Source organism: Hippocampus guttulatus, chromosome 7 (genome assembly GCF_054856545.1).
Source record: "Hippocampus guttulatus isolate MCC_2025c chromosome 7, RoL_Hgut_1.0, whole genome shotgun sequence".
In the NCBI taxonomy this organism is placed as follows: domain Eukaryota; kingdom Metazoa; phylum Chordata; class Actinopteri; order Syngnathiformes; family Syngnathidae; genus Hippocampus; species Hippocampus guttulatus.
In genome coordinates, this window is record NC_141267.1 from 20,127,174 (window position 1) to 20,653,035 (window position 525,862).

A 525,862-nucleotide genomic window follows, 5' to 3' on the forward strand; every position below is an offset into this window, starting at 1 on the left:
AGGACTATTATCTTCCATGTAAGCGGTTCAGATAATGGATGAATGTATACTTGTACAATCAAAACAATCACACCGTGACAAGATTGCACATCCAGCTAACCGGCACATAAGTGAGACAAAAGATCAAAACTCACTTCCCCTCTGTGTAGGGGTGAAAAGTTAGCCTGTGCCCTGCGGTTTTTTTTTTTTTTTTTTTTAAACAACGCCAATTCCCCCTACCACGTGCTAATTCGGATTTCCAATTCCAAGATGCTATGTTGCCTCTTGCATTGACGTACTCATGTTCAAAACGTTTTGACTTTTTTGCACCGGAATCTGCTGACTGGAGTTTTTCCCCCCTGGTTATGATTTGATTCAACGCAACACTAAAGTTTTCGACACCACTTTTTCACTCGGTCTGCCCCCGTCCAGTTAAACAGAAATGCAATGCTACCATCTATTGGTCAACATCATAACAACTGATTGTTGTGACATCAATCCTGTGTGTCCAGATGAGACAAAAATGATTAAAAACGTTCGTGTGTTGAAGAAGTACTAAGCTTATTTTTTTTAAAGTCGTTTATGATTTCACTTCCAACACGCCCGCGATTCTCACGAGGGTAAACAAATTAGAAAATTAGGAATCACCCCCCGCCCCTCTCTCTCTCTCTCTCTCTCTCTCTCTCTCGCGACTCTCTCTCTCTATCTATCTATCTATCTATCTATCTATCTATCTATCTATCTATCTATCTATCTATCTATCTATCTATCTATCTATCTATCTATCTATCTATCTATCTATCTATCTATCTATCTATCTATCTATCTATCTATCGATTTCTCTCTTTCGCCACACACTTTCGGCTTGTCTGTAGTTCTTACCACAGGGTTTATGGGTAATGTAGTGCTTTGTTTTAAATCAGTGTAGTCACCGATTGCCAGTGTCCGGATGGTTGTCGGTAGAGGTCGCCATTGTAATGCATTCTAGATCTACGGTGGCCGAGTGGAGGCTGAGCTAACATTAGCTCTGCTGTGTGTGTCTCTATGCGAGTGTGGCAGTGTTGGTGTCGGTGGTCTGTGCCGCCAAAGAGTTATCAGGCAACCAGGCAAGCCTCTCGCACACTTTGTATTCGCTGAGCGACGTGTTCGGACGCTTCAAATACAAGCTACAAAACAAGAAAATAAAAATGAAGAATGCGTACTAAAAGCGACACCGGGAGCTAAGCGAGTGGCACCCGTCCGGACTGATTGAGCGGCTATCGAGACGACGGGACGGTCTGTGATTGCCCACCGGTTGATCCACAAGTTGCATTCTCCAGGTGAGGCGACGCTTTTAAACACTAAATCCAACGTTTTGTTGGGTAAAACATCAAGCGTATGTTAGTTTAAGGTTCGGCGTAGTGACAGATTTTTATCCAATGTATTTAATAGTGGTTTTGTTGTGTTTATTGCTGGACAAGATGGTCTCCCCCCTTCTTTGTGTTTGTTCTCGGACTTTGTTGTGCTAAGAGCATTAAGTTGCCGTCTGGACAATGACAACAGGTGTTTAAACACATCCAAAAGGGTGATTTATTCCGTTTTTATGGTTAAACAAAATGATCAAACTATAAATAAGGGATTGTTTCCAACGTTGAAGTGGTTCACATTGGGGCATGTTTGTCTGTAGTGTTAAAACTGTTTGTAAAGAGGTGGCAAAAGTACTCTGTACTTGAGTAGAAGTATAGGTACTTGTGTAAGAAAAATACTGTTGTAAGTATAGATTCAACTCGCTTACTTCTGTAGAAGTAAAAAAAAAAAAGTATAGATTGAAATGTACTCAAGTAAAAAGTAAATTTTTTACCATGGCTGTAACGAGACACCTCCTCAATTCGTCTCTCAATTCGTATCTCGATCCGTGCTACACGTTTACAGTACGCGGTGTGATATTTTATAAAAGTTAATGTAATTTAGCAAATATAAATCCAATTGATAAATACATTTAAAATTATATTAATCAAGGCCCAACCAATTAATTGTGCCCATATTAGTGCTTTTAAAATGGGCAAAAAAACATCTAGAGACAATTTAGTGTGTTCAATCTACCTACCATGCATGTTTTTGGAACGTTAGAGGAAACCAGAGTACCCGGAGAAAACCCACAAAGGCACGGGGAGAACATGCAAACTCCACACAGACAGGCCATCGGTTGTCATAATTTTTATTCTGTCAAGTATTGAAATCTGCGTCAGCCTAAACCCCCCCCCCCCAAAAAAAACCCCCAATAATATTGGGAAGCTCAATTATTTAGTTTGCTCTTGCTTGCTCAAACGAGGGTCTGTTTACTAAAGGTGTTATCATTGTTTCTTTCCTTTCAAAGTGCCATGGATTCAGAGCAGTATAAGGTAGACGTACACTACATGGACGGCGGCAACGGCAGCAGCCACCACTGGCACGTCATAGCGAAAGCGGGAGACTCGGACTCCAGGGCACAAGATGGGGACGGTGGTGGCTGGAGGCTCCTGGCAGTGTCGCTTTCCGGAGGTGCGCCGTGGGGCTTTACGCTCCGCGGTGGCCTGGAGCATCGCGAACCCCTGCTCATCACCAAGGTAAGCCAGCCCAAAACTAATATCATTTAAAGCACACATTTATTAGAAAATTTACTTTAATAGCTTGCGGATTTAAATCTATTCCATGACTAAGATCATTTTACTCTCACAATGAAGCCCTTCAAAAAGTGAAAATTGGTGCATCATGGATGCCCCCTTAAAAAGATGATAAAATTCCTTATTTTGTATTAGACAATGTGTTGGCTTGACTGAACGAAGTTCCTCCCCTTACTTCAACGTAGTTGCTTGGCAACAAAGTCCACAAGATGGCACCAAAGCAATATATTGACATTAGACATGGCTTTGTCCTGAGCAAAAAATAAACTTCTATCTGCCCCTAGTCGTCATGGTAACAAAAGGCATACTCCACATTGGCCCTGCAGTAGAGGGGGGGGGGGGGGGGTGAGCAGTGGCTCATTTTCTTCAGACATGACCGAACGCTCAAAACAGGAAAAATTCTAAATGTTTTCACTCTGTATTGTTTACGTGTTCATCATTTAGCTTGGACTGTAGGTGCTGTAATGTCGTCAATGTTGTTTCCTTTTGCCACCGTCCTTTGATAATTGCTGACAAATCCTGAATGACAGGAAATATGAAAAAAATCAAATAGAGCGGAACTTATTTTCCTGTAACTCATAAAACTTTAGTGCGCATGCGATCTGAGCTGCAGGTGCTAGCCAGTAGGTACACAGTAGATCTGCCACAACAAAGATTTAATATTTAGAGCACCTTAAGGCGCAATAAGGGACCGGGATTCTACCTTTGGCCACACTGCAACACGGGAGTCTAGTTCAGGTCAACCATTTTAAACTAACAAAATAAAACTTTTTCCATAGTTTGAATCGGAAGCTTTGAATCCAACCAAACTCATTTGCTGCTGTCAACATGATTAGGGAATGGAGATTTTGGGTTTAAGTCAGATGCCACCGTCCTTGCTCTCGGGTTTTATAAAATAACCCCCCACCCCAAAAAGCAACTTAAAGTCCAGTGCGATTAATGTTTTTTTTTTTTACTTCTTTGTTATGCGTATTTTGACTGGAGCTTCTTATGCGATTTATAGTCAGAAAAATATGGTGTACGGGTGGACCCTTGTACTTTCCTAAAAAGAAGAAACTGTTTGAGATTGCACTGTCTGAAAAAAGAAGCCAAGCTGTTGATCTTGTACTTTCCGAAAAAGAAGACAAAATGACAGTAGTGAGCTTTCTTTAAAAAAAAGGGATTGCCATTGTAATGTCCTGAAAGGAAGCAAAACTATTGATCTTGCACTTTACAAAAAGAAATGATTTAATCTTTTCTTTATGACTAAATATCAACTCTTGAATGTTTGTGGACATACATTTATTTGTGAATCTTAACCTGATAATTCATTTGAGAATGCACCGTTAGCATTTCTTAAAAAACGTATTTCATTTTAAATATCTTCAAATGTTTACCTTTTTACACCAAACCTTAAAAAAAACAAAACACAGTACCTACCAACCCACGATTTTTAAGACGGACTCCATGACCCCCCACTTAGATGACTTCCATGTCATTGCTCACACAATGTCCCAGATGGAACGCAGCGAGCTGTACTCTGCTGCGTGTGGAGAGAATGCAGACGACAGGCAGTTTGTGTCTTCGTGCGATGTGTGCTCCCACGTCGCCTGTGTAATCATTTACCACGTGAGGGCTCTCTGGATGCCTAATTCCCGGTGCTAAAACACCATCACCTGTTTGAGTTGTGCCCGTCACTTCGGTATCGACCCAAAAGAAGTCCAAAGTTCAAACCCGGGTGGTGGTGGTGGTGGGGGGGGGGGGTTCAACTTGCTGTAGGGGACTCTCGTGTAGGTTTTTTTAGCCATAAAAAGTATGCCTTTTGGGGACTTAATATGTCACCGTATGAAATCAACCGTGAAGACTGCAGTTTGATGTTGACACCATTTTGCTGTTAATATTTTATGACCACATGGATACTGGAGCCAGCAGCCAAAGGAGATCTGGTGAGGTTTTAACCCTGAAAGTGCAGCGAATGTTTGTGATGTATAGTGGTGCCCTGAACTACGACTGACACGACTTAATACGTTATTTGAGATGAGTTTTTTTTTTTATTACAAAACGTGACAAATATATATATATATATATTTTTTTTTAATGCCATTTACATTTCAAGTGGGGCTCGTTGATTTGAATTTCTCACTTTCAGCCAATTATTGAATAGGGCAAGGAACCGAGCGCACAAATGGAATCTGAAAAAAAGCGTAAATCCTTGCAAAATGGACACCCGGAGCTTGAGTTCAGAGCTCCTGACATCACTCGCATTACTTTGAAGGTCTCTGCTGTATTGTCGACTTGGCCATATTGTGCTCAGCAGTCTCATTTGTTACACATTGCTGCACTGCAAGAAGGTAGCTTGTGGTACCAGTGGTAAGATGATATCCGATACCAGATACCTTTAGCAGATAAAGAGGCAAGGCTATCTATTTTTAGTGCAGGCTGGATAGATAAAGGAATGGACTCTATTTCGCTTCAAAGCTATAATTTCTGTCATCATGGATTTTCTTTTCTATGTCACTTTCTACTGGGTTCTGTTTAGCAATGTTGTAAAGTGCTCTTCCGCACACTTCTGCCTGTTTTTTTTCCGTGTAAAAATGTCACATTTCATCCCTATTAGTACATATCTTTCTGACGTACAGCTAAATCAGTCAAAATTGAGATTCCCCGTCCCACAATGCATTTCTTGTCAATAAGTACTCCACAGCTATGTACTGGGCCCCGTCATCGTTACATTAAAAGCGTCCTTTTTCATAAATTTATACAAAGGAATTCAAAGGCAACTGCTCTTATGAATGTCTATGAAGATGCGTGTCTGTAGAAAATCTACGTATCATGACCCACAGTGTGAGAAGTGATTTCGGGGGGGGGGGGGCATGGGTTTCCTGGCTCTCATTAAAATTCTTCACATTCCTATCATGACTCAGGTAATGCGCAAGGTCTTGGCGGCCTTAAAAGGCCTCACTCAGGATAAAGTTAAATAATCCCGTTTTACATGGCACAGCTGGGTACGCCGTCCCGTGCATACGTTTGCGTTTCGTGGAACGACATGTTGCGCGACGCAGCCTCTCTTCTCACACGCTGCAAAAAAAAACCTCAAGTGCACGTAAAACACAATGGATTCATTATCAGATTCTTTTGTATGGTGACTTTGTACTTTGTATGACTTTGTGGGCTCACACAAACGCATGTGCCTCATCGATTATTTTTCGGTTTTGGCAGATTTCACCGATTTAAGAACTATTTTATTCCAGGCCTTGTCGACCATAAGACACTATAAAAATCTGCAGACGTTCAGTCAAAGAGGAGATATGATAGCGGTAAAGGGGTTTGGGACTTTCACGACAATATCTATCAAGATCCCATGTCGCCTTTGTGATTTGGAAATTACATTCGACTCCATTTGAATTTGGCTTTGAGTTGTTCCTTAGCGCCTTGTTCTTCCTCTCTTGCTATCAAGAAATCTGAGACTTTTGCCAACATCACTTTGAGAAAGCCCGCTCGCTTCAAGCGGTTTCTTTTCATGACTCCCAATTCACTGTAAAACTGACCGCGCCTCTCGTCGAATATCATCTGGGACAGACGGCCACAGCTCACCTGCGACCCTCACGAGGACAAGCGTATAAAACAAAAACCCGGGCGGTGGACTGATCTGTTTGTTTACCGGTGGCCTGTGAAGCATCATTCAAACCAAGTCCCGACCACACGTGAGGTTTCGATGACAGGACGCCTTGTCAGCAGAAAGTCTGCATTCCTTCCTCTCGTCCCCGCACCACATCCTTCCCCTCACATCCCCTTTGAGAGACTGTTTTCACGGTCATCCAGGATAGCTGCACATTGACTGATTGGAGGCCCGGAGGAAGAGCGTCAACAAAGGGCGTGCGATGTGGCTCGGGCTGATTAGGCGAGCGCAGCGCAAACTGTTTAGAAAAGGGAACTATAAATCTCCCAGAGAGTCAGCCTTTATTTTTGTGTTGTCTGGCTCCTCGTTTGTGCTGTTGGCCACATTCTTTATGTATTTACGTGGTTGGAAGCAATGAAAGCCAAAGCGTGCAGTCGAGAAGGTTGACGAGCTGTCCAATATTTTATTTTTATATTTTTAAATAACACCTCGTTCTTTATCCACATCCAGGACTGTGTTTTACTACCGACGGTTACACGTGTATAAAACTAATTAGTGGTCTTCAGAATGGCGAGCGAGGGCAGTGATTAAGATGCACTTAACTCATTCACTCCCAAAGACGTTTTTAAACGTCTTTTCAGACTTGGTCTAGAATTGGCTGGTACTGAATGAGTTTTAAATGGCCCTAACTCTCTGAGCTGCAAAACACTTTTTTTTTCATTCGTCACAAGAATGTGTAAACAAAGTGAAATTGCTTTGTATTGTAAAGAAAGTGTAAACAATTCAAATATCTGTTTGAGCATTCGTGAAAAGGGACGTGACAGAAACTCGAAGGTGATTCGGGCTAAAGCTTCACTCCGTCATGTCTGTCAAGAAGACAAACGTCCGTCTGTTCAAGCAAAAAAAAAAAAGCTTTCCGTCCGGTTTGGATAAACCTGCTGCTATGACAACATCAAAGCAAATGTACTCGCCGTGTATTTTGCTATGACCGAGCTCAATCGACCGGTCGAATCAAATCGGTTTTCTGTGTTGAAGTGAAATTCCAGCAAAGAAGGCTATGTTGGCACGAGCTGCTTCCCACTGGTCAAAAGCAGCTGCGAGTCCCCAGTTTTAACATGAACACCCGGTCTTCAGCGGGTTTGCGAAGTCTCCAAACCCTTAAAGCCACAATTAGGGTCCTAAAGTTCTCGGAGTCGTAGAGTCGGCCGCTTTGATTGCTCAACTGCTGCGTTTGGACTTGTCAACCAGTGTTTATTTTATGTTTTAGGACCACAGTTAAAAATATCCAAAGCGCTGTTTCGCAGTTGGCAGCGCCTGATCCAGCGAGTATGCATCGGCCATCGATTTGGGCTCTTCCACAGAATACATGACCATATCGGGCTCAGGTCGGGAACCCGGCCAGCGTCCATTAACCCCACCCCCCCTTCCCCTTGTAACCTTGTCTCATAGTGGAATGAGGAACGAATGATGAAAAAAAAAAAGAATAAGATGGTTGGTCGTTATCCAGGCTCTCTCGCGTTGAGGATAAAGACCACGTCATGTTCTGTAAATGTACACATGCCTGCATCGTTGAGTCATCCGCAACCTCCCGGCAGGTCCACAGGTTCACTGATAATCAGCTGCAGATCCCGGCGTGTTAATGTGAAGAGCAGTGGTGGGAAGCAACGCAGTTTCGACAGTCCTCTCCAAAAGTCTTGGAACGGGAAAGGTGGATTCCTTTTGTTTTGGTTGTGCAGTGTAACGGAGACATTTGGGTGCCATCTCAGCTTTCATTTCGCGGTATTACATCGAGTCTCTTCGGGAAGTAAAATACATGCTGGACATTGGGTTGTCCGGTTGTTTGATGAAGCTTCTCCTGATTAGTTTTTAACTGGGTGCGTGTTTCCAGCCAAATTAACTTTTTACGCCGTTTCCTATTTGCGACAAGTGACACTTCTGATGAATGATTTTCCACAATGAGTGAAAAACCTGGCACATGCTGATATCCTACTACACAGGTAGTTAAGTTTTTTTTTTTGTGGCAAAGTATCTGTACTTCTGCTTAAGTACAGAGTGAGAGTACTTTTACCACCTCTGTCGACGAGGCCTCGTTTTCTTGTGAAGACAGCTTCGGCCGGTCTCCTGTCAGACGCATCACCACCAGCTGACCTTCTGTGCGATCCCTGGCTTCTCGCAGGCGTCTGCCATCAGACACGCGGCCAGTGTTTGACAGCCATAAAGACGCTCCTGACGTCCATTTCTTTCTTGTTTGACTTTATTTTAACATTAAACACACGTAGCGTGCGGTGGGCGGCCACACATTCGGCGTCTGAGGCCTTCCGTGGGGACTTGAGAGACTTAATTCACCGCCATCACGTTGAAATTATCGAAAATGTTAGTGCTGTTCAAAAACACAAATTCGCCGTTAGAAACCCATTCTTAAACATGACGATAAATGTCAATAAAATACCCTATCATACTCACTAAATATTAAATTTATTCGTGTGTAGAGACATGTTTTGCTAGTTTTGCGCCGACCAACCATCATCGTGGTCCCGTGCGCTAGCCCTGTCAGGATGAATTTGAAATCAGCATTGTGTGAGGAAAAAGTCCCATTGCGAGCAGAATTTGATTTACATGGGAGGTACCGGGTTCGATTCCAGCTCCGGCCTCCCTGTGTGGAGTTTGCATGTTCTCCCCGGGCCTGCGTGGGTTTTCTCCGGGTGCTCCGGTTTCCTCCCACATTCCAAAAACATGCATGGCAGGCTGATTGGACGCTCACAATTGATTGTCCCTAGGTGTGAGTGTGGGCGTGGATGGTTGTTCGTCTCTGTGTGCCCTGCGATTGGCTGGCAACTGATTCAGGGTGTCCCCCGCCTACTGCCCGAAGACGGCTGGGATAGGCTCCAGCACCCCCCGCGACCCTAGTGAGGATCAAGCGGTTCGGAAAATGGATGGATGGATGGATGGGCCGGAACAAATAATTACAAAAGCCTTGGGAAGATTAGATTGACACGGCAACACACACAGTATGCTTTATTTTGTTTTTACTTTGCACAAAACAGGTTGGGGACCGCTGTACTCTGCTATAAATAAATAAATCTACCATCGAAAACTCGACTTTCATCCCATTATAATCGACTACAAAAAATCTTTAGTCATTCAACCTCTTGTACAAATATTGCTCGGTCGATATTTCGTATTCATTTCTCAGGCATTTTACTGACCGACTAGGATTGGGAGTGTACCGATACGAGGGATTGGTGTCGGTCCGATACCAGCCTTATTTCAAAATATCGCGCGTTCGCGAAAGCTGCTGTAGATGATCTCTGGCGCCATCTTGTGGCTGTTTTACTGTCAGAGTTCCATCCATGGCTGATGGAACTTTTTTCCCAAGTGAACTGCATGTCAATGCTCTTCAATGCCCATTAAGATGAAATTTCTGCAAGTATTTGTAGCTTTATGAGTTTCATTGTTCACGCTTGGAGTCTGTATTTGTGTGTTGCTGCTAAAATGTTATATGCCAACTCACTCTGGGTGGCAGGATGACTTTCTCGGGGTCCACGTCGAATGATGTGCTGTGTTTGTGTATCAGGTGGAGGCGGCCAGCAAGGCGGCAGCTGTGGGCCTGCAGGCGGGGGATGAGCTCGTCAACATTAACGAGATTCCCCTGAGCGGATTCAGGCAGGAGGCAATCTGCTTGGTGAAAGGCTCCCACCGGACGCTCAGTCTCATGGTGAAAAGGTAAGAGGGTCGCCGCGGCAACAACTCCAGACGACAAACCCTGCAGTGATGGAAAGGCGGGATTTCCCACTATCGCCGCCGTCAAGTTTCTTGCGAGCCGGATGATCCTGTTTGGTGGGCGTTCGGTTGTGCCTTTGTGATGCGGCTTTCTGCCGCTGTCAAGGAAGACTGGTTGTGGGTGACATCATACCCAAAACACACACACGTAACTTTTGGACTTGACTCAATTGTGCTGCGTCAGCCAGGGGTGGGAAGTAACCAAGTATAAATACTTTGTTACTGTACTTAAATAGGATTTTTTTGTTGTTATTTGGTGTCTTGATATTTTATTTATTTAACTTTTCACCCAAAACAAAAGGTTGGGGACCGTTGTGCGGAAAATTTATGACATCGATTAATCCACTTAGATTCGTGTTTCATTACATTATGTTCAACTACAAAAAAAAAATATTTAGTCATTTAATCTTTTGTACAAATATTGCAGAGCCGGTATTTTAATATTCATTTTTCGGGTAACTTTTTACTTTCACTCCCAACATTTGAATAGTATAGAACAGGTTTGTTACTTTTCATTCTCTGCTGATGACATGATGTTAAAAAAATACATGATTTTTTTTTCTTCTCGGAACGAGCACTACATATATAAGTTAATAAAAGAGAAACTATTTTCTGAGCAGAACTTTTTTTTTGTGTTATCAAACCCGAGTATTGTATATAGTTAACAGTAAAAGTGATTGCTACTTTTTACATAAGGACATTTCAGAGTCTGACACTTTTTTTTTTGACTCAAATAGCTTTACTTCTACCTAAGTACAGACTGCAAGTACTTCCGCCACCTCTGTGCGTCACCACTTCACCTCTACGCTCCCTGACACCGTAAATATCCCTTGTGGCATTCTCGTGGCCTTCATATCTTCTCTAAACTGATGAATCATTCCTCGCCTCCTTCCGACAAACTAAAGGACCAACAATGGCAGCTTTGTCTACCCATCGCTGTCTGTTTGTCTTTCCGCAATGTTTCATATCACATCGGAACGTAATCGCCCCGCAGACGAGGCCTGCCGTACAAGGAAGGCCACTCGCCGTTGGTCTCACTACATGCAAAGCGGCTTTGAGTGGCAACAGCATGTAGTTCATTGTAACAAAGTCAAAACTGAACTTCTGCTCAAGGGAAAATACTCGGGAAAGTACCGCTACAAGTAATTCACGTGAAGTCGTATGCTACTTTCGACTTTCACAAGAAGAATGTAGCCTGTGCGTCTAGGAAGAAGCTATAACGGTAGCCCATGAATACCTGATTTATTATTATTATGATTATGATGATGATTTTTCTTTTTAAATAGAGATAGTTTATTTGAGTGATTCCTAACCACTGGTGCCGTGACGGATGATCCCCCAAAAAAGTTAATTTGTGACTACCCGTATTGTTTTGTGTTTTTTGTTCTTGTAAAGTGTCCTTGGGTGTCTTGAAAGGCGCTTATAAATAAAATGTATTATTATTATTATTATTATTATTATAAATAGTGTAGAGTGACCTCTGCCGTTCAGCATTTGCCTATTTGTGGATTCTTTTTTCGTAACCTGATTATTCGTTGAAAAATGTAACAGTGCTCAGGTCAAAGCGATAACAGTGGTGCTATGGCGCCATCAAAGAATCAATTGGGAGTGAGTTGAGAAGGTTCATTTAGGTCCGGCCTCTCGAGGCAAATCAATTAACCATGGATTTTTACGATTCGTGGCAAGGCTCTGCACTTGCAACTTGAATCTTTTCTTTTTAGTAAAGTGCAAGATCAATAGTTTGTCTTCTTTTATGTCAGATTTTTCATTTTGCGTTTTCTTTTAAGTGCCCTATAAATAGTGTTGAAATTGTAGTTTTTAGAAAAGTGCAATATCAGTAGTTTGTTGTCTTTTTCATGAAGCGCAACATCGACAGTTTGCCTTCCTAGGACAGTGCAGCATCAGTAGTTTCTCTTCTCTTTACGAACGCGTATGATCAAAAGTTTTGTCTCCTGTTTAGGAATCATTACGGACACGTGCTGCTTCAGTCATCAGCATTGTTGCGCGATAACTCCCGTTTCAAACGAATAAACGATTTTCACGTCCAATCGAAGTGTCGCTCGTCATGACATCCGCTTGCCTGAAGCTGAGCTGCGCTGTATTTGTTTACGTAGTAGAAGCGTAACTAGAGTGAGGCGGTTACACTTTTCTGTCCTTTAGTAATGTATGTGCTGTGGTCTCGGACCTCAGTATAACAAACTGGAATCAGCCGTAACTTTGAAAATGAAAATGCACTTTTGTGGAGGTGACACGTCCCATATCGCCTGCTGCTCATGTGCGATCAATACCATTGTCGGGGAAACAATGTGTGCGGTTGTTGTTTGAACACATCAAGTGCGCATCTGCTTATTGTCGCCTTTGCCAAGCTAAATGAAGAAAGATGTTTCCTGCCGACGCGATCCCATTGTTCTTATTGTGTTGTCCGACGGCCTCTGAGCCATCTGGGACAGTCAGCTTCCTTCCTGCTCTTAGTCCGCCTTCAAGAATTGACTTTATCTCCCTCGGCGAGCATGTCCAAAGTTATCTCAGACAAGTTAGTCACTGAGGGAGACGCCATATTTGCTATTTGGGATTGTTCGAGGGATGCCATGGTCGTATTATCAGCTGTTTTTGTTTCTGAAAATTCCTATGGTATTGAAACGAATACCCCAAAAATAACTTTTGAGAAGCGTATTTACTTTGGCCAATGTTTGAGGGCCGCAATGAAAAAGCAGGAAGTGTATGAATGCTTCTAGACACGACACCAAATGATAGTTACCGTATTTTCCACGCTAAAAGGCGCATTGGATTATGAGACGCACCTTCAATGAATGGCCTATTTAAAAAAAAAAAATTCATACATTGGATGCACCGCATTATAATACGCAATCTACAATGCATCCACTAGATGGAGCTACGCTAAAGGAAATGCCAACTGAACGATCAGATGTCAGTAAAACTTATTTAATAAAGCAGCGACACAGTTTACTGAACCAACAGCAAGTTATAACATTGACTCGTTAACGTTGAACTCTCTTGCTGCTGCTCTATTTCCGTGTTCAACTGCGTAACCTGATCGCCTTAAGTTTAAACTCTGCGTTGTAAGCATGTCTCGAGCAAAGAGCCATTTTGGGGGTCGAAATATTACCGTAATGACCATACACAAGGCGCATCGGCTTTTAAGGCGCGCTGTGAGCTTTTAAGAAAATGGAAGGCTTTTAGGTGCGCCTTTTAGTGCGGAAAATACGGTATTCAGTATTATTTCCAGAAATATTTTACCTAACTCGAAATCCAAACAATTTCGTCGACCTCATGCTAAGCTACATAACTGCACAGACATTTACAGTTTTTATGGAAAGTGCTTTCCATTCAAAAAGATTGACAAGACATATTTAATTTTTTTTTCCCCGAATAGAAATCCTTCCATAGCATCGCTGTTCTTGTTATCTCGGGGATCATGTTGAACAGGAAGCTGTCAGAACGTGCTCCAGATTACAAACAGGAGCGAGCGAGTATTCGGCATGCGGTGATGAAACTGGGATTGTCGGTCAAACGCCGTTCCAGACAGCCACACACGTCGTCAACTACAAAGGTGCGGTTTGCATTTCAGCATCTGCGCAGCATGCCCTGACATGGCAAATTGCCGCTTTTATGCAGGAGTGTCACTGGAATCAATGTGACAAGTTAGCAGCTTTAAAGGAGCTTCGAAGTATCATTGTAACTATTATCCGGTTGAATACATTTTGACAGCTTTTGTAATATGAATCGGGAATTACTCCACTGCGAGACTAATAAAGGTTTTCTTATCTTATCTTATCTTATTGGCGCAGCAAATTTTTGCAAGTGCATTTCGCCCAATCCCAGAAAAAAATTGAAAATTCAGCCCCCCTAAAAGCCGCTTTCACTCAGCAATCGGAAATTGGGTTGGCTTGTCAATCCTGAGTAGACCCACAAAACGGTCTCAAAAAGCCACGTCAAAAAATTGACACAAAGTCCGCCATTTTGCTTTGAAATGGTAATCTTAGGGTCATCGTGGCCTTTTCCAGGGTCCTCGAAAGATATCTTTGTTGTAAATTTGATCTGATTGCAACTAGATTTGAACCACATACTCCAGACAGACGGACGGAGTCGCTAATTTGAAAAACATTTAAGGCTTCTGTCAATGAGTGTGGGCGGTCCATGACAGCAGACCTTGATGACTCACCATAAAACAGGAAAATCTAATCGCTCCTTGATTTTGAAATCTCAACACTGAAGACAGTCTCACTCAGCGAGAACCACAAGAAATCTGTCATTTTGGTTTCAAGTGGTGGTTTGGGCCATTTCTAGTGGTCCTTCAAAGAAAAAAACTTGTCCAACCTCCACAAATTTGAAAATTCACAAACCGCAGCCAGTGTCACTCTGCAACAGTAGTTTTGGTCGGCCTGTCTATCATTATTCAACGCTCAAAAAGTTCTCATGAAGCCATGCTGAAAAGAATTCGCAAGTTTTGTTGAAGCGGCTGTTTTAGGGTCATTTTGACCATTTTCAAGAATCCTTCAAAATGAAATTGATTGGCCTCGATATCTGTTGAAGCTCTCCACTGCCTCTCAAAGGCTCAAACGTGTAACAGATTTAGGTGTGTTAAGTTTACACTGGCCTTCATTTTTTTCCCCCCCGTAATGTCTTCGCTGTTTACTTCTTCACTTCGGTGGATTTTAATGCCCACTAGCCTGACCTCTTGCAGCCTGGACTCTCTCTCTCTTGCGCGAGGTCACACTCACCCTGGCTCTCGGTCTTGCTCTTTCTTCCTGGGAGGGGGTGGGGGGTGTTCCCACCATAGCCTAGCCGCTCTGAGAATCATTTAAAGTTTACAACCAAACTCTTGCCATTCATTGCAGTGGGTGGCCTCCCTCTTCTGGCGTTTTTGCAGAATTGCACGTCTTCCAGCGGTACACATACCGTCGTAGTTTCATGGTTGCACTTACAGGCCACGTTTCCAAAAGAAGTTCAGTCCACCATCCAGTTCTACCTGGGAAAAAGCTTATTGGACACATGTGCACAGCAGGCAAGAAGCTTGGGAGGTCTGGTGTTTACAGCTCTTTGTTGTTGTTGTTGGGTTTTTTTTGTTAAGAAGCTCATGCAGCATGTTTGGAATGTGCTGCACTGAATTCCGCTCATAAGTGGATTTCTTATAATTGTTTGCTTCTAGCCACAACCTCACAACCCCTCAGTATGTTCAGCGCAGAAGCCAAAAATCGGTAGTCATGGTTTTAATATTTTCATCTGCTTGGACTATTCCGGCTCAGTTGGAATCCAAGGAGGCAGACAGGACCGATGTTACTCAAACAGGTAACGACTGCGTTTTCATAAAGCAGCAAATAACTATTTAAGGTGCTGGATCGTTTTCCTCCTCCGAGGATTGCTTTTATTTTTCAATACACGTCAGCTAGTCTGTAGGATTTGTCGAAAGCTACGCATCTGATTTCCAGATACTTTTGTCGTATATCCCGATGGAATAACGGGTAAAGGAATTTCTGCCATTCCTTTTTTTTAAATTTATTTTAACGTGCGAGCATTATCGATACCGCCCGATCAGACACAATCAATACAGTAACCCTTGTCTAATATCAATGCCCACATACCGCGTCCTTTTCTGTAATGGTGTAATATTGAGACCTATTACAGGTCACCATTTCCATATACGGTCATCTCTTGTGATAAAGTATTAAATATTGAAATTGTGACGGATCATATCGGCCCATTTTATGATACAGCGCCCTTACACCAGTATTGATGTTGCTGTGTATAGTATGTCAGGCTTGGGGAGTAACGTAATAGGAGTACTGGCGTTATGTATTCGGCAGAGTGCCAGAAGAAAACCCTGGCAAGCACTTGGAAGACCTGCAAAGTTGACATTGGACGGACGATGGCTGAAGTTGGAGCCAGTGCGATATGCCAACCACTAGGCCGCTGTGCTACCTCAACGGCTAAATAATGTTTTCGAGCCAAAACATCGCTCGCTTTACCGTCACCCTGAGCGCTTGCACAGCTCATTAGCTGGGCTTTCTGTAAGTGGGGTGCGCCCGGGGAGATCAAGCGGTTGCCATAGCGATGGGAGAAATGCACATCCGCCTCACAACTTGGGGTGAGGGTGGGAGGAGGACGCTCTTGCATTTCATCCTGCCATTAGCATATTAGCCGCTCTTGAGCCAATGGGGGACAAAATGGACAAGAGGGGACTGGCTTTGGACAATAGCTGGCCTCCTCCTCTTCATCTTCTTATTCTTCCACTCTTCCTCCCCCTCCTTGGGGTAACAAATGCCTTAATCACGACAGCAGTCTCTTTTTAAAAAAAAGTTTGTTGTAGATTTCGGGGGTTTTGCGTTTGGTAATTGAGCCACAATGCTTTGCGTCCTTGGAAGCGCTCTCACTTTGTTCACCAAGTTGTTGTCCGTGTTGTCGTGTTTGGGATTTTGCGTCCTCCGGTTTGGTGAGTCAAAACAAATTTTACTTTGACCCGTATTAGGTTTATGACCCTAATACGTGATTGTTTGGATTGTTTTGCAAGGTCACTGTTCATTTAGGTTAAGCCACGATCAACTAGATTTAGCCTTTGCGACATAAATTAATCTTTAGCGTGTGGTTTCAGGGGCTTATATCTGTGATTATTAACACATCTTTGCTGCGAGGTGACGATCATGTTTTTCAACTCTACTTTGCCATCTTGGTAGTAGACCAAGGAATTTCTCTCCAAAGATTCACCCTCGTACACACAGTTTTTGTCAAAGCTTATGCCTCACTTCAATGGGCATTGTGCTGCTCCTGCACTGGCCACCTAGGGGCAGTATAACACAGACAAGTGTATACACGCTAAATGGAGACAGTCGTCAGTAAGCTGCACTTATATTAGTTGTTTTTGGAGAGGATAAAGATTATACAGTATGCCTGTAAGTATCATCTGTCTACATGTTTTGCTCCATTGTTTGTATTCAGCTCGCCATTTAAAGGGCTTCTCACGCCATGATGCTAGCTAGCCCTTAGCCTGCCTAAGGGGTTTTGCATTGTTTCTTAGCATTAAGCTAAGCAGGCTGCATCTCAAGGGACCACTGTATTACAAGCATTTTTTCCCCTCACCAAATTTCTTCTCAACATAAATTGAACAAGATGATTCAATATCCTTGAAGTCCTTACCAATAAAATGTGACGATGGTGGTCTGGGCCAACCACACCCCTCCCCCCCATCCCGTTGCAGCTCAACTGATTCACTTTCCAAGCATATCTGCACCAGCCCAGCTGTAGCCCTGACGATAGGCCTAATAAAGCCCTCATTTGCATACCAATGGCCGGCGCCATGTGTGGCTGCCCGCGAGTGCCCCAGAAACGCCGGAGATGGGAGTTCCGCCACGCTGGCTTTCGCTTTGTCTTCCCAAGAAGCTTTTTACACTAATCCGCAATTATTATTATTATTATTATTTCCAGATGAATCATCCCACATTTTAAAAATTGGAAGTCTTTTTGAAAGCAATGGTTTTTGATAGTTGAATGGTAGTTTTTCAGAATGAAGGACCTCCCAGTCACGGATTCATTGAAGTCCTTTTTTAGTCAAGGTGACCGAAAGGGCGCAACCCCCTAAACCCAGCACTTTTATTTGTCGGGTCCGAGTCTAATGGGAGTTGAAGGCTTTGTCCAAAATTCTTGACCTTTGCAACATCGTGCATACTTTTAATGACTCTCTGACTTCAGAAGCGAGCTACAATGTGCGAACACAAGTCGAGAAAGAATCACACAGCCTGTGCTCTCAAACAGTTTAAACCGAGTACCACCTAAGAAAAATTGACTCCCCCCACATGTCCATCAAGATATATATTTCATGTTATTGTCAGCTATTGTAACATTATGCACGGGTAACGCTCACATGAAGCTGTCCATGCTAGGTCATCGGTGGCCCACCCCAGTGTTATTGACAGTTTTTTGTTTTGCTTATGGAAGATCGACGGGCTAACCGGGAGGCAGACGACAGCTTGCTGTAAAGGGGTGAAGTGGCTGATCTGATTCGCGTAAGAGATTCTCGCATCCCTAAGCCGCACTACCCTCCAGCCCCCTCTTTTCCCCCGCCACCCCCACACTGGGCTCGTGTAGTCCTGCAGACCATATGTTCCCGTCTTTGGACATCTCAGCCATGTCCTGTTGACATCACGATTCCAATGGTGAATGCACATTCTCTTTGCCATGTCAATCAACATCCTGGGAATTTGGCTTTTTCATGCCTAAACTAGGCCAGCAGAGGGAGTTGTAGCATTTCTTTATTATTGCACCGTTGCACTTTCTCTAAGTTTAATTTGTCCCATGAGCAAGTTAGTAACACAATTTACTTTTATCCCAAATTGATTTTCCCCAATGAAATGCCATCAGTCTAGTCCAGCCGCCCCAGATTGTGTTTTAAGAAAGCAAAATAGTACTGTATTACATTTAAAAAACATATCTACATCAAACATAATTACGGAGAATGTGAAGAACGCATCTGTGTCTTTATATAATGACTGTAGTATTTGTGTTTTGGGTGTGTGACTTTATGGGGCATGTGATGTGAGTGACATCAGGAGCTTGAGTCGGCTTGGCCGCTTTGGCTGCGTGTGACGGTCGGGACGTGACTTGTGGCCCGCAGCAGCTTCCTGCGAGTGTTTTCCTTTTGTATTTGTGACAACTATTACTGCAGCCTGCTGAGAATTTATGACCGTCTCCCTTGTGTGGATCCTCATGTCTACTATACTGCCCCCTGGTGGCCAAAGCATGCACACCAGAAGTAGCCATTGTACTAAAGCAATGAATCATAATGCAAAAACGGTTTAAATTGATGATAGTATCACCCTCTGACTTTATAAAGAGCAATACTGTAGAATGCTCGTATTCTCACTACACATTTTTTTGGCGGGGGGGGGGGGGATCAGGCATTTCCATTCATTTCAATTGAGAAGACCGAGCATCGCATGCACACTACTACTTTGGGAAACCCTGGTGTAGTCTCAGAATGAGCAAAAAATAAAAAATAAGCGCAACACTGCATCTTACCATGTCTCGCGATGCCAAGGCAATTGTTGCTGAATTGAAAAAAAAGTGTGTGTTGGTGTGTATTCGTGTGTTCCTTCCATTGCTATCCAGGAATGTGAAAATGGTGGACATTGTAGCCCAGAAAATGCCCTCAGAGAATGACGTGCATGTGGCCCGAAGCTTCCTTACCAAGATTTTGCGAAGTTCCATGAGGTACAGTTGTGTGGCTTCATCCAGTGACCAGTCGTAGCTTAACCCTCATGTCGCCGTACACCCACCACCACCATCAACAACAACCTCCTCCCACATTGAGCTTTTTTTTTTTTTTAATTCATTTTATTCCGCTGCTTCCTCCTTTTTTGTAGCGACTTGTAGCCTTCCTCTCTGGCATGTGGATTGTCGTTAGCCTCATTCCTCATGTAGCGCATGTATGGAGGTTTTACTTGGTGTCTTCTCATGTGTGTTGTCATTGTTTTCCTGACACGCATCTCAGAAAGAACCACTTTATAGGGTATGTTCTTTGTCAGTTTGTGACGATTAGAGAAGCGATGTGTTGTTTTTAGTTTTATTGCAAAGGGGTGGAAATGTTGTGGGTTTTGGACATATCCTAAATTGGACTTCCATGGCAATTACAGGAATTAACTGGGATTTGAGGGTAATGTCATGGCAAGGTATCACATTTAGTTTTGTGAAATGATGTCCATGCAAAATGGACAGCTCTCCTTGCCCAAATGCGAGGGCATCTCAAGTAGCAAAATGCTGAGGTTTTTTTTTTTTTTAGACACTTGCCCTTGATGTTTTTTTTTTGTTGTTGTTTTTTGTTTGTTTTTCCATGAACACGCGACAGGCAACCCCTCTTGGTACACCTTGCTAGCAACATTTAGCCCCATCTTTATTTTTTATGGCAGAATTTCAACACTCAAAAAGGTGCTGGAATCCTTCCTCAGAGATGAGACAAGTATTTTTTTCCTGTGTGTGCGTGTGTCTCTCTAAATCCACTCTGCATTTTGTTTTCTTCTCTCTGTGTTCAGGCGCACTGAACCCATAAGCAGGCCGCACTCCTGGCACTCCACTAAGTTCAACGAAGGGCAATCTGAGTCAGCCAAAACACAATCTTCTCCACCCTCGGCGGTTGTGTGGCACGCCACATACGATGCAACGTAAGGCTTCTTTCCCCGAAGAGACATTGTTTTGTCACATGTATTCTGACCTTTGGATAGAGTCAGTTGAAGGATTGTAGAAGATATATGTTTCACACTTGATCCAAGCAAGTGAAACACGTTTAATGCATTTCTGTGTGAATGTGACTTGGTCTATAATAAGCACCTCGCTCTTGGTCATTTTCAACCCCCAGTTCGTCGTCAACTGACCTGTCCTCCAGTTGGGAGCAAACCAACCTCTGCAGGGTTTCGGACCAGTTCAGCTCTCTTGGCAGCATGGACAGCCTAGAACACGTCCCCCACCCGTATCCGGCTGGTCAGTTGTCCCTTGCTAAGTCCAACAACAGCATGGAGCACCTTGGAGGCGGCGGCAGTGGCAAACGAGACTCTGCCTACAGCTCGTTCTCCACCAGCTCTGGCACGCCGGACTTCACGCTCTCAAAGAGCAACGCCGCCTCCACTGAGAACGTGCTGTATAAAGTTAGCCAGTGGGATGCCGGAGGAAGGCCCGTCAATGGCAGGAGCGGCCAAAGTCTGATGGAGGGAGTCAAACAGGATGACAGGCTGACGTACTTTCAGATGCCGGGAGGCTGCGACGCCCCCCAAGCCGACGACCAAGCTGGCTCCCTCCACTCCACTTCCGGTAGAACGAGTTGCGGACCCGTCTGGTATGTTCCAGACAAAAAGACAAGCTCCTCCCCCTCACCACCACCGCCGCTCCCGCCAGCACGCAGTGACAGTTTTGCCGCGACCAAGGAAAGATGCCTCGTTGCAGCTCATCCCGAAGCACCCAATTCACGCACTCCGGGGAAGCCTTCTGCTGAAGATCGCAGTGGCCAAAACCTGTCCCCGAAACACGACAGGGCAGGTTTTTACTCTCACGTCCAGTTCAACTCAAACAAGCAGCACTCCCTCTCCACCTGTGATGTCCGGCAAGGTCATCCCGCACATCACAAACATCACGGCGACAAAAGCACTTTTCCTGCACAACCGTGGCCTGCCACTGCTCCCAAGCCACTGAATGTCGGGGGCTACTTCTCCAGCATGCAGGAGCTGCCCACTAATGGTTCCGCTCAACCCGCCAGCCTGAACACCAGAAGGAATTTAAGCACATCTCAAGCATTTGCTCCCAAAGACCCAAACATTGAGAGCACTGGGCAAAGCCGACACTACTGTGTCACTAAGTCGCAACCTGCATTGGGGAAACCAGAGGACAGGCAAAGTTTGGCCAGCCTCAATTTAACCCAGACTGGAAACGAGCAGAATTCTCAACAAGGAGTCACCAAAGCAAAATATTCTCCACAACAGCAGTACTCCTCAAATGGTAGAGAAACGAACGGATACAGCAAACAACACGTGACCTCTGCTGTGGAAACCTCACCCCCGAAAGCCATTGCCGATGACCTCAGGATCCAGAGGGGACAAAGTTCACAACATGAAGAGGCGCCGTACCCGAGTTGTCCCCCGATCAGACTCTCGAACCAACGGCGTTCCCTTCCCCTGCACCACAGAGAATTCCCCCAAGATAGAAGACACCACAGCCAGGCCAGTGACAAGATCTGCCCCCAGGCCACACCCATCCTCCATTCGCTGGCCACGGACACCAAGGACGAGACCCCAAAAGCTTTCGACCCGGAGGAGACGGTCGAGTCCAAGCAGATGCGACGCAACGAACGCTTTGCCACCACCTTAAAAAACGAAATCCAGATGAGAAGGGCCAAGCTGCAGAAGAGTAAGAGTGCGGCGACTCTTCCCGATGAGAACCAAGACCACCAGGATGTGTGGAAATCCAATCAGAGCTCCACCCCCGCATTGGCAGACAGCCCCTTCACAAACACATACAAGGATAACTTGAAGGAAGCACAAGCTCGGGTCCTTAAAGCGACTTCTTTCAGAAGGAAAGACCTGGAACCCATAGCGGTGGAACACTCGTCAGCTGACGCCATACCCAGTTATCCTTCCTCGGCGATGGCCAGGAAAGATCTGACTCCTCTTCCGACACTGTCAGAGGTGGGGACCAATAAATCTGCGCCTTTGCGCATTGGCGGACGGAAGCGCTTCGGAGTAGAAAAGAAGGTAAAGTCCTTCTCTGAACCGGACAAAATCCATGAAGTTGGAGTAAAAGAAGAAGAAAGCACAAGCTCTTTCCCGGACCAACAGAACGAGAAATCGACTGTGCCCGGCCACACGTCTCCCAGCACAGAGATTTCCATTGATCCCACAGTCCGAATTTTTCCCAGTGAAACGGAGCCCATGCCGAAAGGGACAATGAGCGGGGACGACCCCCCGGGCGGTCCAACATACTCCGTCCTGGACCAGAAACGACTTGGCACCTTCGCCGAGTACGAGGCCAGGTGGAACATCCAAAAGAAACCTCCCGAGACAAGAGCGTCCGGACGATTCCGGTCAGCCGACAACATTCTGGATTCGAGCTCGAAGGAGAGTGTCAAACCTGCCTGTTTTCACGAGAGGTCCCGATCTTCACCTTCAGCTGAGTTCTATGGACAGGTGAGGATTCTTTTATTCAAAGGTCATCAAGCCTTTTGAAGTCAAACCTGAGAGACATCCAATAATAACATTAGTTCTTCGCGACACGCCTCAGTTTCGGGCAGAGGCTGACGTCGATCTTATTCTCATGAATCCTTTTCTCAACCAGGAAATTGCCAGGAGCTGCTTTGAAACAAGAATGTTTCCTTTTAAAGATGATTCTGCTGTTTTTCCTCAGACTACTCATGGCCCCGCAATAACGCCGGAGAAGGAATATTCCCAGATGGAGGACAAACCTGCTGGGCCACTCAACTCTGCCTCAAGGTATGTGGTTTATTGTTGCTCATAAGAGCAGTTTAACATGCTCCTGTTAACATTTAGACATCACATGTGGTGGAAACTGGTACGAGATTGGGAAGAATATCCCCCCCCCCCCCCGCGCCCCCTTCTAACGATCCTGTCTTCTGTTGTTGGAGGGACAGTGATGTCTTTATAATTTGCGGGGGTATCGCAGCGCGGTGGCCTTTTGCCACAGCTCTGCCAACACACGCCGTCCCTGTGGTGCCGCTTTGTGTCGGGAAGTAGACTTTCCTTGCGAATGCTTCCTGGTCACATGGTACGGGTGCTTCAGTTCACATTGGAAAAGTAATTTAGGAGTCTTTAGCTTTTCTATACTCTCCAACTCAATAAAGGCACACACATGCAGGTGACACCCACCATCGGGGGGGTGTAGAGTATCGTCTGGAGCAACCCTCATGATGGGCCTTTGCATGACAACAGTCATTGTCATCGGGGCGTCTGGCCGATGAGCTCCGCCCAGTCTGTGATATTGATATAGCGGTGAGGAGATGGCAACAGGGGAGAAAGAGAGAGCGCAGTCTTACTTGCGTCACGATGGAAATGACGGGCCTGAAGCGTCCTTTTGGGTGAGCGGTGCAACTTGTTTTGTTGTCTTTGCACGAAAAGGAAACTTACTAGTTTGTCATTCTGTCACGTTGAATTAACTTCATTTAATAAGTGCATCAAATTAGTCTTCCACATTGAAATAATTTGATCATTATCTTTCGTGAAGACATTCACCTATTTGCTTCTTTTGCGCTCAAGCCAGAGCCATGTCAAATATAAAAGTATCACTTTGGCGCAATCTTGTGACATCTTGGTGCCAAGAAATGATGTTGACTTCATGTGTGCGAAGCAAAATGTGATTTTGGGGGCTTTGATTTCTGCCAATACAGTGAACACCCATATTTTCGCTATACGGCATTTGTGAATTTTGGTGGAGGTGAAATACATTTTTTTATTATTATTATTATTTTTTGCCATGTTGAATGTATATATTTTTAAATCCCTTTGGTAGCATCTTGGTATTGAATTGAGGTGAAGGGCTTCATCTCTTCAGGCCGTAGCTTTGTCTGTTAGGTAAAAAGCGCTTTGCCCCATCGTCTTGGGAGGATGTCATTTACTGGCAGGTTTTCTGAATTCATTGCGGTGCTGGACCTATTTACAATGTGTTTAAAAAGTGTGGTTTAAGAAGCCCTAGGCTCTATTAATAAGCTTAAATGTGTTTAAAAGCTTGTGGGAAATGGCAAAAACATACAAACTTCTTTTTGTTATTTATTTACAAGCTATTCCGTGCAGCCCCAGAATGTATGCCCGTTGATTAACTGGGCTTCACCATATGGTGCCTTTGCTGGGTTCTGCGTAAAAGGCAAAGCGCGGCGGAATGCCAGATATTTAGTTAGGGCGATTATCTGTTCATTTTATGTGATCTATATGTACAAAAAAAAAAGCTTGGAAGGGGAGCGTCTGTTTGACCATAAGTTACCTACCGCAAACTGTATCTCGTGACTGTACAATCGACGCACTTCAGTGCTTCCTAATTGAGTTTGCGTGGAACCTCTCACGTGCATGCCAAGGGAATCTGCATGGCCATGATGGATTGATGTTAGCCCGTCTGGTGATACATAGGGGTGTATTCAGGCTTCGTACATAAGTAGAACATTTGTGAAAAGGTTAATTTATCAAATTAGAAATACTGATTAAATCCCTTGACTTAAAGTGGAAGTCAAGTCAAAAATTTTCTTTGCAATATGTTCTATGCGTTTTCTGGGTTTGGTCAAGTGTCATTCGCAAGGCCACTTAGACGTCAATTTCAAACTCTGAAATGTGCTTCAAAGGTACATTGTTGCCATGAGTTATGAGTCTGCGATGCCATTTAATAGCTCATCGATCACGTTTTGCATTGCATGTTAGTGTGAAGGTAGCGGACATTCATTCTAAAGGCAAAGTTGTGTGACGGTTTTAAGGACTTCTGTTTTATGTGTATGGTGTCAACAATTTGTTTGTCACGATGGCACTGATGATAGATAGTGTTTGCCACTGAGAAAAGATGACACATTTCTTTGCAGCAGCAGGTCAAAAAAACACTGATATTCAATTTGAACATACTTCTTTCCTGTATATCTGTAAATAAATGACTGTTTTGCTGTCAAAGTGCCTTTTTTAATCTTGTTTTATAATTTGAGGTGACACAAAGCCAAAAAGATTATGGTCATTTACCGTCCTCCTAAATACAACAAAGACTTTTTAAGCGACTTTTCAACCTTTCTTGCGGAAATCAGGCTGAGATATGATCATATCCTCCTAATGGGGGATTTTAATATCCATGTGTGCTGTCCGGAAAAAACGCTAGCAAAGGACTTCTTAAGACTTATCGACTCTTTTAATTTCGTGCAGTATGTGACCAGCCCGACACATGAACAAGGTCATATTTTAGACCTTGTCCTTGCTTATGGTCTACCGGTGTCAAATCTGGAAGTCCTTGAAAATGGGATTTCTGATCACATGGCAGTTTTATTTGACGTAGTCTTATCGCGTGCTGCTGTGAAATCTGCCGCTCCTAGTTTTAAACGCCGAATTTTTAACCCTCGCACTGCTGGTCGTTTCTCTGATGCCTTTAATAACCTTTGCGTATCCTCGTCTAACACAGAGGAACTCACCTCTTGGTTCAACTCATCATGCTGTGCCATCCTGGATTTGGTGGCTCCTTCAAAAACTGTGCTCCCAAAACCTAAACCCGAGCCATGGTTTAACGACATTACCCGCGCAGCTAGGCAGGGGTGTCGCAAAGCCGAACGCAAGTGGAAAAATGACAAATTGCATGTCTCTTATCAAATTTGGAAAGACTGCTGGCGTAACTACCAGCTCACAGTAAAAGAGGCCAAAAGAGAATATCTGTCGGACCTTATTCAAGCTAACCGTCACAACCCACGCGCACTATTTAAAACAATAGATTCTGTACTCAAACCCCCTCTGCCTACTTGCTCGGATTCTTCACCCGAGATGTGCAACAGATTCCTTCAGTTTTTCATTGGTAAGGTCTCTACAGCTAGGACTCCGGTCTCAAATACCGCATCTGACCCCTCTGTCCATGTTCCATGTTCAGCTGTGCTAAATTCTTTTGAAACTGTGTCCTTGGCGCTTTTGGAGGATGTAGTTCGCCAGACAAAGCCATCTGGCTCCCCTTGCGACTCTCTTCCCCCGCACTTCTTTCAGGAGGTTCTCCCGAGTGTTGGCGCATCAGTCTTGGATATCATCAACAGCAGCCTCTCTTCTGGTGTAGTTCCCCAACAGTTTAAACATGCTGTGGTCCAACCCTTGATCAAGAAAGCTGGCCTTGATCCAGATGTGCTGTCAAGTTTCAGGCCCATTTCCAAGCTGCCTTTCATTTCCAAAATTCTGGAAAAAGTCGTGCACATGCAGTTGAAAATTTTCTTGGATGAACATAACATCTTGGAGGTCTTCCAGTCAGGTTTCAAGACGATGCATAGCACGGAGTCAGCCCTGTTACGCGTTTCTAATGACATCCTCCTGGCAAATGACTCTGGAGACCACGTGTGTCTAGTTTTATTGGACTTAACTGCAGCATTTGATACAGTGGATCACAGTATTCTGCTGTCTCGTTTGCAGCACTTGGTGGGCATTGGCGGCAGTGCTCTTGAGTGGTTTAGGTCCTATTTAGCTGACAGAACCTTCTGTGTCAGCCTTGGCTGCTCTGAGTCACGCACTGCTCCCCTGTCATGTGGTGTTCCACAGGGCTCAATTCTGGGGCCTCTGCTGTTCTCGCTGTATCTGCTCCCATTGGGTTCCATCTTAAGGAAACATGGTATTCCCTTCCACTGCTATGCAGATGACTGCCAGATCTATGTCCCACTGAGCAAGAAAGACGCCTTCTCATTAAGGCCACTCCTATCCTGTCTGGAAGAAATCAAAACCTGGATGGCACAAAATTTCTTGAGATTCAATGAAAAGAAGACAGAGGTGATATTGTTTGGTCCCAGTGGCCCTTGTACATTCCATCCTGTAGACTTGGGCCCCCTGTCTCCTTATCTTAAGTCAACAGTCTCAAACTTGGGCCTTAAACTGGACAGTGATTTCAAACTCGATCGGCAAATTGGTGCCGTTGTTAAATCCAGCTTCTTTCACCTTAGACAGCTGGCCAAAATAAAACCTCTCCTCTCACATGAACACTTTGAGATGGTAATTCATGCCTTTGTCACATCCCGGCTCGATTACTGCAATGCCCTTTACTTTGGAGTCAGCCAGTCCTCCATTAAGCGCCTTCAGCTGGTCCAGAATGCCGCCGCTCGCCTCTTGACTGGTACTCGTAAGAGGGAGCACATAACTCCTACTCTGGCATCCCTTCACTGGCTCCCCATTCATTTTAGAGTTATTTTCAAGATCCTCTTATTTGTTTTCAAATCTCTGAATAATCTCGCGCCACCTTACCTCTCTGAGCTCATCCGCCCCTACACACCTGCCCGGCGCCTCAGGTCTGTGGACCAGACTTTATTAGAAGTACCAAGAACTAAACTGAGGCTCAGAGGGGATCGAGCCTTTTCTGTTGCTGGTCCCTCTCTCTGGAATGACCTCCCACTAAACATTCGGCAAGCCTCCTCGCTGCCCATCTTCAAAACCCTCCTCAAAACTCACTTGTATTCTTTGGCATTCGACTCAGCATGACTTAGATTTGTTCTTGGTTTTACTGTTTGGTGCTTTCTACCGCCTTTATTACCGATTTGTCTTACTGTTTATTGTGCATGTTAAATTGCTCCATGTACAGCACTTTGTATGCAGCGATAGCTGTTTGAAAGTGCTCTATAAATACTGTTGACTTGACTTGACTTTCTGGTCAGCAAGAGAATATTCTTGTGGTAGGTTCGGCCTGTGTTGTCCGCAAACATAATATTCTGTGTTTTTCCAAGAGATGTCAAATTTCTCTCAAACAGCTGTCAACATGGAGAACTCTGGCAATGAATCAGTTAAGCATCATAACAAAGTCATTGTCGCTTCTCCCCACTTGTGACACGTGTGCCACGCTACCAGACAAACCTCCTCCTAAGAGTTAAAAGCGCACCGGAGGATTCTTTATTCCTCCTCACAGGCTTTTTGTGGGAGCTGAAGTATTGCTGGCGGCTCCAGTCAAGGGAGGAGACTTTTTTTTATTTTTAATCACAGTGGCTGCTGGCGAGAGTAAGGCGAAGCCCTCGGCGGCTGGAGATGATAGTTTGCGGCGTGTGTAATTAAAAGCCTTTTTCGTTGTCATCCTCAGCTTCCAGGAGGACTGCAAAGTAAGAGAGAAGCCTGCCGAGCGCGAGCGAGCTCCTCCCGCGACGGGGCACACAACCTCGACAGCTGCTTCAGCCGCTGTCAACGACAGAGCAGCAGAGTCGGCACGCTCTCAGGTGACGGAGCACGCCGAGCCTCCCCCGCCCAGGTGCCCCGACATCAACCCAGACGAGGCGACGCTTCCCCCAAGTCACACCCAGAACAGCGAGGCTAAAAAAACAGCCGGCAAAGTGCAAGTTGGTGCCGTCGCGCGTCACACGCCAGCGCACACTCCCTCCGACAGGACGCCGGCTGCCATGGAGGCACGCCGCTCTCCTTCCCCGCACTTTTCCCCGCAGAGACTCAGCGACAAGCCGCCCGTCTCACTTCAGGACCAAGATTCAAACGGGTACGTTTTTTTTTCCCTGTGGTTTGTTGGTACACAGGAGCTTATTGAGAGCCAAAGGCTCCACAGTGTCCTAAGTGTAATTGATTTTCAGCCGCACTTTCGCGGTTTGCTAAATGACTGTGTTGTTCTGATGGAGCTGGGGTCGGCCACCTAAAACACTTAAACAATTATTTTGCCTGTCGAACACAGAAAAAAACAACACGGAGAGCCACAAAACGCCTTTAACATCTCAAAGTGAAGTTAACATTGCATCTCTCTCTCTCTCTCTCTATTTATCTATTTATTTTTACCTGTATGTTTAAAAAAATTCCAGCACGTGTTGCATTTATGCAATCAATGAGGTGCAGTTAACAAAAAACATTTTAAACTGATTTATTTATTCATTCATTCATTCATTTATTCATCCCAAAATAAAAATGTTTTAGTTTAGTTTTTATGACTTTCAGCATTGGCTTCAGTTTTTCCAGCATTCTGTAGCCAAGAAAGGTAAAGTATAATTTTTAAATGACTATTTGACCTTTCTTCTCCTGCATGTCTACACAGCGACACCGAAATAAATTTAAAACGAACCCCGAAAGCTCACATATGATATTAATTGATAAAGATGAAAATACTATATAGTGAGTATAGTTTTAGTTTTTAAAAATGTTAGGGGGTTTTTTTCCTTAAATTTTTGTTCATTTCGTTAGTTTTCGCAAACTATATTAACCTTGGTTGATGCTTACGTTCCGATAAAATTGTCAATGTCTATTTGAGACGTCCTCATATTCAGGATAAAAGATTTCAAAATGAAAGACTGAAAGTAAAAAAAGTACAAATTCGGTCTGATTCCCAAAGAGGTTTCATTCCATTTCATCTGCTCTCTAGTAAATTTCTAATTTGATAGTAGATTCATAAAACAGAGCAGCGCGTTTCGATCTTCTTGTCACTGGGCATGGAAAAACTCTCTGCCATCGTGCAGTGACATTTAAAATCACATGCATGTGGCCACAGGAAATTTTTTCCTCCTCCCCAAACTATTCTCACTGTGTTTTCTTTCCATTCCAGGATGGAAAACGGGACGGAAAAGCCAAGCAGCGCGGTGAAGAAAGTGCCCGTCAGGATCGTGCGCTCTCAGGGAATGCCGGAGACGGAGAACGGGAGGACGTTTCCGCGGCCTGACAAGGCATCTGCGGCCGGAACGGGCGGTCCTGATATTAGCAAGCTCGGCAGATTGGGAGCCAGTGGGCAGGACTCGGTCTTCTGCACTTTCACTCGGCAGAAAGAACTTGATGAACCTGGTGTGACTTCGGACCAGCGGGAGAGGGACGCCGCCACCCCGACGATGTCTGAAGAGCAGAAGAGGGAGGAGCTGGCCCGCGACATCATGGACAAGGACAAGTCGCTGGCTGACATCCTGGACCAGAGCAAGATGAAAACCACCATGGACCTGATGGAGGGCCTGTTCCCTCAGGGCGAGCAGCTGCTGGAAGGAGCTCACCAACGCAAGAAAGCACCCGCCAAACCCCCGAACGCCACCCGGCAGGCTGAGGAAAGGTCAGAAATTTTCAACTCAGTCTGGAGTAGGGCTAAAATGATGAATCGAATAACTCAAATAATGCTACAGACTCAGTCATCACTTTGTGGAGAAATAAGATGATGCGACAAGAGGAAAGTTTAAGACGTAACAACCCCCCCCCCCAAAGCGCCTTTTATACACAAGCCACAAAAAACGGGCATTAAATATGCAGACTGGCTAACCGCCACTAATCTCAGCTAGCAAGATTCAACTCTCACTCTTTGGGGCTGTCTTTGGAAGAGTATCAAACACGTCATGGTTATCATGTTAGACATTGCAATGACAATGTTATGATCCTTATTTCAGGGAGAAGGAAGACAGCATGGCGGCGGCGGCGGCGGTTGCCTTGGTGACCAGCTCTGCGTATTACAGCACGTCGGCCCCCAAAGCTGAGCTTCTCATCAAAATGAAAGACATGCAGGAGCAGAACGAGGACTATGATGACTCGGAGGACGAACTGGACATGGATCTGGCGAACAAGAAAGTACGACACACTCCTCAGAAAATCACAAATTAGTCTTTTGTAGGCCTTGATGAGCAGTGTGAAAGGGGCTGCGCAGTACACCGTAAAAAAAAATAAAATTGTCCAGTGTATGAAAAAGTTGAAATTCACCATTGAATGCGTTCGATCTGGTGCAGCAAGAGCTGATGGACAGCTTGAGCAAGAAGCTTCAGGTCCTGCGCGAAGCCCGTCAAAGCCTGCAGGAGGACGTGCTGGACAACAACGCGCTGGGAGACGAGGTGGAGGCTCGCGTCCAGCAGGTGTGCAAGCCCAACGAGCTGGACAAGTTCCGCATGTTCGTGGGCGACTTGGACAAGGTGGTGAGCCTGCTGCTCTCGCTGTCGGGCCGGCTGGCCAGGGTGGAGAACGCCCTCAACAGCCTGGACGAGGAGGCCACACCCGAGGAGCGGGTACGTACAAACGCTTGCTTGAAACATGAAGGTGAAGACGTGAGACTCACTTAGAAGTTGTACTCAGAATACACAGGATTTCGATGCCAATATGGAAATGTCTGGAATTGGATTGAATACATTTGCATGTCTGGAAAAGTATAGATGACTCCCAGCTCCAGCACAACTCCCCCTGACCAATGTCTCATGAGATGGCTCTTCTCCAACCCCCCACCGCCTTTTTTTTCCCTCCAGCGCACGCTGACGGAGAAGCGCAAGCTGCTGATACGGCAGCACGAGGACGCCAAGGAGCTGAAGGACAACCTGGACCGGCGCGAGCGGGCCGTTTACGACATCCTGGCCAGCTACCTGCCCGAGGACGGCATGGCCGACTACGAGCACTTTGTCAAGATGAAGTCGGCGCTCATCATCGAGCAGCGCAAGCTGGAGGACAAAATCAAGCTGGGCGAAGAGCAGCTCAAGTGCCTGCTGGACAGTTTGCCCATCGAGCAGCGCTTGGCTTTTTGAAATGCTTGCTGTGAGGTGCACCTCGCCTCCACCGGGGGCCGCCAGTGTCTGAGGTATTTCTCTGTCGGCCCCAACACAGCTGCCTGAAGAAAGATGCTGCTTTTTCTCCGCACCTGTGTTGAATGCAGTGAAACCCTGTTTATCGTGGGGGGAATACGCTACACACTCACCCGTGACACATGAAAACCTGCGGTATAGAGAGACCAGATACAAAAATGTCTTTTTTTTTTTCCTTTCTTTTTTTTTTGGGCCACACAAAATAGAAGAGATTGAAACACTGCACAGTGGTGCCTTGAGACACAAGTAAACAAGCTTATTATTTTCAAAAATTGTTTTTGTTTTCACTTCGCAAACATTTGACATGCAATCGCGATATGACAGCAGTTACCACAGTTCACTTTGTTCGCAGCAAGTAGCAATTTGGCTGATCGGGAATAATTCGTCCCAAAAAGGTTTCAAGTTGCTGAATGCCACTCCTTTGAAGTTTACCGTCAAACTGAAAAAAACACCATCAGAATTACATCTTGTATATTCTAAACAACCACACAACTTCACCTTCTGCCAGCTTAATATTAACGCACAGTGCAAAATGGCAAAGATGGGCTTACAAATAGCAGCAATAGGAGTAAGTCCTTTTTTTTTTCACAACAGATATTTGGACACAAACGGTGCCTCAACACACACACAGACAGACAATTGAGTAATACAATTCTCACAGGCATATATTCTTTATCCTCCGAGAAAGCCGACAAATTATAGCAGCGAACTGGATCAGAGTCGGTGTGAAACTTTTTTGTTTGACTGCATGACAGCATTACTCTGCCCCTCAGTGGCGAAGTCAAACACATCAGAAGGTGCCAAATGAATTCCTCGTGATGCACAAACAAAGAAAAAATACTATGAGAGTGTGCTAATTTGTATATTGAAAAACACGTTGAAAGCATTTTTTTGAGGGGCGGATTGGAATGGATTCATGGCACATGCATTCATTTCATTGGGGAAAGATGATTTGCAATAGAAGTGTTTTGAGTTATGAACATGGTCACCGAACGAATTCATCTTGTATCTCAAGGCACCCCTGTATTTTCAAAAACCAAAATGTTCACCCAAATCCTACTCTCGCAGCAATATTCACACGCGCACACTGTATTCTTTCGGCTCTCTGGGAACGACTACTGTTACTTAATAATAAGAAAAGTTTCGGATCAGCTCTGCCCCTTCTTCTATTTGGCTACATCTCTTTCAGTAGAGCTCAGTGCTGCTCGGCAAGTTGTGGCACAAAGTGGTACTACAGTGATGATGCACAACTCTTTAAGTTTGACTGAATAAAAAAAAAAAAAAAGAATTTACGATGAAAAATCCACGATAGAGCTGGGACATGAAATGAACCGTGATGCAACGGGGGTTCACTGTATCCTTAATTTCATTTTTTTTTTAGTAATTTATTGTAGCCTTTGGATCGGCACATCAGGCGGACAACACCGGAGCTGCCACGTGATCTCGGAATAACCACTATTTATCATCTTTTCATGCCAGGCATTTCCTATTTTTTCTTCTTTTTTTTTTTTTTTTTTTCTCTCCTGGTCCAACAGCTACTGGCCTTGAAGTGACCCCCCCCCCCCACCCCGTTGTTGACATTTTACAGAGCACTTGGCCGCACAGGAGATGCACTTGACATTCAGTAACAAGTGCCTGTCGCTAACCACACTGACGCCAACGTCCAACCAAGGGCCGTGCTAAATTGAAGAAATGTTTATTGTTCTATATTATGAACATTTGTGACTTTTTATAATAATTTCTCAAGACGTTTTTTTGGGGGGGAGGTTGTTTTTTTTAGAATTGCATGGTGGGCCGAAACAAAAGGTTAAAAAAAGTGTTGTATGTCTCCCACCCGTCTTTCACGGCCCTCTTCTGCGTAGCTTCCACTCAGGCGGACACAAAAATCATTCCCGATCTGCTTGAAAATCCTTATGGGGAAAATTAAATTCAAATGTCAAAAAATCTCCTCGTTGCCCCTTTTTTCTTCTTTTTTTTTTTTTTTTTTTGTGGTTGGTGCATTTTATCCAGGCGCCCCGCTCATTGGTGTCACTCATTAACTCAGCCAAGCCCTGCTGTGCTGCTGATAGTGTGACAGTTACTCGAACATCTTTTACAGTTGCAAGGTCTGCTCGGTGCTGTTGACTCCTTGTTTTCTAAAGGCCTACATTTGGAAATGTTCACCCTGGATGGACGTCTTTACGGGTAACTACTGCCACTTGAACCCAGCACAATTGTAAATGTGAAGTTTGTTGTGTTGTGTAGTTAATGTACCATTTGTGTTAGGCTTCTATTCAAGGATTGGCATTCCATTAGATACGCAATCTTATGACAGCCAATATCAAAATAATGACAATTTTCTCAAGTATCCCTGAGCAAATGTTCTCACTCTGCTAGCTTGACGCTAACATATAATGCAGAGCGCCATAGACGAGCTTGTGGAAATTAGCGTAGTTATAAATCTTCAAACATCGGCTAGTTTAGCACATATGGAGCAGCAATTCTTATGATCCGGTATTGATCAGCTGCATTAAAAAAAACAACATTTCCGACAATTAGCCCGTTTTCTCAATCACTCTGCCTTTGTCGAATGATATGGAAACGTTTGTTTTACGAATGGTGCCATCGGAGCTGTTGCCACGTGTTTGTGGTGTTGTGGTGGGGAAGAAAAAGCTCCTACTAACTAAAATATTTCACCCTGTTGACGGCATCCATCTTTAAACGTGTGACAGTGATATCCTGGAATCAACATGTCAGGCCTCTCCCCAACATCATCGCCACCAATTCATCAAACGTTGCTCAGCTGAATGTGAATCCGACTCTAATTAAATGGTACGTCTCTTTCTTCTTTATATTTACTGAATATATGGCGGACCTCCACTTGGTGACATATTTCATTCAGCAAGCTGAGTGGCTGCTGTTAACAAATTCTGAAAGGTTTTTACTCCATTTGATATTTCACTGCAACAGAGTGGACAATGTCCAACGACGCGCACATTGTGATGAAATTATGACACATTTGTGTAAAATACTCTGCTGTTTCAGCTTCTAATGAAGCAAGTCAGAAAATTGGTATGAATCTCATTGAAGTACTTATGACTCCTTGTAGTTGGGAAAGGAGTGTGTCAGACATGCCAAAATCACATACGGTGCCTTATGTGATTTCTTTGGAGCGCACCAAAGAAACTTTGTTGTGATTTTGACCCAGGAATGCGTTGCTAAAAACGTGATCAGAGAGACAAACTGCTTTAAAAGCAGTTGTCAAAATTTCATTCCTCCTTGAGAGTTGTACATTTTTTCATTTTGTATTTCGTAAGGCGCATTCATTATGCATTTTGTCCACTTTAGCTCACCATCATCACTTCATCTGATTGTTTTTTTTAAATGACTTTAAAAAGTGGGGCCCACCCATGCCTGGTGAGTGACATGGGTGGCACCGAATGTACTGGTAAGTGTTGAGTGCCAGAACTAATGATACATCATTTGTTAATGATGCTTTGTTTATATTCATATACGCAGCTGTCCCGAGACAAAATTCTCCTCAGGGAGACAAAGCAAGAGCAACCTTGACCCTTGACCTCATCTTCATCATCATCATTATCAACATGTTGTTCCTGGCGCACACAGGCCATTGGCAATTTTTGGGCTTGCTGGTCGGCTGCCTGGCGTGGATCCTCACCATGGCCTCGACGGGCATGGACGAGTGGCGCCTGTGGCACTTGCACCCCGACAACTGCACGTCCATCATCACCTCGGGCGTGGCCTGGGTGGGCATCTGGCGAGCTTGCTTCCACAGCCATGCCTTACCCACGATGGAAAACTGCCAGACTATGACCATATCGGAGCGTTTTGTCCCGGTGGAAATACGGGTGGCGCAGGTTCTCATGGCGCTGGCCATGTTGGGCGGCCTGGCGGGCAATGCCGCCGCAGTCCAGGCGGTGAGGCGGGTTTACTTCACAATGGAGTGTCGTAGCGGTGTGCGTGCAGCCTTCATCCTTGCGGGGACGCTCTATCTCCTCACCGCGGCTCTCGTCCTCGTGCCCCTGGTGTGGAACGCGAGCGCCGTGCTGAACAACGCTACCATCCCCTTCCCGCCCCGCTTCAGGCTTCCCGACGCTCCCGCTGGCCAGCAAGTGGGCACAGCTGTCAGAGTGGGTTTCGTGGCCGCCGTCCTCATGATTGTCAGCAGCCTGCTGTTTCTCGCCCACCGGCACGTGTGGAGGGCCCTCGGACCCGAGCTGCATGGAAGGGGGATGGCAGAGGAGAACAAGCAAGGCAGGGATAATCCCGCTTTTCATGCTGATCGAGTGTCGTGATGAGAAAATGATATAAATCCACCCGTTTTTATTCATCTCAGACAGATTTTGGACTAACGATGCCGCTTTACTCGCCCTGGCGAGCAGAGATGCCACAGGCGGCCATTTTACGTTGCCACTCACTAAGCGGGCCAAACTTGAATCCTGTACATTGATTTAGCTGTGGTGTTTTCATGTTATTTTGTGTCTCTTTGGTGGAAAGGGCTATGTGTGGCGTACGGTTATACCAGCTTGTCTGGAAGAAGCGCTACATGCAAATTTCATAGGTAAGAATGCGATTGCAAATTTTCTCTTTTAAAGTATATTTCCGCTCAAAGATTCGTCTGCATCATGTCGGAACCATTAACAAAGAATTGAAAGCGAAAATTTGCTACAAAATGTAAACCCAACTTCACTAAGTCACGATTCACGGTGGGCGATGCAAACAGTGAAGTTCTAATACACACTGATAAACGTTTTTAGCAAAAACTAAACTATAATTGTTACTAACAGTGGCAATGTAAGATGTCTGCCGTTTGGCTTCGCCACAAAGGGCTATTTGTTAATCCATCATGTACCAAAGTCTCCCACGCCAAAAAAAAAAAGAAAAAAGTAAACAGCATCAAATATGGATATCGAAATGGACAATGTGATGTATGAGGCATGTTGCTGGGTCAGCTCGACAATGTGAACTTGGATGTAGGAGGCTAACACGTGAGCTTTTGGAGAGGGGGCTGCCAGCCAGCCATCCAGCGAAGAGAAGAGCAGAGAGCGGCGGCGGCCCACTCGGGGCAAACAAAAGGCTGTTGAGCAGCCGTCAGAAACATAAGTCCAGCCCGAGTGGAGCAAGTGTGTGGCACGAGTGGCGCTCGGAGTGCTGAAGGAAGACAAACTCCCAAAAGTGAAGGAGCACAACGTTCCCGGCGCACAATCTCCCACATTTGCAGATAAGGCTGACATGACTGGTCCTTCTTATCTATTCTGCCGTGTCATTTATCAGAAGAGTAACCCTGCAGACTTAAATGCAAGCAAGCAACCAATGTAATATATATATATATATGAAAAATAACAGTTGGAACAAAACCTTCAGACTTCTGCTCTCAAAAAGAATTGTCAGGAAAAGCCTACTGGAGCATCTCATCTTCAAAATGGTGGATGGTGTGTGCTGATTTCAATTAACATAAGATGAGCGTGAATAGTTAATTCTGAACAGAGCCACATCCTCAAGATATAACGGGGTGTGCATACTAATGCAACCACATTTTTCCAGTCATTTGTTTTTACTATTTTAGTTTTTTTCTCCCAAATGTAATTAAAACATATAGTTGTATTTCTTTGAGTCTTTTTAGTTTAATTAAAAGTGAAAAATATTCAAACAATTTGACTAATACTGCAGAATACAATTTTCAAATGAAGTTCCATTTGACTAAATTATTTTGGGGGGGGGGGTAATTATGGTGCATTTTCACAATGCAAATTGTGAAATTGTTCCAAGTGTAAATTGAACTAATATTTGAAATATTTTTTTTTTGTCTGTTGAAACGTTTCAACATATTCCATTAAAATTCATACATTTTATAATCTTCTTATTTACCATTTCATGAAACCTTTTGGCAAGAAAGGTATATTTGAAAAATAATTCAGAGAAAAGAAATCAGTTCAATGGTATAATTTGAAAAACTATGTCAATGTGTTTTGTAACTGGTTGTCCAAGCGGTACTGCATGATGTGATCTGATGTGATCGAGTGACCACGTGTACTCGACTTTCCCGCAATAAGCCCACAAGATTTGTGACGGTGATAAAAATGTGATCTCTGAACCCCAACTGATATTTATCGTATCAAATCTTCCATCTTGCATCTTTTACGACGATGTTTTACTGCCCACACCAAGATAAAGGATTCTGATTGTAATGGTCAGTTTTTATGTCACGTCTTCTATTGTGCTTTATAAGTGTCATTGTAGGCAGTGGTAGGGTACTTGAATATCTGTACTACACTCCAGGATTTATTTTCCTGACGGCTTTTTAACGATATCTGTACTTTTGATTCCTTATTTTGTCGAAATCGGCTCGTTATTCAAAGACTTTAAAAAAAAACGTAAGAGCACATTTCAGGATCTCTACTTTTTCACTTTTACTGAAGTAAAGGATTTGAAATCAGTGCTTCTGCTTTCACTCATCTTTTGCAAGAGTCTTTTTAAAAAAATATGTACTTCCACTGAAGTACAGCGTATTTTGCCACCTCTGATTATGGAACTTCATTCTCCCAGCAGCTTTTATTTGTTTGTGTTTCAGTGCATGTAAGCGGGAGGCCATTTTCTGAGCCTGCGGGGGACGAATAATCCCAAACAACATCTCGTGTGTGTTTTTCCCCCTGCTGCCCAAACTCAGCGGGTAAGATGTGCACCCAGCTAAGAGACGTCTATTTGTGTCCAATCTGCACTAATGGAGATCATTCCTGGTCATATTATACCCTTCAAGTAATACAGTCATCTAGCTACTTTTTTTCCCCCAGTTTATCTGATTAGAAATGCCCCAATAAATTACAAATGGATCACTGTAGCGCTGACGACTACAGCCATAATGTATTCAGTTGCAGGCCGAATATTTGGTCGATGAGCCTTCAGTGGGGACTTTTTCTTCATACCATGACTCTCACGTGGCAATCACATAAACCATCAATACGGAGCAGTTCAGACTACAATTATTGAATAATGTTACAAAACATATCCAGTAAGATGAAAATGAAATGCAGTGTACTCCCCAAAGATTCAAGACATGTTTTGCTCGTTAAAATTGGCTGGAACATATTTTCCTCTGGTCAACCAATCAAAATCAATTTGTGACAAACCAGGTCAAGTAGCATCTGAAATGAAAGCTCTTGACTCGAGCTTCCCAGGTCTGTCATTATTTCATCAATAGACTCTCCTATGCTGATGGAATGACTGGAGGGACTAATAAATCTAAACTAAGCTTCAGAAACTAAAGCAGAGCCATTGGGAAAACAAGCTAACTGGCTTGAATGATTATTTTAGCCTTCTTCTCTACCACAGTCATTTTAATGTGTGACGTGTTCATCGAAATGATGTTGAAGTGAGTTGAATTGCTACCAAGGGAGACGGAATGCCGGCTGAAATGTACATTTCAACAGGTAAATTGATTAGAAAATACACATAGAATTTACATCATTATTGGGGAACTGGCTAATGGATGCTGTGCTATAGCGGTGATGCTAGCTCAAAGGCTAGCCAATGTGCTTTCTCAAATTACTCATCGCGTAATTTAATGTGAGGAAAATGTCTACCTTCTGTCCCTTTAGAAGTGTCTACTGTTTTATTCGAGAGGTTTGCAACTGTTTTGGACGTCCACTTGTTTTCTCCTCCTCAACCACAGATTCCGCTGAATTAATTTATATTTTTGAGGAGGAGGAAAATGTACCAAATAAAAACGAAACCTTGATGTGGCAGCGCGAGGCCAAAAACAACGTTTTGTCATATTTTCACTTCAAATCAGCAATGTAGTCACTCGTTTTCTGCCCAAATATTATGAAAAGGTCAATTAGCCTCCTCTGATGAGAGCAAACGCCACATCTTGTATGTTTGTGCGATCGTTGCTTTGCAGTGACGCCGGCGGCCTCTGACCTTTTGGCAAAGCCATGTAATTAAGTGAAAGCGGGGGAGAAGGAGAGCGACCTGCAGCGCATTCTTCGCAGTGCGCGCCGCCCATTAAGGCGTTCATTAAACGCAGCTTAGCTGGGCCGGCGAGCAGGAAATGCGATGGAATTAGGCTCACGCTGCGTTTCCACCAACGGCAAAACAGACGGCGGGGTCCGAGTGACTGACAGCCAATCGGAAGCGGAGGAAAGTGTGCTCGCTTTCGTTACGATCATACTGCTGATTAACTCTTATTATACAACAATATCCAGTTTTAACTTGAGCGTCGCCTAGAAAACTTCCCACTGGTAAAGGACCAAGACTGTATAGAAGATGGACAAACCTTTAAATGTCTGTGTGATATAATTATGATCATTCTTCACACGGACCAAACTATTGTATAATGTACAGTTTTCGTGCTCACTTCCCAATCCCGTTGCCCAACGATCGCGATTCATAATCGCATTGATACTGTTTCAACAATGATTAAATGACTCGCGTAACGTTCAAACGATTCATTTGAATCATTCAGCACATAAAACAAATAAGCAAATTTTACAAGGAGAATATTTTAACTCGAGCTCTGCCTGGAAATCGTTCCACTGATCTAGCAAAAATGTAACGTTATCACACAACGGCACATGATCTGATTCTTTATGATGATATAGCACTTAAACAATAATACACGATAGTTTTAGCTTCAGCCCCCGCCAAGAAAATATCCCGCCGATAGAGTGCAAACAATATTTCAATGACTAATACATGTAAACTCGATATGATTTATTGTGATCATTCAGCACGTAAAACAAATGATACTACAATTTACACTTTTGGTGCTCATTTTACAATCTGGATATTTTCGCTCAAGCACCACCTAGAAACATTTCACTGATACAGGAAGAATAGAATGCTACCAAAATAAAAAATGGAGACATGATATGATTCTTAAAGATCACAGAGCACATAAACATATCATACACAATCTAGTTTTAGCTTGAGCGCCACCTGGAAAATACGCCGTTGACACAGGACCAAAAACACACTTCATTCATTTTTACAGATGACAGCAGCTTCTATTTGGGGTATTTCCATCTCTATGTTCATGTCAAAAGTGAAAGATGTTGATTAATGCTTGATTACGATGTTTTCCTGTGATTTGCGTTCATACGTACTCAGCCCGGGCCAGCACCGTGTTCATCACCTGGTACCTCCTCTGCGGGCCAGCCACAGGGGGCGGCTCTCGGCCGGCTGAGCGGGAGGCGAGTACCAGGAGGAGTCCGGCCACCGCCAGGAGGAATCCTCCCGCCCATCCGCAGAACAAAGCGTCGCCAAACTCCCAGCGCGGCACCACGTCGGGCAGCGTGTCGTCGAAGAAGCGCACCACGGCCAGGTGGGCCACGTAAGAAACGGGGATCAAACACAGAACCCCGGAGAGCATCCCCAGCAACCCGCCCGTGGTGCCCAACGTCCTCTTGGCGCCGTCCTCCTCGCACCCGTTGACCAGCGACACGCCGGGGATGGCCACCAGGAAGCCCAGGGCGCCCACTGCCAGGGAGGCGCACGTGAGCACACGGCCCAACTTGAGATCTGGCGAGAGGCCCAGCATGCTGTCGTAGGCCCGGCACTCCATGCCGCCCGTGTCCTGGACCACGCAGGTCTCCCACAGGCCCAGCTCGTAGCTCTCCACGGGCAGCAGGGAAGTGGACATGCTTAGCCAGCGCGGGGATACGGTCGCCCCAAGGACGCACAGCCACGCGCCGACGTACAGCAGCATGCCCAGCAGCTCCAGGGCGCGGGCACACTCGTCCATTGGCTTGACCGAGAGGTGCTTGCTAAGAGGCTGGAGGGCCCGGGAGCTCCTGGCGCCAAGTGCTGCCACTCGGAGGAGAGCTCATCCTCTACTGGAGGGAGGGAGGCAAGCAGGGGGACAGCCCTCTCCTCTGTGGCCCTCCCTGCTCCCTGTGCCATGGGCAGCGGGGGCAAAGCTGCTGACTTCTCCGCAGAGGTAGCAAAAGTGCCACCACTTGGTGTGTACCACACTGTTAATTAAAGAAAACCATAATAGTAGTAAATAATTTTCAACAAATAATGAAATCTACAACAACAACCAAAAAAAAATTTAAAAAACGAATGAAACATCCAGACAAAATTGATGATACCCCGAAAAAAGATAAAAATTAATTTGAGCCTAGAAAGAAGAAACCAAAGTGTGTCCTCTAATTACCATCACAGGTATCTTCAAACTTGTAAGCAGTCAGTGTTCAGAGCTATGTGCACAGACACAAAAATGAAGTATAGCAAAAAAAAAAACCCAACAAAAACACTGTCCCTGGGCTCTTTTATGTTTTGGGGCTGCCTTGCTCCATCTAGCACAGGGTGTCTTGAATCTGTGCTGGGTACAGTGAAAGCTCAAGACCGATGTGACCACTCCCACAGTTCCACAGAACTCACTGACTCTCCTGGTCTGCACTAGTCTGCGAAATTGCGCCTAGATAAAAGCACAGCACCTAGTTTTCTTGAATTTATGAAGCACATTTTTCCTGAAAATGTCCAAATCATGCTTCCTTTTTAAATTAACATTGTCGGCAGGCCGCAAACACTGCGGCTTATTGTGTTGTGTTCATATGGGCGTGACGTGGCCTGTGAGAAAGGATCTGTGGGAGGAGGCAGTAGATCCCAGAGTGGATGTGAGATGGATGGGACGTAAAACACACACACACACACGAACTATGCAGGAGATAAAAACCAGAGATAAACTCCCCCTCAGGTGGAGAACAAACGCTCAGCTGACTGCTGTGACGTCTCTCTCTCTCTCTCTTCTCTCTCTCTCTCTCTCTCTCTCTCTCTCTCTCTCTCTCTCACACACACACACGCTAGTGGTGATAAGTGGTCAAATAAAAATACTTGTTAACTTTGCTTAAGTAGAATTCTCAGTTATCTGTAGTCTCCTTGAGTTTTTTTTTTGTCCAGTTTATTCTTTTATTTCCTACATTTGAGAACAGATATCTGCACTTGGAAATCCAGACAGTAACGATGCTTTGCACGCCACTAATCATGAGGTCTTCACAACCGTGTACTGCACTAACAAAAATCACATTTTCACCAGGGCTGAGCGACACGACAAAAGAAAAAGAAAAAAAAGATGAGTGTATAATTGTTCCTATCGCGGTGTCTCAATTATTAACACGATTTATTTTTAATAAACACAAGTTAGTGAATTATATCAACATATGAAGCACTATCCATCCATCCATTTTCTGATGGATCTCATCTTCACAATGGCCGCGGGTGTGCTGAAGCCTATCCCAGCTGCCTTCGAGCAGTAGGCGGGGAACCACCTGAACTGGTTGCCAGCCAATCGCTGAAAAAAACAATACAGACAAACATGGAAAACAAGAACAATACCTCAACATTACTCGCAAATGTATACAAATAAGGAAGGGGGGGGGGGGGGCTATGCTTCTGTTCATATGGTGTAATGTTTAACTCCAACCAACAGATGACAGCAGTGGCTATTTTTGAGAGGCTCCAAGAAGTCTCGCATTCAAAAAGCCGTATTGAGGAAGCGGTGTGACGGCAAATGATTTAAAATAGTTTTTTAATGTGTTTTACAGATTAAATAAACCAAAAAATGAGATAATTGCCACTCACCAAAAACCAAAATGGAAAAGTCAACTCCGATTTCAAGCTTGATTGAGTAGATATTCTCACTGCAGATCACCGTGTTCGACCGGAAGTTTATTGCGATCACTTAACGCGACGAGATCATATCATCGCTCAACTGTATTTTCACCAAGGTTATAATAGTTAACAAAAAATGGTTAGCCTAACCATAAACCGCAAAAAACCCCAACGAAAAATTAATACTAAAAAGCAAAAAAAAAAAAAAAACTCAAACAAAGCATTTTTTTCTAAAAGAACGCGAAGGGTGGATGACATCATTTTACTCGGTGTTAGGTGCAATACACACATTTTGCCTTAGGTGCCGCCAATGTATAACAACAATTTCAAGCCCTCACAGTTTGTACTGGAGGGAAAACTTGTTTGTTTGGGGGAAACTATTTGCCCGAGTTGGGATTAATCTTCCTTTAAAAGGTCGAAACGGTCAACAAAAATGACAATTTAAGTGAATTACCTGAGTTTAACGTCACGAATCAAAAGCTTTTAGTGGAAATCATAAAACATGAAGACAAAGTCGAGTGACCGACTTTTCAATAAATAAATAAATAATGTTTTCCCTTTTTTTTCGAAGTGAGGCTTTTTTAAAGTGGACACGGAGGAGGCAGACAAGAGGAGGGGATTGGACAGAAGGGCCAAGTTCGCCTCGCTCGTCCGTTCATTTATGCAAATCCACCCCGGGCCCGAATAAGGACACGGAGGAATGAAACATGGTGGCGGAGGGAGCAGGCCAACATGGAGGCGAGAGCACCGTGAGAGCGTCACCACCGCCGCCTCCTTCTTTGTAAACCGAAAACTTTGCTCACTTCTACCGTTGGGGCGCGATGCGGTGAAGAGGAACGACTGGTTGGCCGGCGTGGGGAGAGAGTGAAAGCAAACGACGACAACGAAGGAAGGAAAGAAGCAACGGGGCTGGAGCCCTCCGCTCAGCAGCGGCGGCCAGCCGCGATGCCGTGGCCGGGCGGAGGCGGCGGCAAGCGGCGAGAGAGCTCCGAGCTACCGCTGCCCACCGGATGGGAGGAAGCCCGAGACTACGACGGAAGAGTGTTCTTCATCGACCACAACACCCGGCAAACTTCGTGGATAGACCCCAGAGATAGGTAAGAGACGTGAAAGCGTCATTTCACACATTTTATTTGAAAGGAATAAGTGACAGAATGATGCTTTGGGGGATTTTTTGGGGGGTTGTTGCTTTTTTTTCCAACGGACAGGAGTTGACGTTGATTAAAACCCCATCACCAGTCACCCTAAATACTGCTCACCCCACTGCCTGTCTTGACTTCCTACAAGTGACATTTTACATGTTTTAAATAGTGATCTCCATTCGTTTAAACGCACTCCCATCGTGTGTGTATGTGTGTGTGTGTATGTGTGTGTATGCGCGCGCGTGTATGACTTCCAATGACCTGCAGCATTCCAGCGTCTCTCGCCTCACGCTATTGTTATCCCCTTTTCTATGTGCTTTATTTCCAATACATCCTTTCCAGTCCAACCAAATACGTGTTCTGACTACCACTTTTGTAAGTGTGTATGCGCGTGCGTGTGCGCGCGCGCGTGTTGGCGTGAAAACTCCATCTCCCAGAAATCCAGGCGAAACTATGCCAGGAATGTTGCTAAAGTTGGGCCGCTGGGAAAAGCCGTGGGGAGGATGCGCGCCTCCACCGGGGACTGGGAATTCACCGAGCACTCACTTTTGAGGGATTGATCGGGAATTTTAAACCGGGTAATTTAAAAGGAGGAATATTATGCTTTCTTACCCACAATTTAAAACATTTCCCAGTTGTCTTAAAAACACTTCTTGCGCAGGAATACCCATTGGATCAAGGGGTATAACAATATTTGTATCCTATGTCTGAGCCTGTGTTGGGGCGGGGGTGGTTCTGTTTCCCTCTGTTGCCGGGTGAATGAAGAATACAGATTTTGTTGAGGTCAGAATCTAAAAAAAAGTGGAGTTTGCATCTTCTTCCATGCTTGGACTGCATGTTATTGCAGTTGAAGACTTGAAATTGTCCCTAGGTGTGAATATGAGTGGGAATGAAAAATCATCCCCCAAATCATGTTCAGTCTCTAATTTTAATACGCTCCAAAGTCATTCATTTAATATTCTCTCAGTGAATAAAATGTTATCGAAACTTGGCCCGCGACATTGCCAACCTCAGTCTGTGATCACATCAACCTCCGACCCGCCCTTATTACTTGACAAAGGCAAACGACTGTGGGTACATCGTCTTCCCAAAATCTTTCTCAAAGGTCTTGACATGAGCGATGAACGAAAAAAAAAAGATGAGCGGACGAGACAGTTTGAGGTGGAAATAAATTTGTATTGTAAGTAACCATTGTGGCTGAGCAGCTTCTTTTGCACTCGGTCAGAATAGTTGTGTGCCAGTCCCATGATTGACGGGTCCGCACTCCAGGGTGTGCGTCCAACCTCTTAGACCAAGTCAGTTAGGATCGACTCCAGCTGCCTCCCGTGACCCTAAACAGGATAAGCGCTGTAGAAAATGGACGGATGGCGAAAATTCCAAACATTCTTTTGGTGCCCGCCTGCAGTTAGTGCCGCTTGACACTATCCGATCAGAAGTGTGTATTGACATTGGGGTGACTTGACTTACAAGTTTAGCTCACTCCAAGACAAAGATCAAAGCTCAATTGATGTGTGTTGCAAATTCATTCACCGCATTGAAATGAAATAAAGTGTTGTTCATCTGTTCGAGCCCCCCCCCCCCCCCAAAACCCACCATCTTTTTGGGGTGTGTTTTTAGTAAAGCAAGCCGTGTAACTTTTCGTGGGACGTTAACTTACAAGTTTAATATTGTTCTGTGACCATGCTTGTAATGCAAATGAATTGAAGCGCTGTTAACTTGTTCCAGCCTCTCTCAAAATTTTGTCTGTTCTCGAAAAAGGAAAATACTGTAGCACTCTATCATTTTGTACTTTTTAAAAACACCGCACAAAAAACAGAATTGAATACATATAGTATATGGAGACGGTCAAAATTCCTCTGCAAACGACAGTAATAATGTTCTTTGCAGATGATAAAGAATACATTTGCCCTTTGTCTAGGCATGGGCTGATATTAGATTCCGATGGCATGTTGACGACGAGCAGAAATATTGCGTTCTTAAAGTTACAGTTCTAAAATAACCTTTTTGAAAATATTTGAGGAAATAAAAATGTAATTTCTTTGGATGGAATATTTAGTCCAGAAGAAATGTATACCATATTGAGTTGACCTTGATTTTTCTTTTTAAACGAAGAAAGACAGGGATCCGCCCATGAATACCCGTGAGTGCTGTGATATCGTCGGTCTACATATGTTGCTTCACCGTTTGCGTTCAAGCATATGTTGCTTCAAGGGTTATAACACCACAACATGGATGTTATTCGGGAGCCCATCTACGACTTTTTCCATTGTTTCTTAGCCTAGAGCTAAACAGGCCTATGTGATTGTGTTTGAGAATGTGTAATTCTCTTTGTTTGACGTTTAGTTTGACAGTAAACCTCCACAGGGAGTGGCATGAAACAACTTGAAGCCACTTTTTTTGATGAATTGTTCACTCTCTGCCAAACTGTCGCTTGTTGTGGACCGATGGCCGTTATCTCGAAAATCAACCAAGGCGGATTAGCAGACTGCATTCAAATGGCAACAAACCAGCATCAACTATGTGGGGGAAAAATAATACGAGTCGGAAAGGACAGAGGGATTGGTCTCCTGATGAGTGCAAGGCTGGGAGTCTGCTGACTGGCCCGCTGGCTAAAAACACAAGAGCCATTGAAGGCCAAGCATAATTGTCAATGGCCGCCGTGATTCGTGTTGTGGCGCGCTACACGTCGGCCTGCCTCGGGTCGACGTTTCGTCGCTCGCTCGCTGGCTTGCTGGCTGGCTGGCTGGCTGGATGTGTGCGTGAGCTCACAGCATGTCGCCAAAAATTGCATTAAGGCGCGAAAAAGCGATTCCTCCCAAACACAGACGGGATTCCTCAGTGTGTTTACCTTCTCGGGGTTCCGTGTGAGGCCAGACCAATTGAGACCACTTCAAAACAGATTCCTCAAATAAATATACTCTTAAGCATGTTCCAATTCTTGTATTCTTCTCATTTTCGTTTAAATGTTTGCGGATATACATAAATAATAAGAATCAATCAGGTAAATATTTCCAAAAATAAAATGTAATGATTGAGGATTTTCATCAATATAAATAAAGAAAATCATGAGACATATACTGGTAATGAAAATTTATTTTGAAATATTCAACGATTTTTAAAAAGAAATTTAATAAAAATACACATGTATTTTGTTTTAGGATTTTTATGACTAAAAAGAAATACATGAAATGTGACACAATAAAAATTAGCTGTCCCATAAAAATGTACAAATATTTGTCTTTTTGGATTTAAAAAAAAAGCCTCATAAAAGGAACCCATTTATTTGCAAGCTCACTCTGTTCACGTTTTCCTTTTGGCTTTTTGTCTCACTGGATTGTCCTGTGCAAAATGTATTTTCATGAAAAATGGTCTTGTCTCAAAGGACATTCGGGGTCTCGGTTCGCTCGGGTGATGCCGCCGTCGCCTCGCGCCGCCGCCCGGGGCTTTTTTGTGCCACTGGAATGAGCGTCATGCTCGGCATGTCTAACGCGAACAGCCCAGGGGCTGCGCTTTGCTCACGGTCTCAGTCAAAGCGTCAGAAACGGGCGTAGGGGGGGAGTGGCCTGTGGGGGGCGGGGGGGGGGGTGTTCCCACGTGTCCATGGGCCGTCCCGGCAGGCCTCCTCGATTAGCTGTGTTATGCAACCCAACGCCCGGCAAAGGCAGGCCATTATGCTGGGGCACAAAGCACACCAAATTCAATTATTCTGGAAAGGGTGAGCTGTGTTCGCAGGCGCCCAGAGGTTATTCACATGCACTGAACCCCGCTTTTATTTTGCTTCCCACAGTGTTTTCATTATGTGTTTAGAGGGGGCGTCACCAACACGCGTTGAGCGGCGTATCATTTGGCCCGTGAGCTTTATTTATTTATTTATTTATTTTGAATCAGCTGACTAAAGTACAGTGGTACCTTGAACTGCGCGACCCTTGTGAGGATAAGCGGATCACAAAAAAGGATGGATGGATGGGTACCTTGGCTGTTGAGAGCCCTAAATCACAATTTTGTTGTTGTTTTTTATTTTTCATTTGTGTTACGAGCCACAATTTGCCTTTCAAGCAAGTTGTCTGATGTGCCGCATGGAGCATGAGTTTAGTTACTAACTGTATTGAAGTAAAAGTATAAATGGATAGACATATATACATACATACTTTCAAACCCTTTTTGTGACGCGGCAAATTAATCAAACACGCAAATAGAAATTGGAAACATTTGCAATGAACTGCTGTAGCCCACAACTCACAGCCAGCCTCTCACACGCGGACTAGCCCGTCACGCGGTTGCTTTGTCTTTTTTGGTTATGAGCAAGTCCCGGCCACAAAAAAAAAAAAAAAGGCAGCAGCTGCCGATGCACTTTGCATTCTTTATCGAACACGACTAATAGCCAAACGCAAATAGAAAATGGATCACTCACAGGGAGCATGAAGCAGGCGTGGTTGTTTTAAAATGAATTGGGAGCGGGTGGGGATGGGGGGGCGGGGGGGCGGAGAACCGTACTCACTGATATACATTCAGGCATTTATTCAAAGGGACAAACAGCCAAAGACACAAATGCTAAATGCAAACACTCACAAGGAGCATGGGACAGACATTAGTCCAGTCAGTGTCATAAAGTTAAATGGGTGGGGGGGGCCATGCTCACTGCTGCACATTCAGCCGTTTATTGAACGGGACAAACTGTCAAAATAGGAAATGAAAATACGTTCACGCGCAGACAGGTTGGCTGACCGAACCCGACTCAGGCTGCTGAAATCACACTCGCTGAAATTCACACAAGTCTGAAATGGATTCATGACATTTCAATTCATGGGGAAAACAAATTTGACTAAAGTGGAGTTACATGTTTGTCCTGTGAACAAATGAAACGTATAACTCAACGCCACCGCAGTGTTTTTATTTCCCCCATAAACGGATTGAGCAGTCAAGCGGTGACAGAGGCCCGAGTGTCGGTCCGCGCCGTGGTCCGTGAACGGGCTCCGCTCAGAAGAATGCAACCTAAACAGGACATGCCAAAGTCGGCCAGCTGTCAGGGCCTCCATTGTTTCCACATTGGTGCACAATTCTTATTGAAAAGCTGAATAATGTCGTGACCGCGACACTTTTTCTCTGCTCTGCATCTCGGGCAGTCAACCTGATTCCAATTCTGTCGATCCAATGGTTTTTCTTTGTTTGAAGAGCTATGCAATATAACTAGACTCACACACACACGGATAAATTTGTATTTGTGCATTTTCTGCCCTGCTAATTCTAAATAATTGGAAAAGAGTCCCAATTTTAAAAAAAAGATGGCAATTTAAATGTGATTGTTTTTTTTGTTTTTTTTTTAATCTGATTCATCAATTACTCTGTTGGTTAATTGATTATTCAAATAATCCTAATTTGCAGACCTAGTATACAGTACAATGCGGCATCAAAATTTACTGGAAATCGCGGCCCTACCGTGGCGTCTAATTCAAGTTCAAATCAACTTTATTGTCAGATGTGCTACATGTGCAACATACAGCACAGACGAAATGTCATTCCTCTCAACCACAGGAGAGAGAGGAGCCGCTGCGGGTGCCCGCGCCGCCATCAAAAGGACAGTTAACATAAAATGACAAAATAATACAAGAAAACATAAGGCAGACAGTCGTGCAATTTGACTCTTTATGAAAATGATGTACTTCTTTCACTGGGCCCCTTTGCACTTTTTTTGTTTTGGGGGTTTTTATTTCATCGCAGTCGTGATTACAATGCTACGCTAGTTAGCGGGAGCGCTACAACCAAGTGACTGACCCGGCAGCTTTTCGCCATACTTCCCCCCCCGACACTCTCCTACCCAAATAAGAGCAGTGACACTTTTATTCCCACCACATACAGCCCCCCCAACCCCCATGCCTTATCCCCTCCCTCACGTCCGTCCAGACGCTAACTCTACTTTTAGGAGGCCTATTTCCATCGGATTCAACACATAAAAGCACAAGCAGATTCCGTCTGGATCTCAGCTGCTTTTTAAGCCGCGCTCTGAAATCCTGCACCAGCACCGCCTCAGATGGGGGGCCTGAGCGTGAGTGACATTTCTCTTAAAGTTGTTTTCAAGTTTCCTTTTTAAACACACAATGGAATTTGGAGGCCGGCACCACTTGTGGCCTTTTTGGAGGACCTCCGTGGAGGAGCTCAAGGGGAGCAGTGCTACTTCCGGCTGGCTCATTAGTATCAAAATTTGGGGGGAAATGTTGATTTCCATTTGGGAATGAGATTTCTTGGAAAACAAAAACCGAAGAGATTTGGCATGTTTGAGAGTTCCTGGACTTCAGTTTCACATGCCTGTCATCTGTCTAAAGCGCCAGTGCCGTCTCCGGGCAAAAGGCAGTTGGCGTGGGATGGAAATATCCTCCGGGACGGATTATTCTTGAATTAGCAAATGTCTTTTGACAACTAAATATATTTTTCGGGGAAGGTGCGAGAGTGTTGTTCCACAGCTGGACATGCTTGTCAGTCTGCCTCAGCTAATTTCAGAAAACTCTTATTCGGCACGCCAATGTGTAGAATGTGGACACGGAATGCTACACACACATAACATTCTAAACTACAGCTGGATCGTTAATGAAAGACTAAAACAGTTGGCGTATATTAAAATACAATAATACAATTATATTAAAACTTGTTTGGCTTCAGTATATATATTGTATATCTTTTTTTTGTTTGTTTATTTTTAACGTTGTAGTATATGCTATTGTTGTCCAACCAAAGGCTATCTTTTAAATTTCGACATTTGTATTTATTACATTGTTGTCATTGTTGAAAATATATAAAATGATTTTTTAAAATTCAATTATTGCATTTTCTGGAGGTTTATTTTTATCAGTAATTCAAGTAATTAAAATATAAATATAATATATATATATATATATATGGGCGGCCCGGTAGTCCAGTGGTTAGCACGTCGGCTTCACAGTGCAGAGGTACCGGGTTCGATTCCAGCTCCGGCCTCCCTGTGTGGAGTTTGCATGTTCTCCCCGGGCCTGCGTGGGTTTTCTCCGGGTACTCCGGTTTCCTCCCACATTCCAAAAACATGCATGGCAGGCTGATTGGACGCTCTAAATTGTCCCTAGGTGTGAGTGTGGGCGTGGATGGTTGTTCGTCTCTGTGTGCCCTGCGATTGGCTGGCAACTGATTCAGGGTGTCCCCCGCCTACTGCCCGAAGACGGCTGGGATAGGCTCCAGCACCCCCGCGACCCTAGTGAGGATCAAGCGGTTCGGAAAATGGATGGATGGATGGATGGATATATATATATATATATAATATTGTTGTTTTTTGTTTATAACTGTTATTTTGATTAAAAAAATCATTCATATCCGTCTCTAGTTTTAAATTTTTACCGTCATGTTTTGTCCTATGATTTAATTGGCTGGATAAAAAATATATGGTTGTTACATTTTTATATTTTTATTATTCATTATTTCTTCAATATTTGCTCACTTTATTTTAAATGTTTACCGTTATATTTATTATATTTACTTATTGCATTATTTATAAAAAATATATTTATTTGTCTGCTTGTATTCTTCAACAAAGTCTTATGTTTTTACTTTGCGTCTATTATTTTAGGACCCATTTATTTGTCAAAATTTGGTTCTGACTATCTGCAGTATAGTATATACATTAACCCTCATCTATGATGTCTATATGACGTCTATAAGGTAACTGTGTCACTATGACAAGTCTTTCTGCTGCGTCTAGAAGTGTGTGTGTGTGTGTGTGTGTGTGTGTGTGTGTTTGCGAGGCAGAAGTGACCACGCTGTCACAAGACCGCCGAACAAAGCAAACATTCACATGTGGCGCGATTAGAATCTGCGAGCGGACATGTCCCCCCCCACAAGACGGTGACGTTGAACAACAATAACTAGAGAATGCAATTTCTGTGGCGATTGCATGAGAGCTTGAAATGCTGAGGAATTCTTTCACTTGTCGAAATGAAGAGTGAGCGGTGCGCTTTGGAGTATCATTTTGGCATTTTTTGGGTGGGGGGGTTTGTTTGTTTGTTTGTTTGCATTAAAATGGAGGAAATGGGCAATGGGTTGGCAATCAGTTTCCAAGATGTTCTGAAATGAGCTTGGAGTTGGGATAGTTTGAATATCTGTCAAGAACTGCGGGAGGAGGAGCTAAACGTCTCCAAAATGTCTTCATTTGGGAATTTGACTGTCAAGTGTGGAATTGTGAGAATGTGCGGGTTCGAGGAAAATCCTTCCCAGGATGGTCTGAACCAGCTGAACAGTTTCAACTTGGAATGAGAAAGATGGGCAGGTTTTTTTGTTGTTGTTGTTCTTGCATGTCTTAACCCAGGGGTGTCAAACTCATTTGACATTGTGGGCCACATACGGCCTCGGTAGATGTCAAGTGGGCCGGACCATTAAAATTATAACATACTCTGTTATATATAACCAAAATATCATGTATTTCCTTTGCTGGCAAAAGCTTGTCGCTTGTCGGGACATACAAGTTCAGCTGCCTTCATCGTGCATCGTTTAACAAAGTCACCGTCAGAATACGGCTTTGATGCTAATGCTATTTCGCTAGCAATTAGGGAGCTGGCTTTTACTGCTGTGTTGGGTCTGTCTCGGTGACAGACTGAGACTGACTCTGATCAAAACAATGTTGTCTTCTACTCTGATCAAAACAGTGTTCCCCCTAGTGGATGATCCATGAATTGCAGCCTATTAAAATATTCATTCCGTGTCTTTTATGTATTATTTCACTTTTAAAGTATCCTACGGGCCTGGTCGAACCTCCTTGGCGGCGCCGTTCCGGCCCGCGGGCCGTATGTTTGACACCACTGTCTTAACCCTTTCAGGGACAGCGGTCACCGCGGTGGACAGCTGATCATGTTATCAGGTTACAGGGTGCATGAAAGGGTTAATCGTGGGAATGTTTTTTGGTTTATTTATTTTTTTCGGGGCCTGACAAATTCAGGCAAAAGTGGAAATGTGCAAAATAGTCGCCCGTCTGTCCTGATTGAAGAGAATTTGACGTTGGCATGATTTGAATCAATTGAGAAATGTGTGAGCGGGAGAAAAAAAATACACACTTATTATAATTCTTATAAAAATACTGGTGTCATAATAAAGTTGACGTGTGGATATACCGAACAACACAAATGGCCAGACTGTCACAAGCCGCCATAATTGAACCGCTTTTCTTTCTCCTCCTACATCCCTGATTTTGTGTGTGCGTGCGTGTGTGTGTGCGCAGACATGACTTGAGTGTGTTTACCTTTGGCAAACACTTGAAATGAGGTGTTTGTCGTCGTCAGCGTGTGTGCGCTTTCACCTGTCAATCACGTGGCTGACGCGATGAATTCGCACCTTGTCGTTTCCTGGTGTTGAAGTCATTTTTGGAACTTTTCGGTAAACACGGGGAGAAAAAAAACTACGAACGAGTTTAGTTGCCTCGGTTCAACCTTTGCAGATTAGAATGATTTGGGTGACTGTGAATCGTCACAGAAAATGACCAATTTTATCAAGCACATCGGTCAATTTAATTGGTAATGCCACAGTTAAGCAATTATGCCATGAGGCTAATGATCCCAATAGCGAGTATCTGCAAATAATTCTACCCCGTACAAAGGTTTATAATTGCCTATAGGTGCTGTAAAAAGAAAAAAAAATCACTCTTTGAATACTCATAGGTGCAGAGTACCGATACCTCTCGTACTTCAAATATTTGTCAACAAAGACCTTTTGTTCTGACTCAGGTGATGATTCGCCAACGTGTCAAACTGCCGCAGTATATGGCCAACTACTCCCGAGAAGGACTCAGATTTATTTATTTTTTGTTCCTCAAGTATCACTGACTGGTATCGAAACCCTGCGAGAGTACAGATACCATAAATTAATATGGCTGGTATCAGTCCAATACTGATTCCAGGTATTGGTCTCTCCCCCCCCCCCCCCCCCGCCCAAAAAAAAAAGACATTAAATGCAAATGCATTGAACCTAAAAGTGAACGACAACTATCTGTACTTTAATAATCCGCAAGTGAAATTCCTAAACTTACTTCAACATAGATGCTTGACATCAAGATGCTGTAAGATGGTGGCAAAGCACTACCTTTATTCATGTGGATTTGCAAATGCCAAACTGAAAACACACAGCGAGTGCGCTAAGTCTGTGACAGTGCTGGAGTGTCGATCTGAAATTACGTGTACCACATTTTAAAAAAATTGTATAAAAATAGGAGTGTGAACAGCTGACATGTATCAATCAATCGATCGATTCGTTTCAATGCTGCTCCGCTCTGATGTTCAGGATCACCAAGCCGCTGACCTTTGCCGACTGCGTCGGAGATGAGCTGCCCCTGGGCTGGGAGGAGGTCTACGACCAGCAAGTCGGGGTTTACTACATCGACCACATCAACAGTGAGTACCCGACGCCGGTCGGCACGCGTCGCTCCACTTCCTGTCCTCTTCACCGAGCAGTACAGTGAACCACGTTAATCGCCGGCGATCGTTCTAGACAATATAGAAACAAATTCTACTTCGATCAAAGTCATTTTATGTTTTTGGCACTGTTAATTTGAAATAATGTCCTTTTTTGGAATAAAGGGAAGGAAATTTAATCCTGATTCACTCACTGAAAATGATACCAACACTTATGATATACCAATAGGACTTATGATACAAAGAATTTCAATTACCATATTGATGGCTCGTTCTGAGCCAGACCATTCTAGCTTTCTGACACATGCCATGCTTCACCAATGTGTCAAACGGCCACAGTGTAGCAACAACCGCTCAATGAGAGATGTTTTTTGCCGTAAGTATCATTGGCTGGTACCGGCATACTTTACAATGACCCGGTATCGGCCCAAAACGATACCTTGTATCGGTACTTGCCCATCCCTACTAACAGAAATGACAACCCTTCAAACAACTGCTCCTTTAAGGACCACCGAGCAGCAACACATGCAAACGGAGCATACAGTGAGACTCACCGGTATCTTCTCTTCCTTTGTGGTATTACTGATGAGTGTACTCGACGGATCCTCTGTGCCGCCCCTCAGAGACCACGCAAATCGAGAACCCGCGCACCCAATGGCGCCAGGAGCAGGAGCGCATGTTGAAGGAGTACCTGGTGGTGGCGCAGGAGGCCCTCCGAGCCAAGAAGGAAATGTACCTGGTCAAGCAGCAGCGACTGGAGCTGGCCCAGCGCGAAATGTTGCTCTTCCACGAGCTCTCCGAGGACAGCCGCTCCGTCGCAAGCTGCGGTAAGACGCCAGCGTGGTCCAACAACCCCCTCCGTTGCATGTCGGCGCCTTTTAGAAAGAACGGCAAAATGACGGCTTTTGCAGACGTTAAAACTTCTGTTACTACCTCTGGAGGTGAAAAATTGCCGGGTCACAGAAACATGACACAAAAAGGTGGAAAAATGCAGTGTGAAAGGGGCTTCGTTGACTTACTGGGTCGAATTTGTCTCCCTCATTCCGTGTCAGTGACTTTCATATAAAACAGTGACATGAAAAAAAAAGGTGAAAATGCCAATTTTACAGGCACTATGAAAGGAGCTTCTGAGACTACCTCTGAAGGCGGACAATTGTCAGATTTACTTTGTACCAGCATTCCATATCGGTGCCATTTATACAATTCTTTTCACGCCAAGTTGCCTGGCAAGAGTACAGCCTTATTTTTTTGGCGTATTCCTGTTACATCTTCACCTCAGATTCCGCACCCGCCAACAAGCCGCCACTCACTGCGCCTCTGACCCCCCCCCCCCCCACCCCCCACTCACCTTTGTGTGTTCACAGCGCTCTCCGGCTCGTCCTCAGGCGCGAAATATGACCCTGACCAAATCAAAGTGGAAGTGGCTTGCAGGCGAGAGCGGGTGAGTCATTATCATGGGAGAACAATGGCCTGCCGTCAGGGCAGAGGGGGGGTGGAGGGATTGCCGGGCAGCCGGGGTGTTGCCCCGACAGGATACTGTGGCTCGGGGCCCGGCGGGCCTCTTGAGAATGAGGATGAGCTCACCTTCAGAGGGTCAGAGAGAGGCTAGTCAGATCATATTTTGGATTCTATACGACTCTAATGTCGCATATTTGCACCAGATTTAATGTTCTGTACAACTCTAACGGAGCATGTTAGCGCGACGTTTCATATAATATAATCTACAACTTCAATTGACCATATATTTACTTCAAGGTTAATGCACAAATGTACAAGTGTGCCGCATTTCATATTCTATACAACTCCAGTGTACATTATTTAAACCTTAACATGCTATATAACTCCAGTTTATATTTAAAATGGAATTGGATGGGCTATACAACTCAAATGCACTCATATTTAAGGGCCGGTAATGTTCCATATTTGCAGCATTTTTATGCTTCCATGCAATTCTAATGACCATATTTCATTATAGTTAACATCCTGAAATATGTAATATATCATATTTACTTCATATTTAATTGTTTGTACACAATTTGTTTGTTTTGCATATTATTTAGCATGCAAATCTCAAAATATGTCTCCAGTCTCCAGTGTACCATACATCATATTTAATGTTGTATGCAACATTTTGAGGTACGTCTTTCCCGGGGAATGACAGCTGGTACGCATGATGCCGGCGTCATGCGGATTGACGAAAGGAAAAAAAAAAACGTTCCATCGAATAACGAAATGACACGGACGGCGATCACGTTGACATGCGGCACCATCAAAAGCGTTCCTCCGCTTTTTCTCTTCTTGTATTTATATTTATTTAATTCCATTTAATCATATGAGGTTTGGGGGTATTTTTATTTATTTACCGTAGTATAATTAAAGTGTGTGTTTATGTGTGTGTTATTTATTTTTACATTGATGTTTTTTATTTTAATTTACATATTAATTTTTTTTTAGAGAATGGTCTCTTACTTTATTGAAAAAATGGTGTGCGGCCAGTGGCTGGGATATTGATGACTATGCACTTTGATGCGAGAGGAAGCCTAACGTTCGACCCCCCCATCCCAACCCCACCCGTCCTTGTCTTGTGGGCATTGCAGCTTTCCCGACTGAAGCATGAGCTGGCCCAGGTGAGGCAGGAGCTGCAGTACAAGGAAATGGGCGTGGAGACACTGCAGGAGTGAGTGTGACCGCCACCCTTCCTCGTCAACACCCTTCTTCCCCACCACCCTTTCCCCTTCACTCTCTCCCGCTCTATTTCGGACTCATTATATACAGAGCTTCCTGCATTTTGAAGCATGTAAATCAGTTGTGTTTAGAAAGCCTGCTTGGGTCAAGCAAGGAGAGTGTACAGCACATTTTTGGGTGGTGCCGAAGCATCCTTAAAGTAAATCCAAGCACCCACAAAATTGTATTTATTTATTTTTAATAAGCCGGTAAAGAGTTAGAACCATACGGCACTTGGTAGAAACGTAATAAGTTTATTAACAAAAGTATAGCATTCACCCTTTTTGCTCAAAAATGGTTTGAACCACTCAATATCTCCCCCCCTTTTCTCAACTGAGTTAGTGCGCAGTCTTCCGGTCGAAGTAGTTTGTGTGAGTCGCGCTGCCTTACATAAAGAGAGACTTTGTGGCAATTTTTTCATTTCTATTACTCAATATCAACATATTGTTATCATTATAGTCCTAACGTTTGCTGCATTTGAAGAGAAGGTCCTCATTCACCTGCAATTGCTTCCTAGCTCGGAAATGTTACAAGTTTTAGCTGTCACATCAAAGCTCAGCAATCAGCTAGCTAGCGGCTAACGCAAATAGCTACGGTAGTAGTCACTGCTGCCAACGTACCAGATCAACGGCCATATCGTTAGCCTAATAAAAGAGGTTCCTTAGTCACAATGTAACATTTTCAGAAAATAGTATGTATGTTTTGTTTTGGTTTTTTTTTTTTTTGTTAATTTGAATTGAAGCATCCCTTCTGTTGAAACAACAAACGGTTAGCGTCGGCATAATCACGTCAATATCGCTGTGCACATATGTTGTCTCTATCCGGAGGTTCTGCTTACTTCAGACACTTTTTTTTTAATTGATTTTGTGAGCGTAAGTTAAAAATGAACATCGGTTGTTTTTTTTCTGTATTGGCGCAATGCGTCATGGGTATTTGATTTGACTACTTCTCAAGAGGCACTGTGGGATGCATACTCTATAGACGGGTTCACTTCTACTCACTGTACTTTAGAACAGCTCTTCAAAATGGCCAACTCACTACATAGCACACTAATAGATTTCGAATACAGTTGCTGTCTTTTTTTGTCTTGGGAACATTTATGAGAGAAAGTTTACAGCTCCGCCTCCCACAGGATAGGGAAAGAAAAACTACTTTTAGGAACTGCAAACGAAGGGTCCCTGGAAAAGGGAGTTGTGGAAGGGGAGGTTTTTTTGTTTTTTTTTTGATGGGGGGGGTCTCCACCTCAGGAAGAGGATGCACCAGTGCAGGGAGCCAAAGAGAGGAAGTGGAGGGTGGGTGGTGGGTGTGGGGGTCCGCACAGTTTGAAAAACAGTGCAGTTGAGATATCTGCGAGCAAATTCCTCAGCACTTCCTGACTCGCTTATCTGCCAGATGTACACAACTGCACACGTTCCCAGAATAACCTGCAAAGATTGTGCGCAGCATGGAAATGCAACACTGACACACACACACACACAAGTGTGTGTAAGAGTGTGTACATGCAGTGTGTGCTGTGTGTGTGGCGGGTGGGGGCCACCTCAGGCTGTTGTGGGCAATATGCCGTCCACACTGTGTCGCATCAGATCAAACACACACTTTTCACTCACTGGCCAACACAATTGCGCCTTTTATCTGCCTCTGCACACCAGAGAATTAGCTTGGGGCTTTTGGAAAACAAATGGAAATAACGTACATTGTTCACCCGCTGTATTGTGCTGCATCAGAACGCAAAGACCCCCCTGCCCCCCTCCGTGTAAAATATGTTTTGGGATTTATTATTCCGACTTTATTCGTAATTTTATATGGTATTTTAATTTCTACTTTATTCTCATGAAATTGCAATTTAATTTTTGTAATATATTTATATTTGTAAAATAACAAAATCATTTCAAATGAATGATGTAAGATTTGTTTTATTTTTTTAATAAAAGAAAATACATGTATGTTCTAGTAAAAAAAATAACAGTCTTTTAAAATAGTTTTTTTCTTATTTTTCAAAACTCAATGTTACCCATTTATTCTTGTTTTTATTTTATTTTATCCTTATGAAACTATACATTTTTCCTAGTATAATTGTGCCTTTACTCTTGTAAAATATTTTTATTTTAATCGTCTAAAATGGGCTCTCTTTTTTTTTTTGGAGCAAAATTGACATTGGTCATAATTACACCTAATATGACATTTTTGGATTATGACTTCTTACAACTCTAGTCGTCTGATTCCCCCCTCCCTTTTTTTTCCTTTTCAGTATGTTCCTCCCCCCCTCCTTGTAAGCATGTAAACTCCACAGCCTTGCTAGAGTGTGTGAGTGTGTGTGCGTGCGTGTGTCGGGGGGGGGGGGGGGGGGGTTAATTTGGGGTCCGAACAAAGCAGGTCTTGTTGCCTGGTGGCTGGCTGAACACTACCTGCTGTTGAAGGGCTGTGAAGGAATCGGGCTGCGGTGAGCGCGGCGGCCACGTGCCAGGCCCGGCGACAGGGGGAAGGAGGGCGACCCCCCCCCCCCTTCACCCTCCAATCGCCACCCACTCCCCATCCTCCCTTGCCACCACGCTGTAGAACATAAGCCGATTCAGGGCCCCAGCGGCATATTCGTTCTGTTTTGTTTTTTGGGTTTTTTTGTAGTTCAATGATGAAAAGACACTTTGAAGCACAGTGCGCCCGTGTGTGTGTGTGCGTGCGCATATATCCGTGTGGTGGGTTGACCGAGTAGACACTGGATACGCAGTGAGGAAACCTTTGAAAGGAGAACTTGAAAAGCAGCATGAACAATAGGAGGTCCACGTTAGCGCCGCAAAACTCATCTCGCTGTTAAATCGGAAAGCATTCCCACCTTCTTGTCATGAGGTTTGTCCTCAATATTCTTAACGGAAATGTAGATTTGATCTTTTAATATAGTTTCCACATTTTCTTTGGTCACATTACAACTTTATTCTTGTAAAATTTACGAATTTCCCCCTCAAACATGAGGGGGGGATGGGACATGGGACATAGTTTTTTTTTTTAATCCCTGAAAAATTAACAGTTTTTCGGATCCATCTCATTTCTGATAGTTCATGTGGATCCGACTCTTGATTCACGTGACCGTGTGTAATTGAAAGCGGCCGTTTTTGTCCTGGTTCAGGATCGACCGTAAGATGTCGTGCAGTCAGACCAACTACAAACTGGACGAGGCCCAGGCCATCTTCAACGAGTTGCGCAGCATCAAGAAGGCCATCAGCGCGGGCGAGAAGGAGAGGCAGGACCTCATCCAGGTGGGATTCATTCACTGCTCGACTCCTTTCCAGACGTGTGAGTCAGCCGCCGCGTCCCGCTCATGCTGCCAGACGAGCTCGGGCAAGAAAAAGAAAAAAACGCAACAAATGACAAAGCCTGTGATTCATTGGGGAAAAATCATTTTGTTTATTTGCAGCTACTTTGGACCTCTATTAGCTTCTCCATGACTCGATTAAGGATGATGTCACTTCATTTACGCATCTCAAATTCATCTCCACATCTCTTGATGAATGAAGCAACAGCTTTTAAGTACCCGAGGTAGAAAAGCGTGACAGCCCGTTTAGCATCAAGAGCAATATTTTTCATGTTGCAGAGCCTGGCCAAGCTGACGGTGAACTTCCAGAGCAGTTTGTGCGCGGGTGACGCGGCCGGCGAAGTGGTCAACAGCAGCGGAGGGGGAGTGGCCACGGGAGCCGGCGAGCAGCATCAGCAGCAGTACTGCGACGCCGGCTGCCAGACGGACATGATGACGGGAGAGGTCGCGCATTATCTCCTCATCCTCACGTGAGTCGCGGCTGTGAGGCCTTGACTGACGGCCATCTTGTCTGCAGGACTCCTCCCACATGGTGGACAAGGTCAAAGTCAACTGGCAGTACGAGGAGGCAAAGAAGAAGTAAGTGTGTTTGCGGCATGTTTTTATATTCCCCCCCCCCAAAAAAAAATTGTTTGTGTGTCTGTGTGTATATATATATATATATATATATATATCGAGAGAGAGAGAGAGAATGCTAACATTTGAATGTAAAAAAGTATGTTGATAATTTATTACATATTTTACTATTTATATTAGATTTTTTAAAATAGATTTTGTTGACTATATAATGTATTTTTTTTTTCAATTTACTTTAATTCCATTTTGACATTTAATATTATTTTTGCAGTTTTTATTCTTTTTTTTTTATTATTTTGTTGTGTTTTATAATCAGTTTCTCTAAGATGCCTTTTTTTTATAGGTATATGTTTGAGTAGAATGGAAACTATTGACATCATAATTCCCAAATTCCAAAGACACAAATATATCATTTTGAGCATTTTTTTTTCAAACTTTTTTTGCATGGTTGTTTCTATTTTAATGTAATGTTACCCCATGTATTGTGATGTATTTATTCTTGTTGAAAGTTTGTTTCCTATTTCATGACTGTGGCAACCAGGGTGCAGAGTATCCAGCACCAGCTGGCCCAGCTGGACAGCGAGAGCTGGTCGGGCCGAGCCGAGGCCGACCGGGACCGAGATTTCATGCAGCTCTTGCGCGAGAAGGAAGCTCTGCTACACGACATCATCATGATCAGCAAGCAGCACAAGAAGGCTCACGGCCCCGATCCGGGTCCCGATCCCGATCAGAGTCCCGGTCCTGATCCTAACCCCAATCCCGGTCCTGACACGCTCCGGCATCTGGAGGAGGAACGCTGCCGTTTGGAGGAGGAAGTGCAGCGGGCGCACAGCTCACAGAGTCAGGGAGCCAATCAGAGGTCGGCATCGTCCAACCCCGTACTCCACACTCCTCACAACAACAAAAGAAAAATATATCACTCTTTCTACCTCGTAATTCTTTTACTGCCACTACTGTGACTTTTACTTCGACTACCTCTTGAATGAGTTTGGTAGAAGAGCAGACGGGTCTGTGATGAAGTCTCACCGCCTACTATTACTCCGACAATGACTACGAGTGTGACGCCGACTTCGACTACCAACTCGGGCATGTGTACTGACGTGTCATTGCTCGACGTTTGCCTCCAGGCTCCTGCAGCAGGAGAAGAGGAACGCGTTACTACGACAACTGGAGGAGGCCACGCGCATCACCACCTACCTTCACTCTCAGCTCAAGAGGTGCGTCGTCATGCAAAGAGCTTTCCGCATTTATTCCACATCCCTCGTATCTAACTTAGGGTTGTCATTCTACTCGTACGGCAAGTGAGAATAGACAGTATGCTAGTACGAGACCGTGAGCCGGATATCAAGGATATTGAATAAATGCTTTCCATAGAGCATGACGTAACTTGCGCATGCGGGTGGCAGAAGACAAACGCACATTCGCACGTGATGTCGGCATGACTTTGACAGCTGCTCGTCCCGATAGTCCTGCGCCGATGGACTGAATCTTGATGGAAGCATTTTTGTCTCAATTGCCACCCAGAAGTACTCGTGCCGTCATTGTATCGGAAATCTAATCCGTGATGTCGTGTGCCCGATGGTATAGACCAGGGGTGTCAAACTCATTTCGCATTGTGGGCCACATACGGACTCGGTAGATGTCAAGTGGGCCGAACCATTAACATTATACCATACTGTGCTATGAATCACCAAAATATCATCTCTTTCTTTTGTTTTGGTCTCAAGAAGCATTGATTGGCGCTTTCATATCATTTGCTGCGTTGGGTCTATCTCGGTGACAATGCTTTTTTCTTCCCCGATCAAAACAATGTTGTCTTCTACTGTGATCAAAACAGTGCGCCCCTAGCGGATAATCCACGAATTGCACTTTCTTTAAAATATTCATTCTGTGTCTTTAATGCATATTTTTTTCACTTTTAAATGATCCCGCGGGCTGGATCGAACCTCCTTGGGGGACGGTTCCGGCCCGCTGGCCGTATGTTTGACACCACTGGTATAGACGCTATCGCGTCCCCACTTGACTTCATCCCGTCTTCAACTTCCTGTTTCTGCGTCCAGCTTGTCCGCCAGCTCCCTGACGGTGTCGTCCAGCAGCAGCCGCGGCTCTCTGGCATCCAGCCGCGGCTCGCTGGCATCCAGCCGCGGTTCCCTCAGCTCCATCAGCTTCAGCGACATCTACGGCGTGCCGCAGTACGAGCGCCACGACGAGCCGACGGACCCCCACCTGCGCTTCGTGCTGTCCGCGGAGGCCACCTCCAGGGACGCCTACACGCCCGAGCCGTCCGCTCCCAGCAAGGCCAAGCGCGCTCACGACACGCCGCAGTCGCTGGCCTCGCTGTCGTCGCGCTCATCGCTCTCCTCGCTGTCGCCGCCGAGTTCGCCCATGGACACGCCCTACCACTCGACGTCTCAGGACAGCCCCCTTTCGCAGATGACCGAGGAGTACATGGAGCAGGCGGGACGCGGGCTGCTGGAGGGTCTGCGCGCCCAGTCGCAGCAGGAGGCGGTCGCCCTGGTTGCCGCGCACGCTGCCGACGCAAAGAACCACAGAGATGGAGGCTCTCAGGGGGCTTTCAACTCATCTGGTAAGACAATTAAATCAACCATCCATCCAAGAATTCACCCTCCGTCGCGAGGGTTACTTTTCAGACCACTGTCATAAGTGCAATCCCTGATGTAGAATGTCCAATTTATATCCCCTCAAGGCGAGGTTTTTATGGAATTTGCAGCACATGTGTTTTTTAGGTCTTTAAACGCACTTTTAAAGTAATACAAACACATTTTCAGAGAGCACAAGAGCATTGGATAACACAAATAATAGTCGACGTGTACCAATGCCTCTGTGGACAATCATCCGATGTAACATAAACCTGCAACCATCGCTTTCTGTAGGTGTAAAAAGCAGGATCACGAAGGATGACGTTCAATAATTTTCAACCCAAATAGTGTAGTGAAGTGTAACCCTGTAGTGAAATATATATTTTTTCTTGTCCTTTCAAATTTACACCATCTCAGAATAACTGTGCTGCCATCTAGTGCTGAACAGTGGGAATGCATCCAACATTGACGAGCAATAGATGAAAATATCCATCCATCCATTTTCCGAACCGCTTGATCCTCACTAGGGTCGCGGGGGGTGCTGGAGCCTATCCCAGCCATCGCCGGGCAGTAGGCGGGGGACACCCTGAATCAGTTGCCAGCCAATCGCAGGGCACACAGAGACGAACAACCATCCACGCCCACACTCACACCTAGGGACAATTTAGAGCGTCCAATCAGCCTGCCATGCATGTTTTTGGAATGTGGGAGGAAATCGGAGCACCCGGAGAAAACCCACGCAGGCCCGGGGAGAACATGCAAACTCCACACAGGGAGGCCTGAGCTGGAATCGAACCCGGAACCTCTGCACTGTGAAGCCGACGTGCTAACCACTGGACTACCGGGCCGCCAGATGAAAATACGATAATTACAAAAAAAACCCCAAAAATCTGGCAAATAGTGAGACCTGGAACCTGTGATCGAGGGGGGGGAGGGGGTTAATATACTGCTCATTAGTTGATATTGGGTCATATGACCTGTCCTAGGAATAAGGCTGGCACTGACCCAATACCGGTACCTGGTATCAGTGCTTGCGCATCCTGAATTGTCATTATTTCCATTTGCACATTCGCCCACACCACATGAAAAACATCTGCCTGCCCATTCACTTACTGTATACAAATAATGTGACTCATCAGTCCATTCACACCCAATTTCAAAGCCCTCCGTCCCTCCATTCCCAAAGTGCAAAACGTGAGTCTCTGCAATCACACCCACGAGGAAAAAAAGAAACATTCCACTTTCCAGTCACATGTACATGTTAACGTATGTTGTGTCCGTGCGTTATGTCAACATTTGTCCACTCGCGTACACAGGTCAACAAGGGTCTGTGCATTCACACACACACATCAACTGTCATGCGCAGGGGTGACTCTGCGCGGCAACAGCGGCAGCAGAAGCAGCAGGAGGACCAGGAGGGTCTCGGCTGGCATCTCCGAGGACGCTCTGGCCACAGACAGTGGCGTCTTCGAGGCCTGGGGCAGGAGGTGAGTGAAGGGGGGGGGGGGGAAGAACTCAAGAGAAAAAAAAATCTTTGTTCTATACTAGTACAAAAACATGATATTCTGATTATTATTGCATTTGTAGAAAAAGGCTTGAACCCACCTTTTTTTCTCTTTCTGTCTTTTATTTCTTGTTGTCTTTCATGGAGGTTGAGAAAAGTAACAATGCAAAGTGGAAAGTACAGATGTTTTCAAATAAAGAGCGTCAAAGTCTAGTTGTCAGAAAAATAAACACTCAAAGTACAGATACCCCCCCAAAAAAAAAAAAATCTACTCAAGTACAACATTTGTAGCTATAGTGTGCTTTCTTCCAGGGCGGAGGAGCCTGAGGAGATGTCCTACCTGAAGGAGCAGACGTCAGCCAGCGAGCCAACGCAGATCCAGCTGGGACTCCTGTGAGTTTCCTTCTGGAGTGGAAAAAATGGAACGGTTCAAGATGGTGTAATACCCCTCACATGTGGGCGAGGAGAGTGGACGGAGGTCACCGATGAATTTTTTTTTTAATTAAGCATGTGTTCTTTACCCTCTGCAATGAATGAATATAACTAAGGCCAACTAGCTTACTGAAAAATTGTGACCTTACCTTCACATATATCTGCATTGGACTGCTGCCATGTGGCCAAGGCGCACATAATGAAACGCCGCGAGTAACTGTCACCCACCCCAAATTTGTTCATAACTGTAGTGTATTTGCCAAGCATCACTGATGTCTAAAGGAAGTCACTTCAATACATTTCTGTGACACCAACATGCCACTAGATGGTGGCAGCCCGACACTCTTCATCGCCACGGCCTGAGCCCGCGCGTCACCGTTTCTTACTCTGTAGTCCAATCAGACGCATTGTGATTGTCATTTTTCATCTTTCGCCTTCCCATTCTCCTCATTGCCTCCGATCCAGGTGGGAGTCCACCTCCCAGTCCTTGCGTCTTCATCTGCTCCAGCTCAAGAATCTGAGCAGGTCTGTCCTGAGGGACGGATACAAAATGTGAGTCCTGTCACTTTGTCTTTTTGAAAGTCATTTTTTTTTCCCCCTCATATGAGAGAAGTATGTGTGTGTGTTGCACGATTATAATATATATATTTTTTGGGATGAGGGGGGTCATTTTGACTTTTTGGGTGTTTTTTTCTATTCAGTTAGCTTTGTTTAGTTTTTAGAGCAAGTTCCTTTATTTTTATGAGCTTTTTTTAAAAAATTGCTTCATTTGACTTTAGTTTTCTGAATTTTAGTACTAGTCTTGGTTCTACTTTTTAATAAATGGAGTGTTTGTCGAGTGCAAGGTTCCCAAAAAGGTCACTGAGTATTGTGCACTGAAAAAAACTGCAGCTCTCAAACTGACGGCTGTACTGCAACACCCAAATGAACCCCCGAAATCTCACTTATGAAATGAATTGACAAAGGCGGAAACCGAGGAAAATTCCAATTTGTTTATAAATATTTTCTAAAGCATCTTTGCCTTCATTTTATGACATCAATTAAAATATTTTGCTTCCGATTTAAGTTCCAATTCTATTTTGTTAGTTTCTGCCAACTGGCCAAACCTTGGTGTGTGTTGGCAGCTTTGTGAAGGTGCACCTGATTGCGCCGGACGCGGGCCGGGCCTGCGCCTTCTACTGCTGCACGGCTCTGGAGCCGCAGACCCACTTGAGCTTCAACGAAGGCTTCCGCGTTCCCGTGCCCGCCAACGCCCTGGCCGGGTGCGCCCTGCAACTGTCCCTCTGCCTGCTTGGGCCGCAGGCTCAGGAGGAGCTCCTGGTAAGTCTGAGGGGGAGATGACGATAAAAAAGATGGTTCTCGGATCATTTTATAATCGTAAATCGTGTGTGTATTCGTGCGTAGGGCATAGCACGGGTGGGCCTGGCCGAGTGCGAAGAGAGTGCCGACATGATCTACCACTGGCTGAAGGTCCAAATGCTCGGCGGGGCGGAGCCTCCCAGACCCGAGCTGAGGGCTCAAGTCCAGCGGCGACATCACGATGGGCCCGAGGACGAGCACAGACCGAGAGCCCTGGTATGCACTACTTCATAATAGCCATCAACTTGCCATCGGGTATGGTCTATAGTAAGTAGTTAGTAAAAAGGGCATGATATATAGTAAGGCATTTATTAAAGAAACATGATATATAGTAAGGCTTTAAAAAAAAGTCTTGACGTACAGTAAGGCATTCATTGAAAAGGCATGATTCAAATAAGGTATTTAGTAAAAAGATTATGTACAGTAAGGCTTTCATCAAAGAACACATGATGCATATTAAGGTATTTATTTAAAAAAGGCATGGTGTATAGTAAGGCTTTAAAAAAAGTCTTGATGTACAGTAAGGCTTTTATTAAAGAAGACATGATGCATATTAAGGCTTTTTTTAGGACATGATGTATATATAGTAAGGCATTTATTCAAACAGACTATAGTAAGGCATGTAAAAGGAAAAGACACGTTTGGTCAAGAAGACGTGGTGTATAGTAAAGTCCACGATGTATCATAAGCCATGCTTTTGACGCTCAAGGAGCTCAAGTCTCATGAGAATTTCAACCGTGTCTCTCACCAACCCAGGAGAGCTCGTGCGGCCCGTTGTCAAGGACCGACGCCGACCCGGACCCGCTGCCGAGGCTGCAAGCTGAGTCGGCGGACGGCGGCTGCAGCAACAGCACGCCGTGCGAGCGGGCGCTGGCAAAGGCGGCCACGCTGAAGGTAAGGCTGCGCCGGAGTTTTTTTTTTTTTTTTTTTTTTTTCCAATACCGCTTGGCCGACAAATATCCGCGGCACGACGCGTTTGTGGCATCCCTGCAGGTGGAGAAGGCTACCATGACAGAGGGACACTTTGCAGAGGCGGTGCGAGTGCGGGGGAAAGAGAGGGGCGGGGCACGCTGGGGACACGCGGCGCCCTTCATGCGTGGCAGCACCATCGTGCGCTCGCAGACCTTCTCCCCCGGAGCTCGCAGTCAGTACGTCTGCAGGGTGAGTGCACCCCCCCCCCCCCCCCCCCCCACGTAAAATGGCGGCAAAGCTCTTAAAAGAAGAGAGAATCATGCATCTTCCATATACACCAAAATGAACCCCATGTTGCGTAAACAAAACATGCCTACGAGCACTTGATGCAAAAGTCATTCACCTCACCTTTCAGCGTTTAAAAAAAAAAAAAAGAAATAAAAATTGCCATGTGCTGTTATTGCAAACAGTTGTACCGCAGCGACAGCGACAGTTCCACCCTCCCAAAGAAATCGCCGTTTGTGCGAAACACGCTGGAGCGGCGGACGCTGCGCTACAAGCAGCAGTCGTACCGTTCCTCGCTGGCCGAGCAGCCCACGCGCACCTCCCTGGACCTGGAGCTGGACCTCCAGGCCTGCAGGACGCGCCAGAGGCAGCTGAGCGAGGAGCTGAGCACCCTCAGGGAGCTCAAGCTCCGTCTGGAGGAGCCGCCGCCGGCTCGCCGCCCCGCCAGCCAGGACGGAGAGCTGCCCCACTGGGCCCTGAGGGACGAGCGCTTCCGCTGCCTGCTGAGAGAGGCCCACAGACAGGTGAGCCGCGCCGCGCCGCGCGTCGCCCGGGAAGCGGCCTCGGCACTTTCGCTCACTTGCCGTGATCACGTCCAACGTGGTTGCAGGCCGGTCAGAGCGAGCAGGAGCAGCGTCAGGAGGAAGAAGTTGGGAGGAGGCTGAGGAAGGCGTCCAAAGAACTCCTGCACATGAGGGGGCAGAGCCACAAGGAACCGCTTCCCGTTCACACCTTTAGGTCGGTCCTCCTGGCGCCATTTTTTTTTTCTTTTTTGGCTTACCCGTGACGTATTCGGCCTGTGCTGTTATTCTGTCACCCTCAAATTTGTTGACAAAATATAGAAAAAGGAACACGTTGTCATTCTTTTGTGGAGGTGCTCCAAGCATTCTCTGCCCCGCAATCGATGGCCATCGTATCAAAACGTTAAACGTAACCAAGTTTAACGTGAAACTTGCCACGTGAAATACAACGCTTGATGGATCGCGCCCTGACGTAAAAATGATCACGTGAAACCGATCGTGTGAATGTGAAATTTAGCACATTGGAATCTGAAACTTATCACGTTAAATGCAACACTTGAAAAATGCGATGGAAAAAAAATGATAGCGTATAAACGTGATATGTTTCATGTTTTGGACGAAACTAATCACGTCCAAATATGACATTGGTCACATCGTAAGTTGTTGTTTTTTTTTTCGGGCAGCAATACTTACACGCTACTGAATGGCCATCACTTTGTTTACATAACATGCTAACTAAAAACTTTACATGTAATAAAAAAAATCAATAAAATATGCGACTAAATGCCTAAATTATCTGTTGTTGAGTCAGCAAAAATGGGCTGCGTTTGTTTGTCCTCTCCCAGCAGTAGTTGTGACACAAGTTGAATTTGTCCGCAGAGAGAAGATGGCTTTTTTCACCAGACCAAGGTTCAACATGCACGTACCTCCTTTGCCGGCTGACGACGTGTGACCTGCGCGCCCCCGCGTCACATGACATGAAGTATTTGTGCTATTTTCCACACGCGCGCACGCACTCACACACAAAGTCATGAAGCGTTTGTGTGTCATGAAGAAACTCTTATTCCTACAAGAGTGGTCTTCTGCTTGCCAGATGGGAACAAAAAGTTTAAAAAGAAACAAAAAAACACACACACACAAAAGCTACTTACTGTACTGTAACTTATTTTATAGTACTTTTTTCCTTGAAGGAAATTTGGAAGAAAAAAAATCATCAAACAAAACCTGCTTCCTGCTTTTTAAGTGTATTTTGTAGCTTTGGAACAAATAGCACTTAAGTGTTTGTACTTATCTTAAACGCAATGTATTTACATCCAGTGTCACTTTGTAATCCAGCTTTATTACAGATGGGGTTTTTTGTTATTAAAATTAATATTATTTCATGTACTTTTCAATATACAGATGAAACACTGTATTCAGATTTTTTTTTTTTCCAATGATGTTGTATGAGCATCTGCAGTGTTACCTCTTTTGTGAAAATAAAATTATTAAACCACTTTTTGGGCATGGCGTGTGAACAGTCGCGTGGCGAGTGACCCCATTTGGGTGGAAGGAGTGCAGATGGTGTTCATCGAAAAACCGCAAGCTCAGCACCGCCACGCCGTTGGCGGTTTTTCGAGAGAAAAGTGCGTTTGTTGAAATTAAGTACGAAACACAGGGTTGGAGTTGGGGCCCCCCCCCCTTTTCTTTTAAACTGTCTATTTTCTCCCTACATATTTTTATAGCAATTAAAAAAAAAGATTCTAAATATTTCAGATTTAAATCTATTTAATCTTTCCTATTGCATTATTTTTTATACAGATTTATAAATATATATGTACAGTATTGTATATTATAAATTAATTCTCTCCTCTTTCTGCTACAAATAACAAATCATATAAGGGAAAAGTGGTTAAGATTGTACGACTGTCCGTGTTTTTATGTTATGTTTTATGTTGTGTTTATGATTTGACTTTGTTAACTGTTTTCTTCAGCGCTTTGTTGCAGCTGTTGCGAAAGCGCGATATAAATTAGGATGTATTGTGTTAAATAGAGCCAAAAATGTTTATTTTAAAGGTAAGATTCTATTCAGCAGTTCTGAAATTCTCAGACACACACAAAAAAAGACACAAAAGTCTTTCAAAATAAATTCCAATGCAAAATTCCATGAACTGTTGAGAGAGTCACCCCTCATCCATCCCATCCAAAATGTCTCTTCATCTTCTCACTACTCCTGCTGTCAATTCAAGGAACGTTCTTAGCGGAGAACCTCCCCGACGCGTAACTCCTCAAACCAACCAGAATCTTCTGTAGACCTGACGTCACACGTACTTGGGGTGGCAAAAAACTGCACTTGCAAACAAATTCCTGTGTGTCATTTGACCAAGGCCAGATAAAACAGACTGCCGGGCTTGAATGATGAGTTTAGCATTAGCATCCCCCTCCCCCATCACTTCCTGCCACCTAGAAGGGCCCTGGCGACGATTGTTTCAAAGCATTATTGAGAAAAGGGTTCTAGATGGGGATGGACACGATGGTGGGCAGTTCTCCGATGGGCGGCGGGTTGTACTTCTCAACCCTCATCAGTCGTCGCAGGATGTCGTCGCGGTCGCGCGGCCAACCGTACACGTGCGTGTTCAGCAGCCAGTTAGGAACGTGACACTGCAGATAACACAAAAAGGAGGGTGTAAACACCTTTCTCCACTCTGACCGGTAAAACTGTTCCGATTTTAAGACTGTGGACTGCAGGAAATGATTGTATTGGTCTCTCTATTAATTTGTTCAAAAAGCCTTTGACACCGTGGATCACAGACTATTTGCTCTGTTCTGGATGTTTAACAAAGGGATCCCCCAAGGCTCAGTCCCGGGACCCATTTTATTTTCAATTTACATCAACATGTCTGTGTGCCGTTCTTAAAACAGGGTTCCCACGGGTCCTTGAAATTCATAAAAATCCACAAAAAAAGAACGTATAAAATTATGTTCTTAATTGTCCTTAATTTTCAGGGAAAGCTTAGAAAATCATTAAAATCCTTAAAAATTAACCTGTGGTGTTCATTTCATTTGTGTATGGGCCGAATAAAACGACCATGCTATACATGGACCAATAAAACCCGACCACGTATTGTAAGGCGTTTTTAGCCGAAAAAAACGACCACGTATAGTAAGGCGTTTTGGGCCGAAAAAAACGATCATGGTGTTTTTAGCCAAAACAAATGACCATGTATAGTAAGGTGTTTTTCGCCGAAAAAAACGTCCATGTATAGTAAGGCGTTTTTAGACGAAAAAACGACCATGTAGAGTCAGGCGGTTTGAGACGAAAAAATTGACCATGATTAATAAAAAAACATAGTAAGCCTTTTTGGACGAAAAAAACGACCATGTATAGTAAGGCATTTTTGGACAAAATCTTTAGCCGAAAAAAACGACCATGTATAGTTAGGCGTTTTTAGCCGAAAAAAACGACGATGTATAGTAAGGCCTTTTTACCCGAAAAAAACGACCATGTATAGTAAGGCGTTTTTGGACGAAATTCTTAGCCGAAATAAACGACCATGTATCGTAAGGCGTTTTTAGCCGAAAAAAACGACCATGTATAGTAAGGCATTTTTGGACGAAATTTTTAGCCGAAAAAAACGACCATGTATAGTAAGGCGTTTTTAGCCGGAAAAAACGACCATGTATAGTAAGGCGTTTTTGGATGTAATTTTTAGCCGAAAAAAACGACCATGTATATATAGTAAGGCGTTTTTAGCCCAAAAAAAACGTCCATGTATAGTAAGCTGTTTTTAGCGGGGAAAAAAAACGACCATGTATAGTAAGGAGTTTTTAACTGAAAAAAACCACCATGTATCGTAAGGCGTTTTGGGCCGAAAAAAACGACCACCACGTATAGTAAGGCGTTTTTAGCCGAAAAAAAAAAAAACGACCACGTATAGTAAGGCATTTTGGGCCGAAAAAAACATCCACGTATAGTAAGGCGTTTTTAGCCGAAAAAAAAAACGACCACGTATAGTAAGGCATTTTGGGCCGAAAAAAACGACCATGCATAGTAAGGCGTTTTGGGCCGAAAAAAGCGACCACGTATAGTAAGGCGTTTTTAGCCGAAAAAAGCAAAAGTCCTTCAAAGGTCCATAAATAAAAAACAAGTGGAAGAGTGGGAACCCTGTAAAAGAACTAATGTTCAGTCTTACCTTTTTCGCCCCGGGGAACAAAATGGGAATGAAGCGGAAATTCTTGCTTCCGTTCTGGATGAACTCATTCTGAAGCTGAATGAAAAGAAGCCACGCCGTCAACAAGAAGCGTAAGAGTGTGGGGAAAATTTCCCATTGGGTACGGGTTTTGGGGACCTGTTTGTGGATGTAGACGGTATTGCAAGTCCTCTCGTCGTTGTCGGGGCCGACGTGGGAGGTGGTGACCGTCTCGTGGTACTTTGGGCTGATGATGATGATGATCAGGTACTCTTTCTGAGGGGACGGACGACATCGGTCAGTTTGCGCTGCTGACAAAAAAAAAAAAAAAGGATGCGGCGAGTTTTTACTTCGCTGAGGTAGCGCTCCATGAAGTCGATCTTGCTGATGCTGCGGAACTGCTGCTCGAATATGTCAATCTGAAAGCAGCACATATTTAAGGGCAGTGTTAATGTTCAAGCTTTTTTTTCATTCCGTTCAAACATTTTTTTAAGGTGTTTTTGATGTAAAAACATTTGAGAACCACTGACACAAATAGGTTTGTCGTGAACTTTTTTGCTGCGCCTTAGCTTTATGTTTCTGTGTTAACAATGACCCTTATTTCGAACTGTTCATAATTCCCCTCAACCTTGTTTACAGTTCCATTCATCAAAAGAGCATAACATAAAATAGGAAAGTACACATCCCATGGTGACAAAATTTGAGAAAGGGAAGGGTCTGCAAATCTCATACATGTGTGTCGAAGCCGTTGTGTCGCAGCAGGGCCACGAACTTGATGATCTCGTTGACGTGTGCGTCGTCGTCCGCCTCGTACGTGACGAACACTTTCCCTGAACACGCAGCAACGTTAAAGATGGTCCATCGCGCGATTTTTCTGAGTTGCGGGCCACTTACTCTGCGCCAGGGACAATGACATGCTTTGCGTCGGCGGCTTCTCGGCAGGGGGAACGCTGTGGCCCCTGGAGCAACAAAAATTTGAAATTAAAAATGAATGAAACATTTAGTAGAACAGGTTACTACATATGATTAGTCGGTGGTGAGTATTGGTGGTAAGCTCCGTAGTCATCGTCATTCCCACACAGCAGAGAGAATATATTGCTGCTCCGTATGTTTAGCAGTGGTTTGAATGTTTGACATGCTAATTTCCTTTAGCCTGTCTCTCATGTTTTACATTGTATATTAGCAACAAGCTAGCAGACTTTCAATAGATGAAATGTGTATGACTTGGTTGGACATTTTGGTGTTAAAATCTACTCTGCTTAACTCCCATTTGTTGTATGCTGTGTTTGTATGTGTAACTGTTTACATTAGCTTATTAGCATTAGCATCTATGGAGTTAGCATGAAACTAGTTGTTATGGTTTGGTTGTTTTTGGCATTAAATATACGTTTATTGTGTTTTTATATACAGTGTGTGTGTGTGTGAATAAAAAAATACACACACACACACACACACACAAATTCTGCCTTCATTACTATCTCTCATAGTCTGAATTTTATTTGTACTAGTTATAGTGTGGTGTCTTTTGCTTTTTATATCAATGTTTGAACCAATAAAAATGTTTTTGAAAAATATCTACATACTACGTTCTCTCACTCTCTCTCTCTCTCTCTGTCTGTGTGTGTAAAGAATTCAAAAGCAAAAGAACTCACATTGGAGTGACTTGGCCCCAGGGAGGTCTGCAATCACCTGTGTTGTGACAACACAATCAAAGCTGAGATCAGCACAAGAAAATCGGCGCGGAAACAACAAGTCGAGACTCACAGTGCTGGGGGGCGTAAGCCGCTTGGTACTGATGCCGCGGTAGCTTGATGACCCCCCCGGCGGGGGCGTCGGCGGGATACTGGGCCCAGCAGGCGGCACCCGGCGGCGAGCACATGTACGGCGGCAGCGTCAGGTGGCGGCTGGGCGGCTCGGAGCGCAGCGAGCACGGCTGCTCCAGGCTCAACTTGTGTCCGGATTGGAAGCTCTGGCCGCAGCAGCTGCAGAGTTCTTTGGGGTCCGACCTAGACGGAAGTTCGCTGCTGGGATATCCCGACCAGTCGCCGGAGAAACCGGGCTGCTGCGGCCAGCTGCCGTCCGCCAGACTCGGAAACGGCGTGAGCGGGAAGGAACGGTCGCTCAGGTCGGGGCAGGAATTCATGTCCGTCTCGCGTTCTGTGTCCTGCTCCAAATTTCGCACGCCGAGCCCGGAGGAGGTGCTGGAGGCCCAGCGGTCGTAAAGCGGGGCCGAGTCCAATTTGGGGGTGGCGGTCGCTTCGCGCTGTTCCGCGCTCATGGTCTCATCGTCCTCTTGCGGCGTGTTGCTGTTGCTCAGGAACCAACTGGGCAGGAAGACGTTTACAATTAAACGCCTATTTCGACTGTCTGAACAAAGTATACCACAGAGGTCCATTTTTTAATTCTCAAATATTTTTTGTGACGTACCCTTGAGGGTTCATCATTGAACCCATAGCAACAATGAAGTACTGTTTACTGTTATAAAACGTGCAGACGAGTTAATAATCCAAACCGGCAACGGGAACATTTCTGTAGCTTTTGTTCACATAAGTGTACAAACAAGTACTCTCTTGTGCGGAATGCAGTTTTATGAAACAATCAGTCGTAATAGTCGTCATCGTCCCGACCAGGGATGGGCAAGTTAAAGCACTTCAAACAAACTGTTCTTGTGACTAAATTCACAGTGATTTTGTACTTTTTTTTTTTTTAACTTCTCAGTTCCCACAAATAACTTCTCTGACGCAAGGTCGTTCATTATATGATTTAAGTTTGTCTATGTTAGTTTGTTGAATGAGTTGTAGTGAACTGTCCGCTTTCAATTTAAGTTGCATGTTGTTCACATGAAACTGCGTATGAAACTGTAGCATCCCGTTTAGTTGAATCCGTCCTCCATGTCGAAAGAGAGTCCGTTCCATTTACTCGAGTGACATAACTCGGGAAAATGTCACAAAATCAATCATGGCTGACAGCCGCTCTACGTTCTTCTTCTGTGATGGAGATGAACAGGTGGAAGTGCTACCGAATGATGTCTGCCCACTAGTGGTGAATGGTGTCATGACGACTTAAAAGTGTTCAGATGTGTTTTCACAGTGCTGCCCACCCCTGACCACTGAGAGTGAGGTGAACATTTCCTCGATGATGTTATATGATTACCACAAAGACTTATTTTTGTCAAACTTTTGGTTGCACTTTGGTTGAACAAGTATTTTTTTTTTTCCTAAAAAGCAAGTGAGTTTGTCACTCACCTATTTGGAGATTTGCAAGCCGGCAGCATGATTGAGACTCCTCACATCCATGTGTGTTCACACTGCACTTGACACAAAAGCAAAAAAATTCTAAGTTTCTGAAGCATGGTCCACCATTAAATTACAATCTTTTTACTCGAGTATTTCTGTTAAGAAGAAACGTGACATTTACTCCATTACATTTGGTTATGACTTTTGTGGGATGAATTATACTTGTCAGAGAAATACTAAATACAACCTAGTTTTGACTTTAACTTGAGTATTGTTGTTACTAAGTACCGGTAACGCTCCATTTACCATTTCATCGACGCAATATTTTTAGGGGATAAACTGCAGTCGCCAGAGTAGTTTTGTTGTAACATACATTTTGCTTTTACATTGGAATTTTTGTCACGAGGCATATATTCTTTATCTTCGTGAGATGTGGCTAATAGTACTGCAATTTATGGAGTCCATTGTGAAACGCTTTTTCCGTGTTTCTATGTTTGCATTATGCTGCCCCCAGGTGACCATGCCGTACACAACTGGAGGCTCAGCACAACTCAAATTGCAGCAAAAAAAAAAAAAAAAGAAGATAATTACTTATTGTGCGTCGCATGGAGGCATGAAGAAAAACTCGAGAAAAAAAACCCCCACCACCGATACTAATTGTTAGCCGATCTATGGAGTTTCCCATTATGCGTGAACACTACGTCAGTTTTTTTTTTTAAAGACAGTTATGTGGTTGTATACTCAATGTGTATTTACTTAGTTTTATGTAACGCTCAACAGTTAACTAGTAATTAGAACAATTCAGTTGGTATGCGCGATTTGTGCCACACACACAAGAAAAAAATCAAGAACACACGCACAAACTCGGGGACTTTCTGCCTGCTTTTGAAGTAGTTGACAATTGAGTTGGCCCACGTGCGATGACGTCGATTCTAAAACTAACTACCACTCAAACCAGTACTTCGAAAATCTCGCACATCGGTAAACGAATTAAGTTATAGTCATTCATTCCTTCTGCCACCCGGAGTTGACACTTTCCCACCGAGCTTATCAAGTATGTTGCCAATTTGTTCCATCCAATGACATATGACATTTAAAATGACATTTGCGGTTCTGTATATGACCTCAATCTTTTTTTTTTTTTTGCTCACTTATATTTTTCCTTCGCTCGAGAGCTGACTCAGAAAAAAGGTTCCAGGACGTTCTCTGTGTTGTCACAATATTATTCAAGTATCCTTTTTTTAACCTAAACGACAAGCGAAACAAAAATAAATTGGCTCACCTTAGCTCCAGCCTGCGGTGGTTTGTGAAAATCCTAACCGACGACGCCCAATTCAACTCCCTTAGCCGGAAAACGAGCTCGCTAGGCGGCTACTTTGTGGGGAATCGTCCGCCGTGTGGTACCCCCCCCCCCCCCCCTCTTCGGTTCGGTCTTGTGATTTGATGTGAGGTGCACTCGTCGAGTGTCTGTCTGTGGCTTTCCTGCTAGTCACGCCCGCCGCCTACTTCCCACGCAGTGTCAGGTATTTTACTCAACTTTACAAAACACGTGCGCCTAATAGCTGCATACACGCATGAGGCTGGTGGTTTTGTTTTGTCATTTCATTTATTAAATAATTTTATTTAAAGGGTGAACTTTACACACTGCAAAAATAGCGTTTGTTGCCTAAGAAACAGATTAAACTACTTGAAACACTGCAAATATAGCATCTGTTGCCGTTCCTAAAAATTAAGACTTTACTATAAATGAAACCTGAACATTTAAATACTTTTGAAGCGTATTTGTTTTATTCCTTATTCCATTCCAACTGTACTTGAAGTGTGTTTGCAGGAGCTGAAGTCAATGTAGATGAAACGTTTTGGCTTCATTCACAAAGGATGTGAAATAAAACCCAATGACACTGGTTGATGCAGAGAGACAAAGATAAAAAGAAGAACAACGCAAAGATCTCCAGTCCTCTCCAGGTGCCGCTCCTGCTGTGGAAACGACTGAACACGAGTGGTCCAAGCGCAGATCCCTGCGGGACTTCTACACATAGCTTCTTGATTACCAATCTGGAGGCAATAAATATGTTTTGAAACCCATTTCAGGATGTGGTGGTCCAGTTGCATGAAAAGCCACACTCAAATCTGATAGGACAAGTACAGAAACAAAAACGTCAGGCACTAACAGGCCAATGCTATTTTTCATCACTAATACGACAATTCAGGGTATCAATATGATATTGACATAAATGCAAGCCATAAAGCATTCATCATGCTATGGTGGAGGGCTACTCTTGAAATATTCTCAGTACAACCGTCTTTTTTTTTTTTACGGAAATCAAAGAAATCTTTTGGAAGTATATCTGTAGGCGCAACCACAAGCCCCAAAGGAAAACACATTTTTGTCATTGTGTGCACTTGAAGTCCGCGTCATCAATCACTTTCTGACAGCTGGAGGTCGTATCCCCAGACAGACATTGACGAGTGAATTGCTCTCACCTTTAAGTAAAACACGCACAAGTGTTATGTAAGCACGTGTGTGAAGCGTGCGCTGTGGACTAGTCTCTGTTGGGAGAAGCAGGCCTCCAGCCAGTCCTTGCGCACAGGCACGACCCGATCGTAGCGTCGCGTCAGCTCACGCAGCTCCTGCTTTCGCACACAGCAAAACCAAGAACGCCCTAAATGATCACCTTTAACATCAATGCGTTGTCAGAGATGCTAAAGATTCCCCGTGGGGTAACCTGAGAGTGGACTTCGTGCTCCACCTCGGCGACGATGTGCGTCACCTCATCGCTCATCACCTCCTCTTCGTCGCCGTCGTAAGTGCACCGCAGCTAAGGAAATCTTGAGCTGCAAACTCGTGTATATAAACGCACCCGAAAGTCGAGACGACGCACTAGAACGAGCGAGAAAAAGAGAGCAAATGTAGAACGATCAATTTTGATATTGCGATGCGAGCAGTAATTAATTTTATTCCAGTGTGTGTCCAGTGCCGCGATTTTGTGTGTCCAATTGTTAAAATTGCGAAGTTAAGTCCGTGTCATGGCGACGAGTTATGTGCTTAGTTAGCATTCTATGCTAAGTTCGGTACGGCGTTAGCTTCATTCTGGCTTCTCTCTCTCCGTAAGTAGGCTTAATAAGTTATCGTAGTGATTTTTGTGTAGTGAGCCACTAATTTATTTATTACGAACAGAATCAGAATATCATTTATTTGCCAGGTATGCAAGAAACACACAAGAAATTTACCTGGCGGGACGCTGTAAAGCAAGCTTAAGTTATGCCGCGGCTGCAGTGTGAGTCATGCAATATTTCATATTTAATACTATTTCGTTGTTTTTAAACACCATTTTCCACGTATTGAATGTTATTCGACGTTTTGCGGAGAATTTTTAGAGTTTAATTTTTTCAAAATGCATTTCAATGGCCATCAATTCTATGCAAATGTTTACGATTTGTGGGCCCAATACCCTCCAAACACTAAGGGTTGAATATATTATGAATAAGTTGTTTAAATATATTGGTCCATCTTCTGATTGGATTGGTGATCTGTTGTCGTTTTTTAATCACTAACTGCTGATTTTGTAAAGCTTTTTTTTTTAATTTTTTTACAAAAAGTGGCAAGTCTAAGTTGTCATGTTATAATGCTGATGGCCTCACATCTGTCCAAATGACACAAACCAAAATAGAAAAAAATAAAATGCACAGTGACTTTTGGGACAGCCTGTAATATTTTCAGTGGGGTTTTTTTCTGCACAGATGCGGTTATCAAGGATATGTGATGAGGTAGCGGGCCAGTCTCTTCCTGTCCGTTGCCGTCAGGTTGTAGAAAAACACGCGGATTCCCCTCATGAAACTTGGCAGCTCAGAGGAGGTCCGGGGGGAGGACGGGCCTGCCTGCTGTGCATTTGCGGTCGAGCTGTGCGCCTGCGCTTCCGAGGAGGAAGCCGAAGAGGTGGCGGGGGAGTCGGCCGTGTTTTTGCGACTGTGATAGTATCTGTCAGCTAGGTTCAGGGAAGGAGGAGGTCCAAAGGGGCGTTAATGGGAGATGATGTTTATGATACATCGTTGAGGTGGGGTGGAAATGTTTTGAGAATTTTCAAAGTTGGAAACTTCCCATGGGAATGAACAGGAATTTATGGGGATAAAGCAGGAATTGACTAAAGTGCAGGTTGTTTTGATAGGGAACTGTAGTTGGAGAAAATTAAAATGAACAACAAAACTAACCACAAAAAATAATGAAGTCTAGGCAAAACTACAGACTAAAAATTATTAAGCAAGTATTCAAATTTACAAGGGAAAAAAGTAAAAATGTTATTTTTAGAATTGTGTCAGGCCAATCCCCGAAGATAACACTGAACTACAGATGTGCTCACATGCACTGCAAGGTTGCCACTTGCAAGCAAAAAAAAAAAAAAAGGATACATGAACGTGGGGATGCCTCTGGAAGCCAGATGTTTCCTGATCAGGCGCTCCGTGCCGTACCAGTTGAAGCCCTTGGTGGCGTGGCCGATGCGAGGCAGGTGCACGCTCGCTTGAGGATGCAGAGAAAGAGGGAAAGGGAAATTCTCAACAAGCGTTCCCATCATTTGTAGTCCTCGCTCCTATTGAAGTCTCAGCCAGCTGTGTGACCTCGGAGCCCGCATTCCGCTGTAGCCACAAAGGCACCGCGGCAGTGACGGGGGGAGAGAATGTCCCAGCATATCCCGTCAGTCGAGTCTAACCATGAATACAACAAACTGCTGTGGCGGCGACAACAAGACATTGCTCAAACACGCACTGTGTGAAACTAGAAGACGTGCCAAGCCAACAAGCTATTTTCAGAACTAAGTCTACTGTGCTCGTAAAAAAAAATGTTTTTCTTGAATGAATAAATCACTGTATTGTAAAAAAAAAACAAAAACAATTCTCTTTCTTGGAGAAAGAAAGACCAACTTGAAAAGAACGTGCCGTATCCGACAGCTGCGGCTGTTTTGGAACTGCTGCATAAATATCGATTTTTTTGTTTGTTTTTTTGTATGATCTGTGTACCTAATGAAGTGTCTGACTAAGTGCGTTTGTATTTCCGAGGATGCATTTCCACCTTGTTTCCGTTTGGCGGCGGCATGAATCTTCCTCAGGCCTTGGTCGAGCGCCGTGAGGAAGATGCCCGACAACTTGTTGTCTCGGTCTCGCTGCTGCGCGACGACGAGGGCCAGCTGAGGAGGATGTTCAAAAGGCAACTCAACGCAAATATCTGACAGACGTCGCTGGCTGTATCACAATGGAAATCGGGGGAGGAAGTCACCCACGCCCTCGCACGCGCAAGCCAGCAGATGCTCGGAACCTACGTGATCGTTCCCGTCCAGTCGGGACTGTTTGTCATCGATGGGGAAAAACAGAACGCTTCCGAGATCCAAGTCTATGGAGGGGGAGGGGGGGGGGACAAAACAATCAATAGCTTTTACAGGTCGTCTACAGAAGCACGTTGAAGACTTTTGGCGGCTTCCAGTTTTGTTCCAATTCGGATTCGACCTCCGCCGTTATGCCAAAGAAAATCTTTTTTTATTTCTCTCCTACCTTTCATCTCTCCCGCCAGCTTGTACTGACGTCGAGGTTCATCCGAGCGCACCTCCAGCGCGGTGAACAAGCCTCCCTTGCCCCACCGGCCCGAGTCATCTGACAGCAACACAAAGCGGAGTAAGTCAGTCAGTTTATCTTATGCATTTATTTTCAAGGCACCATATTTCGTTTTTTTTTTTTTAGGTTTCATTTGAGGGAGGGAGGAAAAAAAAAAGATGAGGTGATAATGCAGTGACGATGACACACGCCCCCCCACACACACACACACACCATTCAACATCAATGCGACCCGGAATGAAACTGAATTGGACACCCCGCTGATAATCGACTTTTGAAAAGGAATGCAAAAGCTAATCTCACCTCGACGGGCGCAACCACAATATAACGAAGAGGGAGCGAACGCATCACATCATGTTTTTTTGTTTGGGGGGGGGGGGGTGCGCAAAGGGTGGTTTTGGTACATACCGACACAGTGGACAATGATGGCGTCCCCACGCGCGGCATGAGGATGCGTCACGTCTCCCAGGACGTAGTGGATGGCGCCGCTCTCCGAGTCGGCCGAGCTCACGCTGCTGCCGTCCTCCTCTTCGTCTTCTTCGTCTTCATCGCTGTCCGCAGACTTCAGGCAGCGAGATCGGTAACCGCAGGACGCCCACCAGGCCATCCTGCGTGCAAAGACGGCGCCGATTACAAGACGGAAGAAGCGGTGCAACGGTCCACTAAGTCGGTGCTTTCCCCGGGTAGCGTTTGCTGAGGGGAAAAGAGCCCATTTTGCTTCATCGGTGCAAACGTTACAGTATTTACTTGCGGCAAAATGATCCGCATCACGGATTTTGATGGCCCTTTGCTTTAGCCATTCAGAACAGATGAGAACCTTCCCAAAAAGTTGGAAGCAATCGTCCCAAATTCAGATTCAGTGGGAGTGGTTGAGTCCAACCTTTGAGAACTGGTTCATTACGTTGATGTTCGCTTCAGAACAGTTCGTCGTTCACTTCTCTGCAATACGGTGGCACCTCTACGTATGAAATTAATTGGTTCTGGAAGAAATTTCTTAACTAGAAAGGTTCGTAAGTAGAGAGGTGTTTTCCTCTTAACCAATGGCGTGCTAGCTAATAGCCAATGGCAGAGCAGCTCTAAGTATGTTGCGTTCAGGAAACTCGGAGCTACGAGTAGAAGCCCATTCTGTATTTTTCCCTTTCGTGTCTTGAAATTTCTTTTGTAACAAGAGGCAATGTTTTCCTGTTGAGGCGTTTCGTAACTTGGACTTTTCGTATGTAGACGGGTACCCACTGTATTGTGGATTTCTCAACTATTTATAGAGCACTTTAAAAAAAGGGGTGTCAAACTCATTTTTGTCACGGGCCGTGATGACTGAACTTTTTGAAACCGGATAACTGTTTAATCACCTCCACATGTTACGTACACAGCACACAACAAATTGATGGACACCTCGTTTTGAAATCAGAAGTCAAGAATAATGACTTGTTTAAACTTTTTTTTTTTTTTTACCTAAATGTAATAAGGGGGTTGGAAATGAGAAAATGCTTCATACAAACAACAATAAATAATAAAATAAATAAATTTACGAAGCCAGTAGAAAGCAGAAAAAAACGGTTAAACTAAAAAAAAAAAGCGATTGTTTTTCATTGGGGTTTACTAGGATTGATCTGTCAGCCGATTTGATCTCTTTTTAAAATCTGCAAAAACCGGCTATACTCCGATTTGTTTATCGTCCGTCGGAATTTATCGCTTGGCCTATCGTTTTGACAGTCAACGGGCAAATCTGAATTCCAAGTTGCAAATCTTCAGCGGAGGACCGTCATTGAGAACAACGAGGAGAAGCAGAGAAGGTCCCCAACTATTGTAACCTCTGGTTAATAGTCTCTGTTCCCACAGAGCAGAGAGAATATATGCCTGAGAGTATTTTTTTGTATGTGCTGCCACACAGTGGAAAAGCAGGAAATGTTTGAAGGTTAATAATTACTGTATCGTCTAGCCAAGCTCATTTCCGTTAGCCCGTCTATGGCATTTTTCCGTGTACCTTAGAGTTGACCGAGCAAACATGCGCTCTGTGAAAATACGATTTTGTGTTGAAATATCTTGTGCAGTCACAACACTCCGAGTAACAGAAGCTACATTTAGTTTTGTGTACTCGCTTTTCATGACATCTGTCGGGTGGTGTGTCGTAAGATTTTGCGGGGGGGGTTGTAAAAAATGAGCGCAGGCTCAAGAAAGGTTGGGAAACACTGTGCGGGCTTTTACTTTTTCTTGTACTTGTGTTCCTCCTGCTTCTTCTTTGCCTCTGCCTGGTATTTGGCCCGCTTGGCCGCCGCCTCCTGGCGCTTCCGTCGCCGCATCTCCAGTTCCGCCTGGGTGAGAGGGCGCCGCTTTCTGGTTGGGAAGATGAGCCCCGCTGCCGGCGACACCTGCAAGAAGTGGTTTGACAGATGCTGTCGAAAAACGACACGTCGCATTCCCGGTACTTGAAATATCAGGTATGTTCACGCCCTAAATCAAAGTTAGGGATTCGGAGTGGCACCGAGTGGTCTATTCGAACGAGAAAGGAAGTCATACCTCGGTTTTGTTCCGCAGACTTCGACCTTCGGCGCCGGCGTTCTGCTGCTCGGCCAGCTGTTCATCCAGCAGCCGCTGGAAAGTGGTCCGGTCCTCCGAGCTGGGGTCCTTGCTGTAGTCTTTGCCCTCGAAGCAGTACATGTGGTCTGCGAGGATAATATACGGCGGGAGATACTTTAACTCATTCACTCCCAAAGACGTTTTTAAACGTCTTTTCAGACTTGGTCCAGAATTGGCTGGTACCGAATGAGTTAAATGCCAAAATCGCGATATAAAACCAGGTGACTTCACCGGAGATCACGTTGAGAAAGTTCCACAGCGGAAACATACTCTGCCTGTCAGATTCCAAGTCGCCGCCGTCGTCGTCCTCTCGCAAGGAGGAAGGTTCTTCGCCGGCCTCGTCTTGGTCGTCCGTCCAACAACCGTTGCGGGAGGCGCCGAGGATCTTCTCCACTTTCACGTCTTGGATGGAGCTCTCGCCGGAGGAGAGCAGCTTGTCCACACCAAACTTCAAGATCTCACCGAGCTAAAGGAAGGCAAATTTAAGATGGCATTTAAAGAAAAATTTTCACCTTTCTTCACTAAATCTGCCCACCAGAAAGGTGCAATATAAACTCAATATTGTGTAACAGCATTCAAAGAGATTTTGGAATATTTTATATACATTTTAAAACCTATTTTGCTTTCGGAAGCCACATTTATGAAAGACCACATAAAAAGATCTCAATATTCAATCACAATATTTTGCGCTATTTTCATTCCGAATGCCAAATTGGACATTTTACGACTATGCAATTTAAAAAAAAAAAGTTTTTTTCTGAAACCTGATCATCACTGCGAATAGCGCCAATGCCAATTTTCCTCATTTGTCTTTTGGGTGATCATGATTCAGCCCTATGAGCTCTTGACTCGCGACACAAAGAGTCAGAGCAAAACATCTTGTATCGGCGCAAACAGGATGTGAGGTGCCTATCATTGAAATACAAGGGAAAGAGATGGGGAGGGGTTGGGGGGCGGGGGGTGCTCACATGCAGTCCCGCCGCCGCAGACTGCGCTCGCTCCAGCAGAGAGAAGCGGCCCTCTTCGATCACCGCGTTGGTGAGTGCCAGCTTGGAGACGGCGCGCGAGTACATGATCTCCTCCACCGTGTCTCTGGCCAGCAGGCGGATGACCTTCACCGGCCTGCAATCGGGATTTTGAAAATGAATAAGATACCCAACAAAGATAAATTAGAAAATAATAATAATAAATTCAGGGACTGATTGATCTGTTGCAGGTTAATCATTATTGGTGCACGAAAGGGTTGGAGAGCCCGTAGACTCAATTCAGATTTGTTTGTAAATACATTTTGCTTACATGTGAGAAGCTAATCGCGAAAAACGTGCAAAGATAGAGAATGACCCCCCCCCCCCCCCGCAAAAATATAATAATAATAAATCATCCTAAATTATAATATCGTTGATGGGCACCTGTGCTGGCCAATCCGGTGGCAGCGTGCGGCTGCCTGCAAGTCATTTTGAGGGTTGAAGTCGCTGTCAATGAAAATGACGGTGTCGGCGGCTGTGAGGTTCAAGCCGACGCCTCCTGTACACACACACACGTCAAACATGACACAAATACAAGTGTCATGTACAAAAAAATGTATATATATTTTAAACAAAAAAAAAAAAGGGGTTTTATAAAAATATGGAAGTACAATCCTGCACCCTTACATTTAAATTTAGGAAAAATATGAAGAGATTGGGAGTCATTTATCAGATGAAATAGAAAAGTTCCTTTTACTTGAACATATTCTCATCAAGGGCGGCCCGGTAGTCCAGTGGTTAGCACGTCGGCTTCACAGTGCAGAGGTACCGGGTTCGATTCCAGCTCCGGCCTCCCTGTGTGGAGTTTGCATGTTCTCCCCGGGCCTGCGTGGGTTTTCCCCGGGTGCTCCGGTTTCCTCCCACATTCCAAAAACATGCGTGGCAGGCTGTTTGAACACTCTAAATTGTCCCTAGGTGTGAGTGTGAGCGCGGATGGTTGTTCGTCTCTGTGTGCCCTGCGATTGGCTGGCAACCGATTCAGGGTGTCCCCCGCCTACTGCCCGGAGACAGCTGGGATAGGCTCCAGCACCCCCCACGACCCTCGTGAGGATCAAGCGGTACGGAAGATGAATGAATGAATGAATATTCTCATCAACAGAAAAATCGGAGAAACCGACCACTTCGCAGAGGTCTCCATTTTTTTTCCCCAGAGCTGTCTACATCACGCGACTGTCAAGAGTTAGCAGAACTTACCTCATAATCGGTGTTGGGCGGTTAACACTATCAGACGCATTGATCTACATTTATAACCGCAATTCAATTACTGGCTCCATGAAACTGTGTTTACAGATTGACAACTCTCTAGTCTCTTCATTTCTCTTGTCTGTACCGCTTCCAAGACGGGGATGTAGATATTGGATCTTTCATCCAATAAGATGTCGAGATCCGTGTTGCCACACGAATCGACTCTCCCCGGCACCTTGACAATCCCGTCGTGTCATCTGTGTTAGCAATGGGACCGTTTCACGAGCCAATCACATTCGATGTTATCAGTATTTTCCCGTCATCATTTGTTTTCATTTTTGACCGTCTAAAGATTAAAAAATAAAATTAAAAAAAATCGGCAAATCAAGACAAGCGATTTAAAAATATATATGTTTAAAGTTATTTGGACAGTTACACCAATATTTTCATTTTTAGCGCAAGTTAACTCATTTAGTACCAGCCAATTCTAGACCAAGTCTGAAAAGACGTTTAAAAACGTCATTGGGAGTGAATGAGTTAATATCGGCACCATATATCAACTATTGGCATCCTTGACGACGAGTCTGTTCGTATCAGCCCTGAAGAAAACAGTCCATCTACTGTATATTTTATAAACAGCATCCCTGGTGAGTATACAGTACGACATATTTTATTTTTCATTTGCTGCGGAACGTTTACGTGGTACCCTAGCGTGCTCTTTAGATTGCATTTTGATATAGTTTGTAGTTTGCGAGGATAATGCTAGCATAAAAAAAAAATATATATATATATATATAAAAACAAAGTCAGCCTCCCTATTGACTATCGAGCAAGTGACAGGAAGTGGCTGCGCTTCACACGGCGCGATGGCCTTGTTTTCATCTGTGAGCATCATCCTGCCGCAGCTCTTATCTGCCGTCATCAGGCCCTCGCTTTCCTCTCTCGTTCGCTCGCACGCGGCGCTGACAAGCACACGTTTTAGCTGATGATGCGAGATGCCAAGAGCGCGCGAGTTTGCCTCACCTGCTTTGGTGCTTAGCAGGAAGACAAAAATGTCCGTGCTGCTGAAGTTCTTCACCGCCAGGTTGCGTTCTTCGCCGCGGACCGAGCCGTCAAGGCGCTCGTAGCTGAACCCTGCACGGGGGGGGGGGAGTAGTTCGGTTTTTGTGCGGTCACAATGTGAGACACACCTGCTGGTTCAGAGCGCTGACCTCTGTACTCCATGTAGTCCTGAAGAATGTCCAGCATCCTGGTCATCTGAGAGAAGAGCAGAACACGATGGCCGCTAGAAGAGAGCAGAATTTTAAAAAATAAATGCATGTTTGAAGGGATCCAATTGAAATAGGAAGCCGATTAAAATGCTTCTTCAAACAGAAGTTTGTGAAAATGTACAGGAATGAAATTGTCCATCAGCTCATTAAATTATTCCTTAATGTTGAATAATTTAATAAATTTGTCATATATTAACATTTTTAATCTTTTTTTAAATTTATTTAATGCATTTCGAAACATCATAGAAATTACGTTATAGGGTCTTTAAATACAGTACATTTTCCTTTATTTACTGTCATTTTATGTAACGGCATTTAAAAAAATGATAAACTCTTCACTTATCACTTTTTATTTTTAATTGATTTGAATTACTTTTTTTGAATGCTTGTTTAATTAATGGTCAAATTATTTAATTTATTACATTTATCTAATGACACATTCATAACATTTATATTGAGTTAATGGAATTTTCCATTCGTTTCACTGAGTGCGGATCGGCTTTTGTTACGTATTTCAAGACATTTTCCTGTATTTAAATTTCCAGCAAAAGTCGAGCGTTCCACTCCGATCCACTCAGCGGCGGCAACAAAGTCACATACTCTTGCTGCAGGTAGGCCAGCATGCTGTCGAGGAGGCAGAGTTTGCCGCTGGCTTCGATCAGATGTTCCCCCATTTCAAACGGCTCGGGCTCCACTCCTGGGCAAGGATGAAATTTAAAAAAATTTAAAAAAAACAAAGAAACGTTGAATCCCCCAACGAGAACCTCGGATGTGGCACCCGAAGGGAGGCTGGAGTTCCTTACCATCAAACAGATACGGGTGGTCCACGCACTTCCTCAGCTGAATCAAGATGTTCAGCAGACGGGTCTTGTTTTGCTCGCTGCCAAAAGCCTCTGAGAGCACATCGTTAGCAAAGGAGTGAGAAGCATGCAGATGTGCCAGGCACATCACCTCAGTCAAATTGCTCCATTTGCTGCTCTCGTGCGGGATTCTCTGTGTGAAATGGACTGGAAAGGACTCTCACCGACATCCTTCATCAGGAGGGCTTTGTAGTATTTCTTCTGCAGCGCCGACATGCCGTGGTACACCACCAGTTCCGTCTTTTTGGGCAGGTCCACCGCCACCTCCGACTTGACCCGGCGGAGCAAGAAGGGCTCCAGAATGCTCTGGAGTTCGGCAGCTGGGTGGGGCGACACACAACATCTGACATCCACGCTTGTATGTAAAACGTATTTTTTTTTTCCCTCATTATTTCATAACAAGAGTGGCAATGTAACAATGCGTACTTTAACATTGACGTGAAGTTGAAAACAATGTGCATGCTTCAACGGAGTTTAAAAACCTGATATCAAGGAGTAATAAGGAATCACAATTTAATTGACGATGACATCATACCAAGTGCGGGTCGACTGCGCACATCGACGTAAGACTGGGCGAAGCCGTCGGCGTCGTCCTCTGAGAAGATGGCGGGTTGGATGAAACTTAGCAAGGAGTAGAGCTCCTGGAGGTTGTTCTGGATGGGCGTGCCGGTCAGCAGAACCCGGAAGCCCACCGAGAACTAGACAGGAAGTCATTAGCGGGAGCAATAATGAAGACGACGGTGGTGCCAGCCAGTACCTCCATCAGGGTCTTGCGCAGCAAAGAGTTCTGGTTTTTGAGCCGGTGAGCCTCGTCTACGACCAGAACCTTCCACTTAAACCTGCAGGGAGGGCGCCAACAGTGAAACGTAATGAAAAGCAATTCCAATTCCATGATTCCAAAGCTCATTGGCCGCGAGGGAATGAATAATTGGTGTTCCTAGCAGATGAAATAACAACAGACCACGGACTCCCGCTAGTGGAGAGGTTGGTGAACTACAGTGTTTATAAACATGACAGCGAGCACGGACGCTATCTAGCGGGCAAGTTGGTGAATTACAGTTTTCATGAATTTGACAGCTTAGCTTTGGGATGACGATGGAAGCAATTTAATGACAATTTTAAATACGACAATTGAATTTTTGAGAAGACACTCACCGTCTCAGGAAGGAAGCATCTTTGAGGCAGAGCTGAAAAGCAGATGATTTTTAAAAACAGAAAAATAAACACACACGCTCGTCCATGCTCACACACCTCGTATGTGGTGAGCAGGACAAGGAAGTCCTGCGTGTCCCCTTGGATCTCAACCCGTCTGTCTTTATCTCCCTTGTAGCACAGCACAGTCAAAGATGGCGAGAAACTGCGGGGGGAGAGACAGATGCTGAGACTTTTACAAGCGAACATGATTATTTTATGTTACGGGACTTGAACATGTGTACCGTTCCAACTCACTCCTCCAATTCTCCATGACGGATAGCGGGCTAAGAACCAAAAACGGACCTTTGACATCAAGAGCGCCCGCCATGTACACCAACAGGCTGATGGTCTGAAGGGATAAAAACATAACAAGGACACACCCATAATAATGTGGATCACACAATGTGTGGACCACATCTCAGAATATGATTAAAAAAAATAGATTTAAACTCAAGATGGATGAACATGTTCATTGTCTCAGACCTGACAAGTTTTCCCCAAGCCCATCTCATCTCCCAGGATGCATCCCTGCTGGTTTTTCAGGCACTGAGTCAGCCACTGGACGCCATGCAACTGGTAAGGCCTCAGCTGGATCCCTGTTTGAAGGCCAAAACACTCCAATGACACAAAGTCCATGTTAGCTTCCTGACGACTGGATAAACTCATTGAAACTTCACGTTGAGTGTTACGTTCTAAAAGTTACCCTTTAAACCCCAACGCTGCAAGTCGCTCTGGGTCAAAGACGTCTTCTTTTTGACGGGCACGCTGTTTTTAATCATCAGCAATAATTCTTTCATGTTTCCACACCGGAGGAACCAAAACAAAACAAAAACTACTGTAGTGTACAAAAGTGCGTTCTAAGTACCATGTCCCGACTAGTCGGTCAAACACTTCCGCCTTCATCACGTGGTGCAGGAAGTTATTCAAAACTTCCCGCGACAGTTGCAACGTTCAGGTTTATACCACAACGATGCATTTTTCAGCGAGCCAAAGCCACCCTATTTTGTTATTTTCACATCCGAGCCGACAAACAATTTAGTCATATTCCCAAATCAGGTGTGATATAAAAAAATGAAAAATACAGACGAGACTGCCAAACACTTCCGCCTCTGTCACGTGACTCGGAAAGTCTGAACCGGTTTGCTCCATACGAAAAGTCACAAACCGCAAAACAGAGTCTCGTTTTTGGTGGCCGTGTTTTTTCGTTGTTTTTTTTTTTAATTCCGTCAAGTTTCAATAAAAAAGAACTGGGAAAAAAGAAATATAGAAGCTTGGGGTTTCGCAAGTGTGTTTATAAAGAGACGAAAATCTCTTTACGCTTGCCTGGGATTTTTATTTCAATTCTTTATGTTACAATCAAATGGTACCATATCGTTCAATCCACAGGAAATCAATTAACAAAACTAACTGAATATACAACACAATAATTTAACATGTACTGTATATTAAAATAAAATGAAATTTTGAATTTATTTGTGAAATGAAAGTCACGTAATTTTCATTTTCTTAATTTTTATTTTTGGAAACAACAAGTTGTGACACTTTGCAGTAGCAGTAACATGTAAGAAACATTTTAATTTAAAATGGACTATACATACAGGTACATCAAAATCCAACAGGTTTTGTACCGCTAAAGCATAGTTTTGTGTGAACGTATGACAAAATGAGGACTAACAAAACATACATCATGGACATGCACCCCACTAACTTGTTAAAAATAAAATATGGGAGGTTGGGGAAACCTGCCCCTTTCAAACCAAAAACAAAAAACACTGATGAAACAGGCCTCATTTCATGCACATGGCCACCAACCTCAAGATGGCGTCCCTGCAAAGTCATTTTTGACAGGTTAGAACAAAGCTACAGCAGGTATTGCTGCTACACTAGAAAAAAAACAAAGTTCAATTGAGTATCGCGTGATAACACGATCAACCAAACGTTTTACATGATACTGCGTATTCCTTTTTAGAAGATACTGTAACTAAGTGACAATGTTAAAATGACAAACCTGACAAACGGGATGTAAGAAAGGCTGTACCTGGAAACAAAACAGCATTCTGAGTTCAACACCGTCTGCAAATGGGAGGCGGTATTTGAAAAAGAATGATGATCAACTCACCAGCTGAATGACAACACTTGCAGGATGACAAAAAACAACGCCAGACCAAAGTTTTTCCACTAGAACAACAACAACAAAAAAAAAAAAAGATGCAATTTCTGGCAAGTGGACTTTAACAAAAGGTTTGTCAATGTGACATCATGACTCGGGAAGTCACTCACCCAGAAAGCGGCGCACAGCGTCAACACTAGGCAAGTCTGGAATAATAGTATGAAAATCACATTTGCACAAGCATTGCACCAGAAGTGTCAAACTTATTTTAGTTCAGGACTCACATTTATCCCCGTTTTAACTACAGCCTGGCAAGTTAAAATATATTGTCAATTCCAAATCGTTCTCATTTTTACAACAATAATTTCTTAGCCTGTTGCAAATCGTTTGAGCACTCTGAAATCTCATATTGTTAAAAAATAAGTACTTTTTCAGCAGTATTATGAGTCAGTGTTTTAATTACACATGCAACTCGAACACCAGATCTATACACTGCATGTACCTTTTACAAAATAACTTATAATCTAAAAACCATTGTCAATGTACAGAAATGTTTACAAGGTGGCCCGGGATTTTTTTTTTATGAAGGAGGCTTACTTTGCTCCTAAAACATGCCATTGTTTAGCTTTGTGTATCAAACTCTAAATAACAGTCATTTTGAGAATGCATTGAAGTGGACTTCACTGTACTTGTGTCCTTTTTTTGTGTGTGCATGTGCTCACAATCATGATGGTGGTGGCCAGCGCTCTGGTCTTGTCACACATCCTCTTCAGCTGCTTCACGGGGCCCATCAGGAACATGGTGCTATGTGGCGCAAACAATCATGGCGATACAGCATTTAGTGGAAATGAAAATAAGTCTACACACCCCTCTTCAAGTGCCAGGTTTTTGTTAATTTCAGAAATCTTCCACCATTAATGTGACCCGTACAATACAAAAAAAATTTTTGACCTGGCTTTTGAATGGGGGTGTGTAGACATTTTATATCCAACGTATGAATATTGTACATCAATGGTGATGACAAACAATCACACACTGGCACACGCACGAACCTGCCCAGGGCACAAATGTTGCCAAAAGTATAAAAGACGATGAAGAGGATGAGGCCGATCCTGGGGAGGAAAAGTAAACATACCCCCTGCAAACACACATAATGCATACTTTCTTTTGAAAAGAGCAGAAATATTAATAAATGTAGTGACATTTTGTGAATTAATGAAAATTATACCAATCCATATATATATATATATATATATATATATATATATTATTTTTTTTTTTAAGATTTCTCGTAGATTTCTAACATAGTTTCACTGCGGTCGAGAACATTTTCTGAATCAAACCATCACGTTAAATGTAACTATATAATATTTTTGAATGAAGATAAAACAATTGAAAATATTTAACAAAACAAGTAAAATAAATACCACACCGCATGCAACATTTACATTTTTATAATCATTCACGATTTTGTATTTAAATGTCATCCTGCTGCATTGCTTTGTTTCCTTTGTTGTAACGGTTTTAAAATGAAGAATAACCGTGCATAAAATGTACAATTAATACAACATCTAGTCAATACATGATACAAGTATTAAATATAATTTGATATTCAAAATGACAAATCATTCAAAATGTTTGACAATTTTGACTTAAATAAATGTCGAATTTTGTATTTGACAACCATTGTCAATTCATTTTAAACTGGAAATGAATAACAATAATCCATACATGTGTACTTCTAAATAAATACCTAATAATATATATCACATCTGTACTGTAGTCATTGCCCTGCGCCCTGGGGGGGATCAATAAAGTTTTCTGATACCGAATAGGACAACGATGACCAAATGACCAAGGCAAGGCAATGCTGCATTGAAGTTCAGAACATCAACAAACATTCCTGAGAGCGAGTCGAACGAGTCGAACGACAAGAGGCGGACGCCGCTTTTTTCCCCACGCCAGCAAAATGTCCCCCGTTTCCGTGTGAGTCTTACGAGAATGGCGCACGCTCCTCCGATCACAAAACACGCGATGAACCCTTTCACGCGCGTCCCCCAGCCCAGCGTGGATGCCTCGTTCACACTCTGCACACACACAAATCGAGTCCATTCAACCATCAAATCAATGGCGACCACAAACGAATCCGCTTTGGTTTTACCTCCAGAATCGTCCGATCTTCTCTGCGCGACTCCTCGCCGCTTAAAACCGACTTGAGTTTATCCATAACCGAGATTTCGTTGGAGTTGCTTTTTGAAAATGCGGAGGGAAAAAGTTGGGAGGTATTTCTTTCCCCCGCCGTGCAGCCCGACGTGACCTACCTGAGCGGCTGGATGACGTCACCACCCGCTCACCTGAGACAGGCGGAGAAGTCGCCCGACTCTTGACGGTGGAAGCGTGCCGTTGCCGTTGCCATGGGAACCAGAACCCTGACTCAGCATTTTCAATTGAACTGACTGAGCGGGCACGTGCACAGGCATAGTTGGGAGTAGGTGCTCAAGCATTTCTGTATTTCTTCATATATATTTTTTAAAATATATTTAAAGAGCTTTTAAAAGAAATATAGACTTTTAAAAAGCCTCAACTCATGAAACTTGAAGACTACATTCAGTCCACGGGCACATTTATACACAATGTATTTTTATTCGTTTTCTACAATAATCAACAAACATCAAGAGACTGCAGTTAAAGTGCATGTCACCGTTAAATACAGTACATACCGTCATTATTATTATTTTTTTTTAAAAACACTTGTCAGGAACATAAATAGAAGCGCGTTGCTTGCTCGTCACCAAATACGACATGGAAATGCTCAAGTGTCACCACATGAACTAAAAGTATAAGATACAAACAGTTTGGCAAAGGAGGGCACCATCCTCCTAATACTTTCGTATAGCAAGAGAAATATTATATAAATATAAAACTAGCTACTGTAGTAATGGGCCCTGAGAGTACAAGCTACGAAAGGCAGTTGGAGCAGGTGGAATAATACACAAAAGCAGTCATGATTCTCCTCGCATCTCAAACGTCCTTTCCCTGATTTTAAATGAGGAGCACCACAGTGGCGGGTGGTCGGGGTCACACCGCCTCATCCTCAGACTCGGGGTCTTTGTCACTCCGCTTCAGAAGGCCCATTTCCACCGGGGGGGTCTTCTTTAGTCGTGTGCGAACGGCGCTAGGAATAGATTACAAAAAACAAAACAAAAAAAACATGTCAGCTGTCCTGTAATTCATATCCTTATTGTTGTCATTTATTAAGGGGCCACAAAATCTGTAATTTTATTCGTTCTATATTTTTATAATGAACCGGCCAATAAATCAGTCATCAGAATTTTATTTGGCCGATTATCGGCCTCGGCCTAATAATATCGGGCTGTCTTTCTAACACTGGTTTGTTCATTGACCTCGTCACAAACAGCGGTGCCAGGCGTTATCCTCACCAGCTGACCAAGCAGTAGAGCACGCCTATGCTGAGCATGGCGAAGGCGAGGTGCCACGAGTAGCACATGGTGATGAACATCATGTTGTTGTGGTCCTTGGGGTCCCACTGGGCACCACTGGGAGGGTACAGCACGTAGCCGATCTGAGATGCAAGCACGAGAGAGAAACGTCGGGTGGTTGCTTAGTGATGCGGTACACATGCAACTCTGCTACGCCTACAAGCTCTTTAAAAAAAAAAAAGTTTTTTAATCATCTTCCCTGAGGTGTTACGCCAACGGCGGTGCATGGAGCAGACTGGACGGCTCCACTGCAAATTGGCATGCTATTAGCAGCTAGTAGCTATTAGCTGCTATCGGGCTCGTGGACCGGCGGACAGGTTTTACGTCCGTCCGATACGATTGATGTGCCACGTGTAGATCCACACAATTGTGACACCTAAGGGAAAGTTCACTGATTTATAGGTTGGCTAGCTCACAAGCTAACACGCTAGCTAGCTCCCTCGCCTGCGGCGGGGTCGCCCAGGCGTCGCTCCGCAAAATAACGCTTAAGGAAGGAAAAGTTGATTGACATTTGCCAGACTTGTTAAGAATACTCTTCATCTGTGTTGTCTCAAAATAACAAGGCATGTTCTTTAAGTATGGCGTGCAAATCCTCACCTGCCAGAACCAGCTACCCTGCAGCAGCGTCAGAGTGCAGCGTAACAGCTCCAGTAGGATGTTGCCTCTGTAGAAAAGCTCCAGGAAGGCCACCGCGGCCCCGCCGAAGACGGCGTAGAGCAGCAGCATGTGCAAGTGCACATCCAGCATGGTCCGGCCGTGGAGGTGGTAGAGAAAGAGGAACCCTAGAAGAACAACAGCTCATTTTTAGATGTGCCCCGACGTGCTCTCTGGAACAGTTTTCCTTGAGTTGCAGCTAATTTCCGTGCTGCGGGAATGTCATTGCTCAGTGCTCTTTGCTGTGTTTTTATTGCGCATGTGACAAATGAACCTCTCGAATCTTAAATGTCGAACCTTCGTTAAAGAAAGCGATAGCCATCATCATCCTGTCGAGGGCGAGGGGCGCGGCCTCGGTCGTGTGCACTATCAAGGAGACGCATCCCGCCAGGCCGAAGAAGAGATACATGGTGGCGTGTTGCCAGTTCATCAGGTCTTTCCATTGGTTCTCTGCAGAGTCGTACAACCGGAGTTTTGGCCCGTCAGCTAAGAACTGCTCTGCTAGCATCCCTGGAAGACCCCAAAAAATAATAATAAATAAAACAATGCTCAATCAAAGAACGGATGCTGCGGAATGTTAACCAGCTTGCGCTCACCCACGAAGGAGAAGAAAAGGACGAGCGAGCTTTCGAAGATCTCCAGGCGGCGTTGCGCCGCTCTGCTGCTCAGCCGGGTAGAACCGATGTTCTTGTTTCGACGGGCGGCGTGCCACAACGAGTACTTGGCCGTCCACCAGAGGCCGGCCAGTAGGAAGAAGCTCCCGGGAAGGGCATGGCCCTTGAAGCTCCCCATGACGGAAACCCCTGGATTAGAGAACATTTCAAATCAGTCATCGGTGAACCCGCATTTATCGCGGGAGATTTGTTCCAGACTCATCTATATTAGGAGAATACTGGTGAGAAAAAAAAGTGGTGAAGGAAATATTTACTTTAATTATGTCTTGTTCTATTGCTCTAGTATAGGTGGGTGCTCGGTGAAAAAAACAGCAAAATAACTATTGTGACGGCAGTGGACCCCCCCCCCCTCACCCCTCATAAGTCAAATTCAATGGGTGTCAATTATATCCGGATTTTGTGTGTAAATATAAATTTTTAAAGGAATATCACTCCCGGAAGGCGATGCTAATTTTCCGTTAGCATGACAGTATTATTTTACATTGACTTTAGCATTAGAACCGGTGACGCTTTTAAAACAGAGCATTTAAATATGAAATGTGTGTATTTGTTTTGGTTTAGTTTAGTTTTACGTTAAACTTCAACTGGGGTGTCATTAAACATCTTCAGGGAAGGCAAAATCAAAAACACATCACACACTTTCCCCACAAGCGTCACGGCGCATTCAGGGTACTTTCGGATCTTGCAAACACAAACACACATCAATCGTTTTCCTGTTGTCAAAATCAAAATCACAATTACATTTCAATTCATTGTCCGGCCGTAGGGTCCACTGAATTACGTATACAAGCCATTAAAGTCAATTTTCCATACCATGTACCCTTTTTGAACAGCTCATAAAAGACTTTGTGTCATGTCGTGCGGTGTTTGAGTAGGAAAAGGTATGGCTGCAAATGAGTGGCACACTGTAATAAATAATAATGAATGCAGTTTTGTGAGTATATGTGCACAGGCAGGCTTGCTGTGCCACAGACGTCATCCGCCTCAGATGGAGCTTTAAGCCTGGCTTTTCAAAATTTAATTTGTAACAACCTGCTTGATTTGATTTCATAAATACTCCGGTGGCCGTCACTTTTGCAGGATGGCGATCAAACGGTCGGTCACCTTTTGAAAAAAAGAGGACACTCAAAAGAGAGTGTTCCTGGACGAGACCACTCCAGGATGAGGATAACAACACCCTCACCATGGCAACCGCTCTAATTCAACACCGCCGGCGGTGTGTGTTAGAAAAAAAATATACTGTTTGGGATTTGGGGTTCATTGTGAAAATGTAAATGGAACCAACGTAATCGGCAAACGGTGTACAAAAACACTGAAATTAATTTAACTAAGATTAGGTTGCCAAATAAAACGTCAAAATTAAGGCCCTAACAATTCATCGGCTGTCTGATTTAATCCTACGCTATTAGCTCTTTTAAGATCATCAAAAATCGGCTGATTTTTGGTCTAAATCTTTTAACACACGCCGACATAAGACAAAGATACAGTCAAGCATTCCCTCCAAGACATTCACATTAAAATTGGCTGCTTTTCACCCAGGCACTCATGTGCAGTCTCACCAAAGTCACATACCACCCAACCAACCCCTTAGAGGTACATGCACAGAAACAAACATTATCACACGTATCGAGTTTATAAATAGATTTTATGCTTGCAATGTGTTTGTTTCTTGAGTTCAAAGTCATTTGCAAAATATTTTAAAAGGTTTTAGCAGGTTTTAGTGCATATTACTAAATTTTAAAAAAATTTTGTGTGGGAGGTGTAAAACATTTTAAGATATTTTTCATGTGGTCTCTATATTGCATATCTTATAGAAAATGGATCCATAGAGTTCCTGAAATAGCCTCACAACGCTTTACATGAAAATACCAGACAACTATCTTTTCTTTCACTCATACTGTCATTTCATTGTTTTTTTTTGTTTTTTTTTAATTGTTAAATAAGTACGGCAAGTGAATGCATCTTAATCAGTAGTTAAACTTATTTAATTTATGGTATTTAGTAGAAGATTATGAAAGACAATTGACATTAGATGGTAATTTTATCAAAAATGTTCTGTATTACATAAAATGATTAAAATATGCAAGGTACGTGGTCTTTTTTCAGAAGGATTTTCTCAAAAACAATGTATTCACTTAACGGCGCAAAGTTGGAGAAAAACGTTTTATAGGATACAGTTTATTTCAATAAGTAAGCATGAAGAATATCTTTTCGAGCAATAAGACCGACATCCTAAATAGTGGAAAAACGAAGGGGAGGTGTGTGTGGTCTTACCCAAAGCGGCTTTGTCTCTGGAAATGTCAAAAAGAAAAAGTTAGTTAAGATAAAAATTAAAACATCTTGAATTTTCCATGATTTGAAACAATTTCCTCATCGAAGTAAACACCGACTTTCTCCTCAAATTCTTCGTCTCCTACGAACCGTTTCGCATCTTCACCCCCCCCCAACCCCGTTTCCCGTTCAAGTGTTTTCATTGGTTGGCAGAGGTCAGCTGACGTCACCTTCACGAGCTCCCATTGACCAAACCGCATGTCAATCTCGGGTTTCCACGTGTGCACATTCACTGCGCTTGCCTAACAAAAAGAAAAAAAAAAGAATCCACAACTTTCCGTACTGTAGAGTTGAACTGAGCAGATACGAGGACCGCAGCACGTACACAGCAGCCGGAGAGTCCTCGGCCCACTTCGGCACCTCCCCTCTTCCGTTTCATTCCCAAATGAGGCATTAGTTTGACGAACAGCTTTTAGTCTACGAATGGGGCGAGAGAGTACACAAAAAAACGAGGGGCTCCTGAAGGGGGACACCTGTTCAGGAATCGAATGGAGGAAACAAACAAAATGAATAAGGCGGTCATTTGGAATGAAACCGCGTTTATTTTCAAAAATATCAATACAACGATATCTATAACAAGGATACACAGAAACTATTATTTAAAAAAGAATATACTAATAATTGTCCCTTCTGGGCTGTGTTGGGAATCATTCACTCATTCAATTTAATTTTTTTATATCGTGGACTATATATTCACTTAAATGTCTATCCCTATGTTGGTATTTTTCTTTTCTGATGTGGCCATTTTGAGACATTGAAAGATACCGTTAGAGTCAAACAATTTCTTTTGGCTCATGAATTAAACTGGCTTTTTTTCCCCCTAATCACTTTCACAGAGCAAAAACACAAACATTGAATAACATGAACAACATGGGAGCATACATTTGTACACACAATTTACAACCAAAACATTTCATTACAGTGAAAATGAACTGTAAAAATATACACAGTGGCGGACAATCATGGTTTAAATTCTAATATTTGTTACATGAAGGTGTACACACACAGTCGCCATTTCAATTTTTCCTTTTTTTGTCCAATTAGATTTCATCGTCTATCTGTTGCCAAGTCAATCAAATCTGCCCAGGGCCTTTTTAAATTATATTTAAACATCATTGTCTTTGTTGTAACGTGTTAATGGGAAAAAAATGGCAAAAACCTGAAAAAAAAGGGCACATTTTTGCCAATTTTAAAACTCTACTATCAGCCGTTTAACTCGGCCGGTGGAATTAATCGGCCGGGTCTTAACTGTTCATGTTGATCAAATTTGCCAACCTGACGTCAGTATTTTTCCAACTAGCCAAACACACCTGTAGCAATCAGTACCAATCAATACATTTAATAATCAGTATCTATGGTGGAGATGATGTCTTTTATTTACGTTTTGTCTGTTTTGTCATCGCTAAATATTGATTGAAAACAACTCCATGCAGATGATGAGTTGCGTGTGTTTTGGATGCTTCTCTAGAATTACGACGTGATAGACCCGCCATTGAAAAAGGTCAAAGTTTAGCGGTGCCTGCGCAGGGAAAGCTGCCGTCGGAACGTGTACTGTTGCTGCTGTTGTTTTTCCGCGGTGACACCGGCGACCTCATCTGCCGACCTTCTCCTGTCGCTTAGGAGTCTCGTGGCCCGGCAGGCCGCCGCCGCCGTCTCGCTTTTGTACACGTTGTCATGGCACAGAGGGGACAACTTGGCGTCGTCGTTCTGAAAAACAAAACACATAAAGAAAAGCAGGCACATGAAAATGCAGTCGAGAAACTGCAATTTGAAAACCTAACCTTTGTTAAAGTTTGTTACCCAGATTTGAAACCCTGTCTTGAAACCTTACATTGAAGCCCTAACCCTGCCCTCAACCCCTATTTCAAAAACCATAACAAGGATTCAGTTGACAAATTAGGGTTTCAAACAAATTAGGTCCTCAGATTGCGAGTTTCAAGACAGGGTCAAATCAGGATAAAGTTTTCAAGTCCGGGTTACGGTCTCAAGGAGGTCTTTCAAGGTTTGAAGTACTGCTCACCGGGGACAGTGTGCATCTATCTTGAAGATAAAGTCTCCTTTGGAAGGATTCCGTCAGCTCCGGGATGGTGCCGATGCGGTTCTCCGGAACGGCCGACTTGGAGCGTCCGTTGTCGTCCGAGGAGGTCCGTCGAGCCCTCTGGTGGGGTCCGACCTCCCCTTTCTCTTCTCGGCTCTTGGCGTGGCTCGGTGCGGGCGCCATGGCGGCCGCGTGCACCCGGTTCAGCTTCATGGCGTCAAGTTGGGACTGTGAAAGAAGGATGGTTGTCATTTTATCGACCATTTCATTTCGTTTGGCTGTGCGGTTGCTTTTCAGATAGGCGCTCGTTGCTTCTCTACAATCCCGGTTTGATTGTGTCAAGTGTATGTCAAAAATGTCGCAATTGCTAACTTGCTTTAAAAAGGGAGACAGAATCCCTGGCCCGTCGATGGTGGATGTAAATCGCTACGTGTTTAGATTGAGTGAATGCCGAGCTGAGTGTTCTCAAATTCACCGTCAAAAGGACACACGCGTGCGCGTGCCAATAATCCCGGCAACAGAAACGTCAATTGATGACCCGGGTCCATTAATTCTCATGCTCGCTGTGTCTGTCACACGCATGTGGATTTACCAGAGTCACTTTGTGTAATATTTTCCATGATAGCTTGAAATACGAGAAGAAGCGTGTTCTGGCTAAGTACAGCTACAGTGATCCCTCACTTATCGCGGTTAATGTGGACGAGACCTCCCGCAAAAGAAGAAAATCCGCAAAGTTTATTTCGGGTTTCAAACAAAATGGAGGAGTCAAAGCGGGGCTTCGAGTCTATCGGGTTAGAAGATCAAATTAGGGTTTTGCACCTGGTTTAGGGGTTCAAACTAGGTGTCAATTGTCAAAGTAAGGTTTTAAGGACGGGTTTGAGGTTAAGTTTAAAAGACGGTTTAGGGATGCGCCTTGGGCATGGGGCACACGCGTGCATAAATCAACGTGTCGTTCTTACTACGGTGGGAAGGGACGCCCGTCTGTCAACTCTCGTCCTGGCGGGTCTCCTAAAACTTCGCTTCCTTTCACGCGAGTATCCACCGCCACCTCCCGATCCTCCACCACATCGTTCGGCTCCGTGTCCCCAGTAGCTGCTCATCCACTTGGTGAAGTTGCCATCGTCGTCCTCGTCGTCCATGATGATGGCAGGCAGGAGCCTCAGCGACATGACGGCTCACAACGGTGGGATGCTGTAACACTGAAATGCTGACTTGGCCGAGCGCCTGACTTACTGACTGACTCTCTACCTGACTGACTGACTATTCCCGGGGCATCCTGAAATAACCCGCCGCGAAATCACTTTTAATCTATTTACCGCGGCTGGAGAAGAGTTTTTCACTCTGGAGAGAGACTGAGGACGAGAGTGTTTGTTTTTGCAACCCTTTCCATTCCGTTCCCGTCCGCAAATCCCCCGAGGGCACCTCTACACTGTGCCCATACTTTCCATGAGTGCATCAAACATGTCAATAATTATGGAGTGCTCCGTGGTCCTGGTATGTAGGACAACAAAACATCAGCTCATAAGACATCAGTGTGCGTGTTCATGTGTTGCCAAATTCCCTGAATTTTTCATTGAATTTGTTTAATTAAAATAAATGAATAAACTTTCCATGGGCATTAACATTTATTAAAGGAATTGAATAAGATTTTGTGTTAACTAATAGGAATATTGTGGAGGATAGAGACCCAGTTGGCTAGCAAATAGCAAAACTCAGCATATAATTGACGCGCCTTCACGAAATACTTTTTTTTTTCCTAAACCTAAAGAATTATTGGAAAAAAAGGGAGAAAGTTCCACGAAGCGTTTTCCAAAACAAAAAAGGGGGTTGGTGCCCACATTAAAACAAACAAACAAACAACAAAGTCGCTAACAGTAGTTGTGAAACTCTTCATGTGTCTGCATGAATTTATTATACTGCCCCCCGGTGGCCAAGTAGTACGCACCAGAAGTAGCATCACAATGTCCATTGTCATGAAGCAAAAAAATAAATAAATGCGACCAAAAGAGTTTGTTTTTTACTGTACCGTTGATTTGACACGACAGTATCAAATATTAGAGAAGTACTCATCATGTATATTTCCAACAGACCTGATTAAACGACAGAATGGGGGCACATGTGATTCATTGCCCACCCCCAACATGCAATATGCTCGCTTCTTTCAACCCAAAGAGCATCAGAATGTTTTGTTTGTTTGTTTCGCTGTGTGTGTGTGCGTGTGTGTGCGCGCGTGTGTGTGTGTTTGAGTCTATGCCAACTATGCTGTGTCCCATTTGGATGCTGGGCCCCGTTATGTCTGGACTCCACTCAATGTTTTTTTGCCAACGGCTATTTGTCCTCGCCCCGTGTGCCTGACGATTGCAAGTCATCAAAGTCAACTACAGTCAACCCCATCAGGCTTCAAAAAATTACTGAAATATTTAGGAGATGAGGATTAAGTAGGCTGTAATATTCTTCCAAGAAGGAAAAGCAACTATGCAGCAAAAGCAAAGTGCAAAGAATTAAAATGAACCCAAGAGTGCTTCAAATAACTGAGGAATGCCTACCATTTAACCAGAGTTTTAGCAACTCAAGTTTGTCCTCTTGTTGTAAAGGCGAGGAATTGAGGACACCGGGTTACATCACCGACCCTGTCTTCAGGTGCTTTAGAAGATGTGCAGTATTCTAGAACAAATCGGTTGGTTCTTTTCATTTTTTACAGAAAACCTGTATCAAAATGTAAACATTTGTCGTTGTTTTCATTATTCAACTTTTAACTAAACGGATACGCAGCGTATAAGGTCATTGGTATCTCTACACGTTTTTATCTTAAAACACCTTTACACTTATCTGAGATAACAACCGACAAAACACAAAACGAAGCTCTGAGATTGGCTTGAACTTTTGAAAGCAAATTGGGACTACAAATGAGAGTATTACGTAAAAAAACTACAGCTCCCGTCAACCACTATTCCCATGATTCCTTACGTTGTGCGCATCACGCGAAGAAGAAGGCGACAGGCGCAGAGCTGCTAACTAGCTAGCCCGCCAGCGGAACTTACGGTGCTCATCATGGCTGCCTCCAAGCCAGTCGAGCCGCAGTCTGGCACCGGCCTCCCTCGTTGGCAGCTGGCTTTGCTTGTCGGCGCTCCCATCGTGCTCGGGGTGGGGGCCGCGTACCTATGGAACCGCAGCAGGGCGAAGGGGCGGCCGGGGAAAGGCAGCGGCGAGCGGATCACACCAGAAGGCAGCGCCAGTCCGGAGCAGGGCCAAGACAGCGCCTCGCGATCCAACCAAGGGCAGGACAACATGGTACCGCTCGGCGAATTAACCAAGCGGCGTTTTCATTTTTTGCACCACCGCGTGGGTTGAAGCGCGGCTGGCGGCCTTGCGGATGGCTTCTCTGGCAGCGCGTGTGCGAATGACGCGGATCAAGGGCACCTGTCAGTGACAGCTACCCTGCGGCGAGTGAGGCCACGCGCGATCCGTTTGATAAAAAACAATGTGTGCTAATGCTACAAGCTAACTAACCTATAAACTTGCCTGGGCTGCTAAATAGTAGCGATCCTAACGTCGGGGTTCATCGGAACCTAGTTTTAACAAATTACAAATATTTTATCCTCATTTGACTCATAAGAATTATAATTCCATTTATAAAATAAGGAATTGAAGTTTAGTGTTTCCATAACTCTTACCAGGTTAGTTACATTATTGGTTTGATCTTTGATCTCCATTTTAAGATCTCTGTACTCGTCCTCACTACAGAAGTAGTGTAACTTTGGGAATTCTCGAACAACTGCATGTTGCAAGTACTGTAATGCAAAACGGTGCTCTTGTTGTCCGACACCACTATCAAGATTGAAAAGCGTTGCACAAACAGTACACCATGTCTTACTTGACCAAACAGCGTGTCTGTGAAGTCTGGATTTGGTCAGCTTTTTGAGTTAATACATTAACGATTTTCTCAATCTGAGTTAATTTCTGTTTGTCATTGTTTTCTGGTCAAACTGTTAACCGCTGGTATGTTCAAGGGGAGAAGAACCTCTTGCAAATAGCGAAAGTCTGCGTCTAATTGCTGCTTCCCTGAAAAGGGGTTTGTAATTGCGGCCCGTCCGTCCATTATTCGAACCGTTGATCCCATGAGGGTCGCGTGTTGTAGCCCATCCTGGGTGTCTTCGGGCAGTTGGCGGGTAACACCTTGAACAACCAAAAACACTCTTAATGAGTTAAACAGAACAACGCAAAGATTTCACTGCGTTGCATCAAAGTAATACATTTATTGCATTGGCCTGAACACAAAAACGGTGAATAAACAAGATTTTTAGTAAACGAGATGATAGGTTTTCGCGTGCGCAAAAAAAAAAAAAAAAAAAAAAAGTCAAGCCTGAACCGCGACTATTACAGGGGTTCAGTACACTTGCGGCTGTTCTGCCAAAACTAAAATGTCACTTGTACCTCTTGGTTTTTCCTCTTAAGACTCCTTTGGATCGGGCCCAGGCGGCAAAGAACAAAGGCAACAAATACTTCAAAGCGGCCAAGTACGACAATGCCATCCAGTGTTACACCGAGGCCATTGCGCTCTGCCCCACCGAGCAAAAGAGCGACCTGTCGACATTCTACCAGAACCGAGCGGCGGCCTATGAGCACCAGGTTGGCGCCACATTCAACTAAACTAGCAAGGAGTGCTTTAGTCTGTCTCTGCTGCCTTTGGAGACGAGGTATGAGCCGATAGTAGATTCTGACGGTATAAAAAAAATTGCAACCCTAAAATGTATATGTATTTTTAATATTTGGGGAAACAAATGTCACAGTGTTACCGGTGAGTTAAAGACCCATGTGCTACTCATCTTGTCCCTGGGGCTAACTAGTACATGCTGGCACCTTTGTTTCTTCACTTCACAAGTTTGCACAAACGAAGTTTGTTTGATCAAATATAGGCTAGCGTGTTTTTTTTTTCCCTCCATGAATCTAATGGGGAATTAACTTAATACTGTCAGAAACCAATATCGGCACATGCCTGGGTGACACCATCAAAACAAAAATGGCAAAGAATATTTGAGGCATATATCGTGACCCCTCGTTTGCTTTTTCCCCACAGATGAAATGGACCGAGGTGGTTCAGGACTGCTCGCAGGCCGTGAAACTCAACCCGCGCTATGTCAAGGCTCTTTTCAGGAGGGCAAAAGCTTTGGAGAAGCTGGACAACAAGAAGGAATGCCTGGAAGGTGAGGAGGAAGCGGCTACATTTCGCCAGTGGAGTGTTTGCCCGTGACCGCGCGGGGAGCATCGTTCAGGCCGTCACTACTCCTTTCGCGCTGATTCTTAAGTTTAGTATTTACCGTAAAAAAAAATGTTCTCCGACAATGAAACGGGGCTACCGCCGTCTGTAAAATGGATGACGGTGTGACATTCATATTGTTTGTTTGGCATCACTTCCATCAGATGTCACCGCTGTGTGTATCTTGGAGGCCTTCCAGAACCAGCAGAGCATGCTGCTGGCAGACAAGGTGCTCAAGCAACTGGGGAAGGAGAAAGCCAAAGACAAATACAAAGTATGTACAGTACCTGCCCACATTTCACAGAAATTCCTTGATTGCCATGGACTTCTAAATAGTTCTAATTTCAAAACGCGTAACATTGGAACTTATAAAATGACTTCACATGTTCCATGCTCAAACTGCAGCCATCCTCAAACCTTTCAATGGTGCTGGTGATGCATACAGCTATAATTTAGTTGTCAGCAATGGTTATGCAAAACTAGGTCAGAATCCGAGGCTCATGGACTCCGGACCCCAAAAAAAAAAAAATAGCAAGATGATTCTAAAAAAACTGCCACCAAAAAAGGAAAATGAACTGTGAATATTTACCTTGTGAATTGAAATGTAAAAGTAACATTGGGAGAAATACTGACACCTAGTGGCTGGAAATGAGCTCGTCCTCAAAATGGAACGTAACCGTTTTTTCTCCCGTTCTAGAACCGCGAGCCGATGATGCCTTCGCCCCAGTTTATCAAGTCATACTTTGGCTCCTTCACCGATGACATCATCTCGCAGCCGCTGCAGAAGGGCGAGAAGAAGGACGAGGACAAGGACAAGGAGGGCGAGGCCTCAGAGGTCGCAGCCAGGTATGAGGGAAGATGATTTGCTCTTTCTTGAGGGGATGGCAACAGCTTCACCAAGTGATCCCATTGCCGCCCCCCCCCCACCCCAAAAAAGCTCACATTTGGCCTGATTCCCGACTTATGTGTACTACACGACCAAGCGGTCTGCTCCAATTCCTCAGCGCGGGCTACCTGAAGGCCAAACACTTCATGGAAGAGGAGAACTACGACAAGATAATCAGCGAGTGCACCAAGGAGGTGGACGCGGAGGGCCGCTATACGGCAGAGGCGCTGCTGCTGCGCGCCACCTTCTACCTGCTGATCGGCAACGCCACCGCCGCTCAGCCCGACTTGGACCGCGTCATCAACATGCAGGAGGCCAATGTCAAGGTGCGTCTGCTGTTAGCATTGCTAAATGGAGAGTGCAACACTAAAGATCTGATAATCATTGTTATTTGCTCATCCGCGTGCGTGTTAGATTTTATTTATTTTTTTGTCCGCAGCTGCGAGCCAACGCTCTCATCAAGCGCGGGAGCATGTACATGCAGCAACAGCAACCCATGCTCTCCACGCAGGACTTCAACATGGCGGCGGAAATCGACACTCGCAACCCCGACGTGTACCACCACAGGGGGCAGGTACGAGTCAGGTGGACGGCGACGCTGTGACGCGTCCTTTCGCCGTCTCTTTTATGTCGTCCGCATCCAGCTGAAGGTCTTTGTCGTCATTAAAAAAAAAGAAGTGACGTTGGATTATTTGGGGCCATTTTGTTCAGCTGAAGATCCTGCTGGACCAGGTGGACGAAGCCGTGGGGGACTTTGACGAGTGCATCCTACTCCGGCCCGACTCTGCTCTCGCCCAGGCGCAGAAGTGCTTTGCTCTGGTGAGTTTTGATGAGTGTCTGTCACGCATATGGATGAATGGCTTTACAACCCCCCCCCACCGTGTCTTCCAGTACAGACAAGCATACACCGGCAACAACCCATCGCAAGTCCAGATCGCCATGGATGGCTTCGAGGACGTGATCAGAAGGTTCCCCAAGTGTGCGGAGGGCTACGCGCTATACGCCCAGGTAAGACCTCGGATTTATTGTCGGCCTGACAACCAAAACGTCAACGTTTTCCATGTCTCCTTCTTAGGCTCTGACTGATCAGCAGCAGTTTGGAAAAGCCGACGAGATGTATGACAAGTGTATCGAACTTGAACCAGACAATGCCACTACGTATGTCCACAAAGGGTAAGAAATGACACCGCTGAGGATTTAAATAAACTTTGAGCAAATTATGTGAGGTCGGTTGCCAAAATGACCCATCAACAAAAGAATCCCGACATTACTTCAAGACATGGATTTAACAAAGGTTAGAAACATTTGCAAATAAAGCTTCAGTCGCCAACTAATTCAACGCGCAGAGGAATCTCAATTGTGAAATGATTTCAGCGAGGCTCCACAAAGGGTGTGTGAAGTGTGCTATAAATCTTAATTCCATATTATGTCCAGATTATTACAGCTCCAGTGGAAGCAAGACCTGGATTTGGGTCTGGACCTCATCAGCAAGGCCATCGAGATTGACAACAAATGCGACTTTGCCTACGAAACGATGGGAACGATTGAAGTTCAAAGGTGAGGGGACCCAACTGACTCAATGGATTTTATTATTTTTTTGTCTGGTCTTATTCCAACCTTTTCCTGATGCGAAATAACCAGACGGCTAACTTCCTTTCAGGGGCAATCTGGACAAAGCGATCGAGATGTTCAACAAGGCCATCAATCTGGCCAAGTCGGAGATGGAGATGGCACACTTGTACTCGCTGTGCGACGCGGCGTACGCCCAGACGGAGGTCGCCAGGAAGTACGGCCTCAAGCCCCCGACGCTATAACTCCTGCGCCGATTTGAGGGTCGCTCGTTCCCTAAACCGCAACTGTGTTCAGCTTTGCATCCATTTGTTTAAGCAAGGCGGAGGGGGGGGGGGGGGGTTTGCTGGATTGTAATGTAAAAAAAATATCATAATGAAGGGCCCTCCTGGAAATATATACAGCATCGTGTTTACGTTGTAGTTGAAAAGGGGTCTGCTATGCTTAGGGGTCCCCCCCCCCCTCTCTACCCCACAATGTGTCACGCACAGGGATGGTCTATACACTTGTCCTATTGTTATGATTTACAAGACAAAAAAAAAGCGGACTTGTGACGGATCTTCGGATTCGACATACAATCCTGTGAAAGTTAGTTCAACTATCAAAGTGTTTTGTTCCATTTATGCACCAATATCGGTTCCGAGTTGGAGATTAAAACCATAGAGCCAAATCTGTAATGTCTTGTGTTTGTAATGCTGGGGTTAATTCCTGGATTAAGGCCCTCTATGTGGAGGATGATGCGGAAGCAAGGAGTCTTTTTTTTCCATTTTGCTCGTTTTTTTTTTTTAAACATTGACTTGCGTGTTTTTTCTTTTTCTACATTTTGTGCAACATGTTCACCTTATGATGTAAATGCAAACACCTGTGCTGTTTGAATGAACACGAGGAGAATCTTGGCTAACAGGCCGACTCAAACGCCTCCTTTCTATAGCACTTGCATCACTAACACACCCTCGGTTGTGCAATTCTTTTGACTTTTTTTTGGGGGGGGGGGAATGGTTTTATTTGATTTTCAACTGGGTAGTCCTCATTGCCTGAGCCATTTTTTTTTCTTTTTCGGTGTATCTCCTTTTACAGATAGGCACAAATTTCTTATAGGAATTGATGTAAACATTTTGAGACGGCCACTTTGATTTTGACTGACAAATTCAACTGACATTCTTCATCCATGTATGGTGACCAAAGTGAAATAGAATTTGAATCCTAATAAAGTTATGATTCCTGGAAAGACTGTTGATGTGCTTTCCCTTGACTGACCCTTTTTAATTTTTTTTGTAGAATATGCTTAGTAGGAGGAGCATTTTTATATAATGTAGATCCATTTGCTCCCACGACTTGTGTGTTGCTTCAACATTGAAGATTCAATTCATATACATGGTGACAATTGCATAATCAGTGTAAAAAAAATTACGATCACTTAGAGCAGGGGTCCCCAACCTTTTTTGCCCCACGGACCGGTTTATGTCAGACAATATTTTCACGGACCGGCATTTAAGGTGTGGCGGATTAATACTACAAAATAATATGCTAAGAGCTGCATGAACCCTGGGGGGTTTTCGAGATAAACACGAGGAGCGTCCAATTTGGCCGCAACACTCTGATCGCTACGGTCTTAATGCCTTCCAAAATACGATACAACACAAATTCAAAGTGCATGAAAATCTCAACTCACCACAATGCTGAATCAGTGCGAGCGCCGAGCTTGATTTTCTGCAAGCGGGCGGTCCCATCTCGGGGTAATAGGAGACAATGACACCTGAAGTGTGTGCTTCATGTCGAGTCTACTTCGTCATTTTGTTTTAGTCGCCGTTGCTGCACAAAACCCCCGCCTCACACAGGTAGCATGTCGGAAATGGCAACAGTGCTATTGTGGCGATCTCAGAGTGTTCAGCCATAACTTGAATCCAGAACACCGGCAGAGTTGCTGTGTCGAACGTAATTTTGAGGCCGCCGTCATTTGCGATCTCCAGCAGTTTATTTTACTCATTTAGCAAGCTCGGGTGTTTTGTTTTTAGCGTAATAAGTCACGTGACGGAGAAGCGTGGTTTGACGTGTGTCAAGTGACACAGCCGGATGTAACGGAGAATCCGGTAATTTTTCAAAATAAAATATCTTTCGTATTCCAAAATAAATACGACGGAATTCATGTAAGTTCTTATTGTGCGGCCCGGTACCAAACGCCCCGAGGACCGGTACCGGTCCGCGGCCCGGCGGTTGGGGACCCCTGACTTAGACTTTGGTACTGTGTGATCCTAAATCCAACCACATGAAAAGTGTCAATAAGCAAAGGAAATAATTTATTAGCTACGGTTTGATTTGTTGACATTTGCATGCATAGGAATGCATGGACCTTAAACGATCAGCCTTTTGCCCATAAAAACACAGAGTGATTACGCAGCAGTGATTTCATTTTTATTAAAATGGGAAATGTTTAGAAAATAATAGCAGTACAGTAAGGTGCAAATTACCTTTTTTTTTTTTAGCATTGCGAAAGTGGTGCACCATCCTTTGTGAGTGATGTTAACCAGCGGTACATAGACTCACCCCTGTCGTTTCATTCCTGTTCAAATACTGCCAAGCACAATGCACTGGGCTAATCACAGGAGAAAGATTGGAGTGAACAAAGGCAATTGTAAGTCTTGTATTCAAGATTGTGTTGACCATATTGTACACTATGTACAATCAACAATGTTTCACTGTAAGCGCAAATACAAATGCAAAATACAACAACAAAAAAAAACATCCCAAATACTGGTGTGATGAATGATGATCATTAAACCCAGTCTCAAACAAAGGCTATTGCTTAGTTGCTACATCACACATGATGAATTTAAAGCCTTGCTGCATACTCTTAACTCTGGAGATGTTTCACATAACAGCAGTATATTATATGTACATATTTATAATGAACCTCACAGGGGTTTCTACTTAAGGCTGCCTGCTGGGGGAGAAAAAAAACAAACAAAAAAAAAACTCGGCTCGTCGACTGTGACATCGCCGTTCTGTACATTCTACACTTTTCAGCCTCAAATTAACTAACCGGTGTGGGGGAAAAAAGACAGCGAAAAACACTGCTTAACATTTAACACAGAATGTCACGTAATCATTAAACAACTGTTTGGATAGTAACGCCACCTTAAGGCCAGAGGAAAGCTTCCAAAGTGGAATATCACTGCTTTAGAATGAACAAATAATACAGTATATCCAATATATATATAATATATAAGTTAGTGTAAAGAGGGCAGCATGATAGGCTCCCGGCTCCCGCAGTTGTGCAGTGGGGCGGCGTGGCATCCGAGGACCAACGCCGCACCGCGTCAGGACCCGAGGTGATTCAGTTTTTTTTTTTGTGTCAGGGGCAGGCGGCCACCATACGCCGCCGTTGTCGTTTGCGCCGTCATCATCTATCCTTTTACGACGTCTCCAGCGCGTCGAGGACTTTCATGATCTGCTGCTTGATCACTTTGGTGGCGTCTCCGGCGTTGGGGATCAGATATCTGAGAGGAAGGAAACACAAACACTGTCAGACTGGACTGTTAAAAGTTGCGACTTTTTGGCTTGTGCGTCGGCGATTTCTTCATCAAAATGACTCTTGTAAACATCGGAGACTAAAACAATAATTGTATATTTTAAAAAAAAAAAGGCACCGTTCCACCGCAGAGATCTCCACTCCGGTTGAGTTGTTGGTACCAAACTTGAAAGTGATGAGCTCTGGGTGCTTCTTCTTGGACGTGATCTTCACCACGGAGCTCAGCGCTTGTCTGGATTGGATGTAAGCAAAGCCCTTCCTGGCGGCGATCTCGCGCAGGCAGTACATGTGCGTCGCTGTCACCAGCAAGTGGCTGCAATCCACAAACGACTTAACTTTAAAGGTACGCCATGTTGAATAAATAAAACGAGCACGTATGTTGAAGATGAACAAAAATAAACAAATAAAAAGAATTGTAAAGAACAAAACGTCTTTGCTCGGCTCACCTGGGAAACATGTGACCGGTTTCTTTCACTTCGTTGCAGGGGATGTGATGTTTCACGTCGGGCTTGTTGATCCACGTCTGAACATTGACAATCTCCTTCCGGTCGTCGTCCGACATGGAAGAGCTGTCGATCTCATCTGAAGGACACGAGGGGGGGGGGGTGGACCCATCAATAAAAAAACGCTCCTCAGAATCGATGACGAAAGAAGACGATGACGATGGATGCACCTGTGTCGTACTCCTCTTCGTCGCCGATACTGAAAACGGGCTTCACCCCGCGGTAAGGTTTGCCCACGCGGTCGCTGCTGCTCACGTGTCTGAAGAGAGAAAACGATTTGGTGGGAAGAAGAAATAGAAACACTACTGTGGAAAAGGGCAAATGAATCTATTCTATGCAAATGCTGATGGCAGATGAAGACCTCCAAGCTGCAGGAAGAAGAAAAGCTTGATGTGAAGAGCTGAAAATGGCGCGGGCTCAGCCAAATCAAATCTTTGAAAGTTATTATTTTCTTTCTTTAATTACACACGGTAATACTTTTTTATATTTTGCACTTGCCACGTACTCCATATAAAGTAACAAAAAAAAAACTAAAACCAATACAAAAACTAATAAAAATGAAGGAATCTGAGCTAAAAACCTCATTAAAATGGAATAATTTTGTTTTTAAAAAGTCAAAATGAAATGGAAAAATAATTCCAACCTATTATACCCCTGTTAAGAAATGAGAGAAATGAATCTCCTCGGGTCAAACATTTACATTTAAATATGATTTTAGAAGAGAATGTTATTTAAGTGCAAAAACATGTATCGATTAACAACATGCACTGGCAATTACTGAATGACAATTAAGTCCCAATGTATCATTTAATCAAGTTAATTTACCTCAAAGTTCTGTTCAGGAAATTTACTCAAGTCCTCATTCTTAGTTAACTCATTTACGGCCTTGGTCGTATATAGTCGTCAAGGATGTTTTTCAACGGCCAGTGATTGAGGAGGGTCTCGCCCAGCTTGTGTGTGAAATTTAGTTACGTAAACCGCTGTAATGATCTCTGTAGATGGCGGTGTAGCATCACTTTGGTTTGGAGATCAGCACAGTTTTTGAGTAGCAGATAAAGATTGGGCAGTGAATCTAAACTTGTCACATTAACTGTGAGAGAAACACAGAAGTGGGACAAATGTAGCACAGGCACCTCACACTTGAACTGAGGATGCGTATGTATGGTTTAGACACCGTATGTGTCGCGGTACGTCGTGGAATGCGTGGCTCTCGATCGTGACAAAAGATGAAGTGCATGAGGTCCGGCGTGTTAAAAAAAAAAAAAAAAAGGCAAGGATGTTCAACTCAAGCCATGCGGTGAGTCAACGTCACTCACAACTTGTGTTTTGGTCGATTTGATGTTGCATGTTGTTAGTGAAAAAGCATGACGACTGGCATGTGTGTTGTTTGGGGTGGGGGGTTAATCAAGAGCCGCGAATGCTGACAGCGAGTGACATGCGTTGATGTGACACAGGCGGCGATTCTTCAGAGCGCGCCACACAGCCAGTTGATGGCATGCTGCTGACAAAAGAGCTCAGTGCCGGCCAGGAGCGAGCGCTTACCTATCAGGAATCACCTTCTCTGGCCAGGGCAGATTAAAAGATATTCTAGCATGAAGTAAGATAAAAAGGGATGGTGAGTATAAATTGTTTTAGGCGACAGGGGATGGGGGGAGGGTGAGCAACACCGACAAAGGTCAAGTCCAAATTTATACAGATAATTCTAAAGATGATGGCGTTCAAGTTCACTGGTGAAAACGCTCCGAGGTCAATAGCAAAGGGATGAATGCTAAAAATATTACAAGGAGTAAAAAAAAAAATTTTTTTTTAAATCAACGTGGGGTTAAAAAAACAAACACGTGATGAAAAATATACAAATATTTGAGAAAATAGAATAGATTCAGAAGCTGTAGGACAATAAAGTAAAAAAAAAAACACACAAAAAAAAACTTTTTTTTTTAAAATCTGCAACGCAAGTAAATTTTTGAAGATGGATTGATTTTTTTTATGTTAATAATGTTGGATGCTTGGGTAAAATGTAAAGTCAAATCAGGTTTTACATGAGTGTGATGTATATGTGAGCATGTAGTATTTGCTTCCAGTTGACAGAAAAAAACGAATAAAAGAAAAATATTCGTTTCCACTCCCAACATAGGCGCACCCACACAATCAAATGGGATTTCTTACCTGTCGACGGGGGCGGACGTGTTCTCAATGAAGCTGATCATCTTCTCTTTTACATTCACTGACTTGGACTTGAGGGCAAAGGTCATTTTGTTGACCAATGATTTAACGCTTTTGCTGTCACTCAGAGACTCCCCCTGGATGGGCACGCAAGAAAACAAGAGACGTGTTCACTTCCAACTACAGTTTCCTACCTACCGACCCCACCCCCCCAAAAAGGAAAAGAAAATAATGTACGTCTGCCGAGCTGAGGCTGCTGTGAGATCCCGACGTGCTGACGATCCAATGGATGTACGATGAGTCCAAGCCCTCCACGTTCATGTCCACCAGGTGCTGCTGTAGAGCTGAGATCACACACGCGCACGCACACGCAAACGCACACACAAATCCGGTAAGTAGGAGAATCATTTCAAACATACTGATACATTTTTCAAAAACAGTCCCTCTTCAGATTTTTGGCTTGGCTAAAACAGCATCACAGTGTACTTTAAATAAAGCTGCAGGTACTGAATATTTTGAAGAAAAAAAATGTTTTTATTGACAAACTGAAAAAAAATATTTATCAAACACTGCAAAACATAGAAAATATTTTTTCTGGGAAAACAAATAAATAAATAAAAATAACAAACGACGGAAATGGGGAGAAATGAATCCAGGAAAAATGAAAAGAAAAAAATTTGAAAAAAAAATAAATCAACAATATACGAATCCGTGGGTGTGGTTGCGCAAGAATGCAGGGGTCTAATGTAGTTTGAAGTTGTATTGTCAACATTCACCACTAGATGGCAGACTTGGCTTAGTTGCACTTACGCCAGGTCTTAATACTACAATGTGAGGAGGCCAATTAAACATTGAAGGCCTAATTTTTCATATCAGTGTCCACGTGGAGCACTCACCCATGAAGCCCCCTTTCGCGATGCTGACGTACTCCTTGTTTTTCTGCAACACAAACAGCTTAGTCAGCTTAAAATGAGCCTGTATGTTTTACAGCCCCCCCCCCCCGCCACACCCACAACGCCTTTACAAGTCTCTCACCTGCAAGAAGTGGGCCAGCACCATGTTCATGTACATGTCCTCCTCCTCTCTGCCGCTGCCCATGAAGCACAGGTGCTCTCCGCTGGCAACGGAGCCCGACTCCAGCGATTGCTTCTGAGCCTCCAGGAGGGACTTGACCGACAAGGCGAACTCAGACGGGTTCTGGAGCATCTGTGCCGGAACACGTGAATTGAGCAATTGAGAACTGTCTGGAAACAAGAGGCGCCGGGGTGCCTCTGGGTGGCAGAAGGAGAGTACCGGACACACAACGAGTATGGTTAGCGGTAGCACCAACTCACCAGGTCTGAGTCCAGATGGAAGGCAGTAGACAGATGACCGGCGTTGTACTGCTCAGCCGGCCGGCAGTCCACCACAAAGAAGCGCACCCCGTCCTGAGGAGAGAAGGGGTGGAGGGAAACGTCAGCGCTTATTCTCTCGCATTTTAAAAGCGTTTGGGAGCTCAGCCACCTGCTGATGCTGGTTGGCCTGCAGGATTTCCGGGACGGACACGGGGAGGCACAGCGCCTGACTAAGGTCGATGTCCTCCTCTTTCAGAGCCACGAGGCTGCTACCAAACAGGTTTTGGTTCATCTGGAAAGAGGAAAAAAAAAAAACGGCGTCAGCAGTCAAAGTCAGAGCGAGATGTGGTCGATGATCGCCAAGAAGAGGAAGTCCAACCTTCCTGAGCGACAGAGGGGTCTTGCTCTGGTAGTACTGGGCCAGGGAAAATAAATCCTCAATGTCCTCGGCCTCAAGTAGAGAAGGAGATTCTTCCAGCGTTTCTGTGAGAGATGTGGTGGTGGTTATGATGATGATTTATTTATTCTACAAAAGTTCCCACTGAAAAGGACATTGATGTGAGGGGAGGTGCTTCAGTTAGGCAGACCATAGCCTTGTCTACTGAAAAAGTGCTTTGCCGCTATCTTGTGGCATTTATAGCAATTTGATTTATTTATTTATTATTATTATTTTTTTTTGCAGGGGCGGGGGCAATTATTTACTATTCTCAATTCTGATCAGTTTCACTTTTTGCATCACGTGAAAAAGCCAAAAACATAGCAGGTCAAAAACTCGATCACAAAGGCTGAGGATCACACTTACTGATGATGTCATCTTTGCTGTCTCCTTCCCGGTCAAGGATGGTCTCTCTACAGGTTGAATCAACAAAACAAGAGCAAGTGAAAACTTCAATTTTCTCTCACGGGGTGGGGTGGGAGTGGGGGGGGGGGGACACTTACTTGGCATTGACGAGGATGATGAGCATAAGAAAAAAGTTGAGGAATGGGTCTGCCTGCTGGAGGTAGCAGTCCCACAGAGCCTGGGTGACGTCGGGCGGGCAGTGGCTGGAGAAAAGGCTGCCCATCTGCGCAGGAAGAGCAGAGACGTTCGGGGACATTATGCCGACTGTGCCCGAGAAAAGATCAGGGAGGCATTCGAGGAATTCCAACACACCCAGTTGATGGCGTACGAGTCAGGCGTGATCTTTTTGGTATCCAAGAAGGAGCAGAGTTCAGGCTCGTGGTACTGCAAGAGCAGTCTGTAGAGGTGGAACGGGCGGCCCTTGGGCACGCACTCCCTGAAAAAAACGCAAAGACTCTTTGGATTAAAAATAATAATAATAATAATAATAAATCGTTATTTTCAGAATCACTGATTCTTCATTCTTGGGCAATTTTTAAAAGAATCGAATAGATTTTTTTCCCTGCCCTCAATATTGTAATTGAAAAAAAAAAAGTACAAAATTAGCTCTTGCAACTAATCTTTTCTTGTTCAGGATTTTGTCCCATTCTTGAATGATGATTTTTTATGTCAGAGAGCCCTCATCCATCCATCCTTGGATAGATGGATGGATGGCTTTGAACCCTCTTTTATACAGAAAAATCTATAATCAAAAATGACCTATATTAAGAGCACGTCTACTGCATCATATGCATGTATTTTGTCCATATTTAAAATTTTTCATCGGTCTGGTTTGGAGATGGGTGGGTCCCATGTGGGCCCCCCATTGGCACTGATAAAAAAAACTGAGGCCCTTTTCAGCATTTAAGTTGCTCTTCCATAATATAGTAGAGTTGAGTGGTTGGACAGCACACCCACCGGGGTATGTGCTTGTTCATAATGGCGTAGAAGCAGTTGTAGAGGTCGCTGCGGGTCAGCCGAAGCCCCAGCAGCGGCTTGAGTAAGTGTAGCCAGCTCAGGTCCGATGTGAAGCTGATGTTGCGCGACTTGCAGTAGAAGGTGACCACCGCCTCCACGTCGGACACCATGTCGCCACGCTCCTCCTCGGACACTTGCAGCTGCTCTAAATGTGGGAATCCACAAAAAATGAGTTAAAAAAAGTTAGAGCTGCCCTCGGGCTCGCATTGTCAAACCAGGTATTGGGTTAGCGAATTTGGCGACATGATTTGAAGCCCCAATGGGCTAATTTTGTTCAAGCCACTGATGTGCATTTCCTCACCGATCAACTGCTGACTGCGACTGTGAATGAGAGTCTGCTCTGGTAAATCAAGGACACCATCCCAGGATGCGAGGGAGTCTCCTTTACCGGATACATTCAGTGCAATCTGGTAACACCCGACAACACTGTTGATATTCAACTTCCAAAATGTACATTTTAATTTTCACTCGCATGTACCTTCCACATCTTTGCTCTCTGTTGAGCTGAAGTCTCCTGAACATGGACGATGGCTTTGTCCATCTCCATATCGGAACCCCCCGAGTCCAGAGCCTCAGCTAGATCCTGGTCCCTGAAGGTATTGAAAATGCCATTCATTCTTATCTTTAAAATGTACCGTGGACATTTTACCTACAAGTAGCACTTCCGCATGCTGATGGAGGGGCTTGAAGTTTTTAAGTGCCAATCACAAATAAATAGGGGCCTCGTGTTAATAGGAGGGGTCACCACAAAAGACGATGCAGTACAATTTTTCATAAGTATCTGATCAAAAGATTCAAAAACAGCTCGATTTCAAAGTGGAAGTATTCAATTCTGCTCGACCCACCGGGATGACAATTTGATATGACTCAGTTCCAGAGGGTATGATGCAATTACTTTTTTGTTCTCGTTTTACATACATTTGAATGAACTTGTCAGTCAGCCCACAAGTTGAAAACTGTCAAACTCTCATTGGAGTCACTCCTGTGGCGACTCGGAAGAATTTCAATGATCACTTAAGGAAATAAGTTCCTACGTGTGTTAGGATTACAACAGGTGGCAAAAATCATACGAAACGATGCTTCCTATACTAACACATGACATTTCATTCAATCCGAAGGGATGATGCTGATCTCGTCTTTTCTGACTTCGCGCTACTCGGTCAAACAGAGCAACGAACTATTGTGCCAGATATCCCGTTTATTTAAGCAAGTCACTCTGACAAACAAAAAGAGGCTATTGTTGAAGTTTGCATTCCGGTTTAGTCGCGCTTGAGTGGAACAAATCCCAGCTATCAACTGGACTTGCTCATTGTTAGCATTCTTAGCGAGCGAGCCTGCGATTTCGATCAGCTGACCAAGCATACACATATGTCCCAAAACAGGCAAGCTCTCCGAAAATACACGAATAAGTCACCGTGGGGGTTGATTCGTAAAGCGCTGATGAAGTAAAACAAAGACAATTAGCAGGCTAAAAATACGAAATGTACATAATTTGAGTACAGCACAGGAAGCAAATGTGACAAAAGCAGACAGAGGAGTCGATTAACGACACAAACTCTTCGTCAATCGAATTTGGTTAACCCACGGCGGACTAAGCGCGTCCAACAGCGGGAGACTGGGAGGTGTCGTGTCACGATAAGGACAAAAAGCAGATTGTCTCTCACCAGCTGCCCCGGAGCGCTTCCTCCTCGGCATCCGCCATTACTGTGTTGAAGAGACACGTCAAGTCCCGAGAAGTATCGCGTGAGTTTGGGGCTCGTTGAAGGGTGGAGCTATTCTGTTTTATCATTTCCCCCAGTTTTCAGGAAAAAAAAATCCCCAGAAAAATCGCAAAAAGTACGTTTCCAGTGGTTAATCTTTGTTTTCATAAGCATTGATTTTTGGCACAAGTGCTTTTGCTTGCACATTGTAATTTTTTAAAAAGTAAATTAAAAAACCTTTCCATAATAGTTAGCCTTTAACAAAGCCAATGAGAAACTCGACGTTCTCGCACAGAAACGCGATTGGTAGCCACACTTCCGCCCCTCTGGATGTCACTTTCTTTGAATTTCAAAGTAAAGTTCGGGTAACTACGTATAAACGTAGTTTGGGAAAATGTGTTGAATCACATTCTTAAAATCATGATATAATCAATAAGGAGGGTTTTACACTATTTGAATTATCAACAGTGTTACTTAAATATATCGAATTAAGTTAAGCACGTTTATTTTGAAGAGCAGTTTTGAAAGCCAGCCTTCAGTTTGTTGACATAAATACACAAAAATTGCGACAAAAAGTACCGTCGCATTCATGTCTAGGATAGCGAAGGCGATGTCCAGTAAGTGTGTCTGTTCTCGTGTTATGCCTGACAGTCTTACTTTGTATCTAAATATGTTACTGAACGTCAGGTCGCTGCATGTTTTAACATTTAAACGCGTGTTTTATATTCTGTCTCATCCGGACAGTGACAAAGTTCACTCCCGAAACACATAAACAAATATAACGGCGTTTTGTCGCTGATCGCAGAGTTCCGGCTTGCAGTCATCCAGCTGCAAGTGGGCAGCGTCAAGGCGGACAACCTGAGCCGCGCCAGGCGACTTATCGACGAGGCGGCTGGACAAGACAGCAAAGTGGTACTACTGCCGGTGAGGACTTGGAATGAAACGTGTGGGACACCGCTACATTGTCAGTATCATTAATAATTCATTAAACACGTCGTTCCTCAGTGGTTACTAGTCCGCATGCGCGACATAAGCTACTAGGTTATGTGGCGCATGCGCAATGCAATACGCAAAACACTGACAAATGTGTTTGATGCTGACAAAATACACGAAAAACGCAATACACGTCACTGACGTGTGAAAAAACGTATGACCTTTTTTGTCATTAAAAAAAAATCTACATTAATTAATGGGACTCATTCAGAAGCCCTGGGCAGTTTAGAATAACATGGCAACACAGAGACGCCAAAATCTGATTGGACAAATACTCCTATTCAACAAAGTCAGAAACGCTATGAAAATTAAGTTTCTCTACTGTGGACTCAGACTGTTGGCAGTAAATTAGTAAAATTTGACGTTGTTTCATTTTTCATGATATATAATTGAATAGCTTTTAGAACACATTCAAAGAAAGGAAAATAACTTGCAGGAATGCTTCAATTCGCCCTACGGGAGCGGCTTCTTTCCCACTTATGCTGAAAGGATCCCTGGAGAGTCCACGCATCTTCTGTCCCAGGCGGCCAAAGACAACAAGGTCTACCTGGTAGGAGGTGAGAACCTGCCAGCTAATGATAATCCACCCCAATTTACCACTTGGTAGTAAAGTACCACTGTGTAATTCTAAGATTGTGAACCCTTTCCTCTTGTACAGGATCTATCCCCGAGGAGGATGGAGGCAAATTGTACAACAGCTGTCTCGTGTTTGGACCTGATGGACAACTCCTTGTCAAACACAGGAAGGTACACGACTGACATATTTGACACACACAGACACACACACACACACAGACACACACACACTGTTGTTTCTCCTCTTCAAGATCCACCTGTTTGACATCGACATTCCAGGCAAAATTCGCTTCCAGGAGTCAGAGACGTTGAGCCCAGGCAACACCTTGTCCATGTTTGAAACACGTGAGTGATGTTGATTTATTGGTATGTGTTCCAGCTCTTTGTTTATTTTTCCTTTGTTTACCCAATATTCCAACGTAATTGATATGTACTCGTAGCCTTCTGCAAAGTGGGCGTGGGGATTTGTTATGACCTGAGATTCGCCGAGCTGGCGCAGCTCTACAGCAGGAAGGGTGAGTGTGTCGCCAAAGTCAACATTGTCGATGTTTCCAGAAAGAGCCGGTTCAGCTTTAATGTGAATGCAAATGTCATGAACTTTTAAGACGAAATTTGTGTTGAGCAAAAAGGGACTTGGCACAGCACCATCACAACATTTACGCAACTATGACGTATGGTCCAAGTCTTGTTTTGGGACTGCTTTGCTAACTCATGGCCTGGACGCATTGCTATCATTGACGAAAAAGCTAGTTTCTGAAATTATCTAAACTTTTCGCAAACAGAATTATGTTAAGGTTCAGAAAAAAGGATGTTGATGCTTGGCTCTCCTATTTTGTGGACCGTCTGAAAGTTTTTTTGTTTTTGTTTTTTGCTGGTCAGGGTGTCAGCTGCTGCTCTATCCAGGAGCCTTCAACATGACCACCGGTCCTGCCCACTGGGAGCTCCTGCAGAGGGGCAGGTCAGGTTTGTTCTGTAAGGAGCGATGGTGAGGGAACGAAAATGTGATTCACTTGTGGTTTCCCGCACTGCAGGGCTCTGGACAATCAGGTGTACGTGGCCACAGCTTCACCCGCCAGGGACGAGAGCGCCTCTTACGTGGCCTGGGGTCACAGCACTGTGGTGAACCCCTGGTGAGACGTTGCACTCTAGTTTATTCCAGATGGACGGAACGCAATGTTTTGTTTTGTTTTTCCTTGATGTTGAGGCGCCTCATGATCACAAACAATTATTTTAATGGAAAAGAGGGTACAAAAAAAATGAGTCACGTGCTGCTTCACCAAGGTGGCGTATTTTTCTTTCTTCAAGGGGCGAAGTTATCTCCAAAGCCGGAGCAAAGGAGGCTGTGATCTACGCCGATATCGGTGAGTGTCAGCGGTGGTACCAAATGCTCGGCCTACCACCGACAAAGCGGTGAAGGTCACACCCCGATTTCAGACCTGGAGTACCTGGCCGACGTGAGGCGGCAGATCCCCATCACGGCCCAGCGCCGCCACGACGTCTACGCCGTGACCTGCGCGCAGGGAGAGGCCAGATGATGGGCCGACAGAGAGAGACCACGATGACGAAATGGCAACCGCATCTCACTTGTGATTGATTGTTGTTAATCATGATCCTTCAGAACGTGTGAATTGAGCAATATGATCACACAGTGTTAGGTAAAAACAGAGCTACCTTGACTTTCAAGTGTCCCAACTTGGGGATTTTTCAAGGCACAAGCTGTCGCTTGACTTTTTCTGGAACGGGCTGGAAGCGATTAATGCTATTTCAGTGAATCAATGAGCAGCATATTTCCTTTATCTCCAAGAGGAATAAAGTAAAATCTACACTTGGATGTAAAAAAATAAAATAAAAATTGTATGCGTTATCAGAGTTAGCTTCTACTAAGCAAGGAAGTTGCTGTCAGTCGGATGTTGACATGGACGCCTTTCTTGAAATTAATAAAAGGGTAACTGTGAACATTCTGAAAAATGAATTTATTGAAGAAAAAAATATATAACTCTTAACAACTAAAAAAAAGTGAAAATGACAAGAATTCCCCAACAATGAAAGAACCCTCGCATCTCCTTTTTTTTTTTCCAATTTGACGCAATATTCACGGCTTTGGCAACAAAGCATCAATTTAGCGGTGATTGCGGTTCATTTGGGCAAATTCCCACATACAAGCCCTGGAATTCACCCAAAAGGGTCCACTTTCATCTCAAACTTGTCCATGGGTCCTTGAGTAGTTTTTGTGCGTCTTGTCCTGATGGACATGTCCATGGAATTTAGTGTGTATCGGTGAAACTAGTATCAAAGTCAATTTTTTTTTCTCGGCTAACCTTTCAGGGAGGTGCTATCAAGTGGGAAAATAGCCAACTCCCTGTTCAATTTTGCTCATGGGGCGCAAGCGCAGCAAACTTCCTTGGCAGAGGTCATAATTGAACCCTGGTTAGACGTTGGACTCCGACAACTGCAACGTGACCACCTCAGTTTCCTCCGCTTGTTGACGTCTCCTGTAGTAACCTGCAGACAGCGGCGCCATTATTTACACACTCGGACCGAGTCGATCTTTTAACAATCTGCTTATTTCTGAAAGCGGGTTTGAGAGCACCTCTGTTCCTTCTACTCAGGTGTTGTATCTTCCTCCTCTTGCTCAGCCGGTCCAGGTGGATCTGGTAGGCCAAGCCCACGGCCACCATGGCGCCCACCACCGCGCACAGGACCGTGCTGAACACCCAAAGGGAGTCGGTGGCTCGGGTCACCACGGGGCCATGCCACACTGCGTCTAAGCAGAGACAAAACAAAAGGAAGAAGCCGTCGTGGCAAACGCTGCCGCAAGCCCTCATCCCGTGATGTCAAATGTACTCTACGGAAAACATGGCCGCCGTTTGAATATGGCAAAGTGTATCGGGAAAATCTGTCAGAGTGGGAGAGTATTGTCACCTGCCAGTTGGGATAAGATAGGCGAATATGGAAAAAAAAAATCACGATTATTGTGTTGATAATTAAATCACGATTAATGAAAACGCTTATTCATAGATTTCAGAACAGGATTAAACTACAACTCAACTACTCAAAACTACCATCATAGCCCCGTCCCATTCATCCCAATTATAAATGTTTCTAAAATGGAGAGAAGCCAAAATTGAAATTGCCCAGCCCGAGCTGCCAATGCAACCCCCCCCCTCATTGCATCACAAGTTCCCTCCCCTTCTCCAGTGACATCACAAGTCCCCTTAACCCCTACAGTGACATTCCACATACGTGTGGTGGAGGTGAGGGTCTGGTTGATGGCTAAGTTGTGAATGACACACGACACGTTGGTGTCCGTCACGTTGACGCTCAGGTAGCTGGTGATGTAGTAGAGGCGAGAGTCCGGTCGCAGCTCCACCTGGGTCTGTACTGAGCCCGGGGCGGTTTCTTGGGCCCCGCCGTCAATCAGCCAGTCAACGACTGGCTCGGGGAAGCCGCCGCCCGAGTCGCACTGGAAGACGCTGTGGGTATCCTCCACTGCCGCCTCCCATCGGAGCTCGGGGGCGCTGAACGGCGCTGACACACACACACACACGCACACACAGAGGAAATAACAATCGGAAAAAAATGTATGTATAGGTTTGATGTTGACCACGGTTTGAACGACTGGTCTTTTCCACAGTTTTTCTCATTTTTGCGTTACTGTAAATCAAAACAGGAACAAAAAAAAAGATGTTTCAGACATAAATAAAACAACTGGTTAAAATTGTATCTGTACGTTCAACTTACCAGCGACCCTCACGCACAGCGTGCAGGCCTCGAGGCTGCGGTTTCCCTGAAAGGTGACCATGACACTATAGGACGCTTTGTCCTCCTGTGGGTCCACGGAGGGCAGCCTCAGGGTGAAGTTGCCCGTGCGAAGAGCGTCGTCATCTTCGTCTCGCACGACCTCTTCCTGGTTCCTCCTCCACGTCACAGAGACATTGGCCAAGTTGAGGGCGTCTGGGTAAAAGCAGGAGAGCCGCAGGGGCCGGCCCACGATGCCCAGCAAGCACTCCTGGTCTGGGGAGAACATTCTAAACGTTTCGTATGGTTTCTGAAGGCACCTCAAAAGTCAATAAGTCAGTTCCTCAAAGATCATGTTGACAATGTCTAAATTTTCAACACACTCTTTTGGAATTACGCTTGGTGTTCAGTCTATTTTATCTCCTCCACTATGTATATGTTAGCAGAGCAATTGTTAGCATTTGAGCTACTTCCTTTCAAAAAAGTACCGACCACAGGGTACAATGACCTTCTGCGCTAGGTTGTTAGGTATCTTACTAGCTACTACAGTTTATATTAGCATAAAAACGATTAGCATTGTAGCTCATCTCTTTTTAAATGGTTGCTTAACACTGGGCACAATGTAAAATCCTTGTTAATGTGCCTCAGCACTTTCACCACTCACGGTACTTGCTAAATGATAGCAAAACAACTCCAGGTATTCGAATGTTAATATTGCGGCCACGTTGGCAGCCAACATATTTTGTGACGCTGCCTTTTTGAATGTTTGAATAGAAAAACATCCCGAGTTCAACTGTCAGCATGGCAGAGGTACAAATACTGATTTTAACATTTCAGCAGAGACTGACACGTCACACATTCAATTTACACTCGGCATTGGTCAAATTTGACTGTGGATTATTTCTCATCGTTCCTTTGAATTCTATTGTGCTAGGTGACTATTTACTTAGCATACATAACTATAGTTGCTGGCTGTTTGAGTACAACTAATTATGAGTACAAATGAAAGTCTAACTGTCAATGTGAGTATTTGTGGTTTTATAATTAGACAGCGATTGTTTTATTTAATTTGGTAACAAAAATAAAGACAGCCTTTTTTTATAGAGCACATGTCATAGACAAAGTATGACATGCTTTGAAAGATCTTAATCCTAGCTATGGGAAAATAGCATCGTTTTGAACTTTTAAAAGCATTCACACTTGGGACTGACTGTAGGCAGTTTACTGCATGTTGCATGCAGCATAACAAGTAAATGCTGCATCACCATGTTTGCGTTGAACTCTGGGCTCCACCTTTTGTATAAAACCAATTTTAAACTATGCATTTTGGTATTTTCACAGTCATCAAGAACCATATGATAGAGTAAATTTACTGTCAAGGGTGAAAAACTGTTCTTTTTTGTTTTAAATAAACCTTCACAGGGTTATGTCAAAATAGAGATTACGGCCCCAAACATTTAGTCACATGCTGTTCCCCTAATTGTGGTCTTTCAGCCTTTATCTGTTTGTTAAACCCTAAATCTAGCGCACCGAGTGCGTGCTTTGTGGTCATCATTGACCTCAATATAACTGGACATTTAGATTCTTTCTTACCCCAAGTGTTGCAGCAGGTGAAGAAGCTGAGCAGCAGTCCTATGTTCCACAGTGCCCGGCGCATCGCCTCTTAGGCCCCCGGCCCAAATTAATTGACTTTCCGCCTTGTATGAAACCTATTTTGATGCTTATTGTCATCTAACCTCGCTTCAGTCGTTCACACCGAAGGAATGTCAGCGTCATGTTGGGTCTTGTCGCGCCTCAAAAGCTTCTGTCGCTCCTCTTTACGGTTGCGACACGACGCTTTAAAAAGTGGAAACAAGCGAAAGAAAATGACACATTAAGAATTTGCTTTTAAAACCGCTTAATCTGTACCGCCTTTACGACAAAGAGCCATTGAGGTGTTCTTCGGTCGAACCTGTTTAGCTTCTTTAACCAAGCACACGCCCACAAAAACCATTGACAGGCAGCGCGTTAAAGGATTACAATCACATGAATCACTTGACTCGTATTCGACCAATTAAGGCTCAAAATGCGTAATTTGATCTCAGGAAACGTGTTAACTATGACATGTATTCATTACATATTAAAAATACGGAAAATAAATACACATCTAGCTACTCAGAGTGGACGATTGCCCATAATAATATAATTGAATGAAAGTGAACCGAGTTTTAAAGCGTAATGACGCCATTGTCCGATAGAGAGCAGACTCGAAACGAAGGTTGAGTAACAAAAATATTTGATTCATTTGTTTTTATTTAAAATGCTGAAGAATAAGTCTACTAATTATTTTGGGTGTGTATATTGAGTCGTTGAAGTTGTGTAATTCATGTTTTTTTTAAATCGCAGAAACAGAAAGCACCGTGACAACTGCAGGTAAATCAAAACACAACTTTTTTAGGATTAACTGCGCTATAATTAGGATTAAGTTGGTATATCGTGGTTTCTTTATTTCATTAATGATTTGTAATTCCTGAAACACGAAAAAAGACAAACAACAGTGAGACGCATCAGAAAACAATATTTCAACCACGAAGCGTAATCAAAACAAAAATGTTATTTCAGGACTTTCGTCTTTAAGGCACTGTACTCGTGGTCACAGGGCGTAAAATACCACGCCAGTAGTTCTAACAACTCGGTAAACAACTAAAATCAACACTCCATATTTTATTACATATTTACCTCAAATTTTAATCGAGAATGGGTTCATACGAATTACTCTCAGCTGCTTTGTAATGACCATTGGCATTTAACACATCGTTGTTGTTTTTTACGGCATCAATGAAGTGACGTAATCAGAAAACGAACACGGGAAACGAGAAGTGCGTCTCGTATGAGTTGTTTCATAGAATAATAAAAGCGTATTATTTTTTTCAGTTTAAGTAAACATTAGTTTCGTGAATAGGGCAGAATATGACAAAAATTAAAGAATCAATGGAGGAAGTGACGTCGAAGCAATATGGAAACAGCGAAGCGACCAATGGATCACAATGTTTTCTCCCCTTTTAATTTTTGCAGGCAATACCACTGTGGAAAGGGGAATAAAATACCAACGATTTACTTGATATTTGTTAGATCTGAAGGAATTTAAAAGCTATAATTATATTTCACAGAACTATAGTATTCACTTGGTACTCAGTGACTATGGGGGTATCGGAGCATTTAGTGCATGGGAATTATTTCCTGCAAGACTGACCGTAGGGCAAAATATTCCCCATTTTTTTTAATGGCAACGCAAAGGAAAATATGTAGTCGAATTTTAAACGCAGTACATTACTAGAGTAACGTCGATAAGAAGTAGAGTTTTGTGCAATGTACTAGTATGCTGAGTGAGGTTATATTATTCAGTAACCTATGAGGAAACGGTGTATTACGATGTTGCATTACATGACATGATCGCGAGTTCTTGAATAACATGGCAATCGTCAGGAAGATCCACGCGTGGTCGTCTCTCCTGCACGGCGCCCGCACACGCATCAGCCGGCCAGTCGTAACTTTGACCCCCACTTGGACGAGCCGCCTTCCACGGCACGGAGACAGCCCCACGCCGCGGTGCACCAGCAGAGCGTTTGGGCTCGCTCGCTGCACCTTCAGGCGCTCGGACAGCTTCACCGAAGACAGAGGTGACTCAAGTTCTCACATTGTGTACTGAAGTAGGAGTACTTGTACAATTAACAACAGCAACATACGCTATAAAAGTAGGAATACTGATTCAACTCGTTTGTGCAATTATAACAAGTACATACTCTAAAGTTTAAAAATAAATGCACGTAGTGTCAGGTGGCAAAACTACTCGCCCCGTAGTTAAATCGAATAAAACAAAAAAAGTCATCTGAAAAATAAAGCTCAGCCACCTTAGAAATCAACTTATAGTACAGTTAAAAAAAACTATGTGTGCTTGTCAGGTTTCACACAGCAGGAAGATGACATCGACGAGAACGAGGAGGAGGAGGAGGAGGAGGCCGACGAGCTGTTCCGGGAGCTGCAGCCCGCCACCGCCCTCCCAGAGGGCCCGCACCGGCTCTTTGTGGTCCACCCTGATGTCAAGTGGGGAAGCAGGAAACAACACCTGACCACAGGTGAATGGACAGTCAACCTCACCGTATTCACAATTTTGCGTGCTTGCGGATTTTGTAGACATGCCAAAGCCATGTCGGATTTAAAAATAATGCTTTTGCACAATCCTAGTGCCAAGGTACTGTATCGAAGTAAGGGGCGGTACTTCCCTTAGTTGGACCAATCCCCCCCCCCCCCCCCAAAAAGCCTATTTTCCAGGAGCTGAAATGATGTTGCAATCTTTGTCTGATGTAATAATGTGTAAGTAAAAAGAAAAAGAAAGAATCACCCCGAAAATTTGCAGATTTACCTCATTCCATCTCGTGGCGGTCACATAACTACCACCCCCCCTCCCCCTTGCAGCCGAACTGATGATGGCGGAGGCGGTGGCGCTGGTCAATACACTGGAAAAGTGGACAGTGGTGGACCGTCTCATCCTGTCCACCAAGACCCCCGAGAAGAGGAAGATCTTCGGCAAAGGAAACTTCCAGATGCTTACGGGTACTTTGTGTTCACGTCATCATGACTCTATTTGGGCGGGACATTTTCTGGTCAATTTCCAGGAAGTTTCCCGTAAATTTAGGTGCTCATCAGGTATTCCTCTTCCCCGTGCAGAGAGGATCAGACGGACGACGGGCATCACCGCCGTTTTGGTCAACGTGGAGCGTCTGTCACCATCGTCAGAGGTGATGTCATCTGTTGCGCGGCAACTCTAATTACGCTGAAGACTTTTGGTGGGACCCGATGTGGGGAGGCATTTTTCCTCGATCATCTTTGACTCTTAAGTAATAAAATAAAAACTTTCAACCGGCCCAAACCTGAGGTAGAGGGGGCTTATGACTCATTAGTTTAATAGATTTTTTTAGTAATGTGCCTGTGCCCACAAAAAAAAATCGAAATATGCTTGTTGCCCACTAGAGGGAGCTAGAGGAGGCGTGGGGAGTGAAGGTGTTGGACCGATACTCGCTGGTGCTGCACATATTCCGCTGTAACGCCAAAACCAGAGAGGCCAAGCTGCAGATCTCGCTGGCCGAAATCCCTCTGCTAAGGTACCCACAAAAAAAAAAAAAAATTAAAAATCAATACTACAATGATTCAAATAAAATAAACCACAAATGTAAACTGGAGAATAATCATGTTAATAATAATAAGAATACGAATATTTTTTTTCCTGGCAGGTCACGTCTGAAGAATGAATTCCTCAACTTGGACCAGCAGGGCGGAGGCGCCCGATACATCGGCGGCTCGGGTAACCAACATGACAAACTCAGACTACCGGTACCTCGATAGAGACCACCGTGCTCAAGTCGGAAGGGGGTTGCGGGGGTTACGTGATTTTGACATCATCACCGCAACATATGAACCGTAACTGACACGTTGCAACAATATTGAAGTAGTCCATGTGTCAATATTACCGTCCCCTCAAAATAACTCAAACCGACCATTTTGTGTGTCTGAACTGCTGGCCACAAAAGTGAGCACACCCCATGTGAAAATCTCCAAATTGGACCCAATGACCCACGATCTTTACTCGGTGAGCCCTCTTTTTAAATCTTGGCGGTCCATGCAGGCGAGACGCAGCAGGAGGTCCAGCAGAGGCTGCTGAGGGAGCGTGAGATGAAGATCCGAGCGGCGCTCGAAAAGCTGAGCAGGAAGCGGCGACTGCTTCGAACCCGCCGGAAGCACAAAGAGTTCCCGATCATCTCGGTGCTGGGCTACACAAACTGTGGTAAGACAAGTCACTTCGGAACCACTTGGGGCCTTTAAAAAAAAAAAAAGTTGGATAAAATATATTTAAAAAAATTAATGTGGGATTTTAAATGTAATAGAATCCACAAAATAGAATAAAATAATAAAGTGAAAATAAAATGGAACAAATTTGTGAAATAGTGGGAACAATAATGTTATTTTTGGAATAAAAACCCCCCCAAAAATAACAATTTCAAATACAACAGAACAAAAATAAATCAAATAAAAATGAAAGTGGAATAAAACAAAACAAAAACAAAAGTCAGACCTCTCATTGCTTTTTTTTTTAGAAAGCATTTTGTTTGGTGATTTTGTCCCACCGGGACTCTTTCGTCACCAAACAAATTCACCATTTTGTCTTTGTCGACACATCTCCAGGCAAAACCACGCTGATCAAAGCGCTGACGGGTGACGCGGGGCTGCATCCCCAGGATCGGCTTTTCGCCACGCTGGACGTGACGGTGCATGCGGGCCAGCTGCCCGGCCGCGTCACCGTCCTCTACGTGGACACCATCGGTTTCCTGTCGCACCTGCCGCACCAGCTCATCGACTCGTTCGCCGCCACGCTCGAGGACATCAAGCACTCGGTACGTACGACCCGTCGCCACCACACAGAGGAAACATCGGGCGACCTCCAGTCGGTCCCAGCGGAGGAAGACCATATATGGTTTCGAGAATTTTGTACGTGACCCTTTTTGTTGAACATGTTAAAAATATCGAGATGATAAGAAGTGTCTATCTAGTTTTAGTGATTGAATCAGCCCAAATTTGACTTGTGCAATTGTGCGTGCGCGTCAGGACGTATTGATTCACGTGCGGGATGTGAGCCATCCAGAGAACGTCAACCAGAAAGCCAACGTGTTGAATGTCTTGAGGAACCTCCGAGTGCCCGACGCACTCCTGAGCTCCATGATCGAAGTCCACAACAAGATTGATCTCATTGACAAGTAAGGAACTTGTTCTTTGGCTTTTTTTTTTTTTTTTTTTTTGGCTCAGGCAAAAGTCAACGGTTGTAGCTTGAGATGTGTTTTTTTTCTTTTCTTTTTTTTTGTTCAGCCCGATAGCAGTAAAAGTACTGGTATCGGGGGCCAACTGATTTTGAGCCCGATTCCATTATTCCGATCACTACTAAATTGGTCGATTTAGTAAAAAAAAAAAAAAAACCTTGTCTCGCTCTTTTTTTTTTTTTAACTAAATCGACCAATTTATTAGTGATCGGACTAATGGAATCGGGCTCAAAATCAGTTGGCCCCCGAAAAAAACAAAAAAAAGAGACAAAGTTTTTTTTTTTGGTCCCTAACAACAACAGCAATGGATTACAAGTACAAACATTGAACTGTTGACACTTTGTCCTTTACAAATTAATTGTACAACAGATAGAAAATGAGCAAAAATCTGATTTTGGTTTTCCCTAGTTTAAAAAAAAAGCTTGGGTGAATGCCAAATTTCCTTTTTAAATTTGTATGACCTGTACAATTACCATCCATGCATTACCATGGCGACAGTTACCACGACGTCCAATGGGACACATCAATAAAACATTCACGTTCCGTCACGTCTTTCAGCTACGAATCGACGGAAGACGACTCGCTGGCCATCTCGGCCCTGAACGGGCGCGGCCTGGAGGCGCTGAAGACGGCGTTGGAGCGGCGCGTGGTGGCCGCCACGGGCAAACGCCTAGTCAGCCTGAAGGTGGACCTCAGCACGCCGCAGCTCAGGTGAGGGAGGCCACGGCGTTGGGTCCAGCACGCGGATGGCACGCCATTAACTGTCGTGGTCCTCAGCTGGCTGTACAAGGAGGCGGCCGTGCAGGACGTCAGCGTGGACGCCGACGAGGGCTCGGCCGACGTCAAGGTGGTCATCGGCAACGCCGCCTATGGACGCTACAGGAAGATATTTGGCTAGCAGCTCGCTACCTCTGCCATGAATATTACGTTTCACGCACACACGCGCGCACATGCATGGCTGATTGACTGTAAATTAAATAAAGAAATAGAACCGCGGGGTTGCGTTTCATTTATTTCAGTGTTAAAATGTTCTCACTTTTTTTTTTTGTCACATAAAACATGCAATTAAAAGGAGGACGCATCAAAGGAATGAGTTAATTCTAAGGCACAATTATTGAGCCAAGTGAAAATGTCCCTCGTTTCTGTCAGTTCACATACATGTTTTAAATGTATTTATTTTGGTATTGATACATCATTCCAGTTTTACATTATTTTCTTTTAAGACCACAATTACATTTGACATTTAACAACTAAAACGTGTCATTAAAAACATCCTACTGAGAGCTGTTCCTAATATTGCGACCGCCAAAATATCCATCCAAAAAAAAAAAAAAAGAATTTTCCCTGATGTGGCGGCAGAATTTAATGAATCGTGCTGCTGCGTGACACAATCGATGGACGGCCGGACGGATCAAATCATGCTGAGAGTTGTTCCTAATATTGTGGCCACCACGGAGAGCTATCTATGACGTCAGCAGTATGTTTTGGTGCACGATGATAAAAAATATATTGGTATTGTTCATCGAACAGACTTGGTTGGCCGGTGCAAGAGTCCACGAGCACGGCGCTATCATCCGTTTTCTGCGTGCCACTTTTTGTCCGTCAGCAGTTTCCTGTTGAGTCCCACGACGAGGGGGCAGAGGGGCAGCGGGCCCACAAAGTCCCCGGCGATGATGTTGAGGCTGTGGGGTTCCGAGCCGGGGGCCTGCTGCTTCACCCACTCGCTCAGGCTCTGCCACTGGGCCCAAGTCAGCGTGCGCAGAGACTGCTTGGGGTTGGTGATGATGTACTTCCTGTACGCCGTCAGGTTTAAGCCCGCCACGAAGAAACCCTCTGCAGGGACAAACAATGTGATATTACATGAAGTCTTAGACATTGCAGTACACACATTCAGAACCAGCCAATTTAGAGCATTCTGATCTTTCAAGGCTCACATAATGTTGTGTTTCATGACTACATAAACATTAAACCAAATTTTCATCACAATTTTTTTATTGTTTCTACCTTATTAGTACCGGTAATCAGAAGAATATGGGTTGGTTTCACCCAAATCATCTGTTTCGGACCCACCCACCCCCACTCATCCAAAAAACCCGCACAAAAAAAGCTTTTATTGTGTGAAAAAAATCTATGTTATGATGCAAATAATTTTTGCTTTAGTGACACCTCAAACATCTGAATAATCTTTTGACAAAATACCAACAGCAACAATGAAAATGTACCTTTGTTTGCAAAATAATTGACAAATATCACTAGTGTAACAATTCAGCATTTGACAAAGTTTAACAGGTATTTGCATGCTATTTAGTAGTAGCAGTAGTAGTATTTTGTAGTGTGTGCGTGTGCAACGTGCCATGCATGTGTGTATGTATGTACATGACATCATCGCTTCTGGTTCCAAATTTAAATAATCTCTTGTCATCCTTTCTCTCATTTGAGACAACCTTGATGTGACATTTAGATTTAAAGTCACAAATCAGTCTATACCAGTAAAGTCAATCAGTATAAATCCGTATATAATCAGTATAAGACTTGATTGTAAAAATATTTGAGAAGTGCCGTGCAGCTATTTCTACCCAAAGGTACGTGCGGCACCATGGTGAGGAGGTCGATGGTTAGTGTGTTCTTGTGTGTCAGTAGCGCAGGTGTGACATGGACTCACGTGGCCTTCCAAGCTGCTTGTTCCACTCCAGGAAGTTGATGGCGGCGCAGGCCGTGCGTTGGTTGGCCCACCAGTAGGGGATGCTGGGGAGCAGCTCGGCATGTCGGGAAGCTACATCGGCGTCGTAGGAGAGCAGAACCTGACGACCCGACGCCCACAGACGCCGCAGGGACCAGTCCGCTTCCTGTCCGGGAAAAAGAGACACGCGTGACCATCAAGTTAGAGCAATGGACATCTCATCATCCAAAGTAAACCACATCTCACATACAAAAACTTCTACGGAAAGGAGCATCTTATGGTCCAAAGCATACCACATCATACCTGTATGTGCCACATCTAGCCATGGAAGGGAACATCTTGCAAAGCACCGAACATCATCATCATCATCATCATCATGTATGCAAAAAGGCTGACCTGGCGGAGACAGAGTTTGGCACCAAAGAGCTTCTTGAGGTTGCATATGAAGAGGTGATGGAGCGCGTCACTGAGTCCCTCAAAGTGCCTGCAGGCCAGGATGACCACCTCCTTGGGGTGACTCTCCAACCAGGTGGCCACGGACCGCAGTGTGTCCTGATTGGTCGATCAGCAAGAGTGCAATCGAGCTCATTGGTCAATGCGGACCTCAAGTTTGTGCCAGCGAGCGTCGGGGTTTCACTCACCAAGACGGTGACGTGTGTGTACAAGATGTGGGTGAAGTACAACTCTGAGGACGGGTCGTCAGGTTTATGCGCCACGCGCAGGTCGAAATACCGGATGCCCATCGACAGCTGGTCTTCAATGCAGCAGTCCTGATTGCATAGACAGGTTGGGCATTTAAAAATGGGGCGGGAGGGATTAGATAGATAGACTTATTATTATTTTACATTTTTCATAGTTTCTTTCGTTTACTTAGCATATTACGCAACACCTTTTCAATGTCCTTGTGCTAATTCCTGCTGCCATCACCTTGGTGGACATAACGATAAGTCTAGATTTTTTTTTCCAAGGCTTGTGTTTCCTATCTATATTCCTATTTATAATCTCCAAAGGTTCTACCTGCGTGGTGGCCCATTTAAAGACAGTGGGCCTGGTGAGGCAACAGCAAAGTCCATCAAGCACCCTGAACAGGTCCGACTCAGACCTCACCAAGGGGGAGGAGATATCCAGGCAATAGCTCATTGTGTCGTGACTTCCTGAAAACACACAAACTGCATACTGAACAGCTAGAACTGGTTTACTGCGCATACAATGATTACTGCAAAAGGCATTCTTACTAATCACTTCCAGCACATTTGTATCTATCTTATGTCTAATTATAAATGTAATTTGTACAGTATGACAGTTGTTCCTAATATTCTGCGTGATCGTAATTGCGTGAGCCAAAATATAAGAAATATGACTGGTTGTCCTATTTGTTGTCATTGACCAAACAGGGAGATTTGGAATTAAAGCGACAGTACCGGGTATGGCCAGGTGGGTCAGCGGGATGTCCAGCAGCTCCTTCGGCAAATTCGACATCCAGTCCTCGCACCACTGATCCATGTCGGGGATCTCCTCGGAGTCGCTCGACAAGGAACGTCTCGACGTGGACAGCTTCTCCCACATTTCACGATCAATGAATCGATCGCCTTCGATTATTTCATTATGTGCCTTTAAGAGATCGGGGGTCAAAGGGTAAACAGGAAGTAGAAGTGAAAGTTTGCGAGGTCCTGGGAGAAATAAAGCGAAATAATTAAGTCAGCCAGTTTGTTTGCTGATGGTAGAAAACCGGTCCCGCGACATCGTCCTCCTCACTCAACATTAACTCTCGCGTTCCGGGTTCGTCTTTGACAAACAGTATCACGTTTGATGCGGCTCTCAACTTTACTTCCTGTTCGGGATACGCATGCGCAGTGGCCACAACGGAGATGGGGAAAAATAAGCGACAATATATGTCACTCACGTCGCACTTGCTAACTAGTTACCGGGAAATAAGCGACTTGACTTCAAATTTATAAATAAAAGGAAAAAATATGGCAAAAACAATAGTACTCACTCTGTAAGTTAAAAAACTACTTTAGTCAAATCAACAAACTGAAATTGTGAAGTTTGTGGTAAAAAAAATAAAAAATTGTCCATTTGAAACAAAAAGCCGATCCAACAACAACAAGAAATTATGAGCCTATTTGTTCAATTCAAGAAACAAATACAGCTTCACGGACACTGATATAATCTTTGCCATTATGTGCCATATTGAGCTTCCAATGAGAGCTGTCGCACCAAATTTAACACACCTGCTCCCCATTCAAACCACAGATTTTATAAAGTATAAAGACACTAGCGATGGGAAATGACCATCCATCCATTTTCTGACACTCACTCCTAGGGACAATTTAGAGTGTTCCATTGACCTACCACACACTTTTGGGAATGTGGGAAGAAACTGGAGTACCCGGAGAAAACCCACGCAGGCATGGGGAGAACATGCAGATTCCACACAGGAAGGCCGGAGCCGGAATCGAAAACTGTAGCTGCACTGTGAGGCCAACACGCTAACCAGTCGCCCACTGGGCCACCTGGGAAATGTCTAATAGGACCGAATTTGGACATTTTCGCGTCTGGGCTCACTCTTGTTGCCAGTGACTTGAGATATTCAAGGCTGTTGAGTTACTTTCAGGGGGCATTGAATGCGTTAAATTTTAGCAATACAGACCATACACTGACTACTTTGATATGGAAAAGTCTTTTTTTTTTGTTTGTGTTGTCCCATGAGGATATACAACCAAATAGTTCCATCAATGTGAGGGTTGTACTCACTTTTGTGAGATACTGTAGTTGAGGAAACATATGGCATGTCAATTAACTACAAGAAATTCTTCTGTGACATTGAAACCTTTCTGAAATTGAATTATAATGTGAATATAGGGAACCCCATGAATTCACATTTCACATGCAAAAACTTTGGGTCACCTTGGGGGGTGGGGGGGGGTCTGTAGTAAATGACACGTATTCTATGTCATACAGCTTTTAAATGACGGCTATTCTCTCATGATGATGTCACACAGAATTGGGACCGCAATCCTAGGAAGAAAGTCATTCTGGACAGTTACATACTGTCAAGTACTGAATCTCAAGATGGACCACTTGAAAAAAATAATTTAAAAATAATTTTTCAAAATTCTTCAGCCGAGACAGGGAGATTCATGACACAACAGAAAACCAAGACAAGCAAAGGACGGGGAAAAACAATTGAAGACAATCACCATAACCAGGAGACACAAGGACAGGAAGTACAGCTTCTGATATGAGAGCTAAAAATTTCCTCCAAAATAAAAGCAGATGACAATGTGAATAACAAGACATGACACAAAACGTGTGATTCCTGCTTTTCTGAGGATGGGGTGCAGCGGTAAGAAGCACAAATGTGTGCTCTTAACCCAGTAGTTTGCTGTTAAGCGACACGACGATTTGCGCGAAGCGGCCCTCGCTGACAAAGTCGCCCGCCACGATGTTGAGCGAGCGCGGGTGGCTGCTGGGCGTCTGCTCGTGGACCCACGAAAGCAGCGTGGGGTTGGTGGACTTCACCAGGTCCTTCAGAGACTCTGTCAGATTCTTGGTGATATACGGCAGGTCCACCGTCAAGTTGATCCCGGTGACAAAAAAGCCTCCTGAAACAAATGTCAAGAGTATTTCAAAACAAATGGTGTCATTTTGTTGACTGTAAAGTAGATTTTTGGAAAACGATTATTGATGCTATTTTAATCGGTGTTAAGTTTTGCGGCGCTTACGTGGTCTGCCACTTTGCTTTGCGTTCTCCAAGGTGTGAATCAGATCCTGTGCCGTGGTCTTGTTGGCCCACCGATAAGGAATGTGATCCCAAAGGAAGTGGTGGTGGCGAACCATGGCTTTGTTGTCATATGACACGATCACTTGGTGGCCCGACTGCCACAGCTTACGAAGAGTTGGTACGTCCTGAAACGCAAACCGTGACATTTGAGTCTGAACACAGCTTTTGACAACAGACCTGAATAAATGGCATTTTTTTTCCCCCTCAAAATAAATCACTGCATCTTTCTTGGAAAAAATACTCATAGCATCACAGATTTTTTTTTCCTTGAGAATCGTATTCCTCCCAAAATAGGCTTTTTAGTGAAACATCAAGGGAGTACCATTTTGGGACAGAGTTTGGATGAGAAGATATTTTCAATGGTGGTGACGAGCCGCATGTGGCGCTTGTCGTCGAGGTCCAGGAAGTGGCTGAAGGACAGGATGACCACCTCTTTGGGATGAGCATCCAGCCACGTGCGAATCTCGCGCAGAATCATCTGTCGGGAGAACGCAAGTACCACCCATATGCTTTCAAACGTTGATTAAACAGCCTAATAGCAAATGAAACCACTTGCAAGGAGCATGTGTCGAAAATGGTTCGCTGCTGTGGAGTGCGCCCGTCTGGTAGTCTTACCTCCACGGTGGCCTTGCTGTAGAAGCCGTGGTAGAAGTAGAGGCTGGTGGCGGTGTCGTTTGGCCTGTGTGCGATTCGCAGGTCGCAATAGCGGATGCCGCCGTTCAGCTGCTCTGTCACCGTGACATCCTACAACACATACATAAAACCCCATGCCACTACAGTCCTTCCTCAAAAGTATTGGAATTGATTTTTTTCGTATAAGTTTTTTTTCTGAAATATATCTTCGTCCATATAACATTACAATTTTTCTTAAAAAATATATAGAGGAAGTAAAACCAAAATTTCTCTCAAACATGTTGGAGTTAGCCCACTCGAAATCTCAATAGCGGGCAGATTTCTTTTATATTGTCAGTGGCGGTTTCTGACAGGCTCAGTATGTGGCGCCGCACAAGACCGCAACGTGCCCGAAACCAAAAATGCTTGGCATTCGTGCGAATTACGCCCCCTTGTGGAGTCATATAAGGCCCACTCCGGTGTTTTCGTACTAGTTCTTTTCATCTCCTGCGTGAAGATCATACCTGCGTTACGGACCACTGGTGCATTACGGGTCGAATGAGGCCGCTCGCGTATTTGTCCGCCTTCTGCAACATGTCAGGCTGGGTCACGTCAATGGGAGATTTATGGTGTTTATCCAGAGCGTATGTGATCGTGTTGTGGCTGCCTGCATGGACAAGGAACGACATGAAACGGTCGCATTCCCCCACCTGAAGGCTGACAAAAATTTAAAAAAGTGTGCGGGCGGCCTACCAGGAATGGCCAGGTGGTAAAGCGGGGTGTCGAGCAGGTCCGCCGGCATGCGAGTCATCCAGCTGTCCGTGGGTATGTCAGTCACCCGCTTTGCGTTTCTCGGCTCCATGTGCAAACATCCGCAGGGGGAAAGTCAGAACCGTGCACAAAACATGTGATAAAGGCAGGTGGACCATTAAAACTCATTCACTCCCAAAGACGTATTTAAACGTCTTTTCAGACTTGGTCCAGAAGTGGCTGGTACTGAATGAGTTAATTGAATAACACGAAAAAATCTACTACATCGTCGAAAATGGAAGCAGTACCTACTTTAAGCACCTAAATCGGTCCTATTACCTCCGTGTTTGCGCAGAGAGTGGATCCCATGACTTTTGGTTGCTTGGAGCCGGCGCGACGTCTCCACTTAGTTGGCACCGCACCTGCACTTCTGCGTGTCACAATTCACCTCGCCCACACCTTAATTGTGTGATTTGCAATCGCACAAAAAACGTTTGCGATCGCACTTAAGGTCTTAATGATGAGCTTCCCCACCGAAAAGGCCTTTGTTATGTATCTCAAGCATGCTCCTTTGGAGGCAAAGAATGGCTTTCCAAATTATCTCCAGAACGTAAAATTTTACGTTGTAGCCTTTTGCTCGAGCTTTGTCATTTCATTGCAAACTGCATTACAAAAGTTTCATTTCAAATTATTCATAGAATTGATCCAACTTAAGCCTACAATTGAAAAAAAAGGTTCAACAAAGACAATGAGTTGGATTTTGAATATATATACTGTATATATATATATAAACTGTATTTTAAAAGTGATTTCAACAAAATGTCAGTATAATAAGCCTCAGAATGTATTCTTGAAAATAATTTTGTGATAATACTCACCGTGAATGGTTTTCTGTTCCTCACGACTGCTAAAAATCCAGCAAAACTATCGGAATGAAAGTCAGCTTGCCGGGTCCATACGCGAAGTTGCTGCTGGCTAGCTTGCACCCTGCTCAGTAGCTTGCATACTTCCTTTCTGCTGTCTCTCGCGGAGTATTTTGATGCGAACGTGTAGCATGTGGCGTGTCAAAGTGCCGCTTTGCATTCTAACCGTTTCGTTGATGGTATTTTGTCATTGCAAATTAGACACATCGCAGAACCTGTTCTCGCCACAAAGGTGAATCCTTCGGTTCATTCATCCTGAAGTGTACCACACTCGTCATCTTTTTTTCTTTTCGCCATTTTATTCATCGAAGGATTAGCTTTGAGCCAATGACCGAGCGGGCTGATTCAAAAGGGGGTGTTTACCTGTTTCCACAGCAACGGCAACATAGGCCAGTATCATCCAATCAAAATTGCTCCTGGAGCCAATTACAGCCGGAACAGGACATGAGCAGTGAAAAAAAATCAATTGATGGATGCATTAAACCAGCGAAAATATTTTGTTTTATCTGCAAGACAGATGCAATCATCAGAAGAGCCATAGGTTCCCGAACCCTGTTGTAAAGTATACACACACACACACACGTGGGCATTGACCGACGTGAACTGACATTGTGAAACTTTTGAGGTAGTATCAGAAACGGCTATCGCACCGCCTGCAAAAGCCCACGTCACGTTTGTCATTCCAAGCATATTTCGTTATTTAGTCACTTTAGTATAGGCGTTGTTGCTCTCTCCTACAGGCGGGGTACAGCCTGAACCGGTTGCCAGCCAATCGTTGGGCACACACACGAACAACCAATCACACTAAGGGACATTTTAGAATGTTCCATTAGCCTGCCGCGCATGTTTTTGGAACGTGGGAGGAAACCAGAGTACCTGGAGAAAACCCACGAAGGCACGGGGAAAACATACAAACTCCACACAGGAAGTTCCGGAGCTGAAATCAAACCCTGCACCTCTGCACTGTGAGGCCGCCGCGCTAACCGCTTTCTCACCGGGCCGGCCTAAATGTAATTAAACTGAAGAAGTAAATCTGTTTCTATCAATTTAAAATCACTGAAATAAAAAATACATTAACATTTAAAATGAAGAATTAAATAGATAAAAATGTAACATTTTAATTCAAAACAATTTTTAGAAATTTACATGACAAGTAATTCATGTGGAAGATAGTAATTTTGAATAAAACAAAAAATGTCTTGATTTGCTTCTTTATTATCAAACCAAAGGATGAGACAAGAAAAGAGTGAAGGCAGCGAATATGTGACGACAGTGGCGTTGCGAACGTCAAGAATTTAGTGTTCTCCATTGAAGTCAACTCCAATTTTTTCTTTGCAATGTTTTATGCATCCACTCGGGTCAAAACACGGAATTGAGATTGATATTGCATTTATGGTCTATGAATTTAGCAGCAAAATCCTCCCGCTTTTATCCATCGAAGAGGGTGGCCATTTTGTCACGAGCTATCACCGGGTGCCCAAGGTCGGGTAACGACCAATCACGGTTAGGCTTGTGAATGTTTCAAGACCAAAAAAATAAAACAGCTGAGCCGTGATTGGTCATTACAAGACCAAACTCAGAAAAAAAAAAAAAAAAAGAGTTGACTTCCCCTATTACAACGTGGCAACATTTTACTTCAAAAACATTTTTTTGTTCAAGGCAACTTTTTTTTAAAGACAAAAAAACCTGAAATAGGACATTTGTTTTGACTATTGACCTATTGACTGAAAAGTTCACGTACTTGCTGTTTTTGTGTTCTGGCCTTAGTATTAAAATCCTGATTAGCTGCCATCTTTGTGCCAAGAGACAGTATTGAAGTGAAGGAATGAGATGAATTGACTCAGGCTGTCACCATTGAAGAGAACCGCCGTGTTGATGTGTGCTTTTGAGAGGCTTGGCCTAGGGAGTGACATCGGCAGCTCGAGTCCCGGGTGGGTGTTCTCATTTTGTATTGGAATGTTTGGTCCGTTTCTTACAACACTGTACATCCAGCTGGGCGATGAGGAACGGAGTGTCGCGCTGTTCAGTAAAAAGTTGTGCTACGTACAGACGCGCTAACTGGTTAGCACGCCAATTGCGTCTTCTCACGGAGCGGGTCTGCCGTCACCTTTGTACGCAATGCGAGGTGGTTCCCAGTGACTGCCTCCCACGCCTGCCACCGCTGCCTTTCTGGTCGCTACCGGTTGCCCTTCGGGTGGTGTCCGGCGTAGGAGGCCCGCCCTGGCGCCGGCGCCTCCCCTTGGCCTCGGGCTCCGAGTCGCTGAGCTCAAGGTCGGGACAGTAGCCGTCGCTGTCATGGTACAAGCACGTGTTGTTGGCCGGCACTGGCTTGGGCCAGAGTTTTTCCTTGCGGGCGAGCTTGTCCGAGGCCCGCATGTCCTCAGTGGTCCGTACCAAGTTCATGGTGGCCTCCTTGAAGGACCTGCCGAAGTGTTCCATGGCCGACTTACCGAAAGCGCCTTTGTCCAGCGGTTGCTTCGGCGCGTCGGGCTCACCCGGCGTCTGGCATGAGCTGTCTTTCTGCGCAACCAGTTTCTCCAAGAGGCCATTTTTGGAGGGGCGCTCTTGCTCAGCTTTGCCGTTGGAGGAGTGGCCGTGCAATGGGGGATGCAGAGTCAGAGGCTTCCCGGCCAGCAGCTTCCCCGCCATGGGCTTCCCCGACAACGGCTTCCCCGCCATGGACTTCCCGGCCGGCGGCTTCCCCGCCACCCGGCCGTTGGCGCGCTCCTCCCGCCGGGCGTGCCCGTGCAGCTGAGGCTTGCCCTGGCCCAGGCCCTCGCTGGCTCGCTCAGACACGTTTCCGCTGTTGTCCGGGCAGAGAGGCCCGTTGGCCGTTTTGGACGCGGTGTGGGAGTTCCCCAGGCTGGAGGCTTTGGGCATTTTCAGCTTCAGTGTGATCCTGGGAGGAGGCCGGAAGAGAACACTTTCCACCGGGAAGGACGCAGCAAGGCCTTCGGAAGAGGACAAAAAAAAAAAAAAGGCAACATGTTAGTTTATTTGCTTTCTGAGAGTCCCGTAACAGGTGGATGTGAACACTTACAAGGGGGGTCACAAGATTGGGGGCTGGAGTGGTCTTATCAGATAAAGATTTGCTTTTCCCAGTATGTTCATAAGGGTCAGCTGGTTTGTGATGTGTGGCAGAGATGCAGATCCCCCCCCATACCCTCTCAAATATTTCTCCCCCCTCCCGATACCCTCTCAAATATTTCTCCAAACCCAATTCCAACAAAGGTGCGATGTTGGCTTAAATATAAATAAAACCAATAAAATGATTGGCAAATCATGTTCAACTTATATTTAATGGAATCCACTACAAATACAAGCCATTTCATGTTCCAACTGATCAACATGAACTCGCTTGTCTTTGTCGTGGATTTAAATAAATACAATAGATTTGAGTGACAGGGACTAGAGATGTGGCGATATCCCGCTGTTGGCACCTGTGTGAAAGGCCAAGATTGATCATAGTGTTGTTCCTGTAGCAATTAGCGGTGGCCCTGCCTGAAAGGGGGGTGCGGGGCAAGCAAAAGGCAGCTCACCAGCAGAGATCTCCTGGCTCATGAGGGTGACGTGCAGATTGAACATTTGCTCTTGGGCTTTGCTCTGGAGCAGCTTGAGCTTCTCCCGTCGACTCACCATGTAGCACAAGTTCCTCACCTGCATCAACGCACGACACGCCACAAATACAATCAGCACAGAAGTCATTTGAACATGTTCAATATTTTAATTTCATTTTCAAAAAAATCCTTTGGAATGACACCTTCAAATTACGGCGGCAGAGAAGGCGGCGAAAATGATGAATTGCACTGACCCTCTCCAGGTCCTGTCGCAGGTGCATGAACATGCGCATGCGCGTGTGGATGCTGTCCTGGTGTGGCTGCAGCACCAGGTTCTCCTCGTCTTCCTTGGGTGCCAGCAGGGCCTTGTTAAAGTTGCTTTTCCTCTTTAGCTTCCAGTACTGGTAGACAAAGTCCACCAGGCACTGCGAGAGCCCCACGGCCCGCGACACCTCTTCCGGCCGCACCAGCGCGTAGAACTCCTCCTCCAGCTCCTGCAGCCGCTGCGCCCGCAGGCCCACCTTGACCGAGTCGGAGGGCGGCGCCGGGGGCTTGGCGCGCGCCGGGCTCAGGCCCGCTTCGCCTGGCACTTTGGGCTTGCTGTGCTTGAGGCAGTACGACTTGAACTTGACCTCGTCGCCCTCGTCCAGGATGGTCTTCATCTCCAGGCTGTGCTCAAAGGCGCATGTCACGTGGAAGGGCGTGGTGCAGTTCTTCACCGAGCACTGTGGGGAAGGCCAACGCAGAGGAAGCGGGTGAGTTAAAGTGGAGCAAAACCATTTCAAGAATTGCAGATATGTGCTCCCTTCCATGAGCTCCAGTTAGGAGGCGAGCAGCAGCATTTGGGACCAACTGAAGACGCCTGAAGGAGGACTGGCCGACCCCAAAATCAAGTGCATTACAGTTCTTCAGTTGAGGCGTCACGAAGTCATGGATTACTGTTTCTAAGTGCTGCTGCGAAAGGAATGGCTTTACCGAGTTGCCGATGAGAACCCCCCGCCAAAATTGTAATCATAATGAAAATGCGATTAGTTGTGCAGGCCGACTTGCTGCCTCACCTGAATGCACGCGCCCGTCTTGATCTTGCACACGCTACAGATGAGCGACCAGCGGCTGGGTGGGATGTGGGACACTTTGGTGATCGGCTCCATCCTTTCAGGGCATGCGATGCTGACCTGTGTGCAGTGATGCAAACGAGTGGGAGCTGTGAGCTGGTAATCAGCCAAGGATTATTATAATTTTTATTTTTTTTTTTACTTCACCTCGGGGATCCACAGGGCGCAACTGACATGCGCCCACTTGGTGCCGGCACGCGTCGCCTTCATGGCCCCGCCCTTTTTGGGACACAGGAGGCACTGCGGGTCGATGCCCAGCGCGCACGTGCGGCACAGCCAATTCCCGACGGGCACCTTGACGATTCCATAACAGGCCTGGTTGGGGGAAACGAAGTACACCGTCTTGTCACGTGGCTCCCTTCGCTACCCTAGCTGTGAATCACTCTCTCGCCTCTATCCTGCGAACTGTATGTAGTGAGCTCACCATATTATTTTTTGAACTACGGTTTGAATGTGAAATAAGTAGGATTGCAAACGCAGTGTAAAATTTAGGGCGATTTCCAAACTGTCTCTGGGTAATATGAGATCTGGACTTTTGGAAATATTCCATGGGTATCAAGATTTTAGTGAACTAAATGGTATAGAGAAATCCCTAAACAGTGTACCCGCTAATCTCGTTAGCATCAACTACAAAATAAAATCTTCAGTCGAGGATTAGCGAAAGAGTGAATGATTCCTAACCCAGGTAAGGTGAAACAACCTTTTGTGCAACCTTACCTGGTGAACGCAGATGTTGCACTTGTCGCAGAAAACCATGTCGTTGCCTTCCTCGCTGTCGGGCGAGCGGCACACGTCGCACACCACGTCCTCGTCGTACTCGATGCCCAGGCCCTCCACCGTCTCGATGGCGTGCTTCATGTTGTCGTGGCACTGGCCCTCCAGCGCCTCCATGGTGCGCTCCATCGTCAGCTCGTCCACCGGGTCCTCACCTGGGCACGCAGACGCAAAGCAGGCCAAGATGACAGGTGGTGCAATATCGGGCTGGGCAATATGGACAAAATGTCAGATATTCGGGCCAGATATCTAGATAATATGACTCGAAATTCAATTTCATTTAACCAACCACCATGCCCACACACACACAAAAAAAAAAGTGCAAATGCCGAATTACAAATACGGGTGGCTTACCCATCCAGAGCAGCTGGCTGTTGAGCGCGTGCAGCCAGTAGAGGTCGACGTCATCAAGGTCGTAGCGGCACATGGCCTCGGCCAGCTCCTTGATGTTGACGTAGCCCGGCTCAGAGGACTCCTGCGTAGAGCACTGAATGTACTTTTTCTGGTGGCCATACAGAATTTCCTTGGACTTCTCCGCTATGATCCTGCACATAAAAATGACCACAATTGTGATGACAGTAAATGACTTGGTCGATAATGTTGCGGGATGAAATTTGAGTTGCACGTGGGCTTGAGTTACTGGAGGTTGATAGTTTCTTGGAAAATGTACCATCCTAAGGGTAGGCCTGGGTAGTGGGTACCACAGTACTTTTCTGTCTGCAACGCTGTCATCAGTACCTGACTGACGCCTGTGGGATGGTGTCCGGGCTCGCCAGAACCTGAACCCCTTTCTCCCATTCCTGTTTCCAGCTGTCGGCCAGCAGGTAGTACTCTTCCGGCGGGATGTGGTGCGAGTCAGGCAGTTTCATGGCGCTGATCAGGTCTTTTCGGAACACCTGTGAGACACGCCCAAAATTAAGATATACCGGGTGACTCCACGTGAAGGTGCAGGGGGGTACATTGTGGGGGACTTACTTCAGCCGGTTTCTTAGGGTCGGCGGCGGGGGTGCCCGGTTTGCTGCCATACTTGTTGGAGCAGAAGGAGGTCGAGGGACCTGGATGCAAACATGGCACGTTGCTTCAGCTGTGTGCTCCTGAATGAAGGCATTTTGTCATCAGGCCGTGTTGTGCGGGGACTCACTCTCATTGTCAGAAGTGTCGCTGCTGCTGGAGGTCCTGAGACGCTTCATCCTGTCACATCCTGCAGACAAGATGGACGCCGCGTAAAGCCTTCGGTATAACACATTGTTCGCACACGAGGAGCATGCTACTGCTAATACCAGAAGTGGGAGTACGTTTACATCAAGCAAGTGCAAAAATTTGCAACTTGGTGATTCAAGTGGCTGCTGCCACTGCTCCTACTCACCATAAATCTCCAGTTGAAAAGCATGCTAGTGGCTTCCTCTGACGGACACTCAAGTGATTAATTTAATCCCTGAGAATAAGAGAAAAGGGCATGTGATGTTAGCACCATTTTCACACTAATCATTCCCAGGTGTGCATTTTGACAAATTATTTTTGAATTGGAAATTGATTTTAAATTAATTGTATTGGTCGGTGTTGTTCCCTTCCTGTGAAGCAATACGTTTCATTTCAGGCTCTCTGCCTATCATCACTCTCCCATGAAGAATTAGCGTGTCAGTGGACCAAATGTGCTGTTTAAACATGCCTGACATTCCCCATGAGGGGGTGGACGTGGTCATTTAAGTTCATGCTACGCAAACAAACATCCATCCATGTTCTTTAGCACTTATCCTCACTAGGGTCGCGGGTGAACTGGAGACTATCACATCTGACCTTCGGCAATAGGCGGAGTACACCATCGTCAACCACACTCAAGGCTTCACTTTTGTATAATCCACAGGTCCTTTTAAATGTCTTAAATTCTTCTACTTTTCTGCCTTTAAGTGCTCTTTGGTAACTATGTGCAAGTGTGAAATGCACCATGTAAAACATAAAAATACATAAATCATTATTTCTACTTTTATCATTTACACAATAAGATGAGTTTCTCGTTAGGTACAGAGTATATGAATATTTTTGACACCTCTGCTACATATTAGCACGTGAAATGGGGCACCTAGCTAGCAAACTAGCTAAACAGACGGAGAGGGAAGGGTTGACGGATGTGACAACACAACATGGGAACCCGTTGTTCGAAAGCTTAGAAACAATAAGAAAATTGCGCCAAACGCTTTGTTTTTGTCGCTACACTCATGTCGCGTAAAATTTATTCCCAACCGTAGAATTACTTTTACACCCAGACAAGTTTCTCGGGAAAAAAATAAAGCGTCAAAAAAGCCTTTAAAAAGAGCTTTGGCGCCAAGTCTAGTCGACGCCTTGGAAGAGCGGGAGACGACGAAGGCCAAATCAAACATGGGCGCCACCACCACCAGCGCACCGACATGTCACTTCCTCACAGTGGAGCCTTTAAAACGAGGGACAAGGTGGGGGGGTGGTGAACAACTACACGTCCGTTTAATCGCCCAGTGTGACCAAACGACGAAGCAAGCGTTCAGGGGATGAAATCAAACAAAACGCCTCGTTAATTGTTAGGACGGCCGGGTTTTAAAAGCAAGCATCCACGGGGGCACGTCCTGCTACTTCGAGCCAGGAAACACACGGGCATATTGTTCACGCTTCCACCATTTTACCTTCAAATATAAGCCCTGGGAGGTCCGCTTTATCACACCCGTACGACGTCCAGCGTACAGCACACTGCGTGTAGCCACAAAATGAGAAGTATTTGAGCGTGGCAATGGGTTAAATTGAGTGTTTTTTGAGGAGGTTCTCCTCCGGGGCTTGCAGTCAGTCGGCCCACTAACACGGCACAACAGCCCTATTGTACCGAATAGCCCGCCGGGTCCTAAACCCGGCCGATTTCGCCTCAATCCCTGGTGAGTGCGTTTGATTTGGGCACTGGCGTTCGGCGTTGGGACGGGTGGACACAGATTTAGAAGAGCAATGTTTTTAATATACAGTATCACGCTAAAGCTAATCAAAATGAATAATGTGTTAAAAGTACATGATCAAACTGAAACCTATAATGTAAAACTTACATTTCAACACGACAGTAAAATTAAAACAATTTAGGTGTCAGCAATGTTTTTTGAAGCCGAGGTCTACTTTTTGGGTACCGACTAATGTCAGAAATTTTTTGACTTGACTTGTCCTTCCAATAACTTTTGTTTTCAAACATTAATTTAGGTCAACTTTTTATTTACTGACTGAATATTTTGTCATAAGACAAACATTTCGGGCCTTTCCCCCCCATCTGGAAGATTGTCAGACTAATTAATGGCATATGAAATGATTTTAGGTGGAAGTGAAAGCTGCCAAGAGTGATTCATGGCTGAGTTGTGCCCAACAGGAAATCATCATTGTTACTACCAACTCTTACAGTGCTACAGTAAAGACAACAAAAAAATAAGAACTGTGTCACAAATGTAAAAACATTTACTAAAAAACGTACAGCGTCGAACATCAGTTGGTTTCTATACAAAAACATTCAAAGCACATAAAACACACTGTGCAAAAAAAAAAAGACTGATCACATGATGGCCTACATAAATAAAAAAACATACATGTCCATTTCTTTTTTGAGTAAACAAAAGGTGCGTTCCATCGTACATTAAAGTATAGTACACACACGTGACGATCTTTACAAAGATTTATACATAAAATATGAGGCATTCTTATGCTCCTGATGTTTCAGACAGAGAAGCGAACCAACACTAGAGCTACACGTTCACATTTTGACAGAGGCGAGCATAAAAAAATAAATACAAACTACATACAAGTACATGTTGACCAGTGGTGCCAAGTACCTACGTAAAATCGTTACTATACTTAAGTAAATCTTTTAGGACTCACTTATCCAATTACTAATCACAGGCACCTTCACAGTCTCAGAGTCATATTTGAAAAAACTCTCGCAACAATCCACGTAACAAAACTGCAGGTTTGCTACACCATTGCAAAGCATTCTCTCTTGGAATGCATCATTGTGTTTCAGCACCTACATGCTGTTTTTTTTTTGGGGGGGGTGGGGTCAACCCTTGTGTTTTTGTGGAAAACCTTTTCCCCTCCACGAATTTGGGGTTTAAGAAAAAATTCTCAATTCATTCATACTGGGCGTCACTTGTACATGGATTCTTGTTATTCACGGACTGTCAAATAGCAAACCCAGCAGTTGTCTTACGTGAAATGGTGTTTAGCTTTTACATGTTCCGACCGTCAACTAGGCCATGAAAGTGACTGGATTGGATGACCGGTCAGGAAGGTGAGGCCAATGCAACCGAGAGAAAGTAAGTGTGGTTGGTCTAAGTCATTGAATTTGTTCCAATAAAAGAGTCTGAAATGGGTCGGATCTGCAATCTTATGAAATAAAAAACCTGCATGTGTGTGTGGGAAAGCCGTCAAGGAAGCGGCGGTATGAATTAATTTTGACTTTAGTAATTAATGACATTTCAGAAGCTGGTGGTACAGTATAGTGATGCGGTTTAATTCCCAGCCAGCGCGTCAAGACCCAGCCATGGCTGGTGCTATGCCCGAATACAAAAATCACGATCCCCACCTCCCCGCCCCGAAACCCCCCCCAAAAAACATTTATGCAACTGATTCACTGTGGTGACCTGACGCCACAAGCCAAAAGGTCGCAACAAACTTATGTGCATGTCACAGTGTGTGCTATCTATTTATTTTTTAACTGAAGGAGTTGAATCATTTTCTCTACTTTTATAATTCACTCATTTTTTTTTTTAAATCATAAGTCTGTGCATTTCTACATAAGTACGGGATGCGAGTACTTCTCTCGGCTATAACGCCAACAGCTAACAAACAGCAAATGGTAAAACCGTGGACAGCAGGAGCACGAATCTCAATTTGCATTGGCTGCATAAATAACACGATAGGGCGGCCGCGCTGTACATTCAAAGCTACTCGGGTCATAAACACTACGACTTGGGGTTAACCCTTCTTGTGTGTTTACAGCCGTGGATTATTTCTTAAAGCAGCAGCAGCAGGTCCGGATGGTGTGTGGCCCACACTGATTGTAGCAGTGCATAAAAAAAAAATAAAAAAAAGCAGCGTCCAAATGTGTATGGACCTGACTCCTCACAAGCCCATTTGTATGTCGGCGAAGTTGAAGAAGTTGTCCACATCACGAGAAGATGTGTTCTTGTTGTCCGAGACGAAAACCTGAAGGGAAGGGATCAATGAAAATTCAATGAAGTAAAAAAAAAAGTTTATGTTTTTGTTAAATAGAAAAATAGCAGTCTATAATATTGCATTTCATTAAAACATATACAAAGGGCGTAATTAAATAGAATGTCAAGAAGTCGTTTTTGCTTCAGCTCAATGGACGTTGTTCTGGTCATGAGTAAAGGGAGACAAATGCAATGCTGACCTTAGTGCCGCCAAACACCTCGCCGGCTATGTTCTTGCAGGCTTCCACGACACCGTCACCATTAAGCTCCAGGGCAATGACAGGACCTTTACAATAAAGACAAAAAAAAAAAAAAAAAAAACTGTCACAAAGTCGATCTGGTGAGGCGATAGAAAAAGTATGGTGTAAACTATTTTAAATAAACATTTGAACTCTCGACCTCGCCCAAGTATCTGGTTTAAAAATGAAATGTGGCCCTTTCTCATAAATGTTTGGCCACCCATTAATGAACTGTACTCGATTGGTAATTATGGGCCAATTAGAACGATGCAACAATCAAGATGTTGAGAAAGCAGTTAAGTGACCTTTGCTGATCCACTCCACGAGATCCTCAGCATTGTTCTGGAACACACGCTTGACGTCTTCGGGCCGCATCGACACCTCTTTTGTCTGGATCAACACGAAGCCTTTGGCGGTCGCCTGAGCGAAAGGGAAAAGTCACGACGAGAAACATTTGGTGCGGAAGGAAGACAGGAAGGAATGAACAAACTAACATGCACACAAACGACGTTTTTGAGCTCGCTGATGATCCAGCATTCGAGATGAGTGACGCATAGTTTGGCAGCAGCGCAGTCATGGAATATTTGAGTAAAAACATATGTGGAGGAAAATTATGCAATTGACAACTGATAACCAGCGCCAAAATCGATACTTTTTATGTTCTCTCAAATTCCTAGAATTTAATCATTTTTGCATTTTAACACAATTTATTAACTTTATTACTATTAATATTATAATTGTTATTTTGTTTATTTACATATTTTTTATTTATAAATGCATCATTGCCCTGTATTAATTAACGAAACAATTTCCTCACCTCGTCGATCATTTTGCGCGCATTGGCGGTGGTGTACTCCCCGGCGAAGAACACAAACAGGCAGGACTCGTCGCTATCCTTGCGCCGGCCTCCTTTGGTCAGAGGCACGATGCTGCGCGCCGCGTCCGCCGAGATGCGGACCGCCTTAAAGTCCGAGTCGGCGCCGGGGGCCGGCACGGACTCTAGCACGGCGGCGCTTTCGGGCAGCAGGTTCCAGTTGGTCTCGCCGGCCACAGGCGTGAAGTCATGGACGTTGCTCCAGTTGTTGTTGAAGATGCTCAGGCCGGCATCCTTGAAGTGGAAGGCCAGCTCGGGGTAGTAGTATTGGAAGCAACCCATCTTCACGCCGGTGGAGGACTCGATGATGGGTTGCGTGGCGCAGCACAGGAACACCTGTGGTGACAAGTTGTAAGTTTCTAGGAAAAAAACAATATAAATAGAAGATCCAACAGCACCTCCATCTTTTTACAGTCCCGCGTGCGGAACTGCTGGCACGCCACCACGCAGCGGATGTCCTTGCAGTCCCGGAAGAAGACGCTGCCCTTGACGGGGCCCAAAACGATGCGACAGTTGACGCAATCGTCAATGGTGACGGCCGCCGAGTGGTCGAACACGTAGATGTCACAGTTGTGGCAGTCCTGGATGACAAACTGTTGACCGTTCAGCTTCCCGGGGAGGCGACCCGCCGTGACGTCTTTGAGGCCTGTCAGCATGTAGTCTTTGGGGTCCACCTGCATAAAGACAAATAGTATGGCTTAACGATATAAAAAAAAAAAAACAATGTGCAGGAACTGCGATTTTCTCCCTGAGTATCACGATGGTGATTTAATATGAAAAGATTTTTTTCAAAGTCGTCTTCGCATGTATTTATTTTGAGAGGAGAAAAAGCCAATCTCACAAGTAAATGGTCATATAGCGTCAAGAAAGGAATATTTCTTCAGTCATTCTTACAAGAAATGAGTATGTTTTGGCAAAAAAAAAAAAACTGATGTAATAAAGCTCTGTTTCAAGAAAAATTTCCTAATTTAGTTAATATTCTGCAAATTCAATGTAATAATCAGGTCGCATCAATTAATACAGTTTAGAGCAAACATGGTGAAACTGCATTTAGCCGTTATGCTACACAAATGGAATAAACTGCTTACACCACTGTATCAAACTCAAGGCCCGGGGGCCATATCTGCCCCGCCAGGTCATTTTATGTGGCCCACGAAAGCAAATCATATACGTCAACTTGTTAAAGCCCGTACCGAAATGTCAAATTAAAAATAACGTTGAGATTTTGCAATAATTTCGTTACCCTGTTTTCACTCACTTGAACAATATTTGAACAAACTATTATAATTGACTAGTTTTGAATGATTTCAAAACTAGTAATCTATTAATTTGTTGTGTACAATTAATAATTTTGAGGTTTCACGGTCATAACGGCCCTCCGAGGGAAGACGGAACTCCAAATTGGCCCGCGACTAAAATGAGTTTGACACCCCTGGATTACAGGATTCTCCCTCATATATTTGATAAAGGTCTTGTAAACGTTTTTATACCGATTTTACAGTACAAACAGTATAGAAACTGGAAATAAATCACCAGCTTGGCTAAGCAAACAGAGAAGAGTCTTCCTTTGGATAACAATAAATAACATTATTATGCAGTAGCACAGCATTAGCATACCATTTAAGGGCGGTCATCAACCCGGAAGTTGAAGTGTGGGTCAGGTTAAATGCGTTTTGCAATCCCATAATTGGCTTAAAACAAGTTACACGGGGTGAGCGAGAGACAGAGGGAGGCCGATGGCTCGAGTGGAAAAGTCAAAGCCTGTTGGCCAAGAATAGCGATCACTCAAATGCACCTGCAGCCTTGGGCAGACGGTAGAACTAAAATATGTCTAATTGTAATGCTAGCACGCGTCATTTGCCAATCAAGTCATTCGCCATTTGCAAAAAGTGTCAAGCTTAGACGTCAACCTCACCACGGCAACACTTCACGTAGGCATTATTATTACACGTAACGTGAGTCAACTTTTTAAAAGTCGGTTTAATGGTGGGTATTGCAAAAGAAGGAAATGAGAAGACGTGGCGAACCTTTTCTCGCTTGTCCCAGCTGTACTGCTTCGGTGCCGCCTCGTCCGTGTTGTTGCCAAGGGGAACCGCGTTGGTGGTCGTCGTAGTTTCTACCGTCGTTGTCGTCGGTGTCCTCTCTTCCTTTTCCAACGACTTTCGTTTGGATTTTTTCGAGTAAAAGCATCCCATTTTGTTTAACTTTTGTTTTGTATTTGACGAGGTTCACGGGTAAGTTACGTGTGGCGCAAGAATGCGTGAGGTTTAGTTGACACGATTTTTCCCCCCCTTCCCGTTTCCCTTTCTGGATTCACAACCAATCAGCGCAGAGGAGGATGATTCAGCAGCCAATCACATCTCTCAATTTAATGACAGATCGGTATGTCGCTTATGGTGCATTTTCTGTCAACTGAAAAAGTAAGTTAAAAAATATTTTTTTAAATGTCGATTTTCTAAGTTTAAAATGCAACTAAAGTTCCTTAACAATTAAAGAAAACATGTAAATATTGTATTCTTACATAGGAATTTAATTGGTAATCTAAAAGTTCATAGTCCGCAACATTTTAATATTTCTACCATCTTAGAAAGCTTTATTTTTACGTGTGATAACCTAATCTCGCATTGTACGCCATGTAATATCATCATATTAATTTAAACGGTTATTATATTATCAGAAGTGGAATATATTATCCTGGGTTGGAAATTCAAAAATTCACTTGTACCACTGACGACAAATGCACCGTAATGGACACGTTGGTCACGCCTCCCTGTGTTTCCTTCACAATGAGAAGCAGCTGTTAGACCAAAAAAACAAAACAAAAAGATACAACGTGTAAATATACTGAATTTGTATTATCAAATGATGAATGATGTACAGTCAAACATTGCCAAAATCCTGTAAAAATGTAAAATCATCACAACCAAGACCTCAACCAGATTACTTTGCAATTTAAGATACTTGTTCACTAGTAATAGTTAATCCATGCTTGTGTGAGAAGGATGTTTCTGAAAACAGTCTCTCTTTTCTGTGCAACCTATTTTTCATCATGGTGAAACCAAACAACCAACCTTCCCAAGTGTTATTAAACTTTCACACTAGGGAATTAAAAGTGAAAAGAATTCAACCACTGGACGAGCCATTCCTCCTCTGTATTTAATTACCATTTCCTTAAATCAAGGTCAAACAAGCTTCTGTGATTGGTGAACACGGTGAGTTTTTATCCTGCACTGTGGTTGGATAGGATTGTAGTGAGGTATGTGAGCCTGCATCGCTTCCTGTAAATCGAGCATTGGCGGTGTTGCAAGCTCCATAAAACCAAATAGTCACGATTACACTTTAGGCCTTGCATTCCATCTTAATTATATGAGTTTACCTTAACAGTGTTAAGATGTGAGTGCATCTTTCTCACTCATGTTGACTCACCTTTACCACAATGGTCGAATGTATCAAAACATATGCCTTGATGAAGATGAGAATATGATTTATTGTTAATTTTAAAAAATCTATTCTTGTAGCATAGTTTAAAAACAATGTGTAAATTCACGAGTAGCCTTAATACATAGCGTTCTGTTATTCGACCATCTCATAATCCACATCATACAGTCATGATTCGGTTTAAGGTCCAACAGGTGGCACTGTAGGGCTCCCCCGGCAGCTGCACACCTGTCGGTCATAGGTAATTAAGGCTTTGTTGGGTCATTGTTTGCTCTTGCTACTGTCATGTTTGTTTGTTTGCTGTTCCTTCGCTGCTGTCATGTTTGTTCTAGTAGTGTTTTGGTTATTGATAGTTTTTGTTTAAGTCATGGTTTTTGTTTGTTACTTTGGACTTTGTTTTGGATTTAGTTTTCTTTTTTTAAATACAATTCGTCAAGTGCACCCTGCTCCTCCCTCCTGCCTGCTTTTTGGGGTCCACCACCACCTCGCAAAGGTGACACATACTGCATTTTATGTCAAAACATCTATCAATGGGTAGAAACACTGTTTATCCAAGGCATACCACATCACGTCTATGTATCTTTGGTAAATTGGTTTTCATACATATTCACACAGAATTCTCGTCCATCCACTCATGACGCAGCATCTCAGTTATCTATATCTAGCTAGCATATCTAGCTAGCTAGCTAGCTGGTCTGTCTCTATAGCTGCGACATTTCACCAACAAGGTAATTCTCTACTCTTTCAGGAGGAAAAGTCCATTATGGTGAGTTTCCTGCTTTTAATACGACTGGATTGCAAAATAACCCCCCCCCCCCCAAAAACAAAAGTCATGACTCAGTCGCCTGGGGATGACGCTGGGGGGGGGGGGGGGTCTGGGGGCGTCTCCCACAGGACTGGTAAGCGTGGCACCGCCCCTCCACGCACGCAGGCACGCACGCACACGGAGCCGCGCGTCAACTGTGCCTTTAACGGCGGAACTGACCGGCTTGTGATTGGGAGTCAAGCGGACCCTGTGTGCGTGTTCACCCGCATTGACATGGCGTAGAGGGCGACGTGAGTGTGCAACATCCACCCAGCGCCACGGTCGCAATCCACGCGAAGACGACGACGACGACGACGACGATGATACCGATGCTCATGATGATGAAGGTGATGGCGGCCTCCGGGCAGGAGGACGCCGCCGCCGCCGGGCTGGAGGATCTCGCCACGGAGAAGGAAGCCGAGGAGAGCCACCGGCAGGACAGCGTCAATCTGCTGACCTTCATCCTGCTGCTCACCCTCACCATCCTCACCATATGGCTCTTCAAACACCGGCGCGTACGCTTCCTGCACGAAACCGGCCTGGCGATGATTTATGGTAAGGCGTGCATGCGTTTCCATGTGGCAAAATGTCCAGAAGACCGTTACTACCTTAGTAGTAGGGATTCTCGAAGGGCAAATATTTACGTAGATTTTCATTAGCAATCTGTTTTTATGAGGACTTTTTACTACCTACATTGGTAAACAGAGCTTTGAACTTTCTACTTGTTTCACTGAATAGTCAAATTTTCTATTGCTCTGAGATCTTCCTTTCTATAGATGTTGGACTTATGATGTGTTATGCGTTGGGTCATGAGATGTTGGCTTTATGATGTGGTATGCATTGGATTATGAGGTGTTTTTTTGTATACTGTTGGGCATATGATGTGGTATGCATTGGACAATAATACGTTCCTTTCCATGGATAGACCGATAATTTTTTTTTTGGAGTCATGGTGGTCTGTTTTATGCTAACTTTGACTCCTTCACATAGTCCATAACACTTACATTTGTTGAAGATTCTTAAATGTTCAGTAAGCGTGAATGGTCATATGTCGATCATGTGATTGATAGGCGATTGGTCCAGGATGTTCCTCTCATCCGCCACTCTTGCCCTTAAGTAAGCTGGCTAACTCCAAAAATGAACAAATGAAAAGCAATTGTTTGGTTGAGTGAGTTTAGACACTCGATGGACAAAGATATTGGTACACACCTCTTAATCAATTCATTCATCAATTGATAAGAGCCCTTTGTTCTCCCTGACCCTTATTATTGAAAGATCTTTACGACAAGTGGGGGGGGGGTGGATTTGAGTGTTGCTTCTCTGGTCCTGGTGGACAAAGCCAACGCTCATTAACTGGATGAAAAACAGATTCGTTGGCCGCTCTGGGTGCTTTTGGGAAACACAAGAGACTTTTATTTTTCCCGTATTTCTAAACAGAAAATGTGTGAGTGTGTGTGTGTGTGTCCTGTGTTTATACAATGAGATGCGACTTTCATTTTCTATTTTACTGAATAGGGAGATGTTGGACACGCTGTATAATGCCGTATGACTGGGCTCATAATATGTTCCTTTCCCTATTTTGTTAAATGTTGGATATTGAACACATGATGTGGTATACTTTGGATCATGAGCTGTTTCCATTGAGAGGTAGTTTTGGGCACATCAGGCGGATTCGCTATCTCGCATGAGATTTTCCCTTAAATATTGGACATATGATGTGGTATGCGTTGGATGCTGAGATGTTTTTTTCCATAGAAGGATAGATGTTGTGCTTATGATGTCGTATGCTTTGGATCGCGAGCTAATTCTTTTCATAGATGGCTAGATATTGAACATATGATACTGTATGCCTCGGATCATGAGATTGATTTCCGTAAATGGACCACCCCCCCATCACTTGGTGGTCTTAACTGTTGACCCATAGGCCTGCTGGTGGGGGTCATCCTGCGTTACGGCAACCCCGCCACCAGCCACCACAACAGGAGCCCGCCCAGCTGCTCGCTGGCCAAGGGGCCGGCAAGAAGCAGCCTACTGCTCAACATCAGCGGCAAGTTCTTCGAGTACACGCTCAAAGGGGAGATCGACTCCCGCGATATTCACAATGTGGAACAGAACGACATGCTGCGCAAGGTGACGTCGCAACAAAAAAAAAACCCCAAACCCAAACAAAACGTCCTCCTCCTCCTCCTCCACTGATGCCTGGTTCGCTGTTTTTGCCGTAGGTTACTTTCGACCCGGAAGTCTTCTTCAACATCTTGCTGCCTCCCATCATTTTCCACGCTGGCTACAGCCTGAAGAAGGTAAGACGGAACACATGGCCACCAAGGTATTCTTCCCATTTTGGAAGTGACCATCTTTTTGGAACAATCAACACCTTGCACTCAGTCGAACTCTGCTCAAGAGAACATTCGGTACCCCAAGGGAAGGGTGCCAAAAAGCAGTACATATCCACTTATCGTATACCAGAGGGAGAAATAAAGTTTCTTTTCAATTTGAATTTGACCCTAGTTTGGATCGCAATGTTGGTGTTCAATTGTGGCATTGCACAGTGGTCGTGACAGTTACATTGCCACGGTTACATTGTGATGTTACCTTTTCTGGAGCAAATGTTTTTCTGTTGTTTTCACTCTTGTGCACACACACACACACACATACACTATCTGCCTTGGACCTTTGCCCGTTTTTTGGGGTAGCGTGTCCTTACAAGAGATTTGTTGTAAGGCTACATTTTTAGGCACTGAACTATGCGGTTGCATGAGATAAAGGGTGGATAAAAACATGCATTAAAACATAACTCGATGGAATGTAAAGATTTTTTATTTTATTCTTTTTGCTTTAATTCAATGAACGTTGTGCTGCTCCTTCCGGTGGGCCAAATTCCCCTTCATTAAACTGCGTCTCAACATGTGAGGCCATTAGCGTCATCGAAAGTCCACTAAGTCAAATTTTGGTTTGCAACACAAAGCAACACCCCCCAAAAAAAAAAAAAACACCCCAGACTATGCTACTGGTTGTGACTGTAAAAACTCTTGTGCAGCACTTGTAAATTAAGGGAGCGATGCAATCACTTTCCCTTTAAAACCGTTACGTAAGTAGTGAAATGGGTAAAGATCACAAAAGACAGGCTGGTGTTTGATTTAAAACTCGTCAGTTTGGCCCATTGTGTGTGCATAACCCACCACACATACACACAGACAGACAGACAGACAAGTTTTTGCTGACATTCTGGTCGCACATCCGGCACACATATCCTGCACATAAATAGCAGAATATTTTCCCTGACTGATCACTTTTCTTATTCTCCTTTTCAACGCCCCTGCTTAGAAACACTTCTTCCGGAATCTGGGCTCCATTCTCACCTACGCATTCCTTGGCACGGCTGTGTCGTGTTTCGTGATCGGGTGAGAGTCCACCCGGGGATTATTTATTTTTTTAAGAACACCACATGAGTAAAAGAGTTGGGACGCCTGCATGAAGTGAACTGTGAAGGAAACAAGAGTTTCTACTCCTCCCATTCAATTTATTTTCATTTTAGTACATCCAACAGATATTGGATGGGCTTTTTTTTTTATTCACACCAAATGAATCCATAAAATCCCGCGTATTCTCATTGCAGGAATCTAATGTACGGCGTGGTCAAGCTGATGCAAGTGGTCGGCCAGCTGAGCGACAAATTCTATTACACCGACTGTCTTTTCTTTGGTGCCATCATCTCCGCTACCGACCCAGGCATGTGACCCCCATTTCAGTTTGAGGTGATATAGAATAACACAACAGTAGAATAAAACACACGTTCATTGTACTGTATTTAGTGACGGTGTTGGCCATCTTCAACGAGCTGCACGCGGACGGCGACCTGTACGCTCTGCTGTTTGGCGAGAGTGTCATGAACGACGCCGTGGCCATCGTGCTGTCGTCGTGAGTTGCTTCTTTCTCAAGCTTTTCTCACCCGCTACTGCAAAAATAGGCTACATAGCTTCTGCATTTGAAAACAGGCATCTGGACTTTGTACTCCTTGCTTTGCCAAAATGGCCTTGTTGCATTTTGCGCTAAATTCCCACAAATACTGAAATAGTAAAATTTCTTTCAATGCATAAACATAAAAATAATTCTAATGAATGCAAATAACAAAATAGAGTATAAAGAACCTGAAAAGTGAAACAAAATGATGCTATTTAATGCAAAGAAAAGAAAAAAATGTTTAAAAAAATTAATTTTAAAAACCACAAGTACCTAAAGGAATCCCAAACAATTCTAAAATAACACCAAAAAAATAATTATACAGAAAAGAATTGACAGAATGTGAAAGCTTTAAAAAAAACTTTTTAAAAATCCCTCTTCATCCCCAAAAGCTACAATAAATTAATTGTAATTGAAAATAAATTTTAAAAAATGTACTACAAAACATTTTTAAACCAATAAAGTAAATCCAAGAAATAAACATGATGTAGTTAAAAAAAAGCTAAATAATCAAAATGAAATACACACTAAAACAATAGAAGTAACACCAGAAATTGAATTAATAAGGTAAACCTCGCGGAGTAATCATAAAAAAAGTCTAAAACAATTTAAAAAATAGTCATTGGAGGAACTAATATCTATGGTACCTCTGTATCTAATGTGATAAAAGCTAAAACGACAACGTCAACAACAATTTAAAGAGTATAAAGCATACTGTATACAGGGAATAACCCTGAAAAAAATCGTAAAAAAATAGATTAGGACTCTAAACTGAAAACACAAGACCCCCCCAAAAAAAGTCATTTTTAAGAACCTAAAAAGCACAAGACCATTTTTTTGAAAGCAATTTTAATTTTTAGAAACGTTCAGTATTCTGGCTCCCTCTAGTGGCATGTTTTCATAACACCCCTTGTGTTGAAACCAGGCAACATGAGTACGTTTAGGTTTTAAAAATAATAAATAAATGTATTTATAATAACGATAAAAATAAATCAAATGACCATCCATGTATCTTTTCTCTACCTTTCTTTTTTTTTTCCCCAAAAAATTTCAGCTCCATCATGGCCTACCAGCCCCAAGGCGCCAACACGCACATGTTCGACGCCTCGGCCTTCTTCAAGTCCGTGGGGGTTTTCCTGGGAATTTTCAGCGGCTCCTTCATGATGGGCGCCGCCACTGGGGTGGTCACTGCTCTCATATCCTTTTCTTGAATTCTTTATAAGTCAAAATCAACCTAGAAGATATAGACCAAGTTGAATCATTTCAAATGTTTTTTTTTTTTTTGGGTTGCCAAAGTGTACACACTTTCTGAGGATGTGGCTGTATTCAGAATTAACCATTCACATTCCATTTCATGTTAAATGGGAGTCACTACACACCTGCCACCATTTAAAATGACTGATTAAACCCTAACAATATGCAGGTGTTCTATCCCTAACTGTAATCCTGGTCCGTACGTGACCAAGTTCACCAAGCTGCACTGCTTCCCTTTGCTGGAGACAGGCCTCTTCTTCCTCATGTCCTGGAGCACCTTCCTGCTGGCAGAGGCCTGCGGATTTACGGGTGAGGAAATTCCATCATGACCAAGAACAGTGTCATAAATCAATTGGCCACGAACCATATGGTCTTATAACTCGAACGGATTCTGGATTTGAAAACCTGATATTATTTTGTCATTACAGTATGCACTCATATATGTGGTAAACAGAAAAAAAAACATGCAGTCCAAGATCAATTTTGACCAGTGGCGGTGTCATAAATCACTTTGCCCCAAACCACATGGAGTTATACCTCAAATTAATGTGGCTAACCCTAATGAAAAAAAAAAAGCGCCCCCCCCCCACTCCATCGTTGAAGTTGCCCAATTCCTGTTGTAACAAAAAAACAATTTATGCCGCCTTAGGTCAATTTGGACTCTAAGCGCGATCATCATATTGCCACAAACCCAATGGCATCATAATCGAAGGTCTCCACGACTGCTTCCTCTACATGCAATTACTTTGTCAATATACCCACACATGACGCCGGGGTGACCAAATAAGCTGTGTTTCTGCAGGGGTGGTGTCCGTGCTGTTCTGCGGCATCACACAGGCTCACTACACCTACAACAATCTCTCCGTAGAGTCCACCAAGCGTACAAAGCAGGTGAGCACCACCGCTTTTTTTGGGGAGGGGGGCGTATGACACCCCCCCCCCCAAACACACACATCAGTAGGCAGTATCCCCATGCCAGATGGCCCAACGATCTGCCTGCTGTGACCTTAATCGCCACCAATCGTCTGACAGAACATCGCTTCTGACACTACGGCTGTTCAGCCTGTGAAGTCCTAGTCCACGGATTACATCCATAACATGCTCATATTTTTCCCCGCAGAGAGGGGTACAATCGAAACAACCCGCTTTTAATATTTTCATCTTAACCTAGCTGTCACAGACTCAACATCGAGACTGTGTTCTCAACTGGAAAATCAGAGTGTCTCTATTTCTTTCATTGTTTTGTACACCTGAGACGTCAGCGGGCTAAAAAACGTGACTTGACGCATAAAAGTGATGTCACTTACCCCTTTTGTGATGGGGCGTAGATGTTGTAAATTGTGAATCTGACGACTAAATTGGATAGACCAACGCGTTATAGAACTACCGTAGTTACTCAAAATGGCGGCCATTGTTGAGTAATGCGATACTTAGCAACGGGTTACCGGCCTCGCTGTACATCGGTGCAATCTGATGAATCGGGCACAAGTGGAGACTGAAGACGTCCAACAAGGCCAAATAGTACGGCCACAAAATTGAACACCTGTATAACTCAAGGCACGCGACATATTAATATCCTAAAATTGCTGAACTGAAATGTATGTGTTAATTCCAAAGGAATTCAGAAACAATGTTCAGAGTCAGGCAGAGTTCCCTATTTAGAGCATTTTGATGGACAATGTTGTGTTATGTGACAATAGAAGCCAAAAAGAAAGCGTAGCCTCTTTTCCTTCGCCAGAAAATATCGAGATTTTCAAGCTTTTCTTCAGTAACCTGCAGGGCGACGCGACACGGTTTGGTTTCATGATGAACGCGAGTACAATGGGCTTTTTGTGAAAAGAAGCATGTCGAGCAGGAGAGTGACGCTAATATTTTTACTGTTGTGAGTGACACTTCACCCATTAAAACAAGGAAGCTAAGACTGGCAAAGAGCTCCTGATGGCAAAAGAATCGTTTATTTATGGGAGTACAACTCAGAAACATGCCGTAAGCGATGCCGACTCACTGCACGGCTGGAGTTGTGCGTCATTCACTCCCATCACTTGCATTATCCCTTTGTCACATTTGTCTTCTTTCTGGAAGTCTATTTCTGCCATCAGATTCCGAATTGGAATTATTTGCGCGGGGTTTCATTCCCGTCAAAATATTGAGTGTACACGTTTCACTTCTAGCTAAGTTCAAAATGCGCTACGCAACTTTGCTATTAAGCTGACAACACGAATCCGCAATTGTTACCCGCGTTGACACCTCTCGTCATGCTAGCCAGAAATCTTAGCCAAAACAATTTATCCAACCCTTGTGTTAGACCTCATCAGGTTGTCTACGTGTACCTAATGAAGTGACCATTTTGTAATTTGTATTCTGCGTTCTTCCGCAAGCTCTTCGAGGTGCTTCACTTCCTGGCTGAGAACTTCATCTTCTCCTACATGGGCTTGGCTCTGTTCACCTTCCAGAACCACATCTTCAGCCCCATCTTCATCACGGGCGCTTTTGTATCCTCATCAGGCCGCTAGCTAAAATGTTATTTCGGGCAGAAATATGTCTTAACCAATCGCCTGGCAGGTTGCCATCTTCCTGGGACGAGCCTTGAACATCTACCCGCTCTCCTTCCTGCTCAACCTGGGCCGCAGACACAAGATCAAAGGAAACTTCCAGCACATGATGATGTTTGCCGGTGCGTCCCTCCCCGCGAAGCTCCCATGTTGAGTTTGACTCGTAACGGGGTCATAAATCTTGGCAACAAACCATATCGAGTCGCACCTCAAATTAAAGGTCTTGATGAGGGATTCACAGATTGGTAATCAGTGTGTTCGGTTGTCCTCTTATGTTAGCGCGACGGCCCAAAAAATACGTTTTGGGTGTAAGTTTCACCTGATGTAGATTTTCAGGGCCAGCAAGAGCTCTGGTCATCCGATGGCGAATATTACTAGTTGCCATTCCTATATTTCTCTGATGGTGCGATTGATTCTCAGGACTGCGAGCGGCAATGGCGTTTGCCTTGGCCATCCGCGACACGGCCACGTACGCCCGGCAGATGATCTTCACCACCACGCTGCTCATCGTCTTCTTCACCGTGTGGGTTTTCGGAGGCGGGACCACGCCCATGTTGTCTTGGCTGCACATCAGGTGACGCGTCCACTTCCACAACGTTCTTAATATTCACCTACGTGAAATAAAGTAAATATATCTTATCACATACTGTATAATTACATTCATAAAATAAAAAAGTTACAATGTTGAGGAAAAAAAAAGTATTGGATTTGTCCAATGAGGCGAGCGAGACTTGTTCTTGCCACGCGTTCTCAGACTGGTTGTCCAGAAGATGGGGCCAGAGTGCCCAGTTTCCATTGTATGCTTCTGCGCCTTCCTTTGGAATTCCTGCATATTTAATCCCTTCGCCTCATTCTGCTCAACCGCCAAACTGTCAAGCCAGTGTTTTTTACTTTTTTTTTTTTTGCACCAAGTACCACCTTCATGGCCAAAAATATGCGGATATTGGCCTAAAGTGTCCAACAAAAACATAGGTTTTATTTTTTTTTAAGTAGACTTGATATGATTGTAGGCCAGTATATCATTGTGCATAGTTGAAACATTAGCACGTTTTAATATATTGCACTCAAAAGTTAAATACAACTGAACTGCATTTAGGTAGTGATTCTTTCATGCACTGCGGCTGCCGAAGGGAGCCTGCATATACGCTTTGTAAATTGCTGAGTTAGATGACTAACGCTTGCTTCTAGCCTCTTATTAGTGTTACCACACACACACACACACACAAAACACGGGAGGGTTCCTTAAGCGGATTGGGCGTATGTGTGTGCGTGTGCAAAAAAAAGACTGTTTAATATGTATAATGCGGCTTGGGTGCGAGGAGGAACCATTGTGTTGGCGTGTAGTACTGCCAAACTCTCCGCCCTCTTGAAACCGTCGCCACAGAAACGGGCACATGCTGCTCTAAGCGCTCCTCCACCGCCCGTCGTTGTCGGTGTGATGATGTTCAAGGCGCTGGAGTATTGCCTGTATTGCCTTTTATGTCATGTTCCGCCGCCATCGTCACCCATTTGTTTTATTTTTAAATTGGGGGTTTTACTCGATTATTGCACTGGACAGAGTGGACATTTCTGGACCCTGGGTGCATGTAACGAGCACATGATGGATAGCATGGATAGGTGGATTCATCTAGTCAGCTGACTGTTGAACAAATTACTTGGAATATCCGAAAGGGTTCTTGATCAATTCATATATGTGTATATACACCTTTGTAAGGTAAAAATCAATTTTAAAAAATGGTATCTCAGTGAGGCCCAGTATTAATGGCACGAGGACCGGTGGTTGAGAAGCACTGCAATGCAGTCACAAAACGGGCCTGATCTCAAATCTAAAATGGCGCTTGGCTGCTATCTGTGGGCGTTTGTGCCTCATTACTGCTCTTCACAAGATTAAAATTCACATGCAAGCAGTATCAGACCCTCCTCCACCCTTCCCCGTGAAAAATGTAAATGACGTGAAAAGGTGTCTTTGGCACTGAGTGAATGAATCATATTTCGACTAATGCCGTCATCCCGGATTACACTGAAGGAAAGAGAACTAGAGTGTTTACAGCTGCAAGTGAGGCATTCTGGGACTTGCTTTCCCGTTTGGGGGCGTGAAGTCTCATATGGGCCATGTCACGTGTCAAATTCGACCACATGAAAAATAACAATGGAGGAAGCGGCCAGAGTTGCATTTTCAAGTTAGAAACACAATCACTGTTTTGAGTTTGTGTAAGCTAAAGAATATGTTAAGGTGCATAGCACATTCTGTGCTGTTAACAAAGTGTTATTTAGCTTCAAAAACACTACCGGTTGTCAAAAAAAGAAACATATGGGGACATAAACACTTTTTTTTTCAAATAAAAAGAGATACTTATGTTAAGTCCAAGTGTTTAAAAAAACATAGGGGGAAAAAAACAATTGATTATTTTTCAAGCGTATTCCGCCATACTCTGCGAATTCCATCACTCTGCTCCATTTCCTGTGATCCTGATGAGGGCAACAAAGGCGCTTCCTCGTCATAATGACAAGTTCTTCCACAGATCGGGTGGTCAAACATGGGAGCGGCGTAGACACGGCAAGTGGGAGTACATCAGGTGGCGTATCGTCACAGGAAAGTACCTGGAGTGGTGGTGGGGACTAGCAAAATGGCGACCTCTCGTTGGTGATGGCTTTCGGTTTGGGAGGGTGAAGGTGTCTATGGTGTCTCCTGCTTGTGTGATCTTGGTTTTACAAAAGTTTGGTGCGGTGGTCTTAGGGCTGGCTGGAACGGCAGCGGCGGGAGGTGCATTTGGTCGTGGGGATTTACTCGACGTAATCCACCTCATAAATAGCACCGCTGTTGCGTGGCCGTGATGGAAATCATCAACGCACGCAACGGAACAGCATGCAACTGCCGCGTGCATCATTGCTATAGTTCACGAAACAAATAATTTTTTTTTTTTGAAATAAAATTGAAAAAATATTCTTCGTGTGGTCATAAAATATATTTTAAATTGTAAAAGTAAATGCAAAAATGTGCAAACTCTGTTTAAAACAGTAAAATAATTATTCGAATGGAATAACTAATTTAGTAATTGCTCAGTATTTTTTTGGGATCAAACTATTATGATGATCATCAAATCAGTACAGTGATATATTCAGTAGTTGCTTGTTTACTAAATATTAGTTTTTTTGTTGGTCTTATTTTACAATGTCAATTTCGGTTCAACGCGGCTTCCGCCATTTTTGGGCCGCAGACAAAATAGGACGTGAAATGAATCGCAAATGGCTATGCTGAGACTGAGGGGGGCTGGGGGTGCGAAATAGCGGAAGTCAGTGTAGGACCCTCTTACATAAGTGTGTGTGTGTGTGTGTGTGTGTGTCTTATCTCCCCCTGAGGGGCCCGTGCAGTTGTCTTCATCCCATAACAGGCTTGGTTTTTTTTTTGTTTTTTTGTACCTTCTATGACCCTTCACCACTCTGAGATCCTGTGTTTGCGTGACTGAATACCGCCTCCCGCCCCCCACCTGATTAAAAGAAAATTCAGCCCCCAAAGCCAGTTCCACTTCGCTGTATGGAATTTGGTCAGCATGTCAATCACGAGTAAACACAGCGCGGGGAAAACGTCAAGAAGTCATAATATTAAAAGCAAAGTCTGCCATTTTGATTTTCAGCGGCTAAAAAACTGCAATAGCCCAACGCTACAAGGTCAGATCTTGACCAACCCCCCCCCCCCATCCCCTCACGAGTGAAAACAATTCAGCCCCCGAAGCCAGTTTCAAGTAGCAACATGACCTTCGATAGGCATGTCTATCATGGCTAGACCCACAAAAAAGTCTCCAAGCAATGCTTGAAAGAACTGCCATTTTGTTTTGAAGCTAATAGCTCAACAGAGGTATTGAACCCCGGCCCCTCCTCATTTTTGAAATACACCCCCAAAGCCAGTTTCAAGTAGCAACATGAAATTTAGTGGGCAAGTTGATCATGAGTACAGCTACTGTACAAAAACTGTCTCAAAAATCCATGCCTGTCTTGATAGTCATTATTAAATGTTCTTGGCGTCGGGGAAAACTGATGTCAGAAGATAGTGAGTTATTGTTTCTCATAGGAGGATTTATGAATATCTTTTTTTTCTTTCTTTCGAGTGACTGCCCGAGGAAAAGCAGAAGAAAAAGCCCCTTCATCCTCAAGTGATATTGATTGTGTGGTTGTCATGGAAACCTCTAAAAGCAACTGCACAAATTTCCGACTGTTCATTGTTTGCAGAAGTTCATAGAAGGCTGCACTTGTCTGCTTCGGATCGCATCCAAAGAGGCAGATTAGAGCTGACTGCTTCCCAGCTTATGTGAATTAAAAGTACCCCTCTTGAAAATCCTGTTTGAGACAATTTTAATCCCCCCCGTGCTGTAAGAGACACCATTGGGGGAATTATTTATGCCCGTGAGTGTTTGACATATGGGTATTGGGTTTGTTTCTTTGTTTTTTCTACAAAGTACTTAATGCTAGTGTTGTAACCAAGTTTTTTTTGTTTGTTTGTTTATTTTGAATATTATAGTGTACATTGACTATATTGACTACAATATAGTCAATGTACACTCAAGTACATTGACTTGCCTTAACTTCCTTCCAGTGTTGCTTGCAAATTCTGCAAATCTTGTTTTGGGTTTGTCAGCCGCAGCAGCAGGTCTGTGTTGACGAAACAGGATGTTGTGGCTTTTTTTTTTTTTAAATCATGGCACACTCGGGGCGAACATACAGTGTAAATGTCCAAAATGAAACATTGTGAGATGATGATTTTGTGTTTCCGTGTTGCAGGGTGGGAGTAGATCCAGATCAAGACCCACAACCTAGTGCAGACACCTTCCAGGTCCTACAAGGGGTAAGGGGCATATTGCGATAAACTTATTATTACACAGCCAGCATATTTTTATGTATTTATATATAAAATGACTAGTTGGGTAAGACAGTGTGACATTTAACCTGAATGCACTGACTGCATTCAGCCTACAAACAATGCCAACACACTTAATTTGGCTAATATTGTTCATGTTTTTTTTCTTACCAATTAAAATAACTATAAATTAAAATTATATTCCAGACAATAGATTTTGATTTAAATATTTCTATTTCATATTTGACCATAAAAACCCCCAAACATTTCGTTTTCAGAAAGTATCATAGGTGAATATAGTAGTTCCATGACAGGTCCCCTTTAATATAATTTATTTGTAACTATTTTTAATCTCTATTTCAATTTGTAAAACATATATGCGGATATATATATATATATATATATATATATATATATATATATATCCCGTTTGACTCTTATGCATGCTAACGCTTTTACTTCTGCTTTTGCAATTGAAGAGTGGAAGAAAACTTGAAAATAGTTCAGCCTGTCAAATCCCAAAATGGAGGCCAGGTCCTTAAAGAGACAAGACCCCATTAATCTTTTCACCACTCAGACGATAATTTGAGCATCAAACATCAAATCCCATGCTGCAATATTACTCATTGTTTGATTTGTATTACTCGCAATGCAGTGATTTTTTTATATACAGTATATATATATTTTTTTTAACCATTACACTATGCAGGATGCCCCCCGGGCTGAAGGGCAGAGCAAAACCAAACAAGAGAGTGCCTGGCTCTTCAGGATGTGGTACACCTTCGATCACAAGTATCCTTTTTTTTTGTGTGTGTGTTTATGGAAATAAAAGGAATAGTATTGGCTTACCTTCACCAGAATCCCATGTTGCATTGTGGCAGGAATGAAAGAAGCATGCTAAACCAGCGATACTCCAAAATAATACGATTATTCCCCCCTAAAATAAATTGTGCAGCTGCGCAGAATTAGGCTACTGTAATGTTTCCCTGCCAACATGAGTAATTTGCTGCCTACCACATGGAAAAAGGAAGTCAGCAGGAAGAGAAACTTCAAAAAGGACTTCCCCAACACGTTTGATTTTGTCAGGGTAACATTTTTACCTTAACGGCCATTCAGCTACTTGAAACCCATCCTGACGCACAGCGGCCCCCCGCTCGCTTCCACGCTGCCCGGCTACTGCGGACCCCTGGCCAGCTGCCTGACCAGCCCTCGCGCCTACGAGGTCAGTCAACAGCTACTCCAAACAAACATACTTTAATTTTGGGGTACGGAGGCTTGTTTGCACCTAAATGAAATAAAATAAGTAAAAAGGTCATTGAATTGGTCATTAAAACATCAATAAGACAAGCTAACATCTAGGGGGTCACTTGTTGCCAGGCAGACTTTGCGCGGCACAATCCAATGTGCATAAGTGTCGTCATTTGTTTCATACTTGGCAACTCGGGGCAGAAGACTGTGTTGCTCCAAAGGAGTGGGTTTAGGAACACCAAATCGGTCACCTGCACTCATTTATTAGTAACCAGCTACCTGTTCTTTTAGCTTTGTAGCATTGCGGAGAAATTGGCATGCTAGCGTCACATGACGGGAGTTTTAAATAACCGATCTTATATTATCATCAAACAACACCGTGACTTTGGAATGCCGCCAAACAATGTTTTCCACCATAGCTTGCAGCTGATGCTAGATAGCTTGCAGCTGATGCTAGGATACAAACGAGGTTTAATACGTCAACAATATAACAAAAGCACATTTGAGGCTAAATGCCATTCCCTTTTCAGCCTCGGTAAGTCTCCCCTCGGGGACACTGAAGCTTTTCCACTTGGGAGAATCGAAACGTTGTCCTGGTGTTCCCGCCTCCTGCCAGCAAATGCGTACAAAGGAGAAAATGAATGGTCAAAAAGCCTTTTTATTTGCATTGCGTGGGCACAAAGAGCCTTTTTTCCCCCTGCATCTCTACCCTACCCTCAATGATCATCAGTGTTCAAAGACGTTGTGCTTCGAATCTTTATGAAAATAGTTCTCCTCACAGGTTACTAAACTGACAAATGTATATATCTACTTCTGCAAAATTGAGTTTTTCACAATTCTAGTGCACACACACACACACAAGACTGCTGTACATTTGCATTTAAGTTGCTGCTGCCCCCTGCCAGTGTGTGGGCGATGCAAACGCACCGTCCGCGCATGTGTTCCTGTGTCCCGCTGTGCCCCGCGGCCTGCTATTGATCGTCAGCCATCAATGAGAGTGTGAAACCTCACGCCCCAACACAGTCAGGAAATGCCTGAATGAGCGTCATCGCCGTGTGGCCTTCAGATGCACTTTTACATGAAGTAGACTGGAGTGTTGCTCAGTAGGGCGGGGACCTCCACCAAGGCCTACGCGTCAAGAGTAAATGTGTTAGTTAGCAGGAACCTTCCCGGTGAAAGGAGAATACCTCCAGGCTGAAGACTCCTACATCAGTGTAAAAAAATGCTCAGTTTTATTTCCTGTCCTAAAACGAAAATAAATTGTTTGGTTTTGTACTTTCCTAACAAGAAGGCAAGCCATTGGTTTGGCGATGTCTGGAAAAAAAAAAATACTATTGATGTTATGCTTTCTGAACGAGAAGAAAAATTGTTGGTATCGCACATTCCCAAAAAGAAGACAAACTATTGGTGTTGCCCTTTCCTAAAAACGAGACAAATGATTTCTGTGGCCCTTTCCAAAAAAACAATACATTGGTTTTACACTTTCCGAAAAAGAAGAAAAAATGTTGGAAGACAAACTGTTGTCCCATTTTGCTCAAAAGAAGGCTAAGTATTGCTGTCCCACCAATTTCCTAAAAACTAGACAAACAATTTCTGTGGCCCTTTCCAAAAAAGAAAACAATGCAAGAAAAAGTTTTGGTGTCACACGTTCCCAAAAGGAAGACAAACTATTGTTTTATTTTGCTAAAAAGAGAGCCAACTATTGCTATCCCACTTTTCAAAGAAAATACGACAACCCATTGGTGTCGTCTATTGCTAAAAAGAAGACAAGCTATCGGTGTTACACAATCTGAAAAAGAAGACATACTCTTGGTGTCACACATTCTTAAAAAGAAGACAAACTATTCCGGTTGCGCTTTCCTTAAATCAAACAATCCCATCCCACGTTCAAGTTCCTCCCTGGATTTCCTTTTCCAGAACCAGGAGCAGCTGAGAGACCCCGACCGCTCTGACGGCGACCTCTCCTTCACGTTCGGCGACGCGGCCATCTCCACCAACGGGCTATCGGGTGACTGCTGCGGCGGCACGACTGGGTGGAACTCCAACGGAAAACGCAGCGGCAGCACCTCCGAGGAAGCTCTGGAGCGCGAGCTGGACTCCCGAGAGCAGGAGCTGCTGAGCCGAGGTACCCGCTTGGTTTTCCCCATCGAGGATCCCATCTGATGCGCACTCCATTTGACTCCCTGGATATGTTTGATTTTTCTCCGATCAGCCAAATTACGACATATATTAAAACACTATTCACATTTATGATCCCCGCCAAGGAACTTGTTTTCCATCATCAGTATTGGGTTTCCCCGGAATGGGACCGATTGAACGACTTCAACGCTGATCATTTTTGAAGGGTCTATTACCACCACCAAGGAGCTTGTCTTTTTCTCAAAACAAAAGACGAACCCAAAAGTGATGGGTTCGTCTTCGGTTTGTTTGTTTGCAAGTCTCGTGGCCAAGTCTCAGCGAACTTAAGCCAAAAACTCATACGATGAAAGATTATCACTATTGATAATTATTGACTGAACCAAGGAGATTGTGTTGTCATCAGCGGCATTTTTGTCCGATGAGGCCTGGGCATAGGTCTGTAATTTCGCAACTTTAACGATTCTTGATTATTATTTATTACCTATGCCAAGGGGGCGGTCCAGTGGTTAGCGCGTCGACCTCACAGTGCAGAGGTACAGGGTTCAATTCCAGCTCCGGCCTCCCTGTGTGGAATTTGTTGTTCTCCCCAGGCCTGCGTGGGTCTTCTCCGGGTACTCCGGTTTCCTCCCACATTCCAAAAACATGCATGGCAGACTGATTGGACACTCTAAATTGTCCATAGGTGCGAGTGTGAGTGCAGATGGTTGTTTGTCTGTGTGTGCCCTGCAATTGGCTGGAAAACAGTTCAGGGTGTCCCCCGCCTACTGCCCGAAGATGGCTGGGATAGGCTCCATTGATAAATGGATGGATGGATGCATGGACCTCTGCCAAGGAGCCAATCTTTTCTTCATCAACATTGTCATTTTTTAAACCTCCTGGATATTTTATTTTCATCCAATACGACCAAGTATTACTTGACATACAATGGGTCCAACATTTAGCATCTTTGTTTGCATTCATTACCTCCCGTCAAGATAATATATGTATTTTTTTTCATCAGTGGCCAAATATGAAGTAATTTAAGACAATAATTCAGTAGATAAGATAATTTTTGTGAATATGATTCCTACCAAGGAGCTTTCTATTCCAACATTAGCCTTGAGATAGTCTTGGAGTTTGTTTTCAATTTTTTTGGTCCAAGTTGGCCAAGATGACCTCCGTCCGTCATTTTGCAATTTCAACATATCATCATTCACCTTCCATCAAGGAGCTTTTATTTCCCTCATTGGCGCTGGGTTGACCTGTCTTTTTTTTTTCCAACAGGTCAAAAACGACTTGGCATCAGCATGTAATTTAGCAACCTGTACAATTATTGTTCTTAACATTTAGTACCTCCGCTATGGAACCAATTTTTTTAATCATCAACACCAGGTCCTCTTTATAATTCTTGCTTCTTTTCAACTTGCTGCCAATCTTTTTTTTTCCATCCAACGCCACCACATATGACTTGATATATTTTTGTATATGATTAACTTTGACAATGATTGATTTTAGCATTCATTACCTTCACCGTGGAGCTTGTGTGTCCAACAGCATCTTTTTTTTTTTCCTGCGTAAATTCCTGTACACTTTTGTGTCCCATGTGGCCAAATACGACATAACCCAAGACAATAATTTAGCAAATGAAAGATTATTAACAGATGACATCCGCTAAGAAACTTCATTTGCATATTCCTCCTGGATGCATTTTTTTGTCCAATGTGGTCAATTATAACTTTTACCATAGACCATATTTCACTTATACCTCCGCCAAGGAAGTGGAATCACCATTCATTAAAGAAAAAAAAAAAGTTTCTTCTTCTTCTTTCTATTATTTCATCTGATTGGAATAAACCGTGCCAAAGTGGAACCGTTAAGGTCAAACGTAATCCATTCTGTGATAAAACAAATACAGTAAAACTACTTTTTTTTTCCTCGCATAAATGCAATGAGAAGAGTGATACTGGTACCTAGTGTCTTTTTATTGATATTGCTGGGATGAATATGAGTTAACGTAGCACATAATATATCCTGGCATTTACGCTAGGGACCAAAAACATTAAATCAAAAACGATTTTCTTATTCAAATTGGTGTTCGTTTTAGACCTAATAGGCATGCTAAGAATAAATACTTTTTTCGGAAAAGGATGTAAATTTGGGGGTCTTCGAAAAATATAATTTATTTTGTACTGCACTTTGAATCGTTGGGCAAATCTTGGATCGCTGAAAAAACAACGTGACGCTGAGCTTTAACATCACAACCCTTATTTTTACTGACGGATGAAGCGTTCCATTTTTAAAGGGTTGCAGGCAGCAGACTTGTGGAAAAATCATTTTGCCCAAATAATCCTTTATCCAGGCCAAATGTGGAAACGTGGATTTGACCTAACATGACGTTATGTAGCAAGCATGAGAAACAAATAAACAATCAAAAAAAGCTTCAATCTGATGAAGATGCATGAGAGGTTTCCGGTTACGTAACGCAACGCAGTTCGTGGTGGTGCGTTGCGCTGTCGCCTTGTCAGGCGGTCTCGCTTGTTCCACATGCCCAGCGTGCAAATAATTGTCCAGAGCGCCGGCCAACTGTGACCGCTGTGTAGTCGATGTTTGACTGTAACGGGACAAGGGAGCATTCCCAAGGGATTAAACTCACTTTTGCCACTCATTTTAAGATAAAAAGTGTTTGGACTACATTTGTTGTCAAGTCAAGTTGTTGTACTCAACTCAAGTCGTTTGCGGTGTCGCCAAAGTGAAACCACAGCGCTGTCCAAGGTTAAAAACAAACCATCCTGCTTTCAGCATATGTTACGAGTACTGTATGCGTGGGCTAGCTGCAACCAATATGGATTTTTTTTTTAGGCCGATGCCAACTCCGGTATTTGGCCGAACAAATTCCGATAACCGATTAATTGGACAATTAATGTTAAATATACAGAAATTAATAAAATAGCTTATTTTTTGTTCCCTTATAGATATGAATTACACTCAGGACTTTGGAATTTGAATTTATTTATTTATTTTTCTCCAAAACTCAGTCCTTTAGTATTTGATCATCTTTACAACAGAGAGAAAAAAATGGCAGCCCTTTTGACTATTTTTGTGCAGGGAGTTTTTGAATGTCATTATCTTTGTCTTTAATTGTAATGTTTGCTTGAAAGTCAAAGCAGGAAAATAATACTGTAATTTCATGAAAAAAAATCGTATCTCAAGGTATAGTGAGTAGGGAACATTCTGAACCCAGTTGCTGCATTTGAATCATTCACTCATTCTCTCTTACTTCCTTTCAGGTTTTTTTCGGAACTATCTTGGTCCACTGGATAAAAATCCCTGTGTAGTGGTTATCCATCTTCTGTACATATACTGTATATATTTTTTTAAAGCATCATGATTGTAATTGTAGAAGAACAAAAGCAATCATTTAGCAGTTGCCTTGGTTTTCACTCAGTGTTTATTGCGGTAACTTTAAACCGTTTAAAAGTTATTAATGTCGCTTACAAAGTATGACACAGAAAAAAAATCCAACTTCTGAAGTTGATCATCAAAACATCCATCATCTGGATGCACGTCGTTGCACTTTGACCATGTTTGGACCACAAAAAAGATTTGATATAAATAATCGGGATGAAGGTTGCCAAGGGGTGGAAAATTCACAGTAAATTTCCATGGGAAGTTTAGCAGGGTAATTTGGCAAATACACCAAAATGGAAACTTTACGATTTGAGGGTAATTGATTGGAAATCATGTTCAGCATTTTGTTTTGCCGTAAGCAGATCTTGACAACATGCAAGGACATCTCAGTAAATATATTTTCGCCCTTCATTCAGCGTGTCTGCCGCTCGGTTGAAAATCCAATTTGTATGGACACAGATACAAGCAGCTCTCCGGGTATGTGTGTGAGGCGATTGCAACATACTTCGACGGCATATTACTAGTGTATACATTGCATGTCACAGAACGTAAAATTTTATGGGTCTTGACAAATCAGTCAAAATGGGCTAAAACTGCGAGCAATCAGAGGGTGGCTGCTCTGAAAACACTTGGCATGGAATTATTAAGAGCCAATCTTCAATATTGTCAATTCTTGATCTATTCCCATTGATTCCCATCAATTCCCACGGAGAGTCTCGACTGTAACTTTAAAAATGGTGCAACCCTAATCAGTACCCCCCCCCCCCAAAAAAAACAAGTCATTGGAAGGACAGGGGTGGAAAAAAAAAAGCCCCGCCCATGTGAGTGTTTTGTCAGTGTGGTGCTGCTGCAGCTGTCCAGATTCCTCCGGGGCTAAGAGGGGTTGGAATGAGGCGGAGGCGGGCGGGGGAGGGACAAGACTTCCTCACGCAGGCCTCTCAAAGCACACACAGCCTCCTTGAACTTCCAAGTTAGCGTAGTTAGCAGATCCACTTAACCCAGTCACGCCAAGGTGAGGCTCCGACCTGTTGGTGCCACCCTGAATCCACCCAACCTTTTACGGGGATTTAGAGTCAGGGCGTCAGGAGGATTGGTGTACCTAAAAAGGGGCAGTGATGGGTCAAGCAGCCTCCAGACTGCTGCTCAACAGGTAAAAGTGGGAAGAGGCGCCCCAGTATTTGAAGCATTGCAGCCTCGGTGACCCACTTTTTTTGTTTCTTCCTACCTCCTTGTCAGGGTCTCGTTGTTCAGCTGGAAAAAAAATAGCAGCCAGAGCAAAGCTCACAGCTCCCAGTCGGCCACGTTCCAGCAGGAGTCTTTGCTTTTGCCCTCAGCCTCGACTTGCAGGCCCTTGGAAGAAAAAAAAAACACATCAAAGTTGTGCGGATAAAGAAAATCACAGGAAGCTTCAAGTATGAACACAGAACTAGGCAATATTATGCCATGTGTGGTTTTGTAATTTTATGTTAACTGTTCTGTAAAGTGATTTACAGCTGCATATAGAGGGCACTTTTTATTTTAAAAGAGAACAATACCCACCCTTGATTCACCAACAACCGTGCATAAGACAACAGAAGCCCTCCTGCCCCAACCTCCATCTTCTCCGGAATAATAATGTCATGCATGTAGGCCTGATTTCTCCACGACTCTGCCTGTCCAAAGATGCCGATGACATGCTGGTAACCCAGGGAGGTGTATAGCCTGTCACGGCCAGCCGCGGACAATGAAGCTCCTTCTCCAAGGCGCGAGCGAGAGGGCCTGGGCAACAGCCTCGGCCGGCCGCGACGCCGACCCCCGGCCGCCCATGCAGGCCGCGCAAACAATGAAGCCTTTATTGGAGGAAGGCAGAGCAAAATAGCCACCAGAGAAAAGAACTCGGATGGATTTGATTCCTAGTCAGTCATTTTAACCTGCCTCTGCCTTTCATGCAGAAACCTGTCAAAGTGGATGTCACAGTTGGGGCATACAGTTTGCACTTTCACCAGGAAACAAGGAATCCGGGATTCAATGGATGGAAAATAGTCTTCAAGCTACTGAAAACACCCATTCTAAAGTATGTGTTTAAGGGGGAAGTGAAGTCTTTTTTTTTTTAAACAATGTGTTCTACGCACCTCCACTTGTCTAAATATGATATACTGATTTATTATTGGGGCGGCCCGGTAGTCCAGTGGTTAGCACGTCGGCTTCACAGTGCAGAGGTACCGGGTTCGATTCCAGCTCCGGCCTCCCTGTGTGGAGTTTGCATGTTCTCCCCGGGCCTGCGTGGGTTTTCTCCGGGTACTCCGGTTTCCTCCCACATTCCAAAAAACACATGCATGGCAGGCTGATTGGACGCTCTAAATTGTCCCTAGGTGTGAGTGTGGGCGTGGATGGTTGTTCGTCTCTGTGTGCCCTGCGATTGGCTGGCAACTGATTCAGGGTGTCCCCCGCCTACTGCCCGAAGACGGCTGGGATAGGCTCCAGCACCCCCCCCCCCGCGACCCTAGTGAGGATCAAGCGGTTCGGAAAATGGAATGGATGGATTTATTATTGCATTTGTGGAATATGAACTAAGCGGAAAAATCTAACTGTTCTATCCATCTTAGGGGGCGGCCATTTTGTCTTGTACAGCCGCTTCCTGTCGACTGAAATAGATGTCAAAGGGCGCGGGTAACGACCATCAAGACTCAACTGTTTTCTGGGTTTGGTCATGTGAGATTCACAAGCTGAGCCATAAGGCACTTGTGATGTCATTTTTAGTCACCAGCATGTGTCACTACATCACAAAATGGCCGCCGGATGAATGGACAGTTAGAGCAATTGTCTCACCTGTACGCCTTTCCTCATGTGGTTTTGTGCATGCCATGCTTGGGGTATCCGAGCTGCCTCATGACCTCGCTGCAGTAAGCCTCCACCTGGTTGATTTGCTCCACGCTCAGCCTCTCCCTCCAGGCGTAGATGGCCTCCTTGGCGTCTCGAGACGAGATGAGGAAGGGTCGGTCCGACGAATAACCGCGGCCATGGGTCATGTTGAGCGCGAAGCTTTCCAGCTCCGGCGATGTGGACAGGTTGGAAAAGCGGTAGAGCTTCTGTAGCTCCTCGGCCGGGTGCAGTACCAGGTCCTCGTAGCGGACCCGCTGATAGCGGCGGCGCACCCAGGGCGGCGCGTTGGTCACCAGCATTATGTCGCCCAGCCAGTTGTCGCAGATGAGCTCCATGGCGCTGGACACGTAGCTCTCGGCGCGGTTCATGCGGTTGTTGGGAACCAGTAGACGCTTGTACTTGTCGTTGTGCTTTTTGCTGCGCAAAACCTGGCGGAGCAGCACATATTTTGAACATGTCAACGGGGGTGGGAGGTGGAGCATATGGTAGAGCAGTGACTAATATTACAGCTGCTTACTGTGTGAAAATGTCTTTGTTTTCCAGCCATAATGGTTCAGAAACACCAAACCATAATGATTAATTTAACAAATTTGACAAAAAATGATTTGGGGGGAAAATTACAAACTACCCTATTAGGTGCGATTAGTTACCGTAATATTTATACTTGCATAGAAGTTAAGCATGTCAAAAAATCTTTCATTTCATTCTGAGTATTGGTTAGCTTACTCTATGCAAAAAAAATGTCTGATTGTTTTTCCTCAGGCATGGTGGATTCTTAAATATCATATGGAGCTACAAGCTCCTACAAGCTCTTCACAGATCATATTTGTGATGTACTACTGTCAAGTCATAATGAGCGTCTTGATTGCTAACTCCCCTCATCATGTTTATCTATTTATTTTACATCCGACAATAAATAGCAAACTTATTTTTCTACACTTGAGTGAAAGTTAACCATGTCCAAAAAAAACTTCAATTTTGACATTTCACTCCGGTTAACTTATTTTTACACTTGCACGACAATTGAAGTTGAAAAACGTTTGTCTGTCTCTATTTTCTTGTTTTTCTTTTTCCGATCTAAACCTAAATTTAAGGTCATAAGATGTTGCCAGCAATTGCAGATTTTTGTTTTCCTAGATACTATTTACCTACACTGTAAATAACACAACTTGTATTTTGAGGGGCTAAAGCAGTCATTTAAATTGGACCAACTTTAAAGTATAAATTATTGACATTTATGGTCACAACGTTAGTTATCAGAACAAAGCAAGCAAGTGTTTGTTCCAAAACGCACACACACCAAAAAAACTCCCCCAAGAAAGATCACCTGGATGCTCTCCTTCACCAGTGCCTGCTTAGACTTGAGGCGAGAGTTGTGCACGGCTCGCGGGTCGCGGAAAAGCTGCACGATGTGCAAGTTGATGGCCGGGTCCTTCATGAGGGGCACCAAGGTGCTGAGATCCAGAACGCGCACGCCCTTGATGACCACCACCGGGTACTTCTTGCACTCCCGTTCCAGCTCGCGGATGTCCCGCTTGGGACACTTGGCGCAGCGGTCCTCCTGCACCAGGCCGACGCGGTGACGCTGGTGGGCGTCGCACAGGGGCTCGGAGCACACCACCTTGTTCATCTTCCATCCGAAGATGAAGGCTGTGGTGAGGTTCTGCGAGCCCGCGTACAGCTTGAGCACGGAGAAGTCGCATCGGAACAGCGCGCTCAGCATGTCGCGCACGGCGCCCTGCAGGCTGCCCGCGTCGCCCGGGTAGAGGGCCTGCCAGATGTGCCACATGGGCTCGTATAGGTAGAACACGTCCGGATGCTGGTTGAACAGCTCGCCCAGGAACGACGAGCCGGTCCTCCAGGTGGCGTGCAGGTAAATGTGAGTGCGAGGCGCGCCGGGCCCGGGCGGCTCCGTGCCGTTAGCGCCGTCCACTTTGTAGCCGTGCTCCCACAGCAGCTCCACGGCATTCTTCAGGTCCGAGCACCGAGATTGCTGTTGCTGCTGCTGCTGCTGGAGCCCGTGCTTGGCGCGCTGTATCGAGCGCTCCCCGAAGTCGAACACATAAGGGATGAGCAGGAGCAAACCCGTGTAGGCGAGGATCAGAATCAAGTATTTCTTCTGGATCCTCCTCTTCATCGCGCTGGCTTGCAAGCGCCGCGCTTTGGAGCTCCGCTCAAATTGTGCGTGCGCGAATCAAACCACTTGTGTGGCACGCTCAAATTCAGGGGGATGTGGCGAGAGGCGGGTCCACTAAGTTGCTTAAATGAAGGCGGGGCCTATTTAGTGCTAAAAGTTGCTAAATGGCGTTGTTGCTGTTTGTTGCTAAAAGCAGCTAATTGAAGGCAGGGTCGATCTGGTGCAAGGGTGTTTAAAGATAGATCGCATTTAAAAAAAGAATGATTCTAGTCAAACAAAATTAAATTAAGGCGGGGCTATTTGCCTCAAATAGTTGCTCAATGGCACCGCCCTTGCGTAAACTATATGCAAATAGGTCTACAGATTTATTATCATAACATTAAATTCGAGACATTGTTTTTTTTGTGTCTGTTTTCCAGTCAAAGTGCTTGTGAATGTTTGCATGTTTGCATTGGAACCTGGACTTTCGAGGGACAAATAACTGTAGTTATTTGTCTCTATGGCATAAAGACAAATAACTATAGTGGGCAGCTCCGCCACATTCAAAATGGTGGGGATGTTGACGTATCCCTGCAACAGGCCATCCCGCTTAAGCCAAGGAAAACACACATTTAAATGACAGACAACGAAATAGGAATGCGCAATTATTTCGTGGCAATGCGGTTGTTTATTGAAAGAGAAATGTGAGCAATAAATTGAACAAGACCACACACTTTCGATTTTGTGTCGTTAGCTCGCAATGCATTGTGGGAAATGTGATTAAAAACACACCGATGCAGATTTTTAATTACTATTAATTCTTGGCTTTTCTTGTCACTTCAAATTTGATCCAATTTAAATCAACAATACACTTTATGTTACAGAAATAAAGCATATAATAGCGGTTTTTTTCTTAGATTCGCGCATGCGCATAAGCTCTCTGCGAGCAAACGAAGATGTTGCTATAAGTTAACCAGAGCTCCTCTGGCTACAGTCACAAATGGCGTTATCCAAAACATGTTACCACAAATATTAGTGCCTCATTCTGTGTAGGGTAGTCCACCCCGTAGATACCTCGCCATATGTGACGCCGAGCTAAGCTATGGCTCACTGGAGCACTTTCGAGAAGGAGACGGAGAGGGAGACGAAGGAGCTGATCAGATGTGTGAGCGGACTGGACGACGAGGAGGAGCACAACTTCCAGCTGGCGCTCAAATTCGCTTGGTCCAATTTCAAGTAAGAAATGGCCGTGGTGAACCTCCTGTCTAGATAATCGAACCTGATTAATTACGCTTGGGTATGCCTTCTTCTGCGTTGGTCTGATTTGCGTGATCCCCCAAGGAACAATTCTGGACGCCCTCGCGTTTACCTAAAACACTTGATGCCAACAAGTCTGATATGTGATGCTCCCAAAAAGTGTTTGACATTTTCTCTGTAAACGTCACAATGATTGCGACATGAGCAAAACAAGAAGCATTGGCTCTAATGTCCATCCTTGATTTTCAAGTCTTCATACTTTTCATTTGTTTAATCTTGCAATTGTCTCGAATGGTATTATTTTGTACGTTGACTGTTTTAAATGGCCACTTTGTAACTATGTTTTGAAAGATGCTATATAAACATAGTACAGTTATTAGATACTTTTTTTGTGGCACTAAGATGATTACCCCCGCCCCCCCCCCCCCCCCCCCCCTCAGGTTTCATCGTTTTCTAGACGTGGACAGCCACAAAGTGCAGCGCAGCATCAGTGGGTAAGTGTCTGTTTTGGTTCCAATTTGAAGTTTCGTATGACGATTGAGGCAGATATAAAAACAAATTGGATTTACGGTTCTTGCGTTTTCATAACACCCTTTTTCCCGAATTTCCTTTTGACCTTTGAGATGGATTTTCATCGAAAATGTAGATTTAACTACAAATTATATTTGTTTTTAATGGATATCTTCATACTTATTTATGAATGTGATGCTTTATTCTGCCTTGAGCTCTTAGTTTTGAGGCAAAAATTAAAATGAATTTGTTGTTTTTTTTTTTCAACACAGAATCTATGAAAAGCTCATGGTGCACTCGGAAGTGAGTAAGGCTGAAAGCTGGATGAGACTGACTGATGAGTTCCTCAACTCGCCCCTGGCCAACACCCCTGGAACAAAGGTACATACCCCTTTGCTACGTTCTTCCAAAATTGCTTCCGTGTATTAACGATTGTGTGTGTATTTACAGACTGACGTTCACTACAGCGTACTGTCGCTGCTGCTCCTCTTATCAGGCTCCCCCTCCAACACAAACTTTACCGAGAGACCCCGGGTGAAAGAGGCCGGTGAGTGAGGAACATACTGTGAACTTGTTATATCGAGTTTTTAAACAGTTGGTTTTTATGTTTGTTTGTTGTTGTTGTTGTTGTTGTTTTTTTAAACAATATTCAGCCAGACTTCAGTGTGGTGCCACATTGTGCCACAACATGCCGGGCATTAGGGCTGAACAATTAGTCAAATTTAAGTTGACATTGCTATATACTAAAATGCAATTTTCGAATTGCAAAGGCTGCAATTTCGGAGAAAACTGCTTCTTTTCAATAAAATGATATCTCCCGCCATCCACAGAACCAGAGGACAACTTTGACTGGGCGAAATACCTATGGGAGGGTGAGGACATAGACAATGGGCCATACCCTGACACTCCTGTGAGTATTACTCTAAATGTTACTGGCTTTGCGTTTTCTTTGAACTTTACGATGGCAAAGGAGAAAGTTTGAGGGCTACCATAAAATCAGAAATTCAACTCATCAGGGCATAGGAAACAATAAGATGCATCACCATATGTGGTGGTAGACTATGTCAGGCTGCAGCGTGTGCCACGCACGCTCAAAAGTCACAGATACTACAGTACAAAGTGAGAATGGTGACCCCCCAAGTGGATCCATTCCAATATAAATAAGAATTACACCTCACATGCACGTTATTGTGTTAAATAAAGCAAAGTCAGTTTTCTGTCCGATTCGTCGATCGAATAATTGGTGGCATACTTGATTCCTAAGATATGAAATACCTGCTGCCCCAGTCAATTTTATTTTATGCTCAATAAATTCACTTGAGTTGTTATTTCATGCTGGATGATCAGGAGTGGTCCGAGGAGGAGAGCGAGGGCGAAGACAGCCGTCAGCCAATCAGCAGGGAAGACTCCGGGATCCAGTTGGACAAAACCCCGCAGGAGGATAAAGACCACGCCGGCAAGACGGTTTCGGTCCCGTGGACAGGTCGGAAACAATCGCAGCATAGTGGTAGCTTGACCTAAGAGCTTAATTTGTTCCCCGACCAAACTTGTCGCTGAATTTATTTCGAGTTCTAAGAACAAAAGTCCTCATGATGAGTTGCAATATGTGGGGAGAAAAGAAATCTTTTTGAATCTGTTTTGTGACAGTGGGTGAACCCGACGCCCGAGCCTGGCTGGAGCAACACGTGGTGACTCCCTACTGGGTGCCGCACGCCTCCCGTTTCGCCCACAGCCTCCATTTACACTCCAACTTGTTCAATGTCTGGTGAGACCCTTGCAAAGACACGAATATTACGGCGTAGTCTCCTAATTTAGTGCTGGGCAATTCATCAAATTCAAATCGATTTTGCATTGTCGTCGAATGTACCGGTAACTTTCAAATCTCAAAGTCTGCAATTTGGGGAAAGACATGCTTCATTTCAGTCGATCGGTAGGCCTTCTTTTTTTTATATATGTATATTTTATTTAGCTTTTTTTTTGGGGGGGGGACCATACAGCAAGTCACTTTTTTCACGGTGAAATTTTTTTAGACATAGTAAATATAATTTTGTATTGTGATATGTAGTTGTTTATTTTATTATAATTTTTCAAACCATATTGCAAGATTGCGGTGGGGAAAAAAATTGTTTTTCAAAATCGGCCAGCCCTAGTTAACTCATAAATTACTGAATAAAAGTCATACATTTGTGATGTGCTACTGACCCATTTTCCTCCGCAGGGACCAGCACTTGTATAACACCGATCCGCTGTATCTGCCCGAAGAAAAAGCTTTTGTGACTGAGACGCAAGTCATCCGCGAAACACTGTGGTGAGCTGAGCTGCACAATCCCACTTTTGACTTTGTAGGTTAACAACTGTCGTTTTGTTTCACTGCAGTGTCTCCAAAAGTAAATTACACCGTGCAACCATAGTAGTTAGTCAGCTTTCATTTTTTTTTTTGGTCATCATTTTTGGTTTCCCAGGCTTCTATCAGGGGTGAAGAAACACTTCATTTTCCAACATCACGATGGGAAAGTCTCGGTCAGGAATAACGTGGTGGTCACTCATCTCACCAGCGTAAGTGCAACCACACACACACGGCCGCAGTTTTATCCATAATAAAGTAATAATATACATAATAAACTCGACTTTTTGCTTTATTAGTTTGCTTTATTCGCATGAGTCAAAATACCTTTGTATAAAAATGCCCCGTTTTGCCCCATTTGTCACAGAACTGCCTCCGTTCCGTGCTGGAGCATGTGGCCGCGTACGGCCAGGCGGTGTTCCGCCTGCAGAGATTCATCGACGAGGTGACGGGCCACAGTCCCGAGCTCGGTCCGGCCGGCGCTAAAAGGGGCTCCGAACCTCCGTTCAGGACTTACCAGGCCTTTGTGTGGGCCCTCAACAAGTACTTCACCAGCTTCAAGGAGGAACTGGTCACCATCGAGAGAGGGCTCGTGTCCAAAGGCGAGGGAATCCAGCTGAACAATTAATCGTCGTAGTATCGATTGTACGTCATGTAAAGTGGTTCTCCTCCAGATGAGACGGTGACGCTGTCCGCCGTGCTGGAGCGTCTCAGCCCGCACCTCGCGCAAATCAAAGTGCTGCACAAGGTTTTTTGCACCGGCATCGCCGAGGTGCCGCCCGAGACCCCAAATGTTGTGCGGGCCTCGCACTTGCTCAACACGCTCTACAAGGCCATCATCGATTATGACAGCGTCGGGGAAGCTTCCGAGCAAACGGTGTGTTTTGTATTTTTGGTGCATCTCCGGGACACAAAATACAGATTTTGGTAAGGAGTTTAAAAAGGTTTTCCACTTTTCTCCATTAGGTGGCTTTGCTCTTTTCACTCTGGACCGAGACCGTACGACCATATTTAGAGATAGTGGACGAATGGATCGTCCACGGACACCTGTTCGATCCCGCCAAAGAGTTCATCATCCAAAGGAACAAGGATGTGGCGGTGAATCACAGGGACTTCTGGCACGCCACCTACACGCTGTACAGCATCTCCGAGACGGTGGAGAGCGAGACGAGCGACGCGGCCAGCGGCAGTTCCGGAGGGGACGGCGCAGCGGGAAACCGGCAGCTAACAATGGTGTCCTTCCTCAAGCCTGTCCTCAAACAGATCATCATGGCTGGAAAGTCCATGCAGCTCCTGAAGAACCTGGACCGCAATGAAGATGCTCAGCAGTCCTCCAGAGGTAAGTCCAAGAGTTTTTGTTCGAGATTCTAAATCGAACAGGAAGTTGGCCGTTTTGATTTTGAATCCAACCTTCCACACGCTGGAAAGTAAGGAAAGAAAATTTGCCCCGAACTCTTGTTTTATAGATTGACGCAAAATGAGGCGGACATGTACGTGATAAGAAATGACCAAAAAAAAAAAAAAAAAAAGGATGAAAATGTTTCACGGACTCATGCTTGAAATGGAACATGACACTTTTGGATGAATCATTCATTGCGACTATGAAAAATCTGCTTTGTAACACAGATGCCGAGCGCAAGAGTTTGTACACGCTGTTCCTGGAATCGGTGCAGTCACGTCTGTGCAGCCAGGATGCGTCTCCCTCTGGTGCCGTGACCGAGCAACAGGCCAGCAGGAAGAGCCTGATCCGGATGCAGTCGGTGATCGCACAGCATCTCCAGATCGAAGATCTCCACGATCCGCTCCTGGCCGTCAATTTTGCCAGGTCAGCAAAATTGTAAAGTGACTATCTACCCTCACTTTACAAGTGTGTCCCCCGCCCCTTTTTTTTGTTGAGTTTTACAATATATGGCGACTCCCCTACTCAGGAATGTTCACCTTGCGGGCATTTTGGCCGTGCGAACACTTCCGTCTTCATTAAAACATTTTTATTTCTTGCATCAGGCTGTACTTGGAGCAGAGCGACTTCCACGAGTGCTTCTCCCGGGACGACTTTACCGTGGACCGCTCGTCGCAGTCGGTCACCTGCCAGACGTTCGAGCTCACGCTGCGCTCCTGCCTCTACCCGCACATCCAGCGGCGCTATGTCGAGTGCTGCGGCAACCTCATGAAGACTCTGAAAAAAGACTACAAGTAATGGCCTTCTCAGACTGCATCAGTTTTTTCATGATGGTCCCGCTGTTAGACTACCAGATAAATATTGTGCTGTGTCTTGGGAGGTGTCACCGACCAGACCCTGTGCGATCATTGCGTGCTTTCGTCAAGGTTCAGGCCATTTTCAGTCACACGTGCTCCAGCCATTACTGTTCATCTACGCTCATACTCGTAACAATGCTCCGATACTGCAACACTGATACCACAGCGCAGTCTTATACATCGAGTGCAAATTACGCTCTGCAAAATGGATGATGTACTCCGCTTGGGCCGCAACGAAGGCAGCCGCCGTCCGGCAAGCACGTCTTGTTCTTCTCCTCCTCCTTCACACCTTCTTTTTCTTCAGGCTGCTGGAGTACCTTCAGGCCATGAGGCACTACTTCCTGCTAGAGGCCGGCGACACCATGTACGACTTCTACACAGCCATCTTTGACAAGGTGCGCGAGAAGGAGAGCTGGCAGCAGCCGTCCTTCCTCAACGGCCAGCTGCAGGAAGCTGTCGGACAACGCCGCCCGGAGGACAGTCGCAGGTACTGCATGTGCGTGCCTGTATTGTTTAAATGGATTCAGTAATTAATCTACAGCTTTCTTCCTTCGTAAGATTGTCAATCTTCTTGGAGACAATTGATCCTGGTCGGAAGAAACACCCTGTCAATAATGTTGAAGTGCTGACGCTCAGTTACAAGGTGGGTGTTTATTACACTTGGCCGACACAACTTTTAATATATAATTTTTTTGCCCTCGTCATAAAAGAATGAAAAGATTAAGTATTTTTGTACTGTCGTTTTTCCTCCTCCTCAGGTTCCGTGGCCCGTGGACATCGTCATCAGTTCCGAGTGCCAAAAAATTTACAATCAAGTGTTTCTGCTGCTGCTGCAGATCAAATGGGCCAAGTACAGCTTGGACACACTTCGATTCAGCGGTAGGCGTTCTCATCCCCCGTTGCCCCGTCATGCACAACTGGTGCATAAGCACCGGAAGTAATACGTTGTATTGAATTTTCAGAGCTTGCAGATTTCACACAGAAAGTGGAGGGGGCGCCGGCCGACGATGCCAAGCAGAAAGAGCGACTGGTCAAGCAGCAGATTCACCGCATGTGTTTGTTGCGTGTCAAACTCATGCACTTCGTCAACAGCCTTCACAACTACATCATGACCAGGGTGGGCCCATACGACCGCTCAATCACACGCCTTCGTTAACACGCGTACTCGGATTGAAATATGCCCCAACAACACAGCCTTTTTTTTTTTTTTTTTTTTTGCCAGTTACGAGCCACACAAATTTGATTTTCCGTTACAAGCTCACTTTATGTTTGCATAATCGGAGCAGTTTAAGTCCTGTCAGCCAATGTGCTTCCACCGTTAATTGAACTAGGTTATGACAAATGCACAAATACAAAATGAGAACACTCACAAGGAGCAGTTGGATTCCACGATTCGGACCAACCAGCCGATTCGACTCAAGCACACATGAAACACACTAGTAGTACAAAGCAGTTTATTTTTAAAGATTTGTTTTCTCTCTTGGTCAGATCCTGCACAGCACCGGACTGGAGTTCCAGCACCAAGTGCAGGAAGCAAAGGACCTAGACCAGCTGATCAAGATCCATTACAGATACTTGGCAACCATTCATGACCGTTGCTTATTGAGGGAGAAGGTAATTAATACATTCATGTATCCATAGTCATATTTTTTTTGTATGGGACAGATCGTATGATGGTACGGTGTTCCTGCTTCGTGCCGTAAACGTATCCGTCCACTCCGTGAACAAATACAGTGCAGCTCAGCTTCTGACTAGGAGATGAGATGGCTTGCTTTGTGTTTCTTGGTAGTCATTCAAACTTGACTCATTTGAAACAAAGAAAATTGCATGATAATTAACTTTGCATTGTTAATTTTTCCAGGGGATGTTGCGTGTTCCTAAAAAGATGACGAACTGTTGATGTTAATAATAATAATGTTGCACTTCTTTCAAAAGGAGACAACTGCTTTGCTTTCCTAAAAAGAAGACAAACTCTTGATGTTGCACATCTCTATAAAGACATCATACGGTTGATGCCGGTCTTTCCTAAGAGCACATAATCGATGTTGCACATTGTAGACAAATAATTGCTGTCGTGTGTTCCTAAAAATACTTTTTTTCCAGTTGGCCAAAAATTTGTTTTGCGTTTACATAAAAGATAATCAAATCACAGTTTTGTAGTTTTTGTTACCGTAATGAGTATCAGTGTGAACACAACAGTGACATCAGCCATTTTCTCCTTCCTTCCTTCCTTCCTTTTTGTCTTCCTTCCAACTCCCCCCCCTCTCTCCCTCAGGTCAGTTTTGTTAAGGAAGCAATCATGAAGGTGCTCAACCTGGTCCTCATCTTCTCGGACCGATGGCAAGCCGGATTTGGAGCCTGGAAGTAAGAAGCGTGTGGAGAAAGATGTCACCTCAGAAAACACCATGAATTTATCCATGTATTTTTCCATAGGATTGAGTCCATTGCCAAAATGGAGTCCGATTTCAAAAATTGTCACATGTTCTTGGTGACCATCCTCAACAAGGCTGTGTGTCGTGGCTCTTTCCCTCATTGTAAGTCCAATCTTAATGCAGTTTTAATGTTTAATGGACAGTCGAGATGTGTATGTGCATGTGTGTTTGATTGATTTTTTTTGTTTTTGTGGTTGTTTACAGTGGAGTCACTCGCCCTCTCGTTGATGGCGGGCTTCGAGCAATGCTGACAAGGGGGCCGCAGTCCAACAGTGTGTTTTCTGAGCACTACAGCTCATGTGACTGTACATATTTGAGCAAGACTTGTTTGTAAATGTCTCTTTACCTGCTGTCAAAGTGACTGTTAATAATGTGTTGTTGTATAAAGCCCAATAAATCCTACTTAATACTGAAGATCTCATTTTGATAGCCTGTTTCACTGGCTCTGACACTTCAAACTTACTCGTGATACATTCTTTTTGTGATACATTCTTCAGCATTTGTACGAAATGAATTGCATTTCAGTTTACCAAGGCAGAGTGTGTTTTTTTTAATTCAGTTTTAATTATATTTTAGAGCAACTTTCTTTGTAGTTTTATAAATGAAGCTAATTTAATTTTATTTATTTTTTTGGTAAAGATTTTTCTATTTTATTTCGTTCACGAAAATGTCAGTAAGCGTTTTAGGTTAAGAACTGAACCCCCCCCCCCCACCCCCCCAAAAAAAACAACTAACAAACAAACACACCAATAAATAAATATCCATCCATTATCCGTGCCACTAAATAAAATTATAGTGGAAAAAAATCCGCGAGTGTCGAACCGCGAGTTTACGAGAGTCCAGTGTACATTCCTTTGGCTTCACCTTTCCTAGCTGGTTGGGGGAGGCACTCCTCTGCACTCGTCTGCTCGGCGTCCGCCTGTTTGTATCTCGCTTTTTCTCTTCCTGTTGAATTTCCCAGTTTGTTTGAGCCTGGACAGGAACTCCGTGCTCCGCCCCATGGTTAATAACACCGAGCCTGGAAGGACTCCTCGAGCTACCGACAATACTTTGGGAAAAACTTCCCATATACTCCACCTTGGAACTCCATTCTCGGTTGAAAAGGAGGAGGGGGAGAAATCGACGACGTGCCCGGCTGAATGGCTCTCCCGTCGTCTTAGTCAACTCTCGGTTCTCCGTAGCTAACCACCAACTGTCGCCGGGTGAGTTTGGACAGATTGAACGGAGTTACGCTAGCAAACTTTGGGTGGAGGCTTCCCTTGTGGCGCCGCTTGAAAGCCCCCCTCTCCGTTAAAAAAATCACTAAACTTCGCCTAAACACCATGTTATGTGGGATGTTACTCCGATAATCATGTTACAGTATTTGAAAGTGACTTTTTTTTTCTTTTTTTCCCCCTTGGTGGCTCGAGTGGTGAGGCCGCGGCAGGCTCACCGCAGCGACGGAGTGGGGGCAGGCACTTTCTCACTTCAAAGGCAAAACAATAAATTTGATTCAAATTCACGATAAATTGGCTTATTTTTGTGTTTTAAATTCATAATATGCCCACAACTGTGCTTGTTGGATCACCTGTCCGCGAACAGGACAGAAAGTGTGGCATGAAAGTGGAGCTGTGGTTGATGATGCGTTCATGGCACTGTAGCTCCCGTTCACTGTCATTTTGCTGCGATTTAGTGAGTGATTTAAAAAAAAGTTAACAAGTTTAAAGTACAGAAATTAAAAATACAAGAGAAGAGCACAGAGGTTTTATCCATTTTTTCATAAACAATGTTTTCTGCTGCAACTCTGGTTAATTTGACTTGCTGGATTTTTTTTAAACAGCGTATTGCTGCCTACCAAAAAAACTTTTGTATCTCGTTATAAAGTGATATGTTTCACGTTGGCCGCCTTTCCAGCAGCTCCTATATTTTGTGGTTCTACTTCTTCCTTTCATAACTTTGCTGCTGTGAATCGGGAATTTCTCCATTGCGAGACTAATAAAGGTTTTCTTATCTTATTTTTCTTATCTTATAAATCTAATTTAATGTGAAAAATTTCATATTAAAAGGTGATGCGTTACAGTACACAAGAAGGCCTGACCTGAGCCGGTATGAAATACTTTGTTGTGTTCTTCCAAATGCAGAAGCTAAACTTGAAGTTGGTGGGAAAAATTTTTGGAAATGTCATCATGGCGGAAAAAAGGCAAACGGTGCTCAAGAGCCTTCGGTTGCAGACCCCTGCTTTAGCACTTTGTACATTTAAATAAAAATACAGTACCATACTTGAAAAAATGTAATCCAGAGGAAAAAAGGACAGCAGACAAGCTTTTATCTGCGATTTTATCGACACACGGGACACATTACAACAGGAGGGCCATAAATGAGCTCATCCTCAACTGCAAGAATCCTTCCAACATCAACTGTCAGGAAGTTACGTAATGTGCCGCTGTCACTTTAAAAAAATTGAAGTGTTTTTGATAACCATAGAACCGGAAATGTAATGTTGGCTCTGGCAGTAAAAAAATGTAAAACATTAAACCCTCTCTGCACTGTCATGTCCATGATGAGTAGTTTTGCTTTATTTTAGATTTATTGTGCAGCCTCTCCCATATTTTTACATTTCACTTACACAATGACAATAGTCATTAAAAATATGACATTGTTTGTACAGTCACGGTCAGCCAGGTATTGATGGAACACTGTTCAGTTGCAGTGCGGCCAAGCGCTTGTGTTGATTGCGTCTGGACACATCACTGTGCTCTCTATGATGTCACAAAGAAATTTAAATAGTTGAGGCGGCATTAAATGGTGAACGTTGCATGTTTCTGGGCTTGGCGCTGCCTGCGTCACCCACTTTAGGCCACTGTAAGTAATAAGCCTCTTACGTTGTGGCAGGACTAAAACTTCCCGAGGTCTATCGCTTTTATCAGAGGAGACACTTTGAGGTTACCCCCGTTTTTTTTTTTTTATAGGTCATGTTCCTGACTTGTGTAACCAACCTTTATAACCTTGGGCAGTTTTTTGGAGGGGGTTCTGTGTGGTTGAGATCAAGATGAATACTACTTTAAGCACATTGAAAAAAGGAAAGTCAGATATCTGAGCAGAAGTAGTTTCTTTCCATCCCGTGCATTTGAGTTGCACTTCCTTGTCTGGTCGCTTGTTGCCAGCAAGATTGGCAAAACTTTAAAGGGGAACTAAACCCCTTTTTTTTTTTCTTTTTTTGGGGGGGGGGATAAGTTGTTTGTGCCATCATTAGTCAAAATGCAATATTTGTGATTAATACTACGTTCATGGGATAAGAATCAAACAGATCAATTAATCAATTTTCATCCGGCTCATTGGTCTGCCATGTTGAGCAACGTCACCCTCTGCTGTCAACCAAAATTAATATCACAGCTACTCTCGGCCATTGCCTTGCAAACATCACACAACCCGGAAAACGGGTTAGCAGACACCCCATGTATGCCACCATGAGTACTAGCATACGAAAGGGTAGTTTTAGTCTCTTGATATACACTCTTTTAGTAATTTATGGAATAATGTACATCTTATCTCTCGGTACAATGAAACTCTGCGGTAAAGCCAATCCACGTGTCCTCCTGTGACCTTCCGGGCCCGACATGCTTTGTTTGACTCGCTGATTGTTCGCTATCAGGGAGAAAGCAAGCAGTCAGCATCAATGTGATGAAACACAACTCTACACAATTTTGTTGTTCTAGACCACTGCTTCCCAAAGTGGGGTCCCCCCATACTTTGGGGGTATGCGGAATAATCTGCAATAAATGATTGTTTTATGATTTAAAAAAAAGTGCATATGCATAATGACTTTAAAATAAAAATAATCTTGGACACAAGAAATACCCTGCATTTATTAAAAAAACAAACAAAACTAAAACTAATACCAAAAATAATACAAACTAAACTAAAGCAAGGCATTTTTTTTGCAAAACAAAAAAATGACCAAACCCGCTCTAAGAACTAATGAAAACTGTCCGAATTTGAAAAACAAGTCAAAATGTATTTAGAAACTAAAATTTGAAAAACAAAAGTCAAAATGTATTTAAAAACTAACCATAATGAAGAACTCAAAAAGGTTATAAGCCTGTTTCACACACTCTTTCACTCTCAAAAAAGTACTGGCACACGTTTGTTGTCATAACGCCAGAGCTTTCTGTCTTCTGTGCCTGCTTGTCAAAATGAGTAAACGTGTTGCCTATTTTTGTGAATCATTTCAACAGAATGACGTCCACCGTCACCTTGGAGGATGCCCTCTCCAACGTGGACCTTCTGGAGGAGCTGCCGCTGCCTGACCAGCAGCCATGCATCGAGCCTCTGCCTTCATCGGTCATGTACCAGGTCAGCAATTTGAGGTTGTAAAACGTGCGTGGGTGATTGTGATGGTCTTGAAGGTCTCACCGACTTGTTGTGTGCTTCCTCTCGCAGCCCAACTTCAACACAAACTTTGAGGACCGCAACGCCTTCGTCACGGGCATCGCCCGATACATTGAGCAGGCCACCGTCCACTCCAGCATGGTGCGCTAACTCACTGCTTTTGACACCACACTATCCATTTTCATCCATGGTTCCCCTCCCCATAGGAATTAGTGGAAATTGACCAGGCAATGCTTGATGGGGCATTTTTACACTTTGAACTGTCATACAGGTTGTAAATAAAGCGCTGAGTTGCAAAAAATTAAAAATGAGAGCAGCAGACTTTTGCTCAGTATGGCAAAAATATTCACATGGTTTACAACATTACAAAGAAGTCAGAATATTTATGTTAATGAAAGAAAATGTCAAAACGGATGAAGAACAACACTAACGTTGTAAATAAATTAGGTGACAATGTTTTTCATGTTTTATTCATAACAAAACGGCAACACGTTTGCATTTTTATTTGTCAAAGTCCAAGGAAATGTCTGACAATAAATATAACCCAAAAACACGTTTTCTCATGAACAAGAGCAAAAAAATAAATAAATCTGGATTTGTTCCCCTCTTTAAATCGAAGGCAATTTCTAACATTAAATATGACCAAATCCACCTAAACGACTTTACTCTCGCTAACTCACCCTAAATTAAAGAACATGTCTAAGATTAAAATCGCTAAATATTCATGTTTGAGTATGAACAAAAGTCTTTGTGTCAAGTTGGGAGGCAGGAGGGGGATCATTCCTGTGTTTTGGAATCAAACAAACTTTGTTTGGAAGCAGCAATGCCTCTCTTTGCTCCCTTCTTCCTCCCACCTCCTCCCTGCCACCTCCTGGGAGTAAATGACTCATGCATGCCTTAAGCTCTTTGAGCCCTACGCGCCCGCGTCCGTGTGTGTGTTTGTGTGAGAGAGAGTGAGAGGAAATGAATGGGCACTTTTATTAGCTCTATTTTTGTTAACTGTATTTTTAAAAAAAGCCAACTTAATTTTGATCGTATGTCATAAAATGAAGACAAAAGCATTTTAAAAAATGGATACATAGCGACAAAGGCGCCAAATAAGTCATAGAGGGGTGTAGTGGGATGGCAAAACTCCTGATTCGCTATATGCGGTGGTTTTTAGGTTGTGGTTCGGTTAACGTCGAGCAAAATTGATAATAGGTGGTTTTCTTTTGTGATGTAAAAAACCCCAAATATATTCAATAAAATATTATGTGTTTACAAGTATGTAACATTTAAAAAAATATATATATATATACAGATATATATATTTTTTTGGGGAAGATGAGCTAACAGTTTTTTTAGAGGAGCGTAATAAGACCAACGTTTTCTCGTCTTTGAAGAGAAGTGCAAAAGCAAATGTTTTTATTCTTTATGGGGAAGTGCAACACCGATAGTTTCTTCTTTTGGGGAACATGCAAGATCAAGAGTTTGTCTTTTTACGAAAGTGCATCCTCAGTCAGTAGCCTTCTTTTTAGGAAGCTGACAAATCAATAGTTTGTTTTATTGGGAAACGCCACCATTCATTTGTCTTAATTTTGATAAAGGCGCAGCATCAATCATTTTTATTATTATTTAGTGGGAGGGGCAAATCCCACATCAACTGTTTTGTCTTTTTTTTTTTTTTCTAACCCATAGCTTGTCTTCATTTTAGGGAAAGCTCAACATCAATATTTTGTATTCTTTCTATGACGGCGCAACATCTATTGAGAAAACGATGGCAAATGGTGTCCAGTGAGTGTATTCGGCTTTGGCAACAGGGGTCATCGTGTTTTCTTGGTGTCTGTCTGTGGCCGTAGAATGAAATGCTGGAGGAGGGTCAGGAGTACGCGGTCATGCTGTACACCTGGAGGAGCTGCTCACGCGCAATCCCACAGGTAACCGCGAGTACTCGTAATCCCAGCGCCACCTTCCTTCACTCACTCGTTGTTCTCCCGCCGTAGGTGAAATGCAACGAGCAGCCCAACCGAGTGGAGATCTACGAGAAGACGGTGGAGGTGCTGGAGCCCGAAGTCACCAAGCTGATGAACTTCATGTACTTTCAGGTGCAGGACACGCTTTTACGGAGCGGGAAATTGCGAACCGCGGCTATCACGTGTTTTTTAGAATGGGGCTTCACTGCAATCGAGCCGACATTCAAATGTTCTTTCTTCTAGCGCACCGCCATCGACCGCTTCTGCGGCGAGGTGCGCCGCCTGTGTCACACCGAGCGGCGAAAGGACTTTGTGTCCGAGGCCTACCTGCTCACGCTGGGGAAATTCATCAACATGTTTGCCGTCCTGGATGAGCTCAAGAACATGAAGTGCAGCGTCAAGAACGACCACTCGGCTTACAAGCGGTAAGAACAAACAGCCATCCAGACCTCCTGGAGATGATTATGGCCCGCAACTAAATAAAGCCGCGCCGATATAAAAGATCATTTCAACAGCGATGGACTGAAAAATATGTGTCTTTACTGAAATAGAAAACGAATTTAAAAATCAAAAAACAAAAGGAAATGTACAAAATTACATTTGAATTGAAACCCGAGTGTATATGTATAAATCTGGAAATAATAGCGGCGCATTATTTCCGGATGAGTTCTTCACTCACGAGTACAATAAAACATGACCTTTACTTTTTAACTATTTGATGTCAATTCTACAGAATTCTATTCAGTACATCGAAGAGGTATTTCTGTATTTTGTGTGTAATCAGATCTTGACAATAAACTTTTTTTTAAAATAAACAATAAGTGGCAAATCTGGCAACAATCCACTTCACCCTTCACGTTGCAAGGATGAAAATACGCGATGAAAGGCTGTGAGAGTTTGATTTGAAACAAAATCTTTATTTCTTCCTGTCCTACAGCGCTGCTCAGTTTCTCCGAAAAATGTCTGAGCCCTCATCTATTCAGGAATCCCAGAACTTGTCCATGTTCCTGGCAAACCACAACAAAATCACTCAGGTTGGCCCTCCCAAAACGACAAATGGCATCGCTCGCGATGAGACCGATCAATATTTTAAAGTCTCTTTTTGCCCCACACCGGCAGTCTTTGCAGCAGCAGCTGGAGGTGATCAACGGCTACGAGGAGCTGCTGGCCGACATCGTCAACCTGTGCGTGGAGTATTACGACAACAAGATGTACCTGACCCCCGGCGAGAAGCACATGCTGCTCAAAGTGAGTCATCCCGGGCCAGCTCAGCAGGGAAACAGTTTGCTCCCCGCTTATTGTTTGTCGGCAGAATTGACCCCCCCCCCCCCCCCCCCCAACCCTCTTCCCATGCCTTTCAACCAGGTCATGGGCTTTGGCTTGTACCTCATGGATGGAAACAGCAGCAACATCTACAAGCTGGATGCCAAGAAGAGGATCAACCTGACCAAGATTGATAAGTTTTTCAAGGTACGAATGAAGCAGCATAAACATGTGTACTGTGGTACCTTGATTTTACGAGTGCCCCCAAAATAAGAGTTTTTCAAATTAATTAATTGAAATGCCATTAATGGGCGGCCCGGTAGTCGAGTGGTTAGCACGTCGGCTTCACAGTGCAGAGGTACCGGGTTCGATTCCAGCTCCGGCCTCCCTGTGTGGAGTTTGCATGTTCTCCCCGGGCCTGCGTGGGTTTTCTCCGGGTGCTCCGGTTTCCTCCCACATTCCAAAAACATGCATGTCAGGCTGATTGGACGCTCTAAATTGTCCCTAGGTGTGAGTGTGGGCGTGGATGGTTGTTCGTCTCTGTGTGCCCTGCGATTGGCTGGCAACTGATTCAGGGTGTCCCCCGCCTACTGCCCGGAGATGGCTGGGATAGGCTCCAGCACCCCCCGCGACCCTAGTGAGGATCAAGCGGTTCGGAAAATGGATGGATGGATGCCATTAATTCGTTCCAGCCCCCCCCCCCCCCCAAAAAACATATATTTTTTCTTTTTTTTAATAAAGAAAATGGCACAATAAGTACAATTCTTACACGTACAGCAAGTTTTCCCTCATCCGTCACCACATATCCCGCCTGTTCTTAGCATTTACACCACCTTAACTCAATGGGCTCACGTGGATTGTCTCGTTCGCAGCAACTCCAGGTGGTTCCTCTTTTTGGCGACATGCAGATCGAGTTGTCCAGGTACATCAAGACCAGCGCTCACTTCGAGGAGAACAAATCCAGGTGAGAGGAGAGCGCCTACATGTGGCCGTTTGGAAATGCGACATTTGAGTGACTTCTAAACTGCCTCATCAGTAACCCCCTCCATTGACCTCGTTTGTGTCTACGTAACCTCTTTGTTTTTTTTCCCTCCCTGTTCTGTTGTCTTTCCCTAACTGACTTGCCTGTCCCGCCAGGTGGACGTGCACGTCCATCTCCAGCAGCCCTCAGTACAACATCTGTGAGCAGATGATTCAGATCCGCGAAGATCACATGCGCTTCATCTCTGAGCTCGCCCGCTACAGCAACAGCGAGGTGGGCATGCAGTTCCGGAGACGTTGATTTGTCGGTGGGAATGTCTCAACCTGATTCCTGAGATGAATCATGTGGACATAAATGTGTATTTATTGTACTCGCCAAGAGGAGTAGACAGAAATGAGGGAGAGATTTTTATTTGATGGGTTTTTCCAAAGTGAATTTGTTTTTCAATCGGATGTCTTAAGTGTGGTTCCCATACGTACGGAAGCTGATGAAAATGAACTGTAATGATCCGTAGGTGGTGACAGGCTCAGGGCGTCAGGAGGCCCAGAAGACTGATATGGAGTACCGGAAGCTTTTCGACTTGGCCCTGCAGGGCATGCAGCTCCTGTCGCAGTGGAGTGCTCATGTCATGGAAGTGGTGAGTCTAAAAATAAAAAAAAGAATAAAGTGGTAATTGGCATATTGGCATGTACCCTGAGTGGCCATTTTTATCCTGGGTGGATCTCGAACATATCACCCGCAGTAGAGACCATATAATATTTTTAGAGTTAGTTTTACCCCCCCCAGACATGCTTTAAACGCAATTGAATTTTTTGGGAAGAATATTGTGTGACATCACTTTTTCTAAACGAAATGAAAGCTCTCACTGGCATAGTTCTCCATAGCTGGACTTGCTTTTGTGCTGCAACAAACATTAAAAAATGGATTGAAAATCTGCACTTTGGCGGAGGTGTGAACGGTGAACCGCTGTATGGCAGTGCTTCGCCGTCCTCATCGCTTGACAAAACTTTTCTCCTCAGTACTCCTGGAAACTGGTTCATCCCACGGACAAGTACTCCAACAAGGAGTGCCCCGACAACGCCGAGGAATACGAGCGCGCCACCCGATACAACTACACCAGCGAGGAGAAGTTTGCCCTGGTGGAGGTGGGTCAATCATATTCGGCCTTTTTTCATTTTGCAATGACGTTGCGCGCGCTTCCAGGCGGCAGACGGTTGGGCGATCTCCAGTGGCACCATGAGTCAACAAAATCAAGAGTGTTTGACAAAACGCCAAACCCAAAGTTTTTGGCAGCGCTGACTCTTGTAACTGGAAGTACTCTGGCGCCCATAAAACTTTCATACCGGGCGTTTGCAGGTTATCGCCATGATAAAGGGGCTGCAGGTGCTGATGGGCCGCATGGAGAGCGTGTTCAACCACGCCATCCGCCACACCATCTACTCAGCCTTGCAGGACTTCTCGCAAGTGACGCTGCGTGACCCGCTCCGCCAGGCCATCAAGAAGAAGAAGAACGTCATCCAGAGGTGCACCCCAAGCTCTTTACGTGACATTCTGGAATCAGGCCCACACCCAATCAGAATTGCAGATCAAGTGCTAACAAGAACTTTATTCAGTGTAAATTAACAAACGCTGTGCTAACTGTATGTGCGATAGAGCCGACCATTTCCGTATCTGCAAAACGCAAACAACACCCTGCGGTTTACTCACCCATCCAACAACTTAAACAGCTTCTTTGGATAAGATTTTGGAATTGACATGCTGTATCCACCCGCTTATGAAATAGTTGTAATCCTCCAATGATTTGTAAGCTTTCATCCGCCGTGTGTCACAGACCATGTCGTCGACACCGAGTAGCAAACAATCTCGGGATCGCCGCGGAAAAGATCTGACTTGGAAGCAGCACGGGTCAATTACTCCAAACAGAGAAACTTTTGTGCCGGTATCGCGGTTGTAGATCAGCCACTAAGTCATCAAAAAGTAAAAGAGTTTCCCCCATTGTGACCTAAAACCCGTATGTCTCAATTGAGAAAAGCTTCAAAAATCTTTTCTAGAGGGGAAGCAGGAATAAACTTATCAAGTCAATAAAATAATGTGGTTGCCCCGAGTGCGCACACCCTCTTGTAATTTAGCATGTGGCCGTGTCAAGAGTGAACCGATCACATTCAAACTCTTGCCAATTGGGAGTTCGCAAACACGTGGCACCATTTGAAGTGCCACAGTAATCCCAAATAAACTTCAGCTGTTCATGTTGGATTTTCATGACATTCTCTCTGCTCCTCCTCCTCAGTGTCCTCCAGGCCATCCGGAAGACGGTGTGCGACTGGGAGACAGGCCGTGAGCCGCACAATGACCCGGCCCTCCGTGGGGAAAAGGACCCCAAGGGCGGATTCGACATCAAGGTCCCTCGAAGAGCCGTGGGACCCTCCAGCACTCAGGTGACACCTCCCTGTCCACCCTTGTCGCTGATAAACTGGTCATTTTCACCCTGCCAGCAGTCTTATCGATTTTTTTCCTGGGGGGCAGCAGTACAAACTTGTGCGATCACCATTCCGCTTTCTTCCCCTTGAAGCTGTACATGGTGAGGACCATGCTTGAGTCCCTCATCGCCGACAAAAGCGGCTCCAAGAAGACGCTGCGTAGCGGTCTGGAGGGCCCCACCATCCTGGACATCGAGAGGTTTCACCGCGAGTCCTTCTTCTACACCCACCTGCTAAACTTCAGCGGTGAGCCTCCACATCACTCCCCGGGTCTCGATTTCACGTCGCACAAGGTCTGTGGAGCGATTCCACCAAAATGACATGGTCTGTCTTTGTCCGCTTCTCTGTAGACACCTTGCAGCACTGTTGCGACCTTTCCCAGCTGTGGTTCAGGGAGTTCTTCCTGGAGCTCACCATGGGACGCAGGATCCAGTTCCCCATTGAGATGTCCATGCCTTGGATTCTCACAGATCACATTTTGGAGACCAAGGAATCTTCCATGATGGAGTAAGCAAACCTCCCCCTTTTTTTTTTTTGTAAAGCTCTCTGACAGTTTCAAGATTTGTTAATTGACTTTTCCTTTGAGGGAACACATGACTTGATGCTAAAAGTCATTCTGTTTCAGATACGTGCTGTATCCTCTGGATTTGTACAACGACAGTGCCCACTATGCCCTGACCAAGTTCAAGAAGCAGTTCCTCTATGATGAAATAGAGGCCGAGGTGATCCGTTTCCCGTTGTGTCAATTTGTGGTTAACAAAAACGGGAAAGAGCTGTTAATTAATTCTTGTGGCCTTTCTTCATGTTGTTTTCTTTCAGGTGAACTTGTGCTTCGATCAGTTTGTCTACAAGCTGGCCGATCAGATATTTGCTTACTACAAGATCCTCGCTGGAAGGTAGCGAGCAGTTTGAATTTTATTATATTGTTGATTAAGATGTACAGTGAACCCTCTCAGAATTGAAGTTTAGCATTCAAATGTTTTTCCACCTATGATTTATTTTTTGGTGTGCTCGAGCCAAAGCTATTTTGAGTAAGAACATATTGCTCTGAGCCATCTTGTGGCATCTAGAAGACAAAAATGAGAACCAGAGCTGCATTTAATCTGGCCATAGCCTTATATAAGAGGGAAAATTAAACTTGCAAGCGTAGAAAGCACCACTGTTTTTGTTTGGTTTTTTTTCTTTTGTTTTTTGTTTGTTTTCCTTTCCAGCACAATGCCAAAAAGTCACTCTTGATGCCAAAAACTTCACAGCTGTGTTCTGGCTGTGGTTTCCCCCACCTCTTGTTTCTGATTGCGGTCCATTAATAACTGTCACTCCAAAACTGATTCCTTTCAGTCTGCTGCTGGACAAACGTTTGCGCGCTGACTGCAAGAACCAAGGCGCCAACATTCCCTGGCCGGCCTCCAATCGCTACGAGACCCTGCTGAAGCAGCGCCACGTACAGGTACCCTTTCTCTTGCATTCTCGCTCTTTATAGATCCTGACGGACGAATCAGTGAAGGCTATCTATCGAGCTCTCATGCTTTTGTCACCGTTTTCCATCCACATGAGTAGCATTCAACAATTTTCTTCCTCCTGAAAGTACATCGGTGCCTGTTATTCACAAACATGAGAAGATCTTTAGCGCACTTTCCATCTAAGTTAAATGTCGTCTTACCGCAGCTCCTCGGCCGCTCCATCGACTTGAACAGGCTTATCACGCAGAGGGTCTCGGCGGCGTTGTACAAGTCCCTGGAGCTGGCCATCAACCGCTTTGAGAGCGAGGACCTCACTTCAATCCTGGTAGGGAAATGCACACTCCCAAGAGATTTCAGCTCACATCGCCAACCAGGGTGACCTCATTTCAATTGTTTTCCATCATTCTGTCTATTTGTGGTTGAAAAAAATTCAACATTGAACTAAAAATAAATTTAGTTTACCATTCATGTCAAAATCTACTGCGACAAATGATTTGTCGGATCCCGATCCGAATCTTGTCTCCTGAAGGAACTGGAAGGACTCCTGGAGATCAACCGCCTGACGCACAAGCTCCTCTGCAAGTTCTTGACGCTGGATAGCTTTGACGCCATGTTCCGCGAGGCCAACCACAACGTGTCGGCGCCGTACGGCCGCATCACGCTGCACGTCTTCTGGGAGCTCAACTATGACTTTTTGCCCAACTACTGCTACAACGGCTCCACCAACAGGTAGCGGGCGCGCCGGAGGGGGCACGCTGCCATTTTAGATCCGTCTGGACTGACCTCTGACTTGCTGTGCTCAGGTTCGTGCGCACCGTCCTGCCTTTCTCTCAGGAGTTCCAGAGGGACAAGCCGCCCAACGCTCAACCCCAGTATCTGTATGGATCCAAGGTCAGTGGCACCTGTAGTTAACACCCGTATATATGTACGAACTTGCCGGCATCAGAGCAGCTATCCGTCGTAGGCAAAAGATTCCCACCGCGTTGGAGTAACAACCGGTCATGGCTCAGCTTCAGCCCTGAGCAACCATGACGTCATTTTCAATCGACCGAAAGTGGCAAAGTGACCGCCCCCTGAGATGGATCAGAACCGGTGGATTTTGCTGCTGAACTCATATTCCACAAATTCAATATTAATCAGAATGCCATACCCAGACTAGTGGGGGCACACACGACATATTTTTGTCAAGAACATTTTTGAATCGACTCACCTTTGAACAAAAAGGTCAGTGAACTCACCTTTTGGCATTTCCACAAAATAATAATTGTTAGGGCATCAAACCTGTCCTCCCATCCACTTCAACCCCACTTCACGAGGATTAACGGATTTACTTAGGCCGCTTAAAAATAAAAAAAATAAAATAAACAGTCAATTTGAAGTGGGTATGTTTTATTTCCCAACGCTTAGGATTCGATCATAATCCATAATACAGTACACCATAATTCTGTCTGGGCTGGAAAATATGGCGATGACCTCAATCTAATTGCCTCAAGCTGGCTCGCTCCCAGCAAGCCGAGCCAGCGTCCTGAGCTCGTGGTGGCCGCGTTGGCTGCTGTTGTCGCAGCTTCCCCGCGGCGCGTATAGTCGCCCGGTTGACGGGCGACCCAACCGGACCACGTCGGTCACCACCGAGCATCCTTGTCTGCCGCCGCCCGCTCGCCCCGCGCAGACGCCGTGCAGGCACCCCCACAGCAAAACGCCGGCAATGACCAGCAGCAGAAGGCAGCAGGTCAGCCAGGCACCCGTGGCCAGCTCCCAGCCGCCGCGATCCTGCCCCTCGCCGCTGTCGCTTAGGGTGCCGAACACCTGACACTGGTCACGCACCGGGTTGGCGGCCTGGCACGTGACGCACAGTAAGTAGGTGGTCTGCGGGAGCAGGTTAGCCAGGTGGGCGGCGGTCTGGCTGACGGGGATGCGCTCCTCGTGCATGAAGCTCTTACGCTTGAAGGCCATGAGCAGGCTGTTCCAGTTGGGGCTGTACATGACGCTGTAGAAGGTGTCCAGGCAGCCGGCCGACGGGGGCCAGCTCACCCTGGCGGTGGTTGCAGAGACGTTATAGACTGCGATCGCCATGAGGGGAAAAAAATGTTTCCTCATACAATTCACAGCGTGCGGTGCTCACAGTGCAAAACACACCTAGGACAGAGAGGAGGGCAGTAGTCTGCAAAATGTCAAGCAAAGTCGCGCTTATGAAAAATACTTCCACTGGTCTCATATTAACCTTGCGATATGAGTTTAAGTTGACCACGCTTGGAACTCAAAACGGTTGTATATAAAATCATCTTTCCCTATTCAAATGGATGGAAATGCCATTAATCTGACGCAGCACTGTAAAAAATATAGTAAGATAGTTACATTCTTAATAGTAATTAAGAATGTAACCATTTTTGGCACATTTTTTGCTTCAGTTAAATGGACATGCATAACAAGATGCATTGCACTAATGTAATGTTAATGTGGTAATTTCACTGTATGGTTGTTTGTTTTTCTGTATGCAGCTTTCCCTTGCTCCAAGGCCTCAGGGAGACAAAGCAAAATATTAAATAAGTACCCCAAGAATAGCCCACCACCATTACCACGCATCATTTTGCGATTAAATACTAGTGTAAATCACACCATGCAATCCCACTTTGGGATTAGGGAGCACGATGAAACAATGCCAGGATAATAAGCGGGGGATTGTCTGGAATAAACCCTGGTCTTGGTGGGATTATATTACGTAATCGCGCCCAATGATTTGCCAAGAGGTCATTGAGTCACGGCCAACCATTTGACTCTTTTTAGAATATCCCAATGATGAGATCAGCGCTTCTCAAGCCTTGTACATTCAAAATAGCACCTCAAAAAAATACTGCAACATGGTCACTATCAAGATATAGTTCTCATTCCTAAAATACATTTTTGTTACTGTAAACCACTGAAACATTACACTCTAAAGTATAGTTCAGTTGTAGTGAATGTAGAAAGTCAAATAAAACTGAATTGGATGTAGGAAGTGATTATTTTGCATACCACTAGAGGGAGCACATGTACCACTAGTACGGCATCAGAATCTGTCAACAAAAAAAAACTACATTCGATTTTCTACTTTATCAGAAATGTTTCTTTTTTTTTCGACTCGCACAAAGTCAACCTATTTGTCAACTCTAACCCATAGCAACAAAACAAACACTTCCATGTCAAATATTAAATACGCAATTAATGTTTTGAGCAATAAATAACAGCAGAACATTGGGGACTTACCTCTCCACGCTCTCCAATGATCCCGAGTCTCATTCCGTCACATCTCGGATGACGCTGTCAACATGCAGTGCAGATCAGTGCATCCTTGTTTGAGCCGCCGCGGTCGGGTGTGTGCGTAGCCACCATAGCGCTGGGAGGAAAGAGAGGGGGAGGTCGGGGTGAGCTGGGGTTGAATATTGTGCAGTCGACTGAAAAAGAGAACAATGCCAATTTTCAAACATAAGAGAGAGGGAGAAGCAACCATCTGGTCCTAAAAAGCAAACAACTCTAAGCTGATTGTTATGGAATATTTCAAGGATTCTAAAGAGGATCATTCCTAAAAGGATACTGATGTACATAGAAGGATTATTTTTTTAACAGAAATCTTATTTCCCCCCCACATAAAAAAAACTGCATAAACGGATGTTCTGCTGCCATATCCATGATTTTTCTCCCTGGTAAGTTTTATTTTGAATCCACTGGTCACTTTCAGTGACAAATTTGCAAGTGCCAAACTGCAAATATTCAGAGCTGAGAACCCACCCCAAAGATTCTCAGTCCTCCAGAAATGTACTTCCCTCCGGCAGGTTCTTCTTTCAGCCCTAAAAAACATAAACTGTGGTCAGTGCCAAAGAAGAGGTTGAAATGGAAAGACTGGCAGAGTCACAGAAAGGCATAGACATCTTTGCAAGTTTTCAATCACCAGCAAAGACACTTATTAGAAATTTATTTGGACTAGTATGCTCGCTAATATTATTGATGTGCCTCATGTGAAGGTGGTTTGTTCATGGTGAATAATTCCACCACTGAATGCAATACAGTCATTGATGCAACATGGGTTTGTGATTGGGTACATGTTAGATGCATGGTGTTGATGCTTTATGGTCCTATCCATTTTAAATGCGTTGGCGCCATCTTGTAGCATGTATATACAATTACAAACCTTATTTGCTGCTGGCCAGAGTTCACTTTTGCTTTTCAGCTTCCTGGTACCGCCCCTCCCTGACTGTATTTTCCCTCCATGTGGCGGCAGACGCTGAACTTGACGTACAGCAGCCTTTTCAGTTGCTACCGCAACTTTGTGGGCCCGCCGCACATCAAGGTCATGTGCCGGCTGTTGGGCTACCAGGGCATCGCAGTGGTAATGGAGGAGCTGCTCAAGGTGGTCAAGAGCTTGGTGAGTCGGACTCGGAGTCTGCCGATTGTGACATTAGGATGGTTGGGGGCGGTCTGCCTAACGAAGTGGCTGCTTGCCGACCTTTGTACTGTAGCTCCAGGGCACCATCATGCAGTATGTAAAGACCCTGATGGAGGTGATGCCCAAGATCTGCCGGCTTCCCCGCCATGAGTACGGCTCGCCAGGTTTGTGTGTGCTCTCCTTTACATCCCAAAAAGAAGTTAAATCTGAATTCTCTTCTGCCAAGTATCGGAATCTATATGAGCCTTAAAAAAAACAAAAAAAAAACATATCGGTCGGGCCCTCGAGAGAAGTTGTGTAAATTTTCTGCTTTCTGATGTGTTTTTAACCCCCCCCCTCCCCCCCAGGAATCCTGGAGTTTTTCCATCACCAGCTGAAGGACATTGTGGAGTATGCTGAGCTCAAGACGGTTTGCTTCCAGAACCTGCGGGAGGTGGGCAACGCCCTCCTCTTCTGCCTACTCAGCGAGCAGAGTCTGGTACGGCCAAAGCCACTCCCTCTGAAACTACTTTTGCTTGTTGGTGCTTAAAAATAGAGCTGCGGTGATCAAACATCTCATTAACAACAACAACAACAAAAAAAGCGGCAAAGCAAAATCTCAGCCTGGAAGCTTTGCAAGGATAATTTGTCCTCGCAAGACTGCTACGGTCGTCAGAAATAAGTTGGCACAGTGGCAGGAGGAAAAAGTCTGGAAAAGACACGGCCAGCTAGCACTGTCAATTGCCGGCGCCCACGTCACTCACCGGCTCAGGCCCTGTCTTTTAAAGCCATTCACAGTCACAGATATAACAGTAAAACATGAGAATGGTGACCCCAAGTGGACAAAAATACCTATACATCAGGAGTGCATTACTGTGTTTAATCAGGAAAAATAATGTCCATTTAAAGCCCGTGGAGAAAAGAAAAAGTAGAGGAATCGTGGGGGTGAACACAAATGGCCAGTTTGAGCCCAGAGCATGAACACGTGTTGTTGATTTGTCTCGTGCTGTGGCGCAGTCGCAGGAGGAGGTTTGTGATCTGCTGCATGCGGCACCTTTCCAGAACATTCTGCCCAGAGTCCACATCAAAGGTAAACAGCCAACACACAAACTCGCATCTTGTTCATTTTCTGTCATGATCAAACAAATAACCCAAGTGGATTGTTAATATCATCGGTGAAAAGACAACGGAATATAAATGAAAATAGATTGAAATTACTCGAACATCAACTCAAATAAGAGATGGCAATCAAATTTCAATCAGCTTAAAAAAATCCATAAGCATATCGTTAACAAACATTAAGAAAAAAAAGTAATTTTAAAATAAAAGAAAGTACAACTGCAATTTCACAGATCCTGTTTATATACAAAAATGTAAGTGTGTGTGTGTGTTGACAGAGGGGGAGCGCCTGGATGCCAAGATGAAGCGTCTGGAGGCCAAATACACGGCGCTGCACATGGTTCCTCTCATCGAGCGTCTCGGCACGCCACAGGTAGGCCATTAGCGCGCAGGCCACCTCACGTGTGTCGTGAATCAACTTGCAACATGAGAATGAACGGAATAAACCAGAAATTCACTAAATTGCCAGCTGGCATAGGAATAGGAATAGCAATAGCAATAGGAAGCCACAATTTGTGCTACACTTTCAGGCCCGACCATGAATCGTGAAAGATTGGGCAAGGAGGGAAAAAAAAAAGGAAATATGTGGGGGGATTGGATAAAAAGAAAAGTGAAGGATGGGGGAGGAAACGTAGAGGATTGCATACGAAAAATATGTATTATTGGTCTGCTTAGCTTTTTTAAAAATGCAAGGGGATCAAGTTTTTAAAAAAACGAATATGATGGGAGAAAAAAGTGAATGAATTATTGTGGGATTGGTAAAAAAAAAAAAGAAAATCTGTTGGGGGGGGGGAAACGGAAAAATCTCCGGTAAAAAAAAAAGCTTAGGAGTGGATAACAAAGACGGAAATAAGTGAGCGATCGGGTAAAATAAAACGTCAATAAGTGGAACCTTCTGGAAATTGGTGAGATTGCGACCGCTGAACTGCAAATCTACATTTACAGTTAGTCTTGTCGAAGTTTGATTTTAATTCATTTAACTTGCGTGCAAAAAAATGCTCAAGTGTTTTTGAGTTGGAATGTGGTGTGTGAAGAAGCACCGAATTTGTCATTTCCCCTCCGCCTGTAGCAAATCGCCATCGCTCGCGAGGGTGACCTGCTGACCAAGGAGCGACTTTGCTGCGGCCTGTCCATGTTTGAGGTGATCCTGGCGCGCGTGCGCGGCTTCCTGGACGACCCCATCTGGCGCGGCCCGCTGCCCAGCAACGGTGTCATGCACGTGGACGAGTGCGTGGAGTTCCATCGTCTGTGGAGCGCCATGCAGTTTGTCTACTGCATCCCCGTCGGCGCGCACGAGTTCACTGTCGAGTAAGTACAGGGGCATTTTTTTTCCCGTGGGGAATTCTTGATTTAAACACCAAAATGTTCAGCCTAACCATTCACAAAAGGCTGTTAGGTTAATGCTAACGCATGTGCGCATTTTTTTTTTTTTTTTCAGGCAGTGCTTCGGCGATGGACTCCACTGGGCGGGCTGCTTGATCATCAGCCTGTTGGGCCAGCAGAGACGCTTTGACATCCTCGACTTCAGCTACCACCTGCTCAAAGTGCAGAAGCACGACGGCAAGGACGAGCTCATTAAGAGCGTCGTGAGTACCGTACCATACCGAGAGGCGGGGTACACTCTGGAGTGGTTCTTAGCACACTCAAATTTACACCTCAGGACAATTTAGAGTCTTAAGTGAAGTTAATAAGAATGTTTGTTTTTGGAATGCTAGGTTTTCTCCAGGTCCTTGGACAAACACACAATGTAATGTTTTTCAAATTAAGTACCGGTAAATCCAAAGGATTTTTTTTTTTTAAACACTTACACAAATGCGACCAAACGATGATACTGGATACCAGCAAATCAGGGTACCCACGTACACAGGAAAAAAAAATGAAGGTTGACTGGTTGGTTGTGCTTCAAGAATGCATAATTTTTAATTCATTTTAAAAACAAAATGTTAATTTCTGGAAACACCAAATGTTAATTTAAAATTGTTCTTTAAAAATTTTTTTTTCTAATTACTTTGAAATAATCATTTTAAATGCAATCTTATGTCATAGCTACCTAATCAGTTTTTTTTCCTTCAAATATATATTGCGAGTACTCAGTTTTTGGAATTATTTTTTTTAAAAATGTATACAATGTTATTTTCTCACTTTTTAATGTGCTGGAATAATCTTAACGTTGCAAGCTCCTGTTTTCCCATGCCAGCTCACACTTTCTTTGGTCACATTGAACTCAAAGCATCCATTTTGTGTCCATTTTTGTTTTCCCAGGCGCTGAAGAAAATGGTGGACCGCATCCGCAAGTTCCAAGTGCTCAACAACGAGATCTTCGCCATCCTGAATAAGTACCTCAAGTCGAGCGACGGCGAGAACATGCCGGTGGAGCACGTGCGCTGCTTCCAGCCGCCCATCCACCAATCACTGGCCAGCAGCTGAGTGCAAAAATATTACAAATATTCCCTTTTGGGGGGGGGGGGGGGGGGGACTCGGCTAGCAAAGACCATTGAGTTTTATTCCCACAATAAAATTTTTGTATTCACACGTGCCTTATCGGGGAAATAGATTGTTTTATACTTCTAGATAGACTTTCTAAGAGATTAATATTTAAAAGATTTGGTGGTGTTGGTGGTGGTGATGAAGATGGAACATTAGAAGTGAGGTGAAGTTTTGTTTTTCATATTTTGCATGCCAACGCATTTCTATTGACTGTGCCTTGACTTTTAATCATCGTTTTATTTCAATAAATATGTAACAAATCTGTTGGTTCATCCACAGAGCTGCATTTTTCTCTGAAAAATTAAAATCAAAGTTACTTTCAAGTATCACAATTTGTAGTGACAGTGAAACCTCATGTTCAATATAAATATTTCCAGTGCACGAAAACAGAGTTTAACCCTCCTGTCTATGCTACGGATCAAATTGACACAAAATAAGAAGGAAAAAATGCCCATGAGTTTAATCCCTTCTGTGACTGCACTCTGATTTCAAAATTTCTCAAATTTAACCATCTACATTTATGGAAATGTGATTAAAAAAAATTCCCCCCAATAGTTAAGAGCCAATATTGGCGATTAAACTATTTGTATTTATTTTCTTGCTGGCTGAACATGCAGCAGGCCACTTTGACCCATAATCGTTTTTGGTATAGCAAAACAAACCGACATAAGGAGGAATTGACGCAGGAATGCAATAGGAAGGTTCAAGTCAGAAATCACTCGCCAAGTCATGAATAACAAAAAAAAGTGGGGAGGGGAGATTCTGGTAATGTAGTTTTACCATTCTTCAACATTTTCTGCAGGTAAATACTCAAGATTACAATAGAGTGGTGCCTTAAACTCGCTCTTAAATCAAATGGAAATGCCATTTGTTAATTTGCCCCCTCACCCCAAAACATTTTGTAGCGCGTTTTCTAGTAAGAAAAATATTCCATTACTTTTACTCAACTATGTTATGTTTTTATGAAGTCAAATACTGTAAAGTGCTACTTTCCTTAACATTACAAAAATAATGCTTACTGGAACACCGGAATGGATGAATGCAATCTGGAAAGCTGATTTGGAATACGAGTGATTTGACATACAAGCATTGTCCCAGAACAAAGCTTGTCTTGAGCTGACAGTGAAATCAAAATGTCCATTTTACTCAAAACATATTGATAGTGGGACCCTGCATACTTAGTTATATATTTGCAGATTTATTTTTTTAAATTGATTTTTAAAATTTTGATGGGTCTTGATTATACAGAGATTTTCCCTGATTGCAGGCGGGCCCAGTCTCCATCTCCGGTGAATAGCAGGGACCTACTGTATTGCTCCACAGCAAAATCTTGAGAAACTCATCATTTTGCTGTGATTTCTTGATTATTTTCCTGAACTGTATAAATGGAAGGGCAATTGGATATGGACCATACATGGAGGTCAAGTTCATGATCTTCACTTCATAACTTCCTCCTTGCGTGTGGGGCCCACGATAAAAATGTTTGCACACATCGTGGACAGTAGTGATTCCCAACACAGCCATTTTTCTCCCCTAGTGCTACAACTGAATGGAAAGAGACGAGAGGGGGAAAGTAAGGCAAAGGAAAACAAGTAGAATCCATTGGACCAGATTGTCTCTACGACACCAAGCTCCCATTGCGCCTGGAGACGGCGTCGAACGGCGTCTCGCGCTCTTCGTCCACGTCGGCGTTGCTGTGGAGGAGTTGGTACGTGCAGTTGGCGTCGGTGGAGGCGCCGTTGGTGTGCCTTTGGTCCTTGCGCACGGCGGCGGCCAGCGTGGCCAAGCTGACGCTGACGTCCTTGAAGGCGTGCAGCAGGAAGATGCCCACCACGATGGTGAGGAAGCCGGCCAATGTGCCGATGACGTCCGCCGCGCCCATGTGCTGCCACTCCTTGAAGAGCGCGGCCGAGCAGGTTAGCACGGAAGTGGTGAAGAACACGTAGTAGATGGGCGTCACCAGGGACGTGTTAAAGATGTCCAGCGCCTTGTTGAGGAAGTTAATCTGCGTTCCCACGCAGACCAGCAGGCCCACCACAAGCAGCCAGGCCAGGGGGGCGCGCGCCACATTGACGCCGCCCAGCGCCTCCTTGATGGCGATGCCAAGGCCCTTGACGCACGACACTGACAGCGAGCCGATGAGCGAGCAGATGCTGATATACACCAGGATGTTGGTCTGACCGTGGCGTGGGGCCACCGCCAAAATCAACACCAGCACCACCGTTAGCACCGCCGTGGCGAAGATGAAGAAGCCTTAATCAGACACACGCAGTGCAAAGGATCAGAAGAAACGTGTACCGCAAGTATACAGCAGCGAAGTGCGGTGATTTTCTGAATTTGCTACGCGGGCTCCCTCTAGTGGTAAGTCAAACTGTTGACTTCAATAGTGTATTCAAAACAGCAGAAGTTATACAAAGTATTTCAGTGCCTCTAGTTATTGTTAATTTAATACAACGTATTTGTTAAATATAGTTTGGCTATATATATTTTTTTCCTAATCCAACACGGCGTCCACATTTACCTGGGTCGACCAGCTTTCGCGCCATGTCCTCCAGGCTGCTGATCTCCTCCTCTTTAGGGGCGTGTATGACCATGGTTGTGGAGCCCAGCACACTGAGCAGACAGCCCAGCTTGCCGTGAAGGTTCAAGCGCTCGCTCAGGAAGTACGACGACAGCACCGCGCTGAGAGCGGACGGGCATTACATCATCGGTGACAACCAGTGACCTTTCGGAAAAAAGTAAGAATAATGTCTGAACGTTTCGACGCGTACCTGACCAGCACGCTGAGGGCGCCCAGGGGCGTGACCAGAGTGGCGGGGGCGAAGGCGTACGCTGCAAAGTTGGCGGCTTCACCGGCACCCACTGAAAATGACAAAGCAAAAACACTCATTTAAAAAAATTTAAATACAAATAAGAATTAAGATTAATTAGGCTTAATTAAAAAACATTTTAAGATGACATTTTTCTAAACCAACACTTTTTTTAACAATACGTTGAGGCTTATTAATAACACGATCACTAATAATTTTCACAAAATTTGGAGCGACATTGAGGGCTAATTTGTCGGAAAAAAATGCACTAATAGTTACGCGACATGAAAAACCAAAACTTGACTTCTGAAACAAAAATAATGCCATGCATGAACTGAGGTTTTTTTTTTTGAAGACCCAATTTTATTTCTTACACTGTATTTTCCGCACTCCAAGGCGCACCTAAAAGCATTCAATTTTCTCAAAAACAGACAGCGCGCTCTATAATCCGATGCACCTTATAAATGGATCAATATTCTGATTTCTTGCACATAGTACTTTAAATGTTCTGTAAAGCACTTTGTTATACATTTGCAGCGGTTGTCAACTCTCTACATAATTTCACTTTAGTGTAGCTTCATCTAGTGGATGCATAACAGAACCGCAGCCACTATTGAAGCTTCCATTCATTCTAGGCGCCGTATAATGCGGTGCGCCCTAGATATGAAAAGTTTTAAAACTGGCCATTCATTGAAGTTGCGCTTTATCATGCGGAAAATATGGTACTTTTATGATCGTCTCGAACTTATTTTCCGTAGTGCAACTTAAAACGTCTGTACGAGTGGTTTGAGGTTTTATGATGAGCAGTCTGATGAATTCACTTGATATGTGAACACCTCGGAAGTCAAACGGGGTTACGCTCGTGATGTTGGTGCAAATTCTGTTTCAAAAATCACTTACTTGAAAGTAAACCAGCCCACCACAGCCACTCCTTGAGATAAGCATGGCCGCCCTGACCTGAAACGGTGACGGAGAGGAAAGGCTATTTGAAAAGAAAGCGTGATCTCACCACCACATTCCATCCACATTGCCGAATGAAGTTTAAAAAAATCCCCCGCGGAAAAATGAACAGCAGCGAGTCTTGATCCACCCCGAGATGACATTTATCGTTGGCGTGGAGACAAGTCGTGGTCTACACATCCACCTTTATGTGTGGCTGCCTATTGGAGGGCAAATGTCAACAGTGTACATGTCGCTGAAAGCTTGTTACCGGCTCGCATGGATCCCTTCCTAGCCAAACGCAGCAGGCCCTTCTTCTTGAGGATGAAGCTGCCGCCGATGAAGATGCTGGAGCTGACAGCCAGAGCCAGGCCGATGTAGAAGTCGTACTTGCCGCGGTCCTGAGCCATTCCGAGGCCGGATGTGCTGCTGTTGCTGTTGTTGTTTTTCTCCTGTGTCACATTGACAACCAGGCAGTGAAGAAGTCTCTGCAGGCCAGAGGCGCAGCTCAAGTCGAGCCACACGCCTGGAGGAGGGAAGGACGGACAACAACAACAACAACAACACAAAGTAAGTGTTCAGACTTTCTTCAAATTGGATAGAAGATCAGCCATAAAGATGTCGCTCTGAACACCAAGACCACATCTCATCAATTCAGGTACATGGAGGAGTCCACCAACAAAGACGATTCAATAATATTCATATTCCATAAAACGCAATATTAATCAAAATTCTGTATGTATGTCGCGCATGAGCAAAACATAAAAAAAAACCATTTACAGATGTGTCAGGTAACGGTAACCAAAAAAAAGTGACATCAGTATCATGAATGTGGTTTAATATTTGACAGTTTTTTTTAAACTGTGAAAACCGGTGGTTTGGCTGACACAGCACAACCCAACAGATTCACCACAAACCATTCTTTAAATTAAAGCCATGGACGGGGAATATCTTGCTATTCGTAATCTGTAACGCCATTGTCATTAATGCTCCCTGATTCACATTCCTACAGTCACTGCGGTTTCTGTTTTCTTCACCTTATAAAGCGCCAGAATATTATTTTCTGTTTTTTTTCATCCAAAGAAGTTTAAGAAAAAATAAAAGACCTATTTTGTCAGAGTGAGAAGTAGACAGTCCATATATCTGTAATAAATCGTCAGACACCTAAACGGGTACTTAAATCTATTTAAGTGCAGTTACAAATTAATTGTACGAATCGGAAGTGGAGATCATTAGTTTCTGCTGTATTTGTAAGCAAGCAAGCCAGGTACGAAAGAGTTGTTAAAATCCAAGCAAACATGAATACGTTCTATCCCAACTATAAATAATCCACGCACCATTTTCACGACAAAGAGTCCAATTCGGTTCCGACGACGAGTCCACAGCTTTAAAGTTGCACTCCATGGCGAGCTGCAGAATCTCGTTAAACCGGCTCGGCCTCCTTTGGAAATACCGCAGCCACCCGACTTCCCATTTCGACCGTCTATTTTGACGACTCGTCACGCTTTGTGTTTTGTTAAGTAAGAACCATTTTGCTTCTTTCTGTCTCCTTCGTTGTCGTCAGACATTCAGGTGACCGCGACAGGTGAGTTTAATTAGCCTCGTAGCTAGCTCGCATCGTAACGCGGTTAAGTTTGGCTTATTTTAACTCGGGACTCAACTTAGATTGTCACAAACATATAAAACCAACGTGAGGGCCAACGAATGGGTTGTTTTGGGGTTAAATCAAACAAAAAGGCAAGTGAAACCCACTCTCCACACGTTGGCGGCACTAGCTTCACTAGCACGAGGGGCTAACTGTGGTTAGCCGAAGTCGGTAACCGTTTAAACCAGGGGTGTCAAACTCAGTTCCTGGAGGGCCACTGTCCTGCATGTTTTCCAAGTCTCCCTGTTGCAACACAGCTGATTCAAATGATCAGATCATCAGCAAGCTCTGCGGAAGCCTGACATTGAACCTGTTCATTTGAATCAGGTGTGCTGCAACAGGGAGACTTGGAAAACATTCAGGACAGCGGCCCCCAGGAACTGAGTTTGACACCCCTGGTTTAAATCAAACACAAACGTCACTTTTATTTGGATTACTTTGTTGATTAAGTACCTTTCTACGGACACTTCACGACAACCGGACGAGTAGCGCTCACACCCACGGCCGCGTTGAAACCATCACAGCATCCACCTCCATCGTTCCAGCGCTCATCACTACCGGGAAGGCGGTGACGACGACGTCTGGCTGGCCGTCTTTCTGAATGGCACACCGGGCGGATTGGGCTGCTTGTGTGTCGCCTGTTTAGCAGCCAGCAGCCGCCCCACGCTCCAGTGTTCAGGCGTGGGATCACACGTTGACACAAAAGGGCATTTCTAGACCACTGGAAGCACCCGATCCCCAAAACAACAAACTGGACGATGATGGATAGCAAAAAATCTTTTTTCATGACATCATTCAGATTTTACAATTTCCAGCCACGGTGAAATGAATGGAATTCCCATTACTTCTGTCGAGGCACCCCAAAATCAAACGAAGCATTTTGTAATGTTTTTTTTATATTAGCATTTTAAAAAACAGCGCTGTGGTGTGTAGAAAACGAGTCGGAATATCACTTAGCTCATGGGCGCAGATCGGAATAAGGCACATGGATTTGCAATGTAATTCCAGCCTATGAGGTCAAGAATCTGATTAATACATCCGCTAATGCTGTTCTTGCTGAGCCCGTAGGGTGACAAGGAATGAGGGAAAAAAAATCACATTAAATTTTCGAAATAACAAAAGTTTTGTTTTGTGTTGTTTTAATGGGCGTTTATGAACTTCCGGTCAGTTTGGCTTCTGTAGCCTGTAACGCGCGGCTGTTTCAGAGACGACAGTGCGCTTCAGATGTCTTTCGCATATTTGGAAACCGTGCTTACGACCAAGAACACATTTTATGTTACGGTATTTCAAGGCCATTTCAAATTAAAATGTAATTAAACTTAACCATGGGTGAAAACGCTCCACTTTGTTGCTTTCCTTTACTCAGAAAATGACCCGGAATTACACAACTGCGGGTTTTTCTAAAAAAAATTCCCTTGCAAAATAATAATAACAATAATTAATACATCTGCGTTATTTGCATGGGAATGCAAACTGCGAGCGAACGCTAATGTTATGTTTGTTTTTTTTCTTCCATGTCACTTTAAGGGCTCTGTATGTTCCTTGTTTTAGGTGTGTGGTTTGTTTGAATGTTGATGTTTGTTTTCAGCACAGGACTGTGCATAACAAATAAGAAAAGTTAGCCATGATGCCATGTGTATCTGTAAAAGTTTTATTCTTTGTTTTTTTCAACTAGTGTCCACACACACAGACACACACACACACACACACACACACACACACACACGTGCAGGCACGCAACACCCACATGACTCATTAGTCAAGTCAAAATTGGGTGAAAACATTTTGAATAATTAATGGCCCTAAATGAGTCTTTTGGGGACCCAGTCAGAGGTGTTGACAAGGTGGTCGGTCACGCCAGGAGAAGGCAAAGAACCCAAGCAGTTAATTAAGAAAAGTCCATACAACAACAAACACTGACGTCATCGACACAGTTGAGTCAAAAGTTTACTTTTACATTAGAGGCACATGTAATATAATATATACCACCACATATGATGGTTAATTATTTCAATTTAGATCATACTGTATATACTTCAATTTAGATCATATGTACTCTAATTGCCCCACAGTTTTTTTTGTCAGTTTTCTGAATTTGAATATATACTGTATGGTGTAAATATTGTCCTAATCAATTGTAGTTTTGTCACAAACAGCGGGGGTGTTCCAACTACAGTAGGATCGCACTCCTCAGCCTTCGTCAATTCAAACGTGCTGAAAATGAGGTTCCGTCAGGAAGTTCAATATCGGATTCAAGAGGAGTAGTGTAGTTTTGGTCCAGCAGGGTTCTGGGGGCTGCATAGTAGTTTGCCCAGCTCGTCTAAATGTGCTTTGTGCACTTAGCAAAGGCATTCGACCGTGCCCCTCAGGGGAATTGTGTGTCAGGTGTCAGAATTCGGTCCATATGGCCCGCAAAAATTCTGATTTGTTTCCAGTGAGGAATATGTCTCGGTCTGTCGCGGTGACAAAGGAGCTGAACCCGAAAAGCCAAATTCACGATTTACCAGTCAATCTACCTTCAACTCTGAGCACCTCCCTGTCCAAACCGGTTGGACAGGATCTGAACGGCCCTATGAGGGTGAACACAAAGAACATGCACACCGGTTGTATCAACTCCCATGCAACCTCCAGGAGCCTGTTGACGTCGGCCCCCCTCAACAACGGACCCACGTAACACGGAGCGCTCTTGCGCAATGTCTCCTTTGTTTATAAATGAATGTTGAAGTTTGTAGCATTGCAACACTCGAGACCTGTCTTGAGATTACAGTACATGTTGATGGTCTCGGTCTTGTCTTGGACTCAACTCCGCCAAATCTTGGTCTTGTCTCAGTCTCGCATGAGCCGGACTTTGGGATTTTTTTGGGGTTAAGACCAGTCAGCATTGATCTGCTATTCTTCAACTTTATTATGGTGACGCAGAGAAGTACTTGATCAAACAATAAATACCTCCGATTCATGTGTTAGTGACACCCGCCCCCACCACTCCTGCAATGATTGAAACCATCAATGTTGTGACTGAGGGCCCCAAAAAAGTTCCCGGTGCCATAGGCTTCAGCACGCCCCTGTGACCCTTGTGAGGATGGAACGGATAATTAAATGTTATTTAATGTTCGACCTTGTCATGGTTTTTAAAATGGATTTTTATGGTATTTGTCTCGTCCCGTTCTAGGCTGGTCTCGGTCTGTCCCGGTCTGGCCGCTGTCTCTCACAGATATATTGGTCTCGTTCCTATCACAGTCTTACCCTCAGTCACCCAGATCCAGCCCCTCGACTTTGATTTTTTTGGGGCATTTTTTATCTTGTCAATGTGAAGGCCGATGCCGCGTTCAGAACTTTTTTCTTATTCTTGTTTTCTTTTTACTAATGTTGACTCGCCGTGCTCCCGAGTGATGCTGACGAGGGTAAGGGTGGGGGCGGGGGGTTTGACTGGAGAGGGTGTTGCATGGTGACCGGTGATGTCAACATGGAGCATGCAAACATATAAAGAAAGCGTGCTGGCGTGCGGTCCGCTGTCGTTGCGTCTCAACGTTTACATCTTAACTCATTCAGTACCAGCCAATTCTAGACCAAGTTTGAAAAGACGTTTAAAAACGTCTTTGGGAGTGAATGGGTTAATTTATTAGATTCTTTATTTTATTTTTTTGGGGGGGTAGAGGGATGCGGCACAAGCGGGCTTGCCACATGCAAATCATGTTTTTGGCCAATGCGACCAAGCTGAGCTTTGTGGAGCGGGTGACGATCGCCACCGTGACCACCTCCTTCTGCTTGATGTTCCTTTCGGTCAACGCGGTCATGCTCTTCGTCCTGAGAAGCAAATCCGTCTTTCGGGAGACGTCGCGCTACATCCTGCTGTACAATCTACTGCTGGCCGATACGCTGCAGCTGACCTTCAGCCAACTGATGTACTTGCTGACGGCCAGCCAGGTCACCCTCTCGTATCCCATGTGCGGCGTGCTCAGCATGCTCACCAGCCTCCTCAGTCGGATGTCGCCGTTGGTGCTGGTGGTCATGTCGCTGGAGAGATACGTGGCTGTGTGCCACCCTCTCAAGCACGCCTCCATCATCACCGTCAGGAACACCACGTGGGCCGTGCTCGCCGTTTGGGCCTTTTCTTTCCTCAATAATCTCATCCAGGGGCTTTTATTGATCATGTTTCCATTCCAGCAGCTGAAGAGTCTGCAAATGACGCAGCCGTGCACCTACCGCGCCATGTTCCTCGTGCCGCTTTTTAAATTGTACGCTAACATTTACACGTATTTCTTGTTCACCTCGGCAAGCCTGACCATCGTTTTCAGCTACGTCGGCGTGGTGGTGTCAGCCAGGTCGGCGGCCACGGACAAGCACTCGGCCCGTAAAGCGCGGAACACGCTGCTGATGCACCTGGTGCAGCTCGGCCTCAGCCTCTTGTCGGTCTTTTTCTCCACCATTATGTCATTCATATATTCTTCGTTGAACCACGTTAACTTCAAACAAGTTCAGGCCATCTCGTTTGTGTGCTTTTCTCTCCTGCCCAGATGTCTGAGTTCTCTCATCTACGGGCTGAGAGATCAGAGCCTCCGGGTCATGCTCGTGTACTTTTGTCTGCCGTCATCTCGGAGGGTCAGACGCTCCTGATAAAGCTGCGACTGTTTCCTGAGAGGATCTCGTTTTTGTTCCTACCCGCACCTCGGACACATTTTGACTTCACACGCTCTACTGCCTTCAACACACACACACACACACAAACCCACTCACAATGTGCACGGTGTCACTTTTAACTCTGCATTCATTTGTTAGTGTAGGTACAGGAAGAATATGCATGTACAAGTCCGTCGTGATGTGTGCAACAAAAAAAGACAAGAGTTTTGTCCGTGTGTCCCCCCCGCATCAGCCGCCGCACATTGTCTCGCCTACTGCTTTTCTGGGTTCGGAAGCACGGCGCGCAGTGTGCCCGCCGGGAGGTGGTCAATATTTTATCGACTGTTATCATACTTTGTGTGTGAGCTGGTTTTATTACGCAATAAAGTGACCTGTTTCCAAAGTGGTATATTCTCATTTTCTTAAAATTGATATTTGTCAAACAACTAGCCAAACTTGAGCAAAAAGAGGAATGAAGAAAAATGCCAAAGAATTCCCCTCCACAATGAAGTGACAAACCGAGCAACAGAAGTACTGATAATTCTGCGCAAAATTAATTTGGATGATGAGTTGAAAAAAAAAACAGATAATAGGCACTTCACCCGGGGGAGAAAAAGCCTGTCATAACCGAGGCGTACTGTAGTGCCAGCTACCTCAAAGGGCTACGCCCTTAAAACACACAAACGCACTCACACACACACACACACACACACACACACACACAGTCAAGCTTCACTTGTGCACAAGAATACATTTAGAATCTTTGTCATTGATCACCGTACATTAAAATAGGGCATTCAAGGACCGCCAACAAAATCGAACATCTCAAGTGCAGAAAAAAAACCAACACCACCAATCCATTTAACCCAACAACAATATTCCACGACATGCCACCAAAATAATACTTTCATTGAACAGAACAAAAGCCCACCCCCACACACACACACCCAAAAAAAAACAACTAAAAATCAGTGACCAGTGCCAAACCACAAATATGCACAATTGTAAGCTCCGTCTGTGCCACCCTGACTGCGTTGTTGTCTGCTGGCTTCTACTCACGTGGCTTCACTCTAATTGACAGATGACTCTCATTCTGGTCAGCAGAACAGGGGCCAGGGGGGCTGGACACGAGTTTCCCACACTGCTCGTATTCATCCTCCGACACGCACGCTTGAGTTGGAAACATTGGGAGTTCATCGGGACCGTAGGGGAGAGACGCCTCAAGACGTAGGTGAGGAGGACGTGTGAGAATACACTTGCGGAAAAATGGGGGCCGGCTTGACTCTGTGCTGCTGTCACTTGTATCTGAAGTACAAAAGAGGCACGAAAAATGCCGGTTTGCGGTAAGCTGCTGGTCGGCGGCTAAGTCTGTCAATTCAAAATGGTCCGGCCTCATTGACCCCCCCCCCCCCCCCATTCTCTCTTTGCAGCACGCACACGGCCAAAGCTTCCAAGACAACGGAGCAGCTGTCCGGCGAAAGCAGCCATGACGACACAGAGGAGGAGATTCCCTTCGGCCGGCAGCTCGAGACCAGGCCTCCGTTGGTCGCGCAGCAAAGCCCGAGGAGAAATAAAGGCGCCGCCTCATCCGCTAGAAGGGAATCGGACCGAGAGCTGCAGGCTTTCATCAGCATGAGGAATCAGGTTGACAAGGCCACAGAGGTGAGACGCCTGGGTTGGTTTCAAGTCTAGTCCAACAGACATTCCCGAATTCAGTCCAGTCAAGAAAAAAAAAAATATCAAAGGCCAAACAAACACGATGACATCATAAAAGGCGACCCACAAGTTATCATTGATCCATTCAGGATGGAGTGAAATTGTTCTTGAAACTTGAAATAGGTCGATGAGGCCTCATGAAGCGTTTCGCCACATTACCCAAAATGTACCGATACTTGCCAGTACTTTATTACTCATTACTGATACTTGCTGGATCTTAAACATCAACAGACAAACACAACTTTGAAGTTTGAAATTTTATATTTCACCTTTATTTATTCACGTAACCCAATTGAAAACTGATTTTCATTGGCAATGCCGACCTGGCTGCAGGCGGAGTATTTGAGGCAGGTTTTCGGGTTATGTACCTGGTTAAACAAAGAACAAAAAAGAAACAAACACAAAAAGTAATTTTACTCAACCCCCACAAAAAACAATGACATTAGTGTCCTAATTGGAAAGTGGCGCTTTTGCACCATCTAGTGGCCTTGACAGGTAACTCTAAACATTTTTTTACAGCTTTTTTTTTTTACAGGCGATACAGAACTGAGCTTATGCCTACCTTGAAACATTTTTCCAGTCTTTTTTTACGAATCTTCTATGCGTTTTTGCCCAAGGAATGGGAGCAGCTGAATTATGACATCCATACGTTACGCTACACCAGACGAGAAGTGAGAGCACGATGGAAGAAAATCCTGCTGCAAATGGGTAAGACACTGTTTTTAATTCTCAAGCAGGATAACAAGCACCAAGTTTACTACATTTATATTTATGTTTATATTTAAGTTTCAAACCACTGGTCTATGTTGTTACTTCGGTGGGGAGGGGGTCTCTTCCTGCAGGTTATCAGTCTGAGGCGGATGCCTTGTTGGACGTCAACAAGCAAAGTTACTTCAATCGAGACCAGGAGGGTCTCGCCCGAGCTACTGAACTCTTGACCCAGTTGTTGGAACACACTTCCTTGTTTCCTGTTGGAACAGGACATCGGACCAGATACCTCTGTGTCATGGTACACGTGCACGCACGCGCCTTTAGTTTAGAGCTAGACCCCCATGCTCCAAATTCTCACCGCCATAATTCACTTAATAAAAGAGCAGCTAACGATAGGGTTAATGAACGGAATGACATGCGGCATGCAGTTGGCTGTATAAAGCGTCTGGATTTCCCTCGGCATATCTCGCTTTTTCTTTTGCACGGCTTGTTCAGGACCGCCTGTTGTCCCTGGACAGCGCTGAAGACTTTGTCAGACTGGCTGTGGAAAAATATCCCAAGAGACAAGATGGCTGAAACACAGCACAGGATTTATGTTAATGTATGCAATGATGGACTGTTTTGTCCTGTGATGTATATTGTGTAATTTTGTTATTTTTGTTTTTCAAGTATGTTTTCTATTGCACTTAGTAATTTAATTGGTAATATTGGTAAATATATTGAATCCAGTTCACCGCTACATTGGTTTGCTAACGTTATGGACGGTACTAAAATACAAGAGTAAAACACAATTCTGGATTGGTATAAATGTACATATGTTACCAAAATTAAATGTGTTTGGTTTTTGGTTGGAAAGTGTACTCATTTAGTTCAGCTTCTTGTTAAAATACAATAGGGAGTTGTGCAAAAAAAACAAAAAACAAAACACATCATCATCAAAAACGACAGTACACTACTGCACTATAAGGCTACTCAACAGCATTACAGCCTCCAGATGTATGGGCCTCTCGATATCCGAGGTCTTAACCTCATGATGACCCATCATCAGGAGCAACTGGTGGTTGAGTATCTTGCTCAAGGACACTTTGACATTGTCGGGAATCGAACAACCAAGCTTTGGGTTGGGATACAACCACTCTTTCACTGAACCAAAACCCAGTGAAATTATTGTACATATTTGTAAATCTGAAAACCACGTGAAAATAACAGAATCTCAAAAACATATGTCAAAAAAAAATTACGGATGTATGTATGTATGGGAATGATTTGGACACAAATCTCTCCCAATATACTATACTGTATTTCAATTCTCTATGTCAAATATTCGGCAATCTTTCGAGTTAATAACGTCCCGCCTTGAATTTAGAAGAAGCGCGTGTTTTTTTTAATGGTACCGCCAAGCGGGCGGAGCGGAACCTTGAAACGAGCGGGCGTGGCCGTCATCCACTCCACCCCCCACTTGGCGGCCCCAGGAATGTAACACAAACAAACGCAATACAGCACCCTGCCGCGGCGACGTAGTGAGTCTCCATGCCTAGAACCCATGTCGGAGACCTGTCAATCAAGTCCAAACAATGCAGCATAGGAGCTAAGAAGAGAACGGCAAAGGCATCAGCGGAAGACCGCAGGTAATTTGAGTCTTCCTCGTAAACTAGGAAGCCGTTTAATTGTTGGCTTCCCTATAAAACGTTTCGCCCGGGTGTCATTCCTTCGGAGGTGTATTCCAACCCCGGCTAGGATGACGACAGCTGGATTAGCCTGACTAGCTCCGGCTAACGTTGTATTCCCATTGCGGTAGGCTACTACTTAGCATTAGCCTCCGAGCAAAAGGGTTCGCTACTTTGCCCGGTTAAATCAGCGCAAATAAACAGATGATACATTTTTATGTATTGCTGCCTTGTCGAGGGTTAACTGTGGCAGCCCGGCTGGTACTTAAAAGCTACGATGATGATGTTCTACCTAACCCTCCCATCGTCATGTCACGATAAACGCACACATATGTAGTACACACAAACATAAACATATGCAATTCCTCTTTGAAATAATCGGCGCTATTTCACATATCGGCTCATGTTTATTTTAAACGTGTTATTCGCTTAACGGTACAGCGACCGTCTGACATTCTCGACGCGATTAAAATAAAAACAACTAAATTTAGATGCGGCAGCAACCTATTTTTCTGGTCCCGCCTGTAAACATCTGATCATTGAATTTCCAACAGTGTCGCCATCATACGATCGGTGGCCTACTGTCGAATTTACCATACGGTGTAGTCAATGCATTTTGTACGTTTTTTGTAATTTTCATTCCATTATATCAAGGGTGTCAACCTCAATTTGGTTTCAGGCCACATCTTGTTTTTTCCTCATTATGAGGGTGATATTGGCTTCTCATGTGATTATATAGACAAAAAATAACATTCAAATAATGGGGGATAACTACATTTGAAAGCAGAAGTTTGTTCAACCAGTGTTCGATTTATTCGAAAATCCATCTGTCAGATTCCTGTCCTTGAGGGCCACTATCCTGCGTGTTTCCCTCCTCCAACTTACCTGATTCAAAGGATGATCATTGTCAGTCCTGAAGCAATATGAGAACGATCCTGATTATTTGAATCAGTTGTGTTGAAAACAGCTGGAAAACAGGCAGGACAGCAGCCCTTGAGGACTGACTTTGGACACCCCTGATTTAGAGGGCCACCTAAAATAATACAGCGGTCCGGATCTCCCCGTCACATCTTGAATTTGACATCTGTGCACAATATGCAGCAGACAGTGTGTGTTATGTTGCACGGATCAACTCGGCTGTCACTTGATTGATATCACACCTAGTCATCTTTGTTTTTTCCCCCCATGTATGCAGGTTGGCTGCGTTTGCAGCCGAGTGAGGAGGAGGGTAGGTGGGGAAAGATGCCTTCTCCGTCTTTTAACCTCGATGCTCAGAGTCGATTTCATGACAAATGGCTCAAGATAGACTTACAGGTACGTGACAAAATCCACAAAGACGAATCGATGGGTTGCCTTATTCTGTTTCTTGTCATACTTTGGGAACTTTCCATGCGAATGAACAAAAATGGATTTGAATCTGTAAATTGGTTTTGTTTTAAAAAAGATGCCAGCGCATCATATTTACTCATTCCACTTGCAAATATATCGAGATACAAATCAAATTGTCTTTTTATTGGAGCGATGCACTCAACCCCTTTCTTAGTTGAACAAACCATGAATTTTAAAACATTTAAGATTGCCTCTTGGTCGGGAATTGAAGCTATAATTTGTATTTGAGCTTAACTAAAGCAACCAGATTCCAGCACAACAATGTGTTGATTCATTTTATTTATTTATTCATTTTTTGTCTGCTCTCCTGTGGCAGTGGGCCTTCTCAGCAGAAGGACTGAGCGAGATGTGGAATGAAATGGTAAAGGATGAGGAGATAACCTTCAACAGCGAGGAATCGGCGCATCCAGGTATGACACCTTCTTGGCACGTGCAGATTATTATTATTATTTTTTCCCCCTCTGAATCAGCAAAAACGCTATGGGACAGTATGACCCGGGGTTTGTTTTATCATCTGAAAGTGAAATACGAGGAATAAAATCAATTTCTATTTGGTTGGTTACATTTATTACGACAACTTTCTTTTTTTGTTTGATTTTCTTGAATTTTCCGGAATTTTCCGAACAGATTAATTTGCTTTGTAGTGTCACATCACTGGCAAATTGTTCTCTCTTGCCTTCTTTTGACCTGTACCGTAGCCTGTTAAGAGCAGTTGGCTCTGAATTAGTTTAACAATTTTGTCCTCTTACGGTACTGAATGCAAACCCAACCATGACCTTTGAAATCAATGTATTTACATAATCGGAATATATATATTTGAACTTTGCATACCATTACAATCCCTGATACACAAAATTGCAACTCTGCAGTTGCCACCTTTTAAAAGCTAATATATTGGTCTCAAAGTTAATTGGTCTCCTGACTGTGTCTTTACCATCTTGCAGAAGACTGCCCGGGCTGCTTCGCGGGCCAAAAGAAGGATGAAGCCAACGACAAGGAGAAGAAAGACGAAGATGAAGCGGCGACTGTGGCGTCCGCGGCAGTCCACCATTCCATCATCGAAACTTGGGACTGGGGACGGCAACCAGGTGAGCGGCTCGGCAACGTCACCTGCGACGCTTTCCGGATGCGCGCGGATGCTAAGCGCTCGCTCTTAAATGGACCCCAACTAATATTGTCTTTTTGTGGGGAGGCAGACGGCGATATTTGGCACAATAAAGTTCCGTTGAACAATTAATTTTTATGATACCTTCATGCTTCCAGCTGTAAAGATGTGAAATACAGGCAGAACATTTGACAGTTTTATAATTTGTCTTTACAACAGCGAAAACTCAGCCCCCACCATTTTTGTTGCGGGGGGGGGGTGTCATTATGTTTGCCTTGTGCTGTAAGGGCAGATTGTTGCAGTTTTTGAAGATGCTAACATCTCCCAATTAAATGAGATGACCGATTAATGGTCGGGCCCTCATTTTAAGCCCCGCCGAGTGAGAGGTGATATATTTTTTTGGTGGTGTTTGCGTAATGCGACTGGGTGGGCCGCTTTTATGCTGCAGGGAGATAAGCTTCGAGTTGACTTTGGGGGCATAAGAGGGCTGGTGGGGGTGGGATCCTTCTTACTATTGATTGAGGAAATGACATCATCAAGTAACTGGATCGCCGCTTGGATGAGCGCTCCGCCATCCGGCCTGTGGGTTCAAACGGCGCACTTCCTGCTCACCCACACCCACTCAGATCTCGCACATCAGCAGTTTTCAAACCAGGATAAATATTGATATCTATTCTGTAAATTGGTCGCTCTACCGTGCTTGGCTTTCTTCCTGTTTTGAGCTCTACTTTCCTCCATTGAATCTGGAAACTAACTCGGTTCTGGAATACGGGATTATATCTACTCATACTGATATAACACCGTTTTTTTTCACCCATTAAGATCTTTTCACTCAACTTTACCGGTTTTCAATTTCGATCGTCACTCCACAACTTTAGCTCGTCGGTCCAACCGTTGCGACCATGTGGATGACGGATTAGCCGCAATTGTGTGTTTGCCGTGCGCCCCAATGGCTGTGGGCACAGCTGAGGCGGCGTTACTGCCTCAGCCTCTGGCCAGTCCGGCTTACATAAAAGCTTAAGTAGATTTCCGAGCGGCTATTTTGGCCGTCTTGTTCGTCCCCTCGGGGCTGGCTGCTGTGACTCCGTGAGGACAACAAGGGTGTGCTATATAAAAAAGAAAAAAAATTGGGGCACAGATAAATCAACCTGGGCGGGGTTCAATTCCAGCTCCGGCCTTCCTCTGTGGAGTTTGCATGTTTGTCTCGGGTCTGCGTGGGTTTTCTCCGGGTACTTCGGTTTCCTCCCACATTTCAAAAACATGCATGGCAGACCGCTTGAACACTTAAAATTGTCCCTCTGTGTGACTGTCAGCGTGGATGGTTGTTCGCCTCTGTGTGCCCTTGACCTATGCACAGATAACATATGAGCCTTCCGAAATATTTATGGCTTATTATAGTTCATTCAGCATTTCGTATCACAAATAATTCGAGGATGGCTCTGTGTTTTTCAGATGAGAAAGAGCTGAAGGACTGCCTGATGGTGCTGGTGGACGATCAGCAGAAGCTGTCGGCCCAAATGGCCAAAAGCACGCTGTCGGCTCGCCGTCTCTGCCAGCGTCTGGTCATTCTGGAGCGCTACCACATCTCGCTGAGTTACAGCATGGTGGAGAAGGACACGTTCGCCTGGAAGTTCCCCGTCCCTCCCCCTCGGCCCGCCGCTGACAATAAAAGGTACTGCCAATGCGACATAAGCGCGACACAGTCGCCATGATCGTTTTTTCTTGCTGCTGACCGCTCGCGTCTTTGTTTATCCCCTCAGCTCGCGTCCTGACAGCAAAAGCGTGGAAGGTTTGGCCATGGTGGGCTCAAGGGCGGCGCTGTCGTTTGCCTTCGCCTTCCTGCGTCGGGCCTGGAGGTCAGGTAGGAAAAGCCCCAATGTGCGAGGTTCGAAATTTACGGCGCAGGTGAACGGAGTCGCAACCTCGCCGACGTCACGGCCCATCAACAATGACAGGTTGCGTCACATGATTGTTCCCAAACCGTAATTTGAAACTTTAGGTGGTTCGGTACCTTACTTCGAAACTCTCAAAATTCTTATTTGAAACCCTCAGCGTGGTTTCAAACCCAATTTTAATCCCCTAATTCCAGTTTTGAAACCCAATCCTTGGCATGAAACCCTAACCCGGGCGTGACACCCTATTTTTAAATGCCCCAAAACTCCCACCTAAAATATTACAAGAATGCTCAACCGTCAGGTCATGCAACCAGTTTCAACATATACTGAACCTCAACTCGAACGCCTCACCGAGCGAAAGCATTTGGCATCTGTGCTTGGGCGCAGGCGACGACGCAGACCTGTGCAGTGAGCTCCTTCAGGAATCTCTGGATGCTCTTCGAGCCCTACCCGAGGCCACTCTGTTCGACGAGGGCACCGTGTCGTCGGTGTGGTTGGAAGTGGTCGAGAGGGCCACCAAGTTCCTCAGGTGAGCCCTCCGCTCGCACTTGTTTCGCGACACCCGATGCACCCGCCGTCTCACGTTTTCCCGTCTTCCCGCGGCTCAGCGACATCCACGGAAACGCCGGCACCAAAGTCAACATTCCTCTTCAAGACCAACACTTGGCGCTGGCCATCCTGCTGGAGTTGGCTGTGCAGAGGGGCACGCTCAGGTACCCCACCGACCGCAAGTAGCCCTGCCCTCTATGATGTCATCGGATTTAGAGCCAGCAAATGAAACCTCACTTCCCGATGAAAGCTTCCCCTCAATCGTTGCCGACTTCCTGTTTGCAGTCAGCTGCTGTCCGCCATCCTGCTGCTGCTGCGCCTGTGGGAGAGCGGCACCCGTGAGATGGACAACGAACGCTCCACGCAGGGCACCAGCGCGCCCCTGCTGCCCCTTCTGCAGCGCTTCAAGAGCATTTACAGCAGCAAGGACGAGCCCATCCCAGACGAGGAACCGGAGGTCAGTGTTTTGTGTTACAATTACAACGGAACCGCGATGGGGGAAGCAATAATTGTCGAAATGATCAATTTGTCATCTCCAGATCCTCTCGACACCGCTGAGTCCGAACGAGAGTTTCCTGCGCTACCTGACCTTGCCCCAGGACAACCACTTGGCCATCGACCTGCGACAAACGGCCGTGGTCATTTTGGCCCACCTGGACCGCTTGGCCACCCCCCGAAGTCCTCCGCAACTCAACTCGCCCACCACGCACAAGGTGACCGACTCCCTTTTTTTTTTTTTTTTGCTCTTTTCTTTTTTATGCATTGTAATGCCTTTGCATTTGCGAAAGGAGAGTCACCACTGGACTTTCAGGCGTATCTTAAACAGGATAGTCACACACAAACTGCGCAAACTGAGAACACTTGCAATGTGCTGCTGTAGCTCACGACTCAAGTCGACACATACACGAATCCGTCAATCACGAGGCCACGCCCTTTCGCTATATGCTCCACCAATCATTAGAGCACATTCAGAAAGGAAATAACCACTTCCTTGACATGTAACGTTTGTAACTTGTTTTGATGTGTTGGAGAAAAAAAAACAGCTGTGAAGTAATCAAAGAAAAATACAGTAAATCTTATATGCCCCCCCCATTAAAAAACAAAACAAAACATTTTTTTGACCAGTTGCAGTGATGTCCCAACCATTATGATAGAGGCACATATCTTTATAACTTTTAAAATGAATAATTTTGATTGTAACCGCCTGAAAATAATTTTTTTCAGGGGGGGGGGGGGTAAAATCACACATTCAGCTCTTTGATACGACTGTACCTACTTTAGTTCCATTTCTCAAAGTAGTTTATTCTTTACATTGTTTTATATTCTTATCCAACACGGCGCTAATTCTCTGTCGTAAAAACGTTTGTAAAAAGCTTCGGTCGTGGAGGTGCCATAACGGTATAATGTCATTTCACTGAGGAAAATCGTTCTGATGCTTAAGGGGAAAAAAAAAATAATTGAAACTTGTAAGTCCAGGTCGCACTGTTTGTGTCATGCTTTTCAGGGGAACATGCAGGAGGTTATTGCTTGCGGTCTCCTGGGCTGGAAGCTTTACGCCAACTTGAACGGTCCCATCCAGTGCAAAGCTCTTGCCAACATGGGCGTCACTCAAGTGGTGTGCTCGGAAAAGGGCTTCCTCATCCTGTCAAACAGCGGCGCCGTTTACGCCCAGAACTACAAGAGCACCACTCTGGTGAGATGCCACATCGGTGTGGTGTCCTTGTGGCATCCACTTCGTCGCGGCCTTAATGGATTTATTTTTCGCGATAACAGGCGCCCATGCTCATCTACGGACTGAGCTCCAGGAAGATCACCAAGGTCGCGGCCCACCCGGAAGGGCAGCACTACTTGGCCTTGTCGTCCAGCGGGGAGGTTTTCTCTTGGGGCTGCGGCGATGGCGGCCGCCTCGGACACGGCGACACCACGTACGGGCGGGCCCGCGCGCTTCTCACATGGCCACACCTGGTTTTCTGTTTTGAACTCATTCAGTACCAGCCAATTCTGGACCAAGTCTGAAAAGACGTTTAAAAACGTCTTTGGGAGTGAATGAGTTAAAAACGTTACGCGCTACCGTTGTAACCACCCGCTTTGATGTAGTTTTATCGCAAGGCGCATTTTAAGCTCCATTCAGGGCATTTTTAGCCAATCAACGCATGTCTCCAGGTATCTGGAGGAGCCCACCATGATCGCCGCTTTCAACGGGAAGCAGGCGGGAAAGCAGGTGGTGCACGTGGCCTGCGGCAGCACGTACAGCGCCGCCATCACCGCAGATGGCGAGCTCTACACGTGGGGACGTGGCAACTACGGTCGCCTGGGCCACGGTAAGCGCCGCCCGCTGTCACGCTCGCAAAAAAAAAAAAAAAAATAGATGGCATCTCGCTTCTCAATTTTGATGCCGCGTGATCGCAGGCTCCAGCGAGGACCAGCTGACGCCCACGCCAGTGACGGCGCTGAAGGGTATGAAGGTGATGGACGTGGCGTGCGGCAGCGGCGACGCGCAAACGCTCGCTGTCATGGAGAACGGTGAGGAGGGCGGCGGGGATTTGGGCTGGTCGATGAATCGGCATGTATCGTAATAGAATAGGGATCAGGATCAATACAAAAATACGTTTGATTCAAAGAAATAATAATCACGAAACATCGATCCCTAACCGCGAACTCCGCAATGTATGCCGTTCGATTTGTGCCACAATTACAGGCGCGTAAAAAGAGTTTTTGAGCACAAAAGGCCGTTTTGCGAGTCAATGAAAGGGTTTTACGTAATAACTTTGTTAAAATAAATGACCATATGCCTCAGTGGAAAAACTTGCACATTGCTCCAAAAGTTTTTCTACCGTTGTGATCTATAACGAGTACAGCTGATGTTCTTCCTGCTGCCTCCAGGTCAAGTGTGGTCCTGGGGAGACGGCGACTACGGCAAGCTGGGCCGAGGAGGCAGCGACGGCTGCAAGACCCCCAAGCTGGTTGAGAAGCTGCAGGACCTGGACATCATCAAGGTGTGCTGCGGCAGCCAATTCTCGCTGGCCCTCACCAAGGACGGACAAGTGTACACGTGGGGAAAGGGCGACAACCAGCGCCTGGGCCACGGCACCGACGAGCATGTGCGCTACCCCAAAGTCCTGGACAGTCTGCAGGGTGAGAGAGAGAGAGACCGCAAGCTGCCTGCGCTGAACTCCCGTGGCCAAGTGGTCGGAGAATTATATCAATATACCAATTTGAAACCTGAAAGAATAAAATACGTAATTATTCCTTCAAAACCCCAAACCTAGTTTGAAAATCTATTTTGGACACCTTCCCGAATCCACCTTTAAAATCCTTACCCAGTCTTAAAACCCTAGTTTGAAATCTCAACCCTGTCATGCTTGAAGCCTTAATTCGAAACCCTAACCCGTACTCGGCCTGGCGGCAGTACGGGAGTACAGGAAGTTTGAGCTGACCAATATAAAATCAAAGATGGAAAAACAGTTCTGATAGCGACCCGCTTGTTGTGATTGCATCCAGGGAAGAAAGTGGTGGACGTGGCCGTGGGGTCATCGCATTGCCTCGTCCTGACCGACGACGGCGAGGTGCACAGCTGGGGCAGCAACGACAAGCTGCAGCACTTCGACACCCTCTTTTACAACAAGAAGCACCCGAAAGCTCTGCCGGGTCTCAAGTCCAAACACATTGTGGGAATCTCTTGCGGCCCGGGACAGGTGACGCGCTCAAAAACATTATTATTATTATTATTTTTTACACTTTAAGAGTTCCCGTCTGGCTTAATAAAGGTTCTCATTGTCAAACTACATAAAAGGTTAAAAAAAAATAATCTCTGTTCCCCAGAGTTTTGTGTGGTCCTCGTGCTCCGAATGGTCTGTTGGCCAGCGCGTCCCCTTCGTGGTGGACGTGTGCTCCATGACCTTCGAGCAGCTGGACCTGCTTCTGCGCCAGGTCAGCGAGGGCATGGACGGCAGCTCGGACTGGCCTCCCCCGCAGGAGAAGGAGTGCATGGTGGTCGCCGCGCTCAACTTGCTCAGGCTCCAGGTAATCAATATTTTGTCCTCTTTTTTTTTTTTTTTTTTTTTAATGTCGGGCTACCAATTGAAAATGGAAAGAAGGATCATACCCACATTGACCCTGACTGAAAGTTGAAGCTCCTCATATTTGTCGCTCCAGCTCCATGCCGCCATTAGCAACCAGGTGGACCCGGAGGAGCTGGGTTTGGGGCTCGGCAGCGCCCTGCTGTATAATCTCAAGCAAACTGTGGTTGTGCTGGCTAGCAATGCCGGCGTGCTCAACACGGTGCAAGCCGCCGCTCAGTCCGTCCTGCAGAGCGGGTGGTCCGTGCTGCTGCCCACTGCCGAGGAGCGGGCGAGGGCCTTGTCCTCGTTACTCCCCAATACTGGTAAGAGCATAACTGCATTTACATTCTAGCGCCGTTTTCATAATCTTTGCAAGAAGTAGGTTTTCCTCTACAAACAAAACAGGTAAGCGTAAACAAAATAGTCTGACCAGTATTTGTTGAGTTGTTGATATACATCCACATCTCATTTTAGGTAATCCTTAGTCAAGTATAAACAAAAGTTAAACACTATTAGTGTTATTGAAACCAATAAGTGATGACCTTTTCTTGTGCCGCAGCATCTGGAAATGAGAGGAGCGTGACCCCTGGCCGTCGCTTTATGATCGACTTATTGGTCAGCAGCTTGATGGCCGACGGCGGCTTGGAATCTGCGCTGAAGGCGGCCATCGCTGCCGAAATACAGGTCAGACCTTGAACCTGAACCATTGAGGCCATTTTTAGCTGATCAGAAGCCTGAAGAAAGTCGTTTCCAGAGAAGGCGCAGTAGCACCAATAGTTAGTCGAGGCAAAGCAGACACTTAGTATGATTTTTTTTTTCTCGAAGAGGTTAAATTTTGGGGAATTTAATGGGAAAAAAAACATTTCAATCATGATAAGTTGCAGTTTGGTGTCGCCTATATTGTTGGAGACCTTAAACTAATTGGTCTCATTTGGGTCAATAAGAAGTAGTACAAGCACCGGAATTTGCCCCAAATGGCTGCTTTGAGCCAAAATGGCTCAAAGCAATGTTTATTGCCAAAAATTGCTCCTTGGAGCCAAAATGGCCGACTTCATGTTTATTTTCAAGCATCGCTCATTGATACTTTTTCATGTAGACGTGTATGCCAAATTTCATGTTGACCGGTTAAACTGCCATCAGACATTTTTCCAACTTTTCTAGGGGGACTACTGTATTGTCATAAAGCATATTATTTGACAATAAAGATGACCGTGACCTTGTATGAGAAATGGCTGATTGAAACCAAAATGGCTAACTCCCTGCTCAGTTTCAGGGATGGCTTCTTCAGACTTTTTGATGCATCCTGTCATGATACCTATACACCAATTTTGGGTTGAATGGTGAAAAATCTTTTGCGGGGGTGCTATCGTTTGCTAGCTTTCCAGTGGGAGCTTCTGGGCAGGAGATCAGTGCTTCAAACTAACACGGCTGATTTCCTGTCTAATTTCAGCATTAACTCTTGAGACTTTGTGTGTCCGGTTATGGTAGAGATTTCCTTCCAATTTCATGTCTGTTTGTGGTCTCGGGTTCTAATTTTTCTAACTTCTGACCGGCCGCTTCTCGGTAAGAAATGGCTGCTTCAATCCAAAATAGCGAGTGAGAAAATACCCATTTTTGTTTGGCTCTTCTATGACAGGACATTGAGGCCAAGAAGGAGGCGCAAAAGGAGAAGGAGATAGACGAACAGGAAGCCAATGCTTCCACCATGCAGCGTTGTCGCGCCATGCTGGACAAAGACCTCATCAACACCGGCATCTACGAGTCGGCCGGCAAGCAAATTCTGCCGCTGGTGCAACTTGTGCAGCAACTTCTAAGGTATCTGTATTTTCATTTTAACCGGTATTCTTGTTCAATTGTACCTTTTCACCGGTTAAATTCATCGTGTGACCTTACTCGTCACTGAAATCACTCGTCGCAGAGGAGTCCGAAGCTCACACACATAACTAACGTGTCGGATCATGTTGCAGGAATATCGCGTCGCAGACCATCGCCAGGCTGAAGGACATTTCCCACTTGCGCATCTCCAACTATTTGGAGGCCGAGCACGACAGCAAGGAACGCTCGGCGTCTCTGGACTTGCTGCTGCGCTTCCAAAGGCTGCTGGTCAGCAAACTCTATCTCGGCGTCAACGATGAAGTCAATGTCAACGGATACAGTGAGTGGCGCTTCATATTAAGCGCGGCGTACACCGAGCGACATGGCCAAATGCGACTAAATTGTCGCGCGCTGTGCGGGATTCTCCAATTAGTTTTTCATGAATGCCTGACCTAACTAATAATGTTGCAATTTCAAATTCCAATCACAGATGATGACTTTTGCTAATTGGCTGCTTGCAGAGATGAACCAAATGAGCTGCATTTTTGAAGTTAATATGAGAGGCTAGCTGCTTTTTTTCCCCCCTCCTTCAAAGCTGAGTAGAGAGGGGAGTGGGGAGCAGTTACAGAATAATTAGATTGTGCTCAATGGACAAAATGCTGTTTTTACTTACCAAAACATTAAAAAAAAAAAAAAAACATCAGAGCTGGAACAGTAATACCGTGTTTCCGGAATATTTTTGCTCTCGTTGATCATACTCTCAGAATCTAATATTAGCCAAATATGTGCTTCGGTGGTAGTAAATGACCGGATTCTGTTGAACAACATAAACACCCATGGCACTAAATATGTTTATGTTGGTCATGATGTAGTATTTATGTAGGTGGTCTCAAATATGAGGACCACTGCTCGAGCGTTTAACTTTGATTTCAACTTCCCTCCATTAGATCGGGAGCTGCTGGGTGTCGGCTCGCTGCTAAAAAAGTACATCGCCTTGCTCTGCACCCACATCGGCGACATCCTCCCCATAGCCACCAGCATCGCCTCCACCGGACACCGCCATTTTGCCGAAGCATCTCACGTCATTGAAGGAGATCTGACGGGTGAGGAGCCTGCACCATGGTTGGTCGATTTACCGAAAGCGTGAATTGTGCGGTCTGTGGTCTTGGTGTAGGTGTGCTCCTGCCAGAGTTGGTGGTGTCCATCGTCCTCCTGCTCACCATCGATGCGGGCTTGATGCAGGAGACGGGCTCCATCCCTCTCCTGGCCGGGCTCTTGGAGCATCTCGACCGGTTCAACCACCTGGCCCCCGGACATGAGAAGGATGACAATGAGGATTTGGCGTGGCCTGGAATCATGGGTAGGTCAAGCTCTTTGTACATTAAATACATGTAACCTGTACTTTTTTTCCCATGTTTTCTGTACTACAGCAGTGGAATCAATGCGACCTTACTTTGTTTGTGGTGGTTCAGGTTCGTTCTTCACAGGACAAAGCTCCAAGAACAACGAAGAGGTGTCCCTCATCCGCAAAGCCGACCTGGAGAACCACAACAAAGATGGCGGCTTTTGGACGGTCATTAACGGCCGGGTGTACGACATCAAGGACTTTCAGGCTCAGTGCCAGTCGCTCACAGGAAACAGCGTCCTTGGTAATCCATTTTAATTTGAAACATCTTTTCATATCTGAGGGGGAGTGGGTGTGCTCAAGCGTTTGCTCTCTTGCAGCCCAGTTTGCGGGAGAAGACCCGGTAGTTGCTCTGGAAGCTGCCCTGCAGTTTGAGGACACCAAGGAGTCAATGCAGGCCTTCTGTGTTGGCCAGTATATGGAGGTCCTGTATATCTACTATGCCAGCATACTTTTAGTTACTGATTAATCATTTCTAGTTGTATTTACAGTGAACCTCTACTATTTATTTGGGATAGGGAACGAGCTCTACCGCATATAGCAAAAATCTGTGAATAATTGACGGCCCCACCCCCAAAGGTTTTGCAGTTGCCTATAGAAGCTACAAAATGGCAGCAAACCACGGAAATGATCATAAGATTTGAACACATACTGATATTCCGTTTAAACTGAATACTTCACTGGGATCTGTCACTTTACACATACTGTATGTGACTTTACGCTTATGGTATTAAGTAGAGAAACAAAAACATTGAATTCAGGACATCTCAAATGCAGCTGAAAAAAAAAGACTATTAGTAAATTAAACATCACCACCAAGATTCCACGTCATGGTAATTATTACTTTGGCCGGATCACAAAAAACAGTTAAGAGGCGAGTCTTACAGTGGATACCAGTACAGGGTTTAAAAATTAAAAAAAAATCCGGAGAAGTGTGAATATTTAGGGGTTCAGGATATTTCTAATGTGAAAGGTGGCTCTTGTCATTGAAAAATTGATTGAAATGACTGAAAGTGTGGTTTGCGATTTACAGCCAAACCAGGAGATGGTCACCACTCCGGACCTGAGCAGTCTGTCATCGCCTCTCATTGATACTGAGAGAAATCTGGGCCTGCTGCTGGGTCTCCACGCATCCTTCCTGGCCAAGAGCACCCCACTGTCACCCATGGAGATCGAATGTGCCAGTAGGTTCACTTGTTTATCTTCATCCCCTTTTGTAAGATATTGCCTTTACTGAAATTGCTAAGAAAAAAAGTGCGCCCAATGAATAGTTTATTGCAATAAATCACCCAGCCCTACTTTGCCCCCCCCCCAATCCCCCTCCGCTGGATTTCTGACACTTTTCCCAGCCTGGCTGCAGTCCTCCATCTTCTCCGGCGGCTTGCAGACCAGCCAAATCCACTACAATTACAACGAGGAGAAGGACGAGGACCACTGCAGCTCACTGGGGACCACCGCGCCAGATAAAGCCAAGCTGTACTCTCGCCGGATAACCCTGAGCGACGACGCGCAGCCTTTCCTGCAGGCCATCGCCGACAACAACACTCAGGACCACACTGTGAAGGTAAAGCCAAGTGACTGAAACTGTTGCATCATGTGTGGGGATCTGCAAGTCCTTTTTTTTTTTTTTGTTGCCCTGCAGGACTTCCTATGCCAAATAGAGCGTTGCTGTAAGCAGTACCATCTTATCACGCCCATCACTTTCCCACCTGAGCATCCCGTGGAGGAAGTTGGCCGCCTGTTGCTCTGCTGCTTGCTCAAACATCAGGACCTTGGTAACCAAGCAACAGGACACCAAACTGCTCGTTGTGCCAAATGGATGTTTTTTGTTGTTGTTTTGTTTTGTTTTTTAAGAGTGTCTTCTATTTTTGTTTTCCTCAGGTCATGTTGCGCTCTCGCTTGTCAGTCAATGTGCCTTGGAGGTGGACCAAGGGAAGCAGAGGTCCCTCCCTAAATCTGTTATTGACGTGTGCCGTATGGTCTACCAGGCAAAGTGTTCTTTGATCAAGGTAGGGGTGATGGAGGAGGAGTGTTTATTGACTTCATTAAAAAAAAAAAAAAATTGTTGTCTGAAGTTAAACACAATCTGATTGTATTTTTAGAAAATGTTCCCATCCATAGGTAATTTATTTGTATTAAGAAATATATTTTCTTTTTTTTCTCAAATGAATTCCCTATAGTTTTAAACATGAATTCTGCGTTTACATTTTTTCATATTTAAAAAAAAAAAGATATATAAAATCTTCACATTTATAAACACATTTTCCAGATGTGAAATTCTGGGGGTATTTTTATTTTGTTTTTACATTTTCCTGATTTTTTTTTCCCCCAACAAATTTTCCACTTGTTTTTTTTATGTTTAAAAAAAATAATATATTTTTAACTCTGCATTGTTTTATCATTTTTCTTCAGAATGTAATTTTTTTTAGGTTTCTTTTTCATATTTATAGCCATGTTGCTCATGGAGACGTGCAGACCATTTACTGAAAGCGTCGGACGCTGTGTTTTCTTCAGACCCATCAGGAGCAGGGCCGCTCCTACAAGGAAGTATGCGCCCCGGTCATCGAGCGCCTGCGCTTCCTGTTCAACGAGCTGCGTCCGGCGGTGAGCAACGACTTGTCCATCGTATCCAAGCTGAAGCTACTCAGTTCTCAGCCGCGTTGGCGCAGGATCGCTCAGAAGCTCATCAGAGACCGACGGAAGAAAAGAGGTAGTTGTGGTGATGAAACTCAGTTGTACCTCCACATATAATAAATTGGGGCACTTGTATTTTTTCAAAATTTGTTGAATTACCATCTGCCACCTGGTAGAGCCACGCTTACGGTGCGGTGCGCCTTCAGCCGTTTATTGAACGGGACAAACGGTGAAACGGACTTATTAAATGAACACACTCATAAGGACCATGGGTGCACTGTTAATTCACTCAATGACCTTGTGTTCATAATTGCCAAGCTCTTAATGGTATGTTTTTTTTCTTCCAGTACCTAAAAAGTCAAGTGATGTAGAAGAGCCAAAGTTGGAGAACGAAGGGACCATCGAAGAACAAGTGAATGTCAACATCAGCCCAACAGCAGCTGATCGGAAATCACCCACAAGCAAGACTGCTAAGGTACTTTTTTATTTATAATATTGCATTAGTGGAATACGAATTAAGCTGAAGAATCTACGTTTTTATGTATCTCTCCTTCTGATGAATCCGTTGTATTAAATAATTAGTTCTTTTCCGTTTAAAAATGTTTAGTTGAAAAATTTAATAGAATCAAATGTAATCATCTCCGAATAACCGTGTCCATTTCTTTTTTAATCAATACTTTGTCTCATCCCATCCTATTCCTAAAGTCTGACACAATGGTATTGTTCCACAACAGCAGGACAAGTGGGAGCCCATTCTGAGCACGGTGGACAATGTTCACAAGTACCGCTGGCTAAAGCACAGCGTGCACGGCGGCGCCTCCCCCCAGTCCAGCCTGATGGCTAAAATCGTGGAGTTTGCGCTGAAGGAGGAGCCCCTGGATGTGGAGAAAATGAGGAAATGTCTCCTCAAACAGGTGACCGATCAAAAATGTCTCCGTAGTTGCCGAGTGTAGGCGAAGACCAAGATCAATGTTTGTTTTTTGACAGCTGGAGAGGGCGGAGGTGAGGTTGGAGGGCATCGATACCATGTTGAAGTTGGCCTCCAAGAGCTTTTTGCTGCCATCGGTGCAGTATGCCATGCTGTGTGGTTGGCAGAGAGTCATACCGGAAGGAACCAACATCGGGTAACTGTGCTTCAAAAGATACGTTTGGCTGTTTATTTGCCGACTCGCTTGCGTGTGTGCGCCCGTGTGCGTATATAGAGCAGTTTACCGTGACGTTACACGTCGCCGTCGATGGTTTGGAAACATTCTAAAAAGGTATTTTGGATCTTCAGGGAGCCTCTTTCCGATTGCTTGAAGGATGTGGACCTGATCCCTCCCTTCAATCGCATGCTGCTGGAGGTGACTTTTGGCAAGTTGTACTCTTGGGCTATTCACAACGTTCGCAACATCCTCCTCGAAGCAAGCGCACGCTTCAAAGAACTCGGTGAGCACGCCATACTGCATTGCATCTGATTGGCCAAAGTCAAGATCGAAGCATACGATGCAATACCTTGTATTTTTCCGAAAAGCAGGGGTGCAGCCGGTTCCCTTGCAAACCATCACCAACGAGAACCCGGCGGGACCGAGCCTAGGCACCATCCCGCAGGCCCGCTTCCTTCTGGCCATGATACACATTTTGTCGCTCAAGCACGGCGCCAACAGCCTGAGCCTCCTGCTCAACTCGGGCATACTGGCCCTCACGCAGAGCATCCTCAGGCTCATAGGTGAGTAGATCGTGTTGGTGTCCTCCATCCAGGGACTTTGAGCACGTAGGCTAAGGCTAATTTTGTGTCTTATATTTAAGCCCAGTGTTAACCTTCCAACTGTGCATCATGTTAGAGTGGCTAACAATAATGCAACAAATTTCAGAATAAAATCTCTTCTCTAAATTTTTGATGATCACAATCTGTCCACCAGGACCCAGCACCGACAGCAGCGATGAGGACTTGAGTTTGTCGCCGCTCGGCGGCTCGGCCACCGTGCTGGAAGAATCCCGGAAGGAGGCGGCCCCCGTGCCCGTTCCCGCCTCCGGGCCGGAGCTGGCAGCCATGATGAAAATAGGCACACGGGTCATGAGGGGGGTGGACTGGAAATGGGGAGATCAGGTACGAGATTTGGGCGTAATTACTTCATGAATTTTGTTCATTTTGTTCCTTTATGCAGATGTAGATAACACCGTGGGCTCCGTGTGCTCCTAATGTGTGTCTTTCTTCGGCGTCCAGGACGGTCCAGCTCCAGGTCTGGGCCGGGTCATTGGCGAGCTTGGCGAGGATGGCTGGATCCGAGTACAGTGGGACACGAGCAGCACCAACTCTTATCGGATGGGGAAGGAGGGCAAGTACGACCTCAAACTGGCCGAGCCGCCGCCCGCTGCCCAGCCGGCCGCTGAGGACTCTGACACGGAAGATGACGCGGGTCAGTACAGTGCTTGACTTTTACAAAGATTGTACGCTCAACCCCCACATCGTCGTCTTTTAACTTTTTTGGGAAGTACCTGTCTTCTGTTCTTTGCCGGAAAAATAAAACTAGTGCCATCTCACCTTATATTAAATTAAATGTATGGAAGCGCGAAAACTATGTCAGAAAACGAATGCCGTCTGTGTATGTTTTATGACTTTTTTTTTTTTTCAATTCACTTAATTTTCAAAGAGTGAGCTAATATAATGCTGGCGATATTTAAAACTCTGCTGTCATTGTTCCAGAAGGCGAGCTAGTGGAAAAGAGCAGCCATCCAACAGCCATGATGCTCACCAGCACTGTCAACCTGCTCAAGACCTTAGCGCTGTCCTCTGGGATCTACGCCGACGTGTTGCAAACGGATGCCACGCGCACCCTTTGCGGGCTCCTCAGGATCTTGGTGGAAAGCGCGGCTAATGACAAGATGGGTAGCTCAACCTTTGCCCATCAATATTTTTGAAAAAAATAAATGGTGTGGTTGCGTCTGATCACCGCATCTCGTTGTTTGCGTCAGGTTGCCACGCGCATAGGCTGGTATCCCGCGAGCAGCACAGGAGCTGGTGCACGCTGGGCTTCATTCGCAGCATCGCACTCAGGCCCCAAATGTGCAGCACACTGAGCACCTCTGCGTGGATCGGCCTGCTCGTCCATATCGTGGAGGGCAACCAGTCCTTCAGCGCGGTCACCTTGCAGCGACAGGTGAGTGGCAGAGCGGGATCAGTTCACACGGGCAAGCCTCAAATAGGTTGCAAATGACACGAGTCAATTTGTGTTGGGCAAGTCAAGTCACAGTCAGGCTCTAGCTATCAAATATTTTCAGGAAAATCCATCGGGTATTTCGATAAAACATTGTTTTTAAATTAAAATAAATGTGAACATGATGTCCAGGTATTATCATTATCCGCAAGAGGGCGCCATCCTCATATTCCACACCAGAATGTCTTTGTCTTCTTATGACTGTACTTTGTCATCCTTTAAATAGCTGCCTTTGCCTTTTCTTCTTTAATTTTCTTCTTGCTTTTTCATCGGCTTCTTCCTTTTTCATTTTTGCCCTTATTCTTGTCTTAATTTAGTCATATGTTCCTCTGGACCTTTGTTGACACTTTTGTTTTGGTGCTACCCGTGTTGTTTGGTGTTTTTTGTTATTGTAAAGTGTCCTTGGGTGTCTTGAAAGGCGCTTATAAATAAAATGTATTATTATTATTATTATTACAGTCAAGCACCGCGGAATTTGTTAAATTTGTTTTACATTTTTAAAAACTATACGACACTATAACTGACATATTTTGTGGAAAGCATACACAGTATTTGTATATTTATGAGTGTTTAAAAAAGAATTTTCTGAGGTTTGGGGAAAAAATGCCCCAGTCCGACCCAATTAATTCCAATGGCCGTTAATTAATAATCGGGTTTTCACTTTTCATGGGCCAGCCTGGTCCCCACGACTTGCGAATAGCAAGACTGTATTGTGTATTCAAAACTTGTGTGCCTTTACAGATCCTCGCTCTGCGTCTCCTGCAAGCCGTGCTGCCTTCTTGGGACAAGCTGGAGCGCTTGCCAGACATGAGGTTCCTTGTGGAGAAGCTGTTTGGCTTCTTGGGAAGCTTACTGAGCACCTGCTCCTCGGACCTGCCCCTGCTCAGAGGTGTGCAATTTTCCAAGTGGACACCAGGGCACACGCGTGGGCTATTCTTTCTTTATGTTTTAAAGTTCTTCCATCTTCTTGGCAGAGGGTTCTCTGCGACGCAGGAAGTCCCGTCCTCAAGCCTCCCTGACAGCCACTCACAGCAGCACGCTGGCCGAGGAGATCGTGGGAGTCTTGCGTACCCTGCACTCACTTACCCAGTGGAACGGGCTCATCAATGAGTACATCAACGCTCAGCTGAGTTCCATCGGAGATGTCATGACCAGCTGCCAGTCGGAAGCGGTACGATATTATTATTTGCTAGAATAATGTTCATCTAACTATGCGAGCAACACAGTGCTCTTGATACCAGATGGCAAAAGGTACAATAAACCCGTGTGTCGCCATTCAGACATAAAAATAGCTTTATCTTCAACTAAACAGGCTCAAATTTCACACACAGTAAAACTAAATTTGTGGGTGAATTAATTAAGTAAGATAATTATTTCATGAAAAGTGACATCTTGACGTAAAGGTTTAATTACCGGTATCTCTTCTATGTTTTTTTATTTATTTTATTTTTTATAACAGGCCAATGTCTTGCCGAATAAAAATAATATTGCTTTGTGGATTTGAATTACAACCATAACATTTGACTGTAATCCACGGCACTAATATAATGAGTAAGGTCAGATACAGATTGGAAAGCTGGGTTCATTCTCCTTTTTTTTTCTTTTTTCTTTTCCCCCTTTTATGCCCCCCCCCCCAAAAAAAAATTATGCCTCATTTCTAAATTATCGGTCATTTTGCTTGACTCATTTTGCTGTGCTGGATCACAGATGTGCCTTGGCACAAAAAACTGCTTTACTGGGTGCTATTTTAATTCTGTCTCGCACATTTTCCGCCTCCTAAATTCAGAGTTTCCTGGAGGAGTATTTCCCAGATGCCGAGGGTCCCAGGGTCGGCAGCCTCATGGCAGTACTGGCCGTGATTGGAGGAATTGACGGCCGCCTGCGTCTCGGCGGCCAGGTGGTCCACGAGGAATACGGCGAAGGCACGGTCACCCGCATCACGCCAAAAGGACGCATCACCGCGCAGTTTCATGAAATGCGCAACAGCCGAGTGTGCCTCCTCAGTCACCTCAAACCGGTACGGGAGACGTCAATGTTCTCTCAGTGCTCCACAATAAGCCACGGTCCGTCTTTTGACTGAAGTTTAAAATTCCTTTTTTGATTTGAATGTTTCCTAGTGTCCCGCGGTATCCTTCAGCGTGCAGAACCTGCCGTTCTCAGAGCCCATGCTGGCAGTCTGGGCTCAGCTGGTGAGCCTGGCTGGAAGCAAACTGGAGAAACAGCGCATGAAGAAGTGCCTCAGTCGAGGCCTTACAGGTGCGTCTGAAATTAGCCCACTTTTTTGAGAGACTATTTTACCGTGACAAAAATCTTTTAGCTATACGTTGCGACGTCCATCGTTTACACCAGCATGATGAAAAATTCTGTGTGGTGTGATTCAGCGGACCAGGTGGACATCCACTTGCTGCGCTGGCAGCAACTGAGGCTGTACATCCTCAAGGCCGCACGAGCGCTCCTCTCGCATCAGGACAAACTGCGTCAGATCCTCTCTCAGCCAGCCGTGGTGGACATCGGACCCAACCACAGCGGTAAGAGAGACGCTGGCATCGTAACATTGCCCTCCCCGGTTTAATGAAAATTTGCATTTTAAGTTTCGGGATAGAAAAAAATGTATTTGCTAAAAACAATGTATATTCCGGGTGCAGTTTACACAATGGCAGAAAGTTCAACGTGCTTATTACAAACGAGCACGCGGAGAACATGCAAACTCCACACGGGAAGGATTCGAACTCACGATCTCCGCGCTGTGAGGCGGACATCCGAATGAGTCAACCGCTGCACAATCATTTAAAATGGAAGATTTAAATACTGGGAATAAAATTGGTTATCAAACATTGAAAAGTAAAACGGTTGGATGTAATGTCACACGTCATGAAAGTAGAAAGTAATAAATAAAAAGTAAAAATACAATTAAATAATATAATTACACATTTGCCGCCGCCTCTTCCACATACAAGCAAAAGGAGGCCTTTAAAATCAAAGCATCCCGAAATGGGCTGTGAAAGATTTTTCTATATGAAACTCTTGTTCATCAGAGGATGCGGTTGCGTCGTCTCCCGACGTTGGAGAACTTTCCCCCGAGGGCCCTCTTCCTCCCATGATCCTCCTGCAGCAGCTCATATCCGCCGCCACTCAACCGTCGCCCATCAAAGCTATTTTTGACCGGCGGGAGATGGAGGTGAGATGGAAGTCTTTAAATTTTGTTCCTTCCCACCACCGGTGTTGACCGTTGCGTTGCCTCGTAGGCCGCAGCCCTGGCCGTGTGTCAGTACTTGGCCGTGGAGTCGGCCCACCCGTCCTCTCCACTGTTTGAAGAGAGCAGCTCCAGCGAGGCCACCACGCCCGTCACCGTGCAGCAGCACGTCCGGCCGCCCAAGCAGAAGAAGCACAAGACCTCGCCGGTTCCACCTCTCCCCATCGTCCTGCAGCTGATGGAGATGGGCTTCCCGCGGAAGAACATCGAGTTCGCATTGAAGTCGTTGTCAGGAACCACGAGCAGCGCCTCGGGTGTACCAGGTAAGGACTGGCCCATGTTGTCGGTTGGATCATTTTACTGTCCGAATTGGCAGACTCGACCAGAAACGGTTAGGAGCACCTCTGGTTTACCGCCGGCGCCATCCGTGCCTGCTTGAAATGTTTGTGATTTTTTTTTTGGGGCGGGGGGGTCACAGCCCTAAATGCTACAGGCTCATTTGAATCTCCCCTTCTCCTCAGGTGTCGAGCCTCTGGTGGGCTGGTTGCTGGACCATCCTGACATTCACACCTCGGAGGTATCGGACGCTGACACCGTGTCGGACGAAGATTCCGACGAGGAAGTGTTGGAGGAGCTGGAGGAGGCCGAGCCTGTGTTTGCTGTGGTACGCCATCACTTCACTTCCAAAACTATTTGATTGATTTTTTTTTTTTTTTTTGTTATTAAACTTTTGATTGAATTTTTTAAACAGTTAGAAAAAAGAAAAACATGGTCACGTGTTTAAATACATAGAACATCATCAGTTCTGGGCGTCAAAATAGAACATACATCACATAAACGTCCCGGTGAAACGTGTTACAACTCCTGCACTCCCACATATGCAACGTCCTGAACACTGTGCCATATGAGAAGAAAAATACTGAAATAAAATAATAATAATAAACAAAAATAAAACATTATTATTATTTTTTTTTTTAATGCTAATTCAGTTAATAGGTTCACTAATTCAAGTTCCATGACTCCATGAAAACAACCAGTCCTTAAAATGGACAAATCACTACGTCTTACCTGTTCCCCTCACAGCCTCCGGGTGTAGTGGTGACAGAAAGCCAGATGTTTAAGAAGCGATCGGATTTCCAGAGCAACGACGACTACGCCGTTTACGTCCGAGAGAATATTCAGGTAATGGGATGATTTCCGACCGCGATATCGCGAACAGTGGATGATGTGAGCGTTTCCCTTCAGGTGGGCATGATGGTCAAGTGCTGCCGAACGTACGAGGAAGTCTACGACGGCGACGTGGGCAAAGTCATCAAGCTGGATCGCGACGGCCTCCACGATTTAAACGTGCAGTCTGACTGGCAGCAAAAAGGCGGAACCTACTGGGTCCGCTACATCCACATTGAGCTGCTTGGTGAGCTGCTTTGCTTCGTTGACGAGTGTTCACGGACGTACTGAGAACGCAGCTGAATTAGTTGTTCTTATTTATGTCCGTTCACTGTTATACGTTTGTGTCCGTTCATGAAATCAAATTTGCAGATTTACCAGCAACACGAGTGAGTCAAATGATTCACTTATATTCGGTTCACCAAATTGAGTTTGTGGACTCACCGCAAACACGAGACGCTGCGTTTCACTGATTCAAGTTAGCTGGCTTGAATGATTTGCTTGGATCGTCTCTGTCAACACCTCCAGGGTTCCCGCCACAGAGTTCTCCCTCACATATAAAGATCAGTGACAAAGTAAGGGTTAAGCCTTCAGTCACCACGCCAAAGTACAAATGGGGGTCCGTAACCCACAGGAGCGTCGGCGTCGTCAAAGGTAAGGCCACGTTTCAATTTTGAAGAATGGGGATTTGTAACAAAAGACGAATGGCCGTAATGGAACACGTTTGTGGCTCTGATTCAGCTTTCAGTGCCAACGGGAAGGACGTGATTGTGGACTTCCCTCAGCAGTCGCACTGGACTGGCTTGCTATCCGAGATGGAACTGGTGCCCAGCGTCCACCCTGGAGTCAGGTTGGGATACAACAGAAACTCCGTTTATCAAGTCGAATTTTGATTTTATTTTTTTTTTTACACCTGCCACACATTTTAAACTCATTTAAAATTAATTATACGCAGAATTGAAAGGCCATTGTGTAACCTTTTTTCCATGCTGAAGAACTGCACGAGCTTTGAGAAAATGAGCCCCAGTCAGAAGCTGGCATCCTAGATTATTGGGCGACATTAAATTGTGACCCTTCTAAAACGACTCCATCTAAGACGTCATTTTCGATCCTTTCGAGGCAGAAAATGTGAATCTCACATCTCAAATGTCTGCTCTCTTTTCTCATCGCAGGTGCGACGGCTGCCAGATGTTCCCGATCAACGGCGCCCGGTTCAAATGCAGAATCTGCGATGACTTTGACTTCTGCGAAAACTGTTTCAAAACACGCAAGCACAACATCCGCCATTCCTTCGGCAGAATCAATGAGCCTGGTTAGTCAAACGCGCAAGCACAAATACCTTGGGGTGTTTTTTTGGGGTTGTTTGTTTTTGTTTTTTTGCTTGAGTAAAGTGGAAAAAACAACATTTGGGTCATCATTTAAAATCCTAACCCTAAGCCAAAAATGTTTTTCAAACTTTCTCTCTTTATTTATTCATTTTATTTTGAAAGAACTGAAATGCATAACAGCCTTTCAAATAATTGGTCATCATAAAGTGGTACCTTCACTTTAAATGAAATTTCTTTGCACATATCACATCATCCCTCCATCTGATGATTTTCACCAGGCCAATCACCGGCCTTCAGCGGCCGCTCGGGGAAGCAGCTGAAGAAGCACCACGGCAGCCAGCGCGGCATGCTCATTGACGATTGGTCGCGCGCCGTCAAGAGCCTCAATGTGTCGTCGTCCGTCAACCAGGCAGCGCGCCTCATCGAAGCTGGTGACCAGTGCTGGCAGTCGTCCGGCTCGCAGGGGAAGGTAAGACGATATACCGTTACTAACGTTTAACATTCTTGCCCCCGCAAGGGGTGTTTTCAACCCTGATAGACACCCCCCCCCCCGCCACCCAGGCACCCATTGCCGTTGACTATGCGACTTTGTCTTGCAGCATTGGATTCGTATGGAGCTCTTCCCAGACGTCCTCGTGCATCGGCTCAAGATGGTAGTGGACCCAGCAGACAGCAGCTACATGCCCTCCCTGGTGGTGGTATCGGGTAAAAATGACCTTTTGAAATGTGAAAAATGTGTGGATCGATATCATGTATTCCTACAATTAAACATGACATTTTGAAAAGAGACCCGTTTTGTGATTTGCAGGTGGCAGCTCACTGAACAACTTAACGGAGCTAAAGAGCATTAACATCAACCCCACAGACACCACCGTCCTGCTGCTCAATGATTGCACTGAGGTTGGTTGGATTGCAGCCATTTAAAAGGAGCCGCTGTTTATCTTGGGGAGGGGATACATTCGGGAGAAAAACCACACACACACACACAAAAAAAAGAAATAAAAGCTTGCCAACGATAAATTGCGATGTATTGGTGATTGACGGTATTTTGTTTTCTGTTCCAATTCATACTTATGTGACGCTTCCTCTCAGTATCACAGATACATCGAAGTTGCCATCAAGCAGTGTCGCAGCTCCGGAATAGACTGCAAGATTCACGGTCTCGCCCTTGTGGGACGCATCCGAGCAGAAGATGAGGACCTGGCCACCGTCCCTTTCCTGGCGTCAGACAACGAGGAAGAGGAAGATGACAAAACTGCTACTGGAAGGTGCGTCCAACTCGTATTTTGGTCGTAAGCGTAGTTTTTGCATTAAAAACTTGTGACCTCTTTGCTTTAGTCTTTCTCGCAAGAAATCTTCAGGGCTGGAGTCGTCAGCCACCATCAGGACTAAAGTGTTTGTTTGGGGGCTGAATGACAAGGACCAGCTGGGTGGACTCAAGGGATCCAAGGTGCGCTCTGCAAAATTCTAATTGTAAAGTAACATCTCAGGCACTAATCCTCCAACTACAGATCCTCGTTCTGCTATGCCGTGGGCCATATGGTACTAGGCTGCACAGATACCGAACAAAATAGATACATATTTTTTGTAGCATCTGATATATGTCTCGATCGGGAATATGCATCATCATCATCCGGGTCTGGTGTTTCTCTCTTTGCAGATCAAGGTGCCCTCTTTCTCCGAAACCCTCTCGGCACTTAACGTGGTTCAAGTTGCCGGCGGTTCCAAAAGTCTCTTTGCAGGTAGGTGACGTAATGCGTCCTATTTATCTTACCACTCTGAGCTAATATAATTCGGTGCAGTCACGGTGGAAGGAAAGATCTACGCGTGCGGCGAGGCCACCAACGGCAGGTTGGGCCTCGGCATGTCGAGCGGCACCATCCCGATCCCGCGGCAGATCGGCGCCCTCAGCAACTACGTCGTGAAGAAGGTGGCGGTGCATTCGGGCGGACGGCACGCCATGGCGCTCACCGTGGACGGCAAGGTGTTCTCCTGGGGAGAAGGCGATGACGGGAAGCTGGGCCACTTCAGCAGAATGTAAGTCTGCTTTCTTTTTTACAAATACCGGTCGGTGCATTTGTGTGTGAAAGTTGTGGTCTTTAGCACATTTTTGATTTTTTTTTTCTTTCTTTCCATCTCAGGAACTGCGACAAGCCTCGGCTGATCGAGGCTCTGAAGACCAAGCGCATTCGGGACATCGCCTGCGGCAGCTCCCACAGCGCCGCAATCACCTCCTCCGGGGAGCTTTACAGCTGGGGGCTGGGGGAATATGGCCGCCTGGGACACGGCGACAACACGACACAGCTGAGACCGAAACTTGTACGCTTAATTTGGCGTTTCGGCTTCAGTCGCACATGAATTATCGTGTCATTTGGTGTTTTTTTTTTTTTTGTGGCACCCAGGTGAAAGTGATTCTGGGACACCGTGTGATCCAGGTGGCCTGTGGTAGCAGGGATGCTCAAACGTTAGCTCTCACTGATGAAGGTATTCCTCAAGGATCGAATATCTTATGATTTGTCATTGTTCAAGAGACGATGAAAATCAGTTTAGCCTTGTTCTGTTTGAGATTCCCAGACTTGATCATATTCATTCGCCAGAGGAGCGCCTTTAAATGTCTCAAACGAAATAGCGCTCACTAATAAAGATATTGTAGTTTATTCAAGAATAGACTACACTGGAATGTCTTTGTCAGAGGACGACACACTATTGTTTTATTAATTTTTTAAATCAGTTGACCGGAGTATGTTTTCATTGTGCTTGGGAAAGTAGCAGTTATTTAAAATGGACGTGCAGCAGGCTAAAATCTGCTTTCCTCGACAGGATTGGTGTTCTCGTGGGGCGACGGGGACTTCGGAAAACTCGGTCGCGGCGGGAGCGAAGGATGCAACATTCCCCAGAACATTGAAAGATTAAACGGGCAAGGCGTCTGCCAGATTGAATGCGGCGCTCAGTTCTCCTTGGCTCTCACCAAATCGGGCGTGGTGTGGACTTGGTAATGTGGACCCGTCACATGATGCGTAACTCATTACGGGTCCTGGTTTTGAACCGCTTTGTACTTCCATCCGCACGCACAGGGGCAAAGGGGACTACTTCCGACTGGGCCACGGAACTGATGTCCATGTGCGGAAGCCCCAAATGGTAGAGGGGCTGAGAGGCAAAAAGATTGTCCATGTCGCAGTGGGAGCCTTGCATTGTTTGGCGGTTACCGATTCTGGACAGGTTTGTATGGTGCTGTGGCATTTGTGATCACGAACCGACACCGATGTTTAGTGCAAGCATGAGAAATGCAGCATCCCTTTGTAAAAACACAGGAGTTCTGTGTGCACAATTGCATGTTTTTGATGACCAGACAGCACAATGATAAATTTGAGCGGAACGGGGGCAGCCAGGTTAGAAGACACAAACGCGGCGTCACTGAATACAAACAAGCTCTATATAAAAATACACAACAAACAATTGGATGTTTGTGACCGAGTGGCAGCTCACTGTTTATTATGAGGAGGACACAAACAGAGCTTCACTTTGTACAAAACAAAGTAGATGTAAAAATATGCAATGAATAATTGTTTTCTGGACTGGCCTGAAAATTTGAAGAACATCTGAAGGGGAAAAAAAAAATGCAGGTTTGACATCCACAATTTTCTCGCGTGCTGACGGATTAGGTATACGCGTGGGGCGACAACGACCACGGGCAGCAGGGCAACGGCACCACCACCGTCAATCGGAAGCCCACTCTGGTGCAAGGTCTGGAGGGCCAGAAGATCACCAGGGTGGCCTGCGGCTCCTCGCACAGCGTGGCCTGGACCACCGTTGATGTGACTACGCCCTCCGTGCACGAGCCGGTCCTTTTCCAGACTGCCAGGGACTCGCTGGGGGCGTCTTATCTCGGTGAGGCTCCATGCTGTACATCTGCAGTGGTCAAACGTTTGGGCTCAATGGCCCCTATTGAATCTTTAGGGTGAACAAAGGAGCCAGATCATTTGTGGATAAATTGAAAAGTAATTTATTCTCATTTTTTTCATTTTATTTAAAATTAATTCGAATTAGCCCTGCTTGAAATGCTTTCACCCGTTTACCCGCTTCCAAATGCAGTATTATTTTCTCGCCACCAGGGGGCACTAAATAGTTTAGTAACAGCTGGCGATGTTTTTTTATTTTTTATTTTTTTGGTACAACCCGGCAGGCGTCCAGTCAGACAGCGACCCGTCAGCGGCCAGCAACAAAATGATCGGTCAGAGCAACGTGAAGCCCAATCGACCGTCGTTGGCCAAGATTCTCCTCAGTCTAGATGGCAACCTTGCCAAGCAGCAAGCCCTCTCTCATGTGCTCTCAGCCCTCCAGATCATGTATGCCAGGTATGTGTCGCTGCAAAGAACCTCAAAAGACCACCATCGAACGCCACTTAATTGTTGCGCAGGGTTCTTCAATGATTTTCTTTTCTTTTTTTTAAGCGTGGCCGACTGTCTGTATTTAGTTTTGCCTTAAAACGCACTCTCTGTAATTGATTAAAATCACGCCAACGTGCCAAGTGATGCGCTTAATAAATGTGAAAAGTGTCATTGCCCCTTACCTACATTTAAATGACCGTGGTTGTTCTGTGCTCCCCACAGGGACGCGGTGGTGGGAGCTCTGATGCCAGCCAGCATGATCGTGCCCGCCGAACGTCCTTCCAGCTCCCCCGTGCCTCCATTCGACTCGTCGTCTTCATCCAGCGTCAGTGATGACGAAGGGCCTCCCGTCACGCCGGAGATGGAGGCGCCGGTCAGCCCCAATCCCTGGCAAGACAAGAAGGGCGAGGTACAAAAGCCACGATATGGCCCCGTTGATTCATTTGTGTTCAAAATAATAGCCGCACAGCACTAAGCCATGTGTGGATGGAGCTAATCCTTTGGCAAGAAGACATGCTAAAGAGCTTACGTTACAATTTGCATACTGTTGAACGCAACTGTACATTTGGTTTAAAAAAAAAAAAAAAAAACCTCAGTTATTGAAGCTTGTTGTTGATGTTACTTTGTGTGTACGCGTGTGTGTGGGCGCACGCGAGTAGGTTCCCTCTTCGGAAGACGCCGTGACGCCATCGTCTGCCATCACTCCCTCGGCCTCGGGCGCATCCTCACGTCCTTTCATCCCTGTCACAGATGACCCGGGAGCCGCCAGCATCATCGCAGAAACCATGGCAAAGACCAAAGAGGCATGTTCTAGACATTAAATATGAGCTTTATAGAATGTCAAATGCACTGTAAATCTGGTCCATTAGCTATGAATAGACAACTATGCTACATGTAATTACGGTACATTAGAGCTGAATCGTCCATTAAATATGTCTATCATTCCAGGTGTTGACATATCATGATGTTAATGGATGCATTCAACTTGCATACAGCTTTCATATTAATAGATGTGTCAATATGATACATGAAAGGCATATAGCGATGACATGAATATATGAATGTGGTACATTAGAGTTGAGTCCATCTTTAACTCATTCACTCCCAAAGACGTTTTTAAACGTCTTTTCAGACTTGGTCCAGAATTGGCTGGTACTGAATGAGTTAAAGGGACGCTGTGTAAATATGGTACATTAGATTAAAAGTATATAGAACATGAAATCGGAATATAGTAAATATTTTTTTTGTCAGCAGGACTCTGAAAGCCAAAGCAAAGTGGTGGGCCCGGAGCCTCAGTACCTGGACGAATTCTCCAGCTTGCTCGTGCCCGACGACACCCGAGTCATGGTGGACCTGCTTAAGCTGGCCGTGTCTTGTCGCTCTGGGGAGAAAGGCAAGGAGGTGCTCTCGGCCGTGTTGTCCGGCATGGGAACGGCGTACCCGCAGGTAAGGAATTCCAATGAATTGTTTTCATTCGTCGTGGAGCGAATTCGACAGATAAGTCAAGGTACCGCCGTACGTCTGATGATACGCGTCTTTTGCGAGCAGGTGGCCGACATGCTGCTGGAGCTGTGCGTCACCGAGCTGGAGGACGTGGCCACTGACTCGCAGAGCGGACGCTTGTCCTCGCAGCCCGTCGTCGTGGAGAGCAGCCACCCCTACACCGACGACACCTCCACCAGCGGCACCGTCAAGATCCCCGGTAAAAAGAAATAGATAAACCTTTGAGATCCCGACCAGCTGGATCGAGCGCTGAACTTGTTTTGTGCACAAGGCGCCGAAGGTCTGCGGATAGAGTTTGACCGGCAATGTTCGACTGAAAGACGGCACGACCCGCTTACGGTCATGGATGGAGCCAACAGGATTGTGTCAGTCAGATCAGGTCAGAAGACAACATTCTTTAAACATGGGCTTCTTTATCAAAAAAATGAACAAATGATGTCATAGAATAATTCATTTATTTTTACACATTGTCAGCCGTCTGCTTGAAATCCAACCTTCACCTTCCCAGGTTGTCTGCCCTGGGCTCATTAAAACCGTGTGGGTTTGTGTATTTTAGGTCGAGAGTGGTCAGACTGGTCCAGCGAATTAAGGATCCCAGGCGACGAGCTCAAGTGGAAATTCACCAGCGACGGCTCGGTCAACGGCTGGGGCTGGCGCTTCACCGTGTACCCGATCATGCCTGCTGCAGGTAGGCCACATCTCGCAACTGACACACACCAGAGGATGGGAAAACGGCTGCACACTCTGTACGCAAGCATAAGTACAGATACCTGGACTGATTCCCAATAAAAAAAAATGTAGACAAGTACAACGACAACGATGAAATACTACACAGTCACACACTGAATGTGGATCCCCTTGTCTGCAGGTCCCAAAGACTTGCTCTCAGACCGCTGCATCTTATCCTGCCCCTCCATGGACCTGGTGACATGTCTACTAGACTTCAGGCTCAACTTTGCCTCCAACAGGAGCATCGTGCCTCGTCTCGCCGCCTCCTTGGCAGCTTGTGCTCAGCTCAGCGCGTTGGGTATGAACTCAATCAGCATTGTGTATACTGTGTGGTGCTACCTTGGCTTACCGATGCGGTACAGTGGAGACAGAAAAAAAAAAAAGCGGTATATTTTGGGGGTGGGAACGGATTCATGGAATTTAAATTCCTCTCAATGGGAGAAATTGATGAGGGTCCAATTGAATTGTTTTAGATCTCGGCACACAATGAATTATATTTCATCCAATTGTGAAACTCCAAAAGTTGTCCGGCAGCTGGTGGTGTTGGTGGTCTACACACCGCGCATTTCTAACTTTTGTTGTGTTGTATTTGCACAGCTGCCGGACACAGAATGTGGGCCCTGCAAAGACTGCGAAAGCTTCTGACCACAGAGTTTGGGCAATCCATCAACATAAACAGGCTGCTGGGTGACACGGACGGCGAGGCTCGCGCCGTGGTGAGCCAGCGCGCAGATGGGATGAGCCCTGATCCAAATTCTGTGTTACTTCCATTTGTCTTGAGGAGTTTTACTTCATTCGGGCCTTGTCTGTCCCTCAGAGCTTTACAGGCAGCGCACTGGCCGCCCTGGTCAAGGGCCTTCCCGAGGCTCTGCAGAGGCAGTACGAGTACGAGGACCCCATCGTCCGGGGTGGGAAACAGCTCCTCCACAGCCCCTTCTTCAAGGTCTGAGCATGTGCCGCATCCTTCTTTTTTTTTTGTTGTTTTTTTTTTCACTTTGATGTTACCCTCGCGTTGTCCGCTGTCCTTGTGTGTCCTGAAAGGTGCCTTTCAAAAAAAATGCGTTCTTACTATTCCTCATCAGGTGTTGGTGGCTCTCGCCTGTGACCTGGAGCTGGACACGTTGCCGTGTTGTGCTGAGACACACAAATGGGCCTGGTTCCGCCGCTACTGTACAGCCTCCAGGGTGGCTGTGGCGCTGGATAAAAGGACCTCCCTGCCCAGACCCTTTCTGGACGAGGTGAGTTTCAACAATAAGTGAAAGCCGTTTGTTATTCTTTTGTCTTCGAATTGCAAAAAAAAAAATTCATTTTGCACAACAACAAAACGCAGTCTCAATGATATTAATGAAAATGTTTTCGTTACATGAATAACGTTCGTTTGAAAAAAAAAACAAACACGTTCCCTCTCAGGTGACGAAGAAGATCCGTGAGCTCATGGCCGACCACGAGAGCGTCAACGTGCTCCACGAGAGCCACGAGCTGTTCAAGCGCGAGCACGATGAGCAGCTGGTGCAGTGGATGAACCGGCGGCCCGACGACTGGACGCTCTCGGCGGGCGGCAGCGGGACCATCTACGGCTGGGGGCACAACCACCGCGGGCAGCTCGGTGGCATCGAGGGGGCCAAGGTTAAAGTGCCCACGCCTACCGAAGCCCTCGCCACGCTGCGGCCCGTGCAGCTCATTGGAGGCGAGCAGACGCTCTTTGCTGTCACTGCCGATGGAAAGGTGGGTTTGACTACATCTTGATGGAGAAAAAAACACATTTATGTACTATGGCACAAGTGTCAAACTCAAGGCCCGGGGGCCAGATCTGGCCCACCACTTCATTTTATGTGGCCCGCGAAGGCAAATCAAACATGTCAACTTCCATGATGCTTGCTAAAATCTCTACCAAAATTTCAAATTCTCATATGTAATAAATAAGACACATATCATTCGCTTATTTTTTTGTCACCAAACCCCTCAGTACAGTCACTTAAACAATAATTGAATAAACTGTTATTATTGACTTTTTTGGTTTCAGTCATCAAGTCAAGTCAAGTCAAGTCAACAGTATTTATAGAGCACTTTCAAACAGCCATCGCTGCATACAAAGTGCTGTACATGGAGCAATTTAACATGCACAATAAACAGTAAGACAAATCGGTAATAAAGGCGGTAGAAAGCACCAAACAGTAAAACCAAGAACAAATCTAAGTCATGCTGAGTCGAATGCCAAAGAATACAATACATCAGGGCCCTCCAAGGGAAACGGTAGCTAAAATGTGGCCCATGACAAAAATGAGTTTGACACCCCTATACTATGAGCAACTTTGGACAAGATGGAACATTGGGAACCTTCTAAATTTGGTCTAACATTTCATTTAAAATGGAATCTAGTCAAGATGCACGACACTGCATCGTCCCGATGTTTGCATACATTCAATTGCCGCATACATGGCGCCTGATGTTTTAACTCCGGACTAATTGCAGCTGTATGCCACCGGGTATGGCGCCGGAGGCCGACTGGGTATCGGCGGTACCGAGTCGGTGTCCACACCGACTCTGCTGGAGTCCATCCAGCATGTCTTCATCAGAAAAGTGGCGGTCAACTCAGGAGGAAAGCACTGCCTGGCACTGTCCTCGGAGGGGGAGGTCTATTCGTGGGGAGAGGCGGAGGATGGAAAGCTAGGCCACGGCAATAGAAGGTGGGGGAAAATGCCAGGTAGAAACCTCGGGGAATTTTACAAGATTAGCTAATGCTAAAGGATAAACCACACTGTCAGTAATGATGAGCGGGGCCAGCAACAGGGATGATTGGTCTACCTTTTTTTTTTTCCCCTCCTTCAGCCCCTGTGATCGTCCTCGCGTAATTGAGTCCCTGAGAGGAGTGGAAGTGGTGGATATAGCCGCGGGAGGGGCGCACAGCGCTTGCATCACGGCCAGCGGAGAGCTTTTCACTTGGGGGAAGGGCCGCTATGGCCGCCTCGGCCACGGCGACAGCGAGGACCAGCTGAAGCCCAAGCTGGTACGATTTGATGTTAATCATGCTATGTCATTCTTCCCACCAAAGTTTGGACCATTTTGTTCCACATCTGCATAGGGATGCATGTGTTTCAAACATTTTGGTCATTCAAGTGCCAAGTTGGGCAGTGACCTATTCGATTCAGCAGAGCTTACTGTCATGTTCTACGCAGGTGGACGCCCTGCAGGGCCACAGGGTGATCGACGTGGCCTGCGGAAGTGGCGACGCCCAGACCCTGTGCCTGACCGATGACGACATGGTGTGGTCTTGGGGCGACGGCGACTATGGAAAACTTGGCCGAGGGGGCAGCGACGGCTGCAAAGTACCCATGAAAGTACGTCACGTTCCTTTATTTTACTATCGTTCAGAATGGTGATTCTAAGAGCTACGGGTTTTTTTCCCAGGTGGTATTTAATGTAGATAAATTGACAACCACTCATCATTAAAATCTATCATCTCTTTTTTTTTTTTTTTCTTCTCTTTAAGATTGATTCATTGACCGGCGTGGGTGTGGTCAAAGTGGAGTGCGGCTCACAGTTCTCGGTGGCGCTCACAAAGTCGGGAGCCGTCTACACGTGGTATGTCCCCACGTCGCGGCCCCCTGTCGTCGTAGTTACCAATGACCGAACTCATATGTGTTTGGGTGTGTCTTGAAGGGGCAAAGGAGACTACCATCGACTGGGACACGGGTCCGATGACCACGTAAGGCGGCCGCGGCAGGTTCAAGGCCTCCAGGGGAAGAAGGTCATTGCCATTGCGACCGGATCACTGCACTGTGTGTGCTGCACGGAGGATGGTAGGTGGAGCCATGCCCTGGAAAAATGAATGCGACTTTGTCCAGCATCTTTCTGTTGCCTACACACGTTTGAGCTGTGAAAATATATCTGCTTGAAGCCTCCATTGGCTACGATATATCCCATTAGATTATTGCGGGGTTTTTCCCACACTATGACGACGAGGCACTCTAAAGCAGCTGCATCAGCACAAAGCCAAGTCCATACTTTGGGTCTCACATCTGAAAATTAATATTGTAGTCAAAGTTTGTCACAAGCGAGTCAGACAGGCATGTTTGGCCTTGGAGGAGGTCTCTCGCTGACTGCATCGATGTGCTGTTGGGCTCAGGAGAGGTGTTCACATGGGGCGACAACGACGAGGGCCAATTGGGCGACGGCACCACCAACGCCATCCAGAGGCCGCGACTGGTGGCGGCGCTGCAGGGCAAGAAGATCAACCGGGTCGCCTGCGGCTCCGCCCACACGCTCGCCTGGTCCACGAGCAAGCCCACAAACGCCGGCAAGCTTCCCGCACAGGTACGACGACTCGGAGGTCGAGCTCAGTGATTCACAAACGTATGTGGGCTCCCTCTAATGGTATGACAAAGCACTCCCCTCCCAAAAAAAAATCTTCAAAATGTACTTTAAGAGAAAATTATATTTTGAGGCAGTACTCTTCATAGTTTGTGAACCACTGCTCAAAAATGGCATCACGGGCTGACCCTGACCAGTGTTTGAATCCAAGGTCCCGATGGAGTACAACCACCTGCAGGAGATCTCCATCATGGCGCTGAGGAACCGGCTGCTCCTGTTGCATCACATCTCCGAGCTCTTTTGCCCCTGCATTCCCATGTTTGACCTGGAGGGGCGCTTGGGCCAAACGGGCCAGGGACCCTCACTGGGCTTTGACACCCTCCGCGGCATCCTCATCTCGCAGGGCAAGGTGGGTGTGATGGGTGCGTGTGGTGTTACACGGTGTTGTTTTGAACGCGGCTTTCTTTGAACAGGAAGCGGCTTTCAGGAAGGTAGTCCAGGCCACCATGGTGCGGGACAGACAGCATGGACCTGTGGTAGAGCTCAACAGAATACAGGTAGCAACACACACACGTATATATACAACTTCATTCTCGAAACCAAAAACTACACAGCTAAAAACAAGACAATGAATTTACTCAAGCAGCAGCTGCTGTCCTCCACAGCCCACCCCCAAATACTCACACGATAAACAAGGTTTGGCTGTATGTGTCATTTTATTAATTTTGTTAAACACTATATTATAACTTTTGATTATTCCCCCCCCCCAGACTTTTAGATCTGAGCCTCTCTTATCTGTAAAATTAAAACATAAAATCTACTTTATGCTTTAGTTGACTGCCCCCCCCCAACCACACACACACACACGCACACACATGTGCAACTCACATTATGAGGGCGCACAGGCTCCTGATGATTTCATGTGATGTCTTTTACAAAGGGATTTTTCTGTCGGTGTGTGTGCGTGACCTGCTCACCAGACTTATCCGTAGGGCTATCTGCTCAGAGAGTTGCACAAAGCGCCTCGGTTTGGACCACACACACACACACTCAGTCAACTGTGTATTGTCAGGTCTTTTAATGTGTTTGTCAAACACTACTTAACAAAAGTTCGGGATATTTGGCGTTGGGGTGAAATTTCCAGATGAACATAAGGCCCGCCACAAAAGCAACCATCAGTTTGCGGCCGTGTGGGTTTTAGGTTCATTTGGAAATTGAACTTGAATGATGAAAGAATCACTTTGTGTGAGTGCGCCACCGTTGCGCACCAAAGCACCGACATTGTGTTCTTTGTTTGCAGGTGAAGCGTTCTCGAAGCAAAGGAGGCCTGGCGGGCCCTGACGGAACCAAATCGGTGTTTGGTCAGATGTGTGCCAAAATGAGCTCGTTTAGCCCCGACTCTCTGCTGCTCCCCCATCGAGTGTGGAAAGTCAAATTTGTAGGTGGGTGTCAGAAAGATGAAACCGGTGAAGGATTTTTTTTTTTCCCCATTCAACTTAATGTTTGGTTTTCTTTGCACAGTAACATACATGGCCTGGCCCCTTTTTGAACATATCTCATAAGGACCGTCAGTCGATTAAAAGTTTTAATTGTTAACTCGCCATTAATTACATATTTTATCAGTTTTAATTCTACATTAACTTTTTTTATGTGTGTGGTTTGTGACTTTGCATTTTGCGTCATTTTGGGCCAGTCCTGTCATGTTGCTACATTTAGAGAGACAAAAAGAAACGAGACAAAAATAAATAAGCTAACAGAACAACTTGATCACACCGTAATCATTATTTTGCGTGACTTGAGCATCATTTTTGTTTGTTCGATCTTCTTTCAGGGGAGTCCGTGGATGACTGCGGCGGCGGCTACAGCGAGTCCATCGCTGAGATGTGCGAGGAGCTGCAGAACGCCCTGACGCCGCTGCTCATCGTCACCCCAAACGGACGCGACGAGTCGGGGGCCAACCGAGACTGCTTCCTGCTCAACCCCGCCGCCAAGTCGCAGCTGCACATGAGCATGTTTCGCTTCCTTGGTAAACGCTTACGCCTTCCCTGTTCCTGTGACTTTTTCGAGAAAATCAATCATAGCTGGGAAAGTATGACTCGATTGCTGCATTTTCCTCTCTGGGTTTGTTTGTTTATTATTATTTTATAGTAGCTAGCTCTTAGCTAGCTAGGGAAGTTGGACTTTCTGTCAAATGAATCTCTTGAAAATGTGACTATCCTTGTAAGATTCCGTTTTTTTCCCACGGAAATTTGACTTTTCCTTGCTATGAGTCATTTGTTCTTGTATGATCACCTTTTCACTCAGAAATGTGGCCTTTTCCTCAAATAAAAACTGAAATGTAACCTTTCTATAAAATGATTACTGTTTTCTAAAATCCGTTTTTCTCGAGAAAAAAAAATTCCCATCAATACATGACAGCTTGTTTTTCCTCTGAAATGTGACTAAGATTTTATTTTTCGTAAATACATGACTTCTTTAAATTATACATTCATATAGATGCCTACATTCCCGCAAATGTAAACCTTTCAGGTGGCTCACTTTACTTTTTTTTTCCTCACATACTACTTTATTCTAGTAAGAATCCAACTTTTTTTCCTCAAACTATTTTTCTGGATATTGTGTTACTTTTATATTGATTATTATTATTATTATTATTTTTGTCCTCAAATGTTTATCGGTCTCATTCCCCCCCTCGCACATCCGCAGGGGTTCTGCTGGGCATCGCCATCCGCTCTGGAAGTCCACTGAGTCTCAATCTAGCCGAGCCAGTTTGGAAACAGCTGGCCGGGATGAACTTGACCATCGCGGACCTCAGTGAGGTGAGACCACTTCTGGTACTGTTCTAAACTTAGTTTTGCACTATTATGTGTAATGCACCCCTTTCTAGTAAGCGCTTACCATAACAAGGGGGAAAAAAAACATCAAATATTTGCACATCAAGTCAAATGGACTCTGGTGTCTCAGCCAAACATTGTAGACGAGTCAAAAAACTGCTGTAAAATGTTGAATCGCTCTAAACTGCATTAAATGAGGCCACGGAAATGGCTCCCACCATTAGCAGCTCTGATGTAATTAGATCCCTCATTGTGAGCTTTTTTCTACTGTAAACGGAGCACATTCCTCTACATTCCTGCTCTCGTTAAAACCTCGGTAATCCCCGTCGGGAATGAGAACGTACTAGTCGGTCTCGGGCCGACGTCGCGGTAGTAATGCACACTAGTGGCCTCACGCTGCAATCATGAGCTTCCTTCTTTTTTCTTCCTCTTCTTGTACGCACATGTGCACACACACACTCTCGTTCACATGCTCTGCCCTCGAGATATCATAAAGTTTAAGTCGGGAAGATTTAAGATTTGTAAAAAGCGAACTCAAGTTAAAAAGTTAACTCAATGTGCTTCACACTCAAAAAGGAGAAAAAAAAGTATTTGAAAACAAATTCGCTGAACAAGTTGCACGCACATCCCCTGACTGTTTACCGTCCCGTCTCCAGGTGGACAAGGACTTCATTCCCGGCCTGATGTACATCCGTGACAATGAGGCCACGTCCGAGGAGTTTGAGGCCATGACTCTGCCTTTCACCGTCCCAAACGCCAGTGGCCAGGACATCCAGCTCAGCTCAAAGTACTCGCACATCACGCTGGACAACCGCGCGGAATACGTGCGACTCGCCATCAATTACAGGCCAGTGCAAAGAACACAGAATGCACATTACCGCCACCTACAGGAATGGAGTGCTATTAAACAAAGAATCCACCGTGTTAATATTCATTCTCCTGCTGCTGCTATTGTTGTTGTTGTTTTTGTGTAGGTTGCACGAGTTTGACGAGCAGGTGTCAGCCGTTCGGGAGGGCATGGCCCGTGTCGTTCCTGTTCCTGTGCTGTCACTTTTCACCGGATATGAACTGGAAACAATGGTGACCAATGTTTTTTTTTTTTTTAAGGGTCATTTGGGGGCCTGTTTGTCAAGGCAATCCAGTTTAAGTCGCAATATAACAATCTATGAAACTTCAGCCTCTGAAGCCAGTTTCACTTAACATGAATTATGGTAGACATGACTAGCATGAGTCGGCCCACAAAAGAGCCTCAGGGAGCCATGCATGGAAACTCACAGTTTGGCATTTTTTGGTCATTTTGGCTATTTCTTGTGGTCTTAAGAGACATTTTCATCCATGTTTTGATTCATCTTATTCCTACCAAATTTCCTAAACACCGGAGCAATACTGCGTTTACAAAAAAAAAACAATTTAGGAGGGTTGTTCTATGCGAGTAGCCTGGCGGTGAAGTTTGATTCGCCTTACAACAAGAAACAACTGCAGTCACGCGACAATTTTGACAACCATTCAAAGACAGTTTTGTTGACCAACATGAAACATGAAAGATCTGTTATGAGTAAACCCACAAAAAAAGTCTCAAGAAGCCATACCTGGAAAGACACAGGGAGTCAGCCATTTTTGTTTGATGCAGTCACTTTGGCCTGTAGAATTTGATAAAAACAATCAGCCAACAAAAAGTTTTGACTTTTTGGTCAGCCTGTTTATCATGAGGAGCCATACTCGGAAGTACACCCACTCTGCCATTTTGTTGTGAAGCAGCCATTTTAGCTCATTTTGGCCATTTCTAGTCGTCCTTCAAAGGTGAACAATGCCTTATCCTGCGCGTTAAATCGAATGAAATGCATTTTCTGCATGCAGGTGTGCGGGAGCCCTGACATCCCGCTGCATCTGCTGAAATCAGTGGCCACCTACAAGGGTGTGGAGCCCACGGCCCCCCTGGTGCAGTGGTTCTGGGAAGTGATGGAGTCCTTCTCCAACACGGAGCGCTCCCTCTTCCTACGCTTCGTCTGGGGGCGCACGCGGCTGCCGCGCACCATCGCAGACTTCCGTGGACGTGACTTTGTCGTACAGGTAGGAAAAGTTTGGCTACAACTTGACCATACTAAAAAAATAATCAGAAAAGAAAACATCCCAACCTTTATAAGACACTTAAAATTAGAAAAACGCTTTTCAAACATGCCATTTAAAAAAAAAAAACTGTGGTCACAGAACTAACTTGACCCCAACAATGGTAGTTAAAAAGAAAAAATAATGACAATTAGACAGCACTTTTGAATTGTGGTTCAACAAACTCCTGAATCAGGCTTGTCCAAAAATTATGACTTGGTGTGTACCGCACAAAGCTTAGACCAGAGGAAGCAAAGAAATGAGTTGTCTGCAGTGTTATCGACAATTTTGTCAACGTGTGTGTTTCATTTGACACTAAACGTCAACTGCGAATGCCAATAAACTGCCTCTTTTTAGCGCTTTATCTGAATTTTTTTGCTCAAGTCAAAGCAAAAAAAAATCGGCCAAGCAACGGCATGGATCCGAAAATAATTGTAAATCAGCAGGGTCACTTGTAGCTTGAGGTACTGCAGTACTTTTTTTGTTTTTAAATTTCAGGTGCTAGACAAGTACAACCCTCCCGACCACTTCCTCCCCGAGTCGTACACGTGCTTCTTCCTGCTCAAGCTGCCACGCTACTCATGCAAGCAGGTACTGCAGGAGAAGCTCAAATACGCCATCCACTTCTGCAAGTCCATCGACACGGACGACTATGCCCGAATTGCCCTGTCGGGCGAGCCGGCCGCCGATGACAGCAGCGACGACTCGGACAACGAGGACGCCGAGTCCTTCGCCTCGGACTCCACCCAGGACTACCTCACCGGGCACTGACCTCCTGCAGGCTTACTGGGAAGGCGGGTTCTGGTGGAATTTTATCTTCTTTTTTTTTTTTTTATGCTCACATTCCTGCAGGTTAGACGCACTCGTCTGTGTGTGAATATGAGTGTGTGTGTGTCTGTGAGATTGTGTGTGTGCGCACGCGCGCGTGTGTGTGTGTGCAACCAGCTGTGAAGCATTAAGAGCTTATAAGAAGAGCCATCCCATGATTGCTACGTTTTATTTATATTGTAAAGACGACTTTGGTCTCTGTAAATAGAAGTGGATAAACAGTAGCCCCCCCCCCTTTTTTTTTTTTGTCTTTGGAGATGAATAATCGTTTTAAAGATGTAGTTCCTGCTCAGACGTCGGTCTAATGAAGTTTCTGTTGTCACGGTGTCTCCCTGTTGAATGTGTGTATATAAATAAATATACAGAATAAAATATGACTGTGCCATGTATTCAACGGAAAGTTGTCATTCCAGTGTACTTGCCTTTGAAATACTCTCAGCGGCTGCACAAGGGAAGGCTCGGCTTAAAAATCAATAGCATTCTTTGTGGACTTAGTGACCTTTTTTTTTTTTTTTCTTCCCCTCCCCAGGAAGAATGAGCAAAAGTACATTACGCTGCTGAGAGTCAGGTGCTCTCACACTGTCGGGGCTCCAGGCGAGATGTTGAAGGCCAAGTCCCAATCCACTCAAATGTAGTAAGTTACGTAAAGTGGACTCGGTGCCAATTTCGGAAACCTCAATGAAGTGACTGTACGGCATGCCAGTTTTTGTAAACATCAAAGCATTCTCCCCCACTCCGTACGTCAAAAAACATTCCGAGCTTTCACCCAAGTAGTAAAAGTCAAACCTGGATCTGGCATTTGCAACAGCCGAACTTTATTTGGGATTAAACATTTACTTGCGGTGGATTGGAACCTCTGGTCACAGTAAAAAAAAGTTTTGATTGGACTCATCTTGGAATCATTTTGTATACATCACCCAATGGTTAATATTACAAAGTCATTATCTGTCCAGGTCAAAGTGAACCTGGAAGAAAACTCCAATTGTGGAAGGAGCCGAACCTTCTGCACCATTTCTCTCTCCTGGTTGAGCCTTCATCATATGTGGGTCATCATCTCTCTCAGTGGCTGCGAGGATGTGGCGTTTTCACAGGCAGCTTGAAGACAGCACATGATACTCCTGTGCTATTCCCCCCCCCCCCCCCCCCAAAGTCATTTAATCATTTAAGATAAAAGAAAATGGTCTTTTGAGCTCAAACTCAGGGCCCCGAGGCCTTTTTTTTTGTGGTTGTGTTGAGCAAATCCAGTAAGGTTCTCATACATGATTTGTGCAGAAAATGTTCAGTTTCCACCAAATGCATCATTATGAATGCAACAGTATTTTTATTTCATTGTCAATATTTTCCATGACTCATTTGAAAACCATTTTGTTGGTAAACAAAACAAACAAAAAATGTAAAAGGCCACTATGTCAAATATCCATTCAAAGGAGTGACTTATGATCCAAAGCATACCACATCATATCTCCTACGTTGACCTTTGAAAAGGAGCAGGTCATCATCCAAAGCATACCACATCATACATCCAATATATAGTTAAATGACCAACCCAAATACCATCTCACGACCCAAAGCATACCACGTCATATCACCAGCATGCATCTTAGAAAAGTAGCAGGCTCAAGTGGGTGAAAACCGCGCCCCAAATATCTCCCAACTTTTTCAGTTCTGCTCAAACCAGGAGGCAAAAAGTTCCAAAGTAGAAAATAAACAGCAAGAGTCAAATAAGATTGGTGCAAAAATGCACTCGTGGAGCAGTGTTACGAGGATTACGAGTCAAAGGGGCCGTGGGGGTGGGGGGGGGGGGGAATGTGGAAAGTCTTGCTGTTAAGCTGCTATTAGAAGATTGGGCCTCCTCCTCCTCCTCCTCCTTTTCCTCTTCTTTCTCCTGCTGACCGAGCTCTCGTACGCCAGGGCGCCGAGGACTATCTCCTTCGCTGGGAGAGGAGACGCCAACACCTCCAGCCTTCTTCCAAACCCCCCCCCCCTTTCCCTTCCGTCTCCATCTACTCCATCTTTCTTCTTCAGCCACGACGCTGCAGGAGGTCGCGAGGCGGAACCGCCATCCTTGCCATCATCTTGAAGAACTTTTTTTTTTTTTTTTTTGCCATCGCAGGTACGCACTCATCTCCTCTCCTGCGGGGCAAATGTTAAAAGTTCAAAGTGGGTCATATTGGCCCGTTTTAAAAGTTTCAAGCTCAAGAAAAGATGTTTGCTTCTTGTTTTATGAGATGAGTTTTTTGCAGTACGGTACAAAAAATTCTGAGACTGCCATTCCATTTGTTGGCTTAGCAATGGCATAATAAGCATGGAAAAAAACTAAGGGGCCTTTTAAGACTTTCCCATTTGAGAAAAAAAAAAGTTGAGATTTTTCATTTAATTTATAACTGCAGCAAAATGGTACAAATCTGTGAACTTAATGACAGGGTGGACATTTCCGGGCAAAGGTTCATGGTGGACTTTCGCTTCACTTTCACATACTGTAATTAAATGAAGTTGATTAGAGGGCTGTTTAACAAATCCATTTATAATTTTGGAAATGATATTTCACCATGACAGGATGGACATGTTAAGCTTGATGACACCCAACGACAACCGTGATGAAAAATCACAATGCATATGCGCAAATATTTTTTCTGCGACAAGCACCTGTTTCAGGCAAAGACAAAAAAAAACTAGTTGTGATGCCACTTGGACATATCAGAAGGTTTCTTAAAGCTGCAGTGACCTTGTCGTGACATGGTGGACAATCCTCAAGCTTTACATTTGGATTTTTTTTTTTCCCCATCTGGTTTGTCAGTTAGAAGGCTACATCGTGGCCAATGGAGGGCAGGGAATAGATGGGAGATGCCAAGATGATTCTGGTGGTATATTGACTCACATAGTGTCATCATAAGTAGAGCTGCAAGCGAGTAATATCGCAACATTGCTGTCAAATTTGCAAGGTTTAAATCTTGTGTGATTCAAATAAGCCAAGAGTGTAAAATTGTTAAAAAAGCAGTTTGTCTTGCTTGTACAGCCGGCGGGCAGGAGGCGGCCACAAAAGGGCTCATTCATGGCCGGGATGAGGCCCATCACATGAATTGGACAAGGCTTTTCGGCAGTTAGCAAAAAAAACCACGTCAGAATTCAAACCGCCGGCTATTCTCACACCACAAGCGCTCGAGTCGAGTGAATCCTCGATGCGTAACGACTTGGCTTTGGGGCTTTCCGCGGGGTGGACGCTTGACATCTTTCAATTGCCGAATAATTAAGACCAAAAAGGCCTACCGAAAGCACTGGACCACACTGACCCCCAAAATTATAATAATTGTTCCATGAAATTATGTAAATTTATGCCCAAGACTCCATTCTTCTCATCTTTCTACATACTGCTCTGCTCCCAGTATGTGTCTGCTAGAATTTTTTTTTTTTTTTTTTTGTGTAATCAGATTTCACTCTCAGTGTGTTGCCACGTCAATCTAATCTATAACTTAAAACCCATTTATACTAACCCATCAGGTTTCAAGTGAATCCTCACAGGGCCAGCGCTGTGCCTTGATGACATCAGCATTATTGAGTCTGAGTTACTACAAGCAAAATGCATCCGTAGCGATCTGCACACACTATTACGTTTAATAATCACTTAAAACTTGTGAGTATGATACTTTTTTTTTATTGTTCACATTTTGTATCCAATTGCTAAGTAAAAAGTCCCTTCAACCTTTCGAGAAAACACGTCACGTAACTAGCATAGCATTAGCATTTTGTACGGCTGTCGAGCTTCATCCAGAGCCTGCGTTTATCAGGTTTCATTTAAGATTTATAAATTAGGATTTTAGAAAAACAAAACAAAACAAAACACGTCAATATAAAACCCACAAAAACAGGAAAGGTATGTGAACTTCACAGTTTAGCTAACCGATAGCTAAGCTTCTCGGAGGTCATGCGTTTATTTGAGATTGGTTGCTCTTGATGCTGCGTTAAGTGACATTTAAAAACAATAAATGATTAATAATAATATGACTAATTTAGTATCATTAAAAATAAATGATGTGAATGCCACATATTGGCTAACAACTGCAAGTTCATATACTGAGTACATGTTACCGTGCAAGGATATATTATTTGATTTATGTCTTGTGTAATAAATAGATATGGATTGTTAGATTGTTATTATTATTATATTTTTTGGGCATAATAACTTGAAACTTGCTTGTGACTTGAAGGTTATTTCTTGAGACTTACTCGCTTCATATGTGATTTAGTCCAAAGACGATGTTTTGTCCTGTAATTGTCCGGTCTTTGTTTAGTCCTGTAATGCCCGAACCATTATTTAATTGATGATAAATTATAATTTTTAAAAAATGTAGCTTTTATTTGTCTTTCTTAAGAAAAACAAAACAACAAATAGTTTTTGTATAAAACTTTTGGCGCCAGGGGAGTATCTTAGCCTAACATGAATAAATGCATGTTCACGAGCAAATTGAATGTGTTTCTGGTGCTCATGTTCCAGAACAGCGAGGGAAAAAAATGTGAATTTCTAGGAAGGGGCCTGATAATGGATTTCTTCATCTACAACTGAGGCAATTCCATGTCACCCAGGGAATCGCCACAAGCTGAAGGGGGGCCCCTTGGCCCACATCCTGACATTGGCCCTATATCATTGACAAAACAATGCTTTAGACACACCACATCTTACCTGGGGCCCCACAGGGGATCTAGAGACGCCCCTGGACTGGCAATGAAAGCATGCCTTTAGCTTGCCCTTTGCTGGAGCAGTCAGCTGCAACACCCCCAGTATGTCGGTCTCATGGTCTCGTTCTTTGGAGGCGTATGATCACACGGCACGTGAGCTCGAGTCGACTTCCATGTGAGCAATAATCCCCCCCGGATTCCTGAGCACATGTCTGATGGAGCCGACCCGGTCCACTGACCCCCTGCCGCCGTGGCCCCGCTCAGCTGATGTGTTGGATTTACTGTTGCCCCACGTATTTGCGGGTCATGTGATGTCTGAAATTGACGGCTATCCCACCATTCCCACCACTCAGCTACCATTGGTCCATTCGAATTTTGTGGTCAGTCATCCAACAACAATGACAAAAACACATTTTCACATTTACGTCATGTTTTTTAAGTGATTTGATCCACTTCATACCAAAATGGTGGACTTCCTGTGGAGTTTTTGTGGGTCTACTCTTGATGGATAGGCCGACCAAAATGTGCATTTTATTTTAGACAAACTGGCTTCTGGGGGCTGAAGTTTTAAAACAGTGGTGTTGTTAGTTGACGATCAGCAGGTTGCAACAGATAAACTGGCAGTCATTGAAAGGTATAGAAGTGTTTGGAACAAGCAAAAAGTCACCAGTAATCGATGGCTGCTGAAAACGGTTTGTCTATTAATGCCACAAGGTGGCGACAAAGCACCTTTTCTTCTATTAAACAAGACTATGGCCTAAAAATGAATCTCTGCCAATCAGTTCAATATAGCTGCTTGCCACCAAAACATTTTCATACAAATTGAGAATAAGACCCCTCAAAAATCTTCTATTTTGTGAATGGACATTCACAGTAGTCTACATTCCTGACCAATAATGGAATGCATCTTCTCAGTTGTTCCTCAACTGTATGTGCTCCTGCAGTGTCATCATGTACCTGGAGAACACAAGCAACCTGGACCTGGAAATGTCCCAGGCCTCTGCGCCGGTCCACCAGGCCGCTGGGAATTTCGGCGAGCTGCGTCTGCTGCAGGGGATCTCGGAGCGGCTGGAGACACAGAAACTGCAGCAACAGTCGGCTGGTCTGCCAACGGGACAGTGCGTGATCCACGCAGAGGCATTCCTGCCCGTTCGACAAGAAGACGGGTGAGGGACTGAATGCTGAAAAGACTTTTGTGAGACTTTTGGGTGACTTCAGGCATGACGATGGTTAAAAATGGAGATGCTTTGCGCAGCTTTGCAGATGTGTTCTCTTGGAAATTTGTTGGAACCAAAATGAAAGCAAAACTCTCAGTTAAACAAGTCTTCTCGAAAAGACAAATCAAAAGACTGAAAAATTATGCCTTAAGAGATACGCTACAATGTCTCACGAAACGTAATTTTTGCGCAACCTGAAAGGCAAATGTTCCTTGATTTTTGGTCAAAATTCTGAGGTGTCACCAAAAAGCCAAAGAAAAGGCAAAACGTGCAAGGCTAATCCTTTGATGCTCACTAAACTGAGCTTTTGCGTGCCGTCATGCATAACGATTGAAATGCTGAAGTTTTTGCGCTTCATCTGCATTTGTTCCCCAAATTTTCATCCAATTCCAATGTGTCATCAAAACCCCGAAGACCAATCTATTGATGCTTGCTGAACGACGGTGCACCTGTAAAATACGCTTAAGTCTTGCGTGTCAATCATCCAAACACAAAGTTTTTCATGACTTCCATGACGTTTTTTTTTTTTTGCTGTTGTCAAATTTTGACACTTTACCAAAAAGCAGAGAAAAAAAAGCACAGAAACACCTGACATTATAAAATTGATTTTATAATGTCAGGTATGCTAACGTCAAACTGGTTCAAGTTCCAATGTTTTGAGGCGTATTTTCTTGAAATTTTGGTGCAATTCTGAAGTGCTGCCAAAACGCCATCTTGATCCAAAATGACGCGTCCAGTGAGAATTTGAAGGCTTGCACCTCTAAAGTGAGTGGATTTGTGCGTGTAAGCGTGTGTGGGGGTGTGTGTGGGGGGGGGGGGGAGGGGGGGGGTGGTCCGGGGACCCAGCTGTGATTCCCTGCAGGTCTCTGAATGCAGCAGCAGCAGTGTGATAAAAAAAAGAAGAAGAAAAAAGGCCGCCTTAATGATGGGGTCATGTTTCTCGGGGCAAGAGCGCATCTGGCAGCCTGCTCGCACAGACGTGACACCTGCTCAGTCGCGGTCAGAGTTCACGAAAAAGCCTTTTTGATTCCCTGAGAAAATGGAACGCTGTTTAGTTTTAAATGTATTTGAGGGGCCCTGAACACAACACAACCAAAAGTCACCCATTAGTGCTCCTTGGAAAGTTTGAAAAAAAAAAATGTAGCGCAGGGCACTGGTTTTACTGGTGAGCATGAAATTCTCACTCCACCAAAATTTAATGCCATTTTTCTGTTTTTGTTCCAGGCACAATTTTAACATGGTGAAAATCCTCAGCGGTAAAACAAATTCAGCCAACATCTCAGAAAGGTCGCCTTTGCTGAGGTTCTCACACGATGACAGGTGAGCACGTTCTAACGCCAAAAACTAAGCAAAAAAACCCCCAAAACGTTTCTATAAATGTATTGTAAATCAAAAGATGGCTTTGATTTGCTCATGCGTCAGCATGGCCTACATGACTATGCATCATCCCAGCGAGGAGCCTTGGGACAGCAGCGCCATGGACCTGGAGAGGCGGTACCGATTGGGCAGCGAGGTGACCAGTCTGTCCCTGCTGCGCTCCAACTCATCCGACAAGAGCGACCCCCTGGAGCATCTCAGCCTCAGCTTCAAGCTAGCCAGAAGTGTCAAGTGAGGACCCCACTACACACACCATGTGTAGACTGCATGTATGTATGTGTGTGCGTGTTTGTGTGTGTAAAAATGTGTATGTGTGTATGTGTATGTAGGTGGAGGAGTAGTCGTGTTGGTAGTTTGGTGTAATCAGTTTTTTGGTTTTGTTCACAGATGCTGCTTCCGCATCTCCAAAGTGGCCACCATCTTCACCATTGTTGTTCTGTGCAGTGTAAGGGCGTCATAATCGTTGAGCTGAGAATGAGAAGAAACTCGCTCAGAATCACCGCTGCTGCGATTGATTTATTTAGCGGCACGGGGGGGGGGACAAACGGTTAGCACATCCGCCTCACTGTACTGAGGCCCAGGGTTCAAATCCGGGCTGCGGCCTTCCTGTGTGGAGTTTGCATGTTCTCCCCCGTGCCTGCGTGGGTTTTCTCCGGGTATTCCGGTTTCCTCCCACATTCCAAAAACATTCATGGCAAGTTGATTGGGCGCGAATAGTTATTTGTCCATGTGTGCCCAATCGGCTGGCAACCAGTTCAGGGCGTATCCCGCCTACTGCCCAACGGCAGCCAGGATTGGCTCCAGCACACCCGTGAAACTCGTGAAAATAAGCTGATTGCAAAATGGATGAATGGATTTTTTTTTTTTCCATTTACTTCATTTATTTCTTTGTAATTGTTGTTGTGTGTCCAGCTGTTCTTCAGCATGTATCCTGATCGGGACAACCCTTGGAGAATGCTGGCCGTCTCATCAACCGAAAGCTTCTGTATCCACTGAAAATTCCAAACAGACAAAAAAAAAAAAAAAAAGGTGACCTTTCTCAGTCAACACTTGTCGGTTTCCTCCTTGACCAGCGGCCGCTTGGCAGCGATCAACCTGACGGATTTCCGGGACAACGCTCTCCTCAAGCTGCAGGTGGGCGGCCCCTTCAGCCGCGGAGTGGTGGACCTGGACAACCAGGAGTACGTCCTCGTTCAGGTGGAGCAAACTGACCCGCCGGGCCAGAGGAGGAGGAGAGCACAGCAGGTGGGTGGCATTTGCTCACCAAAACAAAAACAAAAACAAAAAAAATCTGCAACGATGAAAATCAGTGGAGATGAGGTCAAAAATGACCGATTTCTTTTGAAATTTGGCTTCACCTTTTTTTTTTTTCCCAGGTGATTTACAACTGGACCATTCCTCTGCACAGCGAGCACAGCGACCAGATGGTAGTGACCAAAACATTTGAGATGCTCAGCAGGTTTGTCGCCACAAAGAAACAAAGCACAAATACTTTCTGACTGTACTTTATTCATTTATACGTTACGATTTATTTTTCTGATGATTTTTGCTGAGTTGAATTTACGCAACGCCATTTTCCTGCTGCTGCTTTGCTTTTTGTGTATTATTTCATTGCCTCCCATTTCTATCTCATGCTCTGGTTTCCTGGCTGGCAGACAATCAAGAGTTTTTGATTGCGCGCCACTTGAACGCAAACGCTCACTTTGTTTGCCGTCCTAGCGACCCCATCACGATCACGGTGCAGGCCTTCATGGCGGACGCCGAGGTGGTGCCGCTCTCTATCACCCACCAGTCGCTCTACTTTAACGTGGAGACGCAGGTCGCCATCGCTGGCATCATCCTGACGGGTGTCTACGTTCTCATCATCTTTGAGGTACGCCCCTCCGGCGGGGAAGATGTCCTCTTTGACTCGGCAGCTTTTACATATGACTTGTGTGTGTGTGTGGGGGGGGGGGGGGGGTCGTAGTAGTAGTAATAGAAAGTGCAATACTGTACACCAGGGGTGTCAAACTCATTTTTGTCACGGGCCTGATTTCAGTTAGTTTCCCTTGGAGGGTCGTTATGACTGAAACCATGTGAAGAAGGCAAGAATAACGGTTTATTCACCTATTGTTTAGGCTACTACAAATGAGAATTTAAAATTTTGGTAGAGATTTTAGCAAGCATCATGAAAGTTGACATCTTTGATTCGCTTTCGTGGGCCACATAAAATGACGCGGCGGGCCGGATCTGGCCCCCGAGCGTTGAGTTTGACACCTGTGCTGTAAACTACATAACTAAGGCGTAGTTGTTGTCGTAATTGTACTATTGTATTAGCAAAATTAATATTAGTTTTAGTAGCAAAAGTATCGGTCCGTGTGCTGTTAGTAAAATTAATATGGAATTAAGCAGTTTTAGGAATAATGGAAGAAGTCGTATTTACGTGAATACCGTCGAACCTCGTTTCAAGGTCGCCCGTTGTCACCGCTATAACATTCACATTTGCAAGTCCCGATTTCAGGGCATTCATTTTCCATTTGGCGATTTTGCTTACCGCGAACACCTTTATCGCGCGCACATCATTATATCGATCAGATTATTATTTTTATTTTTTTTTCCACTCTGTGTATTGAGTCACCATTGTTGTGGCTGTCGCTGCTTGCATTTTCCAGATCGTCCATCGCACTCTGGCAGCCATGTTGGGATCTTTGGCCGCCTTGTCCGCTTTGGCCATCATTGGGGACGTAAGTTCACGTCTTCAGCACACGGCGAGAAACTCGACAGCTCGCCACCTTATTAGAAACAGTTTCCCATTCTTGAATCAAACTGCTCGGCTCATTCAGGATTTCTTTGGAAATATTCAGTTGAGATTTTCCACACTCACCTCACATTTCCATATTTGCCGACTAATTCAACCCATTCCCAACGTCAAGTCTTACACTGAAAGATTCAATATGAATTGGCCCGCATGGTCAACCCTGTACAGTACAGAAACGTGCGGTTGCTGTTTGTTTCCCTCCCGCAGCGGCCCAGTTTAGTCCAGGTGGTGGAATGGATCGACTACGAGACTCTGGCTCTGCTCTTTGGCATGGTGAGACCACGGGAGTCCGTCGGCGCTTCCCCTCCACAGTCTCCCCCCCGTTGTCATTCCGTTTTAAAAGCCCGTCGCCATGGTTACGTGCACGTCCCGCCCGGTTTTGTGCAAAGCTGAAACAAATGCAGCTCCGCTGCAGTGCTGATGCCAAAATGACTCTCGTGACATGAAACAATCATCAATAATGGCTCACGTTACAAGAGTGATGCCCAATTCAGATGTCAGCAGTTCTCTCAAATAACGTCAAGGCAAAAGCCTGAACAAAATCCCATGTAAAGACTGGATTGTAAAATTGAATTCTATTCATAAAAGTACGTACCGTGAGCGATTCAATGGCTTTTGGTGATGCATATGACGTCAACATCAAACTTTCACTTTATTGACAATCAAACTTGATTGACAATCAAACTGTTTTGATTGTGAATGTTTTTCAAACATTCACAATCAAATAAAATGTCATTATACACAATGTGTCGCAAGCCTGACTAACAATAAGATGTAGGGAATAACTTGGTGTGAGTACATCGATCACGTCAATAAAATGAAATCAGATCAAAAATGCAATCAAATGAAATGAGACGTCGGAATAAAAAAAAGAAGTCTGAATGAATTGCCGTAAGCTTGTCCAAGATAAGAGCTGAAATAAACAATCGTCATTGTTCGGCCTTAAATTGACTGCGAGGAACTCAATGTCCACACTGGACTTGTGTGACGAACGCAACAGTCAATAAAAGAGAATTTGCAAACGTGTCATGTCGTCTTTGTCTTGCAGATGGTGCTGGTGGCCATTTTCTCCGAGACGGGCTTCTTTGACTACTGTGCCGTCAAGGTGCGTTTTGGTGCTTCCCCGCACTTCAATCCAAAGTGAGGCGACAAGATTGGTATCGACCTCTCGGCTATTCTCCGCACGCTTGACATTTGAACGGCCGCGCATGGATGACATTTGCTGTGTTTAGCGGGCAGAAAGTAGGTCAGCGCTGACAATGACATGCGTCGGCCTCAGTTTTGTCCTCCCCCCCCCGTGACTTCCTGTTCTGGGGAATGTCTGCCCATGAACAGGTTGAAAGGTGAAAGGTCACAGCGACCTGCTCACACTTTGGCCCGAGATCACAAATTTCACACGGGGATCTAAGAGGTAGCAGGGATGGAGCTTTTCGTCAGCCTGGCTTGATTTTCACGAGTGCAAATTGAATTTGTGACGCAGGCCCTTCGTCCTCGTCTCCTCGTGGAGGTCAAGGACGTGCACAAACTCCGGGAACTCTTTGCGGTAATCCCAAATATGCGCAATGTGTCCTCCGGGCCAAGGCGGTGATAATAATCAAGGCTGATGAATGTTAATGCGCTGAGTGAGAAGGACGAGGCCCTTTCGCCGACTTAACGCTCATCAGAGGTTCGCGTTCTCTGCCGCAGATTGAACTTTTGTCAACCTTGCAGAAAAAAAACCCTCATAAGGTGGAAATAGGGAAGAGACAATTGTTTATAATGTCCAAAATAAAATATGAAATGATAGATGTATGAGGAAAATCTTATACTGTACAGTATTGTACATATATACTGTATATGAAAACATTGTTTAGGAATAATGTAAAAAAAAAAAAGAACTAATGCATATACAATATATGAGAAATAGTTTAGATGTGAGCAAAATAGTTGATACATTATCTCGATCTTTAAAATAATATAGATACAAAATTCAAAAAGAGGATATACTGCATGAGAAAAATCTTCGATAAAATATAGAAAATGCAAGACTCGATAAGAGAACATACTTTTGATATACCGCTAATTTGAAAATTACACAAAAAATATGTCATATATGTCCTGTAAGTGTATGAATTCAAAATGACAAATATGAGAACATAATTTATGTACAGTGCAATAAAGAAAAAGAAACACCATAATATAATATAATTTTTTTAAAAAGTGTATATTGCATGAGAAAAAGCTTTTAGTGGATATCATGTAACATAAAAAAGTGACTGCAATGATGAATACAATACGCCGTTTGATTGGAGCGATTTTATTTAATTTGATGTATTTATTATTATTATTATTTATTATTATTTTTTTTTGCAATGTTGAATATGTGACTTTGCCCTGGAAATTTACAGGTAACTTTCTAAAAATGTACCTGTGAATTTCCACACATTTGCAACCCTGCGAACGCCGACTTCCGCTGTGCTCTTATGAGTCTCCACTGTTAATTTTCGCTTGACGTCACCCTCATGGTTCTGAGCATCGCACCTCACATCTGCGCTGGCTGGCGGATGCTGACTCACTTTCCTTCCTTCCTTCCTTCCTCCTCTGCTTGCTTCGTTCCCGGTAGGCCTACCGCTTCTCCAAAGGCCGAGTGTGGCCCATGATCATCATCCTGTGCCTCATCGCCGCCATCCTCTCGGCGTTCCTGGACAATGTGACCACCATGATGCTCTTTACCCCCGTCACCATCAGGTACCACCACCATTTGGAGCCTTTAAGACCGTTTAAAAGGAACCATTCGATTACAATTGACTTGAAAAGTTACATTCAGCAGATACCGACAAGCCACTGAATTGGAAGTGCATTTTTAACTGGCATTTAACGAAAAATGATTTTTTAATTCTTCTGGATTTCACTTCGAATTCACTCGCATATTGTTATTGAAGCTAGAAAACACTCCGTCGACATCACAGGGTGTCCGACAAACCTTAATATTTTTGTTTTTATCCGAGTCAAACTCATACTAGAAACTATTTCCAACAAATCTCTGTTTGTGTAATATGGCGTGGACACGTGATGAGTCATTGCTGAAAAAGGGACATTCATTTGTGTTTCATTTGTCACTCCCTCAATTGGAGTTGAAGACTTCTTCAATGCTTCGTTACGTTCACGATGTGAATACTAGAGTTTCCCTTTGTTACGTGTTCCGTAAATGTCCAGTTATTTGTTGCCACTAATTTCTGCGTAGATTGGTGCAACAGATTGCGGGGGCAAATTTCCTGTTCAGTTTTGAGACCACATTTTGTATCGATGGGTGAAACCGGTGTGCGGGACAAGCTACCGAGGTGGTTCGGAGTACGTGTAACATCTGATTCCTTTTTGGCATTTCTTAAAGATTGTGTGAGGTGCTCAATCTGGACCCCAGACACGTGCTGATCGCCGAAGTCATCTTCACCAACATCGGCGGCGCGGCCACAGCTGTGGGCGACCCGCCGAACGTCATCATCGTGTCCAATCAGGACCTGCGCAGACAAGTAGGAGCTCACTCAGGCTGGCTTTTTCTGGCTTTGCTGTGCACTCTTGACGAGGTGTCATGTCACCCAGACCCAGGTGTAAAAACACATCAAAAAAAAAATAATAAATTGACTCTGGTGAAAGCACATACTGATACAAGTAAAAATAAAAAAGTACCAACAACAAAAGTAGAATGTCGGGTCATCATCCACGGAGGTTGAAAAAAAATAAAAATAACAAGCCTACTTTGGACAAAGTAATGGAGTACAAAGTACAGACATCTGTTTTGAAATGTAGGGTGTAAATTGAAAAGGTAAAAAAATACAAATTAAAAAAACCTACAAATTACAGGTACCTGAAAAATCGACTTAAGTACAATAACAAAGTATTTGTACTCCCAGCACTGCAACAAACTGACCAATAGTGAGGCAGAGCTCAAAGAGGTGCGCATTTTGTATACATGGCAATTTGGAATGCAAATACAAGGACACTCGGACTTGATGTAAACAACAACACGCACGCCACAGCTCGGTCGCCGCGTCTATCTTTGGATTGCGCCCGAAAATATCCCTCCCGTGACACGCAAGCAAACAAAACAGCCGAGCCAACCATGCGTGCGCCCACAAGCTGTCCTTATCAGAGTGGCGCCACGACCCAACTGGCGTCCCCCTCCTCGCCGTCCCCCGCCCACTGCTCTTCTGTGAGCGGCGCCAAAACAAACTGGATGGCGGGAGCCCCCCCCCCCCCCCCCCCCCATTTGCTGGAATCAACGGAGCGAATATGGCCAGTGCGCCCGCCAAAGGCCAAAATGTCAAGCGCGGATGTCAGCGGGAAGCTACTTGGAGAACGAGGAGGTGATGCGCCTCCTGGTGATACTCCGGTCGATGACAAAGTTGTTTCTCACAACAGTGCAGTACTGTGGAGCCAAACGGCGACTCTTGCCAATACAAGCAAAATCCAAATAGGCAAAGCTTGCCGCCATTCTACACGAAGATTCTTGATGAAAATATCCACAGTTCGAATTTTGTGCGTAATGTCTTATTCCTCCAGTAAAAGTCTCTTAATAGCTCATTCCAGGTAATGGCTCCAAAATGGAAGGTTCAGAGTATTGCCCGTATTCTTTGCTCAAATGCTTTGTGATTTCGCTTCCCCCGTCTGTCTTTATCATATTTGTACGGTTTGTTCCTCCAGGAACGGCACGTTAAAAGTTTGATTCGTGGAAAGTGCCCGTCATTGAGGCTTCCGAGTAAAATGACAGTTTTACCGTTCACATTTCCTTTCACATTTCATCTGTAGTCTTTGCAGGCAACTGAAAACGCTTTTGTGAGTGAGCGTCACCGCTCATTCCTCCAAGATGAGTTCAAACTGCAGCTTATCCTCGCACTAAAACAAAAGTTTGTATGAGGTCGTAATTATAGAACATACATTTTATAAATGCAAAGGTATATATTAGGGCGTGCCCAAAAAGAATTTTTTGAGTCAGATGGAGATTCCAAGAATTATAATATATAATTCAGCCAATATACTGTATATATATATATATATATATATATACATATATTTTTTTCCCTCTAACTTATTTTTGGTTGAGCCTTAGCATATATTTATCTAACAATCGTGACACCAGTCCTTGCACCCTTAAAATTCCAAGACTGCCGCTTTAACGTACGATGTCGAGAAACACCTGAAATTGTCCGCCCGGTGACACGACGACGCAAAACGTCCAGCCCGCACGTCGAAACGTTGACCCTGCCGTCTCGTTGTGCGCGTATCTCGCAGGGCATCGACTTTGCCAACTTCACCGGCTACATGTTCCTGGGAATATGCCTGGTCCTGCTCACTTCCTTCCCCTTCCTGCGCATGCTCTACTGGAACAAGAAGCTCTACAACAAAGAATCCATCGAAATTGTGGGTGAGTTCAAATACAGGTTGTGATGTCGGGGACCGTGAACCTCGGTCTGGTTGCGATCCTTTTTTTAAAAATTGCAAGAATGCGCAGGAGCCCTGGCTAAAAGGAAAGTAGTAATTGGTGCCTAAAAAGTACAGCGGTACGTTGCCACTAAGTTTTGGAGTAACAATTGCGATCAGTACGGTGAGCGCCGTGAACGATAAACTGGAGCAACAGCGTCGCGCGTAGCAGTGTATTACGGTACGATCACTAAAATATGAGAAGAACCGCGACTTCCCAGTCGCCTTGTGCGGAACGCTCCAAGTCGGGTAATCCTTTGAGGACGCGGTCCATTAACCGCCTACATTGCGCCTCACGCAGACACACCAGCGTTTACACTCAATGACAAGCGGTCCCAAGGAGAGGAAGCTCAACAGGGCATCATTAAAACGGAACCACAGGAAGGTGGATCGCTTGGCGCCACGCTGTCAAGGCCAGCCACCGAGCCGATTGAGGGAAGCTGCCGATCGCGACGGGTTCCGCCGCTCGCTCCTTGCGGCTCCACCGCTTGCCGTCTTGTCTCATAATTGCTCAGATTTGCTTAGCAGAGTAGCTCCAGTTCATTTAACGTGCACACATTGCACCTTCTGGCTCAGTTTTGACCCATCCCAAGAATATTCTCATGAATTATTCGATCCGGCATGCCGAGGCAAAGGTTGCCACCCAGTGTCACCGCCACCCTCATATGTGGTGGCCTGGCTGTATTAGTCCCTCTGCGGGATTCAACACTTATTGACCGGAAACCTCATCTTCAAAGCTGCGAGAACCACCCTTGATGCAAGTATTTTCTCCCTTTTTTTTTTTTTTTTTTGGTGTGTAATCTACCGCAGAGCTCAAACATGAGATTCTGGTGTGGAGGCAGACAGCCCAGCGCATCAATCCCGCCAGCCGAGAGGAGACGGCTGTCAAATGCCTCCTGATGCAGAAAGTCCTGAACCTGGAAAGTCTGCTGCGCAAGATGATGAAAACATTCCAAAGGTAAAAAAAAAAAATGGCATCACTTTGACATCATGTTATATCCACATGACACCCAAGTAGGCAAAGTCTCTGACACTGCGAGGAAACTTGCTCGGTTAAATTCCTTGAGAGTCTTTTAAAAAACGAGCATGGATTCAAATTCTCCCAAAATGGCTGCTTCAAGCCAAAATGGCTGACTTCCTGTTCACTTTCGGGCATGTGTCTTTGAGACTTTTTGGGGGAATCCTGTTTGGATAGCTATGTCCGCCCAATTTTGTGTTGATTGGTGAAATTGGTATCAAGAGCTTTTTTTTTTAGCTTCCCAGTGGTTGCTCGAGAGTAAGAAATGGCTCCCGCTATTCAAAATGGCCGACTTCCTCTTCACTTGAGGGCACGGTTCCTTCAGACATTTTTGTGCATTCCCTTAAAATAGAAACATCCGCCACATTTTGTGTCAGTGGCTGAAATTAGTGTCGGACGCCTATTTTTCCAACTTTTTAGGTGTGAGTGAGAAATGGCTGTTTCAAACCAAAATGGCTGACTTCCTGTTCCATTTCAAAGGTCTTTTTTGTGAGTGTGTGAATTCTGTTAGGGTAGGCATGCCCACCCAATTTCATGATGAGCGCTGAAACAGGTTTCAAGGGCCACCTTTTTTTTTTCCAAAACTTTCTGAGGGTTACCAGTGAGTAAGAAATGGCTGCCTCGCTTCATGTCATTCCATTCAAGACAATATGATGACAATGCATTTGAACATGACGTGAAATGTGTTTGACAGAGAAATTTCCCAAGAGGACAAGAACTGGGAGCAGAATATTCAAGAGCTTCAAAAGAAGGTGGGGGTTTTTTTTTTTTTGGGTTTTACATGTGAATGCTTGATCTCACGGATTATCTTCCTCATGATGTGTTTGAAAGTTGCATCGCTCCTCTCGCAGGCCTTGTTCCTTGACTGTTCTTGTCTTTTGTTCCTCACAGCACAGAATCACAGACAAGGTGCTCTTGGTGAAGTGCGTGTCGGTGCTGGCCGTGGTGATCTTCATGTTCTTTGTCAACTCTTTTGTTCCCAGCATACATCTGGATCTCGGTGAGGGCGGAATTGTGCTCATTATGCTCTTATATAAGTTACATGCTGTTGATCATTGGCGGGAGATAAAAGTTCATCCTTGGAAGGTAACGGCGCGTAAAAGTCAATGGTTATAAAGTGAGTTAGTTATTTGTTTAGTTTTGAGTTATTTCTTGAACTAATGAGTTAGTGGATGAGTGGATTGTTGAGTTTTTAGTGGCTGACGGAATAATGTAACCGATACATACACAGCGAGTTAGTAAATTGGTTCACTTATTTCACGAATGAGGTGATGGAGTGAAAATCGACCTCAGTGCAATTTCAAAGTGTTTGTGCTTTGTTATTTCCCACCACTGTACACCTGCGATGGCGAAAGTCGATGAGCGAAAGGCGCCCCAATAATGACGCTGGCTGGTGGTTGCCCCGGTGCATGCCTGAGTTAATTACAAGCCGCCTGGCCGTGACATTTGTTCAACGAGCGTGTCCCCCATAGCAGTGTCCCGGGTGCCAACGCGACATTGGTTTCAATTACGCCTGCTTTCAAAAGCTCTGCCTCATTAAAAGCTCATTAAGCCACCACGCTTGAGATATCACTTTGCTCCGTGGGTGGCCGCTGACGCTTTCTCATCCGTCCGGATGGATGGATGCTCACGAGTCGTTGCACGCAAACATGCCGCCGGAGACTCATATTTGCTACAAACGCCTGATTCGGCGGCATTTAATTCGAACTACGTAATTCGCCTGACGTTTGTCCTACAGTGACATTTTACTCACTTTGACACCAAATACCCTTCGACGAGTACACTCGGTGCCAGTCAATGGTTATGTTTCCCTGGACGTTGCAGTTGTGTGAATTTGTAATTAATGAGGGAAAGAGTGAGTTTATTTTTATGGGTTTGTATGGCGACAGGGTGAAAGAATGAGTGAATTAGCTCCTTGGTGAATTTATGAACTAGTTGCTGAGTGAGCTTGTTTATTTACCTAGCTAGCTAGTTGCTAGCTAGCTAACTAACTAGCTAGCTAGTGAGTGAGTGAGTAAGACACTTAACGATGCAATTTTTGGCAGAATTTCAGGAGCTGCGATTGAAAGTTATTTTTTATTGCCGTTAGCTTGGTTAGTTGGGTTGTAAGCAGAGGTGTCAAATCCACGTCCAGAAAATCAAAACCCTAGCCACCGTTTAAATTTTCGCCAGAGTTGCGTCATACTCCAGTGAGCTGTTGAGCAACTCACCTCTGATTGTCAGCCAAAATGTGAAGAAACAAACAAACAACAAAATATACAGTATATATGGCTGAACAAATAATGAAATGAAAAATGTACATTCATGGGCATGAACGGTCCAGTCCAATTCAGTGAGCATAGCACACTTGAGAAGCAAAATGAGCAAACCAAGCTTCAAAACTGAATTGAATTGTGATTGATTGCATTGAATCTCTCATGTTCAGTATTTTTGTCTGTTTTTTTAATTTATTATTTTTTTGGAGGGCGAGGGGGGGAGGGAGTCCTTCTGCTTCCATTCGTCTTTGTGCTCTTTCTTGGAAGCAAAGCAATTCCCGCTAATATTTTCTCAGAATTACAGCGGATGGACTCGTCTCCTTATTTTCATTATTTTTTCCTTTTTTGTCCAATAGTTTTTACTGCAGCCTGTTTTTCTCAATTATACTTTATTGTTGATTTGTTCTCTCCCGCTCAGGTTGGATCGCCATCCTCGGCGCGCTCTGGCTTTTGATCCTGGCCGACATTCAGGACTTTGAGATGATCTTACACCGGGTGGAGTGGGCCACGCTGCTTTTCTTTGCAGCCCTCTTCGTCTTGATGGAGGTGCTTCATTTGAACAATAAAAAAAAACAAAAAACACGCAGAGTGGCAACACACTCAAAACATCCACAGTCTTGACGCGATTGTTCCAATCCCCCCATGTTGTAGGCTCTGGCCCAGCTGCAGCTCATTGACTACATCGGCGAGCAGACGGCCTTGCTTATCAAAGTAAGTCACCCTATTTTGAAGCGCGCCTCCATTACTCGGAAAGAACTACAAATACTTTGCTCCTGTACTTGAGTACATTTCAGGTATCTATTAAGAAAAACCTTTATTAGTCTCGATTACTGCACCTAGTTATTTTTCCAGCCTCATCTGAATACAAAAAAATAAAACATTAGTGAATAGTGAAAATCCGCCAGTAATTAACGGCAACATAAAATGGCCTGTAGTCGCCACAACATGGTGGCAAAGTAAATGTTTCTATTCGACTCCTCCCCTCTGTTCAACATACAGTATTTGCTTGTCACCTGTATGCCACCAGATGGCGCCAAAGCAAATTTTTTGTATTAGACACGGCTTGGAACGAATACATCTTCTGTCACCAGTCGTTTTTCAGTATCTGTACTTCTACTCAAGTACAGAGTGTGAGCATTTATGCCAGCGATGCACCTGTGTCATTGGCAACACCGGTGACACATCGTATCAGCTTTCGGATATTCCGTTCCATACATTGCCTGCAAATTGCGTGACCACGTTTCCACCTGGTATCGCTTCGAATGTCATCGTCTTGGCCTGCCTCGCGAGCGGGCATGAGATTGCAGCCGTAATAAATGCGTCAGCTGGAAGAAAGCGGTGAGCCCCCCCACAGCGCGGATAATCACTGCTGACAGGCGGAGTCGCGCTCTTTTCGTCTGACTTCCTGTGAAACACACGCACATACACACACACACACACACAAAAAACTCATCTGCATGCAAGCGTGCGACAGGTGCAAGGCAGAGATCTCATTTGTGTTGCTTAGCGGCTTGATGGAGCAAAACTGTGCATTATTTGTCTTTGTGAGGCGGTGGCGGGGAGTCACAAATTCCCAATACTTTGCTCTTGTACTTGAGTAGATTTTTCAGGTAAATGTATTTTACAACATTTTACTCCTTACATTTGAAAACAGATATCTCGACTTCCCTCTCCTTATTTTGTCAAAAGAAGCCGGTTCCCCTTTTTAACCTCCATGGCCGATGATGTCAAGAGAGAGAACCGCTCATGTTCTCGTGTTCTTGATTGCAGGCCGTGCCCGAGGACCAGCGCATGGCCATCGCCATCATCTTGGTGATGTGGGTCTCCGCTTTGGCTTCTTCTCTCATCGACAACATCCCCTTCACCGCCACCATGGTGAGCATTCCGTGGCGCGAGTGTAACATTGCAAGTAGCCATGAACTGGCTCATCAGCGACTTCATGTTGCGTGGCGTGTATCATGTTCTCGGATATACTACGTTATAAATGAGGCTATTTGGGGCGCTACTGGAAGAGCTATCCATTAAAAAAAAAGAAACAAGTCAAATCAAATCTCTTTTTCTCTCTTCAGATTCCAGTCCTCATCAACTTGAGTCAAGATGCTGATGTGAACCTGCCCGTGAAACCTCTCATCTTTGCCTTGGCCATGGGAGCCTGCCTCGGTGGTCAGTCTCACTCATGTGAATGTTGGACGTAGTCCTGGTAGCTAACCAGCAAAAGAAATAATGGTGACTAAAATGGAACCTTTTCCTCTGTCTGTTGGGTTTGCCTACCGACCGACCCACCGACCTACTTACCTACCATCAAACAACCACTTATGTGGTTATTTTTTTCATTTAACCATGATGACTCAATCACTCACTAGAAGTAACTAACTAACTAACTACCAGCAAGCAAAACCATTTTAGATGTTTTATGTAATAATGCTCACTCACTCACTGTGACTAAAAGGTATTTGGTTATTTTTATGTAGTCTTGGTAACCAACTAACTAACAGGAAGCAAAACAAATTTTGATTTATGTAATCATGTTCACTCACTCAGTGACTAAAAAGGTATTTGGTTATTTTTATGTAGTCTTGTTAACTACCTAACCAACTAACCACCCGTGCATAACTAACTGACCTACTAAGTAACTAACAATGACTAATGTGTTTGTTTAGTTCATATTTTATGGAGTCTTGGTAACTAACTAATTAGCTACCAGTAAGCAAAACAAATTCAGATATTTGATGCAATTATGCTCACTCACCGTGACCAAAAGGTATATTTGTTTATTTTAAATGTGATCCTGGTAAATAACTAACGAACTAGCTAACTAACTGCTTCATGCAAAGCCGTTTGAGCATGAATTCAATATCCTTGATATCATCTTCATTTCCATGTGCCAGTAGGCTCTATGGCTGCTTCTGTCTTGACATGTTACAAGTGAGGCTCGAGTGTGGACATTGGCCTGACATTTGCGTGCCGTCGTTGCTACTCGTGAAATCATGAAAATTCTACTCGTCATTCGAGGTTGCCGTAGGACGCTGACCCCTTTTTTCGTGTCTGCGCGCGTGTGTGAAGGGAACGGCACCTTGATCGGGGCGTCGGCCAACGTGGTGTGCGCCGGCATCGCGGAGCAACACGGCTACGGCTTCTCCTTCATGGAGTTCTTCAGGTAGGCTCCTTCTTCTGAAGTTGATGTGACACAACCCATCCGGCTGCCGTCTTACGACGCCCGAAGGTCTGCTAGCGTGTTAATATCCCGCATATAATTGTCCATTTCCCCAGTGTGGGACAAATAAAGGATATCTTATATGTCCCGTACTCAAGCACACGCCGATGATGATGCGTCCACTCGCTTGATTGAGATAGAGAGAGAGAAAGAGAACGAGGATGTCGGGAATGTGGAAGCAAGGCACTTTTGAAGGCATCATCGGTTCATTTGCGAGCCTGTCGGCTCATGTTTCACAGACTCTTGGTCTTTGTGAGAATCACTTGTAGTAGTCATCATCGGTCTTTGATGATGACTAAAGTTCTTTCTAAAATCAGTCTGTGTGTAGCCCACAGACCACTGAAGGAAATGTCGGGGAACGTAAATGAGAGTACTTCTCTCAACTGGGTGATTCAACCTGCCTTGCACTCACTGAACTCAAAGCCACAGGGCTGGTTGCTATGGAAGCCGAGTCATGATTCCATCTACAGACCCAGCAAGCCATCAAAAGTGCTCACACTCTTGACCTAAGTAGTTCGGTTGTTGTTCTCGTATCAATGAAGACTCTGCTAAAAGTACCAGTCCAGTGGTACCAAATTTCCAAACTAGAAAATTGTGGAAGTGAAATGCGTTTTCCGTGTAAATGCCTTAATTTGTTCTAAGCCCCCTAAAATTCTGACATAAATGTTTTACAAAGCATAAAAATGCATCAAAATATGTAACAAATATATGTTACAATTAGATTATTGCACAAATAAATGAAAACAAAAAATGAGTGGATAAAGCAGAAATGAAATGTGCAGGCAAATGTACAGTACTTTCGTGGCTGTCGAAGTTGCTTCCTGATTTGTCAAAATGGCACACATGGAGAGACAAACCATTTGGACACACCAGGTTTCCGCTTGACAAGACGAAAAGTTTTCATTTTCAGGCTGCAAAGACGCCGTGGTTGGTTGATGAAAAGGACTGTCGACGGTTTTCATGAAGCAACCACTGTCCGGCCCCCAGGTCACAAGTAGGTCACCTGTGCCAGGGTCGCAGCTGCCCGCGGGGAGGCGGCTGATTGCGAGGGAGACCCCCTCGGAGCCCTCGACAGCTGAGGTCCGACTGGTGCGGCGTTGACTTCACGCCCTACTTGATCCCCGCGGCCTTTTTTCATGGACCGTGACGTAAGAATGGCGAGCGGTCACCAGTGGCTGCCTGATCCCTCCGTTATTATCCTCGCAAGCTCTGAAATCGCTTCGACCGATGCTTATCTGCTCCGAATTTGATTTTAATGACGGCAGTCCGCTTGTTAAGGTTGAAAGGACTTGACAGAAATTTAAGAGTAATTACAGCTGTTCTCGCTAACAAATGCTCATGAAAACATAATCTCTGACTGCACTTCTTTTTTTTTTTTTTTTTAAACGAGTCTCCGGTTTTGGGAGTTATCGAAATTTGTGTCCAATCTCAAACAATATAAAAATCAAATGACTTGAGACAAGTGCATGAACAGTGACTGAAAAGACCTCCTGGAATACGACTTGAAAACAGCCGCTTGGAAATGTCAGACTTCCCCATTTCTTGGGCCCTAATATTAATAACAACCGGCACAATTGTCGGCTTTCTGGTGTGGGTCCAACTGATCCGTGCTGGCTGACGACCGGGGGGCAAAGTCTCCCGGGCCCCGCGAGGCACCATGTGTCCATGGAACACATGGGCGGCGGCCAAAGGCCCGACCATCTGCAGTCACTCGAGCATACGAGGACGCGCTAAAGTGAAAGCGGCGGCCGAGTGAGAGGGCGTCGACAAGTTCATCCTGAAGATGTCTGTCCGCCGCCTCGGAAGTCGTTTGCAAAACGTTCAGGACCAAAGGAAAAAACTAAAAAATCATTCAGTTTCTCGTTCTCCCCTTCTCAGGAAGCAGCCGAAGTGAGTTTCAGGGGCGATGCGTTCAAAGACATGTCCAAAAATGCGACATTCTCAATTCGACTCAAGTGTATTCATAGCGCTCTTTAAAACAGCCACCGCTGTATACAAAGTGCTGTACATGGAGCCAAAATTATTCATACAACAATAAATTAATAACCAAGACAGTAGAAAACAAAAACAGTCAAACGAAAAATCAAGTCAAATGCCAAAGAACACAAATTCGTTTGGAGACGAGTTTTTTAGACGGGCAGCGAGGGTTCTTGCCGAACGTTCAGTGGGGGTCGCTCCAAAGAGTTTTTTTGAATATTGTCTGTTGCTTTTTGTGCTCCGACAGGTTAGGCTTCCCCATGATGATCATGACGTGCATGATCGGCATGTGCTACCTGCTAGCCACTCACATCGGACTCGGGTGGAACATGTGATCCGGGACTTGAATTGACGCAGAAGAAAGACCACAATCAGGGATCTCAAGCTTAAATGGTCCCTTTTGACCCCAAACAAGAACAAGAAGGAGAAATCTCGGGCTTTTCCTCTCCTGAGTGGAAGGAAGCAGGCCAAAGCAGCATTCGGACAATTAAATTGTACACCCCCCCCCCCCCTCCCTCCCATCAAATGAATGTTTTTTGTTCAATATGGCCTCACCTATTAAACAGAATATTCCCCAAATGACTATTATTGTTAACTCATTCAGAACCAGCCAATTTTGGACCAAGTCTGAAAAGACGTTTAAAAACGTCTTTGGGAGTGAATGAGTTAATATTTATGTTTAAAGGAACCGTAATACCCATTTAAAGGGATTTTATAATCGTTCATGTGTAATACTTTTGGGCACATACCCGTCAAATGTTCTTCTGCAGAGCTCAGATGTAAGGTGCTTGAGCGGTGATCTCGTGCGGATGATTTCTAACTTTAGTCGTGATGGTGTCTCGTCAGCGGCACCACTTCAGAGGACACCTGCCCCCCTCCTCCTCCCCCTCCCTCCAGAGATATCAAAGAAATAAAGTTGGTGTTTTTAAATTCTTTGAAAGCTTGTCTGTCTTTAAACGTGTGGCCTTTAATTCTATGCTTTCAACATTTTACTCCTACATTTTTGGTCTGCTGGGAATGCATTGAGAATCATTTATTGACAGGATCCCATCCACAAATGAGACATTTGCATTTTTATTTGATGTACGAGGTGATTGCTTGGCGCTGACTTAATTTGATTTCTTATCTTCTTTTCGTTGTCTGCGAGCTTAAATACATGACCAACTGCTTTCAAAATGCATCGCTTTCTTGCATCAGTGGAGGAATATAATCATACTTGACTCCGGTCAACATTTATAATGTCAGCCTCAAGAAGCCTCTTCAGCTTTCTTTGTGCTGTTGCTTAGAAACGGCCATGCCAGAGTCCGGCACAAATATGCATTCATTAGACGGCATTATTCTGCATCCAGCGCCACTACAACATAATGGACAACAATGAATGTGCATTACGATGTTATTCTTGTAGGCCGTAATTAAATCACAATGCACAATGACGACAACTAATTACACTTAAAAAGAAAAAAAAACTTTTATTACCCAACAATGCCGCTCTGGTGATTCACATTTAAAAGTTCATCAGGGAAATGCACAGCTCTGAAAATGAAGGAAGCGAAAACAAAAAGTGGAGCGGCAGGAAGCGGATGCTTATCAGCTCCCCCGCCTTCCCTGTGACAAATTGGCGGCCCATGAACTGACTTTTACTTTTTATACCAACGAGCACAGTCTCAACGTATGACCCAAGCTACGGCATCAACACAGGAAAAAAAAATCTGTCCCCCCCCCCCCCCCCCCCCCAAAATACACATTGCTTTATATGTCCTAGAAAAGGAGGACATCTGGTCACTTATTATTCATGGACAATATCAACTACAGGTACATGTAAACAAACCAAGAACAACACAGGCACTCTTGACTGTCCGTTCACATAAGTGGCGACGTCTATTTTGTCACTTCCCCCATCTCCAAAATGTATTTGTCATATTTGTGAAATTCACATGTCCTATGAAAAAAGGACCCCCCCCCCCCCACCCCCACTGGTCACTCTAAAATCAGACTTATTTCTTGACACTATCCAGTCAGCAAAGGCATCTGGCCCGGATTCGGCATGAAACTGGCACAGCTGGCCTTGAGTCGGCACTGGCATAATGCATGTGGGCCGAACACGGCCCAGGAGTGGCAAAGGAGGCACTGGCTTGACTCTGGCAAACCAGATGAGGGCCAGTTGTGGAGTGAAGTATTTGGGCCAGAAATCAATTTACAACCCCGGCCCGTATATGGCCAGCCAGTATTGAGCCACCCTTAAATGCAGTTTCAGATTTATTTTTTCAACACACAGCCTTGTTTTACAATTGAACACCGATGCGGAATTCCATTCATCACACACACACACACACACACGCGCGAGGTTCGATCAGGCCCGCAGGATAATTTAAAAATGAAAAAAATGCATTAAAAACAGAAATATTTTTAATAAGGTGCAATTCATTGAGTATCCGCTCGGAGACACTGTTTTGACCAGGGAAGAAGACAACAGCAGCCTCAGTCCGTCACTGAGACAGACCCATGACAGCAGACGCTATCAAGAGCACTCTCATATTTACACATTTAATAGCACTCTCCTTAGTTTGTAAGGTGTAGGCAGGGATTATATTTAGATTTTATATGCACGTGTAAATGGTTTAAAACTTCCTTTCTTTATAAATCTTGTTTAATCATAAAGTGCATTACTATATTTTTTCAATACCAATTACTTGTTAAAGTTTGTACAATCAATGGGATCAGTTGCAATGCATATATGTGAATGATAAAAGGAAATTGCACATTTGTTGAAGGAAATGTGAGGTGCTTCATGAAATGTTTTGTAAAAGATACGTTCATTAAATTTCAACATTTTCCAAATGTTCTTGTGCTTCTTTATACCAAAACAAAGGAAAGACATGTTGTTTTGGTTGTTTATAGCAAAGTATGGTATCATTTTAATGGTCCGGCCCACTTAACATCTACCGAGGCCGTATGTAGCCCACCATGTGAAATGAGTTTGACACCAGTGATGTATAGTAAGGCGTTTTTAGCCGAAAAAAACAACCATGTACAGAAAAGCGTTTTTAGCCCCAAAAAAACGACCATGTATAGTAAGGCGTTTTTGGACGAAATCTTTTGCCGAAATAAATGACCATGTATATAGTAAGGCCTTTTTGGACGAAAAAAACGACCATGTGTAAGGCGTTTTTGGACGAAATTTTTAGCCGAAATAAATGACCATGTATATAGCAAGGCCTTTTTGGACGAAAAAAACGACCATGTATAGTAAGGCATTTTTGGACAAAATTTTTCCCCGAAAAAAACGACCATGTATAGTAAGGCGTTTTTAGCCGAAAAAAACGACCATATAGTGTAAGGCGTTTTTAACCGAAAAAAACGACCATGTATAGTAAAGCGTTTTTGGATGAAAATTTTAGCCGAAAAAAAACGACCATGTATAGATAGTAAGGCCTTTTTGGACGAAAAAAAAATGACCATGTATAGTAAGGCATTTTTGGACAAAAGTTTTCGCTGAAAAAAAACGACTACGTATAGTAAGGCCTTTTTACCCGAAAAAAACGACCATGTATAGTAAGGCGTTTTTGGACAAAATTTTTAGCCGAAAAAAACAACCATGTATAGTTAGGCGTTTTTAGCCCGAAAAAAAACAACGACCATGTATAGTAAGGCGTTTTTGGACGAAAAAAACGACCATGTACAGTACGGCATTTTTGGACGAAATTTTTAGCTGAAAAAAACGACCATGTATAAAAAGGCGTTTTTGGACGAAAAAAACGACCATGTATAGTAAGGCATTTTTGGACAAAATTTTTCGCCGAAAAAAACGACCATGTATAGTAAGGCGTTTTTGGACGAAAAAAACGACCATGTATAGTAAGGCGTTTTTGGATGAAATTTTTAGCCGATAAAAGCGACCATGTATAGTAAGGCCTTTTTGGACGAAAAAAACGACCATGTATAGAAAGGCGTTTTTAGCCGAAAAAAAACGACCATGTATAGTAAGGCGTTTTTGGACGAAATTTTTAGCCGAAAAAAACCCCGAACATGTATAGTAAGGCGTTTTTAGCCCAAAAAAACGACCATGTATAGTAAGCATTTTTCGACGAAATTTTTAGCCGAAAAAAATGACCATGTATAGTAAGGCGTTTTTAGCCGAAAAAAATGACCATGTATAGTAAGGTGTTTTTAGCCGAAAAAAAACGACCATGTATAGTAAGGCATTTTGGACAAAATTTTTAGCCGAAAAAAACAACCATGTATAGTAAGATGTTTTTAGCCGAAAAAAACTACCATGTATAGTAAGGCGTTGTTACCCGAAAAAAAACAACCATGTATAGGAAGGCGTTTTTAGCCGAAAAAAACGACCAGGTATAGTAAGGCGTTTTTGGACGAAAGTTTTAGCCGAAAAAAACGACCACGTATAGTAAGGCCTTTTTACCCGAAAAAAACGACCATGTATAGTTAGGCGTTTTTGGATGAAATTTTTAGCCGAAAAAAACGACCATGTTTTGTCAGATTTTAGCCAAAAGAAACGACCATGATTAATAAAAAAACACAACTCCCCTGCTCTTTGTGGTGCTTTGACTCAGTGGTAGAGTGATGGAGTGCCACACCAGAGGTTGAGTGTTCGATCCCTGGTTGTTGCAACAATGTCTACTCTTTAACCACCATATACAACTTATTTGAGGAAAAAGACAAAACAACCCAAAGGTTCATTGTGGTAGGTTAGCTCAGTGGTAGACAGCTGAAGTCCCAAATCCAGCGGTTGGGTGTTTGAAACAAGGTCACACCTTTCTTTAACCACCATTTCCAGCTTTAATGAAGACAACATAAAACAAACAAGTTGTTACGTGGTGGTGTGGCTCAGGGGTAGAGAAACCATGTCCCAAACTAGTGTTTGGGTGTTCAGTCCCCAGAGGATGCAAAAATATCCCTTCTTTCTTTGACCAACATGATAAGTAAGGCTTATTGAAGTTGTTTTTTGTATCGTAAGGCGTTTTTGGCCGAAAGAAACGACCAAGAAACGAAGGCGTTTTTTTCGGCTAAAAATGCCTTACTATACATGGTCGTTTATTTCGTCCAAAAACGCCTTACTATACATGGTCGTTTTTTTCGGCTAACAATGCCTTACTATACATGGTCGTTTTTTTCGGCTAAAAATATAGTCCAAAAATGCCTTACAGTACATGGTCGTTTTTTTCGTCCAAAAACGCCTTACTATACATGGTCGTTTTTTTCGGCTAACAATGCCTTACTATACATGGTCGTTTTTTTCGGCTAAAAATTTCGGCCAAAAACGCCTTACTATACATGGTCGGTTTTTTCGGCTAAAAACGGCTTACTATACATGGTCGTTTTTTTCGGGTAAAAACGCCTTACTATGTACATGGTCGTTTTTTTCGGCTAAAAATTTCGTCCAAAAACGCCTTACTATACATGGTCGTTTTTTTTCCGTCCAAAAAGGCCTTACTATACATGGTCATTTTTTTCGGCTAAAAACGCCTTACTATACATGGTCGTTTTTTTTCGTCCAAAAACGCCTTACTATGGTCGTTTTTTTTCGGCTAAAAACGCCTTACTATACTTGGTCGGTTTTTTTCGTCCAAAAAGGCCTTACTATACATGGTCATTTTTTTCGGCTAAAAACGCCTTACTATACATGGTCGTTTTTTTTCGTCCAAAAACGCCTTACTATGGTCGTTTTTTTTCGGCTAAAAACGCCTTACTATACTTGGTCGGTTTTTTTCGTCCAAAAAGGCCTTACTATACATGGTCATTTTTTTCGGCTAAAAACGCCTTACTATACATGGTCGTTTTTTTTCGTCCAAAAACGCCTTACTATGGTCGTTTTTTTTCGGCTAAAAACGCCTTACTATACTTGGTCGGTTTTTTTCGTCCAAAAATGCCTTACTATACATGGTCATTTTTTTTCGTCCAAAAAGGCCTTACTATACATGGTCGTTTTTTTCGGCTAAAAATTTCGTCCAAAAACGCCTTACTATACATGGTCGTTTTTTTCGGGTAAAAAGGCCTTACTATACGTGGTCGTTTTTTTCGGCTAAAAACGCCTTACTATACATGGTCTTTTTTTTCGGCTAAAAATTTCGTCCAAAAACGCCTTACGATACATGGTCGTTTTTTTCGGCTAAAGATTTCGTCCAAAAACGCCTCACTATACATGGTCATTTTTTTCGGCTAAAAATTTCGTCCAAAAATGCTTACTATACATGGTGGTTTTTTTGGGCTAAAAACGCCTGAGTATACATGGTCGTTTTTTTCGGCTAAAAACGCCTTACCATACATGGTCTTTTTTTTCGGCTAAAAATTTCGTCCAAAAACACCTTACTATACATGGTCATTTTTTTCGGCTAAAAATTTCGTCTAAAAATGCTTACTATACATGGTCGTTTTTTTGGGCTAAAAACGCCTTAATATACATGGTCATTTTTTTCGGCTAACAATGCCTTACTATACATGGTCATTTTTTTTCGTCCAAAAACGCCTTACTATACATGGTCGTTTTTTTCGGCTAAAAATATAGTCCAAAAATGCCTTACAGTATATGGTCGTTTTTTTCGTCCAAAAACGCCTTACTATACATGGTCATTTTTTTCGGCTAAAATTTTCGGCCAAAAATGCCTTACTATACATGGTCGTTTTTTTCGGCTAAAAACGCCTTACTATACATGGTCGTTTTTTTCGGGTAAAAACGCCTTACTATATACATGGTCGTTTTTTTCAGCTAAAAATTTTGTCCAAAAACGCCTTACTATACATGGTCAATTTTTTCGACTAAAAACGCCTTACTATACATGGTCGTTTTTTTTCGTCCAAAAAGGCCTTACTATATATACATGGTCGTTTTTTTCGTCCAAAAAGGCCTTACTATACATGGTCATTTTTTTCGGCTAAAAACGCCTTACTATACATGGTCGTTTTTTTTCGTCCAAAAACGCCTTACGATATATACATGGTCGTTTTTTTTCGTCCAAAAACACCTTACTATGGTCGTTTTTTTTTCGGCTAAAAACGCCTTACTATACTTGGTCGGTTTTTTTCGTCCAAAAATGCCTTACTATACATGGTCATTTTTTTTCGTCCAAAAAGGCCTTACTATACATGGTCGTTTTTTCGGCTAAAACTTTCGTCCAAAAACGCCTTACTATATATACATGGTCGTTTTTTTTCAGCAAATAATGCCTTACTGTACATGGTCGTTTTTTTCGGCTAAAAACGCCTTACTATATACATGATCGTTTTTTTCGTCCAAAAAGGCCTTCCTATACATGGTCGTTTTTTTTTGGCTAAAAACGTCTTACTATATATGGTCGTTTTATTTGGGCTAAAAACGCCTTACTATACATGGTCGTTTTTTCGGCTAAAAATTTCATCCAAAAACGCCTTACATGGTCGTTTTTTTTTTCGGGTAAAAACGCCTTACTATACATGGTCGGTTTTTTTCGGCTAAAAATGCCTTACTATACATGGTCGTTTTTTTCCTCCAAAAAGGCCTTACGATACATGGTCGTTTTTTTCGGCTAAAAATTTCATCCAAAAACGCCTCACTATACATGGTCGTTTTTTTCGGCTAAGAAAGCCTTACTATACATGGTCGTTTTTTTCGGCTAAAAACGCCTTACTATACATGGTGGTTTTTTTCGGCTAAATATTTCATCCCAAAACCCCTTACTATACATGGTCGTTTTTTTGGGGCTAAAAACGCCTTACTATACATTGTCGGTTTTTTCGGCTAAAAACGCCTTACTATACATGGTCGGTTTTTTTTCGGCTAAAAATTTTATCCCAAAACCCCTTACTATACATGGTCGTTTTTTTTGGGCTAAAAACGCCTTACTATACATGGTCGGTTTTTTCGGCTAAAAACGCCTTACTATACATGGTCGTTTTTTTCGGCTAAAAACGCCTTACTATACATGGTTGTTTTTTTTGCGGCTAAAAACGCCTTACTATACATGGTCGTTTTTTTCGTCTAAAAACGCCTTACTTAGATGGTCGTTTTTTTCGGCTAAAAATTTCGTACAAAAACGCCTTACTATACATGGTCGTTTTTTTCGGCTAAAAACGCCTTAGTATACATGGTCGTTTTTTTTCGGCTAAAAACACATTACTTACTATACATGGTCGTTTTTTTCGGCTAAAAACGCCTTAGTATACATGGTCATCTTTTTCGGCTAAAAATTTCATCCAAAAATGTCTTACTATACATGGTCGTTTTTTTCGGTTAAAAACGCCTTACTATACATGGTCGTTTTTTTTCGGCTAAAAACGCCTTACTATACATGGTCGTTTTTTTCGGCTAAAAACGCCTTACTATACATGGTCGTTTTTTTCGTCCAAAAACGGCTTACTATACCTGGTCATTTTTTTCGGCTAAAAATTTCGTCCAAAAATGCTTACTATACATGGTCGTTTTTTTCGGCTAAAAATGCCTTACTATACATGGTCGGTTTTTTGGGCTAAAAACGCCTTATTATACATGGTCGTTTTTTTCAGCTAAAAATTTCGTCCAAAAACGCCTTACTATACATGGTCGTTTTTTTTCGGCTAAAAACGCCTTACTATACATGGTCTTTTTCTTCGGCTAAAAATTTGGTCCAAAAATGCCTTACTATACATGTTCGTTTTTTTCGGTTAAAAACGCCTTACTATACATGGTCGTTTTTTTTCGTCCAAAAACGCCTTACTATGGTCGTTTTTTTTCGGCTAAAAACGCCTTACTATACTTGGTCGGTTTTTTTCGTCCAAAAATGCCTTACTATACATGGTCATTTTTTTTCGTCCAAAAAGGCCTTACTATACATGGTCGTTTTTTTCGGCTAAAACTTTCGTCCAAAAACGCCTTACTATATACATGATCGTTTTTTTCGTCCAAAAAGGCCTTCCTATACATGGTCGTTTTTTTCGGCTAAAAACGTCTTACTATATATGGTCGTTTTATTTGGGCTAAAAACGCCTTACTATACATGGTCGTTTTTTTCGGCTAAAAATTTCGTCCAAAAACGCCTTACTATACATGGTTGTTTTTTTTCGGGTAAAAAGGCCTTACTATACGTGGTCGTTTTTTTCGGCTAAAAACGCCTTACTATACATGGTCTTTTTTTTCGGCTAAAAATTTCGTCCAAAAACGCCTTACGATACATGGTCGTTTTTTTCGGCTAAAGATTTCGTCCAAAAACGCCTCACTATACATGGTCATTTTTTTCGGCTAAAAATTTCGTCCAAAAATGCTTACTATACATGGTGGTTTTTTTGGGCTAAAAACGCCTTAGTATACATGGTCGTTTTTTTCGGCTAAAAACGCCTTACCATACATGGTCTTTTTTTTCGGCTAAAAATTTCGTCCAAAAACACCTTACTATACATGGTCATTTTTTTCGGCTAAAAATTTCGTCTAAAAATGCTTACTATACATGGTCGTTTTTTTGGGCTAAAAACGCCTTAATATACATGGTCATTTTTTTCGGCTAACAATGCCTTACTATACATGGTCATTTTTTTTCGTCCAAAAACGCCTTACTATACATGGTCGTTTTTTTCGGCTAAAAATATAGTCCAAAAATGCCTTACTATACATGGTCGTTTTTTTCGTCCAAAAACGCCTTACTATACATGGTCGTTTTTTTCGGCTAAAAACGCCTTACTATACATGGTCGTTTTTTTCGGGTAAAAACGCCTTACTATATACATGGTCGTTTTTTTCAGCTAAAAATTTTGTCCAAAAACGCCTTACTATACATGGTCAATTTTTTTGACTAAAAACGCCTTACTATACATGGTCGTTTTTTTTCGTCCAAAAAGGCCTTACTATATATACATGGTCGTTTTTTTCGTCCAAAAAGGCCTTACTATACATGGTCATTTTTTTCGGCTAAAAACGCCTTACTATACATGGTCGTTTTTTTTCGTCCAAAAACGCCTTACGATATATACACGGTCGTTTTTTTTCGTCCAAAAACGCCTTACTATGGTCGTTTTTTTTCGGCTAAAAACGCCTTACTATACTTGGTCGGTTTTTTTCGTCCAAAATGCCTTACTATACATGGTCATTTTTTTTCGTCCAAAAAGGCCTTACTATACATGGTCGTTTTTTTCGGCTAAAACTTTCGTCCAAAAACGCCTTACTATATATACATGGTCGTTTTTTTTCAGCAAATAATGCCTTACTATACATGGTCGTTTTTTTCGGCTAAAAACGCCTTACTATATACATGATCGTTTTTTTCGTCCAAAAAGGCCTTCCTATACATGGTCGTTTTTTTTTGGCTAAAAACATCTTACTATATATGGTCGTTTTATTTGGGCTAAAAACGCCTTACTATACATGGTCGTTTTTTCGGCTAAAAATTTCATCCAAAAACGCCTTACATGGTCGTTTTTTTTTCGGGTAAAAACGCCTTACTATACATGGTCGGTTTTTTTCGGCTAAAAATACCTTACTATACATGGTCGTTTTTTTCCTCCAAAAAGGCCTTACGATACATGGTCGTTTTTTTCGGCTAAAAATTTCATCCAAAAACGCCTCACTATACATGGTCGTTTTTTTCGGCTAAAAACGCCTTACTATACATGGTCATTTTTTTCGGCTAAATATTTCATCCCAAAACCCCTTACTATACATGGTCGTTTTTTTGGGGCTAAAAACGCCTTACTATACATGGTCGGTTTTTTCGGCTAAAAACGCCTTACTATACATGGTCGTTTTTTTTCGTCTAAAAATTTTATCCCAAAACCCCTTACTATACATGGTCATTTTTTTTGGGCTAAAAACGCCTTACTATACATGGTCGGTTTTTTCGGCTAAAAACGCCTTACTATACATGGTCGTTTTTTTCGGCTAAAAACGCCTTACTATACATGGTTGTTTTTTTTGCGGCTAAAAACGCCTTACTATACATGGTCGTTTTTTTCGTCTAAAAACGCCTTACTTAGATGGTCATTTTTTTCGGCTAAAAACGCCTTACTATACATGGTCGTTTTTTTCGGCTAAAAATTTCGTACAAAAACGCCTTACTATACATGGTCGTTTTTTTCGGCTAAAAACGCCTTAGTATACATGGTCGTTTTTTTTCGGCTAAAAACACATTACTTACTATACATGGTCGTTGTTTTCGGCTAAAAACGCCTTAGTATATATACATGGTCATCTTTTTCGGCTAAAAATTTCATCCAAAAATGTCTTACTATACATGGTCGTTTTTTTCGGTTAAAAACGCCTTACTATACATGGTCGTTTTTTTTCGGCTAAAAACGCCTTACTATACATGGTCGTTTTTTTCGGCTAAAAACGCCTTACTATACATGGTCGTTTTTTTCGTCCAAAAACGGCTTACTATACCTGGTTATTTTTTTCGGCTAAAGATTTCGTCCAAAAATGCTTACTATACATGGTCGTTTTTTTCGGCTAAAAACGCCTTACTATACATGGTCGTTTTTTTGGGCTAAAAACGCCTTACTATACATGGTCTTTTTCTTCGGCTAAAAATTTGGTCCAAAAATGCCTTACTATACATGTTCGTTTTTTTCGGTTAAAAACGCCTTACTATACATGGTCGTTTTTTTCGGCTAAAAACGCCTTACTATACATGGTCGTTTTTTTCGGCTAAAAATTTCATCCCAAAACCCCTTACTGTACATGGTTGTTTTTTTTGGGCTAAAAACGCCTTACTATACATGGTCGTTTTTTTCGGTTAAAAACGCCTTACTATACATGGTTGTTTTTTTTGCGGCTAAAAACGCCTTACTATACATGGTCGTTTTTTTCGTCTAAAAACGCCTTACTATAGATGGTCATTTTTTTCGGCTAAAAACGCCTTACTATAATGGTCATTTTTTTCGACTAAAAATTTCGTCCAAAAACGCTTACTACACATGGTCGTTTTTTTCGGCTAAAAACGCCTTCCTATACATGGTCGGTTTTTTGGGCTAAAATCGCCTTACTATACATGGTCGTTTTTTTCGGCTGAAAATTTCGTCCAAAAACGCCTTACTATATTATGGTCGTTTTTTTTCGGCTAAAAACGCCTTACTATACATGGTCGTTTTTTTTCGGGTAAAAACGCCTTACTATACATGGTTGTTTTTTTCGCCCAAAAAGGCCTTACTATATATGGTCGTTTGTTTCGGCTAAAAATTTTGTCCAAAAACGCCTTACTATACATGGTCTTTTTTTTTCGGCTAAAAATTTTGTCCAAAAATGCCTTACTATACATGGTCGTTTTTTTCGGCTAAAAACGCCTTACTATACATGGTCGTTTTTTTCGGCTAAAAACGCCTTACTATACATGGTCGTTTTTTTCGGCTAAAAACGGCTCATCGTTCACTTCAACGGCTCTTTGTAACGGCTCTTTCGTGACCGACACATCACTTGTGAAAATGTAGGTGATTGAACAGTCAGAGGTGCTGCCAAAAAGAACCCTTTCTGCACTGAAATACAATGAAATTCATTTTGATTCTGTTTGCTGCAATACAAACCGGATACTTCATACTTGACCATAAGGTTAATTTAAAACTTAGTACCTCAATTCAAAAACAAAATCTGACGTTGAAAATAACGTTGTTTTGTATTTGTAAGACTGAATATGAAAATGAACAGAATTTAATTTTCAGTGCGGATCAAATACAGTTTCAAAGAAAAAAAGTCTATCGTTTCAAATTCAGATTGTACAATTCAGATTCAGTTATTCAATATGATTCAGAGTAAAATATACAAATCCATCCATTATCCGAGCCACTGACCTTCAATTCACGTAATTCAATTTCAGCATAAACTATTTAAAAGTTATTCACGTTTAGTTTTTGGTGGCAAATATTCCGCCCCACAGCGTCACACCTAGTTTAGTTTTGGTTGTAATGAAATGTATTATTATTATTATAAGAAATTTCAGGGGTTATTTTTACTGACCATTCATTATTCATGACATGTACAAATGTTTGTTTTCCTAACACACTGTCCATTCTTGTTTTCTTACAGTTCTTACAGCCGCTGTGAGACCTAACAGCCTAACATCTTGGGCCTCAGACCAGGAAATTGATGTCACAATCAAAAGATGGCTACATCTGGCTCCTGATCGGGATGGTGACAGGAAGGAGAGCATGAGAAGAAAAGAGGACATGGAGAGCGCAACAATTTGATAGACAGAAAAATACCGTTCAAGAGTAAGCTGCATCCCAATTTGTACTTTGTGTTCACTGTTAAATAAAGAAAAGTGCATTTTTCCAGTGTATGTGGAGTTATATGTGAGGTTCACAAATTATGACAATAAACATATTTTTATAACAGTCGTTTTTGACACTTTTTTTTTAATGTGGGTCAAATATGGCTCATGAAAGATGTGGCTTAGTTGAGGTTGCATTCAGGCTGATATCAGGAACCTGTTCTGGCCCAGCATCGGGCCGGAGTAGGGCCAGATATGGTTTTACAATGCGGCTCAGATCTGGGCCGAATGCGGCCCACATCATGGATGCCAGACGTGGGCCACTGCAAGACCGTCATTCATTGAGGTATGTGGGCCGAGTGTACGTGCCGTGTCTGCCCCAGAGCTGGGCCAGACCAATTTTGCTGACTGGGTATCCACTCGTGACCTTTGACCCTGGCGTGTAAGGTTTGGCATGTTTGTGCTCCCAAAAGATGTCTCCAGGAAACAAACATCTGCAATATTGTTACTTATTTATTTGGGGGCACAACCTACTAAATTCCCGTGGGAGCCTATTGCTTTAAGTGACAATTAAAAGTTACGCTTACACAAAAAAAAAAAAAAAAAACCCCAACACATAGCAACGCTAAGCTAAGTAGCCCATTCCAACGCCCACGGAACTCCACTGAATATTTGAAAACAACATACTGACATACTTTGTGCTACTAATGAATTCATGAAGCGTCTTTGGTTTATTTTCACACTATTTTTTTTAAACATGCCCCAAAAATGTTTCTTTTTTTTTTTTTTTTTAATTAAGTATCAACAAATTATATGCTATATATTTTTTAAAAACTTAAAAAACGTGGTATTTATTTCATAACAACCTAACGTGAAAGAATTGAGCAAAGAATGAAGAGAAGTTCTCAGGAGTGTTTTGAGCTTTAAGGGCTACTGTTTGAAATGCAAATTTTGACCCAAAATATGTTAGCTATGAATGAAATATGAAATAACATTTGTTTGACTACCGGCTACTATTAGCAGGTTAGCTAGATAGTTACGTTGGTAATGTCTCATTCTTTCTAATTACGCCATTAGATGATTTCAAGAGGGTGTTGTCTGCAACTAGTATTCTGACAAAATACATATATTTTGGCAAGGTATTTTCGGACTACCAGACATTTAGCAACTTGGCTATCTATTTACTTTGGTAACGTCTCTTTTTTTTGTTTGTTTGTTTAGAGAATACTATTTATAAAGTCTATGTCAATATACATAGATACTGTATATAATACAATAATGGTAATAGTAGACATTCTCAGGCAGATGTTGAGTATTATTTGAAACTTGATCAAAATTGAAAGCAACAATGTTAGCAATGCATCTTAGGCTACTGGCCACAACTCAGCTGGCTATTTATCTTGATAACCTCTTGATACTCAGGAGGGCATTGAAAGTCAAGGATTTAATTAGTGTGACAGTTAAAAAGAATATTTGTGAGGCATGTTTTAGCTACATGCTACTAGTAGCTAGCTAGCAAACTCACGCTAAGTGTAGTGTGCTGTGTTCTATTATTTATGAATCGTGCCTTAAAAGACTGAGCAAAACAAAACCAAACAACAACAACAAAAAAAAAACAATTAGTAAAAACATAGCATATGTAAAAATGATACTCATTATTAAGAATAATGAGACGATGGACTTTAGCCTAGTTTAGCTATAGCAGGTCAAAAGTCTCCTCATAATATTCCTATAACACCTTCCATGTATGCCTACATTTTAAATATATTAAATATCCCTAAAAGTATGCCACGCTGCCAACAACTGTAGAAACTTTACAGCATACTATAAAGTTTGTTTGTATTAATTCGTATTTCCCTGATTTTTGATGAGACTAGCATTAGCTAACAATGCATCTGTTCAGAATTATCACTTCATGGAGAGAATTTTGTAAAAAAAAAAATAAATAAATATTATAATAGAATAATAATAATAAATTGCGACACAATCACCGGCACTTTATAAAAAAATGCTGAAATGACATTTAACATTTGTGATTTATTATATATTCTTCGGCGCATCAATGAATCAGGCGCAATGATCCCTGAAAGTCTGTTCAAAGACGGACTTTTATGGTCGCTACAGACCAACAAAGCCAGGCCAGACGCTATGACATGGGGCAAAACACTTCCCGCTGCTCTGAATTTTTGTGTCCAACATGGTGTGCAAAGGACGTGAAGGCACCGAGAATGGTTTGAATGTCCTAATGTCGGATTCAAACGCTGAACCATCGTCTAGCTGTCTTAAAGATGGACATATGATGTAAACGAATCAATGCTAACCATCTCCGGTTGGTAAGCGTGTGCTTCTGTTGGCTAACTCCTAATCTGAGCCTGAAGAGAATCAACTGTAAGCCTCGTCCTTGACTGCATTGCGTATCTTGGTGTCTTATTAAAGAAAACAGACATGACAAAAACAGGACGTAAGCTGCTCATTTTCTCGTGGAAAAGCTAATTGTTTTGTCATGTTTTAAGAGGTTGAAGTGCGCCCAAGCAATAGTCCACGTACACTTGAGGCAGTGGGCGGCGTCCACCCTGAACTGGTTGTAAGCCAATCACAGGGCACACAGAGACGAACAACCATTCACGCTCACAATCACACCTAAGGGCAATTACGAGTGCCCAATCAGCCTGCCATGCATGTTTTTGGAATGTGGGAGGAAACATCCAAACTCCACACAGGAAGACCGGCGCTGGAATCGAACCATTCACCTCTCCACTGTGAGGCAGACATGTTAACCATGCCGCCAAGTCTGATGATATTCCTGATAAAAAAAATTGTGCTTGATTGTAAAAAACGTGATCATTCCGGCCCAAAGTGTTGTATTAAGTTGGCTACTAATTGAAACAAAGTATTATTTTTGACCCCAACATGTTAGCAGGGCAATTAGGCGACTGGCTACTATTAGCTAGGTAGGGCTTGAACTCCCCATTTATTAAGTAGACAATTAGCAGAAAAAAAATGTTTGTCGGCTAGACATTTTGTACAAGCTACCATTATAGCTAATGAGCAAATCAGTGAGCTATTTACCATAGTCACGCTTAATTTAGCTCGTAAAACACAAACCCTAGCCTCTAATCCCAACCCTAAACCACGGATTTTAGGCTGGAACCCTAGCAATGACTGGAACCCTGATCCTAACCTCGAATCCCCAAACCGGAAATTTAACAGTCAAAACTTTTAGTAAGTCCATTCAAGCAGTTTTTGAAAATATGGTATCGATATTTGTTGTAGGCGGACAAGGAAAGTATCCCCTGCGGAACCAACATACGTACGTAGCGGCCATGTTTGCATGGGAGACGTTCCCATCAAAGGAACTTGATGAAACTTGACTTGCTTATTTCTCAACCGATTTCCATGAGGTTTACATTTTTTTGTTGTTGTTGTTAATGCCAAAACGTGCACTATCGATACTGAACATTTTGAGAACAATCCACCAAAACAATTTTATCTGTGAAACGGATATTCCCATTTTTGGGATGGGGGGGGGGGGGGGGGTAAGGGGGGTTCTTGCTGACGCCTTTGCCCCTACTAGCTTAGCGCCGCCGTAGGCACACAGCTCAACAGGGCAGTGTTGTCATTGTTCCTATCTTTGGGATGCCCATCTTTCGAAGCCCGTCTGATGTCACGATCAGGCAACGCTAAAGGTAGAGATAGCCTACCCAGTAGACCACGTTGAACAGGAGGAAGGAGGTGGGGAAAAAGACCCTGGAGTAGGCGTCCAGGTCCAGCAGGTCGACGTGGACGCGGCCCCTCCGCCACGCGCCGTCTCTGCAGTCGTCGTAGCAACAGAAGAAGGCGCCGCAGTCTTTGCCGTCCAGACACTGCGATGCGCACGTGTCGTCCAAGTCTTGCCAGTAGGTGGCGTTGTTCAGGGCCACCACCGTGTGAGGAGGCCGCCTGGCGTCTAGGACCGAGTAGTTCTGGAAACAAGACATGCGCCTACTTCACTCCAGCTCGAAACCGGAGTTCTGATTTGGAACTGCTCTCTGAAAGCCGAAACCTTGTGGGAAACCCTAATTTCAAACATTACACTTCTCACAAAACCCTACCACTTGTTTGAAATTCTAATTTGAAACCCTAACTCTTGTTTTAAACCCTAAGTTGAGACCCTCTTAAAGCCTGAATGTTCAAACACAACATAACATTTCACAAAACCCCAATATGAAACAAACACCCTTTAACAAAACCCTAATTTTGGTTACCCATAACCCTTGTTTGAAACTCTGATTTGAAACCCTAGGAATGTCTTAAAACTCTATTTTAAAACCATAACCCTAGTTTATAAACCTGAACCTTTCCACAAAACCCTTGTTTGAATCCCTAACACTTTCTTGAAACTCTAATTTGAAACAATAATCCTATTTTAAAATCCTAACTTCAAATCCCAACCCTATTTGGAAATCCTAATTCGAAACCCTAACCCTTCTTTGAAACCGCAATTTGAATCCCTAAGAATGTCTTGATATTCTCATTTGAAACTCTAACGTTTGGATAAAATGAAACCCTAACCTATGTGAAAGCCGAACCAAGACTTGAACCCCTAGCCTGTGTTTGAAACGCACTCCCTGACTAGAAGCCCTAACTTAAAAAAAGGGGTTGAAATGTCAACCTGCATTTGAAACCCCAAGGCTGACTTGAACCACTGATTTGAAGCAAACCAAATCCAGCCTGGAAACCCAACTAATGAAACACAAACCTTGGTTAGAACTCCCCGTTGAAAACTCGAAAACAAGTTTGATCGCTCAATTTCAAACCCTAACTTGCAATTCAAAGCTGTGCTTGAAAGCTGAACAGTGGTAAGGCGTGGCAAACTTACATGGCGTTTCCGGTCTATGCAGGTTGGCGTGCGGGTGCAGCTGGAGTAATAGTTGAGGGTGGCGTATTCCATCAGGGCGGCAAAGACGAACAGGAAGCAGACGGTGACGAAAAGGTCCATGGCCGTCACGTAGGACACGCGCGGCAGAGACGTCCTCGCCACCGTACTCAGCGTGGTCATCGTCAGCACCGTCGTGATGCCTGCAGGGGGAGTCGCAAAATGTTTCAAAGTCGAGTTTCAGGCCTGTGCCTGGCCGAACCATTCTTTGAAACCCTAGGATCCAGCCATTCCTTTTCAAACGTGCCGCCCCCCGCGAGGGTTCGCGGGCATGTGGGAGCCTAACCCAGCCGTCTTCGGGCAGCAGGCAGGGTTCTGAATGTCCTTGCATCAAGTCGAAACGGCTAAAAGCTCTGATGGAGCACTTTTATGAATGATTTCATTTCTATTTCGATCTATTTAACGTCATCCGGTCTTCCTGGAACATCTGCACGCAACTCTTTCCTACATCGCTCCCTCGCCTGTACACCCACGTCGCCATGGCAACAAGTTGGCCCCGGCTATTTTGGGCCTGCATGCCACCGTGTTTCCTTTTTGCTTTACGCTGGCCTGTTTACAGGAAGCACCTGGACCCCCCCCCCCCCCCCCAAAAGAAATTGTATTCAATGATTAGGGTTTCAAGTTTATGGTATTGGTTTCAAGCAAGGCTATAGCTTTCTAATTAGTCTTTCAAACACGGGGTAGGGTTTCAAATGTGGTTTTCCTACCAGGGTTAGAATTTCAAAATGCGGTTTCAAAATCAAAATCAACGGGCAATCTTAGGTTTTGGTTTCAATCGAAAATGAATGTTTCAAATGTGTGTTCAAAGCCTGACCCAACGTTTCAAATTAGAGTTTCAAGACAGGGTTTGGGTTTCAAGTTAGGGTTTTTTTGGTCTTGGATTAGGGTTTCAAATCAGGGATGGCAGAGGGTTTGATATTGGATCAAATTAGGGATTTTAATCAAGGGTAGGGATTCAAGTAAGCGTTTCAAGACTGTGTTAGCATTGCAAATTAGTAGTTGAAGACAGGGATATAGTTTCAAAGAAGGTTGAGGGTTGAAAGTCTCGTCTGACCCAAAGCGGTCCTGGCTGGTGTGGCATCCTTCTTGATCCAGAAGGAGACCCAGGACAGGACCACGGTGAGGATGCAGGGGATGTACGTCTGGATGGTGAAATAGCCCATTCGCCTCCTCAGGTCAAAGTACACCGTCATCACCATGTAGTTGCCTGCAGGGGGCGCAAGCCCGCACCAAAAATCCCAAAACACTTACCGACCTTTTGCCATCATTCCGATACTCACTCAAATGTCTCTACTTTTGGAACTGTTCGAATCTGTGTGACATTTGGACTTTTGGGCTTTGGGTCTCAAGTACCTGCTGTGGTCTTGATGATGTCGGTGGTGTTCCTGAGACCCATGAAGTCAAATTGGTAGAGGCGCCAAGACTTTTGGTCCGCCACCTCAACCGAGTTCCTCCTCCACTTGTAGACCATCTCGTCTCGCGGGTACCCGTCTGCAACGGTTCCAAAACACATCGTGTGAGAACAGATGCTAGATGCTAACGTGCCAACAGTTGGTATGCTAACATATAACTGTTAAGTTACCATAACAACTGTAAACATACTATTGTTAACAAGAATTAGAACAAAGAAACGGCTTCGGCAGATGGATCAGGATTTTCCATCTTGCCTCACAGTCACGTTTCAAATGAGGATAGATGCCATTATGCTAGATGCTAACGTGCTCACGGTATACGCCATCTACAATATTGCTGTACGTCCAAGCGGGCTTCATATCAGCATTGTAATGAGTTGATTAGTGGACCAGCGCCAGAGGCACGTCGCCCCCAACTCTATGGGATAGACGCCACGTGAAGAGGATGGAGTGGTTACCACGGCGACGACTGTCACGTTGGCTGACTTCCTTAAGTACAGGTAAATGGCTTTGAGTTTCTTCCCCGCCGGCTTTCATTACAGCAGGCGACCGCTTGTTCCGAAGCGTCCCCCAGGCGTGGAATAGTGTGAGGCCATTCATTTACACCCAAGCGCCTCCTTTGAGGGGCCCTTTAAAAAGCACCTTTATTTACATAGCACATGCGCGTCCTTTTGTTCGAAATAAAATCTAATTACTCGCGAGACCAAAGACACACTTCACAGGTGCACAATTCAATAGGAAACAAAGTAAAGGACCACGGTGACAAAAACCAAAACAAAATATTTATTAGGTGGCTTGTTCATTGTATAAAGGTGCAACATTTAAAAAGAATCATCACACATTCAACGATATTGTCAAAATTAAAACATAAATCGTATGAGATGACATTTATAAATTTCAAGTAATTTGTTTCGAGTAGAAATAAATTATACATGGTTCAATTAAATTGTGTGCGCGTGTGTAAATTTCACTAAATGGAATACAATAAAATGAAAAAGTTAACTATCCATACTCACAGCTGGAGAAGATAAGCGGACACGAGTGTTCGTCCATGGGAAAGTTGTGCAGCTGCAGCTGGCACTCGGCGTTTATGGTCAGTCTGCAACGACAAGTTGGGCGTTTCTTTCAAAATATGTCATTTGTCCGAATTTTTCCTTTGACTTTGACAAAAATTCAAAATGGGAGTGAGTCTGCTAGCTTATTACGGACGCATCATGAAAAAAAGCCATAAACAGGCTACGCATAGCATTGATGTTAAAACCGTTCAAGCAATGGATATTTCACTACAGAGCACCACGTGTAGACAGATGCTCACAGGCATATATTCTTTATCCTCTGCGAAGAATAATTAATATTACTGCGTTATACTGCTCCCATGTGGTCAAGGCACAGACACCACAAGAGCAGCACAATATCCATGAAATTGAAGCAAAAAAAAAAAAAAGTGCTGTTACAAGTGTGGCCACGCAAATAATTTGGCTTGGTTTTTTTCACTGTATTAATATGTGAGATTGCCACAAACCAGCGTTGCTCGTCGAAGTTTGGTTGTAAGAAATTTTGCTCTGAAGACCTCGCTAGAAATAAAATGACATTGCTATGATTCTTCCGCTCAAGGTTTAAAAAATAAATAAATTCCAAATCGACTTTGTAGCTTCTCCAAAGTAAAGCCTTAATGGTTTTGAACCTTCAAAAATGCTCAGAAAAATGAAAAAATAAAAAGAATTAAAAGCAAAAAAAAAAAAAAACAAGAAAGCATGTGATTTCCTTCCTACCCTGGTGAAAGCTGGAACAAATGTCATCTTTGTTTGCTCCCGCCACGTCAAGGCATTTCATACCTGCTGACATTTCATCGCCCGCTTCTTGTGCAATCTCGCTGCAATCTTAAGGCCTTAAAATCAGCATAAAAGCAAATTCTCAAAGTACACGAGGCTGGCGCAACGCGACCGTGCCTGATGTTTATTGTTGATGTCGAGCGGGGTTGAGGTGAACCTCACAAATGAGTTAAATAAAGCGCAAAGAGACGAGATATGGTACAGTCACTGATTTTTGTTGTTGTTAATTACCAACGGTGTGGGGAGCAGGGGCACATTTTCTCTGACTCACACAGGAAATTGTCTTCAAAATTGTGAGCGGCTGATAAATTAGTTGCGAGTTACGGGTCACGTAAAAGACCTTGAAAGCATGGAGTACTTTAGTTCATTTACGACCAACGTCATTAAATTTAAAATATTAAAAAGGTAGTGGCCACTTTTCATTATGTCCCATTGAAATGAATGTTAGGATGAGGTTGCCACAGAAACACTTTTCAATTTGATGCGCACACATCAGTGTATTTGTGTCCCGGCATGGCAAAATGAATCACAGTGATCTAGATTTCAAAAAGATTTTGGCATCATGAAAAAGAGAATGATCTCAGCTTTCCAGTGATATAGCAACCATTGTGCTACGCTACACATATTGTTATTATTACCCATTTCATCACTGCCACAGATATGATAGTTTACCCCCCTCCCCCACACTTTGAGCTGCGTGTCTACGATGATGCTAAGCTAGGTGGGTCAAAGCGAATTCCATGTATGCGGAGGATAAGAAAACCAAAGGACCAAGGATGCCCTCGCTTTGTGAACTGGGAGTAACATTTCACAGTAAAACAATTTTTGTGGCTTTTTTTAAAATTGTGTATATTGACAGCACACACTCTGGTGTTGACAAAAACGTAAAGGTCATGTACATCGGTCGAGAGACGACCAAGGTACGACTTATTGTCAATGTCCACATATGGCCTGATGGGAACATCGCCCCTGTCAACATGGCCGCCACGCAGGCACGATGGTTAGCCATGTTGCTAAAGTGGTAGATATCTGTGATGATGATGCACTATGCTCCTTGAATGAATGACAAAAGACCATTTCAGGGTATTTTGGAGTTCATAAATTGGGCATAGCAACTGTTGCTATGTTCAAGTTCATGTGGAAAGATAGCGTAGCAACTGTTGCTGTTCCTGAGCTCATGGGGATTGTTTGGAATCTTACCTCACGACAATGTCGAATTATTAAAATGAGTACGAAAACAGCAAACAAAATGGCGCTTTTAATCAATAAAGGAGGTACAAGTTTGACCGACTGATTGCTTCGTATCTCGGAACGGACCTGCACGACGTGGGACTCATTTTGCTATGCCAGGTGAAATTTGTTTACCTCAAGGTGTAAAGTATCTTGCCGTCGTTCCATATTCTGAGCAGCTGATTGGGCATGGTGATCCAGTGGGCGTCGGCATTCTTGGAGTTCCTGAAAATGGTGTCGGGCAGCCAGATGAGGCCCACCATGTTGCTGTTGAGCGTCAAGATCTTCACGGTGCTGTTGTAGCGCAGACGGCTGTCGGTCCACGTCTGCGCAAAGATGATGTCGATTTGGTATTCCTGGAAAACCCAACGTAGGAAGACAAAAATTAGCCCCTGACACCAGTTTGAACATCCATCCATCCATCCATTTTCCGAACCGCTTGATCCTCACTAGGGTCGCGGGGGGTGCTGGAGCCTATCCCAGCCGTCTCCGGGCAGTAGGCGGGGGACACCCTGAATCAGTTGCCAGCCAATCGCAGGGCACACAGAGACGAACAACCATCCACGCCCACACTCACACCTAGGGACAATCAATTGTGAGCGTCCAATCAGCCTGCCATGCATGTTTTTGGAATGTGGGAGGAAACCGGAGCACCCGGAGAAAACCCACGCAGGTCCGGGGAGAACATGCAAACTCCACACAGGGAGGTCGGAGCTGGAATCGAACCCGGTACCTCTGCACTGTGAAGCCGACGCGCTAACCACTGGACTACCGGGCCGCCCACACCAGTTTGAACAATTGACCCAAAATTGGGTGAACAAGTCAATTCTAAACGGACGCACAAAAAAGTCTCATGGACCATGAAAGTCAGTCATTTTGGTTTGGGGCACCCATTTCTCATCCGTAGGCACCCCTTGGAAACTTGGAAAAAAGAAGCGAGTGACACGAGATTCAGTGGATTTGTCTAGCCATGCTTGAAATTGAACAGGGAGTTGTCCATTTTAATATGAAAGTAGACCCCATGGGAAAGTTTGAGGAAGAAAAAAAAAAATAGCAATCCAATGCTAGTTTCACCAATAAACAAAACATTTTGGTAGAAATATGTCTCATAACTTGACACAAGAAAAAGTCTCCATGCTCAAAATTGTCCAGGAAGTTGCCCATTTTGGTTTGAATCAGCCATTGCTCACTGGGTAGCACCCCTGGAAAGCTGGACCTCCAGCTTGACGATTTGCAATGATTCGAGAGGCTTGAATTACTATTATTATTTGACCACGTGAGACAAGGAAGCAGAACATTCCCATGGCAACCGTTCCTTTTGGCTTCCTTCAGCTTTCCAAATATTTTCATGTTGCGTTTGACCTTTGGGCAAAAGTGCTCAAGTAGCAGGCTAATTACAAGCACGCCGACAATAAAGGGGAGCATGGGGCGCTGATGACCTTTAATTGTGCGCCGCCGCGGGGATTGGAACAAGAAAAATGGGACATTATCACGCATATAATGGCAGACGGAAGAAATGGTTGCCGGTGTGAGGGTGCATTTGTGCAGGGAGATTTCATAAAGGACCAGACATTTCCAGCCAGCTAATCTATGGCATAGTTTCCCCATTAGATGGAGACGGGCACGAGGCTGGGAGGTGATTGATCAGCCTCGCTGATCCATCGACAAAACTCTGCCAAAGGAAAATTTTCACTTCTTTTGTAGAAGTTTTTTTTTTGTTAGTAACAGAAAAAAAAAAAAAAGGGAGAGCTCATAATACAAAAAAAAAAAAAAGAAACAACGTAGGCTTGTTCTCATCAAAGGCAATTTCTGAGCCCTCAAAATAAATCGAAATCAAAATCTAAATTATTAACCACGGATGTGTCATAACTTACCATATTAATGGAGGACACGGGTCCGATGCTGTTGACAAAAATGTCCACGTCGATGACCGTTGGCTTCACTGTTGAGAAGGATGAGAATTCTAATTAATTAAGAAGAGTGACATTCACGTTGGCCACTTGTGTATATTTTTGTGACGAACTGGATTGATGGATGGACACACAATGTGAGGCACCACTTAAGGCCAAGAGAACACTTTACGTGCCCACCGGTCATCAAGCCAAATTTCGATAAAATGTACTGGATGTAGAAGGACAACTCGTGTTCCAAAGCATACCACATCAAATGACCAATACCTGGCAATCTATTGATGAAAGGGACAGCTCATGACTCAACTCATACCACGTCATGTGTGCAATGTCTATAAAAAGGAAGCGTTCATACTCCAAGGCATACAACATCCTACATCCAACGTTTAGCAGTCCATGTACACGATTGATCCAAAGCATCTATCCTCAAAGGGGGAAAAAAAGCTCATGATCCAAAGCATATCGCGTTCTGTCCATCTCCTTGATCCAAAGCATTACTTCTGTCACATGTTTCACATATTGCGATTTGTATGTTGTATAGAAAGGAGAACAATGTGCTTTAATTTCGTCATTAAAGCCGCTTTAACGTGGAGGTTCAAGCTGATCGATTCCACTCAAGTGTGAGCAAGAGAAAGGCAGAATCTTCTTTCTTTCTTTCTGGGTCTCCTTCTCAGACCGCAGGATAATCCACCTTTGATTTCCAATAAAAACTCATCAAAGCAGGTGGATTAACTTTGCTTTTCTTTTTCTTTTCTTCTTTAAATAAAAGATCAGACGGAGTGGAAAATCAAGAAAGAAACACTTCACTGTTTTCCTCAGGACACCCGAGGATAGCTGGCTAGTTCGTGGCTCGCTCTACATGCTAACATGGCTGTGTATGGCATCACTCTGTGCTCCTTCAGGAGTGAGTTGTAATTTATAGCAGCTTCTTACGAGTGTTTCTCATTACATAACAAATACTAATCATACTCCTTTGTCGACAAAACGTTGCTTGAGGGGCCTATGAAAACAACAGGAACTACAAACCTTCCAAACTAAAAGCAGTAAGCGCTAAACATGATTTACTTCACACTAGAAGAAGAATTGAATGAAGACGTTGGCTATTTAGCTTCTCATGTTAGCGGGAGACTGGTTAGATTACAAACGTGTGATCCGACCAGGTGACAGCTAGCTGGCTGGTTAGCAGCTAGCTCCAGATGCTAATGTGGAAGTGTACGTCTTTTCATCGGGACTCCTCAATCATCAAAAGGCACCAACAGAACAGTTTTGAATGCCCCCACGGCAGCCTCGCAAGATCCAGAACGGAGTGGTTTGTTCACGGAGAGCATCTGGGATTGAGTAATTGCGTGTAAATAAAGTGGATGAATGAGTCAATCAATCAGTGTCATCTGTGGGAGAGCTTCTGACAGGGCAAGGTGTGTCGCCATGGCAATGAAATTGCAATTGTGCATTTGATTGGCTACAATTTGCGATGTTCTCACATCATGCAACCCTGATTTATATTTTGGGATTCATACAGAGTGGAGCCAGACCATCCGGGAACCTATAAATGAGAAGCAAGATGCCACAAGATAGTAGCAAAGTGCAGCGTTTGTCCAAATGAAGCTCCTCATCTCACTTCACCGTAGTTCCTTGGCAGCAAAAGCCCTACTTTAATCCAAATTAAACTCCTCATCTCACGTCAACACAGCTCCTTGGGTGTGGGAGTTGACGTTATGATTATTATCAATTATAACAACAATCTTAATAATTACCTCCAATGTCGGGCCTGAGCTTGTGGTCGTAATTCTTGAGTAGCCCGTTGAGGATTTTTGTGGCATCCGACTGCTGAGATTTGGATGACAACATCGGATGGACCATCACATCCTCGTAGTCCTCCTTGTAGTCGGACATCACATACCTAAACACACAGACGTACCTATTGGATAGAATCCGTACGCTCATCCATTGACGAATTGGTAATTTTTACCATTCCTTCAATATTTAGTGTATGCATCTTTAACCCATGTATTGTTCCTCTCCTGGGATCAGTAAAGGATGCTCTTACTTAGAATTAAAACAATACATACAGGCATATATATATATATATATATATATATATATATATATATATATATATATATATATATTATTTGTCCTCTGTGAAGAACCGCGAATGTTACTGCGGCTTACTGAACAAGTGTGATTGTCTCCTTCATGTACTGTGTATCCGTATGTCTGTGTTATCCTGCCCCCAGGTGGACAAGGAGCATACACCAGATGGAGCAGCACAATGTCCATTGTACTGAAGCTAAAGCTAAAGCTGAAGCTAAAATGGTACCAAAACGGGAACATTTTCATACTTTTTTTTTTTTTAAGTAAGATTTTGCAGAGTATTTTCCTTCTTTAAAAAGTCAACAAATAGTTTTGGGTGGGTTCTATGGGAAGACTGCAATGGGTTAATGGCAATTTGTATCTGAAGGCCTGACTATATTTTAAAGGATGAGTTACATCCAGAAATAGAAAACTGAATTGGAAATTGGAATCGAATCTCTTTCGCATGGATGTCTGCTTACGACAAAACCTTTTTTTTTTCATTTATGTTTACAATACATTTCTATTCAAAGCCTGTTCATAAATTCACAATCATTCGCATGAAAAGTTTCCAGTTTGTGAAATTGACAAAAATTTTTCCATCTTAACTTCCCATGGAAATTTACCTGCAACATTTACGGCAAATTTTCCAACATTCCTTTTTACTCTTATTATGCATTTTGTTGTATGATTTTTTTAACGAATATAAACAACACACCTTGAATTGAGAGTCACAAAGAAGAGGAGGAACAAAGGCAACCAAGCAGAGGTCATGCTGGCCGATAGTCTTTGGTCTCTTGAGCGAAGTCTTCCCGAGTCCTTCTGGAACTTCTTCATCCCAGTCGCATTCCCCTGTAAGACATTTTTTTAATCTTTTCAGTTCATATCCAAAACGCCGGTGTTGCCCGGCTTTTGCGCACGGCATCGGCGCGCGACCTCCTCCTCTTCATCATCATCATCATCATGCCAAAAGGGGTCTGCGCATCACAGCGCAAGAGAGGCAGGTGCAGGTGGCTGGGGAGAAGAGGTGCAACTCTTCTTCTACGTCCTCCTCCTCTTCTTCCTCATGCGGGTGACACACAAGCCTGGAACAAGGCGCGGATGGGTATACTTGGAGACAAGTGTTTCCCTGGGTGGCCAGAGAGGGGTGGGGCAGGTTTATTTTGAAAGGAGGAAGAAAATGGTGACTTTTATTGTTATGAATTGTTCAAAAAAAGGCTAACTAATGATTAGAAAATTCACGATTCCGTGGATTTACTCAATGTCATAAAATATTCCTGGTGGCATAAACACTTCACCCATCACGTTGAATTGTTTCTATCATGACATTAAGAAAAATTAAACTCAAAATGACTTGATTTTTTTTTTACATGACTTCGTTTTTTTAATATTATGACTTTATTTAAAATGTGATGATGTTTTAAATGAGTAGTATGAATGCATTTTAAAAATATATACTTTTTACACATGACTATTACAACAAATGTGGACGTTTTGAAAAATATTCTATTTCAAGAATACTGACTATTTTAAAATATGTAAATAATTTAATGAAGGATTTAGGAATTATTCCCCTGGAAATACTGTTTTTCTCAAAATATTCCTGCATTTATCACAAAATATTTTTTTCCTGTCAAAATATTAACAACTTTAGTCTCAAAATATTACTTAATTTTTGTGACTGTCTTTTTATAAGTATTTTCATATGATTGTGATGAATAATAATAAGTAATACATACAAGTGAATTAAATGAGATCATATATGTTATGCATTTATGTAAATGCTTACATTTGTAAAATGACATGCGATCTTGCAGTATTAATTTTATTCACATACGTTTTAAAATACGAGGATTATTTCGTTTGTGTGTGTGAATTTTTCTCAACTTTTTACCTTTTAGTACTACTAATAAATTACAATTTAGCTCCTTTGTATTACAACTCTATAAGTCCAAAAATATTTGGACTTATAGAATATAACCAATTAATTATTGTATTTATTAGATTATTTTAACAAAAGAGAGACGGAGGCTTTAATATTTCATCATCATCAACTCATTTAAACATATAAAAAGATGTCAAGCTATGATCATCAGAGGTTACTTGAGTCACCAGCACAATGAATCACTGAGCTGCTGCCTCTCTCTGCTGGTCACAAAGGGAGTTGCATAGAACACAAACGCGTGATGAATAAATACGGATACTATTTACCTTTAAAGTCACGCTTTTATACAGGTAAAGGTGTTTTTCTTCTTGACAAAAAGTCAGATATTTTTTTTCAGGGACACTATTTTTTTTCTACGTATGAATTCTTTTTTTTAGATTAAAAAAAATCGGTAATTTTCAAAAACAAAAAAAAAGTCACTCCCACAAAACCAAATTAATACAAACTTGTCATTTGTGTGTGTGTGGGAGGGCGGGGGTTAGGAAAAAAAAACATTCAAAGGGTTATATGTATTCATGCTAATTTTGTCAGCCACTCTGGTGTTTTGCATTGTGTGTTTAGCATTTAGCTAGTGGACATTTGCAAGGGATGTTGTTTGATTGAATATGTATGATTCTAAATAAGTATCCTTGTTTCATGTTTGCAATTCAACTCGAACTTCAGTTCGATATATGAGTCACAGTAAAGACCACCAGGACAAACACGTAATTTAATTTGAATTGTTAGGTGACCACGGTAACCGAAAGCTTATACAGGTGCGACCACAATACGATTCATCTCCATCTGGGGAGCGAGTGAGTCAGTCAGCGCGGGTAAAAGTGCGTCCAAAGGTTAACCGGCGCGTCTGTTTGCACTTGTGCCGTGACGGTTCTCGCTGGGCGGCTTAAGTCGCTGCGCCGAGGACGCAAAAAGCAACTTAAATGCAGCTAAATCCTCCGCAAGCAGATGTGAGCCAGATGTTGAAAGATGGATTTATATGTGCGCTAACTGCCGACCCGACATGTGCGTGCCGTGTGTAATCAAGCACGTGCCACCGGCTTGTTGTTCCATTAAGGAAGATTAAACTGCATGTGGAGAAATGCAACTTTGAATATAGTGATTAGATCTATCTTTAATATCGTCATGCGCTATTTCCACCACGGGCCTCACTTAGCAGTGGTTCTCAAACTTTTATAGCATGTAGCGCCTCAAAATACATCGTTGTATGCAGTTTGAACATTAACACTGTATGGGAAAATTAAAAAAGAAAAAACGGTTCTGTGTACCACTATTTGCTGGCTAAAGGGACCGGGTGGGACTTCAAATAGTGAAAAGATGCGCATAATTGATGCCCAATATGAATAAAATTTAAAAAACATGAATAAATAAGCAAATGCTGCTAAGCCGCTAGTAAACGATAAATTAAAAAATGAAGTATGTCAGAAAAACAAACTGTGTTTGTTTTGCAAATAAAAAGTATCAAAATAATTGTTAGAAAAAAACTCTCAAAGATGAAATGCAATTGCATTGCTCTTCAAAAGTAAATACGACTTAGCCGTACTTGAAACATGTACATGAATTTGAGAAATAAAAAAGGCTAACCTTACACACTGATTGAAATGTAATTAAGTGATTCCTTCGTGTACCACTAGAGGGCGCCAGTGTACCAATAAACAGTACATGGCTTTGGACTCATGTCTGATGTTGCTGAGAGAAAAAAAAACAAAAAACTGGAGCGTAAGAATGCAATACGATACATCCTGATTTATATTGCGCTTTCACAACAATTTGTTTTCATTTAAAAAGGCCACAATTGTACAAGACGAAATTCATATAGTTTGGAGGGAACAGCATTTAAAAAAAGAATCAAAACCGGAGGGCTGCAAACTGCCAATTTTTTTAATAATGATGAATCCGTTGATTATTTTGTTTAAAAAGATTTTTGAGGAAAAGGGAATTTTTTTTCCACCGGGAAAAAGAATCCTAACACTCGAATGATGGTTGTTCTTTTTTTTTTTAGTTTTTTTTTTCCGAGAAAGCATTATTTATTGCTTCAGTTATTTGCACTTGAAGAACAGCCCATATTAAAAATGCACTTTCATGTGATAAGTATCATACATCCATGTGCTCCCAAAAGGTTTCTTTTAAAATGGTGACAGGCCACTCAGGAGGCATATACATTGCATTCATATTTCAGAATTCTCAGGAAACAGAAACAAATACTCATAAAAACCACACTAAAGTCGTTCAAAGGCGTCACTGTATTCAATCAAAATCAAAACTAATCCGATACTAGTGTTGTGGTGTTGCTGCTATATAAATGGAAATACAGGTATACATAAATAATACATTTTATGCAGGAAAAAAGGCATTAAAAAAAACACGACGACGTGGATAGGGAGAATAAAGTACTAATGAGCATTAAAGACAACGAGCATTAAAGCCACACCAAAAAGAAAATGAAGGCAGAAATTTATGAGAGCTAAACACAAATTGAGCACACGAAAATCCAAATTGAAAGTAAGGTAAAAGTACTATATAATTGAGACAGCATAACAAGTTACTCATTAGATTTCATCTATTTTTATGCAGAAAAAAAATGTAATGCAATTACATGGAACAAAAAAATTGACATTTTTGGAGAAAAAAAAAGTTACATTACCTGGAAAAACTGATGTTTTTGCAAGAAATGTGTTCTATTCCTCGTTGATTTTTTTTCCTGGAAAAAGAAGTTGGAAGAAAATGATAAGAATAAAGTACATTTTCAGAGGGGAGGGGGCAAAAAAAAAAAATCCAAACATTTATGAGTGCGCCAAGAGCACTCTGAAGGCATCACACGTTGGCTGGCATGGCTTTGCGACATGTCCACATTTGTACAAAAAAACATTCAAAAAAGCTATACACAAGCTGCTGTGGGCCAAGAACAAAAAGAATCACAACTTTTTGCATAGCATTTGGCCTTGCTGCCATGCTGCGCTCAATGGAACAAAAAAGTTTGAAATTGAGAGTTCAATTTTGTTTTTGAAGACACATCTGGAAATAGGGCAAACCTGACCCAAAATGGCCATTTCAAACCAAAATGTCTGACTTCCTGTGTGGTTTCAGGTGGGGTTTCTTGAGACTCTTTGTGTGTCTATTTTTGATAGAAGTTTGTGTCGTTAAGTGGAATGAGCTCCGGCGGCTGAATTTTCAAGTTAAGGAGTTAGTTTAATACGTTTCATTGACTCCAGAAAATAGTCAAAAATGGCTCGTCCAAATCAAAACGGCAAACTTCCTGTTTCTGGTTTCTTACGGCTTTTTTTATGGGACTATTCTTGATGGAAATGGCTCCAAAAGATTGGGGGTGTTTAAGTGATAGAATTTTCAAAACTGTGGTGTCGCATTTTTATAACCCCCTGAAAATTACGGCTGCTTTAAACCAAAACGTCTGACTTCCCATGTCTTTTCCGGCATGTGGATGTTTGTGGATCCACTCTTGATCCACACAGCTACCAATGTCCCTGTGGTTAGGTCAAAATGGCTTCGGGGGCTGACTTCCCAAACGTGTTGAGTTCGTTTCCTATTTTTTACCGACCTTTGAAAGTGACCCCAACATAGCCGCTTCAAACGGAAATGTTTTCTTTCCTCTCGATGTGTTTTGTGGGTCTTAAGAGACATGTTTTACAAATTCCACATTGGTAATGGAAAATTGCGTAGTTATTAGTTTGTAATTTTACAGCAAATCATACAATTTTGCCACTATACTCTGGCCACACAAAATGCCCAAAAAAAAATCCAAAATGTTTACAATTGAGCATCTCCCAGCGTAACTGGTTCATATTTGCTACCAATTTGACGAAATCTGTCAGGTATTTTTCCCAGCTAACAAGTAACCTCGCTGTACTGTGGCACGATGCCTCCTGTCCCTTTTTCCGGAGAGAACGACAATCAAATCCAAACGCTTAAAATGTGGGAAAACATGGCAACGAAGGAAAGGTTAGGTGTAGCAGAAGCAACATGCAATGAAATTACCTCAAATGAAAACAAGACGGCGACATTTGGAACGTTAAGTGCTTGCTGGCTTTTGCGCCTTAGTTCCATCTAAACGGCTCCCTTGATGACGGGCTCCCGGTTGAGATAAGTGGCCCAGTAGACCAAGTTGAAGGTGCCGAACAGCACGGGGAACACGATGCGGGACATCTTGTCGATCTTACTGACACTGTTGTACGTCTTCTTGGGGTCGGCGCCCTTGGCCTCGGGGGCCGCCTTGAGCTGCACGGACGTGCTGTTGGAAATGGTGGACACGGACGCGTCCTTGGTCAGGTTGGCCGTGTAGTTGACGCCGGCCGCGCAGGCGTTGTTGGGTTTCTTGGACAGCGCCAAGGGGTCCTTACGCTGGCGGAAGGAAAAACATTACGCAGTTCTGAAACTTTGAAACTATACATGTCATAAATGTTTTTTTTGTTTTTTTTTTTTAAATGGGTCAAATAGTGTTCAAGACGGAGTACAGGGAAACAGTCTGGAGAAGTGTCTTTGTTACCTCCACACAGTTCGCTCGGGCACGAGGGCTACAGCTTTTGAATCTTTTTAGAATCAAGCAATTTCCCAATCGATTAATCAACTTATTGGATAAAAGTTAGCATTTTGGAACACAATAACGTACATGTGAGGTGCATTCTTTTTATTCACTTTGGTTGACCATTGACATGTTCAACTGGAGTACCTGTGACTGAGTGCGTCAGGCTTTTAAAGGCCGGGGTGGGCCTGGTGAGTGACGTGGGTGTCGAGAACTTTACCCATCACAGTTGTGAGTGCGACTGCAGTGATATCAATCCGTGTGTACAAATAAATTAAAAAATCACTATAAATATATATAAAATAGCAGAGGTTTTGCTTTGACTGTGCTTATAATCGAATGACTTGAATCGTAATTGGAAGGCCTACTGACTTTGGGCTGTTGGGCCTCCATGGCCTTCTTGCCATCCCAGGCCCAGCTGCGCTTGGTAAAGTAGTTGACCGTGGCAAACTCGATGAGGGCGGAGAAGACGAAGGCGTAGCACACGGCGATGAACCAGTCCATGGCGGTGGCGTAGGCCACTTTGGGCAGCGAGTTGCGGGCGCTGATGCTGAGCGTGGTCATGGTCAACACTGTGGTCACACCTGCGTGGGCGGGAACCGCGACCTTTTTGATCGATCAATACAGACGCAAATAGCAGCTCTAAAAAGCAAATTTGAACAGTTACGGAGCAACCTGCGGTTGATTACATATCCCCAGTCCAACATGAGTCTTCAAAACGGACGCTTGCATAGGCTCCAGCACACCCCCGTGAAGATAAAGCGGTTCAGATATAATGGAGGGGTGGATGTTTAAAAAATGATGTCGATATGCACAAAACTCAAAATGCAAAATTTCTAATGAAGAAAAATATCTCTGTCGTACAGAAATATAATATCATGTAAAAAAATTAACTTACATACTCTAGTATTCATGTGTGCCTTTAAGAGGCGTGGCCTACTCAGTGACACGAGTTGGGTTAGCCAGCGAGCCTGCGTGTGAGTATCTGAGCACGCGTTATCACATTTGACTGTTTGACTGAACGTGTCGGACGGTAGCTCGCCTTGCCCACACGCGAGGGCATCACAATATTTTTTTCTCCTGCATTTCGTTTCAACTCACTCGAGCGGCAGCGTATCTGAAGCTCCCCCGAATACTAAAATGTTGGCTCGCAACACAAGGCAAAACAAAAAAAAAAGACAAGAGGGTGGGTGCATCTTACCGAAGACGGTGCGCGCGGGCACGGACTCACGGTTGAGCCAGAAGGAGACCTGCGACAGGATGACGGTCATGAAGCACGGCATGTACGTCTGGATGACGAAGTAGCCGATCTTCCTTTTCAGGTAGAAGTGAGCCATCATCACCGTGTACTGACCTGACGAAAACACGAACAGTTATTCAATCATTCAGGCAAGATGCTGGACAAGAGCACAGGTGTCAAATTTAAGTGTCTTTTAACACCCTTGCCTCAGCTCAGTGATTCGCTAGGTGTGCTACCGTACGTCCAGTGCTACGCAGGCTCCCTCTAGTGGCACACTAAAGAATCACTGCCTAAGTACAGTTCGGTTGTGTTTAACATTTAAGTTTAATCATTTTGCATTTAATCTTTAATAACTGTGTTTAAAATATATATGTCGGTACATTTTTTTTCAACTCGTTACGCAATACATTTATTTAAGTGTACTGTAAATGTTACGGTGGATGACAATAACATGAAATATACTTTTAAGAAATAAAACCCGCCTTGTGTTTGATTGAACATTTGGGCCAACTACGCTACCGTATTTTTATGTTGGTCATGATGGTGGTACTTAGGGAGTTACATTAATTTTTTCGGTGGTTCTTGGTGTAAAAAAAATAAATAAAATAAAAATGTGAGAACCACTGCTTTACCTTGGCCTTTGTGTTTTGGGTGTCAGTGACGATATACTGGATTCTTGTTTTGGGTATTACCGGTAATCACGATAGGTAGGATTGTTGACCCTTTGAGCGCACCCATCTCGTTGTGGTCATCAGTCAAGATAAACAGGATTCTTGCCCTTTGAACTCAGACATGTTGTTTAGGGTATTAGTCAAAGACAAAGAGGATTCCTGCTCGTTGACATGGTGCAGCAATCCCCTGGAGACTTGCAGATATCAAAATGTTAACGTGAAATGGCGAATTGCTATTTTGGCCGTCTCATCCAAAATAGATATTATCATCAACTGTTGCCATTAAAGAAAAAAAAAAGCCGCTTGTCGCTCTTGTTCTTTCAATTTTCCTGGAATCAGGGAGTGTGATCCCACTCATATTTGTCATGTGAAAGCCAAATAAATGGGTTGCCGGGTGAGTCATCATCATCATCCTGTTAACCAACGGGAGATTGCATTTTATTTCCTCTCCCGTGGAAAAAAAAAATCCACAGATGACTGCGGCGTTCTCCTGGCAAAATCCGGTTTTTTTTTTCCCCCCTCTCTCACTAATCCCTCGTCACAATCTGCATCCTGTGTGCGTCTGTGTGTGTGTTCTCTGGATTGGCACATTGTCTCCTGAGCCGGGACACCACTAAGGCGGCAGAGGCGGAGCGACGGCTAGAGGGTGCCGGTAGCCGCGGGACATCCGTGGGGAAAAGTTTGGACGACGTTCTGATAAGCATCCGTCATGCCCTCGGCCAACGGACGAGCATCCGTCAGACGAGCTCGGTGGCGCCGGCGTCGCCCCGCCGCCGCTCATGTTTGACCCTGTTTTTTGGGTTTTGTTTCACCCCCGACGTGGATGGGCAGGTGTGGAAAAATAAAAATAAAGACGACAAAAAAAAAATGCGGCTTTGGTGGACTTTAACGTTTGGATTTTGGAGCGTCTGCGGCGAGCTGCCCTTCATCGCAGAGAACAACGCGGCAATGCTGGTCAACTGGTGAGTAAGCGCGGGCGTCTGTACCGGCCCGTTCTGCGCTTGTTGGGAAATACGTGCATCCGTTTGCCGGCGTCATTCGGTGTGGGCTTAACGCACCAGGTCAAGGGTCACCCGTGTCCAATGCAAGCTATTCCCGGCCCGCTTAAAGAGGGTTCGTACCTCAGATTAGCCCCGCTAATTAAGTCTGGAGGCTCCGTCTGTCTTAAAGAAGGAAGCATTTGGCGTCACGGTGGGATTTCCACCGCCGTCAGTGGCGCAGGATTTTACACTTACTTTCATGTTGCTGTGATCCAGAGTGAATCCTATTGGACGGAGCATCCACTGCATGTCCTTAACTGCGGCAAAATAAACTAATTGAGATTTTAGTTCCCTCAATATTGTCATTGGGATTTAATATGTGATTTTATTTTTCCAAGGTCCTCTTCCCATGCATGTTTTTTTTTTTAAACAAACACAAGCAATAAAGGAATTTATATTACAATGACAGATTTACTGAACGTAAAAGTTTTGGTCTTGTGAGTTAGACTTATGCTAAAATAAACCATGAATGAATAGGAGAGATTGTTTATCTACTTCGAAAAGAGTGTGTGACCACACACTTTGGTTTGGAGTCTTTTGAGTGTTCACACAATGACAGCGTCATAAAATTTTACTATATAGCAAAATAACACATGTAGACAGACAATTCCATTGAATTTGAGTGGCAAACCTGTTTAAATCTTCATATTTGATTTAATTATGTCATTGCTGTATATTACTTTTTTTTTTTAATACAGTGCAATTTTTTCTTACTTTTTTTGAGGGGTGGGGGGGGGGCTTTAAGAACAGCTCATGAACTCAAAGCCTTCTGGAAAAGTAGAATGATAACATGCTAACAGTTGATACGCTAACATACATTAGTGAGGCAGCTTGATCAGGGGTTTTCATCATGCCCTTTAGTACAGTATTATTTCAAATTGCGGCGTATGTGCGCAGCCTATTTCCAATGGCAATTGCACAAATGTTAAACATGCTCCAGCAGCCCGGCAACCTGTTTAGACCCGTAATAAGAACTTTGAACATCCCTCCACCTCGATGGACAGCTGAGACAGGGTAGACTGCTTCACATGCTGACAGCCAGTATGCTAACATATAGCAAGGTAGCAACAAAGGTTTGACATCACGAACGCTATGTTACACAAGAGAATAGAGCAGATGCCACTCGGCCCTCCCTCCTCGCCCTGACATGGCACTGCCACTGCGGCCAATCCCGCTAGTGATGACGTCACTTGATAAAAGCACAACTGACTGAGGGACACCGCGTGAGGATTAACCCTGCACAACCAATAGCTGGGACGATATGCAAGTGTGGGACTTGGAAGGGGTTGGGGGGAGGGATACAGCTGGCGGTGTGTGGGAGGGAGGCCTTCCCAAATCCGTGTGATGTACTTGCTGTCCCTCTCAGGCTTGATTTGCAAACATTTGCCTCTAAAAGTGTCTGCGGGGGGGCAAAGGTTGTACAGTTGCTCCTCCACAAGCGCTTTGGAAATGCTTATTTGCGTTAGATGCTACCTCAAAGAAGTATCGATGGTAGTTATGAAAACCTTCATTCAATGTCAGCGTCGTGAACTAAAACTGTCTTGCGTGAGCGTTGAAAAATCGTCTTTGGACGACTAGCTTTTTTTTTTTAGAGGATTCATTATGGGCATAGTCCATACATATTTTACTTGCCTGATTTTGACTTGAGTGCTATGCCGAGGGTCGGACATGGCTAACGCTGGCGCTAGCACGTCAACCCTCGATCAAATGCTATCATGCTAGGATCTATTATGCTAGCAAATATCAAGACAGCGACCTGAGTACTCAAAATGCGAAGGAAGATCAATTAGAATCTTACACCGTGTTGAAGTGTATCTTCTATCTCTCCCCCAGCAGTGATAACCATACAAGCTAGCAGTTAGTATGCTGAACCATCAGAAAAGGAAACATGATTTTATGTAACGCCCTTTCGGCGGGTCCTCGTTTATGTCTTCGTTGTTTTGACTGTCAGCTTGCCAACATGGAAGGCAAAAGTTTCTATTATTACACACACCGTGTTGAAAAGAAGCTAACTTTGGCATCCGCCTTTGACATTAGGATGCCACCAGAGGGCGCCAGAGCAATAATGAGCACAAAAACGGGAGCTTTTTTTTTTTCTTCTGCGCATAACAGAGGGAGCTAAGGCATACACACCCTGAGGGTTAGCCCATAATGTATATATAAAATTATACATGTTTAATGGAAGAAGCGTGGGTTAACCTCTGCTGGTGGAGATGTCCTCAGTGCCGGCCGTCTGACCAATCAGGTGGTACTGGTTGAGCCTGGAGCCCTCCTCGCCGACCACCACCGACTTGGCTGCCCCCTTATCCCACGTGTAGACCACCTCCGAGACCGGGTATGCGTCTGAGGGAGCAAAACATTTCCGTTGTCATGGTAATTTGGGACAATTGAGTCAAGGCCCGCCATTATTGTAAATAATACCATTTAAGATATTGTATATTAGTACAATAAAATATTTTACATACATTTAACACAGGTTACATTTGTTTTGTTACACAATTCTTTATGCATAAATGGAAGTCATCCATTTTATTGTCAGTAACTTTTAATGAAAGCTTATTGTTACATTTTGGCGCATACATGTGAATGCATACAATTTGTGGATGATAGAGTTGAGTAAACGACAGGTTGCGTGACTTTTCTATTCAATTTGAGCTCTTTCAGCCTTTGACTACAATCATACCAGTGACAAGTGTTCAAAGTTAATCTGCGTGTCTTCACGCTGGTCGGACAAGCGTCCTTCTTTATAGCCACCTGGGCTGCCTGGAAGTCACATCGCTCGCAGCCAGATGTCATTTTGGCTGCTAGCTTTTAGTACAACAACAACACCGCCGCTTTGGATGGCAAAAGCACATCACGAAGCGGAAGTTTTGAAAAACATTCTCGTTTACCAACTCCGAAAAATGGACTAAATGTCCTCTCACACAATGTTGTGTTTTGACTCCGTTGATTTAGCTTCAGCTGCTCGAGCTCACAAACTGCTCATTAAGAGTTCCAGACATTTAAAAAAAAAAGGAAAAAAATCACGCGTCAAATTCCTCAAAGAGGTTGAAAACAAGCAAAACCATTTGTTGGATCATTGCGATCATTTTTTATGTGTTTGACAACACGCTGGTTGCAGACACAGGGGGGCCGTTGTACACGACGTTCTCTCGCAGCTAATTTATGTTCATGGAGGGGTTTCAAATGTCAAATGCTGAATTGGTGCTTTGAATGGAGAATTGGAAGGAGGCGCGAAGCAAACAGGCATGGGACATTGACGGGATAAAAAATTACCCCGCCCCCATGTACCGCAATGTGAGGTTGACCACCTGTCAATCACTTCTCCCGCCCTTTTGCGTTGAAAACAATTTCACACCGGCGAAAAAAAAAAAAGCCTGCCTGAAGAATGAAGTCCGCTCACAAAACATTATCAGAATAAACGATGACTCTGTTTGAAATCGGGATACATTTAACGATAGCGGGAAATTTACCCCCCCTTTCAATTGAAGCTATCTGCGTGATATCAACCGCGATCTTTTCTATTCTTACGCATTAGACGTCAGACTTTCGGGTCACGAGACACGTGATCAGATGATGCCCTGCGGGGAAAGCGTGCAATGTCTTGCTGTGTGGTAGGTTCTGTGGTTGGCAAATACTGGGCCTTCTGTCGCGACTCTGTCGCACCAATTTTTGCGGAAACTATGTGCGATAGAAGCTACAGTTTGTGAGGCGAAAACCAATCGCAAAGTATAACCCCGTTACTAAATCTCTGTGTGTGTGTGTGTGTTTGTGTGGCACTCCGCGGTCCAATCTACGAGCACTAATCCCACAACTGTGGTGTCAGAAGACTTCACAGATTGTCTTCAATATCCCCAGATTGACTTCAACCCCGCCGGGATTATTGTCTCTGACCAGCCGCAACAACATTAGGGTGTCTTGTAACCAGCCCGTCCATTGTCTGTTTGAACTCCTTCTTTGACGTGAGTATGCTAACGTTTAGCAAGAGCGTAACCCGAGCAGAGAGAAAGATAAATATTAGTCTGGATTAGTCAGGGACTGCGATATTTCAAAAGAGATGATGATGAAAAATACGGACATTCTAGCTGTTGGTATGCAAACATATACAGCAGTGATTGATATTGCAAATACCAGAAACAGATACTGCTCAGTCACCGTTTTTCTGCTCAGGCCAATTTTTCAAGCGGAGGACACCCTGAACGAGTTGCCAGCCAATCGCAAGGGCACAAAGAGACTAACGACCATTCGCGCTCACAAGCACCCCGAAGGACAATTTTAAGTATTCCATGAAGCTGCCATGCATGTTTTTGGAATGTGGGAGGAAACCGAAGCACCCAGGGAAAACCCACGCAGGCAGAAGGAGAACATGCAAACTTCACACAGAGAGGCCGGAGCCGGAATCAAACCCTGCACCTCTGCACTGTGAGGCAGACGTGCTAAACAGTCGTCCAAGCCCAAACCATGTCTAGTTTAAAAATATATTGCTTGGGCACTATCTGTGGCATTTGGACGAGAGGGAAGGCGCTTCGTTTCGTCAGGTGGCAGCCTTGTTTGTCTATGAGGGTAAAAATCTTGTGGCAGCTATGAGGAATTCCAAATCTTTTTGGGTGGGCATCAGGTTACTCGCAGCTTTTTGCTGCATTCGCATTCTAATAAAAATACGCAAGCTTGGAACTGTCAATGTGGAGGAACGTCTCTGAGCTCCTCCGCCCCTATGCTCGTTCTTTGGCTTTTGACTCAGCATGAGACTTGATTTTTCATTGTGCTGTTTTTGTGCTTTCTACTTACTGTCTTTGATCTTAATTATTTGTTTTATTGTCGTACGAATTATTTTTGCTCCGTGTACAGCACTTTGTATATGTTGTTTCAAAGTGCTCTTAGTGCGTGCAGTTAATAGAGAGAAGGATAAAACGTATTGGCTGATTGTTAAAAACTCAGCGGATTTGTGACACAGCTCTTTATCACTCCAGTCCATCTTTTTTTTTTTTTTTAACAACCGTGAAAAGATGTTAACCTCTGTAAAAGTTAGAAAATTGAACATAATTTGCGATTTTTTAAACATGAGCATATCTCTTTAAAAAGAACAAAAACAAACAAACAGTTTATACCAGAGTATGTCAGCTTCCTATTTACGAAACTAGCGAATGCTGAGCTAGCGATATTAACTTCGCGAGAGCATGAGAGGTGATTAATGTGTGCAAGAACGGAACCATTGCAGCGTTGAGTGAGCCTGGAGTACATAAACATGGCGGGAAAAGCGGGCCAACCAGGGAGGCGCCATCCACGGAGGTCAAAGGATTAGCTCGGGTTAATGGAGTCGCAGAAACCGGATACGACGCTGATAGTATCCAAGGCCCCGGCAAATCACACAAAAGCCTTTTTATATATATATATATATATATATTTTTTTTTTTATTAATGTATTTTTAAAAAGGCTTTCCAAAAAACCCAAAGCAGCTCAGTAGTTAGCATTTTGTGTTGTTCCATAATTTGATTATTCCGTCAGCTTCCTCCTCTAATTCTTTTGCATAACCAAGCTAAACGAGCAGAAAATATTGGATACACAGGTAACGTGGACTCACGCTATCCGCAGGGGATACTTGAGAAAAAAAAAGAAAAAAAGAGATTGGCGAAGGCCGTCGTAAGCTTACCTAATAAACTGACCTGTGAGCGTTCGATTCAGAGTGGTGTGTATTTAAGTCTACCTTGCAATTAATCTAAGTGACTTTTGGCATGGAGCGGGCACAACCGTCTTCCTCCCCGTGTGCCAACTGGAGGGAAGCCCCTCGTGATTAATCCCAAAAGCTTAAGGACCGGCGCTGCTTCCTGTACGTCACAAAAGAAGCGCCTCGGGTTATACTTACAGCTTCCAAACTTAAGAGGACAGGCATGCGCGTCCATGGGGAAGTCCTCCAGTTGCATGGGGCACTCTGCAGATATGGTCAGTCTGAAAAAAAAAAAAAAAAACAATGGAAATCAATCCGTGCACGAAATATAGAAAATGTGTGTGATTAAAACGGAGGATTAGTCCATTAAGTCTTATAAAAGTCATTGAGGCCGGAGTCCTGATGAAGACTGCTCTGCTACTCCCACCGTGTGGACGCAATTGTAATGTCATCATGGAAATGTGGCAAAAATACTGCGATGCTGCAGAAGCAGAACATATCTTATTTTGTAAAACATCAAAATGAATAAAACTTTCCACTGTCACTTTTTATGTTTAAAAATAGTTTTCATTCGTTATCTTTTTTTAGGGATAAGGGACCGGCCCAGTCCGTGAAATTAGAATATCTGCTTATGGGTGGACACTATGAGTCCCATTTTTTCTTTTTTTAATAGTGAACATTTTAATATAAATGGTGAGTCTGCAGGTGAACTGTGAATATGTGGAGTTTCTGGATAATGGACGGATCATTTAAAACATAAAACTCATCCGATGTAACAACGTAGAGTCAGCGCACACATTTTTGCAGTTCAACATTCACAGAGTTTTTGGGTAACCCATGCGCCGTTATTGGCTCAAAACTCTGCCACTCCTTTTCTCTGTTTTTGTGCTCAGGCCAAAGCCGTGTCTAATAAGTTCATTTTTACACCCTTTTCATGGCATCGTGGGCCAAGGAACTACATTTAGTTCCACAACAGCCTTGTTTAATTGGGGGTGGGGGGGGGAAAGAAGGTTTGCTGTCACCTTGTGACCTCAAGAGGCATTACAACGCCTTTTAGGTTTCAGAGTAATCGACAAGCTCCCCAAAAAAGGCGCATACTGTACACTAAGCGCTTGTAGATGCCACGTGATGGCAGCAAAAGACTACTTTTGTCTAAATGAACCACCTCAACTCACCAAATTGGCTTTTGGCAGCACAAAAAGAGGTCTGAGCTCATGTGCGAGTAAAATTTGGTCTCACAACTCACAGCAAAAATCAAGCAAAGGAAGGACCTTCATTTTGGAAAAAAAAAATCTAATTGGGGAATTTCTAAGTCAAAGTATCACTACTGGTGAGTGTGTTATCAAGTAAACGGCCTGTCGGGTACCTCATGGTGTAGAGCAGCGTGCCGTCATCCTGCAGCCTCAGGAGCTTGTTGGGTGTGGTCATGTTGTGCGCAATGGACTTCTTTCCATTCAGGAAGAAGGTGTCGGGCGTCCAGATGTTGCTGGCTAGAAGGTTGTTAAGTGGCAGCATCTTCATGGGGCCTTCGAAGCACAGACGCTCGTCTTTCCAGCTCTGGCGGAAGAACACGTCGATGGTGTACTCCTGAAATTGAACAGGCCATTTTTTTTTTTTAATCGACCATTTCTCAAAAGACTCCTCGGGTAAATTAGGAAATTGGGTGGACATGTCTATCATAACGGGGCCTACATAAAAGCTTTGTGCACAAAACTGAACATCTGCCATTCTGGTTTGAAACAGCCATTTCGGGCAAATTCCAGGGCTCATACTTTTGTCAAATTCAAACGAGAGGATTTTGCTCTGGAAATGGATTGCGATGGATTGTTTCATTAGCTCTTGTAGCTTTTGAGTAACGTTATGTTGAAGCCTTACCATTTCCGTGTCCGACACAGGACCGAAGCTGGTGACAAAAATGTTGGTTTTGATCTCTGTCACCTTTTCTGTAGGATTGGAGAGAGCAGATGATTGAAGACAATTTACATTTGGAATTGGAGTGAGAGACAACATTTGAACAGTTATCAACAGTTAACATTTGTGAACATTTACAAAGAAATGACTTTTTTTTTTTTGCATTTTTAGAGAGGCAAGTAATTAGTATAATTTTTTTGTGTGAATTTGAATATTTTAATAAGAAAACATTTTCAACAGTCAGATTCTTGAGAAAAAAGTAGTAGTCTAACGAAAGTAGTCATCTTTTTTCCAAGTTAAAAAAAAATTCTAAATCGAAAAAACAGTCCTGCCAGATTAAGATTATTATTGTTTATTTATTTTAAGAAGCTTTTGCCTCCATTTTAAAAAAGAAGAAGAAATGTTATTGGATTTAAGTGCTTTTTTTTAATGAAAATTTATTATTTGAGGCGGGGGAGATTTCATTTTAAGGTTGTATCGGCCAGCCCTCGTAAGAAAAGTCAAATAATGAAAAGTTGACAAACATGCACTAACAAGTCTTAACCACTAGATGGGGCTTATCGCCTCCTTGACATGCCACCAAGCTGGCAATGATGTCATCCAATTTCAAGTCAAGTGACTCAACGTAGCTACCATGGTGCCTTGACTTACGAGTGTTCCAACTTAGAGCGTTTCAGGTTAACGGGCCGTGGCTCAGTTGGTTTTTTTGTTTTGCTTTGTGATGTGGGTGAAAATTTTAGTCATGTATGCGCTTCAGAGACGCTGCAGTGGGACTAAAGCATAGGTGTCAAACTCAGGTCCTGGAGGGCCACTGTCCTGCATGTTTTCCAAGTCTCCCTGTTGCAACACACCTGATTCAAATGAACAGGTTCAATGTCAGGCTTCCGCAGAGCTTGCTGATGAGCTGATCATTTGAATCAGCTGTGTTGCAACAGGGAGACTTGGAAAACATGCAGGACAGCGGCCCTCCAGGACCTGAGTTTGACGCCTATGGACTAAAGTGAAAAATAAAGTAGAGCCAAATTCACCGAAGCACTTTCAGTCATCTATTGAATGCGACAACAGCGAAATACACAAATACAAAGGGAACATAGTCACAAGGGGGCGGACCTAACTTTGTCATTCGCAGGGCCCCCATTCAAGGCACATCAACGCAAGTGTGCGTGTGTTACTTTTATTTTTTACTTACTTTTTAATTACAGTTCATTAAACCACTTTCTTTCTATTCAGTTTCATATTTCACTATACAGTGATATTTTTCTTTCGCAAAAATGTAAAAAAAGAACATTTGGAATGGATTAATGACAGTCCAATTCACTACAATGGGGAAAATTGATTTGATCTAGAAAAAAATTAAATTCACCCATCGAGGCCCCACTGTATTATTATTTAATGTGTGTACTGTGAACATAATTTGTTACCTCCCAATCCGGGGCGCAGCCTGTTGTCGTAGCCGTCCAACAGTCCGTCCAGGATACGCGTGAACACGGTGATGTTGTTAATTAATTCTGCCTCGGTGGGCGTCCCCGTCGCCTCCTGCTGGAGGCTGGACAACGACAAGCATATGTCAAATACCCAGTATTATCTTCATCACATGTGACGACGACGATGATGATGATGATGATGGTGCGACACACTCACCACGGGCGGCAGGTGAGACTGGCGAGCAAGAAGCAGAGCCACGTGCGTCTCATTGCAAAGCTGCGGTGCATTCCATCGCCCATTCCTGCGGCCAAAACGCACTCCTGATCATCTCGAGCGAAACAGGGGTACGTTAGGAGTTGTGCTCCAAAAAAAACGGAGACAAGCACAAGCGCTGTCAAATGCTCTGCCATTGCAGACATCACTGTGCTTCTTTGTGACAGAAACAGTCGGAAAGAAGGTGGTCATTTTTTTTTGTTTTTGCACCAATTTTGGTGTTATGTGTTATCATTATGTTGATTAAAAATGGTGCCAAAGATATTTTCATTGTTGGTATCCATTGTCATCAATATTTTTGGTCGTTTTATTTTCCTTAAGTATTCATTTGAATGGTTTCATATGTTGTCTTTTTATATGAAAGTATTTGTTATTTATATGCATTTAATATTTAAATAGGTAAATATTATTGTATTAATTTAAAATGTGTTTCATTTTGCAAGGTTCATTCTTTTGTGTTTTAATTGTTATTGAGTCATATTATTTATTTGAGGTATTCTTTATATTTCTACTGGTGCAATAATTAGGTTTCAAATTATATTTCCACGTTGTATTTATTATTCAATATAAATTTTGGGTATTTCTATTTTGTCCAATTGCAATTTCAGAACTGAAAATCTTCAAGGTGCTTTAGTTTGTTATTTAATATTTATTCTGGTATTGCTACGATTCAATATTTTCAATCGGTGTGATGTGATTGTGATATGAATATTCTATATTTATTTTGGGTATTATTCTATCGTATCAATGTTAAATGTCGCATTTCTTTAATGATTATTTATCATCGGTTATTTCATGATTTAGTATTTATTTTTTCTATATGTATGAATTCAAGTGTTTATTGATTGTAATATTTCAGTTAGTAAGCTACATGAATTGAACTGGTTAAAAACAACACAACCTACTGGAAGTGTTCCACCTGCATCCCTGCACCACACATGAGCATCTCCACACAGTAAAACAGCACTCCACCCCCCACACACACCAAGTCCAACCCCCCCCCCCAACCCCTTACCTTCAAGAAGAAGACGACGACGACTCCCTCTCGTCCTCCAGCGTTGCCCGTCAGCAGGCTCTCCCGGAGCGGCACTCCAAATTTGCCGTCAACGACCTGGTGGATGAGGAGGATGGGGGTTGAAAAAAGAACCCCCCCCCCCAAAAAAAGACGTGTCGATCAAATAGAAAAATAATTAGAAAAGCATCGGTATCATTCCGGCTTAGGCGTCGCGGAAAAACGAGGGGTGGAAAAAAAAAAGGTATAAAATATGATGAGGAGGCAAATGAGAGGACGAGAGGAGAGGGCGGGAAGCAGCACTGGTGGATGTGCGCAGTGGCGGAGGGGTGAAGATGCTTGGAGGGAGGGGGGTGGGCGAGAGAGAGAGAAACAGAGAGAGCGAGAGAGCAAGTGAGAGAGAGGTTGGATAAGACGACTGGATCTATTTCTTATTGTTACCCCGCTTCTGACAGCTACTGTATGTTCCACAAATAATACTCATGATGACATGGTCATGGTTTGTAGTTGGGTGACGCGTTGAAATTTCAGTGGCAAGAAATTGTACTTGAATGAATACAGGTGGCGCCTTGAGATGCGGAAAGAGCGGAACGATTCAGAATTTTTTTTACAATTGCATTATTTTCCCCTTGAAATTGCGATGTTTGGGCTCACAGCGTCGGCTTTTGCTAAATTAAAGGCAAATGAACCACCCGAATCGATCAGGGCAATGACATTTTTGGGGAGGCTGTCAACTCGCTTTACGTGCTTTTTTTCCCCTTCAAAAACAAGCTCGCAATTTACTTCGATCCCTGTCCCTAGTTGCGTGGCCCCACGCGCCATCTGTCTTTCCACTGTTTCGGGAGGCTATTTGATATAAATATGAATATTTTACATCGTAAATTGGAATCCGTTTCTGAACAGGTTCCAACTGTATTTTTTTATTTTATTTAAAGGAACGCCGTTGATGGCAACAAAAAGCTGCATGCCATCTACGATACCAGGTGAGTGTCATTTTATGTCGATTGGCTTTCTTTTGAGTAGAAAATTGCCTTAAGAAACAACCCCCCACCCCCAAAAAGCACAAACTCTGTTTTGTATTAAATAAGCTTTTTTTTTAAACAGTCAGTTTTATAGTTCCGATAATTTGTTTTATATTTTTTAGCAGTAGTCAGCATTGGCTCAGATGTTAATGTCGTCAAAACATGTACCTCTTTTGCTAACATTGCAAACTAAAACACACAGAAAAAAGCTCAAATAGCTAATAATAACAACAACAAACACCACAGCTTTTTTGCAGATCTGAATATTTTTGACATCTGAAGTTGTTTTTTTATCACTACTGATACCAAGTCCATGGCCACGGATAGGGAATATCTTGCTTCACCAAGTGTTGCCGTTGTCAATAATACTTCTTGATTCACGGTTCTCCATGCCACAGCTGTCCCTATTTCTATATTTTGTTTGTTTGTTTGTTTATTGAGCATATATAGTACACACAATAACAGGTTGACAAAAGTCAAACAATAATTATGAAAGGAAAATTAGAAAGTAGATAAAAGAAGAAAACACACTATTTCTATATGCCACAGAAGTCCCCAAAGATCTCAAGTGATCAAGATCAGAGACTCGGTTAACTTTCTCGGGTGACATTTTTTTGCACTGTGGATGAAAAACGTATTTGGACCAAGTATGGCGGAGAAAGTACAGATTTCAAATGGAGGGAGTTAGAGTCGAGTCATCAAGAAAAATAAATGCAGTACTTGCGTGTACTTGGTTATTTCCCACCACTGGCAGCTGGAACCCCCAGCTGGCCCACCCCTGCCTCTCATTAGCGCTCCACGTGCACAGAAATGAATCTAAAGCACGCAAGGACGTGATTTGACGTGACACGCTGCTAAAAAGGAGCAAGAGGTACTGCGTGGGACGTCACGCGGTGGATTGATGGCGCGTTCAAGCGTGTGTCGTCGTGTGGGTGAAGTCTCACCTGACTTAGGCGGATATCGACGGGGAGAGAGAGAGAGAGGAAGAGTGGGAAGGAAGCAGGGAGGGAAGGCAGGGAACGACCGACCGCCGCGAGGCTACGGGGCGAAGCGCTGACTTGCACCCCGCCACATAGCTCACCTTAACCGGGAGCATGACTGTCCCCCGGGCGGCGTGCTGGCGGCACTCTTGGCCGCTGGTCATGGCCGCGATGTGCGCATGCGCCAGGTGAGCTTCTTGGCGCCAAGGATAACTTCTTCTAATGCTTTGTATTCGTCTGCTTCTTCTTCAACTTTAGGAATATTCCAATATTTTTTAAATGGCCGTCATTTTCTCTTTTAGCGTCAAAGAGCCTGGCAACATGTCTTTCGTCAAAGACACAGTGGACAAACTTTTAAAAGGGTACGACATTCGTCTCAGGCCAGACTTTGGAGGTAAGAATAATTCATGACTAATTATAATAATTAAATTAATTGGTATGCAATAACATACACGCTTGGTTGTGTTATTTTTGAAGGTGCCCCTGTGGCTGTTGGCATGAGCATAGACGTGGCGAGCATAGACATGGTCTCCGAAGTGAATATGGTAAGTTCCGCAAAAAAAATAAATATATATATATATATATAAAACATTTCTAATGAGCCCGTTTTTATTAATGCCCTATGAATTCAACATCTGGTTTGTTGAACAACATGGCACACATTAATTCCACTGGGGAAGTCTCTCATGAACCTTAACCACCCTCCCCTTGTGTCTGGGTTGGAGCCTCTCACTCCACTCGAGCTCCTCTCTGCCATCCCCAGGAGATAGGCAGGTGTTAGCGTGACAGGTCGCACGTCTGACACGTGTCTTTGCCCCGGGATGGCAGGCGCTGCCGTCTTCCCACCGGGCCTCATTTATCAGAGAGTGAAAACCTGTCTTTGTCTCTCTCCCAAGGTCCAAATTGTCTGACAACAATCAGCACCCACACAGATCCAAAAGTGAGCATCTGGACTCGAGTGCTTCCTTGTCAAAATATACGTTTTTCCCGGTATGATCCGCCGCTTGGTGGATTTTTTGTTTGTTTGTTTTGTTTTGTGTCGCGAGTTAAAATATGAATTGCTGTGTGACGAATGTGAAACCAAGCTTCAGATCTTGGTAACGAAAGGAAATCGAGGTACGACTGTACGTCATCGAAGCCTGTCAGGCCGGTCAGGTTCCAGATACAGCAAGAGGTCGCAACGTGAAGATGCTGAAAGATTTCAAACGCTTGGCGCTCCAGACACCGAGCCGCTTCCGTGCGGTGGGAGTTTGCGTTGTTGTGTAAAAAGCTGATTCAGCCGACCCACTCTGCCGGTGCTGCTGCATGTGGGCGGACATCACGTCTCACAACAACACCTGCTTTTCATCTCACTCGATTCTCGTCAGCAGCTCTCCTCTGCACCACTGCCGCTTTTAGATATATATTATATATATAAATATTCATAGCTAACTTTAAAAAGAAAGTACAGTAAACACCCATTGTATCGCGGTTCATTGTTGTGGCTAGCACTATATTGCCGCATTTTACCACATCGTACAATTTGAACAGGCGATAGACAAGTCTGAATTTCAAGTCGGGCGCTTCGAGTCTATGACCGCATCGTGCCACAAGTCGCTGAGCACCTTTGAGGTCTACCGCGAGACATGCAGAATGGCTAACGGCAAGAAGGAGAGGCAGAGAAGGTCCCCAACTAGAACCGTTGTCCACGGTGGTAAAAACAGAGCAAAGACAATATATGCTCGTGAGTACTGTCGTATGCATCGCTGTTCAGTGTGCGTTAAAGTAGCAGCTGTTTGCGTATCTTTTGCGACTGTCCGTTCACCCATCTATGGCGTTTCACGTGATGTTAGCATTAAGCTAGCAGACTATTATTACATGAAGTTATATGGTTTGCTTGAACGTTTTAGTGTTTCAATATACAGTGTTTGATTCTGTTTTGTTTCATTTGTCAGTTTTATTTCACCGGGCAGTGACCAAACTCGAAGCAAAAATGCTTTGTCTCTTTTTTGGAGAACTGAGAGTCTGCTTTTCATTCACTCAAGGTGATGTCAGATGATTGTCTCCCATTTCCTGGCGCAGAGAGAGTGAAAATAAGGACAGTGTTAAAAAGTGTGTCTTAATATGTTTAAAGCATTTGGGGGGGCGGGGAAAGTAATGGTATGTCCTTGCGCGTATGCGCTTCCTGTAAACAAACAGTCGGGCCATTCACATGAAATCCGCAGCAAGAAATCAGTTCCCTATGTGAGTGTACAGTAATTCACTCCTAACTCAGAGAATGTTGCAGTTGTTACACATTGCGGCAGTCTTACGCTCTCCCTCCAAGGGAAAAACAAAACAAAAACTGCATTTCCATCATTTCATCTGCGTCAGGTCAGCACTTTCACACGGCGGCGAGTGTACGAGTAATATTTATTAGTTTAGATGGGTTGCAGTCGGGCCTGCCAACAGACCGCCGTTCCAACCTTCCTACACGGCGGGTCATGCGGCCAAGACCGCCCGTACACGGCACAGCATGCTGAACATGCATGCACGCTCGTTCCCAACCTAAAGAGTCACTGAAGCGGAGGCTTGTTTATTTCCTGTGACCTGCTTATTTATTTAAGAGAATATTAGTCAGCAGAATCAAGTCCAGTCGGCTCCATTAAAAGGCTGCAAAAGCTTTTGTGTTTGCGCTGGATCAGTGGTGGAATGCAGCCAATGAGTCAAAGAGGGCCTTTATTAATAATTGATCCATTCATCTATAAGGATCTATCAATCCATCCATCAAACCCTTTCACAAAGCCTTCTTGCAAAAAAAAACATAAAATACGGGAGCCCAAACAGGATTTCCATTTGTATACTTTTTACGCAGAACTGGTGACGGGTATGAAATGTCACGCTCCTGTCTTTCCATTTGATAGGCTGTGTGAAACCACGACAAGCAATGTGAACGTCTACCGCGGTAGTATTGCTAATGCTAGCTGCGCGCAATTCTCCCTCTGCAGGACTACACGCTGACCATGTACTTCCAGCAGTACTGGCGGGACAAGCGGCTGGCCTACTTGGGCATCCCCCTCAACCTCACTTTGGATAATCGGGTGGCGGACCAGCTGTGGGTGCCCGACACCTACTTCCTCAATGACAAGAAGTCCTTCGTGCACGGCGTCACCGTCAAGAACCGCATGATCCGGCTGCACCCGGACGGCACCGTCCTCTACGGCCTCAGGTAAAGCGGCACCGCTTTGTCGGGTCTGATACCTTTTCAGTTACATGGGGGTGCCACGCGTGGGCATGTAAGGGCCTGATTTACTGAAGTTTCCGGGAGATTTGAGATTTTCTGCTTAGGTCCACATTTTTGAAATGCCAGAAACAAAAATGATTGCGTCACGTCATTGCTACGGTAAATGTCACGTAAACATCATCGGCTAATTTCTGATATAAAATAATGCACGACAGTTTATGTGGCCTGGTGTGAATCACCGACTGTAATTTGTTTGCGAGAGTCCAGTTCCGTCTCATTGCCCCCCGCCCCCATCGCTCAGTCTGTGAATGTCAACGTCACCTTTTGCACCGCTGCACAGTCACCAACAAATCAACTTTTTTTTTTTTTTTTTTACAGTGTATACCATAATCCTGTACATCTGCTCTTTTACTCGACAGTCTTTCCTCTTTATACTGCAATGCAGCATTGACACCAACCAATAAATATGTTTGTTTTTTTATTGGGGCGTGGGTGTATGGGGGGGCTGGCCTTTGGACTCAGAATCACGACGACGGCCGCCTGCATGATGGACCTGAGGCGATACCCGCTGGATGAACAGAACTGTACATTGGAGATTGAGAGCTGTGAGTTCACACGCACACACATGCGCGTGCAAAGCGGAAGGGATAGCGCACCCTTATTAGTCTTGATGATATGTGCCCCTGCGCTCGCCATTCATGTGGAATCACGTGTGAAAGCGTGTAAGATTTACATGTGCTGCAGTCAGCGCTGGCGCGGCTTGTAAATCAGCCCTTTTTTTTCCTTTTTTTTAGCCCGGTCGCAGGCCCCTCCGGCAAACGTAAAGTGCATTGCGCGCGATTCGTTCGCAAGTTCACCGCCCTGTTCAATAAAACCAACCGACCGGGCGGTCGTGTGATGCAGAAAAACGATGCGCGCCGCGCCGAGAGTCAACAATGTCATTTTAAGTAAATAAACACCTTAAACTCATGGTCGAACTGATCAAGTAATCAAATTAATAACAATTCACTTCTTGCTTGTTTGTTAAAAAAAAAAAAGTGAAAAAAATTGCATATTAAATTACAAACACAATATTGATGGAGTTTTTCTCCATCAATATTGTGTTTGTGAACCGCATTCGATTGTACTTCGATCGCCCGAGTACATGGTATAAATGTTTTTTAAAAAAATGAGCATTGTCTTGATGTTGCTTTTTTTTTGCCCCCCCCCCCCCACGCATGTGACAGACGGATACACGACGGATGACATCGAGTTCTACTGGAAAGGAGGCGACACGGCCGTGACGGGGGTGACGCGCATCGAGCTCCCGCAGTTCTCCATCGTGGACTACAAGCTGGTTTCCAGGAACGTGGTCTTTTCCACTGGTAAACGCTTGGAAATACAAAATTCTAATCTGTAATATTTTTCAGTGGGGAGGATTGTCATACGTAAAGGGAGCTGCGCCCTACCATGCTCCTATCTCTTGTAGATGTACAACTTAAATGAGAGTCACTGGGTTGTGTGTGTGTGTGTGTGTGTGTGTGTGTGCAGGTGCCTACCCTCGACTGTCTCTGAGCTTCAAGCTGAAAAGGAACATCGGCTACTTCATCCTGCAGACATACATGCCCTCCATCCTGATCACCATCCTGTCCTGGGTCTCCTTCTGGATCAACTACGACGCCTCAGCCGCCAGAGTCGCATTAGGTCAATGCTATGAAAACGAATGAGCGCGCATGCGATACGCTAACAGTGATCGTCTGCCTAAAAACGTCAGAACAACAACATTAGTGCTGCAGCGGAAGGTGAAAACACAAAAGATGTCCCTGGCCACTCCAACATTATAGAGCTGCTCCAAATCAGTTTTCTTTAATCATTAATTTGTACTGCTGCTTTCATCTGTGTCAATCTTGCGCCACTGTTCTTGTTCTTGGCTCTCAAGTGGGAATCAATGGCATGGACCCACACGGCTCTCCACTCCCACCCCCTCACACACTGTTCAAGCGCTACATTTTGGGCCCACGAACACAACAGCACTCCAGACGCAGAAATGGAGTCGCGGTCCAGGCAGGAGACGCAGAGAAACATTTCTAAAATGGTGGATCGATATATTTTTAGATTACTTCATAGCCTGGTACGAACACCTTCAAGGAACAATAAGAAACAGTTGGACGAGTCTGCAGTTGAACAAGTGGCGAAGCTGCAATTGTAAAGCAGCAATGAGAAAAAAAAATTGGATTGGTCTAGTCTCATAACAAGTCTAGAAGCTGCACTGATAAAGCGCAGTGTCGAATCGGAAGACAACTCCGCTTCATGATGTCTTTAATCAGCACAAGTAAAGCAACGGGAAAGAAACAGTTGTATTCTGACAGCGTCATGTTTAGAAACGGCTCGGATAAAGCATAGGAAGGAATAGTTGGACAAATCTGCGTTATGACACGTCTTCAAGCAGCACTAATAAAGCAGTAAGTAATAATTGGATTGTTATAATCATGTCGAGAAGCAACACTGGCAAAACAGTCGCTTTAAAACACGCGTAAGGAACATATTAGCTTGTCCGCATTGTTAACATGTCTCGAATTAGCGCTGGTAAAGCAGCAGTAAGGAAGAGTCGGCCAGCTCAACGGGACCCCGTTTGCGTTGGCAGGCATCACCACGGTCCTGACCATGACCACCATCAACACGCACCTGAGGGAGACGCTGCCCAAGATCCCATACGTCAAGGCCATCGACATGTACCTGATGGGCTGCTTCGTCTTCGTCTTCCTGGCCCTGCTGGAGTACGCCTTCGTCAACTACATCTTCTTCGGGCGCGGTCCGCGCATGCAGAAGAAGCTGGCCGAGCGGGCGCAGAAGGCCAACAATGACCGCGCCTCTTTTGACCGCCCCAAGGTGAAGACCTCTGCCATTAAATGGATGGATGGATAGATGGATGGATAGAAAACAAGATGAGATAGCGTGACATTTATAGCTTGCTAGCTACATAAAATAGGTTGATAATTTAGCTAGCTAGGTAGCTAGCAAGATAGCTTTCTAGCTAGGGAGATATATAAGATAGCTGGATAGCTATAGCTAGCTAGCTATCTGTCTATCTTACAGTGCTAGCTAGCTAGATAGACTGGGTAGGTAGGTAGGTAGATAGGTAGATATAGTCTTATCCAAGTTTGAGGGCAATTTTGGTGTGTTCCACCCCAGGCCGACTGTCAGGGCAACATCTTGCTGACAACACTGGAGATCCGCAACGAGGTGGGCGTCCACACCGTCACCACCAGCAGCACCCGCAGCAGCACCACCAGCAGCCTGTACGATGCCACGGCAAACTCCACCCCCGTCCCGCTGGACAACTCCTCCGGAGTCCAGTACAGGCGTGGCGGGCGGGCTGCGCGTCCCCCCGGCCCGGACGGGAGGAGGAGCCGGCTGAGAAGGCGATCGTCACAATTGAAGATTAAAATCCCCGACCTGACGGACGTCAATGCCATTGACCGGTGGTCCCGCTTCATCTTCCCCTTCTCCTTCTCCTTCTTTAACGTTGTCTACTGGCTTTACTACGTCAATTAACGTGTGTGTATGTGTGTGAGACGCTCGGACACGGGTCACGTTGCAGACACGCGAGCACCCATGTCAACGGCACGGCCGCCAGATCGTCCTCGGCGTACAGTCGCTACGATGCCACGTACAGTGGAGTCTCTAAGGTCAAACGCCACATCAAAGTAATGTTTTTCTCATAGGAAATGATGTCAGGACAGCGACCAGTCCAGGGTGTATCACACGTCTCTCGCCAAAATTAATTTAAGGTTAATTAAGGTCTCTAAATAGTACAAGGGGGTGATTGTGAGTGGTCATTTGTATATGTATGCCCTGAGATTGACTGCCGAACAATCCAAGGTGTATCCCGTTTCTCTTGCCATAAATCAGTTATTAGTTATAAATGAATAAATTGATCCATAAGACTAAATTGCCCATAGGTGTGAATGTGACTGTTGTTTGTCAATATGTGCCCTGAGAATAATCGGTGACCAGTCCAAGGTGCATCATGCTTCTTTTGCCAAAGTCATCAGATTCAAAATGGTCTAAATGTGAATGGTCGTTCGTCCATATGTTCCTTGCGAATGGCCGATGATCAGTCCAGGGCATGTACCGCTTAACTTCTCAAAAGTCCTCTTTTTTAAATTACAGACTCCAAATTGTCCAAAGGGTTGACAGTGAATGGTTGTTTATCAATTGGCTGGTGACCAGTCTTGGGTGCACCCCACTTCTCTCGCCAAAATTCATCTCGGGTGTGCGCGTCGGGAGAGGTCCTTCACCATTAGAGGTTCCACTGCATTCTGCAACGCTGAAGTTAGCATGGATGCTAAGATAAATTTGGCGTGTGCATCTGGAATGTTATTTCCCCCCCCCCCCCAGACTGACCACCGGACTTTTCATTGTTTTCATTTTGTGTTGACTTTATAAAAACACACAGACAAATCCCAGCTGGTGTGTGTGCTGTTCTTGTCGCAAGTGTTCTCGCCATCTGCGGCCAGCCACGCGTAGGAGTGGACGCCACCTGCGACAACATGGCGGAGCGCTCACGTGGCGCAGGCCACTTGTAACAATGGAGGATGTTGTTGACTTTGACTTTAGTTTTGAATTGGTAGTTGACAAAATAAAAATCAGTAAATCAATAATGTCTCAACCAAATCACAGATCACGTTATCAAACACGTGTACGTGTCGACAATTAGTATTGCGTCAGAGACGATTTGAGTCTTATCCCTGGCCAGGTTTGACGTCATGTGAAACGAAAATGTGAACGTGAGCAACATTGCTCGATTGCGAGGCGCCACGTCACCTGCACGACGTTTATGCTTCAACAGGTAAGGTGGCTTCAATTCATCTCAGTTACTGGGATTACTGGCACATACATGCTCTTGTACAGCTGCACATTTTCCTACTCTCACTTATTTAACTCATTCAGTACCAGCCAAATCTAGACAAAGTCTGAAAAGACGTTTAAAAACGTCTTTGGGAGTGAATGAGTTAAATACCAGTACAGTACTACAACTACCGATTTTACTCCTGTCTCTTATTTGACTACGAGTACCATTACTGCTACTACTTTTTCTACAACTACTTATCTTACTATTGCTTAGTTTACGGCTACTACAACTACTGCCGCTTTTACAGTTTGTCTAATAGTAAAACTACTACTATTACTTGCAGTACGATTACTTAGGTTACCTCTATATATTTACTAATATTATGGTTACTTAAACTAGTACTACTCTTGTTTAGGGACAAAACAGTCATTGTGTATGAGCGCTTTTCCATTGCTTGTGTAAGAGGTAATCGTGACTACCATCCCCGGTGGGCCCTCATCGTGGTACGTTTGTTTGCAGAGCTGTTATTGGAGGCTAACTTTAGCCGCTAACTCACTGTTACGATGCTACATGAGAGATCTGTTTTGTTCGTGCTGTTTCTGAGCACCTACCGAAGGCCAGAGACGGCGGTGGTAATCGTGACTGGTTGCTAGGCAACAGGAGGATGCCTTTGTGTGAGCGCGATTCAATCTTTATGTGTCAAGGTTTGCTCTTGTCCTTCTCTAAATGCGACAAAGTGATAAGTAGCAGCCTGGCCGCCGAAAGCCAGAAGACACGAACCAAAATGACAATACACTTTTTGAAATGAGGGCCAAAGATTTAAGTCTTGGTTTCACTGCAGCGTAGCACTCAGTGTGAGCGCTAGATGGTAAAACAGGAAAAGCCTACTAGAACATCTGGCTTTTATCTGGGGTTAATCGGAGGCACGTAAATGATGGTGTGCTGACATCCATTTGACGAGTTTGAACAGTGACTGGTTCAATCATTAGTTGTCAATGTTATTAATGTGTGAGTACAAAATTGTGCACTGTCGTATCTTCCATTCAAATATATTTACGATTTTGAATTTAAAAAAATCTCCAACTATATGTTCATTCCTTTATGTAGATTTTAAAAATTGTTCAATATCTTGTAACATTCCAAATTAATTATATTTTAATACAGAAAACTGTTGAATATTTTCACCTTGTCTAACCCCTTAGCGCAAAAATCGTGTGACAATTTTTTAAAAAACCACATTCATCAAATCATTTCAGACAAAACGTGATTCTTGTGACATTAAACTGTGGCTCTTTTTGACCTCATGATTTTAAATACATGTTAGCTCCCTTTCAACATTGTTTACCTCGTAACCTTTTTATGCGGGCTACATTTAATTTAGATTTTTTTAAATGTTTTAATTTTAGCAATTTAAATGACACCCCCCACCCCTCCATGCCCCCATTCCCCTCCCCCCCACCACAGGCCAGATTTTGTCTCTATAAAAATACATTATTGAAATTATTATTATATTATACATTAGTCTAATATATAAATATAACTTTGGTGCCATCTTGTGGCCAATGGATACTGTTGCACTCAGGGGAGGCCCTTCATTTTGTCAGACCATAGCCATGTCTAATCAAACAAAAAAGTGCTTTGTCACCATGTAGTAACACATAACGGCATTTGCCAACCGTGTTGGGTGCGTGTCAATTACACGTAGATGGAAAAGTCGGAAAAGAAAAAAAGACTTCAAAAAACATCATACGCAAAAACAGCTTTCCTCAACGGGGAACAATAACATTTATTATCCAGTGTTAAGGCACATATGTGAAAAATACAACATACATGAACAATGATGTATTCAACGAACGTTTCTTCCTGGGATCCGAACGTCTGAAAATGTCAAAGTGCATTTTTCTTCTCTTTGGCCAGTCAAATGTTTTAGTTTGTTTGTTTTTTGTTTTGGTGTTTCCAGCTGAATAAGAGCACAGAAAAGATGTTTTTGAAACTTTCAAGTAAAATTGTTTGCCAGCTTAACGTGATTTGTTTTTTGGGGCAAAACGAGGCAGTTGCCTTCATTCCCAGCTTAATTGGATATGAAAAAAAAAAAAGATATGAACACGCAGCTGGGAAGAGTTGCGTAACTAAATGAAGCGAGGCTAAGCTAGGCTAGTCTACGCTAAGTCTCCCGGTCCGCAAGTTGCGCCGGTCAAGGCATCTTTGGTAAACACTGTTAAAACACAATGAAAAAGTAAGCATCAGTCCCGCAAGATTTGGCTGGAATGTCTTTGGATTTCTCACTGGAATGCATAGAAGAGACATTAGCGTTAGCATACATCCAGTAAAATGATCGGACAAATTGTACATGAGTGAGTATTAGCGCCGCACCACAATGGAAAAAAAAATGAGGAGAATAAAGTCAGAAAATGAAGTGGAACCAATCCGAGAAACATTCACAATGAATTAACTTCACTTTTTTTTTGTAGATTTAGAAGTAGTACAAATGTGCCCTAATATTTAATAACTTTAAACTTTAAAATGTAGCATTTTATTCATGATTTTGTTCTTTAAATGTGACTATTGTTGTATTTTTTTCCTTTTGAAGTTTTCCTGTAATTTGCAAAATTAGTTGAATAAAATTTAACTTTCTTCAGTTTGCGACTTTGTATTTTAGTGTTGTAATTTACGACTTTTCTAGCCAATTAAAAATTGTTCAACAATTTATGACTTTTCTGGGAATATAGGACTTGTTCAAAAAAATAAAAATAAAATAATAATCAGTGTAATTTTACACAAGTTATGACTTCTACTCAATTTACAACTTTTAGTGAAAGCGATTAACAACTGTCGTCACTTTATTCTTGAAATTTGACTTCTTTCAAAACTTTTTTTTTGGGGGTGGGGGCTTTACAACAAAATTCTTGCAATAACACTACTTTTTCTTCAAACCTCAACCCTCTTGTTCTTATCGTGTAAGACTAATATATATATATATATATATATATACTGTATATATATTTTAACTTGCCCTTTTATGACTTTTTTCTACCTCATCATTTCAGTATTTTTCTTTCTTTTCAGTGCGGCACTAACACTGCAATGAACCGAGGTCACTGTGTGCTGAAAAGAAGTACTCTTAGAAAGACGCAATCAAGGCCACTGTTGCGTCAAAGCACTTTGTACGTTAAAAAAAAAAAAAAAAAAAAAAAAAAGGAAATATGTTCATCGTTTCAGACCCGGCCAGTACTGAGATGCATCTTCTGTGAAAAATGAAGCTATCCCGGCAAATAAAAAGAACATCCAGTTCTTCTTCTAACTCCGCCCACCGCCCCCCTAAATAACATTAGATAAAATAAAGTACCTATTTGCATCCTTTATAAAAGAAGCTCTTTGGAAACGTGTCATAAAAAAACGTGCAAATTGGACAAAGGGGCGGGGGAGGGATGGCACTTCAGCCGACGCTGAGTCTCTCCTGTGAGTTCTTGGTGTACTTGACGCCTCCCTCGGGCGGGAGGTCGATCCGGACCGACAAACTGGCGTCGGGACGCTGCGATTCCTCACGAGGGCGGCGGGGGTCTTTGGCGACGGAGGATTTTCTCTCGGGATCGAGCCGTGCGCCCGTCTGGATTCCGCTCAAGCTCAGGATGTTCCCGTGCGGGTCTTTGGCGGGGAGCCGGTCCAACTGCCGCCCCACTTGCACCGGGCTGGGAAAGATCGTGCCTTGACACGCCCGGTAAAAATATCTGCAACGCACACGCTTGGTCAGTTTTTCGACTTCACACCCCGAGCCCCAAATTTATTTGGAAAGGTGAGCGCTGGATAAGCCACCGGTTGTGCGACGAGAGAACAAATGCAAAGCTGCAGTCCCTGATGCACTTTCAGCCAAACACAAAATGAAAACACTCACAAGGAGCATGGTACGGTACATATATTACGCTTAATACATTAAAATGTTACAATTTCCGAATTTTCTAGCAAGTTAGGACTTTCTCACAAACACACACATACACGCACACAAACACTACAGGTATATGTTAGTTTTACAGGAAACAGAGATAGACGCCGCTCTTATTTGGATCCTTTCTCAAATACTTGATAATGCATAGGTGTCAAACTCAAGGCACGGGGGCCACATCTGGCCTACCACATCATTTTATGTGGCCCGCGAAAGCAAATCAAACATGTCAACTTCCGCGATGCTTGCTAAAATCTCCACCAAAATTTAAAAGTCTCATATGTAATGTAATAAATAAGAGAAATATTGTAAGCATTTTCTTGCTACTGAAAACATCTTTACAGAAACTGAAACCATAGTTGAAGAAACCGTTATTGTTAACATGTGGTTCCAGTGATAACGGCCCTCCAAGGGAAACGGAAAGTAAAATGTGGCCCATGACAAAAATGAGTTTGACACCCATGTTTTCATGATTTTAAGTCTTCACCCTTTCTGCATGAGTTGACTCAGCACGACCACAACAAGTCACGCGAGTAAGATAGCGATCAATGTTAGCAAACTTACCTTCAAGGTTGGGAGAGGTACAATGAGACGTGAAACTTGAAAGAAATAAATAGCGGTGCTGGCATGCAGCGAGCAAATTGAGGATTCGGCCGAGAGTCCACACAGAATGTGGAAGTGCTGCGTGTGTCAGAGACAAAGACAAACTGTCTGCAGACATCCAGAGAGCCATGCCTACGCTTAGGCGACCGATGGAGATCAGATTGGAGCGCCCCACCTTGGCCCAAGCTACTGTATTGAAGAGGTGCGACTGCACATGTCAAATTTTCATTGAGAGTCGATGGGGAAAGATTTTCTGCACCGTAGACCGTAAATGCGTCAGGAAAACTGTGCTACCGTGTAAGTGTGACTTCATAAGAGCGTTTTATTTCTCTGCATTGCCTTTGATGACGTTATATATTCATTCCTACGGGACACTGCTATTTTATTTTTTTAATCCGTTTAACAAAGCTGTCAGATGCTCCCTACCTGGGCAGCAGTGCGGCCGCTGGCGTGATGAGGCAGAGCAGGTAAAACGTGGGGTCCTGCAGCAGCCTCTGCATGGTCCAGTAGGGGTTGGAGGGGGAGTAGCAGGTGGGGCATGAGGCATTGTAGCACAGCGCCACCGTGAAGAAGAGAGCCACACTGAAGCAGATGGATAGCCAGTTCATCCACGTCTGGAACGAGAGGCATTGCTTAGACATGATGCACATGATGAGTCTTCCCCCGGGACTGAGTTTTCTCACCCAAGTTTTGGTCTCCACCCCTAAGTGCAGCAGAATGGTGAACACAGCGATGGTCGTGACGGGGGTCCCCCATGTAAACAGGTCAACATCTGAGTCGGCGTAAGCCTGGGGAGGAAACGAGGGATGACTTTAAAAGCAGGAAGGTCGACGATGGAGAAATGAGACTGGCGGCGGGGACACTCACAAAGTAAGGAATGAAGAAGCAGACCAGACTTTGGTAGAAAGCGTCAATCATGTTCATCCAGAACATGTATGGCTTGTATTCCTTGAAAGTGAACAAAAGCATCCATAAATTGACAGTTCCCCTCAATCTGCAGGCCTGTTTCCAATTAGAAGGCCAGAATTTGTGTGTTTTTTCAGCCATGTCTTCTTGAGACTTTTTTGGTGGGTCTACGCCTCATAGACATATCCACCAAATTTCATGTTGCGAAATTAAGCTGGCTTGGGTCGTTGAATTTGCCTCAAATATGATTTTTTGGGTTACATTTTTAACCCCCCCCCCCCAAAAAAAAATATATCTATATTTGTTTCCTTAGACCTGAAATGACAGTTTTGAACCAAAATAGCAGATTCTGGATGTCTTTTGGTGCATTCATCTTGAGATTTTTTTTCCTGCTAAATTAAACTGTTTTAAGAGGCTGGACATTTTCACCATAAAAACGGAATTGTTTGTGACAGTTTTTACGGGTGGAGCTTCCTGCAACTTTTTTTGTGGGTCGACTCCTGTTATACCCACCAATTTTCTTTTTTTCCCCCTGAATTTTCCCAAAACGCAATTTTTTAACAATTTCACAATTAAAACAAAATGAAATAATGGTATTGATTCCTTAGGCCATGCCAGGCTTTTGCATCTTTTGACAAAAAAAAAAAAAAAAATTTAACCAGCAAAAGTCGCTTAAAAAGGACAACGATTCAAGGGGTGAAGTCGTGGAAAGGCACCCACCTCCGAGTTCTGTCCGTTGATGTAAAGCTGAGGTAGTTGCTGCAGCGTCTGGGCTGACACGTCCTTGTCGAGCGTGCCGGTGATGAGTTGCGGGAAGGCGGAGAACATCAGGTTGAAGAAAATCAGATACCACTGGTCGATCATGGCCGAGCCCGAGAAGCCGCAGTAGAACTGATACCAGAAGATGAGCGCCACGAACATCTGAGCCAAGAATCAAACAACAGAAGAAAAAAACCCCCAAACATTATAACTAAGACACAGCTGTTATTCTTCTTTTTAAGCTGCTCTTTAAGGGCATGTGCAGTTCGTGTGTAGTGACGTCGACGTACGGCGTTCTTGTAGAAGAAGTAGAGGATCATGTTGGCCAGCCGTGAGTAGCACCAGTGGCCGTGCACCAGCAGAAGCTTTTGGAGGTTGCGGAACCGTGGCAGGGCAAAATCGCTCGCCATCACCGCCTGCGAGACAACACGCAAGTCACATCACACATGTTCTGGAGAGACTTCCCTGGAATACGGTACAAGAGCCTCTCGCTCACATCCAAAGCCCCCTAAAACTCTTCGTCCGACATATACTTGATGTATTCTGACCTACTGTATCATTCTGATACATTATGGTGCCTTGAGATAAGAGTTTCATTTGCTCCATGACCAAGCTTGTAACTCAAGACACTTATATCTCAAAGAGTTTTCACAACTGACTCAGTAAGCTGCACTAATATTTGTGTTTTTCTTTTTTTTTTTGCAAAGGATGAAAAATATACAGTATGCCTGTAGGTATTTTCATTTTGTCTGTCTTCATGTGTCGCGCCACCGCTCCGTTCCAATAACGGTTGCTTAAAGTGTAATAATGCCGCGATATAGTCGTCATTCGTCAACCTGCCTTTGGGGATTTTGCATTGTTTGTTAGCATCAAGCTAAACGGACTTACGTCAAGCAAACCTATGTGGTTGTTTTAAATACGATTACTCGCAAAACTTCAACATTGGGTTCTTGTATCTCAAGGCGCCACTGCTTCGGTATTTTCGCTGGTTGATATCCCACTGGATTTATTAACGCCTTTCCTCAGTTATACACACTAGATATGGTGACGCATCATTGTTTTCGTCTGTTGTATTCTTTAGCTGGCAATCGGCGTATCGATAGGAGGGGTGGGAATCAATATTATCCATCTATAATTACCTACATGAGCTTGAAACTATCCTTTCATCAAAACGCTCCCTTAAAGGCCCACACTGTAATTGGCGTGGCTAACACTTGGTGACGTGGTCCAGCATTAGCAACCTGGTAGCGTAGCTCTCCTGGCTTTCTGCTGATCTCTAATAAGCGCCGTCTCAATGGGCGTACGGGGAGCAGGTTCATCATAGGGCGATAGCGAGCAAGGCTATGGCAGTGAAACGGGCGTCTAAGCACACGTGGGAGTCAGCGCTATCCCTTTAAGAGCGCCTGTGGCTAACGGTGATTAATCCGGCGCACCCCCACCCCCCCACCGTTACCGATGGGAGTCTTTAACAGATGTGCTATGCCCGTGAGAGTTAATTGGAGTCTCCGTTATTGCTATGCAAGATCACCTTCCTGGAAAGGCGAGCTAAGCAGGAATATACGGGGGATGATGATGATGATGAAGATGATGATTACGATGGCTGTAACCTCTGTGTGATATTAGCATGGATGTGGACACTGTAAACGAGCGCCGACCAAATAAAGGGGCCCGCCAGGTTTGTAAAACACACCATTAAAGGTGTCCTTCAGCCACCTTGAACAAATAACAGTGAGCACGATGACTGGAAATAATCCACAGTCAAAAAGCTTTTTTCCATTCAGTCATCATCGGCAGTAGAACATGGTTTAGTGACTAAAAAAAACAAAAAAAAAACATAGTTGACGGCAATTGCCATCAATGACACTCTTGGTTAATATTGCCGTTATTATTTCACGTCAGCGCTGCTCCCAGCGTTGTGCAAGGTGGCCGCCACCTTGCACAACAGAAGGACTCACCTGCATGCCCTCCTGTCCTGATATGCCCACGCCAACGTCAGCTACCTGGATCATACTGACATCATTGGCTCCGTCGCCTAGGAAATATGACAATAATTGAATAAATAACAAAACAAAACAAACAAAAAATATATACAGTATATACACACACACACATATATATATACTTTTTTTGGGTGACTTCATTTTTCACTTTTGATGGTGATTCCCGAGACTTTTACTTGAGTCATATTATTGTAAAGTAACAGTTCTCTCATTACAACTAATGGCTACTCTACCCACCTTTGCTTGCCAGTGAGGAGAAAAAAAAAGCGTACTACTATACGGACCTTAGAGTGGATATCAAGAATATGGAATGACTGCATTCAAAGGCTGGTCTGCAGCTACTCACCGATGGCCAGAGTCATGACTTTCAGCTTGTTGCGCACCAGCTTGACCACCATGCTCTTCTGCAGCGGCGTGGATCGGCAGCAGAGCACCGAGCGGCAACTACGCGCCACTGCCAGGAACTTGTCCTCCAGGGTGCGGTCCAGGGCGTAGGCCAGGGTGCGGCCGTCGATCACCAGGCCCAGCCGGTGGACGGCGGCGTGAGAGGACGACCAGTGCGGAGGAGGAGGAGGAGGAGACGGATAGATGTGGAAGGGGGCGAAGTCGGCATGGAAGGCCTTGGCCGAGCCGCACAGGAATTTGGCCTGGATGTAGTGTAAACTCTCCTCAAGGAGCAGGGAACAAGCCTCCTAGTTCAAAAGAGACAGGCATGGCTTGGATCAAAAGCTGGAGCAACATGAAGCTGCTTCACGAGTACTTAAAAAAAAGAAAAAAAGAGCATGGGACAAAACAAGAGACAGTGTTGGGCTGCAGGTTTGCTTTTAATAAGCCGAAAAGAGCTTAAAGGATGATGAAGAGGGCTGAAAGGAAAGATAAGATCATTTCACACACAAAAAGAACCATCAAGACCTGAAGGAAATATCCATCCATTTTCCGAACCCCTTGATCCTCACTAGGGTCGCGGGGGGTGCTGGAGCCTATCCCAGCCGTCTTTGGGCAGTAGGCGGGGACACCCTGAATCAGTTGCCAGCCAATCGCAGGGCACACAGAGACGAACAACCATTCACGCCCACACTCACACCTAGGGACAATTTAGAGCGCCCAATCAGCCTGCCATGCATGTTTTTGGAATGTGGGAGAATATATTTTTTAAAAATCACCAAGTAAAAATGAATGAAATTCCAAGGAAAGGTGCCAATTCCATTTTAAAAAAAAAGTCAAAATAAAGGAAGGGTTGAAGAAATGAAAGGAAACAAGAACAATGTTACAAAAATGAAGGAAACGATAAAGTCACCATGGGAAACATTACGAAAGGGAAAGAAAATATATTTTCTAAATACATTAAAAGGGAAACACAAAATTGAGTCAAAAAGTTAAAAAAAAAGTTTTGAAGGAATTTGAAGGAACATCAACAACAGCTTCATCGCAATAAGAAAACATCACAAATGAAAAATTACATAAATATATAATTTTCAATTTTGTTTTTGATTTCGGGACTTGCTGTTGGATGTTTCCACCCAATTTGATTTTTGTTTCTCCAGGTGTCAGTTTGCAACTTTGAAAAGACGAAAAGACTTTTCCGAGATCCCCGGCTGGCTCACCATGGAGTCGGCATTGAGCGTCAAGATCTCCTCCTCGGGGTCCAGCAGCTTGCAGGCGTATGCGATGTTCACGGCCGTTTCCTGCTTGTCGCCCGTCAGCACCCAGATCTGCAAGCCGGCCTTCCGCAGGGCGTCGATGGTTTCGGGCACGCCGTCCTGCAGCCGGTCCTCGATTCCCGTCGCGCCTGTGAGGAAAATATTTCGCCCACAAAAATAAATAAATAGATAGATGGATGTCAATCCATCTCCACTCAGTACGGAGGCCGCCATTCAGGTAAATAGGGCCGAGTTTACCCAGGAGCTGGAGGTTGGTCTCCAGACGCAGGGCCGACTCGAAGAGCAGCTCCTCCCGACCTTGGATGGCTGTCTCTGCCTCCAGGTGGCGCTGTAGCCAGCAGGCGTATTCCTCCTTGCTCAGAACCTGGCGGGCATGGGGGTTGCAAATTAGAGCAAAGAATTTGATCCGGGCAAGGCCCTGGCGTATTGAACCCAATGACAGGCGGTGGAAAGGAAGCTCTTTTGCTTGTGTGAAGACAATTCAGTGCACTAGTAGAATATCTGTGTCTGTCTTGGAACATTTTTTTTCCTCTACTAGTGCCTTTCAGCCTACTAGTAGAAAACAAAACAACTTGCTGCACATGTAGCATTACTAATTTCAACTGCAAGGCAAAATGGTGCACTCGTTGACATCGGCACAACTAGCAAAGTGCCAGCAGAAGGCACGAAGTAGAAGGTTGTGAACCAACATGCGGAACTGTATGATTTACCTGCGGCAACGCAGTAGATCTGCCGAAAACCTCCAAGGTGCTGGAAGAACTTATCGCGGAGCTTTTCTATGTCACAATGAGGCACTCTATATCGACATTGTTGTCATGCTGGCTGTCACAACCTTTTAAAAATGTTTGCGACTTTAAACTCTTTTCCCTTCCCTCTGTGACATGCTCACACTCATGGCCAACAACGAGGCACTCTAAACCAATACTTTTTTAAACCCGATGAACAGCACTTTGTTGGCACCAAAGGTAGTTTTAAAGTACTCTTATGTAGAAAGGTGAGCCGAGTTGAGTTGTCCTACTAGTGAAAAACAAAATGGAGACAAGTACGTGGACCTCAAGCTGAATAGCAAGGTTATCAAATAAATACTGAAATAGTTTTCCAGCGACATGTTTTATGGCCACACGGTGGTGACGGTTTTCGCACAGGCGTAAATCAGCCATGTGGGATCGTGGTCGAGATCGCGGGTGAGTCATGAGGAATGCCACGGCTTTACACAGGCGGGATCATCTGCTTCCAGCTTCCAAATCGGAGCTTGTCTGAGCTCACCGAATTACCTTTTTGGCAATGCAAAGTGTGCGCAGGCCGTCAGCGGCGTACTGGTTCAGGTAGTTCTGGGTCCTGTAGATGATCTTTTTCTGCCGTTTTCCCTTGGAGTTACCTTGGAAACACGCACGACAGAACGGAATGGGAAGGAAGACGGCGATGTGATTGGCAGAAGAGGGTTGACAAGTCGCGGTGGCGTTTGGATGCTCAGCGCCGCCATCTGCGTTCACACCTCAAACGCCAGCCGCCATTCAATGCAACTCAGAAACATGATCAAGACTCCTCGAATCGCTGTTTCGTGTTGTACGATTCGCACGAAGCTCCCGAGCACAAAATGTGGCCCTTTCTCTGCTTTAACGGCTCATCTCGCTTCACGGCCCAAACACCCAACAAGATTTCCTCTCAATTACTCTCTAAGCGGTTTTAATACGATCCAATATTGTGTGCGCTTTCCTCGCGGAAGGCTGCACATGATCACTGGTCTCGTGTCTCCCCGGCCAAACAACCAGAGAGCTTGCCAGGCGGTAATGCAATAACAGCACAGCTTGCAGGCACCGATAAGCTGTCAGCCATCTTACTGTAAGAGTGATGAGCATACTCACTCTCGTTATCTTCATTAACTTTTGTCTAAACGTTTGCTTGAAAACATTTAGACGACGTTTAACGGACCGACAGAAAAGATAGCGCTTCGAGGGAGGAAGAACAGACCGTCCACGCGAGCGCAACTGTCAAACAGGAAATGACTCAGAAGTCAACGGACTGATTTGCTCTCGCTATTAAAAGAAAGATGTGACCATACTAACCTGGGGACACCAAAACAAAATCAATCTCCAGACCTCAACCAGAGGCAAGAAGTGGACCGTTTTGAGACCTTCCCAAATCAGTCTCCTGACTTGAAACCTGTCTATCGCGCACGTGTCTAAAACATACTGTGGAAAGGATATCAGAGGTGAGAAGTAGAAGACTTCTTGACTGGCGAGGCCAATCTCCAGACTTAAACCCCTAAAGAGCGTTTATTTAACACAAAGCTCAAGGAAATGTCCCGCTTTGAACCCACACATTTAAAACACCCTGTCAAAACACCATCAAGGGGCAAGAAGTAGAACATTTTAGAGTAACTAAGTCTGTCCCCAGACTTACATCTTATCGAGCATGCATTTAAAACAATCCATAGGCCTAAACCAAATCAAGCATGGATTTAAAACACATTTTCAAAGTTTTTGGAGTGGACAAGTCAATTTCCAGATGGAGTGTTGATGTTGACAACACTGGCACGACAAGTAGAAGGTTTTTGACGTTCCAGACCTACAGATCACGAATTGGAAGAACAACGAAGGGAGTAAAAGGAGCCAAAAAACAATAACAGATGTCATGGAAACGCTACAAGATTAAAAAAATAAAATAAAATAAATCGATCACTGGGAATATAAATGGATACAAATTTTCAAATTCAGCATGCAAATGTTGATGGGGGGCTTCTGATCATGTTTAGGCCGGCACAGATCACCACTCGGCAAGCATAGCGACACAGAACAGCCCCCCCGCCCCCCCTGGTAGTGTGAATGGAGCCATTATGAAGGCTCCGCCTTGCCATGAGGATGCACTGGCTTGCCGTTCGGATTGGCTGCCAGGACCCGACGGTGAAACACAGTCGTCAGTGTTGTGCGTCACGCCCAAGAAGGCCTCCGGACGGGGAGGAGCTTGGCGGATGATTGGATCACCCCTGAGGGCTTTTATTGGAGGGGGGAAAATGATGTCACCTGGACCCGATTGCACTGAATGCACAACCAAAACATGAGGTGTGTCAGAAAAGTTGCAGGGCTGGTGTCACTTGAGAGAGAGAGAGAGAGAGAGAGAGAGAGAGAGAGAGAGAGAGAGATATAACCCAAACTACAAAAAAAAGGTGTTTTGGCAGAACACGTCATGGCTGCTTCACCATGAGAATGCACTTGTTCACAATGACCTGAGCATCTGACAGTTCCTTGGCAGCAGTTCCTCCGTTTCTCCTCTTTCCCAAGCTCGACATCCAGCCACTAGCCTGAGCCAACAACAGACCAGCCTCCTTTTTGCAGAGAATGAACTTCAAACACTGGCACACCCCCCCCCCCCCAAAATGCCGATTTGACTCTGCAAAGTTTAATACTCATCTAAAAAGTCATGTAAAACAGTCAAATGGCCCACCTATAATTCATGTCGTTATTGTTGGAAGCGTTAAGTGATCAATAAAGCAATCCCTTTTTGTTTTTTAATTAATCACACAATTAATCAGTTATCTGAATGTTATTCTGTCGAATATTTACACCCCCCCCAAAAAAAACCAAAACAACAACAACAACAAAAGTCCACGTCAGTCAGGCGCATTACATTATGGCATTCTTTAAAACAGGGGTCCCCAACCGCCGGTCCGCGGGTCATTTGGTGCCAGGCCGCACAGAAAGAATAAATAACTTCCTTCCGTTTTATTCATTTCGGAATCTGAAAGATGTTTTATTTTGAAATATTACCGGATTCTCTGTTATATCAGTCTACAGTATGTCACTCATGACGCAGGTGAATTCTCACTTCTCGGTCACGTGATAGGTTCTCGCATAAAAAAAGAACAAACATCTTTGAAAAGTTTTTTCGGGAAGGGGAAAAGGCCCAGCCAGGAGACAGAAGAAGAAAACAAGGCTACATTTAATAGACAGGATCAGGAGTCCTATTTCAAGTGGTGAGTCATATTTTTCATGCACTTTTTATTTGCGGCGTAGCTTATTTTGAAGGCACGTTTAAACGTTACCATAGTGACCAGAGAATGTTGCGGCCAGATAGGACGTTCCTCGTGTCATGATTCGTGTTTCTAATTATGTTTCGAAAATACCACACTTTTAATGCAGGTCATATCATATTATAATGTTGTATCTATCTGGTCTTGAAGGCCGGCCCCTGAAAATATTGTCTGACATGAAACCAGCCCGGAGGGCAAAAAAGGTTGCGGACCTCTGCTTGAAAATCATAAAGTCTCTGCAAAAAATCCAAATTCAAAGATGTGGCTGGATGTTGCTAAGTTGGCTGCCACCAACTCGTTGCGAAGTGCCTGAAGCTCCAAAGTATCTATTTCCATTTAGACAGGTTGGTCTTAACGTGGGAATACGGAATGTATGGGTTGCATTCTGCGGGACATATTTTTTTGATTTATGGCTCGACCTGCAATATCAGTGGTTTCATATCACATTATAACACCAGCGTGTTTGCCAGTGATTGTCAAATGGCATCCTGGGAAGTGCCCAAGTGTTCTGCGCAACTGCGTGCGAGGTCGCTTTTGTATGCCTGGAATAATAACGTCCCCAGGATGATAAATAGAACAATGATTTGACACCACAGGGGGGGAATAAACTGCTCAAGCAGGTTGCGGGTTTTTTTTGTTTTGTTTTTAGTTTAAGATAAGATAAGATATCCTTTATTTGTCCCACACTGGGTATAGGTTCAAGGTAAGCACTGAGCTGTTTGGGAATAAAAATGGCGTGCATAACTTGAGTGGAAAGCCTTGACTTGGGGCAGACAGTTGTTGTGGTTTCAGCTTCATTTCGAAGTTTCCAAAATTGATTTTCCTCTTTATAGACTTTCCTTGATTTTATTTGGCCTCTTTTCAATTTGTATTTGTTTCCCCCTTTCCTGTGATTAACTTCCATCTTTCACTTTTAGTTTTGTTATCAGAACTTTGGATTGATCGAATCAAGGGCCATCGCCCCCCCCCTCATTTTTTTTGCTTTTAAAAAAAGGAAACGATTTTCACACTTTGTCTTTCATTTACATTTTTATCAGTTTAAGGGTCATTTGGTTTTGCCTTCGCAGCTCCTTTCCCTTTTTTTATTTTTCACATTTTCCTATCATTCATCTCTTTTTTTTCTTTTTAGCAAATGTTCTCATATTTTTGAGTTTTTACTCCATTTTGCCTTTTAGAAAAAAAATCAATTTATTTGATCCCTGTTAAATTTTGGGGATTTCTTAGGTGTTCAGATTTTTCAATTTAGCCACTCTATTTCTCCTTTTTTCTCGTTTTTGTCTTTATTCTTCCATTTTTCTATTTAGCGCAGGTAAACATTATTCTCTCAGTTTTTTTTGCATTTTTACTCATTCTCTTTTTTCCTTCAACCCCCCCCCCCCCGGTTTTACTTGCCATTTTGTTTAATTCTATCTATCAACCCATTTTGGGTGAGGAAATTCATATTTATCCATTTCATATCCCCCCCATTTTTCATATTTGCCCCTTTTTTCCTCTCCTGCATTTTTTCCCTCTCTTTAGTCTTACGTAACTTTAGTGGAAAGGTTTGAGGTGCGGCGCAAAGGGCGGGTGAGGAAGCTGGAGTGCTACAACAACAAAAACTCTGCTTAAGGCACACAGTGCTATGCAAGACAAAACTGGACAGTCACCTTCTACAACTGCTGGTGTTCCTAACACAACACATCAGTGCGCAACACTCCAGCACTGCAGGAGTGTGTTAGCCTGTGGAAAGTAACTCTTTCTAATAGTCAACCGGCAGCGTATAAGCACAAAGTCAAATCTTACCTGTATTGGGGGATTTAATGAGGTCCATGATGACAGAGTCGGCTCCTTTCGTGTAGACGGTGATCTGTTCTGTGAGCGGGTGCTTCACCACCACTGACATGCGCTTCCTGGTGGAGTCAAAGCCCAAAGTGTGCAGCAGCTCAAAGTTCAGCTTCCCCAAATGGGGCAAATCCACCGTCATTTGGTCCGGGAGACGCCCGACGAGGGAGCACTTGTAGGCCCTGGCGGCGTAAACCAGCGCCGCTTCATCCGGCGACTCTGCCTCGTAGCGCAGATCGGCGCCCTCTGGGTTTCGGATTTTGCTGTCGTAGGTGGGAGACATGGGGCTGAAGGCGTGCGCTGCCACGGCCACCGCTGTCACCTCCTCCTCGAGCTTGGTAAGGGTGCTGTCTGCCGAAGGGGAGGACAGCATGCTGGAGCAGCCCTTGGTGGAGGAGCGGTTGGTGGTGAGGCTCGACGAGCTGCTGCTGTTGGAGCCTGAGGTCAGGCGGCTCGGCGTGAAGCGTTTGATGAAATCTTCTATGGTTTTGACCGGGGATTTGAGTTCGAACCGCATTCGGACCTGGAGGACACACAACGGAATACGACGAACGTCACACTCCACCCATATTGGATGGGGTAGGCAAAAAAAGCGGAGCAATTTAACTTCACCCATCTGTCTGGGAAGGGGAATTTGACCCAAAATGGCTGACTTTCTGGTCAATTTCAGGCTTGAGATAGTTTCATAAATCCTGTTAGGACAGACATATCCAACCAATTTCATGTCGATTAGTGAAACAAGTATCGCTGTAAAATATTTTGTAACTTTCTAGGGGAGATGAAAATAATAATGTTCAATTGCAGGCATGGACCCATGAGACCTTTTTATGTGTCCTGTCGGGTTAATTAAGAAAACCGAAATTTGTGTTTATTAGGGAAATGGGAGTTAAGGGATTTTTTTTTTCATTTTCCAGTGGGCATTACTGACTGAGAAATGCTGCTTCCTACTTCCTGTTCATTTCGTGAATGGGTCCTTGAGACTTTTTTATACATCCAGTTGTGACAGATATGTCCACCAAAATCTGTGTTGATTGATGAAACTATTGTTGGGGGCTAATTTCCAAGCGACAAATAGCTGCTTCAAACCAAAATGGAGGACTTCCTGTTCAATTTTGGGCATGGCTCTATGGGTGCGACAGCGTGAGTTTTAGTTTTTGACACATACACATTTTCATCAATGTGCATTCAATGTTTTTTTTTTGTGCTTTTTTTCCCATCAGAGAAATATCAAAGCGACACAATTTTGTACGGTCAGTGCCACACAACATTTGCATATGACCTTTTGTGTCGGTCCCTTTTCCCTTTTGGGGCAGCACAGTACAATAGTGGAGCCAAGTGATGAACCGTGTGCCTCTTGGCATCCAGCCTTATCACATGCATGCATCTTGAACCTATAAATCATTCAGGCAAAGCCACAAGGGCGTACTAACAAAAAGGTGGACAATCACTGGCATATTAAAAAAAAAAAAAAAAAAAAAAAAGCACAAAGCAAGCAAACAAATACGTGCGGGTGATATTTCCGCAGACTATCAAGACTCTGATTAGATGGCGAGACAAGCAAGCTAGTGCACGCCGTTGGGAGGAGAGGATATCACCTCTGACCGGGACGACCACACCCACAGAAAACAAAACACGGATATACAACTGAGAGCAGGCTTAAAAAGCACATGAAATAAAACCGAGCGCTATGAGAAAACTCTGGAAACTAAAATACCTGTACATGCTTCTTCGGTCAACAGACGGACACGTCTGGGGTGTTGCAAAGAAGAAAAAAAATCAATGGGATTCAATTGTTTGGTACAGTATTTCTTTCTTTTGTACAGTATGTTTTTTAAAAAGCAGTTTGTACACCCTCTCCTTCCGTGATGAAAAGGAATTGGCAGGCTATCAAGGGCAAGGGGGGATGTGGAGGAGGCTGAGGGATAATGGGGACAATGGAGGACAATAGGGCACTGTTGAGGACAGTGAGGGTGGGGATACGGTGGAGGGCAAGGGAGTTACATTCACTACGTTTTTCATAAAGTCAATAATCAGGTTAAGGTCAAACTTACGGTTTCTGAAACGCTCACGTTTACATGCGTGAGCGGATGGTGTTACTACCGTATATATGGTGACTGTGAACATCAGTTAAATCTCATCTCCACACCAGAAAAAAACAAAACAAGAGCAATCAGTGGTTTGCTGACCATTCTCCCTAATAATTATGTTGAAACCCCCCCCCCCCAATAATGAAGGCTATTCTTTTATGTGAAGACACTGATCACATTAAATTTTTCACACGATAACTCTGAAGGATAAATAGCAAAATGCAACATGTTTTCTTATAAATCTACGAGAGTGTATACATAATCAAATGATCACTTACACAACATTCCTAGAAATTCACACTGTCTCACCACTGGTGATCTAATTTTGGAACCGGCCTGTGAGCTAATCATGCGGTCCGTGGGGCCCTACCGATTGCACCAACTTGGTGAGGTCTGCTCTACAAGATACAACCTCCACTTTTGTTTTTCGTTTTTCCTTTTCTATTAGCATTTTCTGATTGTGTAAAATCGCATTTTTAGTAGATGCCACAAGCTGCTGAAAACGGATACGGTGGCCATAGTTTAGACACCACTGCAGCAGAGGATGGGAGGGACATGAAGGACAAAGACTGGGGAGAAAAGGGCACGTTACCCCAAAGACGGATGCGGTATCATGGACATATTTGCAAAGGTTACCTTGTGACGAGGCTGGTCGGGGGAGGACACCACCACCGTGTTGCAGAGGGTCAGCGCGATAAAGAAATCCATGATGTCGCCAAGGTCGGAGGGCAGCTGGGACATAGGCTGGCTGTGGAAGCGCATGAAGTCCATCTGACTGCCGCATTCATTGACTTTGTCCATCAGCTGAGGGTCGGGCGTGATGTCCTTCTCCTGCGCCGCGGAGGAACGTTTAGCCGTGAGTGTGGGAGCAGACGGTTGAGAATGGTGCAAGACAACAGGGGAACTGGGGGAACGTGAAGGTTGACGAAGGACAAGGCAGGACAAACTTTGGAGGACACGGATTGAAGACACAGGGGGCGGTGAGACATAGTGAAAGAAAAACAGTGAAGGACACAGCTCAATGGAGGACATCAGGGGACACCATTGGAGAGTGGAGGCTTTAAGAGACAGTCAGGGTCAATAGGGGACATAAGAGGACAAAATACGGAGGAAGGTGAAGGACAGCGGGAGAAATGTAAAGACAATCAGGGGGGAACAGGGGCCACACAGACCATTGGACTGCTGAAGGCCGTGTGCTTGGACAGGATGCTGGCCCTCTTGGCCTCGGCCCTGCTGCCCGTCCTGCGGTGGGATTTGGTGCTGTGGGAGCGCAGCACCACTTTGACGCTGTGGTGGCTGCCCACGCTGTCTCGCCTGGGCAGCGTCCCGCCGCGGGACGGACACTCCTCCTCCTCCGAGTCCATCTCCTGGTACATGGCAAGTCTCCTTGCTGGAGGACAACAAAGACACACAACAGAACAATTTACGATGATGTCACACCTTCTTTCGGGTAGCAAAAGCTTTAATGGCACCATAAGTAACCACACCCTTTCTACACGTTATTTGACTAAGGGTTTGGAAAACAGGGTCAATGGATTTCATGACTAATTGATTACTTTATTGAAAGATAGAAACAAAACATTTTTTAATAATAATTGTTTTGGAAGAATGTCAGTCTGACCGTTGGCATCGTGCGAGTACTCCACGCCCGCCACGGTGCAGCGGCGGAACACCATCTTGTTATCCGTGAGCGTGCCGGTCTTGTCGGAGAAGATGTACTGCATCTGCCCGAGGTCCTCGGTGATGTTTAGCGCACGACACTGAAGGTGGGAGTCGCTCTCCTCATCGTACAGCTCGGCGTCCTGGTGGATGAAGTAAACCTGGCAGATCTTCACGATTTCGATGGACACAAATAGCGAGATGGGGATCAGCACCTGAGGGAAAACAAGCAGATTTTGCAGGCTAAATGGAAAGTCCCCATCCACAAATATTGGTTTGGGCATCCTGACACAAACTTCACATCTGACCAGCACAGGGTGACATTTTTTGCTTGGTTGGTGTGTCAGCAATCGGACAAACAGAAATAAATCAATACAAATTGACCCTGAAACAGAAACAGCATACAGAGCTGTTTTTTCCCTGATTAGCCGCTAGCTAGCTAGTCACCAACCGGTTAGCTGCCGTATGCTCATCACTTGTCGTGATTGAATGCTGAGCTACAATTGATACTGACCAGCTTTTGTTGGCAAAGGACTTTAATTTGAATCATTTGAGTCCTCCGTTGACAAATGCTGTTCCATCATAGATGTTGACAGCTAGGTTAGCTTCTCATGCTGGCTAGCCTCTGTATGCTAGTGAACAAAAGGTCGGGCCTTTCATACCTGAAAGACAATAATCATGGTGAGGAAGAGATAGATGGCCGACAAGACGGGCGACAAGTCTGTTCCCTCCGGACTGAGGACGTCAAAAACGGGCCTCTTATCGCCGTACTGAAACATCCACAGCCCGTGACCTGCATTAATAAGAACATAATGTCACACATGAACAACTTTGGTTTGGACCTCCCATGATTAGTGTCATGCATCAGCGTTGGTTGTCTTGCTAGCTTTATTTTGTTGGTTTCTACTTCCTGTTTTTTTGTTTCTTTATCTCTTGTTGGCTTGACAGAGGCTGATATTGACCAGCTTTTCAAAGGACTTAGATTTGGATCTGCAGTAACTGGTGTTGTGAATAATTATTGATTCCGTAACCTGTTTTAATGTGTTAGGTTTCTATTTACTGGTTTGGGTCTCCAATCCCATCGGTTGTATGTGACTCACAGATGCAGACCAATTTGGTCAACAAAAAATTCATTTGGATAACATAAATATGAGAGTGTGTGTGTGTGCGTGTGGCACTGCACTGTCACGCACCAACAGCAGCAAAGGAGCACATGACCAGCAGGATGATGACGCACCAGAAGACATCCACATTCATCTGTCGTTCCAGTTTGCTGCGCTTGTAGCGTGGCCCGTTGTTGTTGAGCATGGCTTTGGTCTCGTGACCTGCAGACACGCAGACGCGCACGCTCGGACATGTACGCGCGGGCGCTCCGAGGCGCCGTCATGCGTGTGGCGCTCACCTGCGTAAATGACGATGCCCACGGCCTCCTCCGTGTTGCGGATGGTGCAGCCCCTCAGCAGCAGGTTGTCTTTGTAAAGTGCGTCTCGTCTGCCACTCCGGTGGATTCTGCCCCAATGAATCAAAGTCAATGGCGATTGAAATCATAGGTCACGCTTTGAAAGAAGATAGGACCCCCCCCAAAAAAAACGGTACGATACAGTATTATATTATACATCTGTATTGGTACTCTGACTCAGGAAAATGCTCAGACAAAATAAAAGTTAATACCAAAACAATCGTGAAGCATACGCACCACATTGAAAATGTTTTTTGTTGAATTTATGCAATTTTAACCAATTGGATCTGGATCATTTTATTTTGTGCAACCACTTGACGAAATAAAGTTGAGTCAATTTTTTTTTTCAGCGCACGGCGCCAAGCTATGATACTCACATGTAGCCTCGGAATCGGTTCAAGTCGTTGTTGGGCTTCTCGCACTCGATGACGCTGTCGTACTTGGATGGGTCAAAGTCGCAGTCCTGCAAAACCAGCCGCACCACGACCACTTTATTAGGCACATCAGTACCATCGTCTTACCCTGGCGACGGAAAGTGATGTCGGCTCACCAGGTCGAAGAAGCTGCGCACCACCTGCCGCTGCTTGAGATTGGTCTCGCCATCCAGAGTGGCCGTCTCGATGTGACACAGGCGGTCGGGGTCACTGGAGCTCAGCAGCAGGACGTCGGCCGGCAGGATCTCGTTGCAGCGCAGGCGGATAAAATCGCCCACGTGCACCTCCTTCCAGAACTTCTCTACATAGCGCCGCTCTGTCCTGATGACCGGGCGGGAGCAAGAAAAAATTGGCCCCCGAGAAATGAGTTTCACCGATTGCCATAACGTTCGGTGGACATGTCTTTCATAACAGGACGCACAAGTAAGTCAACAAGATCCATGAACAAAATTGAATACGAAGTCGGCCAATATATTGTGTTCAATCGGGTAAATTTTTTTTTTAAATTATGGTACAATTGAATTTAATATTTAAAAACGGCTTGTTTTTAAACTTTAATTCAGATTTTTTTTTAAGATTACTGCGTCGTCTTCTGCAGCGGGCAAAGTTGGCATGATTCCGTGGGTGGATGATAGAACCTAACAATGGTGTTCAGCATTCCTCAAAACGCACGTGTGATGTAAAAAAAAAAAAACCCAACAACAACAATGATCAATGGTGAGTAAAACCTTAGTGAACACCTTGACGTAGCTTTAGCGAGACGTCTTTATATCACGAGGACGACACGTGAAAAAAACTCAGCAGGGTTTTTCTATTTTTAGCCTTCATTATAATAAAATGAGTTCACGGTGTTCTGACGGGAGAAGAATATACTTATTCATCTACACCGATTTCATGTTTTCAAATAGTGATCGAGACATGATGTTGCTCTATCGCCAGCACTACGTGTCAACAATTCTTTAGAAAGACTTCTTCCATAAATATGATATCAACTATTTATGACCGTTAAGGAACGCAAATTTCAGGCTTTTGCTACGGACAGGTACAGAAAATTTGAGACAGACGAGAGGTGTGCCGCCTCAAAATAAATCCTTGACACCAATTGCGAACCCAAATTTTTCCTTTTTATCTTTAGTGAAACTTTTTGGGCTTTGGAAAACAAACATAAATAGTGTATAACCTTGCCGTTAGGATTCTTTTGTGTTTCTTGCTTAACACGCCGACAGTTACTGATTCCCAACTCCACTGAGGAATTTCGACAAACGACTGCACTCTTGCAATTTCCACAGTTAGCTTAGCGTTGCACTCAGCTGAGAAAAATGCAGTGTGACCAATGAATTTGGGCGTGTTGATCAAAAGAGCACATGACTTTGGTCTTCTTGGACCAGAGTAACCGCGCCGGTCACCGCTGACACGAAGCAAGTCACAGTGTCAATATCCCACATAACTATTTGCTGCTTTGTCATGTTTGTGGTAGCGAATGACTTTGAGGAAACAAATGCAGAGTCTACCTAAAAGGATTTTTGATTGTAAATACGAGGGAAGTTCGATAGCACTTATTTTTCAGTCACATATGAGTACGAGTATTCACTCTTGACGTACTCTACAGTGTGTTATGGGCACCGGGAACAGATGCCACTCGTACTGTTGTTACACTCTTATAGGATGCTTTTTTTGGGGGGGGGGGGAATACAAAACTACACTGCTGCTTAAAAAGATGTTTGTAATCAAAATCAAAACGGCAATGCTTTATGTACATTATGTTCATTTCTTTTAGCAGTAGTGTTAATGTCAGTGATCAATATTGTAGCGAAAAAAATCACGATTTCAATCCTGCCACATTGACAAATAAAATGAGGAATGTGTGAAGGTTGAAACTGAGTTCACTGCGAAACCACCCATTCCAAAGACCAAACAAACACTTGTCTTCCAGGTGGAGCCAAAGCAAGAGTTTGTTTAGCTGACATTGGAGTGGCATCAACAAGAGCAGAGTGATTACTCATTGTAAACTTGACTGGATGCTTCAAGTCCACGTTTACCCACAACCCCCGCCGGGCTAAATTTCTCAAACGGGAGGACGAGCGCGAACATCAATGCTTCCATTATCTGAACTTTTTGTAAATATTAGCATTTCGGGACAGAAGCAGGAACTTCCCGCGCGGTGGCTGCCACGTAGGCGACGGCATCACCTGGATGGAGTTGCATGCGAGAAGGACTTAACGCTGAAAAAAAAAAAGTTAAAAACACAGAGCCTTTTGACTGGTGTGAATTATCCTCTGTACACGTGCGTCACAGCCACGCTTTTCATTAGGGCAGGAAAACCCCACAAACACAGGCGGAGGACCCGCGAGAACACCGGACGCTTTATTAGGCACACACAATAAGACATATAAATCGCATGTTATCATTAGAAAACAAGAAATTGATTTTATTTATTTATTTTTAACTGATGTGAATAACAGGTGAAGAACGTGCCAAGTAAAAATGGCGTTCAAATTGTTAATTTCTCTCAATGTACCTCCAAAAAAATACATGTTAAAAATTAGTGATGTAAGAGCACCGAGACAGGTATCATATCAGCACAATATCAGCCTTATTTTAATCTATTGAGTACTCGCAAAGACTGCCTAATACACCCTCTTGTGATTGTTCTGTTATCAAGAAGTAAATGTCACGCATGCCTGACAGATCGGCTCAGATTTAGAATGACTGTATTGCTATCAAAATGTAAATGTCCGTTCGCTAACTCAATTTGGGTGTTATGATGACTTCCTGCGTTACCGGTATTTCATACATGTACCGGTACTTACATGTGCATATTCTCATTCATCCAAGTCACTTCTTTATCAGGCCATTGGATTGATTATCACTGGACTGCTCAGTTTGTTTTAAGGAGACGTTTCGCCTCTCATCTGAGAAGTTTTCATTAGTTCACGCAACAAGGGTTGGTTAGAACTCATTAGCCTCATGCATATACTTATTTAACACATTTACCTGCTTTCAGACTTGGGTCAATTAGAGGTAAACTCAGGGAAACATGGTGAATGGGCACTTTGCTGTTATGCTGCATGCAAATGGAATAAGGTGCCAACAGAAGTGAAGTCAGCCCAGAGTGTAAATACTTAGCTTTTTTCCCCACCCATCCCTTTGATAAAGGTCTTCGAAACATTTTAAAATTATTTCTGGCAATTTTAGGAACCTACCTTTTTTTTTCTTCACTTGACTTTTAAATAATTTCAAAGTCTTCCGTTAAATCTTGTCAATGTAGGCTCTTTTAGTATTTTTCATAAGCAACCTTTGTTTTCTCTGCTTTGCTTCTGAGCTGTTGTGTTTGGAAATGAGTTGCTTGTGTGAAGCACTTTGAGCTAACTTGCATATGAAATGTCTTTTACGAAAGAGTGTTTTTGGTCAGTAGACTTATGTTACTCACCTGCTGTAGACAAGACAGTCCATGTGGTTGATCTCCTTGTCGGACCTGTGTCTACGGTAGTCCTCCCACAGGTCTTTGATGGCCGTGACGGATAGGATGAAGACCACGGGGGCAAGGGCGAGCTCGGGTTGGAAGGCGTTGACCACCGGCACGAAGTTGAGCAGCGCGATGAAGACAAAGTAAACATTGGCGAAGCGGTGGAACTGCTCGAAGAGATTCTTGGGCAAGAAGGAAAGCACCGTGTACTTGGTGGTCTTGATTTTGTTGTCGGCGTATTGTCGGTTGGGGTTGTTGTCGTCCTCCTCGCCGAGGATGTTGGCGTAAACGCTCCTGGTTTTACTCTCCTTTTTGCTCTTCTTCTTCTTCCGTGGCCCCAGTTTGACTTTGGCGGCGGCGGCTCCTTCGGGGCTCGCCATGGCCGACGAAGACTTCTTATTTTGGGGAAGGGGCGGGAAGCGACGCCACAACTTTTCTCTTGCACGGCAGGGAAAAAAAGCTCAAACTAGCGGCTAGGTGATCATTCTTTCCCTTCCCTGGTGAGGCGTTTTAGTTTCCTCGCGAAAATAGTTCCTTTTCATCCATGTCCTCACTCCGCCCGCCCGGAGGACAACTTTTAGCTTGTTTGGCGCTCGTCTCCTTTTTTTTCCACTTCGGGAAGGATGCTGACTTTGGCCCGCCCCGGCATGTCGATCTAAAAGCTACCTGGATGCGGCTAACCGGCTAGCATAACCCATAAACTACAATTAGCTAACCGGCTAGCATTAGCTTGTGTGGATCGGCCCTCTTGACTGGAAACGTGACACTCAAGCCCAGCCGCCCGCCCCGGAGCCCAGCCCGGCTGCTCCCACGACTGCCACGCGGTATTCCCGGAGTTGTGTTCCTGTCCCCAGGAAGGCCGGGGAACAGAAGCTCATTTTCCGTTGCATGAGGGAAGGAATGAGGTACAAGAACAAAAATGCTGATTAAATTTGGGAGGAAACATTGAGATAAGTGGTCGGAAGGCAAGGAAATACAGTGGTGCTTTGAGATACGAGGCACCCGGCTTACGAGTTTTTCCGTGAAGTGAGTTGATTGCTTTGATTTGGGAGCAAATGTTTTCGATACTTTATATTGTCAATGAACTCTACTCACATAGCAGGTCTCTACAGAAGTTGTGAAAAAACTGAAAATAAATATGAGTTGAGTTTTAAGTTGTAATATCACCATTCAACACCAGATGGCAGACACGGCTTGGTTACCCATGCACATCATACTGTCCTATATTACAAGGTAAGTAGGCCTAATTCTTGCTGATTCTGGACTATTGGAAAAACATAAAAGAAACAGTAGCCAAAATATATTTTTTAAATTGAGTGAGTTGATTTTTGTGAAAAAATACACAATATGAGTTCTTGCAATTACAAAAACTATATGGTTTTATTTCCTTGGAATTGTTCAAACCTTTTGTTGTGGGTGTCGCACAATAACCCCCCCCCCCCCCCCCCCCCACCCACTGAATCCTCAGGAGCTTCGCTGACGTCTGGCGCATGACCGTAAACTGTGATGTTCTATGCAACTATTTCCCCAATGAAAATTTGTCCAGGTGAAAAATCAAACCTGAGGACTTTGGGTTGCTGGCTGCTTACTTCAACACTTGTGCACAGCTGGAATAATAAAACAGAATAAAAATAAGAGTCTCCTGGGCGTCTATGCTATCAAATAAGGCTCGACTATTCCAGGTATTTCCCCAATATGCAACAACAGCGTGTTGTAATAATGCAGCCTGATGCAGTTGGAATTTGTCCCGAAAAGACAACATGGAATCAATTCAATAAAGCCATTAGATTATAAAAATCCATCAGCTTTTCCAAGGCCTGATCCTTCATAACTGATTCCTATAAAACACAAATAATAAAAATGAATGAGTCTTGTTGGCGTGATGAAGAATTCCAAATATTCCCAAGATGGATGAGTGAGGAGTGAGGCACATGTGAGTTAGGATTCTTGCCTTGAAATGTCAGGAAGGGAAAAAAATAGTTGCATTTGAAAATAGGATAAGGGGAAAAAATCTAAATCAACTACAAATCATACTCACCAGACATACTGATTATTAAAAGTGTTAATGTATGCACATTGCGAGAGATGTGTTTCGCTCGTCGAAGTGAACACGTTTCGCTCTGACCTCATTGAAAGCCAGCAGAGAGAAACACTACAAAATGAAAGGAATAGACCGCCGGACAAAATGAATTTTGTGCTCCTGATAGTGTTTAAACCAGCAGAGAAACCCTGCATGAATAATAATTTGTTTGGGGCAAGACATCTCCATTAAATTGTAATATCAGTGTAAGTGGAAAATGTATGAGAAACACTCACCTAATCAAAACATGATCAGTTAATTCATACTAAAATATAATCACAATCTTTCTGGATGATAACAATTTCAAATTGGTGAAAAGATGAAAACCTGTTATAAAAGAAAGAAACTACTGACTTTATTTTGGCAACAGTAATATCATGACACATAGCTGATAGTTCAGTTGCCCTGGGACCATCTGGGACAGCCTCGAATGATATTGAATCCACTTTAATTGGGGGTGAAATGGCGGCCTAATGACTTCCAATACGCTCTAATCAAGCAATGAAGAGAAAACATGATGAAAGGCGCAGCAGGGTGTAAGGAGATTGAAGTGTGCCCCTTTTGCAGTCATGAGGAGAATATATTAATGCTTCACTGTATGAATAATCAGATTTGAATGCGTATACTGTGTAGCTGTAAGATTCACTGAGGTCTAATCATACTATGCAGTGTGGGCCATCATCTCTCTGGCGTTTGTTTTTAGCACTAGAGTATTTCATGATAAACAAAATGTGTCCTTACAGTGAACCCACGTGTTCATAAAGAGAACTGCAAAAGTGGCCACACTATAAAATATGTTTTGGCATTTCTTTTAGCTTGTGTCAACATAAAATATATGTATTACGACCCAAAATCATACAATAATAATCATAACAGTAATGATCGTAAAAAATATATAATCAAACAAAAAAGACAGAATTTATAGTATTTTAACAAATGTTAGAGTTTTGTCGGCTTAGTTAAAAAATGCAAATAAATCATGTAAATATTATGCATTAAAATTAATGAGATATACATGCCAATTTGGGAATTAAATATTAATCGCGAATAAATAACGCCAATAAATTATGAAACTCCTCCTGGTTCGTGGCTACGGGGGGAGGGAGGCTCAGGGTCTGCGCGTTGCATGTTGGGATAATGTCACGCTCCCTCGGACAAGATGGTAGAGATTTTTGTTGTGATTTGTTAAAGAGTCGCTCACCTTAAAGTTGTTGTCACTTTTTTATCCATTAGTTTATATTTACCTTTATTTACGCAGAAATAAGTTTGTTTTGTTTCCAAAACGTAGCGACGAAAATAAACAGTGAGTGGACGGCATGCCTTTGAATTGTGTGTTTTTGCAGTGTCACGGACACACACGCGCACTTATTGTATGCTCACTTTAATAATTGCTTTGTCACTGCGTGTAGGTTTTTAAATTTGTGTGTCGAACTCTTGTTAACCCCTGGTTACTTTTAATATATTTTTTCGCGTTTGTGCCGGCAGAAAGTCGATGAAAAATGTCAACTTGCCAGCGTGACGTCACGCAATGGGATGGGGGGGGGTGTCAAGGAGACAAACATTCGTTTTACAGCAGTTTTAAAAAAAGGGGCTTTTTTCGTAAAATTGAACCCTTTCAGTTTGTTTGTGGTCATCTTTAACATTACAAAATATCGATCCCTGTCCAGAAATTAATAAATGATGTAATCTGGTTGAAACATTTTCAAGTTTGCAGTCAAGAATGAAATTGTGTGATTCAATACAATTAACAAGGATTTGGAAAATGTCAACAACAAAGCGAGAAGGTGCAATTTGCTGCCGGCAGTAAATTATTGATTAATTTAAAAAAATTAACTTGAAAAGGACAAATTCTGACTAAAATCCCCAACCTTGGGGTGTTTCATTACATTTGAATTACCACTAAAGCTAAAATGGTTCATAAAAACGAAGGGTGGTGGACAGAAATAGCTAGCAAAGAGCACAAAAGGTTAATGACAACCGTAATAATACACAGACATTTATATTTATAGCTCTCCCATTTTATGTTCGTGCTATCTTGAAAAAGTAATCTACATAAGAAATAGAATTACAGCTCAGCCTCGCCTCGTTATGGAGATTGATGTTTTTTGATTTGCGCCGTGTCAATCTAATCGACCCAGGCTTCAGTACCCTATGGAACTTCAACCAGTGACTCTCCAACTGAAATGTGTTGGATAAAAAAGTTAGATGAATATTGTACCTAAATAAAGTTTAAATCAGAAAGCTTGTCAAGGTGAAATGCAATTGTATAAAATTTACAGTAAAAGTTAAGTCATACTCAATACTTAGTATTGTTAACTCATACTCACTACACTAAAAATAATGGTTTTTTATATTCGGTTATATTGCATTTTTTGGGTGTCGTTTTAATGGTTTCTATAATCGCAATGTGGTAGAGGTGGTATGAAGAGATAGATTATGTCAGGTAAAGTCCCCATTGAACGCCCAGATATCGAATGCACAGCCCGCCAACGGAACGCATGATATATTATTTTTCTTTCAGGGCTATTGTCCTCTGGACCTGCAGAAGGTTTCGTGATCCAGCCGAATGTAAGTTATGTCATGTTCTAATCAAAGCGCCACTTCTGAATCGTCAGATTTATGCCAATCAGACTAAATTATGGTCCTCAATATCTTCGGCCACAGGAACAGATCAGCAGCAAAGAATCTCATCGAGCGCTACTTTTGGCAGTTAACCGATGGCTGTGGCAATGACGACTGTGACAACGAGTTCTGCGCCTCGTGTCGCCATTTCCAACCGCTGGATAGAAACGCGGCGGCGGTCAGAGCGCTGGAGCTGTGTAAGATCAACGCCAAACTTTGTGATCTCAAAACGTCCCGGACAGGATCTGACATTCAGCCTGCGGGTCTCAAGGAGGACTTCTCAGGTATTGTGAAGCTGATTTTGATCTCAATATTTGTTTTTGTAAAGTCTTCATTGAACATTCCCACACGTTTTCCGAAATGTTAAAAATGTTGTCTGCCTCAATTTCAGTCATGAAAAAACCTTGATGAAGAAAGAGTTTGTTAATTTAGTGTTCTCTTTTTTGTATTTCTCCAGATGTCCATTACCTCACAGAGAACACTGTTAGTATGATTCTAAGTGTGTGCGAAGAGGAAGGTGACTACTCCGCCCTTATCCGGGTCATTGGTCGGATTTTCTCCAACGCCAACGCCTTGATAAAAAGCTTCCGCAAGGATGAAATCAACTCTTCCGAGCCCAGGGACGGTGCTTCTGAACAGCCGGGCGCCTCCCTTGATGTCACTGTGGACATTGACTCGGTGCGCCGTGTCTACGAGCGACTTCAGACCATCGAGCAGGCTGAATCGGCTCTGCTCAACGCACTGGTCTACCTCACTCCCAACGTGGAGCTGGATCTGGAGTACCTGGAGGTGTACGAGGCCAATCCGGACTACCTGAACATCTTTGTCATCCTGATGGAAAATGGGAACTTACACAGTCCCGAGTACCTGGAACTGGCACTGCCGCAGTTGTGCAAGACCATGAGCAAGCTACCAGTGGCCGCCCTGACTCGGCTTTGCAAGCTGTGGTCCGGGTATGAGCTCCCGCACATCCGCCGCATGATGGAGACCTTCCAGCAGCTCATCACCTACACTGTGGTCAGCCGGGAGTACAGCGGCGAGCACCTGGTCAATGAAGATGACACAGTCGTGGCCGCCTGCAAGTGCCTGAAGCTCGTCTTCTACGCCAACGTGTTGGGCGGCGACTTGGATACGGAGCACAACGATGACGACGACGGTGGCGCGGCCGACTCGGACGAGCTCAGCCTGCACGAGCTTCTGGGTGAGGAGCGGCTCTACAAGAAGGGTCCTCCGATAGACCTGCTGGAGAAAGAACTCGGGGTCCGGCCAATCGACAGCAGGAAGCCCCTCATCCCATTTGAGGACTTTGTCAATGAGTCTCTGAATGACGTGGTGGAGATGGACAAGGACTTCACCTTTTTCAAGGTCAACGCGGAAACCAAGTTCTCCTTCCAGACTTGCCCCTTCGTCCTCAACGTCTTCACCAAGAACCAGGGGCTGTACTATGACAACCGGATCAGGATGTACAGCGAGCGTCGCCTCACTGCCCTGTACAGCGTGGCACAGGGGCAGCAGCCCAGCCCTCACCTCAAGCTCAAAGTGCGGCGGGATCACATTATCGATGACGCGCTCGTCAGGGTGAGTCGCTGCGAGACCACGTATGGGTTTAGACAGTATACGGTGGTACCTTAACTTACTATTTTAATTTCCTCTACGATTATGATCAACCTTACCCAAGGAAATGTTTTTAAGATTGTTGAAAGTGGCATTAAACTGTTTTTTCCGCCATCGACGCAGCTGGAGATGATCTCCATGGAGAACCCATCCGACCTGAAGAAGCAACTCTTTGTCGAGTTCGAGGGCGAGCAAGGCGTGGACGAGGGCGGCGTTTCAAAGGAATTCTTCCAGTTGGTCCTAGAGGAAATCTTCAATCCCGACATAGGTGAGAGGATCACAGGGGAGCGTTTGAAAACACCAGAGACTATTGCTAATATCTGTCTGCTCCTGTGATGTAATCAATCCATGCGTTGACTTTGTGACTCTGCACACAGGGATGTTCACCTACGATGACGACACCAAGCTCTTCTGGTTCAACTCGTCTTCCCTGGAGAACGAAGCCCAGTACACTCTTGTGGGCATCGTGCTTGGCCTCGCCATCTACAACAACTGCATCCTGGATGTGCACTTCCCCATGGTGGTCTACAGGAAGCTCATGGGCAAGAGGGGGACCTTCTGCGACCTCCCTGACTCGCATCCAGTACGGTTGCGTAGACTTGACTTCCGAGTGCGCTCACTTAAGAAAGTGAGCGCAATATACTCAATAGACTCTTTGTGTTTCAGGGTCTTTACCAGAGTCTGAAGGAGTTGTTAGACTACAATGGCGATGTGGAGGCGGACATGGCGCTTACCTTCCAGATCTCCCACGCAGACCTTTTTGGAAGCCCTGTGCTGCACGACTTGAAGGAGAAGGCAGAAGACATTCCTGTTTCCAAGGAGAACAGACAGGTAACAAGAAATACAGGGAACCTCCCTTCATCGTGGCCGGGGATATACATTCCAGACCTGCCTGAGCAAAGTTAGATAAGGAGAGACCATAGAAAACAAACTTAAAAAAAAAAAAAAGGTTTTACTCCTGGTACACACTTGAACTCCCACACGTACCCGCATCATAGGAGCCAACTTTATATCATCCTCAAGTGGAGATCTTGCAGTTCCTTAGCAACATACTTTGGACACGTCGACCTGCTGGATGGATTCCAGCGAGTCAGTTTACTGTATGCGTCCCTGCTTCCTCCATGTTAACGCTGCGCCTCTCCAGCGCTGAATTTAAAGGGAATGAGATGTGCCGCTTGCGTTAGCCAGGAAGCAAGTCGGTTCTATTCACGCCCACAACAGCGCAAACACCTGCTTCTACCTGCGCGCATCTACGAAAATAGCAAAAGACAGAACACGCCACCCTTGGGCACAGTATATATATATTTTTTTATCAAAGATCCACTCCCTTTATTGCCAACATAAGGCTCTCATATAAATCTTGAAGCACCTGCTACACACACCCAGCAGCAACACCTACAAAGATATGTTTTGTTTTGTTTTTGGGGGCGGGGCAGGAATTTGTGGACCTGTACACTGACTACATTCTGAACACGAGCGTGGAAAGGCAGTTCCGGGCGTTCAAGAAAGGTTTCCTCATGGTTACCAGTGAGTCCCCAATGAAATACTTGTTCAGGCCCGAGGAAGTGGAGCTGCTTATCTGTGGAAGCAGGGTGAGGAAGCATGCTTTTGTCATGCAATTTAGTTTTGTTGTTGGTGTCTTTCGTTTGACAAACGACTTTTCTCATGGCCAAACAGAAACTTGACTTTGAAGCCCTGGAGAAGACGGTCGAATACGACGGAGGTTATAGCAAAGACACGCAAATTATCAAGTAAGTTTGACTTCATTCATCCATTTCAGCTGCCGTGAAAATAAACAACAAAAAATGGTGGCTTTGAAAAGGAAATTAGCGCTCTGTAATATTGTACAAAGAAAGTTATAATGTCATTTAGTAGAATGGAAAGAGGAATCAGTTTGTGCAATGGTGTGATTTGCTTAGCATGCATTGCCCACTTGGGGGCAGTATAATACAAGGAGACGATCACAACACCTCAGTAAAATGCAGTCAGATTACCATAATTTCCCAAGTCAAAGATATAGAAGTGATGATCTGCCAAATATGGAGTAAACATTTTTGACTGGCAAATACGTTTGAACGTATGAGCAAGTACTTTCAAATGTATTTAAATGGACTCAAACGTATTTGCAGGTAGAACGTGCTTGTAGGCTAAATGCTAAAAACTGACAAATTTTGCCCATAATGCCACAGGCTATTGAAAGTTAAAAAAACAAAGTTTTTTTCCCCCACTATCCCGTGGGGTTTTGAGTTGCATTATGGTAGTTGTTTTTCACAGACGATTAGGAATATATGCCTGTGGATATTGTTATATTGCTTGTCTATGTGTTGCTCCACCGGTGGTGTTCAAATATCAGTTCCTTAAAGCGTTACAACACTGGGGACATAGATGCTATTCGTCTATTTGTTAGCGTGAAGCCAGCGTACTTTCCTGGAAATCCAATCGTAATAACGTCAATGATTGTTGTTCTTTTATAGAGATTTTTGGGGAACACTGCACTCATTTGGAGAGGAGCAAAAGAGGCTATTCCTTCAATTCACCACTGGCACGGACAGAGCGCCGGTCGGCGGACTCGGCAAGCTCAAAATGATCATCGTCAAAAATGGCTCAGACACCGAAAGGTACGGACTATTGTGTTTTTTTTATGGTGATTATTATTTTTAAATGACAGCGTCAAACCAACCTCCCAGTCTATTAGTGAAGTAAAGTAACGGTAAAGGAACAGGTCATGGACCAAAGCATAGCACATTCCACCCGCAGCATCTCTCCATTTTTGGAAAGAAGCATCTCCTGTTCCAAAGCAGCCTGCATCACACATCCCGTCGACGGATCTATTTTGTCTCGCAGGCTGCCGACTTCGCACACCTGTTTCAATGCGCTGCTCCTTCCGGAATATTCTTCCAAGGAAAAACTGCAGGAGCGACTCCTCAAGGCCATCACTTATGCTAAAGGCTTCGGAATGCTGTGAAGTGCCCGCCGTCTAGGTTTTGTTTTGGGGGTAGCAACCGAGTATACCTTTTACACAGTGAGGTTTAACCCAGCTGCAAACATGTGCCTCCACAAATAACTCAGCAAGCATCACAACGGTGGAACTTTGGTTTCGAAGTGTGTTCTTTTCTTTTGTTTTTGAAAAGCTGTGAAAGTGGACTTATAAATGTGACATGAATTGATCCTTCGCTAAGCCACACGCCCTAAACCGCCAGTCTGGCCAATCACAGCGCAGCGTAGACAAAAGATCTGTTGAATTCAACGATATGAGTTAGAGTTTGGCTCTCTTCAAAGGCTAACAAAGCTAGGCGACCAAGCATGATGATTTTTATTTTGGTCCATAACGCTAATGCTATGCTACTGACGTCGCATGTTTTCCTGATAAATTAAAGGGATTTTTTGTTTCCTCCACCGTCTTCTATCCAAATCCCCAAATTAGTCCAGATCAATGCAGGCTCTATATAAAGCCACATGCCTGCCCAAAAGGCTCAAGCTAAGCTACTAAAGTCACGGAAGATAAACTTGGGACAAATTTAGGTGGCCAGAATGATTACGCTGTGCTACCAAAATCACATGTTAACCAAAGAGGTTGAAAATCAATCTTAATGTTTTTGTTTTTTTAGAGTCTAAGCTAAGCTTTGTATTTGCATTTTGGAAAAGCACATTACGATGTTGTTAGCTCAAAATACTAACGCTATGCTCCCATGTTGCTCAGCAATTTGAGCTTGTACAGTGTATTTATGGATTTCTGATATTTTGAAGTGAAGTGGTACATTTTTCTGCTAATGTGTGCGCGTGTGCGAGTGAGAGGAGATGGTAACCTTTCACAACCTTCTGTTTGTTGGTTTGTGATGAATTGTGAAGGGAAGTACACATACAAAAGGAGAAGAACAAGAGCCCACCTAAGCAAAAAAAACAAAACAAAAACCTTTTTTTGGGTCAGAGTTCTCAGGTAAATAAATGTTTGACGTAGTGAAATTACGGAGTTGCAAAGAAGAGGAACTATATTGAAAACATAATAAAATGTAAAAGAATCACTTTTTTCCCCCTCGCCTCGATGTATCGTACTTTATCAGGAGCAGATTGCAAGTACCGGCGTATGCTCATGTAGACTGGGTGTGCTCATGTGATTTAAAACGTGTGATTTTTTTTCATGAAAAGTATTCCTTGGGGCCTGTTTTCACTCTGGCTGGCTGTCAAGAAATGGGGAAATTTCATATCACAACACTAAGGAAAAGAAATTTACTCTCGCACATAGAGTTGTTCAAATGAGAGGCCTTAGCGTGCTTGCTTCAAGCTGTTTATTTCTCACAGCCATTTGATGAATAAAATAACAGACAAATATCGGCAAATGTTGAATATTTAAAAAACAAAATGTTAACGCAAACCACGTTAAACAAATTTCTGCCAGCTTAATGCTGACATGAAATGTGAATTGCTATTGACTTGGTTATGGAAATTAAATTTGCATATCTTGTGGGAATTTGAAACATGTAAACCGTTGCTCATTTGACACATACAAGGACAACATATACAACTAAGAAGGAGTCGTATTTTTAAACACCAAATTGTTGAACCAGACCATGTCATTTCATTTAACGAAAGCTAATTTAATGCTAACGCATACCATAAAATACCAACAAGGAGCGCTTCTTGGCAGTCCAGGACTGAAAATCAATTTACTGAACAACCCACAGCTGTCTAAATTGTCAAAAATTGATCCCCTGAAAAAAAAGCAACCTTTTTTTGCCTGGTGCTCCAACTGTGTGTGGACTAGTTTTGGTTGTAAAAGGCCAAAATTGCCACTTGGAAATAGCAGAAGCTTAAAATGAAGCAGCAACAACATGTAATCATTACTAATGAACATGGAGTTCAAAATTATTAAAATAAAATAAACGCAAAATAAGTAACGATATAAAAATACCTACACAATTTGAAGTGTACTCAGATTTCCCAAAGCACCTAAATGCAGCATCAATTCCAGTCTGTGGCCTGTGTCCTTGGTGCAGAAGCCGCTAGATGGCGCTGCATGACAACGGATGAAGGAGAAATCCAAAGTGTGAATGAGTCCGTCACAGCAGTCTGCGCTTGTCGTTCGGTAATACTAAAAATAACAATAGTCATCACACGGAAACTAATATAGAGTAATTTTAAGAAAACAAAACAGCTTGTGTTGTGTTTGAAAATGTTACTCTTACAAAATCTGTGAATTTATTCAGACATATCGTTTTGAAGGAATGACGTAATTGACCAGAAAGCCAACGTAAACAATAAATATTGAGACACAGACATACATCATTGTAGGTAAACCTTCATATTACAATACAAAAAGTGCCGCCTTTATGAAAACCACGCTCCAATTTTACCATGAACATTTACATTTATTTTGCATTTACATATAAGAATCATAGTATTTGTTCATTCATTTCGCATTTTACCCTTAAAATTGATTAATTCAAATGTACAGTATTTTGTTTTTAAAGCAGGCACGCACACAAATAAATCTTAGCCTCCGTCGTCATTGGTGCGTCCGAATGCTGCAGCCTGGTCCATATCTGATGCCAATCAAAACCGAGGAAAAAAAAGACAGGAAAAACGAAAGAGAGAGAGAGAGAGGAGGGGGAGCGAAAGAGAGAGGAATGATGCTGATCTCTTCACGCAGCACAGAGGATGCTATCGATCAGCCTCACACATCCTCGCAATTTAGCGGCCAATGCACGTACGCGCGTAAAAAGTCCCCCACCTCCTTCAACGCCGAGGATGTGGCGCCGATCAATACATCCCACCGCGCCAAAAAAGCTCACCCGAAAGTAACCGCTTTTGCACCTCGCAGGTAGGGCCCGTCTTGGAAACGTTTCCGATGCAGAACTCCGCACCAGCGCACTCCGGGATGGTGAGCCACTGTCAGCCGACGTTCGGCGACTTCGCGACCGTGCACGGCGTCGGCCGAGCGGACACGTGGGCGCGGCGTGCCGTAGCCACCGGCTTCGGAGGAGGTCACGTTTACCACCACCACCACCACCAGCAGGAAAACTCCAGCGCTAAGCTCCCGGGCGACTCCCCCGCCACGCCGGGCGTAAAAACGCATGTGGCCGCTAAAGCTCCACGCTCCTGCTTCACGTTCCCTCCGATGCAAGGTAGGAAATTGAGACGGAAAGTGTTCTGTACTTTAGTACAAGCACACATAGGACTACATGTTTTAAAAAAAACTGATAAAAGTAGTGCCCAACTGCTGTGCTTACGTAAAAATTAAATGTACAAAAATGTACAAACTATGCAAATGTTGGTTTATTAAAAACGAACATTTTACTTTACCGATTAAGTCGGATTGATTTCAAAATAGTTGATTCTGTTACTCAAAGTCGACTGACTTTCACTAACAACATGGCTGTGAACGGAAAGGAACAAGTTTACTAATTTAAGCACAGTCCATGTTGCCATTGTAGAGATTTTATCGCCATATTCAGCTGCTTTGACAGCCCCTTGAGTAGTGAACCCCCCGAAAAAAAGGCAAGGGTAATAATTTTCACATTGTTCTGTTAGAAGGCAATCAAGGAGACAAATGCGCTGAACATTTACCACCACCGCCACCCCACCCGGAAATTGTCATTTATTGTCATGTTGAATAATTTTGACCCAAGGTAGGTGCAAATATACATTTTTAATTATACGGCTCTGGAAATAGTTTCTACAATTTGGCAATTAACAGGTACATTGAACATTTTTCATTTATGATATACTAACTACAACTTACAGTAACTGCGAAATGCCAAATAGACGTGCTGTCATTTAGGGCATTTATTTGTAGAAAATGGTTAAAATACCCCAAAAAGAGATCAACTTGTCACTCTTAAATTTTTGACTGTAAATTCACAATAAATTACTGGTTTTACCTAGTTGTACATCTTAAAGGCATTTTTACTGTCAACATTTTCACAATAAATTGTGCTAAAACAACAATTCTACATTGAACTGTGGGCTGACATACATGATGTCATTACTGTGGAAGTTATGCAACTCAGTAGGCAGTTTCCTTTAAATCTACACTTTACATAATCCTGTAAAACAAATTGTCAATCTGACTTTTCAATTAGTGCAAACATTCTTTGGATCCGCTCTCACGGAACATTTGTATTTTTTATAAAGTGGAAAATCAGATTTTTGAGACAAGAATCAGATTTTTTATTTTTTATTTGTTTTAACTCTAAGGCCATGTCTTCCTGCTCTTAATTTATTGTAAATGCTCATAAAAAGCTCTTTGCGGGGTGCAGTGCAGGTGTACAACCACAATAATAAACATCACCTCTGGTTATTATTGCAAGTGTCCTGTGCCGCAGCACGCGCGACACAGAGACGTTAACCTGAATCAAATCAGTGCTTTCCAAAATAGCATTTGCATTTAAAAAAAAATAATTTCAAAACAACCTTGTGTAAACTGTCCCTTAGTGTGAAACCCCCAAACACACACACACTTGACATGTCGTGATGCCAATAGAAAGCCATTTCCTTTTTGGGCCGCACATGTTGCACATACCAGAAACCGATAAGAAATTGCATGTAAGCTGTAGGTGTTAATTTTGGCCGCTTGGCGGTTGCCGTTTTCACATTTGACATTGTAGTATCTGTGACTTTTAAATGTGTGTCACCTAAAAAGACGAAAGCCGGGCCTGGGGAGTGACGTGGGCGTCGGCGAATGAGAGCTGTTGTTGGTTGCGGTTAGCGGCTGGCTGTTAAATGGCTAACCGTTAGCCTGCGTGTAGGTCAAGTGCTTGAATGTGCTTTTGCTAAGGTTGAATGAGCCACAAATGAAGCTTTCATGAAACACTGAATCATTTGGACAAACTGTTTCGAAAAGGGGTTTTCTTCGTGTAGCTTTGGTTATTTATTTGGTGAATTTAGATCTTTGTGGCCGAGCACTTGAATGACAGAATGAATGAATGAATGTTTTCTCAACCAGTTTCTGTAGCTACAGTTAAAATGAATACGTTTCGCAGATGAAGTGTATATATATATTTTTGGGGGTGGGGGGTCAGGCTAGCCTTGTGGAAAACGCGCATTCTGTGCATGCTGCTCCATCCTGAGAAAGCGGAGGTAATTACCCAGTCCTAAATCATGATTAGACAGAACAGACTTTTATATTAGCAGTCATCCTTGCAGCAAGAAGGGGAGGATCAACGTATTTGATTGTTGTTTCTTCTTGCCAAACACAAACCATATGTCCCCCCGACGTGTCTTCGCGTTTATTACGAGAGCCACGGCGTGCCCCGGGCGCTCTGTTGCGAGTATCCAGCTCCTGGAATGAATCGTTCCATTGTCCCGGCGGCCGCCACCACCGCCGCCGCTTTTGAACCGGAGATCAATTATGCCTCGCGGATTCACACTGAGCAAGACATGTGCATGTCTGTTTGTTTTTGTGGCTCTCCAAGGCGTACGCGGTCGAATATTTTTTGGACGTGAAAAAATGTGTGTATAAAAAAATGTCATCAAAATATAATCCCGCGTAATTAGTTATATATTGAGAAAGTAATTGAAATCGTTACAGGGTAACTATCACCAATTACATGTCCCGAGTTCATCTTCCCAATATTGTACCCATAAAAATCTACCTGGACACAGTCACCAAATATTTGTACTTCATTTACTTCTACCGGATGTAATAAGTGATGACCTCGGCATAAAGCTAGCAGAAAGTCGGAATTCCTTGACCTTTGATTTATGTCTCCACATGACAGTAAAGCCTTTGAATCCCACTGCCTCACTTCCATCGGGATAACGATGACAACCTAAGTTTGTTCAGCGTTTCCTGTCTGTATGAGTCGAAAAACAAACGGCCGCCGGGCTGCAGTTTAGAATTCCAGCTCTGTCTCCCCTGAAGGGAAAAATGTAATATGATCAATGTGAAATGAGGCATGGCACAATAGACCGATGAGCAGCGGGATCGGCTTTACCATCATTCATGTCCAACAGAAGACCACTCAACTCTGAAACGGCGATGGTGACCCGTACGCCATACCAGATATGCGGTACGGTAGCCGGGCCTTTCTGTGGGGACTTACTCACTTCACTCCAAACTCAATCGCGACCCTGGTAGGGAATACACCACTGTGCCAAAGGTCCACAATTGCCGTTTCGTTTCCGATTGGGAATATACATCAATGCCCCCACTTCCTTATTCTGAGCTTTACATGCTTGAATGGCAAAAAAAAAAAAAGATTGTTAATGCTTCGCTGTTTATTTTCTTTTTATATTAATCTGTTGACGCATGTGGAATTTCATGATATGGACGTCCATTTGTGTCTTTTTCCTGTGGAATTGCCCAATATTGCTTTCCCCAATATTGAGCTATAAATAATAGCAGTTATTCATAGACAAAAAAAAAGTAGTAATAATTGACCCCTCTACCCCCTGAAAAAAAGAATATCTGGTTTTGAGTGAAGCGTGCATTCTCGCATCATTTGATACCTTGCTAGAGTTTTTGTGGAAAACAGCCATTGGCTCGACTTTTTCTCTCGGCTACATTCTGCTCGGTCTGTCTATTGACTCAACTTATGAGAGGATGACGAATGGATCTTTTTTGGATTGGATGGTTGTTGGCTTTTCCCATCTTCCGACAGTTTACGCTTCCTGTTTCCCATCCACTATTGCACGCGACGTATTATCATTCTCCTTGCATGTCTTTAAGTTGGCGGTGAATACAGGCCATATGGCAGCGTGCAGGTTTTCATGATTGGCACATGAGTTGATTTCATTCTGCGACCAACCTCGTAACTCACAACATTCCATTCTCAAGTCCTCTTCTCCCAATCAAAGAAATGGAAACGCCATTAATCCGTTCTTCTAAGTAGAATTGGCAAAAACGGGCTCGGAGCCCCTTTGCCCCCCCAAAATTTCATGGCGTGTCAAATTGCTAGCACGTCAAAGCAAAAAAATTGGAAGTTGGCTCACTGGTAGCTCAAGGCGCTACTGTATTAGAATTTAGGTTGTAAAGAAAATAAATGCGCGCTTCTTCTAGTGCGTTGTGTGTGTGCCAGCAGGGAAGGCCTCGCTTTAGTCCAATTGCCAACCACTGTCTCATTCTTCAAGTCAAGAATGAGCTCAGCAATGATTTACGCTTAAAACACGAGGGCGCTGCTGCCACTGCCTGGGAAAGCGTGTTAAGAGTGCAAATGTTTGCAGTATGTTCCGCTGATTCATAAAGGCCGAGAAGCGCTGATGATTCCTCAGCGGCATTCCCGTAAAAAGATCACGTCTGGTGAGGCAGATGAGGAGGAGATGCCAGGTCATGGAAAGTCTCGAGAAGGATCCCTGAGTCGGAGCAGATGGCAAGAGAGAGGAAAGACCGCTGACCCAAACGCCCCGATCCACGACATCTAGAGATGAGACACCTATACTTGAACACATTCCCGTCCATTTCGCAACGTAATACCCAAAAGACCTTTTTTCAGCATGATGTCACGCGTACTTCCGGGTGGCAAATTCCTCAGATTGCACCGCTGTAAACAAAAACGTTGATGTCATTCGACAAGACCGTTTCGGGAAACGGTAAATGGCCTGAGTGATGATATTAGCCGCCTTCTTTCGTACTGTCGTTTTCTCACCGTCCATGAATTTTGATGTCAATAAGTTGAGGAAAGGGAATCTGCAATTCAACCACTACGTAGCGATGGCTCTTCCGATTTAGAGAAATTGCTAGCCCATTTCTTTGCCGATAATTGTGAGTTGATTAAAAAAATAAATCAGAGATAGTTTAAATTATCATTGAGGGACTGGCCAATGAATTAACGTTTCTGTTGCTCGGAGTAGCCGCTGTTTTTATGGAAAAATGGAGATTGCGCTATACAGTAGCACTCACGTTAGCTCGCAGGCTAGCCTTGTTGTTTTGCTAAATTACTCCAACATAACCCGAGCAAACATTTTGTACTTATGTGAGGGTAAATTCCTTTCACAAACTCACTGATGAATGTTTGGTTGTCGGTCTGACGCTTTAGAATTCATCTTCGACATTAAAGCCCCCTTCCATCACAGGTTCCAGCTTTTTGATCCAGAACCTTTTTTTTGTACAATTGGTAACCAGATTTTGGTCTACCTCTCATTCCTATTGGGTGTAATTCTACTCTTGACCACTATGTGGCTCACTTATTTAATTTCATGTGTTACAGGAGAGAAGAAGAACAAAACAGGAAGTATTTCAGCACACCCTAGTTCTTTAAATTTCTTAGTTCTTAAAGAACTTTCTTCTTTAAAAGTTCTTTAAATGCCATCTGTTGTAATCCTTTGATTAAGTGATGACTTTAGGTTCATTTTATAATGTACATATTTGGGCAGGTTATTGATCTCTATTGCGAGACGATCAGTTAGGTTTGTTAGTTTTGGGGAAAAAAAGATTTACTGTTATGCTGAAGAATATTTTTGTGTGATTCATTGCTCTTGATCTCTCACAGAAGGTTTTTACTGGATTACTATTACTTTTTAAAATAAAATTAACAAAGAAACAAACTGTTCGGCAGTCATGCTTAACCACCTACCAATCATCACAAATGCTTTTTTTATGTCTTATCTCACCAGTGCGGTACGGTTAACTAAACACTTTGTCATTCTCAGCCAGTCAATCAGAGGAAAAAGACCCAATCGGGTTTTGAATAAGTGTCGAAATATTTCTGGATTTAAAAAAATGCTGGAGGCTTCAAGTCTAATCAAGGAAAAGCTGCACAGTTGGCTTGAATGCGCGTCGTAAAAGATTTATTTTTAGTCCACACCAGGCCGAAAAGAAAGTGCTTACTCAAGCTTGGTGCACTCCACTTTTCACTGATGAGAGGATCAAGCTGCCAGGGCCCGTGAATTGCACAGATGTGTTTAACCCAAATCGAGACTTTTTTTTTTTTAACATTCGGACACTGCGCGTGACTCAGTGCACCGCATGTGGAGGCGGCAAAAGTACTCGCATGCTGCACTTAAGTCCAGATACAATGTCACGTTGTTGTCTGCGGAGTTTGAAAACACCAGCAATCAAATTTTGGCAAAACAGGCACCGGAAAAATCTCCTGAAATGCAGTCGCCGCCGTTATTGTTGTTGTTGCTGATGTAGGACTGTTACTATTGTTGATTCGACTGTTGTTGTGTCCGTTGTTCTCTCTGCTCATGTTGGGTTCATTTGATTTGTTTATACTGATTTGAATCAATGACTGGCCATTGATGATGTGACCCACTGTACGACCAGGGGCCACGACTGACTTCAAATTTGGACGTTTCTCGACAGCACAATTAAACAATACAAAAATATAGTTGAAAAGTATTTGTGCCAGGACTCGGTTATTGCCCCCCTCTCCCCACAAACCACTAAACCTCCCACCCCCGCACTGACTGCATGTCTATAGTGGCCGCATGACTCACGCATTTTTCAGACGGCAGCCGCTCGACTGGCTTTTGGATTTCCATCTGGCCAGTGCCACTTGCTTTTTTTGGCTCCGCCGTTGCCGTGTTTCATCAAGGAAGAATCTGAGTGCGGCACTTGCGACGGCGCTTTCATGCAGCTCTCGGGAGGGGGGGGGGGGGGGGTGCCAAGTCACAAAGTAGAAATATTTTGTCCGTTTACTCCTTTCATTTGAAAACACAAGCTCATGTCTTAAGTTCCATTTGTCAAAATAGGTTTGTTACTTTTCTCACCCTCCACGGATAATGACACAATGTTAAAACATCTTTTAAAAGGACTTCTTTAGCGAGTGGTAACGACAATGATGCCTCAGAAAGCGGGAAAGCAAGATATTCCCCATCCATGGCCTTATATGAAAGAATTATAAAAATTTCCAAAACTTACACGGATAACGTGTACTCTTTTCAGTTGTGCGTAGCAGCACAGAAGAAATTTGAATAAAAATAGTCATTGCTTGGCACAAAAAAAGTGCTCGTTGCCTCACCAAATTTGGCTTGTCCTTTGTCTGCTGGTCCCCATTAAAAATTGCAACAGTTTTTGAATCTCACTACTCAAATGTGATGTAATTCTATTTGACGTCGCTTTTTATAAAGGCCACTCATGTTTTTCATTAATTCCAACTCGGGTTTCAAGTGAGTGGTCACAAACAAACAGGCAAACACGACGTGAGCCCAAGGCACTTTCATGTCTTCATTCGACCAGAAATCTCCAGTTTTAATTCCTGACTCTTGTTCACGCTTTCTCTCTACCAGGACGCTACCACGGGGTCGAGCCCGGCGGGGGGTGGGGGTGGGGGGCACGATGCCATTGGCTGCCGCTGCCACAGAAAGACCGTGAAAAACATTATATAGTCCATGAGTACAGTTTATATAGTTTATTAGAGGTTGTTCATGGAAAGCCAGTGTTGCGGAGGAATGACTTTATGTGTGCAGCCGTGCGACGCGAAGCAAGGCCCATTACGTTAATAAAGGCGGCAGACAAAATGAGGGAAGGGCACTTTTGTAGAAATCGTGCGTGAATGCCGCAGATCTGAGGCTGAATTAAGTGAATTGTTGAGCTCCACAATGGAAGACTTGAAGTTGGAATGACAGAAAGACGCAAATATGTAAAATTGTTCCGAGTTTGAGAAGCTTACTGTCAACATTTGTGAAGGATTGGAATGCGAGAAACACTTTCCCCACCATGTCCTGAATAAGCCGAACATTTTGAAGGTTTGAATCAATCAAGGTATGCGGAAGGTGGTGAGTGCGTAAAAGATCTCTTCATGTGAAAATTTTAGTGTGAAGGTTGTGAATGATTGGTATGAGCTAGATTCCCCCCCCCCCCCCCCCCCAGATGTCTCGAATAAGCATAACGTTTTGAAGCTGGAATGGTTTGAATTGTCCAGAAATGTGTTAGGAGGTGATGATTCTGTAAAAAATATGTACATGTATTTTAATTTTGAAATAGCTTGTGACGACTGTGGAGTCACACATAGGAAGATGCGGGTCACGGCACCGCTTGTAAAGATCGGAGCCGTTCTTTGCCAGATGCGGAAAAAGTTGAACCAGTTGAACAGTTTGATGTTGGACTAGTTTGAATCATTCCATAAATGTTGAAAGAGGAGGTAAATATATCAAACGTTTGAGAATTGTATTGGGAAGATGAAGCAATTTGAAGGAACTTTAAATATAGTTCTGTTTTTGGCCCGAATTAAGTGAACGTCTTAAAATGGAAATGTTTTATTGTTCCATCCATCCCAAGTTCCCACTCCCCATGACAAGTATTGTCATAAATTGGAAAACTGGCAAATTCAACAAAACAACACGTTCTCGTGGAGAACAAATGTTCCCACACAATAAAAACAACATCACATCGTGGGAAATTGGATCTTCTTATCATCACATTATCTCCGCGCTCACTGAAACTCACTCCTTGCTTTTCAAATATTGTCGTCTGTGAAAATAACCTCAAGCAACGCAGCTCGCAGAGCTCCCAGGGATCCTTCGAACTTTATTAAGGTCCATAGTTTTGGGCCTGGCCACCCGTCCGGCTCCTGGTAACGTCGACACACAGGAATCAAGTATTAACCTGACTGTGGCACCTCCAAATTCTCTACTTCCTCACATTGTACTACGATGATGCTCAGATTAGCGATATTTTGTATCTCATAAAATTTGACACACGCACACGCACACACACACACACACACGCACACGCACGCACACACACACACACACACACACAAAGCAGTCCTCTGTTTTGAATTTGTGATTTTTCACATCAGCATCATGATCTTTTCTATTCTAATGAATGGAAATGCTATTACAGGAGAAAAAAAAGAAAAGATAAATGTGTTTGTAATGTGTTTTTAATGAGAGATGTAGCACTCTGCCATACTGTACTCGAGTACAAAAAACATACCATGATGACAACATTCAATAGAATATCAAGAATCTAAACTCTTTTTAAGCAGATTTTGCTTCAGTTCATTGGACACTGTGCTGCTCCTACTGGTGTGTGCACCTTGGCCCACTAGGGGCAGTATATTACATACAGCTCAGCAAGCGGCACTAATATTAGTCTTTATTTTTTTGTAGAACGTAAAAAATATTAGCCTATGAGTATTTTTATTGCCTGTCTACCTGTGTTGCTCCACCGTATGTTTTCAAATCTCCCCTGCTGAAAGTGTTGCTATTGGTTAGCCCGTTTAGGGTGTTTTGCATTGTATGTTAGCATTAAGCTAAACGGACGAAGGCCGAGTTTTATGGTTGTTTGAAATACAAGAGGTGTGATCGTCTTTGTTCTATGTTTACTTTGACAGTAAACTTGCGCTAGCGGTGGCAATAAGCAGCTTGAAAAAAAAACCCTCACTCGTATCTCGAGACCGTACTTGATTGATCGAAAGAAACTCCATACAGCACAGTATTCCGAATTCTCAAAGCTATATATCATCTCGTCAGCTGCGCGCATGCCAAGTGGAAAGTTGAAGGAATCAAAGAGGACGCTGACTTCTCGAGCTCTCTGCTTTGTTTCACCTGCTGGATGTGGAGAAACACAACCCGCGGGTGAGTTTGTTGCTCCAGGGTTTCCACTGGCAACACAGGAGACATCTGCTCTCCTCTCGTCGTAGCGTACGCCTGCTTTATACGACCCACATCTAATCGTATCGAAAAGGATCACTTTCTTTTGGCAGTGTTTTTCCCTCCTCGTGAATGAGGAAATCCTTCCTTTTTTTTACCCTCCTGCGGTATTCTTTGATTTACAGCGGCGAAGATTAAAAAAAAAGGTCACCCCCGTTTCTTTTTTGAAACCCGTTTTGGTAGTGCAAAGCAAACAAAAATAAATTCGCCTTTTCACAGATTTTTTTCCCTCAGTATTTAAAACATATTGGGCAACTCCACGTTATATGGAGCGACAGTTTTAATATGCATGCTTTACATTCCCCTCAAGACCGACAATTCAGCTTCCAAATGCGGCGCCTAACGCAAACATGATGTAGGAGACGAACGATCCCAAAAGGATTGAAAAAGTGTGTGTGCGTCAAACGTGCGTGTCATTTTCAAGCCACTTAATGAGCTGTGAGCGTTTATGCAAAAGATCAGGACAATGGACCCAAAAGTTCAACAGCGAAGTCGAATTATGGAGTTAATACTTTGCAGTTTTGACTTCCTGGCGTGGCGACGACTTTTTTTTTTTTTTTTTGCAACACTTGTACGTCACATGATCACTCGCCTGTCCCAAACGGGACACGCAGTACTTTAGTCTTTTTTTTTGAATTGTCAGCTGCAAGCACACTCACACCCACGCACTGCTGTTCGTCATTAATTAAGTTCCGTCCAAGCACTTTGCAATCAAAATAAGATGGCTGTGGAAGAACCGAGCGGTTTGATTGATATTTGAAATCCCGAATACTTGATAATTAGTCGACAATTTCAAAACTCAGTATTTATTCAAACTCAACTACTCAAAACTACCATTGTTCCATTGATCCATTGAAATATGGCTACGTGAAACCAGTAATAGTGCAAAAAAAAAAAGTAGTTGGGGGCTGCCGCAGTCGACATAAAAAAATAACAATGATGTAATTTATTCATCGAGTTCAACTCGGTTTTTATCACATTATAGTCCACTACAAAAACATTTTAGTCATTCAACCCCATAAAGCGAAACCGGCAAATTTGCAAATTGGCAAACCTTGAATATGCAGGGATTTTATGGAGAGGGGTTTGTCTCCTAGCGGGCTCCGGCTTCACGGTCTTGCAATTTTCCTTATTTATTTTCAACAGGTGTAATTCCACCACCAACCACTAGATGGTGGGAGACTTATTTAGTTTGAGACATAAATTTCAAAGAAGAAGAACAAAACAGGAACTATGTCAGCACAGCTTAGTTTTGGATCAAAATGATTGAACTGCTGTAATCCTGCTTTTTACGCCGACAGAAAGCTCCTGTTTGCTATCAACACATGCCAGACTACTTCAACACGTTCTTGCCCTTACTGTGATCTGGAACGTAAACCTTTCAATTGAGGGAGGAATCATTGTACTACAAAATCCAAAGCCATCTCCAACAACCTCTTTCGTTTTAAATGAATGCAGCAAAATTGTTGTCTCGTCACATAAAAACAGCATTGTTTTCACAAACAATAAATGGCGGGAAGTGTGTTGTAGAATCTGTTGTCCATTTAGAGGCGTTCAAGATGGCTTTCTTTAGTCATCTCGTGTCATTTCACTCCTCGCCGGACGTTATTGATTAACTCGCATGAAAAGCCCAATCAGGCCCTTTCAGCTGGTTTGGAGTCCGATCTAATTGCTTTGAAGGTTAAAATAAATTAGGGCGCGTCAAAGCCGTGACATCCAGGTGCTGAGCACTTGGCCCAGCGCACTCGTGCCTGGGCCAAGTGGAAAAAAAAAGCTTCTCAGAATTTATCTGCACCCTTCTCCCATGACAAATGATTTTATTGTTCCCTCACAGTTGGTTTTCATTAGAGTGCTAGGTTCCGACCATGTGGACTATTGTTGTTCCTTTATTTAGCGTAGATACAGGCACTGGAGACCACATAAAACAGAACGTTCCTTGTACACAACAAAGCAAAACTTGGCAACATTTGACTTATTGCTCTTGATGAGACCAGAATTGTCTCTCGTCAGGCGGGATCACGCTGCTTTATGAAGCAAAAGTTTGACTAAGTGAACTTTGAAACCTTTTTAATCTGATTATCCGGCCATGTCTCATGTACCCGCACAAGCGGGCGTTCTGTTGCGAGATGAGCGGCAGATGGGAGCGATAGGGCGAAACCCGCCCGCCGTCCGAGCCCTGCACTCTACCTGACCTGCGCTCGCTACATCAGGACTAGCGGCCTAATCTTTTGCAAATGCTACGAGTCTCCATGACAGGGCCCTCGCTGAGATGGTTTAGTCAAAACAGTACCCCCCCCCCCCCCGAACCCCCACTTCTGCTCCCGAACGCAACCCTCGTACGTCCCCTGGCTTAATTTAAAGGCTGATTAACTAACAAGTACCTGCTGCTTGTTGCACAGCATTACACAGACCGCTGCCTTTTGCGATGCTACATCGAGTTTGACAGCGTGGTTTGTCGTTCCGCTCGGGGACAGACCGACATACTGTGTTATGGGCTTTTCACAATTGGTTGCTGAGATGATATGTGAAGTGCTGAAGCCTGGCACGCAGATGAGGATTCTTGAAATCGTACAAGATTTTTTATTTTTTATTTTTAATCTGTGACAGACTCCACACATAAAGATATGAATTCAGGCAATTAACCGTTTTGGTCGTATTGTGCTTGTGGTCCAGGGGTTATAAATGTTTGGGAATTTTATTGGTTAGTTTTATTTCGTTTTGAGCTTTGTTTCTTATGTAAGTTGAGGGGTTCGTAGGTTTTTAGTGGATCGCTCTACTTTAAGAATGGGCAAAAGGAGAGATGGAATCCTTTGAACGCAGCTTTTATTTTTCAGCGTCTGCTCCGCAACTCCTGAACGAACGAGAACACACCTTCTTCCGGTAACTCAAACACACCAATCAGACAATATCAACAATATCAACATAAACTTGTTTAAGCAATTATTAAACGGAATATAACCTAGGTAACTGTAACACAAAAGAATATAATGCTCAAATATAAAATGAAAATAATTAATAATTTAACATAAGCTTACACTTATATTTAATTTGTTTTAATTCGTTTTCAGGGTGAGTTTCAGGATTAGTTTTCGTGTTTTTTTTTTTTTTTTTAGTATGTTCCACAGTTAAATACAGGTATTTTTATGTGATTATGTATTGTATTATCTTTGGCACAATGGCAATCTAGTCTCTTCTGAAATACGACTGGCTACTTTTCTAACCCGGAAGTAAGACGCCCGGTTCACTAAAACTCCGCCTCTCCCCATGAGGGTGCCGCACCCCTTTCATGACGTTGTCCTCAAGCTAGTTGCTGTGAAACATCACCCTTGGGGTATGAATATTTTCGGGCTTGACTGTAGATATTATTTTCCTCCTTGAACCCCCAACAAAAGTTCATACAGCATCGCGGTTGGAGCTGAGTTAAGTGACAAAAGCAAACACATAAGCTCGTCGCCATGAAGCGACGTAATTTTTTTTTGGGGGGGGGGGTGGCTGCCGCCGCTCAATGACGTCGCTTCTCGGCAACATGCAGTCAAAGGACCGCAACTCCCGGACGACTTTTCAACGCGATGGGCGTGTCGTAATACCGAAATACAATAAATTAAAAAAAAATAAAATAAAATCCAAAGCCTCGTGTACTAAATTAAAACTTTAAAAGTAAGAAGTTGTCATTAAAAATAAGTACTCAAGTCCAGAAATCCACTTGATTACAGTAGAGTAACAAAGTATTTGTACTTGTTTACTTCCCACCACTGGCAATCACCCATTTCAAATAAATAAAGCAATCCAAAACTCCCTCATGTCCCCCTCGCGGTATCAATATGCCTGAATTTCCTCAGCACCGTCATGGCCGAGGCACATTTTCTGGACTTTTGTATCAACACCACCAAATCCTGGCTGCGCGCGTTCTCCACATGAAGCTCAAAGTCCAAAAAGTTTGGACAAGATCACTTGGCCCACCTGACACGCTGAATAAAACATCACTGCTTGTCATCTTGGAGAAATATCCAAAAGGGCCCCAAGTGTTTAGCATCAGACAGATGTGGAGCCAAGTATGTGTTTTCAACACAGCTCAAATACTCTCAGCAGTGACTTGAAAAAAATGGATGAATAATGTTCGCTTTGAATGACGTGCATGCGCAATACGTGCCACGTTCCTTATCTCGCCGCTCGTATCTGATCCCAGGAGCGTGCTTTGTCGCCCAGCCGCCAGCATTTGTGCTCGGATTATTATTTGCAAAGGTTCGACAATGATCTGATAGGAACCATAAATATTCTGCACTTTTCCAATCAGTCATTGTTGTTCCAAGGAAGGTGGGGGTCCAAACTTTTCCCGCAAAGGGCCGCTACATAAAAATAGAAGGATGCACGCTAAAAGCGATCCGTCAAGCATTTCTCTTTTGTGATTTTTACACATTTGGTAGTTCAAGTGTTGCATTTCGAAGAAAACAACAGTTGTCATGGCAACTAGCTTTCAGTTCCCACGACGATCATTTACAACGCCAAAAGGCGAAGCTTCGACCAACCCAGATTGTACCTTTGGCTAGAATGCGACGCAGGATTTTGTTTAAGGTAATCCATTTTAAACTAAAAAGAGAAACTTCACACTTGCGAGCTACTGGTATGCATACTGGAATAAATAGCGGGCCATAGTTTGGACATCCCTGTTCCAGCAATGAAAAGTGGATTGTCTGATTTTTCTTTGCAAGGACGCGCATCCATTCAAGGCATTGAGAGTTTATGAACTATTTAATGTTCTTCCAACCACAATCCAGCAAAAGTCAACCGGCCTTGATAAAGCCACGTCCTTGATAGCTTTTTTTTCGCTCTAAACGTAAATGCACGGTCGACCACATTCGCCAATTTTGTCGTGCCAGACCTGTCATTTGACAAGGAATTACTGCCAGCGTTGGCCACTGTAAAAATGCCAGTCGTCTGGAAGCCTCGAGAGCTACGAGCCGTGAAGCGGTCCGCCATTAGCGTATGTACACGCAAGCTGCCAAGGTACACTTATTTAACAGCGCACACTGAGAACTCGCGTGTTTATTTTAGGGATGATGTCAAATGGCCGGAATCCATATTTCACATCAAATTGCTTTTAAGAAGGCTTTTTTTCTACATGCGAGGAAACAAACATTAGCATTTCAAAGTTGTTGGACCCCCCCCCCCCCCCCACCCCTAAAAATAAATAAATGAGGAGCGAACCCTTTTATGGTTTTGGAACGCCATGTTGGAAAGGAGGTCAGGGTTACCATGAATATTTTGTTGATGGTGCCTCACAAATGAGTGCCAGGTTATGTGAACGGCATGACACGTCATTTAGCCCCGACGTTCGCGGGCTAGGCGAAGCCAAACAACACACACACACACACACACATGAAAAAGGCAGATTGAGTGAGGGGGATTTCTTCATTTTATGCTTGTTATCATCTGATTAGGCTTGTTCTCACCACGCGTGCGCTCCAGAATTCCATCAACACGACATCAACGACGTTGACGATGTTTGGCAGATTAGCGTAGCGGTACTCCAGAGCAGTGTTTCCCCAGCTTCCATTGTGCCAAGGCGCATATTTTACATTTGAAAAAAAAAATCTCACAGCACACCCCCAAACGTAAATGCCAGAAAGAAGTGCAGATTGTGGGACCGCAGCTTTCATGATAAATCTGTTTCAAAAAGTCAGACTAAAATGGGATCAAATGAAAGCCAAAGCAATATTTCCAATTGGAGAAAAAAAAAAGTGAATCCAAGGAATCTGTTCCGGCCAGACACTCGCAAACGTGAACAAACAATACATTTTATAGGCAAGGCAAGAGAAGGTAACTTTATTTATAAAGCACATTTCATACACAAGGCAATTCAACGTGCTTCGCACAACCAAAAACTCAGCATCTAAAAGCATTAACAAAAAGAACAACTGAAGACATTCGCCTTCGCAAAGCAAAGAGAACAGAAGTTTCTTATTCAAACTATTGAACGAACGTACATTGACAACATTTAACCTAAAAGACATTTAAAAGCAAAAGGACATAAAATGCAGATTTCTGAAATGACTAAAAGACCGTAGAGTGAAATTGATTTTTAAAATGACTCAAAGACTTAAAACTAAGGAATATGGGGGGGGGGGGGGGGGCTACTAGTTTTTAACCTGGATTTATATTTATCAAGGTACCACTGCATATTTAGGAGACGGGGGGCCAGAAATGACTGTTTGTTTGCATCTGGGTTCTATCCCCATCCCCCTAAGATTTCCTGTCTTCGAAATGTAGCACTGGGTCTGCCCTTTTGCACTTGCCATGGTTCTTTCCCTTTGACAGGATTTCGCGCGGTTATGCCGTCAAGGGGTTCCAAGCATCCAGAGCTGTCTGCGTTCTGTTGTGATGACCCCAAGTGAGTTTGCCCTGGTCCGCCCTTGGTTGGACGCGGCGGTATCTTGAAACATTTTTGCCGCAAGGACAAAACCCGTGTCCTGCGTCGGCCGTAAAACCCCGGGCCGCCTCGCACAGCCAGCGGCGAAATCATAACAAAGAGAATCTTATTACAACCATTAAATAAGAGACGGCAAAACACAGGAGGGTTTTTAATGCCCGCATAGCTAAAATGCTTACACTCTGAGAATATATTTGGCCATAAAGCTCTTGGATGGTGGCCCTGTCTGTGTAAATAGCTGTATATTGACCTCCTACCGCACAAGACTGAATGTGTTTCCATAGGTGTCACTTGGTACCATTTGGGGATTTTTAACGGGGTCCCGCTGTGCCTTAGTCATTGGAACTGCGGGAGCTCGCAAGCCCTGCTATGCCTGCTCAGGCCAATAGTGTGGCTAACAACGGGCTCATCTGAAGGTTACAAAGGGATGTGGGGGGGGGGGGGTAGTGCGTGGGGGTGGGTGCTCAGCACTACCAATATGATTGGTGAAAGAGGTTTGTGAACTTCATATGGTACCGGTTTCCAAGAAATAGTAAAAAAAAATGTCGGTTCAAAAGGGATTACCGTAATTTCCCGAAAATTGCAGAGGTGAAAACCAAACTCTGTCATCCCCTCCAGAGCATTAAAAACAACCCCCCCCCCACCCCCGTTGGTGGACAGGTAAAAGAAAATGGCATTGAAAAAATAAAAAATAAAAGACCACAATGTCTCCAAAAGTTGACTAAGTAAGTAACACTACCCTAAATTCCCCTTGAAGACAAAATCTACCATAATGCCCACAAATTGTGCAGGTTAAAAAAAAAAAAACTGCCGTAATTATTAAATATTACATTGGTGAAAATAAACCTCCTGTAAAAAATAAAATAAAATAAAAACACAAACACACACAAATTGCACAGGTAAAACTTAAGACCACCATAAATACACCAAAAGCTGCCAAGGTTAACACAAAACTACTGTAAAATCCCCCAAAGTTGAGCAGGTTAAAACAACACTGTTATTGTGCAAATGACAAGTGTTTACGTAATCTAATAAATAGGTCAGGGTTAGTGTCGCAAGACGTCCGAATTCACCTCTGGTACATATCCTCAAACAGCAACATTTTCAGGCGCAGTTAACCTCACATGATCCCCACAAGCTAATATTCCAAGCAATGACCAAGTATTTTAACGGAAAAAGGAAACATAAAAAGCTCAAGCTGTTACGCGTGCTTTGGGGGTATCCATTTCAAAGATAAGATCTGGTTATTTTTTGCTGATATAACAAAGAAGTAGGAAGTGAAATCGGAGTCGTCCCCCTTTTGGCTCTCAAAACATCTGGTTTTTGGGCCCGCTTTTAAACAACAAGCTTCCCCTCGAAGAATTAAGCTAACGCTGCGTTCATACTGCATCGAAGTCTTTTCTCGAGCGATGCATCAGTCATTGAATTACCTGCAATTTCTTTAACCGTTCACTCAGATGAGGTCTCAATGCTAATTTTTACTAGCTGGTGGACGGCATTGCATTGTATATGTTAGCATTAAACTAGCATACTTTCAATCGACAGAATAATTTGAGTTTGGTTTAACATTTTGGGCTGGTGTGCTCAGTGTAAAAACTGCTAGCTTACTAGCTAGCTTACTAGCTTACCGTCTTTGGGAATTTGGCAGACCATGCTGGGCGTTCCGGCTAACTGAGAGTCTTTCTTTTTACACGCCTCTGGAGCACGTGACGACTTGGTGACAGAAAGTAGGAGCAGGTCTAAGTTGTGGCACAGGTGGTGTAAATGATGAGATAAATAGGACAAGATCATATTTCAAACCAAAACTGCAAGGGAGCGGTAAAACTTGAAAGTGTTTCTCTTGTGGTCCCGACATTGTGGATTTCCACCTATCGCATGCGGATCTGGAACATATCCCCCCACGAAAAACGGGAGTTGACTGGATGCACTAATTGCTGCGAATCGGTCACTCGTTTTACAGAAGTCCGCTTGTCAAATTGCAAGCGTCGGCGGGCGCTAATGCTCCGTGATCCTCCTTGCGTCTTCGGTACCAGCATACTCTCATGTTTTGCGGTTGTGTTTTGGCCACTGTCATTTCACAAGAATTTCCCCGACATCTGTGTTCAATCGGATTCTCTCACAACTTGGGCTTTGCGTGTAAATATAGGGTGACGGCTGAAGAAAACTGAAGGCGCGCTGTGAGTTTTGCACTGACAGCTTTTCAGACCGCAATGAACGGGCCCCCCGACGCAGGGATGAACTCAAGACAGAACGATACACGTCCAACCTGGAGAAGACGTATCCCGTATGTGAGATGACTTTTACAGTTGTACCTCCAAGGTCGAGCTCGATTCCTTTCAGAACAAATTTTCCCAAAGTAAAATAATGAAAGTGATCGAAGATAGCACTGTGTTGTATAAAACATAACACAAGACGAGACCGAGCTGTGTATCTGTATATGAAACGGGTATTTTTGGGGTGTTTTACAGTCATATTGAACTAGTTTTGTTATTTCTTACCCGTAGTTAAAAAGCCAAGTGTGGAGAGTCTCTGTTGTCAAAATGCGCCAGTGTAATCAGTAAATGGGACGCTTGTGCGCATCTGTTTCTACCAAGACAATTGCACAATGATTTTATGGTTCCATTAAAAAAAGAAAAATCCAGTATAGTGTAGGTGGGGCCTCAACCTCATACGGGGTTGCAATTTGTCAATGGATCACGTCATAAGCCAATGGTCTGACTTTGAAGCACCCATGCTGAATTCTGGCCCGGATCTGGAACTGTGTGACGCACCGGTCCAACAAACCTTTTCACCAGGATTTCCCACACACTTCCTGATGGCAGGTTTCCGACGACACCACTAGTAAACAAACCCTTCTACAAGTTTTTCAAGATATGAGCCATAGCTCCGCGAGCAAATATCAGTAGTATAAGTATGGTGGCAACTCAACTCACTTATCAAATAACAATAGTCATAGGCGTATCTTCTTTATCCTCCGCAAAGACTGACTACAATTAGTGTGACTTACTGCGTCCATGTTTGTACTGTTGGGCACCTGTGGATTCATGCATTCCCCCTATGTTTTTCTTCTGGGGGGTATTGTGGTAAAGTGTTATTGTCCTTATTAAAAAGTGGATTAAATTTTTTGAATGGATTAATGGCGTGTCAATTGGGAAAAGCTGATTGGAGATTCTGCTGGACCAATTTAGATTTTTAAAAAAAATCTTAATCGTTTGGAGACTATCCGGCAGCGCAAGCAGAAACACAAAACATTCATGTAATCGTTCAAGTTAACAGTAGTCAATCACTTTTCTTCCTACCCTAGCACTTTTTGCTGACAAATGTACCAAAAGTAACGATAAAAGGTGTGCGTTTCTGACCGCCTCGCATTCTGCCACCACTCAGAGTCTCTTTTCTGTCCACTTATGGGATGTGGTTTGGCTGATGACAAACCGCTTTGTGATGCTTTTCTGATTAATCTTGGCAACGTCTTGGTTTCTGGACAAAATCCTTGTTTTGATAGTAATTGTCCGAATGGTGACCTTTCATGTGGTTTGCGGGCTGTGCATATTGTAAAATAATCTCGATTTTTGTGATTACGGTAATAATCATCTTGTTTTTATTGCTGCTTTTTTTTTTTTGTGCGAGTGCAGTAAAGCCCCTATACGGCTGCAAAAAATGTTTTCAAGTGCTTATGTTACTGATGTGGTGCTTAGAGTTACGATTTCAAATACATCTCCCCATAGAACTGAATTGAAATGCCATTAATTCATTCCAGACACCCCCCCCCAAAAAAATCAAAAGAAATTAAAAAAAAATTAAATGTATCACCTAAAAACAAAAACAACTGAGAATGTAGGTAAATAAAAATTTTTTTTAACATGTAACTTTTGGAGGCGTGGCTTAGTGAGTAACGACATGGGCTGGAGTCTGTTAATAATTTTCTGTCTTTCTCTAATTGAATTTGCAAGTAGCTTTTTTTGAAATGTAGTGACTCGGGCGGGTAGCAAAATTGATAAATATAGCGAGTAAATCTGTGTTTCGCTGTGACACTTGAAGCTCAGCAGGCACTTACTATTTGATGGCAAGGTACTGTTGACCAGTTGGTAGATTTCATGTTTTCAAAATGCAAACAGTGTGATGAAGACAATTGTATCAATTACTAAAATTGTAATTGCAGAGTCAAATGAAGTTCACCTGTAAAGGTGATTATGCATTGACAAAGTAGAGGTGACTTTAGACTAGCTCAGCGTAGGTCTAATTTTTTGGCGCTTTTGTTGTGTTTGTTAGTCCAGCTATGGCATTTCCCATTCGGTGGTAGCATGAAGCTAAATTGATTTGTGGCTGTTTTAAATACACATTGCGTAATTCTATTTGTTATATTTATATTTAGTTTGACAGCTCACTATCTTCCAAACTGCTGCTTATTATCAGTTGAGTTGAGTTCACTGCTGCCAGACAGCACTTTACATCCGGACAGCACTTTACATCATTTTTTTTTGCTCTCAAAGCAAAAAAACAAAACAAACAACAACAACAAAAAAAACGTCCGGTTGACGACTCGCATTTGGAAGGTACCACTGTATTGTTACATGTTTTTGGCTGTATGTTGAACAATTATTCTATTTGCTGCTGGATGATTTAAGAAGTTTGATCTTTCATATTATTTGCAATCTTTTTTTTTTTTTTTTGGTCAAGCGACCATGGGAAAAATCGAGCAATTTAAGATGCCTGCTTGAGAGCGGCTAAAAACAACAAATTGAATTTTATCCCCATGGAAGTTCTCATGTCTGCTGTTGCCAGTAATCCTGCTGCAAAAAAAACCTAACAAAAAAAAAACATTTATATGCACGTGTAATCATTTAATTGAGTTTTTTGCCTCCCTTCCCCTCACTCGGCACCTGCTTGAAAGAAGCACTCTCGCCCTCTCTCTAGACGTTGTTATTTTTCATTTACTTGTGCCCCCGAGCTTTTTCAATCATACATCCATGACAAAGCCAACAAATAAGTTCCGGGCCTTTTTATTTTGCCGCAGACACAAATACAGACACGAGTTATGAAATTCAGAAAAAGCCGGGAAGGGCTTTGGACCTTAATACGCAACATCTGTAGCGGACAAGTGACCCTCTCTCTCTGGCGCTGTCGCACATTTGTAGCCTCTGAATGAGAGACAAGCAGACTGCAAAGAAATACAAAAACAGAAAGTGCCATTTTTGTGGGACTCGCGCGTGATGGAGGAAGTTGCAAAAAAAAAAGCGAAAGGTGTAACATCGTTCTCCCTTTTTTGAAATCTGAAAAGAAAAAAAAAACAGAGTACCGCTCACATCCTGAATGTTGTGAAGCGTTTGAATGGAATTTTGCGCCGGAGCAGTATCTGTGATATCAATTATGACGCCGACGGTTATTATGAGCCGCTTACGTGCTGAATGTTGTGATTTGTGGAGCCAAAGTGGGAACGTTTGAGGTGTCGCGTTGGATTTACAGAGGCATTCGTCTTGCGGTTTTGGCAGCTTGTTGCACTTCAGGTACAGATGTTTGCATCAAACCCGTGACATCCCCTTTCCTCAAAAAAGAGGGGGGGGGGTCCACTTGTGATCCCCCCCCCCTCACCCCCCCCCCACACACACACTTTTCCTATCCTCAAAAGCACCTATCCATCAGCACATCTGCTTTTCATTTCAACCGTACGTCTCCAAATACTCGGACGCTTTAAACGCCAACACAAGCGTTCTCACTCCGGCCACTTAACACGATTCTTTGGTGACTTAAAAGGAAGCGACGGGAATTATAGAAAATGAAGCGTCGCGGTAAGCTTTCAAAAAAAAAGAAAAAAAAGAGAAACAGATTACCAGCAATCACAGGCCATAATAGCGTCCAGGCATTATGTCGATTGGACGGAGCGCTGCTGTCGTCTGTGCGTGGAATTCTGACGCGGCAGAAAGTTGCAGGAGACAGCGACTTACGGAACGGGATTTGTTTCGCATCTCGTTGTCCGACTAGTACGCCAAAGTTATTCTTGGGCACGAGTACCTGGACCTTCTGATGGATTTCAAATGCAGTCAATGCTTTATCCTTGATATCCATCTTAAGGTTCACATATTGGTACGCTCCGTTCTTACTCGTCGGACAATTTAGCACCCTAGTAGAGGAACTCGGATGTTGCTCTCATGATGGGACTATTAGGAGTAGACTATCTTGATGGGCGAGTGGTGAGCGCATCGACCTCACAGTGCAGAGGTTGGATTCCAGCTCCGGCCTTCTTGTGTGGAGTTTGCATGTTGTCCCCGTGCCTGCGTGGGTTTTCTCCGGGTACTCTGATTTCCTCCCACATTCCAAAAACATGTGTGAGAGGCTGATTGAACACTCAAAAATTGTCCCTTGGATTGATTGTGAGCGCGGATGGTTGTTCGTCTCTGCGTGCCCTGCAATTGGCTGGCAACCGGTTCAGGGTGTCCCCCGCCTACTGCCCGAAGACAGCTGGGATAGGCTCCAGCACGCCCCACGATCCACATAGGCACGGGGAGAACATGCAAATTCCACACAGGAAGGCCGGAGCCGGAATCGAACCCACAACCGCTGCACTGTGAGGTCGACGCGTGAACCACTCATTCACCGGGTCACCCCTAGTAACACTTAGTAGTGTGCCAATGTCAACTAGTGCGCAGTTTGACCTCACTTGTAACATTGTTGTCCGAGTATATGCCCAAATTGTCCTAGTGTTTTTTTTTTTTTTTTTTATCGCTATGTTGACAATTCAGTCGTACTAGTACAACGAAGGCACACTAGTGGAATGACCGTGTCTTAGTAATAACGCCCCCCCCCCCCGCCCCCCCACTGCTAGTGTCACTCTTGGCCTCCCGGCACACAAACAAAGCTTGCCAGCAATCTACTGCGGTGCGCTAGTAACGCTACTCGTCCCAATGAGAAATCGTGCAGTTACTTGAGTAACATCTTTTCAAGCGAGCATATCACAGACGCCCGGACGGCGTTTTAAAACGTGTCACGCTCATTCATTTCTTCCCTTCTGTAGTTTTCAGCCTTGTGCTTTTACAGCTGCGTTGGGCTTGCCTTCCCAAAGGATTTGGACCCCCCCCCAAAAAAAAGGAAGTCGCCGATGACAAATTGGTGACATCAGAGCAGGCTTATGGTAGCAGGATTGTCAAAAGCAATCATACACGCCTGGAAACTGCTTCTCAAGTGACCCGAGCGTATTGGTCGGGTTCAAAGATTTGCACGCACTGGATGTGCGCCTTTAAGGGGTGTGGCCTGCTTGGATGAACCACCCTTTGCTTTCCTCTTCCAACTTCTGCTCCCCGCGTGCCAATTACGCAGGCGAAGCGGCAGGGCGAGCAACACGTGAGGACATTTAAGGAACGGAAGATGCCACTTAAGACGTAGCAGAGGATATTATTAGACTTTGCTGTTATCAGCAGCGGCTGTTTCTCGCCTCCGTTCTTTTGAGAGTTTTGTTGTACGTTGAAGTGTGGCAGTGGGTAGGGGGGAGGGGAGGCGCGAGAGGTCGAAAACAATAGAGGCCTTCTTTCTTTTTCTTTTTTTTTTCTTTGTTAGTAATGCTGACATCAGTGGCTGTTTGGGTAGATGGGCCAACACATGTGTGCTGAATTTGCACCAGGTGTCTCTGGACAGTGTCCTGCCTCTGTTTTTCCTCCAATGTCTGTCGACAATTTCCATCCCCTTTGTGCCGTTGTTGCTAATTTTTCTCGTAAGAAACACGCACGGGTCTTCTTCTGTGGTCCTTGTTCACGCCCGGACGAACCACCGAACGTGTAATTTGTTGAGTTTCTCCTCTACTGCAATGGCGTCTTGAGAGAAGGCGGTAGGGAACTCAAGTCGAGTCGCTTCACAGCAAGCGGCGGTTTGTGTAGCAAATCTTCCAAAAAGAGGCTTCAAGCTGTTTATTGCCACTCCCAGTCGATGTTTATTTTCAAACTGAACATAAAACAACGAAAATAACAAGTTTAAAACGACTCAACTTTGCTTGAATAAAGTTTCTTTAGCTTAATGCTAACAAATAATGCAAAACACCACCGACGGGCTATTGAATACCACCCTTTTTGTGGTGTAGGTTCCTTTACGCAACAATTATCTAAAGTTCTTGCTGGGAATCGGATAACAAGCATAGGCATACATAACATGCATCTATTCATTATCCTCTGCGAAGAGCAAGTCATATTTCTGCCTTATTAAGGAGCCGGCGACCGTCTCCGTGTACAGTCCTGCATAACCGTATGTCGGTATTATACTGACCCCATGTGGCCAAGGCGCGCATGCCAGCAGGAGCAGCCCAATGCACATTGAACAGAAGCCCCCACGCTACTGTTCCGCTCAAATTATCGAAGTCTTCAAGTCAGTCGAGCTTGACAGAGTCAACCGAAGCCACAACGCTTCCTCCGCGACGGCTATTTCGCGCCGCCGTCCCTCGATGCTCCGTTTGACTTCGGCCTCCTGACCGAAGGCGAGCGTGCGACGCTCATCTTAAATACCCAACGTTCAATTTCCATGGCTCATTCAGTCCAAAATTACTTCTGGGTCCACGCATATGTTTGAGCCGCAGGATTTCTGAAGCAGAACCGATTCCGTTAAGCGAGGCTGTAAATCACCCACCGTCGCACAGCGGGTGGCCATCGGGACCTTCATCACAAAACATGCTTCACGTCGTCACAACGTGACTTTTTACTACACGACGCAGAGGAAAAATGAGAGAAAATAAATCAACATCGCGCTCATCGAGGCCACCATTGAGTCGGCCTGCATCTGACGTAAAATAACATCAAAAGATGATATGATGAGATTTTCAACTACATGCATTTGCTCCCCCCCCCCCCATTCAAAAAATAAATAAATAATACAATTTTTCCATTGGCACTGTAGATTGTATGTTTTCGGTTTACTCAAGTTGACTGTGCGTAAATAATATCAAACCACTCCACTGAATTATTTTCAATTATTCCCAAAGGTCGAGTCTCCTCATTTCGTTGCATTTCTGCACACTGCTTCCAGTCAGTGTATGCGGATATTTTTATTTATTTTTTGTCCAATCACATTTCAGCCCCTCTGTGTTGCCACGTCAGTCTAATCTGCCCCGGGACTTCAGAATCCGTCGTGCCGGCCGGTGCAACTTCAACTCCATAAGCAGCGGGGCTGTGATTGCGACCATTTTCGAATTCACCTCAGATGATGACATCACAACTTTTCCATCCTCTGATTGTTTGGTCAGAGGAAAACTGTTCGACTCTCGATCCGCACGAGGATGCATTTAGCTTCTCTCGTGACGAGGATTTTGTTTGTGTGTCATCTCTTGTCAGGTTATGAGATGACTATTGCTCCTTGTGAGTGCTTTCATTTTGCATTTGTGTGTTCTGTTGGTTTTGTCATTCATATTCTTCCAACTTGTGATGTGAACTTCTGACGTTAAAACTGATTGGAGACGCACGAAATACTACCGGTTGAAAGAGCATTGAACTGCAATCGTTGCGTTCCCTCGACTGCCGATGGGGTTGATTTGATGACATTTTGTGATGACTAACACAGACGGGACGAGCGCATTCGGTGGGTTTTAATCCCGAGAAAATATGGGCGTGCTGGAAAACAGACCGTCAGCTTTGAGTGAAAGCAGGATTGCTCGCAGCATCCCCTTGGCGACCGCGCACTGTTTGTGTTTCTTGCGTTTCCTTTTTCTGCGCTCGTTTGCGTTGACGCCGCGACCCACGTCACCGCCAGAGCTCCATCGTCCGCCGCGGGCTCGCAGCGTACCAAGGCCTGTTTTTGTTGCCAAGCGTGACTCGTGGCTCACAAAGTCCTCTTATTTTCTTTTTTTTTTCCTCCTCTTGTCAACCCCTGTAAAAAAAAAAAAAAAAAAAAAAATCGGATTTTCCAAACGTCCTACTTTTTTTTTCTCTTCAACATTTACTCTACCTCTCCATCTGTTATCACTTCCACCGAGGAGGTGATGTTTTCATCACCGCATGTTTGTCCATTTGTTTGGATTACACAGAAAGTATTGTGCGATTTATTTTTACAAAGCTTTGTGGTATGGTTGGGAACGGGCCAAGGTGGAGTTTTTGGTGCCGATCCCTATGGTGATTACTAGATTGCTAAGAAGCGCAGTACGGTGGTTAGTGGTGAACCCGTCCGTTTATGCTCCACTTTTTAACTCTTCCTTTGAATTTTTTATTTTTTATTTTTTTGCCATGCCATGTTTTAATTCAGAAGTAATCATTCACTTCCCATCGACACTAACTTTCTTTCAAAAAAAAAAAATAAATCAAACAAATACAGGGTGTCCCAAAAGTCGCTATAGTGATCCCTCGCTATTTTGCAGTTCGTTTATCGCGGATTCAGTGCATCGTGGATTTTTTCAAACATATTCATTAAAAAAAAAAAAGAATCATATACATGGAGTACAGTTCTGTATATGTTGCTCGATGTGACTCGCTGATGTTTTGCAGCTTCTCGCGGACTTTTTTGCAGACTTAAAAAAAAACAACTTAAACCTTTTTTTTTTACCTGTGTATGTTAATTGGTCGCTACTTTGCGGATTTTCGTGGGTGGTTTTGGTTCCCATTAACCGCGATAAACGAGGGATTACTGTAATTCCTTTGCTAATGTTTTTTTTTTTCCCAGATGTAATTTTGAGAGGCTAACTAGCCCGCGTGTGCTAGTTAGCCCCAGTGACAACATGAGTCGCTCACGGAGTCTGTGGCGACACGTGCGGCTGGCGTTCAAAGTGGCGGCGTGGGGATATTGGCTGCCTTTCTGTCAACATTTCCTCATCGCGTTTTCTTCCCTCCCAGTTATGTTCGCACCACCACTGCGCGCCTTCTCGTTAATCGTGTGGTATTGCGGATGTGCCCGCAAAGCGTATCAAATCCTCACGCTTGACTGAGATGATGATACATCTCGATAAAGGGGGATCGAAATGTGTTAAGAGTGGGAAGAAAAAAAAAAAGAAGCAGATTCACCGGGCGGGTAACCAACACTGTCCCATTGGTGTCCCGCACCATCTGATTATTTGCAGATGGGATAAACGTATAAAAGTTATTAATTATTGTAGGGTTTGGAAAAATCCCGCCATCAATCATTCAGTGAACAGTCAATTGAGCAAAAGAAAAAACAAAAAAGCAAATGATTTACCTGACAAGTGCGCGCGAGCTCACGGATGGCATTATTTATACAAAATGACTTATTACGTTGCGCTTGGCTGAATTGGTTTTCCGGACACATGTAATTTGAGTTTGCTTCAGTTGCACCAACACTAATATTAGAGATGATTTCTCATTGACATTACCCTGCGTGTCATTTTTTTTTTTTTCGCCAAATGGCCCCCCGATATATCAGCAGTGGCGTTGCATCATTTACATTCAAGACAACATCGGAAGTCTGCGGTTCCCGGATTTCTTCTTCAGGGCATACCGAATGGCTTCGATTTCCAGTCGCATCGTTCGTTCCGACAGCTGTTGACGGCGATCTGCTTTTCAACTTGCTTCATCACCTGTCCGTCACATGTTCAACACTTTTGCAAACATTGGGTCATGGGCGGGTAGAAACAAAGAGCCATTAGCGAATCGTGAGCCGAGGCTCTCAAAATGCGGGTCTGCGGGCCTTAACTTGTTGCCCCAAAAAAAACAAAACAGAAAAAGTCCAACATAAAAGGCACACAGAAGAACCATTTTGTCCGGCCGAGTAGAAATACCAAAGAGATCCACCCACCCATCCATCCATCCATTCTCCGATCCGCTGTATCCTCACAAGGGTCGCGGGGGGTGCTGGAGCCAATCTCGGCCGTCTTCGGGCAGTAGGCGGGGGACACCCTGAACCGGTTGCCAGCCAATCACAGGGCACACAGAGACAAACAACCGTCTGTGCTCACACTCACACCTAGGGCCAATTTAGTGAATTCATTACAAGTGTGTCAAAGTTCAACAACCGCCAGTTCCAATCTATAACATGACCCTTTTCTGTTTTTTTTGGTGCATTCATTGGCGTAATGTCGCCGCCGCTCTGCTTCCAGGTCACGGCGGCTACAGCTTAGCAAAGAACGCCGACGCTGAGCTGGGGGCCACCCAGGGCACCTTGATGCCATGTGGGCAGAGTTTGCCGCTGCCCTTGGGGGGTCACCCTGGGGGACTTTACCCGCAGAGCCTCCAGTGTGACAGTCCTGCGCCTGATCTTCTTCTGCAGGACAGCCCTCACCAGGACGCCAGGTAAACCGCCGCCGCCGCTTCTACTTTTTATAAACAGATAGCTCGTGAGACAGCAGCGCGCTCAACATTTTACGTGTCTGTTCAGCTAAACGGCAAATCGTGCCTCCGCGCAACCCTCGATAATATTTCTGTGGCTCTGTTTTTCTTTGAGTGGGTTGGTGGGTGAGGGTGGGGCGGGGCGGGGGGGGGGCAAAGACGATTCCTTCATCGTGAGAAGGAAAAGATCTTCTCACATCACTCAGGGGCTCTGCACAAAATCCATAATGAGCCAACTGACAGGAATTATTATGTCGGGGATCACAGCAAAGCACCGGGAAATCCGAGCAGGGTCGTCCCCCCCATTCAGCGAGGCAAAGATTCCCACCATAATAAGCAGCATTGTAATGGACAAACCCTTTCCGAGGCCGCAATTAGGGCCACCAGAAACAGGTGACTCCATATTTATCCCCCAGTGTTGGGCTTGGGTTTAACCCCCCTTTTTTTTTTTTGTGCCATCAAAGGATGTCAGGCGGTCCCTCAAGCCAGTGGCCTCTCAGTCTCAACTGCGGTCGGCCTTTCTAATCTTAGGAATAAACGCCGGTTTATAGTCTCCTGTTACTTGATTTAGTTTCACCCGTCGAGAAGAATTGAAAAAAGTAACCAGCCTGTTTTGACAAAAAAAAAAAAAAAAAGTCGAAAAAGTGCAGATATCAGAAAACTCGCTTTCGTTTGACTTTCAGTGAATGAGTCTGCGTCTGTCAACGGTTGCTAAGATGATGGAGCTCATGTTCCTGTCTTTGTGATGTCTCTTTTTTTTTTGGTCCCCCTCAATGTAGGTCATCGACTTTTCAGAGGACCCTGGCCGGGGCCTCGCCTGGCCTGAGCTGCGGCAGTGCCAACGGGGCTCCGTCGGCTCTACCGTATTCCATCAAGGAAGAGGATGCGATGGGCTACACCGTTTCAAGCATGGTGCCCGCGATCCAAACTGGCTTTCACGACTCGAGGTCCGGCATCGTTTTGAGGACGTCGAGGGACGAGATGGCGCACGGTGGCGGCAACGGCAGCGATGGCACGTGCGTCGCGGGCAACGCCGCATCAGCGGATGCGGCGCAACCCTTTAATAATGAAGACGGCTCCTCCCCGTCGGCTTTGTCCCCACCGAGCTCCCGTCATTCGGCGCGTCAGCTCGGCACCGGCGCTCTGAAAAGACGTCGCCTTTCGCCGCCCTCGCAGTCCACCGTCGCGGATTCTCCGTCTGCGACCGGGACCGCTTCCGAGGAGATCAACATCACCGCCATCATCTGCGCCCCCTCGCAGATGTCCATGGTGGCTTGCGTCAACGGCTTCCGCGCGAACCTCTCGCCCGGCCACACGAGCAGCGGCAGATTCTCCTCTCCCTCGTCCTCCTCCTCCTCTTCGTCGTCAACGTCCCCGCCGAATATCCCGTGCTCTCGGGAAGCCCCCCGCAAATCCACGCAGCACCAGAGCCCCCAGCGCAGCTCGCTGCAGCAGAGCTGTCAGCTATCAAACTCACCTGCCACCCGCCTGCTGTCCCTGCCCTCTTCCTGCTCCTCATCCTCTTCGTCGGTGTCTTCATTGGAGCCGGAGCAAGGCCAGGGACAGTGCGAGGAGCAGGGCTCCATGCAGCTGGGCCGCGGGGCCGGAGGGACCCACCTGGGGAATGCAGGAGGGGGCGGGGGAGGCTCATCGGATGGCTCGGGGTTATTCATGCTAATGTCGGGGACGCTGCAAGCGGCGCCGGAAGCCGGGGCTCTGATGGACAGGAGCCAAAGATCGGGGCCTGAAACCGGGGCCGTCCTGGATAGGAGCCAAAGATCAGGGGCCGTAGCGGGGGCTCTGCTGGACATGAGCCAAAGATCGGGGGCCACCCTCAAGCAGGAGCCCTTAGATGACTTCACCCCCAGCGACGATGAACTTTTGCAGCACCGCTACCACCATCACTTAAGCGGGCGCAATGGGCACGTCCGCCACCTCCAGGAGCACCCTCGCGCCGCCATGCCACCGCCGTACCACCTGCACCAATATGCGGGCGGTGGCCTTCTGAATAGCCACACCCACCAACAGGCACCAGGATCGTCGCTGGGACTCAAGTCGTCGTCCGGCGGCCCCGCCGGGTCCCAAGCGGGCATGGAGACCGAGGAAGTCGGGCTCACGCCGGTCGATAAGCAGTCGTGTCGCTGGATTGACTGCAGCGCCGCCTACGAGCAACAGGAGGAGCTGGTGAGGCACATCGAAAAGGTCCACATTGACCAGCGCAAAGGCGAGGACTTCACCTGCTTCTGGGCCGGATGCATCCGCCGCTACAAACCCTTCAACGCCCGCTACAAGCTGCTCATCCACATGAGGGTTCACTCTGGGGAGAAACCCAACAAGTGTATGGTGAGTCTCCGTCCACACGGAAACACTGAATGTGTGCCGCAAAATAAAATAAATACATAAATAAAACGGTCCGGTGAACCTGCCCGCTTATCACGGGGGGGAACATTCCTGAGCCACCCACAATAGCTGCGATAAAGGAATGATCGCTGAGAACTATGTGCTCCTGAATTGTGGTGCTTCAGCGTTAAACCGCTGTCCCAATTTCAGTTTTCCAGATTTTTTGGGGGGGTAAAAAACGGGGCCCAGTGACACACCGAGTCACTCCTTGACCACAACATAAGGGAAAATCAAGTCAAGTATTTTCTTTAAAATAATATGTTTGACGCATTGTTTTACCTCCGACGTGAGAGTGTGTGGACACAGGCGTTACGCTGGCGCGGTCGCTTGAGAGCGCCTCGTTGTTGCTGTGCGGAAAAGAGTGCTGATGACATGGTGTGCTGTACTGCAGCCATAGGAAGCTGTAATTTTTTTTTTTTCATGATTTTGAAATCTCATTTTCTATATACTTTACGGTCTGGCGTGTTCCGGGAAATGCTCAAATCAACAAGCACATCCATCACAAAGTCTGAAATTGAAAGGCAAATGTAGGCTTCCCTTTACAATAGTTATCATTACAATTCCTGTGTATGTCTAGTGGAACACGTGAAGAGAACATGTTATTTTTCCACGCCGAGAAGTGAGCCGCCGCTCGCGTAGCACTACTTTGTGGTCGTATGCGTTACAGGTAAAGCTCCAATTCCACAAGTCAACACACTGATCAACGTCAAGCTGTCACTCCCCCGCGCCCCTTAGCAAATGGAAAAAGCAGTCCGACTTGAAGAATGATTTAGTCCAAATACACAATTAGTCCACAATTTGTGTAGGGCAAAGCCATGTTTATTTTCACAAGCACCGGCGTTTTGGGAGAAGGGATTCGGATCCTGAAAAGCCAACACATATGGTGAACATAACCAAACAATGCCTGCACTTGATCCTTTTAAATAGGGGGCTTTACGCGTTGAGCCGCCCCGCAAGTATTAAGTGAATTGGCCTCGTGTCCAAGCCAAACAGCACCAGAAAGTTGGTCGTCTGGAGTAGCGAGACACAAGACGGGCGAGTTGATACCGTTTGCCTGAGCCGAGCTGGCTTCACGCTCATCACCCCCCGAGTCCAGCTTAGCATGTCCACTCCGTCATCGTCAAACAGCAAGTGATATGAAAGCCTAGTTTCGAATTTTGAAATACAGTGGTACCTCTACTTACAAACGTTTCTTCATACGAAATTTTCAAATTAATTAAACGTCTCCACAGGAAAATATTGCCGCTTGTTCCGAAAGAAATTTCAAGATACGAAAGGGAAAAATACAGTATGGGCTGCTACTCGCATCCCATTGGCTAAGAGGCACTCTACCGCATGTGTCTATGTGTGTAGATGAGATAGATACGTGTCGATGTGGCGTCCTCGTCATTCGCCCATGAGGTGTTTTACGTAAATGTGAATCACCCAGAAAAAGTGTTCAGCAGTCCGACGACAGCTCACTATGCCGATGTTTGCTTTGGACATTTTCGAAGGACTGTCCTTGGATCAGTTCTTGAAAAAAATGCCAGGCAAAAACCACTTCTGAGAGAAAACAGCAAAAAACGATGAGGGCACAGTTAAAAGTTAAATGACCATCCTTTTTATTCTTTACACTGTTCTTTGTTTTTAATATTATGCTCAACTCTCATTTATTGCGCAATAATCTAATTGTAACATGTGTTTGTTAACATATTTTGATGCATTTTTATGCTTTCGGAAACATTGATGTCTGAATTTTGGGGGGGTCTTGGAACGGATTAGGGCATTTACATGGAAAACGTGTCTCTACTTACAAAATTTGCGAGTTCAGAAATGTCTTTGTAAGTAGAGGTACCACCGTAGATTTATCAAAAAGTCAATCATGTGAAGATCCACCAAAAGCTAACATTCGTTCAAAATGGCGATATATTGTTTGCGTGTATATTGTCTGCTTGCTGGAGCCTATCCCAGCTGTCTTCGCGCAGTAGGCGGGGGACACCCTGAACTGGTTGCCAGCCAATCGCAGGGCACACGCAGACGAACAACCATCCGCGCTCACACTCACACCTAGGGAGAATTTAGTGTGTTCAATCAGCCTGCCAAGCATGTTTTTGGAATGTGGGAGGAAACCGAAGTACCCGGAAAAAAACCACACAGGCCCGGGGAGAATATACAAACTTCACACAGAGAGGCCGGAGCTGAAATCAAACCCGGTACCTCTGCACTGTGAGGTCAACGCGCTAACCACTGGCCCACCGGGCCGCCCCTGCTGAAAATGTCTACATTTTGTCTTTTTTGCTCTTGGTCATAAAATGGGCAAAGACATTCAAGAATGTGAGCAATTGTTAGAGCGGAAATAGATCAGACATTCTCTTTACGGAAGGCGGGGGGGGGGGGGGGGGCACTGATCTCCTTTATTATCTTTCCAGCAGCAGATTCCATTGCACACTCGTGAAGCGTACGTCTGCACACGTCCAAACATAACACGACCCCCCCCCCACCCCCCTCTCCCGATACACACTCCCTGCTTCCCTTTCAACATAGAGTATTCAAACTATACTGTTTATCTCTCTCTCTCTCTCTCTTCTCTGGCAGCTCTTAAATTGCTGTCTCGCGGCATGCTTGCGTCTTGGCAGGAGAAGTCGTCATTATTGTGGGGCACAAATTCATGCCCGGCCTCCGCTTGAGCCTGTCAACGTTTGTCGACGACTAATATTTTAAGAGATGCCATTTGGAGGGAGGGAAAACAAACAAAAAAAAAGCAAGGCTCAATCCATAAAGTTTGTGACTCGTGACATCCGATGACAGTGTAATTCTCTCACAATGTTGCAATCGGCCGTACGTGACATGCTGCTGCGCTGCGTTTTGTGATCGTTTATAATCTTCAGGCCTTGTTGGCCAGTTTTTTGGCAGACATGGTGTTATTTTTATTTTTTATTTTTTTGGTAACATCAGTTTGTGTTATCGGTCTAAATCATCAAATTCTGTTTATCTTTTAAATCTTCAAATTCCAGTTTGTTTGCACATCGTCAACGTCAAAAGTGAATGGTAGTCGTAAAAAAAAAAAGACAAAAACGTATTTTGTGTTTGATATCCTACTGAATTCACAACGGAAGACCAAGAAGGAGTTTCTTGGCACAATCTTCCCGTAAAATTAATAGGAGAGTTTGAGGATTTTTCCCTCCCCCTCACTTTTATTCGTAAATGAACAAAATATTTCAATATATGTAAGTTTTCTACGTATGTCAGGATTTTTATTTTTGCCGCTGTCCAACTGAATATATGATACCACTCTCAAGAAATAATTTTTATTGCTAGCCTATTTTTGCCATAAAATTAATAAGACGGTTGTGTTTAAGAGGTCATTTCTTCTGTATTTCTTTACAAGTAAACTGACTAAAAGAATGTATTTTTATATATTTATTTTCTAATTGAAGTGCTTTTTTGTTTGTTTGTTGTCCTGCGCACTGTAAAACTGTCAAAGGATTTCTTTTGCCATAAAATTAATACAGTTGAGATATTTAAATGATAAACTCACAACAACAAAAAAAAAACATCTCAAGATGTGGATTTTTAATTTGTTATTTCTTTTTGGTTTGATTGCGACTGTCTTCCTTTTAAAAATAATGAGGTTAAAGTTCAACAGTAACATTTTCTCTCTCTATTTTTTTATAAGTAAACTGACAAAAAGTAATGGGAATCTTTTAATAATATTTAAATAAGCGTACTTTGTGTTTGATCATCTACTAAATCCACCATAAAATAGTAAATAACAATTAAATATAAGTTACAGTTAAATTTTTTTTCTTTAAGAAAATGTTTCTGATATTCTACTATATACACTGTAAAACGTTAAGAAAGTTTTGTTTTTTGGGTCATAAAAATAAGTCCATTAGGGTTAAGGGTTTTGTCGTCACCCCCCCGCCCACCTTCCTCCTAACTTTCACTCGTAAATTCACCAAAACCATCTTGGAAATATGCGTTTTGTCCAAATGAAAGCCTAATTTTGGGTTGAACTCCTCCGAAACGCTCTCCCAACGACACCACAGTCAAGAAAGCTTGTGCAACTCACGTTGGGGCTCCAATTAAAGACGCGCCGTGGGCTGTTACGCGGTGCAACAAGGGACACGCTGGCAAGAAGGAAACAACTTAATCTCTCCGCAATATCCTGTTGTGTTTCATGCCTAATTCACTTGTTGTTTTTACGTTATTGCATTTTTTTCTCCCCACTCCCCCCGTCATGTCTGCATAAATATTAAAAATAGATCCAGCAAGAGTAGCCCTGACGATGTCTGAGACTTTGATATTGTTCTTCGGCTCTCTGAAGCTAACCCTCAGAGCTAAAAAAAAAAAAAAAAAAATTCTTAAACCGCACGATGTGAAATAGACGCGCAAGATGGATTTTACTTACAACGTGTGCACTGTATTTGCCTTGTAGCTGATTTGCCGAGACGAAATCGTGCGCTTTAACTGTTATTAGGGAACACTGTGGTATGCGGTGATGGATTTGTTTGGCGGTTTTGGGGCATGGAAACAAGATCAGTTAAGCGGCTGTTTTTGCAATTACTTCAGCTTGGTATTTTGTAAAACAAAGTTGCAGGATGACAGACGATGGGACGCAATGATAATATTTTACTCGGACAGTTTGGGCTCCGGTTCAGTTTGAATGCCTCGTTTGACAATGTTTTTTTTTTGGGGGGGGGGGGGGGGCGCTTGAGGGAAAAAATGTTCCGCGTTCAAATAGTGGTTTCCCCAAATGTAATCCAGTAGGTTGTTGCTCTCATCCCATAATCATTCCGTTTTACAGCTGTGTGACACTCCTTTTGAATGATCAGTGTTAATCAACAAATCACTCTAGCCAAAAATAGTTACATTTTAATGTGACATATTATTCAAAGCAATGCTGTCAACTTTATATTCTCCAGTTGGCCATTTTGCATCCAGTAGAAAGAACATCGCACGTGGGATCCCCCAAGGGTCAATTCTCAGCCCACTGTTATTCAGTGCTTCCGCTTTCTCAAGTCATACGCAAACATGACATAAATTTCCAGAACGATGCTGATGACTCACAGCTTTACGATATTCAGATGGTATATTTCAGATACAATCGCTCATACAATATATCAACGACATATTCTTGGACAGTAAAACTGTGGTGCGAAATGTGGGTGTAATCATTTTGAAACTTTGAGTAAGCATGCTTTTTTCCTATTTTAACTGAAAATTGCATGAAATACACTTTATTTCAAAAAATGATTTAAGTGAGCAAATTTAGGTGAGGTCACAGGGTCCAGTTGAACATTTTGGTGCTTAAATATAGTGTTTGTTTTGCACGTCAGTTTTTGGCCAACCGCACTGCAGGCGACAAGGCAGAAACTGACGGACCTGTCATGCAGTGTGCTGGTTTTGAGCTGGTCTTTTGTGAGCATTTAATTCCGGGTGGTGAGATGAAACGGCGAGCGCCCTGAGATAATTACAACCCCGGTTCAGCAAATGGCATTGTTACGAATTGGCTTGGTCCCCATATTACAATTTAAAAAAAAAAAGTTTTCGGAACAGTTATAAAAAATGTGACCCCACTAGTGATGTTTTAAAAGGTTTGTTCCCATACAACATAATGTGTGTGTTTGCGTGTGCGTGCGTGTGTTTATATACTGGTGTTTAATCTGAATTGTGTACTTTCCACTCTGTGAGTTCTTTTTGATTATCTGCTGAAAACAATCATCCAGATTCCCGTTTTGCGGAAAGGCCTCGAAGCGTAAACTTCACGTTTACGTTTGTTCAATTGGCCCACGTACCCAAAAAGCACCTAATCAAGTCTGTGTACTTGGCGCAGGCGGACGTCAAATACTTCTCCACGTGAAGGTCATGTGCCGACCACCTTTCCAACAATGCCGGAATGATCTTGGCCAGACATGCGCTTGACAAATTATTTCAACAGGTAGCTGCGTAGTTTGTCATTTATTTGCACAAACAAACATAATTTTGTCCTCACTCCTCCTCCTTGTTGTTTCCTCCCTCCTCCGATCCGCTCGGTCGTCATGCTAAAAGGCAACGCTGTGTATGTGCGACATTAATGTGATGAAACCGCTGGCGGTGTGCGCGCACGACTGATGTTTTGGCAAACAAAAACACGAGCGCTGGATGGAGGGATCTTGCTTGTTTTTCCTCATTGAGAGGACCGGAGCCAAGTTCATGTCAGGGCGAAAAAGTTTCCCAGTCAATCTTTTTGCAGTCATGTCATCCAACACTTTGCATCCTTCCAAGAACAGGCCCCACCGCCGCACGCAGCCTCCCCTCCGCCACCCCAAAAAACACTTGCTGCATGCGCACAGCTTACAAGGTGCACACAGCAACTGGTGGGTCTGACACTATTTTTATTTTATTTTCTAAACTTTATTATAACACACGGGCGCTGACCAGACATTGGTGTGTGTGTGTGTGTGTGTGTGTGTGTGTGTGCGCGCGCGCACTTGTGCATGTGTATAACATTCTTAAATATTGTGCAATTCTCCAATTTAAGATCCAAAAGGTCAAACCACTGCAGCTACTTTGCTTTCAACCTTATAAGCGGGTATCAAAGCACGGCGGATTTTCTGCGCGCTGTACGCCCTAATTACATTTGCGTGGAATGCAATATTTGGAGTTTGCCTATTTCCTCGACATTTAATCACTGCCTCGTGTCTGAAACCCGAAGAGCCGCCATCCCTGCTCTCGGACCTCTTATACATTGCGCTGAGATTGTGTCATAATTGCGTTCTGTCCAAAAGTGTAATCAGTTTAACCTCTCTACTGAGCCAGATCGGTTTACTAATACATTGGAGATATCAAGGCGTGTGTGCGTTTTTGGGGGGTCTCGGTTGATGTCGCAACAAGGGGACGGCAGAAGGACCCCTTTTAAGACTTGTTTTGAAACGCTCTTGTTGGCCGTTAGATTGTATGCCGTAATGGATTGTGTGGAAATGTGTTTCTATTTTTTGCTTTTTTTTGGCAACAATAAGCTATATATTAGTCAAATGAATAAAAATAATAATAATTAATTTTACATGTACTGGAAGTAGTGAAGCTAAGAGAAACATTATAAAATGAAGATAATAGACTTTCGAGAGAAATTAGTTAACATTAGCTAAACGTCAATTCTTGACAAATAGACAGACAGGGCTTTGATTTTCAAAAGTTCAATAATCGACACCAAAATTTTATGTTACTATGGTCTAGTCTAAACTTTTGATAAACTAATGAGCTAACTTTTCCTACTTTTAAAGATTAGTCTGTTAGCTTGGTGTTAGCATCAGCACGAGCGTGAATAGGAGCCGGGAGCTCCCATTATCTTCATGTCAATTCATGACGAATGAACATACCAAGCCTTACTTTTTAAAAGTTTAACAATGGACACAAAATATTTTACAAACTAGTGCTGTTATCATCACAGCAAACTTTCCAAACCATGTACAGTAAGATTAGCATGCTAGCTTGTCATTGTTGGTCTGTACTCGTGTGAATAGGAGTCACAGTCAAAGCGAAGACATTCTTGGAGGATAGAAAAGAAGGACTTCATTGTCATTATCCGGTGCCAATGCAACCAAACTGGGGCTTTTCATTCACTCATCGCGTTTTGAAGTATTTTAGTTGCATAGTTGCTGGCTGTGAGTTCCCATCTTTGTCATACAGCTGACAGGCTCCATGTGACAAGTCGCTTCTGCACAAAATAAACACCCGGGTCGAATGGCTGCCCTTACGTAGCAAAAACGTGTGTTTAAAGTGTCAAGTTAAAATTACGCACACGCGGGTTGTTACGGTTCAAATGCCGAGGTTAATTTCAATGTATAAGAGAAGACGTGAAAGCTTAAATCAACACTTGTGCATTTTCGTCCTCGTGTGATGTCATCTGAAAGAATATGAGGGCGACTCATCGGGCATTATCTCTGACGAGTCATTAGGCAAGCACTGAATGCGGCTTTTACAACATTTTTCAAGCATTAGGCCGGATGTTGAACACTCGACTTGAATGGTTTTTACAGACCCGGCAGAAAGAATTTGAAAAATAAATTCCAAATATGGGCAAATTCAGTCCAAAGGCAACATGCCGAATCAGATGAGGACAAAGTACAGTACTCTCATTTGATATTCATTTTCAAGGTAGTGATAATCAAGTAAAGTACACACACCTGAAAAATCTAACTGCTTAAATACAGTAACAAAGTATTTGTACTTGATTGCTTCCCAGCATTGTCCAAAATTGAGGATTTTTGTAGGAAATTGGACCAAAAGTTCCATTTGTGAAAAAGTCTTAAAAATAGTAGGAAAACAAAAATACAAAGAAAAAAAACGTTTGGGATAATGACTTGAACCCAATTTACACAGTTTATGTAAATATCTCCAAAAAAATGCATTTTTCCAACTACCAACAGTACTGCACTATTTTATTGAACAGTTTCCTAAATTCAAATCACTTTATTGTGTTTTTTTTCCCTATATACGGTAGCTTTTTTGTAGAAAATTCCGTATAATTTTTTTGAAAAATGTAGTAAATTTTCTGTTATTTTAAATGATTTAAAATACAAAAAAAAGCTGTAAATGATGTAAAACATGTTTTTGGCAACTATTTACTGTACATTTTTAGGTACAAAATACTACTTAATTTAAGCAACAAAAATGTATTTTTTCAATCATTGACTTTATTTTTTTGTCCACAGTTTGACATAATTCGCACAAACAGTGATTATGGTTTACTAGTAAAATAAACTGTAACCCCCCCTTCTTTTCAAAATTCTATACTTAATTCAAGTCCCTCAAAAAAAAATGTCTACTCTTTTCCCTTTGACTATCTTTTCTGCGCAGAATTTGATTGAACTCTTTTGACACGTAACGCCAGTTTGTCTTTTGAAAAAAAATGATGATGAAAAATATAGACGCGGTTTGGATCAACAAAGCATGTCATTCCTCACAGCGTAATTTTTATCGAGAGAGAAAAAAAAGGAAACGATTACATTTCAGCGTGGAAAATTAATGTAATGGAGTTGAACGACTCATATAGGCTCTATACAACTCTTAATAACATTTTAGTACATTTGAAGAGAAGAACCAATTTTTTTTTTTTTTACCAGCGGGCCATTTAAAGGGTGCAATACACAAAGCCGTGATTTATATTTCCTATTTCCCCATTTTAAGAGCGAGATCCCCTGCGTGGAGGCTGACGCAATCACCTGCGAGCGCTCTCGCTTTCTCTGCGCTTTCAAAACAACATGTTTTATGTTTAGTCACATTTGTTCCACTTTGGACTTGGTTTAACATCGAAACTGTTTGGCCAGGATTCTGTTATTAGGTCAAAAGTAAAAAAAAAAAAAAAAAAAACCCCACATCTGTACTGTATTCTTGATTCTGTCTTCAGCTGTTCATTTCATCGCCCTTAGTCACACTGTGACACCTCTTAGCTCTCGTTTCCATCCCCAGTGTTGCCGTCAGCGTTCATCCGCTGCAACGCCAATCAATGAACTTTGCCAGGTCATGACTGGAAGAAAAGCCATGAAATAAAGATGCTATTGGGGGTGGGGGGGGGTGTACGATCATTATAAATTCCCGTCAAAGTAACTGCGAAATTACGCGCACTGGCCTCTGACTCGTATTTTGTGTATGGGGGGACAAAAATTAATAAATAAAGTGGAGGGGGAAATCATTCATGAATATGAAACGGGGGCTGATGAACTGCGGAACCCCGGGATCGATCGTTGCCATCGGCGAGATGGTAGATCCGATGGGAACGAGATGCGTTTTTCGCTTTCAAACAAATTTGAGCGGGTTACGAGATAATTAAATTTCGGAGCGAATCATACACTGAAATGATTATTGTGAGCCTTTTGATTTGCCGTGTTTGGCCGTGTTTCCCCGATGAACTTGTGGAAAGTTTTTGGGTGAAGTCAGTGGTCAGGAGATCCAAAGTGCACATTGCTGTCCCTTAGTAGATGTTTCGGTTACAATGGCGATTTAGCAGTTTTTCGAGATGCAAGCCATTATTAGGCTTAATATATTTTTATTTTTCTACGCAAAAAGGATTGACTTTGCAACAAGCAGCAAATGGCATCTATGCGGCTGCGAGTTCTAACATTTTAAGCACCAGCGGATATGTGAACACAAATGGTGCTTTGGCAAATGTAGACAGACAAAGTGACAAAACACAGAGGTATATATTCTTTATCCTCTGTAAAAGACGACAAATTTTTACTTGCTCAGTCATGTACAGTAGTTGTGAAACTCATTTTATATTCTGTCTAATCTGTCATGATGCTCAAATATTTACCTTTTTTTTTTTTTTTAATGATGTCATTACGACAGTGGATAAGGAAAATGTATCTTGTTCCTGTGATGTTAGCAAATGTCGCATTTCTTTTTTTGTTAGTCATTTCGCAACGTTAGCAAAGCGATGGGAAAACGTTTTGCTAGCCAGAGCGATCGTTCGCACAGGGAACGTGAATTGATGTATCGATCAAACAAGGTTGTTGACTTTTCGCTTTTTTTTGTACGTTTCACTCTGTACTTGCTTAAAAAGCGACCTTAGTCGAATGGCTTGTACTTCACAGAGTGCAATTACTTTCACCAGCCTCTGTGAAAAGTACACACGCTTGGCACACCGAGGACATAGCGTCCAAACCGAAAAAAGGGGTATTATTGCGGCATCCCAGTTGCACCGCGTTTCTTCCGGGCTGTCGCTTTTGAGACCTGGAGTGCCTCCAAGGCGCACTTGCTTAAGTGCGATTGGGCTCCCGTTGGCTCACAAATACCACGCTGCCCCGTCGTTTCATTTTAGTGGCGTGTTTGCTGTCTGAATATTGTAAAGCTTCTGGCGTGGAAGCATTTGGCTTGGCACGACGTCCAGCTTCTGCAATCTTTATTTGTTGTCGCGTAAGACAAGGCCACTGTGTGTTATTATAGGCGTGAGCTTCTGTACGGCGGGGTCAGTTCCTCCATCCCTTGTCTGGACAACGGCTTTCTATTTATTTCCATGTTTCTGCACAACGTGAACAATGCGAATGCCAGCTTTTTTGTTTGTTTATTTGTTTGTTTGTTTTATCTCGCAAAAGTCCCGGAGGCTCAACGTGAAGTTCCACTTTGAGCGTGTGATGAAAAGTCAAGATTTTCACTTTTAACATACTTTTTTTTTTTCGGTGCACACAGAATGATGGAAACTGGAGATTTTTTTTTTCTTCTTGGCCAAAGTGTCTCGTATGTACAGTTCTAATTTGCATAATCCGAGACAAGATTTGTTTTTGGAAGATGACCCGAAATGGTCAAACTGACTGCATCAGCTACTTGTCATTTCCGCAATACACAAACAAGGTGATTTCAGCCCTACGATTCATTTTTGTCTTCCAAATGCACTGGAAGCTCAAAAGTCAAACATCTGGTTTGCAAAAGTGTTGACATTTCCCCCAGCGATTAAAGCTGCAGGCGGTGATGAACAAGCCCTCCGAGCAAATATCCGGAGTTTGAAGGTAATTGGAGTTTCAAGTAGGACGTAATTGCATGTGTACGATTCTGCTCAAGATCTGACTTGGTGGAGCTGACTTACTGTATTAGAGTTGGACGTTTTATGGCAGGTCAGCAAAACTTGACTGCCCTCCGCCGCCCACGCGCAAACTGAAAACGTATGATTTTTTTTTTCTTTCAGAATTTAACATTGCCCATCTGTTTAGGGTACGCACTTTCAATTTGGAGCAGTCCAGGTTATTATAGTTTATGAATACTGACAAAATAAATAAAACTTAGATTTTAAAAAAAATTGCGATGAAAAATCTATTTCAAAAAAGGAATTTTGATTACTGGTGTATATATGCATGTATAATAATAAAAAAAAAAAAAAAAAGAGAAAACTCTCCGAAACTACATGATGTGTTTATAAAACTAACAAACTGGAATTATATTGAAAATGTCCTTCATTATCGTTTTGTTTTTGTCAATTAATATCATAAATCAGCTTTTGGGGTTTATTTATTTCAGTATTGCCGTACGTCCGTATCGGGTAAAAGAAGATCAAACAGTTGTTTGAGAATTGTAGTTTATGGATTAATTACACAATACTTAGTGACTCCTTTTTCTTTTTGTAATGTGTACTCCAAATATATATATATTAAATAATAATTTAAAAAACTAATACTAAAACTGAAAAAAAAAACTAAACCAAAGGGAAGCGTTTTCAAAATATAAAACAAAAAAAAGACAAACTTGCTCTAAAAACAAAATAAAATAACTGTCATAAGTCAGAGCAAAATAAAAAACTACTATCATATCAAAATCCCAAACGATTCGAATCGCAGCTCGAAGCAAATGGTCATGACAAGTATCCAAATCCTTTCCAAACACTTCCATGATGAGCGAAAACAAAAAGGCTTCTGGAAATGTACTTTGGAGTATGTGTATACATGCTGTGGTTTTACTGTTTGGCTTTTTAAAAACATTTTTTTGTTCTGGGAGCACTGATGGTTAATGTCAGGGTTTAATGTCAAAGCAGTGGCATCTTTCCAGAGTTGTGGTGATGCCCGGAGAAGCCAACGTGTCCACCGCCAGCCGCCGCAAAATGAAATGCTGTCCTCTGACATGTTTGAGCGACTGGTTCAACAATTGGGCAAAGTGGAAAAACTGAACAACCTTTCAACAGTTGTAGCTAATGTTAATGTTCATCATTAAAAAAAAATACATATACCGTCACAAAAACCATTGTCGTGTACATATCAAAAAAAAAAAAAGCGTGTAGGAAAGAAAATAGCTTGAGTGCAGAACGGTGTGGTAGGCTCGTTGGTGAAGATCCATCATCAAGAAAACTAGCCAGTCATCACATTGAATAATGTTACTGCCTATATTTCCCTTGAAGCAGTTTGATCGTTGCTGTTCAGACGCCATCTAGTGGCGATTGTTGGCTGGAACAAATTATCGCAGATGAAGGTCCACCTGACCCTAGTCGGTCCACCCGACCCACATTTACTGGCGCACGTTAAAAGACACATTTGTAGGCTCTGCGTAGCCATTTTCGTTCGGACGAAGACCATAGTGCCAAGAGCCGGCCGGCCGTATGAGGCAAGACGACGACGGGCAGGATATCAGCGAAGGTTAGCCCCTTATGGGTGTTTCATGTTAAAATCAATTGTGTTCATGGTTTTGTTTTTTGTTTGGTTTGTAATGCTACTGGCGGCCCGGTAGTCCAGTGGTTAGCACGTCGGCTTCACAGTGCAGAGGTACCGGGTTCAATTCCAGCTCCGGCCTCCCTGTGTGGAGTTTGCATGTTCTCCCCGGGCCTGCGTGGGTTTTCTCCGGGTGCTCCGGTTTCCTCCCACATTCCAAAAACATGCATGGCAGGCTGATTGGACGCTCTAAATTGTCCCTAGGTGTGAGTGTGGGCGTGAATGGTTGTTCGTCTCTGTGTGCCCTGCGATTGGCTGGCAACTGGTTCAGGGTGTCCCCGCCTACTGCCCGAAGACGGCTGGGATAGGCTCCAGCACCCCCCGCGACCCTAGTGAGGATCAAGCGGTTCGGAAAATGGATGGATGGATGTAATGCTACTTGTGTGTTTCATATTCATGGGACTCGTTCTCACGGGGTGCCAGGAATAAAACCCTGTATTTTCATCGTGGACTTCGTGTCGTCACTCATGCCGCATCCTGAGGGCGCTAAAATCGGATTAGGGGCTGTCTCGGCTCACAAAAGAGTCATAAAGTAGATCTGTTTAAGTATAGCGTCGGCGTCCGCCAGCGTGCGGCGAATTGGGCTGCGGAAGGACAAGAAAGCAAGAAAAAGACCAGAGGACGCACGTGTGAATGAAAGATGCCGAACAGATCGATAAAGTGCGGGTGTTGGAAGAACGGCGTCGCTCAAACGGGATCACGCGCCCGCTGCCCGGGAACATCGGATCGTGTTGAGCGATTTCATTGCCCTAAGGGGCCCCCGGTCTGTCGTTTTCATGGCGGGGGTTTGAATTTCGTGAAGGGGTGCATAATTAATGGCTGGTCGCTCGCTAATGTGGCAGCGCGAAGCATTGTGTTCCACTCTAATGAGGCCGTTAAACGTGGATACGGTTGCTTCGGGAGGCGACGCCAACTGTCACGGGACAAAAAGATTGATGGGGTTTGGTGAAACGAAGAGCCGCACACTCACTCATGGGTGTATATTGGCGGATGTGAAAAAGCCTCATTGATTGATTTGACATTTTTGATGCCAAAGTTTCGTTTTTTGTAGTATTGTCGTGTTTTGTGGCAGATGACTCAACCTTTTAAAAAAATGTTGCGGGCACAGAAAAAAAAACTTAAGACTGTTGCCTACGTATTTAATTCCATGCGAGGGATTTTTCAGACCTGATGCACGCAAAATCACTCATCACAGATGTGTAAGTTGAGGGGTTCGTTGTTTATGAATGGATGGCTCGACTTTAAGAAACGGCGAAAGGAGAGACGGACTCCGTTTGAACGCAACTTTTTTTCCCCAAACGTCTGCACCGCGGTACGATCGAAAACGCACTCCTCTCGGCAACTTAACCACTTCATGCTTTTCCTTACTTCAACAGCCAATCAGAAGCCATCAACATAAAAACACGCCTAAGCAATTATTAAACGACAGAGTATAATATAGGTACTCTTAACATGAAATAATATGATGGCCAAACACAAAATGCTAATAATTAATCATACAACATAAACTTGGAGATCTTTCGTACGTCATCCGCTGAGTAGCGGTGACCGGTCGTCACGTGAGCGACGGGCGGAACCCGAATGCGCTCCTCTCAGACACGGGATGAACCGAGGGCCGACATACGGGGCCAATATAAGATAGATGGGAGGTCCGCGTGTAAATCAAAGTCCTCGAAGAAAAACACAGAGCGGGAAATGAACTTAAACGGTCCCCTTTGAGAATATCAACTCTGTGACAGTCGTAACTCTCTCACTGACAAGCACTCATATGGACGCTATTAGAAAGTTGACCCCTAACGCGAAGACCTGGACAACTTTGTGCGCCGAGCGAAGAGAAAATTCAATCTTGCACGGCCAAAAGACTTGGACGTACGTTTTGAAGGCGTCGGTCGCCGAGGCATGAGACGTTTCCTTTCGGGGTGACCTCTTTTCCCCTCAACTCGGTGAACCGGTGAAGCTCGGGCTGGCCGGTTTTGGGGAGGAAATCTCATTTTAGCTCTCTAATGTGATGCAGGGCTGCCGAGCCGGTCGACATTTGACAAAAGGCCTCCGCAGCACGGCCGCTTAAGTGCTTCCATGAAGTGGTTGCGCAGCCCCGCCTGTCCTGCGTTGCCGCGGCTTCGTGCAGGTTGCAAGCATGGCGGTAAAAGGCAATAGTGCACTACAGCAGATTTTTCAATCTACCGTGGGGTAACAATAAACAAATTATCGATGCTGTTGGACAAATGCGCACCGCTTCTTCGAACGTGAGGAGGCGGCTGTGTTCAAGATTGACCAATCACATTCTGAGAGTCCGCACACCTGCCCAAATTTTTTCCGAAAGGGTTTTTGAGGGCTGTTCCTGTCATTTTTGTGCTCACATATTCGCCTCCCTCCAAAATGGATAAGATGAGGAGAACACCGAAGGCGCTGCAGGAATTTCTGGCACGTAATGACTGCTTCATACATGTGACACCAATCGGCCATCTTTTTGACATGTCTGGGCTATGATGTGGGGTGTCAAGATGGAAGCCTTGTCTGACGAAAGTGAAACATCCAAAAGCCTGAATTTAAACATCAGCGTGTAGACTTTATCTACTGCAACTGACAGTGAATACAAATCACTTTGACTCGATCCTTTTATGCTAATTTCAGAGTCTCACCGAAGTCCAGGAGTCGAATCACTCCTAAGAGCCTTTTACTCAAGTATTTGTACTTTGAGTCAGATACCGAGAGAACAGACTATTTTTTGCCAATTCTGCTGAAAGGAGAGATCCAGCTGGCCTGGCTCATTATCAAAAAAGAGCGCTTCCTGTTGTGCCATCCGCACCGTTTCTCACGGGGCCCCCGGATGATTCAGGCATGGCTGCAAAATGGCTGCTCAGAACAATTTCTTGAGTCATTTACATGAACGCTTCCTCCCACCAATTTATCGGCTGGGCTCTCACTCCCGTTCTTGTTCATGCGCATCTGGAAAACACTCACTCCCTCGTGTTCGCTCCTTGGCTGTGTGCGCGCTTCATCTGCCGGGCATTCATCGACAGAGAATGTGGCAAAGAAAAATTTTTGTCATTCAAGAATCGGGAATTGATTTTGGCCCTTTAAAAAAAAAAATAGACCACAGTTGGATATTATTATTTATTGTTTTGTATGGAAAAATGATATCAAACTTTGTGCCAACTTGAACAAAAACTGGTTATCAAGTAAGAGGCAGTTATTTGGTGTTTTCAGTTGAGGAATTACTATTGCTACAGATACGATTATCGTATTTTCTGCGCGATAAGAAACACATAAACGCATTCAATTTTCTCAAAAGCCGTCAGTGTGTTTTATAATCCAATGCGCCTTATATATGGATCAATATTCAGATTTCCTGGACGTATTTGAAATGTTTTGTAAAGTCCTTTGTTCCAGCTGCCGCTATTGTATTGTATTGTACTCCTCTTAGCGTTGCTCCATCTAGTGGATGAATAATGCCACTGCAGCCACTATTGTAGCTTCTATTTTATGCACCTTATAATGTGATGCGCCCTACAGTATATATGAAAAGTGTTTTAAAATAGGCCATTCATTGAAGGTGCGTCTTATACTCCGAAGCGCCTTATAATGCGGAAAATACGGTACTTAAAAAAAAAAATCCTCAGGTCAGCTATAAATATATGCAACAAGTGCATGTTTCTTTTACTTTGTGTTTGGAAATGTTGAAATTTCATGGAGGAGGGACCGGAATGACCCATGTGCAAATTTGTCTTTGTGAATCATTTTGATTCATACCTCGGCAAGAGACGAGGCCGGCCAGCCAGCCAGTCAGCCAGCCAGCCGGCCGGCTAAAAGGCGGTGGAAGTGATATGTGTAAACTATGTAATGTGAATGTTTTAGGCAAGCTGTGTTTAATTTGGTGTCCTGATGAAGCGCATGAGAAACCTTCCTCCCTTTAGCTGTCTCATTGAATCATGTGGATATAATTTCATCCATTTACGTGTTTTCTGCTCTTTGCTGTGGTTGCCACGGGGCATTTGGAAGCGGGCAGATTAAATGCACATGTTGCTCCCCATCTGCCGCTCTCCCCTTCCAAAACAGATCCCGAAGTGTCGGCAGGTTTTCCCCTCCCGGAGAAAGACACCTTGTGATCAACCGAGAGCCTGTTGCAGCGAGTCGCGGTTTTTTTTTCTTCGCACTCCCAAAGTTCTACAAACGGCTTTTGAGCGTTTGGCACTTTAGAACATGTTTAATACGGCCGCTGTTTTTTTTGGCACCTGGAATCTCAGCCCCTTCGTCATGTCTGTCAAGCTTGGAAACAGGGCAGGTCGGACCTGAAGGGTAGAAGTAATCACAGTGGAAGGCTGATTGCCGAGGTTGCTGGGATTTTTCAGGACCCTTTCCATTTCCAGGGCGGTGGGCCTCGCAACATGAGTAATCGTGAATTTCATGCGAGTTAACAGTCGTGCGGTTCAATCACGTCTCCCGGTCATTAGTCAAGAGTTCTCATCGAGCATTTCGAGGCAGGGTCATGGACAAACAGTGCTGGCCCTTGGCGAGGAGGGGTGGGTGGAGCGCGTGGGGTGGGGGATTCGGGGGTGGCCGGGGAGCATCAAAGGAGCAAGGAACTCAAGACAATCTTGAAGTCACAAATTTGACACACCGCAGAGAAGGGGTGTTGTTAACACCCCTGCCAAATTTCAATGATCTGGAGCAGGACGGGTTCACCTCTTTCGCGTCACAACTGCAAACGAATGGCGCTTGCTCAGAGTCACCGCTGATTAATTGAACCTTTGTGAACTTTTTTTTTTTTTAAACACGCATGCAAATTGTGCGTTTCCATGAAGAAAGGTTTTACGATGGAACTGATTCACAGTTTATTCATCTCTGATAGACATGAAGTGCACGATTCACAAATTCATCTATTCACTTTTTTTTTTTTTTTTTTTTGGGTGGAACCTATTCCCAACTATTATCTGAAAATTTTGATCTGTCATAAATGCCCCAAATTGCCACGGGAGGCTACCTAAGCCCAGTCGAAATGTTGGTGCAGTACCGGCGATTGGTCCAAGAAGGTTGATGCAAGCTTTGAATGTCTAAGATTAGCCTGGGTTGTTAGTGGAGGCTACAGAGAGTCTTTCCTCGCATGTGCATGTACATGTCAGGGTCATAATAGCTTTGGATGTTTCTTCACGGATCGTTTTTACGTTTGGTTTCTAAATATAGTTTTCTAATGCTTTCATTAGTTTTAGTTTTTTTTTATTTGACGCATTTCTTGTGCGTAAGATTATTATTATTTTTTTGTCAAAACTCCACAAAAACTATTATTTTAAAACATTTTCAAAACAGGCGAGGGCACTTCCTCATACTTTTTGGCCATTTGCGGCAGGGTTCAGTCCCCCTTTTTTTTGCGGAACGTTCAACTGTATTTTCTAAAGTGATTTGTCTTCCCTTTTGATTTCTTTTTCAGTGCCGTTAAGCGCCACTTGTAAAGGTCCTTCATCAGCTACCTGTCCCGCACGTCAGCAGACACACATTCCACTCCCCGATAGCGGTCCATAATGGCCGGTTTGTTCCGATTCCGCCGCAGGTTTTTAATGACCCCGCTGCACACGCGCGGCTCTCGACACTGCTTCCTTTTAGCCTCGCTTGACGCTGTTTGGCCTTCTCCCCTGCCAGTCAGGAGTCATTTCCCATGAAGGCCTCAGGCTATCGCCACCAGTTTGTCTGTCTGTTGTGATCAGCTGCCTGTCCGCCCTTCCAACCGACCCCCCCCCCCACCCCACCCGCGTCTCCTTCAGTCATATCAAGACCCCGCTGTCATCCCTAATGTTTACGCAGCGATCGAACCCCAAAGCCCCCGCCCCTTCTCCTCCCGCTCCAGATCGAGATGGAGTGCCTCCGCTTGCGCGGTTATCTGCCGGTTTACCTCAGCCGGAGGTCTCGGAGAGGAAAACCAAACATGTTTGAAGCAATTCTAGTGATTAGAGCTGTCTAAGCTGTTTTCATAGATAATATCGAAGGCAAGATTAAACTCATGTCACCACGTTTCACTGTTTATGGAACTTAAAACCCACGTGTCCATCACTGGGCTGCAGTTGGAGTTTATTCCAAAGGAGCGCAGGGACATTTACCACTGAGTGCGGTTTTGGATCCTTTTGGGACTTTTCTGGTTCATTGTCAGCGACTGCTCAGTCCAGTGGAAATTTAATGCATCAGCAACTTTCGACAATTCTTTTTCAATGACACATTTTTTTTTAACCTTACTGCAGCGCTTGCACTTTTTTTTGAACAAAGTAAAAATAAGTGGGCATGATTTAGTCAAGGGAAGTAATGAAGTACAAATAATTCATGACTGCATGTTAGCAGATTGTTCAGGGATCTGCACTCTACTTCATGTCAGATTTTTTATTTTTTTTTTTTACAGTCAATCCTTTTCTATTGATGGAAATCTGAGAGCAATTGAACCCACTACCCCTCCCCCCATAAAAAGGTTCATAGATGGGGTTAAACCGATTAGTCAACTCATCGACTATACCATTTCGCATCGACTAGACTCTTGTCAATGCAAAATATGCGAAATGATTCATTATTTGTGTTGCCAGTAACAAATTACTTTAAAATTGAATACAATTCTTCCTGATTGAACTTTTCTCAAAAGAAAGTAGTCCTATTACAGTAAATTAAAAATCCAATTTCATTAAAATGGCAAAGGGAATATATTGACAGTGTATTGTTTTATATACACCATACGGCATCCAAAGCACTTTAGAAAGCCTCACATTCACTTATTTGGAAACTTCTCTCCTCAACTACAGTGGTGGCTACAGCTTGTCACTCAAGAATTTTTTTTCTTTTTAGTTTAAAATGGCTTACTCTAACCATGACCTCTCTCCATGGCCAAAGGCACAACCAGGGTCAATTTTTGCACCTGTTGATGCTTTATATAAATACTCGTTGCTTCAGAACAGCTGCATGATTTCTAGTTGGCTAGCTAGCTAGCTAGCTACCTGGGGAGAAGTCTCTTCGGGCCTGAAGTTGGCTAGCCCCTTTCGTTTGTTGTAGCGCGTTACGGAGTGAGTGAGAGGACGGCCGCAGACAAAATGACTGAGGCGTTGATACACTGCCGAGATGGACGTCATTGATCATACTGCTGAACAGTTTAATTTGATGCTCTTCATCAGGCTAACTATTTCAGGCCGCCTTGTCGCTCAAAGGTAGCACGACGTTGCCCCGCATGCAAACCTCACACACACGAAGCCAGCGAGCTCTCGCATTTAAAAATATACAACATGTGACAGTTTTCAAAACGGGCCTTTTATTACTGTTTGCAAAAAAACAAAAAACAAATCATTTTTACTTTCTTGTTTACCCCAATTTCAGAGTCTGTACTTTTTTTTATTTTTAGCCTAGCCAAGCCAATGAGTACTTCTACTTTCACGTGTTGTTTTAGTATCCGTACCTCTCAAATACGGAGTGTGAGTACTTTTGCCACCTCTGGTGCAACCCTGAAATTAGGCACAACAAAACACCTCACTGTAGCATATAATTCATCAGAGCAAGTTTCTTGGCCGGTTCCTCTGCCTCGAGGCGACACTGCCAGTCGGTTTCCCAGCAGCCTGGAAAAACTTCAGCCCATCTCATCTGCGCTAGTCCCAAGTAATCATATGCTCCAACCGATTAACACGTTTTCCTCCAAGGCGCACTAACTAAGATTTAGCCCCACATTTGTTTTGCACAAAAGAAAGAAGCATTGAAAGTGTGATTCCCCGCGCCCGCTCCAAAACATAAATGCAAACATTTGGCACAGCGATCATGGCTGCCGCGTATGTTTTTTTTCATATTCAACAGTCAGCGTAGCTCGCTGATCTGCCCAAAGTGGTGTCGATGTTCTGCTATGCTAAGATTTGCATTCGACTTTCACACCTCATCTTTATATCTAGCGGGACCGCCGAAGGTGTTGAAAAGTGTTTCCACAGTGTGCGCGCTCGTCAAAACATTTGCTGCGGACATTTGTTGGTCTTGGATGTTAATGCTTGATTATTTGAGTTTTAATAGCGTGCTGCCAGTTGGCGAAAGTAAAACGTTATCTTTCTTTTCTGAATAAGCACTTACTTCGATGCTTTTCGGTCGATATACTTGAGAACAATAAAACAAACGAGACCCAAAAACAAGAGCAGAGTGCGCCGTGTTGAAATTTTTACCGTTTGCTTCACGGCGCTGCCTACTGTTTAGTTTTTTTGCGGCAATGTTGCACAACGCGTTTAATTCTGCATCTTACGCTCAATTTCAGTCTCAACCCGCAGAAGAAGGGAAAAAAAGTTGACTCCATTTTCCAAATAATACTCAGACCCCGCATAGCTGCGAGACTGCGAGGACAATTGTGAAAGCGGCGACGGATCAGCCGCGGTCACCCGAACCGCCTCTGCCGTGACGGGTTTGGGTTTCGCCGATATTAAATGGAGCGTCGGTGAATAGAACGAGCGTTCAGCCTGCGTTGTGTGAGTGAATGACGACAAGTGGGCATGAGCCTGATGAAGCGCCAGGCCTGTTCGATGAACGCTCTCACTCTCTCCTTAGCTGCAACCGGATCTGATCCAGGCTTTGCTAATGACCCATGCGGACATTTTATAAATGAACAATTTGAGCTGGACCCGCATTTATTGAACGGGTCCCGGATACACCCATGATAGGTGTCTCACTGTCCAAAAAAGGGGGACGATGTCCAGTGTGCGTGCTTCAAGCTTTTTTAAGGGGCGGTTACTTCCAGTTGAAGTTGATGAAAAACTGACACATAACACAAAAGAAAACAATCTTTTTTTTTTTTTTTTATCAATTCACGTAATTCTGTTCTACAAAAGTCCTTTAGCTTCATGCTAATTTTATGTGTAATGCTATAACTGGATATTGAGAGAAAAGATTGCACGACTGTCTGTGTCCTATGTGTTGTGTTGTGTTATTTTTGTTATTTTGACTTCAAAATGGCGCTGCGAGAGTGGCTGCCTTTCCAGCAGCTCCTATATTTTGTTGTTCTACTTCTTCCTTTCATAACTTTGCTGCTGTGAATTGGGAATTTCTCCGTTGCGAGACTAATAAAGGTTTTCTTATCTTATCTTGTCTTAAAAGCAAGCGCAATGGATAACACAAAAATTTTGGCCAGTGGCACAGTGTACCTACCGATCCCTCGATTGCATGTGTTTATAACAAATAAATCCAGTTTTTCTTTTAAATAACAATCTTATCATCTCACAATACAAAAAAAAGAATAATGCCGAAAGCTCAACAGTACGCTACAAAATGCATCCACAGCCGTTGCTTGCTGTAGGCGTAAAAAGCAGGATTGCGCTGGATGTCAATTAATAATTTTCAGCCAAAACAGCACTTCCTGTTTCATTCTCATGCTATCAAATTTTCACGTCTGCCGGTCTATAAGTAACATTGAATTCACAAGTGCACACTTTTGCGGGCCTTGACACTGCGGTAGGTTTTGTGTACAGCTTACGGATACGCGATAAGCGACCCCCTTCTGAATCTTTCATGTGTTAACAAATCTGTGGGCTTCATTGGCTGAGTGCTCGGCATCAAATGGGGCGAGCGGGGTCAGATACGAGCTTGTTTACGGCCACTGTCACTTGTCCGTCTAATGTGCCATTGACGCCGGCGAGCGCTCGGCTCATGCTACACATTACCGCACCATTCACCGCGCTCCACTTTCCATTAACTGCCACTTAGACGCACGCCATGTCTTCAAAGTCACTGGGCATGACATCAAATGCACATCCACGGGCCAACGGGAAAATAGATTTGTAATCGTACCACCCGTGTTTCGAGAGCGTCACTCCTTTTCCCAAGGCGGCAGTGCTGGATATTTGAACTTGTACAGCTGTGGAAGTGATCAGGGAACTTGTGGAAAGTGCAGGACAAGATTCATTCATTTTGCTTCCCCTGTTCAGGGTTCGCAGGGAAGCTGGAGGCGAGCCCACCCTGCGTTGATCACCTGTCAGTCACAGGGTTGAGCGCAGAGGGGAAAAAAAGTATTTGTACCAGTGGCGTACAATGTGCTGGGCCAGCAGGGCATAGTCATCCTCCATTTATTTGATTTTTTTTTTACACATAAAGACATTACAACACAAGGAAAAGAAAATGTCATTCAACTATTCCTCTTGCTCGAAAAGTGGCCCAAAAATTTAGCCCAATTTTTCAGATTTTTCTCTGCGGTGCCAAAAACTAAAAGACAAGGGAAAAACAAAAGACACAAATGTTCTGCCTGTAATTAATATCTTTTTTGTTGTAAGTCTTAAGGGACCAAAAAACAAGTTCTTTCATTCATTATATATATATATTTTAAATTAATCGACTGATTAATCGGTTATCAGAATTTTATTCTGTCAGATATTGGAGTTCACATTTAAAAAAAATCTAATAAATGCATATCGGTTGGGCCCTAAAAAAAGAAAGAGCACTGCAGTATATGGGTTTGTCCTTGTAACATAATGTAAAATAATGTCAAGAATTACACCGCTTGTGCATCACAAGTTCATACGGCAATTCAATTCATTCTGCTGCTCCTTCCGGTGTGCCGACCTTGGCCCCTGGAGGGCAGTATAATACAGTACAGACACAAATGAAGAAGTCACCGCTCTTCTCTGTGACTCAATAAGCTGCAAAAATATTCGTCATTTTTCACAGAGGATAAAGAATACATGCCTCTGAGTATTGCTAATATGCATATATATATATATATATATATATATATGATACTATATATCTGTATAAGTTGTGTCACTGTATTTATAGTTGACAGTAAAATGTAATTTATTTTAAAAACTGTTTTTTTTTTTTCTTTGAGTAATGGGATGGTTATTGGCATTTCAATTCATTACAGTCATCAACTTGATAGATTCATTTGAGTCACGAGCTTGGTCACGGAACAACTAAAACTGCGGCAAGCTAGCACAGTGCCCGAATTCGACCTCATTAATGTCTGCTCCTTTCTGCATGCACGCATTCCCGTCCTAACGTCTGTATGTAATCGACATGCTTGTCTCTTCTGCAGTTTGAGGGCTGCAACAAAGCGTTTTCGCGTCTGGAGAACTTGAAGATCCACCTGAGGAGCCACACGGGGGAGAAACCGTACCTGTGCCAGCACCCCGGCTGCCAGAAAGCTTTCAGCAACTCCAGCGACCGCGCCAAGCACCAGCGCACTCACCTGGACACGGTCAGAAATGAACAAGTGTCTGCTCCGTCTGATCTCTTGATTTTTTTCCAGAGCGGCTCCGTTTGCCCTCAGGAGCACTCAGGAAGAAATTGTTACGCAAAAGTTAAACATTGTACAGTACTGCGCAAACGTTTTAGCCCACTTCCACTCACACACAATGAGAATTGTAGTGTACTTGACTTTTTTACATGATACTTTAAAATATATATATTTTCCCCATCTATTAAAAAAATTAATAACTCTCGTAATATGAAGCAATTTTGAAAAATCAAAACAAATTGAAATGAACTGAATTTTAAAAACAAATCTAAACGAGAAAAAAAAAGGACCAGCAATCATTCTTAAAAATGCTAAACTGTTACAACCCTGGTGAATAAACAAGCTGTGATTGGTGATAGCGACCAGTCCAGGGTGCACCGCACTTCTCAGTCGGCTCCCTCCCACTTGCCAAACACATGCTAGTTAACTAGTTAACTAGATCGTCAGTCATCTGTCCTCCAAAAAGTCAGCTCATCCTGAACCCTAATGAGCGTTAAGGAAATTCAATTCAAAGTCCCCCCCCCCAAAAAAAACAAAAAACAAAAACGCGAGTTAGGACAACTGAATTGACTGACTCTTAGCTGAGTGTGTTGTGTTTATTTTTATTGGCGTTTACAGGTTGGCCCGTACGGAGCCAAAACACTAAGTAGCAAACACATTAAATTTTGGATTTGAAAATAAATCGTGGCTTGGTAGGAAAGATGCATTGGCACTGAAAAATATTGCGTTATATACTTTTTATTTGGACTTTTTTTGTGTGTGTGTGTATAGTATGAATGTCACTCTTTTTCTTTTTTTTGCAGGACACTGCTTTGATTGTTTTCAGTGTGGTCGTTTTTCAGTTTCAACGTCCTGGTTTTTACAGTCCCTTTTTTTTTTTTTTTTTTTTTTTGCTTCGAGCTTTACGGTTGGGTTTTAGCATGAAGGGGAAGTTGTATGTTGCTGTGTTTGTGTGCGTTGCTGTTTCGTGTATGTTAACGTTGATGAATCAGGTTGATGAATTACAATCACGTCGTTCCTCTGTTTTACGTTACAGTGGTGCCTTGAGATACGAGTTTAAATTGTGACCATGCTCGGAACTTAAAACTCATCTCAAATCGTCTTTCTCCATTGAAACAAATGGAAATGCAATTAACCTGTTCCAAATCCCCCCAAAGAAACTAGATTTTTTTTTTTTTATTAAATTTTGTACCATATAAAAACATATAATAACAAGTAGAATGTAAAGGATAAATGGTCGCCTGGAAGAGGATAAAGAAAAAGTTTAATTTAATCTGACTGTCACGGCAGGTCTGCCATATCGAATGCAATTTGCAAACATGCAGTAACATTTCATCTAAATTGTCCCCAGATTGCCTCAATTATGTCTGCGGAGCTTTATCTGAAATGATTTCATTTTTGGGGGGGGGGGGTGGATTTCCATTTCTAGACTTTGTCTCCCCATGTGTCCACCTGTATGGGAAAGCCACACGTGTACAGCCAGAGTCGCAGCCTCAGCTTCGGCACAATATTGAATGTGGCTTTGTGTTATGATATCAGTCAAGTTTCCCACCACCCACTCTTTCCACAAGTAGGACAAATGATACAGCTAATCTGGGCGGGCGCTGCTTACGGCCTCACATTAACACCCCGGCTAAAGGCCCACTCTGCCAAGAGCACTTGAGGGGAAAATGATTTTTAAGCTTTAATGATATTTATTCTACACAGAAGTCACGCTTGATTTTGTTGACTCGAAGCGCCGTGCCACGCCGGGCTGCAAAACAAACACGACCCAGATGAGTGGCACTGTAAGCGCCTTTGGAATAACAAAACGGCTTATTTACAGAGGCCGTCAACGTACGCGCAGGCACGGCCAATAAAGACCTGTATCGACTTACGCTTTAATAGGCGTCTTATGTTTCTAAAGTGTGTGTGCGTGTGTGCGTGTGTACGTGTGTGTGAGGGGGGCTGCCATATGACAGGCTATATTTGCTTTACTAATGAGGGGAGCTCAAATTGATCAGGAAATTCCAACTTTTCACTTGTCATTTGCAATATCTCAATCGGTCACCCAAAAAAAAAAAAAATCAATCGAGAATGTAAACACTAGACCGCCACAAAATGAGATTTTCTAATGAAGTTCGTATTCATTTTATTCGCTATTCTGAGAGAAAAGTAGAGTGGTCACACACCCACTCTTAAAAAAAAAAATAATAATAATGTGGTGTGATTCGTTCTATATAAACCCAGCTGGGTTTTCTGAGCTCTGGTTGTTAGATCATATTGATCTTTGTGTATTATGAAAATAAATACATAAATATAAGTTAAGACAGGCGGAAAGAAAAAAATACAATTGTATTTGCTCAAAATTGTTTTCCATCAACAGTAGTATATAGCATGTTGCCCACAATAAAAATATCAACAAAACAGCACAGAAAACTCACACGACATTTCAACACGCTTCCTAAAAAGTAAAAAAAAAAAAAAATTCCACTGGCACTAGCAGATGCATACATTAAAATAAAAACATGGAGAACAAGCTGCACCAAACGGTCAACATTTTTTGTTTCATTAAAATAAATCCAAGTGAGGAAATTGGAGCGATGGATGGGCGGAAATCTTTTTTGAAGTGACTTCAACATACGGTATTTCAAATTTCTACTGATTGTGTGTTTGTATGTACTGTACTTTTTTTCAACTGATATGTTTTTGGGAAAAAATAATGGAGCACGTTATTATTTATTGGTTAATATGTCAAATTCTACTTATCTGCTTGCATTCCTGAATGGCGGGGGAAAAAAGGGATCGATGCTCGGCTTCATTCATTTCTGACTTCGTGACTTGAATTAAAACTCTTCTAATTTTTTTTCTAATGACAGCTGATCTGATAGATATGTGAAACACGATATTAATAAAGCAGACTAAGATGATGTTGCTCATGCTCATCAAATTGAATTGGCCGTTGTTTTATACTCACTTGTGTTCATTTCCCCCGTCTTGCTTTTCCTTCACATTTCCTGTTACTCCTTCTCAGCCGGAAGGTAAGACTTCAACTTGACCTTTTTTTTTTTTTTTTACTTTCCTTCCAATCTAATTTCCTCCCACTTTGATCCCCCATCGGCCGTCCTGCTTTATTCCGGTCGCTGTCTAAATGGTCATACGTTGCGCCTTCTTACAGAAACCATACGCGTGTCAGATCCCCGGCTGCACCAAGCGATATACCGACCCCAGCTCCCTGCGCAAGCACGTCAAGATCCACTCGGCCAAAGAGCAACAGGTGCGTAGAAAGGTAAGATTTGTGCAAGTGGGTGAGAACGCTCGAATGTGATACAAAAACTGGACCCGTCAAAATAAAACACAATGAGCCCCGCGCTACCCTCTCGTTCTATTTCTCTCTTGCACTTTGTGACTCGAATGATTCCCTCAGCAATTCGGGTCTTCTTCTTTTCTTTTCGGCTTTTCCCCTCAGGTACATCAAAAAAGAAAGAAATAAACCCAGAGAATATATTTTCGCGTCTTTATTAAATGTTTATTTCGCGTGTACGCCGTCATTTCGACATCGTGTTTTATCTACACCTCATGTACACCTGCAGATTGAGATTGACAGATTTGGATTTGAATTTGAATTTAGGAATAGGCTAGCATTTTTTTTTTTTTTTACAAAATTAACGGGTTACCGCTTTGTGAGCAAAAAGTGGATTTACCCCATCGATGAAGGCAAGAGGATTTTTTTTTTAAATCAAAACTACCAAAGATTTCAAGCTAACCAAACACCCATGCCAGTCGCAGTGGCACTGCTGTCAGTGTCTGTTTTCCCTGACTTGATTTCAGAATCGGTTATTGATCAATTTGTCGTGTATACAATTTGACATCCTCAATTTAATGGATGTGTCCTGAAACTTAGCCATATTTTCCTAAAATTTGTTATGGGCAGCCCGCTAGTCCAGTGGTTAGCACGTCGGCTTCACAGTGCAGAGGTACCGGGTTCGATTCCAGCTCCGGCCTCCCTGTGTGGAGTTTGCATGTTCTCCCCGGGCCTGCGTGGGTTTTCTCCGGGTACTCCGGTTTCCTCCCACATTCCAAAAACATGCATGGCAGGCTGATTGGTCACTCTAAATTGTCCCTAGGTGTGAGTGAGGGCGTGCATGGTTGTTCGTCTCTGTGTGCCCTGCGATTGGCTGGCTACCAATTCGGGGTGTCCCCCGCCTACTGCCCGAAGATAGCTGGGATAGGCTCCAGCACCCCCGCGACCCTAGTGAGGATGAAGCGGTTCGGAAGATGAATGTATATATATATATATATATATATATATATCTTTTTTTTAACTTCATCCACCGTCCTTTTCCAAACGTCAAACCTAGCACTCGAGCCCGAGTTTGCCCACCCCGAGCGTGGTGTAATTTCCAGTACATTGCGTTGGTTCCCTGCCACCCGCGTAACTTTACACAAGTCAAACATTGCATTTTGCACATTATCACAGTTTAGCCCGAGTAATTTGGCTTTGGCCCGGGCCTGCCTTTCATTTTCGCCACAATAGATCAGGTTTGAGCGCAAGTCATTGTGTTCACGGTCAAAGGCCCATTCTTCTCCCTGACTGGAAATGAGTAAATAAGAGAGAATGGACTCATTGTTGTGGATAGTGGCAGGCCGCGTGATGTGTTCCGTTCGCTGCGGGCTCATAAAGGGAAACACATGTGCGCTCGTAGCATTGTTAATAAGCCGTAATGCACAATCCCCAGATGTTATGGACAAATGTCAAACGCGAGCGCTCTTAACTGCGCCTTCACAGCAAAGCAAAGCACTATTTTTTTTTTTTTTTTTTTTTTTTGGAGTGTTGCTGCTGGGTGGAAAGCGCCGCGCGGATTACGCGTGATAAATGTTTCTCAGGGAGGGTTTCCCAGGAGGAGCTGCTCAGCCCCTGTACATGTTTACTCCATTTGCATAGTGAAATCGACACGATGGCGATTGAGTCGTCAATGTATTGTGATGAGGGTGGTAGTCAAAAGATGCGCGTGGGGAGATAAAGTCGATGACTGTGAAGGGTTTTGTGTATGTATGTTATTGCTAGGAGAGGGGGGTCGGGGGGGGGGGGGGGAAGCCACCAAGTTGGAACAAAGGCTGAATGCAATTCTCGGCAATAAGAAGATGATTGACGCATGCGCCTGATTGGGCGGTTTGGAATGAGGACGATGAATGAAAACATCTCTGAAGTTGACCTTGTCATGTTCCGCATTCCTGCTGATTGACTTCAAGTACGACCGTGCCACCTTTGATTCATTTTAAACATATCAGCTCAAGTTAACATCACGAGTAGGAAAAAAAAAAAAGAGTAAAAACTTCAGCACATCCGAGTTGTGGTTAGCACGGCTTCCTCACAGCTCCGAGTTTGAATTCCGGGTACTCTGGCTTCCTTCCACATTCCCAAAACATGGATGTTAACTTCCACAATTTTTTTTTTTGCCCTGCCAACTGTTTGTTACGACGCTGGGCAGCAGAATGGAAGACATCATTCTCGCTAGTTGCTAAGCGACTTAACAGGAACAAGACTGGTGCTCTTTTCCCCTGGTTTTGATGTAAATTCGGCAAAATGGATTTGTCACGGCTTCATCAGAAACTCATTAAAGTGCGTTCAGAAAAAACATGGCAACATAATTCGAAACAAATAAAAAATAACATCAAAAAGTCAGATAAATGTCTCATTCTTTTTGTGTTTTAAGGTCAAAAGTGATGAACTTTTTTTTTTTTTTTTACTTGTGTGACAGCGTAAAAAGTTACAAATGTACAGCGGGCGCTTTGTATGACTTCATCGTTTTGCATTTTTTGCCGTCGCAGCCCAGGGTAATAAGAAAGTAGGAATTCTTGTCTAGGAGGTATTGTTAAAGGGATACATCTAAGTTTATATATGTGGGGGGGGGTCTAAATTAAGCCTGGGTTGTTAGTTGAAATTACGGAGTCTTTGCTACATCAACTTCAGAGGTTGCATTTATTGAATTTAGACTAGAATATGATGCATTTAGGCTCGCCGCACATGGTTATGGCTTATTAGTGACTTTCACCACGTTTTATAAATGATAAATCTACTTCGTGCGAACGACATGACGTTACGTCGAAAATCCTGCTTCATTGTCATGAGAACGGTCTCCCATAGCGTACTACATCGTAGCTCGGTGATCGTGTGCTTTATTAGCCGGCTTCCAACGACGCGGGCTTTATGGCACACACACGAGACTTGAGCAGTATTATTTGTTTATAGTATTGGCTTAAAGTAATGGCTGATTGTTTGCTTGTGAGCTCTCGCTGACAATGAGAACAACATGGAAGGTGGAAGCGCACATGAAAGAAACCCAAATCAAGTGCACATTTGGGGCCGTTCTCAAGTCTTCCTCGGAGGCTTGCGGCTGATAAACACAAAGTGAAGCATCCCCGTACCGAAAATACGTTGTTTTTATTACCGCAATGTTAAACAGTGGATCTCGCTTGCGTATACAAAGCAAGGCAGCTGTTGCACTCATCCCGCTGCTCCCTTGTATTCATTTTTTTTCCTGGGACTTTTTTTTTTAAACTCTAAATACAAGCAGAGTTTATCCGGAAAATGAAAGATGAGGGCGCTGTGCCCTCCAGGGGGCGCCACAGAAAGTCACTCCAAAGCAACGTTGCCACCTGTGATGATTTGTGTCTCGTTCTCAGCTCCGTCCGTGTCCTCACCTGGAGCAGGAAGTGCTGGGCGACTGTCTGTCCATGCAGCACCTCCAGACCTCCAGTCAGACTCAACTTCTATACAGCAGCAAGGACGGCTGCGCTCCAGGGCTGAGCCAAGACGTTTTTTCAGGTTGGACCCTCCTACGTTGACGCCTAACCCCGCTCTGTAATTTAGCCAAAAAGACTCGGTAGATACAGTCGAACCTCGTTTCGATGTCGCCAGACTCCAAAAACACGTTTTCATTGCTATGTCGTTCACATTTCAAAGTCCCGATTTCACTTGGTTTTAACGACCATATCTTCCCCACACAATTGGCCTTTGTGACAACGAACCGCGGGAAGTTAACCGCCGCCGCGACTTAGCTTATGAACAAAATGGACATCTCGGAGTTCCTTCAGACGAAACTTCTTGAGTTGATGACAGTTGGCTTCGTCGGCGGCCCTGGCCGTTGCCTACGGCGGGGTTGGCAATTTTCCGCGGATACGCGGAAATTCGCCGTTTTATTTCTTAAATTGATCATTTTTGTGAATCGTCTAAATCCGTTGAGAAAATTTTAGGTAGGGGGGGTCAGGTACCTTATCGTCGAGTTTTCACGAGCTCTCCCGATCGGTCTTTCCATCTTCCGATTGTAAACACCCCTGCGATTGGACGTGTATGATGTCTTACTTGTTGTGATTGGTCGCCCCGTCCGGGCCACGCCCCTTTCCGCTTTTTTCATCACTAGCCATTGCCGTTATGGCGAGTAACATTCGCTGATTTCATGTCAGAGACGAAGTACGAACGCTATGTTTACACTGCAATACATGTTCATGTTTCACGCTTTTTTTGGACATCGTAGTTGGCTGCCATTTTATTGGAAATGGTGACAACGAACTACCATTGTAACGAGTCGTTGTGTCCCTCCACGTTCGTTGTCACGAGGTTCGTGTGGACTCGAAGGGCTCCTACACACAAGCAGGCACAGACATGAGCGGGAAATGTAAAACTGTACTGATATTGATTTAAAATTACATTGATCGAGTAGTTGAGCGCATACTTACTGTAGTCGTGAAAACGAAGGTTTTCCAGTGGAAAGTTGTTTTTGGAGTCTGGCGTCGTTGTTATATTGGACCTGTTGACAGTCAACAATGGCCGAGCTCAAGCTGCGAGCCAGGACACAAATGGTCAGCAAGTTGGCGTGTGCCAAAATCATTTTAAGCCAATTGTCAAAAGCGCCGCTCGCTGCTCAACGCAGGAATTATTTTTAGGTCTGCTGTGCAAGCTGGAGCCATTCCATTGTGTGCTGGGGAATTTGACTGAGTTGGGAAGTGCACTATTCTGTTTTTTTAACTTTTACCAACCTCTCAGATCACATTGGATCTGACATTTGACAGCAATTTAAAAAAAACAAACAAAAACTATCCGATATGTCATTCTTTCACTGTGAAATTTGATAAAAAACATTTTTACTTGAGTTGCATAACTTAAAATGTTAATCAAAGGCTCGTTGCCTGGAAATTTTTAATTCACCTACTTTTTTAAAAGAATTGTAGTATTTCGGGGGGGGGGGGGATCTATCAGTCAATATCTGGAAAATATAGTTTTTCTGCTTGACAAATAGATTTAAAGTTGGCTACAGGGCATGTTTTGGTCTGTATCTGTTGCAGTTCTGAAGATCTGACATGCCAGAGCGTAAAACTTGAACCAAACGAAACAATCTTTTAACAAGCACTACTGCTGAAATAATCCCATTTTGTAAAGAAAACAACAGTGGGAGTAGTCGGAGCCTCTTCGCTGTTGAGCAATTCGTAGTAAAGACCGCAAGAGACTGGCCGCGTTTCAGGCGGCGTTCATTCCAAAGCCGGATCGCAAATGAGGTGCCGGAGCTTCCGCGGGTGCTCGTTGAACAACCGTGTCGGCGTGACTGACGTGGATGATGGTCGGCGCGTGCGTCCAAGCGCTGCCGTCAACACGACCACGCTCATTAGTTGCTTTGCTTTCACCCGAAGAGATTTGGAGCCGCGAAGAAACGGCTCAACCGTGTCGTGGTTTTTAAAATGGATTTCTGTGGGGGTCGGTCTTCCCCCGAAATCGTGTTCTTGACTCCAATTGGTGAGTTCTGGTCTCAGGCAAGTCCTGGTTTTGGAGAGTGTTGCCTTGAGGACAAGACTATAAACCCCAACCTGGGTTTGAGACCCCAACTCTGTCTTGTCCTACTTTGAAACCCAATGCCTTGTTTGGAACCCTTGCCCATGCCCGGAACCCCAATCCTCATTTGATGCCCTAATTTGAATCCCCAAACCCCATATTGAAAACTGCAGCCCTTGTTTGAAACTCTTACCACTGGCTTGAAACCACAATTCGGGTTTCAATTCCTAATTTCAAACCTTAACCCCTGTCTGAATCCCTAACCTCGGCTTCAAACGCTAACTCAAAATCTCAACCCTGTTTTTAAACCTCAGCCTTATTGTGAAATCCACATTCTCTCTGGAAACCCTAGTTTCAAAACCTAATTTGAAACCCTACATCTGTATGGAAAACCCTCCTCAAAACTCTAATGCTTGTTTGGAACCACAACCTTACTTTTAAAAGCCTAATCATTGCTTGAGTCCTCAATCCATAATTGAAACCTCTATTTAAAATCCCAAACCTGCCTTGAAACCCTCATACTGTCTTGAATCCCTGATTTGCAACCTTAACACTTGTTTGAACCACCAACCCATGCTTGAAACCCTATTTTGAAACTGTAACTTTGACTCGAAAAGATCTTTTGAAATCCTAGTTTGAAACCCCACCCCGGCCGCGAAAGCCCAAAAAAAAGTTAAGATTTTGATTTTTACTCACATTTTTGAATACATTGCTCTTCTGACGGGGGCATGCTAGCCAGAAGCTGAGCTGCAATGTGTTTGTTTACAAACTTTGTGGCTAGGATGTGATGTAATTACACCTCTTGTCCCGTACCGTATGTTGCGAGTGGGAGCTGGAGTAAAAATGTGTACTTTTCGTTTTCAATATATGTATATATTTTTTCCAAATAGTTTTCTAATATAGTTTTCGTTACTTTGTTCATTTTCATGAACTGTAATAGCTAGCGTTTGCGGCTAAGTTTTTGACACCCGGATCAAATCTGACCCGTAGGGCTTTGCGTTTGACACCTGGTCTGTATTTTATTTTTCAATGCAATCTTTTTCAGTGCCAATACTTGTTTCGGTGCCAGTACATATTTTTGTACGATGCTAAACTGTGACCGTGATGCCAGAACGTCATGGCGGCGTTCTGGCTGCATCCATATGAAATGAAAACACAAAATGTGAGCCCGACGCGTTTCAAAAGGCCAAAGTGCGGGTGCGTTCAGGGTTATTTATATTTTTACTCTGGATATTTCAGCCTTCATTCCCGGTGACAGCCAACCCAGCCCCTTTGTTTGTATTTCGTCATTTCAATGTGTCTTGTTATGCAAAGAGCGCTCGGCAACAGGCGAGCCAAGGAAACGTTTATTCGTCGTCATGCGGCCCGTCCATTTTTCCATCAGCGGGCGTCCACACCACTTTGGAGTGGGACGGAGATAAATGCATTTTGAAGATATTCAAGACAAAAGAGCGATGCCCTTGCGGGCCTCCCGCCTTTCTGGATACATCTGTCCTTGTTTTTAGGGCAGTACGCCATCCAGAATCCCCGGTGCTCCTTCTTATTGTTGCTGGAACTCGGCGCACCGTTGACAAGTGTGTACGCTCAACATGTCTTTTGTACGTCCAAAAGGAACCTTTTGAGTTTTGGCTCTTCACCAGGGCCCTCCTCTCTGTTCTGGGATGTTGCGCTAAAGTCCCTCGAGGAGCCAGCGAAGGTGCGTGTCGGCTTTAAGTGTTGCAAGCTGGCACAGGTGTAACAAGTACTCACGGACTGTACTTTAGTGGAAGTAAAGATGCACCATTTGTGTTTCAAAAAAAGGCTGTCAAAAGTCGGAGCACTGATCACGCTCATATTAAGAGGAAATGCTACATATCGTAACCCTAACCTGACTGTAACACGTTTTGCATGCGTTTGGCAATTATGGTCAAAAAAGTGTCAGGAAAAGCCTACTAGAACAGCCTAACTTTAACCAGAGAAACTTGAAGAGTCCACTAGAATGTTGAAAAAAATTATAAATACTAAATCTAATAAAAACAAAATTGAAAAAAGAAAAACCTGCTCTAAAATGAATTAAAACTGAATTTCAAAATCTAAAGACAAAATGAAATAAAAATTTTACTGAAATAAAAAAATCCCAACCGACGATAACCCGTTTTTCACAGGTTTGACTGTGATTGGGTAATTCTGAACCATCAAGTCCCGGTTATAAGAGGGTGTGCACACTTATGCAACCACATTTTTAAAATCTTTGATATATATATACTTTTGTGGACAGGTTATAGATCACATTAGTGTTGGGGAAACAGTGTTGAACTAATGTATTTTGAGCAGGGGTTTGTAGACTTGTTTTTTTTAATCCACACTTCTCAGCTCTTACATGTTTTCAGCAATTATCTTCAAACACGTGTAATGTATTCCGAAACAAATCTCTGAATTCACTTTTACAGTACAGGGTCTTTAGCACCAACATCTGCCGCGAGAGCGGCCAAACGTCGTCGACACTTAATGGCGGTGATTGCCTCAATTTCATCACTCGTTCCACTTTGGAAAGAAGCGCGAGAGGATGTGCGACGGTTAGCGGCGCCGTCCAAAACGGTTTGGATGGCGAGGCAAAGCAGCCATAGCAGCGGGAGCACGTAAAGCCAAATAAAAGCGATGATGAAGTCCTTCCTCTTGCTTTAAAGATTGCACCCATTAGGCCGGGTAAAATTCACGGGGGCTTCTCGTAAGTCTCGCCCTGGCCGCAGTTACGGCGGGCAGACTTCAAGCAACTCGGCTCTGACTGGAAGTGTGAGTCACGTTCGCTCTTGAACATGATTCCGTTTGGAGGAACGTGAAACTCATGTGAATGGGAGATCCCAGATTGCCACGAGTCTTTTCCCAAAAAGATGATTCAGGCTGTTTAACGTAACTCCTAATTGAAGTTTAACGTTCAACTAAACACGAAACCAACAGCTTTTAATGCTAACAGGCAATGCAAAATAGCATACACAGGCTAACGAATAGCATCTGTATTTTTTTATAACCCTTTAAGGAACCACAAATAGTTTCACAATCAATGAAGAAAGCTAATGAAACCATACGTGCATATTCTTTATCCTCTGCAAAGAGCGACTACAATTACTGCGACTTACTGAGGAGTGACTGTCTCCATGTTCAGTGGCGCCTTGAGATTTGTGGTTTTAGTCGTCGTGCGACCACGCTCGTGTCTGAAGGCTCGACCGTCTTCTGCTTTTGGTGACATTTTTGCTTTGTGCAATGAATTGTTTCGAATGTAAAATGTCGTTCGCCAACTCAGATCGTTCCTGATGTCATTTCTAATTTGCTGTCACAATAGCAACAAAAATTTGGGGGTTTTAAAAAAATATTTTGGTCTGTGTAGGTTGTCAGTCATCTCAATCGAGGTGATCCACAATGTTTGAATCAAGCCAAATGGACTCTCTCAGTTCAGTTGAATATATTTTTTTGGGGTCTCATTTTCTGACAATGCTCAAAAGCGACTTGGGACGATTTGACTTTTCATCTTATGTGCGTTGTTGGCTCGATAGAGATTGCGAAACAACGATCTGCCCGTTGAGATGATGCAGATGAATAACAAAGGCAAGCCTCTAACCGCTTCCTCTTCCTTTCAAATGTTTCTGCCGGTCGGAGGAGCACATGTAACTTTTTAGTTCATTATGCACAATAACGACAAGCAGCTGAAAGCACGGCCCCCGTGGCGGCGCGCAAAAAAAAAAACAACAACCTTTCAGTTACAAAATGCACAAAAAAAGAACTTTTCATGTGATTGGATCGAGGTTGTCAAAACAAAAGGCCAGTTTGGCATCAGAGGTCGTCTGAATGCGCCAAAAAGACACGACGGACGCAGTGCGGAGCCTGCAGCACGTTTGGCACGTTTGACCAATTAGCTGTGTTTGTCTTTCAAGGCTTGTACCCCGGCGGCCCCCACCACCACAGCGCCTCCGCCGAGCTCCTCGCCACCCCCGCCGCCGCCGCCAGCGCGACCGCCGCCGAGCTGCCCTCACGACAGCACTGCCTGGACCCGGACCTCAACAGCCCGCGTCATCTGTCGCCCATGGAGGGCAACAGGGACGGGTGAGTATCGCGGACCACGTGTATTCGTCTGTTTGAGGATTTTTGGGGGGGCAGGGGGACAGTCATTTAGGGAAAATCTCACCATCCAGGAACTGATTCTCACCCCTGCAATTTATTTTCCGCATTTCCTCACACGTGTGTCGTAGGCGTAAGCTCATGCTCTCTGTAACTGCAAATTTCAGATTTGATAAATGCCGTTGAAAAAGATGAATTTCAACGACCTGGACGGGGTGGAAAAATCAGTACCCGATGGCTGACTTTAGGCGGCCGATGTGGGCCGACAGGCATCGCAAACGTTCCTCATTAACAAAACGTCCGCGCACTGGCCGCAGGACGACGTGATGTAGCCACGAGATGAGAGAGCGAAAACACTCCGTGAACATGAAACCTCTTGATTTCATGTGAGCTATTGCAAAAGCGCATTTAAAAAAAAAAAAAAGACAGCGTCCTGCAAAAATATTGGGACACCTAGCCCCCCCCCCCCCAAAGGGACAAAAGAAATGGTGGATTACAATGTTTGTTTGGACCGGTGTTTCCCAACATACATTGCGCCAAGGCACATGTTAGACAAGAAAAAAATGGGTGTGTTAGCGGCGTGCCTTCAAGGGGCATGGCCTAGTTGCTGGGACTGATGTCATAAACCGGAGTCAGGTTGCATGAGATGTAGCCGACTGCAACTCCTTGTGAGTGTCCTCAAGCTGCTTGTCCCGTTCAATAGACGTCTTGAGAGCTCGACGGCGACTGAGGCACTCCTTGCCCACCTACGAGGGCATACCTTAGTCGCCCCCCTTTTTTTCATACTAAAGGTGCCATTGATTGCATACTAGTCATGCTTGCGCACCGTCTTCTTTCAAATGAACTGCCAGCGAGAAAAATATGTGAGCTTGTCGACCACGTGGACAATGACAGGAAGGATTTTTTTTTTCTGCTCATTTAGTGAGCACGTAGCATTGTGATTCAAGCCCGGCCGACCGTAGCGAGAGCATCTTCGGGATCGTACAAGAGAATCTCCGTGGACTCGACAAATAAATGAATCACACCGATAATATTATCAAGGTCACAACTTTGTCCCGCAGAGCCTCCCGCTTTGTTTTCTGCCGATTTCTCATCCTCATTCCCGGCGGGAAGGCAAGGGCGATCCCGTTTGGAGGATGAACTTCTCGGCCCCGCTGACACAAACCTATTTGGCTCTTCTTCCTGGAAACGAGTCCGCTTGTTTGCCCCCCTCCCCCCCTGACGGGGACGAGGGGCCGCGCTGGTCACGGCGAGTTCGTCGTGACACGTCACTTGCTCTTTTTCTGGCACCCAACCGGCATTCGCAATGTTCCTCCAACAGCCTCGAAGCGATGAGCAAACCTCTCCTTGCTGGAAGGGTTTCACGTGTTAATGAGAGCAAACTGTCAAAGCCTGGGGTGGGGGGTGGGGGGGGGGGTACGGTTTTGCTAAACGCCCTTACATCAGGACCAGAATCCCCTTGCGAGGACGGCGACTCGGCACGCGCTCGGGATGCAGAGCCCAAAAAAAAAAAAAAAAAAAAAAAGCAGATTGTGCAATGAGTTTGTACCAACGTGTTATTTGCGCCTCATTTGCTGCGTCCGGGAAGAAAGAAGCAGCAACGTTTGGGGTCATCACGGATGGGGTTAGCGGGACGCCTTCCACGTCAGACACGATTATTGACATTTCTTAGCGCAGATTCTACAGGCCTTGTGATTGATTGTCTTGTTTCGTTTGCACATGTTTTTGTGTGTGTGCGTGCGTGTGTGTGTGTGTGTGTGTGTGTGTGTGCGTGTGTGTGTGTGTGTGTGTGTGTGCGTGTGTGTGTGTGTGTGTGTGTGTGTGTGTGTGTGTGTGTGTGTGTGTGTGTGTGTGTGTGTGTGTGTGTGTGAGTCGGTGAGAATGATTCCTAAGAGTTCAGGTGATTTGAATAAAAACATAACACTGTCTTGAAACCCTAATTTGACACCACAATCTGTCTTGAAACCGTAATTTTTTGAGCCTTTACTGAAACTCTTCTTCAGAACCGTAATTTGAAACCTTACCCCGCATTTGATACCCTCATCGAGGATTGAAAAGCAATTTTTTAAATATATAAATATATTAACTCAACCCAGAGTCTAAATCATAATTTGAAACCCAAATTCTGTCTTTAAACCCTATTTTCAAACCTTAACCCTGGCTTGAAACCCTACTTTGAATTCTTGACACCTTCTTTAACATTTCACTGCCACTATGAAGTTTTTGTCTATTGGGTTTAAGGGGTTCGACACAATACACAGTTTACAAAGTATCGCCGATTACGAGGAATCAATAGCCAAGTCGCTTTTTTTGGGGGGGGGGGGGGGTTATGCTCATAAAACTGCAGGGTCAAAAGTAACCTAAATTGTACAGAAAACTGTCTAATGTGGTTAACCTCCTCGCTTAAATGTGTTTACCCCCACCGCCCCCCCCCCCCCGCCCCCCGGACTCAAGCGGACCATTTACAATCGCCGCACTTTGTCACTTTGCCGCCCGCCGCTCATCTTCCAACATGTCGGGTGTAAATGCTGTGTGGAGCTCTATCGGCGGCTGAATGTTGCCGTTGACGGCCGCGTATTGATATTAGAGCCCCTGTGCAAATATTAGCGCCGGGCGTTTAGATTGCGCAGCTGCCGTGATGGACGCGGGCTAATTGAATTTGAGTGGCAAACGCCACTCCATTAAGAGACGCCGACTGTGAAGGAGAAACCTCGCGCCTCTCCTTGGCTTCAAACCCCAAGTTTAAACCCTAATACAAGCACCGTAAACCCCTATTCCTGTATTGGAACCCAACTAAAACCCCCTCACCTTGTCCTAAACCCGACTTTGAAATCTCAACCCCTGCCAGAATTCCTACTTGGAAACCTTTATTTCAAAACTCTAAAAGTTGCCTCGTCAGGGCAACGCCCCCCCCGGCTGCACGGTGACTTGTCAACACGGCCCAAGTCTGACTTGCCTTATCTTGTCATCCTGGCGGAGGGCAGGTTTCAGTTTTTTGCAAGTCCTCCAAAGACCTTCCTAAATTCATTGAACGTTTTTATTTTCAATTGTTAAAAACTCAAGTGAATTTTCATTTCCATGAGTCCTGCAGCGTTCGGCCTTTTTTTGCCAATCGACCGAGGACCGTCAGAGGAGGTCCGATCTGGGCCGGCCAGAACCACCCACCCCCCGCCCCCTTGACCTCCTTGGCCGTGTCCGGCAGCAGCGTCGTCGCGTCTGCCAAGCATGTGCTTCTTCAGCAGCAGCAGCAATTTATGCGCTGCATTCCTTATCTGCACACGCTAAGGAGCTGTTGAATAGTTAAGGGGAGTCGACTTGCCAGCTGCATTTTATTAAAGGCAGTTACAGTGTAAAACTACTGCAAGTGGCGGGCGGTCACGACAAGCAAGGCCTTCGCTGCTACCTTCGTTTACAAGCAAAATTGGAATATATATATATATATATATATACACACACACACACACACACACACACAGTTGGGTCGCTGTTTTCCGATGTCAAAAATCCCATTTACACTGCCTAAAAATAAAAATAAACAAGCATGACATTCCTTGGTTTGACTGCCTCCAATAGAAAAAGCATGATGTCATTCAGCTACTTTCATATTCCCTTTGCGGTAAATACTTTACAGTTACGGCTTGGATAAACACCATTTGGTGTGTTTTTCAACGAAAGCGTGCGTGTCGACCGGCCGGTGACGCAGTGCAGACTCGCTCGGTGTCGTGTGGGCCCCGGGCGCTTCTGCACAAGCTCACCCGAGACGCGCCGCGAGGTGTGGCCGGCTGGCGCGTAGCCCTGCTGGAATCAGCTGCCTGGGTGTCCGAGAAGCAGGATGGACGGAAATGGGATATTCCATCTGTGATTTTTTTTTTTTTTCAAACAAGAAGCGGGGGCGGGACTTGGGGGCGGGGAGATACAATGCAACTTTTCATTCTGTTTGTAAATAATAGACGCCAGGTGCTTCCAGTAATGGATAAAGAATATATGTCCTTGAGTATTCTGACATTAACTGTCGACATGTGTTGCTACACCGTTTTTGTTCAAATATGTGTTGCTGAAAGGAATCTAACCCTGCGACTAACTACAATATTGGTTAGCCCATCTATGGCGTTTTGCATTGTCGGTCAGCATTAAGCTCTTAATGTCAATATCTTTATCGTATGTTGGAAGGTGTTAATGTTTTAAAAAAAACCAGATATTGCCGCTTTTTAAAAGCTCTAATATTCCAATATTTGCAGTCTTCCATGACAGCACTTAACGCACATCTCGAGACATTTCTCTGAAATGCAAACTCGGTCGAGTGTTTGTTGACTTTATAGCACAGTCCGTATTTGTGGGGAGGCCCCAAGTTTCCACACGTCTCCTCCTCGGCGGTGAGCGAGCAGGCGCGGAGGTCCGCTTGGGATGTCATCACGCCTTTGACTCGATTCAAGTCCTGAGATGATGGATTGAGATTGGAAGACAACATCTGTGTGTGTGTGTGTGTGTGTGTGTGTGTGTGTGTGTGTGTCTTCTCCAGGGTGTCGGGTCCACTCCTCTCTCCGGGGATGAAGGGAACAGGCACCCCCCCTCCCCCTCCGCCCCCTCCCGCATTGGAGAAGCATCACGTCCAAGCCCAGCACAAGCCCTTCTCTCACTATCACCACCATCAGACCCCCAACAACGGTAAGGCCAATGAGGACTTTTGCTCTGAAGCACAGGACACTTTAGGACACCTGCGCAAACATATGCAAAAAAAAAAAAAAAGGATAATAATAACAATTCAAAATTTAACGGCATAATGAAGGTGTACCGAATGATCCGGGCGCTGAGGTGATATTGCCTGTCAAGGTCGTCGCGCGCACACACATGCGCTGCAAAAGATCGGAAGCGCTTTCTTAAAAAGCTGACTCGTGTCTGGAGGAGCTTTTTTCTGAAGCCCACTTGGGTCAAGAAAACGGCAGCCGGCGCGTCGCGCTGTTCTCGGAGAACATGGCGAGCCGGGCTGCCACCCCAGTCACGCTTTAAAGTTAAACACTGTTTTCTCTGCGCACTTGAACACACGGACGTTCCCGTCACCGCTTTGTGGTTAACGCTGTCGCCTCGACATGGTCCAGAAACGGTTGCCTCGCCGCTATTGTGACTCCAGTTCTCCACACGCAGCGACAACGCAGACAATGATCAAGTCTAAGTTAAGATTCACAATAGCGTCTAAAATAGATTCTAGAGAACTTTTTTTGTGAGTCCAAGGAGAGAGGACAAATGTTTTCAAGGGCCCTTTCATAATCGCATAACGCTGAAGTCAGAACGCTAAGCTAACAAAATGTCCTGTTATGAGTAAAGATGTTCGATACCGCATATTTTCAGACCTACGCCCCGGCTCACAGTATTTACTCTTTTGAGTATTCACAATACAGAGTACCCATCCGAAAAATTGTGACCAAAGACCTTTCTTTCCGATGCAGCTGATGATGTGTCAGACTACCGCAGTAATGCGTCAACGACTGCCGAGGAGGATTCACGATGTCATATTTGTATTTATTTTGGCCCTTATCGCGGTTGGTATCGGCTGCCTCCACAAGTACCCGATACCTTAGAATAAGGCACTATCTGGTATCGTTGCTCGCCCAGGCTCTGACCGACCATTGAGAGGCATGGTTTAGCGCTGATAATTGACGATGAAGGTTCTGGGCAGATTGGGCCGGCCTAGCAACAAGAGGCTCAAATCGGATTGGACAGAAAAACCTGATGTGCACACAGGCTTGTGTCAAGAGATGAAGTTTGGGCTTCTTTTTGATATTCTCTTTCTCACCTCTGCAGAATTCCAAGGTAGCTTCCAGAGCTGCTTCCACTTCTCGGACTCCTTCTGCATGGAGCAGACGGTGAACGGTGGTGGCAAAGATTCTCACGCCTACGCTTCCCATCAGCACAATGGCTTCCACATGGCCACCAGCAACTCTTTGGGCCCCGCAGGTGAGCCATCCCATAATGCTTCCATTCAGGCCAGGGTAATCATTCCGCCTGCATCATGTTGGTGTGCGTCTGTCTGTCTGTCTGTGTGTGTGTGTGTGTGTGTGTGTGTGTGTGTGTGTGTGTGTGTGTGTGTGTGTGTGTGTGTGTGTGCGCGCGCGCGCGCACGTCTCCCAGGCTTCAACTTGAGTCAGGAGCTGCAAGGCGGCACAGGGTGCCAGTTCTCCTCCAGTCCAGAGGAGGGCGCCTACTTCCAGACGGGCAGCTTTGAGCGCAGCCTCGGCCACATGTCGTCAGTGTACTCCGAGTCGTAACCCAGATAACGTACAAGTATTTAGAACTCGCCATTATCACGTCGCACGTACTTTCCAGTGGCAGAGGCGGAGCTTTCCACTTGTACAACAAACGCTAATTTTGATTTTATTGTAAGTATTTTGAAAAAAAAAACAAAACACTTTTGAGATATATCTGGTGAAAGTTTTCCATCTTGTTTAGTTGAAGTCATTAGTATTCACTCCGCCTTCTTTTGATTGTACAGTGAACCCCCGCGATAATTGACTGGCAATAGTTATCGAGACTATATTAGGGGAAAAAAAGCTTATTAAAACACATCGTAAAGATATTTGAACACCCCTAGTTGCATAAAACTGTATAGCAAATATATGTTGACAGTGTACATGCCTGTGCCTTTGAGAGGCGGGGCCTGGCTGGGAGAGCTCAGACGCAAGTCTACATGTAACTCAGTAGATTACTTTGGTGACATCTGGTGGCAAGGAAGTAGTGCAGTGAGTTGAGGAGATTCATTATGACAAAAGTAGTTATTTGCTGCCGTTATGTGTTATATATAGATCTTTACAGTTACAGCATTACTACACTTGTCAATTATATTCGCGGGGGTTCACTGTACCAAAGAAAGCTAACAGGAGGGTTTGTGAGAAAGGGGTTGAGCCAGTGAATTCTCCAAAATCCTTTCACAATCACTTTTATTGATCCAATAGAACGAGAAGAAATGGATTCGGTGACCCTGCCGCAACAATGTGAACGTTTCCTCTCATGCGTTTTTGTGAAAACATCATCTTGTATTGGTCATCTGTTTTCAGAGCGAAGCACAGAAACACGCGTATCATGTTGCTCTGTTGTTTTAATAACGGGGGTGAAACGATGTTTGCATTCCTCCGTTTGATTTTGTGGGTTTGGGTTTGTGTCCTTGCTACAGTAATGCAGAGCAAACCGACCCTCTGTGTATAAATGTACAGATTGCGCACCGCACACGTCTGAATGTTTGCCATTTCCTCCATTCAAAAAAATAATAAATATATGAATGAAACATGTCATCATCTGTCGGTTGTTTTGATTCCGACATGGGCCTGCGCTGCCCCCCTGTGGCAACGGTGAGTATGTACACACATAAAGTGGCATGCCTTGCCTTTGATTGCATGTCGAACAGCGCTGTACAAATGTCAAACCATCATCTTACTTCTTCTTCTTCTTCTTGTCTCGGTAGCTCTGGCGATAGAAGTTACAGAAGAGGAGGATGAGGATGGTGGTGTAAAAAAACACAAAAAGGTTGGTGGCGAGCGGGAAGTCGCATTCGGTGAGCAGGTTGGAGGTCGTGTGCGTGATAATCAGCAGTAACTGCAGCTGGCGAATCAGAATGAAAGCTGGCGTTAATTTCTCTGCGTTGCTTGCTACTTTTTTCATTTTTGCTTTTCAGTTTAGTTTTGTTTTTTTTAACTTGAGTCAGTTTGTACTTTGGTTGAGGTTTTTTTTTTCTGACAAATTGCACCTTCAACCAGATTGCTTCAGTGTTTATTCCTCTTCCTCTTGCGTTTTTGCTGCAAAATATTTTGATATCTTCAATCGAGCTCCGAAACAATTTCCTTTTATCTGGCGACTTACAATTGACTCGGCGCATCCGACACCTGCATTCTTCAAGTCAAAATCTAAATCAATGCACATCAAAAATATACATAACAAAATCTAATTCTGCAGTGCAAAAAGATAAATATAAGATAAAAACAGCTGTGGCATGTAAGCTAAAATGTTCTCTTCAAAAAAAAAAAAAAAAAATGAACGAGCAGAATGGTGCCCCATATCTTTAAAAGTCAGATTACTATTTGGATCTTTCCATCCATCCATTTCTAATCTGCTTATCCTCACAAGGGTTGCGGCGCGTGCCGGAACCGATCCCAGCTGTGTTTGGGCCGTAGGCGGGGGGGGGGGACAACACACTGAACCGGTTGCCAGCCAATCGCACGCGGGGTGGGGGCTGTGCCGGCTAGTAGCAGAGAATTGCTCAATCAACCCCCGTCTTCTTACCAGCTGCAGGCAGGTGAGGTAGGACTTCCACCACAGGTACTTCTGCATGTGAGGGCCCAGAGCAGCCAGCCCATAGTAAGAGTACATCACAGCGTGGACCAACGTGTTGAGCAGGGCCCCGAAGAAAGCTGCGACAAGAGAAGAGGGCTTGTTTTACCCCCATGAATTCCCATGAAAAGTTCCCAACTTGCAATTCTCCCCCAAACTGCGCCACTTTTGTCCGGGAACGTTGTCAACATGCGAGCTTACACTGTCCGCCGGCCCTGTACTTGACCGCAGACCACCAGTTGAAGATCATGGTAGCGTGGTGGAAGACGTGAAGGAAAGTCAGCTGGCTGTTCTTCTTCCTCAGGATGAAGAAGACCTGCTCCCGTCAGCACAAGAGTAGGATAATGACTTTATGACAGAGATTAATAGCATCAAAAGACTTTTTCCAACGACTAGCTCTATCCATGAATATTTGGAGGTGCAACCCAAAGCAAGTTTCCGCCACCGTTGTTAGGTGTGCGGTCGGTAGTCCGTCCCTTTTCCGCCACCCGCAAATACCCGTTTACCAATGATGAAAATGTCTACATACCGTGTCGCTGAGCTCGATGACTTTGGAGAAGAAAAACCACCAGCAGGCCCGAGCCATCTAACCGAAAAGGAAGCGACGGAGAGACGCCGGTGAGAGAACCGCACACGTCTACTTAAAGGCTCTTTCCGCCAAATGTTTCTCACTCTCATGGGCAGCGGCCTGCTGCTGTAGTCCACCGGCTGACACAGGAGGCTGTAGTTGGACAGCCAGGAAGTGGCCAAGAACTGCGAGACAAGCCACAAGAGAATTTCACATTTGGAGCTTTTGGAAGCCGAGGGAGGAATAGAAGGCTTTGTATCGCTTAAATGCACTCAACTGGAAATTGGCTCAATGTGCTGTTAATCCATGACAGAGACCACGAATGAAGGTGTGTAGGCCCAACTTTGAAAACAAGATTAATTTCAACTAGTTGAAGGATGGAAGAGAGGAGCTTTCATGGAGTCAGGCCGTAGCTTCGTCTAATAGATGGTCAAGTGCTTTGCTACCATCTTGTGGCATGTTGGGGCAATTACAGAGCTTAACCAGAGTGGGTGTCAAACACTCGCTCGTCAACAACAAAACAAATTCCTTGGGTGTTTACAGATACAGTATTTGGTCGGTTTCGCTCATTCCCGAGTCTAATCATTATTATTCTGATACACTGTCCTGCGCTTTCCTTTGGAGTCAGACAGTCCTCCTCCAAACTTCTCCAGTTGGTTCAAAATGCCCCCTCTCAAATGCAACACGCAAAAGGGAGCTCATGACTCCGACTCTGGCTCTCCCTCCGATGGTCGCCTGTTCACTTTCGAGTTACTTTTAGGATGCTTTTTTTTTTTTTTAATTTCAAATTCAAGAACTTAAAAAAATATATCAATTGTTATGTCTGAATCTACATAAGGGGTCGCAAAGAACGAAGACTGTGCCAGCAATCGCTCAACTTCACACACATTCCAAAACCAAAGAGGGTTTGACGCACCTCATGGAACATGTAGGCCGACAAGCCCACCATGGCCAAGTTGTAAAGGATGAGGACAACGCGGAGGTCGACGGGCTCTCTGTGTCTCATGAGCCGAGGCCCCGCCCAGACCAGGCCCAGGTACACCCAGACGATGATCGTGACCGGGATCGGCGAGTAGACAAGCGGCCACGGGTCAGTTCTCTTGTCTGCAACGATGCACAGTACAAGAACAATACTTAGCAGGCAAAGATTCTTTTGCATGTTCCCAAAATGAATGTCACTAGAGCTTACTGAGCAGCTGTATTCCAAAGTCACCCTGTATTGTACAAGGGTTGATAAAAATTATGACGATTTTATAAGTGTTACCTGTACCTAGAGGCAGCTTAAATAAAAGGCATTCTTACATTCCAATGCCGTATTTAATGTGTAATGTGAGAAATTTAAGGAGGAGAAAATTGATCAAATTTTGAATGATGGTGAACTGACTATACATGCTTGTTTTTTTCAGCCCAAAACGCCTGACTATACATGTTCGGTTTTTTTCGGCTAAAAAATTACATGGTCGAAAAAAACAACCATGTATAGTAAGGCATTTTTGGACGAAATTTTACCCGAAAAAAGTAAGGCGTTTTTGGACGACATTTTTTGCTGAAAAAAACGACCATGTATAGTAAGGCATTTTTAGCCGAAAAAAAGGACAATGTATAGTAAGGCATTTTTAGCCCAAAAAAACAACCATGTATAGTAAGGCATTTTTGGACGAAAAAAACGACCATGTATAGTAAGACGTTTTTGGACGAAAAAAACGACCATGTATAGTAAGGCGTTTTTCACCGGAAAAAAAACGACCATGTATAGTAAGGCCTTTTTGGACGAAAAAAACGACCATGTATAGTAAGGCCTTTTTGGACGAAATTTTTAGCCGAAAAAAACCGACCATGTACATGTAGTAAGGCGTTTTTAGCCGAAAAAAACGACCATGTATAGGAAGGCGTTTTTAGCCGAAAAAAACCGACCATGTATAGTAAGGCATTTTTGGACGAAATTTTTAGCCGAAAAAAATGACCATGTATAGTAAGGCGTTTTTAGCCGGAAAAAACGACCATGTATAGTAAGGCGTTTTTGGATGAAAAAAACGACCATGTATAGTAAGGCGTTTTTAGCCGAAAAAAACCGACCATGTATAGGAAGGCGTTTTTAGCCGAAAAAAACGACCATGTATAGTAAGGCGTTTTTAGCCGAAAAAAACCGACCATGTATAGTAAGGCATTTTTGGACGAAAAAAACGACCATGTATAGTAAGGCCTTTTTGGACGAAAAAAACGACCATGTATAGTAAGGCCTTTTTGTACAAAATTTTTAGCCGAAAAAACGACCATGTATAGTAAGGCGTTTTTAGCCGGAAAAATCCGACCATGTATAGTAAGGCATTTTTGGACGAAAAAAACGACCATGTATAGTAAGGCCTTTTTGGACGAAATTTTTAGCCGAAAAAAACGACCATGTACAGTAAGGCGTTTTAGCCGAAAAAAACGACCATGTATAGGAAGGCGTTTTTAGCCGAAAAAAACCGACCATGTATAGTAAGGCATTTTTGGACGAAATTTTTAGCCGAAAAAAACGACCATGTAGAGTAAGGCGTTTTTAGCCGAAAAAAACGACCATGTATACTAAGGCGTTTTTAGCCGAAAAAGAACGACCATGTATAGTAAGGCGTTTTTAGCCGGAAAAAAACGACCATGTATAGTAAGGCATTATTTGCTGAAAAAAAACGACCATGATCTATAACAAAACACAACTCTGCTGCTCTATGTGGCGCTTTGGCTCAGTGGTAGAGTGATAGAGTGCCACACCAGAGGTTGAGTGTTCAATCCCTGGTTGTTGCAACAATGTCTACTCTTTAACCGCCATATACAATTTATTTGAGGAAAAACACAAAACAACCCAAAGGTTCATTGTGGTAGGTTAGCTCAGTGGTAGATAGCTGAAGTCCCAAATCCAGCGGTCAGGTGTTCGATTCCCAGTGTTTGCAATAAGGTCACACCTTTCTTTAACCACCATTTGCAGCTTTATTGAAGACAACACAAAACAAACAAGAAGTTATGTGGTGGTGTAGCTCAGGGGTAGAGAGACCATGTCCCAAACTAGCGTTTGGGTGTTCAATCCCCAGAGGTTGCACCCATATCCCTTCTTTCTTTGACCAACATGATAAATAAGGCTTATTGAAGTCATTTTTTGTATCGTAAGGCGTTTTTCGGCGAAAAAAATGACCATGTGTAGTAAGGCGTTTTTAGCCGAAAAAAACGACCATGTATATATATATAGTAAGGCGTTTTTGGATGAAAAGAACGACCATGTATAAGGCATTTTTGTACGAAATTTTTAGCCGAAAAAAACGACCATGTATAGTAAGGCATTTTTGGACGAAAAAAACGACCATGTATAGTAAGGCGTTTTTAGCCGAGAAAAACGACCATGTAGAGTGAGGCGTTTTTGGACGAAAATTTCAGCCGAAAAAAACGGCCATGTATAGTAAGCCGTTTTTAGCCGAAAAAAAACGAGCATGTATAAAAAGGCGTTTTTGGACGACAAAAACGACCATGTATAGTAAGGCGTTTTTGGACGAAAAAAACGACCATGTATAGAAAGGCGTTTTTAGCCGAAAAAAACGACCATGTATAGGAAGGCGTTTTTGGACGAAAAAAACGACCATGTATAGTAAGGCGTTTTTAGCCGAAAAAAACGAGCATGTATAGTAAGTTGTTTTTGGACGAAAAAAACGACCATGTATATATAGTCAGGCGTTTTTGGACGAAAAAAACGACCATGTATAGTAAGGCATTTTTGAATGTTTTTAAGCCGAAAAAAAACGACCATGATTAATAAAAAAACACAACTCCGCTGCTCTATGGGGTGCTTTGGCTCAGTGGTAGAGTGATAGAGTGCCACACCAGAGAGTGTTCGATCCCTGGTTGTTGCAACAATGTCTACTTTTTATCCACCATATACAACTTTTTTTCGGCTAAAAACGCCTTACTATACATGGTCGTTTTTTTCGGTTAAAAACGCCTTACTATACATGGTTGTTTTTTTCGACTCAAAATTTAGTCCAAAAACGCCTTGCTATACATGGTCGTTTTTTTCAGCCCAAAACGCCTTAGTGTACATGGCAGCCATCTCGTTACCCCTGCGTGCCGCGTCCTTGATGCATAATTTTCCCGCGGGACGCACAGTTCCAAATAATGTGCGTTTTTGGGACGCGAGGAAATTTGTTAATTTTGTATGCCTGAATTATTAACATTTTTGCAGCATTTGTTTATAAGAAATAAACCTATTATGAATGTATATTGTTGTTGGTTGTGGTATTATCATATGCGAGTGAATAAGTAGACCATTTCAGAATTCGAAATTTGGGACTCTCTAAATGTATAATGGGACTCATACTTTTCTGATCAGCGAGTCCCTGGGACTCGCTGGGGGTAAACTGTGACATTATCACTGGAACTACATTTCAAATTGAGGCGTTTCGCTTAGACAAAGTGCATTACCGTCATATCATCACATCTTGGTGCTGAGGAACTGTGTGGAAATGAGTTGAGGGGTTTCATCTAGACAAACTTGTTGTTTCACCACCACCCTGTGGGATCTTAGTGTGTTTCACTGAGACACAAGGTGTACTTTGCCGCCATGGGCAGCTGTTATATTTAGTGATTGAGAGGCTTTTGACATTTGATCAAAGTTGCCTGTTAGATATCCTGGTATCGGTTGTCGGTGTACCTAATGAAATGACCGATGGACCTTTTCAAACAAAAAGAAGGAGTTTCATTTAAATGTAGTCCCATGCAAAGGACAAACAAACATTCTAACCCTAGACGATATACCAAAACGACAGAGACAATGCCGACATTCATGCAACACGTTTTGGCAGCTTTCAAAGAGGGCACTTCAAACTTAGTATTTGAACAATAAAGTAAAAGTTTTAGGAAAACTAAACATGTATCAACAATGGATATATTAGTTGTTGCGCTAGGAAGAGGGAAATATACCTACCTCCAGTTTCTACAATGTACCGGTGGACAGATGCGATCGTTTCCCACGCGGACGCCATCACCTGGCTGTCACCGCACCCCCAAAAGACCCAATCAAAATCGACAAGAAGATTTGACACACTTTCCGACGACGCGCCGTGCCAGATTGAGAACAAACTTCAAGTTGAGGGCCGTCGCGCTTCCACATTAGGCGCCCGCTAACGCTAGAGTGCAACAATGCAGAGGAACGAGACCGCATTCTTTGCATGACTAAAAAAAAAGAAACAAAGGGTCAGGTTAGGACGCCAACCGTACACGATGACGTGTTGCGTGTCAAACGGTTTGGCTCATGCCAAACCAGTCGGAAGATGACATCATAGAGAGCCAGCGCTGTACTCTTTTGAAAATATTTTTGAATACATATGGTCCACAAAAAAATAAAAGAGTTACAAAAAGTAGATGGGTGATGGAAAAGAAAAATCTTCAGCAGGCCTTGTTTTGTTCTTTAAAATAGATTGTTTTGGCGCTATCTGGTGGCGTCTTGGTGTCAAGAAATGTGATTTTGACTGTTTTGTAAAGCGCTATATAAATGAAGATGTAGCAGATTTGTTTCTGTAAGTAATTAGTCTGTCCTGGTTTGTGGTCTTACCCATTTGGTTCCTATTTCTGTCATCGTGGTTTTAAAGTTTTGCGTCTCACTATGCTATTATAGAAACCTGCCTTGGGACTACGGCTGAAAACTAGCATTCATGCCAAGTACGGTTTATTCTTGTGTTGATTTATGTGCACAGTCCTAATGAAATAAATAAACTGGAGGCTTCATGAGAGGGGGCCAGCCTTCAAAATTCTCTCAGAATCACTTTTACTGACTAAAAAGAAAGAAAAAAATGGACTTGGTTAGCGTATCGTGACAGTGTGAACGTCTCCTCTCATTGATTTTTTTGAAAAACGTCGTCTTTCATGGGACATCTGTTTTCAGACCGAAGCACAGAAACAAACATATCGTGTTGCTGTGTTGTTTGAATAACAAGTGGGAAACAATCTTTGCATTCCTCCGTTTGATTTTGTGGGCTTGGGGTTTTTATTTCCTTTGGTACAGTAATGCAAAGCACACCAAGCCTCTGTGTAGAAATGTACAGATTGCTCAGAACACACTTTAGAATGTTTGCCATTTTCTCCATTCAAGAAATAAATATCTGAATGAAACATGTCAGCACCTACGAATTGTTTTTAATCCAATATGGGCATGCGCTGCCCTCTTGTGGCAATGGCGAGTATGCACACACGTGCGCACAAACAGAGTTCAGCAACATGTCTTGTGTGTGATTGGATGTAAACATTTTCAAGTGGAAAAAAAAAAACAGCGCTGCACAAATCTGAACCCGTCTTACTTCCGCTTTTTCTTGTCGAGGTAGCTCTGGCGATAGAAGTTACCAAAAAGGATGACGAGGATGATGGCGTAAAGCACCACCAAAATGTTGGTGGCGAGCGGGAAGTCGCATTCGGTGAGCAGGTTGGAGGTCGTGTGCGTGATAATCAGCAGAAACTGCAGCTGGCGAGGCAGAATGAAAGCTGACGTCAATTTCTTTGCATTGCGTGTCACTTACCGAGTGGTGTTTTTTGGTCTCTTCTGGTCTATAGTTACTGTACTTCGGTCGAGTTTTCAGTTATTTGTTCTCGACCTGAATTTTTTTGTGTTTCTGATGACGTTTTATTTCACTCCCTACATTTGAAAACAGATACACAGAACATCCGCATATTTGTGTGTGTCTAAAAACCGCTTAGCTTCAAGCTATCAAACAATGCAAATCGCCCGCAGACATACAATCATCACAACAATACCCCCGGCATATATTATTAATCCTCTGCAAAGAACAAATATTGCTGCTTTGTATCTGTCATTTCTACTCTTTGCTCTGTCAAAATAGACTTGCTACTTTGCTCAACCTCCACAGATGACGATGTTTAAAAAAAAAAACACAGATTAAGACTGCTCCTTCTTACCAGCTGCAGGCAGGTGAGGTAGGACTTCCACCACAGGTACTTCTGCATGTGAGGCCCCAGAGCAGCCAGCCCATAGTAAGAGTACATCACAGTGTGAACAAAAGTGTTGAGCAGGCCGATTAAGAAACCTGCAACACCACACAGTGATTCTATTAGCAGATGAAGGGAAGCGACGTGGATGTCCAAAGGAAAACAACTCAAGATTTGATGTTTTGTTTTGCTTTCACCTTTAGAGGTCAAAGGGCTCACCATCCAAAACACGCGACCCCAAATCCACCCAAAAAAAAAAAAAAAATAGAGGACTTTGACTTTATATAAGCGTGTGGGTGCTTCTGGAAAAAAAAAATGTTCGAGTCAAGACACCGCGGTGTACTTGCATGAAATTTGACTCAAGGTATGCAAAAACTATATTTCCCCATATATGCATACAATACAATACAATACATTCAAATTCCCTACGAAGAGCCAAATTTTCTGGTTGACTTCATTGCCGAAAGCAGAAGTCGACTTACACTGTCCGCCCGGCGTGTACTTGATCGCAGACCACCAGTTGAGGATCATGGTGGCGTGGTGGAAGACGTGAAGGAAAGTCAGCTGGCTGTTCTTCTTCCTCAGGATGAAGAAGACCTGACCCCCCCCCCACCCCCACCCATCAACACAGAGAAAGGACATTCTCTTCATGGCACGTGACAGACAAGAGAACAAAAGATCTTTCTCAATGACATGCCCCCCCCCCCCCCACACACACACACACTGGTAAGTGCCCCGGTGCCCGTTTACAAGCTATTAGAAAGGTGGATGTATATACCGTGTCACTGAGCTCGATGACTTTGGAGAAGAAGAACCACCAACAGACGCGAGCCATCTTTGAAAAAAACAAACAAACAAACAAAAAGAAGCAACTGAGACATGATAACAATCATAAACGTATGACGTGGTTTTGGAGACACTCCAAGAATGCTTTCCGACAAAATGTTTCTCACTCTCATGGGCAGCGGCCTGCTGCTGTAGTCCACCGGCTGACACAGGAGGCTGTAGTTGGACAGCCAGGAAGTGGCCAAGAACTGCGAGACAAGTCACACGAGAATTTTCACAGTTGGATTGTTTGGATCCAGCAAAGCGAGCGGAATTATCGTCGGCTTGCCGGATCCGTACGCGGAGTTGCGGCTGGCTAGCTTGCACCCTGCTCGGTATCTTGCGCGCTTCCTTTCTGCGATCTCCCGCAGGGTATTTTGATGCGAACGTAGCATGACGCGTGTCAAAGTGCCGCTTTACATTTGACCGTTTCATCGTATGGTATTTTGTTCTTGCAAATTAGACACACCGCAGAACGTGTTCTCGCCACAAAGACGAATCCTTCGGGCTATTCGTCCTGAAGTCGACCATACATCTTTTTTTTCTTTTCGCCATTTTATTCTTCAAAGGATTAGCTTTGAGCTAATGACCGAGCTGACTGATTCAAAACGGGGGCGTTTACCTGTTGACCAAGCAAACGGCCAACGTAGGCCAGCATCATCCAATTAGAATTGCTCCTGCTGCCAACAAGAAGACAAATGTCTTGTGTTTTAATTGCTCAGTTCAGTCAGTCCTCCTTCAGATGTCTCCAGTTGGTTCAAAATGCTGCCACTAGGATCTCAACTGGAACAAGCACATGACTCCGATTCTGATTTCCCTCCACTGGGCGCCCGTGCGCTTGAGAGTTCATTTCAAGAGCCCGTTTTTGTTGTTGCTGTTGTTTCAATCTTCAATTTTACACGACAGATGACAAAGAACCAAGACGTGTGGCGGCAATCGTTTAACTTCACACACATTCCAAAAAGCAAAGAGGGTTTGACGCACCTCGTGGAACATGTAGGCCGACATGCCCACCATGGCCAAGTTGTAAAAGATGAGGACCACCCGGAGGTCGACGGGCTCTCTGTTTCTCATGAGCCGAGGCCCCGCCCAGACCAGGCCCAGGTACATCAGGACGATGAGCGTGACCGGTATCGGCGAGTAGACCAGCGGCCACGGGTCAGTTCTCTTGTCTGGAGTATAAAAAATAATAATAATAATAAAATAATGAATAAAGGTAGATGACAGGTTTACAAGGTGAGTAAAAGTGAAGTCAAAACAAATGTTGCCCCCCCCCAAAAAAAAAAATCTTGGCATTGTATTTAAATTAAATTAAAAAGAAAAAAAAAGTTCTCATGTTATCACCGATATGGATTTTTGGGGCAGATGAAGGGTGGGGGCAACGTTTGAATGTCATTCCCAAGTCTGGTCCTCGAGAAACTCCTATCCAGCCTATTTTACATGTTTTCTTTCCTCCGACGCCACTGATTCAAATGATCAAGATCGATATCGGGCTTCTGCAAAATTTGCTGATGAGCTGATTTGAATCAGGTGCCTTGGAGGAGGGAAATATGTCAAGCGCGTTGGATAGGGGCTCTCAAAGACCGGACTTGGGCATCCTTGATTAAGACACAAGTAGTGCCTTGCTGCCCCATTTGGTGCTGCGGAATTACATAGAAGTCAATTGAGGATTTTCATTTCGACAAAGTGCAAAGTTGAAGTTTTGTTGAGACAAAAGTAGCGCTTTAGTGCCATGGATCGCTATCTTATTTAATGATTTAGAGATATTGGACAAGTTGATCAAAGGTGCCTGCTTGATATGCTGGTATTGGACTTCGATGTACCTAATGAGGTGACTGACCGGCCTCTTAAAATGAAAATCAGGATTTGAACATGAAATTTAGTCACATGGAGGCGCCAAACAATGTGACACGAGATTAAATACTAAAAATACAGAGACAATGCTGCCATTCACTCGACACGTCTAGCAGGTTTCAAAGGAGAGTACACCCAACACACTTAGTATTTAACAATAAGAACGCAAAAGTTTTCCAAAAACTAAACCTGTGTTAACAATCTACAAATTTGCTGTTGGCTTAAAAAGAGTGAAACGGACATACCGCCATGGTCGACGATGTGCTGGTGGACGGACAAGATCCTTTCCCACGCGGACGTCATCACCTGCTTGTTATATGCCAAAAAGACGTCATCAAAATCTTGAAGAACATTTGAAATACTTTCCGGCGGATCGCCGCGTGAGCGAGGTTACATACTTCAGGTTGGGTTGAGGGCCGTTGCTCTTCCTCCTTGTGCAGAGCAGCACATTATGCGGCCGCCAACACTCGAGCGCAACAATGGAGAGGAACGAGACCAACACGCACTCGCATTCTTTGCATGCCGACAAAAAAAAAGTCAAGTTAGGACACAAACTGTACACTGGGGGGCGCTGTTTATTTTCTTTTTGATTGTTTTAAAACTGACGACGCGAGCAAGATTAAACTCAAGACATCGACGAGTCTTTCAAACAAATACAGTGGCACCTGACACGTTTTCAAGCAGTTTAAAATGATTTCAACACCCGTGTTTGATCTTTTTAGCCTTTATCGAATCCTTCAGTTTCTGCATCGTACATTTTGAAGTACGGCGCTCGTACTGCTTCTCTAAATCGACAACACGCACACCTGGCTCATGTTTTTCGACTGATTTCGACCTGTAATTCGGTAGATAGACATATTAGACATCATCGGCTTCTTCTTCTTTGTCCTCATTCTTCTTACCACCGTTAGAAGCAGGGCATATGGCAAAACAGTTAAGTTAAAAAATATATGGAAAAACATTTTATACACTACAACATTAAACATTGGTCGGATCCTTCTCACATCTCCCAAAACCCCTACGTTGGGGAGTAGTGACTCAATGTACTCATGTCAAAGCAGCTTTCCCCACTGAAACGAATTGACACTTCATAAATCGGTCTCAGCCCCCCCAAAAAAACCACCACCACTTTGTCAATTTTTTAATAAAAGAAAAATAACACTATTGTATAAAACATGATGAAACATAGGAGAATGTAAAGAAATCAAATAAACCTCGGAATATGTGTGTGCCTTGATTCTGTTGCTGCATTTCTAATACCTTTGGTATCGTTGACATAATATATCGCAATTGAAAACGTTTTAGACATCTACAAATACAGCAATTCTGTGATTTGTTTGATCCTGTCATGAGGGTTAAAAAATTCTAGGAACTTGGAAACTTTGCAGGGGAGTTAGTCATTTGGCGGGGGAGGCGGGGTTGGGTGGGGAGTAATTTGCAGAATTGAAAGTTGGCTATAAACTCGTTCACTCCCATGGACGTTTATATTCGTCAAGTGGAATCTCAACGTTAACGGCCACTGACGTATATGTAAGTCAATCGCCAAGTAGGTTTTCTAAACGGTCGGCGTAAATGTAGACGGTTGTGTACAGAACGTAGAAATTTGAAGTATTCAGCAAGGTTCTTGCTTCGTGGACCTGAAGAAGGAGGAGACTGACAGTTGCTTGTTGTTTCTACTGGACGTCTTCATCTTGCCTTTCTTTGTACCGCGTGGTCTTTTCTTGTCGTCGTCCTTTTGCCTCCTCGCATCCTAAAGTTAGGCAAGTGTGCAAATTAATTATTATCATCATCACAGGCAGTATCAAGTGCTTCTGGTGGCTTTTCATAGCAGCATCTCCGTTTTGAAAATTGCACGCTAGGCTAAAGCAAATGCTTCCAACAAGCCAGGAGCGGAAGAATACTTACTGGAGAGTTCCGCTCCTTCTGAAGGCTTGCAGATTCATAAAGCTTCACAATCTGCACAGAAGTTGACATACGGTATATTTGAATAAAGACAAACTTTTAATGTAAAAAATATATTTTTAAAAGTACCAGGAAACAATGTCCAAATACAGTGGTGTCTTGAGACACAATTTAATAGTTTTTCAAGTTACTAGCCACCGTTCGACTGATTTTTTTTTTTTTGCTTTGATTTTCAAGAAAAAAAGGGAAATTCACTGTCAAACTAAACATAAAACAAAGATAAATACACATTGTGTAAATAAAGTCATGTGACCTCATAGGATAGCCCCTCCTTTCTCCCCACCAAATAAAAACCTGCAAATTTGCAACTGCCGAAATGCAATTATGCAGGGGGTTGACTGCGTCTGTGGATTCCTTTAATATATGATGTGACCTTTTTCACTCCCGTAGACACAGCGGCCTCCTGCAGCGCCAGCCTGCTGATCCAGCGTAGGTCTTCCCTCGGCGGAGGCGCCTCGGCGTCTCCCAGGTGCAAAGCGTAAACCACGTAGATCTGATGGATGTGCGAGAAGATGTGAAGCACCTGTGATGACAGGGCAACAAATTCAGGGGAAACATCCACGGTGGGAAATCAAAACCAACAGTGGATTCATTTTTTCCATTTCGGAAATATGAAGAGATGCAAAATAACATCGCATACATCGCATGTGGTGGGTCCTAGTTGAATTGAATTCATTTTAACGGATGAGTTAAGACCACCCAATTTGGACAAGGAGTCATTCTGATGGCTTTCAAGCACATGGCCAGAATTCAAAGGAGCTTTCAAGCCTGGAGAAAACAGCGTTCAATTTCAAGCACTTACTTCTCCCACGTACTGAAGGGAGCAATCAATCAACGGCGCTCGCAAGTGTTTGCTGAGGTGCGCGCACAGCGCCGTCTTGTGTTTCTTTTCAGATCGCTCCTCCTCTTCCAACAAAAGACTAGGAAACTCCCACAAGCCTGCCAGTAAACCTGAAAAAACCACATGGATTTGGGGGCAAATGTATGTAAGACCACATACCGTATTTTCCACACAAAAAAGGCACATTGGATTATAAGGCGCACCTTCAATGAATGGCCTATTTTGTCATTTTTTTTCATACATTGGGCGCACTGCATTATAAGACGCAATCTACAATACATCCACTAGATGGAGCTACACTCAAGGAAACGCCAACAGAACGATCAGATGTCAGTAAAATTTATTTCATAAAGCAGCGACACAGTTCACTTAACCAACAGCAAGTTGTAACATTGACTCGTTAACGTTGAACTCTCTTGCAGTTGCTCTATTTCCGTGTTCAACTGCGTAACCTGATCGCCTTAAGTTTGAACTCTGCGTTGTCAGCATGTCCCGAGCAAGGAGCCATTTTAGGGCTCCAAATATTACCGTAATGACCATACACAAGGCGCATTGGATTTTAAGGCTCGCTGTGAGCTTTGAAGAAAACGGAAGGCTTTTAGCTGCGCCTTTTAGTGCGGAAAATAGAAAATAGAATAGATATTGATGGAATGGATCGAAGACGTTGGCGATTGTACTCCAACCAAAATGCATCATGAGAATCATAATACACATTGGAACAAAATTCCAACCGTTATTTGGCCTTTGCATGAGCAGGAACTCCTCCTCGCCTCTTTCTCCGCGCCGAGTCAGCACACATGTCAAGGTTCGCTCCAGCCTGGGAGGCTTCTTGGCGGGCTTTCTCGGGAAGTTCTGAGCCCCCAACTCCTCATCCCAAGGCTCGCGTGGGCATAGTGGGCATAATCCGTCGGCACCTGAGCAAGAGTTGCCAGAAAAAAAAAAATGATGGCAAGTCCCGTGTGAAGAAAAGAAGATGACTTACTGCAGTCTTCAATGTCGGGAAGTGTGGCCGGCTTCGTGTCCATTTTCCCGAACAGCCTCTTGGAATTCTGCTCTAGTTTGGCTTGAACCTACACACAATCATGATTAGCAAGCATAATTTCCTCCAGTTACTAGTTGAAGTTCTACCAACAGACTAACGAGCTTGACTCGACCCGAAGTTGACATGCCAACGCTGAATGTTCAAGTGCCACGTGTGCCCCACCTTGGCCCTATCTGTGGCATTAAAGAGTCAAACTTTTCACGACTGATTTTGGTGAATCTTGGGTATTACAAAAACCGGGCGTGTTGGTGGGACCGTCGCATGCTCTCGCGACCGGCTGCCACTGAAGTGGACTGTACTTCTATTTCAGTCCAAAGTGTGAGTAATTTTGATTGTACCTTGCGGTAAGAGTGGCACTGAGAGCGTACAGGACACTGTTCGCACAGGGGTCGCTTTGGGGTGCAAACTCGGGCCCCAAGCTCCATCATAGCTTGGTTGAAGTCACCCGGTCGCTTTCGGTCCACCAGCGTATTCGCCAGAGCCCTGAAAGACGACAGACAAGAAAGAACCATTCATTTTTTTCGGCCTGATGCTAATCATTTTTGCTTGAATGATTCTAAAGTCTAAACAGTCCTTTAAGTCTCTATAAAATAACAACAACAACAACAACAACGAAAAAACATACTTTTGATGGCAAAATTATTTACAATGAATTAGCAGTGCAACAATTATGTATTTGACAAACTTAAACTATTTGCACGCTATTTAGTAGTAGTAGTATTTAGTAGCGTGTGCCCGAATGCATGCGTGTGTATGTACATACATGATGGCATTGTTTCTACTTAAATTGAAATACTCTCTGCGATCTTATCTCTCTTTTGTACACTCGTTGTAGTGGATTTAACGTGACTAACACTGTGATCAATCACACAGGCTGCTTGTAATGATTGAATTTCCAGAGATCTTGACAGAGTTGATTTACTCACCAAAGGGCCTCTGTGACTGCAAGACTGGTACAGTCGGCCCCGATGGCCCTCATACGGCACAGGACGCGGATGACGTTCCCGTCCACGGCTCCTGTGACCTAAGCGATGAGCAATATCGTTATTTCCTGCCATTAAAGGGCGTTCGTGTGTGCGTCTATATGATGGCTGACTTGGCCCAGCGCGATGGAGCCGATGGCTGAGGCAGTGTAGCGGCCCACTCCTGGTAGTTGTCTCAGCAGCTCGTCCACCGTGCCGGGCATTTGGCCCCCAAGCTCCGACACCACCTGCACATACAAAAGCACCAATGACATTACACAACCAGTTGTCCATTAGACTTTTTTTTTTTTTTTTTTACTATGGCACCATTTGACCAATGCAGAGCAATATAAATAATTAAGATGCAGTTTAATGTAACATGACTCACCTTTTTGGCACCTTCATGGAGACGCTTCCCCCGTGAATAGTAGCCAAGGCCCGCCCACATCTGATTCACCTCCTACTCATGAATAAAATCAATAGTCTCAATTCATTTTATGTTTTTTTTTTTTTAAACTGAGATCTGAGGTGAGAGTGGTCACCTCCAGTGTCGCAGCGGCAAGATCCGAAACCGTGGGCCAACGCTGGAACACATTCACACAACTTTACAACATCGACAAACTGATAATATCACCACACACTGATTAAAATGTGTACCTTCATCCATTTTATGTAGTAGCCCATAACTGTGGCGACCTGGGTCTGTTGCAGCATGATCTCAGACACCCACACTTGAATAGGGAACGACAAATACATTCAAGCGAGTTTTGGCAGCTTCATAATGCAATGACGACCTTTAGCGTACCTGCATATGTTCTTATGTTGACATCGGGCTCTCTTAGTGCCTGTTGGAGTAACACAAGGGACTAGTTAGTACATGACACGAGGACCCCGTGTAGTGTTTTACAAAAATTGCTAAATTCATACCAGAGTCCTCCATGGGAGTTCTCTCTTCTCCAGGTCGTACCAGCTGAGAAGATGAGTTCGCAGATAGGCAACATTAGCAGGGTCACAGAATGTGTGGTAGGGGGAGGGCAAAACAGCACCCGTGGGGTCTTCTGCAGGAGAAAAATCAGCGTGATGTAACATACCACGGCAGGTTAGGGCAGGAAAAAAAACATTTTAATGAACAGCGATATGAGCAAGCGTGCTGTTATTTAATCATATTTTGTCACATTATTATTATTACCGTCTTCTTCACGCGTCCGCTGCCTCTTCCGCTTCGGTTTGACGTTTTCCACCGGTTCTAGAGCTTCTTTCTTAAGCCGACGCATCGTTAAACGTAACGCACACATCCGAAAACGTACGTGGAAAGCGATTATTTAATTTCCCCCGTCACTGTTTTCAGCAGGAACGGTTGATTATTGACTTCCACTCGCGCGACTTTAAAGAACCGCCCCCTCACCGACGCTACTCCAATCAGCTGCGAGGGAACACTTTTGACGAGACGTCATATCCGGTAAAAACGAAACCTGATACAGTACTGACAGGTTATAAAAGTCAACAAATGTTTAATTAAATATATAAATGTCTACAATTGTACAAAATACAATGCAAATATGATTTTTAAAAAAGATTTGGGGTTTTAACTGTCATCAGCATCATGATTTTTCTCTAAATGGTGGTCTAAAAGTAAACATCCCCAAATTAAAAAAGACAATAAAATGAGGGCATTAGGCAAATATAGAACATCAAGATAAGATCGATTTCTCCTAATAATTACATTCAAACTTCCACAGACGGTGGCTTGTTTGTCATCCAACTGCATGTAAAAAGTCTCAGGCTCATTCTGTAAAAGCCAGGTACAACTACGTGCTGCTACTGACAAAAAAAAAAAAAAAAAAAATAATCAAATTAACGGCATTAGAAACTAGAAATTTGCTGCCTTCTGCTGGCAAAGTCCAAGAAAAGAGCTTTTCTTCCCAAAAGACGCCGACCGTGCCGCGGATACAAACTGTCTTGAAACAATGTGGAATTTTATAAACTTTTCGTGTAACACTTTCCTCGCTTAAAAACACCCCCACAGTAGTCAGCGTGCTTTTTACATTTCATTTCCAAATCCCCCCCCAATACTGCGACACTATTTACATTCTTGATGTCTTTCAAGAATTAGCACGATTAATGTTGTCCTCCGCTCGTGGGGTGTTTTAATGTTAAGAATAATGTGAGTGCATAAAAGCCTCCCGGGGAGAAGTGGGTGGTGGTCGGCATGGCAGCTGGCGCCCAGGGAGAGAGTGACAAGGAGGAAAAAGAAAGGGGAGGGGAGCCGACATTAAAGCAACACAAGGAAACGACCACAGCGCAGCCTTCATTTTAAGATTTTCAACATCCCGAGCCACCTTGAGCAGGGGGAAAACGGTACATCTTCGACCGGGAGCGAGAGAGAGAAAACCTCGATCCGGACTGGAAGCTCAAGCGGCCTGGCTTCCAGAGCTGGAGCGACTCGTTCCCGGCGCCCTCGGAGCCATCATGGGTGAGGAGGATGAATGAAAGTGGGCTTTAATTGTCATCCCGAAGGCTGAGGAGGACGAAAAAGGACGGAGGGGAGCGGGCCGCTTTTCTTGTCGAGGGGGAACCGTGTCCTGGCGGAACGCGGAAACAAAAAAGCTGACTAGCAGCGGTACTTTAGCGACAGTAAAAGGAGACGCGCCATTTGGGGGTCGTTTTGCCCCCTGAAAACACAAACAGGGGGCAGGGGGGGATTACTATTACTTTAGCGTATCGCAGCCACAATAGGAGGCTTTTATCACTTACACATTAAAGTCGATTATTTGACACTGAACAGTTTGGCAACCAAATCGTTATGCCCGCCGGAAGAAAACTAAAACAATTGGTCAACAGTAATTAGAGATAAACCCCCGTTTACCGCGTAGGATAAATAACACATCCATGCGCAGTTGGGGAGAAAAAATGGAAAAAACACATCGTAGAACCCCCATTCTTTAAATACGTCCAAACATATTAAAACGTACGTAAACCTATAAACGCCTTTTTGTGGATGTAAACTTTAGACCTGAAAAAAAGTGCAAGCATAAAATATAGCTAATTCTTTTAACTCTCATTGAAAATCATTTTTCCCTGTTAAAATGAATGGAAATGCCATTTATCCGCTCCAGTCTTTATACTCCCTCTGGTGTGCGCGCCTCGGCCACCGGAGGCAATATAATATCATACAGACGCAAACAAAGACGAGTTTTACAACGAAGTGACTCGGTAAACTGAAATCATTTTTCACAAAGACGATAAAGACTATTTCCCCAGTGACTCATGTTATACTGTGTGATTCAACTGCTTCGAAGTATTATAATACCGTCATAGATGCTATTTATAGGCTGTTTATAACATTTTGCATTGCATATGCAGGGTGTAACTGTTCACTGTTTACTTTGACAGTAAATTTCAACTGGGAATGGCAAGAGCTTGAAACCTCTATTTGGAATCGGTCAGTTTTTGCCAACCTGCTGCTTGTTGTCTTTTGCTAGCTGAAGTTGGCTGTAACATGTTTTGCTCTGACCAACCAATCAGAGGATGGAAAAATGCTGACATCGGCCCTGTTAGAACAGATTTGAAATCTGCTTGGTTATAGAAATGGTCCCATTGCTAAAATAGTTTATAATAGTTGTATAGTTCTATGCGCACCACCGGTAAAAGTTGAGAAGGTAACATTATTTACTGTGTTTGTGTTCTTCCCAGAGGTGCCCGGCTCACCTCAGGTGGTGGAAGATGCTGGCGAGGATGACGAGGAGGAGCTGAGCGGCGGCGAGGAGGCCGACCTGCGCTCCAGCTCGGGCCGAGGCTCGCTACTCACGCGGCGAGGCATCACGCTGCGGGTGCTCCTCAAGGACGGCCTGGTGGAGCCTGGCGATGGCGTGCTGGCCATTCACTACCTGGTAAGAAAATAGCACGTGACAGTGGGCCTGAAGTCTTTTTAACTGCTAAAAAAAAGGCTTCATCGTTGTGATCATGTTTGTTGCCGTGTCCGACGCTTCCTTCCATCAGGGTAAGAATTTCATCGGGGACCTGCTGAATGACGGCAAAATCCGCTGGGTGGAGACGGGTCAGATCTTCAACTCGCCGAGCGCCTGGGCCACCCACTGCAAGCGTCTGGTCAACCCGGCCAAGAAGTCCGGCTGCGGCTGGGCGTCGGTGCGCTACCGCGGGCAGAAGCTGGCCCAATACAAGACCACCTGGCTGCACAAGTACCAGCCCAGCGCAGACATGGTGAGGAAACGTGTTATCTAAATCACAAGCTGTCTTTCAGTGTAGGTCACGACTATCTCATTATTTGTTTTGCTGACGTCAGAGCCTGGTGAGTGAGGAAGATGACGACGAGGACGAAGAGGAAGGGAAATCAGCCATACAAGCAGAAGAGAAGAACAGAAACAACAAACCTGGAGGATTACACGGTACCCCCCCCCCCCCCCTCTGTAAATCTCCCTTCTGCTCCTCGGCAAATGGTTTCCTATTTCAAGGACGGCTGGCAGGAAGTTCTGTAACTTGACTTATCAGTTCGTTTTTAAAGAAGAGGGTGGGAAAAAAAAAAGACTTAAATTTGTGTCCGCATAAACATGCAATAAAGTCTCGGCCTTTAGCTTGGCACCAAAATCAGTAAAATGCAAATTCATGGGTACCAAACTGCAGGCTGTCGTTTTACGTTGTAGTACCACTCTTCACCACTAGATGCCAGACATGACTGAATGCTGCCGTATAACATAAGTCGGCCAAATAATTAGGATTTTTTTTGTGTGTTTGTTTGTTTGTTTGTTTTTGTTACAGATGCTCTGGCTCCGAGGAGAACGGACCGGGAAAGAATCCCAGTCAGATATTGCAATCTGGGCACCAGGGACGCTTCCAGGTCTTTAAAAGTCATCCTTGGTCAAAGTTTAGCGAGTCCTCCGGAGAGAACTAATGAGGTGACCTTGCATCCTCAGAGACCCTCACACGCTGGTGGAGCTGTCAGCCTTTTCGGCCATTAACAGGTTCCAGCCTTTCAACGTGGCCGTGTCTAGTAACGTGCTGCTGCTCATGGTAACGCGCAAACAGGCACACTAAAAACGTTTGGGGGGGGGGGCACACTCAAGGTGGGCTCAAACAATCATACACAAACGCCGTTACTCACATGCACTGTTTGCATTTCCTCCTGAGGACTTCCACTGCCACCTGACCACAAGTGAGGTGGTGGGATACCTTGGAGGACGGTGGGACACCAACACGCAATGTAAGTTTGACCTGAGAAGTTAAAAAAAAAAAAACAACAACAACAAAGAATCATGATAACGGAGCATCCTTCAAATCTTTTTGTGTTGTTTCAGTGCTGACCGTCTTACGGGCGTTCCCTTGTCGAACGAGACTGGCGGACAGAGACGCTGCCTCTGCTGTTGAAGAGGAGGTAACGCACAAAGCTACACACACACAAAATTGTCACACTCACTAAAAAGTCACAAAATTATTATTAATGATTTTTTCTTTCTTACCATGACGCATCCAGATCTGCCAAAACTTGTTCATGCGCGGCTTGTCCTTGGTTGGCTGGTACCACAGTCACCCTCGGGGTCCGGCCCTGCCGTCGCTGCAGGACATCGACTCGCAGATGGACCACCAGCTGAGGCTGCAGGGCTCCAACAACGGCTTCCAGCCGTGCCTTGGCGTCATCTGCGGTACACCTGCGCCTTGGGACTCTTTTGGATATTACAAATAGGGGCTGACCGATTAATCAGCTGGATGATTTAATTGGCCCGGTATTAGCACTTGTAAAAAAAAAAAAAAAAAAAAAAAAGCACTAAGCAGCCAATTTTTTAATTAAAATACAAATCAACACATTCAAACATAAAAAAAAAGCGGGCAATTTTTTTTCCTCTGTGTGGGAAAGTAAAAAAAAATACTAAAGGTAAAACAATGAAATATTCTGCCAGTAATTCATATCTTTACTGTGACTGTTAAGGGACCCCCCCCCCCCACCCCTCTCCCAAAAAATGTATCGGTTTATTCAGCAGTCATCGCCCTAAAAAAGAAAATCCATATTGGTCGCTCCCTATTACAACTTGTCATGTTTTAACATAAGTGAGGAAAATTTAAAAAATGCATTTCAACTGTTTTTCAGGACCGTATTATCACGGTAATCAAGGTGTGGCCTCCACTATTACGCCGTTCTGGGTCGTGCCACCGCCCGAGGTGAGCATGCAGCCGTTCAGGCATTTACATTGGATAAAAGTCATGCAACGTTTGGTGCATTCATTTAGCTGCCCCCCCCCCCCCCCCCACAATATTTCATTTCTTGAAAATGTGCATGTAAAGAATTAGAGTTGGTTCATTCTAATTATTGCACTGTGTAAACTATTTTACTTATTTATACTTCATCTACAACTGCTGTGGCCCGCGCAACCGTTTTAAAAATCCAACTTGTCCGCAAAGCACAAAGTTGACTTTTTTGGGGGGGGCGGGGGGTTCTTTCGTTGCAGCAAAGGCCCAACGACTACGGCATCCCCGTGGCTGTGGAGGTCACATATGTTCAAGACAACTTCCTCACCAGTGACGTCCTCAATGAGATGGTATCACCGTGTGTGGCAGAAAAAATAATAATAAATGACGCTAAGTGCAAAATAAGGTTTACATTTTTTTTTTTTTAAATCCTGACTGCAAATTGTTTGCAGGTGCTGCTGGTGGACTTCTACAAGGCCGCCCCGGACCTCGTCCACTTCAACCAGTACTGGTGTCCCGACACCACCATGATGGACAAGATCAAGGTGAGAGCAACAACTTCCAACATCAGCTTTATGGAACCATTTTTTTTATTGGGGTTTTGTGTTTGGTAACATTTTGACGGGGATTATTAATTAATGAAGTCAACGGTTCCTCGCTGCTCCATCCCCTCAAAGGGCTCGCTGAGCTGCCACGCCCCCAAGGACCAAGCCTACTCCCAGATCCTGGAGCACGTCTACAGCCAGCTGAGTGGCGTTCAGTGAGACGTGCGGACGGACCAATCGCTGCCGCGTTTAGTTTGCCTTCATCATTGATAAGACATTGATTGGGGGCAGAAAGTCTCATATGTCTATTTTTTTTTCTTTTTGGTCATTTTGTGAATGTTCACGTTTGTTGAGGGTACACACTGAGGTGATTTCACTGTATCTATAATGCCGTTTCTCAAAAGGTTTTAGGCTCCCGGAAGAGTAATAAGGAAAAAAATTTGCCTGCTCACGCACCCCAGTTTGAGACCGACTGTATTGTGCACTTGTGTCTTTTTCTCTTAACTTTTTATTTATTATCGCAACTGCATGAGAACAGAGCGATCCCGTAAGGCTGTTCTTCAAAAGCGTTTTCAACCAATACACACTGGAAATATTTAAAACAACTTTTTTTTTTCATATTTTGTATTTTTGTGCATTACATTTTCAGAAAATAAAAATAAATTCACCTTTCTTTTTGTCTTTTGTTTATTATAAGAAGTGGAGAGGGTCAGAAAAGATGCACATACACATAATGGTAATAAAAGACCAAATAATTGTGGTTAAATTCAGTTCTCAATACCAGAGGTAAAAAGGTGGCTTACATCTAACATTTTACAGGGTACAACAATGAAGAATATCATAAAGGACTACATGCCATTTTTTGTAATTGGTTTGGATATAAAAATAATACTATAGTGAGCCCGAATACGTGTAAGAACGATTCCGTTGAATATTTAAGACAGACTACACAAAACGTCGCGCTTTACAATCAGTAAATGAATGGGACTTTTGGAAAAAAAAAAGTTATCCGTGTATGTGAGGAAACAGCTGTAGTGTTGTAAAAGTTCCACGGGTTAGAAATTGTGGACCACTTAGAAAGTAGCTACTCCATTCGTTTTTGGTTTCCCACCTTTCTGTTCCAAAAGGCACTCTAAAGCAATTTTTTGTTGTTTTTTTTTCCTTCAACAGCGAGCAATCCATGCACAGTGCTATGATACCACGTGTAAACATATTAGACAAGGACCAAAACACAGTGGCGCTCTGGTTCTGGGGGGTGGTGGTAAATACACAAACACTGACAAAATGGTAAAAACATTTCCGAATCAAAGTTTTTTTCCCTTGATCGTTTTCCCTTTGACCGAGTTTGGAATCCTCAAACCGTACACAAATGGATTCTTGTTCAGTGGAAGCTCCAGAGTGGAACACAATCTGTTTGACCCACTGCTAAAGCCCTGACTAATATAAAACACATGCCATGGCGCCATTTTGGGGCCTAGCGCCTATGTTGGAGTGAGTGAAGGAACTTCAAATTCTTGCAACCTTGTAAAGCATCGGCTCTAAAAAGTGTTGAATATTACAAAACACCAGGTGAAACAATTTTGCCGCCTGATTTTTGCACCGTAAACGCTTGCTGTACATGAGGTCCATGAATTTAATGTCAACGTTAACATGTCTTAGCTCTTCCTTTCGCATCGTTATCATTACTTTCGTTAGATGAAATGACGTGGCTCGGTTAAACGTTTTGTTGTTTCAATGGACAATGTTTCACTCGCTTTTGTTTGTGTGTCAGTTTTACAGTAAACTTCCAAGACAAAAACCTTGAAGCATGCACGCTTTACTTCTTCCTTGGATGACTGCGAGCGAATCGTCTTTTCCTGAAAGTGATGTTAAAGGATAGTCTCCCATTTCTGGACTGCGTGAGAGTAAAAATAGTTGCTCCGCTGAGGAATACTTTAAAAAGTGTGTTCAATATTTTGGGGAGGGGTTGAACTCAAAACGTGTCTCACTGTTGGGCCGTTCCACTTTGGTGATTCCACTTGTATTAAAAGCACAGGAAGAGTTGAGATAAAAATCCAGAGCTTGGAAATACCTGCAAGGGAGACTTTTGCCACCCCCGCACCCGTCCAAAAAATGGAAGAGAGAAGCAGGAATTTCACATTACGGACAAAAAGACACAAACGCTGCCAGCAGCGTCGTCCTTTCAGGCACTGCGTGTGTAAAAGGGGCTCTATAAGGGGTCAGGACACACACTGAAACAAAATGGGGCAACGTGCACTTGTCAAGTGAAGCTAGCATCACTGAGATGCTGTAAGAAAACACTGTAGACTAAACCATTGAAAAGCCAAAACACTGAAGGCTATCTGGTGGCTATGGGAAGCTCTTTGAGCATTTTTTTCCATATTCTTGATATCCAGCTTAAGGTGCAAGTACGAGTACGCCCTTTGTCCTGAGCAAGACAAAAGTAGGACAAGCGTCGTACTAGTTCTGTAAGCGCACCACTCCAAAAAACATTTCTGCACATGAGTTCGGCCTTGGTTGACCTGAGTCCCACTCTGCTCCACAGGGTTCAATTTTGGGGCCCCTGCAGTTTTCATAGTATGTGCTGCCCTTGGAAATAAGCGTAAGAAAAGAAGGTTTTCCTTTCACTGCTATGTGGATGGACAATCGTTCTACTAGTGCACTTAGTTGCTTGTGAGGGCAAAGCGCTGACTAGTACTTGGACCTTCAACCGGCAATCAAGGTTATGGAATAAATGCTTCAACTGCCTTCCACAGGTATCATTTGTTGCTAGAAAGCGCTAGGCCGCGACGGTGTGGTTCAAAACCTCAGTCAGATTTTTAAAAAATTAAAAAGCAATTGTCAGAGTGGCTAGCAGGTGTCATCACTGAGTCGCTCAAATTTGAAACTGGGGGAGTATTGCATCAACCTGAGCTTTGCGTGCTTGCTTTGTCTCGGTCTAGAACTCAAGGGAAGATTTAAGAGTCCGTCCTCCGAGCGGAAGCGGCTCTCGTGTGGACCACGCCGGGTCTGTCTGAGGCCCCGCGCCCGACCCACTCTGCCTTAGTGGGGCAACGGCACCAGCACCTCCACGTAGTTGAGGGGGAAAAATCCAGACTGGCTGTTGAGCATCCCCTCATACCAGTTCTCGTCAATCTGATTGGTCAGCGTGATGATGTCGCCCTCGCGGAAGCCCAGTTCGCCCTCGTTCTCCGGCTCAAAGTCGTAGAGCGCCTTGCAGCTGGGCTGCTCCGGGGCTGCGGCCGAGGGGGAGGGAAATGCAGGACTTTTTACCACAGCATTACAGACAATGTCATAACATCCTGAGTCACCGGTTTTCTTGTAGTGTCATCTCCTGCTTGGTGGTTATTTTAAAAAAGAAAAAAAAAGTTCCTTACTGTCCGTAACAATTACATCCTGTTCATTTTCCATGCACACATACTCCCCATTTGTCCTCTGATACTAAAAACAGGCACGGTGAATTTGTTATCCTTTCCATTGTTTCGAGATTCCCTCAAGACCCTTTAAACTACTGGTCCACGTTTCTGCGGGAAATCCTCAGAGCCGTTAGAATCTGACCGAGAAAATGCTGCTTTCTAGTGGGTATACGCCAGGTGCCAAGACGGCTTTCAACACGGCTATGTTTCAGCCCCGCCTCTTGCAGGCAGGTACGCCCCGCTCGCAGTAGCAGTCATGGCGTGTCGACAAATTGGTTCCGCGAGCTATTATAAGCTTCATTTAATGTAACAAGTGTCACCAAAAACACATTAGGGTCCAATTTTTCTTCTGATAAACCATACAGTGGTACCACTACTTACAAATGTATCTTCATACGAAATGTTCGAGTTACAAAACGCCTCAAGAGAAAAATATTATCCTTTGCTACGAAAGAAATTCAAGATACGAAAGGTAAAAAATACAGTATAGGCTGTTGCTCGCAGCTCAGAGTTTCCTGAACACAACATACTTATAGCTGCTCTGCCATTGGCTATTAGCTAGCATCATCCTGGCATCCCATTGGCTAAGAGGGATCTCTACCATATGTGTCTATGCAGGTTCCTCGTCATTCGCCCCTCAGGCCATGAGGTGTTCAGATCGTTTTTTGTAAATGTGAATCACCCAATACAAGTGTTCACCAGTCGGGCGATCGCTCATTTTCAAAGGACCGTTAAAAGCCGACAAAAGCAAACGTCCTTGGATCAATTCTTGACAAAACACCAGGCAAAAACCACTTCTGAGAGACAACACGGACTAAAGAGGGCAAAAGAACGATGAGGACGCATTTAAAAGTTAAATGACCATCATTTTTATTCTATATTCTATGTTTTTTACATTATGCACAACTCTCATTTATTGTGCAATAATCTAATTGTAACAAATATTTGTTACATATTTTGATGCTTTATAAAACATTTATGTCTGAATTTTGGGGTGGCTTGGAACGGATTAGGGCATTTACATGGAAAACGCGTCTCTACTTACATTTTCTAATTAAGAAATTTCTTCCGGAACATATTAATTTCGTAAGTAGAGGTACCACTGTATATATATTTTTTTCCATCTGACCACCACAGGTACACTACAAATCCTGAGCGTGGGTACTTCTCCCCCCACAACTCTGCCTTCCCACTACCCGTGTCACTGATCTGATCTGGGAGCAGCGGGAGCTCCGTGCACAAAGAAACTGCACAATCGTCATTGAACAATTCATTCTTTGTGTGGCGTCACTGTCGAGCTGGAGAGGCGCAAAGAGCTCATCACTCCTCCCGTTGTTACGTCTCGAAAAGGTATTTGACACTGACACGAATGGAACTGCCTACGTTAAGTGAAACACTTGAGGGATTTTGGGCACATTCTTTCAATTATTAATTTCCAACCTGCATGGAATAAATAGTGGTCGAATTTGTGGAATATTAAAACCATTTTCTATGGGTAAAATAGAGCGTACCCCAAACGACTTTGGATGTGGGGGGGGGGGGGGGCGTTGCCCTTGTTGTTAGTTAAAAGAGAAGTCAAGTGAAACATTTTCTTCACAATAATATGTTCGATGTGGCCCCACGAGTGTAAACACGGTATTCCGATGTGTACTGCTTTTGTAAAAATGAAATAAGTGACCAAATCCACCGATTTTTAGACATCTCAGGGGGCGGCTATTTTGCCACTTGCTGTTGACTGAAAATGACATCCGTTGCCTTTTTTTGTAAGCTTGCAAATGTCACATGAGCAAACTCGAAAAAGAGGTGAGCCGTGATTGGTCGCTACCCGAGTCCAAGAATCCCCCTAAAATAAAATAAACAACCATTCATTGAAATGTACATTTCAGACTGTAGTAGTTTGAAAACGTGAGCTTAGACCCTTTTCAAATGTAAAATAGTTAGAAAATACTAATGTTAACATGAGCAAAATTAGAAGCCGCATGTAATTCATACACGATAGTGTCGTGGTTCGTGAATGCCGAAATGTCACACGTCGTGCGGGGTAAGAGCAAACCGTGTTCAGTGCACTTTGGTGGTAAATGATAAAGATGATTGACAAGATGCAGTGCAATGCACAAATATGTTTCAACAGCACATGATTTAAAATCGTGGCAATTTGAGTTCCTTTTTTGAAGAAAAAAACACAACAAAAATGTGCTTCCGCTCAGCACGCAGGATGTGGATGCGTTTCACCACGTGCAACGTTAGCAATGAAAACATGAAGCCATGAGGCGCATGTGTTGAAACTCCTCGACAATTTAGTTTGTGTTCTGCTTTCTACTTTTCACAAGCTCCCCCCTGCCCCCGGCAAAAAAAAAAAAAAGCAACCCAAAACAAACACTTAATACCACAGGAAAAATTCATGCTCCGCCCACTTTGACTCACGCAATGTTTGCTTCCGCAAAGAGAATCTGGCCCAGTGAATTGATCGTTCTGGTGATGTCACGGGGAAGAGGACCAAGGTCAGTCAGACAATGGCCAGCCAAAAGAGACACACACACACACACACACACACAGAAAGACGCCAGATGTGTGCGACATATCTGTGCTGTGTTGCACTGACTCATGAAGGTCTTGTGCAATCACGTTGGAAATGGCTGGAATGTTTCTTGGCTCAGTTTCACAGAAACAGACGTGTCCTCAAATCCGTGCTGCAGTTTTCCCGGAATCGCCGGACATGTTGTGTGTCCCCTTCCAAATGAAATTCAGCAAATTTATGAGTGCCTCACCTGAGTTGCGAGAAGGCGGCGGGGCCATTGAGGTGGTGTAGCCCCCGTTGGAGTGGTTGTCTTCTCCGAAGTCAAACAAAGGTTTGGGCTTGGGCGTGTATTCGCGTCTGGGTCGGGACTGGGCCTCAGTCATCCTGTTCAAAAAGACGCGCGCGTCAATCACATGACCACTATAGCTCGTTTTGAAGATCACTTCAATGTCCAGGTTGTGCCTTCATTGCAGTACCATGCGAGGCCACAACATGCCGGACGGCGCTGAGTTCTACTAAAAAAGAGAGCAAGATTTCGAGCAAGAAGAGAAGAAGAGACAAAGAAGGTCCAGCCCCAAAAGGCTAAAGTAGTCATTGTCGCTCCCACAGATGGGATACTTTATATGCATGTGAGTTGTTTTTTTTGTTTGTATGGTCTGTTTGAATGTCTTGCTGCTCCGTGTGCTCCTTTCGGCTCTTTGAAGTAACAGTAACAGTATAATGACAGTAACATCTGTGCTAATTTCCATGAGCCCATCTTGAGGTTTTCCTATCACATGCTAGCATAAAGCCAGCAAACATTCATTTCACGGTCTGGTTGAACATTTAGGTATTTAAACATGCAATATTTAACTTTTACATTCCACAAGACGTACTTGTACGTCTTTTTAAAATTAGGCCCCGCCTACCAAGGATGTACTTGTACGTCTAAGTCTTTTTTTTTTTTTTGCGTCAGAGAGGAGGAGGGTCTGATGCAATCTGTGAATGAGAATAAGCCGTTTGCATAGTAAATCATGTAAAAAAGCAGTAGGTGGCAGTGGTGCCTCACGTGTTTGAAAATGCATGATTTAACAAAAAGCTCTCTTATCCCCCGCCACAAGCCGTATATTTCATTTTACAGCGAGCATTCCCCCCACCCCGTTTTGAAGTGTGAACTGATATTGCCAGATCAATACTAAGTGCAGCCATGATGTTTTCCTGAAGCTCAGTGTATGCGCGCGTGTGTGCGAGTTGTATACACAAGGCGGTATGTTACCACACCTTTCTCCGAGCTTGTCAGACAGCTCCTCCAGGACCTGGACTGCTTGCCGGTGATACTGCAGCTGGGATTCCACCAGAGACGAGAGCTGGCTCACCTGCTCAATCTACTCATAAACACACAACACGGTGTTCCGACCAAACTACGTCACGGATGCCGGTCCAGCAGTACGCTCAAGTGAATAAGCGAGTGCTCACGTCGGTCTCCAGCAGGTTATACATGCTGGTCTCTGCGACTTCCTTCGACTCGTGAAACTTCTCCAGGGCCTGTCGGATGTCCTCATCGGGAATTTTGCCCTGCCGCTTTTTTTTGTAGTCGTAATCCAGACGGCGACCTTCCAGCTTCTTGAGGTGGTGCTGCGAACCGACGGAATCACAGAATGTCTCCACAGCGCACCCCCCTGGCGAAATGCGGCGCGTCGCGTCGGGTAAAAAAAACCTGAATTTCTCGGAGGTCCTTGTCGCAGAGGCCTTGCAACGGGTCGATGAAGTTCTGTTTGACGTCAATGTCTAGCGAGTCTTTGACTTCCGCCATTCTCTTCATGGCTTCCCCGACTTCCACGAGTGCGCCACCTGGAGGCGGACATGAACATGTCAGCGACGCAATAAAGCGTCGACATTTTGGCCACACTTTGCAAATGTGTGTTTTGCTGCTGCCATTTAGCGCTGATGAAATGATTCAGACCCACATGCTAAAATGTGTTAGGCAATTAAAAAAAAAATTTGTATCATTCTCCACCAGCATGCTTTGGAGAAATTTAAGTTTCAAACATATTTTTTTTGAAAGTCCAGGAAAATCCTGTGAATGACAAGCACCTTTGTGTATCGTACGGTCGCCTGATTTGCTGGTATACGTTATTATCCGAGTAAATAATATGACAGGATAAAGATTCAATTTTGCGGCACGACGTGGTTCTCCTACTTACCAAAGTTAGTCTCCTCTCCCAGTTCTCTTCCATACTTGGTCATGCATTCTCCCAGAAGCCCCTCGGCTTGGGGGTAGCCGGGGTTCTTCACCTGACCGCGGATTTTCGACATGGTGTTCAACATGGATAGTTTGGCCCTCGATGCTGCGGCAGGGCAGAGAGAAGGAAGCTGATGAAACGCTTCCAAAATCCTGCAATATAATATTGTAAATATGCAAACGGCCCCCCCCCATCCTCCTCTCTCTCACCGGGGTTGGGTTGGAGATATTCGGATGTTTTGGAGATCATTTCTGCGACAGCCTTACTGGTCACGTCCACTTTCTACAGGGGAAACGGCATGAACATCAACAGCAAATAAAATTCCAGGAATTTACCCCGTATAAAAAAAAGAAAATGATGAGGAATAAACAGGATTTTTCCAAATTGATGGTTGGCTTTATTTGCTGCTGTTCATTTCAATCTGCAGAGTAGTCATTCTTAAAAAAAAAAAAAAAAGAATAACAAAAACAATCCCATCTACGCGCTTATGTGGGCCGAGATTTTCTTCAGGGCCCTTTTCACTCTCGCAAAGGGTGTGACGTGTGTTGACCTACTCGTGTCCACTTTATTGACTAAGAAAACCTTTTTTTTTTGGCTATTGTTGGCTCTCTCATTGTTCATTTTGAAAACGAATCTGTTGCCTTACCCGCTCCAGATCTCTGAAGTCGTCATCAAGTTTGGTTCCTTCAGCGCCGCCAACTTTCTCACTCACCATCTAGCGGCAGAGAGGAGGAAGACAAAGAGCCAGGGGGGGTGAAAAGTGTGTGGGGGAAGGGGGGGGGGGAGAAGTATAAAGGGTGAGCTCATTTCATGAGGCCCATAAGGTTCTAATAGACAAATCCACACGCCTGCTCCGCAGCTAGACGCCACCATTTGCTTGACTGTATTGTTTTGGTGCAAGGACTAATTGCTTCAGTCTTGTTGACTTCGGGCTCGGCGACTTTGTGCATCTGTCCCGTTCTGTTTTAGGTTCCTCCCGGATCCATTGGCCGTAAACACCAACTTAGATAACGGCGATGATTTACAGCCCTGGGTTGCAGTATAACTGTGTGACCCACTTTATAAGCATAATAAATACACTTTTCTTTTTAACCCTCACGTCATGCTCATACTTTTGCCAGCAATCTGTTTCAGGTTTCAGTATCGATGACCAAAAAAAAAAGTGAGTAATTATCAGATCTGGCAAATGTCACATGAGGATGATGGAACCAAAAATAGTTTGAATTATTGGTAAGGCTTGAAATCCTTTTGTCATGGCTGGAATTATATATTTTTTTGTGTTAAGGCTAAGGTTGAAACGCAGCCTTGAGACAGTCACGTCACAAGATAGTCTTTGCCGACTCGACATCACAGAAATCAAGATTTGTGTCTCCGGAGGTCTCCGGGTTCAAGTTCGCTTATCTATGAGAAGGGAGCTCGAACGGCTGGATTTATATGACGGTTCAAGGGACTTTGCTTTTTCTTTTTCTTTTTTCTTTGACTCCAGAGAGGCGCACTTCGCATATGTGTCATTGAATCAGATTGTGTGTCAGCCTCAGATTGGAATCGGACCGCTTCCAAATATGGATAAAAAGTCAGATACAAATTGGATCGCTGCCCATCTGAGCGTAGCATCGACGCATCAATCAGATCAACAAAGAGGCCGCGCATTTACTACAAGTTGTATTCATGAGCTGAGATTCACGAACTAAACCCCTCGTTCGATTCGAGAAGATCAAGTGAACTTTTTATGAATTATTAAACGTATCATGGAAATGATATGCTGTCAGGAAATACACAGTGGTCAAGTTCCCAAATGTATTTATTTTTTACTAAATTAAATGCAACAACCTGATACTTGCGTCCGTGCCCTCACGTCACTGCAACATTTTTGTTTACATGCACACAAGCTGAAGGAAACGGAGCAGAAAACAACCAAGAAATCGAGCAATGTCAATGTTATACTTTTGTGGTGAATAATTAACAATTTTTGGTCCAATTAAGCAAAATTGGATAAATCCCCGGAGGTCACCCGATGATCATCTCTCACATCAACAGACTGCCTTCGAGGTTTCACTGGAACTGTCGAGGAGCTCAATGCCATAAAATGCAACTTTTACCCTCTGGCCATTCTAGCTGTCAAACGTGATTTTTGTTTGTCTGGTCATTAAGGTTCAATGCTTTTGGAGTTAATGATGATGTAAAAGCAGGCGAGAAAAGGAGAGGAGATAAACAAGGATGTGCGCACTGCTGGGCACTGATATCCAGTCCCGCTTCCTGTATGCCTCCAGTGAGGAAAATCCGAGCTGTGTCAACTGTTATTGAGAAGAGGGAAAACAAAGGAGGTGCAGCCCAAATAATAATAATAAAAAAAGGGGAAAGTAGCACTTATTTTGATGCGTTTAACGGTGTTGGACTGCATATTTAGGACCTGGGCCTTTCGTGACGAGTTACACAACTGAATCCCACCATTATCACATCGCAATTATAGAAGCCATCAAAACTACACAATACAGCAAAATAAACAGTACACCGCTAACATTGATATTCTACCTTTTGGTGTTGATTTAAGATACGTTGCCTGTATTTTTTTTTTTAAGTGTAAAAAGAACCCAAACTATTTCCTCATGGCTGACCGCATTCGTTCCATTTTATTTCTACACACAGTGGTGATTGCGTCTGAAGTTGCATTTGTCTGTGTGGGAAATGATCCCAGTTGAAACTTCAAGACAGAGATTTTGGTCCCAACTTAGTGGTTTGAATTAATCGATTAATTGTTTCCGCGCTAGTTCGGATAATGTTTAGCGTCCACTTCTGGTGTTTATACACAAGCTCGTCTGACATTGCAACACGTTCTAACCGTCAGGGATCTGTCTGTGTTCCTGACAGGAAGCCTGAGGCAGAAACCAAATGTCTTTCCTGCTTAGATCAGCAGGGGTGGTGAAGAACAAGACATTCTTTTTCAGAATCCTTGCCCGGGTTGAGTAGAAGTAGGATTAGAAGTCCCACGTTTACGATTAATTCTCATCAATTGTGTGGCCAAAGACATCATTGGGGGTTCACAATCTATGTCATGGGTGATTTGTGGATCTCCTGGATTTAAATAACAAACAAAAAAAGGCTAACAACACAGCTGGAGTGGAAAAGAGGTCACCAGGTCTTCCAGAAAGTTGACACATTTCCAGATACATTCAAAAGTTGTTTGCTTCTCGACCGTGACTCACCGGGAGGCTGAAAGAACGATCGTCGGTGAACTTTGGTAAATAAAAATTCAAAGGGAACGAAACGCCTGGAAGATTCACCTCCACTTTAATTAGCTTGGGGGTGGGGAGGAGGAGACAAAACACACGAAACACAAAAACACTAAACGCATCGGGAAATGCAACATTTGCTTTTTTTAGTGTTAGTGCACCAAGAAGTAAACAGGGGTTAACAGTTCATTAGCATGAGCAGAAACTCAATCGCGTTAGCTTGAACGCTAAGGGAAGCTAACTACGAGAGTTTGTTAGCTAGCCGAACCCAAGCGGGGTAGTGGTGGTGGTGAACTGGGCTGAAGAAGAAAAGTTCCACAAACCTGACTCGCTTTATAAAACTGCTTCTTCAAGCCTGCCACGGACATTTTGGCAGTGTCTTCAACTTCACGGCGTTTTCGTGGCGTGAAAGTGTCCCAAGTTGGCCGCGCAGCGTTGGGGGCAAAACGAGTGGAAATGATTCGGAGGTATCATAGGATTGCACAGATGTCCGTCAACTGGGTCGGGACACGCCGACTGACCACGTCCACGTCCACGTCCGCGGGGGAGTTGTCCCACTGTCACCGGACATACACCGGCTAGACTGTTCCCGAAGTGTAATTTAGTGCAGTGGTGAATTGTGGCGAGTGTCCACGTATTCACACAAACAAATCTGTGGAGGAATGAAATGATTCTGGGGCGAGTTTCAATGTGTGTTGGGTGGCGGGGGTGAGAACTCTTGCATTGGTGTCTACCACCACCGTGTGGTTGCGATTGGAGGTGCAGGTCACCAGGCCAGATGTTCTCGTTGCTCTTACATTAAAGCACACTTTTTACTCGGTCGTCAGAGACAAACTTCACTTGTCATATAGGCTGAAAATGATCATTTACCTCACTCACACAACAAGAAAACCTTTCGCGCCAAATTACAGTGACGTACGGTGAGATTCATGGCTGGTGAGGCATTAATATAAACATTTAGTGCACTACAACTTTATTCATATAGCGCATTTCACAACAGCTGCAGCTGTAACAGAGCCCTTTACATATAACATAAAATAAAAATAATACAGCAAAAAAAAAAAAAATAAAACAATAAATTAAACCACAAATGAATGATATGGACATATACACAGTCGGCATTAGAAAACAATAGAACATTTTCAGTCTTGTGTTGGGCCCAAAGCCAAAGAATCAAGATGTGTCTTCAAACGAATTTTAAAAATGGAAACAAATAGAAGTATATTAAAATGAAGTCTAAAATGTACTGGGAGATTACAGTGAATCTTTTCTCGAAAGTATGTGTTATGTTACGATCTTGTTTGAAAAATAGTACTGTAATTGAAATAAACCACTGCGCAAATCACTTGTTGCCCAGTGAGTCAGGGGCTTCTAGGGGACCTCCACTGAGTTACAACTACCTAACATTCCTTCCGTCAAACCAAAACTTTGGCTTGGAAACATTGAGTCTTTTAGATGTATTTTTCCAATCTTTTTTTTGATGTTGTTGTTCCTGTTGGTCATAATTTTCCAGTGTTCCAATAAAATGACTGAAAAGTATGCTTAAATTCTGTCTCTAAACCAGATTTGAAACAATATTACTGTTGACCAGAAGGTGTCAGAAATGCACTACTTTTTACGGTTCAAAATTGGATTATGCGAGTTATGCTGTCAATAGATTATAGAATGAAATAAATGTTCACTCAAACATATACCTACGAATGTCAAAATAAGAGGAAGTGATAATTTTGCGCTGGTCTCTATTTTTTTCACAAAGCTGTATCATAAACCAAGCAAACTGCGATATCCGACATGCAAAATATGTCATTAACGTTTCACAAAATGTACTATATTTATTAAATCTGCTATCTGCATTTCATGACCCGAGTAAAGAAAACATTGCATGGCAAAAACGTCAGTTTAATTTGCCTTTAGAGGACATGAAAATTTCACGTACAATTTATGAACAGCTGTGCTTTGAGATACAAGCGATTTTGCGATCTGATCGTTTGGCCAATTTTTGGCTGCAAACTTTTTACCATTTCCAGCTGAACTATAGCGTGAAACTAAATATCAAACAAATATAATTACATATTGTGTATTTAAAACAGCCACATAGCTTTGCCTTAGGAAAGTCCATTAGCTTAATGCTAACAATGCAAAACGCCATAGACGGGCTAATGAATCAGTTTCGCAGTGTTATAACCGTTTCAGCAACGGATATTTCAACACTAACAGTGGAACAACAAATCTAACTATACTAACAGGCAAAAAAAAAAAAGGACTTACTGCAGTGAACTGAGTCACTTGCAGTACTTGTTAAATTCTTCTTCGTTTAAGTCTGTATGACTGTTAGACTGCCCTCTGGTGGCCATGTCACTCACACCAGAAACAGATGCAATCAATCACGTCACACAGCCACTTTACATACTGCTCATTTATGTTAAAACTGTACGGTTTTGTGAAGTATCAGTACAATGTCACAGAGTAGTGATTTGCTTCTTAAAAACAGACGGAACGGATTATCATCATCTCTATTCATTTCAATGAACAATGATCAATGACTGCACCGGTGTCCTTAATTGTAAAAAGATTTTTATTACATTCTTAAACCCACAAAGTATATCACCATTGTGCAATAACACTTTCGTGTTAAAAAACCGTTCTGGCTCTTTTATCCATGACATGACATAAATTACTTTATTTAAATCTATCATGATTCAATTATAATAATAATCTTAAAATCGACAATATTATACACAAAAGGATCATGACAAAAAAAAGTTGAGGGAGACATATTTTAAAATGCTCTTTAAAAAAATGAAATTACATCTCTCTCAAAGATGAAAAAGACACGAAACTGATGAGGAAAATATGACTGTACATATCAGGACAAAATTGAAGATCACGTCAAAACCAAGACAAGGATGAGAGATTACAATTCATAATTTATAAGCATTTTACTTTTCTCCCTCTTTTTTTCTTTTTACATTTTTCTTGACTTGTATCAATATCCTATTTAATCTATGACGCCAAAACAACGCGTCAATGATGACAATAATCAAAAGGGTTCAAATCTTTGATACTTTCTGTATTCCGACATTCACAAGAACATGAACTGTACACAGTGAGCAAGGTTCAAAGGTCGTCTACAGTTTGTTGGTGCGAGGTGCCTTGTAGACACGGCAGGACAGGACAGAGAGCCGAGCGATCACCCTGAGGAACTTCAACCGGGATTTTTTCACCCCGCTAAGATTGAGATGGAGGGTTTTTTTTGGGGGGGGGGGGGGGTGGTGGTGTTGAAACGTAAATTAACATTCTATGACAAAGTATTGCACCTTGTTACAATCCAGTCAACCCTGCGCATGAGTTGACTCTGAATTTGTCATATTAGAATCAAAAGAACTTTTTTTTTCCAAAAAAGAAAAAAAAAAATCTATGCTACTTAATGGCAACAAAGGCCCAATTGCACAATCCCACTGTGCCGCAGCTAGGACGGCATCTGATTTTTGTTTTGTTTTTTTAATGCTGCTGAAGATCGAAATATTTCACATCCGATGTACGATTGTAGTTTGTGATTTTTCACTTTCAATGACAGGATTTCAAACGTCGTATATTGTCCTCATATTTGCCATGTACTGTAATTACAAAGATTTTGGGGTGTCGGGTGTTTGGGTAAAATTGTAAGACAAACCTAAACTGCATTGCAATGTTAATAAGTGAACTTAATTTGACCTTCTTTAAACTTTTGAATGTTCCATTTTTCAATGTCGAAGTACTTTGCCCACACCCTTTTGTTCTCTGACAAGGAGCTGATGTTTGCTCTATATTATTAAATATTTTTACTATCAATTCAACTGATTAGCCCATCGATGAATCGGTGAACAGTTGATTTCACATGATTAACCAATAACAATACACAATATGCATGTGAGGGACGAGTATTATTTTTATAGTCCCCATACTTCCGATTCTACAGTGTAGTATCCGTGTTGCTTTAAAAGGCGGGGCCTGTCTTGGTGAGTGACGTGTGCGTCAATGACTATCGTTGGCTGTTTTTAGCTCAGGATAAGTTCCGCAAAAATAATTGAACCGTTGAAGAGCTGGCGGTGCTTTTGCGGAAGGTCAAATTAAGTTCACCTGTTGAGGTTATAGTTCATTTTAGGTTCTTCCTGAAATTTCACCCTCAAGCTTCATTAAAAAAAGATTTAGTGAGTAATAGCTATCATGCTGAAAGCTTTTCAGTATGAATGTGTGAGAGGAAATGAGGTAGTAAAGGGTCCAAAGATGAGAGGGATGAGCGGGTTGGGACGGCTTCTGTCTGAAGTCGAACAAAAGGTTTGACGCTTCAAAATGTGCCTGAAAAATCTCAATAAAGTTTTAATCTTTTTTTTGTGTGTGTGTGTGTGTGTGTGTGTATGCGGAAACTCCCTCCACGTATATGTATTTGCAGCTTATGTGCTTAGTTTACAAATTAATGGAGTTTATGTATCACGGGGAGGTAAAAAAAACGGATTGACCATGGAAGTCAACCGGCACCAGGGAAGGGATTGTGTTTGAATTTGGAGTCAGGCTCCACGGTAGTGAGAGTTGGCGTAGATAATAAATCCGCTCTAACCAACGTCTAAGGAGCTTACATAAAGCGGCGGCCCATCTGTCCACTCTCTGTTCTTTGGCTCCGCCCCCTCAAATCAAAACATGCTGTGGCCATAGAGCACATCATGACATATCCCGCTCTGCTCATCATTTCAGCTGTCGGGGTTAACACGGAGCCGAGGTGCAATGGAATCAATGGTGGATATTTTCGGTTACTTTTCGGAAAGATCCAAATAAAGGGCTGTGCGATATGGACAAACTTTTAATATTTCGATTTTTGCTCGATATCTCAATGATGCATTAACGATATTACGATGGGTTCTCGCAAACTAAGCATTTTTCTTTTCAAGAAACAACAAAATATCAATCCAAAAGGATGTGGAAAGTGTTTTTTTTCCTGAGAATTTACGGACAGCCATCATCATTAAAGTCAGCAATAAATTAAAATTTCCATTCACATTGTACTGCAAATGTGCTTTAATGATACAAATTTTATGCTACAACCGTGTTCGTTGTGTGTCGCGTGCGTGTTTTAACTGCATCAACGTGTGTGTTGTTCTGTACCAATCTGTCCACGCACGACCGTAGTAAGGACAAGTGGTTCAGAACGTGGATGGATGTGCTTTGTGGCTTTACATGTGCATTACATGGCGATGTGACGCGTAAACTCCCAGCGAAATGAACTTTTCCTGGATGGTGTTTTGCAAGTCGCCCAAACAATCATGTTACATTGTATGACTTTTGCCGTTCGATTTTTACAAGCTTTGCTTTTATTTTATCCACTAGTAATTTTAAATATGGTCAAGTACTGTTTTAAAACACAATCTATGTGTGACGTCCGTATATACTTGACAGCGAACAAGGAAGTGGATTTCTTTCGCGTGTGCTGACCAGGCAGCGGCGGCTCTGGCGTGTGTCCCTCCTTCCTCTCGCCCTCTGTGTGTGTGTGTGTGTGTATCAGAGGGTGGGGTAGGTGGCGCCACAGATCAGACAGCCCTATTTTTGTTTCAGAGTCCGTTATTGTAATTTTCCATTGGTATTTTCTCAAAAGTGAAAACAACCCTTCCACCGTACAGGCAGCCATTATGTGTGTGACACAAGCGCATTTGTCTTCGACAAACGGCCATATAGGTGCTTTATATTTCGATATAAAATGGAACCTGTGATGTGCACAATCTCAATTTTGACTTTTAGTGTCATATGCAAAGGGGAAGGATGCATGGGACTGAGGTAATGATTGCATCGACAAGAGCCCATTTACATCTGTGTATGCTAGGAACCCCCCCCCCCAAATACCTGCATAAGCGCTTGTAAAAGAGAAAAAAAACCGGTTGTGAGTTTGATCATGGTCCCTATGAACGCTTTGTCCGCATGCTGAAAACCCTGCCAAAAAAAAAAAGCGACAACTGATGCTGAGTGAAAAGTGGTTGATTGCTACGAGAATGGCGACTGAAGAAAAAACAAAAATCCATGAGGTAAGTGAGGTACGTTCTCACTCTCATTCAGTATGTACATTCGGAATCAGGCCTTGAGGCTGTGCTGAACGCTTTAAAGGGGCACAGGGCGGGGGAGTAGGGAGGGGTGGGGGGGTTACATTCAACCAGAGTTTACTGGAGCTGTGAGAACTGTTGTCGAAACGACATCTACTTGAAGGACTTAGAAAAATAATTTTGGAGAATAGAAATTGTCTAGGCCACTCTTTAATCCTTTCTCGGAGCTCCCTTCAAAAGAGAGGTACCAGGCACGCTCGGACGCGGCGCCAGAAGGGGCAAGTGTGGGTCAGGTCGGGAGTTTCCGAGGTGAGAGGAGTGTATCCTAAAGTGTAGCGTGCAGGACTGTCATTGAGTGGCTGCTTGGTGCCACGTGGTTTAAACTCTCTCTCTGGCTCTTTTGCTCCCTCACACAGTCTTGGTTGCAGAATCTCTGTTTTGTTTTGTTTCTTTTTTGGGGTTGTTGATTTTTTTTTTTCTGTCCTAAATGCGTGACATTGCTTAGCCCTCTGTGGAGTCTGGGAAAGTCATTTCACTGCCAAACACCTCCCGGTAGAGTGGCGGGAAGGTGTACGCCGTCTCGGGGTGGACCAGACGGAAGAACTCCAGTTTGTCGATGTGGAGCTTGCAAATGGACTTCATGATGGGAAGTTTGGACACCATCTGGAGGAGAAGGACGTCAATCAGAAAATATACCGGCCAGATAGGCCGCGCGTGGCTCACGGTGGCCAAAAATGCAGCCGCACCTTGGCGAGTTTCTCTTCCGATGCGCCGCCTTTTTGTAAGCAGCGCTGGAGGGCTACGTAGACCTTCTCCTGAAGCTTCTGAATCTGTTGCACATCTGTCAGCCACGGTCGGTCTAAGAAAAAGAGGCCGACAATAAAAATAGAGCAAATATAAAAATAGCGTTCATACAGTTGCTTCGTTAAGTGGAATCCAACCGTTGAGTGCCAAGAGCGGGTATGATCGTCAAGTACATTATATATATATACACACACACACACACACACACACACACACACACACACACACACACACACACACACACACACACACACACACACACACACACACACACACACACACACACACACACACCAAGCATGATGTTATTAGCTTTATACATTTTTGCTCTGTGTTCTTTTCGTAACGGACCTTGGTGTTACTTAATAAAACGTCCCCAGCGTTTATTTGTCACCTGGTGAGAGCAACACAGCGGCAGTGAAGAGGGCCATTTCCTCCTCAGACATCTGGATACGACTCAGGCTTTTGGCCAAGTCGAACACGGCCGTCACGAGGTCATCGCAGCCTGGCGGAAGGGGGAAAATATAGCGGTGTCACGGGTGTACGGAGAGAAAAAGTGTCAGGGAGATGGTGCGATAAGATGCAGCGCGAGGGCGTCACTCACCAAGTGCCTTAAAGAAGTGAGCGGGGGCGAACCGTCCGTCAAAGAGGAAGGTGTTATTGATGGGGTTATAGGCTCGACACATTCGGATCAGAAGGACATCCATGCAACCTGTGGATAGAAGAGAAATAAATTCATAATCGAGGTCGGGAATCTCTTTGTGAGGTCAAGCAGTTCTGACAGTGGATGGATGGGATAGGGATCGAGCTCCGCCACGAATTGAAGGTTAATCGGCGAATAGCTGAGTAACGACTGTAGTTTTATTCCAAGTTTGACCTTCAACATCAGCTAAGCTGTCACCGGCAAATCTAAAGTTGCACTGGGTGAAGTCACCAACGCTCCGCCAAAACGTTAAGTTGTTGCTAATTTCCAAATCGCAGATTCTCCACAGCATGGCTGTCAGCGCAATAATTGCAACGCCATCCAAACAAGAGCCGCCATTCTTCAAATGCAGGGCGGACGCTGGCGCTTTTCTTAGTCACGCTGCAAGCTTGTGATTGTCGAGCTCCGTGAAGTCGGCGGCACCTTGGGGCGAATGTACCGCGCGTGCACTTTCATGTGACGATAAGGATAGCTATTACAACGAAGAGGCAGCAAAGTCATAAACACACACAGCAGGGGAGCCATATTCCCCAGAGGCCCCATTTCCTTGCGACAACAGCTCCCAGCTGCACTGGACCAAAACACAACCTAATTTATTTATTTTTTTTTTGCGTTTGTTTGTTTGTTTGTCTTTGGATGGAGTGTCATGTTGTGCTAGAACATGTGGAACGGCACTGAGGTCGGTCGACCGGTAGAGCCGTCGGTATGCACCGTTTCTCCGTGTGTGTTCGTGTTGCAGTCGGTTGAAGGTTTGAACTGGCATTGACCGGACTGTATTTTAAAGGCTTACTGACCTGCTTTGAGGAGGATAATCTGATCGTTCTGACACAGGTCCATAAAGCCGGAGATGCGCTTGGCAAACTCCACCACGTACTGGATGGCGTTGGTGATGTGAATGGCGCACTGTTGCCACATCGCCTCAGCGGACTGACAGAAGAGGGAAAAAAAGGAAAAAAAAAACCCCACCATACAGAATACAATTAGTCAGAGAGAACAATAATAACAAAATAATAATAACAAGTTGTTTAGCGCGCATCTGGTTTACGCTATTATTAGGTTTCCAATACCAAAGACATACTGACCTACATAGCGTGCGTGCTTGATTGATTAACCCACAAATATTTTGAGATGTTTATTTGTGGTTAGGGGCAATTATTTGAGGGAAATGCATCCGCCGGAACAAGGCACATTTTTTTTGTTTGTTTTTGCTTGGATTCTTAAAAAAAAAAAAAGATGATCATAATCTTGGGTGTTTTGCGTTTTATTTGGATTCTGTGTCTTATTTGTCGAACGTATTCAACAAGAACGAGTGGCCTCAAGACGGTGTGTTCAAAGAAGAATGGAATTCGAAGACACAGTATGTGACGAAGTTACAAATAAACTGCTGCTAAACGTGCCTCTCAAATTGTTTACTCATATTTTTTATCTTATTATTTACAATAGAAAAAGAAAAAAAAATCGACGACTCAGATACAAATCATTTTGCATTATTACACAATAAAATGTGCAGATATTACTGTTGTCCACTTGGGGTCGCCATCTTGACATTCCACACGATATTATCTGTGACTTTGAGTGTGTGTGGCTTTGAAGGGCGACGCCTAGGGGGCCTGTTGGGTGACGTAGGAGTGAAGAGTTTGACTGTTGTGCTCACTGTTTGCGCACCCGAGCCGTTAAAAGTGCACCGGCGGCTATGTCATCACAATACGTTCTAATTAGCGGTGGTAGGCTACGTTAAATGAGCTCAAATTGATATCTTGTGTTGGCAATTGTAAAACGTGCTGTTGCGGTATGTGAGTGAAATCTTTTCTGCAGTAGACCAAGGGGTCACCAACGTGGTTCCCGTGGGCTCTCTTTGGGAAAAAAAAAAAAAAAAGAAAAAAAAAGGGGTCACCCCTGATGGGACATACCTTAGTTTGGTACATTCGAGTCTCTTCCATGGTATACGTGGACCACGCCATTCTCTTCAGCTCCTCTGTACTGTACTGACTCGTCTCGATATGGGACTTGACCACACACTGAGTTATGTGCTCTGAGTGGAGAGAACGTTAGCGCTCAGGTTATTGTCACGCTCGGGATTGATCTGCGCGTTCGCAGGTCAGAAAAATCGAGTCGTACCGAGCTCAAGGAGGGAGCATCCTTCAGGCAGCGGGTTGAGGATGGCGTGCGAGAAGAGCCCGGAGTCGTGCAACAGCTGGTACTCGTGCTTGATGCTGTGGTTGCCCTCCGTAAAGTCCAAGTTGGTCTGCTCCGGCGAGCTTTGAGAGGACGAGCTGCTGCCGGCGCTGCCGGCGAGCATGTCCAGGTTGCCGTACTCGCAGCCCCCGTCCTCGGGGGTCAGCGGCAGGTCGAAGAGCAGGCCGTCGGGCAACGTGGCGAAGTCGTCCAGATCGCTGAGCGTGGTGCTGGACACTCTTCTGTAGGTGCGGCCGTGGTCGCCCGGGTCGCCGCTCTCTTCCCGGGCTGCCATGCCGGCGCACTCCTGCGACTGCTGGTGCTTCTGGACTTCGGCGTACAGGCTGTCGCGCTGCTTCTTGGACATGCGGCCAAATTTCACCGCTGCACCGACGACACGTGTACATTTAGTGGTGCACATAAGCTTGGGTAGAGTCGACGACAACATGTTCAACGTGACCTTACTAAAATAGATCATGTATTGCGATTAAAAAAATAAATTTTATATATATATATACTGTATATATACAGTATATATATGCAGTATTGCCATGAAAAAAATGCATGCACACTCAGCCCTTTAGTGAGAAAAAAAAAGTGGCCCTACAAGTGGCACCTTGGCTTATGAGTTTTATTTGTTCCGCTCTTAACTCAATCTTCTCAAAAGCAAATACATTTTCCCCACTAAAAGAAATCCCAATACCAGAAATCCATTCCAGCACCGCCCCCCCCAAAAAAAAGCCACTCGACATTGTGCCAATTGCTTTTCATAAAGAAAAATATTCCTGTCGTGTATAAAAACATACGATAGATTATGTAAGGTAGTTTTCTAAAGTCGCCAATTTATTGTGCATGCTATTTGTATGTTGGATGCGTGCCATCGAAGGGGGCTTGGCCTCGTGAATGACATCAGGTGCTCGAGTGGAGTTTGTTTGTTGCTTCATCTGCGTCTAAGTGACTGGGAGTCACTTTTGGCCTTCAGCGGGCTCCTTTGTGAGCGTGAGTGTGAGTTGGCCACATGCGAAGGCATAATCGCGCTTTAATTGCTCCATTTTCTTTCTTGAGGCGGAGCCATAATTGACACTCGCGTGAACCTCAAATTTGAGCTTGCGACACAAAACGAGGGAGGGAAAATTTTTTTAAAAACTGCCATGTGATGGCTCATAGCTCGTCTTGCTTGCCAAGCTTCTACCGTTTGTTTCCCTCAAGCTTGCTTAGGCCTTGAATCTGCTGAGCAGCAAGAGAAGGAGCAGCAGGAGATCGTCGATGCAAGTCGTTGGCAAAGCAATCTTGAGAGAAACAAATTTATCGACTGAAAATCCATCCCCGTTCTCGATCATTTTATCGCCCGGGTCGACATGTGGTGTGCTCCATCTCGATCTGGTGTTGACCATGTGCCACTCAGTCAGTCTATTAGGTACAGTACGGCACGCGAGTGCTTTCGGACAGGACTCACCGTCGCGGCTCATGCCCAGAGCGAGACACTTCTGCAGCCTGCAGTGCTGGCAGCGGTTGCGATTGGTCCGATCGATCAGGCAGTTTCTCTGCCGCGAGCAGGAGTACATGGCGTTGTTCTGTTGGCTGCGTCGGAAGAAACCCTTGACGAAAAAGAACAACGCATGTGTTCGCATTCCAAATATCAGTTGGGCGGTGGCGGAAAGTTTTTTTTTTTTTTTTTTTTTTTTTAAATTGTTGGATGCGACCCATGTGTCATGAACTGAAGGCAGTGACGTGATTTGGCACAAGCGAGGACTCACCTTGCAGCCTTCGCAGGTGATGACACCATAATGGATGCCCGAAGATTTGTCCCCGCAGATTTTACAGGGTATGACTTCTATTTGAGCTAGAGAGAGAAAAGAAGGGATTGCTGATTTAGTTGATTTCGAGCTAGTTTGATGACAACTTGACATTTGCAATCATTACAATAGGGAAAGATGATTTGAGATCCAGAGGTTTGGCATGATCAATGTGGTCACGGAACAAATGAATCTCTTTTTCTCGAGGCACCACAGCATTCTTTTTTTTTTTTTTTGGCATGATTGTCACAGCTGCAATACAAGTCAAAATGAATCGGAATGTCGACTGACCAGCGAAAGAGGGAAATGCCGCGCTTTTTCATGGAACAGCATTTGTTTTTTTCTTTCGAACTGCTCCACATTGGAAGTACTCATTTGCATCGATTCTACCTTCCAACAACTCAACATCTTGACAGCGTTCATCAAAACTGATGTCAGGCAACATGCTGCAAGCAGTTTGGACTCACTTTATTTCCGGGCCCAAAAACTTCAGGTTACTTGTATCGCAAAAGGCAACGAGCAAGAAACCGGCACCTCCCGTGATTGACACGGGAGCCGCCGTATACATTATGCACCTTCAGTTCATTGTGGAAGCCTGAGCCTTCTTACCGCGGAACAGCATGTTCTTTTCATTACGTTGTTTATCTAAGTAGCCGGGCCTCCTCAAGCCCAGAATAGCAGGTCAATTGCATTAGCTGAGGCCCGAGGTTATAAAGTTTCATGGCTCCCTGTCAAGCCACCACCCCCACCCACCACCACGCCCCCGCCCCCCTCCTACTTGTCCTTGCCCTTCTCTAGGAAGAACAAAATACTTGCAGGCTCATCCAGAAAAACAAACCTACTTCTGAGGATCTCGAATGGGAAAAACCGCAACTGATGAAACTGAGCGTTGACAGTTAATGACAGTGATTTCACACTTCCTTTGCTTTTAAAGGCTCTTTTATCGCTCTTTTATCAAAAAATAAAAATAAAAATACTCAGAATTAAATCCGGCTTGTTTTTTTTTTTCTTGAGCAGAATCTGAGATCCTCCCAAAAGAAAATAAATAAATAAAACAAAACATAACAACTTGGAAATGTTTCATCCATACTTCCTGTATAACAGGTGACATATTTGTGAGTCTGGGCAGCAGGGGCTAGCTTGAGTTCATGGGCGGTAGGTATCGGAAGGATATGCATGAAGAAATAAAATGGAAAGTGCAAAGGAAAAAAAAAATGCTGCTCCCTCTACTGCTCCTCTTCAAGGCCTCCCGCCCCTCCGGCCAGCTTGTTATATAACTGCAGTCTGGCCGCATTCCACGAATGCACGCATTCAAAAGGTGGTTGTCCGGGCAACCGTGTGACGTTCCTCGCTCGCCCGCCTCCGTTGCCATTGGCTGCCGGGCGGGTGACTTGAGCGTTTTGACTCGCCGGCTCACCTGCCAGTCAGCTGAGCGGAGCCCAAACTGCTCCACTGACACACTTTCCCAGTCAAGCAGGAGGAGGACGAGGAGGAGGCGCTTCCTCCTCCTCCTCTTTTTTTTCCTTCTCATTTTAAGGCAGGCTAGGACTGATCAATCAGAAGGGTGTGGAGTGCAACTTTTGTAAAACATAACGTGGATGACAGATTTAAGACGTAGAGTCGGTGGCTGTTTCGAAACTTGCTTGACATCTGGATTTATTGAAAGCGTTAAAGTGCACGCGAGTCAGAGCCCAGTGGCAAGAACAGCTGTAGCCAATCGCGGCTCCTGACTTGTCGCAGCATGTCAAGTATCGGGAGTGAAATTTCAGCTGTGCCCAAGCGAGTCCATAAATCTATTTTTTGCTCAGGTTGCAGCCGGCGGTAGATGAACCCGCAGGCGAATAAATGTCTCGGTAATTACGACATACAAATAATAAAAGCAAACATGTATTACCATCAATAAGGAAAAAAAAGGGGGGGGGCAGTTTATGGATTCAAAAATTCAATTTCTAACGATGCAAGTTTTTCCTTTTTAGTTTAAAATAGCTTACCTTAACTAGAACCTGTGTCGAATCTTGGATGGTTATTTTGCATTTTGGAACTAGTAAATCCTTCTCGTGTCAGAAGCCGCATGCTAAACTAGCGAATTGAATTGTCACGCACCGGTGACGGGAATACACCAAAAGAATTTGCCAACTGGCAAAAGAAACTAGAAGAAGAAAACGAAGATGAACTTGAACGATAAGAAGCAGTCGTGGCAACTAATGTGGGACCGTCTCCTTAGCTACCTCGCTAGTTTAGCATGCGGCACCCACCACAGCAAGGATTTACAGCACCAATAATTGATCAGGATTTTACTTTTCACCATTTTAAACTAAAAAGGAAAACATTTTCGGGTTTGGAAGCGGATTTTTTTTAATCTAACCGGAACTCGGTCACTGCTGCCAACAGAATTAGGGAACAGGGATTTTCAGCTCTAATTTTAATATTTACATAAAAATATACATTAAAGTTAGCAATTTTGGTGGCACTTGGAGAGGATTTTTTAGGAGGTATTGGCCTCTTAAAAGATTCATTGGCCTGTCTTAATAGTTTAAACCGTATTTGTTTTTTTGCCTTTGAGGCGACAACAGAAACAAATTTAGTCACCCCTATGCCAGTCTCAACACTTTAGCAAGAAAAGAGTTGTAAAAGGCTTGTCAGTGCAGACTTTGCTCTCTCATTCAAGCTAATCAAACAGTCCAAGGTCCTATTTACCCGTTCCTTACCTGACATACTGTACTTAACCTACTTTTGGAAAGCAATTGCGCATGTGAGTTATTGCTGGATCATTATTACATAGCGCAGTCCAAGTACAAGGCAGGCATTTAAAATATTTTCCCCCCTGTCAGTTGTTCCAGTGATTGACGCTCTTTCTAAGAAGCTACTTGCCATTTAACCTGCCTGACCTGCCCTGAAAACAACATAGTATGACCTGACACTTGCCCTGTAAAAAAACAAAAAGAAAAAAAAAAAGAACTGCATAATCAAGTAATTACTGCACTGATCCCACCGTCACCGAGTGAGAGCTGAAAGTACAAAGGGGCCCATCACAGAGCCCTGCGACATACCTCGAGAGTGGCTAGACACCGCGGGGGGAATTCTGACATTCACGGGCATCTTTTCTTGACTGAAAGATGGTTGCGGGGCAATTCATCATTGACAAGCAGGCCAAATCACACACCGGCTCAACTTACACTTGTGGTGCAGAATGTTTCCAGCAGACCGGGGAGAGTCCAATTTGAAGCAGAATGCAGCCACAACGCAACACTGACGGTTCACAAAAAGCCCCAAAAGGCATATTTCCGTCAGCACGCATCCTAAAAAGGACTTTGGAGGATTTGTCGGCCAGCGCTTCACCATAAAAAAGAATAACAACGATGGCGTTTGAATTTAACGCAATTAAAAAGGAAGGATGTAACGTGATTCCCAACACCTGTGCTGTCAAGGATCATCAGATGTCCTGTGGAAAATCATCCAATTACATGTAATTGGGGCAAAACGATTCATTTATTCAATTCCTCTTAATGCGCTGTCGAGGTATCGGATCGGGACTCGATATCGGCAGATACTCAAAATCAAGTTACTTGGATATGGGTGCGAAAAATGCGACTGTGAAGGGCTACCAGTTTGATACACACTTCAGACATTTTTTTTTTTAACCCACTTATTTCCGATTAAATCATCATATGTACCTTGTCTGAGTAAGTGATGCAATCCAATTGAGGACAAGATGAAATAATTATCTTGCGACGATGTAGCTATAGCGTGAAAAGCTCAAGTACAAGCTAGCATCGTTGAAGTCAACAATATTTGACGTTGAACAATAATTAGCAAAGAAACTTGTAATGGCCGCGTTCGTCGGCTGTCATCAAAGGGTGAGTAAACATATTGTTTTGAGGAGTTACGACAAACCTCTTGACGCATTTGTCGGTTGGGCGCGCTAACGTGATACGTTGATCAAGGTTTCACAATGGAAATAGTGTGCTGGCATTCATTCAAGTGACCTTCTTTCCAAGTGGGAAAACGGGAAAGAGGTTCCACTGCCGCATGATGTCAGTCTTTCCCAGCCTTTGGGCCAAGGCACATATTTCACATTGGAAACACTTCGTGGCATAGCACCAAACCGAAATGTCATAGTCGAGAGTGTATATTGAAATAATGATGATCTCGTCTCAATTTACTCCAAAACGTACTGACTCTCAGTCTGTGTCACATCTGGTCTCGTTTAGTTGAACGCAAAGCGGACATACTTGGAATTTATTAAAGGGACGCACAGACAGTAATAAGACTTTTCGGACCGGTTAAGTGAAATTGGATCATTTAATCGAAGCACACGTGATGGTTGTGACACGGCACCGAGGTTGGGAATCACCGCATGACACAGGCCTTCCCAACGGAGTTTTTCTAAAGTCACAGTATCATTCCCTTGCCGTGGCGAGCCAGCGGACTCTTGCGCAAGGTTGCAAAATTGCCCCCCTGGCAAGAGCTTTTTCCGGTGGCTGACTGCAGCTCGGTCCTCCGGGCTTTACCAGGCTTTTGGCTGCTGGCGATAGCAGCGGCGCGGCTTGTCGAGCAGAGATCCGGTTTCGAGACACTTGCCGCCGACTCCGGGTAAATTGTACTACAAGTTGGAGCGGCGCGATGGCTATAAAAGCTTCTTCAACCGGCGTCGAACTTCTTGCCAGGCGACAATTATGCAACGCTGCTCCGATGTCAATTGGCGAGCCATCGGGGCGAGGGAACGGTCTGAGCCGTCAAAAAAATATCATTGGTGAAACCGAACAGGAAAACGGAAGCGTCTCTTGACTTTCGGGACACCCTGTGTTAAGTTTCCCATATCTTGAGTTGTTTCTCATGAGCTTTGACCAGTTGAACAGTAACACGAACACACTCCAATCCCTCTTCTCGGCGCCTCAAAGCCACGTGGGCCTCTGCGACGCAAGCAGGACCACACTGAGGTAATTTGGTTGCGATTCTGTTGCACATACCACAACGACCCGTCGCACATCAATTGCGGTCGCCTTGAACTTTAACAGCCTGTTTCAACGTCACGTCTCCAATCGCAAAAGTTGAATAAGCAGATCTTGCTTATCGCACTGACTTGGCTTCAAACTACCACCAAAGTTGAAATCAACATTTCTGGGCACAACATTTTATATTGGGTGCTATCTTTGCACTCTTGTAAACATCAAGTTAGTCTCCGCGGGCGTTCTTCCTTGAAGCCGTAGATAATAGTGGAACGGAATCTCAGCCTGCACCCGACGGCGGGGGGGGGGGGGGGGGGGGGGGGGGGGGAGAGGTCACCTTGACACATACCGAGTTTCGCTGTGTACTCCTGCAAGGCTGCGCATTGAATAGATAGCGACTCTGAGCTCTCCCGCGCTGTGCGCCGCGGCGTTCTTGGAGAATACGGGGCGACCTTTGGCCTTTACGGCACCCAAGGGCCTTTTCTTCCTCGGTGAACTCAACAAAGCTAAGCCAGCAGCTTATTGAATATTTTCAGAATCTATCGATTATCCCAACAATTCATCGCGTGATTAGATACAATTTGATTTGGCATTGTCAGACACAACAGGTGAATGAAAGTAAGGTGCAAGTGTTACGATTCTCAACTTGGAACCTTGAGTGTGTCTGGCTTTTTAATTCAATTCAATTCAATTGTATTTATAGAGCACTTTCGAACTTTTTTAAAAGGTAGGGCCTGATGAGTGACGTGGGAAGTTATTCAATTAATCGTTTTAAACCCATTTGGCACTTTTTTTTGCCCCCGTGTTATTAAACCTATTAAATTGTTATTTAATACACTGTGCTTGTACTAATAAAAGGTGGAGGGGTGCGGTCAGAAAAATGTAAGCATCCAGCGGTGTCGGACTGAGTGGTGTTCTCTCCGGCTGATGCAAGTAACCCAAGCTGACAGAGGAAACCGAGTTTATCTCAAGCCTGCTGTGCCCTCATGTTTAAATGTGGGCTTGCTGTGCCCATATCCGGCTTTGCCGCAGCAGTGCGCGAAACGGTGACATCACAAAAATGGCAGGGGCACCTTTGGACAGTTACATCTTGCACATCACGATATACAGGAACCCCACACGAGTAGGCCCAGCCTAGCCACAAATATCTTAAAAAATCTAAAAAAAGCGACTTAATCATTCCTAGTTCTAAAAATGTTTGCTAATTGCCAATATTTACTTACATATACCACAAACACTTGAATATCATTTGAAACTGATTTGAATAACTTTATAAAAAATTGACTTTTTTAAAAATTCATACATTTCTTGGGGGCGAACCTATGCCTCGCCCGTCCCAAAAAAAAAAACACAGCTTCTTAGTTTGTGTGTGGGGGTTTTTTTCATCTAATCCCCTGCGTTTTTAAATCAAGGTGAATATCAGGGTGGGTCAATGAATCACATCCTTGACACCAATTACAGCCCCACGGCTTTGGCGTCATCTTGTGGCATTTTAAGCCATAAACAATGCGCACAAAACCAGAAATCGGTGAGTTTTTTTTTTAACAAATAGCTGAGGATCGATAACACAGGGGGAAAAAAACGTGAGTTTGTGAATAATGAACGGGGACTGGTGGTGATGGAAAAACAGATTGTGAGAGGGCTTTTTTTTTTTTTTGTCGTTTTTCAATCAAAAAGTTCCATTTCATGACAGCTCATGCTGGCGCGTGCTCATCTATTGGATATGCTTACAAATGGACATAATACGATACATTATATTTTAAAAAATGAACATCCGTGCCCACTAATAAAGCGATTTTCAAAAGACTACGCACACACACACACAGACAAAAACTGTAATCCTCAATGACAGAACTAGGTCAGTGGAACACCTCCTATCCCCCCACGTCGACAGAACAACATAACACACTGTCCACCATACTGCTGAAAACAACTCACTTGACAGAAAGAAAAAAAAAACCAACCAACACTGGTTTCACACATGTAGGTGTACCTTGACAGTACAGTCTGTCTTGTTTCCTGGAATAATAATTTTGCTGGTCAAATGGGATGCTCATTAAGTGGCAGAAAATTAAGTTAGTCAATTAAGGAGCTGTTATTAAAACACACAGGCGCGCACAATAAGGAGGTGAAATCGATCACAAGGTGGCCGAGCCAAGTGTCTTTTCTCGAGGCTCGCTTGAATCAGCCTGCTGGCTCCCTCCCTTCGCCATTCCCTCTCTCACTCTTACATAACCGCAGTCAAGTCACCGGAGAGACAGCATGCGCACTCGAAAAATAACACCGGCCGCCTTACAAACTCTCTAAATATTGGTGAATAGATGTCAAATTATATACATGCGGTTGTAAATTTACGATCGATTTTCGGCTCGAATTCCTGTATTTTTCAAGGTGCGTTTAAGTGGTCCCTAAAAAAAGTGTTAACTTCAGACTTTTTTTTTTTTTGACAAGACTCCCAAAATTTGTTATCATGGCAAACTTACCTCTCATGTCGCCGGTTTAGTCATACAAATCGTGGGGATGGGAAAAAAAGCAGGGGCTAAAACTGAACTTGGCTGGAGCTGTCAAAACAGCAACTCCTCATTCGGTTCGTGGAGCCTTTTCGTCCAAAAAAAAACAAAAACGCGTCCACTGTAGGGCGAGAATAAAAAAAGCCGTCGGCAGTTTGCGGTGAGTTCAAGTTCGCCTACTTTCTACGCGGTCTTCCTTCCCGAGGGGACGAGGGGGGCACCGTGTTGTGGCTGGGTCGAAGCGGTGAACCCACGCGTGGTTTCGCAGCTTCTTCCTTCCTGCTCTGGGGCGGGCGCTAACCTACTTTCAACGACGCGCGGACTACACATGATCGTCACCCGTCCAGCCAGCCAGCCAGCGAGCGAACGAGCCCGCCCGCCGCGTGCGTGCCCGGCAGTCGACACAAGCGCACGCACATGCGCACGCACGCATGGCGGGCTGGTGGCACGCGCTTCAGCAGGTTCTCTCTCTCCCCCTCTCTGTCTCTCTCTCTCGTTCTTTCGCTCTCTCTTCTCTCGCGTGCGTGAGAAAGTGTGGCAGTGTGTCAGTTCAAGCCGACGGGCCACGCAGCGTGGGAACGATTACGTGGCGCGAATGATAAGTGCATCTTTCTATCAATCTGCCAAAATTAAAAAAAAGAAAGACCTCGTGATTAATATGTCAAACTTATTTCTCCACCTTATCTATCGACCAATGAAAAGAAATGAGAATGACCTCACGATCGAAAGCGCAGGTGTCAAACTGCGGTTCTCGAGCAGTGGCGGTTCTGGGGGGGGGGGGGGCAACGGGGGCCAGTGCCCCTGTAGCACCGATTCTGGCCCCCCTGTGGCCCCCCCTCCGAGCGCAGATTACGCAGTCGTGCCGAGTCGCCGACGCGAAAGGTGGAACCACAGCGTGTGATTTAACATTCTAGTCGGACCCTTTAGTGCGCTGCGCCATTTAAAAATGAGCGGGAAAATGAGAAGCAGTCCGCAGAGAAGGAAATTACCACGACACGAGTGCTATTTGCGTGTGTGTGCGTGTGTGCGCGCGCGTGTGTGCGTGTGTGCGCGCGCGTGTGTGCGTGCGTGCGTGTGTGTGTGTGTGTGTGTGTCTGTGTGTGTGTGTGTCTGTGTGTGTGTGCGCGTGTTTGTGTGTGCGTGTGTGTGCGCGCGTGTGTGTGTGTGTGTGTGTAACTTTTTTAGTCTCCCTTTTTATTTTAATTTTTATTTAACAGGATCAATATATAAGACATTGCCTTTTAAAATTTGGATAATTATATGCATGTAAAACATCAGCTTCAGTGTATTTGCAATTTTTGTCCCCGGCAGGCTGGTACCAGATCATCCCCTGGCTTGAATATTCTCAACAGACGTATTGTTACGCTTGCAGACATTTTAGCCCTCCTAATAATAATAATAATAATAATACATTTTATTTATAAGCGCCTTTCAAGACACCCAAGTCTGAAGAAATAAAAAGTCAAATAAGATTTCGAATCTGTCTTTTTAGCCCTGGGTTGAATGTGCCCCCCCATCAAAACCCCTGGCCCCAGCCCGGCCCCCTCAGTGAAATTGATCCAGAACCGTCCCTGTTCTCCAGGGCCACCATTTTGCATATTTGACATATTTCCCTCCTCCAAGCCACCTAATTCAAATGATCCAGGATTGTTATCAGGCTCCCACGGAGCTTGCTCGTGAGCTGATCCCACATCATGTCCAACATACCGATATGAAACGGTAAGAGTAACAAATTATTCATACCTACTGTACAGATAAGAGATGGATCAGGACTTTTTTTTTTACACCACTTTCAAGAGCATGAGTATACATTTGCCACCTCATCCATTGAAACTTTGCAACCTTATGTAACCTTATTGTCTTTGCAGTACTTGAAGTACAGGGCTACAAAATGAGGTTTGCGGCTGCAGTAAAAATGCACACATTGCATCTATACAGTAAAAAAAAAAGTGACTGGCAAATAAAGTAAAGCAAATGCAGTGTATGTATGCTAACAGTACCCAATGGGTAAGAAATGAACATTGTCCGCATCATTTATAAATATTACACTGTTTGCCATAATGAGTTTGGCTTGGATTCAATACTGGACAAAAGTGATGTAGCGAATCATATTTAAAACCTAAACTAACTTTATTGTTGTTGGAATACAGCAAAGTGCCACAAAATAAAGTTTGCGCATGCTACATATATACCTATGTGCATCATTTTGGTGCATACATATATATACCTGTATATATATATATATATATATATATATATATATATATATATATATATATATATATATATATATATATACATACAGTATATTAAGAGTTAGTTTTAATACTGTATATCGATAAATATATGATATTCTCCGGTATTATGACATTCATTTGAAGAACACGCATCATATCCAACATCCATGGCATACAATTCTATATTTGACATGGTAACAATAACATGGTAACAAGTGTCAATAGATTTAAAGTGGTCTCTGCTGCTTTTGCAGAAGTAGTAGTAGAAGTATACTGTATATCAACATGGGTTGCTAATAGTTCTACAGCACCGCCACATGGATGCTATTTGTTAGCCCGTCTATGCCATTTCCCAAATGTGTTAGCATGAAGCGAATGGAATTAAGGCAAAGTTGTGCTGTTTTAAATGGACGACATGTAATTCTCTTTGTTGAGTTTGATCGTAAACTTCATCTGGGAGTGGCATGAAACCGTTTAAAAAGAATTGTTAACTATCTCGCAAACTGCTGCTTGAGAAGTGAGTTGAGTTCACCGTTAGCATGTAGCATCTGAAATGTTTGCTTGCAAGTCAAAGCGGGAAAAATAATAATAAATCATCCAAACGATGGCTCGTATTATGGAAAACTTTGAAGTCGGGTCACTTGTATCTCAAAGCAGTACATACTGTAACGATATTGCAAGACCAATGATTGCTTCCTCTTTTCTTTTTTTCCTTTTTAGCTACACGCAACACTGAAGGGAAGTTGATTATATCACCGGATTAACAACCCCTAATCTCGTTTGAGGGAATTACCGAAGTCAACAGGTTGTTCTGTTTCGCTGCCAGTGTGTGCGTGCTTCACGCCGACGCTATTTCAAGACTAGAAATGTATTTCTTGTGTTCTCCGCAGATGTCGATATGACCAACGGCTGCGGGCCCGCACAGCCCCGACGATTAATGACGATGATTGACTAATTGATCGGCCGACGTGGGTACGATGACGAGCGTATCATGTAATGCGGGCGCTGTTATGAAATGAGGGGACGGGATTATACTAAGTAGGTTAGTGGAGCAACACAGAGCTTTCACGCTCCCCTCCCGCTCGGAACGCTCATGCGCTCTCGGGAGGCGCGGCGCTCGCCGCCGCCCTATAACTGGACCTCAGTCGAACAGCGTTCACTTCCCAGTACACAACTTCCACTTGTTGTTCCCCTCAAAGCACGTAGGCCCGTGTTTACTTTCTGTAAAGCAGATAAAACCTTGGCAAATAAACGCGGGACGTTCCCCATTCTTGTTTTACAAGCACAATGATGGGAAATGTGCCGTCCGCGATTGTTCGTCGCTCGTGTTCTATTCTCCCCGCAGCCGTGTAAACTTCCACTTCCTCCCGTTTAGGCGGCTCGCGTTTCCTTCCCCCGATCCTCATCTGCCACGTCGCCGGGAATATATTGTGTCCTTCGCCGTGTCCACAAAGCAGCCACGCATCCATCCGGTGTCCGCTGCCTGTAATGTCACTCACCCTCTGACCCGGAGTCTTACGTAACCATGGCGATACCCAAATTAGACCATGGCAAATCATGCAGATTAAGTCCCTTTTGAACAGTGGCGGGAGGCACGGGCATTGAATTATTTGTGTTATATTTGTTATATAATACTAATATATATACTTGTTATATTGCGTGTTCCGACACTGTTTTTCGGGATACAAACCTTGTTCAGATGGTTTTTTTTGTTGTCTTGCTTTGACTTTGTTTTGCTTCAGATACGAGCGCTGTACGGTGAACTCAATTCACTTCGAAACAAGCAGTACTGAGGAACATATATTCTTTATCCTCTTTAAAAAGCAACTACACCCTTAAAAAAAAATGCCGTGTTGTTTTACCAAGTACCTCTTGCTGGGCAGCCGTGTATTTTGAGCAGATTGGGTTATTTTTACTCAAGGTTGGGTTAATGATTTTGACCCAGCAGATTGCGTTGGAGATTGGATTTGGGCATGTCGAAAAGCTGAAGGTCGTACATTCAAACGTATCATGCGAGTAACCTGCTGTGGCGACCTCTCTGAGGGGAAAGTTGCTTCTTCTTTTTCAGAGAAAATGTCGGTAATAAAATTATTTTTAAGCACAGCTACACTGATAATCTACTCACCCATTTTTTCGGTATTTTAAACTCAACAGTATATGGGTAGGTTTTTTTTTTTTTGCCCCATTGTTGGATCAAAATCTTGACCCGCCTTGTTTGGTCAAATGCCGCCAAATATAAATAGCACAGCATCGACTTTTCCACTTTGGATAGTTATTTCATTTCATCCAAATTGGATTGCGTTTGATCCAACAGGTTTATAAATGTAATATTACAGAGTCTATTACAGAAGCAGTGAAACTCTCTGTTTGTGTCTGAATTACGTTGTTGGCCAAATGGGCACAGCAGAAGGAGCCACAATGAATTAATCATGGTGCACAAACTGAAAATTCTGGAACAGATTAATGCCATGTCCATTCATTCCATTGGGGAAAGACGATTTGACATATACAACAGTCATTTCAGTCACTAGCGTGCTCGCAGAAACTTTTTATTTTTTTAGTGTCTTATTTTGAATAAAATCATTTGAACTTCTACTTTAGTACAAAGTGTGATTCTCCCCCCACCTCTGGCGCTGCCCAAATTAGAGCATGGAAAAAGGCAAGTCAGACACAAAAGGCCCTTTGTGCCATGTTCAAGGCCTCCACTTTTCACACACATTATTTATTGATCATTCACGGTGTGCTCCCGCATGCCCAATGCACATTTGACCAGGCCAAAGCGGTGCATGTAAATCCCGCTATAGCGAGCGGATTATTTTGGGACCCAAGCACCCATAATCCTCTCTTCTCTCCCTCATCCTGCTGAAAGCTCTCTCCCCTTCTCCTCTTTCCGATGCCCGCTAAGCTCCCTCTGTGTGTCTTTTACACAGCGCTTTCCATATCCCGGAATCTGGTTTGTCCCTGGGCTTCACCTGCCGAAGGTTTCGCTTCAGTAGGTCAGTATGTTACAGTCGCTGGGCGTTTCCTCTAGGTGGTTGTCATCACAGTAGAAATACACACAAACGTACACACACCTATAATAGTCTTGTCAATATTGTTTTAACTGTCATTCTCCTGAATGATAATCCTGCAATGAATCACCGCCGGTTAGGTTCGTGCAGCAGGGAGGAGTCAGCAAAAATCAAAAGCAATGCACTCAAGCTCATGTCACATTGGGCATACCTGTACGTCTCCACCAAGTTTATCAATTAGTGAGCATAGAAAAATTTTAAGGGCTTAAATTTTGTACCCAGTGCAAGCAAATATCTACCCTAAGGTCAGGGATGGGCAATGTTAAAAAAACACTTGCCCGACCGACCTCATCTGATCATTTTTATGTTGTCATAACACCGTCCACCCCTAGATGGCAGCCATTACTTCATAACACTCCCGCTTGTTCATCTCCATTGCAGAAGAGCGCAGAGACGCTGTTAGCTCTGACTGATTATTGTGGCATTTTAGAGTCACTCAAGTTAATTTAGGCACACAATCAACCAACTATGGGTCACCTAAACGCACTGAAATGATAATGATTAATGACTTGACGATGGAAAAACACATCTCGAGTACTGAAGAGGGGACAAAAAGTACAATACATTAACAGCAATATATATATATTTTTTTTCATTTATTTTTTCACAAGGACCTTTGACAGTTCGTTAAAGTTTATTTTTAAACTGCTGTTAGATTAGGCCTCTTTGGTACAAATAATCAGATCGGTGATTTGCGCTCGGCCGTCGTGCTGTCGTGTTTCTGTGACCCGTCTTTTTGGGCTCGGCATCTTCCCGTCTATCTGCACCCTGGCACGCATCTTTCCTTTGTAGTTGGAACCAGTTAAAACCGTCGAGTCACACATCATCGCACCAGCTAGGAAGAGCTGCCCTCCTTGCATGGGCGCGGCTCGCAGAGAATAAAGAATAGCGCAACCGTTTTGAACAGATTAGACCTTTTTTCCGCAAATTGCAGAAAAGGCTCCATGCGCGTGTCTCAATCTCCTTCGCATTCATTGAGTGAACTGTTCAACTGAGAGTATGCAGACTTCTGGTCACAGAAGGACCGGGTGGAAGGGTTCACACAGAACTTTTCACCGCATTCGGTACAAGAGCGAGGTCATTCGAAAGGCGTTGATTTTGGCCTAGCACTTTGTTGTAACCTTACATGTCAACAAAATATGTGCAGACGTGGTCCTTTTGCCAGTTTGGACCTGCCACATCACTTTTGTAACCATAAACAGTACTTATTCTTAACCTAGGGGCTCAATTGTGAACCCAGTCGGTAGAAAAAGTTGTACCTCGGAGACCGAAAATGGACTCCGACAGTACAGTGTGGATATTTGATGGACCTCACCTGATGAGAGCCACTGAGCAGTTGCATTTTACTTGCCGGCAGCATAATGCCTCGTAAAATTTATTACCACGCATGAACTGACATCACGTGACTCCCCCCCCCCCCCCCCCCCCCCCCCCCAGCCCCCCAGTCAACCCACACTGCGACCATTACTGATAATATATCGATATGGCTCAGACTTTGGCCACGGCATACTATATAAAGCGATCTGTTGCCATGCGAGAGAAGCACGCACGCAGTCGCCGGGGTTGTCAAGGTAAAATTGTCCACGCAGAGGACACATACAGGGAAGGCGATTGTAAATGTGACACTTCCTCCCAGCTAAACCGTCTAACATGTCCTTTGTAACCTCGCGCCCTCCCTCAGCAGCTGTTACGACCAGAAAAATGACAGTATGACCTTCCACATGATGCCGCGCCGCGTTGTTGATTTGCCATATTGAAATGACCGGGCATCCAATTAAAGTTGGCATTTACTGCCCTCCCACGTGGATTGTCAGTCCGGCTTATCAAAACCGCTCCAGCGTCTCTGTCTCAGGTCCGTCGTCGGTGTGGTGACAAGCCCCCCCCCCCCCCCCCTTCCGCCTGATGCAAGGATAGAGGAATGAACATTAATCTACTCTGAAACTCAGAGGAGATTATGGCAGAGATTACGCTTGTGAGATAAACAACCAAAAATAAAAAAAAAATAGAAAAAGCGCCTTAGACGAATATTAAATAAGAGAGTGGATGGAGACACGCTGCCTCCTGTGACTCACGCCTATCTCGGCAGGGATAGTGTTACTCATATGAGCTCATGCTGTCGGTGTGGTGCACACAAAAACGATGGCTTCTGCTGCTATTTTCCATTGCCACACTTGCGGTCTGATGAGTGTAAAGCCCAAGAGGTGACTGACTACCTTGTGTTATATTCATCCCATCTGCTGTCCACCCCCACCCCCCATCAACACCCCCCAACAACCCCCCCCCATTGTTCATTGGGCCTGACGCATGCTGTCAAAACAGAGCCAGGATGGGTCTTGGCATGACAGCATATAATATGGCATCAATTAAAAAGGAGCCTTGTCAAGGATTAGCGTGAGGTCGAGGAACCAGTTGCAGGGGGGGGGGGGGGGGGGGGGGGGGGAGCAGGGAGCTTTGTGTTCCTCGTTCCAAAAAGATTTCAAAAGAACGAAAAAGGCAAATTTGGGTACTGGAAGGAGTTAAAAATAAATAAATAAACGAAACTAACAAAGTCCAAATAGGAATGAGAACCAAAACTGGACATGGACTAACTACAAATGGGGGGGGAAAAAAAAGACATAATTCGGGTGGAAAAACAGGACTCACAGCAACAATGAGCTGAGAAGGATTGAAAGAAACCAAAGAACTAAAGGTCAGCGAATTGACAAGACAACGAGGCACGGCTGCAGTACTCCAGTCTGGACTTTTTTTTTTTTTTTTTTTTTGTCTCGGTCATTTGACTCAGACGTGTCTCGGACTCGTCATTGGACTCGCAAAATACTACGATTTTATCTCTAAAAAAAGAATGTCCTGCTTCAAAAAAAACTTGTAATAAAGTTTACCTGACTGCGACGGAATCGGACAAAAGAGATCGTTTTTGAAGGCCCCTTAGAAATGAGCCGATAACGTCAGACATCCGGTGTCCTTTTTCTGCGTTTTTTTTTTTTCTATCTGGGTCTTCAAGGCTTATGTGGGTGAACTCCGTCTAATATAATTTATGGGCAATCATGAGCCGTCATCAACTCGGTTATCAAAGTACATTAACGCAGAACAGGAAACTGTCTCGGCTATCTGACCAACTTCGCTGAAGTTAGGGACTGCTTTGGCCTACTTGCACTTCGCCGCAGATTTACTTTTTGATCCAGACTCAGATCCAGTTTGCTGTCCAAACAAGAACGTCAACTATTGGATGTTCAGCTGTCAAAACAAACTGGAAAACACTCATTTGAAACCCTAACCGAGTTTCAAAATGTCCCTGTCCTGCAACCCCAAATTGCGACCTGAACATTTGTCTTGAAACCCTCATGTGAAACTTTTTAACCATTCCCAGCTAATAACCAGCAGAGACCAACGTGGTTTTGTTGTGTTTTCGTGGTCACCAGCAAGAGCAAGAGCAGAAGCAGCCCAGCTCGGGAACGACCTCCAATCGGTGCTGGGTGTGCCTTCGGGCTACGAACAGTTCCCAATCTACAACCGACAACTGGGTTTTCAGGTACCCAGGGCGCAACGGCTTTCGAAGCAACTATCAGACCCAGTTGGAAGTTGCTCAACGGCAGCGGCAGCAGCAACAGCAACAGCAGCAGAAGCAACGCAAAACAACCAAAATTCAATTAAGCCGAACCGCGCCGATGTATGAACTGAGCTCCAGCCGTCCAGCGGCACCAGCCTCTCGCCGGGGCTCTGTCAGGGTCTGGTGATTGCTGGTGAACAGCTGCTTGCTGCTATCACCGGAGACCAGCAGGGCAACGACAGCACGTTGGGCTTGCTGGGTCGCTGCGGATCAGTTGGTAGACCGGGTTGTCCACTGACCACAAAACCTAAATTGATACGCTAACTGTGGCTTCAAAGACTACTTTGAAACCTTAACGCTGTTTTGAAACCACAGCAGTTTCCAGAAAGCCCAACCTAGTCACCCAGCCATCTTCGACAACGCTTATCCGAATCTGATGGGCAGATATGGAAACCAGTCATCCACCGCGCCGCCCAAACCCGTTCTTGAAAACCCGAAATTAAAACCTGCTAACTTGAAAGCCCAACGTTATCCTGAAACCTTTCTTCGAAACCCTTGTTTGAAATCTTAAACCAGCCACAAAAACCACCATTTGACCCTCATTTGTAACCCCAAAGCTATTGTGAAACCCTATCCCCGTTGTCAAATCCTTTTTTTGAAACCTTTTCCAGGACAAGTGTCAAGGGTCCAACAGCGAATACTGGTCGTGTTTTCCATCCATTAAGACAGCACAGACACAAAGTTCTTAATTCAGACGGCCATGTAAGAGAAGCAGACTCGGGCGGACGAGCGCAAAATACTTGGAAAGAGACGCCGCTGCGTGACGCACCAGCGAGTCGAGCGCCAAGTGGATGTCCCAACAATCGAAACGATGACACTGAAAGCAGATCTGCTCTTTGCAGCGCTTGCTTCCATGACAACAAGCGTGCAGGGCCCATGACCCTGTGCCTCGGTCTGCTGTGAATCATCAGGCCGCAGTGTGCGGTCAACGCACAGTACACGTATGTGCATCCAAACACGTCTATCGACACCAGTGGAGGGGAGGAACAAATACTTGGTCACTGTCAGTTTTGCGGGGAATCTGTACTGTACTCGATTTTCAACCGGTCTTGAGACTTTTTACTTTTGCTGCCTGCATTTGAATCTGATCTGTAGTTTCTACTCACTTCACTTCAACCGCCGCGGATAATGACACACACCTTGTAGAAAAAAAAATTTAAAGATGGAAAAAGACTATCACCGTGTCGCTACATAATAGTTCTGTGTGGCAATAGCTTCGATTGCACCACTAGTAAACAAACACTCCATGTCATTTGACCAAAGGCAGTGTTTGACAGAGGGGGGGGGGGGGGGTGATGAGTTTAGCTTCCTTCGCTACTGCCGTTGTTGAAAAGGTAATGATAAGATCTACATTGCTTGAAGCACCTGCCAGAATTTATATTTGAACAGGTAAACTGGAATGGATAGCTCAATGTAGCGCTGACGTCAGCTAGCTGGCTAGCCATTATGTTTTGCGAAATTATTGCTCGGAAAAGACAAACCAAAGCAGACATTTTATTCATAGCTGTGAGATAATGGCATCGACAAATTTGATACAAAGAGACTTGGGTGCCAGTCTGTCTCTTTCAAAGTGGAAGTTTGTGATCTTTTTCATGATCTACGAGTAAAAACCTCAAAATGTGTCCTGAATTTTAATGCCGAACCTCTTGTACTTTGGATTTTATCTGAAGGCTAAATGATGAGTTTAGCTTTCTTCGCTACTGCCGTTGTTGAATAGGTAATGATAAGATGTACATTGCTTGTAACAACTGCCAGAATTTACATTTAAACAGGTAAACTGAAATGGATAGCTCAATGTAGCGCTGAGGTTAGCTAGCTGGCTAGCTATTATGTTTTGCTAAACTATTGCTCGGAAAAGACAAACCAAAGCAGACATTTTATTCATAGCTGTGAGATAATGGCATCGAAAAACTTCATACAAAGACTTGGGTGCCAGTCTGTCTCTTTCAAAGTGGAAGTTTGTGATCTTTTTCAAGATCTACAAGTAAAAACCTCAAAACATGTTCTGAATTTTAATCCCGAAACTCTTGTACTCTGGATTTTATCTTGTCCCGGTTCTGATCCAGACTACGTCTGAAAATCAATCGAGGAGCCAGATTTTTGTGTTCATCATTTAAAAAAAATACATTTTTTAGTTTGGAATTCAATCATTTGATTGACTTTTTTTCAACTCCACACGACAGTTGGGGAGCGGCAGCAGCTGTTTTCCGTTCGGTGTGTCTGGAGACAATGACTTCAAGTTGAAAGAATTCCAATCTGTACTTAATCCTCTGCATAAATGATGCGTCCTTTGCCTCCTGCAGCCTCGGATATGTACGAGCAGATGAGAAAACAAAACACCATTTCTGAATCATTTCATCAAAAAAAGAGCAGCCACATTTATTACCCGTGCACTCGATTTGTCAAATAAATTGGATTACAGGCAGAATGTTTCTGCGCAGCTTTCATTATTCCTGCACAGCCCCCCCACACTTCTATTCCGACAGATGCCTCCGGGTAATATTTAATATAGCGACAGTACAGGAAATGTGATCATTACGGCAACTCTTCATGTTTTTCTTTCTCATCTGGTTTACCTGGAGACAAACAACAGCGTTTGTTAATGTCACACCCAAGTCGTGGAAGAAAAACAAATGCAGACCCCAGGACTACTTTTCTACTGGACAATGGCGCTATTATTATGATTAGATGATTGGATTTGATAAAGGCATTATTCACAGAGCCTTAACATTCTTGGGGAATTATAGTTGCTGTTTTCCAACGAGAAAATGGAATTGCGAAAAGCACAAAGTGGAACTTTGATTAGTATATCAGCGGACATCATGAAATATTTAGAGAAACGTGACATCGTCCAGTCTTTGGAAGTGTTACCAGATGGGTTAAAAAGTGAGGGGAGAAGTCATTTTTGGGCCTCGGAAATATGTATTAGATAGCATCTAAAAGGACATCACAAAGGTTTTTTTTGGGGAGGGGGGGGCAGGGGCATCGCCAGCAAAGACAAAAAAAAATTAAAAAATCACGAGCTGGCATTCGGTTCACCGTTCCTCAGCGTGTGAGCGATTGGGGTGAGTTGTGTCCAACGGCGGCTAAGAGTTTATATACCAGCGACGGAACATTTTTTTTATTTCCTTCTATTATATTCAACATTAATAATACCTTCATATCCAAACATGAAAACACGTTTTGTTGAGTAGGCATTTTCTCGAAAATAAATACATTTGGTTTTTATTTCAGTTTTAGTGATTTCGGAGAGTGATGAATCTTGACCCAAGCTGACTTCAGGTTGTCACGCATCATCATTTTGAAACCTGAAACTAACCACACATAGCGCATCCATATTAACATGATGCCATTAGAGCCCAATTTTGGGCAATCGAATTAGTTGAATTCCCTGATGAATCGTTGGAGCTCTATTTTAAATGGTGTAAAAAGCCCAATATTTTCTCTTAAGTTAAACCATCAATTATCGTGCTGTTCCGCGGAGAACCGGACCGGTTTCATCCGAAAACTTTTGGAGACGCTTAAAACGAGAGCCACGAGGAGTTTGTGTGCGATGCGGCGCAGCGTGTCGGCATGAGGAAAAAGAACACAAACAAGACATTGATGTCGCATTGTGATTCTTCCCCATCTTGTGAGGGGCAACTTGTGATCGCTTGCGCAACCTGCAGATAAACTCAGCGAATGAATTATGGACGCCTACACAAATAGACAAAGTGCTTGTGCTTTGAGGTTCCTCATTCCATCAGCATTGCACACGCTGTCCCTCAAATCCAAGTGTGGACGCAGGAAGTAACATTTTCGACATTTCATTCAATAAGAGTGTTGACGCTCGTCTGTAAACATCTTTATACTTTGGGGTCAATTTGACCCAGGACACTTCAGGAATGGCCCTCGCAATGGTGGAAGAATAATAATCTGATCCGAGCTTTGAATAGAGCGACACGCACACACACACACACACACACACGCAGTCATGAGGACAGCGCATCTGCTAATCTATTGTCATGGAGACCCAGGGAGTTGTCGTGTGGGCGAGATAGGCTGCTGTCATGGTTAAAGGTAAACATGAACTCACTCCATCTTTCCAGCTGCAGAGTATTTGAACAAAATTATGGGATGCCGCTGTCGTAATTCCTTCGCTAAAAATATATATCGCAATACACATCAAATTCATCTTGAAAATGTTATTACTATAATAACGTTGCCTCAATTTAAGCCCCCCAGTATAAACCAATAGTAAGCTACATAAAATAAAACTAAATAAAAATCCTTCCTTTTCATAACAGTAGATTTTTATTAACAAACCATTCATAAAATTATTTTAAAACAAATAATAAAATAAAGTGCATTATTAAAGCGGAATAACAAAGTACAGCAAGGGTTTGTGTATAGCTAGCTAGCTGGCTAACTCGCTAGATCGAGAGCTAGCCAGCTAGCTAGCTACCTAGATGCTGTGCTGTAGGTAGAATGCAGTCTACAATAATGCGCTAAAAACACTGAGTAATGGCAGAAATTTGAATGGAAAGCGTTTTTGTCACATTTTGCTTCAATTCAATAGACATTGTGCTGCTGCTTCTGGTGTGTACACCTCGGCCACCTGGGGGCAGTATAATGTAGACATATGGATATAAGTCAAGGACACTCACAATTCTTCAGTAGGATTCAGTATTACAAGTTGTTTTTCGAAGAGGATAAAGAATATATGCCCGAGTATCTGTTTGATTTTGAACAGATTGTGAACAGCCTCCATTGTAGTTACCACTCCGCATGCATACAGTGTTCGAGGCACGCCAAATTAATAATTCTATTCGCATTTTGTATTTTACCAACAACAGCAACTGCTTGACTTTGCTCCTTTGCATTAAAACACACCCAGAAAAGGGCGCAGTTTCCTTACGTTCAATTGCTCTCTCGCTTCCAAACTGACAGTGAGCATGGGTCACCATCTCAATTTCCCGCCTTGTCCTTAATGGGCCAACTGTGTCGTATCAGCCAACGATCTCGAGCTGCTCCACGTTGGTCTAATCCGTCCCTCGTATGGTGTTACAGCACAACGCTACCATCGGAGCTGATCAGCAAAGCCGGGCCTGACACACTGACACACATTTACAAACCACAACACACACGGCAAGAGCAAGCCTTGTCGTGGATGATATTGGTGGATTTGCATCTCCTCGGCACAGCCAATTCCTTTGGTAACAAGTTGAACGGGTGGCGGGCGGTCGATTTCGGACACGGACCTTCAGTGGGGACTTAATCCACACTCGCATAATCACAATTTAGACTCTTCAAAGAGCCCAACATGCATTTAATTGGAATGAGGGAGCAAATCGGATGAAGCTGAAGTACTAGGAAAAAAACCAACTCAAGTGCAGGAGGGCCTCAACCCAGATTTGGACCCAAAACCTGTCGACTGTGAGGCAGACGCGCTCAGCAATACTTCATGGTGCTGCCAATAATGTAATTATAACAAACTAATTGAGAAAGGGTCTCGTGTTCAAAATGATTCATTGGCTTTCTCAAAACGTGGCAAACCAATATTTGCAGTTAATTAGAGGGCCCTTCCTTTAGAATGTTACAAATCTGCGAGCAGAGTCACAGTCCAAGACCTTGAAAAGAAAATCTTGAAAAAAAAAGAAAAAAAGTGAAAATGGCCCATTTATCTTAAATAACTTCATATTCTTGTGTCATTTATAGTAAAGAATGCCCATTCGACTGGTAAATATTCACCTGAAAATCCAAACCTGGGATAAGGAGA

The 525,862-nt window shown here is 44.0% G+C and overlaps 40 protein-coding genes and 2 long non-coding RNA genes across 64 annotated transcripts; 18 read left to right on the plus strand and 24 right to left on the minus strand.

The window, feature by feature from the left end:
• The first annotated feature begins 1,039 nt into the window (after window positions 1-1,039).
• shroom2a (shroom family member 2a) lies at window positions 1,040-31,652 on the plus strand. Of its 3 annotated transcripts, XM_086115279.1 has the most exons (11): window positions 1,040-1,298; window positions 2,336-2,564; window positions 9,794-9,942; window positions 20,040-20,168; window positions 20,363-22,676; window positions 22,894-22,979; window positions 28,267-28,671; window positions 29,719-30,207; window positions 30,536-30,713; window positions 30,869-31,141; window positions 31,376-31,652. In XM_086115279.1, exons 2-11 carry the CDS (start codon window positions 2,340-2,342, stop codon window positions 31,646-31,648), a joined length of 4,521 nt encoding a protein of 1,506 aa, XP_085971405.1. In that variant the 5' UTR covers window positions 1,040-1,298; window positions 2,336-2,339; the 3' UTR covers window positions 31,649-31,652. The 3 variants fall into 3 exon arrangements, with proteins under 3 accessions (XP_085971405.1, XP_085971408.1, XP_085971407.1); XM_086115282.1 differs by lacking the exons at window positions 1,040-1,298; window positions 2,336-2,564 and adding an exon at window positions 4,385-4,546; XM_086115281.1 differs by lacking the exons at window positions 1,040-1,298; window positions 2,336-2,564; window positions 9,794-9,942 and adding exons at window positions 14,442-19,221; window positions 19,502-19,519.
• A 2,117-nt stretch (window positions 31,653-33,769) lies between these two features.
• On the plus strand, window positions 33,770-36,596 carry cldn34a (claudin 34a). Its single transcript, XM_086115283.1, has 3 exons — window positions 33,770-33,889; window positions 34,417-34,516; window positions 35,204-36,596. Exon 3 carries the CDS (start codon window positions 35,290-35,292, stop codon window positions 35,998-36,000), a length of 711 nt encoding a protein of 236 aa, XP_085971409.1. The 5' UTR covers window positions 33,770-33,889; window positions 34,417-34,516; window positions 35,204-35,289; the 3' UTR covers window positions 36,001-36,596.
• Window positions 36,597-40,399: 3,803 nt separating this feature from the next.
• cldn33b (claudin 33b) lies at window positions 40,400-41,975 on the minus strand. The gene has a single exon (XM_086115700.1). It carries the CDS (start codon window positions 41,442-41,444, stop codon window positions 40,797-40,799), a length of 648 nt encoding a protein of 215 aa, XP_085971826.1. The 5' UTR covers window positions 41,445-41,975; the 3' UTR covers window positions 40,400-40,796.
• Window positions 41,976-43,724: 1,749 nt separating this feature from the next.
• Window positions 43,725-70,588, plus strand: wwc3 (WWC family member 3). Of its 3 annotated transcripts, none has more exons than XM_086115697.1 (21): window positions 43,725-44,412; window positions 54,742-54,851; window positions 55,496-55,699; window positions 56,237-56,313; window positions 57,470-57,549; window positions 60,718-60,847; window positions 61,183-61,347; window positions 61,421-61,482; window positions 62,021-62,338; window positions 62,607-62,696; window positions 63,540-64,066; window positions 65,446-65,566; window positions 65,875-65,976; window positions 66,481-66,567; window positions 67,140-67,335; window positions 67,420-67,590; window positions 68,131-68,268; window positions 68,368-68,535; window positions 68,757-69,095; window positions 69,182-69,309; window positions 69,972-70,588. In XM_086115697.1, exons 1-21 carry the CDS (start codon window positions 44,261-44,263, stop codon window positions 70,042-70,044), a joined length of 3,438 nt encoding a protein of 1,145 aa, XP_085971823.1. In that variant the 5' UTR covers window positions 43,725-44,260; the 3' UTR covers window positions 70,045-70,588. The 3 variants fall into 3 exon arrangements, with proteins under 3 accessions (XP_085971823.1, XP_085971824.1, XP_085971825.1); XM_086115698.1 differs by having other exon boundaries at window positions 65,881-65,976; XM_086115699.1 differs by having other exon boundaries at window positions 43,727-44,412; window positions 65,896-65,976.
• A 533-nt stretch (window positions 70,589-71,121) lies between these two features.
• Window positions 71,122-78,132, minus strand: traf3ip2l (TRAF3 interacting protein 2-like). Its single transcript, XM_086115468.1, has 10 exons — window positions 77,780-78,132; window positions 76,507-76,568; window positions 75,026-75,585; window positions 74,914-74,950; window positions 74,156-74,220; window positions 73,994-74,091; window positions 73,612-73,680; window positions 73,421-73,537; window positions 73,265-73,339; window positions 71,122-71,732 (listed from the first exon to the last, which is right to left on the minus strand). Exons 2-10 carry the CDS (start codon window positions 76,533-76,535, stop codon window positions 71,586-71,588), a joined length of 1,197 nt encoding a protein of 398 aa, XP_085971594.1. The 5' UTR covers window positions 76,536-76,568; window positions 77,780-78,132; the 3' UTR covers window positions 71,122-71,585.
• chd1l (chromodomain helicase DNA binding protein 1-like) lies at window positions 75,526-91,097 on the minus strand. 6 transcript variants are annotated; one of them, XR_015101363.1, is made up of 27 exons: window positions 90,914-91,097; window positions 90,694-90,806; window positions 90,453-90,559; window positions 90,268-90,373; window positions 90,172-90,203; window positions 89,774-89,855; window positions 89,552-89,714; window positions 89,181-89,336; window positions 88,960-89,049; window positions 88,757-88,853; window positions 88,097-88,170; window positions 87,909-88,019; window positions 86,085-86,199; window positions 85,644-85,797; window positions 84,946-85,141; window positions 84,616-84,761; window positions 84,304-84,467; window positions 82,507-82,706; window positions 82,039-82,137; window positions 81,810-81,880; window positions 81,563-81,677; window positions 80,905-81,013; window positions 80,258-80,476; window positions 79,224-79,305; window positions 78,982-79,128; window positions 76,507-76,568; window positions 75,526-75,585 (listed from the first exon to the last, which is right to left on the minus strand). XR_015101363.1 is itself a non-coding variant. In XM_086115466.1 (26 exons), the coding sequence occupies exons 1-25, from the start codon at window positions 91,005-91,007 to the stop codon at window positions 79,006-79,008; spliced, it is 3,018 nt and encodes a 1,005-aa protein (XP_085971592.1). In that variant the 5' UTR covers window positions 91,008-91,097; the 3' UTR covers window positions 78,264-78,552; window positions 78,982-79,005. The 6 variants fall into 6 exon arrangements, 4 of the variants coding, with proteins under 4 accessions (XP_085971592.1, XP_085971591.1, XP_085971590.1 ...); XM_086115466.1 differs by lacking the exons at window positions 75,526-75,585; window positions 76,507-76,568 and adding an exon at window positions 78,264-78,552; XM_086115465.1 differs by lacking the exons at window positions 75,526-75,585; window positions 76,507-76,568 and adding an exon at window positions 78,264-78,627.
• Window positions 91,098-91,705: 608 nt separating this feature from the next.
• Window positions 91,706-94,695, minus strand: sft2d2a (SFT2 domain containing 2a). Of its 3 annotated transcripts, XM_086115470.1 has the most exons (9): window positions 94,642-94,695; window positions 94,482-94,569; window positions 94,318-94,407; window positions 93,373-93,458; window positions 93,043-93,124; window positions 92,491-92,526; window positions 92,330-92,388; window positions 92,219-92,248; window positions 91,706-92,037 (listed from the first exon to the last, which is right to left on the minus strand). In XM_086115470.1, exons 2-9 carry the CDS (start codon window positions 94,545-94,547, stop codon window positions 91,998-92,000), a joined length of 489 nt encoding a protein of 162 aa, XP_085971596.1. In that variant the 5' UTR covers window positions 94,548-94,569; window positions 94,642-94,695; the 3' UTR covers window positions 91,706-91,997. The 3 variants fall into 3 exon arrangements, with proteins under 3 accessions (XP_085971596.1, XP_085971597.1, XP_085971595.1); XM_086115471.1 differs by lacking the exon at window positions 94,318-94,407; XM_086115469.1 differs by having other exon boundaries at window positions 94,482-94,675.
• A 244-nt stretch (window positions 94,696-94,939) lies between these two features.
• tmem45a (transmembrane protein 45a) lies at window positions 94,940-99,568 on the minus strand. The gene is made up of 6 exons (XM_086115745.1): window positions 99,423-99,568; window positions 97,071-97,277; window positions 96,772-96,984; window positions 96,418-96,602; window positions 95,761-95,903; window positions 94,940-95,495 (listed from the first exon to the last, which is right to left on the minus strand). Exons 2-6 carry the CDS (start codon window positions 97,264-97,266, stop codon window positions 95,399-95,401), a joined length of 834 nt encoding a protein of 277 aa, XP_085971871.1. The 5' UTR covers window positions 97,267-97,277; window positions 99,423-99,568; the 3' UTR covers window positions 94,940-95,398.
• A 433-nt stretch (window positions 99,569-100,001) lies between these two features.
• On the minus strand, window positions 100,002-104,042 carry lnp1 (leukemia NUP98 fusion partner 1). Its single transcript, XM_086115748.1, has 3 exons — window positions 102,477-104,042; window positions 101,500-101,745; window positions 100,002-101,186 (listed from the first exon to the last, which is right to left on the minus strand). The coding sequence occupies exons 1-3, from the start codon at window positions 102,684-102,686 to the stop codon at window positions 100,989-100,991; spliced, it is 654 nt and encodes a 217-aa protein (XP_085971874.1). The 5' UTR covers window positions 102,687-104,042; the 3' UTR covers window positions 100,002-100,988.
• Window positions 104,043-104,502: 460 nt separating this feature from the next.
• tomm70 (translocase of outer mitochondrial membrane 70) lies at window positions 104,503-110,457 on the plus strand. Its single transcript, XM_086115747.1, has 12 exons — window positions 104,503-104,808; window positions 105,973-106,146; window positions 106,595-106,721; window positions 106,939-107,048; window positions 107,472-107,620; window positions 107,779-107,986; window positions 108,100-108,234; window positions 108,372-108,479; window positions 108,552-108,668; window positions 108,736-108,833; window positions 109,095-109,217; window positions 109,321-110,457. The coding sequence occupies exons 1-12, from the start codon at window positions 104,569-104,571 to the stop codon at window positions 109,472-109,474; spliced, it is 1,743 nt and encodes a 580-aa protein (XP_085971873.1). The 5' UTR covers window positions 104,503-104,568; the 3' UTR covers window positions 109,475-110,457.
• A 1,162-nt stretch (window positions 110,458-111,619) lies between these two features.
• Window positions 111,620-120,418, minus strand: tbc1d23 (TBC1 domain family, member 23). 2 transcript variants are annotated; one of them, XM_086116345.1, is made up of 19 exons: window positions 120,281-120,418; window positions 119,095-119,206; window positions 118,918-119,023; window positions 118,557-118,761; window positions 117,912-118,035; window positions 117,698-117,822; window positions 117,561-117,607; window positions 117,138-117,241; window positions 116,928-117,050; window positions 116,759-116,851; window positions 116,460-116,630; window positions 116,321-116,363; window positions 115,662-115,768; window positions 115,428-115,561; window positions 114,804-114,848; window positions 113,432-113,520; window positions 113,205-113,340; window positions 112,877-113,071; window positions 111,620-112,726 (listed from the first exon to the last, which is right to left on the minus strand). In XM_086116345.1, the coding sequence occupies exons 1-19, from the start codon at window positions 120,403-120,405 to the stop codon at window positions 112,642-112,644; spliced, it is 2,169 nt and encodes a 722-aa protein (XP_085972471.1). In that variant the 5' UTR covers window positions 120,406-120,418; the 3' UTR covers window positions 111,620-112,641. The 2 variants fall into 2 exon arrangements, with proteins under 2 accessions (XP_085972471.1, XP_085972472.1); XM_086116346.1 differs by lacking the exon at window positions 114,804-114,848.
• Window positions 120,419-120,852: 434 nt separating this feature from the next.
• On the plus strand, window positions 120,853-123,841 carry nit2 (nitrilase family, member 2). Its single transcript, XM_086116367.1, has 10 exons — window positions 120,853-120,933; window positions 121,122-121,240; window positions 121,746-121,866; window positions 121,968-122,056; window positions 122,137-122,230; window positions 122,326-122,400; window positions 122,765-122,843; window positions 122,917-123,015; window positions 123,191-123,246; window positions 123,320-123,841. Exons 1-10 carry the CDS (start codon window positions 120,906-120,908, stop codon window positions 123,418-123,420), a joined length of 861 nt encoding a protein of 286 aa, XP_085972493.1. The 5' UTR covers window positions 120,853-120,905; the 3' UTR covers window positions 123,421-123,841.
• On the minus strand, window positions 123,840-127,598 carry LOC147202987 (ICOS ligand-like). The gene is made up of 5 exons (XM_086116366.1): window positions 127,217-127,598; window positions 125,627-125,899; window positions 125,129-125,413; window positions 124,476-124,649; window positions 123,840-124,387 (listed from the first exon to the last, which is right to left on the minus strand). The coding sequence occupies exons 1-5, from the start codon at window positions 127,278-127,280 to the stop codon at window positions 124,314-124,316; spliced, it is 870 nt and encodes a 289-aa protein (XP_085972492.1). The 5' UTR covers window positions 127,281-127,598; the 3' UTR covers window positions 123,840-124,313.
• Window positions 127,599-128,864: 1,266 nt separating this feature from the next.
• Window positions 128,865-133,466, plus strand: gtpbp6 (GTP binding protein 6). Its single transcript, XM_086115257.1, has 11 exons — window positions 128,865-129,282; window positions 129,565-129,738; window positions 130,079-130,216; window positions 130,331-130,401; window positions 130,634-130,764; window positions 130,894-130,964; window positions 131,286-131,444; window positions 131,843-132,051; window positions 132,263-132,411; window positions 133,030-133,182; window positions 133,249-133,466. The coding sequence occupies exons 1-11, from the start codon at window positions 129,075-129,077 to the stop codon at window positions 133,367-133,369; spliced, it is 1,584 nt and encodes a 527-aa protein (XP_085971383.1). The 5' UTR covers window positions 128,865-129,074; the 3' UTR covers window positions 133,370-133,466.
• On the minus strand, window positions 133,464-136,995 carry plcxd1.2 (phospholipase C, X domain containing 1, tandem duplicate 2). Of its 2 annotated transcripts, XM_086115259.1 has the most exons (6): window positions 136,573-136,995; window positions 136,169-136,305; window positions 135,793-135,921; window positions 135,548-135,703; window positions 135,134-135,317; window positions 133,464-134,304 (listed from the first exon to the last, which is right to left on the minus strand). In XM_086115259.1, exons 1-6 carry the CDS (start codon window positions 136,715-136,717, stop codon window positions 134,042-134,044), a joined length of 1,014 nt encoding a protein of 337 aa, XP_085971385.1. In that variant the 5' UTR covers window positions 136,718-136,995; the 3' UTR covers window positions 133,464-134,041. The 2 variants fall into 2 exon arrangements, with proteins under 2 accessions (XP_085971385.1, XP_085971384.1); XM_086115258.1 differs by having other exon boundaries at window positions 136,169-136,995.
• Window positions 136,996-137,149: 154 nt separating this feature from the next.
• On the minus strand, window positions 137,150-142,353 carry plcxd1.1 (phosphatidylinositol-specific phospholipase C, X domain containing 1, tandem duplicate 1). Its single transcript, XM_086115260.1, has 8 exons — window positions 141,179-142,353; window positions 140,640-140,759; window positions 140,304-140,406; window positions 140,075-140,217; window positions 139,554-139,682; window positions 139,261-139,416; window positions 138,880-139,063; window positions 137,150-138,759 (listed from the first exon to the last, which is right to left on the minus strand). Exons 2-8 carry the CDS (start codon window positions 140,667-140,669, stop codon window positions 138,524-138,526), a joined length of 981 nt encoding a protein of 326 aa, XP_085971386.1. The 5' UTR covers window positions 140,670-140,759; window positions 141,179-142,353; the 3' UTR covers window positions 137,150-138,523.
• Window positions 142,354-142,420: 67 nt separating this feature from the next.
• On the minus strand, window positions 142,421-149,493 carry jade3 (jade family PHD finger 3). The gene is made up of 12 exons (XM_086115256.1): window positions 149,324-149,493; window positions 148,036-148,104; window positions 147,811-147,870; window positions 147,645-147,724; window positions 147,408-147,565; window positions 147,024-147,214; window positions 146,613-146,824; window positions 146,043-146,210; window positions 145,839-145,955; window positions 145,035-145,505; window positions 144,763-144,880; window positions 142,421-144,174 (listed from the first exon to the last, which is right to left on the minus strand). Exons 3-12 carry the CDS (start codon window positions 147,857-147,859, stop codon window positions 143,327-143,329), a joined length of 2,412 nt encoding a protein of 803 aa, XP_085971382.1. The 5' UTR covers window positions 147,860-147,870; window positions 148,036-148,104; window positions 149,324-149,493; the 3' UTR covers window positions 142,421-143,326.
• A 614-nt stretch (window positions 149,494-150,107) lies between these two features.
• Window positions 150,108-155,293, minus strand: rp2 (RP2 activator of ARL3 GTPase). Its single transcript, XM_086116460.1, has 6 exons — window positions 155,017-155,293; window positions 153,388-153,663; window positions 152,933-153,325; window positions 152,421-152,535; window positions 152,077-152,162; window positions 150,108-151,868 (listed from the first exon to the last, which is right to left on the minus strand). Exons 1-6 carry the CDS (start codon window positions 155,182-155,184, stop codon window positions 151,785-151,787), a joined length of 1,122 nt encoding a protein of 373 aa, XP_085972586.1. The 5' UTR covers window positions 155,185-155,293; the 3' UTR covers window positions 150,108-151,784.
• A 2,047-nt stretch (window positions 155,294-157,340) lies between these two features.
• Window positions 157,341-175,909, plus strand: slc9a7 (solute carrier family 9 member 7). The gene is made up of 16 exons (XM_086114739.1): window positions 157,341-157,787; window positions 159,157-159,362; window positions 159,455-159,532; window positions 160,557-160,633; window positions 160,849-160,961; window positions 161,045-161,150; window positions 162,247-162,388; window positions 162,650-162,755; window positions 163,249-163,337; window positions 164,825-164,938; window positions 165,009-165,120; window positions 165,419-165,572; window positions 169,775-169,838; window positions 170,560-170,642; window positions 170,967-171,072; window positions 173,016-175,909. The coding sequence occupies exons 1-16, from the start codon at window positions 157,553-157,555 to the stop codon at window positions 173,259-173,261; spliced, it is 2,031 nt and encodes a 676-aa protein (XP_085970865.1). The 5' UTR covers window positions 157,341-157,552; the 3' UTR covers window positions 173,262-175,909.
• On the minus strand, window positions 162,288-170,961 carry LOC147202994 (uncharacterized). The gene is made up of 3 exons (XR_015101302.1): window positions 170,700-170,961; window positions 165,318-165,609; window positions 162,288-162,426 (listed from the first exon to the last, which is right to left on the minus strand). It is a non-coding gene; the product is annotated as an uncharacterized LOC147202994 (long non-coding RNA).
• A 737-nt stretch (window positions 175,910-176,646) lies between the features above and the next one.
• chst7 (carbohydrate (N-acetylglucosamine 6-O) sulfotransferase 7) lies at window positions 176,647-181,700 on the minus strand. Of its 2 annotated transcripts, XR_015101301.1 has the most exons (4): window positions 180,814-181,700; window positions 179,433-179,914; window positions 177,850-177,974; window positions 176,647-177,723 (listed from the first exon to the last, which is right to left on the minus strand). XR_015101301.1 is itself a non-coding variant. In XM_086114737.1 (3 exons), exons 1-2 carry the CDS (start codon window positions 181,621-181,623, stop codon window positions 179,447-179,449), a joined length of 1,278 nt encoding a protein of 425 aa, XP_085970863.1. In that variant the 5' UTR covers window positions 181,624-181,700; the 3' UTR covers window positions 176,647-177,974; window positions 179,433-179,446. The 2 variants fall into 2 exon arrangements, 1 of the variants encoding a protein (XP_085970863.1); XM_086114737.1 differs by having other exon boundaries at window positions 176,647-177,974.
• A 346-nt stretch (window positions 181,701-182,046) lies between these two features.
• tubgcp5 (tubulin gamma complex component 5) lies at window positions 182,047-190,815 on the plus strand. Its single transcript, XM_086114736.1, has 22 exons — window positions 182,047-182,838; window positions 183,300-183,353; window positions 183,642-183,750; window positions 183,820-183,916; window positions 184,200-184,279; window positions 184,717-184,852; window positions 185,017-185,134; window positions 185,588-185,677; window positions 185,832-185,925; window positions 186,081-186,315; window positions 186,388-186,590; window positions 186,680-187,052; window positions 187,340-187,538; window positions 187,718-187,906; window positions 188,274-188,456; window positions 188,528-188,612; window positions 188,728-188,848; window positions 188,932-189,086; window positions 189,458-189,583; window positions 190,245-190,333; window positions 190,403-190,503; window positions 190,606-190,815. Exons 1-22 carry the CDS (start codon window positions 182,705-182,707, stop codon window positions 190,650-190,652), a joined length of 3,018 nt encoding a protein of 1,005 aa, XP_085970862.1. The 5' UTR covers window positions 182,047-182,704; the 3' UTR covers window positions 190,653-190,815.
• Window positions 190,816-191,279: 464 nt separating this feature from the next.
• Window positions 191,280-211,172, plus strand: cyfip1 (cytoplasmic FMR1 interacting protein 1). The gene is made up of 31 exons (XM_086116655.1): window positions 191,280-191,603; window positions 194,616-194,733; window positions 194,821-194,910; window positions 196,608-196,685; window positions 196,752-196,853; window positions 196,965-197,146; window positions 197,659-197,755; window positions 197,841-197,969; window positions 198,087-198,191; window positions 198,857-198,948; window positions 199,122-199,239; window positions 199,481-199,603; window positions 199,986-200,111; window positions 200,323-200,489; window positions 201,254-201,401; window positions 201,536-201,689; window positions 201,794-201,950; window positions 202,069-202,165; window positions 202,263-202,339; window positions 202,782-202,890; window positions 203,109-203,228; window positions 203,433-203,632; window positions 203,707-203,794; window positions 207,159-207,302; window positions 207,397-207,487; window positions 207,671-207,801; window positions 208,320-208,392; window positions 208,700-208,794; window positions 209,491-209,729; window positions 209,860-210,007; window positions 210,684-211,172. The coding sequence occupies exons 2-31, from the start codon at window positions 194,617-194,619 to the stop codon at window positions 210,846-210,848; spliced, it is 3,762 nt and encodes a 1,253-aa protein (XP_085972781.1). The 5' UTR covers window positions 191,280-191,603; window position 194,616; the 3' UTR covers window positions 210,849-211,172.
• fndc9 (fibronectin type III domain containing 9) lies at window positions 204,276-206,368 on the minus strand. Its single transcript, XM_086116658.1, has 2 exons — window positions 206,147-206,368; window positions 204,276-205,039 (listed from the first exon to the last, which is right to left on the minus strand). The coding sequence occupies exon 2, from the start codon at window positions 204,998-205,000 to the stop codon at window positions 204,392-204,394; it is 609 nt and encodes a 202-aa protein (XP_085972784.1). The 5' UTR covers window positions 205,001-205,039; window positions 206,147-206,368; the 3' UTR covers window positions 204,276-204,391.
• On the minus strand, window positions 211,120-216,525 carry nipa2 (NIPA magnesium transporter 2). Its single transcript, XM_086116656.1, has 6 exons — window positions 215,995-216,525; window positions 214,929-215,183; window positions 214,619-214,675; window positions 213,680-213,770; window positions 213,430-213,590; window positions 211,120-213,161 (listed from the first exon to the last, which is right to left on the minus strand). Exons 1-6 carry the CDS (start codon window positions 216,059-216,061, stop codon window positions 212,527-212,529), a joined length of 1,266 nt encoding a protein of 421 aa, XP_085972782.1. The 5' UTR covers window positions 216,062-216,525; the 3' UTR covers window positions 211,120-212,526.
• Window positions 216,526-217,532: 1,007 nt separating this feature from the next.
• LOC147203000 (odorant receptor 131-2-like) lies at window positions 217,533-221,291 on the plus strand. Its single transcript, XM_086116657.1, has one exon. The coding sequence runs from the start codon at window positions 219,960-219,962 to the stop codon at window positions 220,914-220,916; it is 957 nt and encodes a 318-aa protein (XP_085972783.1). The 5' UTR covers window positions 217,533-219,959; the 3' UTR covers window positions 220,917-221,291.
• Window positions 221,292-221,927: 636 nt separating this feature from the next.
• On the plus strand, window positions 221,928-224,195 carry LOC147203001 (melanoregulin). Of its 2 annotated transcripts, XM_086115937.1 has the most exons (5): window positions 221,928-222,262; window positions 222,350-222,581; window positions 223,253-223,343; window positions 223,478-223,644; window positions 223,842-224,195. In XM_086115937.1, the coding sequence occupies exons 1-5, from the start codon at window positions 222,186-222,188 to the stop codon at window positions 223,920-223,922; spliced, it is 648 nt and encodes a 215-aa protein (XP_085972063.1). In that variant the 5' UTR covers window positions 221,928-222,185; the 3' UTR covers window positions 223,923-224,195. The 2 variants fall into 2 exon arrangements, with proteins under 2 accessions (XP_085972063.1, XP_085972061.1); XM_086115935.1 differs by having other exon boundaries at window positions 223,478-224,195.
• A 642-nt stretch (window positions 224,196-224,837) lies between these two features.
• herc2 (HECT and RLD domain containing E3 ubiquitin protein ligase 2) lies at window positions 224,838-265,839 on the plus strand. 2 transcript variants are annotated; one of them, XM_086116536.1, is made up of 91 exons: window positions 224,838-224,974; window positions 226,209-226,327; window positions 226,719-226,812; window positions 227,347-227,490; window positions 228,960-229,179; window positions 229,268-229,368; window positions 229,790-229,931; window positions 230,011-230,115; window positions 230,237-230,408; window positions 230,491-230,664; window positions 231,456-231,644; window positions 231,725-231,876; window positions 232,115-232,272; window positions 232,361-232,474; window positions 232,835-233,086; window positions 233,453-233,646; window positions 233,774-233,974; window positions 234,107-234,335; window positions 234,572-234,696; window positions 235,649-235,827; window positions 235,980-236,167; window positions 236,775-236,930; window positions 237,002-237,187; window positions 237,300-237,476; window positions 237,553-237,656; window positions 238,266-238,416; window positions 238,582-238,796; window positions 238,875-239,007; window positions 239,114-239,241; window positions 239,747-239,942; window positions 240,214-240,341; window positions 240,601-240,780; window positions 240,854-240,990; window positions 241,143-241,294; window positions 241,383-241,574; window positions 241,768-241,955; window positions 242,073-242,265; window positions 242,553-242,735; window positions 242,822-243,006; window positions 243,805-243,952; window positions 244,038-244,234; window positions 244,850-245,080; window positions 245,181-245,319; window positions 245,445-245,591; window positions 246,099-246,241; window positions 246,309-246,579; window positions 246,778-246,920; window positions 247,340-247,438; window positions 247,502-247,670; window positions 247,952-248,077; window positions 248,165-248,273; window positions 248,596-248,735; window positions 249,030-249,220; window positions 249,351-249,456; window positions 249,560-249,651; window positions 249,844-250,019; window positions 250,090-250,201; window positions 250,412-250,493; window positions 250,554-250,788; window positions 250,893-251,070; window positions 251,154-251,235; window positions 251,572-251,743; window positions 251,826-251,970; window positions 252,414-252,639; window positions 252,935-253,106; window positions 253,362-253,548; window positions 253,799-253,942; window positions 254,394-254,585; window positions 254,688-254,841; window positions 254,914-255,021; window positions 255,199-255,330; window positions 255,511-255,669; window positions 255,969-256,087; window positions 256,189-256,314; window positions 256,454-256,609; window positions 256,782-257,096; window positions 257,844-258,058; window positions 258,201-258,378; window positions 258,548-258,709; window positions 258,862-258,953; window positions 259,032-259,171; window positions 259,498-259,685; window positions 259,894-260,091; window positions 260,156-260,239; window positions 260,983-261,124; window positions 261,514-261,708; window positions 262,389-262,501; window positions 263,173-263,363; window positions 263,491-263,596; window positions 264,374-264,586; window positions 265,121-265,839. In XM_086116536.1, the coding sequence occupies exons 2-91, from the start codon at window positions 226,256-226,258 to the stop codon at window positions 265,391-265,393; spliced, it is 14,502 nt and encodes a 4,833-aa protein (XP_085972662.1). In that variant the 5' UTR covers window positions 224,838-224,974; window positions 226,209-226,255; the 3' UTR covers window positions 265,394-265,839. The 2 variants fall into 2 exon arrangements, with proteins under 2 accessions (XP_085972662.1, XP_085972663.1); XM_086116537.1 differs by having other exon boundaries at window positions 242,556-242,735.
• A 1,503-nt stretch (window positions 265,840-267,342) lies between these two features.
• Window positions 267,343-290,366, plus strand: oca2 (oculocutaneous albinism II). 3 transcript variants are annotated; one of them, XR_015101462.1, is made up of 25 exons: window positions 267,424-267,563; window positions 271,069-271,290; window positions 272,566-272,661; window positions 272,764-272,949; window positions 273,106-273,163; window positions 273,631-273,703; window positions 273,806-273,963; window positions 274,095-274,177; window positions 274,438-274,591; window positions 275,370-275,441; window positions 275,723-275,788; window positions 276,564-276,620; window positions 278,118-278,242; window positions 278,886-279,024; window positions 280,784-280,916; window positions 281,783-281,930; window positions 282,685-282,742; window positions 282,882-282,990; window positions 284,664-284,791; window positions 284,897-284,956; window positions 286,016-286,120; window positions 286,315-286,408; window positions 287,309-287,402; window positions 288,447-288,607; window positions 289,684-290,366. XR_015101462.1 is itself a non-coding variant. In XM_086116539.1 (24 exons), the coding sequence occupies exons 2-24, from the start codon at window positions 271,076-271,078 to the stop codon at window positions 289,769-289,771; spliced, it is 2,499 nt and encodes an 832-aa protein (XP_085972665.1). In that variant the 5' UTR covers window positions 267,343-267,563; window positions 271,069-271,075; the 3' UTR covers window positions 289,772-290,366. The 3 variants fall into 3 exon arrangements, 2 of the variants coding, with proteins under 2 accessions (XP_085972665.1, XP_085972664.1); XM_086116539.1 differs by lacking the exon at window positions 288,447-288,607 and having other exon boundaries at window positions 267,343-267,563; XM_086116538.1 differs by lacking the exon at window positions 288,447-288,607 and having other exon boundaries at window positions 272,794-272,949.
• Window positions 290,367-295,396: 5,030 nt separating this feature from the next.
• Window positions 295,397-317,206, minus strand: gabrg3 (gamma-aminobutyric acid type A receptor subunit gamma3). The gene is made up of 9 exons (XM_086115827.1): window positions 316,684-317,206; window positions 315,647-315,792; window positions 313,857-313,924; window positions 312,118-312,338; window positions 309,937-310,019; window positions 308,862-308,999; window positions 308,563-308,715; window positions 307,452-307,651; window positions 295,397-306,555 (listed from the first exon to the last, which is right to left on the minus strand). The coding sequence occupies exons 1-9, from the start codon at window positions 316,800-316,802 to the stop codon at window positions 306,274-306,276; spliced, it is 1,410 nt and encodes a 469-aa protein (XP_085971953.1). The 5' UTR covers window positions 316,803-317,206; the 3' UTR covers window positions 295,397-306,273.
• A 2,427-nt stretch (window positions 317,207-319,633) lies between these two features.
• gabra5 (gamma-aminobutyric acid type A receptor subunit alpha5) lies at window positions 319,634-342,573 on the minus strand. 4 transcript variants are annotated; one of them, XR_015101397.1, is made up of 12 exons: window positions 342,425-342,573; window positions 335,686-335,781; window positions 334,614-334,698; window positions 334,394-334,518; window positions 332,937-333,004; window positions 332,428-332,648; window positions 331,260-331,342; window positions 327,595-327,738; window positions 323,646-323,798; window positions 322,817-323,028; window positions 321,901-322,263; window positions 319,634-320,608 (listed from the first exon to the last, which is right to left on the minus strand). XR_015101397.1 is itself a non-coding variant. In XM_086115828.1 (11 exons), the coding sequence occupies exons 3-11, from the start codon at window positions 334,694-334,696 to the stop codon at window positions 321,970-321,972; spliced, it is 1,383 nt and encodes a 460-aa protein (XP_085971954.1). In that variant the 5' UTR covers window positions 334,697-334,698; window positions 335,686-335,781; window positions 342,425-342,573; the 3' UTR covers window positions 319,634-321,969. The 4 variants fall into 4 exon arrangements, 3 of the variants coding, with proteins under 3 accessions (XP_085971954.1, XP_085971955.1, XP_085971956.1); XM_086115828.1 differs by having other exon boundaries at window positions 319,634-322,263; XM_086115829.1 differs by having other exon boundaries at window positions 319,634-322,263; window positions 334,614-334,717.
• Window positions 324,920-345,329, plus strand: gabrb3 (gamma-aminobutyric acid type A receptor subunit beta3). The gene is made up of 10 exons (XM_086115832.1): window positions 324,920-325,317; window positions 336,618-336,665; window positions 337,987-338,078; window positions 338,162-338,229; window positions 340,651-340,871; window positions 341,409-341,491; window positions 342,113-342,250; window positions 342,417-342,569; window positions 343,510-343,754; window positions 344,058-345,329. Exons 1-10 carry the CDS (start codon window positions 325,223-325,225, stop codon window positions 344,418-344,420), a joined length of 1,506 nt encoding a protein of 501 aa, XP_085971958.1. The 5' UTR covers window positions 324,920-325,222; the 3' UTR covers window positions 344,421-345,329.
• A 3,567-nt stretch (window positions 345,330-348,896) lies between these two features.
• On the minus strand, window positions 348,897-371,121 carry atp10a (ATPase phospholipid transporting 10A). Its single transcript, XM_086115448.1, has 21 exons — window positions 370,510-371,121; window positions 367,196-367,400; window positions 367,023-367,108; window positions 366,589-366,695; window positions 366,380-366,511; window positions 365,849-365,979; window positions 365,149-365,401; window positions 364,700-364,917; window positions 364,164-364,358; window positions 361,402-361,963; window positions 356,864-356,967; window positions 355,827-355,953; window positions 355,533-355,717; window positions 354,275-354,620; window positions 353,884-353,960; window positions 352,219-352,344; window positions 351,890-352,090; window positions 351,131-351,211; window positions 350,947-351,051; window positions 350,690-350,877; window positions 348,897-349,448 (listed from the first exon to the last, which is right to left on the minus strand). Exons 1-21 carry the CDS (start codon window positions 370,923-370,925, stop codon window positions 349,157-349,159), a joined length of 4,137 nt encoding a protein of 1,378 aa, XP_085971574.1. The 5' UTR covers window positions 370,926-371,121; the 3' UTR covers window positions 348,897-349,156.
• Window positions 371,122-373,769: 2,648 nt separating this feature from the next.
• ube3a (ubiquitin protein ligase E3A) lies at window positions 373,770-380,883 on the plus strand. The gene is made up of 11 exons (XM_086116476.1): window positions 373,770-373,928; window positions 375,147-375,193; window positions 375,290-375,531; window positions 375,705-376,825; window positions 376,985-377,129; window positions 377,239-377,444; window positions 377,528-377,692; window positions 378,298-378,453; window positions 378,539-378,612; window positions 379,336-379,479; window positions 379,706-380,883. Coding segments are annotated over exons 2-11 (2,376 nt in total). The 5' UTR covers window positions 373,770-373,928; window positions 375,147-375,191; the 3' UTR covers window positions 379,827-380,883.
• A 1,613-nt stretch (window positions 380,884-382,496) lies between these two features.
• Window positions 382,497-458,009, plus strand: glis1b (GLIS family zinc finger 1b). The gene is made up of 10 exons (XM_086115119.1): window positions 382,497-382,983; window positions 410,836-411,028; window positions 411,844-413,407; window positions 437,630-437,791; window positions 440,988-441,098; window positions 444,497-444,638; window positions 450,545-450,713; window positions 455,248-455,393; window positions 456,528-456,680; window positions 456,855-458,009. The coding sequence occupies exons 1-10, from the start codon at window positions 382,707-382,709 to the stop codon at window positions 456,989-456,991; spliced, it is 3,054 nt and encodes a 1,017-aa protein (XP_085971245.1). The 5' UTR covers window positions 382,497-382,706; the 3' UTR covers window positions 456,992-458,009.
• On the minus strand, window positions 457,644-465,029 carry LOC147203010 (very long chain fatty acid elongase 4-like). Its single transcript, XM_086115120.1, has 7 exons — window positions 464,561-465,029; window positions 460,529-460,716; window positions 459,717-459,797; window positions 459,574-459,630; window positions 459,246-459,360; window positions 458,997-459,124; window positions 457,644-458,318 (listed from the first exon to the last, which is right to left on the minus strand). The coding sequence occupies exons 1-7, from the start codon at window positions 464,616-464,618 to the stop codon at window positions 458,151-458,153; spliced, it is 795 nt and encodes a 264-aa protein (XP_085971246.1). The 5' UTR covers window positions 464,619-465,029; the 3' UTR covers window positions 457,644-458,150.
• Window positions 465,030-465,581: 552 nt separating this feature from the next.
• Window positions 465,582-469,770, minus strand: LOC147203011 (very long chain fatty acid elongase 4-like). Of its 2 annotated transcripts, none has more exons than XM_086115121.1 (8): window positions 469,650-469,770; window positions 469,497-469,560; window positions 468,382-468,569; window positions 467,526-467,606; window positions 467,351-467,407; window positions 467,055-467,169; window positions 466,543-466,670; window positions 465,582-466,090 (listed from the first exon to the last, which is right to left on the minus strand). In XM_086115121.1, the coding sequence occupies exons 2-8, from the start codon at window positions 469,552-469,554 to the stop codon at window positions 465,926-465,928; spliced, it is 792 nt and encodes a 263-aa protein (XP_085971247.1). In that variant the 5' UTR covers window positions 469,555-469,560; window positions 469,650-469,770; the 3' UTR covers window positions 465,582-465,925. The 2 variants fall into 2 exon arrangements, with proteins under 2 accessions (XP_085971247.1, XP_085971248.1); XM_086115122.1 differs by having other exon boundaries at window positions 469,497-469,557; window positions 469,650-469,760.
• Window positions 469,771-470,379: 609 nt separating this feature from the next.
• Window positions 470,380-476,143, minus strand: mutyh (mutY DNA glycosylase). The gene is made up of 15 exons (XM_086115252.1): window positions 475,248-476,143; window positions 474,986-475,116; window positions 474,864-474,903; window positions 474,716-474,789; window positions 474,601-474,642; window positions 474,447-474,518; window positions 474,193-474,306; window positions 474,023-474,120; window positions 473,435-473,579; window positions 473,037-473,124; window positions 472,786-472,968; window positions 472,016-472,164; window positions 471,587-471,736; window positions 471,157-471,207; window positions 470,380-471,001 (listed from the first exon to the last, which is right to left on the minus strand). The coding sequence occupies exons 1-15, from the start codon at window positions 475,351-475,353 to the stop codon at window positions 470,864-470,866; spliced, it is 1,581 nt and encodes a 526-aa protein (XP_085971378.1). The 5' UTR covers window positions 475,354-476,143; the 3' UTR covers window positions 470,380-470,863.
• A 187-nt stretch (window positions 476,144-476,330) lies between these two features.
• mpnd (MPN domain containing) lies at window positions 476,331-481,473 on the plus strand. The gene is made up of 13 exons (XM_086115253.1): window positions 476,331-476,531; window positions 477,752-477,948; window positions 478,058-478,279; window positions 478,362-478,464; window positions 478,835-478,913; window positions 478,990-479,086; window positions 479,204-479,276; window positions 479,371-479,447; window positions 479,547-479,715; window positions 480,159-480,229; window positions 480,517-480,606; window positions 480,709-480,801; window positions 480,934-481,473. The coding sequence occupies exons 1-13, from the start codon at window positions 476,528-476,530 to the stop codon at window positions 481,018-481,020; spliced, it is 1,362 nt and encodes a 453-aa protein (XP_085971379.1). The 5' UTR covers window positions 476,331-476,527; the 3' UTR covers window positions 481,021-481,473.
• Window positions 481,471-492,855, minus strand: sh3gl1b (SH3-domain GRB2-like 1b). The gene is made up of 9 exons (XM_086115255.1): window positions 492,511-492,855; window positions 489,604-489,672; window positions 489,167-489,239; window positions 488,919-489,062; window positions 488,432-488,565; window positions 488,191-488,349; window positions 487,996-488,099; window positions 486,986-487,119; window positions 481,471-484,037 (listed from the first exon to the last, which is right to left on the minus strand). Exons 1-9 carry the CDS (start codon window positions 492,553-492,555, stop codon window positions 483,844-483,846), a joined length of 1,056 nt encoding a protein of 351 aa, XP_085971381.1. The 5' UTR covers window positions 492,556-492,855; the 3' UTR covers window positions 481,471-483,843.
• Window positions 492,856-494,741: 1,886 nt separating this feature from the next.
• rorca (RAR-related orphan receptor C a) lies at window positions 494,742-511,590 on the minus strand. The gene is made up of 10 exons (XM_086116699.1): window positions 511,163-511,590; window positions 503,692-503,777; window positions 503,391-503,532; window positions 501,878-502,318; window positions 501,670-501,791; window positions 500,554-500,686; window positions 499,661-499,768; window positions 499,451-499,561; window positions 498,999-499,111; window positions 494,742-498,915 (listed from the first exon to the last, which is right to left on the minus strand). Exons 1-10 carry the CDS (start codon window positions 511,167-511,169, stop codon window positions 498,754-498,756), a joined length of 1,425 nt encoding a protein of 474 aa, XP_085972825.1. The 5' UTR covers window positions 511,170-511,590; the 3' UTR covers window positions 494,742-498,753.
• A 2,405-nt stretch (window positions 511,591-513,995) lies between these two features.
• On the plus strand, window positions 513,996-515,529 carry LOC147203016 (uncharacterized). Its single transcript, XR_015101427.1, has 2 exons — window positions 513,996-514,231; window positions 514,317-515,529. It is a non-coding gene; the product is annotated as an uncharacterized LOC147203016 (long non-coding RNA).
• The last annotated feature ends 10,333 nt before the right edge of the window (window positions 515,530-525,862 follow it).

Bases quoted from the DNA above. Each gene is read 5' to 3' on its own strand.
- shroom2a (XM_086115279.1), top strand. From the start codon at position 2,340: ATGGATTCAGAGCAGTATAAGGTAGACGTACACTACATGGACGGCGGC. The intron at 9,943-20,039 runs GTAAGAGGGTCG...CTCTGTGTTCAG, and splicing joins CTCAGTCTCATGGTGAAAAG to GCGCACTGAACCCATAAGCA. The intron at 20,169-20,362 runs GTAAGGCTTCTT...TTCAACCCCCAG, and splicing joins CACGCCACATACGATGCAAC to TTCGTCGTCAACTGACCTGT.
- cldn34a (XM_086115283.1), top strand. From the start codon at position 35,290: ATGTTGTTCCTGGCGCACACAGGCCATTGGCAATTTTTGGGCTTGCTG.
- cldn33b (XM_086115700.1), bottom strand. From the start codon at position 41,444: ATGGACGAGTGTGCCCGCGCCCTGGAGCTGCTGGGCATGCTGCTGTAC.
- wwc3 (XM_086115697.1), top strand. From the start codon at position 44,261: ATGCCGTGGCCGGGCGGAGGCGGCGGCAAGCGGCGAGAGAGCTCCGAG. The intron at 62,339-62,606 runs GTCGGCATCGTC...GTTTGCCTCCAG, and splicing joins AGTCAGGGAGCCAATCAGAG to GCTCCTGCAGCAGGAGAAGA. The intron at 64,067-65,445 runs GTAAGACAATTA...TGTCATGCGCAG, and splicing joins GGGGGCTTTCAACTCATCTG to GGGTGACTCTGCGCGGCAAC.
- traf3ip2l (XM_086115468.1), bottom strand. From the start codon at position 76,535: ATGCTGCCGGCTTGCAAATCTCCAAATAG. The intron at 74,092-74,155 runs GTAAGTGGCCCG...CTGCGTGTTCAG, and splicing joins GTCATTGTCCCTGGCGCAGA to GGAAAGTGTTCGTCACGTAC. The intron at 73,538-73,611 runs GTAAAAACTCGC...CCGTCCCCTCAG, and splicing joins TGGAGCGCTACCTCAGCGAA to AAAGAGTACCTGATCATCAT.
- chd1l (XM_086115466.1), bottom strand. From the start codon at position 91,007: ATGAAAGAATTATTGCTGATGATTAAAAACAGCGTGCCCGTCAAAAAG. The intron at 84,762-84,945 runs GTATGTTTCCGC...TTATCCTCGCAG, and splicing joins CTTGGAATCTGACAGGCAGA to ACCACATGTACTGCTTCGAG. The intron at 79,129-79,223 runs GTTACCCCACGG...GTGCGAAAGCAG, and splicing joins AGCACGAAGTCCACTCTCAG to GAGCTGCGTGAGCTGACGCG.
- sft2d2a (XM_086115470.1), bottom strand. From the start codon at position 94,547: ATGGATAAACTCAAGTCGGTTTTAAGCGGCGAGGAGTCGCGCAGAGAA. The intron at 92,249-92,329 runs GTGAGTTGATCA...TTTTGTTTCCAG, and splicing joins CAAGTGTTGTCATTCAGCTG to GTACAGCCTTTCTTACATCC. The intron at 92,038-92,218 runs GTTTGTCATTTT...ATGACTTTGCAG, and splicing joins TCTTACATCCCGTTTGTCAG to GGACGCCATCTTGAGGTTGG.
- tmem45a (XM_086115745.1), bottom strand. From the start codon at position 97,266: ATGGGGAGCTTCAAGGGCCATGCCCTTCCCGGGAGCTTCTTCCTACTG. The intron at 96,985-97,070 runs GTGAGCGCAAGC...GGGGTCTTCCAG, and splicing joins CCTTTTCTTCTCCTTCGTGG to GGATGCTAGCAGAGCAGTTC. The intron at 95,496-95,760 runs GTGAGGATAACG...ATCTATTCCTAG, and splicing joins CTCTACTGCTTGGTCAGCTG to CGCCGTTCGCACACGACTAA.
- lnp1 (XM_086115748.1), bottom strand. From the start codon at position 102,686: ATGTCGCTGAGGCTCCTGCCTGCCATCATCATGGACGACGAGGACGAC. The intron at 101,746-102,476 runs GTAAGAACGACA...CTTCTTTCACAG, and splicing joins GGGCGTCCCTTCCCACCGTA to TCCCAACTTGACGCCATGAA. The intron at 101,187-101,499 runs GTGAGCAGTACT...TTTGTTTTTCAG, and splicing joins ATAGATGCACACTGTCCCCG to AACGACGACGCCAAGTTGTC.
- tomm70 (XM_086115747.1), top strand. From the start codon at position 104,569: ATGGCTGCCTCCAAGCCAGTCGAGCCGCAGTCTGGCACCGGCCTCCCT. The intron at 107,987-108,099 runs GTGCGTCTGCTG...TTTTGTCCGCAG, and splicing joins TGCAGGAGGCCAATGTCAAG to CTGCGAGCCAACGCTCTCAT. The intron at 108,669-108,735 runs GTAAGACCTCGG...TCTCCTTCTTAG, and splicing joins GCTACGCGCTATACGCCCAG to GCTCTGACTGATCAGCAGCA.
- tbc1d23 (XM_086116345.1), bottom strand. From the start codon at position 120,405: ATGATAAAACAGAATAGCTCCACCCTTCAACGAGCCCCAAACTCACGC. The intron at 119,024-119,094 runs GTACATGCGAGT...GGGTGTTACCAG, and splicing joins AGAGAGCAAAGATGTGGAAG to ATTGCACTGAATGTATCCGG. The intron at 113,072-113,204 runs GTGAGCCGAGCA...TGTGGATTGCAG, and splicing joins ACCGGTCACATGTTTCCCAG to CCACTTGCTGGTGACAGCGA.
- nit2 (XM_086116367.1), top strand. From the start codon at position 120,906: ATGTCTAGGATAGCGAAGGCGATGTCCA. The intron at 120,934-121,121 runs GTAAGTGTGTCT...CGCTGATCGCAG, and splicing joins GATAGCGAAGGCGATGTCCA to AGTTCCGGCTTGCAGTCATC. The intron at 122,844-122,916 runs GTCAGGTTTGTT...CCCGCACTGCAG, and splicing joins GAGCTCCTGCAGAGGGGCAG to GGCTCTGGACAATCAGGTGT.
- LOC147202987 (XM_086116366.1), bottom strand. From the start codon at position 127,280: ATGCGCCGGGCACTGTGGAACATAGGACTGCTGCTCAGCTTCTTCACC. The intron at 124,650-125,128 runs GTATGTGGAATG...GTCTCTGCTTAG, and splicing joins GACCCTCACCTCCACCACAC to ACGCAGTGTGGCATGGCCCC. The intron at 124,388-124,475 runs GTGCTCTCAAAC...CGCTGTCTGCAG, and splicing joins CCTGAGTAGAAGGAACAGAG to GTTACTACAGGAGACGTCAA.
- gtpbp6 (XM_086115257.1), top strand. From the start codon at position 129,075: ATGGCAATCGTCAGGAAGATCCACGCGTGGTCGTCTCTCCTGCACGGC. The intron at 130,965-131,285 runs GTAACCAACATG...CGGTCCATGCAG, and splicing joins CCGATACATCGGCGGCTCGG to GCGAGACGCAGCAGGAGGTC. The intron at 133,183-133,248 runs GTGAGGGAGGCC...CGTGGTCCTCAG, and splicing joins CTCAGCACGCCGCAGCTCAG to CTGGCTGTACAAGGAGGCGG.
- plcxd1.2 (XM_086115258.1), bottom strand. From the start codon at position 136,717: ATGTGGGAGAAGCTGTCCACGTCGAGACGTTCCTTGTCGAGCGACTCC. The intron at 135,922-136,168 runs GTAGAACCTTTG...CTATGCAATCAG, and splicing joins TTAAATGGGCCACCACGCAG to GACTGCTGCATTGAAGACCA. The intron at 134,305-135,133 runs GTGAGTCCATGT...TTGTCCCTGCAG, and splicing joins CAAGCAGCTTGGAAGGCCAC to AGGGTTTCTTCGTGGCGGGC.
- plcxd1.1 (XM_086115260.1), bottom strand. From the start codon at position 140,669: ATGGGATCCACTCTCTGCGCAAACACGGAG. The intron at 140,218-140,303 runs GTAGGCCGCCCG...TTGTCCATGCAG, and splicing joins TTACCACCTGGCCATTCCTG to GCAGCCACAACACGATCACA. The intron at 138,760-138,879 runs GTAAGCGCCGCA...CATTTGTTTCAG, and splicing joins AAAGCAAAGTGGCAGACCAC to GAGGCTTTTTTGTCACCGGG.
- jade3 (XM_086115256.1), bottom strand. From the start codon at position 147,859: ATGAAGCGTCTCAGGACCTCCAGCAGCAGCGACACTTCTGACAATGAG. The intron at 147,215-147,407 runs GTACTGATGACA...TTTTATGTGCAG, and splicing joins ATCCCACAGGCGTCAGTCAG to GATCATAGCGGAGAAGTCCA. The intron at 144,881-145,034 runs GTCAGTGCAATT...GCGTTGATGCAG, and splicing joins TGCGACAGGACCTGGAGAGG to GTGAGGAACTTGTGCTACAT.
- rp2 (XM_086116460.1), bottom strand. From the start codon at position 155,184: ATGGGATGCTTTTACTCGAAAAAATCCAAACGAAAGTCGTTGGAAAAG. The intron at 153,326-153,387 runs GTGCTGTTGGAT...TTGTCACCACAG, and splicing joins GGGACTGTAAAAAGATGGAG to GTGTTCCTGTGCTGCGCCAC. The intron at 152,536-152,932 runs GTGAGGAAATTG...CCTTTCGCTCAG, and splicing joins CGCGCAAAATGATCGACGAG to GCGACCGCCAAAGGCTTCGT.
- slc9a7 (XM_086114739.1), top strand. From the start codon at position 157,553: ATGATACCGATGCTCATGATGATGAAGGTGATGGCGGCCTCCGGGCAG. The intron at 161,151-162,246 runs GTGAGTTGCTTC...AAAAAATTTCAG, and splicing joins GTGGCCATCGTGCTGTCGTC to CTCCATCATGGCCTACCAGC. The intron at 164,939-165,008 runs GTATCCTCATCA...ATCGCCTGGCAG, and splicing joins TCTTCATCACGGGCGCTTTT to GTTGCCATCTTCCTGGGACG.
- chst7 (XM_086114737.1), bottom strand. From the start codon at position 181,623: ATGAAGAGGAGGATCCAGAAGAAATACTTGATTCTGATCCTCGCCTAC. The intron at 179,915-180,813 runs GTGATCTTTCTT...CTGCTCCGCCAG, and splicing joins TGGTGAAGGAGAGCATCCAG to GTTTTGCGCAGCAAAAAGCA.
- tubgcp5 (XM_086114736.1), top strand. From the start codon at position 182,705: ATGGCTCACTGGAGCACTTTCGAGAAGGAGACGGAGAGGGAGACGAAG. The intron at 187,053-187,339 runs GTAAGTCCAAGA...TTTGTAACACAG, and splicing joins TGCTCAGCAGTCCTCCAGAG to ATGCCGAGCGCAAGAGTTTG. The intron at 190,504-190,605 runs GTAAGTCCAATC...GGTTGTTTACAG, and splicing joins TCGTGGCTCTTTCCCTCATT to TGGAGTCACTCGCCCTCTCG.
- cyfip1 (XM_086116655.1), top strand. From the start codon at position 194,617: ATGACGTCCACCGTCACCTTGGAGGATGCCCTCTCCAACGTGGACCTT. The intron at 194,734-194,820 runs GTCAGCAATTTG...TTCCTCTCGCAG, and splicing joins CTTCATCGGTCATGTACCAG to CCCAACTTCAACACAAACTT. The intron at 198,192-198,856 runs GTACGAATGAAG...TCTCGTTCGCAG, and splicing joins AGATTGATAAGTTTTTCAAG to CAACTCCAGGTGGTTCCTCT.
- fndc9 (XM_086116658.1), bottom strand. From the start codon at position 205,000: ATGAGGAAACATTTTTTTCCCCTCATGGCGATCGCAGTCTATAACGTC.
- nipa2 (XM_086116656.1), bottom strand. From the start codon at position 216,061: ATGGAGTGCAACTTTAAAGCTGTGGACTCGTCGTCGGAACCGAATTGG. The intron at 215,184-215,994 runs GTGCGTGGATTA...TCCCTCCTCCAG, and splicing joins GACTCTTTGTCGTGAAAATG to GCGTGTGGCTCGACTTGAGC. The intron at 214,676-214,928 runs GTAACAAGCTTT...TCACCGTTTCAG, and splicing joins GAAGGGATCCATGCGAGCCG to GTCAGGGCGGCCATGCTTAT.
- LOC147203000 (XM_086116657.1), top strand. From the start codon at position 219,960: ATGCGGCACAAGCGGGCTTGCCACATGCAAATCATGTTTTTGGCCAAT.
- LOC147203001 (XM_086115935.1), top strand. From the start codon at position 222,186: ATGGGGGCCGGCTTGACTCTGTGCTGCTGTCACTTGTATCTGAAGTAC. The intron at 222,582-223,252 runs GTGAGACGCCTG...TTTTTGCCCAAG, and splicing joins AGGTTGACAAGGCCACAGAG to GAATGGGAGCAGCTGAATTA. The intron at 223,344-223,477 runs GTAAGACACTGT...CTCTTCCTGCAG, and splicing joins GAAAATCCTGCTGCAAATGG to GTTATCAGTCTGAGGCGGAT.
- herc2 (XM_086116536.1), top strand. From the start codon at position 226,256: ATGCCTTCTCCGTCTTTTAACCTCGATGCTCAGAGTCGATTTCATGAC. The intron at 239,242-239,746 runs GTAGGGGTGATG...TGTTTTCTTCAG, and splicing joins CAAAGTGTTCTTTGATCAAG to ACCCATCAGGAGCAGGGCCG. The intron at 262,502-263,172 runs GTGAGACCACTT...TCCCGTCTCCAG, and splicing joins CCATCGCGGACCTCAGTGAG to GTGGACAAGGACTTCATTCC.
- oca2 (XM_086116539.1), top strand. From the start codon at position 271,076: ATGTACCTGGAGAACACAAGCAACCTGGACCTGGAAATGTCCCAGGCC. The intron at 276,621-278,117 runs GTGCGTTTTGGT...CGTTCCCGGTAG, and splicing joins TTGACTACTGTGCCGTCAAG to GCCTACCGCTTCTCCAAAGG. The intron at 284,957-286,015 runs GTAAGTCACCCT...TCTTGATTGCAG, and splicing joins AGACGGCCTTGCTTATCAAA to GCCGTGCCCGAGGACCAGCG.
- gabrg3 (XM_086115827.1), bottom strand. From the start codon at position 316,802: ATGAAGAAGTTCCAGAAGGACTCGGGAAGACTTCGCTCAAGAGACCAA. The intron at 313,925-315,646 runs GTAATTATTAAG...CCTTCTCAACAG, and splicing joins GCTCAGGCCCGACATTGGAG to TGAAGCCAACGGTCATCGAC. The intron at 310,020-312,117 runs GTAAACAAATTT...TTGTCGTTGCAG, and splicing joins AAGATACTTTACACCTTGAG to ACTGACCATAAACGCCGAGT.
- gabrb3 (XM_086115832.1), top strand. From the start codon at position 325,223: ATGCGGCTTTGGTGGACTTTAACGTTTGGATTTTGGAGCGTCTGCGGC. The intron at 336,666-337,986 runs GTGAGTGTCATT...TTTCTCTTTTAG, and splicing joins CATGCCATCTACGATACCAG to CGTCAAAGAGCCTGGCAACA. The intron at 338,079-338,161 runs GTAAGAATAATT...TTATTTTTGAAG, and splicing joins TCTCAGGCCAGACTTTGGAG to GTGCCCCTGTGGCTGTTGGC.
- gabra5 (XM_086115828.1), bottom strand. From the start codon at position 334,696: ATGGGCGATGGAATGCACCGCAGCTTTGCAATGAGACGCACGTGGCTC. The intron at 333,005-334,393 runs GTAACAAATTAT...CCAATCCTACAG, and splicing joins GCTGCGCCCCGGATTGGGAG to AAAAGGTGACAGAGATCAAA. The intron at 332,649-332,936 runs GTAAGGCTTCAA...GTTCAATTTCAG, and splicing joins CTGTGTCGGACACGGAAATG to GAGTACACCATCGACGTGTT.
- atp10a (XM_086115448.1), bottom strand. From the start codon at position 370,925: ATGGCGAGCCCCGAAGGAGCCGCCGCCGCCAAAGTCAAACTGGGGCCA. The intron at 366,696-367,022 runs GTGAGTATCATA...TCATTGGGGCAG, and splicing joins AACCGATTCCGAGGCTACAT to AATCCACCGGAGTGGCAGAC. The intron at 353,961-354,274 runs GTGAGTAGCTGC...CATATTTCCTAG, and splicing joins AGTCATGACTCTGGCCATCG to GCGACGGAGCCAATGATGTC.
- ube3a (XM_086116476.1), top strand. The intron at 377,130-377,238 runs GTGAGAGGATCA...CTCTGCACACAG, and splicing joins AATCTTCAATCCCGACATAG to GGATGTTCACCTACGATGAC. The intron at 379,480-379,705 runs GTACGGACTATT...TTTGTCTCGCAG, and splicing joins AATGGCTCAGACACCGAAAG to GCTGCCGACTTCGCACACCT.
- glis1b (XM_086115119.1), top strand. From the start codon at position 382,707: ATGCAGAACTCCGCACCAGCGCACTCCGGGATGGTGAGCCACTGTCAG. The intron at 450,714-455,247 runs GTGAGTATCGCG...TGTCTTCTCCAG, and splicing joins ATGGAGGGCAACAGGGACGG to GGTGTCGGGTCCACTCCTCT. The intron at 456,681-456,854 runs GTGAGCCATCCC...CACGTCTCCCAG, and splicing joins CAACTCTTTGGGCCCCGCAG to GCTTCAACTTGAGTCAGGAG.
- LOC147203010 (XM_086115120.1), bottom strand. From the start codon at position 464,618: ATGGCGTCCGCGTGGGAAACGATCGCATCTGTCCACCGGTACATTGTA. The intron at 459,798-460,528 runs GTGCGTCAAACC...CTTGTCTCGCAG, and splicing joins CGGCCTACATGTTCCATGAG to TTCTTGGCCACTTCCTGGCT. The intron at 458,319-458,996 runs GTAAGAAGACGG...CTGATTCGCCAG, and splicing joins ACCTCACCTGCCTGCAGCTG to CTGCAGTTACTGCTGATTAT.
- LOC147203011 (XM_086115121.1), bottom strand. From the start codon at position 469,554: ATGACGTCCGCGTGGGAAAGGATCTTGTCCGTCCACCAGCACATCGTC. The intron at 467,170-467,350 runs GTATATACATCC...GGGGGGGGTCAG, and splicing joins TCATCGAGCTCAGTGACACG to GTCTTCTTCATCCTGAGGAA. The intron at 466,671-467,054 runs GTAAGTCGACTT...GTGGTGTTGCAG, and splicing joins GTACACGCCGGGCGGACAGT to GTTTCTTAATCGGCCTGCTC.
- mutyh (XM_086115252.1), bottom strand. From the start codon at position 475,353: ATGTGTGCGTTACGTTTAACGATGCGTCGGCTTAAGAAAGAAGCTCTA. The intron at 474,904-474,985 runs GTATGAATTTAG...TTACTCCAACAG, and splicing joins AACTCCCATGGAGGACTCTG to GCACTAAGAGAGCCCGATGT. The intron at 473,125-473,434 runs GTACAATCAAAA...GATTGTGTGTAG, and splicing joins AGTGCCACTCTTACCGCAAG to GTTCAAGCCAAACTAGAGCA.
- mpnd (XM_086115253.1), top strand. The intron at 478,280-478,361 runs GTGAGGAAACGT...TGCTGACGTCAG, and splicing joins ACCAGCCCAGCGCAGACATG to AGCCTGGTGAGTGAGGAAGA. The intron at 479,087-479,203 runs GTAACGCGCAAA...TTTCCTCCTGAG, and splicing joins GTAACGTGCTGCTGCTCATG to GACTTCCACTGCCACCTGAC.
- sh3gl1b (XM_086115255.1), bottom strand. From the start codon at position 492,555: ATGTCCGTGGCAGGCTTGAAGAAGCAGTTTTATAAAGCGAGTCAG. The intron at 489,673-492,510 runs GTTTGTGGAACT...CTCTGCCGCTAG, and splicing joins AGTTTTATAAAGCGAGTCAG to ATGGTGAGTGAGAAAGTTGG. The intron at 488,350-488,431 runs GTTTTTTTTACC...GTCGGTTCGCAG, and splicing joins AGGACCTCCGAGAAATTCAG to CACCACCTCAAGAAGCTGGA.
- rorca (XM_086116699.1), bottom strand. The intron at 503,533-503,691 runs GTGAGTCCTCGC...TTTTTCGTCAAG, and splicing joins TCACCTGCGAAGGCTGCAAG to GGTTTCTTCCGACGCAGCCA. The intron at 498,916-498,998 runs GTGCGGCTGCAT...CTTCTCCTCCAG, and splicing joins CGGAAGAGAAACTCGCCAAG to ATGGTGTCCAAACTTCCCAT.